Source organism: Loxodonta africana, chromosome 5 (assembly GCF_030014295.1).
Source record: "Loxodonta africana isolate mLoxAfr1 chromosome 5, mLoxAfr1.hap2, whole genome shotgun sequence".
Classification (NCBI taxonomy): Eukaryota; Metazoa; Chordata; class Mammalia; order Proboscidea; family Elephantidae; genus Loxodonta; species Loxodonta africana.
Genome location: NC_087346.1, coordinates 115,900,490 through 116,388,076, shown reverse-complemented (window position 1 = coordinate 116,388,076; position 487,587 = coordinate 115,900,490). Strand labels below are relative to the sequence as shown.

Sequence of the window (487,587 nt, the reverse complement as noted above, 5' to 3'; positions counted from 1 at the left end):
TCGCTCAGCATAATGCCTTCCAGATTCCTCCATGTTATGAAATCCATTTCATTTTTGATAATTTCCAATTTCCCTAGATTCACATTTTGTACATTCCGGGTTCCAATTATTAATGGATGTTTTCAACTGTTTCTTCTCATTTTGAGTCATGCTTCATCGGCAAATGAAGGTCCCAAAAGGTTGACTCCATCCATATCATTAAGGTCAACTCTACTTGGATCCAGAGTCAACAACCATGGAAGCAACAACCATGGAATCAAAAGACACATTGCATTGGGAAAACCTACTGCAAAGGCCTCTTAAAGTGTTAAAAAGCAAAGATGTCACCTTGAAAACTAAGGTGTTCCTGACCCAAGTCATGGTGTTTTCAATCGCCTCATAGTTGGACGATGAATAAGGAAGACTGAAGAAGAATTGATGTCTTTGAACTGTGGTGTTGGCAAAGAATATTGAATATACCATGGACTGCCAAAAGAACAAACAAATCTGTCTTAGAAGAAGTACAGCCAGAATGTTCCTTAGAAGCAAGGTTAGCAAGACTTTGTCTCACACACTCTGGACATGTTATCAGGAGGGATCAATCCCTGGAGAAGGGCATCATGCTTGGTAAAGCAGAGGCCAGCAAAAAAGAGGAAGACCCTCAATGAGATGGATTGACACAGTGGCATAACAACAATTGTGAGGACGGCACAGAACAGGGCAGTGTTTCATTCTGTTGTACATAGCGTCGCTATTAGTCAGAACTGACTTGATGGCACCTAACAACAACAACTACTTTGAGGAGGCAGCTCTTCCCCAGTCATATTTTGAGTGCCTTCCAACCGGAGGGGCTCATCTTCCAGCACTATAGCAGACAATGTTCTGCTATTCATAAGGTTTTCACCGTCTAATTCTTTTCATATGTAGACCTCCAGGTCCTTCTTCGCAGTCTGTCTTATTATAATGACATGCGCAAAGACCTCGAGTTAGAAAACCAAAAGAGAAGAACATGCTCAGCATATCTTAAGCTGAAAGAACTGAAGAAAAAATTCAAGTCTCGAGTTGCAATACTGAAGGATTCTACGGGGAAAATATTAAATAAGACAGGAAGCAACAAAAACAGATGGAAGGAATATATAGAGTCACTGTATCAAAAAGAATTGGTTGACATTCAACCATTTCAGGAGGTAGCATACAATCAAGAACTGATGGTACTAAAGGAAGATGTCCAAGCTGCACTGAAGGCACTGGTTAAAAACAAGGCTCCAGGAATTGACGGAATACGAAATGTGATGTTTCAACAAATGGATGCAGCACTGTAAGTGCTCACTCATCTGTGCCAAGAAATTTGGAAGACAGCTACCTGACCAACCAACTGGAAGAGATCCATATTTATGCCCATTCCAAAGAAAGGTGATCCAAAAGAATGAGGAAATTATTGAACAATATCATTAATATCACATGCAAGTAAAATTTTGCTGAAGATCATTCAAAAGTGGTTGCAGCAGTACATCGACATTCACGCCAGATTCAGAAGAGGATGTGGAACCAGGGTTATCATTGCTGATGTCAGACAGATCTTGGCTGAAAGCAGAGAATACCAGAAAGATATTTACCTTTATTTTATTGACTATGCAAAGGCACTTGACTGTGTGGATCATAACAAATTATGAATAACATTGCAAAGAATAGGAATTCCAGAACACTTAATTGTGCTCCTGAAGAACCTTTACATAGGTCAAGAGGCAGTTGTTCGGACAGAACAAGGGAATACTGATTGGTTTAAAGTCAAGAAAGGTGTGCATCAGGGTTGTATTGTTTCACCATACTTAATCTGTTTGCTGAGCAAATAATCTGAGAAGCTGGACTATAATATGAAGAAGAATGGGGCACCAGGATTGGAGGAAGACTAATTTACAACATGCATTATGCCAATGACACAACCTTGCTTGCTGTAAATTAAGAGGACTTGGGGCACTTACAGATGAAGATCAAAGACCAGAGCCTTCAGTATGGATTATACGTCAACATTAAGAAAATAAAAATTCTCACAACTGTACCAATAAGCAGCATCATGATAAACTGAGAAAAGATTGAGGTTGTCAAGAATTCCGTTTTAATTAGATCTACAATTAACGCCCATGGAAGAAGAAATCAAGAAGTCAAAAGACACGTTGCATTGGGCAAATCTGCAAAAGACGTCTCTAAAGTATTAAAAAGCAAAGATGTCACCTTGAAGACTAAGGTGCATCTGACCCAAGCCATGGTGTTTTTTTTTAAATTGTGCTTTAAGTGAAAGTTTACAAATCAAATCAGTCTCGTATACAAAAACTTATATACACCTTGCCATGTACTCCTAGCTGCTCTCTCCCTAATGAGATAGCACACTCCTCCTCTTTACCCTTTATTCCCCATGTCCATTCAGCCAGCTTCTGTACCCCTCTGCCTTCTCATCTCACCTCCAGACAGGAGCTGTCCATATAATCTCATGTGTCTACTTAAGCCAAGAAGCTCACTCCTCACCAGTATCATTGTCCTGTAGTTCTGTCCAAACCCTGTTTAAAGACTTGGCTTCGGGAATGGTTCCAGTCTTGGACTAACAGATGGTCCAGGGACCATGATCTCTGGGGTCCTTCTAGTCTCAGTCAGGCCATTAAGTTTGGCCTTTTTACGAGAACTTGAGGTTTACATCCCATTGTTCTCCTGTTCCCTCAGGGATTCTCTGTTGTGTTCCCTGTCAGGGCAGTCATCGGTTGTAGCCGGGCACCATCTAGTTCTTCTGGTCTCAGGCTGATGTAGTCTCTGGTTTATGTGGCCCTTTCTGTCTCTTGGGCTGATATTTACCTTGTGTCTTTGGTGTTCTTCATTCTCCTTTGCTCCAGCTGGGTTGAGACCTATTGATACATTTTAGATGGCTGCTTGCTAGTGTTTAAGACCCCAGACCCATAGTGGGATGCAGAACATTTTCTTAATACATCTTGTTAAGCCATTTGAGCTAGATGTACCCTGAAACCATGGTCTCCAGACCCCTACCCCTGCTATTCTGGCCTTCAAAGTGTTCAGTTGTATTCAGGAAACTTCTTTGCTTTTGGTTTAGTCCAGTTGTGCTGGCCTCTCCTGTATTGTGTGGTGTCCTTCCCTTCACCTAAAATAGTTTTAATCTACTATCTAATTAGTCTATCTCCCTTTTAAATGCTGTTAGAGTTTGTTTTATGTATCTTGAAGCCTTGTTGTTGGGTGTGTAAACATTTAATATGGTTATATCCTCCTGGTATATCGTCCCTTCAATCATTATAGAGTGTCCTTCGTTATCCTTTGTGGGGGGTTTAACTTTAACGTCTATTTTGTCAGAAATTAATGTTGCCACTCCTGCTCTTTTTTTTTTTGATTGTTATTTGCTTGCTATATTTTTTTGCATCCTTTGAGTTTTGGTTTGTTTGTGTCTTTAAGTCTAAGGTGTGTCTCTTGTAGGCAGCATATAGATGAATGGTGTTTGGTTATCCATTCTGCCACTCGTTGTCTCTTTATTGGTGCATTTGGTCCATTTACATTCAGTATAATTATGGATAGGTATGAATTTAGTATAGTCATTTTGATGTCTTTTTTGAGTGTTGTTGGCAGTTTCTTTTTTCCACTTAATTTTTTATGCTAAGTAGTTTTTCTTTATATATTGTCTTTTCCTCTTTTTCGTTGTTTGTTTTGTTTTTGCTGAGTCTTTATGTTTTTCTTGTATTTTATTTTGATGTGTAGGATTATTAGTCTCCTTTGTGGTTACCTTAATATTTACCCCTATCTTTCTAAGTTTAAACCAAACTTTTATTTCTTTATGTCTCCTTGACTTCCACTCCATATGAAAGATCTATGACTAAATTTTTTAGTCCCTCTTTATTGATTTAATGTTGTCATCTTTTACATAATGACATCGCTGTTTCCCTGTTTTGAGCATTTTTTTTACCTTGATTTCCCTATCTGGGTTTATATCTGGTTCCTCTGTCCTGTGTTCTAGTCTGGGGTTGATATCTGGTGTTATTGATTTTCTAACCAGACAACTCCATTTAGTATTTCTTGTAGTTTTGGTTTGGTTTTTGCAAATACCCTAAACTTCTGTTTATCCGGAAATGTCCTAGTTTCACCTTCATATTTGAAAGCCAGTTTTGCTGAATATATGATCCTTGGCTGGCAATTTTTCTCCTTGAATGCGCTATTTATGTCAGCCCATTGCCTTCTTTCCTGCACGGTTTCTGCTGAGTAGTCCAAGCTTATTCTTATTGACTCTCCTTTGTAGGTGACTTTTTGTTTATCCCTAGCTGCTCTTAAAATTCTCTCTTTACCTCTCTTTTTTTGGGAAATTTGATTATAAGATACCTTGGTGACTTTCTTTTGGGATCTCCCTTATGTGGGGTCTGATGAGCATCTTGGATAGATATATTCTTATCTTTTATGATATCAGGGAATTTTTCTGCCAGCGAATCTTCAACCATTCTCTCCGTATTTTCTGTTCTCCTTTCCTGTTCTGGTACTCCAATCGCTCATAGGTTATTTCTTTTGAAAGAGTCCCACATGATTAGGGTTTCTTTATTTTTAAAATTCTGTTATCTGAGTTTTCTTCAAATATATTGATGCCAAGCATTTTATCTTCCAACTCACTAATTCTGCCTTCCACTTCCTCAATTCTGCTCCTCTGACTTTCTATTGAGTTATCTAATTCTGAAATTTTATTGTTAATCTTCTGAATTTCTGATTGCTGTATCTGTACGGATTCTTGCAGCCTATTAAATTTTTCATTATGCTCTTGAATAACTTTCTTAATTTTCCCAACTGCTTTATCTGTGTTTTACTCAGCTTGTTCTGTGTTTTGTCTGATCTCATTCCTGATGGCGTTAAGAGTTCTTTTGTATTCTGCCTCTGGTAATTCCAGAAAGGCCTCTTCATCTGGAAGAATCCTTGATTCTTTGCTTTGGGAGCTTATTGAAGCAATCATGATCTGCTGCTTTATGTGATTTGATATTGACTATTGTCTCTGAGCCATCTATAAGTTATTGTATTAATTTATTTTATGTTTGCTTACTGCATCCTAGCTTTTTGCTTTGTTTTGTTTTGATATGCCCACATCGGCTGCTTGAGAGAGCTAGCTTGATCATTTTTACCTTTGGGGCTCTAACGTCCTGTTACCAGATGGCTAGAGCTGTTACCAGGTATATGACCCTAGGAGTCCATTCACTTTTCTTGTATGGATTCAGCTCAGGTGTCCAGGTAGTCAGTCCACAGGTGTGTGGTGGAGGCTCTGTCCTACGGTCTTAGAGGGGCAGGGGTGATTGGCATAGGCATAGGTGTTCGGTTACAGCAGAGGGTCACACTCTGAGCAAGGGAGGGGGCTAAGAACCGTCCACTGAGTGTCTGTGAGGAAAGCACATCCCTGTTCCCTAGATCACACGGGGGGTGAGTTCTGCAACCGGACTGTGGGTACCCAGTGCTTTTGGTTTTAAGGACTTGGAGATACCACTTATCCTTGGACCCCTGTTGCAGGTGGCTAGGTGGTGTGGGCAGAGCCATCAGTCCTCAGGCCCCCGGTGTGGATAGGTGAGGACTCTGTTTAATAGGCAGAGCGGTATCAAACACAAAAACCCTGCCTCTTCACCACACAACTGAAACAGTTGAAGTCAGATCTCAGGTACATACACCACTGTAGTCTGCCAACTGGGGCATAAGCTCCTGAAATGGGCCCACATAAGTCCATGTAGGGGTGAAAGACATTCAAAGTCCATGGACCATTTGTGCCTGGACAGGAGCTGCTTCTGTCCTGAGGTCCTAGCTTAGGGGAGATGGCAGATTATCTTTTCCCCCATTTGTTAATTTATTCCTTCTCTAAGTCTGGGAGAATGGCTCACAACATGCAGTAGAACCTATCTTAGGCCCAGGGAAATCAACAGCCACTGAAGCTGGCTTGGGCACTGGGGGCATGGTAAATTAGACACAAATACTTATCTTTTGCTGAGAATGCTGTTCTTCTCTGCTTCCAGAGGCATGAGTAGACTGTGTGGCTCGCTCTCCCTGAGGAACTTGCTTCCTGAATGCCACTTGCCGCATCGCAGTCATGCCAGGGGATCAGGTCTGAGGGGCTGTGGTTCCTACTGAGTCAGGTCTGGCAACTCTTCACCACTTCTGAACTGTCTCTCCCTCCCCCTGCTGCTCAGTCTGATTTCCTAACTTTGACTTAGATGTTCAGGGCTCCTAACTTATTATATATATAATCACTTCACTTGTTTTTAGGGGCTTTGTTGTAAGAGGGATCACCAGAAGTGTCTGACTACTCAGCCATTTTGGCCCACCCCGCCATGGTGTTTTCAATCTCTTCATATGAATGCAAAAGCTGGATAATGAATAAGGAAGACCGAAGAAGAATTGATGCCTTTGAATTACGGTGTTGGGGAAGAATGCTGAATGTACCATGGACTGCCAAAAGAATGAACAAATTTGTCTCGGAAGAACGACAGTGAGAATGTCCCTTAGAAGCAAGGATGTTGAGACTATGTCTCACATACTTTGAACATGTTATCAGGAGGGATCAGTCCCTGGAGAAGTATATTATGCTTGGTAAAGTAGAGGGTAAGTGAAAAAGAAGAAATCCCTCAATGAGATGGATTGATACAGTGGCTGCAACAATGGGCTGAAGGATAACAGCAATTGTGAGGATGGCACATGACTGGACAGTGTTTCGTTCTGTTGTACATAGGGTTGCTATGGGACAGAAACCACGTAACAGCACTTAACAACAACAGCCAACAATTCAACAACAAGAAGACAAAAAACCGAATTATAATATGGGCAAAGGTATGAAAAGAACCTTCACCGAAGAAGAAATCCAAGTGGCCAACAAACATAGAAACAGATACTTATGATCATTAGTCATTAAACCAAAAAAAAAAAAAAAAAAAAAAACACTCAAACCTGTTGCCATCGAGTGCCTGGTGGATCTGAACTGCCAGCCTTTTGGTTAGCAGCCAAACTCCTAACCACTATGCCACCAGGGTTTCGAAACTCGTTGCCATCAAGCAAATTCTGACTCACAGCGACCCTATAGGACACAGTAGAACAGCTCTGCAGGTTTTCCAAGGAGTGCCTGGTGAATTCGAATTGCTGGCCTTTTGGTTAGCAGCTGTAGCTCTTAACCACTATGCCACCAGGGTTTTCCGTTAGTCGTTAAAGAGATGCAAATCAAAACTACAATGAGATACCAACTCACTTTTATTAAAATGGCACTGATTAAAAGACAGAAAACAACAAATGTTGGCAAAGATGTGGGGAGACTGGAAACCTTATTCATTGCAGTGTTTTGTTCTGCTGTACATGGGGTTGCTATGAGTTGGAACTGACTGCAAGGCACATTAACAACTATAACAACAAATTCATTGTTGGTGGCACCATAAAATCGTACAATCACTACGGGAAACGGCTTGGTGCTTCCTCGAAAAACTAGAAATAGAGGTACCTTGTTGTTGTTAGGTGCCATCAAGTGGGTCCTGACTCATAATGACTCCATGTACAAGAGAAGGAAAATTGCCTGGTCCTGTACTGTCATCATGATTGTGGCTGCATTTGAAGCATAGGAAAACAGAAAAAAATATTAAAGGGCTGTTTTTTTTTGGTTTAGGTCCATCCATGTTATGATATATTTCATGGGTTTGTCATTGTTCTTTACGGTTGGATAGTATTCCAATGTATGTATGTACCACGATTTGCTTATTCACTCATCTGTTGATGGGCACTTTGGTTGTTTTGCTATTGTGAATAATGCTGCAGTGAACATAGGAGTGCATGTGTCTGGTTGTGTCAGTAGTTTTAGATTTCTAGTGTATATTCCTAGGAGTGGGATTGCCAGATCATAAGGTTGCTTTTCCTGCGTTGTTCAATATTTTGCCCACAGAATCCTTCAATATTGCAACTCGAGGCTTGAAGTTTTTCTTCAGCTCTTTCAGCCTGGGAAATGCTGAGCTTGCTCTTCCCTTTTCAATTTTCTAATTCTAGATCTTTGCATATTTCATTATAATATTTTACTTTGTCTTCTCGAGCTGCCTTTTAAATCAAATCTGAAAGAAGTGAAGAAAGCATTCAAACCTCGAGTTGCAATAAGGAAAGATTCTACGGGCAAAGTATTGAGTGACGCAGGAAGCATCAAAAGAAGGTGGAAGGAATATACAGAGTCACTGTACCAAAATGAACTGGTCAACGTTCAACCATTTCAGGATGTAGCATATGATCAAGAAATGACGGTACTAACAGAAGAAGTCCAAGCTACTCTGAAGGCAATGGCAAAAAACAGGACTCCAGGAATGAACAAAATACCAATTGAGATGTTTCAACAAACAGATGAAATGCTGGAAGCACTCATTCATCTATACAAGAAATTTAGAAAACAGCTATCTGGCCAACCAACTGGAAGAGATCCATATTTTTGCCCATTTCAAAGAAAGGTGATCCAACAGAATGCAGAAATTATTGAACAATATCATTAATATGACAAGCAAGCAATATTTTGTTGAAGATAATTCAGAAAGGGTTTCAGCTGTTCATCGACAGGAAACTGCCAGAAATTCAAGCCAGAGTCAGAAGACGACATGGAATGCAGGATATCATCCCTGATGTAAGATGGATCTTGGCTGAAAGCAGAGAATACCAGAGAGATGTTTACCATTGTTTTATTGACTACGCAAAGCAAAGGCATTTGACAATGTGGATCATAGTAAATTAGCGATAATATTGCGAAGAATGGGAATTCCAGAGCACTTAACTGTGCTCATGAGAAACCTGTACACAGACCAAAAAGCAGTCATTCAAACAGAACAAGGGGATACTGTGTGGTTTAAATTCAGGAAAGGTGTGCCTCTGGGTTGTATCATTTCACCATACTTATTCAATCTGTATGTTGAGCAAATAACCTGAGAAGCTAGATTATATGAAGAAGGATGGGGCATCAGGATTGGAGGAAGACTCATTAACAACCTGCGTTATGCAGCTGACATAACCTTGCTTGCTGAAAGTGAAGAGGACTTAAAGCACTTACTGATGAAGATCAAAGACCACAGCCTTCAGTACGGATGATCCCTCAATATAAAGAAAACGAAAATTCCCACAACTGGACCAATAAGCAACATTACAATGAACAGAGAGAATAATGAAGTTGTCAAGGATTTCATTTCACTTGGATCCACAATGAATACCCATGGAGGCAGCAGTCAAGAAATTAAAGGACATCTTGCATTTGGCAAATCTGCTGCAAAAGATCTTCCAAGTGTTGAAAAGTGAAGATGTCAGCCATGGTATTTTTAATCACCTCCATAGGCATGTGAAAGCTGGATAATGAATAAAGAAGACCAAAGAAGTGATGCCTTTGAATTATGGAGTTGGTGAAGAATATTGAATATACCATGGACTGCCAGAAGAACGAACAAATCTGTCTTGGAAGGAGTACAATGCTCCTTTAAACGGTAGGATGGGGAGACTTCACCTTAAGTATTTTGGACATAAAAAAAAAATTTATTTTTATTATTATTTTTTTTATCAGGAAGGTCCAGTCCCTGGAGATGGACATCATGCTTGGTAAAGTAGAAGGTGAGCAAAAAAGAAGACCCTCAACGAGATAGATCGACACAGTGGTTCCAACAATGGGCTCAGACCTAGCCATTTTGAGGATGGCACAGGACCCGGCAGTGTTTCGTTTTGTTGTATGTAGGGGCGGTTCGTAGGGACCCATAAGTCGGAACAGACTCGGTGGCACCTAACAAGTCTGTCAGGCCCCCACTCCCTTTAGAATGTGAATATCTGGAGGATAAGGGCCTTGAGTTTTTTTTTTTTTTCTTTTCTCATCTATAGGTCAGGAGTGCCTAGCTCAGTGACTGGCGCATAGTAGCAGCACAATAAAAATTGGTTGCATGAACCAACAGATAGCTTGCCCGGAGGAGAAAAGAAAACGTTTTTCTTTTCTTTTTTTCGTTACAAAAAGATCAGATGGCTTCCTGGCGCCAGGTAAGGGCTGTTCCTTTCCCCTACCCCTTTTTTAGACCGGGAGGAACAGCAGGTGCGGCTCTGCGGTTGCCCGCCGGACCTCCGCTGGCGGCCATAGCGCAGGGCCCCCGGTGCGTGTGCTCCGTTATGGGCGCGCGCTTCCCTAGTGCGGCCAGACCCACTGGTCCTTTTGTAGTTGGCCCCGCGCGGGTACGTGCGGGGCTGCAGGCCGTGTCCCTGTCCTGGGCCGGGTGTGGACAGGGAGGGAGACACCCACCGCTCACTCCTGGTTATTTTTAGCCGGTAGCTGAGCTCCCCACCTCGGAGGCGGAGCGGCCAGAGAAGGTGGGGAGGAGAGGGAGCTCCCGGAGCCTCCACGCTCGCTCCCGCGGGGGACTCACCGCGCGGCCGAGCCCTGGCTGCGCTGGGAACAGCTGCTGCTGCGCCCTCCAGCAGTGCGCGCGGCTCTCCTCCCGGACCTGCGCCGGGCGGGGGAGGGGCGGCCAGGGGAGGGGAAAGCGGGCGGGCGGGAAGGGGCGGGGAGCGCGCTCCTGCGGCGGCAGCGGCGGCGGCCGTTCTCATCCCGGTGGCCCAGCGCTCAAGCGGACGCGGGGCTTCGCAAATGGCTTGTCCCGCCCTCGGTCTGGAAGCTCTTCAGCCTTTGCTGCCCGAGCCGCCCCCTGACCCTGCTTTCTCCGAGGCACAGAAGTGGATAGAGGTAGGTGACTGCGGCTGGCGGGCGGCCTTCCAGGGTCTCCTCGACCCAGAGACCCGCGCACGTTCGGACTGCAGGTCCAGCCGCGCCTTCCCCCAGTTTCTTTTGCCAGCTGCTCCGGGTCATCCGCCAGGGCCTCGGGCGACCTGCAATCCCCTGACGGTTTGGCATTGGAGTCCCTGGCGTGGGTGGGCGCGAATGGGGGGGTATTGCAGTCTAGCTGTGCGCGTGAGGACAGGAAGCGGTCCTCTGCACCTCCATCTCCCTTACCCGCCCGCCTTGCAAATCTCAGCTCCGGTGGCTTCCAGGCGCTGCCAGAGGACGCGCAGTGTGAGCAGAAGCGCTGCAAAGGCTCTGGAAGCGCGAATCCCCAAGACCTTTACAGCGCCGCATTTTGGGGCGTCCTCCGGGTCCCACATTCCGCGTCTTGGCCCCCCTCCCCACTCATCTGTAGCAGAGCTGGCAGTGTCTCCACGGAAGCGCATACCCACCGGAGCCTCCTGCTGTATTCCTGGCACCAAGTCAGGTGTGTGGCTGGCACAGCACAAGGCCGGGGGAGCTTGCGAGACCCACCTGCAAGCGCGCCATCCACATAGACTCTGCTCAGCCATTGATAGTCCTTCCTCCATCTCAGAGGCGGCAGGGTGGGCTCTGTGGTACCCGGCCCCTCTGGCATATTTCACTTCTTATATGACTCGGTGGCAGGCCGGGGAAATCACTGGAGCTCTCGGCTCAGTCCAGGAAGCTCTGGCTGGGTAATCCTGATTCACGATGCCTATCTTCGATTCTGCTTACTGGCCTTGCGCTCCCGAAATGACGTGTCTGCGGGAGTCAGGACGCTTGGAGGGCGTGAGGGCGAAAGGTGACCCTCTATTACCGTGCATGGAACCTCTGCTTCGCTGGGGGGCCTTTCTTGAGTTTTAGCGGAAGGTGAATTTGAACCCTTCTCCCAGCGACAGGCAGCCCTCCTTGTCTATGAGTTCAAAGGAGGAAATATATGGCTAAGTCATGACAAAGTATTGAGGAAGGTTCTTAGGACCCCCTCCACAGATCTCCAGATGCTACTGGGCTAATGGAGCAAGGACGCTACAGATTTAAACCTGCTCAGCAGCCTGCGGAAATCACCCTCAGTGCTATGGCCAGAGCCCTGCACCCTACAGGGTTAACCTGCTTCGTGGGAGCAAAGGTGTTACTCAGAGTTTAGAAACATCTATTTAAAAATAGGGCTAAAGAAACAAGCATTAACTCGAGGCTTTATTGCTAAAAGCCCCAAGCCTGTGTCTCATAATTTGATAGCTCATGGCCAGATGAAAAAGACCTTACTCTTTATTTTTGATATGTGGCTGGCAGCGTTTGGGGTGTGACAGGTGCACTCTCTCTGTTGCATACTTGGCCTCACAGGGTACACACAAGACATTTGTGGTCACTGGTTTAGTGAAGAGTAGGATAACTGTATATTTCAGATTTGGGAACTTTAAAATTCTCAGGGGAGATTTTGGAGGTTGGTGGGGGGGAGGAGGTTGCGGGGGTGGGAAGATATACCAGCAGAGCAGTCTTAATATTTTTGATAGCAAGTGATTTATTCCCAGTGTCCTTAATTGTGAGTAAAATTGGCACACCTTGCTTGAAAAAAATGTATTCAGATGTGTTACATACCAGAAAGTGCACAAACCTTAAGCATACACCTCCATAAATTTTGACACATGTACAGCCCCCAGCCAGATCAAGATATAAAACATTCCCTTCAGCCCAGAAGATCGTAGTCTGCTTTTAAGTGGTGGTATATTTCAGGCACCTAACAACAACAATATTTCAGGTTAAATATTAGGCAGTACAAATAGCAGCTTTTGTCCTGCTTCCACAGGGTTAAAAAAAAAAAAAAAAGGAAGAAGAGATTCCTTAAGAAAGTAGCCCACCACTTAGGCTCTATAGTCAGTTATTATTCTTGATACTTTACTATTTCCACCAATTAAAAAATGTGAAAATCGTAGTGGGGCGAGCATGGCTTTAGGAATAGGCAGCCGGGGCTCACGGCAAGTGCATTATTAAAGCGGCCTATCCCCTTTCAATTGCGGAGTTTGGTTTCTCGGAAAGGAGAGCTTCCCCTCCAGGCTATATAAAAAGATACTTGCTCCAGGGAAAAATAAAGACTGCCCCCCTCCCCTTCCCGGAGGTTCTTCTTGAAATGTAAATGCCCTGTCTGCAAACCAGGGGAACCCAGGAGCTGTAACAGATGGTTTTGCTCGCAGTTGCCCTTTGAACAAAGATTCCTAGGGTAATATAGCAATAAGGTAGTATTTAGTGCACACTAAATTCCCGCGGGGATTGTTATCTTGAGACAATTGCATCTCCTTTTGGGGCCTCATTGTCTTTGAGCAACATCCTCAGTGGTAAGGCTTTGTTTCCCACTTTTGTTCAGTTAGTGATTAAATTTCCCAAAGGCTTTTTTTTTTTCCTTCTTTTTGAGTAGTCAGGAATTTCATCCTTTCAGAAAAATGTTCGCTTGGGTGCAGCAGGTTAATAAACAAACTTGGCTGTTAGTCTGTCCTCCTCAGTCCTAGGCTTCCTGGAGTTGTGGGATAGTGAGAAAACGTTCATTTTTAATAAGGGCTCAAAGAACAAGCTTCGGGAGATAACTTGTTAGTGAGGAATTTCTCGGCCTGCAGCCTTGGCTATTTGAGGACTGTGTTACCGGGCAGGAAATGTGGCCTGGGAACGAAGCTCCTACCCTACCCCCTAACTTCTGCCATAGCTGGCAAAAGTGAAAGCCCCAATGGAGTTAGACTTGCTATGGTCACTGACAAGTGGGAACAGATCGTGTTGCTTGATAACACTTGGTGACTTTTTATAGCTGTAGGAGCAGGCTGCATGTCTTCATGTGGGTTTGGGAAGACTCCTAAAGTAAACCAACAGAAAACTCCAAGAATTAACTGACTACTAGCAGGTGTGGGAGTGATTAACTTCCTTCTATATTCATTTTCTAGAAGACCTTCCTAAGCAAGGGGTGTAAATATAAACCAAAAAAAAAAAAACAAAGCAAAAAAAACCCCAAAAAACCAAACTCGTTGCTGTAGAGTCAGTGGTTAAGAGCTCAGGCTGCCAACCAAAAGGTTGGCATTTTGAATCTATCAGCTGCTCTTTGAAAACCCTGTAGGGCATTTCTACTCCGTCCGGTAAGGTTGCTATGAGTCAGAATCTACCAGATGGCAATATTTATTTATTTATTAACTATGTTGTTGTTGTTAGGCACCATTGAAGTTGGTTTCAACTCATAGTGACCCTATTACAACAGAACGAAACACCACCCAGTCCTGCGCCATCCTCACAATCTTCGTTATGGCTGAGCCCATTGTTGCAGCCACTCTGTTAGTCCACCTTGTTGAGGGTCTTCCTCTTGTTCGCTGACCCTCTACTTTACCAAGTGTGATGTCCTTCTCCAGGGACTGACCCCTCCTGATAACATGTCCAAAATATGTGAGACGGAGTCTCGCCATCCTTGTGTCTAAGGAGCATTCTGGCTGTACTGCTTCCGAGACAGATCTGTTCATTTTGGCATTCCATGGCATATTTAATATTCTTCGCCAACACATAAATCAAAGACATCAATTCTTCTTCAGCCTTCCTTATTCATTGTCCAGCTTTCACCTGCACATGAGGCAACTGAAAACACCGTGGCTTGGGTCAGGGGCACCTTAGTCCTTAAGGTGACATCTTGACTTTTTAACACTTTAAAGAGGTCCTTTGTAGCACGTTTGCTGAATGCAGGGCTTTGTTTGATTTCTTGATGGCTGCTTCCGTGGGTGTTGATTGTGGATCCAAGTAAAATGAGATCCATGACAACTTCAGTCTTTTCTCTGTTTACCACAATGTTGCTTATTGGTCCAGTTGTGAGGATTTTTTGTTTTCTTTGTGTTGAGGGGTAATCCATACTGAAGGCTGTGGTCTTTGATTTTCATCAGTAAGTGCTTCAAGTCTCTTCACTTTTAATAAGCAGGGTTGTCTTATTTGCATATTGCAGGTTGTTATTGAGTTTTCCTTCAATCGTGATGCCCCTGTTCTTCATATAGTCCAGCTTCTCAGATTATTTGCTCAGCAGACAGATTGAATAAGTATGGTGAAAGGATACAACCCTGATGCACACCTTTCCTCACTTTAAACAGTGAAGTATCTCCTTGTTCTGTTTCAGTGACTGTCTCTTGATCTGTGTACAGGTTCCTCATAAGCACCATAAAGTGTTCTGGAATTCCCATTCTTGTCAATGATGGTGGTTAAGAGGTCAGACTTTGGAGCTGGGTTTCCTGGGTTTGAATGCTGGGTCTGTTGCTATCTAGCTGTGTGACCTTGGGCAGGCTGCTTTTCCTGTCCTTGTCTCCTTATGGCTCCAAATATTTTTCTTTCAAAGAAGCTTTAGTTGTTATTAACAGCAACAAAAATAACAAGAGATATTGTTGAAAATATCTGTAAAACAAAGGTATGAATAATAGCTCATATACCTTATGAGAATGCTATGAGGATTCAAGAAGTTAATATATTTAAAATGCTTAGAATAGTGCCTAATACTCAGCAAGTGCTGCGTAAGCGATGGTTCGTAATTATTATTAGTATTAATATTCCCACTGCTACTACTTTTACTACCATGACTACTGCTATTACCGCCACCACCACCACCATCTTTATTAATACTACCGTTTTTGCTGTTGTTGTTAGTAACAACTAGGGCTGATTTTGAAAGAAAATCTTCAGAATCCTAAATTTCTAGTGTGAAAGTATAATTCACTTCCTCATAGATCTCATCCTCTTATCTCACCTTATTAACTTAGGATACCTGGACTAGAGAATAAGTAGATGCTATTTTTATTGTATTACTATAAGGAGACCTGGTGGCACAATGGTTAAACCCTTGCAAGTCAGCGGTTTGAATCCACCAGCCCCTCTGCAGGAGAAAAGACCTGGTGATCTGCTCTCTTAAAGATTACAGCCTAGGAAACCCTATGGGACAGTTCTACTCTGTCCTGTAGGGTTGCTAGGGTCAGAATCAACTCGGCATACAACAACAACATGTATTACTATAACTTGCATTAAAAGTGATTTTAAGATCAGAGGAACACCTGTGATACCTGCTCATAAAATGATCTTAGAAAATTATTCCTCAATTTTCCATTGAATATTCTAATGTATACTCTTGTTACTAAACTCCAAGCGGCATGCTCAATGCCTCTCCTCTTGCAGACAATCCAATATTAAATCATTATACAAATAGTGACTGAGTATTCATGTCATATGTAGCAGTGTTTTGTTCACTAAAGTTATATCACCTCCTGCTAGGAAAAAGAATAATTCCCCGTTTATTTTCCTCCCTTCCTTCTTCTCTCCCTCCATCCTTCCCTTTTTTCCCTCCTTCCTTCCTTTCTTTTTTCTTCTGATGGTATTTATTGAGCTACAAGTGTTCGTTAGCAGATAGGTGAGTTCAAATTTTCCTGGTTTCCCTCCACTCCCCTTGCTTCTCCACCCATGCCAATATTTATCTGTTCTAATCTGGCGTTCTTCTCTTCAATGCCAGACAATTTCTGTAGAAACAGATGTCCCTTCGACTTGGTTTCAGTTGTTTTTTGGAACAGGTTGTTAGGCCTTTAGGGAAGGGTTAAAAATTTCAACCCAGCTCAGCCTTACTTCTCAACTTGAGAAGTTGCTGGATTCCTTCCTTAACTTTAATCATCATGCTTGTAGGACTTGGTTATGCATATAATCTTATATGTGACCTAATCCATATTTCACATGAGTGGAAACTAGTGCTGGAAGGGATCAGTTTGTCATTTTGGGTCATTTCCCCCTGCCCGCATGGAATTGCTTTCTTATTCAACTGGGATCTGATTTTGAAGATTAAAGGCATGGAGGGTATCTTAGCACTCCAAGACTGAAAGATGTTGTATTGTTTGGCAGGAGGGAAAATTTATGAGTAGCGTTTGGGATAATCTAGCATTTAGTGGCCAGCAATGTATGACATTTGTGATGTCATGATGAGCATGAACATATGCCATAAGTTAGTCATTCTATTTCCCCACATCTGTAGGGACTTAACGACTCCTACATTGTTTTATTACAGCAAAGACTCAGCCTTCCAAATGGTCCTCCAGCTCTGCATAAAGAGCTGAGGAAGAAGAAGAAAAAGAAAAACCTTGCTGGCTAGATCAAGAAAGGATTCGTGGTCTGAATAAATATGTGAATTAGAGCAGGCAGCATCTTTCTCACAAGGGCATTTAAATAGTTTGGCTTGTTTGTATACAAGGGCTGCAGTGACACAATGCTGTCACGTGGTAGGAGAACAGTGAGGTCCCACAGATTTGGGGAAAGGGGAAGTGGTATGGGAGGTGGAGCTGGCACTTCTTGCCCCAGCATCTCCCTGGAAACCGAGTTAGCATCAAGTGAGCTCGAAGTGGGCAGACTGAGCACTGGCCACCAAGAAGGGGTAGGGTGGGGCATGTATTCCCAGCAACTGGCTTTCTTGCCCCCTGCTCTGGGCTGATGGATGACAGTGGAGCCACGATGCAGACATCTGGCCATGATGCTGTGGGTGGCAGTCAGTGCCAGGTGGGACTAGGCAGCTCTAGGAGTTCTGCAAATTGGCTTGGCAGCTTCCCTTCTTGCTTTGAACCTTTCTGAAGTTTAAAGTGACATAGTTAAATGGTAACATGATGATGATGATGATAAAAGTTAGTATTTATTGAGTGCTTACTGTGTGCCAGGCACTGGGCTAAAATCTTTGTATGCAGTAAACTAAAAAAAAAAACCCTAGTGCCGTCGATATAAAGCTAGCTACTGTCAAGTCAAGGAGTGCTGGCGGTGCACTGGTTTAAGCACCCAGCGCTAACTGAAAGGTCGTCAGTTCAAACCCACCAGCTACTCTGCAGGAGAGAAATGTGGCAGTCTGCTTGTACAGCTTTGGAAGCCTTGGGGAGCCGTTCTGCTCTGTCCTATAGGATGGCCATGAGTCAGAATCAACTCCACAGCAGTGGGTTTGGATGTTTTTGGTTTACCATTGAGTTGATTCCAATTCTTGGCAGCTCCACGTGTGTCAGAATAGAACTATGCTCCTTAGGGTTTCCCATGGCTAATTTTTTGGAAGTAGATCACCAGGCTTTTCTGCTGAGATGCTTCTGGCTGGACTCGAACCTCCAACAGCCAAGCTCGCTAACCATTTGCACCACCCAGGGGCTCCAGTCCCTTATAAGTAAGAACTCTTATTAGCCCCATTTACAGATGAAGAAAATGAGGCTCTGAGAGATTAAATATCTTGCCCAAGGTTACATGCTAGTAAGTGGCACAGCTAGGAATTCAAAGCATCCTTTCTTAACTTCTATGAATAAATATATACATGTATCTCCAAAATTTAGGGTTGAGGAAATTGGGTCTTAGAGGAGTTAGGAAACTTGTCCAGGGTCAATAAGTAAATGTTAGAGCCAGGACTGAAGCCCAGTCTAACTTCATAGCTGTCATTATGTGGGCCATTTTACCGTATAAAAATTCCTGTGAAGACTCAGCTTTCTGTTCTTGTGACTGTGCAGAGGTTGCCCCCTCCGCCCTATGTGTGGACCAGCATACCGATTTCCGAAGCTGTGGCGCCCTCTGTTGTTATTGTTACTTGCCATCGAGCTGGCCCTGACTGCTGGAGACCTTCTGTATAATAGGACAAAATGTTGCCTGGTCCTTCAGCGTCTTCATGATCATTGGTATGCTAGAGCCCATTGTTGTGGTTCCCCACACCCGTCCGTTCCCCATTTGGTCTCTTCCAGCAGCAGGACTGAGGGGTCTCTTCACTTGGATAGACTACTTCAGTGTTAACCTTGGTGAGGGAGGGGGCAAGCAGGCAACACTACTGAGGCCCTCAGGTGAGACGGATTGGGCACCTCAGCATTGCCTGCTGTATGCCTTCAGACCTGAAGTTTCTAAGGTGGAACTGGGCAGTGGCTCAGTGTTGCTAGATCTGGTTTCTGTCTCCTGTTGTTACTACTGCAGTCCCCAATCACTCCACTGAAGTTTTATTAGGGCAGATGGCGGGTGGGTAAATAGTTTTTTTTTTTTTTCTTTTCCCTTAGATTTTTGCATTTTTTATTGTGGTAAAATATACCCAATGTAACATGTGCCATTTTAACCATTTTCCAGTGTACAGTCTGGTGGCATTAATCAACCCTCACAATGTTGTACAGCCATTGCTACTGTTTATTTGCAGAACTTTCTCATCACCCCAAACAGAAATTCTGTCCCCATTAGGCAATAATTCCCCATTCTCCACACCTCCCCCAGTTCATGGTAACTAGTAATTTCCTTTTGTCTTTTTGCATTCATCTATTCTAGATGTTTTATAAAAGTGGGATCATGCAATATTTGTCCTTTTGTGTTTGGCTTATTTCACTTGCCATAATGTTTTCAACGTTCATCCATGTCAGAGCATAGATCAGTACTTCATATCTCTTTAGGGCTGAATGATATACCATTGTGTGTATATAACACATGTTGTTTATCTATTAATCTGTTGATGGGCACCTGAGCTGTTTCCACCTTTTGGCTATCGTGAATAATGCTGCAGTGAACATTGGAGTAATTAGGATTTTTTTGTTCATTTGTGTTTTTAAGCTTGCTGATTCATTATCTTCTAATTTCCTTAAGAGGACAGATATTCTAGAGTATTTGATGTTTATTATATTAGGGACCATAGCTCTCTTGTCATGGCTTTGTCTTCGGTGACTGGTCCGTAGTAGATGTGAATGAATGAGTAGCCCCTGTGTGGTTTTTTAACATTTGCTAATGGAGAAGGTACATTATTCCATGCCTTAACATTCCCCAGAGAGTTTGGGTAAAGACCTGATACCTCTGGGATCTGTGTGGGGTTGTTCTTTAAATATGGCTGCCAAAGAACGTCTCTTCCCAGGGCTGATGTGTTTAAGTGCTGTCAGCACGCCTGTCTGGGGCCTTTACCGCAGCTCCTTCACCTTCCTGAGAGTTCTCCCATCTGGACAGGATTTCACCTGGGAACAGTTTTGTTGTTGAGTTCAGCCAAGAGGCTGGTTCTTCCAAGAGAGGAGGTTGGCAGCCTCTCCTGCAGGTATCCAGGTCCTATCCTGCAGAGCTAATGGGTCTGAACCAAGCAGCTCTGTGACTTCTGGGAAGCGTGGCTTGTAGTTGGCATCCCTGTCACCTACATGCAGTCTAACCCTGGCCTTTATTTTTACAGTTGAGGGCTGAATCAGTTAATACTGGTTGATTTCTGACTAAAATGTCCTCACGAGAACTAAATTTTCTTTTTAAGCCCAGTTCACTGTTCTGTGATTTAAAACAACTGTTCTACACAACGGAAACCCTAGTGGCATAGTGCTTAAGTGCTACGGCTGCTAACCAAAGGGTCAGCAGTTCAAATCCGCCAGGCACTTCTTGGAAGCTCTATGGGGCAGTTCTACTCTGGCCTATAGGGTCGCTATGAGTCGGAATCGACTCGATGGCCCTCGGTTCAGTACTATACAATTTATAATCTTTTGCCTCATTTGTTCCTAAGGATATATGTGTGTATTTAAATTTCAAGCAAAAGTAAGGTATCAGATATGCATTTTTGGGGCATGAGGGGAGGGAAGAGACAGGATGACTTCAATGCAATTAAATGGGGAAAAGATAATAGAACTTTGTTTTTAAGTGATTGAGAAATATAAAAATAACCCAAACTAGAGGGTTCATAGATGATACAGAAAAAAAAAAAAAAGTCTTTAAACAAACAAAAAAATCCACAAAGGAATGACAGACTGTTGGAAAGACTTTTGCCTGGACATGGGGAGATGTTGTATCTGTCTGCAAGGAAGAATGATATCATGGAATTCAGTTCTGCTGTGGTAAAATTCCATGTTTGTAATGTTGAAAACAACTCCCAAAGAGATGTCCTCATGCAACTAACCTTGATGGAATGGTCATTCTATCCAGGGAATTATTTTTGGCATGTTGTTGTTGTTGTTAGGTGCCATCCAGTCGGTTCTGACACATAGCGACCCTGTGTACAACAAAATGGAATGCTGCCTGGTCCTGCGTCATCCTCACAGTCGTTGCTATGTTTGAGCCCGTTGTCGCAGCCACTGTGTCAATCCATCAGCTGTTTCTTCTCATTTTCAGTCTTGCCACATCAGCAAATGAAGGTCCCAAAGCTTTACTCCAGCCTCACCATTAAGGCCAACTCTACTTTGAGGAGGCAGCTCTTCACTAGTCCTATTTTGAGTGCCTTCCCAACCTGAGGGGCTCATCTTCTGGCACTCTATCAGACAGTGTTCTGCTGCTATCCATAAGGTTTTCAGTGGCCAGTTTTTTTGGAAGTAGATTGTCAGGTCCTTCTTCCTAGTCTGTCTTAGTCTGGAAGTGCTGCTGAAACCTGTCCACTATGGGTCATGCTACTGGTATTTGAAATACTGGTGGCCTAGCTTCCAGCATCACAGCAACATGCACGCCACTGCAGTACGGCAAACTGACAGATAAGTTAGGTGATGTGGTGGTATAATGTGGACTTTTTTCCCCATTAAACTTGTACTGTCAGCAAAACCGTGTCTTTACTGGGACCTTAAGGACAAAATATTGGTTAGGCTGGGAAAACTCCATGTTTCCACGGTCTGCCTTTGATAGTTACTCTGGTAATTATTGTAGGATGCAGTTTGTCCTCCTGGCCAATCTTATAAGTTAGAAGCATACCCCACCCATCTATCCCTAAATAGCCCATTAAGAGGCCATGTAAGAATAGACCTGCACTTGCTTTTTTAATAAAGGTCAAGGGCAGAAGGGTTTTGTGGCTTTTTTATTTCCATGATCCAACGCTGTTATAAAAAGGCTGCAGCCTTATTTTTCACCAAGTGAGTCTGCATCTAGTAAGGAATGGAAGTTATATTTATTGTAACAGCTACCCTTTCCTCCCTGAAAAAAAAAAGAAAGAAAAAGCCAAACCTACTGCCATTGAGTTGATTCTGACTCATGGCAACCCCATGTGTTACAAAGTAGAACTGTTCTGTAGGGTTTTCTTGGCTGTAACCTTTATGGGAGCAGATGGCCAGGCCTTTCTTCTGCAGTGCTGCAGGGTGGTTTCAAACCACCAACCTTTAGGTTAGTAGCCAACCTCAAACCACTCGCACCACCCAGGGACCTTTTTCCTCCCTAGGAAATATTTTTTTCTTTTTAAAAATACTCCAAATAATTTTTTTATTCTAATGGGAAGTTGAATGAAGGCTAGGATAGGCTCAAATGGTTTTAAAAATAAGAATTATTTGGAACATTGGGCAGTCACTGACTTGTAAGTTCATTTCAGGTGTGAACTGTGACAAAATTAAGTATTAAGATGTGAAAGTGTGCTTTTAAAATTCTTTTCCTGATAAGTATTTTCTGAGCTCCAACAATGTGCTAGGAACCAGGTTGGGTGGTGAACAAAATAATCATAGTTCCTGCCCTCAGCGGGAGACAGAGATATTAAACATGGAATAGAGAGTTCTAAGATGAAGACAGAACAGGGGCATTCAGGAGACAAGTACTCCTGACAGACAAGGATTCTTGGTGAAAGTAATATTTAAGCTGAGTCCTAAGCAGAGAAATTAGGTCCATGCTTACTTGAGCTTGGTTATACTTGAAAAGGAACCCTAGTGGTACAATGGCTACGCACTCGGCTGCTAACCGAAAGGTTAGTGGTTCAAACCCACCAGCAGCTCCATGGGAGAAAAGACCTGGCGCTCTGCTCCGGTGATGATTAAAATAAAACAAAACAAAATCTGTTTCTGTCAAATTAATTCCAACACATAGCAACCTTGTAGGACAGAGTAGAACTGCCCCATAGGGTGTCCAAGGCTGTAAATCTTTAAGGAAGCATACCGTCACATCTTTCTTTGGGTGGAACGACTGATGAGTTCAAATCGATGACCTTTTGGTTAGCAGCAGAGTGCTTGACCATTGTGCCACTAGGGCTCACAAAGATTATAGCCTAAGACACTCTCTGGGGAATTTCTACTCTGTCCTATAGGGTCGCTATGAGTCAGGATCCAACCCAAACCAAACCAACAACCCAAACCAAAAACCTGTTGCCATTGAGTTGATTTCAACTCATAGCAACCCTATGTAGTACCACCCCATATGGTTTCCAAGGACTGGCTGGTGAATTTGAATTGCTGACCTTTTGGTTAGCAGCTGTAGCTCTTAACCACTGTGCCACCAGGGCTCCATACAGTACTTTGAAAAAGGAGCCCTAGTGGCTCAGCGGTTAAGTGCTTGGTTGCTAAATGAAAGGTCAGTGGTTTGAACCCACCAGATGCTCTGTGGGGAAAAGACTTGGCCATCTGCTCCTGTAAAGATATATCAGACTAGGAAACCTTATGAGGCGCTTCCACTGTGTCCTATAGGATCATTGTAGCATCGCTGTGTGTCAGAATTGACTCCATTCAACAGGTAGGGTTGAAAATCTTTAAAGTCCAGCAGGTCTGTTGAAGGTCTGTGTTGGGGAGAGGGAGGGAGGCATGGAGCCCAGTCAGAGGTTCTGGAACAGTTTGCATGATGACCTCTTAGGTCCAGGGCACAGAAACATAAGAACCCTTCTTCTAGGAGAAAAGGCAGAGGGGACGTTGGGATTTATGTTTGAACCAGGACTCTGATTAAGATTCTTGGACAAGATGGGGGCCTGAGGTAATAGGGAGGTTGTGAGAAACTTGCCTGTTTTTCTCTGGGTGAGCAGAGCAATTTCGTGTGAGACTTTAGATGGTGATCTACAGATGTCCACTGATAGGAAAAAAAACCCCAAAAGAATTGCCATCTAGTTGATTCCAGCTCACGGCAACCCCACGTGTGTCAGAGTAGAACTGTGCTCCATAGAGTTTTCAATGGCTGATTTTTCAGAAGCAGATCACCAGGCCTTTCTTCCAAGGTACCTTTGGGTGGACTCAAACATCCAGTTTTTGGATTAGCAGCCGAGTGGGTTAATAGTTTGTACCACCAAGGGAGTCCCTGATTTAGGAACTTACCCCAAATGCCTCTAAAAGAGGGAGCTTTATAAATCAATAGGGTCAGGTGTCTTTTGGGACCACATAAATTGTAAACACTGGAGGGGAGAGAAGACTTACCTTGGAAGGGTCTGTGATAAGGGCCACAACCTCAAGGTGGGCAGAGTGCTGCTGTGGCAGCAATGGAGAAAGAACCTGCAGCTGGTTGTCGAGACTGCTTGTTGGTAGGCTGAGAAGCAGCAGAATTTTAATCTGGAGAAAATTCATCACCTTCTGTGGATGTGGCTATGAATGTGGGTGGAGTGAGAAGGAATTTTGGAACCCCAGGGACTATACCAGCAGTCCTGGTGGTGCAGTGGTTAAGAGCTATGGCTGCTAATCAAAAGGTCGGCAGTTCGAACCTACCAACCACTCCTTGGAAACCTTATGGGGGCAGTTCTACTTTGTCCTATAGGGTAGCTATGAGTCGGAATTAACTTGATGGCACTGGGTTTGGCTTTTTGGTAGGGACTATACCAGTTGGGGAGCCCTGGTGGTGCAGTGGTTAAGAGCTACGAATGCTAACCAAGAGGTCAGTAGTTCGAATCCACCAGCTGCTCCTTGGAAACCCTATGGGGCAGTTCTACTCTGTCCTATAGGATCTCTGTGAGTTCGAATTGACTCGATGGCAATGGGATTTTTGGTTTTATACAAGTTGGGGCTCTCCAACAGTGCTTGTCCAATAGAAATAAAATGCAAGCTATGTATGTTGTTGTTAGGTGCCGTCGAGTAGATTCTGACTTACAGTGACCCTACGTGGAATAGAATGAAACACTGCTCAGTCCTGCGCCATCCTCATGATCATTGTTATGCTTGGGCCTGTTGTTGCAGCCACTGTGTCAGTTCATCTCGTTGATGGTCTTTTTCACTGACCCTCTACTTTACCAAGCATGATATTCTTCTCCAGGGACTGATCCTCCCTGACAGCATGTCCAAAGTATGTGAGAGGAAGTCTTGCCATGCTTGGCTTCTAATGAGCATTCCAGTTGTACTTCTTCCAAGACAGATCTGTTTGTTCTTCTGGCAGTCCGTGGTATATTCAGTATTCTTTGTCAACACCATAATTCAGAGGAATCAATTCTTCTTTGATCTTCATTATTCATTGTCCATCTTCCACATGCGTATAAGGTGACTGAAAATACCATGGCTTAGGTCAGGTGCGCTTTAGTCCTTAAAGTGATATCTTCGCTTTTTAACACCTGAAAGAGATGTTTTATAGCAGATTTGCCCAATGCAATGCTACATATGTAACTTAAAGGTTTCTGGTAGCTTCATTAAGTATGTCCAAAAATATCATTTCAACATGTAGTCAATATAAAAAATATTAAATGTTTTGCATTCTTCTTTTTTATACTGAGTCTTTGAAATCTGTTGTGTATTTTACATTTACACCGCATCTCGATTCGGATGCTAAATTTTCAATAGAAATACTTGATTTCATAAATTTCATAAAACTTACAGTTGAAAAAGTAGATTCACTTACCCAAGTTGTTCCAAGCATACTTAAGACTTTTGTAATAACTGGATCAAATATCCCAAAATTATTTCCCTTTAATATTTGCATCCATATTGATAAAACCCTTTCCATTTTAAAATATAAATTGATTAAAATGAAATAAAATTTTAAAATTCAATTTTTCTGTTGGACTAGCCACATTTTGAGAGCTCAGTGGCCACATGAAGCTTGCACATCATATGATCTAGCAGTTCTAGGTCAAAGATCATTGAAATTGCTGCTTGGAGGCTTTGGAATCCTGCCTACTTCTTCCAGCTAGCGAGGGGTATATTTTGATCTTCTCTGCTCCTCTCTTTTTCTCTACTATACTGTTTATATCACCTGGGAAAATAAGGGTCATATTTTTACTCCCCCTGAGATAATGAGATAAGCCTTGATTGTTCCTTGTTTCTTCCCCCATCAAGACTGGCATAGCCTGGAAAATAAGAGTTATCATTTACTAACTAAAATCTGGGCCTAGTATCTTAGAATATGCCCAGTGACAGAGTTGTTGTTTTTGTTGGTTGCTGTCAGGTTGATTCTGACTCATGGCAACCTGTGTGTGCAGAGTAAAACCACTCCATAAGGTTTTCAAGGCCAGGCCTTTTTTCTGAGTTACCTCTGGGTGAGTTTGAACTGCAAGCCTTTCAGCTAGTATCAATCTCTTAACCATTTGTGACACCCAGGGACTCCTTAATGAAAGAGCTGATTACCCTATTGTTTTTTGTTTTTTTTTTTTAAGTAATATCGTTATTATTTTTAAACAATGCATTCCTTTCTTAGAGAATGCTGTGTTGCAAGATGAATATTTGTTTTGTAATCTGTAATCCCCTAAGTAGCTAAACTACACGTTCCACCTGTTAGAATGGGTTGATAGTCCTCTCTGACTTTGGTTCTTTGACTTTGCTTTAAGGCAACTTAATTTGTGGTTCTTTTGAATGCTGCTCTGTTTTAGCAGCTGGCATTTATTGAGCACCTGTTATAGACCCAGCACTATATTAGGCACCGAGAGAGATTAAGAAGAAACAAGCAAATAACAGAAGCTTAAATAAGATAGAAGCTTAATGCTCTCTCTTTTTAGAAAGCCTAGAGGTAGTTGATCCAGGCTGGTATGAGTGCTCAGTGGTCTGTGACTGAGGTTCCTTCAAGCACTGGAACCTACCATCCCTATACCCCCTTCCTCATGGTCCAACATGGCTGCTAGAGACTCACCATCACATTGCCTTTCCAGGAGGCAAGACGGAGAAATGGAAATTGAAGGCTGCATCCTCCCCTTGTAGGATGCCTTCTGGGAAATTCTTCGTGACACTTTTGTTTCTGTTTTATTGACCAGAACTCTGGTTGCAGGGGAGGATGAGGAAGATGGTTTATTCTAGGCAGCAGTGTGCCCAGCTAATAGTCTGGGTTCTATTCCTCAGGAGAAAGGGAAGAATGGCTGTTGAGGTAGGGACATCCTGAAGTGCCCCTTTTCCACTTCTCCAGGGACAAATGTTTTTAAGACAGAGCTTAAATATGACCATCTTGGTAGCTTACTCCCTGATTCCCCTAAGCCCATTAATCTTTCCCTTCTCCCCGCCACTTGATCCTTAGTATTCACCTCTGTTGGAAAACTTGTCATATTTCACTGCAATGAGTGTTTTGTTGCGTGGGCTCTGCCTGCTTTAATAAATCCCAGAGCTCTTACGGGCAAAGGCTAGATCATAGTCACCATTCTGCTCCATCCTTGTTTTACTAAGTCTGTTCCCTGATAGGCCCCGTGGCTGCATTCCCCACCACCTGAGGGATTTCTGAGTGGAATTGGTGCCAGCTACAAGCGCCTGATTGGCACTTGGACTGCTTGTGGAAGAGAAAATAGACTCTGTTGCCACCCTGACAGGAAGCGAAGTTTTTATTTTTTTTAGAGGAGTGATTAAAAAAAGCTGTTTACCCAACACTTGCCTAGTGACAGTGATTGGGCACTTGGAATGCCGTTCTACGGTTGGCCTGGAAGTAGGTGACATCAGTTGGAGGAATTATTTAGGGAGCCAGCCTTCCCCTCAGGTTGGACTGTGCAGGACTCACTGCACTTGGAGTTCTTGTCTGCAGGGGTGGAGTGCAAACACCTCTTTTTTTTAAATAAACATGCCTGACATTCTGCCCTGGGACTCTTTCTCTTTCTCTCCTTGCCTTAAAGCGATTAATTAGCTCCCCCCCTCACCTTTTGGAGAAGTCCAGCTACTTCTCACTTCCTAGTATGAGAGAAAGATGACAGTACTTCCAATTACAGGATATCTAAAAAGAAAAAGCACTGAAGAATTTTTACTCTAGTGGTCACATTTATGAGGTCTTATTAGACAGGTAGTTTTGAAAGAAACAAACATAATAACTAATGACTGGTGTTACTAAATGACCATGGCTGTGACCACTAATTGTCATGTCCTAATTTTCTTTTTTTAATGGAAACACTGACAAATAGCATCCTCTCCCCTTTCCTATGGGAAATAAAAAACAACAAAAAAAGGAGCTTGTGGAGCTGAATGTTGTCATCAGCCAACAGATGTGGTTGCCGCCTGTTTCCGCAAGGACCTTGCAAGATGTCATAAATAGAAGGGGTGGGTGGCAAGTGAAAGCTTGATTCAACATGTTGCAAGAGTTGAAAGAATGCGATAATGTAAAGTGATAAAGTGGCTAGTTCAATGCCAAATAATGATAATATCTAACACACTTCCAGAGCATTTACCATGTGCCAGTGCTGGTCTAGGTCCTTGTTTGAGTTAATGAGATGATATATAGAACACCTAGCGCAGTACCTGGCATGTAAGGTGCTTCTGTGGTAAGTACCATTTTATGCCCATTTTATGGATGGGAAGACTGGAGCACGGAAATGTTAACTGATTTGCTGGAAGTCACATAGCTAATAAGTGACAGAGCTGAGATTTGAAACCGGGCAGTCTGGTTCTAGTGCTTGGACTGTTGACTCCTATGCTCTGCTGCCTATCCTTGATAGGTGCTCAGTATGTGTGTGTGTGTGTGTGTGTGTGTGTATTATATACTCATTGGAGATGATAACTTGCAAGAGTTAGTTTTTAGAATCCTTTAGAAATAAAACCACAAATTCTGGAAAATCACGATCCCAACTAACTATCTAGCCGTGCAGCTGGCCTGCCTCTTCCTTTCTCCCTGCTGCTTTCCTTTAACTGCTATTAATTGAGCAGCTTCTATGTGTTTGGTACTGTTGGGTACTAGGAAACAATTCTACCTCTATAGCTCTTGGACACATTCTCTGAAATGAGAGCCCTTTCAATGTTTTAAAAAAGTAAATGCTGGCAGGAGAGTAGTTAACAGGAACAGAATGAACTGTCACCAAGGGGTGATACTTTTTTTTTTTTTTAATCATTTTATTTTTGTTGTTGAGAATATACACAGCAAAAACATAACACCAATTCAATTTTCTACATGTACAATTAAGTGACATCGATTACATTCTTGGAGTTGTGCAAACCATTCTCTCCTTTTTCCGAGTTGTTCTGCCCTCGTTAATGTAAACTCACTGCCCCGTAAGGTTCCTATCTAAACTTTTTTTTTCTGATTTTCTTAAATATGTCAAATAGTTTTTTTTTTAATTTTTGATTTTTATTGAGCTTTAAGTGAAAGTTTACAAATCAAGTCAGTCTCATACAAAAATTTATATACACCTTGCTATGTACTCCTAGTTGCTCTCCCCCTAATGAGATAGCACACTCCTTCTCTCCATCCTTATATTCCCAGTGTCCATTCAGCCAACTTCTGTCCCCCTCTGCCTTCTCATCTCCCCTCCAGACAGGCACTGCCCAGAGTCTCATGTGTCTACTTGAGCCAAGAAGCTCATTCCTCACCAGTATCATTTTCTATCTTATTGTCCAGTCCAATCCCTGTCTGAAGAGTTGGCTTGGGAATGGTTCCAGTCTTGGGCTAACAGAAGGTCTGGGGACCATGACCACTGGGGTCCTTCTAGTCTCAGTCAGATCATTAAGCCTGGTCTTTTTTACAAGAATTTGAGGTCTCCATGCCACTGCTCTCCTGCTCCATCAGGGATTCTCTGTTGTGTTCCCTATCAGGTCAGTCATTGGTTGTAGCCGGGCACCATCTAGTTCTTCTGGTCTCAGGCTGATGTAGTCTCTGATTTATGTGGCCCTTTCTGTCTCTTGGGCCCATCTAAACTTTTGAGTTACTATTGTCAATTTGATTCCATACAGATAGATCTTAAAAGAGCATAATGCTCAAGGCAGATATTCTTTACTAGTTAAGCTAAATTATTCTTTGGTTTTAAGGTGACTTCAGGGAATATTTTTGGTTTAAAGTTTAAAGATGATTTCAGTGCACTAGCTTTGGGGGCTTATCCAGCCTCCATGGCTCCAGAAAATCTGAATTTCATGAGAATTTGAAATTCTATTCTACATTTCCGTTTTTACCTCCTTTGTCTTTATATTCCCTCCCCAGTTTTTTTCCTCTTGATTGGGACCTGACTACCCCTCTGTATTTCTGAATACTGAGATCTAGAACTGAAATTGTTAACCAGGGGAAATAAAACGTGTGTTTTTAGTGTTTCTGTGCTAGGTACTATGTTAGGTGTTATACCTGTATCATTCTGTTTAGGCCTTGTGTAACACAGGTATCTGCTGCCCACTGTCCTGGTTTAAGGTTCTCTACTGTGTCTGTTTCAGTAAGTTTCACTCATGTTGAGACTGGCAGGCAAGCTGGTCAGGTTTCTGATCTGACATGACTTGCCTGCCATGGCTCCTGAGCTTTCCAGCAGTGCCTCTCACAGTGGTTCTTCTCTTGCCTGGCTCATCTGGTACCTCCCGGCTGCAGCACCACTCTCAGACCACTCACCTGGCTTGGACCGCAGGTATTCTGAGCAAATACAGCTGGTTCTACTATAAGTTTAAAGAGCTCTGGTGGTGCAATGGTTAAGCACTTGGCTGCTAACCAAAAGTTTGGTGATTTGAACTCATCAGTTGCTCTGTGGGAGAAGAGACCTGGTGATCTTCTCCTGTAAAGATTACAGCCTAGAAAATCCTATGGGGCAGTTCTACTGTGTCATATGACGCCTGTACAAGTCAAAATTGACTCGATGGCACCCAACAATGATGTGAATCATTGCGTATAGAATTGCAAAATAGGGGAAGATATTTTATCCTGTACAAGTTGCAATTGCTCATGTGAGATTTTTTTTCTAGCACTTTAGTGTTTGGCATCACCAAATAGTAGTAGTTCCAAGCAAAGTCAGCTAAGAGAGCTGAATGCAGCAAGCCAGGGGAGAACACCCTTTGTTCTTGCTCTGGGCTCCATTTGGCTTTGTGCTTATTAAGAGGTTTGATTTTCCCAGATCTCTCTGCCTTTTCACCTTACCTCCATAACGTAGCAGCCTCTGCCTTCCCTTGCAACCTTTCCACTATGCAACTTTTGCTGCCGCCCCCCTTTTTTGTAAAGTCCCCCATTTATTCTGTAATAGGAGACTAGACATGTCTTTTTATCTGTGCTAGTAATTTTAGGTGTTGTTACTGTTTTTGTTAGTGCTGTGATGACAGAGTTGAATGGGGTTTGACCTTTCTGCCCCAACTCTGTATTTTCCGTGAGCCTTGTTGTTTTTAGTGCATGATTTTGCAGAATACAAGATTTTTGACTGTTTGTCTAACTTTGGGACATTTTTCATTCATTTTCAGGAATGTGCATGTTATTTTGTAGGAGAAATACTTGGACGTTGTTTTTGTGTAGGCTTAACGCACACTCAGACAATAAGAACTTTCTGGAACCTTCACATATTCTATCTGCTATTGGAAGACCGTGGACAGCATTCCCGGGAGAAACTCCTGCCTCCTTTGGAGAAAGTGGTAGAATATTGTGGTTCTTTTTTTCCTCCGAGGCAGTTTTTTTTGAGATTTTTGTGACTTGATAGTACTTAAAGCAGCCTTTTTCTCCCCAGGGAACCTTGACGAGTTGCCTAATGTGGGTGAGAAGCTCTTGGAAGGTGACTGGAAGTGTGGAAACTGAGATTTGAGGGTCAAGTGGTTTGTCTGGGGGTTGTTGGCTTCCAGGCTGCTGTTATTCCTGTTACAGCGTGTGGGCATTTCTGCACGAGTCTGTACTGATTGGCAGTTTGTCTCACTTCGGGGTGTTATTTATGCATTTATCATCTGTTTATTGAGCCCTTCCTAGGGCTTCAGTAGTATGTGAGACAAATGTGGTCTTCGCCCTTATGGAGTTTACGTTTCACCAGGAAGGACAGATCCTGAGCTCAGAATTCTGTGAATGACACGTGTTCAGAAAGGGAAGAACAGGATGCATGGCACAAGAGAAGGGCAGGACCTACTTTGGTCTGAGGAGCCTCAGGGCAAGCCTTTCTGAGGAAATGACATTTAAACTGAGACCCAAAGGATGAGCAGGCAAAAAGCAGCGGGAAATTGTGGTCTAGGTGGAGGCTTCAGGGTGTGTGAAGACTCCAGAGGAAGAGGTGGGTACATCTCAGGAGACCAGAAAGGCTGGAGTGCAGGGTGAGGAGGGTGCCGGGTGAAGCTGTGTGGTCAGCAGGAAGGCTGCTCCCACAGCCCTGATGCCAAAAGTGGGGACCTGGGAATCTACAGTACTTCTGGTCCTAGCATGGGCCTTGCTGGGCCTTTTCCAAGGACAGGGATTAGGTTTTCTCCAAACTCCCTCAATTACTATAGTTTATAACAAAAGTGCTATACTTGACAAAAGTAATTTAAACATAGCTAACATTTATGAGTGGGCATTGGTAATTCAGTAATAGAATTCTTGGCTTCCATGAGGGAGACCTGGGTTCGATTCCTGGCCAGTGCAACTCCTGTGCAACCACCACCTGTCTGTCAGTGGAGACCTGAGAGTCGCTATGATGCTGAACAGGTGCCAGTAGAGCTTCCAGACTAAGATGGACTAGGAGGAAAGGCCTGGTGTTCTAATTTGGAAAATCAGCCAGTGAAAACCCTACATCACAACAGTCCCATCCCATTGTGCATGCGGTCTCCATGTGTTAGGGCCTGATGCAACGGCCACTAACAACAACATTGTCTTGCACACGCTTTTTGTGAGCTACCTCTTCTTCACCATTGTATGAGCTAAGTATAAAATTTTATTAATCCTATTTTACAGAGTAATTAAGTAAATGGCCAGTGGTCACACAATCATAAAATGGTGTAGCCGAACTTGAAATCCATGCAGCCTGGCTGGTGAACCTGTGTCCACATAACCACTATTCTGTGGGATGTGATGTAGACTGTTCACCAAGGATACTTTTGAGGGGTATTATTGATGACGGGGAACTCTAATGAAGAGATGGAGAGGGAGGGGAGTGGAAGATGCCTAAGGATGCTGGAGGCCAGCGTTGGCCTTAGAAACATTTTCGGTATTTTTGAAGAACCCCCAGCAACAAGTCCCCTCACCCAATGCACTCTGTAGTTTCTACTGCATCCTGGGAAGGAGAGAGCTTTTATGCAAAGGATGCTGCCGGCATCTCCCTAAACCCACATTTTAACACATCTGGGGATGGGCCCTGGTGCTGCTCTGACATGATACCACTGACTTTTAGCTTCATCCAGAGCTGTGAGTTGTACCATGTATTTTTAAAAATTAATTTTATACTAGTATGTGTGTGTCCTTTAGTAATTTTTTTCATTAAAGTTTATGTGTTATATCAGTTTGCGTGCTTTCGAGTAATAGCAATCCAACCCAAACTGGTTAAAAAAAAAAAAAGATAAATTTATTGGCTCATTGACAATCTAAAGGGAGATCCCTACTTTAGACAAGGCTGACTCAGCAGCTCAGTGATATCAGTAAGGACCTGGATTCTCTCAGCCTTTCAACTGTGCAGTGCCTTGTGTAGCTTGGTGCCCTGGGTTCACCCAGTGCCTCCAACCTGCCCTACCGCGCCCCAGAAGGTCCGGGCTTTTCTTCTTGAGGGCTGGACAGGAGCCTTTCTAGTCCTCACATTCTTTTATAGCCTCTGGGTAGAAAAAGAGGACACCACCTGACTCCCTCAGGTTAGCCAGGGGAGTAGATGAGTTAATTAGCATAAGCCGACAAAGGTCCACTCTGGCCTATCCCTATCAAACATCCTGGCTGCTACCTGACAGAGAAACAGTGAATTCCCTACAGAATAACCTGGATGCTTTTGGTAGAAGAAAAGGGGGAGGGAATGCTGAGGAGGTCATCATCAAATGTTACTAGCATTTCACTAAAAGGTGATAATATTTAGGGATGCACATGAGTGGTAAAACTATAGAGAAAAGCAAACATAATAATTAAAATAACTCAGAGCAGTGGCTACTTCTTGGAAGTAAGTATAGGGTTATAATTTGGAGTGTTAAAAAAAAAGGCATTAATAGTTTTATTCTATAAAACTATCATTTTTATAGGTATCATTGAGTGTCAGATGCTTAACCTAGCACCCAGTTGGTTCAACTAGGTATAAAAATGCTATCGAGTGAATCATATGGATTTTTAAGTATTGATTAAAAATAAGTAAATAAAAAGATCCATCTGGGTATTTCAATTCTCTTTTCTTCCCAATATATATGGAAGTTTGTACTGAACTAGAAGGAGCCCTGGTAGCAGAGTGGTTAAGTGCCCAGCTCCTAACCAAGGGGTCACTGATTTGAACCCATCAGCCTCCTTTGCTGGAGGAAGATGTGGCAGTCTGCTTCCATAAAGATGATAACCTTGGCTTCCTATACGCCTCCAAACACCCTGAGGGACCAAGTTGTTGGGGTTGAGGCCGGGGGACCATAGTCTCAGGGGCATCTAGGTCAACTGGCATAACATAGGTCGTAAAATGTTCTATGTCTTACTTTGGTGAGTAGTGACTGGGGTCCTAAAAGCTTGCCAGTGGCCACCTAAGATACATTTATTGGTCCCCTCCCATCAGGAGCAAAGCGGAATGAAGAAAACCAAGGACATAAGGAAAATATTAGCCCAAAGGATTAAAGGACTGTATGAACCAAAGATTCCACCAGTCTGAGCCCAGAAGAACTGGATGGTGCCTGGCTACCACCACCGACCACTCTGACAGGGTCCACGATAGAAAGTCCCAGACAGAGTGGGAGGAAAATGTAGAAAATTCAAATTCACACACAAAAAGACCAGACTTACTGGTCTGACAGAGACTGGAAGAACTCCCGAGACTGTGGCCCCTGGACATCCTGCTAACCTAGAACTGAAGCCACTCCTGAACCCCACTTTTCAGACAAAGGTTAGGCCTATAAAACAAACAATAACACATGTGAGGAACATGCTTCTTAGTTCAGTCAAATATGCAGGACCAAATGGGCAACACCTGCCCAAAAGCAAGACAAGAAGGCAGGAAGGAACAGGAAAACTGGATGAATGGACACAGGGAACCCAGGGTGGAAAGGGGGAGGGTGCTGTCACATTGCAGATATTGCAACCAATGTCACAAAACAATATGTGTATAAATTTTTGAGAAACTTGTGCAGTAAACTTTTACCTAAAGCACAGTAAAATTGTTAAAAAACAAAAACAAAAAAAGGATTACAAGCTTGGAAACCCTGTGAGGCAGCTCTGCTCTGTCCTGTAGGGTCCGTATGAGTTGGAATTGACTCAATGGCACACAGCGCGCGTGCGTGTGCACATGTGCGCGCACACACACACTCCCTGCACTGGAGTCCCTGGATGGTGCAAATGGTTAACTCAGTTCACTGGGTTAACATGCTTGACTGCTAATTGAAAGGTTGGAGGTTTGACTCCATCCAGAGGCACCTCAGAAAAAAGACCTGGCGATCTACTTCTGAAAAATCAGCCTTTGAAAACCCTATGGAGCACAGTTCTACTCTGACACAGGGGTCACCATGAGTCAAAATCGACTCCACGGTAACTGGTGGGATGGTGGTACTGAACTATAAAATAGCAGCTTTTTAAAAATATTGGGAATGAAAATATCCAATTTTGGTATCTGACTCGTTTTCCCCATTCAAGTTCATATTCTCAGGTGAGGAAGTATTTTTCAGAGCCTGAAGCCTAGAAATAGCAAAACGAGGCAGTTGCTGTTCACTGGACACTCCGAGGCCCGAGAATGCGCAGCTCTGTGCCCTAGCATTCCCCGGGCACATGGGACCTTCTAAAAGTGGATATGGCGGCTGTTGCCCACTGATCCTCTGTGTTGAGTGACCCAGATTGGCACAGCACAGCTGGGTCCTGTGCAGACCCAGTACGGGAAAGACAAGGGTAAAAATAAAAACTGGTTGGACAGCTTAGCAGGAGTCAGGCTACTTGAAAACTCCCTGGTTACTTTCCTAGTTGGGTTTCTTAGTCCCCTGATCAGATTCGTACTTTTTTTTTTTTTTAAGAGAGGGTAGGGGTGGTTGGAATTACAATATTGTATGTGTTTTAGATTTGGTGAAATAGTTTCATATAGCACAGCAAAATGGAGTCAGGAGTGCTTTTTAAAAAAAATATGTGCAAAATGCTGTCTTAGAGATTAGAACATTTTGTCCTTGACATGAGTTTCTTATTTATCCTATTATTCAATATTCGGGTTTTGAATAAACATTTTCTAAAGGCATCTCTTTCATGGAATTACTCTTGGAAATAAGGCATCTCTTTCTATTTTAATAAAATGAAATGGAACTTGTCATTATGTTTTTTTTTTTTAAGTTTTCTTTGTTGTCCAAAGAAAATGAATAACAGTGTTTAAGTATGGTATCAAATTATCCAAAACAAGTAGTTTTTCAATCCTGGCCATTCTTCAGGATTTTGACATTTTGTAGTTTTAAAGTGTGAATTTGCTAATTTCTGAAGCTCTGGTCCTTTTTATTAGAGCTTTTGAGATTTTATCTCTGGCATATGACCAAGAGTTTTTTAAGTGCAAAAGCAGAGTCCATGTCACATTTTCCTCCATGACTGATAGCTTTGAACCGTATGAGATTTTTTTTCTTCCTGAATGCCTTGTGGCTTTTAACGTAAGTGTTTCTCTGTGATCTGCAGGTTGAAAATTAAATCCCCAAATTGCCTTTGCCTTGCAATAGCAATTAAAAAGAATATTAAATATTTATATTTAGAATATATGGGAAATGTGGGTACAGCTTATTTTTAAAATAAAATGACCTTAAAATACCCTAATGGAGATGCACTTCTGCAAAAAAAAAAAAAAATTTCCAGAATGTTTCTGTCATCGCACCAGTTTGGAATAAGAGCTCTTCTCAGAATTTTCTCACATTTTTGTCTTGAAGTTATTTATTTACAAAAGCCTATCAGGAGACTGCCAATGGGTATAGGGCTTCTTTACGGGGGCGTCGCAAACATTCTGGAAGTAGATAGTAGTGATAGTTTCCCAGCTTAGTGAAAATACTAAAAAAATTCCAAATGATACACTTTTTAAAGGATGAATTCTAATGGTATGTAAATTATATCTCAATAAAGAAAAATCTGTAAAGGACTATTAATATTCTAAGCACTGTTCTCAGCCCTTGAGACATGTAAGAAAACATGGTTTACATTAGTCAGCTATTGATACAATAACACAGAGTAAGAAACCATCCCAAGACTCAGTGGTAGGTAGGAAAAAGCATTTTCCCACTCTTGTTCATGTGTCCAAGGACCAGCTGGGGCTATTATGCTTCAAGCTCTGGGTTGGCTGCACCTGCTCAAGGCTGTGGGTTGGGTTCAGGTCTGCTTCATGCATCTCTTTGTTCTCCTTGGACAGGGACAACGTGGGGGCCTGTTTTCTTCATGGAAAATGATTGGCAGGTGCACCCTATTCAAGCCAAATCAGGCAATGGCATTTAAAGTCTCTGCTTGCATAACTACTACTCACATTCCACTGACAAAGCAAGTGGTGTGGTCAAGTCCAAAGTCAGCTAGTGGGCTGGTGTAATACCTTCTGCTCATAATGGAAGGAAAGGGAGTGAATACTTTCTGGGCAATACTCTGGTCTGTCATAAAGTGCTAGGAAACAAATCCATGCTGGTCTCCTTGGAACCACAGAGCAAGGAGTGAACATTTCTCCCTGGATAGGGATTGACATCATTGAGAAGATGGGCATTGGGTTGAGTCCTGAAAAATGAGCAAGTCTTTTTCATTGGAAAGGAGCCCTGGTGGCTCAATGGTTAAGCGCTTGGTCGCTAACCAAAAGGTTGGCCATTTGAACCGAGCCAGTGGCTCTGCAGGAGAAAGACCTACCAATCTGCTTCTGGAAAGATTACAGCCAAGAAAACCCTCTGGGGCAGTTCTCCTGTGCCATATGGGGTCACTATGAGTTGTGGTTGACTCCATGGCACCCAGTAACAACTTTGTTGGTTGAATGGGGAAGGAAAGGATGAGGGAAGGGGAGAGCAGGGGCTGGAGGAGGGCCTTCTAGACTGAGAGGGTAGCTTGAGCAGAGGCACAGGGTTTTGTGGGAGAATAGGGCATTTGGGAAGGAATAGAACTGGAGTATAGCATTTGGAGAGGGCTGCTGGGAGAAAGGAGTTCCTGGATGGTGCAAATGGTTAACATGCTCATCTGCTCATCTCCTAACTAAAAGTTGGAGTTTTGAGTCCATCCAGAGGCATGCTGGAAGACAGTCCTGGTGATCTACTGAAAAATCAGTCATTGAAAACCCTGTGGAGCACAGTTCTACTGTGATATACATGGAGTCGCCCTGAATTGGAATCGACTTGATGGCAACTGGTGTTTGGGAGAGAAGATGCTGGGTCCTATCAGTGAGGGCCTGTGTGCCAGCCCTCAGAGATTGGTGCTGAGACTAAAAGGGCCGGGCTCTGGAGTCATACAGCCCGAGTTCAAAACCTGGTTGTGTCATGTACTAACTCTGTGACTGTTGGAAAGTTACCCACCCTCTCTGTGTCTTAATGTCATCATCTGTAAAATGGTGAAGGTATTTTCAATACTTGCTACGTGGGTTGTGGTGAGGATTAAATAAGTTAATACATTTAAGTACCTTGTAAAAGTGAGTCAAATGCTTAATAGATGTTAACTGCTATTAGTATTTTTTAATGGAATTACCTGTAAGCAATGGAGAATAATTGAAAAGTTGGGAAGGAACATGATTATATTATATTTTGGTGACCTTGGTGGCAGCGTAGGGGATGATTATGGTTGCCAAGACTGAAGCAAGAAGGCCATAGGGTTGTTGCAATAATACAGATAAGAGGTGATGATGGTAACAGCAGTGAGAGTGAATGTGAGAGATGCAAAGGATGTAAAATTGATGAGACTTAGTGCTGAATAGATGTGGGAAGTGGGAGAAATGGAGGAGTGGAGAGTAGCTCCCAAATTCCTGGCTTCGTTGACAGGGTGGAATGATTTCCTCAGATAGGGAACATAGGGAAGAGGAACAATGTTAAGAAAAAGATGAGTTCACAATTGGATGTGTTACCCGCGGAGCCTCTGAGATATTCAAGGAGGATTCAAGAAGCATCACGTTTTGGCTGTAACAGTTAGGAGGACAGTGTGAACTGCTTGAGTTATTCCAGCGATGGCAGTGGTGTCAGGCTGGGTGGGAGGTACAGGAGCTGACAGAGGGAGTGCATATTATTTCATGAGGCTTGATAATGAAAAAGGTAAGACAGCAGAAAATAACTGAGAGGTAGGACCATAAAGTTGTAGTAAGATTTGTTTTATCTTGAAAGCTGGCAGAGACTTGGACACTTTGAGAAAGGAGTAGAGAGGAAGACATTGATTATAATGCCATGAGAGGGATAATTGATAAAACAAGGTTCCTGAGACACAGAAGGAAGGAATTGAAAGTAGATGTAAATAGAGAAGGAATACTTCTGGAAACTTGTCAAGATAACTATTAAAAGTTTTGTGGTGGTATATTAGTTATCTATTGCTGTGTAACAAATTACGCTAAAACATAGCAGCTTAAAACAGCATTTATTATTTCACAGTTTCTGTACGTCAGAAATTTGGAAAGCATTAGCTGATGGTTCTGGTGCAGCTTTTTTGAGGTTACAAACAAAGATGTGGGCTGGGATTGCAGTCATCTGAAGGCTTTACTGGGGCTGGAGGATCTGCTTCTAAATGGATTACTCGTGCGGCTCTAGGCAGGAGGCCTCGGTTCTTTGTTGGCTGTTGGCAGGTCTCAGTTCTAGGCCTCTCCATAGAGCTGCTTGTGTGTCTTTATAACATGACATCTGGCTTTCTCTAGAGTGAGTGATACAAGAGAAAGCAAGAAGAAAGCCACGGTGTCTATTATGACCTAGTCTTGGGCTTCAAATGCCTCCGTATCTGCCATATTCTATTCCTAAGAGGTTAGTGGCTAAGGACAGTCCACATTCAAGAGGAGTGGAATTAGGGTCCACTTTTTGAAGGGAGAAGTATCAATGAATTTGTGGGCTATTTTAAAACCATCATTAAGTGGCTACAGAATTTATAAATACTTTTAATTAACTGCTAACATATTATGTTTCATATATAAGAGATTCAAGAATAGATATCCTGATGCATAATCATTTGTCCAAATCCAGTTTATTTGAGTAAATGGTGAGATTAATATGTTCTCTTTAGGTATATTTTCCAAAATGTATCTAGTCTTTTAAATTATAAAATTAGAAACAACAATAAGAAATAACTGATTAAATTATCAATAAAATATAAAAGATCCTCCATCCCTGGAATCCTACCTGATACAGGTAATCACTGGTAATATGCATTGTTTTTACCTAATTCATGTTGCTTACAATTTTGCTTGGTTCTGGAACCTTTTGTTTAAATAAAATCTTACAGAGACTTGAGATTTTCTCCAATAGCATTTTATTTTTTCAATAAGCATTCAGCAAATGCTACTGCTCCCTACTAGTGGAGAGCTTAGCTCAGCAGTCCTCCACCACGGCTGCACATTAGAGTCACTTGGGAGCGTGTGATTTAAAATGATCTGGATCAGGGCCTGGGCATTGTTATTTCATTAACACTCCCCACAAGTGATGTCAGCATGCAGCTAGGGTGGAGAACCTGGCAGAGTAAGTAAGTTGCACATGGCGGTATCAGGGGATGTAAGATTCAAAATTTATTTTAAGCATTTTTTTTTTTTTTTGGTGGACTTGTGTGAGGGACATATATCTAAGGAATATAGTTATATTTTCTGCAAGGAGCCCTGCTGGTGCAACAATTAACTGTGTGGCTACTAATCAAAAGGTTGGCGGTTTGAACTCACCTAGCGGCTACGTGGGAGAAAGACCTGGTGATCGGCTTTCATAAAGATTGCAGCCAAGAAAGCCCCATGGGACTGTTCTTCTCTGTCACATGGAGTCTCTATGAATTGGAATTGACTTGACAGCATCCAACAACATCAACAATATCACTGCTAGTTGATATGGTGGAATAAAATATCAGTATTTCATGATGGGCCAGAAAGAAAACAAAAAACCAAACCCATTGTTGTCGGGTCAATTCTGACTCATACTAACCCTATAGGACAGAGTAGAACTGCCCCATAGGATTTCCAAGGAGCTCCTGGTGGATTCGAACTGTCAACCTTTTGGTTAGCAGCTGTAGCTCTTAACCACTATGCCACCAGGGTTTCCAGAAAAGAATAGTTTGAAATTCTGGATACACTGGTACATGAGCAAATTTGACATTTTCCTTGTAAGGATCTTTCTATTCTCTGCATCTAATCACAGGCATTCTAGGGTATAAACTAACGTATTTGCTATTCTTTGCACAAATGCATTTATTTATTTATTAAATAAACAGTTCTTGAACACCCATGTTGTACCCGGTACTGTGCCAAGCATTGAATATCCAAAGAAGAAGACATAGATTCTAGCTTCAGCTGAGTCACCCTCTATCCCAGTTGGGAACTCAAGCAGGCACACAAATAGGTGGGGGCAAAGGTAAGGAAATTTTAATGACTGTACAGCACAGGCACCCTAGAATAGACCTAGTCACAATAGTGCCAGCCACAGTCTGTGAGCTTAGTGCGTATCAGGGCGTTGAACCAGTTCATTCCACCCCAGATGTACTGAATCAGAATCTATATTTTAACATGATCCCTAGGTGATTCTTATGTATAATAAATTTCGAGATCCACTGTTCTACTAGTGGCTCTCAGAACTGGTCCCTAACCAACAGCATTAGCATCGCCTGGGGACTTGTTAGAAATGCAAATTCTCAGCAGGGGTTTGAACCAGAACAAACCAGTTTGAAGCCCTGGTGTTTACTAGCTGTCTGTCAGTCCTCAGTGTAGGTAATGGAAAGTGTACTATTTTCAAATATCAAAAGAGAAATGTAAAGAAGAGGGAGCAGAGAGAAGGGGACCTTTTCATAATTCCACATTCATCTGGAGGGAAGGATTTTCCCTTGCAGAGGGAATGGGATTAGTCTGGTTGATTGCATCTGTTCTTCTTCCTGTGCCACTTCACACTCTTTACCAAGTAACGGCAGTTCTTCTCTCTAAAGAGGTGGAGTCTGTTTCCCTACCTCTTGGATCTGGGCTGGCCTTGCAACTTGCTTTGGCCAATAGAATGTGGCAGAAGTAGTGATGTACCGAGTCCAAGCATAGACTGTAAAATGCTTTGCGTAATTCTGTTTGTTCATGTTCCTCTGCAGTCACTATGACAAGATGCCCACGGGAGCCTGCTGGAGGGGGAGTGACCATGGACAGAGCCAAATTCCCTTCTTCCCTCATTGTCCCAGCCAAGGCATCCTAGATCAATAGTCAATTCTTAGAGCAGTTGCTGTTTTGTTCAGTGTAGGATGTTTACCAGTATCCCTGGCCTCTGCTTATTAGATGCCAGTAGCACCTCCCCGCAAGTTGTGACAACAAAAAATGTCTTCAGGTACCACCAATGTCTTCAGATAGCATGTTCCCTCTGCCAAATGTCCCCTGGGTGGCAAAATTACCTGTTTGAGAACCACTGCCCTAGAAATATGAGCATGTCCATCTAGATCAGCAAAGCTTCTTAGCTGCTAACCCTAGATGTGTGAGCAATAAATGCTTATTGTTGTTTGTCATTAGCTAATACTCATAATAATGAGTAAAACATGGAAGCATGAAAATGGAAGGTGGAACCTGACAATAGTGAGTAGTCCAGTGTGTTGGAAGCATGAAGAGTGGTTTGTGGGCATAGAATGGGGGTTAGGGTGTGGTACAGACAAGGCTGAAAACCTCAGTTGGGGGCTGAATCCATGGAGACATTAGGTGCCTTGGTATGAATTGTGGACGTGGTTATTCGTGGGAGAGGAGAGTCATCAGAGGTTTGATTTATGTGTTTATTATTGATTTATAGCAGAAGGAATGGGGTGAACACTTGGTACTTTAGGTAGCATGGGGAGGGGAAATTGGAGGCAGGAGGGGGGGTTTTGAAAAAATTCAGTTGATTGGTGGAGAAGACCTGAATTAAGGGAAATGACCGTCAGTTTGAAAAGAAGGACATGGCTGTCAGAGACATTTGGGTGTAAAATTGGAGAAGTATCTAGCCTGGAGATAGAGAATGGTAGATCAGACAGTGAATGCAATTGACCAGGAGTTTGTGAAAAAGTAAAAAGAGAACTTGGAAGAACTGCAACATTTATGGGATGAGTGAAAGGGGAATCTACAGAGGAACTGAGGTCAGGAATGTAGGTGGACAACTAAGAGGGTGGAGTTTTGGAAGCTAAGGGGAGAGAAGTTTTCAAGAAGAAAGGGATGAACACAATTGTCAAATGCTGTCCAGAAGGCAAACAACAAATGGAACAGTCACCACTGGATTTGGCTACAGAAAGTTGTTAGAGATCTTGGCTGGAGCCATTTTGGTGAGTGGTGAGGCAGAGGCCAGACTCCCGGGAAGTGGGCAATGAGTGGAGGTGAGAATGTGTGAGCAGCGAGGGGTTCTTCACATTTGGTTCTGCTTTCTTGGTCATTGAAGTCCCTGGGTGGTACAAATGGTTAACATTCTCAGCTGCTAACTGAAAAGTTGGAGGTTCAAGTCCACCCAGAGGCAGCCCAGAAGAAAGGTCTGTTGATCTGCTTCTGAAAAATCAGCCATTGAAAATCCTGCAGAGCACAGTTCTACTCCGACACACATAGGGCCCCTACGAGTTGGAGACAACTGGTTTACCGGTCATCATGGAATGCTCAGCGTGCAATAAATTTGGAAAAAGTGATAGTGGGGGGTAATGGTAAAGGGAGGAGTTAAAATGATGCAGAATTTCTGCTAAGGCTGATTATCAGGGAAAAGTGGTAATGGCATTTGCTGAGATTATACCACAAAACAGGAAGAGCAGGCCGAGTTTGGTTTTGTGTTTAAGATGTGCAAGGAAGAAGATGCTGAGTGTGTTGAGTTTGATGCTCTTTTTCTGATTATCCTTAAAGTACAGCTTTGTTCTGTATCTCAAAACCTCTTCCAACTTGATGATTTTCCCTGAATACAATCAGGGATTACCTGAGGCTGATCAAAACTAGGGTTTCCCCTTAACTTTATAAGTTTGGCAATGTGACAGGATTTTAGGAAAAAAGAGTCAGAAATTTACGAATTCAAGAAAAAGAAATGAAGAAAAAAATCATTTGTGGGTATAACTGAACTAGAACTGATGAAACAGAACACAACCTCTTTGGATGAGTAAGTTGTGCAATGCAAGTAGTGCCTCTGTTATGGTATTTTCAAATTGTATATTTGATTTTTGTCCTTGTGAAATTGGAAAAATTCAGTTGTACTCTGAACCAGTGGATAATTGTGACCTGGATGTCTTCGTGGGCAAGCTTTTGTTTCCTTAATGAATGTGCTTCCTTCATCCGTTAGTGATAAACAGCCAAGAATTCTTATCTGCATATGTGGACGGAACATCTGTTTCTATTCCACTGTTTCAGTTAGATTTCTTTCCTAAGAAATTAATGTGAATAAGTAAGTCCAGTCTTATGTAAAGCCATGTTGGATTGAGAATATTTGTTATCTGAGGACATTCTATAGATTAAATTGATAATTTCAAAAATATTTTTGATATTTTGAATGATACAGAAATGGTTGTCCTCCTGATGGAGCAGGAGAGAAGTGGGATGCAGGTCTCAAATTCTCGTAAAAAGACAAGACTTAATGGTCTGACTGAGACTAGAAGGACCCCAGTGGTCATGGTCCCCAGACCTTCTGTTAGCCCAATACTGGAACCATTCCCAAAGCCAACTCTTCAGACAGGAATTGGACTGGACGATAAGATAGAAAATGATACTGGTGAGGAATGAGTTTCGTGGCTAAGGTAGGCACATGAGACTTTGTGGGCAGCTCCTGTCTGGAGGGGAGATGAGAAGGCTGAGGGGGACAGAAGCTGGCTGACTGGACACAGGGAATACAGGGTGGAGAGAAAGAGTGTGCTGTCTCATTAGGGGGAGAGCAACTAGGAGTACATAGCAAGGTGTATATAAATTTTTTTGAGAGACTGACTTGATTTGTAAGCTTTCACCTAAAACACATTTGGAAAAAAAAAAAAAGGAAATGGTTGTCCTGGGTTTCCCTGAATGTCTATTACAATGAATAATTAAAAAAAATGTAACTTTGTGGGTGATGACTACTGGAGGGCTACCAGGTTTGTTCTATGGGGGTTTAGATTTGTCAGAGAGCTATAACACATTTTATTCCAGCGTATAAAAAAATGCTCTAGAAGGCGAAGCAGAAAGTCACCATGGAAACTCAGTAGGATGCCCTTATTTTGTTTTTCTCCAAAGAAAATTGCAAAACTGGGTAATGACGTAGAAAAGAGCAATGTCGTTGTTGCCGTTAGGTGCTGACAAGTTGGTTCCAACTCATAGCGACCCTGTGTACACCAGAATGAAACACTGCCCCATCCTGTGCCATCCTCACAATCATTGTTTATGCTTGCGTCCATTGTTGCAGCCACTGTCGATGCATCTTGTTGAGGGTCTTCCTCTTTGTTACTGACCCTCTACTTTACCAAGCATGGTGTCCGTCTCCAGGTTCTGACCCTTCCTGATAACATGTCCAAAGTATGTGAGACATTGTCTAGCCATCTTTGCTTCTAAGGAACATTCTGGTTGTAGTTCTTCCAAGACAGATTTGTTTGTTCTTTTGGCAGTCCATGGTATATTCAATAATCTTTGCCAGCACAACAATTAAAAGGTGTCAATTCTTCTTCAGTCTTCCTTATTCAGTGTCCAGCTTTCATATGCATATTAGGTGACTGAAAACACTATGGCGCACCATAGTCTTCAAGGTAACATCTTTGCTTTTCAACACTTTAAAGAGGTCTTTTGCAGCTGATTTGCCCAATGCAATGAGCCTTTTGATTTCTTGACTGCTGCTTGCAAGAAAAGAGCAATATAGACTGTATAGCTGGCTTCCAAAAGTGAGCTCAAACAAAGAATGAATTTGGTGCCCTGTGTGGACCAGTGTTATTTAGGATCTCATTTCCCTTTTCTCGTAGGGAAGAACTATAAAAAGGTGGCTGATATATTGGCACTTCCAAAAGAGCTCCACCAAACAGTCTGATGAATCTTTCTTTGTAAGGCATCCTTTTTGGAGCCACCTGCAAGTATCAGGGCTAAGGATGAATGGAGAGCTGCAGATGATGGGGTTGCCAAAGGAAGGTCCTTAAGATACCAATACCCAGTGTTTGGCATGTTAAACAGTGAAATAGTGCTACCAGGGTGAGTTTGACTAGAATGATTTTGAGAGAGGGGAGATAAATAGCAGAAAAGAAATAATACCTAGTTAATGAATGATGCCTTAATCAACAAGAACTAAAGCGTGGAATCAAGCTCAGCATTGTTTTTGTGGAGAGACTGATAGATTGACTGTCATTATGGCATCCAGTTGTAGCAACAATGATCCCCTAGAATTCAATGCGTGACCTTCTAAGAGACTGCTGTGCCTGGACTTTCCATGGCCCCCTTGGAGAAGCACCACCAGACCTGCAGGGGAATCAGTACATGTATTCAATAGATGTACATTCATTATAAAGTAAATATGTTTATAACATAATGTGAAATAGAAATCATATGGGCATATGCATAGAGGAGGGATGACATGCAAAGGCATAGAGCCCAATTGGCCAGGTTGGGGTGCCGCTGCGTCGTTAGTAGCTGGGAGAACTTGGGAAAACTACTTAACCTCTCCATACTTCAGTTTCCTTGTCTACGAAATGGTTATGATAATAATGTAGTATTTCATAGGTGCTTTTTGAAGAATACATGAGCTAATATATAAAGCATTAAAAAAATTGAAAAATATAGTCAGCACCACTCTTATTATTCAGGAATCTATAAGCAATGCTTTTTTGGCTATGGCTTTTTCTGAATTGGATGTTGTTGTTGTTGTCGTTAAATGCCATTGAGTCAGTTCTGACTCATAGCCACCCTGTGTACAACAGAATGAAACACTGCCCAGTCCTGGGCCATCTTCACAATCATTGCTATGCTTGAGCCCATCGTTGCAGCCACTGTGTCAGTCTGTCTCGTTGAGGGTTTTCCTCTCTTTCACTGACCATTTACTTTACCAAGCATAATGTCCTTCTTCAGGGCTTGGTCCCTTCTGATAACATGTCCAAAGTACATGAGACAAAGTCTTGTCATCCTTGCTTCCAAGGAGCATTCTGGCTGTATTTCTTCCAAGATGGACTTGTTCGTTCTTCTGGCAGTCCATGGTATATTCAGTATTCTTCGCCAACACCATGATTCAAACACATCAATTTTTCTTTTGTCTTCCTTATTCAGTGTCCAGCTTTGTCATGCATATGAGGTGATTGAAAATATCAAGGCTTGGATCAGGTGCACCTTAGTCCTCAAACTGGCATCTTTGCTTTTTAACACTTTAAAGAGGTCTTTTGCAGCAGATGTGTCCAGTGCAATACATCCTTTGATTTCCTGGTTGCAGCTTCCATGAGTGTTGGTTGTGGATCCAAGTAAAATGAAATCCTTGACAACTTCAGTCTTTTCTCTGTTTACTATGATGTTGCTTATTGTCCCAGTTGTGAGGATTTTTGTTTTCTTTATGTTGAGGTGTAACCCATACGTCATCAGTAAGCGCTTCAAGTCCTCAAGGTTGTGTCATCTGCATATTGCAGGTTGTTAATGAGTCCTCCGCCAATCCTGATGCCACATTCCTCTTCCTATAGTCCAGGTTTTCAGATTATTTGCTCAGCATACAGATAGAATAAGTGTGGTGAAAGGATGCAGCCCTGACACACACCTTTCTTGATTTTTAAACCATGCAGTATCCCCTTGCTGTGTTTAAATGACTGCCTATTGCTCTATGTACAGGTTCTGCATGAGCATAATTAAGTGTTCTGGAATTCCCATTCTTTACAATATTATCCATAATTTGTTATGATCCACACAAATGCCTTTGCATTGTCAATAAAACATGGGTAAACATCTTTCTGGCATTCTCCGCTTTCAGCCAAGATCCGTCTTACATCAGCAATGATATCCCTCATTCCATGTCCTCTTCTGAATCCAGCTTGAATTTCTGGCAGTTCCCTGTTGATGTACTGCTACAACCACTTTTGAATGATCTTCGGGAAAATTTTACTTGCATGTGATATTAATGATATTGTTTGATAATTTCTGCATACTGTGGAGTCCCGTTTCTTCAAAATGGGCAAAAATGTGGATCTCTTCTGGTCAGTTGGCCAGGTAGCTGTCTTCCAAATTACTCGGCATAGACGAGTGAGTACCTCCAGTGCGGCACCCATTTGTTGAAATATCTCAATTGGTATTCCACCAATTCCTGGAGCTGTGTTTTTACTAATGCCTTCAGTGTAGATTGGACTGTTTCCTTCAACACCATCAGTTTTTGATCATATGCTACCTCCTGAAATGGTTGAATGCTGACCAGCTTTTTTTGGTACAGTGGTTCTGTGTATTCCTTCCATCTGCTTTTGATGCTTTGTGCTTCATTCAATATTTTGCCATAGAATCCTTCAAAATTGCAGCTTGAGGCTTGAATTTTTTCTTCAGTTCTTTCAGCTTGAGAAATGCTAAGCATGTTCTTCCCTTTTTGTTTTCTAACTCCAGGTCTTTGCACATTTCAGTATAATATTTTGCTTTGTCTTCTTGACCTGCTCTTTGAAATTTTCTGTTGAGCTCTTTTACTCATCATTTCTTTCATTCGCTTTAGCTACTCTACATTCAAGATTAACTTTCAGAGTCTATTCTGACATCCATTTTTGTCTTTTCTTTCTTTCCTGTCTTTTTAACGACCTTTTGCTTTCTTCATATATGATGTCCTTGATGTCTTCTTACAACTCTCCTGGTCTATGGTCACTAGCGCTCAATGCATCAAATCTATTCTTGAAGTGGTCTCCAAATTCAGGTAGGATATACTCAAGCTCATACTTTGGCTCTTGTAGACTTGTTTTAATTTTCTTCAGCTTCAACTTGCATATAAGCAATTAATGATCTGTTCCACAGTTGGGCCCTAGCCTTGCTCTGACTGATGATATTCAACTTCTCTGGTATCCCTTTCCACAGATGTAGCCGATTTGATTCCTGTGTTTTCCATCTGATGAGGTCCACATGTATAGTTGCCATTTATGTTGTTTAAAAAAGGTATTTGCAATGAATAAGTTGTTGATCTTGCAAAATTCTGTCATGCTGTCTCCAGAATCATTTCTGTCACAAAGTCATATTTTTGCAACTACCAGTCCATCTTCTTTGTTTCCAACTTTCACATTCTTATCATCAGTAATTATCAATGCATCTTGACCGCATGTTTGATCAATTTCAAACTGCAGAAATTGGTAAAAATATTCAGTATCCTCATCTTTGGCATTAGTGGTTTGATGCCACGTGTCTGTCAGTTTGTCACGTGGTGGCTTGCGTGTTGCTGTGATACTGGAAGCTTTGCCACCAGTATTTCAAATACCAGCAGGGTCACCCTTGGTGGACAGGTTTCAGCAGAACATTCAGACTAAGATAGACTAGGAAGAAGGACCTGGCAGTCTACTTCTAAAAAAAATTGGCTAGTGAAAACCTTATGAAAAACAGCTGAACATTGTCTGAAATAGTGCCCTAAGATGAACACCTCAGGTTGGAAAAAAAAAAAAAATTTTTTTTTTTTTTTTTTGTTTGGAAGGCACTCAGATATGCCTGGGAAAGAGTTGCCTCCTTGAAGTAGAGGCGATCTTAATGATGTTGATGGAGTCAAGCTTCTGAGACCTTCACTGGCTGATGTGTTACTTCTGAAAATGAGAAGTAACAACTGCAAATATCCATCAATAGTAGGAACCTGCACTATACGAAGCATCACTTTAGAAAAATTGGATGAGTCCTTTGGACCCAGGGTCCCTGCACTGAGAAACTCCTACACCAGGGGATGATTGATGACAAGGACCTTCCCTCAGAGCCGACAGAGAAAGAAAGCCTTCCCCTGGAGTTGGCACCCTGAATTCGCACTTCTAGCCTTCTAGACTTTGAGAGAATAAACTTCTCTTTGTTAAATCCATCCACTTGTGATATTTCTGTTATTGCAGTACTAGATAACTAATATAATATCTATTATTCAAATTTGTGAACCAGCTGAATTGGATATGTTTACAAAATGGCCACTCAAAGCAATTACTCTTCGTTGTTGTTCTTTAACAATTACATTAAAAAAAAATTTTTATTGTGATGAAATACTATGTAATAAAAAGTTTGCCATTGTAGCCATTTTTAAGTGTACAATTCAGTGACACTAATCGTATTCACCATGTTGTGCTACATCACCTCTATCCATTTCCAAAAGTTTTACATCGCCTCAAACAGAAACTCAAGAACCTTTTTAGCTGTAACTCCCGTTCCCTCTTTCCCCCAGCTCCTGGTAACTACTAATAAAGTTTGTCTCTCTGCATTTGTCTATTCTAGATATGTCATATAAGTGGGGTCATGCAGTAATTGTCCTTTTGTGTCTGACTTATTTCTCTCAGCATAATATTAGCAATTACATATACATATATATCTTAGTTTTTTCTCCCTGATTTTTTTTTTTAGTTTTTCCATTTTATTTTCATTTATCTTTAGTAATTACTTTTTGATGAGTTATAATGGGATAAATATAAATAGGTGGTAAGAAGCGATATGTTGAAAAACCCAGTTTTCAATTGTGGAATACTGGGAGATAATTGGCACATAGATTCTGGCCTTTAACATTTAGGAAAAGTGTGTCTGTTTAGCAAAGGTGTACAGAAGGAACAGCCTGGATAACTGTCGGTTCAAGATGGGGTTTCTGATGTGCACCAAATTCAAGGATGCGTTTTCTAGGTGCAACTGTAAGAAAAGGAATCATATTCTTTTTTTTTTTTTTTAGCTAAAGCAACCATTAGAGCTGTATGCTGTGGTGAGACATTGTAGCTTTTGATCCGAAGGAGTCTTTTGGATTATCTGGACTATCTTTTTCCTAAAAATCTAGAGGACGATAGAGTTCGCTATCACGTTGTTTGGGAGGCAGTGCGTTTCTGTTTATGGTGATGGAAAATTTAGCATCAAGTAAGGGTAATCGCACAACATGATTGATGTAATTGACATCGCTAGGCTGTACACCTGAAAAGTGTTGAATTGGCCAATGTCGTATTATATATTTTTACAAAAAATGAAACAAAACAAACAAAAAACAAAACGCTGCTAGTGCTGCTTATGTACAATCAAAACACTTCATGGGATTTGTTTTCTTGGTTCAGAGGTTTAGGATTATAGTTTCATGGGGCATTCCAGTCAGTTGGCCTAATACTGTTTTCAGAGTTTCTATTCAACCTCCTCTTCTGAGAAAGGGGAGCGTAGTGCTTGGGGCTACTAGAGAGGGGAGTTCTCTGTGTAGTGCCTGGGGTCTTAAAAGCTTGTCAGCGGCCATCCAGGGTACAACAATCAGTCTCTTTTTGCCTGTAGGAAAGTCATTTACTGGAATGCATGTCTAACTCCCTCCATGAACAGCTGCCTCCTTTGCCCTGAGACCAGAACTGAATGGTGCCTGGCTACCATGACCGAATATTTTGATCAAAGATTCTATAGAAGAATCCTGGTTAAAAGGGGGAAAATATGGAACAGATCCTCAAATTATCATGGAATCTAGACTTTCTGGAGCCATTCAGGTTGGATGACCCCCCCCCCAGATTATTTTAAACTAAGATTTTCCCTAAAATAATCTTTAAACCTTAAACAAAAATGATCTCCTGAAGTCATTTTTAAACTAAACAACAGTTTAGCTTAAGTAATAGAGTGTCTCCTGTGAATACTGTGCCTTTTTTTAAAGAATTATCAATATGTGATCAAATTGACAGTGATTTGAAAGGTTAGATGAGAAGGTTAAAGGACAGTGAGTGTATGTTAATGGCGGTGGAATAATTTCGAAAAGGATAGTGAGAATGATTGCCCAGCTTGAAGGATATAATCAATGTCGCTGAATTGTACATGTAGAAATTACCGTGTTGGTGTATGTTTCACTGTGTATATTTTCACACACATGCAAAAGAGCTGGTTATCAGAAAGTACGAAAAGAACGAAGCAGTTTTTTGCTTCTGAGGCATAAATTAGTCATCCGCGATTACAATGAAATGCTCCTGCTTGCTGTATTCCTTTTAAAAAGTTAAACACAGTTTATTTGTCTTTTTACAAATAGATGGAAAAAATCAGAAAGTACAGGTAAGTACAAAGAAGAAAAACTGTTAATACTTTCACATGGAAAATCACTCACCCAAACATTTTCTACATACATATACATGTCTTTATACAAAGGAGCTCATGTGATTTCTATTTTACATTACATTATAAATGTATTTCCTTTACATTGAATATGCATCTTTAATATCATTAAAGATATCTGATGAAAAATTCATAAAAAACTAAGAGATAGACAAACAAGTATATAATCATTTTTCTATTGTTATTAATATTTAGATTATTCCCAATTTTTACATACATGTTGTTAAATAACTTGGACTGGCTACTTGCAGGCCGCATATAACAACAAAGTTCCTTCAATATAAAGCTTATTTTAACGGAGCAAGAGAAGCAACTGCCCTTCCCGTACGTGCCTTAGGACTGTTTCTTGGTGAAGGCAGGTTTTACACAGTATTTGGTGAAAAATTCTCCTCAGCTTTGTGAAGGAAATATACTGGTGTTCAGTGAGGGCCTACGTGACAAACAAAGGAAGAGCAGATAATTACCTTGGAAGTCTACACTTGTCAACTAATCATTTTACAACTTTTATCAATTAAAACTTGATGTTCAGTTTTTTAAGAAGTTAACTTGCCATAAATAACCAAACTAAAACCCATTGCCATCAAGTCGATTCTGACTCAGGGTGACCCTATAAAAATGACCCTATAGGACAGAGTAAAACTGCCGTTTAGGGTTTCCAAGGCTATAAACCTTTGCGGAAGCAGAATGCCATATCTTTCTCCTGTGGAGTGGCTGGTAGGTTCAAACCACTGACCTTTTGGTTAGCAGCCAAGTGCCCTAGCCACTGCACCATCAGGGATTCTAACTTACCATAGACCTAGCAATTTTAGTTCTAGATACTACCCAAGAGAAGTGAAGATGTGTGTGCACACAAAAACTTGGACATGAGTGTTCATAGCAGCATTATTCACAATAGTCAAAAAGTGGAAATAACCTGTATTAGACTCCTAGGCTGCTGTAACAAATTACCACAAACTTGGTGGCTTAAAACAACAGAAATTTATTTTCTCAAAGTTCTAGAGATCAGAAGTCTGAAATCAAGGTGTTGGCAGGGCCATATTCCTTCTAAAGGGAGTATACCACCATGAAAGAAGAGCCAGGAGTGGAGCTTGTCCTTTGGATGAGGGGTCCCTAGGCTGACAGCCTTCCTAGACCCAAGGGAAGCTTGGTGCCAAGACACATGGAAATTTCCAAGGAAAGCCGGGCCCACAGATGTTGAAAGGAAACAAGGACCTTCCCCCAGAGCTGACACAGAGAGAAGGCCTTCCCCTGTAGTTAAAAAACCAAAACTAAACCCGTTGCCGCTGAGTCGATTCTGACTCGTAGCGACACTATAGGGCAGAGTGGAACTGCCCCATAGAGTTTCCAAGGAGTGCCTGGTGGATTCCAGCTGCTGCCCTTTTAGTTAGCAATCGTAGCTCTTAACCACTACGCCACCAGGGTTTCCTCTCCTGTAACTAGCACACTGAATTTGGACTTGTAGCCTCCTGAACTGTGAGAGAATACATTTCTGTTTGTTAAAATCACCCACTTTTGGTATTTCTGTTATAGCAGCAGAAGTTCTTGCCATTGCTGCTGGGGGACTGGCACCTCTGGTACAAAGAGCACCTAGGCTTTGGAGTCTGACTAGGGTGGCCAGATTTAGCAAATGCAAATACAAGGTGCCCGGTTGGATTTGAATTTTCTGGTAAGTCACATTTTTTTTTTTAGCATAAGTATGTTCCTTTACCAGAAATTCAAATTTAGCTGGAGTCCTATATTTTATCGGCTAACCCTAAAATTTCCATCAGTCCTGGCTTCACTCTTGGCTTCTCCCATTTAAGTGGTTAAGAATTCAGCAAGTTACTTGACCTCTCTCTGAACCTTGGCTTCCTTATTTGAAAATTAGGGTAAATGTTACCTATAAAGGTGGCTCCCCTCGTTAATGGACCCACAGCTCAGTGATTAGCTTTATATGGTGAGTGTAGAACTTCTGCTTACATTTTGTTGCCTGGAACTTAATCCAGTGGCCACACCTAGCTCCAAGTGTGGCTTGGACTTGGCCTTTATCCTGGGTGGCCACATGCCTAACTACAAATTGGGGACTCTGTTATTTGGGAAGAACTCGGGGAGCAATTAACAGTCTTGGCCACGCATTTTGTTTTCTGTCTGCAATACAGTTATGTAAATGCTATTGATTAAATACAATTAATAGAACAGTTGCAACAGTCAAGTAATTGTTTGGATCATTGCCAAGGGTACAGAATGGAAGATTATTCTTGGATTCAACTAGCTCGCTGATTTGTCCTGTCTTATTGGGAAACTATTTTAATCCCTAAGTACTCTATTTTGTTTATATGTGTGCTCATAGTCCTCCCCCCACCCCCAACAAGTCTGTTGACAGGGGCCATAGAAAAAATTCTGTTACATGGCTGATTATTGTTCGCATATTTGACAGTTTCAAAACATGTCACTTATATTTTATATTCCTCATCTTCTCTTGTAACTGAATAAAAGTGAAGGTATATATATATATATATATTTTTTTTTTTGCAAGAATTAGGTTCTAATGTTAGCACATAAAGCAAACATCATGTGTAGTTAAAAGTACTTCCAAGTGTGGGTTGACATAGTGACTCACTTCTAACAAGTAGAGTATGGAAAGAAAAGATCCAGTAACTTCACAGTAGAGAAATGTGGCAGATATTAACTTTATCAACTGTTGAAGGTTAGTCTCACCAATAATAAGTCATGTGACATCGTACACCTCCTATACGATTCGATGACAAGGATGTTTCACCTCTGTGCTATTCTTTTCTAAAATCCGTAACTCCAGTGTAGTCATGAGAAAACACTAAACGAACCCAAACTGAGAGACATTCTATGGTTTAGTGGTGGAATTCTCGCCTTCCATGCAGGAGACCCAGGTTTGATTCCTGGCCAGCACATCTAACGCGCAGCCACTGCTCGTCTGTCAGTGGAGGGTTGCGTGTTGCTGTGACGCTGAACAGGTTTCAGTGGAGCTTCCGGACTAAGATGGACTAGGAAAAAAGGCCTGGCAGTCTACTTCTGAAAATCAGCCAGTGAAAACATGGATCACATTGGTTCAATCTTCAGCAGGTCCAGGCGGTATTTCATTTCGTTTCGTTGTGCATGGTGTCCCCGTAAGTTGGGGTCCAACTCGACAGCAGCTAACAACAACAACATTCACCATGATCTTGTGTCAAGATCATGAAAAATAAGGAAGGACCGAGAAACTGTCACAGATTAGAGGAATCCAAGGGGTCTCGATGGCTAAATTCAGTGTAGATATTCTTAAAAAAAAAATTTCTTGGAAGCATGGGTGAAATCTGAATAAACTCTGTAGTTTAGTTAATAGTGTTGTACTAATGTTAATTTCTTAGTTTTCATAAATGCACCATGGTTATATAAGATGTTGGTTTTAGGGGAAGCCAGGTCAAGGGCATATGAGAATTCTCTTTGTAACCCTACTGAAATATGAAATTATTTCAAAATAAAAAATTTTTTAAAAAAGTTCTACTGAAATTCTTTTGAGAGGGTCTCCCATTGTGAATAAGAATCATGTGCCATCTTTAAAGAAGATTAAAATGTCAGTTTTTCTTCCAGCATTAGAGCAGATTGCTGCCTTGTCAATAGAGAGCATGGGTTTTCTGGTACTGAGGATATAGCAGTGAACAAAACAGTCAAGAATCTCTGCCCTCCTAGAGCTTACATTCCAGTATGGGGAGACTGGAAATAAAAAAGCAGTAAGTAAAATGTATAGTATGTTAAAAGGAACCCTGGTGGTTCAGTGGTTAAGGGCTTGGCTGGTAAAAGGTCAGTGGTTCGAACTCACCAGCTGCTTCACGGGAAGATGTGGCAGTCTGCTTCTGTAAAGATTACAGCCTTGGAAACCCTATGGGGAAGGTCGGCTCTGTCCTATAGGGTCACTATGAGTCAGAATCGACTCCATGGCAATGGGTTTGGTTTTTTTTGTTATAGTGTGTTAAATAGAATTTAATGCTATGGGAAAAATAAAACACAGGAGGAAGAAATAAAGTGTTGGAGAGTTGATGAGAGCTTAGATGGGGGCTCAAAGATATCTTCCCTAAGAAGGTAACTTTATATAAAGACATGAAGAAAGGGAGGAAATGATCCATGTAGATATTTTAAGGAAAAGTGTTCCAAACAGAGAAAATAGCAAGTGCAAAGGCCCTGAGGCAGCATATGCTTAATATGTTTGAAGAATAAATAATAAAGGACGTTATTTGCTTGTTTGAACCTCAGATTGAATAGCTAGTTTTCATTAGAGACCACGCTGCATGAAAAAATACGTATCTTTAACTTCTGAACTTGCAGTTGGCTTGGTGAGATACTCGTACTGTGAGAGGCAGGTGGCAACTGAGCCTGATGGCAGAGGTAGATCCCAGCCATATGTTCATCCAGGGAAATGGAGAGCTAACCTGTCTGCACTGTTCAACATGTTACTTTTCTCTCTTTTATTTTTTGGTTAAGTGCATATGCTTTATATTGAATTTGATAAAGACAAGTAGACTACATGGTATGTTCATAATCAGGATATTGAGTGTGGCCAGAAAAGGATGGCTAGCTCTTTGATGACTACCGGCCTTCTCTGGCTTTCCTTAATTTAGTGGCCACTCTGCTATCTGCTTGTGAGAGAAGTAGACGGGAGAAGTGTGCTCTGTCTTTATTCCCTTTGGTAGAGGGTAAGATTGTGGCTACTGCCGGTGTCAGTAAACTCGGATGCTTCTGCTCTGCCCCTCCGTGAATGTCACTCTCGCTGGCAGTAGTGTGTGAATTAGTGGAGTCTGCAGAATTGTTACTCCTGATGTTGGCATGTTCCCTTCTCAACTGAGAAAGGATTCCTTTATTACAGGGCTGTCAGAGGAGGCCAGTGAGCCCTGGTGCCACAGTGTTTAAGAGCTCGGCTGCTAACCAAAAGGCAGTTGGAATCTACCAGCTGCTCCTTGGAAATCCTATGGGGCAGTTCTACCTTGCCCTATAGGTCACTGTGAGTTGGAATTGACTGGACGGCAATGGGTAAGAGGAGGCCGGAGTCCCTGGGTGGTGCAAATGGTTAATGTGCTCAGCTGCTCAGAAGAAAGGCCTGATGATCTATTTCCGAAAAATCAGCCACTGAAAACTGTACAGAGCACAGTTCTACTCTGACACACATCTGGTCACCATAGGTCGAAATTGACTAGAGGGCAACTGGTTTGGTTTTTGGTTTAAGAGGAGGCGTTTTTAAACATACCCAGAGAAGACTGGGCCCACTAGATGTGTTCCAGTTACTCATGTGTAGCTAGTTAGTCCCATTGCTGAATGCTCTGCTGGAAATATAACAAAATAAGAGTTTTTCCCATAGAATAGAGAACTATAGTTTCCTCTAGGGCTTTAGTATCTTATACCAAATACCATGCTTTATAACCATATAACAAAAGGAAAAACACTTTCATCTTGACCTCTTAAACCTGTAAAAATGGATCCCTTTCTTAATCATCTGAAATTTCATATATGAATGTAAACCGTAAAATTGGAAAGATGTGAAGATGCTTGCACAAAAAGAAATAAACTTTTCCTTCCCCCCCCCCCCAAATGTATTTTTATCATCTGGCTCAGTCTTTTTCTTTTTTAGGAGACATGTAAAATGGAACCCTTTCAATTAAATAATCTCAGGAACCATTTTTACTGTGTCATTAGGAAAAACAACAATGGTTTTGGAATAACACAAACTGTTCTTGAATCTGAAATATAAGGGTTTGAGTAGAAACTTTATATCTGAGGGCAGCTTTTTATGCTTGCTTTTGGAGTTGAATTCTTTGTCTATGTAAACTTAGTTCATGTAGTTTTAAAGTAACTACATAAGGAATTTTCTCTCCATTTCTATAGGGTACTATGCCAAAATTGGTTCTGTTTTATGTATTATTGACAGTTTACGATGGAGCCCTGTCACCACTGCCAGGAGCAGATTGTTGAGTCGGTTGCTGTGGTACTTAAAGGAATGAACACTTTAAATAGGATCCTGCTTGTGGCATACTGATAGAATCAGAAGTTAGATTCTTAGGTTACGTTTAAACCCTCCCAATGAAAAGGACTTGTTATTATACTACGAAATGAGAGTGAAATATTCATTTGCTTGAAACCTGTTAAATTCTTAAATTTCATATAGGAGTTACAGAATAAAGACCTGTTGTTTACTAAACCTAATCTGAAAATCTCTGTCATACTTCTCCACGGGCTGTCAGGGCTCTGCAGCTGTACTATTGGTCTTGGTATTTCAAACCTTTGGATTTCCTGAGATTGGTAGTGGAAGGGAGAATAGAAGTGAAATGCCAAGGAAATTACTGCTATTCTGGATCGGGGGTGGTAGGTGCTTCTGTGACCTTTGATTCAAGGTTCTTTCATTATGAGTCACCTTCATGTTGCCCTAGCAATCACATGTGTTGGGAAGCACCCAAATAGCTTTCTCTTGGTTCTGTAATTGGAAGGCATTTAGGGCAGGGCGGATGATTCATAGAGCATCATTTGTGGCTAGGGGAATCTGAGTGCTTGTAGACCTTAGAGTGGATAGTGGCATTCACACGTGGTGCTCAGAGCAAGGGGAATACCTGGGTCTGTATTAGAAAAAAAACTTAAGGGATGAGTTCTCCTTAAAACCTGTATCTACTGCCTCATGAAACCTAAGTTAAAAATCTTGGGTTCCTTCTCTGGACAAAAGAACAAGATATACTGCTTGATGTCTGAGAAACTGAATTGTAAATGCATTAGAAGATTTTGTTAGGATGCAGTCAGTATCAGTCAAGGAGTGTGCCCTTTGCCATTTTAAACCAGTTTGTCTTTAAAAAGAAGGAGCTAAGGGAGAGAAAAAGTTTGTCTATGTTGTATGATTGTTGGGTATGACATGTTAATTTTAGCAAAATAATTTAATTGGCTCCTTGCAGCTTACCTTTGAGAAGAATAACTTGCTATACTATTCTATGCTTTTAAAATGGGTTTTCTTTATCAGCCGGATTAGTAGAAGTCACACTCAGTGTTGGTATAATTGTCTTTACTTTTGACTTCAGTACAGAAATGAAAATGCTTTACTCTATTAAAATGCTTCTTGGTGGCTAGATCTCAATTTCTCTGTCCCTAGCTTCTAGACCTGAGGAGTCTTGCTTTTCATATGAGAGACCTGGGTTCAATTCCCAGCCAATGAACCTAATTAATGCACAGCCACCCCCCTGTCAGTGGAGACTTGCATGTGCTATGATGCTGAGCAAGTTTCAGTGGCACTTCTAGTCTAAGATGGACTAGGAGGAAAAGCCTGGTGATCTATTTCTGAAAATCAGCCAGTGAAAACCTTGTGGATCCCAATGATCTGATACGCAACGAATATCATGGGTATGGTACAGAACCAGGCCGTGTTTCATTCCAGCGAACATGGAGTCACCATGAGCTGGGAGCTGACTCTATGGCAGTTAAAACAACAATGGACTTGAGTATGCATGTAAAAGTTTTGAGTGTATTTTTTCCTATTATGGTTTCATTTCATCCTCACCTATCCATTCAGCAACAATTTACTGAGCATCTATTATGTGTTGGAGCTCTGGTGGCAGTGGATAAGAGCACGGGTGCTAACCAAAAGATCAGTGGTTCAAATCCACCAGCCACTCCTTGGAAACCCTGTGGGGTGGTTCTACTCTCTCCTATATAAGGTTGCTATGAGTTAGAAACGACTCGACGGCAGTGGGTTTTGGGTGGGTTATTATGTGTCAGGCACTTTTCTAGCTCCTGGGGGTAGGGGAACTTATGTTCTAATGGGTAAAGACAAAAAGAAGTAAATATGTATGTCAGATGTTGATAAGTTCTATAGAGAAAAATAAAACAGAGTAGTGGAGATAGGGGCTGTTGAGAAGGGAATATGCTATATATTTAAGGTGGTCAGAGAAGGTCTCACTGAGAAGGTCACCTGAGCGGAGACCTGAACACAGAGGCCAGTGTGGTGGAGTGGAGTGGGAGGAGGGGCAGTAGCAGGAGATGAGGTCAGAGAGGTCATGGAGCCTGCTCTATAGGACCTCATGGGCCAAGGGGAGGATTCTGGTTTTTTCCTGGGATAGTTTACTATTCAGACTTGTTCAGGTTTTTTTTTTTTTTTTTTTTTTAAAGCAAATAATTGAGATCTAAGTGTGTATTTCTATTAAAACACTTTTGCTGGGGAAAGCAACATTTGATACTGACCTGTGTAAATTTATGGAGCTCAGTTCCCTTTCCAGTCCAACAAAATGTGCTTATCCCTCTACCTGGATAGAAGGTTGATGTATTGTTTGCTTCATGATTCTATTGTGTCGTTATCTTAGGCTGCATTCTCTAGAGAAGCAAAACCAGTGGAATGTATATATATATGCACATAAAACAACAAAAAAATATATATATATGTATATATAGACAGAGACAGAGAGAGATGGAGATTTATCCCAAGGAAATGGCTCACGCTGTCGTGGATGCTGTCAAGTCCCAAGTCCGTGGGTCAGGCAAGGCTGGAGGCTTCTCCTGACTCATGTACCTGCAGGGGCTGATGAATCCAACATCAGTAGGTCAGACAGCAGTCCACTAGCTCATGGGCTGCAAAGGCTGATGAATCCAAGATTGGCAGGTAAGGCAGCAGGCTGCTGGGTCATAGGCTGTAGAAGCTGACGAATCCCAAGATGGGCAGGCAATATGGCGGGTCACTTGCTCAAGTTCCAAGAACTGGAGGTCAGATGATGACGAGCTGGATGCAGAATCTGGCAGGCTTTGCCAGAACATTCATATATATATATATGAACATTCATCCTATATATATGTATATATATAGGATGCCACAGCCCCAGGGAAACTCTCCTTACAACTGATTGGCTGATCACATCAGATCACATCATAGAGGATGACTACATCATTACTGAACTACCAAATTACATCATTATGTAACTGTCAAACCACTGAGAATCATGACCCAACCAAGTTGACATACAACCTTAACTATCATGGTTGCTTTTTGGTTGTATGTTTGACTTTGATGTTTACCTGCATTTGGGCATTTTTAGAAAGAAAGCCCTGGGAAGACAGGTAGGTTTTTGGCATAATGGTTAGTGTGGTTGATTCCTTGACTTGTAGTCTACCCCAGCATGGTCATCATGGTTGACTTTTTTGTGCCTAGTTGGTCTTAGTAAACCAAATCATAGTGCTTCTGGGCTCCATGCAGTGATTGGTTAAGGAATGGGCCAGTGACTCAGTCATAGCCAATGTTGGGAGGTTTCTATGAAACATTTCCTTGCTTCTAAGAAGGACACTAAGAGAAGGTTGCTTTCCTTCCCCTGGACACTTCTGTGTCTGTATGTGTTGGATGGAACTGCTGCAGTCATCTTGGAACCAGCCTGAGAATGAAGTCAGTACTCTCTGCACTAAGCAGTCTTCCAACTCTGGAGCTCACCACTTTGGTTGTTTTATGGTGTGAGATAATACCTTTTTTATTGTTTGAGTCAGGTTTTCTATTTTTTTTTTAATTAAAAACAATTATTTTGTCGTTTACAGCTAAAAGGACCTTAACTCATAGAAGTTTGTTAATTTCCTTCCAGCAGCCCTTCTCGGAATATATTACATGGATTTATACTTAGTGCTTTTCAGTGATATTTAGCCCTGTAAACTCTCAAGTTTAATAATTTGAGATAATTATTTATAAGTATTTAGATAATTGTAAGTACTGAAATAATTTAGATGAAGATTATTTAGATAATTATAAATAATTTAAAAGATGAAAACAAATATTATGTAACATTTGCATAATATCTGGAATTTTGTATACATGAAGGGATTATTACAATTTTGTGTATATAAAGAGCTAAAACATTCTTTCCAAAAAACAAACCCACTGCTGTTGAGTCAGCTCTGACTCAGAGCAATCCTATTGGACAGAGTAGAACTGCCCCGTAGGGTTTCCAAGGAGCATCTGGGGGATTCAAACAGCTGACCTTTTGGTTAGCAATGGAGCTCTTAACCACTGCGCCACCAGAGCTCCAAAATACTCTTTAAAAAATCTTTAGACAATATTAATTTATTCTAGTGATCACATCCTCATCTATAAGTTAATATCTGAATTGGCAATAGTAGAAAAGAAAAGGCAAATTTTAGAAAACAAATCCGTGGTCACATACTAGATTCATTGAGGCGATTCTTGCATGAACCCAGATACTTTAAGAAGTCAAATTTTTGTACTTTTTCATCATCCAGCTGAGTTTAGTAGGTTAAGAACACTACCACTTAATTTATTTTAAAACAATATTTTTGGTGCTTTGTCCTAACTCGCATATCTCTTCTAGTTCTTGTAAAGGCTTTGGAGTGGAACATTGCTTTTCAAATGGGGAATGAGCAGGTAAAATGAAAAGTTTGGCTGAGACCCTGGGAAAATGCTAACAGTGAGTGTCTTTTCTGCATCTGAACTGAAATCTGAGCGGCTCAGAGGTTCTGTGCGAGGTAGCTTGGTGCATATTTTTCTGATTGTTAAGCTTGAAGTGAGCTGCCTGACGGGACTCTGATAATCGATTCCAAAGGACACACTGTTCTCTTTCAAAATCTGGAAGGGAAAGTTGGACAAGAAGTGTGAAGTAAGTATTCTTTTCCCAAGTTTCCTCATCCCCAAGCATTGCGTTGCATTGTGTAACATAATACTGACAAAGATTTAAAAATGCCCATCTCGTCTGCCTTCCTCATCCCTAAACGGCAAACAACTCAAAATAACTAGGATCTAGTGTTTTTTTTTTTTCAGGAACTCCTGTGTTGTGTATCCAGAAACATAAAAGCAGAATTCTATGAAAAGATTTCAGCTAGTTAACATTTAGAGGGTGCCCATTGCTATGCCATCGTGTGATGTGTTATTTAAGCTTTGCAGAGATACGTTGAAATTTGCCTTTTGTCCCCTTGCCTGATTAAAGGGTAAAGCAGAAACATGAGGTGTTATTATAAAGAAAGGAGGCTGATTTTCATGGGAAGCTTAGTGAAAGTCACTCTCATTACTTTGTCTCATTGTTTATTCTGAAAAACATGCTGTTTTACACACTGCAGACTATTTTATTTGCTTGTTTCTTATTTAAGATTGCTCTGTGGGACAAATAAGAAGGGGGAAAAAACCCACTAAAGAATGGAGAAAATGAAGGCAAGTAGTTAGAAACTGAAACTAAAACCTATTGCCCTTGAGGCAATTCCAACTCATAGCAACCCTATAGGACAGAGTAGAGCTGCCCCATAGGGCTTCCATAACCTTTACTGAAGCAGACTGCCACATCTTTCTCCCTTGGAGCAGCTGATGGGTTAAAACTCTCAACCTTTCTGTTAGCACCTGAGGGCTTAATCACAGTGCCACCAGGGATCCTTAAGTAGTTAAAAAAAGAAAAAAAAAAAAATCATGCATTGCCTGAAGTGAGGTGATGGAAAAAGTTGAGTGATCTCTTCAGTTAAAATAAATGACAGCAGTTGTTGGTTGGGAGAAGACTGCTTGATTACAATATCTTGCATGTAGCTGGTCAAATATGGTAGATTTTAGACATATATTTCAAGAGAAGAGGTAATTATAATAAGAATATTGGCTAACAGTTAATGAATGCTTACCAAGTATGTGTCAAAACTGGTGGGAAGCAAGACTTTATGTTCTACAGCTAACTTTACACTTAAGGATTCTATAAGGTGGGCAGTATTTTCATTTCCATTTTTTGAGGAGGGAACTGAGGCTTAAAGAAATTAACTTTCCGAAAGTCACTCAGCTGGTAAGTAATAAACCAAGATTCAGACCAAGGCTGTGTTCTTAACGGCTACCCTATACTTATACTGCATTTGAATACTTGAGGAAATAAAGAGGAACATTTGACTGAAATCACTCGTTTGTCTGTGTGTGTGTGTGTGTGTTAATAGTAGCAGTAGAAACATACACTTTTACAGTTCAAAAGTTCTGAGATGAGAAAGCTTAAGTCCAAGGATAGTGTCTTAAGGTTCTTAGATTCTGAATGGTTACACCGGGTCATGTGGCACCTTGGAAAAGTTTCTACCCTTGTATTTCGACTTTCCCAGAAAGGATAAAATCACATTTTACCCTGTCAATTGTTGTAATGACTGTGTCAAGCCATTTCCTGAGGGTCTTTCTCCTTTTCACTGACCCTCTAATTTATCAAGCATTATGTCCTTCTCCAGGGACTTGTCCCTCTTGATAACATGTCCAAAGTACATGAGACAAAGTCTCACCATCCTCCCTTCTAGGGAGCATTCTGGCTGTACTTCTTCCAAGACAGACTTGTTCTTCTGGCAGTCTGTGGTATATTCAATATTCCTCACCAACACTATAATTCAAAGGCATCAGTTCTTCATTCTTGTTCATTGTCCAGCTCTCACATGCATATGAGGCAATTGAAAACACCATGGCTTGGGTCAGGTGCAGTTAGTCCTCCAGGTGATATCTTTGCTTTTTAACACTATTAAGAGGTCTTTTGCAGCTAATTTGTCCAGTGCAATATGTCATTTGATTTCTTGACTGCTGCCTCCATGGGCGTTGATTGTGGATCCAAGTAAAATGAAATCTTTTCTCCGTTTATCATGATGTTGTTTATTGGTCCATATGTGAGAACTTTTGTTTTCTTTATGTTGAGGTATACTCCAAGGCTGTAGTCTCTCATCTTCATTAAAGCACTTACTAGCACTTCAAGTTCTCTTCGCTTTCAACAAGCAAGGTTGTGTCATCTGCATAATACAGGTTGTTAATGAGTCTTCCTCCAGTCCTGATGCCAAGTTCTTCTTCGTATAACCCAGCTTCTCAGATTATTTGCTCATTTTACAGATTGAATAAGTGTGGTGAAAGGAGTAATACTTGACAATTAGTACTGAACATAAAGCTAGAGTCTAGGAAATTTTTCTGTCTTATATGATATCTCTCATTAGAGGTAGGGTGAGAAGACCCTGTATGCATTGAATTGTGTCTCCCAAAATATGTTTTGTAAATCCTAACCTTTGTGCCTGTGCTTATAATCCCAATTGGGAATGGATTGTCTTTGTTATGTTTATGAAGCAATGTAGGGTATGTCTTGAGTCAGTTTCTTTTTCGATATAAAGGGGATTTAACAAGCAAGCGACAGGACAGATGGGGTAAGATAGGTGCCAAGACACATGGAGATATCCAGGGAACCAGGAAGCAGAAGCTGAAGAGACAAGGACCTTCCTCCAAAGCCAACAGAGAGAGAAGACCTTCCCCTAGAGCCAGCACTCTGAATTCAGACTTCTAGCTTCCCAAGTTGTGAGAAAATAAATTTCTGTTAAAGCCATCTACTTGCTGTATTTCTATTATAGAAGCATCAGATAACTAAGACAGAATCCTAATGTTCTAATGTAATTTCTTAGGAAGTGTAGTATACCAATGGTAATTAAAAGGATTATTGCTCTGTAAGGCTAAGCAGAACCCATTGCCATTTTGTTGATTCTGACTCATGGTGACCCCATGTGTTTCAGAGTAGAACTTAGCTCCACAGGATTTTCAGTGGCTGTAATCTTTTTTTTTTTTCTTTTAATTATTTTTATTGTGCTTTAAGTGAAAGTTTACAAATCAAGTCAGTCTCTCACGCAAAAACCCATATACACCTTGCTACACACTCCCAATTACTCTCCCCCTAATGAGACAGCCTGCTCTCTCCCTCCACTCTCTCTTTTTGTGTCCATTTCGCCAGCTTTTAACCCCTTCCGCCCTCTCATCTCCCCTCCAGCAGGAGATGCCAACATAGTCTCAAGTGTCCACCTGATCCAAGAAGCTCACTCTTCACCAGCATCCCTCTCCAACCCATTGTCCAGTCCAATCCATGTCTGAAGAGTTGGCTTTGGGAATGGTTCCTGTCCTGGGGCAACAGAAGGTCTGGGGGCCATGACCGCTGGGGTCCTTCTAGTCTCAGTCAGACCATTAAGTCTGGTCTTATGAGAATTTGGGGTCTGCATCCCACTGCTCTCCTGCTCCCTCAGTAGTTCTCTATTGTGTTCCCTGTCAGGGTAGTCATCGGTTGTAGCCGGGCACCATCTAGTTCTTCTGGTCTCAGGATGATGTAGTCTCTGGTTCATGTGGCCCTTTCTGTCTCTTGGGCTTGTAATTGCCTTGTGTCCTTGGTGTTCTTCATTCTACTTTGATCCAGGTGGGTTGAGGCTAATTGATGCATCTTAGATGGCTGCTTGCTAGCATTTAAGACCCCAGACGTCAGTGGCTGTAATCTTATGGAAGTAGATCGGCAGGTCTTTTTTCCATGGTGCCGCTAGATTTGAACCACCAACCTTTCAGTTTGTAGTTGAGTGTAAACTGTGCCACCCAGTGACCTCTAATGCTAAAGGCTCTAGAATATAGTGTAGACGTTGCTTGGTGTTTTCTAGATAGATCTTAAAATAGGTATCAGTACAAAACAAAGTGGGAGGTACAAAAAATTCATTCTAGAATGTCAATTCTAGGACTTATTTTGGTGAGAATATGAGAAAGTAGCCAAAAATTGTACCTTGAAATTTGCCACAGAAATTTCAAAGCTAAATATTTGTGTTTTTCAACTCTACTTTCTGTTTTATTTTGAAAAGACCTATCCAAATGCTGAAAATGAAATGAGTTGGAATTATATAACATATTTCATGTTGAGGATTTTATATTGTTATCATGACCTAAATGTTTTTCTTGGTCCAAAAAATAAAAAAATAAAAAATAAAAAAAGTGAATCAAATCTAGGAAAACAGACAATGTGGTAAACATGTATCAACTGTCTGTTAGGTATTTTATTACTAAATTTTGTCCTGGCTTGGGGGTGGGAGATGGAATTTCCTGATTGATTTATAACTAAATTTTTTTGTTTGGCTCTTCTTTAGTAGCAACTCTGTAATTCCCGTCTAGCTTCTGCATTGATCCTGTGTATTTTTAAACAAATACATTTCAGTTGATCTACTTGTGCACTGAATTCCCAGAGTGAGACTCATTAATGTCATGCCCTTGTCTGCTACTGAGAAGCAAAGTTTGGAACTAAGGTGGAACCTGTATGATATCACCCCTCCTCTCCCTCCCCACACCTTGTCTCCCTCTGCTCCTCTCTCCTCCCTTCTTTTCCTCCTCTTTCTTTCATGCCCAGATGCTCTGCTTTAAAGGAGTATTGTAAAAAACAAATTGATTTCGGATATTTGAAGGTCAGCATATTTGAGATTTAATGTGTTAAGCAACTGAGGAGTGTTTGGTATGGGGCACAGGTGTACAGGGAATATGGAAACTATTTTTATATGCTTATTAGTGTGTGCCCGGGCCAGGATAGGTGAGATTACACTTTAGTAACAAACAACCCAAAAATCTCAATGGTTTGTTAAACGGAAGTTTTTTCTCACTCATCCTGTATAAGCAAAGAGTGTCTTCTTTAAAAAAGAATCTATTAAAAGAATTTAATACATACATAGGCAATTGATGAATAAGTCATCTTAGGACGTGTTTGTTTATTCATTCTTTTCTTCATCCCTTTGTTTCTTTATCCCTTCAATAAATATTTATTGAACTATCATATATCAAGTACCTAATATAAACATCGATTTATTTTCTTGACTTTGATTTTGCTTGTGTAATCCTTGGTGTTTTTTTAACACATTTTTACTGCCTTGTCAGCCTCTTGTATGTGTGTATTTTTGAATCTGTTTTTTTTATTTTCCCATTTTTATTGTGGTGAAAATATACACACAAAACGTTTGCCAGCTCAACCATTTCTACATGTGTATTTCAGGGACACTGATTACATTCTTCATGTTGCGTAACCAGTATTGCTGTCCTTTGAATCTGTTGTTTTCTTTTTTAACTTCTTTTGGGGATGGATCTGATTTGTTTCTTTACCATACTATCTAGATGTGTTCTCACTAAATATTTGATATCCATGGAGTAAGTATAGTATACTGATTATGTTTTCTTCCTCAATGTTTTTATCAAGTAGTTTCAGCACAACTCTCCTAGTTTGTGAATATTTTAACTAACATCTTTCAATTTTATCCATAATACATAGGGGTAATTTCTTGCTTGTTTTACTTGTAAAATCAGTGGGCTCTAATCCATGTCATACAGGTGGCTCAAAAAGTCCTCTGGATAATGAGTAAAATTATTCTAGGAAGGGATCTCATTTAGACAATGAAACGTGGCATGGTCCTTGAGTGCAACTAAAAGTTTTCAGCAATCCCTGTCCCCTTGGTTCATCTTTGCTTTGTCTGCTATACTTTCGCTGCTCCGCCTGACTCTGTAATTTTGTCTTCCTCAGAACTGGGTGAGCACAGACAATATCTAATTTATAGCCTACTGCCCCTCCCTTTACCCTGCAGGGTAGCTGTACAATAAAAGCTTGTTAAGTGGACTTGATTTTCATTGACTATACTGGATGAACTCTTGAGAAGATGCAATGCTAAGAATAAAAAAAAATTTAATATACAAAGCAGTAGAGGAAATAAGTCTGAGCAGAGAGAGGACAAGAGTGACTGTCTTGAAGATTCCCTGTATGAAGTGTTCTAGCCTGTTTAGATTGTCTTGACTTGTTTTAAGGGAGTTATTTGTTTTAATTTACCTGTATAAAATTAATGTTCCTGAGATTTTTCTTTTTAAGAGCTTTCAGATGTAATGAAACATCCATCAATCACTTTTACTTTCTTTTTAATAACTTTAGTATCTTCCTTTCAGAAGGGCAATTGAAGTGAATTCTTCTGCGACCAAATCCAGTGTTTCTACTTGAAGAAACATAATTAACTGACATTTTTAAAGCTAGTTTATAGGCCAGTTCTGACTCTAGACAAAGAACAATACTTGATTTACAGTTTATGAAATGTCTGCTTTCGGAATTTGGGTGTGCTTTATGGTAGCTCTTTCAGTTGATTACTTTTATTTTTGTTCAGTAAATTATCTAGAACAGCTCTAGTGATGTCATCAGCAGCTTGAATTTTACCTCAGTGTGCTTGGAAGGCTGACTGAGGCACAGAAAAATATTTCTATGTAAATGTGAGGGTTAGCTTGTGTGCGTAAGGGGAAGTTAACTGCTTGGTTAGCAGCTGCCCTCCCCTCTTCCCTCTCCAAGGTGGCAATGATGGCATTATTAATTGATTTCCCCCTTACTCTGGAAACCAAGGAAACCCTGGTGGCATAGTGGTTAAGAGCTTTGGCCGCTAACTAAAAGGTCAGCAGTTCAAATCCACCAGGCGCTCCTTGGAAACCCTGTGGGGCATTTCAACTCTGTCCTATCAGGTCGCTGTGAATTGGAATCGACTTGACAGCCATGGGTTGTGGAAGCCAAAGGGATCCCTGATGGCGCAGTGGTTAAGTGCTCAGCTGCTAACCGAAAGGTCGGTGGTTCAAACCCATCAGCTGCTCTTCAGGAGAAAGTTGTGGCAGCCTGCTTTTATAAAGATTACAGCCTTGGAAACCATACGGGGCAGTTCTACTCTATCGTGTAGGCACTATGAGTTGAAATTTACTTGACAGCAGTGGGTTTGGATTTTTTTTTTTTTGAATAGAAGCCAAGTGTTTTGATATCAACGGGAAAAAAATTAATTATTAAAATGTCAAAAATTTAGTTCCATGGTTTGTATTCTCTGAAGCCTTTTCCTAAAAGAGTCCAACAGTGGAAAAAACACATACACAAGAGATTGACAAGACAGTGATCTCTTTCTAAAGACACTGACAAGATTTTTATTACTAAAGAAAATGTGTATATATATATATATATACACACACATACATTTATATATAGTAGGAAAATGTCCATATAATCACACCTCTCTTCGATGTGTGCAGTAATAATTCTTATTCAAGTGAACGGAGGCAGGATATATAGCCATTATAAAAGAGTCCAACAAGGATGTGATTTTAAGTTTTAATAGTAAGATTCTTCCAGGGTTACCATGCTTCAGGAAGAAAGATTAAGAGTTGCTGACATTTGTTTACAAGCCGTGGGTATTCTTTTGAATTTGAGAGCCTGGGCATGTGAGATCTCTGTGTTTCCACACGTATATGACCATCATTGCTGGGTGTTCTAAGGTGCTTACACATCAGTTCAGGCTGATGTGCCTAGTGGCTTTAAGCTCATCAAGTAGAGTCTAACCCCACTTTCATGATAATGTCTTCCCCTCAGCTTCCTAATAAAGAGGCTTTACCTTGGTCCTCCATCTTTAGGTTTTGGGATGTAAGTAAAAGAAAGAAAATCCTTTGTGAGTCCAGATTCCTGACTGTGTGCTTCCGCATTGCCATAGTCATCTAGCACTGCTGTAATAGAAATACCACAAGTGGGTGACGTTAAAGAACAGACATTTATTTTCTCACTGTTTTGGAGGCTGGAGGTTCAAATTGAGGTCTCTGCTGTGTTGATTTCTTCTGTGAGTCTCTGTCCTAGATTCTAGTGTCTGTGGGCAACCCTTGCTGTTCCTTTGCTTGTGGAAGTGTCCTCACATGGCATCTGTCTTCCACCTGGGTGTGTCTCTGTGTAAAGTCTGCTCTTTTAATAAGATATCTCTCAGAAGTCATTAGGTTTAGGACCCACCCTACCTGGTATGACCTTATTAGCATAGCAAAAGAAAAACCCTATTTCCAAAAAAAAAAAAAAAAAAAAATTTCCAAACAGGGTCATATTTACAGGTAGGGGTTCAGACTTCAACACATATTTTTGAGGGCACAGTTCAAGCCAGAATACCCATCATTTTATCATCCATATGAGGGGTCCTGAAAGGAGGGATCAATGCCTGTGGGTAAGCAGAGTCAGCGTTGCCATTTGGCCTCTTTGTGCAGTCTGGGGAAGGTTCCAGTTAACAAAAACAACAATAAGTACAGCAAAATAAAACAAAACCAAACGACAACAAACAGCACCCATTCTCACAACCACTGCCTGCCCCCTCCTGCCTCATTTTCACCTTGGTATCCCTTGCTGAGTCATGGCAGGTTGAGCCTCAGGTTTAAATTTGAATATTTGAGTATTTGAAACCACTAACCAGTAGGTTCTTATGATTCAAACTTGTGACTACTGGTACTCTGGATATTTACAATTAGCCACTTGATGGATCTACTAAGTGCACATTGCTGGGCTTAGTTTCTAAGTATCAATAAAAAAAGAGTTCCTGGAAACAATACAGACAGGAAGTATTTAAAAAGTCATAGAACTTTTTCCAGTGAAGTTCCATATAGAATTTTAAACTGGTCTAATCTCATACCTCGCCTTGTTCAGTGCCTCACTCATAGTTGGTGCTCAGAATATCAGATTGAATGAATGAGTACCAGGCAGATTATTACTGGAAGGCAGTGAAGTGAAGAAGGGTCAAATGGGGGCTCTTAGGGAGACTAACCTGGGAGTGGTTTAAATAGTCAAGGAAAGTAAAAGGCTCTTTGGTCTATCAGCAGCCCTGGTGGTGTAGTGGTTAAGAGCTACGGTTGCTAACCAAAAAGGTCAGCAGTTTCAATCTACCAGTTGCTCCTTGGAAACCCTATTGGGCAATTCTCCTCTGTCCTATAGGGTTGCTACAGTCGGAATTGACCTGAAGGTAATAGGTTTGGTTTTTCGTTTTTGTCTATTAAAGTCGGAGAAACAAGAGATGGATGGTTTGGGGTGGGACTCCACCTAAGATGCGTTTTTGTTTTGTTTTGTTCTAGTGTACACCATGGTTATAGCTCAGAAAGATTATCTGATTTTCTTCAAGCTATCAGTCTGAAATGTTCCTCGGAGCATAGAAATACTTGTGTAAACAGAATAGGATTTTGCAATTAGGTTGAATTGGGCTCTTCTCCAGGCTCTGTCATATATTGGCTGTGGCCTTGAGCTGGTCACGTAGTGTCTTTGGGGCTTTGGTTCAAGTTTAATAATTGGGATAACAGTGTACATTTCTCAGTATTATCCCGAGAATAATGTGCATGAAAGTGGCGAACAACAATGTGTGCTCGTGCATGGATATGCATATGTGTGTATATGCATGTGTATGTGTGAATAAAATCTCATTTTATGAATTTTTGAGTACTACTCTGTTCCAGAAAGTGTTCTAAGTACTTTTCAAGTATTAACTCATTTTATCCTCACAATCTATTAGGCTGGTGTTATTATTTCCCTTCTTTTTTAGATGAGGAAGCTTAGGCATTGACTAGTAGCATGACTTGCTCATGGTTATCCAGCTTGTGAGGGGTAGAGCTGGACTATGAACCCTGGTGATCTAACATGAGCCAGTCTCTAGGTGCTTAGAGCTACTACAATATCTGATTTGAATTCCTACCATGGATATCAGTACTGGCTAGTTTCTTGGTGTTCTTGGGGCTGCTGTAACAAAATACCACGAAGTGGGTGGCTTTAAAGAACAGAATTTATTGTCTCACAGTTCTAGAGACTAGAAGTCTGAATCTGGTATCGGCCATGTTAATTCCTTCTGAGGGCTCCGAGAGAGCAGCTGTTCCAGGACTCACTCCTAGCTTCTGGAAGCTCCAGGTGTTCCTTGGCTTGCAGCTGCAGCATCACATGGCACCCATCCTCTGTCTCTGTTTCCTCTTTTGTGTGACACCACTCAGATAGGGTTAGTTCCTACGCTGCTTCAATATGACCTCATGTTAACTAATAACATCTTCAGAGGTCCTATTTCCAAACAAAGGAGCTCTGGTGGTGCAGTGGTTAAGTGCTTGGCTGCTAACTGAAAAGTTGGTGGTTCAAACCCACCAGTTGCTCTGTGGGAGAAAAATGTGGCAGTCTGCTTCTGTGAAGATTATAGCCTTGGAAATCCTATGCGGGAGTTCTGCCATGTCCTATAGGGTCACTATGAGTCATAATCAACTCCATGGCACACAACAGTGATTTCCAAGCAAGTCATGTTCACAGGTACTAGAGATTAAAACAAATCAAACTCATTGCTGTTGAGTCAATTCCAACTCAATAACCCAGTGCCGTCGAGTCAATTCCAACTCATAGCGACCCTATAGGACAGAGTACAACTGCCCCATAGAGTTTCCAAGGAGTGCCTGGCAGATTCGAACTGCTGACCCTTTGGTTAGCAGCCATAGCACTTAACCACTACGTCCAACTCAATAGCAACCCCATAAGACACAGTAAAACTGCCCCATAGCGTTTCCAAGGAAGTAATCCTTACGGAAGCAGATTGTCACATCTTTCTCCCTTGGAGTGGCTAGTGGGTTTGAAACACCAACCTTTCAGCTAGCAGCCAAGCGCTTAACTACTGTGACACCAGGGCTCCTTGCTACTAGAGATTAGGACTCCAGTATACCTTTTTATGGGACACGGTTCAATCCATAACAGTGAAAATATCATAGTCATCGAGTTGTATTTTATTTTCAAAGTTGCCATTTACTCTCCCCACCCTTTTAAAAATATTTAGGGAAATTTTGGGGGTTAATTTTTAGTATTTACTGGTTATGTTTCTATACTAGTCATTTGGCCCTTTAGCCTCAATTTCTTCAGTGGTAAGATGGAAGCATTATGTGTCTCAGCAAATTGCCAGGGCAGTTAAATAGAGAAAGTATATGGAAACAGTAAACTCTAACATATCATGAAGATGAAGGACATTATCGTAATACTTAATGTGCTGGCCTTAATCAAAGGCACCCTTATTCTCCTAGTGACTACATAAAAAGAATATTTATATTGGCTGTTTGTTAAGCATTTATAATGTGCAACTCTGATATTTTAGATTTAGTTTGGAGTCCTAACTTTCATAAGGTTTAAGTTTTCAGTTTAAAGTTAGTATAAACCAATAAAAACCAGTTGATATCAAGTCGCAAGTCGACTCCAACTCATGGTGACCTTATGTGTGTCAGAGTAGAGCTGCGTTCCATGGGGTTTTCAATAGCTGATTTTTCAGAAGCAGATCACCAGGCCTTTCTTCCATAATGCCTCTGGGTGGACTTGAACGTCCAACCTTTCTGAGTGGGTCAAATTGTTGGCACTACCCAAGGACTTCCCAAACCAAAAACCCATTGCCACCGAGTCGATTCCGACTCATAGCAACCCAATAAGACAGAGTATAACTGCCCCATAGGGGTTCCAAGGAATACCTGGTGGATTTGAACTGCCGACATTTTGGTTAGCAGCCATAGCTCTTAATCACTACTAAGGTTTCCCAAGGACTCCTATACAAGGTAAATGCATATAGTAAAAAATATCTGTAAAATACCTTAATGCCCACCATTTACCAGGTGAACGTTTGACTGTTAAATTTAGGGACTTGGTTTCTTTTGTTCACTGCTTCACCCCAAAACTTGGAATAGTGGTATAAACAGTGTATATTTGTTGAATGAATTGACAGCTGACTTGCACTGAGGAGCCAATTGCATGAAATGTGACACTTTTTAACGCTAGCATTCCATTCAGTGTAGTAAAAAGCTCCTCCTAAGATATGCTTGTGGGAACTGCCTTTGTGGAGTGTTTATGGTTGGATTTTTCTGGCTTTCTGCAAATATGGTGTGACTCTACTGTGTATGTTTTTGTGCCCTATTACAACAAGCTACACAGCACCGATTACTACCCATCACAGGGACAAGGAATCTGAAACCATGGAGGGTCAAGCAATTTGTCCCAAGTCTCACAGCCAGAGCCTCTCTGCTGACCCTCACAATATGCCCATACCCTTGTTATAAATGTAAGAGTTTCCAGTCCCCTTTTGCAGCCAACTGTACAGTGTCGATTTTCTCTAGACAAATATAGGGAGAGGGCAAGAAATAAGAGCTAATTGTGCAAGGTTGTTTCTATTGTGATTTCTATGGAGTCAAAAAGTAGTTGAATCGACAAGTATTGCTTCAGCCTGAAGTAACATTTTCATTTTGTTTAGCCCTTTTTTAAACAACTGAGACACACTGGACTTTTGGGAGTTCACTTGGATCTTATTGAGGGTAGGCCTCCAAGATGGGATAACTGTTGGCTTTAACACCACTGCCATAGAGTCTTCTCACATCTAAACTGATGCTAGGTCCTGATGAATCTGATAAATTCCAGGGATTATCAGCAGTTTGGTCTTGGAAGTAAGGCTATTACTTCAGATGCAGGAATCAATGACCTAGAGTAATTTGTCTACATCTGTCTCCTGATTAAAAGTATTTTATAGTATTTGCGAACACAGACTTGGGTCAGTGCACTGGTTGTGTGTAGGTCAGTGTGGGAGAATGATGGCTCAATGCTTGCTTCATTTCAAGGACTTTTATTAAATAAATTTAGGAACTTCACTTAAAATTCTATGACTATAACTTTTTACTCCTAAAGCGATGCCCCACCAAGACTTGTTTTATTTTTCATGCCAAATTAAAAAAAAAAACTATATAAGTATATATTATTTTTGAGCAATTATGTTCGATCACATACAAATTGTTTGACTCATTATTACTTCTGAGTAGCTGAAATCAGTGGCTTGGATTTTGATTCAGTTCTTTAGGAAATATTCAGCAAAAAAAAAAAAAAAAGGGAAAAAAATTCCATGGGGCTCCTCTAGGTCCAGAGTATCAAGGGAATTAATTCAGTCAGTGCTGGAGATGACTGTTTCCATTACGATATTTCAAATTTGAGTGATACACCATTTAGGTGAGTCAAAACGTATCCTGTACCTTGATATTGGGTATATATTGACTGATTTGATTAATCTTTTAAAAATTTGAACATCCTTACTATGATTAGAAAGCTGTCATTTTTACCTAAATGCAAGCTACCGTTTATATTGGTGGGGGGTAGGGGATTTAATATCTGTAATTCAGAATGGTGGTGAAATTAACTTATGGGTGGTTCCTATAAATGATGTCATGATACAGTAACACTCTATTAATCTTTTAGAAGTTCATTTCTTGGCTCTTTTACTCAGGTAATGTTGCCAGACTTTACAGCTGCAGTGTAATTTGAAACAATGTGAAAATTGCACTGTTTACTCTTTCCAAGGGAAAGGACTAATGCTAAATTAGTTTTCATGTCACAAGTTGATTGAGTTCTGGCCCTTTTTGTTAAAGCCTTTCCCCCTAATGCAATCATTTTGATTTAAATTCTTTAAAAACAAAAGAGAAAAGAAAATCCCAAAAGTTATTCCTTTATCTGCCTCTGAACACCTAAAAAAGGTTATTGTGTTAGAAATTTCTAAAAATGGGGACATAGAGGGGTTTATATATAATACTACTAAAATCCTTTTATGTAAACCTGAAAAACACCATCAGATTTTGGATGACAGCACTAGGCTGAGTTTAGCTGAGCGCTCCCAGAGGATGAATGTGTTTTCATTGTATCGGCCTTCCACCAACAAAGGAGGTGGGGATTCAAGGCCCAGTTGATACCTGTATAGTTTTCCAGGAGGCTGTGTTTATGATTCTTTGGGCCTATAGATTGCATATTACACAATGTTTGATTCTGTTCACTTGTCTTTGTTAATTCAGTCTTCCAACTCTTTAGCTTCTTTGGGTTCAATTAAGATCTGCACGCACTTCATCTCAACTTACTTCCTCTCCTCTATTAGGGCCTCTGTTATGGAAGCTGTAGCAGAGAATGATTTCTTCCTGTTTCCGTTATTGTTTTTTTTTTTTTTAATCAATGGTCATTCTTTGCCCTCCCCTGAAGAATTTGCCCTCAAACCACTTTACATTTCGACCTGGATGTGGTATCTCTGCTTGGATGCACTTAAATAATAATGTGGTGAAAAATAGAGCTTCTTGTGTTTCCTGCAAAACAGCACCCCTCCCATCTGCCATGCGTGGGATTTAGGGACAATTATTTGGGCCCAGACCTCTTGGGGTTAAGTTATATACTTCTGTTACTGCTGTATAACTGGTTAATTAACCTGCATTATGTTTTCAGTTAACTCGTCCCTGGATTCATGAAACAGGGTGTCTGATTTTTCTCCATACTTTTTACAAAACTCAGTTGAATTACAATTAAGTTTTTGTTGGATCACAGGCTTTTTTTTTTTTTTAAGTCCATCATTGATTTCTCTGTGCTCTTTGGAAACCTTCCTATAGCCAGGAGCTCTTAACCTTTTTTATACCGTGGACTAGTTAAGTTGTCTGGTGAAGTCAATGGACGCTCTCTCAGAATGTTTTGAATGTATAAAATATATATACACATACACATGCACATATATAGTGCTACAAAGGAAACCACTTATATTGCAATATGTTATGAGAATATTAAAACCATAAATTTATAATATAGTCATATATTTGCTTTAAAAAAACTAATTAAATGACAAGTTTCAGTGTTAGGTCTAAGAACTACCATTTTTTTTTTTTTTAGAACTTCTGTAATTTTTAAGTATTGATGACAGCAAATGATGTTTTGAGAAATCTGCAACAACTGTTAGGTAATAAAAAAGATCTGTGATCTGTGATTATTTTGGCAAAAAAGTGACAGATTCAACTAATCCTATGGTGGGTTATTAATTGAAAAAAGTGTTAAATTTCAGTTAGATTTCGTGAAATAAAGATGTAATTCTCCCACTTTCACGTTCACGGACACCCTGAATGAGATTCACAGACTCCTACCTGCCTATGTATGATGCCCACTTGAACTTTGGGCTTCAAATGGCTTCCCTGTGCCATAGACTACCTGTTTGGGCCAATGATACCCACATGGTCTTTCCATCTTGCTCTTCTGGTCCTTGCTCCTTGCTGTCCTGACCTTGCCCTAATCTGTGCTCCGGATTCATACCTTCTTTCTAGTCTTTTCTGAGAAACTAACTCCATTCCTTGCCTATCCTGTTTGTTGACGCAACCTTGCCTATCCTGTTTGTTGGTGTTTATACAGCTCAAGAAATTCTTTACCACTGTCCAGTTATTTATTTTCCCTTCTGATAGACTTTATTTAAGACTCTCAGTCTTCTCAAACTCAACCCTTTAGTAATAGCCTACATCTGTAAAGCATTTTTATAGTGTGTATCTTCACCTAGAATGTCTCATCTGTACAAAAGTACCTGCCATTTGCTCTACATGAAACATTCTCCCCATTTCATCGGATCTCCCCTATCCCCTTTTTTAGTACATCATAAAGATCTTAGCTTAAATCTCTCAGTCTCTGGTCTTCGATGACTAGGTTTTTCTGCAGTTTAGTCACATAGCATTTCTCCACTGTGTCCCAAGTGTGTTGATCTGAGCCTGGTACCTGACTGGCTCTCAATAAATATTGGATGAAAGAATGGACGGATGAATGGGTGGGATAGTGTCTACTTTTCTTCCCTCTTGAGATCAATAAAGTAGGAAACTGTTCCTTAAATTGCAGTGACTTGTAAAGGCCACACAACCAGGAACCTGGGAATCCTTGTCTTTTCACTCTGTGGCATCCAGGGTTAGAAATAACATTTAATCTGTAATGTTTTGCTTCTAATGACTATTTCAATTCATAGCTACTTACTGAGTTAGCCAAGCAGTTAGCTGTATTTGTTTCTTATCTTCACCTTTAAAATTGGATATTCATGGAAGAAACTTTTATTTATTTATTTTTTTAACTCTGGTGCAAGTTGTAATTCTGTGAATTTGATTGCTATATAATTTAACATTACATAATTATGTTTATAATGATGATACTAAAATCACAGTCAACATTTATGGAGTGTTTCTTTGTGACCAGGCACTCTCCTATATTCTTTATATATATATTCATTTGTTTAATCCTTGGAACATCCCCCTGAGATAGATAATATTACTGAAGTACACAGAGGTTTAGTGGCCTATTACAAACCTATGTAGAACATAGTCAAGCTGGGATTCGAACCCAGGCAGTCCTGCTCCAGAGCCTGTATTCTTAATTACTAAGTTTTATACTTGGGATCAGGAGCTCTCATGGTGAAGTGGTTAAACGCTTGGCAGCTAACAGAAAGGTCAGTGGTTAGAACCTACTCAGCCGTCCTGAGGGAGAAAAGACCTGGCGACCTGCTCTCATTAAGATTATAGCCTAGGGAACCCTTTGGGGGCAGTTCTGCTGTGTCGTATAAATTGCTATGAGTTGGAATGACTCAGTGGCACACAATAACGCTAACATACTTGGGATAAAAAATAAAAACAAAAAACAAACCTGTTGCCATCAATTTGATTCCAACTCATGGTGACCCCTTGTGTTAGAGTAGAACTGCTCTATAGTATTTTCTTGGCTGTAGTCTTTATGGAAACAGATCACTAGCCTTGTTTATATGGCACTGCTGGGTGAGTTCTAACCACCAACTTTTAGGTTAGTAGCCAGTCGCAAACCACTTGTGCCACCCAGGGACTGCTTAAGATAATAGAGTGATAAGAACTTGCACAAAGTCCTTTATATGATCTCTTGCTTTGTTTACATGACATTCTAAGGATCCACTATCTCATTAATCAAAAATTACTATTTTGCTTTTTTTTTTTTTTGGTGTTTTATCAGCTAGTTCACGTGAAGGCTTAAAAGGCTTTCCAATAAACAAACAAACAAATCAGTTGGCATTAACTTAATTCTTACTCATGACCGACTCCATTTGTGTCAGAGTAGAACTGTGCTGCACAGGATTTTCAATGGCTGATTTTTTTGGAAGTAGATCATCAGGCCTTTTTTCCAAGGCACCTCTGGGTAGATTCAAACTTCCAACTTTTTGGTTATACCAGCTGAGTGCGTTAATTGTTTGCACCACCCAGGGTGTCTAAGAGACCTTCAGACCTCCCTTTTCCCTCTCTTTGCCTGGTTGAGTGGGATTCATTACCTGATTGACAGCTCCACCTCCCACTCCTATGCTACACCACCTGCCAGTGAGCTCCACTCCTGGAGAAAGAAGGGCTAACCTTTACCTAGGTTGAGAACCTCTGTTTAAAACAGACTGCTGAGCGGGTTTTTAAAAAAACTAACTCCATTAGCAAAGGTTACTAGCTGTATCCAATTTAAATTGTTTTTAAAAATGTCTTCTTCCCATTTGAGGCTGTGACCCACAGCTTTCATCCCCAGAGTTATGCACTGAAGTTGACGCAGTTGAACAGCGATTTATTAGGTATAAATTGAAGATTTCATATGGACCCTGGTTTTCCTCATGTCTCATGTGGCCAAATATTTTTAATTGTGTTTAAGAAAGAGTCCAGTTGAAAATTAGAAGATATTAACAAATGACATATAATTATCTACTGAAGATAACCAACAGCTGTTGTCCTAGGTGCTGAACTATATGTCTCAACCCGTATTTTCCCTCCACTTTTAAGGTTAAAGACTTTTAGATAATCTTAGTATCTATAGAGGTACTAGTCATGGAGCGGGGAATAGAGGTAAAATGGGAAGCTCTAAGATTAATATTTACGGAAGTATTTAAAGGAAGAGTATGGTAATTGGATTGGTTTACATATACTACATGCATTGAAAAAGGAAAAACAGTGCAAAACATCACTGTTGTATATTAGAATAGTGCTTTGTAAGTGGGAATATGCACCCTGAGAAATTAAATGAGTAGACCAAGAGACTGTGGGGGACTGAGGACAGAGCCAGGATGGAAACACATTCTTCTGGCTTCAGGTACACTCGATCTTTGCCTTCTGGTCAAAAGAATGGCAAGAAGGATCCACTATATCAAAGGAAGGTGTTCGTCTTGGGGGCCAATGTGATATTGTTGATTCTGAACTCAAAAAGTTTGGTTCAGCACAAGTCTGGGTTCACTACCTGTGTAACCTGGGTAAGTTACCTTACCTGGGGTTTCTCAAGTTTGGAGATCCTCATACTTAACCTGAAAGTTTTTGAGGATAAGCTTACCTACCACCCCTGAGGATTAAGTTAGACCAGGTATCTGAAAGTATCTGGTGCTCAAGAAATGTTAAATTCCTTTCTCTTTATATATAGACCTATTAGTTGTTAAATTTTTTTCTGATGATACTGTTTATTTTCTATTGAGTCCTCTTTCTCTTCTAAAATCCTAGAGAGAACCAGTTTATTGTATGCAGCATGTAGACTTAAGTAGAAAATAGCTGAGTTTTGCCATATTGTAAGGTACTTCCAAGAGATTATCATTTGACCAAATAAATGGTTTTAAGTCTTATGGAGCCAGGAAGATGTCCTCTACAATTTGTTGTTGTTGTTGTTGTTATATGCTGTTGAGTCAGCTCTGACTCATAGCAACTTTACGTATAACAGAACGAAACATTGCCTGGCCCTGCACCATCCTCACAATTATTGCTATGTTTGAGCTCATTGTTGCAGCCACTGTTTCAGTCCATCTCATTGAGTGTCTTCCTTTTTTTTGATGACCCTCTACCTTATCAAGCATGATGTCCTTCTCCAGGGATTGGCACCTCCTGATGACATGTCCGTAGTAAGCAAGATGAAGTCTCACCATCCTTGCTTCTAAGGAGCATTCTGGCTGTACTTCCTCCAAGACAGATTTGTTTGTTCTTCTGGCAATCCATGGTATTCAGTGTTCTTTGCCAGCAAAGATGTACTGTAAAGAACCAGAAAAATGATGAGATTAGTCTCTTAGACTATATGTTGTGGCTGTGAACTTTTACTGAGCATGGTTACAGTTTTTGTTGTGGAGTGGGAAATGTCCAGATTAGTTTCATATAATGAAAAACTAACCCCAAGTAGGAGGAGGTTCAATAGGTTTAAAAAAAAAAAGCCTTAGCAGAGGTTTCTAAAAAGGAAATTGTCGAGGAGGGAGGAGATGGATGACTGAGGATTAATAGATCATGGATAGCTGGTGTAGGGTTTGATGGAGATCCTGATAGTAAGGGGTGGTGGACCATGCCCCCTTCCTTCCTGGTGGAGTGGGAAATATCATTAGAGGGTAATATACTTAGTCTAAATCCCAGTTCCTTATGTTTATACAAGAAGGTATTAGATTACAGATTTATTATAACTCATTCTCCAAAATATCTGGGAGTGAATAAAGAACAGAATAATCCTCTATTATTCATGTTAACAGGATGGGGTGAGAAGAGGGTGTGTGTGAATGATACAAAACAATGAATGATATAAAAATCCCTGATCACGGATATACTCCCACAGAATCTTCTCTGTCTTCTGCCTGACCTTCTTGGCTTGACAACATGGATACAGCTGAACCCTCAGCATGGGTGGAGGGGAAGGGGAGGGAGAGAAAACTAACGTATTACTGAAAGTTGATTATGTATATACAAAAAAAAAAAAAAAATTGTTTCTTCAACCTCTCCCCTTGAAAAGTATTTTCCTCTCAACTTCCCACACTCAGTGAAATATACTTAGAAGCCTCTAACGCCCGGCTTGGTCCTCACTGTAATGATTAGAGTCAGATGTTTAGATACACTGGACTAATGTGCTTTGACTTGGCCACAGCCAAGACCATAAATCCATATGACAGATATTGGGTGGTTGCCATTTTTTGTTATGAACATAAACTATGTCAGACCTGGAGCCTGATGTAAAATTACGCCTTACGTTGCTGTGGTAACTAATCATCATGGAAGCCTTTGTTTGACGTTAGTCCTGATTGTCTAATTTCAGGAGCGTGAAATGCAGTAAAGGGCGCCAGTTTCAAATTCACATGTCAGCCATGATGATAAAACATTATAGATCTATGCTTTAAGGCAACTTAAATCTTACAAATCGTTCTCAATGTACAAAGGATTAAATTGTTCAATGCTTTTAAAGAGTGTTTTGCACGTATTGCCCTTAAAATATTCTAAAAAGAAAATTTTATTGATAAGATGGAAAGGAGCATAATAGAATGGTTAGGAACATGGGCTTTAGAGCCAGACCTCAGGTTGAGTCTTGACCCTGCCACTTACTAGTTGTTTAATGTCTTTCAACCTCATTTCCCCATATATGCAATTGGGAGAGCGTAATATAATACCCGTTTCATAGAGGTGTGGTAATGATTAATTCAAATGATTCATGTCAAGAATGTAGCCTGGCGTATTGTAGGTGCTCAATAAATGGGAGCTTCTATTATTAATAATAATAGTGTTTTGGATTGAATTGTATCCCCCCAAAAATGTGTGTATCAATTTGGCTGGGCATGATTCCCAGTATTGTGTGATTTTCCTAAATGTTGTCAATCCTGCCTCTATGATGTTATGAGGGAGGGTGGGCAGCAGTTGTGTTAGTGAGGCAGGACTCAATCTATAAGATTGGATTGTGTCTTGAGGCCATCTCTTGAAATATAAAAGAAGGAAGCTAGCAGAGAGATAGGGGGACTTCATACCACCAAGAAAGCACTGCCGGGAGCAGAGTGCGTCCTTTGGACCCGGGGTGCCTGCGCAGAGAAGCTCCTAGTCTAGGGGAAGTAAGATTGATGAGAAGGCCAACAGAGAGAGAAAGCCTTCCCCTAGAGCTGACAGCCTGAATTTGGACTTTTAGCCTACTTTATCGTGAGAAAATAAACTTCTCTTTGTTAAAGCCATCCACTTGTGGTATTTCAGTTACAGCAGCCCTAGATAACTAAGACAAATAAAAATAAATACTTAAGTTACCACCCTTAGTCTCTTCAATTTTTAGTGCCTTCCTGAAAATGCTGAGGGATTAATGTCAGTGTTGTTGTTGATGTTATAGAACAAATTTATTTTTTGCCTTCTTGCACTTTAAAGCAATGTAGAGAATGCCAGTAGTGTATCCTAAAGCATATTGTTGGGAGGTTAGGACCTTCCCCTAATGCCCATTTATAATGAAATGCTCTATAAATGTCCCATCTTCTCTCTTGCTTCTTCTACCTGAAAAGGAATTTGGTGGCATTGATGTGTATTTGATTTCCTTGCTGGTATAAATTGTCTAAATCTATTGGGTTTATAGAAAAACATGCTGCAGGAGAAAAAGAGCGGAACTAGAAGTCAGAAGCCTGAAACTCACCCTTACCCATCCATTTGTCCTCAGCTCTGGAGGACAGATTTTGGACATATTGCCAGCTCTCTGGTACCTCTGTGACTCCAGGCAGACATTGCTTCCTCTGACTACATGGTTGTTATTGCCATTTGTGTACATGTCCACTTGGAACACTAGCATGGCATTAAAAAATGTATTAGTTGCTTAGCTGCTAGGCTGTGAGTTCTTTGAGGGTGTTTTCTGTATCTTTGTATCCTTAGCACCCAGCATAAAGCTGGGTGCTGAGTACTGGCTTAGTAAAGGTTTGTGGCATGATTACATGGCCAGAGTCGAGGCATGACTTTAGACTTAACTTGCTGGGGTGGTCTTGGGCAATTTATTCAATCCTTGAGACCCACAATTTTTCTTGTCTCTAAAATGAGTGTAACATCTGATTTATCTCCCACAAATAATTGATGTGTGCTCAACTGAACAAATGTGAATATGTTCCGTAAACTTCAAAATGCCAGGCAACAGAAGGCAATTATAAAATCAGGCATAATGATATCAATAGTATTACAACCCATGCTATAATATTTATTGTGTTATGGTTTAAAATTATAAAATTGTAAAGCAACTGAAATTTCTATCACTGGAGTATTTATTAAATAACTGATGTTATAGGGATACTTTATAGTACTGGGCGGCCGATGATAATATTTATTGAACTTTTTATTTTGTGCCAGGCCCTATCTAAGCATTTTACAGATATCTTGTTTAATCCTTACAAAATCCCTATGAAATCTAGATACCATTATCTTCATTTTATAGATGCTGTAGAGCTCTGACTGGCATGGAGGGAGGTATGTGACATTTTGGACATTGATATAAAGCAAGTTGAACAGAGAACCCCTGAGGGAGCAGGAGAGCAGTGGGATGCAGACCCCAAATTCTCCTAAAAAGACCAGGCTTAATGGTCTGACTGAGACTAGAAGGACCCCAGAGGTCATGGTCCCCAGACCTTCTGTTGGCCCGAGACAAGAACCATTCCCAAAGCCAACTCTTCAGACAGGGATTCGACTGGACTGTGGGATAGAAAATGATACTGGTGAAGAGTGAGCTTCTTCGCTCAGGTAGACACATGAGACTATGTGGGCAGCTGCTGTCTGGATGGGAGATGAGAAGGCAGAGGGGGTCAGAAGCTGGCCGAATGGACACGAAAAGAGAGAGTGAGGGAAGGAGCGTGCTGTCTGATGAGAGGGAGAGGAACTAGGAGTATATACCCAGTGCTGTCAAGTTGATAGGAGTATATAGCAAGGTATATATAAATTTTTCTATGAGAGACTGACTTGATTTGTAAACTTTCACTTAAAGCACAATAAAAATAAAAAAAAGCAAGTTGAAAAGCAACATATGTAAAGCGCATTGTACATTTATTATGCATAGAAAAAGCAACACTGGTAGATTATCTGTCAAAGAGTTAACAGTAGCTCTCTCTGGGGACTGGATTTATGGGGGAGCTTTTGTTCTCTACAGGGTACTTTTCTATTTGGTTTGAATGTTTTGTTTTATTTATTTATTTTTACAATGAGCATGTATTTTATAATTAATAAAACAATGCAGTAAATTATAGCTTCTTTTTGGGAAAAAGTTTGTAAAGAAGTAGCTGGAGAAGCTAAATGATAATGCAACTGAAACGTTAAGTTAATTCTTTGTCTTTCCGGCCGTGAAACTTGTCTGATTCCTGAGTTGAAAATTAGCACACTCAGAATAAATGATACCCAATATTTCTTTTTCTTCCCATTCATTGCCCATCATTTTCCATATACTTCCTGGATCTTAGCAGTTCACTTGACCTTCACTTGCCTTCTTTATGAAAGTGAATGAAGTTTTAGCCAAGTAATAGGGATTGAATTGTCCCCCCGCCCCCCCCCCGCAAAAAAATATATATATGTGTTGGAATCCTAACCCTTGTACCTGTGGATGTAATCCTATTTGGTAATAAGGTGTTCTTTGTTATATTAATGAGGCCATAACAGTGTAGCTTCAGTCCTAAACCTATCCACTTCTGAGTTATAATGGGCAGCATAAACACAGAGACAAGGAAACACAGTGGGGGCAGACAGATGCCCTGTGAGGATTGCCAGGGAACCGAGGAACACTGGGACTACAGAAGCTGGAAGAAACAAGGATCTTCTTCCAGAGCCAAAAGAGAGGCTCTGCTAGAGCTGGTGCCTCAATCTGGATTTTTAGCCTCCTGAGCTGTGAGAAAATACATTTCTTTTTTTTTTTAAAGCCACCTACTTGTGGTATTTGTGTTACAACAACACTAGGAAACTAAGACTGGCAGCAAATGATGTAGTATCAGTTCTCGGTGACTGAGGCTGGTGGATTCGAACTGCTGACCTTTTGGTTAGCAGCCGAGCTCTTAACCACTGCACCACCAGGGCTCCATTAAAAGACTACAGCTAGCAAATTCTTTTTCCATGAAGGAACAAACCCTCAGATTTTCAAAAATTTAATATACCAAATGACTCTTATCCTAGAGGACATAGAAGTTGTAAAACTTAATTAAATCTGCCGTCTGCTGCTTTCACCTGGTATGCGAAGGTCTTCAACCTGGGTGAGCAGCTATTTAAGTAGCTGGCATAGGAATCTTCTGGTCAACCTGTGCAAAACTAAAAAAGTTCAAGCTCGCTGTAGGAGTCCATCACAGGAGTCCATCAGGAAATGTTCGTGTGCCAGTGAAGTCATCAGGCTTTCCACACACACAGCAAAGAGCCATTCTGAGGAAGTGAGGCTGTAGTTGCTTCAATCTGGTTGGCCCTCCTAGGTATGGCACCTGAACCTTGTTGCCTGAGGGATCCCAACTCTCCTTGTTGCCTCAGAAACTTTTGTTATCACAGAACTTTCTCACACTCGCTGGTCCAGAATGTTTACTGAATACCAGGACTAGTGTGTGTGCTCAGCCAGCCAAATTCCAATTTTAGAATGCTGCTTGTGACCGTGAAACCGTTCAGTCAGGCTTTGAAAGGGCTGAGTGGTAAGTGTGTGTGTGTGTGTGTGTGTGTGTGTGTGTGTGTATGTGTTGGGGAGGGGAAAGTAATGAAGATCAACCCGCAAATGATTTCCAACCTGAGAACAAACATGTATTTTGATTTCCAGAGCTTTTGAATGCTGGTAGTGATAAAACAAATGTGTCTGAAGGTGGAATGGCGCTGGAATTTTAACTCAGTCATGTTTCGCTAAAGATTGTGCTGCAATTCTTTCAGAAAAATATAATACTTGCTTTACCTCTTAATTTCTAGTTATTTCATAATCTTCAACAGTGTGTTTCAGAGTCTGTCAACATTTCTAAGCTAAAATTTTTTTCTAATTCCTAAAATAAGCCTCTCTCCTTCTAATGCATATGGGGAAGTCTGAATCTCCTCCCTCCCTCCTTCCCTTCCATCCTTTCCTTTCCTTCCTTCCTTCCTTCCTTCCTTCCTTCCTTCCTTCCTTCCTTCCTTCCTTCCTTCCTTCCTTCCTTCCTTCCTTCCTTCCTTCCTTCCTTCCTTCCTTCCTTCCTTCCTTCCTTCCTTCCTTCCTTCCTTCCTTCCTTCCTTCCTTCCTTCCTCCTCCCCCCCCTCCCTCCCTCCCTCCCTCCCTTCCTTCCTTCATATAATATATACTTAAGTGCCTATTTTTTGACAGGCATTGTTCGTGGCATTGAGGATACAACTTTGAACCAGACTGACAAGTTTCTTTGCCCTCAAGAAACTCATTCTAGTGGGGACAGACAGATAGTAAATTATTTTAAAAATTAAACAAAAATTTCAGATAACAGTAAGCAATGTGAATAAAACAAAACAATATGATGGGGGAGGGGCTGGGAAGTGGGGTTTTCTGTTTTTAATTGAGTAGTCTGGGAAAGCTTTCTTCTCTGTGGAGCTCATGTGTCACCTGAGACCTGAATGAGGAAAAGTTATGGAAGAGATTGTCAGCCAGACCTCGGGACTTCAGTTTTCCCATGTGTAATGGTGGCTAGGTGGATAGGTTGGTTGGGTTTAACTGAGGTAGCATGTAACAATGCTCAGAATAGTGCTTTGGCATAGAAGAACATTGTTGTTCTTGTTATTAGTTGCTGTCAAGTTGGCTCTAATTCGTGGCAACCCTACACATAACAGAATGAAATGTTGCCCAGTCCTGTACCATCTTCACAATTGTTGGTATGCTCAAGCCCATTGTTGCCTCTGCTGTGTATTTTGAGTGCTTCCCAACCTAGGGCACTCATCTTCCAGCACTGTATTGGACAGTATTCTGTTACGATCCATAGGGTTTTTATTGGCTGATTTTCAGGAGTAGATGACAAGACCTTTCTTTCTACCCTGTCTGGAACCTCCGCTGAAACCTGCCCGCTATGGGTAACCCTGCTGGCCTTTGAAATGGTGGTGGCATAGCTTCCAGCATCACAGCAACATGCAAGCGACCACAGTGCAGCAAACTGGCAGTTGGGTGGTGAATGATAACTTTAAATTGTAATAATAGTAGGCTTTAAAAAATATTCCTTCTTTCCACTTTTGCCTGTCTGTTAGTTGAAGTAGAAGACAATTGGTCATCATATCATCTTTATAAAAATCTGTTGGCTGTACAGGCCAGAATAAAAGATCTACTAGAGCCATGCTTTGGATTTAGGGTGTGGGACCAAACAAGATGATGCAGGAATCTCACTTTGCCTCTTGAGATTATCAAACGGGTTAATTATGTTCCATTATTTGCCAACTTTACTTAAGGAGTTGGCTGGAATTTAGTTATTTGATGGATGAGTTGGACATAGGACTTCTCAGTATGAACCACGCCTTAGGTTTACTTAGCCCGGTTCCTCCTCCCCAAGGAGGTGTGTTGCAGGAAGCCCTGAAGGCAGGGCCAACTTTAGCCTTGGGAGGGTCTTGAGATATGCTCAATGTTTGGCAGGTCCTCCATTGAAATCTCTGAGGTCTGCACTGCAGAACATAGAAAAGATGGCTTTGGCCTGGGAAGATTTGACGGCAGGTGTTGCCCAGTGGCTGCCAAGTGCTAGATGACAGAGATTCCTCTTTGAAAGAATGCTGGAGAAAGCACATTTTACTGCATATGGGCCAGTTTGAATTTATTCTTACTAGTTTGTAATTGTTGTAGTCTTTATTTCAAAAGCTGCACTCAAGGTTTACTGAACAGTTATAATTAATGCTCATATTTTTATAGCATTTATACTTTGTCCTGGATCTTTGGAGCTTACAATAACCCTGGAGGTCATTGGGCCTAGTCCAGGAACGGTATCTCCAACTAGTGTGGCGTAGTGATTAAAGACTATTGATACTCTGGTACCTGATGCCCGGGGTTGAATCTTGGCTCCACCAATAGCTATGAGACTCTAGTTAACTTATTTAACTACTCTGTGGCTTGGTTCTTTGTTGTAAAGTGGTGCTTGTAGTACCTACCTCTTAGGAGTACTGTGAGGATTAAATAAGTTAATATATATAAACTGCTTATAGTAGTGCGTGGATGTGAGCTGAGACTTTATGTAGGGGAAAGCTAAGACTCAAGAAGTCCCATTGTTGGCTTAAGTGAGCAGATTTGCAGAGCGGGGACCAAAACCTTGGTCTCTTGATTCTAAGTCTAGTAATATTTTCTACTTTTTCTTGGGTTGACCAATTATTGGTTATGATTTAAAATATAAACCCAGAAAATGCTATATTAATTTGCAAGATTATAGTAGTAATATGTTGTTAGTTGCTGCCGAGTTGGCTCTATTTTAGGAATTAGAGTTCATGGCTTTGACTGCAGCCATCAACAAATGGAAAGAATTGAATTTCATGAAGTCTGGGAAAGTCTTCATGCGTTGGCACTGTAATGGGTTGTTTGGGGTAGGACACTCACCAGTGTGATGAAGAAAATGGATTTGAACATGATGAAATGAATTTTGAAAAGGAACATACAACAATTTGCACTAAGTGCAAATATGTCATCTTAGATAAGGAATGAAGCCTGCAGACCTCTGAGAAGAACACTAGCGTATTCATTTGGGAGTGGAGGCAAGGTGAGAAGATATGGTGGTGGTTGGTTAGGAGAGGGAGAGGAATGGATAAGCTGTGGTCTTCCAGAGACTTTCCTGAAGGCAGGAGGAAGGAGAGTCAGTCAAGGAGTTGTACCTAAGACAAACTTGAAGCAATTACCTAATCAGCCTCAAGCATGCCATGGATACACATGAAGACAGGAGCGTCTTCTTGGCATTCTAGTTTGGGCATATTAAGGTCATGTACTTTCTTGCGTCTATAAAAGTTATACAAAGCCACAGATTTTCATCAGTCATTCACAGCTGAAAGCTTTTACCTAGTTCCCATGAGGCAGCACACTCTCTGTGGATGGACCAAATGTCTTGGAATGTGACTCTAGTATTTTATCTTAAAATTTTATATCAGACATATGAAAGTCAGCCATGTCTTTAACAGCTGATTTAATTTGGGATTTCAGATTGTAGCTGTGACACTGGTTGCTCATTTTCACAACAACTTATTTCTCTTATATTTTAAATTGAGTCTAAGGTAGTGTCTTTGCAGAACATCAAGTATGTGAATGCCTGATCACGTTCAGGAAATTTAAGCATCAGGAGATGATTTTAACTTGGTTTGAGATGAGAATTAGCTGCTGTTTAAAGACTGACATCATTGTGAAGAATACAAGCCAGGAAAATGTTACACAAACAACTGTAGATTGAAAATACCCTTCCAAATACCTGTTCTACTAGGGGAATAGAATTCTCACATCCAGGAAAAGAAACATCAGCATCGCTCTTTCTCTTTTAGACCATTACTTAGTTGGGAAAGGAAAAGGAAAAAGAACTGCTCTATGACCTTGAACAGGTTTTCAATCTCTCTAAGCCCCAGTTTCCTCATATCTAAAATAAGAAGAATAATAGTGGCTACGTTATTGGGTTTTTGTGGGGATTAAATGAAACACGCACAGCACCTGGCATTTATGTCCAGTAAATGTTAGGGGGGAAAAGAATGTTGACTTTGTGCCTGATACTATATTAAATGCTGTTCTCATTGCCATTTGAGGTGGGTGATAGTCACCGTCTTTTACTCTGGGGAGGTGAAGAATCATAGAGTCAAAGTCATGTCCTTATGGCTACATATATATGTAATCCTGGGGCTAGAATTCAAACGAGGAGTCCTGGTGACGTAATGGTTAAGTGCTTGGCTGCTGACTGAAAGGTTGGAGGTTTGATGCACTTAGCTGATACACAGGAGAAAAACCTGGTGACCTGCTCCAATAAGGATTGTTGTTGTTGTTGTTAGGTGTCTTCTAGTTGGTTCCAACTCATAGCAACCCCACATACAATAGAACGAAACACTGCATGGTCCTTCACCATCCTCACAATCTTTGCTATGATTGAGACCATTGTTGTAGCCACTGTGTCAGACCATCTTATTGAGGGTCTTTCTCTTTTTCAGTAACCCTCTACTTTACCATGCTTGTGTCCTTCTCCAGGGACTAGTTCCTCCTGATAACATGCTCAAAGTATGTGAGATGAAGTCTCCTCATCCTCACTTCTAAGAAGCATTCTGGCTGTACTTCTACGCAGACAAATTTGCTCATTCTTCTGGCAGTCCAAGGTATATTTAATATGCTTCACCGACACCATAATTAAAAGTCATCAATTCTTCTTTGGTCTTCCTTATTCATTGTCCAGCTTTCCCATGTATATGAGGTGATGAAAATACTATGGCTTGGGTCAGGCGCACATTAGTCCTCAAAGTGACGTCTTTGCTTTATAACACTTTAAAGAGATCTTTTGCAGCAAATTTACCCAATGCAATACACCATTTGATTTCTTGAATGCTGGATGTTGATCGTGGACCCAAATAAAATGAAATCCTTGACGACTTCAATCTTTTCTCTGTTTATCATGATGTTGCTTATTGATCCAGTTGTGAGGTGTAATCCATACTGAAGGCCATAGTCTTTGATCTTTATCAGTAAGTGCTTTAAGTCCTCTTCTCTTTCAGCAAGCAAAGTTGTATCATATACATTTTGCAGGTTATTAATGAGTCTTCCTCCAGTCCTGATACCCTGTTCTCCACATAGTCAGTCTTCTTGGATTATTTGCTCAGCATACAGATTAAATAAATATGGTGAAAGAATACAACCTTGACACATACCTTTTCTGATTTTAAACCACGCAGTATCCGCTTGTTCTGTTTGAATGACTGCCTCTTAGTCTATATAAAGTTCTGCATGAGCTCAGTTAAGTGTTCTGGAATTGGCATTCTTGACAATGTTGTCCATAATTTGTTATGATCCCCACAGTCAAATGCCTTTGCAGTTGCATAGTCAATAAAACCCAGGTAAACATCTTTCTGGTATTCTCTGCTCTCAGCCAGGACCCATCTGACGTCAGCAGTGATATCCCTTGTTCCATGTCCTCTTGTGAATCCAGATTGAATTTCTGGCAGTTCCCTGTTGATGTGCAGCTGCAACCATTTTTGAATTATCTTTAGCGTAATTTTACTTGCTTGTGATACTAATGATATTATTTGATAATTCCCACGTTTGGTTGGATCATCTTTCTTTGGAATGGGCACAAATGTAGATCTCTTCTAGTAGGTTGGCCAGGTAGCTGTCTTCCAAATTTCCTGGCATAGATAAGTGAGTGCTTCCAGTGTTGCATCATTTTGTTGAAACATCTCAGTTGGTATTCTGTCAATTTCTGCAGCCTTGTTTTTCATCAGTACCTTTAGTGCAGCTTGAACTTCCTCCTTCAATACAGTCAGTTCTTGATCACATGCTACCTCCTGAAATGGTTGAATGTTGACTGATTCTTTTTATTACAATGACTCTGTGTATTCCTTCCATCTTCTTTTGATGCTTCCTGTGTTGTTCAATATTTTGTCCGTACAATCCTGCAATATTGCAACTCGAGGCTTGAATTTTTTCCCCAGTTCTTTCAGCTTGAGAAATGCTGAGTGTGTTCTTCACTTTTGGTTTTCTAACTCCAGGTCTTTTCACATTTCATTATAATACTTTGTCTTCTTGAGCCGCCATTTGAAGTCTTCTGCTCAGCTCCTTTATGTGATCATTTCTTCGGTTTGCTTTAGCTACTTTACATTCAAGAGCCAGTTTCAGAGTCTCTTCTGACATTTATTTTAGCCTTTTCTTTTTTTCCTGCTTCGTGTATGATGTCCTTGATGTCACGCCACAACTCATCTGGTCTTTGGTCAGTGTTCAGTGCATCAAATCTGTTCTTGAGATGATCTCTAAATTCAGGTGAGATATACTCAAGGTCATACTTTGGCTCTCACGGACTTGTTTTAATTTTCTTCAACTTCAGTTTGAACTTGCATATGAGCAATTGATGGCTTGTTCTGCAGTCAGCCCTGGCTTTGTTCTGACTGATGATGTTGAGCTTCCCCATCATCTCTTTCCACGGATGTAGTTGATTTGATTCCTGTGTATTCCATCCAGTGAGGTCCAAGTGTATAGTCACCATTTATGTTGCTGAAAAAAGGTATTTGCAATGACAAAGTTGTTGATTCTATCGTGCAATGTCTGGCGTAGTTTCTATCACCAAAGCCATATTTTCTAACTACTAATTCTCCTTGTTCCCAACTTTGGTTTTTCACTCACTAGTAATTATAAATGCGTGTTGATTGCATGTTTGATCTATTTCAGACTGTAGCATTTGGTAAAAATCTTCAGTTTCTTTATCTTTTGCATTAGTCGTTGGTGTATAAATTTGAATAATAGTTGTATTAAGTGGCCTTTCTTGTAGGCATATGGATATTATCCTGTCACTGGCAGCATTGTACTTCAGCATAGATCTTGAAATGAGTGCAATGCCATTCCTCTTCAATTTGTCATTCCCAGGATAGTAGATCATATGATTGTTTGATTCAGAATGGCCAGTGCCAATCCATTTCAGCTCACTAATGTGTAGGATATCGATGTTTGTGTGTTCCATTTCACTTTTGATCATTTCCAGTTTTCCTAGATTCGTAGTTTGTACTTTCCATGTTCTGATTATTAATGGTTATTTGAAGCTGTTTCTTCTCATTTTGAGTCACGCCACATCAGCAAATGAAGGTCCCAAAAGCTTGATTCCATCCATATCATTAAGATCTACTCTACTTTGAGGAGGCAACTCTTCCCCAGTTGTATTTTGCAGGTCTCATTTTCCAGCACTATATCATAAGGCGTTTCACTGCTCTTATAAGGTTTTCAATTGCCATTTTTTTTAAGATTGCCAGGTCCTTATTTGTCTTAGTCTGGAAGCTCCATTGAAACCTGTCCACCATGGGTGACCCTGCTGGTATTTCAAATACCGGTGGCATAGCTTCCAACATCACAGCAATGCGCAAGCCACCGTAGTACAACAAACTGACACAAGTGGTGGTCCCGTGAAGACTACAACCTAGACAACCATACTGGCCATTTCTACACTGTTACACAGCATTGCTATGAGTCAAAATTGACTTGATAACACCTACAACCACAACAGAATTAACACCCAATTCCTTGTGTCTGAAGCAGTTCATATTCTTTCCACTGGATTTGTTTTTTCTGAGTATTAACCTGTGCTTAACTGAGTGAATATTAATTTATTCACTGATTTCACTAGTTTTATTTAGTATCATTCTCTGTCTCTGCTCTGTCCTAGCTGAGTAAGCTTAAGAAATGTATTTCACTTTCTTTTACTTAGTTTTGTCATCTGTAATATCGAGTAAGACTGGTATCTATATGTGGGCTTGTGTGAGGCTTCCTGCACTCCATTTGATTTCTGCTTTGGTGGAGATATTGAGTCTAGCCCTATACCTCCAGGCACTACCATTTTTCTTCCACAAGACAGCAGAATTGCAAAGTGAGTGTTTGAAAAGAATAGGCAGTGGAGATTCACTTATATAACATAGGGCATATACATTGTACTTACTTTTTAAAATCTGGAAAATTCTTAAATATTAAAATGTATCTTGCCCCAAGAGTTCAGATAAAAGTATGTTGATTTGTACATGATAAAATTACTTTAAGGATCCAGTAAGAATCTTTGAATCAGGATTTTTTGTTTGCTTCTTTGGCTTTGGTGTTACTTTTACACAATTGTTAAATATGAAGTAAGAATGACATTGGATTGAGCAATGATAAGCAAATTGACTGAGATGCCATATCTTACTTATGGTCTTTAAGTCACTCAGCCACCATTTTTTTTTTTAAATACTTTTTATTGTGCTTTAAGTGAAAGTTTACAAATCAGTCTGTCACATATAAGCTTATATACATCTTACTACATACTCCCATTTACTCTCCCCCTAATGAGTCAGCCTGCTCTCTCCTTCCAGTCTCTCCTTTCGTGACCGTTTTGCCAGTTTTTAACCCTCTCTACCCTCCCGTCTCCCCTCCAGACAGGAGATGCCAACACAGTCTCAAGTGTCCACCTGATACAAGTAGCTCACTCTTCATCAGCATCTCTCTCCAACCCATTGTCCAGTCCCTTCCATGTCTGATGAGTTGTCTTCGGGAATGGTTCCTGTCCTGGGCCAACAGAAGGTATGGGGACCATGACCACTGGGATTCTTCTAGTCTCAGTCAGACCATTAAGTCTGGTCTTTTTATGAGAATTTGGGGTCTGCATTCCCATTGTTCTCCTGCTCCCTCAGGGGTTCTCTGTTGTGCTCCCTGTCAGGGCAGTCATCGATTGTGGCCAGCACCATCTAGTTCTTCTGGTCTCAGGATGACGTAAGTCTCTAGTTCATGTGGCCCTTTCCGTCTTTTGGTCAGCCACCATTTTTAAAGGCTTCAGTATGTGCTAGACAGTGTGCTGGGCAGACAGGTCCAAAGTTGAATCAGATATAATTTCTACTTTAAAAGCTTATAGCCTGGGAGGTGAAAGTCCTATAAACAGATGTATTTCAATATATCCTGATGGTTGCTATGAGAAGTCTTGTGTGAGGGCTGAAAGTGGAGAAATTAAGTTTTTAGGCTGAAATAAGAGCTGTAAAGGCATCAAGTGTGAGGTGAAAGGTGGGCTCCTAATATGGGGAAGCAGGGTGAGATGTGTTGGAGAAAAATGGCAGTAGGATGGGGAAAAACTGTGAAGTAGTATGTTGTTGTTAAGTGCTGTTGAGTCAGTTTGACTCACAGCAACCCCATGGGATAGAGTAGAACTGCCCCATAGGATTTTCTAGCATCTGAGTGGGTTTGAACTACCAGCCTTTTGGTTACAGCTGAGCACGTAACCATTGTGCTGCCCGGGCTCCTTTTGAAGTAGCATAGGGCATCTCAATAGTGTTCCAGGTTTGCTGGATCTGTCAGTGGGTCACTCTGTCCCCATGAGGGATGTTCCGAGCCTCAGAATGATTAGGGTACAAATTCCTTCAATAGTGTGTTCCCCTTTCTCTTCTTCCTGTGTTCATTTATCCTTTCTTTTCTTTTTTCTCCTTTCTCTTTCTTTCCCCGTGGCCATGAACTCTGTTAATAATTTAAGCAGCACTTATAATTCTTCTTTCTGATCTTGTTTTATATATAAGGCAAAAACCAAATTGAGACCTTTTGGAAATAAATAACACCAATACCCCATTGCCTTTGAGTTGATTCTGAGTCATAGCAACCCTATAGATCAGAACAGAACTGCCCCACAGAGTTTGTGAGGCTGTCTTTGTGTGTGTGTGTGTATGCTTTTTGGAAATCCTGGTGGCGTAGTGGTTAAGTGCTACGGCTGCTAACCAAGAGGTCAGCAGTTCGAATCTGCCAGGTGCTCCTTGGAAACTCTATGGGGCAGTTCTACCCTGTTCTGTAGGGTCCCTATGAGTCAGAATTGACTTGGCGGCAGTGGGTTTGGTTTTTGGTTTTTTGGTGTGTGCTTTAGATGAAGGTTTACAGAGCAAATTATTTTCTCATTAAACAATTAATACACATATTGTTTTGTGACATTGGTTGCCAACTGTGCGATGTGTTCATACTCTCCCCTTCTCAACCTTGGGCTCCCCATTTCCATTTGTCCAGCTTTCTTGTCCCCTCCTGCCTTCTTGTCTTTGCCCCTAGGCTGCAGTACCCATTTAGTCTTGTATACATGATTGAGCTATGTGTATTATGGTTTGTTTTATGGGCCTGTCTAATCTTTGGCTGAAAGGTGAACCTCAAGAATGACTTCAGTACGGAGTTAAAAGTGTGTCCGGGGGCCATACTGTCAGAGTTTCTCCAGTCTCTGTCAATCTAGTAAGTCTGGTCTTTTTTTGTGAGTTAGAATTTTGTTCTATATTTTTCTCCAGCTCTGTCTGGGACCCTCTATTGTGATCCCTGTCAGAGCAGTCAGTGGTGGTAGCTAGGCACCATCTACTTGTGCTAGACTCAGTCTGGTGGAGGCTGTGGTAGTTGTGGTTCATTAGTCCTTTGGACTAATCTTTCCTTTGAGTCTTTGGTTTTCTTCATTCTCCCTTGCTCCAGTTGGATAGAACCAGTGAAGTATCACAAGCTTTTAAAACCCCAGACGCTACTCACCAGAGCAGGAGTTAGAACATTTTCTTTATAAACTATGTTTTGCCAGTTAAGCTAGATGTCCCTGGTGACCATGGTCTCCAGCCCTTAGCCCAGTAATTCAGTCCCTCAGGGAGGGAGTCTGGATGTGTCTATGAAGCTTCTATGACTTTGCCCAAGGCTGTCAATCTTTACAGAGGCAGACTGCCACACCTTTCTCCTGTGGAGTGGCTGGTGGGTTTGAACTGCTGACTTTTGGGTTAGCAGCCAAGTGCTTACCTACTGTACCACCAGGGCTCCAGTACACCAATACCTAGTCCAATACCAGGCATATAGTGAGAGCTTTAAAAATGTTGGCCGAATGAAAGAACCTAGGCAAAAGTTACCAACTGTTTCATAGATTCTTATTGGCTGCCTAAAGTTTTTTTTAGTAATCTCAACATATAGATCCATAGACCCTTATCGAAACCCTTGGGGCCAGATATGTTGCATATGAAGCATTGTCCAGATTTTAAAAAGTTAATGTAGCGAGGGTATCATATATCATATAATATCTCCAGTAGCAGTACCCCATATTCAAACACATTAATATTCTTTACATCAAAATCTATGAATATTCACATTAGATAAATAAAGACTCTTCATAGCTTCAAGTCTGTTCAGGCCGGGTTTTGTCACTAATTGAGTTTTCACCAAATTTACATATTTTTGGGTTTCAGAGCTTTTTGGATTTTAGAATCATTGACGAGGGATTGTAGACCATAGTTGTTCTTTGCAGCTGCTTTCTTGCTTATGGTGTTGCTAGCTATTGCGCAGTTGCCTTTAAAAAAAATTGGCTTCCTCTCTGTAAGACAGAGTGACTGTCAGTATCATTTGTCTTCTGCTTCCTGCAGGAAATCTGTACTTCTTTTAACCTCCACAGTCAGAAAGTCAGAAGAAAATTTGTCTTCATTCTTCCCTCTGTATATCTGTGTTAGATCCTGATTAGCTTTGTCTCTCAATTATAAAAATACTCTTCTTGGCCACCAGGTTTCTCATTCACTCCTCTGGTCCCTCTCCTGTCTGTGCTGGAAGAATATGACATTGTTCATTGCTTTTAGCAGCTTGGGTTTGACCTGGTACAAATGGATTCTTAGATTGAGAAAGGCATATCTGTTTTTCTTCTAAACATTTAAAAAAGAGTTTGAACATAAAGCAGATTTTTAAGAGTAATTTACTTATTTTAAGACAGAGAGATAATGACTGCTAATGGCGTCATGTCTATTGAAGAACTGTGCAAGAGGAAGTAGGAAGAAAGTCCTGTTGATCTGCTTCTGAAAATAATAAAAACACTATGAATCACAACAGCCTGATCTGCAGTCAATCATGGGAATGGCACAAGAGTGGGCAGCATTTTTTTCCATTGTGTGTGGTGTCTCCATGAGCCAGTGGCCAACTTGATGGCAGCTAACAACAAATTTTTGACCAATCATTTCCACTTTTTTGTCATCTTTTCCTTCTTTTATGTGTTCCCTTTAGATGCTCCATGCCTTTTAGATTGGGTGTCTGTGGACGTTGGCTAGGAGTATCTGTGCTAACCTCTGAAAACAGTTGCCTAGTCTTAGGACCATAGTCTTGTTGGACAACTTGCTCAATTGACATAATATAGCTTATAAAGATAATATTCTACATTCTAGTTTGGTGAGCAGCATCTGGGGTCTTAAAACCTTGCAGATGGCCATCTAAGATACATATATATGTCTCTACTTGCCTAGAGCGATAGAGAATGAAGGAAACCAAAGACTCAAAGAAGAAACTAGTCCACAGGACTAATAGCCCACAGGAACCATGACTTCTCCTAGTGGGAGACCAGAAGAAGTGGGTGGTGCCCAGCTACCACTATCAACTACAATAGAAGGTCCCAGGTAGAATGGGAGAAAAATGCAGAACAAAATTCAAATTTCTGAAAAAGGCCAGACTTACTGGACTGATAGAGACTAGAGGAACCCCAAAATTACTGCCATAAGATAGATACCTTTTGAACTTGGCACTGAAGTCACTCCTGCAGGTCACCTTTGAGCCAAATAATAGATTGGCTTATAAAATAAACAATATCACCCATGAGTAATATGCGCCCTTCAACAATCAACTGTACGAGACCAAACGGTCAACATTTACTCAAAAGCAAAGATGAGAAAGCAAGGAGGGGAAGGGAAGCTAGATCAATGGAAACAGAACAGAAACAGATTGGAAATAACGAGACTGCTGACACATTGTGAAAATTGTAACCAATGTCATGGAACAACTTGTACAAAAGTTGTTAAATGGAACTGAATTAGCTGTGTAAACTTTCACCTAAAATACAATAAAATATTAAGCAAGCAAACAAACAAACAAACAAAAAACAGTTGTCTAACAAGCACATTGCCTCTTCCTCACTCTTCATGTCGAAGGCTTTCCCATTTGGGATTCTGCTCACATACGCAGACACTTAAACTTCTAGTTTTATGCCTGTTTTCAGTTTCTGAGCAGCTGAGAGCTGGATGCCTGAGGGGCTGCTGTTTTTATGAGTGTTTATATTTGGAAACCCTCGTGGCGTAGTGATTAAGAGCTACGGCTGCTGATCAAAAGATTGGCAGTTGGAATCCACCAGGTGCTCCTTGGAAACCCTATGGGGCAGTTCTATACTGTCCTATAGGGTTGCTATGAGCTGGAATCAACGGCATTGGATTTATATACCTGTGAACAGTTTTGGTCTGCAACTAAGGTTGCTGTGAACTCTGAGAGACTGAAAAGATTCCTGTAAGATTCCAGATGATTCTTAGTTCTTTTCATGGTGTGTATATAAGCGTTCTTCTACAGTCTCCTTTATAATAGTGACAGATTTATTCTGTATAGATGTTTCATAGGAGGCTTTAGTTAAATTTATGAATCATAACTGTATCCTGGCAATTTTACTTTAAGAAATATTATATGCTTGGAATAATTCAGATAACTCAGGCTTCTGAAGGCTCTCTATTACAGCATTTTGTGTTTGAGGTTAGATTTGGAAAAGATTGTTCTCTGGCTGTAGTTTAAGAGTCCAGTATATACTACTGTTGCTTCTACACAGTGTTATTTCCTACCAGGGACTCTCCCCTTTAGACTTAGGGCTGGCACAGAAACATTACTGCTAACAGGAGCCACCCCATTCCTGAGTGTAGCTTGACAGGTCTTTGTAAACAAACTTCTTCAGCTTTGCTAACAGTGGAGAAATCTAGGCCCTCACATTTATAGTTTACAGTTATTGAGCAATCGATGTCGGCTTCCCTTTCATCTAAAATAACCGTTACAGGTAAGATATAGATCAGAAATACTTTTTCATGTATACACTTTTAAAAAACCATATTTGTATTTTTATTTTTGTTCTTTTTTATAGTTATATATACATCATATATGTAACATGTATATGATGTATATATGTGTGTGTGTATATATATAAACATAAATTTTTCCATTTTAACCATTAAATTTTTTTATTGTGGCGAAATATTTGTAACAAAGCATTTTAACATTTAACCATTTTTAAGTGTACAACTAAGCGGTATTAATTCACAATGTTGTGCAACTTATCACTGTTATTTACTTCTAAAATGTTTTAGCCATGCCAAACGGAAACTCTGTACTCATTGAGAAATAGCTCCCCATTTCCTCCTCCCCCAGCCCCTGGTAACTACTAGCTTACTTTCTGCCTCTATGCATTTGCCTTCTCTAAATATTTCATTTAAGGGAGTTCATATGAAATTTGTCCTTTTCTGCCTTGACTTATTTCACTTAACATAATGTTTTCAAAGTTCATCCATGTTGTAGCATGTATCAGGACTTCATGTCTCTTTATGGCTGAGTAATCTTTCATTGTATGTGTAGACGACATTTTGTTTATCCATTCATCTGTTGATGGATACTTGGGTTGCTTCCACCTTTAGGCTATTGCGAATCATTTATATACCTTTGTCTGGTACATCAATAGCATACCTGCTTGATGTTTTCAGTGAAATCCCAGTTAATTTATCAGTTTCTGAGGCCATGGATGGAGCTGTGGCTTATTAGTCTCTACCCCCAGTGCCTTGCGTACTTCCTGGGCTCAGAAAGAGCCACACAATCATATTGGGTGAATCAGTGAACGAATGATCATTGACATCTCCTGATCCCATCTGATGGTCAGAGAAAATGGCTAGACCTATGTTTTTTATATCTTAGTATTTCTTGGGATATTTGGATTTTTTGAGAATTCCATTGCTTTTCCTGCCCCTCTCTTCTTTCTGCCATGAACTGTCTAGGGTCTACCTGTACAAGCTGTTTCTCCCCACTCAAAGGGAGGCCCTATCGTGTGTGTTTTAAATCCCACATAAAGATTTTCCTTAAAGTAAAATTCCTTTGCCAGCCTCACAAATGATAGACTTCCCCCCCCACCTTCCTGAGGGTCAAGAGAGTGGGCAGTATGTATTTTTCAGTCTGTGGGACCATTTCCTCTCTCCTACCCTACTGTCCTCCCCCTGTCTTTTGCAAGAACTCTATTGGGCCAGTACAGTGACCTCCACTAGGTCAGACACAGCTCTGGAAGCCTTTGTGTGCTCATTTCCTTAAAGAAGTGGAAGGTAAAATGTTTGAAACCAGGGCAGCTGTGGGCTGTTCCAAAACATCAATGCCGATTGTTTGTTTTTCTGGATTTTAACAAAGGAGCTCTTGCCAGAAGACCTTTGCACTCCTGTTCATGCAAATCCCAAATTACAAAAATAAAACAGAAACCAGACTGAAGGTTATCTTACCAAAACAGGACTCCTTCCTTCTGTAGACTGTCCAAACAAATGAGTTCCCAGTTAAGTTTCAATCAATCATTCCCCACGATTTTAGTACAAGTTTTGCTTTATCTTTTACCTCATACCTTATTGTCTAGTCCTTGGGGCTTAGATCTGTTTCCTCGCCTTGTTTACCCACCAAATGGTAAGTAATTTTGGAAAAAAGAATAATTTACTAGTTTCTTTTCCTCTCCATGTATTCAGCAGTTAAAACACAACAGCAAAAAACCACCAAAATCTCCAAAATGTGTGCTGAGGAATAATAAGCAGTTTCATAACAGCTCAAAGGCTAGGTTGCGCTCGAATTGAGATCTTCAAACGTCACCTCTTGAAGGGGTGAACTCTTGACTTTTTCATCTTCGGGAGAGAAGAGGATGCAGCAGTGGAGAGAGGTAGCATGGGGTAGTGGTAAAGAACAGGAACTCTGAGGCCAGTCTGCTTGGTTTTGAATCCTGGCTCTGCCTCTTACTAGCTGTGAACCTTGGGTAAGTCACTTAACTTTGCTGTGCCTCATCTGTATAATGGGATAATAATGGTACTTACCCTGTGTTATGTGATTAGATGAACTGCTATTTCCAAAGTGCTTGGAATAGTGCCTGGCACATAGTAAAACCAAACCAAACCTATTGCTGTCAAGTCGATTCCGACTCATAGCGACCCTGTGTGCAACAGAATGAAACACTGCCTGGTCGGTCCTGCACCATCCTTATAATCATTGTTATACATGAGCCCATTGTTGCGGCCATTGTGTCAATCCATCTTGTTGAGGGTCTCCCTCTTTTTTAGTGACCTTCTACTTTACCAAGCATGATGTCCTTCTCCAGGGACTGTTCCCTCCTGATAACATGTCCAAGGTATGTGAGACAAAGTCTCACCATCCTTGTTTTTAAGGAGCATTCTGGCTGTGCTTCTTCCAAAACAGATTTGTCTGTTCTTTTGGCAGTCTGTGGTATTCTTCATCAACACCGTAATTCAAGGCATCAATTCTTCTTCCATCTTTCTTATTCATTGCCCAGCTGTTGCATGCATACGAGGCGATTGCATATAGTTTAAGTGCTATAAAAACAAAGAACCAAGCCAGTTGCCATCAGGTTGATTCTGACTCTTGGAAACCCTATGTATGTCAGACTGTTCTCCATAGGGTTTTCAGTGGCTGATTTTTTAGAAGTAGATTACCAGGTCTTCCTTCTGAAGTGCCTCTGGGTAGACTTGAACCGTCAACCTTTCAGTTAGCAGCTGAGTGCTTAACCATTTGCGCCATTCAGGGCCTCCTAAATGAGATATAAGTATTTGCCAAAAATCCAAACCAACTTCAGTCGATTCCAACTCATAGTGGCCCTATAGGACAGAGTAGAATTGCCCCATAGGGTTTCCAAGGAAGGAGACTGCCACATCTTTCTGCCGCATGGTGGCTGATGGGTTCAAACCACCAACCTTTCAGTTAGCAGCTGAGTGCTTAACCACTGTGCCACCAGGGATCCTCTTCCTAAATAAATTAAAAAGAAATGGAAGTGGGGAAGTGTCAGGAGAGATTAGTGTTAGAAACCCCAAGGGAGGAAATCAATTTCAAGTGAGAGGAGAAAATTTATGATGATAAAAATGGCAGAGAAAACAAGCTGATTGAGGATCAAAAAGCAGATAACAAATTTGGCCATTTAGAGGTCTTAAGTGGCTTCTAACTTTTCAGACCTTAAACCAGTCCTTTAGCCTTCCCATCTGTAGTAGTTGTTGTTGTTGAGTGTGATTTAGTGGATTTCGACTCATATCATCCCATGTGACAGGGTAGAACTGCCCCAAAGGTTTTTTCTTTTTGGCCGTAATCTTTATGGAAGCAGATTGCCAGGTCTTACTCCCTCAGAGCTGCTGGGTGGGTTCAAACCACCAACCCTTTCATATAGCAGCTGAGCATTTAACTGTTGTGCCACTGGGGCTCCTTTCCCTGTCTATAAAAGGTGACGATTGGTTGACTGGATATTCTTTTAGGTGCATTCCTATCCCAGAAATTTATATTTCTGGCTTACGTTTTTAGTAGAATGCTGGAAGCAGAAGCAAGACTGTGGTTTCTGGTAGGGTTGAGGGAAGATGACAGAGTTCACACCTGGTGCTAACCTGAGAGTGAGTGGAAAAGAGGGTATCATGAAGGGCAAGGCTGAGGCTTGGAGGTGTAGAGTTGAGTTGCTTCATGAAGAGATTTACTCACTGCCACCTTAAGACTTCAATTTTTTAAGAATCTTTCATGTGTTCTTCCTTTCTCCCCTCAAGTATTTGGTTCCATTTCCTAAGTTTTTTTTTTCCTGACCTTTTCTCTTTCTAAGTTGTACGCCGAAAGGGCCTCATTATTTGAAATCTCTACTAGGGAAGGAAGAAAGTTGGTGTAAACACCAACATAAATAGCAGGTGCAAATACTTCAGATAAGTTCCAGTGGAGGGAGAGTGTTTAAGTAGCTGAGCTGAATTCTTCCTGCCTAACTGGAGAGCATGTTTCTGATAGTACAGTCCATTTGCATACCATTTTCTTATGTGTATGTTTTTGTCTTTTGCTTTGTTTTATTCTTTCCATTTTCCCTTTGGGCTCATTATATTCCTGCTCTACAAAGCAGCATTTGTTTTTTTGCTTCTTGCACTCTGACCCACGGGTTACTTGAATATAAATTTACTTGTGTTTAGCCAGTGAGTGTAGAATACTCAGTTTTTTAGGAACAATCTTATTATTCTGGGGTAAGCTATGCGAACACACTGTTCTCTATAGACTTTAGTAAGTTTGAGAGGTGATGTTGACAATGGTGGCATTTGGCAGCATGACGGTCTATTCAAACAAATATTCAGCTTGGTTATATTAATGTTCCTATCAGGCTGTGGCAGGAAAAGTGTTCTTGGATTTGGGCCTACAAAGAATTATGAAAAACCACCATGAGTTCAATTGAAATGGTCATTCCACCTGCATTCTTTGAGTTTTCTTTCCTTGATCGTCAATAAAGTTTCATTCAGAATTTTTATCAGTTAGGATGTGCTAAGTTACGCTGCAGTAACAAACAATACTCAAATCTCAGTTGCTTTAATGCAACAAAGTTTTTATATATATATTTAATTTTTTTATTGCTTATGCTGCATATCCATCAAGGGTTGGCTTGACAACTTTTTTTCGTGTAGTTCTCACTCATGAATGCAGATCGATGAAGTCTTTCCCATCTGGAATGTTGTCAGTCGCCGTGGTGAAAGGAAGTATGGTGAATCACGCACTACATCTTGTGGACTTTGGCCTGGACGTATTATTACTTCCACTCACATTTTGTTGCCCAAGGCAAGTCAAATAGCCAACCTAACTTCAGATGGGCAGTAAAACATAATTGTTTTCACTTTTCTATCATGCTTTTGAAAGGAGGAAAATCGGAACTATTTGGTGAACAGCGCTAAATGCCTACCACAGACTTTACATAGCAAGATACTGTAATGGATGCTAGGAAAACAAAGATGAACAAAGCGTGTCCTGGTCATTGAGAAATTAAATTTGGTGAAAGTAGCTTTATATAGAAGTTTCAAAAGTTTAATGCTGAAGCTAAGCAGATTTTAAAACTGTTTTTCTTTTAAAAGGAAATGTCTCCTTTATCATTCTGTTTCTCCAGATTTTATGATAATTCTCCAAAAGTTACAAATAGCTGCTAAATAATCTTCAGATCTTAAATCTGGTTAAGAAAAATTGGCTTTACTTAATTTTCCATAATCTTTACAGGTCCTCTTTGAATCTATATACATATGGATGGTACGGTTTTTTTTTTTTTTTTCCTTTGGCCATGCTTTAGCAGCCTAAAAATTGAATGCGCCTGAAGAGAATAACGTCTTTATTACATGCTGGCTTAAAACTCAGACAAAATTCCATTGAAAGCCAATTGGTTTTCTTTCTTTTTTTTTTCTATGTGTCTTTCAGTGCTGAAATTAGAAATAAACCAGCACTGTGGCTTCATAACTGAAAGTATAGCAATTCTGCACAATATACAAGCAAGTTTGCCATTTAAAATATCAGACATTTGTCTGCAGTTGGTGCTGACCTGCTAAACTGCAGCTGAATATTCAGATGGCTATTTCACCATCGTGCCCAGATCCATTTTAGTGCTGGCTTCACAGCCCTGTGCTTTTTGTCTGCATCCTAGTGGGTTATGGGTTGTTTCCTAGAGCCTAGACATAAATGAAAAATGATCGCGTAATGCATTTCCTGTTCTCTGCAAAATTCAGAGGAAGGTCTACCATGCTTTGAAACATACCATCTCCCTCTACTTGGTAGAAAGAACAGAGGCTCATAGATATGGCATGGAACCTTAGGCCTTTTACTACCATAGAACCTTGGGGGAGTTGCTTAATGTCTTTTAGTCTCAGTTTCCTTCTCAGTAGAGTAGGGAACATAGCAACTCTTTCAAGGGCTTTTTGTGAGAGTTAAGTATATCGTTTATATAAAATGCCAACAATGTCTGACGTGTAATAAGCACCTAATAAATATTTCCTATTGGCACGGTACTTCCCGGCTTTCAAAGGACTTGATTGCATTGTAGCTCATGGGAATAAATCAAGGAGGCGAAAGGCATGTATAGCTGAATTGGTTTTCCATTAACTTGCCCCCTCCCGCCCCTAAAAAAATTCTCTTGGAGTTACAGTCACAGTTGACTTAGCAAAGATTTTATTTAATCATGATGTGTGTCTGTTGGAAACCCTAGTGGTGTGGTGGTTAAGTGCTATGGCTGCTAACCAAAAGGTCAGTGGTTCAAATCCACCAGGCGCTCCTTGGAAACTCTATGAGGTAGTTCTAACCTGTCCTCTAGGCTCACTACGAGTCAGAATTGACTTGACTGCAATGGGTTTGGTGTGTCTGTTTTCTTTTCTATTCACGTTACTCCTTCCTCATCATCTTGTTAGATTTTGTAGAGCCTGAGTCCTCTAACAGCTTTTCTTAACTTACAAATCTTTTCTCATGCTCTTATGAGTTTTGGGTGATTACTTTTCATAAGCAGTGATAAAGGACTGAAGGGAATGGTGTCAATACAAAGAAAACAAAATCTTTTAATAATTTTAATAATAATGTTGTTAGTTGCATTCGAGTGCAAAAGAACAAAACATAGCCAGGTACTGCCCTATCTTCATGATGGTTGGTATGCTCAAGTCCATCATTGCAGCCACTGTGTGTTTTGAATGCTTTCCAACCTAGGGGGCTCATCTTCTAGCACTGTACTGGAGAATCTTCTGTCGTGATCCGTAGAGTTTTCATTGGCTAATTTTCGGAAGTAGATCTCTAACCCTTTCTTCCTAGTTTGTTTTAGTCTGGAAGCTCTGCTGAAACCTGTCCACCATGGGCAAGGCTGCTGGTATTTGAAATACTGGTAGTATAGCTTCCAGAATCATAACTACATGTAAGCCAGCACAGTGTGACAAACTGACAGACAGGTTAAAAAAAAAAAAAGAACTAACCCTTTGCAGTTGAGTCAATTCTGACTCATAGAGGTCCTGTGGGACAGGGTAGAACTGCTCCATGGGGTTTCCAAGGAGTGCTTGGTGGATTAGAACTGTCGACCTTTTGGTTAGCAGCCAAACTTTTAACCACTATACCACTAGGGTTTCCTGACAGTCAGGTGATGACAGGTAATGCTTAATAATAATAATCTTTGCCAGACTCTTAATTGGATCTTTCTTTTTTATGAAATCATAGTTAATCTTCCCTTAACCCTGTAAAGTAGCTGTGATTATTATCTGCATGTCACAGATAAGGAAATTCAGGCTAAGAAGTTAAATAGTTTACCCCTACTTAGTAAGTGATAGAACTAGAATTTGAATTGAGGACCACTTGATTTCAAAATAGCTTGCTTTTTTCCCCACTGTGCTATATTGCAAAGTCAGGGTTTGAATTAAAAATGTATCCCGTTGCCATTGAGTCAGCTCCGATTCGTGGTGACCCCATATGTGTCAGAGTACAACTGTGCTCCATAGGGTTTTCAATGACTGATTTATCTGAAGCAGATCACCAGGTCTTTCTTTCAAGGTACCACTGGGTGGACTTGATCCTCCAGCCTTTCTATTAGCAACCAAGTGAGTTAAGTGTTTGCACTACCAGGAGCTCCAGAATTCAAAATAATGAATTCAAAATAGGGAGATTATATTCCCGGCTAATGAATGCGATGTGAATACTGAGCCTGTAGGGATTAATTGTGGCAGCTAAAAATAACAGGGTGTATTGTTGGCTTTTTGTACAGTCTAAACGTGCTTGTCTGGGTGACTTTAAAATATAACTGTGTTGTTGCTCTTGATTCCTGACAGGGATTTTTAGAGACTTGGGAGCCTGTCCTTTGTGTAACTTTCCATGTGTAACTTCAGATCTTATGTACATGTGGCTCCATGGTAGGGGGGCTAGCGGTGGGAAGAAGCAAGAGTAAAGATGGAAGCTAGAAAAACAAGTAAGCTGCACCTTCCTGTCTAAATTACCATCTCATGTTTCTCTTTCCGGACAACATTCTAAACAAATTCACCTAGTAAGTAAATCCAGGAGTCCTCGATCCTTTTTTTGGAAAAGCATCACTGGGGCATGGTTTTGTCATCTTAATTTTCCATTTAAAAACATTTCCTAAGGTAAATGTTAAGGCCTGGGTGACTGCTATAGGTCGGACTTTTTACTTTGAGTTATGAGGTTTATTTGCCTGTACGTTCTTCGTAAATGTAGGTGCTCTTTCGTGTCTTAAAGCTCACTTGCTAAAGCACAAGACATTTGGGAGATCTTAAAAGGATCAAGTTCCTAGTATAGTTTTTTTTTAAAGTAGACAGTGAAATCTGGTGTCTAACGTTCCAATCTAGTTTCATGGTCCTTTTGATCAACCAAAAATAAAACTGAAGGCGACAGCATCTCAAAGAGTTAATACCCTGGAATTTCACACTTAACAATTGGCATTATGTCCTTTGCATTCTTGAGGAATTTTCTCACTGATGTCAAAAGACTTTGGTTTGTTATGCAAGACAGTGGTCCAGTGACTTTGCATATCACATTCTCTTAATCATGTGGGAAATCCCTGAATGCTAATTGGGGAGGGGAAAAAAAAACAGGTTAGTATAAGTGGTTCTTTGGCCACAGATAAATTAAAGAGTGAGTGCATTTATTTAAAAAACAAAGCACAGCAGAACCCTTGCAAATACGGGGACATTCTGTTGAAATAGCTGCTTAATATTACATTTTTTCGCTATTTTATATATGCCTGACTACTATGTTACTGAGATCACATTTTTTGGAAAACACTTTTGTATATTTATTTTGTTTGTTTTGCATTTTTCTGACTGCTTTAGTTACCTGTTGCTTGGTTGGTCTGTGGTCCCCCAGGCCGTATTGGCTGTGGGTGTCAGCAGGAATACCCAGGATCGGAGATCTGGCTTCATGGTCACGAGGCCATGTAGGAGCCCAGAGTAGCCACTTCGCAGCAGAGGGCAGCCAGGATCCAGAGGACACCACTTGATTTCTGTTCTGTAAATGTCACTGTGATAATATAGGCATGCTTTCCTCCGCCCATTCACCTAGTTTCTCTCTTGGTGACAAGCAGAAGGAAGGTAAGAAATCTGAGACAATGAGCATGATGTTTAAAAAGGTTAAACCTAAAGGAACCATTTAATTTCTTGCATTGGACTCGATATTTGCCAGATTGGTCTAAAATTAAGTCTCTCCCCTCCCACCTCCAGCCAAAGTCAGTTAGAGAGAAACGTTAAAGCTATAATTTCTTTGTTCATCTGTGTACAGAATTAAGCTATAATCAGCTTTATTCTTTTTCCTCACTCATTCTCCTAGTAATAAATTATTTCTGTCTAGTTGATAATATCCGACAATAGGGTCACAATAGCATTGAGGGGCAGTGAGTGAAGTTCAGTTACTTGGCCCACGTTGAGTGGTTACTGATGGAGCCAGGATTAGAACTCACATCTTCCAGAGCCACAGAACCCTCTAGGAATACCATACAACAGTGTGGTCTGCCAGTGACCAAAGAAATGTATCAATTAGAAATCTATACAGAATAAGCTTTCAGGATCTCAAAAGTCCTATCTTAAAATTCCTGTATTGTAGCAGCTTCGTGACCTGACGCTTCATAGAAATAATATGAAGACAATTGCCACTAACTGACTTAAGTTATCCACTCTTGAGCACACTAATTTGCTCCTTAGGAAGTAACCAGTATACAGCATTTTGTTCTCTTTTAATGGCAGAGACAGTCTTCAATTCATTCACAACTTTTTATGAAGTTCAGTTCTAATTTCCCCTGGTGGGAAAAGTTCATAGAGCCATAAAAAAATCTCTGTAAATTCTGTTTTTCTAGGAAAAAAACCCTTCTGGGTTCTGAATTTGGATGCCAAGAATCCTTCTTCTACCTTTGGAGGTGACATGGTTGCTGGTGGTGTGAGCCTCTTGCCTCCTCACTTAGAACTAGATACCTGGACACCAGGATTGTTGACTCTTTGCATGTCTCCATCTGTGTAGAGATAGCATCTCAGAACATCTGCCTAAAAGTGGGCATACATCCAGTTCCCTCCTCCTCAAGCTTTTCTGACTTAGGAAAGGTGGACAGTTGCCCCCACGGTAATGCTAGGGTTGCAGCCTTTACCAGGTCCTCTTCACGAATCTGTTGCTGTTAGCTGTCGTGGAGTTGGCCCTGACGCGTGAGGACCCCATGCTCGAGAGGATGGAGTGCTACCCAGTCCTGCTCCATCCCCATGAAGGATTGTGGATTGGTCCATTATGATCCATAGGGTTTTCATTGACTGATTTTTGAAACTAGATCACCAGGCCTTTCTTCCTACTTCATCTTAGTCTAGAAGCTCTGCTAAAACCTGTTCAGCATCATACCAACACACAAGCCTCCAATTGTGGTGCATTAGCTGGAATTGAACCAAGGCATCCACTTGGAAGGTGAGATTTCTACCATCAAACTACCACTGCTTCCTTTCCTGGATCTGGGTCATTCAGAAATAATGTCCATATGCTGGTGACAGCTTGTGTTATGAATAATCTTAGTGAGCCAGTTAAGAGTGAGAGATTTTTCCCCTCATGTTGTCATTGTGCTCTTTGAAGCGCAAGTTCCAAGAAAACATCTTTTCCATTTTATCGTCGGTATTGTAGAGGCAGTATGTGAAGTAATTAAATAACACTATCGGGGCAATCTGTGTGAGAGATGCCTGCAGACCTGGAAAAGGAATTCAGACATTTCTGAGTCTTCCTGTGCTTCAGTTATACCCAAGGAACTCTAACATGTGTTTCAGCATTTTGATTGTAGAGGGTGGGAAACTAGGAATTGGCCAGTGTCCAGCTATAGATTGAAAGTGTGGAGCTGGTAGAAAGAAGTCCATTAAGGAGCTATACAAGAAAGTGGAAAATTGGGGTAAAAATGTGTGGTTTTTGGCTGTTCTTCTGCACTTCCTTATCTGAAAGGTGAACACTATCTTGAGAGTCTCCTAGAGAATGTATCAAGTACCATCATGGAGCCCACATCCCTTTAGTTATGCTCTTTGTTATTTCTGAAAGTGAGCTTGACCCCAAAATCCTCTGTTCAGGAGGAGTTCCAGAAGGGCTACTGTAGCTGTGTGCATGCTTTTAAAAAAAGTAAATCCCTTTGTCACTTAAAGAAAAAGAGCCCCCAAAAACCTAGTTTGTATCCATTAAAAGAAAAAAAAATCTTTGCATGTCTAGACAGTAGTGGTGATCAGTTGCCTTGCGTAGGAAGGAATACAGAAAAACTATTATTCTCCACATAAACCTCATGAGGTCCTGTGTGACCCAAGTGACCTCTCACTCGACTGGTGTAACATGAACCAGGAGTGTGTGAGGAACCTGACCTTGGCGACTGATGTTATAAATCAGTCCTGGTGTGGAGCTTTCCTGTTTTTACCCAGCAGCCCCTTGAAGATTGTTGCTGGTTGTCCTACAGACTGAGGGGTAAAAAATCAGAATTGGCGTGAATATTACCAGGGGTGGGAGGGAAGGGGAAAGGGGCAGTTTTGCTTAGGGGGCATTGAGCTTATGTTAATGGTGGTAGAGTAATTTGGAGAGGGATAGAGATAATGGTTTCTATAACATGAATAATGTAATCAGAATCACTGAAACATTCATGTAGAAATTGTTGAATTGGTGTCTGTTGTGTGTATTTTCACACAGAACAAAAAAGAAAAAGGATTGCAGAGCAGAAAGGCAGAAGGAGCCTGAATCTATGATCATGTTGCATGGTGTCATAACAGTCCTAGGTTAAAAAATGAATTTGTGTGAATAGTATCATTGACATATATCAGTAGGTTTCCACCCAGATGGCATTTGTAACAAGTTGATGGGAATTTCTGTGATGTAATTAATATAAATAAAGAGGGAAGAATAAAAGCACCAGTTTACAGGTAAAAATGGCATTGTTGTACTGTCAAGTCGGTTCCGACTCATAGCGACCCTGTGCACAATAGAATGAAACACTGCCCGGTCCTGATGTTTGCAGCTGTTTCTTCTCATTTTGAGTTGTGCCACATCAGCAAATGAAGGTCCCAAAAGCTTTATTCCATCCACGTCATTGAGGTCGACTCTACTTTGAGAAGGCAGCTCTTTCCCAGTCATCTTTTGAGCACCTTCCAACCTGGGGGGCTCATCTTCCAGCACTATATCAGACAGTGTTCCACTGCTATTCATAAGGTTTTCACTGGCTAATTCTTTTCAGAAGTAGACTGCCAGGTTCTTCTTCCTAGTCTGTCTTAGTCTGGAAGCTCAGCTGAAACCCGTTCTCCATGGGTGGCCCTGCTGGTATCTGAATACCGGTGGCATAGCCTCCAGCATCACAGCAACATGTAAGCCCCCACAGTATGACAAACTGACAGACACGTGGGGGAAAAATGGCATAGGAAAGATCAAAAGGAAACTTTTATATACTGTTTTTGCCAAATACTATGCTCAGGATACCATAGGTGGGCTTCATAATAATAAGACAAAAAAAAAAAAATTTTTTTTTTTCCATTTATAGAGTGGCCAGAATGGCCCCATACATGCTACTTAGAAGTTATCTGTGTATTTCCAGTTTTCACACAAATTTAAGAAAACATTCTCTTGTTCTCCTGGATGTCTTCTTCCATGTCTATGAGTGTAAGTCATTAAAGCAGTCCTGGAAAGCTGTTTTTAGGTCTTCAGCTGTTATTGGAGGCAGTTGAGAAAGTTTTGCCTTCACAGTGCACCAAAGCAAATTGTCACATGTGGCTAAGTCTGGACCAAGCAGTGACCACAGGATTATCATATCCACAACCAGTCTATTGTGTGCTGAATTTGTAGCCAAGATGTGAGAAGTGTTGGACACTCACTGTTTTATTGCAGGGATAGCTGTTATCAAAGACAACTACCAGTTTATTCACACAGCTGTAGAACAAACCGCATCTGAAGTATTTTCAAGTTGTGTGATTGACCTTTGTATTGAAAAAATAGGGCCCTGTCAAGTGATCTTTTGAAATTCTTGCCAATTTCAGAACATGGCGAGGAAGCTGCTCATTTAACTGAGTCATAGCTTTCTTCATCCAGATCTCCTCAGGTAAGAGGGTGCAGGTTCAGAGGCTAAGCAACTTGCTCAGGCCCCATAACCTGAATAGCAGAGCCAAAGTCTTCTGTGATGGACTCATTTTTTTCTATATGTATTTCTTAAAATTTTCAATCTATTGTAATACTGGTCCTACTGCACATGATATGTATGCAGCTCACAACACACGCAAATCACCCAGGCAAGATGGCTAACACCTATATCCAGTTATCCAATTGGCATAGAGTTGATTTTGACTCATGGAGATCTCATGTGTGTCAGAGTAGAACTGTGTTCCGTAGGGTTTTCAATGTCTGGCTTTTTTTAGTCAGAGATTTATATTCTGCTCAACAAGATGAGTCTGCTGATCAAATGCTTGAATATGGCTGCAATGTCAAATTGTGGTAAAAGTTTCTAAACATTTATTTTCAACTCCTACAGCTTATATAGGGCCCTGGTGGTACAGTAGTTAAGAGCTTGGCTGCTAACCAAAAGGTTGGCAGTTCGAATCCACCAGCTGCTCCCTGAAACCCTATGGGGAATTCTACTCTGTCCTATCTGGTTGCTGTAAGTCGGAATTAACTCAACAGCAACAGGTCTGGTTTGGTTTTTATAGCTTATATTGTTATGGAAAGGCAATGAACAGTTCACAGATCGTACTTCGAGTAGCACTGCTTCAGTGTGAGGGTGAGGTAAACATAAAAATACTAAACCAACCCTTTGCCCTTGAGTTGATTCCTACTCTTAGCAACTCTAAAGAACAGAGTAGAACTGCCCCATGGAGTTTCTAAGGCTGTAATCTTTTTGGAAACAGGCTGTCACGTACTTCTTCCGTGAAGTGGCTTGTGGGTTTGAACCTTTAGGTTAGCAGCCGAGTGCTTAACCACTGTACCACCAGGGCTCCTTGCGGGGAGCATATACCAGGGGAAAGCCAGACTCCTGTTGACTTAAGAGAAACATGGGAAGTGAAGCCAAGAGGTTAGGAATTGAATATACCAACTGACATGGTATGGCTTCCTTCCTTATTCTTTCTAGTACAAAACTGAATTCTAGCTGGTCATGCTCTCATCCAATGCATCCAGGTTGTTATTGTTCTTAGATCAGGTAGGAATGAATGGGCTGCAACCTCAAATGCTGGAGAAACACCAAGTGATTTTTAATACCTACAGCAAAGTTTACATGGGGAGGGCAAAAAGGGGAGGGCAACGAAACACTCATTCTTACACCCGTTTCCCTGAAATTACTGCTTAATTCATTTGTTGACTTGTTCAACACATGTATTGAGCAGTTCTTGTATTATAAGCCCCTTGCTGGATGCTTCATGGTTAAGATAGTGTCCCTATACTTAACTGCTGCTGGAGGAAGGGAAGAACACTTAAAAAGAAAAAATCATTATATAAACTTTTAAGTTAATTTTGTTACTAGTTTGTCCTCTAAAAAGAATTTAACAATTTTAAGAATATGTTGTTTAGTGCTTAGCTATATGCTTTATAGGTGATTAAATATGGAATTTGTAGTAATTTTATTTTTAAGGCCATTAATTGGGAAACTAGCATCTAATTAGAACAGTGTTTCTATGGGAAAATTACATTCTGCTGAAATATTTTTGACTTCCATGCTTTCCTCAAGAATAAAATCTGTCAGACAAAAGTGTGAAAACTGCCTGTACTTTAGCAGAACAGTTTCTCATGCAAGCCAGTATTGGTTAAGTGGTACAGTACAGCACCATTTGAGTTTTTCTGGCTCAAGACCTCATAAACCATCTTCTGGAACTTTAGTTCTACAGAATAAAGTACCATGTCTATTTTATAGAAGCTTAAGTTCTCCAAGGAGCCCTAGTGGCACAGTGGATAAGCTCTTGGCTGCTAACTGAAAGATTGGCAGTTTGAACCCAGCAGCCACTCCATAGGGGGAAGATGTGACAGCCTGCTTCTGTAAAGATTACAGCTTTGGAAACCTTATGGGGCAGTTCTGCTCTGTCTTAAGGGGTTGCTGTGAGTCGACAGCAAGGGTTTGGTTAATAAAGTTCTATACAATCTTTGTTAGAATGGGTACACTTAATTCTATGGTGACTGTAAAAGAAATTAATGAAGTTCTGAAAAGACTTTCTGATGATGCTGAAATATGAAGTAATAGAATGATAATTTTGGTCTTAAGTCTTTGACTCTCTCATTGTCTACAGATTCTTTTCCTTCATATTAGATTTTGTTTCTGTCTCATGGTTGGGAGGCCTGTTTAACTCCTTGCTGCACGTATTGGTGTGAATGACTTTGATCCCTCTTCTTCCACCTCTTTGCCTTGGAAAGTCAAGAATGAAGTGCATTGCTAGCGATTCTTGATTTGCTGATCTCTTGAATAGAAGTTAATCCACCAGGAAAAGATGTGAAAATACATCTCTAAATTATGCAAATCAGTGAAAATGACATTTGCTTCTACTTGTAAAGTGAACAGCTTCTTCATTAAAAAAAAACATTAGTAATCTCAAAGTAAAGATCTCATTAATGCATTTTTGAAAATATTGGTAGCTTGGGTCAATTCAGTCTCTTTCTTTCTGCGCTGAGTTTCTATAAAGACTTAAAAAACACAGGGTTTCTGTCTCTCTCTTATTTCAAAAATCTGTTGTTATTACTATTATTTTCACTTTGGAAAAGCCATCATCATGCCTTGGTTTTAACATGAGGGCAAATGAGGGCGGGGGTGGAATTTGTATTAAATATTTGGAATTTTTCTTCCTTCCCACCCCCAATATTTAAAATATGCATGGGATTTGGAAAACAAATTAGAAACAGGACCTTTCTTAGATCCTGTTTAAAAATGCCTTTATAACTGGTCAGGAGCTCTGATTTCTGAATAGGGCTATTTCATTTAGGAGATTAGGTTGCAAAGTTGTGTGTAATAATCTTTCTTCTTTTCCTTGGGCTTCATTTTGATGTCCTAAAGAATGAAAGACCTTTTCTTTTTTAAAAAAGAAATTAGAGAAATCCATGTTAAATGTTTACATTTCTAATATAAACTAGCTTGCTAGTATAAACTAATAGTAATATAAGCTAATATATTAATTTTCCGGATGTGTTTTGTGTATGTGTATGTGTATGTATGGGGAAACCCTGGTGGTGTAGTGGTTAAGTGCTACGTCTGCTAACCAAAGGGTCGGCAGTTCGAATATGCCAGGCGCTCCTTGGAAACTCTATGGGGTAGTTCTACTCCATCCTATAGGGTCGCTATGAGTTGGAATCGACTTGAGGGCACTGGATTGTTGGGTTATATATGGGGATATCTTCTTAGGAAATGGAGAGTAATTAGAATCAGAAGTGGTTTTGTTCTGTTGTCTCTGTCCCTAGAGTTTTATTGGAGACAGATACATTTATTACAAAACAAGAGATGTGATTCTTCTCTGAGACATTAACTTTAAATTGAAAGAAGACAAATGGGCCAGAACAAACTACCAAAAAAGCATTTTACAAATGACATGCGTTTGGCCATTTAGGATCAGCATCTATTTTTCCTGACCATTATGTATACATGCTTAGCTTATTTCCTGGCACATACATGACCCCAAATATATATTTGTGGAATGAGTAAGTGAAGGAAGAAATTGGGTATGCGACTGACTGATTTCAGTGACAGTTGAGAACTTCATTAGTGTGGGCCAACATTGTGCATTGAAATCACCTGTATTTTCCTAGCAAATTTTCTCCTATTCATTTTGATTGACTGTGTTGAAGAGGAAAGCAACTTTGTAACACCCAGTAATGTGAATATAGCTTCTAAAACAAGCACACATTCTATGGTAGTGCAGTATCGAAATACTAACAGATCAAACTTTAATCATTTAAGCTGCACGCACCCCTTTCCCCTCTCGCTCCTCTTTGTTACCTGTAATTGCATTGTCAGACATGAGTAGTTTAACCTGAATCTTACAATAATGGCTGGTAAACTAAGAATTTTAATTTGAAGAAAAGAATTGCTAAATACTTGGAAAGGGAAAAAAAACAAATGTGTTTGATGATTCTGCTTTTGTAACTGTTTGTTTAGCAATTCAAGAAGCGATTTAAACTGTGCCTGCCAATGTTTGATGCTAGATTTTTATCAAAGGAAGGCCATATCGTTTTTCATGTGTATTTAGTTATTTGTTTAAATGGAAACATAAGCTAGCAAGCGGCAGTCTCACTTTTGGGGAACGAGTTCCCTCATCAAAGTTTTGTGCCTCATGCTCCAATGTAAAAAGGGGGAAAAAAATCATATTGGATGTCTTTTTCTTTCTGCTCCGGAGGGTCCATCTGACGTGACCAGCAAGGGGGTTTCAGACCACCTGTGAGACTCCAAATTGCTTTTCCTGACTCTCTGTTGAGTTAAATGACAGCATTTGATTATAGTCTTTAAAGCAAATCAAGGAATAGTCAGATTAATCAGTGGGTAAACAGATTTAATGGTAGTATGGACCTTGCTCTTATTGCAAATGGATTATTATCCAAATGAAACCATTCTTCTTTCATGTTCTAAAGCTTTCCAGATTTCAGGAAGACAGGACAGCTGTATTTTTTTTAATCTTCACATGTGATCCAAAAGCACAATTTCCAAAAGCAGGAGAAATGAAGATCTGTTAATGTACACTATTTGTTAGCAATGGCTAAACCCTTTTCTGAAAACATCAGACATACACCTGCTGAAGGAAGCTCTCTGCCAGATAAAATGGAATATTCTCAATTAACCAAGGGAGCAGCTTGGTCGAGAGAGCTCATGAAGCAGGTGCTGCTGAGCCTCTGATGCCAACAAGTGAAGGAAGGATGTGAGGGAATTTGCTGGCTTCAAGGGTAGAGAACTATTAACATAAGCAACTAAGCAAATTTCCCTCTATGTTGCTTGTTTTGTTTTGAAGGTTGTGCCCACATAAAACTCAGACTGAAAGAAGCGCCAGTTGACTAGACTTAACTAAACCTGTGATTGATTGAAAAGGCTGCATCTGCCAGAGAAAACTCTGTAATCATAGACAATGCAAATATTTCTATTTGGAGAGCTATTGTCAGTGAGACTGAAGGGAGTTGACATGTGTGCAGGAGATGGATCAGGGACCGAAGAATTCTTCAAGTTTGTGTGAGTCTGAATAATTCTGAAACCTTGGACGCTCATTTGGTTTGAGTTTAAGCTCTGGCAGATTTTCGTTGTTCAACATTCTAATTTTGATACTCCTATTTTTTTAAGCAGCCATTTGGTGACTTCTCAGAGCCATATGTATGAGCCATGTCTATTTTGTTTCTATTGTGCAGTGCATAGCACTAATTTTTTATTGTAATTTAATTGAGAAGTAGTGAGCATGACATACAATTGTAGTCTTTTGGGGAAAACCAGTATTAATGCATAAACTTGACCTTAAGAGTGCGTCACTAGACCTGGAACCATTTGGGAACATCAGGCTCCTTCATAGCTTGTGCTTGTGACTCTTACTGCCCAACACAATAGTGTCTTTGCCTACCTTTCATAAGGGCAGTCAGCATATCACAGCAGCCTTTCCCTCCCCAAATAACCCTGGGAACAAAGGAGCTAACACAATCACAATCCTTTGCCAAGTACAATAACTGAGGTTCCATTAGCCCTAAGGAGAGGCATCTGCAGAAACCTCAGTACCCCCTGAGTCAACCATCATAGCAATGTGATGCAATGTCTTGCTCAACATTGGGGATTTGAGTATCTCTTGAAATAATCATTCCTTCCCTAGTGGTTGGGGATATAGCCCCCATAAAAGAAATCTTCTTGTAGCCTATATTTTGCCTAAATCTGGTAATCCACAGTCGCCAATGTGATGACCAGACCACCAGACTGAGGTTAAGAAGCTGGGTTTTTATCAGTGATGCTGCCAGTTTCTTTTGGCACAGTGCATTGCTCAGCAAGCACGTATGTGTTCTTGTGGGGTCCTTGAGTGGTACAAATGGTTAATGCCCTTGGCTGCTGACCTGAAGGTTGGAGGTTCAAGTCCACTCAGAGACACCTTGGCAGAAGGGCCTGGTGATGCACTTCTGAAAAATCAACTATTGAAAACCCTATGGCTCACAGTCCTACTCTGACACACGTGGGATCCCCATGATGAGTCAGAGTAGACAGCAAAGTGGTGGTGGTGCTCTTGCAGGTATAATTAAGAGAATCTTCAGCATATTTCTGTTCTTATATTAACTTACAGGAGGCCTATTTGGATCACAACCCTCTGAGGATCAATCAATCGATTGCCTGTGAAAGAGGGACTCATACCTTTCTGTATTTCCAGACACTAGTTAGCTAGAAAGTGATGGCAGGCTTCTGAAATGAAGTCCCCTGTAAGGTAACCATAAAGCAGGGAGGGGTGGTGGCACCTGTGGAATTTTGTTCTCAAATTTTTGGCAAAAAAAAAATTGCAACTGAAGCACTCTTAGCGTTTTCAAGAAAAACAGTAAAAGTGGATTGTTACAATTAGTTCCTCCAATGAAGTATTAAAGTAGAGCATAAAAGTATGTGAAGGTCTCCTTATCTGTTGGTTCACTGACTGGTATCTTTCCACGATACTTTCAAATGGAATTTATTTAGCCTCAAAATGGAAACTAATTTTGCCCCGATGGCCTGAGATTAGTGATTCTGTGCATTCTGGAGGTGGGGTAGCTGCTGACCTTTGTATCTTGCTTCATTATCTGTTGGTCTTGGCAGTACCTTTCTCTCCTAGATGCGTTCCCAGAATGGTTCGGTGAGATAAATGGGCCCTTTGGAGGACTTTGACTCTCTGTGGCTGAGATAAATATATGTCAACTTAGAGTGGGTTTCATTTCCCTCTATGAATGAATTCTGAGAGAATTGCAATTGTGGAGAGAATTAAAAATTCAAATATAACAGAAAGAAGTTTCCTTAAAGGATTATGGTCTGAAGCCTTAGGACATTGAGTAATTATTTTAAAATAGGTTTTTCTTGTCAAAAGATATTTGAGGGTTGCTTCTAGCCTGTTTTTAAAACTGAGGATGAGGAGGATAATTTTAAACTGCAGATTCTATTACAACATTAAAAAACACAAAAAACGGTTGCTGTGGAGTTGACCCTGACTCATGGCACCCCGTGTGTGTTAGAGTAGAGCTGTGCTCCATGGGGTTTTCAATGCCTGATTTTGCAGAAGTAGAGAGCCAAGGCTTTCTTCCAAGGCACCCCTGGGTGGACTTGAACCTCCAACCTTTTGGTTAGCAGTGGAGCACATTAACCATTTGTACCCCAAGAAACTCCCTATTAGAACACAGTGAGGGAGAAAATCTCCATCCTGTTGGTCATTACTTGTTTGAAGCACAGATGTGAACTCTGAGATTTGGGTGGCATCACGAGGGGAGGGCGGCAGAGGACAGAAGATTTAGACTTGCGTTCCTATTCCTATTGCTCTTTTTGGAAACCTCTGTGTGTATGAATGCTCCATACAAGTCTGTGTTAAAATAGATGAAAGACTAGATCCTTAACATATGGGAAGATCATCCTAAAAGATTCACAAATATGGATAATTAATGGAAGCATAACTTTCAGAAGTTGGTATTCAGAGAAAAGCATGGGAATACCTGGAATGAAGTGAGAATTTTTTAACACGGATTGCTTTACTTTCATACTAGCTAATGAGTGAATGTGCCATACACCCTCCAACCTTTCTGGAGTGGTGACAAGTGCAGAGATGTGCTGAGAAAGGATTGGGAGACACCAATATGAGCCATTAGGCAATTAGCAGGAGTTTAAAGGAATAAGCCATGTGTTTACGATTAAATTAGAAGAAGTCTATATATAACTCTAATCAGTAACACTCTATGTAAAGAGGAATGATAAAATCCCCAATTTTTTTCTTGATCTTTTAAAGTTTCTCTAAAAATGGAAAGTGAATTAGGGTTAGAGGAAAAGGAAGATTGGCTTTAGGGTGTATGTGTCCGTAATTCTGAGCTAAAGATTCTGACCTGGATCAGTGTAATGGAAACATCAGAGACATTAATTCATTGACTTTCTAGAGGAGCAAGAGTTGTGAGAGAAGGCCTCAGGGACTTTGGGTAAGTTGGGCTGAATACAGATTTCTGCTCCTTTAACAGACTCACCATTGTTGTCTATATCTGGAAGTAAGTAAGACGATTCTTGGGCAGCAAATACTGTTTTTATTATTGCTGCAGTGATGTAAATCCAAACTAGATGACTATGATTCATGGAATCTTCAAGGAAAACCAAATATTCCTTTTTAATAAAGTAATGGGGTAGGGAATTGCACATCTGCTCTTAAAAATCTGTTATTCATAATCTGGACCACATGTTAATCACTGTGTCTTTTATTAAACCGAGGGAAAATTCTTGTCCAGTGGATTAATTCTAGACCCTGGAAATGTAGACTATTCAGGCAAACGTTCATTTGTCTCGCCTTCTCATCCATAGTTCGAAAAATGTCACCCCTTTCAAATTGCTGGTTGTGACCCTTACCAAGGTAATGACATCAAGTTAGTAGGTTGTGACTTGCACCAAAAAAAAAAAAAAAAGGAATAGAAAATATTGACTATAGTAAAATTTAAGTACTGTCTTGTGAAGTTTTTGTTTCAGTGTTCTGTGTCTGTGTGTGTGTGCGTACATGTGTACTTGGTCACAACTTAAAATGTAACATTTTCCCCTATTTCTTCTAGACTCTCAGCTTTTAGAGGCTGCTTAGGCCTTGGCTAGAAGAGTAAATCCCACCCCTGATTGGAAAGGTCAGGCTGACTGGTCCAGGCCAGGATGATGTCTGATTTATAGGGCTTGGGAGTTGGTGGCTTGAAGACTGAACCACAGCTTTTGAGTCTTTTATCCCGAGGTTACTTTATACCAAGTTCAACTGCCTGTGTTTGTCCCTCTCTCCAAGATAAAGATAAAGGTAAGATAAAGATAAAAAGATAAAGATAAAGGTAAAGAAATTCTTCCCTTTATCATGGTGCTTCTAGCTGCTCTCACCTCTGTCCTTTGGCCTGCACTAACCCAGGGGACTAGAAGCAATACTTGAAATGCATAAGGAAGCACAATTCATTAATTCTTTTAAGTTTTTTTTTTTTTTTTGGTAACAGCTTTATTGACATATAGTCACATACCATAAAATTTACCCACTTAAAGTATATGATTTTACACTTTAGTATATTTTAGTATTTTCAGAGTATATATTCAGATTTTTATGTATTATAAAATATAAAAAAATTTATTTAGGCATATTAAGGTTTTAGTATATTCAGAATGTAATCACTACCATCTATTTTAGAGTATTTTTGTCACCGCCAAAAGAACCTTCATACCTATTAACTGTTACTTCCCATTTCCCTCAACTCCCCACCCACAGCCCTGGGCAACCACTAGTCTACTTTCTGTCTCTGTAGATTTACCTGTTCTGGACATTTCATATAAATGGAATCATATAATATGTGGTCTTTTTTGACTGGCTTCTTTCACTTTGCAAGTTTTCAGGGCTCATCCATGTTGTAGCATGTATCAGTACTTCATTTCTTTTTGTTGCTGAATAATATTCCATTTTATGGATATACCACATTTTGTTTATCCATTTAAAAGTTGATGAACATTTGGGTTATTTTGATTATAGCTTTTGGCTATTATGAATAAAGCTGCTATGAACATTTATGTACAAGTTTTTGTGTGGACTTGCACATTTATTTCTTTTGGTTATATACCTAGGAGTAGAATTGCTAGGTCAAATGGTAACCCTAGGTTTAAATTTTGGAAACTGTGAAACTGTTTTCCAAAGTGGCTGCACCATTTTATATCCCACCAACAGTGTTTCAGGGTTCCAATTTCTCAGTATCCTCTCCAACGCTTGTTGTGCTGTGACTTTTTGGTTATAGCCATCCTATTGTTATTGTTGTTAGCTGCCATCAAGTTAGCATCCAGCTCATTGAGACCCATGGACAGTGGAACAAAACACATAGGGTCCTGCGATTGGCCAACCTCTAACCTTTTGTTTAGCAGCTGGGCGTGTTAACCATATGCACCACCCAGGGATTCCTCAGGATATTTAGGAGCCCAGATCCAGTGCTGTCGAGTCGATTCTGACTTATAGCGACCCTATAGGACAGAGTAGAACTGCCCCACAGATATTTAGGAAAACGCTATGAGTCGGAATAGACTTGACGGCACTGGGTTATTTTTAGTTTATCCCGTGGAAGTGTGTGGGGTAACTTCTCTGGAGTTAACGGGGCTGCCTCAGCAGAAAATTAATTTCCACACGTATAGGCTGGTGTAGTAGTCTCCAAATGCTTTTTGTTTTCCTACCTCTTTAGTCAGAAAGGTTTTGAGCAAGTACTACCAGTTTACGTATATATATATATATATAAATAAATTTATAAATTATAGGAACGACTGTACTCATTACATTATTAAATGTATACTAATGCATTAAGTATCAAGTAAAAAGGCTAGTATTTTCTCCCCACACCCCTGTGGATCATCTGGTGTGCCCCACTCCATCTTGGAGACCTCTGGTTTAGCATGTACAGCCCAGCTCAGTCAGGGATCATCTGACCTTTTAGCTTCTTTTCCTGTCCTCTACCACTTCTTCCTCCAACCCACTTCCCATACTCTTGCCTGGTAGAACTCCAGGCAACCTTCATATATATAAGGTCTTCTTATACAATGTCAGCATTGTATCTTGGCTGTTCCCTGTGCCTGCAGTGCTCTCCCTCCCTTTGTACTTCTGGAAAACTGTGTCTAACTCATAAAGAATATGCCCAGGTTTATCTCCCCTCCCTAGCCTTTCCTAATCCCCCTAAGCACTGTTAGGTGTTCCTTCCTCTACCTTCCTTTACAGCCCTACTTGCATATTATAACACTTAGTAAATTTATTTGGCTGTATCATTTTTTTTTTGTATCCCATGCTAGACTGCAAGACCATGCTTGTAGATCACTTTTTTTTTTTTATTATAAATAGCGCTGTGAAGAACATTTTCCTTAATACGTAAATCTGCACTTTTCCACTTGTTTTCTTAGGATAAATTTCTATAATGTTGAGGCCAATTTTATCATAATTTAAAAAGCCCAGAAAAATAGATTGGGATCAGATTGTGGAGTGACTTGAATCTCAGTTTGGTGCAATTCCAAGCATTAAATCTTGTTTACATACGACTGAATTTATATTTCACTTAGAGAATTTCATGTATTTATGATGTTGAATCTTCCTAACTAGGAGGAAGCTCCATTTCTCTTTTTTGAAGACCTAACTATTTTAAGTAATGCTGGTGGTGCAACGGTTAAGTGCTCAGCTGCTAACCAAAAGGTCGGCAGTTTGAACCTACCAGCCACTTTGCGGGAGAAAAGACCTGGCATTCTGCTCCTGTAAAGATTTAAGCCTAGGAAACCCTATGGGGCAGTAGTACTCAGTCATATAGGGTAGCTATGAGTCGAAACCGACTCGACGGCATGCACTAACAACAGCAACGTGCCTGTTTTATCAATCGAATATTATAGATTTATTGGAATTGGGGGACTTAGAGAATTACAGTGTTTGAAAAATTTCAGAATAGGAATTTAGAGTAAGCTGTGTTAAGGAAGTTAGAGAGGTAAGAGAATGCAGTGGGGAGCTTGCATAGAGTTGGTACTCCACAAATATCTGTGGAGCCAGTTTTCCGAATGATTGTTGCTGTTGTTGTCGCTAGTTGCCATTGAGTCAATTCCAACACATGGAGACCCCATCTGTGCAGAATGGAGCTTCTCCACAGGGTTTTAGAGGCTATGACCTTTTAGAAGCACATTACCAGGCTTGTCTTCTGAGGTGCCTCTGGGTGGATTCCAACCGCCAGCTATTGTTTAGTAGTCAAGTGCTTAACCATTTGCACCAGCCAGGGACTCCTGAATAAATCAAGAGAGTGAGGTAGAAAATTCAGCTTTGCCATGTAAAAGTTGTAGGGGATGTTGCAGTATAATTTGGAATACTTACATATTTGAATTAGTCTAACATTGTCCTTTATCAGGATAGGCTGAGTTTTAAAATTGATAGTTCACTTTGTGTACAGAGCTTATATAGATGAAGCATAGGAGCTGAAATACTATTATGAGAAAAGAGTTTGCATGAAATAAACTCATTACTACTTAGGTCCCTTTGTCTTATCTTCCTCTCCATGTGGAAGATCTATGACTACATTTCTTAGTCCCTCTTTATTGTTTTAATGTTGTCTTCTTTTACATAATAACATCGCTGTTAACCCTGTTTTAAGCGTTTTTTTTTGGTTTGTTTTCTATCTTGCTTTGTTTTTTTTGTTTCCCTGTCTAGGTGACTTCTAATTGCCCTGCCTTGTGTTCTAGTCTTGGGTTGATACCTGATATTATTGATTTTCTAACCAAAGAACTCCCTTTAGTATTTCTTGTAGTTTTGGTTTTGTTTTTACGAATTCCTGGAACTTCTGTTTATCTGGAAATGTCCTAATTTCATCTTCATATTTGAGAGACAGTTTTGCTGGATATATGATTCTTGGCAGGCAAGCTTTTTTCTTCGATTTTTTATATAAGTCATCCCATTGCCTGCATGGTTTCTGCTGAGTAGTCCAAGTTTATTCATATTGACTCTCCTTTGTAGGTGACTTTTTGCTTATTCCTAGCTGCTCTTAAAATTCTCCCTTTATCTTTGGTTTTGGCAAGTTTGATTATAATATGTCTTTGTGACTTTCTTTTAACATCTACCTTATGTGGAGTTCTGCGAGCATTTTGGATAGATACCTTCTCATCTTTGACAACATCAGGCATGTTTTCTGCCAACAAATCAACAATTCTGTCTGTATTTTCTGTTATCCTTCCCTGTTCTGGTACCTAATAACTCATAGGTTATTTCTCTTGTTAGAGTCCCACAGGATTCTTAAGATTTCTTAATTTTTTTTTAATTCTTTTATCTAATTTTCCTTCAAATATATTAGTGCCAAGTGCTTTATCTTCAAGTTCACCAGTTCTGCCTTCCACTTGCTCAATTCTGCTCCTCTGACTTTGTATTGAGTTGTCTGCTTCTGTAATTTTATTGTTAATCTTCTGAATTTCTGATTGCTGTCTGTCTATGGATTTTTCCAGCTTATTAAATTTTTCATTATGTTCCTGAATAATCTTTCTAATTTCTTCAGTTGCTTTATCTGTGTGTTCTTTGGCTTGTTCTGAGTATTGCCTCATTTCCTTCCTGATATCTTGAAGGTTCTGTATATTAATCTTGTATTCTGCCTCTGGTAATTCCAGGAATGCACTTTCATCTAGAAGATCCCTTGATTCTTTGTTTTTAGAGCTTGCTGAGGCGATCATGGTCTGTTTCTTTATGTGACTTGATATTGACTGTTGTCTCTGATCCATCCATAAGTTATTGTATTAGTTTACGTTTGCTTACTGTGTCATAGCTTCTTGCTTTGTTTTGTTTTGATACGCCCAAATGGGTTGTTTGAGTGAGCTAGCTTGATTATTTTCACCTTTGGAGCTCTGACATCTTGCCCCCAGATGGCTAGAGCTGTTTTCAGGTATATCAGTCTAGGAGTCCATTCACTTTTCTTGTATGAATTCAACGTCCGGGTAGCTGATCATCAAGTGTGTGGTCCAGGCTCTGTCCTACAGTCTTAGAGGGGCAGGGGTGATTGGTATAGGTACCGGTATCTGGTTGCAGCAGGGGGTCACACTCTGAACAAGGCAGGGGGCTGAGAATCATCCCCCATGTGTCTCTGAGGAAAGCATGTCCCTGTTCCCTAGAGCATACAGGTGGGTGGGTTCTGCAGATAGACCATGGGCACCCAATGTTTTTGGTTGTAAGGACTGGAATGTACCAGTTATCCTTGGACCCCTGTTGTGGGTGGCTGGGTGACCTGAGTGGAGCTACCAGTCCTTTGGCCCCTGATGTAGGTAGGTGAGGACCCTGTTTAATAGGCAAAGCAATGTCAAACATCAAACACCCACCTCTCCACTGCACAGCTGAAATGGTTGGAGCGTGCCAACAAGGGCCTGTTTTCCTGAAATAGGCCCACACAGGTCCATGCAGAGGGAAAAGGTACTCAAAGTCCATGGACCTTTTATGCCTGGACGGAAGCCGCTTCTGTCCTGAGCTCCCCTGTTAGCGGAGCTGGCAAATTATCTTTTCTCCCAATTGCAAATTTATTTCTTCTCCAAAGCTAGGAGGATGGCTGTAGGTGGTCAACAGTGCCTATCTCAGGCCCAGGGAAGTCAGCTGCTGAAGCCAACTTGGGAGCGGGGGTGGCGGGGGGATGGTAAAATATATGCAAGTACTTAGCTTTTGCCGAGAGTGCCATTCTTCTCTGGTTCTGGATGTGTGCGTAGGCTGTGTGGCTGGCTGCTTCTCTCTGAGGAAACTGCGGCTGAACACTAGTACCAGCCTGCCACTGCAGCTCCTGGGAATGGTGCCTGAGGGCTCCTGGTGATTCAGGTCCGGTAACTTCTCTCTGCTTCTGAACCGTCTCTTCCTCCTCCTGCCCCTCAGTTCGTTTTCTAAGCTTGCCTTTGATGTTCAGGGCTCCTAGCTTGTCATAAGTATACTCGTTTCACTTGTTTTTTTGGGTCTTTGTTGTAAAGAGGGCTCACCGGAAGCGTCTGTCTATTCCACCATCTTGGCTCTGCGCCCCTCTTTTTCTTTATGTTACTTTTCTGAAATAGAGATAATTGAAAATTGCTTATATGACCTGGAAAAAATAAGAAACACTCTAAAAAAGATAAGAAATTTAAACATTTATTTTTATGGTCTAATGAAAACTCAGAGGAGCCCTAGTGGCACAATGGGTAAGCTTGGTTGCTAACTGAAAGGTTGGTAATTTGAACCTACCCAGTGGCTCCATGGGAGAAAGACTGGGCAGTCTGCTCCCATGAAGACTACAGCCTAGAAAACCCTATGCGGGAACTCTGCTCTGCACGTGGGGTCACTATGAGTCGAAATCAACTGGATGGCACTTAAAACAATGAAAACTCATAGATTCCACTTCCTGCTACTCTCCATTGCATCCCTAACGAGTTTTTCCCCTCTTCCTGGGTCCCCCAGGTGCCCTCTCTCCACCCCAGACCTCACCCCATAGATTGAAGGCTGGTTCAGGAGTATTTGAGGACTGGCCTATAATGCCAGATCTCAGCATTTCCTATTGAATCTCACAGATGAAAGCAGAAATAGTCTAAGATCTGGAAGCATAGAAAACCTTTGCAATTCAGAGAATTGTAGTTCCTGGTTTCCAACATTTGCCTTGATGTTTGCTACTTTGTTACAGTACTCAGTTAAGACTTTTGCCCTTAGGCTACAGCTGGGCCTTGCATTATTGCATTCTTTTTCTTTCTTCTTCCTCTTGTATTTTTCAAGAAAATTCATCTTTTTAGCTAAGCAACCACCTGCCACATCCTCTTGTCTTTTTCTGACTTCTTAGTGCTGGGAAGCCTTTGCCAGTTTTGCCTGTTTCTCAAGGGAAGCTTCACTAGCCACTTTGCCTCCTAATAAGCCCTATTGCAAGATTTCTGAACAAACTCTTTCTTCCTTTCTTCTCGGGATCAAACAGTCCAGCCTCTCCTTGGCTCTTCCTCTAGGCTCAAGTTGTATTCTATCAGTCTTCAATTTAGAAAGAACGGAAAAAAGGCAAAGGCATGCTTTTGCTACTATGGCAACCACTGCAGGGCACTTCTTAGCAATCTTTTGAAGTTACTTCCTAGTTGTGAAGGTTGATTTGCTTGAAGTTATCGAATAACTGGACTCAGAGCTTTTAACTGCTTCCAACCCTCATTTAAAGGCTTTTCCATATTTCCTTTCATAAGCCTTTATTAGAACTGTCCGGTGTGTGGATTTCTCCACTGCAGATACTTAGACTATCCCCCCTGCCAGTGGCCACTAGAGCATTTCATTGTCGCTAGACCCACAAGTTCTTCTGGGTGGGGTAACGCATCATCTTGTTATGCACTCCTAGTTTGAGAATATCTTCTGGCAGATTTGTGGATGATGAATTGGCTGTAAATCTAAAATAGGGTGGTATCATCAGATTTGCAGACTTCACAACATGTGACAACTCACTTTGGGATGTTGTGAAAGTGCAAATTCTCTACAGTGGTTGCCCTACAAGCAGCTCTCAGGGATTACTTTCATTCTTTCCATTGGTATGGATGAAGATGCCCAGAAGATTATGGGAAAACACAGAACTGTGTGCAGGGAATGGAGGGGAGCACACAGATGCTCGATGACATAGTTAGGGAATTTGTGGCAAAAGAAAAGAGCTTCTCAGTGCAGGAACCCCGGATCCAAAAGATGCAGTCTGCTCTGGTGCTGCTTGCTTGGTAGTATGAGGTCCCCTGTCTCTCTGCTTGCTCCTTTCTTTTATATCTCAAAAGAGATTGACTTAAAACATAATCTAATCTTGTAGATTAAGTTTACGAAACTGCCAGTAATCTCATCTCATCAACATCCTACAGACAGGGTTTACAACACGTAGGGAAATCACATCAAATGACAAAATGCAGGATAATCGTACAATACTGAGAATCATGACCTAGCCAAGTTGACAGGTATTTTTTGGGAACGCAGTTCAATTCATGACAGTCACTATGAGTTGGAATTGACTTGATGGCAACGGGTTTATTCTGTCTTTGGCCTTCTCCTAGTTACACAGCTCTTCCTTTCTGAGCCTGTCTTTCTAAGCACTGTCATCGTGTTAGCTTCTTTCTGGGTTTTCCAACCATTTAAATTTCCTGGGCAGCACGCAAACATTTACATTTGCTATTGTGCAGCTAGAAGACATACGGGAGAGGAATGATGTGCCCAAACAAAGCCATGGTCGCAGGCATCAAAGTCATGCTCAGATGGAATGTTGATTTTTTGATAACTTTTCTAGAAGCATGTGAAGAGCTTCACAGCAGTGACAGGACTGACTGGGGGGCTCTGCCTCATAGAGCCTGGTCTTATGGAAAAGACTGGGAAGAAAACCAAGACTTTGTGCTGTATGGGATGGACACAGAGTTGGATGCTTGAGATTCAGAGATAAGAGGTGTTGTCCTGGCTTCAATGAGCCCAGGTGGCACAATGGTTAAGAGCTCTGCTGCTAACCGAAAGGTTGGTGGTTTGAACCCATCAGCTACTCCGCGGGACAAAGATGTGGCAGTCCACTTCTGTAAAGATTATAGCCTTGGAAACCCTATGAGGCAGTTCTGCCCTTTCCTATGGGGTTGCTATGAGTCAGGATCGACTCCACGGCAACTGGCTTGGATTTTTTCAGCCCTGGCTTCAAGAGCTTCCAGCCTATCCAGGGAAGATTGATGACTGAAGCAGCAAGTATGTCATTGCCATATTTGCTTCAGATATATATATTTAAATGTAAGACATTTGAAGTTCACTCTATACCCATTCCCAATTCCACCCTCATTCCAGTTTTAGAAGCAACTTCTAGTCTGGATTTTGTGTTTATCATTCCTGTTATAAAATGATATTTTTACTGTTGTTGCTAATGGCCACTGAGTCATCTTCAACTCATGGCAACCTTATATGTAACAAAACGAAATGTTGTTCTGCCCCATTTTCACGATCATTGATATGTTTGAGTTCGTTGTTGCAGTTATAGTGTCAACCATCTCATTCAGGGCTTCCCTCATTTTCATTGGCCTCTATCAAACATGATGTCCCTTTCTAGTGATTGATCATTCCTTATGATGTGTCCAAAGTTAATAAGTCAAAGTCTCACCATCTATGCTTCTAAGGAGCATTATGGTTATATTTCTTGTAAGACTGATCTGTTTTTTCTTCTGACAGTCCATGTTGCCAACACCACAGTTCGAATGCATCGATTCTTCTTCTGTCTTCCTATATTTTTACTATACATCTGTATCCACAAACTGCGTATAGTATTATTTTACATGTTTTAATACTTTTAGAAATACTAACACACTGAACATAGCATTCTGCAACTTGTTTCCTTTGCTTTTGAGATTTATCCAGGTAGTTCTAGTTCATAATTTTTGCTACTAAATTTTATTGTGTGAAATACCGTTATGTACTCATGTTATACATTTAGAGTGTTTTAATTTTTCACTCTTACAAACAACTTCTGGACTGAACAACTTGGCCCATCTCCTTGTGCCAAAGTTCCTCTAGGTGTATTTGTGTAATTGCTGAGTCCTATGATCTGTGTTATCATTAGCTTTTCCAGATGTTGATCAGTTACTTCTGAAAGTACTCTCCCACCAGCACTGTGTGTGAGTTTTCATTCCCTACATCCTCACTAACACTAGGTTTGTCATTTTTCTTAACACTTGCCTTTATGATATTCTTACAGCTCCATGAACTATTGTCTTCTCATCACATGTGTTTAATGTCCTTGCCAGACTCTACATTGAAAGGGACAGGGCAGTACCTGCTTATTTACCATTTTATTCTCAGGAACTGCCTAAGTTCAGTCCCTTCATCATTCTCCTGTACTGTAAGGCCAATTTCAGATGCCCACGCTTCCACAAAACCTTCCTGGACCTCCCAAAACCAGATGGCTCTTCCTTCTTCAAAGACCTCTCCTGCTGCACTACTTTGTTTCTCGTTCATACTTGCTACCACAGTCTGCCATGTCTTGTGTTTGTGCTTTTCTTGTTGCTCCCAGTAGGTTATCTAGTTCTTGAGAATAGTAAAGTTCTTCCTCATCTTTGTAGCACCTACAGTACTTGTGCCTTGCATGTTTTAGGTGCCTGATAAATATTTGTGGAAATACTTCAGAGCCTGATGTGTTCTGGGAAATTGTTCACATCCTTCTTGTTGATGATATTCTTTGGGGTTGCCAACACAAAGAATATACACTTATCAGAGCTTGCCAATGTGTGGCTAGATGGTGCTCTAGAAGGACTGCAGGGAACATGAGTGCTCTTCACCCTATACCTGCCCCAGTGCTGGGTTATTACTTCTTTCCATCTTTGTCAGTAGGATAGGGAGAAAATGGTACCTCTCTGCTTTAATTTACTTTGACTATTGATGGAGTTGGATATCTTATGAATGTTAGCCAATTTCTCTCTCTCTCTCTCTCTATATGTATATAAAGTGGCAGCTGCATATAGGAGTGGTTTAGAGCTTGTCAGCTTAACCAGAAGGTCAGCAGTTCGAATCCAACAGCCACTCCTTGGAATCCCTATGGGGCAGTTCTATTCTGCCATATAGGATTGCTGTGAGTCAGAATTGACTTGATGGCAACAGGTTTGGTTTTGTGTTTGGGATTCAGAGATAAGAGGTGTTGTCCTGGCTTCAGTGGGCCCTGGCAGCACAATGGTTAAGAGCTCAGCTTGCTAACCAAAAGGTTGGTGGTTTGACCCACCAGCTGCTCACAGAAGAAAGATGTGGCAGTCTGCTTCTGTAAAGATTGCAGCCTTGAAAACCCTATGGGGTAGTTCTGACCTGTCCTGTAGGGTTGCTATGAGTCAGAATCGACTCCATGGCAATGGGTTTGGTTTTTTGGCCCTGGCTTCAAGAGCTCCCAGCCTATCCAGGGAAGATTAATCACCAAAGTGGCAATTATAATACACCATTTCCACGTATATATATATTTCCTTTTGTGAGACTTCTGTTCATGTGTGTCGTGGGTTGAATTGTGTCCCCCCAAAATATTTGTCAGCGTGGCTAGGTCATGATTCATTCCCATCATTATATGATTCTCTACCATTTTGTCATCTGATGTGATTTCACTGTGTGTTGTAAATTCTATCACTATGATATAACGAGATGGATTAGTGGCAGTTATATTGATGAGATCTATAAGATTAGATAGTGTCTTAAGCCAATCACTTTTGATATATAAAAGAGAGAAGCAAGCAGAGCGACATGGGGACCTCATACCACCAAGAAAGCAGTGCCTGTAGTAGAGTGCATCCTTTGGACCTGAGGTTCCTGCACAGAGAAGCTCCTAGACCAGGGGAAAATTGATGACACGGACCTTCCTCCAAAACCCACAGAGAAAGCCTTCCCCTGGAGGCGACACCCTGGATTTGGACTTGTACCCTACTTGACTGAGAGAATAAATTTCTCTTTGTTAAAGCCATTCACTTGTGGTATTTCTGTTATCGCAGCAGTAGTTGACCAAGACAGTGCTTTGTTCTCTTCTGTTTTGGGTTGTTTGTCTTATTTATTTGTATAACCTCTTTCTTCATCAAGGATATTAATTCTCTTTTGGGTTGCAAATTTGTTATATACAGCTTGGCTCTTAGAATGAATTTCCTGCCTGAGGGCCTCCACTCAAACTGTTCCTCTTCCCCTTTCTACCCTTCTCTTCTCCTTCCAAGGAGCCCTGGTGGCACAACAGTTAAGCACTCAGCTGTTGACTGAAAGGCTGGTGGTTTCAACCCACCCAGCGGCTCCTTGGGAGAAAGACCTGGGGTGATCTGCTCCCATAAAGATTACAGCCTAGAAAACTCTATGGGGCAGTTCTACTCTGTCACACGGGGTCACTATGAATCGAAATTGACTCAGCGGCACCTAACAACAACTTTTCCTTCCATCCCTCCACTCTGCCTTCTACCCTCCCTTCCTTGTCTTACCTCTTCCAGCGCCCTTAACCTGCCCAACTCCTACTCATCCATCATACTGAAGTGTAAATATACCACATTGGACAGTCCTGTCCAATCCTCGCCTCATGTAAGTCAAACACTACCCCACCTCCCACCATTACTGTCATGCGTAACTACTTTCATGTTCTCTTCATGGCCTTCACCACCATTTGCAATTACGCACGTGTTTAATGTTTTCATCCATCATTACGCTGTCAGACCCTCAAGGACGGGGATAAAGTCTATGTGGTAAATAAGGGTGTGAGTTAATTATGAATTAGTTGTAAGTTATAAATTAAACAGTTAAGTGATGCTCTTTGATCACTATTTTATTAAACTAAAATTCAATTTTTATTTCATCGGCTGAAATAAAAACGTTATGTGTTTGCTAAATGCGAATTTTGAGAGTGGAGTTTTTTCAACTGGGTAGATGATCAAGAGAGAGAAGATGTGCATCTGGAAGCCAAACAGCTGCATGTTTGGGAGTAGATGCGTCCAGCTGTTTATTCCGTGCAGGAGGCTGCTGCACCCCTTCTGGCTTGTGTCCTCACGTAGGCTCCGGGAGAAATCTGGAGCATTCAGACAGCCCTGTGTGTATGCATCATGAGATAGTGTATCGAGTGGCAGTGGACATTTGTATGTTATTTCTAAAAGATAAAGCAGAGACACGAGCTATGCAGGGCACATCAGCATTCCCAGCAGGCTCTTTTCTAGAAAGCACTTTTGAATCTAATCTGATTATTGGGCTGTTTTCAACACATGACAGGTATGTTTTAAGGGCAATCCTGTGCTCAGTGTGAGAAGATGGGAGATGAAAATTCTGACCTTCTCTGATTCTGTGTCAGATGCTTTCACAGCATTAAAAATACATACCTGAAGGTTTACAGCTGTGTGTGTTGTGGGGCGGGGGGGGGGGGCAAATTTACATGAAAACGTGCTTCTTTGGTCATTTGGGGTTATTGACATGAATGCTATAGATACAGCCCTAAAAATGTACTGTATTTCTCTGTGGTTTTGATTGCTGTAAATATGTGTAGCTAATTATTTAGAATATGATTTTCCCAGATCAGGAGGAAAACAATACCTCACTATCCTGAAAAATGAAGAAAGGGAAGCTGCTATCAATTATAGTGTTTCAAAAGATGGCTTTAGATAAAACGATGATGATTTGTTATTTAATGTATCAAATAATATTGTGAGCAAATTCTAGTTGACCACATCTGGGTGTGTTCTCCTTGACCCTAAAATGAGAGGGGTGAGCCAGAAGTGATAAGATTGGAACCAGTTCACCAGACAGAGAGGCTGGGACTGGATTCATATGGACTGGAGCCACTGCTTGGATTGGTCCTTAAAACTGAGAATGGGTATCTGGGGACGACTGCTTTAGTTCCGCTGTGTACAAGATCAGCTGCACTTGATCTCAAATTGTTTCTCAAATCAGCTTCTAAGAATGTGGCTTAAATTCTCAACTGTTTTGAGGTGGTTGCCTTCATCTGTTTAGTCATCTTCTAGACTTATTTTATACACTGCTCCAAATGATCAAAAAACAGCCATGGTACAAACATGGTAATGAGGCCTCTGCATTTTGTTGCCTTGACTCAACACACCAATTAATGTTCTAAGTTTGGTGAATTATTCAAGTCTTAAATTCTTATTGCTGTGGTTAGCCCATAATGTTAGGAGTTCTGTTAATCCTGTTGGTAGCAATAACATTTTGCTAAGCAGGAACTCTTTGGCTTCAGACAAGATGTCCAATGATACCAATAACCAGTTGCCATTGAGCTGACTCCTACTCATGATGACCCCATGTGTGTCAGAGTAGAACTGTGCTCCATAGGGTCTTCAGTGCCTGGTTTTTTGGAAGTAGATTGCCAGGACTTTCTTCCAAGGAGCCTCTGGGTGGACTAGAACCTTCAACCTTTTGGTTAGCAGCCGAGCGCATTAATCATTTGCACCAACCAGGGACTCTTGTAGTAAATACCTTTTGACTTGATACTAACACATACGAAATACCTTGTTCTTTAGAAGAGCAACTAGTATAAGTATTTATGCAGTTAGTGAATTTCTGTTTTAATATTCCTTTATTTCTAATTTTATTTAGCTCCTGGATCTGAGACACACACACTCAACTATATATATATATTTTGCCTGCATGTGTTCTTATAGTATCAGTGTAACATCTAGATCAATATCTTTTATTATAATAGTGATTTTGTCAATGAGACTGTTTGGTCCATCAGACTCAATAGCAGAACAACCTTTGACAGCCTTTTTTTTTTTTTTTTTTTTTTTGAAACATGGCTATGTCTGTATTTTCTATACATGTATTAACTTTTTTTTTTTAGTGATCATACTGTATAGTTTTATTAACAAAGAAAATGAATAATCCAATTGAATTCTCCTTTGTTGTAGTTTTTAGAAGTCTGTACTACTTCTTGATGCCAACTTTCTCTTTTCTTTTATCATGTTTATTTGATATTTTTGGTGATGCTTTCTTGCCAAAGAGCAACCACAAATTCCCTGGCTGTATGTAATATGCCTTGTCTTAAGCAACTAATTAGACAATATTGTTTTACTATCATGTCGATCTAGATTTAAAACAGTACCTATGCCCTTGCCCATGTTCTTTGCCCAGTGATGCAGTTTTGAGAGGGACATGCTAACGCAGAAGCAAGAAAAAGATACTGTCTTTATCAACTGGCTATTGCTGCATAACAAACCATCTGCTCTCGTTACTATGGCTACTTAACAAATTGCCCCAAAACTTAGTGACAGAAAACATGCTAGAATTTATTTTGCTCACAAGTCCACAATGTGGGCAGAGCTTTGTGTGGATAGCTTGTCTCTGCAGCACTTAGTACCAGCTGGGTTGACTCAAAGGTTGGAGGCTGGAATCATCTGGAGGCTCACTCGCTTACATATCTGATGGTTGATCCTTATGTTAGCTGGGACCTCAGATAGGACTGTCAACCACTGCATCCACACATCCACACATCCACACGTGGCCTCTTCATGTGGCCTGGGCTTCCTCACAACATGGGAGCTGGGCTTCAGGGCAAACATAGACACACACACACACATACACACACACAGGGTAAGGATGAGTACTAGTCACACAGAAAGCTGATTGCCTTTTATGACTTAGCCTTGGAAGTCGCCCAAGTGTCACTTTGCTGCACTCTATTCATTGAAGCAGTCACAAAGACCCCAAGTTTGAGGGGAGGGAAAATAGACTCCACCTCTAGATGGGAAGTGGCCAGGTGCCAAAAATCCTGCTTTGACCATTTTTGGAACATGCAGCTAGCCCCAGTCCACCAGGCAGCTTCAAAACTCAGTGGTATAAAACAATTATTTACTAATATAGCTTAGGGTTTGGCAGACTTTTTCTTAAATGGCCATATAGTAAGTATTTTAGGCTTGTGGACCATATGGTCTCTGTCCATCTACACCACTCTGCCCTGTAGTGTGAAAGCAGTCCTAGGCAATATGTAAATAAATGGGCAGGAGTATGTTCCAATAAAACTTTATTTCAAAAACAAAAGACTGACCCATGGGCTGTAGTTTGCCTATTCCTTTTATAGCTCACTAGTCAGGAGGCTTGGAGTTGATTTCAGGCTGGAAGTTGGCTGATTTTAGCTAGGCTCACCCATGGTCAACAGGTCAGGCAAGAGCTCTGTGCTAGGCTAGCTTGGTTGGGGTAGCTTAGCTAGGGTCGTTCTGCAACTTGTATCTTTCATCTTCTTCAGAGGATCCTTCTCTTCTCACTCTCCTTCTGTGCATGAGACAAGTCCAATGACATACTTTTTCAAGCCTCTACTGGTGTGTCACTGACCAACATGGCTAAGGTCAGAATCGAGGTGTGAGGAAAGATAATCTAACTCTTGACTAAAGAAACTGGAAAGTCAGATGGTAAGGGATATAGATACAAGGAAGTGTGAAGGATTAAAACCCACTGCTGTCAAGTCGATCCTGATTCATAGTGACCCTACAGGACAGAGTAGAACTGCCCCATAGAGTTCCCAAGGAGCAGCTGGTGGATTCAAACTGCCAACCTTTTGATTAGCAGCCAAACTCTTAACCACTGCACCCCTAAGGCTCCTTAAATATATGTTTACATATGAATATTTATCTGTCTATAAAAATTAGGGCTCAGATTCAGAAATTAAAATCAAATCTAGTCAGTGAGCACAGAAGTAGTAATATAGTCTTTGTTTAGATATCAATTTGGCTATGTAAAGAGAGGCCTAAAATAATAGTGGCTTAATCAAGATAGAAGTTTGAACTTCGTAATTAAAGGTGGGAAGTCCATGGTTGGTCTGGTGGCTCTACCATCATCAGGGATCCAGACTCCGTCTATCTTGTGCTCTATTAGCCTTAATAGCAGCTTCCTTATTGTGGTCCAGGATGGGTGCTTGAGAACCTGCCATCGTATCTGCATCCCAGCTAGTAGGAGGGGGAAAGAGAAAGAGAGAACACATTTCTTTCCATTCAGGACACAACCTAGAAGTTTTTTTCCCCTGCCAAATAATTTATTTTGTTGTTGTTGAAAACATACATGGCACAGCCTAGAAGTTTTATGTACCATATCAATTCATATCTCATTGAATAGAACTTTGTTATGTGTGGCCATATTTAAGTGCAAGGGAGTCTGGGAAATGTAACCTTTATCTGGATGACCATGTGACCACATTAAGTTCTGTTCCTTTGTAAGAAGAGGAGAGAGGATGTTGGGAGGCAACTGGCAGTCTCTACCATTGAAGCCAAGACCATTAAGGCCAGAGGGCACAAAGGAAAGGTACCGCTTGAAAACTGGGCATATCAAATCTAAAAATTCACGCATTGCTTAGATACAGGGAAAACACATTTGTGTGATCTTCTCTACAATAGGCATGATGTCACAAATCTCTTGAGTTGTTGGACATATAGCTCTCAATTTAGACATGTTTTCTGAAATATTTTAATTTCTCAATTGTCGATTAATTTTATCTTGCTCTCACAATCTTCCTGACATTATTCTGCTCATAATAGATTTGATTATTCTGGGAATAGATTTGATCATCTTGTTTTGTAGGTATAGACTGTTTTTTGGAGGCTAGAAAGAGACAAAGGGAGGATTATAGACCTGACATTTTTACCTCCACGGCCTAGTGAAATTACGTGACTTTTCAGCAGGTCCATTATACCACTGGTTTGAGAAGTGATATCATATTAACGACAGTTGATATTTTATTGAACACTTAGTATGTAACAGGCACTGTTTTAAGCATTTTACATAAATACTAATTTAATCCACGGTAGCACTATAAGACAGGTGATTTATTATTGTGATTTTACAGATGAAGAAACTGTAGACCAGGAGACTAAGTAATTTACCAGCTACTAAGTGCTGGAGCTGAGTTCAAACCTAGGCAGTTTAGTTTTAGAATCCACAGCCCTAACCTTGGTGAAGAGTCCCTGGTTAGTACAGATGATTAACATGCTCAATTGCTAGCAGAAAGGCCGAGGTTCAAGTCCACCTAGAAAGGCTCGGTGACCCACTTCTGAAAAATCAGCCATGGAAAACCCTATGGAGCACAGTCCTGCTCTGACACACGTGGGCTGGCCCACGAGTCAGAATCAACTCGATGGCAACTGTTGTTTTATTTTTAAACCATGGTGAAGGTAAAGAGAGTCCCCGGGTGCCGCAAATGGTTAAGCACTCGACTACTAGCTGAAAGGTTAGCAGTTGGAACCCACCCAGAGGTGTCCAGGAAGACAGGCCTGGCGATCTGCTTCCAAAAGGTCACAGCCTTGAAAATCCTATGGAGCAGCTCTATTCTGCACACATGAGGTCACCATGAGTCAGAATCAACTCAATGGCAATTAACAACAATGACGCTAGAGAACTGAGACAAAGCCTAAGCCTTTTGATCTCCATTTATTCCAAGAAACCACATGATACTGGCGTCAGTAAAGAGTCATGTAAGTAAATAAATCCAGCAGATATTTGCAAATCGTCTAAGAGTGATTTGTGAAAATCACTCTTAAGCGGTGATGGGAGATTTCAAAAAATCTTTAAGATGCTATCTTTGCCATCAAGGACCTTACAGTTTCGTGAAATTATTAAAATAAGAAAATAATTTGAATATAAGGCAAACAATGGATAAATGAATGAGAAATTATGAAATGGGGAGCTTAAGAGGAAGGTGAGAGGATTGTGCTTTGGAAACAGTAGGAAATTAATAAATATTTATTTTATTGAAGATAAATTGAATTTTGAACATTCTAGAGAGGCAGTTGAGTGATAGAATTAAAAAAAAACAAAAAACAAAAGCAAAAAAACACAGTTGCTGTCGACTCCGACTCATGGCGACCACATATGTGTCAGAGAAGAACCGGGCTCCATAGGGTTTTCAGTGGCTAATATTTTGGAAGTGGATCACCAGACCTTTCTTCTGAGGCACCTCTGGGTAAACTCAAACTTCCAACCTTCCATGTAGCAGCCAAACACGTTAACCATTTCTACCACCAAAGGACTAGACGAAAAAATAATTTGATATCAGCATTCGGTAAGGAAAACAAAATCCATTTTAGGCATTTCAGTGGAGGGAATTTAATAGAGGAAATTTGTTACATTCCCTTTAAGGGCCAAGAAGCCAAATAGGGATCAATGAGGCAAGCCATAGGTTAGCAATAGCAGGAGGCCACCACTACTCTGAGAGCTGGCGGGATACGGGGAGAAGGTAGTTCTACCTGATCCAGAGACTGAGGCTGTACAGTGGAAGCTAGAACCATGGTGAAGGCTGCCATGAGAGCTGGAAATGTGTAGGAAAGAACTGACTAGTAAGAGCTGGAGCTGTGAAGAACAGGCAGCCACTACTCGTGATGCCACCTGAGGCAAAGCTAGGGTGTAAGAAGTTCCTTGGCTTTTCCACTTCTACTGCCCTAGCCTTCACCAAAGCTTCTGACTTACTGAACTTACCTGGAAGCCAATTGTCAAAAAAGTCTGGGAATGTAAGCTCCTAGTGATATAAAGGAGAGTGGGTGGGGGGCAGCGGGGAGTAGGGAATGATCTGAGAGTAAACAAATGATTGGCACAGATAGAATTGTAATGCTCTATTCTGTACTGCCCAATATGGTGCCACTAGCCACATATCGGATATCCTGGTGGCATAGTGGTTAAGAGCTACAGCTGCTAACCGAAAGGTCGGCAATTTGAACCCGCCAGGCATTCCTTGGAAACCCTATGGGGCAGTTCTACTCTGTCCTATGGGGTTGCTATGAGTCAGAATTGACTTGAAGGTAACGGGTTTTGATTTTAGCCACATATGGCTATTTAAACTTACATTAAATAAAATTGAAGTCTGTTTCTCAGTTGCACTAGCTACATTTCAAGTGCTCAGTAGTCACATGTGGCTAGTGGCTACCATATTGGACAGTGCAGATGTAGAATGTTTCCACCATTGCCGAAGAAAACTTTACATAGAAGGTTCTGTTGGCCAGTGCTGGTCTATAAGGATGGACTAAGGTGGTGCAAATTGAAAGGTAGATTCAGATTTGAGAGACAATGTAGTGATATAATGAATAGGCCTTGTGAAAGTATGGAATGATGGGAAAAATAAAGAGAATACAGGTACTAAAGTTGGACTCGGTGGCAAATGTGCTGATAGTGCTTTTGGAAGCAACAGGGAAACCAGAAGAAGAGTCTGTTTTGGAAGGAGAGTAGCTAAGTTTGTTTTGGGCCATGGTGGGTGTGAGGATCCAGCATGTTATGTATGTTAAGATACCTAGGCAGTTGCATATTTGGATCAGATTAGAGATTGAGCTAGAAATATAAATCTGAAAGTTGCCCCCATAGAACTTTTGGGAAGAGAGCCACTAAGGCTATGTGGCTTTATTTAAGGGCATAGGTGCAGACAGGGTAGACCATGTGGTCTAGGCCATGGCAAGTCAGGAGGTGGTGACTCCATCTGAAATTGTCAGTCTTGTGGCCCATGTTTATATAAAGGTCATCGAAGCTAAAACAGAAGCTATCGGTTAGGAGAATAGAGTGATTGGAGGTTCCAGTGGGAGGGAAAAGCAGATCCAGTAGTTGTAAGGTAGTGTCAGGAATAAAAGGATGACGGGAAAGTGGGATGCTGCCATTAGGAAACCTGAGTTCAAGATACTTGAAGAGATGCTATACTCTGCGGAGTGCAGATGAGGTTTGAAGTGAGGTAGAAATGGAATGGAGGAGTCAGTTGTAAAAGAGAGATTCAAAGAAGTTGAAGTACCTGTGTACTTTTCCATTAAATAAATAGTTTTTGAGTATTTACTGTGCGTCCAGCACTGTGATAACCACTCGCGGAGCTGGTGGGTGGGTTCGAACCACCAACCTTTCGGTTATCAGTCAAGTACTCACTCAACCATTGTACCACCAGGGTTCTCTGGTGCTGTGATACCAAAACCAACCAAACCCACTGGCATAGAGTTGATTCCCACTCATAGCAACCCTATAGGACAGAGTAGAACTGCCCCATAGAGTTTCCAAGGAGCACCTGGAGGATTTAAACTGCTAACCTTTTGATTAGCAGCCACGTCTCTTAACCACTACCCCACCAGAATTTCTGGCACTGTGATAGGCACTGGGAATATCACATGAAAGACACAGCCCTGCCCTTTTAAGGAATGCATAGTCTAAACTTGACTAAGAATCTTTGGTGGGGGCTTGTTAAAATTGTGGTTTGCTGGCTTCACCCCTAAAGAGTCTGAATGGTTTTGTCCTTGGAGGATGTAGGAAATGGGGGGTGGACTGAGATAGTAGAACTAAGAGAGCAGAGATCATTCTGGTCCATTCTGGTCATGAGGGGAGAATTGTCACAGACCTGTGCCTAGGCCATAAGGACGTTCAAGAAGGAGATAGGAGAGAGACAGGGAGGTAGATTTCAGACCCATGTTAAGGCAGGAAGAATGCCAAAGAGACAGGTTTTTGTTTCTGGAGGATTTCACAGAACTAGTCAGCCTTAAAATCATGTGAATAATATTTCTACCCATACCTTTGAGCTAATATTTAATGAAGTCAAATATTTCAATCGACAGGGTAGGCTTAAGGTGACTTTGATCATGACATTCAAAAGATGAGATAGTTATCACTTCAGATTTATAGTGAGGTTATAACTTACTAGACTGCAGCCACAGTCAGTTTTGGTGATCCTTGAGCACCAGCTTTGGCCAGAGTGTCCTCTGCCCTATATTACAGCTCAACCTCAGTCTTTGGCAAGAGTGACCTGCTTTGGTCTCAAGTTCCTCTACTATCAAGCAGCCCTACTCTTTTGTAAGCAGTTATGAGTGGCTGAGAGGATATATCCTTCTGGCTTTTCCTCTTGTAGATAAGCCTTTTTATTTATGTGGGTATGTGTAGTTGACTGATGTTCAGAGCATAGTGGCAAGAAAACGCCTGCTAAGATGACTTAGTTTCCCTAGGACCTGTGCGTGGCTGGCACCGCACGCTGGCCGTTTGGAATTTGCTGCCTCCCCGCCCCGCCCCCCCCCGCCTTTTTTGAAGCAAATTGTTACTCACTTGCTCCTAATTTCCCCCCATTTGTTTAATGATCAACATGCAGTAATCTGGTTCGTTTATGGTTTTGTGGAAATTGTAATAGTGAACATTTACATAGTGGTTGCCATATGCCAGACCCACTTCTAACAACCAGCACTTTCTAAGGGCCTGTTAATTCATTTGATCTTCACAAAAATGTTGTGAGGTAGGCACTGTGGTTATCTTTAATTTACAAATGAGGAAACTGAGGCAAAGAGAGTGTATGTATAACTTGCCCACAATAGGAAGTGGTGGACAGGGTTTCAAACCCTGGCAGTCTGGCTCCACAGTACAGGCTCTTGGCCATTTTTCTCTCACTCAAGGTCTAACAATGCTGGCTGCCTTTTGTTTGAACTTATTTCTTTGATTGCTTGAAACAACCAAAGAGATTTTACCTCACTTGTTGTATAGTTGTGATTTTTTTTTTATGTCTTTTACTTCAAAAGATAAAAAGCATAAAAGAAATTTAAAGATGGATTTTGAGAAGCTGAGGGTTTATGGGTCCCAGTTGGAAATCACAAGAGCAAGACAATACACTCTTTGTTGTTGTTGTTAGCTGTCGTCAAGTCAGCTCTGACTCATAGTGACCTTGCGTATAACAGAATAAAACGTTGCGCAGTCCTGTACCATCTTCATGATCATTGATATCCTTGAGTCCATTGCTGTGGCTATTGTGTCAATCCATCTCATGGAGAATTTCCCTTATTTTCACTGACCCTCTACTTTAGAAGCCATAATGTCCTTTTTTTAGTGATTGGTCTTTCCTGATGACTTGTCCAAAGTAGGCGAGTTAAAGTCTTGCTATCTCTGCTTCTAAGGAGTATCCTGGTTGTATTTCTTCGAAGACTGACTTGTTCGTTGCTTATTGATACTCCCTTAGAGGAGTTCTTGGTTGGTGCAAATCAATGGTTAATGCATTCAGCTGCTAACTGAAAGGTTGTAGGTTCGAGTCCACCCAGAGGTGCCTTAGACGGAAGTTCTGGTGATCTATTTCCAAAAAATCAGCTATCGAAAACTCTGTGGAGCTCAGTTCTGTTCTAACACACATGGGTCATCTTGAGTTGGAATCAACTCCATGGTAACTGATTATTCCTTAGAATGTCTACGACAGATTTACCACAAAAATAACAGAAAGGAGAGGCAGAGCTTCCTGTGGTTGTGTTTAGGGTTGGCACCTGATTTCTGTTAGGTTCTGGAAGCTTGGCAATTTCTTAAGGACTGAGAGGCCCTCAATGGAATCTGGATTTTTTTTGAGGGCTTAGAATTGTGAAAACCATCAGCAAAACATTAGCCACGTGGCATTTCCCCCTCACATGTTGTCTCTTTGCTTTGCATGGAAATGATTACCTTAGTTTAAAAACATAAAGGAGAAAACTTTTCAGACCTAAGTAAGAGCCTAATGAAATGAACATGTGCAGACCAGAGCCCTTCATCGGGGCCTAGACCATGATTGATTGTTCTGCAGGACTGTCTAAATCAGTAGCATGTTTTTGGACAGCTTGCCGAAGACCAACCTATTTAGCATTTTGGCCGGCGTTGCCAAGGAGGCTGCTGCTTCAGGTCTGCGGAGTTCTGTTTGTATGATAAATAATTATAAAGGGAACTGTCGACTTAAGCATGTGGCTGATGGAAAGTATGACTTGCAAGCCTGCTGAACTTTGAGTGTGTGCGGCCCCAACATCTGGAATGGGGACTTGATGGAATTAGAGAGGGCGGGGGGCAGGATGTCTGGCATCTATATGTTAGGTCCTAGAAAGTTCTTTTCAAGTTGTATGTGCCAGGGCTTCGAACCTGTTCGCTCTGGTTTGAACCCCTGCAGAGAATTTGCATTTCAAATAAGTTCCCAGGTGATGCTAATGCTGCTGGTTAGGGACCAATTCTAACAACCACTAGTACAGCAGTGGCTCTCAAAATTTATTATACATAAGAATCACCTGGGAGATCTTATTAAAATGTAGAATCTGATTCAGTGTATCTGGGGTGGTACTGTAAATCTTCAGCAAGGGTTAGAACCAGGAACGAACTGCTTGAAAGCCCTGGTTTGTGCTGGTCCCAGTTGACTTGTATCCTTTAGGAAATAAAAACGGCAACTGCAAAAAAGATTAATTAGATTCTGTCGCTCTGGAAACAAAAATCTTTATTGGTAACTTCCAGCTTGAGATGAGAGTTTCCGTTGATGATGTAACTTCTCATAGGTTTGACTGCTTCCTTGAGTGAATTATACTTCAGGAAATGGCTGAAAAAAAAAATGCACAAAGTTCTAACATCATGAAGGTCAAAAGGGAGACGAAGTAGGGAGAAAAAGAATCTCACAGGAATCGGGAGAGCATTTGGCATAGAAAAGGAGAAGTAACTCAAAATGCTTTGAATCACATAGAAAAGCATGCGTAAGTCATCAGTTGGTGCTGGATGCATCTTGAAATTTTGAACTTTTGTACATAACATAAGCTAAAAAGACCACAAGTTTTACACCAATGACTCAAAACCACAGAGTAATTTACTTTTATTAACATTGGAGTAAATACCAGTGTTGGCTGGCTTGTGGCTTGGATATGAAACATATCAGAGGAAAAGTCTGTTTGGCTCCTCCCCATTCCAAAAAAAAAAAAATAAATAAAAAACAAAAAAGTAATACAGCTGGCAAAAGGCAGCATTTTGCCTCATTTATAATTGCCCGGAAATTTAAAATAGACCTTACACTGTTTCAGAGTTTATATTGAAATTCCATCTTTATATGAAGTGAGTGAACATAGGTTTAATTGCACACATTGGTCTCTCAATGCGCAGTTTATGTTTCGTGAAAGGCCAGTGCAATTTTGAGCTTTAACGTGGAGTTGTCATAAGTTGGGATCGACTCAGCAGCAACTAACAACAGTAACAACTCTTTAATTATCTTGAGATGAGGCTACTTGGGTAGGATCCAGGATCATGAACCACCTGAATTTGGAACCTGTTGTCTTCTGTATTTCTGTACCCATTAACCCCCTGAAAGGTCCTGAAAGGGGTTACATACACAGAGAACAGCTTGAGAAAAATCCATTTTTTTTTTTTTTTTTTGTTGTTGTTGTGAAGTTCTTTTCATAAACCCCAAAGTTATGCTGAGGAGCTTGGGAAGGGTCACCCAGGTGTCAGCTGTTTAAGATCTAAATCCAATAGGCTTCCTAGCAGTCACTCTTTATTCTTTCTCTGGTAAACCAGCATTTATGTTATCAGCCAGAGTGCATAGCCATTAAATTGGTAGAAATGTACCATTATTGGTTAACTGTAGCCTTGTTTCCAGTTAGTGGTCTACCATGACAGTATCCAAGTGGTTCACCAGCATCCACTCTCCCTCCACGTCCCCTAATCTTTTTTTCCAAAGTGAGATCTTGAAACACACATCTGATTCCTTCACCTACCTCCATAACTCTGCTTCAGTCTTTTCCTTGGATTTCTTGCTGTATTCATTTCCTAGGACTGCTGTAACAAAGTACCACAAACTGAGTGACTTAAAAAATCACAAATTTATTGTCTCACAGTTCTGGAGGCCAGAAGTCTGAGTTCAGGGTGTTGGCAGGGCTATATTCTTGCCCAAGGCTCTAGGAGAAGGTGCCTTATCTGTCTTTCCCAGCTTTTGTTAGCCCCAGGCATTCCTTGGTTTGCAGCTCTAGCGTAACTCCATCTGTGCATTTGTCTTCACATGGCCATTTTCCCTGGGTGTCTCTTCTGTTCAATAAGGGCATCACTCAATATTGGATTAGGATCCACCCTGTTCTAGTATGACCTCAAATTAACTGGTAATATCTTCAAAGACGTTATTTCTGAACAAGGTCACATTCACAGGAACTGGGAGTTAGGACTTGAGCATATCTTTTTTGGGGAACACAATTCAATCCTAACGCTTGAGTTCTGTTGGCATTTTTCAAGTTCCTTGCAAGGCTTTGTGTTAGGCCTTGTCTCACCTGCATCTCTAGCCATAGGTTGATCTTTGTTCACCCTTGAATTCTGAGCACCTTTTACGGTATCCTTCTTCCCACCCCTGTAGTTGCCATGTACCTTCCCTCCACTGAGCTTTGCACAAGCTGTTTCCTCTTCCTAGAAGGCTCTTCCCTCTCTCTTTACTTCCTTCATTCCTACTAATGCTCCAGATCTCAGCTCAGGAGTCACTTTCCTGAGTAGATTAACCTCCTCATTCTAACCTCTTCTACCACCTATGGTTTTACTTTCTGGCATTCATCACGGTTGAAAGTTTACATTGTGTGTGATTATTGATTGTCCTCTCCACTCTATATACCTCACCATCTTATTTCTTTTATCCAGAGCAATGTCTTTCTCATAATAGGTGCACACAAACATTTGTTGTATCAGTGAATATCCTGGAGGGAAAAATCTACCTCCTGGCTCACGGTGGAGGGCCAGATGCGTAACTATCTACTTGCAGAATTTAGATATTTGCAATGGTGGTGCCTGTGGTCTCTTGGGCTTTCCTGAGATCCCTGCCTGCCTTTTGATGCACATTCTGCATATTCAAAATCTCAAACTTTTCTTTTGGATTACTACATTCTTGGCAGTCCAGAAGTAAATTGAGCAAGCGGCTCCAAACGTAGAGGAGGGAGTTCTTCAAGTTGCATTTCCCGCAGTCTATCTCCTGCTCATCTCTATTTTTTCATGCTGTCATTTGTTGTCTCCTCTGTGAGCCTCTGAAGTCTGTGAGCCAGTCTCCTGGGGGTGGTTCCTACCCGTACCCACATTTGCTCCTATCTGAGAAATCTGCTTCATGTGTTTCTGAACTGGTCTTACCGTTGGCAATGATTCCTAGGCCTCTGCTGCTAGCATCTCAGTGAGAACCCAGATGTCCTTGGCCAAATGTTCCTCCTCAAAGGCTTGCCTTCCCTCGCCTTTGGATTCCCAGCTCTTCAGTTTGAATCACTTCGCCAATGACAGCAAAGCATGCCTTTCTATTCCCTCTGTTCCTGCAACCTGGATTATAATTCCAGCTCTTCAGGTGTTCCACGTCTGTTTGCCTCCATTGAATCCCTCTCCCTCTTACAGAAATTCATGTTGTTAGGTGCCATAGTGTCAGCTCTGACTCATAGCAGCCCTGTATATAACAGAATGAAGTGTTGTTTGGTCCTGTGCCATTCTCACAATAGTAAGCATGTTTGAGCCCATTGTTGTAGCCACTGAGTCAGTCCATCTCATTGAGGGTCTTCGTCTTTTTCTCTGACCCTCCACTTTACCAAGCATGATGTCCTTCTCAAGCAATTGATCCCTCCTGACAATGTGTCCCAAGTAAACAAGACGAAGTCTCACCGCCCTCACTTCTAAGGAGCATTCTGGCTGTATTTCCTACGAGACAGATTTGTTTATACTTCTGGGAGTCCATAGTGTATTCAGTATTCTTTGCCAACACTATAATTCCAATGCCTCAATTCTTCTTTGGTTTTCCTTTTTCATTGTTCAGCTTTCACATACATATGAGGCAATTGAAAATACCATGCTTGGTATTCATATGGGACATAAAATCACAGCCCACTTTTTTTTTTTTATTGTACTTTAAGTGAAAGTTTACAAATCAAGTGAGTCTCTCATATAAAAATTGATATATACCTTGCTATGTACTCCTAGCTGTACTCCCCCTAATGAGATGGCACAGTCCCCCTCTCTACCGTGTGTTCCCTGTGTCCATTCAGCCAGCTCCTGTCCCCCTCTGCCTCCTCATCTCCCCTCAAGACAGGAGCTGCCCACATAATTTCGTGTGTCTACTTGAGCCAAGAAGCTTACTCCTCACCAGTATCATTTTATATCTTATAGTCCAGTCCAATCCCTGTCTGAAGAGTTGGCTTTGGGAATGGAACCAGTCTTGGGCTAACAGGTCTGGGGACTGTGACTTCTGGGGTCCTTCCAGTCTTGGTCAGACCATTAAGTGTGGTCTTTTTTACAAGAATTTGAGGTCTGCGTCCCACTGCTCTCCTGTTCCATCAGGGATTCTCTGTTGTGTTCCCTGTCAGAGGAGTCATTGGTTGTAGCCAGGCACCATCTAGTTCTTCTGGTCTCAGGCTGATGTAGTCTCTGTTCTATGTGGCCCTTTCTGTCTCTTGTACTCATAATTACCTTATGTCTTTGGTATTCTTCATTCTCCTTTGCTTCAGGTGGGTTGAGACCAATTGATGTATCTTAGATGGCCACTTGCCAGGTTTTAAGACCCCAGATGCCACTCACGAAAGTGGGATGCAGAATGTTTTCTTAATACATTTTATATGCCAGTTGACCTAGATGTCCCCTTAAACCATGGTCTCCAGACTCCCACCCCTGCTACTCTGGCCTTCGAAGCATTTGGTTTATTCAGGAAACTGCTTTTGGTTTAGTCCAGTTGTGCTGACCTCTCCTGTATTGTGTGTTGTCTTTCCCTTCGCCTAAAATAGTTGTTGCCTAGTATCTAATTAGTGAAAACCCCTTTCCCTTCCTCCCTGACCACCCTCATAACCATCAAAGAATATTTTCTTCTGTTTTTAAACTATTTCATGAACAACCTGCTCCTTAAATTGCTCCGTTTCCATCTGTCACATGTAGAACTAGATCAACATGTTTTCCTTCCTTTTTGTTTTCTTCTCTGCAGTTTTCGTTTTTAACTCCATGATCCAAACTAGTGTTTTATATGGATCCTATTCCTCTCTTGAGTTTGAGAGGCTGCTTCCAATGCCCAAGTAAATAGTTTTATCCATTTAGAAAATTCGAAGCCTTCTCTCCCTACAGAACAGTGATTAGCAAACTATGGCCCTCAGGTCAGCATGATCCACTGCCTGTTTTTTAAATAAAGTTTTATTGGAACACAGCCGCATGATGGCTGCTTTCACACTCAACAGCAGAGATAAGTAGTTGTCACGGAGACAGTATGGCTTAATAACACCTAAATATTTACTGTCTGGCCCTCTACAGAAAAAGCTTGCTAATGTCTGCTCTAGAGCATTGATTCTCTACCCTGGCTGCATATTAGAATTACCTGGGGGAACTTCTGAAAAATATCAATGCCCAGACCCCACCCCAGAACAATTAAATCAGAATCTCTGGATGGGGGCCGTATTTCCAGTTGATTGTAATGTGCAGTCAGGTTTGAGAAGCACTGCTGATTGGTTTCTGTTTCTTCTTCAATGAGTACCTAATGAACCCTGCTCATGGGCCTCCCAAATTCACAGTTATTATCAAGACGTAGAGATAGTTCAGTGCTTCGGCTAAGAGATAGAAGGAAGAGGGTAAACTCCATGCTTCCCTCAAAAGCCACCAACCTGCACACTGAAGCTCAGCACTGCTTAGTCTTCTTTTGCTTTTTCCTTTTAGCTTTCTGACTCATCAGTACACTCTTATCCTTATAACTTTGGATTCTTTTGGCTGTTTCTAATAGAGTTCCTGTGTCATCTTTCACAGTTTTTCAGTATATATTTTCAGGGTATGTTTTCTTTTACTCTTCATTTCTTGTTTAAATGATATCTCTAATTGTGTCTAAGGAGAATTCAGACGTGGGATATGGTCTTTTTTACTCTTACACAAGAGATGATGCTCTTGGAAGGTCAGTGGTCACTAAGCATCGCACATCTTACAGTTCTACCAGAAAACAGAAAATTCAGTATCTTGCTTGTAGGAACCCGTCTTAGTTTCCTAGGGCTGCTGTAACAGAAATACCACAAGTGAGCTCTGGTGGAGCAGTGGTTAAAGTGATTCACTGCTAACTGAAAGGTTGGCGGTTCAAAACCACCAGCCACTCCATGGGAGAAAGATGTGGCAGTATGCTTCTGTAGAGATTTACGGCCTTGGAAACCCTAGGGGGTCACTATGAGTTGGAATAGACTCAACGGCAGTGAGTTTGGTTTTAGTTTGATTGGCTTTAAAGTACATAAATGTATTTTCTTACTGTTCTGGAGACTGTCAAAATGAGGGTGTCACCTATATTGAATCCTTTAGGTGGGACCAGGTATTCCTTGGTTCCTTGGTTTGTAGTTCTAGATTTGGTAGTCTGTCTTAGTCTAGAAGTTCCACTGAAACCTGTCCACCAAGAGTGACCCTCATATGGTGTCTATCTTTCCCTGTGTGTGTTTGTGTCTATGCTGCTCTTTATGTAACTCAGAAGTGATTAGGTTTAGAATCCACCCTAAAGTGTTTTGACCTCAACTGATCAATTGATCACATTACATTAGATTGCATTATCAAAAGTGATTACATTACATAACATCCACAGGTCTAGGATTTAGGATTCTGACACATATGTGGGAGGACACAATTCAATCCATAATAGTACCACTGAACTTAGAGGTCAAATAATACTCACCAGTCTTCATCACAGTATGATCAGAAGCATTGACACATGCTGGACACCATTCATACAGTGTCACAAATTGTACTCCAAAAGATGGTGTTTGGCTAATGCTTGTCAAAATTTCGATAACCTTCATTTTTTCCATTTTTTAAAAATTGTGGTTATATATGTAAAAAATAGCATTTGCCATTTCACCATTCTTCATGTGTACATTTCAGTGACATTATTTATGTTTATCATGTTGTTCAACCATTAACATTATTGTGTTTGTTTTTCCCATGGTAAAAGTGATAGCACTTCGGGAGCCTGATGGTCCGATGTAGCAAACATATGAGGAAGTTTGCATGTTTGCTTTTATTTTACAGGTCCGTAATCCTTTGGACACAATTACAAAATCCAAAAAATTTTGAAAATTAGAAAGTGTTATTACAGCCGTCTGTAATTCATTTAGTAACAAAGCCTTGGCTCGATCTGAAATGACTTCAAGCTGTTTATTGTCTTTATCTATCCCATTTAGTGTGACCATTCTCATATTTTAATACAAAAATATTGTGTTTGATGACAGTGTACTTCCTCAGACCACTTGGAAGTGTTAATATAGTAGATAGTACATACATGATATTACCATTCTAAAATCCAGGAAGTTATAAATTAGCTCCAAGAGTTTTGGTTAAGGGTTGCAGCCCTGCATCTTGGTGATCACACCCTGGCTACCTTTTGGGATCCTGTTTACTGTTATACACTCCTGTTGTTGTCATTGTAGTTAGTTGCCATCAAATCAGCTCCTACTCATGGTGACCCCGTGCACAACAGAACAAAATGTTTCCTGGTCCTGTACCACTTTACTATCATTAGAATGCTTATGAGTGCCTTCCAACCTAGGGAACTCATCTTTCAGCATTGTAACGGACAATATTCTGTGGTAACCCATAGGATTTTCACTGGCTGATTTTTGGAAGTAGATTGCCAGTCCTTTCTTCTTAGTCTGTCTTAGTTTGGAAGCTCCACTGAAACCTGTCCACCATGGGTGACCCTACTGGTATTTGAAACACTGGTGGCATAGCTTCCAGCATCATAGCAACACAGAAGCCACTATAGTACTACAAACTGACAGGCAGATATACACTCCTGGTATCAGTTATTTGGCCAGTGTAGCTTGTGGACAGCAGTGTTGAACAGATTTCTAATTCTGTTTTTTGTCTGTTGGGAAGGTATGTGAAGCTCACTTGTGGAGATACTCGTAATTTTAAGAAGCTGAAAAGTTGTCACCTTACCCTAGGAGACCCAAGCAAGCTGTTTATCATATGAATTTCAAAACCTTATTTCCAAAGATCCACAGAGAATTTGCCATCATGGCTCCACTTAAAAATAGTCAAATGGGCAGTTTTGACCGTATTTGTAAGGCCGATTGAGGGTCATCTTGTGTATGCACTGGGACTGAAGGGCATATTACCTTTGAAGAGGTGGAAAGTTGGTAAGCTGGAATTGATATTGTTTAACCATCATCCCCACACCAACTGAAGTAAAGTCAGGCACATTTGGGTGATAGGCACTCCTCTACCTCTATTGGTCATACCCCTTCTTCAGGAGAAATAGGATACTTTACATTACTCCAGAAGGAGCCCTGGAGGTGCAATGGTTAAGTGCTCAGTTGCTAACTGAAATGTTGATGGATTGAACCCACTTAGCAATGGTACAGGAGAAAGACCTGGCAATCTGCTCTCATAAAAATTACAGCTTAGGAGACTCTATGGGACAGTTCTCTGAGTTGAAAATTGACTTGACAGCACCTAACAACAATAACATATTACTCTAGAATATGGAAGTATGGTCACAACGCAGAAATCCTACCATGCTGGTCTAATTTTTGCTTCCCTCTTTAAGTCAGTAACAGATTTCTAAAGTCTTTGACATATTGTTTCTCTGGAATGTTCCACTCATCAATGACTCCTATGTACTTGTCAAAGTAAGAGATGAAGATGACTCTGCTATGCTTGCAGCCATCAGAATTTTTCAAAGCATGCAAGGCATGGCCAGTGACACGTATTCCAGAAAAGCATTTGTTTTAGCTTTAATATCCTTTTTGGGATATCATTGCTGGTTTTGCAGAACTTTCAGAAAAAATCTGCTGACCGTCAGGTTTTGAGTTTCTCAAATAATCAGGCTCATCTTTAAACCCAAGTCCCAGGATTTTTGTTGATCCAACAACTACAAAGCTGTTAAGATTCTTGAAGGAGAAATGAAGGGGGAAAAGGAGGAGGAACACCAAGTGGGCCACCCACAATTTTCCATTACCCATATGTCAGTTCACTACCCTCACTCTTCCCATTTTTCTTTGACTTCTGAGACCATTCTTTTTTTCTCACTCTCAACTGATGACTTCTAATTTTATTGGGAAGGAATCTGTTCATCTTTCCACTATTAGACTTATCAACCCTGCATCTGTATCCATTTATTCTGTCTTCCTTCCTTTAAATGAGTGATTTCTCCTTGCTCTTGTCTAAGGCTTGACCTTGCACTTGTGACCTACCTCCTTTTACCTATTTGAAGGTTTTCTCTTTGCTCCTGCAATTGTCATCCCTCTTTCCTACATCATCAGCTTCTCTTTCTTTACTGGGTCATTCTTCAGCATGCGCCCTTTCTAAAGTACACATCCATATCCCACTTCTTCTTCATATCTACTCAAAGAGTTGACTCTACTTTCCCTCCTTCATCACTCTAGTGTGCTCTCATCCCCACCATCCTATAGAAAATGCTTGTGTCTACATTATCTGTTTCTTCATTGCCCAAATCCAACAGATAATTCCTGGTTCTCATCTTACACAGCCTCAGCATCATTGGACCATTAACCACCCCTTCCCGCTTCAAACATTTTTTCTCACTTGACACCAGGACATCACTACCTCATAGATGGCCTCTTAGCTCACTGGCCTTTATGATCTCTTTTGTTGGACCCTTCTCTTTTTCCTTTTTTTAAAATATGGAACACTTCATGAATTTGCATGTCATTCTTGTACAGGGACCATGCTAGTCTTCTCTATATGTTTCTGATTTTAGTGCTGCTGAAATGAGCACTTTCCTGACTTTTAATTGTTGGTCAGACCCATGGTTCAGTCATTGGACCTCTTTTCTGTACCTGCCATGGGTTATTCCAACAAGTGGTCTCTGAGCGCGCCCAGGTATACATCCCTAGCTCTAACCTTTACTTTGAGCTCCCATATATCTAACTGCCTCCTTACTGTCTCCAGTTGGATATTATGTGGGTATCTCAACCTTAGTAGGAACAAAATACAGCTCTCAATTTTCTTTCCAAACCTGTGTCTCTCCCAGTCTTCCTTATCTTAATTGATTGCACCACCATCCACTCATTTGCTCAGGGCCAAAACTTAGAGACATCTTTGCCTCATCTTCAATTCTAAATCTCATAAGCAAGTCCTTTAGTCTTTACCTTCAAAACAAACTTGGGATCTAACCACTCCTCATGATCTCCTCAGATACCACTCTAGTCCAAGTTACCACCTTTCTCACCTAACCTACTTAGTTGCATCCTCAGTGATCTTCCTATCTGCACTCTTGTCCGCCTTTTCCCCACATGTCAGTTCTTCATACAGTGGCCGGCATAATTTTTCCAGGTGCTAACTAAAGTGCAACATTCCTCCGCTCAAAATTTTCTCTTACGTTTTGAACAGCGCTAAGCTGTGAGTTGGAATTGACTCGACAGCAATGGGTTTGGTTTCATTTTAAGAATAAGTTCTTATTGTGGCCTACAAAGCCGTAGCCTCTCTGCCCTTGTTTTGTAGTCCTGCTACCCTCATTGGCTCCATTCCAGCCACACTGGCCATTTTCTTAACTAGGCAAGACATGCTCACACCACCTATGGGCCTTGTACTTCCCTCTGCCTGCAATGTTCTGCCCACAGATGAGTATGGCTCTTTTCATCCTTCATTCAGGTCTCTGATCCCATGCTACTTCTTCAGAGAAGCCTTTTCAATCTAAAATATCTTAAAGAGCAATCCATTCTCTGACACAGTATCCTCTTATCTATCCTACTCTATTTTTCTTCATAGGTCTTATCATTACTTGACATTATATTGTTTATTATCTGCCTCGCCTGCTAGAAAGTATGTGCCATAAGTTCAGAGACCACATCTACAGCGCCTAGAACAATGTCAGGCACAAAATAGGTACTCAGTAAATAACTGTTGAATGAATGATTCTACTCAGGGACACAAGGACAAAACAGACAAATATTAATGACAATTTCAAATAAATTTTTGTTTGATCTCTTCCAGCTTTCAATGTGCTCTCACATACACATCCATAATATCATTTAATCCTTACCCATAAGATCAATGCTCTTGTTTTACAGGCAGTGAAAGAATTGCAGAGCAGATACATCTGCCCCAAATCACATAGCTAGTTAGTGGTGGAAGTAGGATTTTTCTTTTTTTGGTGAAAATATACATAGCAAATCATATACACATTCAACAAGTTCTACATGTAACAGTTCAATGACATTGGTTACGTTCTTCACCTTGTATCACTATTTTGGCTATTTCTGCCCATTTTTCACCACCACTGACTTAGACTGCAAACCAAAACCAAACCCAGTGCCGTCAAGTCGATTCCGACTCATAGCAACCCTAGAGGACAGGGTAGAACTGCCCCATAGAGTTTCCAAGGAGCGCCTGGTGGATTCGAACTGCTGACCCTTTGATTAGCAGCCGTAGCTCTTAACCACTACGCCACCAGGGTTTCCGACTTGACTCACTGCCCCATAAGTTACTTATCTACATTTTATTAGAATTACTGTTGTCAATTTGATCTCATAGAGATGATTCTTTAAAAGACCACAATGATCAAGACAAACATTCTTTACTAATTTAGCTAAACTGTTTTTCAGTTTGAAGATGAAAGGACAGTTTCAGTTCAAGGTTCAAAAATTTTTTCAGGGCAGTAAATTTGAGGTGTCTTCCAGCCTCAGTGGGTCCAGTAAATCTGGGTTCTGTCAGAAATTTTAAATTCTGTTCCACATTTTATCTACTTTTGATCAGGATTCATCTGTTGGGTCCTTGATCAAAACATTCAGTTATGGTAGCTGGGCACCATCCAGCTCTTCTGATCTCATGCCAAATGATGCGGTAGGTCATAGAGGGAACTAGACTTGCAGTCCATTTCCTTCTCTGACTCCTGGATCTCCCTCTTCCCCTGCTGCATGGAGGTAGGACTTAAGCCCAGATCTCCTGATTATAAAATCTGTCTTATTTCAAATACAAAGAACAACAAATGTTTTGGGAATCAAGAAGAAATTTGGTTTAGGAGTATAGGGGTTAGTGGGAGCTTTAGGGAAACTTTGTTGAAGCATTTGCAACTTGAGATTTGAACACGGGGTTGGACATAAATAGAAAAGAGCAAAGGCATTCCAGACATGATAAATGTCATAAGCAAATACAGAGGGGCCTGGATATGTATGGTGAATTCACCCAAGGAGTAGACTCATGTAGCAGTTTCCTTGATCTGCAGTCTAAGAAGTTAGGACTTGAACTCTAGGTGGTAGAAAATATTTAAAAATATTGGAATCCGAACTGCCATAGGCAAAGAAGTATTCATGAAGATCCTCATCTTAGTTTCCTAGTGCTGCCATAACAAAAATACAAGTGGGGGTTTTAATGAACAGAAATTAATTTTCTCAAAGTTTCGAGTGCTAGAAGTCTGAATTCAGGGTGTCAGCAGGGCTAGGCTCCCTTCTTGTTGGTTCTAGAGAAAACGTCAGTCAGCTTCTGTAGCCCCAGACTTTTTTGGTGTTTCTTGGCTTGTAGATGATCCTCACATGGTGTCTTCCCCTCTGTGTGTGTCTGTGTCTATTCTGCTCTTTTTATAAGACATCACTCAGAAGGGATTAGATTTAGGACCTGCCCAACTCCTCATTAACATAAATGACAAACCTTGTTTCCAAATAGGGTCACATTGACAGGTACGAAGGCTAAGGCTTCAGTGTATCTCTGTGGGGGACACAATTCAATCCATAACAATCCTAGAGTTTGGTTAGCAGTGTAAATAAGAGAGAGAGAGATCAGGGTGAGAGACCCATTAAAAAACCCATTGCCATCAAGCTGATTCTGATTCATAGTGATCCTATAGAACAGAGTAGAACTGCCACATAGGGTTTCCAAGGAGCACCTGGTAAATTTAAACTACCCACCTTTTGGTTAGCAGCCATAGCTCTTAACCACTATGCCACCAGGGTTTAGAGTGAAAGAGCAGCAGGAATAAAGACCTGGGTTAGAGGGACTTGCTTGAAAAGAAAGAGGGACAGTTCTTCCTTAGAGGCAGAAAGGGAGGTGATATGGTTAGGGAAGATGCTGGTAGCTCCCAGGATTTTGCAGAGTGGTCTTGTTTGTGTCTGGGAATGCCAATCTTTCAAAAACAAGGCATTCTTCTGAAAATCTAGTAAAGCAAGCCTGGGGGTTGGGGTTTTGAGTCCTTAGTAGAAGCCTTGAAATAGTTATTATGTGAAAGTAATAGAAATCAAAGTGATTTAAAAAAAAAAATTCCTGAATAGCAGCAATTAGATCTTAACTCAGATGACCCAACACATTTTTGAGCTTCTGTCTAGCTCTAACTTCTTGTTTAGAATGTATTTTTGTATCCTTTTTTTTTTTTAGATTATGCTAATCTCATTGTGGTGAAGTTAAACTAAGATTATGACCTCTAGCAAGGTGAAGCTTTGTTTTAGAAACTGACTCACTTTGCACTGGTGTTTAGTAAATGTACCAGGATGGTGGAAAGATCTGGGTGGAACAATGCTTAATATTTCAAAGTGAGCATTTGAAAATCTGCTTCTGCTTCTTACTTAGTAATAGGCTCTCCAAGTTTCCAGAATTATTTTCAAACCGGTTCACTGACTTCTTGGAGTCTCTGCTACCCCAGGTCTATGGAACTGGCAAGGATTTTTGCTGTGATCGCTTTTGCAGCTGGCGTTTGATGGAAGTTGCTTTGGGAATTACTTAGTCATATATCTAAGAAATATCTAGTGTTTATTCTCCCAGAGACTGGGTTTAGTGGCCAAATGGCGTGATTTGACCCGATCCATGTCTCAGACCTACTTATTTGTTAAAATTCCTGACTGCTGTGTTCCTCAATTAAAATTTCAAATTAAAAAGTCAAGCATGTGTGTCTTGATTCTATATCTGGAAGCAGCCTGTGATCTATTTTTATGACTTATTGATTCCAGCCATGTGCTTTTGTTCTCGGATCTTCCTCTAGCTTTGCACACATTCTTCCTTTATCCCTGCCAATCTGAGCCCAACACCACTTTTCCAAAGACTCCCTCTTTAATACCCTACTCTCGCTCTCCTTGTTTCATTTCTCTGAATGTCCATACTGCAATGTGCACTTGAAATTTCTCTTTCCATAACTTGATTGTCAGCTGATGCCCTATATGATTTATTTTTTGATGGTCTAAAATATTCTGCATAAAGTAAGTCTGTAGGCACAGTGTTGCCCATTGGTTCACCTTTTTGTCAGTAAAAAAAAAAAAAAAAAAAAAACACAACCAAACCCGTTGCTGTCGAGTCGATTTCGACTCATAGCGACCCTATAGGACAGAGTAGAACTGCCCTATAGAGTTTCCAAGGAGCGCCTGGTGGATTTGAACTGTTGACCGTTTGGTTAGCAGCCATAGCTCTTAACCACTATGCCATCAGGGTTTCCTAACTTAAAAAACAACAGCAAAGTCTTTAAATTTAATTTTTTAAAATTTTATTTATAAATTTTATTTTTTGCATCTATTTTTGTCAATAGAAGCAATAAATAAATAAAATTTATGAATAAATAAAATTTAAAAACTTTGCTGTTGTTTTTTAAAGGCCGGTGTTCAAGATTTTTTAAATTTTGACAACTGATTAAAATTTCCTATAGCACCATGTGAGCCAATACAGTAAAGGCCAAGCAACATGTATGTGGGCCTACTTAGCCCCAGACCGTGGGTTAGTTACCCAGCACTGTGGAAAGCCAGCATCTCCTAATGCAAGTTATACAGAACACTGGTCTTACCCACCCGGCATGTTTCTGTTTAAGCAGATTGAGAAGCACTGTATTTGATCCCCAACTGGAGGATCTCAGAAGAGGAGCCCTGGAGGCACAGTGGTTAAAGTGCTCAGCTGCTAATCAAAAGATTGGCAGTTTAAACCCACCAGCTGCTTCATGGGAGGAAGATGCAGCAATCTGCTTCTGTAAAGATTACATACAGCGTTGGAAGCCCTATGGGGCAGTTCTGCTCTGTCCTGTGGGGTTGCTTTGAGTCGGAATTGACTTGATGGCAATGGGTTTGAGAGGATCTCAGTTCACATTACCATCTTATTAGCTCTAAGAAGATCAAGGTTAAAAAAAAAAAAAAAAACTTTTTTTTTTAGTATAGCTTTCCCCAAACTTACTTGACCATGGAGTCTTCTTTCTGCATCACATCTCTAGCATCCTGTGGAAGGAGGACTCTGTGGAGCATACTGTGGAAATGCTGCTGTAAGCATTTCCTCTCTTGGGTAGACTGGAGAGTAAATGTGAAGGCCAATCTCCATGGGATGGTGATTTAATCCCCTCGGGTCGCTATGAGTTGGAATTGACTTTACGGCAGCGGGTTTGATTTTTTGGTTTAAAGACATGATGTGCAGAACAAATATTTTCTTTGCATTTTAATTCCTCTCAGTGCTATAAAATGACAGCTTAATTTTGGCGTGAGCATGTATCTTTTGGAGTCTCTGGGCAGTGCAAATGGTTAACATGCTCAATGCTAACCAAAAGGTTGGTGGTTTGAGTCTGTTGAGAGGCACCTTGGAGGAAAGGCCTGGCCATCTATTTCTGAAAAATCATCCACTGAAAACCCTGTGGAGCACAGTTATACTCTGATGCACATAGGGTCACACGAGTCAGAATCAACTCCATGGCAGCTGGTTTGGTTTTAATGTATCTTTTTTTTTTTTAATTGTACTTTAGATGAAGGTGTACAGAATGAACTAGTTTCTCGTTAAACAGTTAGTACACATAATGTTTAATGAGATTGGTTAACAACCCCATGACATGTCAACACAGTCTCCCTTCTTGACTTTGCGTTCCCTATTACCAGCTTTCCTATCCCCTCCTGCCTTCTAGTCCTTGTCCCTGGGCTGGTGTGCCCCTTTATCCTCGTTTTGTTTTACGGGCCTGTATAATCTTCGGTTGAAGGGTGAACCTCGGGTTATTTCATTACTGAGCTAAAGGAGTATCTGGGGGCCATACTCTCGGGGTTTCTTCTGTCTCTGTGAGTTAGAATTTTGTTTTACATTTTTCTCCAGCACTGTCTGGGACCCTCTATTGTGATCCCTCTCAGAGCAGTCAGTGGTGGTAGCCAGGCACCATCTACCTGTGCTGGACTCAGTCTGGTGGAGGCTGTGGTAGATGTGGTCCATTAGTCCTTTGGACTAATCTTTCCCTTGTATCTTTACTTTTCTTCATTCTCCTTTGCTCCTGAAGGGGCGAGACCAGTGGAGTATCTTAGATGGCTGCTCACAGGCTTTTAAGACCCCAGATACTGCTCACCAAAGTAGAATACAGAATATTTTCTTTATAAACTGTTATGTCAGTTGAGCTAGATGTTCCCCGAGACCGTGGTCCCCACAGCTCTCAGCCCAGCAATTCAGTCCCTCAGGAACTTTGGATGTGTCTATGGAGCTTCCAGGACCTTGCCTTGTACAAGTTGTGCTGGCTTCCCCAGTATTGTGTACTATCTTACCTTTCACCGAAGTGACCACTTATCTATTGTCTATATAGTGTTTTTAATGTATCTTTTAAGGACCTGCCACTACCCAGAGTGGGAAGAGGAAAAGTGTGTGCTATTTGCTGCATGTTCTTTGAGATGTTGGGGCTGTATCTTTGTCTTCCCTCACGTTTGCCATTGTGTTCAATAGCATATCCCAGTCCCATCGCCGCCAACATGTTGCATAATGGATGAGACTGAAGAGACTGAGGCAGCAGGTGTTCCCAGCAATTAACACAAAATAGAGAACAGAGCTGTTGATTGTTTCAAACAGCATTAGTCCTCCTTCTCTTCCTTTCACAAACAACAGCTTCCTGTGTCAATCAATGGTAAAATAGCAACTGGTTTGCTTTGCTAGTTCTACTTATGACCTGCCTAGCAGTGTAGTGAGGAGTCTCGTTTGGATGGTATGTATCATTAGGTTGGAAGTGGAATATGTTTTCCCCTTTGCCCTCTAAAAGTTTATTTGCAGTCTGGTTAGCTGTTTATGAATTTATTTAGTTAAAAATCACATCATTGTGTCCCAGAATGGATTGTGTATAATTATTAGCTTTGTTATAATTCTGGGCTCTCCTGGAAGGGGAGGAGGAAGAAATACCTCAGGACTGGAGAAAGTATAATGTTCTGAGAATCAGAGCCTACTCCATGGGTAGGACACAGGTACTTTAGAAGGACAAAGGAAATTGTTTTTATTCTGGGTTTTAAATGCTTGGAAAAGGCTTATTTTTTGGATTATTGTTACTGCGTCAGTTTTTGGAAATTTAGTGTAGACCTTTTATGTTTGCTTTTCATATCCTACTTGTAGCCAGGAAATTGGAAACAGTTATCTTAAAAGATGATAGGTTTATATCATCAAAGTTGTGCCTTTTTTATAAGATTTTGACTGTTTATGAATAAGGATATATGCAAGTTCAGAAACATTTAAATGTTTATCTAGAATATACTTTGTTTCCAACCATTATTTGTCAAAATTTACTAATGTCATGGATATATAGAAATTATATATATATATATATATGTTAACCCCATAATATTTATACGTAATGTAGATTGAAGTGCACAGTGATGTCTGGAGCTGGTTCTACAGTTTGGGAGAGAAAATTGTGAGCATCTCTTCTCCCTCTGCATTCAGTGCTATCAGGTTGATAGGCTGAAACTGGTCATGGTAGGAGTATTTACACCATGGAGATTGGCAAATGCTATATATCAGCACTTCCCCCAGCCCTCCAATAAGAACCAGTTGTTAAGCGTTCACCAGAACACCATTGGTTCTAGACTCTTGCTCAGAATTACATGGTTATTAGGAATGTCTAAAATACAAAGACCTCTTGGAACACAGCCCAGACTCAAAACCAAACCCACTGCTGTCCAGCCGATTCTGACTCATAGCAACCCTGTAGGACAGAGTAGAACTGCCCCCATAGGGTTTCCAGGGCTGTAAATCTTTATGGAAGCAAACTGCCACATCTTTCTCCTGCAGAGCGGCGGGTGGGTTTGAACTGCCGACTTTTGGGTTAGCAGCCGAGCACTTAACCACTGTGCCACCAGAGTGCCTTTGGAACATAAACCAAAAACCAAACCAAACCAAACCCGCTGCCATCGACTCGATTCTGACTCAGCGACCCTGTAGGACAGAGTAGAACTGCCCCATAGGTTTTCCAAGGAGCACCTGGTGGATTTGAACTGCCGATCTTTTGGTTAGAAGCTGTAGCTCTTAACCACTATGCCACCAGGTTTTGGAACATAGCAAGTGATATAATAATGACAGTTACCTTTTAAATCTTTTTTCCTTTATTCCTTTCCACAGTTTTTTTGCTTAATGACATTAAGATGATATGTGGGCAGAAGGCCCCATTTGTTATTTAAAAAAAGAAATTACTTTTGCTCAAACATGGCTCTTACCTGTTATGCTTATGATGTTTTTTCTTTGATTTCACTGGGATCATCCAGTTATTACACTATGTTCTTATATATTTTTTATAATACCCTGGAGACAGGCCTTCTTCCTTGTAGATGTGGACATTTTTGTGAAGGCAGAGGTACCAAAACCTAAAAACCAAACCGATTGCTGTCGAGTCGATTCTGACTCATAGTGACCCTATAGGACCGAGTAGAACTCCCCATAGGGTTTCCAAGGAGCAACTGGTGGATTTGAACTGCCAACCTTTTGGTTAGCAGCCATAGCTCTTAAACACTGTGGAGGCAGAGTTAAGGAGAGCTAAATACAGAGTCTGAAAAGTGTCCACTGTAGTCCATACCAAGATGGCTGCTGCTGTATCAGTCGGGGCAGCTACCACACTGCTGTGTTAATGAGGCCCAGTGATAAATGGCATCTCAGTGGGCTGGGATTACCACCTGCTGTCTTTATCACAAACCAGCCAGAAGAACAGATTTCCTGTCATAATACATTATTTGTAAGTTTAAAGAGCCAGAGGAAGATAAAACTAGGGAAATATTTTGTCATAGAAATATTTAATAGTCTTAAATGAGGCATCTTGTCTTCCTTCCTTCCATTCTTCTTCCTCCGCCTGCCCTATTAATGGGTATTTATTTTTCATCCCATAGGGGATCGAGTTATACATGATGATTTTTTAAAGACAGTGATACAAATCCTGTGACAACACCAAGATTGTTATTATTTCACTCCCATGGTGGTGAGTGAATTGATGATAAATCTACAGGCATTTTGACATTTTTCAGGATTTCGAGATTTGTTTTCTCATTCCACGTTTGGAAAAAAAATCATATCAAAGAGAGAGGCAGATGTCATAGGCAGTGGGAAGTCAGGCCTTTACTTACAACCCAACTGATAATAAGGAAATATCACTAAGGACACAAACATGTAAAGATACTGGTTAGTAGCATGGGTCAGCAGCCAGACTGCCCAGCCTAGGACCCTGGCTCGGCTATCTGAAAGCTATGTGAACTTAGGCAAATTACTCAGTAGCCTATACCTGAGTGTTACAGCATGTCCCCCAAAAATGTGTAGGCCATGATTCCCAGTATTATGTGTTTATCCTCCATTTTGTGATCTAATTATCCTAAAAATCCTATGTGTGGTAAATCCTAACCTCTATGATGTTGATGAGGCAGGACTAGGACAGTTATGTTAATAAGGCAGGACACAATCTATAGGATTAGATTGTATCTTGAGTCAGTCTCTTTTGAGATATAAAGAAAGAAGAGCCAGGAGTGGAGTGCGTCCTTTGGACCTGGGGTCCCTGCCCTGAAACTCCTAGACCTAGGGGAAATTGATGAAAAGGGCCTTCCCCAAGAGCTGACAGAGAGAGAAAGCCTTCCCCTGGAGCTGGCGCCCTGAATTTGGACTTCTAGCCTCCTAGACTGTGAGAGAATAAATTTCTGTTTGTTAAAGCCATTCACTTGTGTTATTTCTGTTATAGCAGCACTAGGAAACTAAGACACTCGTTTCCTCATTTGGAAAACAGCAATAACCATTGCACTTTCATTAGTGCACCCTGTGAGCCCATACGGCATCACTGGGTAAATTTGAGAAAGGCTTCCTCTCAGTGTGGACTCTATGGGCTTAGGTGCAGACAGTGGCTTTATGTAAATTGGAAAAATGAAACCTTCAGGTCAACAACCCACTTCCAGGTGCATGATTTGGGAGCTCAGGCTTGGTTTCTGCCCCAACTTGTCTCCTCAGCCAGGCATCCCAGTCCAGGGCACAACCTGGATAACCAAATATGGTGGTTCTGACTACCTCATGGGGAGTAACTAGGCCTATTATTATCATAATTTCAAGATGAGAGGCTAGAGGGACAAGAGTTCAAAAGAGCATTTAGATTTGTGCAGTGATTTTAGACTTAAAAGAGAGAAGTGAAGCGATTTGTTAGAATCCCTTGGCTGTTAGCAGAAGGTGGTAGAATCCAGTTATCTTGACTTTTGGCCTCCAACCAACCCTGGCTAGGTGTCATTAGACAACCGTGAGATTCACACAAAGGGACCATTGATAGAAGGTGGGGGTGGGGACACCATAGTCATTCTCTGTCCCAACTGCCCACCTAGAGTCATCCAAATGACAAACTATCAGAAGACCATGTTTTTTTTTTTTCCAAAGCCAAACAGTTTTGTTTTGAGCAATAGTCAAGTGTTTTAAAATATACTATGCAGTAGGAATGCACTATATTGATTATAGCCACCATTTTAATAGTGGACTTGAAGAATATTATAGATAGACATGTATTTTGGTTATAATCAAACTAAAAAAAAAAAAAAAAATGAAGAGTGGTGTATTCTAACTACAAGGTCTTTTTCTGAATACTACCAAAATGGAACATTTCTTTACTGATGAGGGAGAGAGGAAAAAAAAAAGATGGAGCCAGTATGAAGGTTAGTCTATATATCCCCAGCTCCCCTTTTAAAACCTTTTAATTGTGAAGTATAACACAGTTACAGAAAACCAACATAAAACAAATACATACTTTGTTGTTGTTAGTTGCTGTTGAGTCGATTTCGGATCATGGAGGCCCTATGTGTGCAGAGTAGAACTGCTTCATAATGTTTTCAGAACCAAATCTCCAGGCCTGTCTTTGAAACACGTCTGGATGGGTTTGAACTACCAACCTTTCAACTAGTAGTCGAGCACTTAACCTTTTGAACCACTCAGGGAATCCTGAATACATACGTGGTGAATTATTTAACACAAACAGCCTTGTAATCACTACCCAAGTCAAGAAATAGAATTTTACCACCCTGGAATCCCTTCCTGTGCTCTCTTCCAATTATAACGCCTTCCCTTCTTCCTAAAAGTCACTCCTCGTTTTTACGTTAATCGCTTCTTTGCTTTTCTTTATAGTTGTGTCACCCAAATCAGACCTCCTTTTTAAAGGATAAAACCAAACCAAACCCATTGCTGTCGGGTTGGTTTTGACTCATAGTGACCCTGAAGGGCAGAGTAGAATTGCCAGATAGGGTTTCCACGGCTGTACATCTTTATGGATGTCTACCGCCACATCTTTCTTCCACACAGTGGCCGTTGGGTGGGTTCGAACTGCCAAGCTTGCAGTTAGCAGCCAAGCATTTAACCACTGCGCCACCAGGGCTCCTCTTCTAAAGGATAAGCCGTTTAAAAAATGATCATCCTATCTTTATAAATGAGCATTTCACCATGTTTTATTTTTCTTGGTAATCTAATATCTTGTTTGGGTAAATTCTAGTAGTTTCCTTACTTGAGGTTGATGCCGTTTTAAAAGTTGAGTTCTAAAATACTGGCAAGGTACAATAGTTTTGTGGTTACTTTGGATTCTTAGCTAAAAATTATTTAGTTATCAGAATATCAAATAGTGAAATCGATCATGCTTTCAGACAGATCTACAACTGTTGCAGAACTCTGTGTACCTGGCAGAGCCTCTAGTTCCAGCTCTTTGCCTGAAACCAGGAAGCCAAGGGCCATGACCCTTGCTTCCTGCCCGCTCTCAGTGCTATATCACTTTGATCTGATGGCTGGCAAGTGTCTTTTATATGGAGTCAGCAGGTGAGAGAGTGAATTGAATATAAATGAAGTGACCAATTTTAAGCTAGTAAACGACTGTCATCAGTGAAGACAAATATGAAAAAATGCTCCTGGAAATAAATGAGGAAACAATGGACAGGTTGTTGGCCTGAGCACTTTCCCTGGGCTGCTGAACTATGTTCAGCCATAGTCCCCAAAAAAGATCTTAAACCCACTGCCGTCGAGTCGATTCCGACTCATAGGCTGCTAACCAAGAGGTTGGCAGTTCAAATCCGCCAGGCGCTCCTTGGAACAAGATCTTATTACGAATATTTGAAACGGTCAAAAATAAATAAATAAATAGAAAAGGAAAGAAAAAGAAAGATTGGTTCAAAGCAACCCAGACGCCTACACCTAGTTTCAGTGATTGTTAACATTTTCTGTATTTGCTTAATACACTTACACTCACACACATACATAGTATTTCCTCAGACCCCTTTCCCTCTAAATACTTTAGCATATGTCTCCAAAAACTAAGAACATACTCCTACATAATCACTATGCCATTAAAAAACCAAACCACGTGCCGTCAAATTGATTCTGACTCACGGTATCACCATGTGTGTCTGAGTAGCACTGTGACCCCACAGAGTTTTCAATGGCTGTTTTGGAAATACATCACCACGCCTTTTTTCTAAGGTGCCCCTGGGTGGACTCCAACAGCCAACCTTTTGGTTACTAGCCGAGATCATCAACCATTGCACCACCCAGAGGCTTTGCCATACGATTATCACTCTTAAAAATATTGTCAAATAACCAGGATATATTCAGATCCCCCAGTGGCTCAGCAGGAGCAAAGACCTGGTGATCTATTCCCATAAACATTGCAGCCCTGGAAACCCTGTGGGGCAGTTTTTCTCTGTCCTGTAGGGTAGCTATGAGTCAGAATTGACTCGACAGCATACAACAACAGCATTCCCTCCAATCTCCCCAACATGTCATCTACAATGGATTTAATTCTTTTAAGCTAGGATCTAATTAAGGAATGGGCATTGCAGTTGATGTCTCCTAAGTCTCTTATGTTAGGATAACAACTCTTCCCCCTTTTTTTCATCATATTGACTTTTAAAGGCCAGTTTTCTTCTAGACTGTGTCACAGTCTGAATTTACACAATTGTTTCCTCATGGTCTTAATTAACCCAAACAGCGTGTATAGGTGGTTATCACAGGGGCTTCCCTGTGTGATTTTGTGTCCAAACCAAACCAGACGTACTGCTGTTGAGTTGATTCTGACTCATAGAGACCTACCTTATAAGACAGAGTAGAACTGCCCCGCATAGGCTTGCCAAGGCTGTAAATCTTTTACAAAAGTGGACTGCCACATCTTTCTCCCGCGGAGTGGCTGGTGGGTTTGAACGGCCCACCTTTCGGTTAGAAGCTGAGCGCTTTAACCACAGCACCACCAGGGCTTGGCTCCTTATTTCGTGTCCAGCACTCCTAAACAAAGATCAATGTGAAGTAGCAGATTTGCCTCAACTATACTCTCTTTGTCCTGAACAGCATTTTTGCACAAAAACTGCAGCCATCTATGTAGATACTCCTATTGTGGATTTTTTTTCTTCAAGATCCATTTCTTAGATGTTCAGCTTGGGAAAAAAAAAAAAAAGTAATAGAACTGCCATTTTCGTACACTAAGAAATCCCACTAGATGGTTTCCACCCATGATTCCTAACCTTTTAACAACCTTGTAAATGGTTCCTTCAATCATCTTTTAAAGATGAGGAAGCAGGCTCAAAGAAGTGAAGCCATTTGTCCAGTGTCACACAGCTACTGTGTTCCAGACCTGGAATTTGAACCCGGATCTGCCTAATTCTAAGGTTTTATATTTCACTCTGCTGAGGACTAAATGACAGTTACATAGTCTGATTTGCCAAAAGTGTTCCAGAACTAAAGTATTTATTCAAGGAGCAACTTGATACCCAGGTAAAAATAGTACTGTGGCTGAGGTGTGTCTTTGCTCATTGAAATGGAGACACCACTCTTAGTCCAGAAGCACTCCACTATCCCATTTTCTTTCTGGACTCTTCTTTCTCTTTACTCTCAAATGAGTTGCTAAAGCTTTATGTTGTGTGAAAGCTCACACTGAGTGTCTTTGCAGCTTCTGTTCTGCCTGTAAGGCAAGGACAGCTTGCAGTTGTGAAAACACAGTTACTGCTAAACCTACTCCCATGTCCCAGAACTGACCCATTTTCTGCATCTAGATCATACAATGGCTAGATCAGAGGATTTAATACTCCCAGGGTGCTTTTGAGCATTGACTGTATTCTTAATTAGGTTTTTTTTTTTGGTAGTATCTGTCAATCTTTGGCTGTAAACAGTGCCTTCTGGTTTTCTGATGACATGATGAAAATATAAATGGATTCTGCAGATTGTATTTTATTATCCTCACTACTGAGCACTCAGAGCTAGTGCTGGAGAGGATCGTGGTCTGATAATGTTGATTAAATAACCTCAGGCCTGGACTCCTGTGCTGTTTCTTTGCCAACCCAAACTGAATAGATATAGTAAACTATTGTTATTAAACAAAGGGCAGCAATGTAAGGTCACAAGAAGAGGAGTCGGGTTTGAGAAGCCCTGGGAGAAAGAAGACCTGATTCTTTTCTTATCCCAGGTGCTGACTGGCTATATGACCTTGGGTAAATCACCTAAATTACAGGACATTGTGTTTTAAAATTTTTTTATTGTACATGAGGTAAAAGCTTACCTAGCAAATTAGTTTCCCGTTTGGTAGTTTGTACACAAAGTGTTCCATGACATTGGTTCTGTTCCCCACAATGTGCCTGCTCCCCCCGCCCCACCATTTCCTTCCTAGGTTCCCTGTTTCCTTTTGTCTTGAATTGCTACCCCTTCCTGCCTTCTCTTCATTGTTTTGGGGCAAATATTGCCCTTTTGATCTCGTATAATAGATTGTTCTAAGGAACACATTCCTCTTGGGTAGTGGTGTTTATTTTATGGGCCTGTCTGTGGTTTAGCTGATGAGTGGTCTCTGGAATGGCTTCAGTTCCAGTTCAGAAAGATGTGTTAGGGCCATAGCCACGGGGGTTCCATCAGTCCCAGTCAGACCAGTATGTCTGGTCTTTTTTGTGAATTTGGCTTTTTGTTCTGCAGGTTTTCTCCCACTTTGTCTGGGACCCTCTATTGTGATCCTAGTCATAGTGGTCATTAGCGGTAGCTGGGCACCATCTAGTTCTTCTAGTTATCGAGGTTGTGTAGGCTGTGGTTCATGTGGTCCACTAGTCCTTTGGGTTAATTGCTTCTTGGGGTCTTTGGTTTTCTTAATTCTTTTTTGCTCCAGATGGTAAGAGACCGATAGTTGTAATCTTAGATGGCCACTTGCAAACTTTTAAGACCCCAGATGCTGGTCACCAAAGTAGGAGGCAGAACTTTGTCTGTATGAACTATGTTGTGCCAATTGACAAAGATGTCCCCTGAATCTCTGGTCCTTTACCTTTGAGGCTAGGAACTTCATCCTGCGAGGCATTTGGTTATGTCTAAGAAGGTGCCCCAACTGTGGTCCTTGTGTGCTCTATTGCCTATATGGATACATAAGCATCATCCACAGTTATGTGTGTAGAAATATCCACCACCGGACCTATATCTGAAAATGGATGTGTTCCCTTATACCCTCCGTTCACCTCCTGTCATATCTGTGTAGCTATGTATCCATTCATAAATTAGTTTTTGTTAATACTGATGTTGCAGGATTGTCTATAGTAATTGCCATTGTTGCTCTTTGTTCTTTTGTTCCTGACAGTGTTCTCCCATGCCTTGGTCATGTTTTGCTGACTTCTCCCATATTGTGTGTTGCCTTTCCTTTCACCAAAGTTAACACATATCTTCTGTCTATTTGATAATTTTCCCTCCCTCTCCACTCCCTATACCTGGCAACCATCAAAGAAAGTTTTTTTTTTTTTTCCCCGCATGTATAAGCCTTTTCTCATTTCTTTATAATAATGATCTCATACAATACTTGTCCTTTTGCGATTGACTTATTTCACTCAGCATAATGTCCTCCAAATTCATCCCTGTGGTGAGATGTTTTGTGGATTTGTCATTATTTTTTATCATTGTGTAATGTCAGGATGAGATATTATCTCATTACAGTTTCGATTTGCATAATTTTTTTTTTTTTTTAATGGCTAATGATCACGAGCATTTCTTCTTCTTGTGTTTGTTAGCCAACTGGATGTCTTCTTTGGTGAAGTGTCTGTTCATATCCTTTGCCCATTTTTTAATTGGGTTGTTTGTCTTTTTGCTGCTGAAGTATTGAAGTTTCCTGTAGATTTTAGAGATTAGACTTTTGTTGGATATATCGAAGCCAATTCTTTTCCCCAGTCTGTAGGTTTTCTTATTACTCTTCTGGAGAAGTATTTTAATGAGCATAAGTGTTTAATTTTATCTAGTTCATCTTCTGCTGTTTGTGCACTTTTAGTTGTTTGATATTCTACTTATACCATTAGTGTTGTCCCTATTTTTTCTTCCATGATCTTTATAGTTTTAGGTTTTATATATAGGTCTTTGGTCCATTTTGAGTTAGTTTTTGTGTATGATGTCAGGTATGGGCCTGGTTTCATTTTTTTTTTTTTTTTTTACAGATGGACATCCAGTTTTGCCAGCATTATTTGTTAAAAAGACTGTCTTTTCCCTATTTAATGGACTTAGGCCCTTTGTCAAAGATCAGCTTGCCATAGGTCAATGGATTTACATCCAGGTTTTCAATTCTGTTCCATTGGTCTATGTGTCAGTCACTGTACTAGTACCAGCCTATTGAGACTATCGTTGCTGTATGGTAGGTTCAGGATCTGGTAGTGTGAGGCCTCCTGCTTTGTTCTCCTTCCATAGTCCTTACTTAACCAGGCCCTCTTTTCTTTCCATATAAAGCTGGTGATTAATTTTTCCATTTTGATAAAGAATGCTGTTAGAATTTAGATAGGACATTTTTTCTTATGTAGAAAATGAAAGAGTTGTATATATAACCTAGACTTTATTCTGGTATAGTGGGAATGGGGAGGTATGGATTTTAAGAAAGATCCATGGATGCTACATAGGAAATGACTGGTGGAGGAGCAAGAGTGGAAGTAGAGAGACCAAGTAGGTGGCTTCTGCAGTTGTCTTGGTGAGAGATGATGGGGGCTTGGACTAGAGCGGTGCTGTAGACACAGAGTGAAGAGGACAGTGTATTTTAGAGGGAGGAGCATCAGTCAGTCTCCTTCACTGTTTGAATGTGCCTCTGTGTTGTTGTGGGAGTAATAATGGTAGTACCATTCTTTGATATGGAGAAGACCAGTTACAGAACAGGTTGGATCAGAGGACAGACATTAAGACTTTCTTTTTAATTTTAAGTGTGAAATATGTATTAGATACCCAAGGAAGGATGTTGACTAAGAAATTGAGTATTTGATTCTGGACTTCAGAAGAAAAGGATCAGTGCCACATATAAAAATGTGTGTTATCATCATATGGGAGATATTTAAAGCCACAGGATTGAATGGGACAACCCAAGGAAGGTGAGGTATGGGGGCCTTGTAGGCAAAGAAGAAGGGAGAATTGAAGAGGGGAGGGATATGCCCACATTTTATAATTAAGAAGTCAAACTCTTAACTCTTTAAGGTTTTTCAGTGAATTAATTGAGGGCAGCTTGCAGACGGTTGAGCTATGATGCTAGGGTAATGGATACTCATATAGGGAGTTTGGGTTATGAAAGGAAGGAGAAAAACAGATGGTGGTAAAGAGGTTAGATTGAATTAGGGTTTTTAGGAGAAGCGAGAACTCATTCACCAGCAGGGAGGGTGAGATGGAGGATGCTGTGGACAGAGGGGTAAGGTTGAGATAAAAGGTAATATCTGGGGGTAGGAAGGAATATAGTTCATAGCCTTGATAAAGGAAGCCAGTTTAGGAGAGGGGAAGTCTATTTCTTCCTTTTGGGCTGGCAGGAAAAGATAAAAAGATAGGTGTAGATAGGGTGTGCTGAGGGATGTGTGTGGGAGTGAGGGTGGTTTTCCTAAAGGAAAGTTTGGCCAGATGGTCTAGATCTCACTGTGATACCAACAGTAAGGTCATTGGCTATAAATAGGGAGAGTCCACAAGGAAGTAATTGGGAGTGACAAGCTAAATGTCATTCTGGAGCGATCTCTTTAAAAAAAAAAAAAAAAATTTTTTTTTTTTTTTTAAGGAGAGGGAAATTCATGGGAAATGGGGAGAAGGATTGCCAACGATCTCCCTCCCTGTACTCCCATCTACTGAGGTGTCCCTTTTGTTCCAGGAGCAAGTGCACCCCATAGACCTGGCATACAAGGCACTTCACCATCTGGGCCCTGCTACTCTGGCTCCTCATCTCCTGCTACCCTCCCTGTCCCCATCTGCCCAGGCCCTCCGTACTCCAGCCCTCAGAACTTTTCATCTTTGCTCAAAGAAACCCTCGTACAGGTCTTGCTGTCTGCTTGGCATGCCCTACTTCATTTTCTTCCTTTAGAGAATCCTTTCTCATCTCTCAGGCCCAACTCAAATGTCAGCCTCTCAGAGGAACCTTCCCTGAGTCCTTTAGGCAGAGATAGTTCACTTTTCCATCCTCTCATAGCATTTTGTTCAGATTCCACACAGCAGTGTGCCAAAGAGCATGGATTCTGAGTCACATTGTTGTTGGTTTCCATTGAGCTGGCTCTGACTCATGGGAGCCTTATGTATAGCAGAATGGAATGTTGTCAGGTCCTGCACCATCTTCATGATCAATGGTATGTTCGAGTCCATTGTGGGTATTTTGTCAATCCATTTCATTGAGGGTTTCTTTTGTTTTCGTAGACTGTCTACCTTCCCAACCATGATGTCTTTTTTTAGTGATTGGTGATTGGTCTTTCCTGAGGACGGGTTTAACATAAACAGTTTTTCATACTCTGATGGCTTGTGAGTTGCTATGATGCTGGAAGCTATGCTACTGGTATGTCAAATACCAGCAGGGTCAACTGTGGGGGATGGATTTCAGCAGAGCTTCCAGACTAAGACAGACTAGCAAGAAAGGACTGGTGATCTACTTCTGAAAATTAGCCAATGAAAACTCTGTGGCAGTCATACTGCCTGGGGTTAATTCCAGAATCTGCTGTTTACTAACTTTGTACCCTTAGACAAGTCGCTTAACCTCTCTGTGCCTAGGTTTCCTCTTTTTTAAAATGGAAATAATAATCAGACTCATGGGGTTGTTATAAGGATTAAATAAATTAATATGTTTTAGCAAGCCCTTAGAACAGAGCAGGCACATGATAGATGCTATTCGAACCCGAGCTATTATTATCATTCAAGTATTCCTTAAGTCGTGTGGTTTGTATTAATTGCTTCTTCCTTCCTCTGGTAGCTCTCTGTCCATATTTCTCTTCCAACCCTCACTGTATTGTAATGTTTCATCTTTCCCCTTGGATTGTGGATTCTTACTGTACAGGGTTCAGATGTTATTCTGTTATCACTTGTACCTATTACCCTGCCTGGCATGAAACAGTTATTCCATAAACGATTGATTGGTTGGTTAGTATTCTGGCTTAGATGAGTACGATATATATTTTTTTACAAGGAGTTTCCGTGGAATTCTGATTTGATTTTTCTAGCAACCCCATGGGGGACACAGAAATAGCAGCAGATTTATTTCTTAGAAAATGTGAAAAATAAGAGCAATTCTGTTCTGCTTGATTTTACAGCTTAGGTGTAAAATATGCAGAAATGTTCTTGTTAAATAAATCAAGTGTGATCAGAAGAGAAGTGAGTGTACTGAGCTGCAAATAATCTTCAGTGAACTAAAGAGGTGTTCTGTTCATTTACAGTTTCCAGGAGGAAATCACACTCTTCTAAAAAGCATACCTGTTTTTACACAACAATTTAGAGATAATATCCCTGTCTTTCAAAATTGAAGACAAAATCTATTCATTTCTTTTTTAATTGGTTGAGTCTAAAAACAAAAAAAACTATTTATTTTGTCAGCCAAAAGAATCTCCTAAGATCTTTATAATAGGGTTTACCAACACTTATTTATAATCTTTTCAGACTTTCAATTTTCTAAACAATAACAAACCCATTGCTGTTGAGTCAGTTCCAATTCACGGCAACCCCATGTGTTGCAGAGTAGAACTGCTCCATAGGGTTTTCTTGGCTGTAATCTTTACAGAAGCAGATTGCCAGGCCTTTCTCGTGTGGCATCACTAAGTGGGTTCAAAACACCAACCTTGAGGTTAGTAGCCAAGCAAAAACTGTTTGCGCATTTGCTGGTATACTGTAATTTGTCTATCATGTTGTTTTCAAAAAACAACTAAAGATTAAGAAAATATTTCTGACATTCACTTTGTATAAATGCTGATATTCAGGCTGGGAGAAGGATTCTTGGCAGCTTTTTTTTTTTAATAATTTTTATTGTGCTTTAAGTGGAAGTCTTGGCAGCTTTTTAAATGTTTGTGCTAATTACCAACAATGATGGTAACAAAGTAATTAGTAGTGTGTGGTGTTGTGATATACAATGTGTTACATTATAAACACATCGATAAAATGTTGCCGTAAAGTTGTGTGGTTTTGTTTAGTAGGCTGATTTTTTTTTTTTTAAGATCTCCATATCCAGTTATTTGAATGGTTTACAGTGGTGCCATTGACATAGACAAACTCAGAAAAATAATTACCTTTTAGTTCTGTGGGAAGGAAATGGGATACAGATGAGCTTCCTCAATAATTACTTGCGTAAGAGAGTGTGATGACACACTGTGATGTCCTCTTCTGCTTTTGGTTTAATCGCTACGGCAGTTGAAAGCTTTTCTTTGCCTTTAAAATCATCAAAGTTGTGGTGCATTATCTTCATTGAGCATTTTAATCTGACACAACACATCCCTCCAACCTGTTCCTCCAACAAATATTTTTCATGTTGTTGTTGTTAGTTGTCATCTAGTTGATTGGATTCATGGTGATCCCATGTAAGTCATTAAGTAGGAAAATTTTGATATTAGTTTTTTTCTGCAATGCATGCTGGGCATACGTAGTGACATAATCACCACTATTTGTACCACCTGTCAGTTTATCCTGTTGTGTTGGCTTGTGTGTTGCTGTGATGCTAGGAGCTATACCACCAGTATTTCAAATACCACTAGGTTCGCTCATGGTGGACAGGTTTCAGCAGAGCTTCCAGCCTAAGACAGACCCTAGAAAGGCCTGGTGGTCTAATTCCAAAAAATCAGTCAGTGAAAACCCTATGAATCACCACAGAGTATTGCCTGATACAGTACCGGAACTTGAACCCCTCAGGTTGGAAGGTACTCAGAATACATAGTGGCTGCAACAATGGACACACATACCAGTGATCATGAAAATGAAGCAGGACTGGGCAACATTTCGTTCTATTGTACATGGGATCATTATGAGTGGAAGCTGACCTGATGACAACCAACAACAGCCTTAGTAGCTCTGAGGAGCCCTCTGAATGGGGAGAGAGAGTGGTGTCCAATAGTTTTTGATTATGCATTCCTATACATCTGTTGTTGTTGTTAGCACTTTGAGAGAGCTCTCAAAGCTACGGTTTTTACTATGAGTGAGATGGGGAGCTATTAGGGTGTTCTGAGCAGAGCAGTGGCATGATCAGGAGTCCCTAGATGGTGAAAACGGTTAATGCGCTCATTGCTAACCAAAAGATTAGAGGTTTGAATCTACCCAGAGGTACCTCAGAAGAAAAGCCTGGTGATCTACTTCCAAAAAACCAGCCATTGAAACCTCCGCAGAGCACAGTTCTACTCTGACACATATGGGGTCACCAAGAGTTAGAATCGACTCCATGGCAACTGGTTTTTATTGGTAGTGGCATGATCCAACTTTACAGGATTACTTCGGTTGCTGTGTGGGAATGGAGGCAAGGGTGGAAGCAGGGAGGCCAGTCAGGAAACTATGGAAATATTTAGGTGAGAGATGACAGTGGTTTGAACTAAGGTAATAGAGTGGAGGCATCGAGAAGCGGATTCTGGCTAAATTTTGAAGGTAGAAGCAATAGGATTTATTGATGGCTCAGATGGGGTATGAGAAAAAGAGATCAAGCATAACTCTAAGAATTTTGGGTTGAACAGTGGCAAGGATGAATTTGATCAGATGGGGACTATTGTAATGGGGTGAAGGTAGCAGAGCGTTCAAGGAGGAAAAACAGTTTTTTACATTTTGTGCTCTGGTTACTGAATGTTTCTGAACCTGGGCTCTCTCTTCACCCACCCCTTGGCTATTTAATAACTCTACTAAGCTTCCCATCCTTCCCTCATGTCCTTGGAGAATGGTTCTGAGCTGATGGGTTGGCAGCACCTTGCTGAGAAGTTGCTGAGAGTCCACAGTCAGTTGAAATCCAGTTGGGAAGGTGCTGTAGATTGAAATGTGTCCCCCCAAAATGTTTGTCAACTTGACTAGGCTATGATTCCCAGTATTGTATGGTTGTTTACCATTTTGTGATCTGATGTGACTATCCTAAGTGTCACAAATTCTAACCTCTGTGATGTTAATGAGGCAGGATTAGAGGTAGTAACGTTAATAAGGCAGGACTCAATGTACAGGATTAGGTTGTATTTTGAGTCAATCTCTTTTGAGATATAAAAGAGAGAATCAAGCAGAGAGGAGAGGGACCTCATACCACCAAGAAAGAAGGGCCAGGAGCAGAGCATGTCCTTTGGACCCGGGGTCCCTGCTATGAGAAGCTCCTAGACCAGGGGAAGATTGATGACAAGGACCTTGCCACAGAGCTGACGGAGAGAGAAAGCCTTCCCCTGGAGCTGGTGCCCTAAATTTGGACTTCTAGTCTCCTAGACTGTGAGAGAATAAATTTCTGTTTGTTAAAACCATCCACTTGTGGAATTTGTGTTATAGCAGCAGTAGATGACTAAGACAGAAGATTAGGGAAGTGTTTGGGTAGTCAATTTTCACTTCCTCTGCAAACGGACCATTGGTAATGGCAGTTGATTCTTGGCAGCTATCTTGTTGTTTATAGCAATGACTTATGCTATAGTGAAGGTAACAGTAATTAGCAACCTTTACTCGATGGCTTGGGTTTTTGGGTACAGTTAGAATATACAATGTGTGACTTTGTAAACACATCATAAAAGTGTTGCTGAGACGGGTTGTTGAGATGGGTCATCCAAAATCCTGATTCTAATGGAAGGTCCTCCCCTTATGACTCTGAATTTTGTTTAGTGTCTTAGGTCAGGGATTTGTAAAATTTACTGTGCATATGGATCACATAGGGATCATTAAAAAATTCTGGTTCTGATTTTATAGGTCTTGGGGCTGGAAAGAAATGTGTCTGTATTCTTAACATTAATTCCAGGTGAAGATGCTATTGCTTTTGGTCCAAAGACCAAACTTTTGAATGGCAAGGTCCCTGGTGAATTTCTGGAGCCTGTTCAGTTGGTCATCCTCCTAACAAAGATTCAAGTACTTCTAAATAATGTGACCTTTGAAGAATGGATGGCATTTGAGTCAGTGGAGAGTACTGAGAAGGCCATGTTGAGACCTACTGGGCACAGGAGAAGGGAGAAGGTGGGCAGAGGGAGGAGGAGGAACAGAGGTAAAAATCAGCCCCTTCCTCCAAATACATGTTGCCTATTCCCATCTCTGGGGCATTAGTGGTTCAGTGGTAGAATTCCCACCTTCCACGCACAGCCACCACCCATCTGTCAGCGAAGGCTTGTATACTGTTATGATGCTGATGCTGAATGGGTCTCAGTGGAGTTTCCAGACTACAGTGGGCTAGGAAGAAAGGCCTGGTGATCTTCTTCTGAAAATCAGCCAGTAAAAACCCTGTGGATCACAATAGTCTGATCTCTAACCAATCATGGGGGTGGTTCACTGATAGCTTTTTAAAAAGTGTAAATGGGTTGGATCCTCTGTGTTCCAGATGAATGAGGCTGTGACAGCAACTTAACACAACTAACCCAAAAGGTAATAAATCCTTACCAGGAAGAACAGATGTTTTTAATGGTAGTCGGTGGGAAAAAGGTTTCAGAAGAATTGTCTAAGTTTAGCTGGTCTAGGCAAAGCTACATCTTGGAAAGGAAACTCAGACCTAGAAGAGTTTCTCCATTCTTGAAATGCCACCAGTCATTTCAAGGTTCTTGGATGTTAAAAAAAAAAAAAAATCATTGAACTTACTGATTAAAGAGAAATGTTTATACTTTCCTTTTTCTTTTCCAGCAAGTAACTGGCAGAAGTTTTGGTGATAAGGATTTTCGGACAGGGTTAGAAAATGGGATCCTCCTCTGCGAGTAAGTACAGCCTACATTCGGTTGTTTTTGTTAAATACACACACACACATGCACACATTAATGCCATTCAGTTTGTCTGTAAAAATTCCAGTATTCTTTTTTGGATCCACAATTTGAATTTTAAATGGAAAAAAAAAATCACAGGCAGAGGGAAACACAAGTAGTAGAGGAACTCTTGGCATGACAGTAGGGAGCGGTGGAGACTGTGGCAGGTTCAGAATAAAGAAGGAACCTCTGATAGCTGCTACTCAGCTCCAGGCAACTTTTGCTAGGTAGGCATTTGGGCCCAGGTAATTGTAAAGATGTGGACTGAATTGTGGCAAAAGTAGCTTTTCTCCTCCCCCCGCCTTTTTATCCCAAACAAAAGCAGCCTGTGCCAAGTAAAAACAGTGCTTGTATTTACTTAAAAAAAAAAAAAAAAACAAAAGAACTGGTTGCTATTGAGTCTATTCCAACATCTTAAAAGTGTGCAAGGTAATGTTTCTCACTGGCTGACTTCACAGAGATATTTTGAATATGTTTGGTTTGTGCTGTTCACAAAATTCAAGTTTGAACAATAACTACAGTGTTTACATTTTTGTTTTGAAGCTCAGTTCTGTCACAGAATTCTGCTGTGACAGTGGGTTCGAGAGCTTTTGGTGAGGTGGCTCTAACCACAAAATAAGTTACAGCTTTAATGCTTGTAAGATGGATGGACATAGTCTTCAAATCGAGATTTCAGATTTTGGATTTATTTAATAGATTCTGCAGTTTGGGTGCTGATTTTTGTTTTATCAAGGTGAAATATACATACAATGAATTGCACAGTTTCTACATGTACAATCTAATGGATTTCATCCACTCGTGTAACATATATCCCAATCAAGACACAGTATTGAAAGTTCTCTCATACTCCTTTCCAGTCATTTCCATCCCCTATAGACAATCACTGTTCTGATTTCTGTCACTTTTTCTTTTTTTATTGTTCTTGAACCTTATATAAATGGAATCACATAGAATGGGCTCTTGTATTTGGCATCTTTTTCTTGTTTCTGACCCACTGGATGGAGTTCAAAGAGCATGCATTTTGGAGCCTGAGTACTAAGGATCCAAGTCCTGGTTTCAGCGTTACTACTGCTCTGCCGTTAATTAAATCATTTGACCTCCTTGAGTCTTTTTTTTTTTTTTCCTCTCTTTCTCTTTAAAATGAAAGTAAAAACTTACAACTCTGCCTATTTCATAGGCTTTCTATGAATTTCCACTGGATAAAGTGGATAAGGTGCTTTAAAAAAAATTATACAGAAACCCTGGTGGCGTAGTGGTTAAGTGCTACAGCTGCTAACCAAAGGGTTGGCAGTTTGAATCCGCCAGGTGCTCCTTGGAAACTCTATGGGGTAGTTCTACTCTGTCCTATAGGGTTGCTATGAGTCGGAATCGACTCGACGGCACTGGGTTTGGTTTTTGGTTTTTGTATAAATGATGGTTATTATGCAGCACCTTCCAACAGAGTCATGTCAGCATCCTTTTCTGCTTCCCCACTTCTCTTCTTTCTTCAAAGAAAAATTCACATGATCAGAGTGCTATTTCCATATTCTCTTTCCTATTGGGTCTCTCCCCTCTTATCATTTGTTTCTTTCCTCATCATCTCGTCTCCCTTTATTCAACCTAAATCAGAGCTCATTTTCTTAGATGAACCGCAATTGGTTTAGCATCTCGCTGGAGACAAGCTCAGATAGGCTCCAAATGCTTCCCTTCTGTTCCAGCCAGTAACCGGTTGCCGTCAGGTAGATTCCAACTCATGGTGACCCCATATGCGTCAGAGTAGAAACCATGAGGTTTTCGATGGCTGATTTTTCAGCAGTAGATTGCCAGACCTTTCTTCTAAGGTGCCTCTGGGTGGACTTGAATCTCCAACCTTTCACTTAGTAGCCAAGAGCATTAACTGTTTGTACCATCCAGGGCTCCTTCCCTTCTGTTCTAATACTTGCTTTTCCAGTGACTCTGTGCTTAACCCTCTCCTGATACTAACAGACTAGGCAGAATCTTATCTAGTTTATTTGAGTCTTTCATATTAAATTTTTCTTTACCTGACGTTTGCTCCAAAGTTTCTCGTAGGCATTTACCTCTCCATTATATGTCTGTGAATAAATCTGTCAGGGGGTAATAATGCCTACATGAATTTAATTCACAGTAGGCTCATCTGAAGGCAAGATTCTGAATCTGGAGGCAATCACACATGCATAATTTTTCATGAAGATTTTGAGTCGAGGTCTCCCTGTGTGTGCAGGGGAGCCAAACAATAGTCCTTTACAGCCACGTTAATGAAGGTTATGGTTGTCCAGGGGTGGAGAGGTGGAATTGAGGTCCAATCCCAGAAATGGCATGGTGAAAACAAGATGGAGGCACAGGTCATAGCTAGCGGCAGCTTCATATGAATACATCGCTTGGGCTGCTGACAGCCACGGGGTGAAACTCAGGAACTGGCCAACACAGGGGCCATGGACAAATATTGCTGTTTGGGTAGATAGTATAAAATGCAAGACAAGCAAGTTGTCTTATCCTGTGTCCATGGCGAACCAGACCCACTGGTGTAGTTGAAAGAACATGAGTTTTGGAGTCTGAAGACTTTTTGGTTAGCAGCTATAGCTCTTAACCACTACGCCACCAGAGTTTCCCCGACTTTACCTAGGCCTGTCATAAGAAATACCAAAAGTGGGTGGTTTTAAAGAACAGAAATTAATTTTCTCACAGTTCAGGAGGCTAGAAGTTAGAATTCAGGGCATGGCTCTGGGGGAGGTACTTCTTCATCTATTTCAGCTTCTAGTAAAAAAAAAAAAAACTGCCAGTAATCCTTGGCATCCCTGGATGTTTGCATGTCTCTGCTGTGTCTGTTTTTATATGGCATCTTCCTTCTATATGTCTCTGTGTCTACTCTGGTCTTTTTATAACTCAAAAGTGGTTAGCTTTGGGATCCACTCTACACTGGAATGATTTGATTAACATAAGAAAAGAAAAACCCTATTTCCAAAGAGGATGACATCTATAGGTAAAAGGGCCAGGAATTCAACACCTATTTTTTAATATTTTATTGTGTTTTCAGCAAAAGTTTAAACAGCAAATTAGGTTCTTATTTAACAATTCCTAACACATACTGTTCCGTGACATTTTTTGCAATGTATCAGCTTTCTCATTATTTCCATTCTGGTTTTTTTGTTTCCCTTAATCCAGCTTCTCTGCCCTTCTTACCTCCTCATTTTTGTTTTAGGGAAAGTATATACTGTTTGATGATTTTAGATGATTATTTAGAGAAGCACAGTAGACATGGGTGATATTTATTTTATAAGCCAATTTGTCATTTGGCTGAAAGGTGACCTCTGGGAGTGGTTTGAGTTCTAAGTCTAAAGAGTATTCCAGGGTGATTATCTCAGGGGTTCATCTAGTCTCTACTGGTCTAGTAAGTCTGTCCTTCTTTTTAGGAATTTGAGCTTTGCTCTACATTTTTCTCTCATTGAGTCCCTGGTTGAAACAGTTGATAGTAGTAGCTGGACACCATCTGGTTCTTCTGATCTCAAGGTAGGTGAGGCCATTGTTTGTGTAGACCATCAGTTTTGTAGATTAGTTTCTTCTTTGTATCTGTGGTTTCCTTCTTTCTCTTGTGCTCCGAATGAAGTAGAGACCAATAGTTGTATCTTAGCTGGCTCCTCACAAGCTTTTAAGACCCCAGACGCTACTCACCAAACTAGACTGTAGAACATTGTCTTTATGGACTTTATTATGCTAATCGACTGAGTTGCCCCATGAGACTATGGTCCTAAGCCCTCAAACCCAGTAAACCAATCCCATGAGGTGATTGGTTATGTCTAGTAAGAATCCATAACTATGCCCTCTATGTGCTTTATTTTGTATTTGAAAATATATGCAGCACACATAAACATGTATTATATATGCCTGCAGTTACACCTATATGTGCACATCCCTATATTCATCTATGCCTTCCTGTACATATATATGCATACATATCTATCTATGTGACCATGTGCATAGCTTTTAGTCGTTATTACCATTGTTGCAAAATTGTTTATCCCCCAGTGAGTTTTTTGATATTTTCCACACAAATTATTCATTGACATTATTTACATTTATCACGGTTGGTCATCATTCTTTTTGTTTCTGTACCCTTCTATTTGTGCTCAAACACTCATCTTTACTATGATTGTGCTGTGCTCCCTCCTTCCACGCTCGATGTCACTTGTCCCATCACCAAAAGTAACAAGTCTCTATGTTCTAAAGCGTCACCCCCCTTTTCCTTGGTAACCACCAATGGACATTTTAATATTAAAATGTTTCTCTGTATTAATCTGTTTTTGTCTTCTTATAAAAGAAGGATCATACAATATTTGTCCTTATATGGTTAACTTATTTCATGTAGCATTATGCCGTCCAGGTCCATCCACGTTATAATATGTTTTGTGGACTCATCATTGTTCTTTATGGTTGCGTAATATTCCCTTGTATCAACACCTATTTTGGGAGGACACAATTCAGTCTATAAGATACATTGTTCCAGATGTGGGGTGATGGCAGGGTCCATAAGGCAGGACGCTCAGCTTAGAGAGTCTCAGGTCTTGGTCAAGGAAAGTGACCTTTCCCAAACATTGGACCTATACAGGCTTTAAATACCTGCCTGTGAAGAATAATGACAATGCCTAAGGCTGTGCCACTTTCTAGAACCACAGAAGGTTTTGTGGATGCTGACGATTGAGGAGTTTTAACTCATAACCACCAGCCATGTAACATTTACAAATATAAGAACTCTATATTTTCAAAATTTGAAAACTAGCCATTGATCTATGTTTAGTATATAGCATATAGCCCTCTTTTTAAAAATTATTTGGAATTTTCCAACCTTGTGGTATTTAAAATAGAAGCCTAGATGTTGTAACAGTGTTATGACCCTAGTTGACAAATATGTAAACAGTGTTGATGAGTTTGTTCTTTTGTTCAATGCTTTCACTTTTTTTTTTTCTGAGTCAGATTACCTTTAAATGCTAGTTACAGCTGTGGAGAGACACCATGCTTTTTGTTCACTAAAAGTTTCCCGGGTTCTTTATATGATTCTGAAAATAAGCCGTTTTCATTAAACAGAAGGGTACTTTCTGGGCATGGGGTATGGCTTTCTTCTTAGCATCCTGATTTCAAACTTTCCTGTGTCTATAAAGTACTATTATTATTCCCATTTTACAGAGGAAGAAACTGAGGTACAGAGGGTTAATAACTTGGCTAGGACCACCAGCCAAGAATTAAATCTAGGCAGCCGGATTCCTTAGCTTTTGTTCTTAACCACTGAACTGTGTTCGGAACTGGGATTTTAATGGCGGTCACAGATGCCTGAAGATCTGGGATTTGAGGAGAAAGACGATGCAAAGGATGAACCACGGGGTCTCAGTGGGGCAGAGGATGAAGAGGAGACTGTGTGGGACTGGTGGTCTTGAGAAAATGTGAGCATTGAGAGACCTGTGGCCCCTCTGAAGTCAAAGTATGAGTGAAGGTATGGGAGAGCTGAAAGCATAGGTGGCTGGGGTCAGTGAGGGGGACACAGGGGTCTAGATTTTTCAGGTGGAGCCATTCAAACCAGATGGGAACAAATGAGAGTGGTGGACCTACACTAAAGGCTACCAGAGAAATGTGGTACCTTAAATCCCCATAGAGAGAAAAATGTGGTACGTTAAATCTCCATATGAGACAGAAATTGAGTAGCATCACAATCACCCTGGGAGATCTCTTTCTTCACCTGTGAAATACAGTGTACTTGGCTTTGTGTGTGCAACTGTGCAGTTATGCATAAATATATAATTTACAGTAATAGCTATTGTTGGGTGCTGTTAAGTCAATTTTTGACTCAGCAACCCCATGTGACAGAATAAAACGGCCCTGTATGGTTTTCTAGGTTGTAATCTTTATCAAGTCTTTCTCCTGTGGAGCTGCTAGATGGGTTCAAATTGCCAACCTTTTGGTTAGCAGCCGAGTGCTTAACTGCTGTGCCACCAGGGCTCCTTAATAGCAAGTATAACATAGAGTGTGCTTGCCAAATAGAATGATAGTATGTCTGCTTTTGCTGTAGTCATCTCTCTCCCTCTGTTGCTTTGGCCAAGTGTATGTAGTTGAAGTTTTGGAGGTTAAATGCTCAAATGATGTGGCCTTCTGCTGAGTAGAAAAACAAAGAACAAAACAAAAAACCAGGCCCCTTGACCTGGCCCACAAGTGAAGAATGGTTTTACATTTTTTAAAGGCTTGTAAACACACACATACACACAAATACATGAATATACAACAGAGCAAGGGTCCCTATGTGACCTATAAAGCTTAAAATATTTCCTATTTGATCCTTTACAGAAAAAGTTTGCCAATGCCTCGTCTATATCCTAGGAACTATGGAATTGATTTGAGATGTAAATTATTTACCTGTGTAAAATTAAGTGATTGAGCTTGGTCCATGCAAAATGCTGCTTGGATAAATGAAATAACTTTTTACAAAAGGTTTTTTTGGAACGTTTCCTTCCAAGTTTTTTTCTACCAACTTTCAAGTTTAAAAAAAAAAATTTTCAAAATTTCAGAAAAGTTGTCAGAATAATATAATGAATACCCAAATACCCTGCACCCAAATGCACTAATTACTATCACTTTGCCATATTTGCTTTATCTCTATATGACTCTTTTTCTCCTGAATCAGTTGAAAGTAAGACACAGACAGCATGATACTCAAGTCCTAAATGCTTCAGCATGTCTTTTAAGAACAAGGATCTTGTCCTACATAAACTTCAAGACATTTAAAATTACTGTACCATCCATGTTTCAGTTTTCCCAGTATTCCTAGTAATGTCCTTTATACCTGATTTTTTAGAATCTAAAATCCAATCAAAGATCATTCATTGTATTTGGTGATCATGTGATCATGTCTCTTTAGTCTTCTTAAATCTAGAACCTTTAATCCAGCCTGCTGTGTCTTTCATGACAGTGACATTTTTTGAAAAGTCCAAGACAGTTATTTTGTAAGATATTCCACAATTGGATTTCTCTAATTGTTTCCTTATGATTAGACTCAGGTTAGACAGTTTTGGCAAGCCGATTATACAGTTGATAGTGTGGTTTTCTTGGTGTGCAATGTAATGTTTGTCCCATTATTGGCAATATGATTTCTTATCACTTGGTGAAGGTGGTGTCTGTAAGATTTAGGCATTGTTAATGTACCTTTGCCCCTTTGTAATCTGTGGGAGACACTCTGAGACTGTGGGAATCACTTAATACTCGGAAAAGATTTCACTCAGTGGGTTTAGTATTCATACTTTTCTGAATCAGTCATTACATTGGTGGTTGCAACATGGTGATTTTCTAATTCTACTCTTCTTTCTACTTCTATTTTCTTATTCGCTGGCATTCTTGTGTCTTTTTTATAGAAGAGATTTCCCTCCTCCCCTTTTCTCCTTTCTTCCCTTTCTCCTTTTTTTACCTCCTCCTTCCTTTTTTTTTTTTTAAATCATGGTGCAGTTGTGGAATCCTTTGTATCCAATGTGTAATAACCCATTAGCCAACCAGTAACCCATTGCCATGGACTCAGTTCGGACTCATGGCAACCTCACATGTATCAGAGTAGGACTGCATTCCATAGGATTTTCAATGGTTGTGCTGTTTCTGAAGTAGATCGCTAGGCCTCAAAAGAGGCACCTCTGGGTGGATTTGAACTGCCAGCATTTTGGTTAGTAGCCAAGCACTTAGCTGTTTGCACCACCCAGGGACTCCAGTAATCCATTAACATCCTTAATTTTCATGGACTCCTTAGTTATTTTAAAATTCTCTATACCAAGCAAATGAGGTAAGTGATAATAACAGAAATAAAATAATACAATCAGAATATAGAATTTCTAACGTTTCAACGAGGAGCTCTGATGGTACAGTGGTTATGTGCTCGGCTGCTAACTGAAAGGTCGGCAGTTTGACCCCACCAGCCACTCCTCTGGAGAAAGATGTGGCAGTCTGCTTCCCTAAACATTTACAGCCTTGGCTGAAGACCATGGTCTCAAGGGACATCTAGCTCAATTGGCATAACATACTTTATAAGGAAAATATTCTACATCCTACTTTGGTGAGTAGTGTCTGGGGTCTTAAAAGCTTGTGATTGGCCATCTAATATACATCTACTGGTCCCAGCCTGTCTGGAGCAAGGGAGAATGAAGAAAAATGAAGACACAAGGGAAAGATTACACCAAAGGACTAACGGAACACAGCTACCACAGCCTCAACTGGACTGAGTCTGGCACAACTAGATTGTGCCTGGCTATTACCACTGACTGGTCTAACAGTGATTATAATAGAGGGTCCTGGACAGAGTTGGGAACAAAATGAAGAACAAAACTCAAACTCACAAAAAAAGACCAGACTTAGTGGTCTGACAGAGACTAGAGAACCCCAAGAGTATGGCCCGCAGATACCCTTTTAACTCCTGAGGTTCATCCTTCAGCCAAAGATTAGACAGGCCTATAAAACAAACAGGAAAGACATGGAGAAGAGGATACTTACAGAGAACGGAGGCTTCTGGGTGATGTCACGAGGGAGCTGACGTAGGAGCTCTACACAGAGAAAGCCATTAGCTGACCTCTGCAATTTTCCTACATCCTCGAGAAAAACATAGAGCACTCATGAGTTAGCTCTACCCTGACTCTTCAAGATATTTAAATTAGTTGTTTTAAAGGTCTTTTCCCTTTGAAAAAGTAGAGATATGTGAATGAGAAAGAGCATGCTCATGGCTCCTTTTTTTTTTTTTTTTTACCTAAAACATTAACTGTAAGAACATCATGAAAATAAACTCAAGTATTTCAGTCTCATATCAGTTTTTTATATAGAACTGTATAAAAGTTATATTTCTACTCATGAATTTAACATGGTATTATTGGCATAATAGGCTGAAAATATTTCCTCACTTTTAGGTGTTTCTCGAAGTGTAAAACCAAGAGCCGACAAGCTTTACATGGATATTTCATGTCTCACCACATGCCCTGTAAGGAGGGGGAGTTACTCCTGTTTTTCTTTTTCTTTCTTCTCTCCTCCTGCTGCCTGCTGGGGGGCAGTTGTCTGAAATATTACTGAATTTTTGGTGGAGTCATTCTAGAGAAGGGAAGGGGCTTCCTTATATTTTTGTTTCTAAGGTACAAATGAAAATAATTGGAAAAAATCCACTTTCCCTGCAAGTAGGGCTCAATTGCTAAATTATAGAAAACAAATTAGTCCTTCTGTCCACTGGGTGGACTCTCTGGTGAAAATCTTATTTTAGAGTCAAGGACAGTGAATTTGAAATCCATTACACTTTCATTTCCCCCATCCAATATATAGTTCCCTTTTCACTTTCCTCCTTTCTCTAATTGTAGAGACAAGGGAAAGTGATGTTAGGCCTTCTACCTTGAAAGACAGCTTTTTTTTTCCTTTTGCGGGTGGGAATTTACCAGTGAAAACTGTTGTAGCTGCCAGTGATATAAATGCAAATGCAGTTTGAGTAAAAATGGGAACTGCTTGGCTCATATCAACAAGAAGCACAGAGGTAAATCATATATGCCCATACCAGCTGTAGATACAACTGTATCCCCATGCTTGAACTATGTCATCTATCTCTGCCTGTCTGTCTATCTCTCTCTCTTAAGGAGCCCTGGTGGTGCAATGGTTAAGTGCTCAGCTGCTAATAAATAAGTTGGCAATTTGAACCTACCAGCAGCTCTCCAGGAGAAGGACCTGGTGATCTGCTTTCATAAAGATTACCAAAACCAAACTCATTGCCACTGAGCCAATTCTGACTGAGAAAGATTAGAGCCTAGAAAACCCTATGGGGCAGTTCTACTCTGTCATTTAGGGTCACTATGAGTTGAAAATTAACTCAATGGCACCTAACAACAGCATCTATCTCTTGGCTCTTTTTCTGTGTTGACTTTGTCCTAGGGTAAATTCTTCCCGAGTGGCCGTCATTAGCATCCAGATTACATTATGCCAGTTTTGCAATCCCAGTGGGAAAAGAGATATTCTTTCAGTAACTCCAGCCAAAGTCCTTATATGTACTCCTCATTGACCCAGATTGGGTCTTGTGCACATCTTGGAACTGATTTGAATGGCCAGGTCTAGGTTTGCCCTTGCTTGGAGCCAGGAAATAGGGTCAGCACTCTCTACACTCTACCCAATCCACACAATTGTCTTATATGCCTGGAGGATAGGGGAGGGAAAAGTTCCTCAAATAAAAATTGAGAGGAAGGAAGAATGGCTTCAGGGCCAACAAAACCAACAGATGGCTCACTGAGGGACTCTTGTACCCTGTCAGAACATCTGATCTTTAGAACATCTAATAAAGAAAAAATGAGCTTAAGAGAGTGGACTGCATGGTTTATTAGGTCTCTCTGGGGTAAAAAATTTTATGTAAAAAACCAAACCAAACCCGTTGCTGTCAAGTGGATTCTGACCCATAGCCACCCTGTAGGACAGAGTAGAACTGCTCCCTAGGGTTCCCAAGGAGCAGCTGGTGGATTTCAACTGCCAGCCTTTTGGCCAGCAGCCATAGCTCTTAACCACTGTGCCACCAGGGCTCCAGGCTTCCATACGGTGCATTCAAAGGAGGATGTCATGGAGGGAATTGTGCTTCCAGTGTTCTGTCAGGAGTTCATTCCTTTAGCACTCCCCTCTTTAAACCACTGAGTGACTTACTCTAGTTATGTGGGATAGGGTAAAACAGAGATGACTGAAACCCACAGATCACCCCTTCCTTGAGGTGTTGCCGGAGCAAAACCTCTCTCCTAAGGAACAGGCTTTGTCCTTTGTAGGCCTGTTCCCTCAGCCCTTAGGTGATAACGATACTGCCCTTTGCTCTGAGCTCCCTCCCAGGCGTTTCATCTCCCTGTACCAGGGATCTGGGCTGATGCTCCAGGAGATACATGTTTCTCCTGATCATCTGCTGTTGTTACTTCTCTAACCCTTCTTTCTTGGGACACTTGAAGTTGGGGAAGAGACTTCTTTCTTAATCACAGCTCTTTCACTGAGCCTTGGGTGGGCAGTCCTCTGAGCATTCTGCACTCTTCTCTTGTTTTACAGTCCTCCCTATTGAATGGCTTGGCACATGGTTCCCTGGCAGTGGGCTGGAGGACTTGGGGTTGATCCCACTGGCTTTCTCCAAGTGACCATCTGCCACTACCCAGACTGTGCCTTTCCAGTTCTGTCCTGTCGCAGGCTGTCTCTGCAAACCTGAGACCTTTTCCTTCAGGGGGTTGGGGCCAATATTTGTTTTTTTGGCACTAATCCCAACATCTCTTTGTCCTCAGTTTCCTAATATTTCTTCCAGGAGGTCTAGTGGATCCCCAGCTAATAAGATCCTCGGTATACTGCTCCCACATCCTGGAGTCCCTCAGACAGGTTTTGAATTTGAGGAGCTCATGTGTCTCCTCAGGGATGCTACTGGCATCGTAGGAACAGTTCCTTGTTGCTTCTGAGCATTCCTGCCCACTGTAGGATGTTAGCATCCTTGGCCCCTGCTTACTACAAGCCAGTGGTGCCTCCTAGTCATGGGAACAACCCCAAACCTACCTTCATATTTCCAAATGCTTCCAAGCAAAGATGGTATACAGATAACCTCCACGGTATTTTCTATCATCCTAGGACCCAAAAACTGTGTAAAGCCAAATATCAGTGTATGATTGCATTTATTATCTTATCCCTTTTTTTTTTTTTTTTTGATATTTTCTTGTGTTTTTGGTGGAAGTTTACACAGGAAATTAGATTTTCATTTAACAATTTATATATATATATATATAGTTCAGTGACATTGGTTACAATCTTCACAATATATCACCATTCTTGTTATTTCCATCTTGATTGTTCTGTTTCCATTAACCTAGTTTCCCTGTCCCCCTCTAGCCTTCTCATCTTTGGTCTAAGGTAAATGTTAACCATTTGGTTTCATCTAGATGATTATTTTGAGGTGCACAGTACTCACAGGTGATATTATTTATTTTATGGGCCAATCTGTCAATTGGCTGAAAGGCGACCTCTGGGAGTGGTTTGAGTTCCAAGTTTAAAGCGTATCTCTCAGGGCGATAGTCTCAGAGGTCCATCTAGTCTCTACCAGTTCAGTCTGGCCTTCTGTTAGAAATCTGAATTTTGTTCTACATTTTTCTCCCATTCTATCCAGAAACACCTATTTAGTCCCTGGTTGGAATGGTCAGTAGTAGTAGCTGGGCACCACCTATTTCTTTTGGTTTCAAGGTAGATGATGTCATTGTTCATGTAGACTGCTGGTGCTGTAGACTAATTTCTTCTTGGAATCCTTGGCTTCCTTCTTTCTGTTTAGCTCCAGACAAATAGAGATCAATAATTGAGTCTTAGGTGGCTACTTCTAAATTTTTAAGACCCCAGATGCTACTCAACAAACTAGAATTTTATCCTAGTTCTTGCAGATATGCTCTTCTTTGTTCTGTGTGGTTTGATTTCTCATCTTCACCCTAACTTTTTTTTTTTTTTTTTACTATCCAGAAATGTATATTTAATAAAAGCTAGTTCAGATCCTTTTATAAGAGAATAGAGTGGAAAGTGAATAGACTTTGTAACTCTTAAGTTGAATCCTATGAAATTGCCACGTTAGTAGACCAAAAACTGTCAAATAATGTGATCTCATAGGGTACAAATTGGGAGATAGACTAGATCTTCAATTTGCATCCTTTTTTTTTTTATGTCCTTAGGAAAGTTACCTAACCTCTCTGTGTTCCAGATTTCTCATCTATAAAAACAGGTTATAATTGTACCTAAATTCACAGGTTGTTCTGAAGATAAAATGAATTAATAATACGTATAAAATTCTTTGTTCGGTGTTTAGAACACAGCAGGCACTGAAATGTTAACTTTTTTCCCCTCATCTGTGCGATGGGGAAACCTCATATGGGGGCAGTGGTGGTGCAGTGGTAGAATTCTCACCTTTCATGCAGGAGACGCTGGTTTGATTCCCAACCATTGAGCTTCACGTGCAGTCACCACTTGTCTGTCAGTGGAGGACTTGCATGTTGCTATGATGCTGAACAGGTTTCAGTGGAGCTTCCAGACTAAGACAGACTCGGAAGAAAGGCCTGGCGATCTACTTCCAAAAATCAGCCAGTGAAAACCCTACGGATCACAAAGATCTGATCAGCCACGAACCATGTGGATGGTGCAGGACCAGGCTGCATTTCGTTGTGTTGTGTGTAGCATTGCCATGTGTTGGTGCCAATTCAATGGCAGCTAATGACAACTACCTCATGAGGTCCTTGGTAAAGCATCCAACTCAGTGTCTGGCTCTTGCCTGGCACTCTGTACCACTAGCTGTTCTCATTATTATTGTTGGAAATAGACCAAAAGTCAATTATGACTATGACATAGTCAATGTCATTGTGTCACTGTGTGCCTATCAGTTGTCTCCCTAGGGCTGCCAACAAACCACAGGGTGAACGAATTTGGATTTTCCTAGCTTTTCCTGTCTAGCCTGTGATCAAAAACTGGGCAAGAAAGTTTGGGTCCTTCACAAACTTGATCATCTGTGAATAATGAACTTTGGCTGGCAGTGCTTGAGGCTGAGAGTGATGGTTTTGAAAACAGCAACTTTGATCTCTTGGTGATGTCATTTTCTCCCGCTACCTCATGATCCACATCCAGCCTGCTGCGATTTTTTCCTCTGGGAAGCTGTTCAGGGTCTTCCAGGCAGAGTTAGCAGGTTCTTTCTTCTCCTTGCTTCTCAGTTCCGGTACTCACCTCTGCTCCAGCACTTCCCACTACACTCTAACTGTGCCCCATATTTGCTTCCTGTACAAGATCAAAAGCTTCTTGAAAATCCCCTTTATTTAACTTTCTACTGTCTGCACTGAACCCTGGTCTGGCACATAATGCCAAACACTGAGCCCATTGCTGTCAGGTTGATTCCAACTCATGGCGACCCAACATGTTACAGAGTAGAACTGCTCCATAGGGTTATCTTGGGCATAGTCAGTACAAAAGCAGATTGCCAGACCTTTCTTCTGTGGTACTGCTGGGTAGGTTCAGACTGCCAACCTTTAGGTTAGTAATTGAGCACAAACCATTTGTGAAACCCAGGGACTTTGGCACATAATAAGCAGGCATCTATTGTGCTTTAAGTGAAAGTTTACAAATCAAGTCAGTCTCTCACATAAAAACTTATATACACCTTACTACATACTCCCAATTACTCTCCCCCCAATGAGACAGCCCTCTCCCTCCTTCCAGTCTCTCTTTTCGTGACCATTTTGCCAGCTTCTAACCCCCTTTACCCTCTCATCATCTCTCCAGACAGGAGATGCCAACATAGTCTCAAGTGTCTACCTGATGCAAGTAGCTCATTCCTCATCAGCATCTCTCTCCAACCCATTGTCCAGTCCAATCTATGTCTGAAGAGTTGGCTTTGGGAATGGTTCCTGTCCTGGGCCAACAGAAGGTTTGGGGACCATGACCATCGGAGTCCTTCTAGTCTCAGTCAGACCATTAAGTCTGGTCTTTTTTTTTTGAGAATTTGGGGTCTGCATCTCACTGCTCTCCTGCTCCCTCAGGGATTCTCTGTTGTGTTTCCTGTCAGGGCAGTCATCGGTTGTGGTTGGACAGCATCTAGTTCTTCTGGTCTCAGGATGATGTAGTCTCTGGTTCATATAGCCCTTTCTATCTCTTGGGCTCATAATTACCTAGTGTCCTTGGTGTTCTTCATTCTCCTTTGGTCCACATGGGTTGAGACTCATTGATGCATCTTAGATGGCTGCTTGCTAGTGTTTAGGACCCCAGACGCCACTCTTCAAAGTGGGATGCAGTGTGTTTTCTTAATAGATTTTATTTTGCCAATTGACTTAGATGTCCCCTGAAACCATGGTCCCGAAACCCCTGCCCCTGCTTCGCTGACCTTTGAAGCATTCAGTTTATTCAGGAAACTTCTTTGCTTTTGGTTTAGTCCAATTGTGCTGACCTCCCCTGTATTGAGTGTTGTCCTTCCCTTCACCTAAAGTAGTTCTTATCTACTATCTAATTAGTAAATACCGTTCTCCTACCCTCCCTCCCTCCCCCCTTTCGTAACCACAAAAGAATGTGTTCTTCTCAGTTTAAACTATTTCTCGAGATCTTATAATAGTGGTTTTATATAATATTTGTCCTTTTGCAACTGACTAATTTTACTCAGCATAATGTAAACAGGCATTTTTAATAGACCTATTATGTTCCAGGAAACCCTGACGGTGGATTGCCGACCTTTTGGTTAGCAGCTGAACTCTTAACCACTATGCCACCAGGATTTCCTGGCACGTACTAGGTCTGTTATAAATGCTTGTTGAATAAATTGAGACCCAGTAGTAAGATTTCTACCTAGGTTACCTGGTCATAAGTGACTACTTTTAACTTTCTCCCCAATCTTAGCTGTTATATTCAGTATTATCCTCTCTCTCTCCACACACACACACACACACACACAATTTTTTTTTTTATAAAGAACAGATTCATCCTTGAAGATAGGGAGACCAAAGGGTAATGGTATTTGGTTTTTTTAGTGTAAGATTCTCCATTACAGTTTCTATATTCCTGGGTGTCATGGTGTTATATGTATGGGTTTTGTTTTGTTGACACCTTTTCATGAAGTACAAAATCTGAGCTTATAAGTCTGCAAATAAGTGACCAACAAAGAATGTCCTAGTGGATTTTTGTCTCAGTTCTTATGTTGCTGAAATAATTTTCTGAAGATAAGAAATCTCTTGGCGAACACTTGTTTATATCATTGCTGATGAATGAGCTGCTTATTCTAAGAAGGAGGGCTTGTCATGGATTCTTGTCATGATTGTAGCATGAGATGTGGTATGCCACAGATATGTATTAATCTTATAGGACAGGTTGGGAATTGATGGTGTAGCTTTGTGTGGAGACATTTGGTCACACGGAGGACTTGTTGAATACTGACCATGTATTGCGCAGCACCAAATCTGGCACTAAGGGACACAGAGAGGAAATATAAGACACGATCCCAGGTCTTAAAAGTTTTATAATGTGAATGGGGTTGAATGCACACACAAAGCAGGTTAGTTACAGTGTAAAACAGTGTGTGAGTAAATATGTAAGTGACTAAGATTTAATCCCAGGAGAGATTAAGCCAGGGGAGATTATTGTGGATTGGGAGACAGTTATTGGGGAGATGTCACATCAAGTGGATTTTACTAAAGAGGAGAATAGGCTGAGGGAAAGAGAAGGGCATCTTACGCAGGACTAGCAGCAGGGGGAAATGTTTGGAGTCAGAAACGAGTATACTGTGGTTGGCATATATAGAGAAGATACACTTGACAGTGGTGAGGGCTTCTTTTTATTCAACTAATCTTCTTAAGAACCCACTTATAATTGTGATAATTTACTGTAAAGACTAGTACACAGTGCAATAAAATAATTAACAGGGGGACCCTGGTCAGATCTGAAATGTAAATACTGACTCTACATAGGGTATAAACCCCAGGTTTCCTTGAGGAAATGACATTTAGATGGAGACCTTAACGATGAGTAGAAGTTAGCCAGGAAGAAGGGAAAGGAGATAGAAATTGGAAGGAAACATGTTCTAGGCTGAAAGAATAACATGTTTGAAATCCCTCAGACAAGAAGGAACTCTATATATTAGAGGAATTAGAAGATGACTTATATGGTCAAAATGTAGAAAACAAGGGAGGGAGGTGTATCTGAGATGAGAGTGGATAGAGAAGAGAAGTAGACAGGGGCTAGATCATACAGGGTCTTATAAGCCATATAAGGATATTTGGGTCTGATCCCAAGAGCAATGGAAATGAGAAGAATTTTAAAGAAATCAACAGGATTTGTCAGGGTATAGTGATGAAAGAAAGACAAGAAACAACTGCAAGATTGTAATCGTAAATAACAAGAAGAATGGTGGAACCATTGATGCAAGCTGGAAAAGGTACTCGGTTAATTTGAGAGGTTGTGATTTCAGTTTGGGGAGGTTGAGCTTAGGATATAGATGGCTTACCCATGGGGAGAGTTCTGTAGAATGTTGGAGATGAGGGGCCTGGAGCTTAAGGGTGAGATGATGAATTTAGCTTAATTGGATTTGAGAGCTGTTGCTGGAGGTCAGAGTTTAAGCTTGAGACATAACAATGTCTCAGAGGAAAGGGCACGTCACAAAAGAGCGGCAGAACAAGGTCTCAGCTTGAGGAAGTCTCCACCCTGGGTCGGGGTGCGAGAAAGAAAAGCTTACAAAATAGCCATCTGAGAGATGGGAGGAAACCCAGGAATGTGTGATGTGATGTGCAAACCAAGGGAGCTCAGAAGGCTTTTAAGAAGATGCATGGCCTGGACATGACCCTAGGGAAAGACCTACCTTGCTTGTAGAGGGAGGTACCTTTGTCAATTCATAGCCATCCCTGGGAGATGCCAGTCAACTGATCATAATTCCACGTGGTTCTGGGTCTGGCTCATGGTTCTAGGTTTGGTTCTAGGTCAGACTATTGCTAGAGACCTTATCTAAAATAGGCTACGTATATAGGATCTTCCTGAACTATTGAAAAGGAAATGAGATTAGTCTGACCCAGTGATTTATTAGTAGAGTGAAAATGTAGTTTATCATTCAAACTGGGTTACTTTGAGAGTGAAAGGTTGTGTTAAATAAATGAGACGTTGGAATAACAGGTGAAATCTGGGAAATGTATAGTCACCCCAGTTGCTGACTCCAGGCTAGTATCTCCTGACTGCCATTGCTTTTCTCAGTACAGTCATCCTTCAGGATCGGTTCGATGATGCTCAAGTCCCTTATATAAAATGGTGTAGTATTTGCATATAACCTATGCACATCCTCCCATATACTTTAAATCATCTCTAGATTACTTATAATACCTAATGCAGTGTAATGCTGTGTAAATAGTTCCTATACTGTATTGTTTAGGGAATAATGAATGGCAAGGAAAAAAAGTCTGGAAAACAAAAAAGAAAAAGTCTGTTCCTCCTCCACTCCCCCTGCCCCCCCGCCCCAAATATTTTCAATCCGTCGTGGGCTGAATCCAAGGATGTGGAACCTGGGGAAACGGAACCCTTGGATACAGAGGGTGGACTTTATGCACAAATTCATCCGTATTTAATCCTCACAGTAAATCCAGCAGGAGAACAACCTAGATCTTCCAGTCCCCTTTTTGCAGATGATTAGCTCAAGCTGGTAGAACATACTATGTCTTTAGCACTCCAAATGCTTATCTTGAGCCCTTTCTCTAACTCAGTTGCTCACTCAAATCTTGGCAAATCTTGGTCCTTTCACTGTTGCTCATTTTGTCCTTAATAGGGTGGTAAGAATTTGATAGGCCTTCTATTTAGGGTTCTCCCTTGTCTTTATGCCAAATCACAGTTGGCCTCACTGATTGGCCTGTCTCCAGCTTTTTGGCATCAAGACTCATTAAGCCTTTAAGTTCAAGTGAGGACATTTCAATCCACTCTTTATTTTTTTTTAAAGATCTCCTGTGAAAAGCTGCTTTTTCTTTGAGAATTGGCCTGGCTTAGGCGGGGACTTAGGCAAAGACTGAGTATCCCCAACAGCCTTGTGTTAGGAAAGATGAAAACAGATGGAGAATATCGAAGGCGAGTTTTTTTTTTTTTGGAATCGCCCTTAAATAAACAGCTCTTAGTTCTTACTCTAAAGAGGGACCCTTAACACAGTGGGGGACACTGTTCCCATTCACACTGTACTTTAAGCTAAATTATAAAAGTCTGTTGGGGAGGTGGTAGCTCTTGGGTGTACTTGTTAATGAGCGTGAAAAATTGTCAAATGCATCCATCTTTGTAAATATTTTATCCATTTAAAATTATGTAATCCATTTCATGATTCTTCTTTTACTGCACAGTTCTACATGACCTAGTAAAGCATTTATAGAGTTTATTTTGGTGTTTGGAAAAAAAAAAAATCGTGAAAATTGTTTTAGCATAATTATCATTCAGGAACCACTTCCCTCAAAATAAGGTAATTTCCTTCACATTATCAATCCGTACCTTAATAAATATTAAACACTTGCTCACTTAAATCACAGGTTTTTCCTCTTTCCTCTTGAACATACTTATGACATTTATAAATGGAACATTAAAATGATCGATTGACTTAAAAAAAAAAAAACTATAGAACATCACATTTAAACATGGGCTGCTTGTGTGGTAGAGGAGAAACTGGCCAATCTCATTTCCTGCCTGTGGGGTTACATGCTGGATTAGGCTTTGCATGGATTTGTGAGGATTTAGTAGCTCCCTAATTGTTACTAGTCCATTTTTTGATTGTCTCTAATGGCCTGCCAGGCTGGGTGGGCTGGCTTCCCACAATGCAGAGCACAAAATTCCTGCCTCAAGCTTACTGTTCTCAATGTTTCCTTTGGTTATTCACAGGGGAGACCGTTTTTTAAATAGCCCACCGAGAGTCCAGTTTATAAATGATTTCTTCTAAATTTTATGTAGAAATTGACTTCCCTCTATATTAAGGGGCAGAAGAGTGAAATGAAAAGAAAAATAGAAAAGTTAAGACTTTATGGCTGAGTGATGATCTCTAGAGTTTGCGTTTCCTTAAGCCACCGTAGACTCTGCTACAAGGTTAACATTCCCCAAACATCTCTTCATCATGTCTGGTGCTGCTTTTTTACAAGATGAGACATGATTCAAGTTCCTTTCCCTGGAATGTGGTATCCCTCGTGTCTGAGTGCAGTGTTTGTTTGGCTTGCATGTACCATCCCTTTGCACTGGCCATGTAAGATGATCTACTGTTCCTAGGATGCCCTTTGTGCTTGGCCACCTCTTTCTTCACGGCATTTGAATTCACTGCATTTCATTCCATGGAAGCAGCAGTCAAGAAATCAAACTAGGTATTACATTGGGCAAATTTGCTGCAAAAGACCTCTTTAAAATGCTGAAAAGCAAAGATGCCAGTTTGAATACTAAGGTGCGCCTGACCCAAGCTATAGTATTTTCAGTTGCCTCATATGCATGGATTTTGGAAACCCTGGTGGTGTAGCGGTTAAGTGCAATGGCTGCTAACCAAGAGGTTGGTAGTTCGGATCCGCCAGGCGCTTCTTGGAAACTCTATGGTGCAGTTCTACTCTGTTCTGTAGGGTCGCTATGAGTCAGAATTGACTTGACGGCAATGGGTTTGGTTTTGTTTTTTCATATGCATGGGAAAGCTGGACAACGAAAAAGGAAAACTGAAGAAAAATTGATGCATTTGAATTATGGTGTTGGTGAAGCATATTGAATATACTACAAACTGTCAGAAAAACAAACAAATCTGTCTCAGAAGAAGTACGGGCAGAATGCTCCTTAGAAGCAAGATGGCGAGACTTTGTCTCGTGTACTTTGGACATGTTATCAGGAGGGACCAGTACCTGGAGAAGGACATGATGCTTGGTAAAGCAAAAAGGTCAATGAAAGAGAAGAAGACCCTCAATGAGTTGGACTGACACAGGAGCTACAACAATGGCCTCAAGCATAACGATTGTGAGGATGGTACAGGACCAGGCATTGTTTCATTCTGTTGCATAAAGGGCCGCTATGAGTCAGAACTGACTCAATGTCACCTAACAACAACAACAAGGATGCCCTTTGTGCTTGGCCACCTCCGTGTCTTCACTGCATTTTATTCTAGCTACCTGGGTACTCACTTCCCTGCCCATTTCCATCTCTCTCTAAATCCTAAACCCACACATTGAGCACCTTTTCCTCCATGAAGGTGTGTTTATTGCTAAAGCCTGAAATTAGTGTTCCATTTGTCCTCTGAGCTCCGTGGCTGTGACAACCATACATCCTGGGATAGAGATGATAACTCTGACTTCAAGTGCTGTGTCTCTCTTGTTTCTGGTTTGAAAAATATTTTCACTGTGCCTAGAGCAATAATTTGTCCCACATATGACACTATTCATAAAATATGTTTAAACTTTCTATTAGATTATAGTTTCTTGGAAGTAGGACAGTGACTCACCCATCTTTGTACACCTAATGATGCCTGCACATGACAGGCATGTGGTAAGTTTTTGGAGGGTGAATGGGAAGAAAAAAATTATTCCAAAATGAACATTTTTGAAATTATTAAAATGTTTGTAACTGACTGATAAATTTTTGTTAAAACTACACTATGGTAACTCAGAATCCCTGAGTGGTGCAAACAGTAAGCACTGGGCTACTAACTGAAAGGTTGACAGTCACAATTGACCCAGAGGCATCTCGGAAGAAAGGCATGATATCTATTTCTGAGAAATCAGAACCTTTGAAAACCCTAAGGAACACGGCTCTACTCTGAAACACAGGGGGTCTCCATGAGTTGGAATCAGCTTGTTTGTTTTTATGATAACTCAAATTGAATCACAGACCTAAATGTAGGAGCTAAAATGTTAAAGCTTTTAGAATAAAATGTAGGAGCATATCTTTGTTACCCTGGATTAGGAAATGGTTTTTTAAGTATGGCTCTAAAGGCACAAGTGACAAAAGAAAAAATAGAGAAATTGGACTACGTCAAAATTTAAATCTTTTGCTTTACAAACGGTACCATCAAGAAGGTGAAAACACAACCCACAGAATGAGGGAAAATATTTGCAAATCATATATTTGATAAGGGACTTGTATCCAGGATATATAAAGAACGCTTGCAACTCAGCAACAAAAAGACAACGAAATTAAGGTATGGGCAAAAGATTTGCATAGACATTTTTGCAAAGAAGATGTACACATGGCCCATAAGCACATAAAAAAATGCTCAACATCATTAGCCTTTAGAGAAATATAAATCGAAATCACAATGGGATAACACTTCACACACACTAGGGTGGCTATAGTAAAGACGGCAGATAATGACGAGTGTTGGTTTGGATGTGGAGAAATCAGAACAATATAGTGATCCTATAGGACAGTGTAGAACTGCCCCATAGATTTTCCAAGGAGCGCCTGGTGGATTCAAACTGTTCATCTTTTGGTTAGCAGCGTAGCTCTTAACCATTATGCCGCCAGGGTTTTCAAGGCTATGTAATAAAGAAGACAGATAATAATAGGTGTTGGTTTGGATGTGGAGGAATTGGAATAATCATTCATTGCTGGTGGAGTTGTAAAATGGTGCAGTCACTTTGTAAAACAGTTTAGAACTTCCTCAAAGGCTAAACAGAGTTACTGTGTCACCCAGCAATTCCACTCTTGGGTATATACCCAAGAGAAATGAAAACATATGTCCACACAAAAAGTTGTACACTAATGCTCAGAGCAGCATTATTCATTATAGCCAAAAAGTGGAAACAACCCAAATGTCCATCAACTGATGAATAAAAAAATAAAATGTAATATACCCAAACTTTTTTTTTTTTTTTTATGGAACATTATTCGGCAATAAAAATAAATAAATGAAATACTGATACATGCTACAACATGAATGACCTTGAAAACATTATGCTAATAAAAGAAGCCAGTCACAAAGGACCACATATGGTATTATTCCATTTATATGTAATGTCCAGAATAGACAAATCTATAGAGACAGCAGGTTAGTGGTTATATAGGAATAGGGGTGGGGTGAGGCACAGTGGGTAAGAGATGGGGCTGCTAACTAAAATGTCAGCAGTTCGAATCCACCAGCTGCTCCTTGGAAACCCTATGGGGATGAGGCAGTTCTACTCTGTCCTATAGGGTCTCTATGAGTCGGAATCAACTCGATGGCAACAGGTTTGTTTGTCCGTTTTGGGGCGGTGGGAAATGGGGAGTGGCAGCTAATGGGTTTGGAATTTCTTTTAGAGAGAATGAAATGTTCTAAAATTGGAGATTGCAGTGATGGTTGCGTAATCATGTGAATATTCTAGAGCACATTGAATTCTACACTTTAAGTGGGTGAATTGTATGTGTGATAACAGTAAAGCTGGTAAAAAAAAAAAATGCTCTGGACTTGAAAATTTTTGCCTCAAGATGTTTCAAATACCATCCAAGGCTCATTCCAAATGGGATTTAGTGCATTTTTAGATGTACAAGTATCCTATTACAATATACTGCTCATAATTTATAACTTCATTGAAGAAAAGATGCTGTGTTTTTGTTGTTAGCTGCTGTCGAGTGGACCCTAACTCATGGTGACCCCAGGAACAATGGAATGAAATAGTGCCTGGTCCTGGGCCATCCCCAGGATCAGTGGCAGATCAGACTTTGTGAACTGTAGAGTTTTCATTGGTTGATTTTTGCAAGTAGATCACCAGGCCTTTCTTTCTACTTCATCTTGGTCTGGAAGCTCTGCTGAAACCTGTTCAGCATCATAGCAACACACGAATCTCCACTGACAAACAGGTGGTGGCCATGCATGAGATGCGTTGGCCAGGAATCAAACCTGGGTCTCTCGCATGGAAGGCAAGAATTACCACTGAGCCACCACTTTAGATTGGTTGTATTTATGTCACATCTACTTCAAAAAAGATATTTAAAAAAAAAAAGACATTTATTAAGATCAGAAATAATAACATAAAAACTTACAGAATGGGGGAAAGAGGAGACTTTATTGCTTAAATCCTTCATGGCTTTTTCATCACTTGAAACGCCCTTTCTACCACAAATGAAAAGCTTTGCTGGTAGTTTGATTCCTTCTCGGCCAGAACTTCTGGTCTCCTGAAAACATTCTCTGTGACGCAGTATAAAACTGCATTTTGTCTTTCTGCTGCATGCTCAGTAGAATAATGTGTGCTGCCCTAGGAGAAGTGTCCATGGCATTTCCGCCCCACACCATCCCATTTGTATGTACAGTGGTACATCACAAAGGAGGACTCAGAAACTTCACTGTCTCCTTTCAGGCCGAGCAGCTCTCAACTCTCTTTTAGAGAGAAACAGAGTGACTCCAATAAGCCCCCTCACCTTCCAGCTTTATTATGCTCTGTGGCCACAAAAAAAAAAAAAAAAAAACAAGAACTTAATGAAATGACAATGACTGTGGAAATGAACTAGCAACCTGTCAGATGTCCTTGTATGGTGTGGTTGCTTAAACCCAACGTAGTCTTTGTGCTGAGAAAATGGTTCATATGTGAGTTGCAACAACAACAATGGAAGTTACAAAATGGTTAAAACCAAAACCAAACCTGTTTTTGTTGAGTCAATTCTGACTCATAGCGACACCATGGACCTAAAATCCAGTGCAGTTTCAAAACTGATATTTTGGGCTTTCCCAATACTTTGTCATTATTGCCTTATTTCATTATCAAATCACTCAGCAACAAAAATTGAGGCCCTACTAAGGGTTCATACTTATACTAGGGTTGAAATTACAGAGAGCACTAACCCCTTGCCAAATGGGGGAAGTTAGACAGTTTCTATGATGAGTGATGGTAAATGAAAAAGCCAAAGAGTGTTGGGACCCAGATTTGGAAGCTTTCATCTCTACCTGGGAAATGAATCAGAGAGGAGATGATATTTAAGGGCACTGAAGGATGAGTAAGAGTTTGCTAGGCCAGAACAGAGTAGGGGGAGGCCTGTGGAAAGGGCAGACGAGAAAGGTGGAGGAGCAAGCATATGAAAATGTGATATAAAGGTACTTGGTTTTCTCTAGAAAGGAAATATGGCCAGAGTCAAGGATGCGGGTGAGGTGGGGCCAACTTGAGATGAGACACAGGTATCAGGTCAGTTTGCCAAAGACCTTAAATAGATCAGTAGCATCCAGCAAGGAACAGTCAGCATGGTCTCTATACAAAAGGGTAATGGAATTAGATTTGCCGTTTAGGAAATGTACCCACTGGTGGCACTGGGGACTTCTGATTACTTTCTGCTGTGCACCAAACGCAAATATTTGTATAAAATGCTATGCCTCCTGCCTTAGAGTTCTCTAGAGAAACAGAACCAGTGATAACCCTCTGTCTTCATATATATATATATATGGAGAGTGAGAGAGGTTGACTCATTTCAAGGGACTGACTCATGCACCTTGTGGGACCTGGAAAGTCCAAAATCCATAGGTCAGGTGACAGGCTGGAGAATTTAGTTGGCTTGCATCCCAAGATCCATAGGTCAGGTGATGGGAAGAGTACAAAGTCAAGACAGAGAGAGAGAGAAAGGAAAGGTATTCTACCAAATATTTATAGTCTGAAGGCAGACTACACCCTAAGGAAACACCCCTTTCAACTGATTGATCAATCACCTTCAATTACATTATAGAAGATTGCATTACATTATAGAATAGCAGCGAGTCTAGTGTTTGGCAAAACCACTGGGAACCATAGCCTAGCCAAGTTGACACATAAAATTAACCATCACACCTTGTAAGGAGAAGCAGAAGCACTTACTATACCTATTTTGCTATGTCTACCCTCAGTTTACAAAGGCTGTGTTTCCAGAGTTCTTTTCCAAGTCACTCATTTAGAACTTGGAAGGTATTTCCTCTTGGAACAGCTGTTCTTCACAAAGTCTTATGTAAGCCATACTACATCCAAGAGAGTGTTGGTCCCACTGTCAAACTCAGTCCCCTGAGGATGTCCAGGCTTAGCCTGACACCTGGTTTGGGATAAATGTTGGATAATGATATGTGAAATAAATGGAAAATAAATTCCAAATTCTAACTGACCACATTAGGAGCAGGCCTCTCCCTTTCTGGGACAGCAAAGGGCCTCCGCAGCTCTTGGCTTTCCTTGTTACCTTTGGGGAAGGGAGAAGGGAGGGGAGACAGGAACCATGGCCAGAGTTAAAGGACAGCTAGACTTTGGAGGAAAGCAGAGTCAGAGCCAGCTGTGGGCACAGCTACAGTGCAGTAGTGTTTGTCCTTGGAGCGTTTCACTGCCTTTCCTTTGCCTACATCCTCCCTTCCTTCCTCCCTATTTGTGCTTTTCTGGTGTCTTCCGGCTACCCAGAGACTACGCCCATGTAGGCCTGCCCTCCAAAAGGACTAATATTTCATTCCTTCCCTTCTGTTCTTTCTTCTCTCCCAACTTCCAACCCAGCTGTAACCCCAGGCACAGTGCTTGGGGGAAGTGAGCCAATGGATGACACCTCAGACTTCCTCCTATAGGCAGGGGTGGGGCTGAAGTCTGCTTTGGACAGGAAAGGATGATAATAATGACTGCCATTTAATAAGTGCATGTTATGCACTGGGCCCCATGCCAGGTGCATTACAGGCATTATTTTATTTACTCCACACTCTCATGCTATGACAAGTTCCAGTTACTGTTGAATTGTTTCCGACTCATGGTGACCCCATGTGTGTCAGAGTAGAATTGTGTTCCATAGGGTTTTTAATGGCTCACTTTTTGGAAGTAGATCACCAGACATTTCTTCTAAGCCACCTCTGCATGGACTTGACCCACCAACCTTTTAGTTAGCAGCCAAACTTGTTAACTGTTTGCACCACCCAGGGACCCCCGTCCTGTGATTAGTAGATATTATTTTTCTCATTGTACAGAGGAGGAAATTGAGGCTCACAGATATAGAGTATTTAAATAACTTGCACTAGCCACAGCTCTAAATTCTGAATTTAGAGACTATCTCAAGAATAGATTTGATGCATTGAGCACTAATGACCGAAGATCAGACAATTTGTGGATAACATCAAGGACATCATACATGAAGAAAGCAAAAGGTCATTAAAAAGATAGGAAAAAAAGAAAAGATCAAATGGATGTCAGAAGACACTCTGAAACTTGCTCTTGAATGTAGAGCAGCTAAAGCTAAAGAAGGAAATGATGAAGTAAGAGAGCTGAAAAGATTTCAAAGGGTGGCTAAAGAAACAAAGTAAAGTATTATAATGAAATGGGCAAAGACCTGGAGTTAGAAAACCAAAAGAGAAGAACGTGTTTGGCATTTCTCAGGCTGAAAGAGCTGAAGAAGATAATTCCAGCCTTATTGCAATATTAAACGATTCTATGGGAAAAAAATCGAATAATGCAGGAAGCATTGAAAGAAGATGGGAAGGAATACACAAAGTCGCTGTACCAAAAAGAACTGGTTAACATTCAACCATGTGAGGAGGTAGCATATGATCAAGAACCAATAGTCCTGAAGGAAGAAGTCCAGGCTGCACTGAAGGCATTGGCGGAAAACAAGGCTCCAGGAATTGAAGGAATATCAATTGAGATGTTTCAACAAACGGATGCAACATTGGAAGTGCTCACTTGCCTGTGCCAAGAAGTTTGGAAGACAGCTACCTGGCCAACCAACTGGGAGAGATCCACATACATACCTATTCCAAAGAAAGGTGATCCAACAGAATGAGGAAATTATTGAACAGTCTCATTAATATCACATGCAAGTAAAACTATGCTGAAGATAATTCAAAATGGTTGCAGCAGTACATTGACTGGGAGCTGCCAGACATTCGAGCTATATTCAGAAGAGGACATGGAATGAGGGATATCATTACTGATGTCAGAGGATCTTGGCTGAAAACAGAGGATACCAGAAAGATGTTTACCTGTGTTTCATTGACTGTGCAAAGGCATTCAAATGTGTGGAGCATAACAAATTATGGATAACATTTGCAAAGAATGAGAATTCTAGAACTCTTAATTGTGCTCATGCTGAACCTGTACAGAGACTAAGAGGCAGTTGAACAGAACAAGGGGGTAAAAAAATTTAACAGAACAAGAGGGTACTGCATATAAAATCAGGAAAGGTGTGCGTCAGGGTTGTATCCTTTCACCATACTTATTCAGTCTGTATGCTAAGCAAATAATCTGAGAAGCTGGACTGTATGGAGAAGAACATGGCATCAGGATTGGAGGAAGACTAAGAACCTTTGCATATACAGGTGACACAACTTTGCTTGCTGAAAGCCAAGAGGTCTTGAAGCACTTACTGATGAAGATGAAAGAGTGTAGCCTTCCATATGGATTACACCTCAGCATAAAGGAAACAAAAATTCTCACAACTGGACCAGTAAGCAACATCATGATAAAAGGAGGAAATATTGAAGTTGTCAAGGGTTTCATTTTACTTCGATCCACAATCAGTGCCCATTGAAGCAGCAGTCAAGAAATCAAACGATATATTGCATTGGGAAAATTTGCTGCAAAAGACCTCTTTAAAATGTTAAAAAGCAAAGATGTCACTTGAGGACTAAGGTGCGCCTGACCCAAGCCATGGTGTTTTCAGTCACCTCATATGCATGTGAAAGCTGGCCAGTGGATAAGGAAGACTGAAGAAGAATTGATGCATTTGAATTATGGTTTTGGTGAAGAATACACCATGAACTGCCATAAGAATGAACAAATCTGTCTTGGAAGAAGTGCAGTGAGAATGCTCCTTAGAAGTAAGGTTGGCAAGACCTTGTCTCACGTACTTTGGACATGTTATCTGGAGGGACGAGTCCCTGGAGAAGGACATCATGCTTGGTAAAGTACAGGGTCAGTGAAAAAGAGAAAGACCCTCAACAAGATGGACCGACACAGTGGCTGCAACAATGGGCTTAAACATAGTAAAGATTGTGAGGATGGTACAGGACTGAGCAATGTTTCGTTCTGCTGTAGATAGGATCGCAATGAGTTGGAGCCAACTCAGTGGCACCTAACAACAGCAACAACAGCTATAGCTAGTGAGTTGCAGAGTTGGGATTTTTTTCTGCCTCTGGAGGTGCCTACTACTGGTGGAACTTTACGGATCCCAATCCTGGACATATTGGTTCTAAGCACTTCTTGCTAAAGAAGTATTGAAGGTGAGGAGCTGGCTCCTGATCTTACCCAAGTCTGGATACAGAAGCCCTCAGAGCTGCATCACAGAAATTTCACTCTCCAATTTCTTTCTCTCCACCCCCCTGTCAGCAAACTCAGCAACACCAGGTTTTAACTGCATAAAAGAAATAATAATTACAATCATTTATACATAATTACTACATAGCACCATGATGATTACATGTATCATTGCCTGTGTCAGAGTAACTCTAGTCTCCATTTTATTTGGCTATACTAAATGCTATTCATGTGTTGCCAGCTTTCACATTTCATTGATCACAAGCGTCATCTCAAACTTGTATAAAAACAAGGAGCACCTTGAGTGGCAGGCTTGGTGGAAAGAAGTTGAGGCTGAAGAGGCTTGATTATCAGGCATTTGGAGGGCATCCTGTGGGCGCTCAGGGGTTTGGAAGCTGTTGGAGGAGGGAAGCTGAATAAGCAAAAGCCAGATATGAGAAGGGTTTGGTTGGGTCCAGTGAGCAGATTAATTCAAGATATCAGAGACTGTTGGCTGTAGGTTATTTATCGAAAATCAAAAAAATGAAGCATTATAAAAAAGGACTTTACTCAGATTTAGAAACCCCAGTTTTCATCCCAACTCTACTGCTTAGGAGGTCTGACCTTGAGCATGTCCCTTTCCTCCCTAGGTGACAGGGTTCCTTATCTAAGTTATTTTATTTGGTTTCTACACTTGGCTGCTAACCAAAAAGGTCAGTGGTTTGAATCCACCAGCTGCACTGTAGGAAAAAAGACCTGGCAATCTGCTCCCATAAAGATTACAACCTGAGAAACCCTATGGGGCAGGAAACCTTATGGGGCAGCCTAGGAAACTTGGTCATGTATGAGTCATAACTGACACAACAGCACACAACAACAATAGCAATTGTCCTCCTTTAGGCTCCAAATTCTATCAGTTTCCAGACAGCAGGAATGGTTGACCATGAGAGAGACTAAAAGGGAATCCAGAAGTCTCTAATGTATTCAGATAATTGCTGTAGGTTCCCTCCCATTCTCATAAATTATTGCATTAGCATTATTTTTTTAGTATTAAGAATAGAAATGACACAGTAGAAGTTTTTTTTTTTTTTTAAATATACAAAGAATTTGGTTTCTTAAAATTTGGCATCTTGACATATTGTTGTGCCACTGTTGTATTGTGGCATGCTTCCTTTCCTTGAAATGATGATTTGACTAGTAGATTCAACTAAGAGCATGATGCATCCAAACCCAGTGCCGCTGAGTCCATTCCAACTCACAGCAACCCTCTAGCATTGTAGGTGTCAATGAACGTTTGTTGTTAATGTTGACTTTGGTAATAAAGATAATAATAGCTTACATTATTGAGTACTTATATTGTACCAGACTTATTTTACGAAGTACGTTAAGTCAATTCCACGAGGTAGATGCTGTTATTATTCATTTTACAGATGATGAAACTAACTTGTCTAAGGACACAGACCTAGTAAAGGACAAAGCTGAGATTCAAATCCAGGCTGTTCAGAACCCTGTCACTTAACTGCTATTGTATTGCCTCGAAGATGGTGACACTTGCATTCATTTATTGGGTGACACATTCATCATTCATTCATCCGTCTGGCAATTATATATTGAGTGGCTGCTATGTACCACACAATTGTGCCAGGCATTGTAGATACAAAGAGCGATAAGACTAGAACACTGACCTTAAGGTGGAACCTAGTAGTTTTTCTCCTTTGAAAGATTTTCCTCAGGATGAACACCTAATTTACGATTCTTCTGAGGCTGTCCTGTTTTTCTTTTTTTCAGAGGTCTTAGCCCCATTCTGTGCTTGGGGATATTTTATTATTGCTTTTTAATTGTGTTTTAGATGAAGGTTCACAGAAGAGATTAGTTTCTCATTAAACAAGTAATACACATTGTTTTGTGACATTGGTTGCCACCCCCGTGACATGTCAACACTCTTCCCTATTTGACCTTGGGCTCCCTATTACCAGCTTTCCTGTCCCCTTCTGCCTTCTTGTCCTTGCCCCTGAGCTGGTGTGTCCATTTAGCCTCATTTTGTTTTATGGGTCTGTCTAATCTTTGGCTGACCGGTAAAGCTCAGGAGTGAATTCATTATGGAGTTAAAACGATGTCCAGGGGCCGTACTCTCGGTTTTCTCCAGTCTCTTTCAGAGCAGTAAGTTTCGTCTTTTCTTGTGAGTTAGAATTTTGTTCTACATTTTTCTCAAGCTCTGTCTTGGACTGTCTATTGTGATCCCCATCAGAACAGATGCTGGTGGTAGCTGGGCACCATCTAGTTGTGCTAGACTCAGTCTGGTGTAGAGGTTGTGGTAGTTGTGGTCCATTAGTCCTTTGGACTAATCTTTTCCTTGTGTCTTTGGTTTTCTTCATTCTCCCTTGCTCCAGACAGAGTGGGACCAGTGGAGTATCCTAGATGGCCACTCACAAGATTTTAAGACCCTAGACACTACTTACCAAAATAGGATGTAGAACATTTTCTTTATAAGCTGTGTTATACTAATTAAGTTAGATGTCCCCCAACACCATGGTCCCCACAGCCCTCAACCCAGTAATTTGGTCCCTCTAGAAGAGTTTTTCCTCTAACAAATGTAGGAAAATAAAAATGAGTCTATTTGTTTATGATGTCAGTGAGGCTCTACTTCCAAATTTTAGCTCTGCTCCTTCCTGCTATCTTCCTAGCGAGGTCCGGGGGAAAGAGGACATGCCTAGGTGGTTAATTTTGCATTTTAAGACAAGACTTTCTTGGGTATGGTTTGGCAAGGTTGATGTTAATTGCCACTGAGTGAGCTCCGACTCATAGTGACCTTATGTATAACAGTATGAAATGTTGCCCAGTCCTGCACCATCTTCATGATCACAGGCATATTTGAGTCCATTGTTGTGGTTATTGTATCGCTCCATCTCACTGAGGGTTTCCCTCATTTTTGCTGACCCTCTACTTTTTTTTTTCTACGTTACCAAACATGGTGTTCTTTTCCAGAGATTGATCTTTCCTAGATGACATGTCCAAGGTAAGGCCACTTTATTGGAAAAAGGCCTCCTGGAGTCCTGGTGACACAGAATTTAAGAGCTTGGCTGCTAACCAAAAGGTCAGCAGTTTGAATCCACCAGCCACTCCTTGGAAACCCTATTGGGCAGTTCTACTCTGTTCAGTAGGGTATCTATGAGTCGAATCAACTCGATGGTGATGAGTTTGGTTTGACTTGTTTTTTTTTTTTTTTGGAAAGCTGTAATGGTTAAGATAATGCTGGGTGCTGTAACTAACAAATCTCTAATCCTCAGTGGTTCGATACAATGGAAATGTATTTCTCACTTGTAAAGCCCAATTTTGACGGCAGGTAGTGTTGGGTACAGCTAATGGGGACTACATCCTCAACACGTGGCTTCCAAGGTCATCCTAGGTGTCTCGAGGGAGAAGAAATGAAGTGAAGAATTGCTTGGGAGGGCTGTTAGGGGCAGGCCTGAATGCGATGTGTATTACTTCTGCTCACGCTCCTTGGCCAGAGTCTACAGTACACCAAATTGCAAAGGAGACTGAGAAATATAGCCTAGCTCTGTGCGCAGGAGGGAAGGGAGAGGAGTTTGGTGTGCAGCCTCTGTCACAGGATTTGTATTAGAATAACAACCACACTGCTGAGCCTTAAAATTTACAGGGTCAGGCTCAGCTTCTTGGAATCCTAGGTTTCAAAGACCTTCTAAAGCTCCTATGGTTTCTCCTTTAGGCATGTTCACGGCAAGTGGCTTATGTAAGACATATTCTGGACAATGTGCAGCACTCTACAAACATATGGTAGATATTAATGATGGCAATTTGCATTCTATCACTATTTAGTTCCTATGAAACTCTTCTTTGGTTCAAGTTTCACTTTTTCCTATATTTTGGTCAATTTTTCTTGGCCTCTGAGGGTTTGTTAATTTTCCTGGTTTTGCCAAAGCAACTCTCAGAAAAAAACCTTTAAAAATGACATCTGTAACAGGTTGATGATCAAGGTCAAATTGATCTCATGCTTAGGTTCAAAAACTGTTGCCATGTTGGATTATACAAAAGTGCATACACCTTCATCCAGGGTACACAGTCAAACCCAGAAAGTGATCAAGGAAACCACATAGAAAAACACTATTGAGCCAAATTGAAAGGGACACAAAGTGGGTAATTTTGTGACCATAGTGCCCATTGCAGCTGTGCAAACCAAGCTAGTGATGGTGATGTGATCCCTCGTTGCAAAGAATAGAGTGATTTCCCACAAGATTAATCATGAACTTCTCAACCTTGTGTTCAAGGTCTAGATAGCTTCTCTGATCTCTCTCAAACTCTAGGATAAATACTGGAATTGAATTTCTGAACTGAACGACTTGTAGAGTAAGATAAATTTTGCGATCTTTAAAAATTAAAAATAGTGTTCATATTATACACCAATAACAAATATACCATCCATTGGAATAATTCCTAATGTTTGGATGGTCTGGTAATGTATCCTTTATAGCAGTATTCTTGGTGCTGTGCCTCTTGAAGAGGTATTATATTGGCTGATGGAAGAATTGGTATGAAGCAGAACCCCTCTGTCCCCGACCAGGGATTTCAGATGTTTTTTAAAAAATGCAAATAGAAAAAATTTTTTTCTTTATATTTTATAACTATTGAACAATGATTGAGAAGCTATGGTTGTTATTGTTATCTGTCTTCAAGTTGGCCCCTAACTCGTGGCGACCTAATGCACAATGGGAGGAAACACTGCCCAGACATGGGCCATCCCTGTGATCACTTGCAGATCAGGCCATTGTGATCCATACAGAGGTATAACTAAGGTATGGCCCCTGGGTGTCCTTTGAGGAGGGGTGCTAACGAGCCATTTTTATTGGCCATCTCAGTTTCCCTCGCTGGCTGTGAGAGATCATTCAGCAATTTAAAATCAATTGCCATAGGTGTTATTTTCTATAGATAGGGTTTTCATTGGCTGATTTTTGGAAGTAGATCCCCAGGCCTTTCTTCCTAGCCTATCTTAGTCTGGAAGCTGTACTGAAACCTGCTCAGCAGCATAGCAAAACGCAAACGGCCACTGACAGATGGTGGTGGCTGTGCGTCGCCAGGGAATTGGGCCAAGCCTTCCACATAGAAGGCAAGAATTCTACCACCAAACCACCAATGCGCCATGATATGAAGGATATGAGGATTCTGTGGTTGAATCATAACATCAGAGTTATCCCTGATCACCTTACCAATTATGCCTTTAAGGAATCTAATCTTTTAAGAATTGTTTTCCTTAGAGTATGTACAGAATGTGTCATTAATTCACCCTTGCAAAAACTCAAGATGGCCATGCATTTGGTGGTATGACAACAAGCCACATATGTGCCAAGTTCTCCTGGTCTTCCTGTGGGTTTTGAATTTACTAGTGTTACATACTAAAAAGGAGCTCTGGTGGTGTAGTGGTCAAGAGCTCTGTTGCTAACCAAAAGGTTGGCAGTTCGAATCCACCAGCTGCTCCTTGGAAACCCTATGGGGAAGTTCTACTCTGTCCTGTAGGGTCGCTATGAGTCGAAATTGACTCGATGGCAATGGGTTTTTTTTGTTGTTGTTGTTTATTTTGTTTTGTTTTTATATCCTAAAGGTCTATAAATTGTGAGCATGCCCCATGTGGGAGAGACCTGGGGTCTCTCTCTTGTCTTTCTTTGTATCCCTAGCACCCAACTTTGGGCCAGAATATTGTACATGTGCAATAAATATTTGAGTACGTGAAGGAACATACGGTTGCTTGAATAGGTCACAGTGTATTTTAGGTTTAGAATTTAAGAGATTAGTAGACATTGTTTAAATTGTATCATATAAAAAACATGTATATTTGCTTACCTTTAATGTCATTAACTGTTTCCGTAATTAAAGATTAGCCAGGATTGTAGCTTTTCTTCCTGTTTCTAGTTGTTTCTCATCAGACATTAATTAGGCAAGCTATACACACTTGTTGGCTTGATTCATTTATGTGAAATTTTTATCCAAAAGTGGCCAGAAAATAATGAGTAAAACTTACTTTGGTCTTTGGCAGCTGGCTAATGGAAAAGTTGAAACTAAAATACTTGCATTACGAAGCCAAAAGGGACTCTCACATGCTCAGTGTACTAAAATGAGTGTGAATCTGCAAGTTTCCATTTACAGAATGCTGGCGACACAGGTTGCCCCACTGAATCCTCCCTGCAATCTTGGATGGACAGTGGGCTTTTTAAAATCCCCATTTTATTGAAGAAAAAGCTGAAACCCTGATCAAGTGACTTCCTGGTAGTTCATAGCAAGTGCCAATTAGATTTCACTATTAAAACCTATTTTCCTGACCCCAGGTTCACGGCTCCTTTCACTTCATATGGAGTCCCTGTATGGAACAAATGGTTAAGCACTTGACTACTAACCTGAAGTTCGGCGGTTCAAATCCATTCAGAGGCTTCTTGGAAGAAGTGCCTGGCAATCTACTTCTGAAAGGTCATGGCCAGTGAAACCCTATGGAGTGCAGTTCTACTTTGAAACACATGGGGTCGCCATGAATCGGGATCAACTTTTTTTTCGGGGGGGTCCACTTCATCATGCTGTGTTATAAGTTATTTGTAATGTTTTTAATCTATTTGTGCTTTCTGATTCTCATCATTTTGTATAAGAAAAATTTTCTATATGCATATGGGTGTACTTTTATTTCTACACCTATTTACATATGTTGCTTTTTGTGTGTGTGTATGTGTGTGTGCGTGTGCTTTAGGTGAAAGTTTACAGAGCAAATTAGTTTTTAATTCAAAAATGTATACACAAATTGTTTTGTGACATTGGTTGTAATCCCCCCAGTGTGTCAGCACTCTCCCCATTTCCATCCTGGGTTCCCCATTTCTATTCATCCAGTTTTTCTGTCCCTTCCTGCCTTTTCATCTTTGCTTTTGGGCAGGCGTTGCCCATTTCATCTCATATACTTGACTGATCTAAGAAGCATGTTCCTCATGTGTGTTACTGTTTGTTTTATGGGCCTGTCTAATCTTTGACTGAAATATGAGTGGCTTTAGTTCTGAGTTAGAAGGGTGTCCAGAGACCATAGTCTTGGGGCTTCCTGCAGCCTCTGTCAGACCAATAAATTTTGTCTTTTTCTGTGAATTTGAATTTTGTCCTACGTTTTTCTCCTGCTCTGTTCGGTAACCTCTACTGTGATCCCTGTCAGAGTAGTTGGTGGTGGTAGCTGGGCACCATCTAGTTCTTCTGGGCTCAGGCTGGTGTAGGCTGTGGTTCATGTGGTCCATTAGTCCTTTGGATTAATATTTTCCTTGTGTGTTCTGACACCTTACCTGGGCCTGATTTTTACTTACCGCTTGATCTCAAGTCATATACCTCTTCCTTCCATTTACTCTGCTGGGCTATATTGGCCTTTTGTTGTCCCTGGAAGATGTCAAGGCCACTGTTGCCTGAAGGCCTTTACGCTAACTGTTCTGTTGGCCTGGAACTCTTGTCCTCAAATCTCTTCTTTGTTAATACCTTTGTATCATTATGTCCCTAGAGCAGCCTTCTGACCTCCCAATTAAAGTATCGCCCACCTGTCCTGGTTCTATACTGGTCTTCCCTTCGGTTATGCTATCTGAATTTTTCTTCTCATGTATTTACTTATTTTCTGTAACCCCACCACTGTCCCACCCAATCACCTTTTCCAAGATTATAATCTCCAAGACAACAGGAACTTTGTCTTTTTTACTGCTGCCTTTTCTATGCCTGGACCGACACACAGTAGGCACTTAATAAACAATTGTTGGATATATAAGTATTTGTACATAGATCATTCTAATTAGCTTTTACATCTTTGGTATTTTTTATTACCTTTGTTTTTGTTTGTAGTTGTGATGAATTTAACACAGAAGATATGGAATGGTACAAATGCCCAATTTGTTTGTTGCCGTCGTGTAGAATTATGCCAGTCTCTCAGGAATACCTTTAGATGAGTACAAACATGATCTGCTGCCAGACAGAGAGGATAAACTACCTGTCAAGGCCTTTTGGCTATAGATTTTGGGGAGCACTGACTACAAGTGGGAAATTGAGGTAGTAGAGTTCTGCTGAGTGGGGAGTTGCCAGCAAATGAATGACTATCTACTTCCTTCTGGAATTCCTGATGATGATGCTGTGTACCATCCAGAGATAAAACTCTGAACTGTTGTGCCTTATAATTAACTGTTCCCTAACAGACACTCTCTTCCATTTTTCCTTTACTCCCACCTGGTGTTGATATTTTCACGTTACATTTAGATAGTGTTTGTTTGGGCTTTTGCTTTTTACTTGTTTTCCTTGTGTTTTGGGGGTTGTGCTTTGTTGACACGTACTGAAGCTCTACTTTCTAGAGTACCAAGTTGTAGAATAAATAAATAAATAAATTGGCTGGCCTAAGTTACAGAATACCATCCCAGCCCTACCACAAACTAACTGTGTTTTGTCTTTGGGAAGTCTTTCCACCTATGTGGGGATCAGGTCTTTCTCCGGCAAAACTGATGGAACAACTTCAGGACAGGAATTTTAGGGAATAATCCATTTCAAAAGGTACATAAATATATCACCACCATCACTGCAAAGCATGCCATCAATACATATTTATTGAAAACATTTGTATTTCAATTCCCAAAGGTGGACAGTTGTTGTAAGGTGCCGTCGAGTTGGTCTCAACTCAGAGCGACCCTATGTACTACAGAGTGAAACACTGCCCAGTCCTGTGCCATACTCACAATCATTGTTATGCTTGAGCCAATTGTTGTATCCACTGTGTCAGTCCATCTTGTTGAGGGTCTTCCTCTTCTTCTCTGACCCTGTACTATTCCAAGTACGATGTTCTTCTCCAGGGACTGATCCCTCCTGATAACATGCCCAAAGTATGTAAGACGTGGTCTCACCATCCTTGCTTCTGAGGAACGTTCTGGTTGTACTTCCTCCAAAACAGATTTGTCTGTTCTTTTGGCAGTCCATGGTATATTCAGTATTCTCGACAACACCACAGTTCAAAGGCATCAATTCTTCTTCGGTTTTCCTTATTCATTTTCCAGCTTTTGCATCCATATGATGCAATTAAAAATACCATGGCTTGGGCCAGGCTCACCTTAGTCTTCAAGGTGACATCTTTGCTTTTCAACATTTTAAAGAGGCCTTTTGCAGCAGATTTGCCCAACGCAATGTGTCTTTTGATTTCTTGACTGCGGTTTCCGTGGGTGTTGCTTGTGGATCCAAATAAAATGAAATCCTTGACAACTTCAATCTTTTCCCCATTTATCATGATGTTGCTTATTGGTCCAGTTGTGAGGACTTTTGTTTTCTTTATGTTGAGATATAATCCATACTGAAGGCTGTGGTCTTTGGTCTTATTAGTAAGTGCTTCAAGTCCTTTTCACTTTCAGCAAGCAAGGTTGTGTCATCTGCATAACGCAGGTTTTAATGAGTCTTCCTCCAATCCTGATTCTCTGTTCTTCTTCATACAGTCCAGCTTCTCAGATTATTTGCTCAGCATACAGATCGAATAGGTATGGTGAAAGGATATAACCCTGACGCACACCTTTCCTGACTTTAGACCACTCAGTAGATTCTTGTTCTGTCCAAACAACTGCCTGTTGATCCATGTACAGATTCCTAATGAGCACAATTAAACATTCTGGAATTCCCATTCTTCAAAATGTTACCCATAATTCATTGTGATCCACACAGTCGAATGCCTTTTCATAGTCAATACAACACAGGTAAAACATCTTGCTGGTATTCTGTGCTTTCAGCCAGGATCCATCTAACGTCAGCAATGGTATCCCTGGTTCCGTGTCGTCTTCTGAATCCTGCCTGAATTACTGGCAATGCCCTGTTGTTAAACTGCTGCAGCTGCTTTTGAATGATCTTCAGCAAAATTTTACTTGCAAGGCAATAGTAGTTTTAAATAAAATTGAACATCTTTGACCCTTCTTCATACTTGTGTTGTTTATCTTCTCCTCTGATTCCTAACACTTATAAAAAATGTTCTCAGTTTAATGCAAAATACAAGATAAGCAGGTGTTGGGCCCTTCTACAATGTGAATTCAATGTTATCTGCTATCATTGTGTACTGTAAACTGTGTATAGAATTAGGGCAGTGTTTACAGGAACAAAAATACAGTGCATTGATCTTGAAAATATTCCAAATGTTTTAGAGCAGTTTTTAAAATTTATGATAAAACAACTTGAGAGAAATCATTTGTTGCTCATTAAGGTCTAGTATTAAGTCTAGTATTATAGCTTTTTTTTTTTTTTTAACTTCATTTTTTTTTTTTTTTTTTGCCAGGGAAGATTTCTGCTGTGTAAACTATAATTCTACAAAGAAAAAAATACAATGAAGTATTTAAGACTGCTTAAAAAAATCTAAATGTGTATAAAAATAGGAGCTCCTGGTGCCATAATTACTAAGGATATTAGTGGAACTCTTAAATGATGAATTTTTGTTATTTTTTCTAATCCTAGAATACATTAAGGTTGACTTTGGCAAATTAGCAACAATGTTGGAATCAGGTAGCAGTTTTATTTAATTAGAAAAATCTAAGATTTTTAGGAAAGTGGTTGATCTAATACACTATGAATTGAATAATTTATACACAAATATAGGGAAATATTTATAGAAAACTTACTATGTGCCAGGCTCTGTTCTAGCTTCTTACACATTTTTTCATTCTTAAGTCTCATTGACACCTATGCAGTTGATACCATTGTGTTTCTATTTGACAGTAGAGGAAACTGAGGTTAATGGACTTGCCCAAGATTACACCCCTAGTAAATGGCAGAGCCAGGCTTTATTCAGTCAGCTGGATTTCAGAGTCAGATTCTTATCCTTCTGCCAGCTCCATATCAGTCTATAGCAGTCCACAGCTATTAAAAAGGACATGTTATTAGGTGCCACCGAGTGAATTTTTGACTCATAGCAACCCTAGATGATAGAGTGGAACTGCCCCCATAGGGTTTTCTAGGCTGTAATCTTTATGGGAGCAGATTGCCACGTCTTTTCTGCCATGGAGTGGCTGGTAGGTTTGAACTGCCGATCTTCCTGTTAACAGCTGAGTGCTTAACCATTGTGCCACCAGGGATCCTTTAAAAGGACAAAGCTCCATGTACTGATAAGGCATCAGTCTTTGAGGTAAATCATTCCATATCCAGGATACATTGTTATGAGAAAAACAAGATGTAAGATAGACAATGTGTATAATATGCATGTCTGTCTTTTTAAAGATAATTATATGTATATTAAGAATCCCTGGTAGCATGGTGGTTAAGCAAGTCACTGCTAACTGAGAGGTCAGTGGTTCAAATCCACCAGCTGTTCTGCTGGAGAAAAGACTTGGCAATCTGCTCCCATAACGATTGCAACATAGGAGGCCCTATGGGGAAGTTCTGCTCTATCCTACAGGGTCACTATGAATAGGAATCGACTAGATGACACATAACAATAACATATATATTAATAAATTATCCTTCAAAATTCTTAAAGGTTGCCTTCAGGAAGCAGGCTTAGTTAGGACTTGTCTTAGTTCCCCTAGTGCTGCTGTAACAAAATATACCTTAAGTGAGTAATTTTAAAGAAAAGAGTTTATTTTCTCACAGTTCACAAGTCTAGAAGTGAGAATTCATGATGTGGCTCTAGGGGGAGGTCCTTCCTTGTCTGTCTCAGCTTCTAGTATTACTTGGTGCTCCTGTCTCTGTCTCTGTCTTTCTCTTCCTCCTGTGTGTGTCTCTGTGTCTGTTCTGGTCTTTTTATAACTCAGAAGTGATTAGGTTTAGGATCCTCCCTACTAAGGCATGACTTCATTAACATAACTAAAGGAACTCCCTATTTCCAAACACGGTCATATGTATAGGTACCACCAAAAACCAGGGATGTGGCCTGGTAAGGGCGTTACAATCCCTGATCAAATTATAATCACAAAATGGAGGACAACCACAGAATACTGGGAATCATGGCCTAACCAAGTTAATACACACCTTTTGGGGGGGATATAATTCAATCCATGACAAGAAGCACTTTAAAAAATATTAAATTCATAGTTAAAGCTAAATATGGCCGTGAAAAGAGCAGCCGTCTTGAATTTTAGTGGGCAAAAAGGCACATGTCCATTATGAATATTACCAGTTGGTGGCAGCATGTTGAAATTGCCTTGAAAGTTACTAAGAACAGCAATTACACCTTGGTGCAAAAACAAAATAACCTTGCAAGTACAGTTATAACCACTGTAGAGGTATTTCCCAATGTATTAATGTTGTTGTTAGGTGCTATTGAGTTGACCCTGTGTACAACAAAACAAAATACTGGCCAGTCCTGCACCATCTTGCACCATCCTTACAATCATTGCCATGCTTGAGTCCATCGTTGCAGCTACTGTGTCAGTTGATGTTGTTGAGGGTATTCCTCTCTTTTGCTTACCCTCTACTTTACTAAGCATCGTGTCCTCCTCCAGGGACTGGCCCCTCCTGATAACATATCCACAAAGTAAGTGAGATGAAGTCTTGCCATCCTCACTTCTAAGGAGCATTCTGGCTTTACTTCTTCCAAAACAGATTAATGTATTAACAGAGGTGTCAAAGTTAAATACAGGATAAATTCAGGACTATTCATTAAGCTATTTCAGAGTCTTATGTTACAGACCTATAGAAATCTATCAAGCATCAGTTCTTCAGAATTTATTAGATTCTTGGATTGGATGAATTATGATAGAGGTTGGCAAACTTTTTCTGATAATAAAAATTTTATGCATTGTGGGCCATAAAGGTCCTTGAGTGGCACAAACAGTCTGCACTGGGCTACTAACCTAAAGATTGATGGTTCAAACCCACCCAGTTACCACAAGAAACGCCTAGTCATCTGCTTCCGTAAAGATCACAGCCAAGAAAACCCTATAGGGCAGTTCTACCCTGTAACATACAGGGTTGCCACGAGTCAGAATTGACTCAACAGCAGCGGTTTTTTTGGTGTGCTGTAATGTCTGTTGCGACTACTCATATTTGCTATTGTAGCTCAAAAGCAGCTGTAGGCAATATGTAAATGAATGGGCACGGCTGTGTCCTGGTAAAATATTTTTACGAAACAGGCATTGGGTCAGATTTGGCCTATGGGTCATAGCGTACTGACCTCTGAATTATAATAAAGTCCTGCCCCAAGTTTCTCCTTGCATTTTACCCTTAAATAACTTACCTGATTTGCTTCTTAAATTCCTAAATGTGGGAATAAATGCTTCCACTGACTCTGCAACTCTTTACTTTGAATCATTCCTTTATGAATAATCTATTTTGCAGATACTACATTCCACTGCACTAGCCGGATGCTAACCATATTTTAGTTTTCTAAGTTGTATTTTTATTCCTCTTCACCCTCAATTGCTGTTTCCTGAAGACAAGCACTTATAGTTTTCTCCTGCGTTCCCTTGCTTATATTACCATTTGCACATGAGTTCAACCTTTCACCTGGAAAATCTTTTGCTCAAATATCTTTTGTACCTTGGGAATTGTGATCTACCTTCTTTAAAATCTTTAGGACATGATTGGTTAACCTCTTACTAAACGTATTCTCCCCCTTCTTAAGTGAAGTTCAGCCACACTGAACAAGCCACTCTCCTCAGTGAGCAGTCCAGGCTCTGGAGGTAGAATTAGTCTTGGCAAATTACTTGCAAAGATAGATGTTGGTCTCTGGACTTAGTGAATCCCTGGAGAGACCCTTGCCTTAGACCAAAGAATTGAAAACAGGCTTTACCTGCATAGTAATATCTGGCTCCAATCCTGGACAATTCTCTACCAGCCACAATCTAACTCACAACCTTGTCCTTTCTCTTGAGGTACCTTCCAGTGTCCATTCTTTCTTCCAAGTTCTAAAACTTCACCTGTCTTGGGTAAACTTGATGTTGGCAAGGCTCTTGACTTGTATGCATGAAGGCTAATAGATTATTGAGATTTACTAGATGCTTTAAATTCACTGCTTTTCCTATTCAGCAATTTAGCTGTAGCCCTGGATAAAGGTGATTTGTGTGATCCATCTTGCTTTATGTCTCACTTGACATTCTGCCTTTTTTATGACAGGTTGCTGAATGCTATAAAGCCAGGACTTGTTAAAAAGATCAATAGATTGCCTACCCCCATTGCAGGATTGGTGAGTATCCAAAATTAAGATTTATTTTCCAATATTCCTTTGCTCTAACCTAAGGGTCATGATGCTTCCATTTATTACAGTTTACTCCTGCAATACATATTTCACTTGAATGAGAGCCCATTGAATCCATTAAACCGAGAGATCACTTAAAAATGAAAGATTGCAGTGATGCCTAAATGGCAGCTTAATCTTTGTTTGCATTTTTTCCCATGAGTGATAAGAACCTTCATTCTAAAGAGGTAAATTTGTTTAGGGTGAGAGGCTGATAATTAGGTTGTCCCTGGGGAGGAATGTGATTGTACTTATGGTCTTCTTCTTTCAGTTGTTCACTGCATCCCCCTAGACTAGGAGGGGAAGAGAGGTAGGAGAAAGATTTCATGATTAACAAGCAGCACTTTCATATAAATTGCTGTTTTCAATCTTAAAAACCTACTTTGTATTTAATTACCACATTTATAGACCAACTACTGTGTTTGAAAGACAAGGAGTACTAAGGAAATCTTTATTTTTCTGAAAGTATACACAACGAAACATAAATGCATTCAACAGTTTTTACGTGTGCATGTCAATGACAGGTACTAAGGTGATCTTAACGTTGCCTGGAGAACTGCTTGAGGAAAGCCGTTACCCTCTGAACCAGATAAAACTCATGTGGTCAGAGGAGGATTTTTTCCCACCATGCATTAATATATTTCATAATTATTGGCAACTTATTTTAATTGCTTGAATTGGTACTGCCTTTTTTTGTGTAAAGAAAGGAAAAAGGTTGTCAGAAAGATAGCCACACACACACACACAGACACCCACACACCCACACCCACACCCACACCCACACCCACACACACACACACCTGAGGATGTTGGCCTGGTCATGACTGACTGTTTCCATTGTAACTGCCTTTTGTGCATGTGGTTTTACGGAAGACAATTAGAAAAATGTCAAGAATTTAGGCAGGATCCTACATAGACCTTACTGATTGTTGTTGAACAGCTCCTTAGCCACATCATGATGACTAATTAAAATTAGATGTGACAAAATTTCTGTTGTGTTTGAGAACTGTGGGGGTCAGGGTGATACGGTATATGGCTTCAGCAAGTTGAAATGAAATGGATGTTTTCTTTATTTTAAAAAATTGCTGTTCCTGTGGATGCATTTTATTTCTCAATCTGGTCAGTAGTGAGCTGGTGATTCGTTGTTAAAAACCCTTCCAATTTTATTTGTCAGGGTCCTGTAGCCAGGTAAGCTAAGTAAATAAAATAAATAAATTTGGAAGGAATGGATTTGAGTAATTAAAAACTAAATAATATATGTACATTATATCATATATATTGAAATATATATGAATTGGTTATTTGTTTTTAAATTTTATTAAATCAATTTCTTCCCAATGTTAAAGCCATGGTCTTAACGCCTCTGACAAATATTTCTTTGGCCCTCAAGCCTGTGATATCACCTGACCTTGGAGCTCTGGGATTTGATGTTATAGGAGCAACTCAAACCAAAAACCAAACCTGTGGCCATCCCATTGATTCTGACTCATAGAGACCCTATAGGACAGAGTAGAACTGCCCCACAGGGTTTCCAGCGAGCTGCTGGTAGATTCGAACTGCCGACCTTTCTGTTTTAGCAGCTGAACTCTTAACCACTGAACCACCAGGCTCCATAGTAGTGACCCTTGTAGCATGAAGCGAAGGAAGGCCTCAGCGAAATCCACGTGAACAGAAGAGAGCAACTCCAAATCCAGCAGCTGAGGAGAAAAGCATTTTGAAACCTCAATTTAAAATGTGAATCATAAATAATTTTAGCAAAATGAGAATTTCGGACACTTGCGTTTATTTTTATACGATTTCTTATCGTAGGTCAAATGTTGTTCTTTATAACTTTAGGAGCAAGCAATTTGGTGCAAGAAAGCAACAGGGCCTCCATTGCTTTCCTTCCATCTATGTACTTGACTTCCTCCTTTTTCTTTTTTTGACTTGAATTTCTTTTCCACTTTTTTCTTTTCATCCTTTTTTCCTTTGGTCTCGTCCCTTTGCAACTAACATGAACCCACTTACTTCATTCTCTATCACATATCTTCTTTACCAATTTATTATCTTTACTCCAAAAAAATACTTTCCTGTGTAGGGTTAATTAGCACCCATTCACTAATGATTTCCAAATTTGCAAACCTGCTCAAGCCCTTTTACTGTTCCCCAGTTACCTCCAAATCAACATTTCCCCAAACCAGTGCACTATTTTGGCCCCCCACAGGAAGCAGAACCCTTCCGCTGTTATGTTAATGTTCTGCCAGGGTTCTCTTGTCAACCCTTCTACACCTGTGTTCTTTTCTGTCTTCATGACTTCAAGTCTTCTTCACACTGACTCTAAATCGTCGCTTCTAGCCAAGTTCTCTCTCCTGACCTCCAGACCTGTTGTCCTGCCTATTGCACTTCTCCATCAGCCTACCAGCACCTCAGACTCAGAATATTCAAATAAGACTTAAATGACCACACCCTTCCACCTATTTCCCAGTGTCAGTAAAAGGCATCATTCATGTGCAGTTGCCCTAATTTAGACAACTGAGAATCTGGCAACTTTCTCCAGTCTGTCTGCTTGTCTGCATTTCCTCAGCCGCTGCCCTAGAGGAGGCCATTCTCATTTCTTGCCTGGGCTATTACAGTTGACTCACAGTTTGCCAAACACTATTCACTCCCATCTGTGATGCCTTTTCTCATGATACTTCTTGTGCATGCAATACCCTTCTCCTACTTTTTGTGACAAATCATACTTTTATCGAGATCCAACACAAAACCGACCTTCTTTGTTTATAGTCTGTTAGGATCTCTTATTGGAGTGCGTGGGTGGCGCAAGTGGTTTATATTATTTCTTAGAGCAGATCAAATGTTGTTCTTTATGCATTGCTTGACTACTAACCAAAAGGTTGGTGGTTCAAACCCACCCAGTGGTGCCTCAGATGAAAGGCCTGGTAGTATGCTTCTGAAAGGTCACAGCCGTGAAAACCCCATGGAACACAGTTCTACTCTGAAACACATGGGGTCTCTATGAGTCTGAATCAACTGTACGGCAACTGGAGGAAAAAAAAAAAAGCTTATTACAGACTACAGGTAGCGTTTCCAGGCATAGGAGAAAATGAGTTACTATATTAGCAAGAGAAGAGTCAGCTGTGTTGAAATAGGCTTTGGGGAGTAAGATTTTGAACAACTGTTGAAATTAAAGGTAAGTAAATGGTTTAGTACTCATGTTAAGACACTGTGGCTTTACACAGTTAATTGTCTATGATCAAGCTCACCAATATCTATAATGCATCCGCATGTCACCAGGTTCCTTGTGATGCACTGAGAAATTAATCATCTTGATAGATTGCCTGCCAAAATATTTAACCTAAATCCAACCCTGAGGAAACAACCAGACAAGTTCAAATTGAGGGCCATGCTGCAAAACAACTGGTCTTCACTGTTTAACACGGTCAATGTCATTAAAGACCCCCACATTCCCACAAGGCTGGAAAACTGTTCTAGATTAAAGGTGCTGAAGAAGATATGACAGTGAAATGCAATATATGATCCTTGATTGAGAAAAAACAACTATAATAGACATTATGGAAATAATTGGGGAAATTTGAAATGGAATATTAGGTAATGGTATTCTCTCAGTGTTGAATTTCCTGAGTGTGATAACTGTCCTGTGTATGTTGGAAAATACCCTCGTTCTTCAGAGACACATGCTAGAGTGTTTAGAGGTGTCACAATGTGTGCAACTAATTCTCAAACTGTTCAGTAAAAAGTCTTTTTGTCATAGGCTGTGCATATAATGTATAATTATATATACACATACACAAAGATTGAGAGAGAGAGAGAAAGGAAATGTGGCAAAATGTTAGACGTAGTTGAAGAGTAAGAGCCCTGGTGGCACAACAGTTAAGCACTCGGCCGTTAACCGAAAGATTTACAATTCCAACCTACACAACAGCTCCAGGAAAGAAAGACCTGGCAGTCTGCTCCCATAAAGATTACAGCCTAGAAAACCCTATGGAGGCAGTTCTGCTCTATCACGTGGGATGACGATGAGTTGAAATTGACTCAATGGCACTTAACAACAAGAACAACAACAGACGACAAGTACACAGGTGTCATTGTATTATTCTTGCAGCTTTTTGGTAGTTTGACATCAAATAAATACTAGATTTGAAGATGGCAGAGGTATGGGTCAGTGCGTTTTTCATATGACACCTTCTTCCTCCTAATGCTGCTGACGCTCAGGAAAGGACAGAGAATCCTTCAAGTGATCAACAGAATTCTAGGTGGGTTTGGACTTTTTCACGGGGTTGACAGGCCACTGACCATCTATTGATCAAGAAGTCAGCAGTAGCAGGGACCCTGGAAATCTGGGAGGCATGGCCAGAGGGGTTTCCATGCCTGTATGTCTTACTGGCCTGGTGTTGAGAAGCCAATCCATTAAGATGGCCCAGTTGCTTGACTTGAAGATAAATAGAAAAGTGTGTTTTCACATAGCAATCCCAAATTATAAACACATGGAGATTTACTAAAGAATGAATAGGTGTATTTTAGCCCCTGAGCTGAGCTGTGGTTACAAGGAATTCAGGGGTGAAGGTGTTAAAACAAAGTAGTTGAAAATCATTTCCTGGCAAGAAGACGAAGACTCTGGATCAGGTCTGTGTTTCTTCTGTAACAATTGCTGACATACGAAGCAGCGTGGTGACTGCCTGCAGATGCTTGCATTCTTCTTTAGGTGTTAGTGATACTGTTAGCTGTTTGCCAGAGAGAAAGATCTCAAATTTAGGTCTCGACATACCAAAGTTTTAAAAACACAGTCCTTTAGTCTGCTGGTTTGTCAGTATTGCACAATCAAGCCACATTGTGAAAACTCAATTTAATGGTAGTTAGAGATCAGGCTAGATTTTGTTTCATTACACGAATGTTAGACTTTGTTGCAAAAGACATGAGTATATGAGATCCTAGCTTGCAGTTGGAGTTTGGGGATTAAAGCTTTTTCTTGCCCAGATTTGGGTTGGGTAGCTATTGTGTATATGCATGTGAAGTATAATTTGACATAGACCATATTTGTAGATCCTGTATGCAGTGGATTGAATTGTGTCCCCCCAAAAGTATGTATTGAAGTCCTGGCCCCTGTACCTGTGGATGTAGTCTTGTTTGGAAATAGAGGCTTTCTTCTGTTGTGTTATTGAGGCCATACCAGAGTAGCGTGGGTCCTAAACCTAATCACTTCTGGGTTATAAATAGAGCAGAATAGACACAGAGACACACACACAGAGAAGACAGACACCAAGGAATGTCAAGGAACACTATGAATTGCTGATAGCCACCAGAAACTAGGAGAGGCTCATAGAAGGAATTGACACACCCAAGACCCTGATTTGGATTTGTAGCCTCCAGAACTGTGAGAAAATAAATTTCTGTTCTTTAAAGTCACCCACTTGTGGTATTTCTGTTATGGCAGCACTGGGTGACTGAGACACTGCCTTTGAGTGTTGGACCCTCCAGAGCTATCACGAAACATTTGTCTGATCTTATGTCTGAATCCACGAGAGTGAAAGTGGTATGAAGAGAAGAGAATTTTATAGATGGAAAAGTATCTTAGATTTACAGTGTTTGTTTTACATGTGAGGACCTGTGGGTCCATAAAGGGGATGACACAAATAGTAAAACCTGAGATGAACCCCAAGTCTAGGCCACCCTTCTCCTTGGTACTAGTATCTATCACAAGTGTTCCCAGTTGAGGATGGAACACGTACACGTGAATGACAGAATATTTTACCTCTTGGGAAAAAGGGGGAGGCAAAGACTCACTTTTTAAGTTCCTCTCTCTTTTCTTCCTTTTGGTCAATGTCTTCATAGTATCTTTCGGAACTTTGTGAAAGGCCTCACTTCACAGAACTTCACTTGGCTCGAAGAATGGTGGAAATTTGACTCTACCTGAAGTTCAATAGGATACAGCAGGAGTGTAACTGGTAGAATTATTCTATCATTTAGTAAACCCTAACCCATTCAAAAACGTATTCTTTGGAAAAGGGATGCATTTTCCTTTAATCAAAAGATAAGATTTCAAATATGCTTAGAGCTAAGCTTCCTGAAATGGATAAAGATGTAAGTTTCCATAAACTCTGTGGATTTTAGGAAGCTTTCAGAAGGAATCTGCTTTGTTTTCTGAAACCGACACCAGAACAGTTGACATTTCATTGTTTGAGGGAGGTCAGAGTAGCGGAAATGATGAAAAGGCTGTGGAGATTTCCACATTATGAGAAGATTAAGAATATTAATGTTTTATACAAAAGGATAGGCATAGGAAGCTGTTGAAACTGAGTAGCAGGAGTGAAAAGCCTGTATGCAAACTTCTTATTTCTAGGAAGATGACAACACAATAAATTTGGGTCCCAGGTGTTTTGAATATCTGCCTGCCAGGAAGAGGTTTTCTGCAAATTCTCACTAGCGATTAGCTGATGTGTACCTCAGCTCATCCTTATCAATGGCTTACATTTTGGGTTTATATTCTACAACTTTCTTGAGAGTGTCTAGAGCATTTGCCTTCCTTTCAACAGTTTATCTTATAGGTTACCTCAAAAAAAAAAAAAAAAGCCCATCAAGGGTCTGTTCTGTGCCTCTGTCTCTGTTTAAATTACGGTTGTTATTTTAGGCCAGGAGGGAGGCAAAGCAGACAGAAGAAGGGCAAAGGCGTAAGCTACCATAAAGATCAAAAAGCAGACAAATAAACCAAAAAACCCAACCCGTTGTCATTGAGTCAGTTCCAACTCACAGTGACCCTATTTGTTACAGAGTAGAACTGCTTCGTAGGGTTTTCTTGGCTGTAATCTTTACGGAAGAACTACGGCCAGAATGCTCCTTAGAAGTGGGAATGGCAGAGGCTTTGTCTAGCTTACTTTGGATGTGTTATCAGGAAGGACCAATCCCTGGAGAAGGAGACCATACTTTGTAAAGTAGAGGGCCAGCCAAAAAGAGGAAGACCCTCAACGAGATTTGTTGACACAGTGGCTACAACAATGGGCTAAAACGTAGCAATGATTGTGAGGATGATGCAGGCCAGGGCAGTGTTTTGTTCTGTTGTACATAAAGGCAGTATGAGTGGGAACTGATTCCATGGCAATCTTTATAGAAGCAAATTGCCAGGCCTTTCTTTTGAGGCATGGTTGGGGGTGGGGTTGAACCACCAGCCTTTAGGTTAGTAGTCGAGAACAGACTGTGCCACCCAGGGACCTAGACCATAGTGACAACAACCACGTATTAATTGCCTACCATGTATGTGGCACATGCTAGATTATCCTTACTCTTGCTGTATCCTTACTGCTATACATTTTAGGAATCTAAGGCACAGAGAAGTAAGTTGTCAGCTTTGCGATTAATAAGAGGGAGAATTGGAGTTTAAACACGGGTTTGCCCACCTCCAGAGCCTGTGCCTTTTCTACTGTGTTACCCTATCTCCACTATGCCTTATAATGTAACAGTTGAACATTAACACTTTCGATCATCTGTTTGGAGGCATCAACCTCTAAGGATAGATTGTATGTTTTTAGAAAGTCATTTTTCACCCCTCTCATTTTAAGATGTATTAATTTAAGCAAATTGAGGGAGTGACCTATTTAAAAAAAAAAAAGGACCGCTAAATGTAACATTTCTACTGTGTTGTCGGTAGTTGCCATCAAGTCTGTTTTGACTCATGTCAACCTTACGTATAATGGAAAGAAATGTTGCTGATCCTGCATCACCTTCAGGATCGTTGGTATGCTTGTCCATTGGATGTTTGCTGCTGTTACTTCTCATTTGTTACTTCTTATTTTGAGTTGTGCCACATTAGCAAATGAAGTTCCAGAAAGCTTTACTCCATCAGGGTCATTACAATTGGCTCTACTTAGAGGAAGCAACTCTCTTCCGCAGTCATACTTTGAGTGTCTTCCAACCTGGAAGGCCTGTCTTCCAACATGCTGTCAGACAATGCTCTGTTGTGATCCATAACATTTGCACTGGCTAATTTTCAGAAGTAGATTGCCAGGACTTTCTTCCTAGTCTGTCTTAGTCTGGAAGCTCCATTGAAACCTGTACACTATGTATGACCATGGTGGTATTTGAAACACTATATATGACCCTGGTGGCATAGCTTCCAGCATTATAGCAACATGCAAGCCATCACAATAGGACAAACTGATAAACAGGTGGTGGATTTCTACTATAACCTCTATAAAATCAAGCTGCCATGTGGCCACACCTCAAGTGTCACAGTCAGTGCAACACCAGCCCAACAACCAATAATAATAGAAAAGCATTAGAAATCTTTACTGAAGTCTTTCAAAAACTGTCAGAGATTTCATTCATAACACTCAGCAAAAATTTCCTAAAACTCACTCTATTCTCTGTCTCTCTCTGTACACACACACACACACTCTCTCTTTCTCTCTGCCACTCCGTCTCATGAACACATACATATATCTGACTCTTGCCAGTTTCCCCCTGCCCCGCAATTCCACACACCCCAACTACCTAAAATCTTCCAGACTCAGACTATCCCAGATCTTGTCTTTCTTGCCTCTTACTCCTTCTGTTGTACAGAGGGTCACTATGAGTTGGAACTGATTCCACAGCAATCTTTATGGAAGCTATTCCTAACCCTCAGCCTTTTCTAGTGCAGATCAATCCAGCTAAACTCAGCTCCTTTCAGTTCCGCCTTCACCCCTGGATTCTGATTCTGGACAACAAAGACAGGAGCCGGCAGACATGGAATTCTCCTTCATGGGCAGGGGACGAGGGGGGACTTTGAATGCTCCCACCCTAGTGTATTTTTCCTGCCACACTGTGTTCTTTGTGGTAGTTGCATGGTACAATCAGGGCTCTCTGGAGGCGGCCCCGCTCTTCTTTGAGGGACGAGTAAAAACTGGTAGCTGAGTGATGTTTTATGTGCAGGAGGCACGTTTCACTGGGGGAAGTGAATAGAGCTTGCAAAGTACAGCAGCCAAATTGAATTTAGTGACAATTTTCCTTTATCTCCATCTCTGGCACAGAAAGAGAATCCTCAGTTGTGTTCCCACACTGCACACAGAAGGAATGCTCAGTTTGAGGCTATTGGATTTGGAGCCAAAGCCAAGCCAAAATAGGAATGGTGGTTAGCATTTTAGTAGATTTAGACATAAAAGAGCACAGACTGTAGGGAAAACCAAACGAAAACAAAACAAAATACAGGGGTCTTTGGTACACTCAACCCTACGTTTAGTTGAATGGTGGAATATGAGCCTAGAGGGCTCTCAGTTTATTTAATGGCTCCCAAGTCAATATGATCTCTGCGCTGCCATTTTAACAGCCTCCGCAGTTAGCTTCTGCAAGTACGGATCATCTCATGTCCCTCACCTTCTCAGATAACTTTATATGACTCCCCATTGCATGTGGGATAAAATCCAAATACTTCCAAAAGACATTTAAAGTCCTTCCTTAGCTAAGTTAACGTTCTAGGTTTATCTCTCACTACATGTATCATTCTTGGGAATCAAGACTAGACCTAATTTATGACCTAAACCAAAAGATTTGGCCACATAGTGAATACAAAAATATAAGTTTGTCAGTTGGAGAGAGTCATTCTCCACAGTGAGTTGGACAGAGTAAAGGGGATTTCTAATGCCCACTGGCTTTTGGTTGTTCATAACCAGGGTGACTGGATTAGCCCGATAAGTTAGTTCCCTTGTACATCTTTTCTGAGTACTTGAGGAGACTCAGTAAGAGCTATTTGTCCCTCTCACCCACTCTGTGATTATTATCTCTCCTCTGATTTTCTTATTTGGTGAGTTTATTTGTTATCTATTGCTGCATAACAAATTACCCCAAAATTTAGGGGCTTAAAAAAATAATATTTATTATCTGGTAGAGTAGTTTTTTTTTTTTTTTGTGAGTTAGGAATCTGGCCCTGCTTAGCTGTGTCCTCTGGCTCAGGGTCTCACATAAGGCTGCAATCAAGGTATCGGCTGATGTCATTTCAAGACATGGCTGGGGAAGCATCATCTTTTAAGCTCGCTCATGTGGATATTGGCAGGATTCCGTTTCTCTCAGGCTGTTGGCCAGAACCACCTAGTTCCTTGCATTAGGGCCTTTCTATAGAGCAACTTGCTTCATTAGAGCAGGGAAGCAAGAAGAACCCGAGAGAGAGAGTACAAACAAGATGGAAGTCACAGTCCTTTATAACCTTATTCAGAAGTGACATTTCATCACTTCTGTCATATTCTGTTCATTAAAAGCAAGTTACTAGGTTTAGCCCACATTCAAGGGAAGAGGATTACACAAGGGCCTGAATACCAGAAGGCAGGGATCACTGGGAGCTATTCAGAAGTTGCCTACCACAGTGAGTGAAATGGCTGTATTACTCTATTGAGAAATCAGGGCATAGATTCTACATTCTCCAGTAAATGTGTCCATTTTGGTTATAGGACTTTAAAAATAACATAATTTTCTTTGGACTGCCTCTGGCATGACATCCAAGGTCTGTTTCCCAGTCTTTTTTTGTACATGTATACCAAAAAGAAATGGCATGTTCTCTCTTGCCTTGCAAGTGAAAATCCACCCGTGATTCAAGACATGATTCCTTGCTTGCAGGGACTTACCTTGTAGGAAGACATATATACAAGTAAGAAAACAACAACCACTGTTGTTGAGTCAATTCTGACTCATAGCAACCATATAGGACAGAGTAGAACTGCCCGATAGGGTTTCCAAGGAGTGGCTGGTGAATTTGAACTGCTGACATTTTTGGTTAGCAGTCGAACTCTTAACCACTGTGCTACCAGGGCTCCCATATACAAAAGAAAAACAGAAACAGAAAACCAAACCCATTACTGTCGAGTCAATTCTGACTCATAGCGACCCTATAGGACAGAGTAGAACTGCCCCATACAGTTTCCAAGGAGCACCTGGTAGATTCAAACTGCCGACCTTTTGGTTAGCAGCTGTAGCTCTTAACCACTATACCACCAGGGTTCCCACCCGTATACAAGTAAAGTCTGTCATGGATTGAATTGTGTCCCCCCAAAATATCTGTCAACTTGGCTAGGTAATGACTCCCAGTATTGTATGATTGTCTACCATTTTGTCATCTGATGTTATTTCCCTACGGGTTGTAAATCCTATCACCATGATGTAATGAGATGGATTAATGACAGTTATATTGATGAGATCTTCAAGATTAGATAGTGTCTGTCGTGGGTTGAATTATGTCCCCCTAAAAATGTGTCTATCAATTTGGCTGGGCCATGACTTCCAGCATTGTATGGCTGTCCTCCATTTTGTGATTGTGATTTTATGTTAAAGAGGATTAGGGTGGGATTGTAACATCCTTACTAATGTCACATCCCCGATGCACCTCTTATCTTAAAAGAGATAAAAGGAAAGGGAAGTAAGCAGAGAGTTGGGGACCTCATACCACCAAGAAAGCAGTGCCAGGAGCAGAGTACGTTCTTTGGACCCTGCGTTCCTGTGCAGAGAAGCTCCTAGTCCAAGGGAAGATTGATGACAAGGACCTTGGTCCAGGGCCAACAGAGAAAGACATCCCCAGAGCTAATGCCCTGAACTTGGACTTCTAGCCTAGTAGACTGTGAGAGAATAAATTTCTCTTTGTTAGAGCTATCCACTTGTGGTATTTCTGGTATAGCAGTATTAGACGACTAAGAAATATGAGATTCCTAGGGCTATCATAACAAATTACCACAAACTGGGTGGCTTAAACAACAGAAATTTGTTTTCTCACAGTTCTGGAGTTCAGAAGTCTGAAATTAAGGTGTCGGCAGAGCCATCTCCCTCTGAAGGAGCTAGGGGAGAATCCTGCCTTGCCTCTTCTAGTGGCTGGTTGCTCCCAGTTACCTTTGGCATTTCTTGGCTTGTAGATCACTCCAGTCTCTATCCTCATCTTCGCATCACCTTCTCATCTTTTGTCTCTCTTTCTCTGTACTCTCATCTTTTTGTAAGAACACCATCATAGGACTTAGGGCCTACCTTTATCCAGTATGATCTCATTTTGATCCTTAACTAGTTAATTACACCTGCAAAGACCCTATTTCCAAATAATGTCACAATCTGATGTTTTGGGTGGACATGAACTTTTGGAGGACACTGTCCAGCCAACTAGAGTCTAATAGAAGGCAAATCGTGAAATGTTATTAATGTATAATACACAATGAAGAATAAGGAAGAAATTTGCATTTGAGATTAAGGACTTTGGAAGAGATAGGATTTGAACAGGGCATCAACAAATAGTGAAGACCATCAGTGCTGGGGGAGGACATTCTAGCCTCAAGGAATGGAATGAAAAAGACTCTAGCCAGAAGAATATGGTTCTAGTCTAGAAATGGCTATTATTTGCATATGGCTTCGGTTGGAGCCCAGGGTCCCTGAGAGAAATCAGTGCTATGGAAATGGACTAGGGATAGCAAGTTAGAACCAGAAATGTTTGGACTCATTTTATGTGCAATAAGATCCACTTAAAGCAAGGGGCACTTGTGTTCCAGATAACTCTGGTGGCCATGTAGAAAGATTATGGGAAAAGACCAGCAACAGAAGTCAGTTAGGAGGGATGGAGTTCAAGTGAGAGATGATGAGCACGTTAACCTTGGTAGAAGCAGCGGGAGTGGAGATGAGGAGAAAGGATTTGTTTTTCACTGAACGCAATATACCATCAATAATAAGATGTACTACTTATTTTTAAGTAACGAAAAAAAGTTGCCAATTAAGTTTTTCACATGCTAAGATACCAGCAATGGAAAGGTGTAACTTCTTCTCAGAGGTGGAGAAAAAATGTGCCTCTTAGAATCAACGAAATATGATAAATGATCTTTGAAAGATGACATCTACATTTTGGACTTGAGCAACTAGGAGGCTAATGATGTCATTAATAGGAATCATGGGAGCAGGGGAATGAGAAATGGAATCCAAAAGAAGAGGTGAATTCTCTTTTGGACGTATTGAGTTGGCTATCTCTAAGAAATATTATATTCATGTGCAGATGTCTGGCAGGCAATTAATAATGTTGGTTTGGAACTCAGGAAAAAAGTTACAAAAAATTGGACTAGGTTAAAAAAAATTTTTTTTTTTTTTAGTGAATGGATTATTTTGAAGTTAAATCCTTATGGTTAAGTATATATGAAGACAAACTATTTCTTTTCTGTAATCACAAGCTTTGAAGCTCCCTTGTCCCCTATTCTAATCTTATCTTTGGAGTATTTGGTCTACGGTTTGGGGACTTGGGGGAGAAGAGAGGGATAATAAAAGGAGTTTGAGACCACAGGAGAAGTCATTAGCAATTACACTTAGATATGAAAATCATGACAGATAATGATTTTAAAAAATCTCATATAATTGACAATTCATTGAGATTTAATATCCAACCAATCTCGTACCCTCTATTGTCTCTTTTACCTTTTGATACTTCACTCTGAGCGCTAGGTAAGTAAACCAGCCAAGCACTTAAATTCCTATTCACATGTGTTAGAAATACCTAGACTTGTTAGCTGAAGTTTAGTATCCTCTTCATGCACCATAAATTATTTTCCTAAGCTTGTTTCCGTAATTATTTTGTGTCTGTACAGAGGTAGAAGGTTATATATAGCAGTGCATAAAACATTTTTTTTCTAGATTTTTTTTCCTTTCTGTCCCTGGTGGGGCGGCAGGGGGAAAGCCATTCTTTGAAGAAAGAAACCACTTGTTCTCTCTTATCTTTTTTGAATAGCATTTAGCAAGAGTTTGTGGTATTACATCAGTGCCTCACTTTTTTCCCTTAGGAACAGACCTTCAATTAGGAACTGTGAGGAAAAAAATATATAATAGCAGGATATACATATTTCGGCCTACGTCTTACTTCATTTTTTCATGGTCATAGCTTACCCGAAGAAGTTTCTTTGGAACGGATTTTTAGCATGTACTCCAAATCCAGGTTTGTAGAGATTCTTTTATTTGACAGCAGGAAAACATTTCACCAGATATTATCTGAAAGTGTCACATGAAAGAGTGAGACCATGCTAAATTGGAACAGTAGTTTTCTTAAAAAGTGCCTTCATGTGAAATTGTTTTTGTAGGAAGTTTGTCTTGGCAAATATTTCCAAAGACTTGCTAGAAATCTCTCTTGTAATTAGTTGGCTTCCTGCTAGAATCTTAGGTCCACCCTTATCTCAAAATGGCTGCAAAAATTAGTTTCCCTCCTTGTCATTCTCTCCACAGTATAAAATGCTATATTCCTGAGTAAGTAGTTTGATATTTAATGTATCTAAAATTTAAAATCATTCAGTCTGAAGTATCATTTTAAGACAAACGTTTTTTTCTATAATTAAAAAAAAAAAATTGATGTGATGAGAATGATACTTTACCTTTATGGTCTTCCTCCCCAAAAACCATATCTAACCGTGAGAAAAACATCAGATAAACCCAAATTGAAGGACATTCTACAAAATACCTGACCAGTACTCCTCAAAACTGGCAAAGTCATCAAAAACAAGGAAATTCCAAGATACAGTTAAGTCCTGAGGAAGCTGAGGAACCCTGATGACAAAATGTAACATACCTGGATGGATCTTGGAACCGAAAAGTACATTAGGGAAAAATTAATGAAATATGAATAAAGCATGGAGTTTAGTTAATAGTAGTGTACCAATGTTTGGGAGGCCCTGGGTAGTACAAATGGTAAATGTGCTCTGCTGCTAACTGAAAGGTTGGTAGTTTGAGTCCACTCGGAGCCCCTTGGAAGAAAGGCCTGGTGATCTACCTCCAAAAAATCAGTCCTTGAAAACCCTATGGTAACACACAGGTCACCAACTGGTACCATTGTTTGTTCATTTGTTGTGATAAATATACCATGGTAATGTAAAATGTGAATTTGAGTTACATGTGAGCTTTCTATATATTATAATTTTCAGTAAATCTGAAACTATTCTAAAATAAAGTTTGTTTAGAAAATGGGATGATTGAAGATAAAGAAAAAAATATACCATAATGCAAGGAAACTATAAAATATGCAAGAAAATACAGAAGTTATTATTAATTATTGAATGTCAACCTACCATTTTGATGTATTGGTATCAATAAATGGCAGGATACCAGTGAGTCAGTTGGCATATTAATCTAATAAACTTTTGTAAATGATGAATTGGCTGTAAACACTGTGCTTTATAGCATTTAAAAATTCCAAATGGTATATCCACACACGATGTTTCTGCTAATATATTTCACATTCCCATTTTTAGAATCTGCACAAAGAAATATTTCATGTCCTTTAGGGAGGTTTAATAAAAAACAACAGGTGGGAAATGGATTTTGCAGTAGCACGAACAGCCATAACCATAAATACTGGTATCTCGGAATTATACCAGCAGAGGACTGTAAACACATCAGTCACCCACTACTGCAAAATTCCATTCTCAAATGTCATCTCAATTCAGACACAAAGATTAAATGCCTCCATTTAAATTCAAAGCACTGAACGGATATGATGGTCCTTTATTTTCATGGTGATTCATGTAGTGAGTTCACCAGCTTCCTAATTTATAAAATGGAGTTGAAAGATCTTATCTCAGTATTGTGGGATTGATAGAATTAAACGATGAATATAAAATGCCCAACCACCAGTTTCTGTGGAATTGACTCCCACTCATGGTGGTTCCATGTGTGTCAGAGTGCTCCATAGGGTTTTCAATGCGTGATTTTTCAAAGTAGATCCCCTGATGTACCTCTGCGTGGACTCAACCCTCCAGCCTTTTGGCTAGCACCTGGGTACATTAACCATTTAAACCACCCAGGGATTCTTGTAAAATGCCCAGTATGGTTCATATGGTATGGTATGGTACATAATATGTGTTCAATAAATTGTAGCTGTGCTTAGTATTTACTAGGCTCACAGTTATTATGATGACCTTAGAATTTTAGACCTAGCAGCTATTGAAAGATGTACTTTTTAAACACCATTATTTTACAAATGAGAAAGCTGAGACTCAGAAGGTTGTGACTTACCTGGGGTTGTGCAGCTACTTTGTTCCAGAGTTGGATCGAAACCTGTGTCCCACAGGCCCCACTTGGGTACCTATCCCAGACCCAGCTTTACTGACAGTAGTGAAAGCCTACTGATGATGGTCCCTGGGTAGTGCAAATTGTTAAACACTCAACTACTATAACTGAAAGATTGGTAGTTCGAACCCACCCAGAGGTGCCTGGGAAGAAAGCCCTGGCAATCTACTTCCAAAAGGTCACAGCTGTGAAAACCCTGTGGACTGCAGTTCTAGTCTGCATACGTTGGGTCACCATGAGTCGGAATCGACTCAAGGGCCACCGGTTTTGGTTTACTGAGAGCCTACTACATGTGAGGAGCTGTAGTGGAATCACATTCAGCCATTTCTGCCTCTTGGGATTTGATTCCCCTTCCTCAAAGGGAGCAGAATTCTCCGCCTCCCTCCCCAATAGGTGTGGCAACCAAGCTCTTCTCTACTTAGTTCCCTTTCACTGCATCAGCAAAGTCAGGCTGCTGCAGCCTGCCCGTGGCCAGAGCAGGGTGTTTGCTGTGAGGAGGACAGTTTGGGGAGAGGAAATGTAAGGGTGTTTCAGCTGCTGCTTTTGGGGCTCGCTATTGGAGCCCACAGGGAAAAATGCCCCACCCGTCTCCAGTGTGGATATGTTGGAGTTTAACGTGGAATATGAGGACACGTGGGGGTAAGTCCACTCCATTATGAAAAAATAGATGCTTACGGGTGTCCATGAGGGAAGGAAGGAAGCTATGTAGATTTGAACACTAGGTAAGAAAAAACTGTTACTTTTTTTATTATTATTTTTATTGTGCTTTAAGTGAATGTTTACAAATAAAAAAATATGGAATGCTTCATGAATTTGCATGTCATCCTTGGACAGGGGCCATGCTAATCTTCTCTGTATCGTTCCAACGTTAGTATACGTGCTGCCGAAGCAAACACACAGAAAATGTTACTTTATGCACTTACGGTATGGCTAAAATCATATCTAAGTTACTTTCCTGTGAAGTTGATCTACCTTGCCTCCTGGTATCTTTACCACCTGTTGCTTTTAATGAAGCCTTTTTTATTTTTTCCTCTCTCTCTCTGAGGAAAGAATTTTCTTTTCCTTTGGGGTATGTGATGGAGGACACATAGATCTATTAGTTCAGTTAAAATAAAGAGGATTTTCATGAATTTTGTGAAGTGGAAGCAACTCTGCTGTATTTTAAAGATTTATTCTGACAGCTCACTGCTACTCAACGGCACATGGCGTGAAGGGGAAAATGTGACTGCATATGTATGAGGTGCTATGTCACTTGAGTCCCTTCTCGCATTCTGTCCTTGTCTCCACAGTCTCCTTCGCTTGCTAAAAATATCCATTTCTCAAAATGAGGAGGGAAGAAGTGAGGAGAAAATTGGAGAGAGGAGACAGAGAACCTGGACTCTGGAGCTGAATATCCCAGCCTAGTCAACTTAGCTCTTGTCCTTCAATGTTGGTATTTACTGCAGGCTAGGGATGGAAGGGATAGAAGGGAGGCTATTTCTGGGCAATTCACTAATGAAATCCTGTCAGACCTGTCTGAACACTGAACGCTTCATGGCACTGGTTATCTGGGAGAAAGAAATTTTCTTTAGTTGAATTTGTGAAGCTGGGTTGAAAACTAAGCTGAAACCAAGCCTAGTGAATCCCCATGGCAAAATGATTCATCTTCCTAGAGTCGGAAAATCTATTTTTATCACCTTAATTCACCCAACTCCTCGTTTTTGTTCCCTCGCTGATCGACTGCTATTTCCTCCATGGTGCTGAATACACCAAATGTCTAGGATGTCTAAAACTCCCCTTCAAGTTGTTCCCAGTGTGGCTGATTCAACAGCCCTGGGGAGAAGGGGATTGTTCCACACTGCATGGGTGGGTACTGTGCAGTGTGAAGGTCAAATAAAACACACGGGCTGTCCGTGAGGGAAGCCTGCCTTGTCCTCAGGGATTTTTCCTGGGGTTACATGCCAGTCTGCTCTTGTGCTCTATACACAAAGGTGTGTGGAGGGCAACTGGGTGACCATTACTTCCACCTCTGAAGACCTTCCTAATGTTGGGACGAAGGGACAAGAATGTACCACTCTCTTTGTGGTTTGCCTCTCACTGTTGAGCAGGGCCTGGAAAAACTTGTCAATACATCTCCTAACTCAAATAGAGCAGAAGGGGATTTCCAGACACCGTTTTGTTCATTTTCCTGTTTCCATTCAGTTCTATATCTATGCTATTCCAGGCACCTGCATATTCCCTACTGGCTCTTGGTAGAGTCCCAGATAATGTTGAGAGGAGCGGTGATTATCTTCTGTAAAAAAGCTTGAAAGATAAAGATAGGAGAAAAGAACCTACTCTTACTCAATTTCCTTATCTAACAGTTCAGCATGCATACTGTTTAGGAGAATATGATAGATGACAACCAGGAAAGCAGAAAGAGGAATGTCGACTGTATAGGAACAGCATTCATGGCTCTTGGGGGAATTTTCTGGCACCTGGTATGTAGTAAACCAAACCAAACTCGTTGCCATCGAGTCAATTCTGACTCATAGTGACCCTATAGGACAGAGTAAAACTTCCCCATATGGTTTCCAAGGAGCGACTAGTAGATTACAACTGCTGACCTTTTGGTTAGCAGCCAAGCTCTAAACCACTGCGCCACCAGCTGGGCTTTAGTAAATAGTAGGCACCAGTAGATATTTATGTAATGAATGCCCAGAATACAATTCATCGTAGCCCTCAGTTAGTCGTCTTAGCAGCTGTTCTTACAGGGGGCAGTGTAATGTGGTGGTTAGGAGCTGATGTTCTAGACTCAGATGGCCTAGGTTCAAATCCTGGATTTGCATCTTCTTAGCTGTGTGCTTTTTGACAGGTTACTCAAATCATTTGAGGCCTCTGTTTCTTCATTTGTAAAATGGGAATGATATAGTAACTACCTTACATGGTTTTCATGAAGATTAAATTAGTTAATATAGTAAAGACCCTAAAATTTTTCCTGTCATATAGCTTAAGATATGAAGCAGCAAGAGAAGAAGGAGGAGGAAGAGGAAGAAGATGCGTTATTGGAATGAATTTGGGACCTTTTGAGAATTGGTCTCCATCTTTTGTGTTCAATAATTCCCTTAAGTCAGGATTTCAATGATTTATAAAGCTTACTTTGTCCAGTAGAGAGAATAATTTGAGAATAAAATGAAATTCAGAAAAAAATAATTACTTTCAATCTCTAAACAAACATTTGTTGAGCTCCTACTCCGTGGATGTTGCATTGACACAAAGCAGTCCCAGCCCTTGTCTTTATGGATGCAGTGATCTAGACTCTAGATGGCTGTCAGTCACAATAAATTCATTGACCCCTTGAACTGAGCTGCTATTTCTCTTTCTCTACCTTTAAAAAGCAATGTAGATTAGACCTAGAAGGATGATGCTTATAAACTTAGTTCCCAGGACAGGGTGAGGGGTAAGGGACTGGGGAGAGAGTATGCGTGTATGGGGTGGCATACAAAACCTAACTACGGCAACATAAATGCAGTGGGATATGTAAGCATGGGAATTGAATCAAACCATGAAATCGGAGGGCAATCCAAACTAGTGATGTGTGTAATCAACCTCTGAAATGTAAGGAAAGTGCAGGACAGTAGTAAAAGGATGAGAGAACCAAAGCAGTTGCTGTAATGATAAGAAGAAAGAGACATAGCTTACCAGACCCTTAACTAGTTGTTGTTGAGTCAGTTCCAACTCATGCCAACCCCAAGGGTGTGGAGCAGAACTGCCCCTATAAGGTTTTCAAGGCTCTGTGCATAAAGGTGTATGGAGGGCAACTGGGTGACCAAAACTTTCATACTTGAAGAACTTCCCAAAGTTGGGAAGAAGGGGCAAGAATATACCACTTTTCGAAGGGAGAATGAAGAAAACTAAAGACACAAGTGCATGATTAGTTTAAAGGACTAATGGACCACAACCACCATGGCCTCCACTGGACTGAGTCCAGTACAACTGGATGGTGCCTAGCTACTACCACTGACTGCTCAGGGATCACAATGGACGGTCCCAGACAGAACTGGAAAAAAAACGTAGAAGAAAATTCTCTCTCACAAAAAAAGACCAGACTTACTGGCCTGGTACAGACTGAAGAAACCCCAAGAGTATGACCCCTGGACACCCTTTTAGCTGAGTAAAAAAGTCACTCCTGAGGTTCACCCTTCAGCCGAAGATTAGACAGGCCCATAAAACAAAACGAGGCTAAAGGGGCACACCAGCCCAGGGGCAAGGGCTAGAAGGCAGGAGGGGACAGGAAAGCTGGTAATAGGGAACCCAAGGTCAGGAAGGGATAGTGTTGACATGTCTTGGGGTTGGTAACGAGTGTCACAGAACAATATGTGTACTAACTTTAATGAGAAACTAGTTTGTTCTGTAAACCTTCATCTACAGTATAATAATAAAAAATAAATAAAAACTCTACCACTGGAGGAAAAAAAAAAGAAAAAGAATATACTACTTTTTGGAAGCAGATCACCAACCAGGCTTTTCTTTCGAGGCACCTTTAGGTGGATTTGAGTTGCTGACCTTTCAGTTATTGGTCAAGCTCTTAACCAGTTGTGCCATCCAGGGACTCCTCATCAGAGCCTAAGAATCTCAGAGTCCAACTTTGAGAGTGTGGATTAAGGAAGGCTCCGGTCCTTAGTGGCCCTCTATTTTCAGCTCCTGGTACTTCCAGGGCAGATAGGCTTCTTTGTGGTCCCTTCCAGAGCTTCGGGCCTCAGATCTCTTGCAAATGCAAAGATGTGTGAGCCATTGGTCTCTGTCTGATTTTGCTGGTCTGTGGAACATTCTGATATTTTTATTTGGTAAATCTTTTTTGACTTTGGAAGTCTTCAACAGTGATCTGTACCTGCTGTTCACACCATACCTCACCTTTTGCCAGATATGTTTTTGAGTGGCGATTTTAACCTTGATACCTTATAGCCCAGACCTGGTAAATCACAGTTCTGATTATGAAATAAGATAACTAATAAATATTCATTCTGCTTTCATCCTGGTGCCTGGATTAATTCCGGGGGCCTCTGTTTTCTATAAGCAGTCATTTCTTCCATAACAGCCATCTGTGAAGAAATGGAGTTTACGAAATGACTGGGGCATGTTTTTCATGGCTGTATTCAGTTCCTTCTATTTGATTCCCTTGTAAGCTTTGGCAGTGCTTTCCACAAGTGTTTCTGTGGGTGGTGCTGGAGAATGACTCTGGTAAACAGCCTCCTGGCTGTTGTTGGCCATGTCCCTGCAAATACCATAAAGGATACAACTTGAAAAGTCACTGCAGTTTCCCTGTCCCTCCTAGGGCTGACTCCAGTACTGACATATGAAAACCTGACCTCAGCCATACTTGTGGTATGAGCTGTGGTCTGAAATTGATCTGTGTTCACTGGCTTCTTCTTGGCTACTATGTGCTAGAGTGGAGTTCAGGCTGCATCAAATTTATTCTCCTTCGTGTATTACACATCCTAGGGTCTTCAGCCTATCCTTGCAGCTGCTGGAGTCTTTTTTGATAGACTCTCATTTTTATCTTCCTCATTTCTGTTTCAATTTTTCACTCTCAGAATAACTAACCAGCCTTAGCAGGAAGTTCCCAATTATTGATTTTATCTAGGCTACTTGCTGCAGCTGCTACATTTTGCTTTTAAGAATATGACAACACTTAGGAAATTCATGAGAATACACACATAGATAGGTAGGTAGGTAGATGATAGATAGATACCCAAGATAGATAGGTAGGTAGGCAGGTAGATGATAGGTAGATGATAGGTAGGTAGATGGTAGGTAGATAGGTGACGTGGTAGCGCAATGGCTAAATGTTTGGCTGCTAACTGAAAGGTTGGCAGTTCGAACCCACCCAATGACTCTGCAGAGAAAAGACCAGATGATCTGCTCTCATAAAGAATACAGCCAAGAAAACCCTATGAGAAAGTTCTGCTCTGTTACATGGGGTCGCTATGAGTTGAAATCGACTTGATAGCACCCAACAACAACAATATACATGTTCAATACATATTAATATATTATATATATTTAAAAGTATATGTTGTTATTGTTTGTTGCTGTTGAGTCAGTTCCAACTCATAGCGACCCTGTGTACGACAGAATGAAACATTGCCTAGTCCTGCACCATCCTCACAATTGTTGCTATGCTTGAGCCCATTGTTGCAGCCATTGTGTCAATACATTTCACTGAGGATCTTCCTCTTTTTTGCTCACCCTCTACCAAGCATAATACCTTCTCCAGGGACTAGTCCCTCCTGATAACATGTCCAAAGTATGTGAGACGAAGTCTTGCCATTCTCATTTCTAAGGAGCATCCTGGCTGTACTTCTTCCAAGACAAATTTGTTTGTTCTTCTGGCAGTCCATACTATATTCGATATTCTTCGCCAACACCATAATTCAAAGGCTTGCTTATTCATTGTCCAACTTTTATTTGCATATGAAGTGTTTGAAAATATCATGGCTTGGGTCAGGCATACCTTAGTCCTCAGAGTGACATCTTTGCTTTTTAATACCTTAAAGATGTCTTTTACGGCAGATTTGCTCAATGCAATACATTGTTTGGTTTCTTGACTGCTGCTTCCATGAGCATGGATTGTGAGTCCAAGCAAAATGAAATCCTTGATCACTTCAATATTGTCTCCATTTATTATGATGTTGCTTATTGCCCAGTTGTATTTCTGTGTGTGTATATCTACTTTTTTTTTCTGAGCAGGAAGTTTTTGCTCTCAGATTATTCAACCAAGGTAATTGTGGACTAAAATTTAAATATAGGAATTCAGCAGGAAAAACTTACAGAAAGAAAAAAAAATACCTCAGAGAAAATTTAAGTACACTTGTATAAAAATGAAAGGGAAATCTAACTGACTAGCAACAGAGCATCCGTTTGTTTCCTAACTTCTATTACTTTTGTCCTTAAAAAGTTCATATTGCTTATTCCTTACAGTTTACTTATTTTTCCTATTTCTCTCTCCCTCCATTCCCAAAAAACAAACATTTGGAAAGTTTATCGCCACACTGGTATTTCAGTTGTATCCAGAAATACATGACTTCACAAGAGTTTACAGTCTATTATGCTGTCAGTGAACCCAAACTAGGGATTTTCTTAAGTAAAAAAAAAAAAAAGTCAGAGGACAGCGTTGTATCAGTGGAGGTATTAGCACTAAGAGAGAAAAGACTTACTATGTAGTGTTTACATGAAGTAACTCCAATACATTAAAAATAAGGACTAAACAAGTTACAGAATATTCCTCACCTTATTTTTTTTATTGCTAAAGAATTGTATGTTTTGATGCTGCCAAAACTTATTGCCAAATATAATAGTCAAGAGATCAGTTGGCTTTCAAGAAATAATTAACTGGCCTGTCTTTGTTACCATCTGCCGTGTTTTTTGGTGAAGAATGTGTTGATTCAAAGAAAGCTAATTGTATAACATTTGTGATTTATGGGAGAGGAACTATGTCTAAAGAATGCCAGTGTTAATTCTATTGGTAGATCCAGCATTTCCTTCCCCAGTGGATATTTTTCTCTAAGACAACTGGTTTCCTTCAAGATAAAGAATGTTTAACTCAGTAGTTAGTTTTCACTATAAACTACACATGTATCTTTTATATATTTATAATAGAAATGTATTAACCTATGTTTATAGATTTAAATATAAGGTCATAAAATATATTAAATATATTTTACTGTGGTGTTAGGAACATTTTTAGCTACTATATTAACAGTGCTTTGTCTCTAATAGACTCTGTATTTAAGAAAGTTGCATTTTTCATGAAATTTACTCAGGCAAGACTACCGAGCAGGTTCTATATATGTGATAGCTAAACCTTAGGTAAGGAGCCCTGGTTGTGCAGTGGTTAAGTGTTCTGCTGGTAACCCAAAGGTCAGTGGTTCAGACCCACCCAGCGGCTCTGTGGGAGAAAAGACCTGCGATGTGTTCCCATAAAGATTACAGCCTGGGAAACCCAATGGGGCAATTCTACCATGTCCTACAGGATTGTAATGTGTAGAGTCAACAGCATATAAAAACAACACAGATTTTAGGTACATTTTGCCCCAAACTGAAGCTTTCATTTTTCCTTTGAGCAGAGGGATCAAAGACTGTAACTCTTCATTAGTCTAAAATGTACCCCCATGGTCACTCTGCCTGTGTTATGAACATGATTAACTGAACGACGTGAAGCGTTGTTTTCACCACCGTAACTCCTCCATCCAGGAGCTATGTCAGCTCCTGTCAGGCCTCTGAGCTCCAGAGCAGTGCTACACTCTGGAGTCCTGGCGTTCTGGCTGGGTTTCTGATTAGAAACAAAGGCGTCTCTGTTTTCTGCTTTTATAAAGGCAATATGGTATGTATTTATTCTGTGATAGGTTTTTATCACTTGATAGAAAGATGCTACTGTATTTTAAGTGTATTATCAGTCACCCCATTGTTTCACAGATGCTAGTTGCTTTTTAGCATGAGTGAGGGATTTGGAGAGCATGTTAACAGGACTGCCATGGAAGTATCCCTTTTCTAGATGTTTACTCCATGATTTTCATCTGAAATTTAACCTTTTCATCTATGGGCACACTTTTCTACAGCAAATAACATGGTGAACTCTTGGTCTCCTGGTCTCCTCAGCCTCAAACCTATGATTACGCTGGATGCTTTATGTGTTATGCTTTGGCTTGTAATGGGCCAACTGAAAGATAAACTGCTATTAAATAAATCTATGACCCTTTTGAGAACAAATAGAGCTGTTGAAAGGGTTTAATAACATAGTAACTCTTTGAAAGACTGTCAACATTCTTGAACTCTTTGACTAAAAGTGAATTTTCCTCTATGTGGGCGTGTGTATATACATACTGAAACTTATAAAAGAGAATCTCAGTAGCAAGATATTTGAAGACTTTTTATGTTCTTAACCCTGTGGTATTTTTCTTGGCGGGACTTGAAGAAAACTTAGCTGTCATCTGTTTTGTACCCTTGGTAAAGGGAGCAGTTGACATTTGGGAGGTTCTGGTTGTGAAAGGGAATGGTCTGCAGAGGAGAGAAGAGCCTAGGAGTCTCTGGGTGCCCAGTGCTCACCTAGTGGCTCCGTTGAATTCACTCCACTCTTCAAGGCCAAGTGTTTCTTTTATCTTTCTTCATGTGTCTCCAATGCTCTGGGGCTGGACCACTGGAACCTATCCTGGAAAACACACATCTGTTGCCACCTGGTTCATCTCTACGTACTCTTATCAGCCCCACTGCTATTAAGATGGTTAGGATTTCTAGGGAGCCTCATTTAGCTGGGCTAGAGGCAGCTGATGAGGGCTTTGCAAGCTTTTATGTCATGGGTTTAGTCTTGTGGGACTCCCTAGATTGCCTGAGTTACCTCTTGGGTCCTTGAGCTAAACTCTGGTTACCAGGTAATGAAGATGCTGTCGTTTGAATTGGTCTCTTTCCTGTCTTCTGTCTTTCTTGTTTCCATCCTGAAAATAACTGCTCTGAACTGGCAAATGCCTACAGGGACTTCAGTGTCATAGGGCAGGCTATTTTAATTCCTTTATATAACTTCAGAGTTACTGCAGATACAGGGGTAAAACAGATTTTGTTTATTATGCTGAATTTTAGTGGGGTAGGAATTGGAATGCTAAGAACAACTCAGAGATATTTTTAGCAAAATTAAATATTTTGATGCATATCTCACACCTGAAATTTTTTCCTAGATTTGCTATTTCTAGCTTCTTAGCAGCTTCACAAAGGGGTATTGTGTTTGAGTCGGAAGAGAAAAATATTTTTATTTCCTGCCCTTGGCGTTTAGTGGAATTGATAAAGAGCATCAAGGCTGTTTGAGTGCTGGATCACTCACAAAAAAACAGTATGTAAAAAGGACTGAAGTGGTTTTTTCCTGTTTGTCAGTATGAGGGGAGAGTTACTGTGGAAAGTGAAGGGCAGTCATCAGCAGGATTGGAAAACAAAATGCTTTGCTAGAAAATCACAGCAAGAGTGATTGGGCAACTGCCGTGTCATTTGACTCTAAACTTAACACTGACCTTGATCTTGGGACTTTGGATGGCTTTGGCTTTCTCTCCCAAGGTACTTAAAAGGCTCCTTTACCGCATGTGTATTCCTGAAAAGAAACAGTGACAACTTGAGTTGTAGCTACACCATTTATTAAATTGTAATTTAGTCAGTAATTGAATGGGTGATGGTCTCTTATGATTGATCAGAAAATATTTTATTTAAAAAAGTCATGAAAAAAAAAAAGAGTCCTGGGTAGGACTTTTCAAAAAGTCAGATAAACACAGAGCTAATGTACTTAAGTAGCTGGAAGAGAAAATAATGCATTTCAGTCGAGAATATCCATTTCATTTCATACTTATTTGGCTTTTTTATTTTTTTGGCCATAGTTTAGATGGCCGAACTGTTAATTAAAATTGCCCACATGAAGTATTAACAATAAACTGAATGTTTTATAAAAATAAATGAACAAGATTTCCTAGACTCCATTAACAAATTTCTAAGCAGACATTGTAATAGATTTGTTATCAATATATATATAAATGCCTTCTATATAGAGGAGAGAGGTTCCTGGGTGGTGGACACAGTTTGCCCTAGACTGCTAAGCTAAAAGTTGGTAGTTCAAACATACCCAGTGGCACTATGAAAGAAAGGCCTGGCATTCAGCTTCAATAAAGATTACAGGCGGAAAAAAAGAAACGAATTCAATTCTACTTTGTTACACATGGGGTCACCATGAGTTGTAATCGACTTAGTTTTTTTTTTTTAGATAGAGAGTAGAAAGAAGCCCTCACCCATCTCTCTATCGTTTTAAAATTAAAATAATCCCTGGAAAACACTGTTTGTGTTGTTCTCTTACATTTGTTTGTCCACGGAATGAAATCAATGTATTATTGTGTTTTTGTTTTTTTTATCTTTTTTGCTCCTTTTTACCGTTCCTCATTCAGTGTATTTGCTCCTGGGTCTTTCAGGCACTTTAACCACGCTCTTTTCTTGCCTGATTTACTGTTTCATTTACCATGGCATTCCAGGCAACAAACATATTGCTTCTCTTGTGGTAGATTATGGAACTAAAATTGTAGTGAGCTCTGGTACAACTGGAGCAAAAATTACTCTCCTGGTCAGCCCACATTTTTCCTCTCACTCACTCTAGCCCATTCTGTTAGCAGCAGAAATGCCCAGAGCTCCTTCTTCCCCTATCTGTATGAATTCCTTAAGGTCTTCACACTATGTATCCCTGTCAACTTGAGTCTTTAGTACTGGAAGAGTCAAAGATTGGCAAATGGAGATTTTTCTTTGCACCAATGTATTCCTAACGTTTTTAAAAGATGTTAACTACAGAGGCCTGGGTTCATCTCCTGGCTCAGCCACTTCCCAGCTTGGTGACCTTGGGCCAGCTATTTTACTTTAGTCTAAGTTGTATCCTTCTGATCTATAAAATAGTGCCAACCTCATTAGATTGTGGTAAGAGTTAAATGAGCTAATATATGTAAAACAGCTAGTACATTTACCCAGTGCATGCTCAGTGCTCAGGAAAATTTGGCAAGAGTAATGATGCAAGTGGTAATGCCACTCACATCCTCTAAGCCTTTATATCTTCATCTGTAAAATGGCATAATAATAGTACCTAACTCATTGGTTTATGAGAAATAAATGTATATCCAGCAAGTTAGTGTGTTGTCTGACAAACAGAAAGCACTCAGTGACTGATGGAGATTTCTGCAATGGCGTGGATTCATCATGCTTCTCCTGTTTATTGCTACTCTTTGTTTAAGGCGTGAACTTTAAGCCATAAACCTATCCAGGAGGCCCAGAATCTAAACTAGCCAAGTCATTTTGGGCAAGCCACTTGCTCTCTCTGTTTCTGTCCCTCATTTGTAAAATGAGAGTGCTAGACTCTGAATGGTCTCTTTCTCTAAAGGATTTTGGCAACAATCACTGTATCACTCAACTCCTTTTTTGAAAATAGCTGTTAATGAGAAACTCATCTAAGGGAACTTCTTTGCCACTCCCCCCAATAAAATCCTTAGTAAATTAATCCATTCAGTCTCTTAGTAAATTTTCTCTTATTTTTTTTTAAAAAAGCCATTTTTGTTTATATGATTAATGATTTCATCAACTAGCCCTATCCAAAAGAATAACTGATCAGTCTGTAATTCTCCCAAATAATTTGTATTTTCCATAGTTACTTTTATAATCTGTAAATCTTTGGCCAGTTTCACCAAAAATTAAATCTCAATGGCCTCCAGATATACCCCATATTGAAGAACAGTCCTTGATTTTGTACCTTGGGCAGTGGTGGCCCACCTACTTCTACTTTACCCCATGTGCCAAATCCCATTCAGTTTTTCCTTTTTGAAGAATAGTCATGAAAATCTGGTTTCTATTACAATCTCATCACCACTAGAGGCAGGAAGATCAAGTATGCAGTGTGGTTTCACTTTGAGAATGTTGAACTGGATGCCCAAAGAACTGGGTTGCAGTCCATCGTCTTCCATCACAGCCAAGAGGCTTTGGGGGGACACTTCCTGATGCTGAACTCCTCAGTTTTCCCGTGTGTCAAATGATAGAGAAGACGGAATGATTCCTCAGAGTGTTCTACCTCTAAAAATTTAGGTGACTGCCCATTTCCATTTTGTCCCACACAGAATCAACTCGACAGCAATGGGTATTAATATTGTTGATGCAGTTGTTAGGGGCCTTTGAGTCAATTCCAACTCATAGCAACCCTGTATACAACAGGATGAAATATTGCCCAGTCCTGCACCATCTTCACAGTCATTGCTATGCTTGAGCCCATTGTTGCAGCCACTGTGTCAACCCATCTTAAAAAGTCTTTTGCAAGCGATCTGCCAAATGCAGTATGTCATTTGCTTTCTTGACTGCTGCTTCCATGGGCATTGGTCATTGATCCAAGTAAAATGAAATCCTTGACAATTGCAAACTTTTCTCCATTTATCATTATGTTACTTATTGGTCCAGTTGTAAGGATTTTTGTTTTCTTGGTTTTGAGGTATAATCCATACTGAAGACTGTAGTCTTTGATCTTCATCAGTAAGTGCTTCAAGTCCTCTTCACTTTCAGCATGCGAAGTTGTGTCCTCTGCATATCGCAGGTTGTTAATGAGTCTTACTGCAGTCTTGCTGCTGAGTTCTTCTTCATATAGTCCAGCTTCTCATTATTTCCTCAGCATACACATTGAATAAGTATGGTAGAAGGATACAAGCCTGACACACACCTCTCCTGACTTTAAACCATGCAGTATCTCCTCGTTCTATTCAAACGACTGCCTCTTGGTCTAAGTACAGGTTCCTCATGAGCACAGTTAAGTGTTCTGGAATTCCCATTCTTCAAAATGTTATCCATAATTTGTTATGATCCACACAGTCAAATCCTTTCCATAGTCAATAAAACACAGTTAAATATCTTTCTGGTATTTTCTGCTGTCAGCCAGGATCCATCTGACATCAACAGTGATATCCCTTGTTCCATGTCCTTTTCTGAATCCTGCTTGAATTTCTGGCAGTTCCCTGTAGACGTACTGCTGCAGCCATTTTTAATTACCTTCAGCAAAATCTTGTGTGTGATATTAATGATATTGTTCAATAATTTCCACACTCTGTTAGATAACCTTTCTTTGGAATAGGCACAACTATGGATCCTCTCCAGTAGGTTGGCAAAGTAACTGTCTTCCAAATTTCTTGGCATAGACAAGTGAGGGCTTCCAGCCTTGCATCTGTTTCTTGAAATATCTTAATTGGTATTCCATCAATTCCTGGAGCCTTGTTTTTCACCAGTGCCTTCAGTGTAGCTTGGACTTCTTCCTTGATGATATGCTACCTCCTGAAATGGTTGAATGTTGACCAATTCTTTTTGGTACAGTGATTCTGTATATTTCTTTGATCTTCTTTTGATGCCTCTTGTGTCATCAGTGTTTTGTCCATTAAACTCTTCAAAATTGGAAGTTGAGGCTTGATTTTTTTCTTGAGTTCTTCCAGCTTGGGAAATTCTGAGCATGTTCTTCCCTTTTGGTTTTCTGACTCCAGGTCTTTGCGTATTTCATTGTAATGCTTTACTTTGTCTTCTTGAACCACCCTTTGAAATCTATTTAGCTCTTTTACTTCATCATTTCTTCCTTTCACTTTACCTGCTGTACATTCAAGAGCTAGTTTCAGAGTTTTTTTTTTTTTTTTGCCATCCATTTTGGTCTTTTCTTTCTTTCCTGTCTTTTTAATGATCTCTTGCTTTCTTCCTGTTTGATGTCCTTGATGTCATCCCACAACCTGTCTGGTCTTCCGTCATTAGTATTCAGTGTGTCAAATCTATTCTTGAGATGGTCTCTAGGCAGAATCAACTCGACGATTTGGTTTTGGTTTTGGTTTTTTTTATATTCAAGATCATACTTTGTCTCTTGTGGAGTTGTTTTAATTTTCTTCGGCTTCAGCCTAAACTCGTATGTGAGCAATTGATGGTCTGTTCCACAGTTGGCCCCTGGTCTTGTTCTGACTGATGATGTTGAGCTTTTCCATCATTTCTTTCCACAGATGTAGTATTAAAAAGCAAAGATATCACTTTAAAGACTAAGGTGTGCATGACCTAAGCCATGGTGTTTTCATTCTCCTCCTATGCATGTAAAAGCTAGACAATGAATAAAGAAGACCAAAGAAGAATTGATGGCTTTGAATATGGTGTTGGCAAAGAATATTGAACATACCGTGGACTGCTAGAAGAATGAACAAATATGTTTTGGAAGAAATATAGCCAGAATGCTCCTTAGGAACAAGGATGGCAAGACTTTGTCTTATTTACTTTGGACATGTTATCAGGAGGGACCAGTCCCTGGAAAAAAGCATCATGCTTGTTAAGGTAGAAGGTCAGCAAAAAAGAGGAAGACCCTCAATGAGATAGTGATACAATGGCTGCAACAATGGACTCAAGCATAACAACAGTTACGAGGATGGTGCAGAACCAGGCAATGTTTTGTTTTGTTGCACATGGGGTCGCTATGAGTCGAAACTGACTTGATGACACCTAACAACTATAACAACAGTTGATTTGATTCCTGTGTATCCCATCCAGTAGGATCCACATGTATAGTTGCCATTTATGTTGTTGAAAAAAGGTATTTCCAACGAATAGGTTGTTGGTCTTCCAAAATTCTATCATGCGCTCTTCAGTATCGTTTCTAGCATATTTTCCAACTACTGATCCTTCTTTGTTTCCAACTTTTGCTTTCCAATCACCACTGATTATCAATGCATCTTCATTGCATGTTTTATCAATTTTAGTAAAAATCTTCAATTTCTTCATCTTTGGCATTAGTGTTCGGTACATAAATTTGAATAATAGCTGTATTACCTGGTCTTCCTTGTAAACATATGAATATTATCCTATCACTGACTGCGTTGTACCTTAGGATAAATCTTGAAACTCCCTTTTTGGCAATGAATGTGACGCCATTCCTCTTCAATTTGTCATTACTGGTGTAGTATACCATATGATTGTCTAATTCAAAATAGCCAATACCATTCCATTTCAGCTAAATAATACCTAGGATATCAATATTCAAGCATTCCATTTCATTTTTGAAAACTTCTAATTTTCCTAGGTTCATATTTCATAATTCCATGTTCAGATTATTGATGGATGTTTACAGCTGTTTCTTCTCATCTTGAGTCATGCCACATCAGCAAATGAAGGTTCTCAAAGTTTTACTCTATCCACATCATTAAAGTTGACCCTACTTGGAGGAGACAGCTCTTCCCCAGTCGTATTTTGAGTGACTCCCAACCTGGGGGGCTAATCTTCCAGTGCTATATCAGAAAATATTCCACTGCTATCCATTTCAGTGGCCAGTTTTTTTGGAAGTAGATTACCAGGTCCGTCTTCCTAGTCTGTCTTAGTCTGGAAGCACTGCTGAAACCTGTGTACTGTGGGTGACCCTGCTGGTATTTAAAATACCAGTGGCAAAGCTTCCAGCAACATGTAAGCCACCACGATATAACAAACTGACAAACAAGTGGTGGACTGTTAATATTAACTACCATTTATTGAGCACCTACAATATGCCAGACATTATTCTAATAATAAAATAATAATAATAATAGTGAACATTTATTGAGTGCTTTTTGTATGCTAAACTGTTTTAAGTACTTTATATCTACTATTTAATCTTCGTAATAACCCTAGTCAGATGCAATTATCATCCTCTTTTATAGATGAGGAAACTGAGCCAGAGGGATGGTAGATGTATGCCCAAGGTTATGCAGTGAATGAGACCTGGAGTCTAATGCCATACCTCTACCCTTAGTTTTTTATCATATAACGTTACTAAGCACATTTTATTTATTTATTTTTTCCTTTTTCCTCCCCACAACAATGCTGCGAAGGTTATAACATTACCCTTATTTTATAAATGAAGAAATAAGGAGCAGAGAGGTTAAACCATTTGGCCAAAGTTACCAAGCTGATGTGTAACGGAGCAGGGGCTAAAACCCAAGCCTGGGTCTTAACCGCCATGTCTTGTGGCCTGAGTGGATCTGTCACTACTCGCACGCATACCTTTGTGAGTTAATGAAAAGCTAAGCTCTAGTACATTTTACAAAGAAGACAGTGTTTTTAATTTTTTTAAGCATGTAAGTTATTGCTAAATAGAGGCTTTGACAAGTTTACTTACTCAGGTACAAATCATTTTGTAATCAACCCATTATTTATATGTAAGCAGATTGTTTTGCAATCATTTGCTAGTCCCTTTTTATTTAGTAAACTATTTTACTGTTTCACCTGCTTCTTGCCTGAGTTGTCATAGCTTCCAAAGAATGATGCCTGAATTAATAAAACTTCAGCATGTACCCAGATACCAAGAGATTGCAGGCTTCATGCCAACATCCTCCATTTGGCTTTCTTCACTTACATCCTCTATCCTTCACTTTGCTATTTAAAAATCTATGTCCTCATTATAGGATGGTGAGACCCAAAATTTGATATAGAATCTAATTGATTAATTTTGTACTGTATGCCTGACCCATAGTAAGTGCTCAGAAATAGTTGTTGACTGAGTCAATGAGGGAAAATAATCTGGTATACTTAGCTTGTTTTACTCTCCTAGGCATTAAAAAAAAAAAAAAAAAGAATCTTCTACTTTCTAAATTGTCTGCAGTAAAGGGTTCAAGACCATCCCATCTCACTATCTCTGGTTGCACTGAGTTGGAATCAATCACACCGCACTTGGCCTGAAATTTTAAGTAATAGTTGACAGGAAGCGGGCAGGAATTGTTTCTTCACTTTTTATTGTTTGTATAACTAATAAGTGCTATGGCAACAAAAAAACTAACAGCCAGTTGAAGAACAAAAACATATGGAGAAGTGTAAGGCAACCTTGAAAAAGAGGATTTTTGAAAGAAATGCTTGCATTTGGATTGTCTGGGTAAGAGTATATTCCTAACAAGGTTGATTCTGTTCCTGAGTGAAAATGCAAGCTTACTAAGATTAGAGAATTAATTAATTAGTTGGTACCCCTTTTTTATTTTCCAAAAGACTTAAGATACCTTATAAAAATATAAAGACATAATTGGAGGGAAAAAAAAAGTTTGACCAGGGAAAATATCAATAGAGCCAAAGAATAAATGTCATATATGATTTCTATAATGAGGGCGCAAACTTGATTCTGAGTTTCCTGGCAGCCAGAGCAGAAAGGAAAATGTGATTAATTATAAAGTACTAGGAAGCTGATGCCATTCAAGATGAGAAATAAATTTTTAAAGTCATCATCAGGTCAGTAATATAGTTAGATAAGAATACAGATGCTGTGTAGGGGGAAATATGTGTTTCTTCCCTTCACCACTGTCTACAGAGTGCATGGGTTTAGTTGACCTTTCATAATCATGGATATTTATAATAGCTGTGCCTTATATCGCTAAGCTCATAGGAGACCATTCAAAAGTGACCCTTGAAATTTCACAAAAGAGTTTTTGAGGAAAAGTAACCCAAATGAAGTCTACTTTTCTATATGTAGCCAAATAATGAAATTAAAAGTTGCTCTTAGCAAATCAAAATGATCCATACTAAGAATCTTCCAGGGGTAGGTTATTTTGCTAGCTCTGGGCAGTTCCAATCCTATTTGCTATTGAGCCTATTCCGACTTATCATGATCTATGTGTGTCAGAGTAGAACTATGCTTCATAGAGTTTCAGTGACAGATTTTTAGGAAGTAGACTGCCAGGCCTGTCTTTTGAGGCAACTGGGTGGACTTGAGCATCCAACCTTTCAACTGCCAGGTGCGTTAACCGTTTGCAGCACCTAGGAACTCCCGGCCAGTAGAAGGATACAAATATGAGGTGAAATTAGAATGTTCATAGAGAGTAGGGGCTGGCAAGCTATGGCCGTGGTCATATCCAGCCCACTGCATTTTTTTATGGCCTGCAGATTAAGAATAGTTTTTACGTCTTTAAATGGTTGGCAAAATTTTTGAAAGAATAACATTTTGTAACTTATGAAAATTAAATTCTAATTTCAGTGTCTGTAAATAAATTTCATTGGAATACAGCCATGCACATTCATTTACATAATATCTATTGCTGCTTTCATACTACAGTGGCACGGTTGAGTAGTTATGACTGAAAACACGTGGCCCACAAAGCCTAAGATATGTACTATTTGGTCTTTTAAGAAAAAGTTTGCCAACCCTGGTTATAGAGGAGCCAGTGCTTTCTATGTCCTTAGGAGCTATATGAAGAGTCCATAAAGAGAAGAGCAGTCCTCTCTAGGGGGAGGGGACTCAGTCCCTGTGGATCATGCCTTATATCCTCATGTACTAATCTTGAAAACATGGCATCTGCTGAACCTGGGTCAGGATCCGTCTGAGAAAAACAATGCTCCAACGTACAGGACTAGAGTCCAAGGTCTGATGTATTTACAAATGCTGTCACTTTGTTCTTGAAGCCTTCCATTACCAGTCCTCATTCCCTTGAAATCAGCGCCTTTTCTTGGCCTCTTTCTTCTTGTTCTCTTCACACTGTGTCTCACTAATCCTTAAAAATGGTAAACATGAATATTTTAAAGTTTTGTGCCACAAACTATTCAAATTACCCTACTTCTACCCATTTTGTTCTTTAGTTATTGCCTTCCTTTCCTCAGGAGCTTGGATAAAATATTTGGTTAGATCTTTTGGATTTCTGCTATGCTCTGCATTTGGTGTACTCATTATTTAATTATGATCATTTAAAAGCTGTATGTAATCAGAGACAAGGCAAACTTTTTAAGAATTGTGAGCTGAAAATTCAGATCCAGGACTATGAGAACAATATATAAAGTTACTTTGGAATTTTGGTTAATTCTTTGAGATGAGTTTTTTTTTAACAAATAAAACTACAAAAATGTTTACATGTTAATTCCATAATACATTAATTATGACTTAAAATCAGAGCTGAAGTTACAACTGTTGGTCTCTACTCATCCAGAGCAAAAAAGAAAGAAGGAAACCAAAGACTCAAAGAAGAAACTAGTCTGCAGGACAAATAGTGAAGCATGGCTTCATTTACCCTGAGACTGGAAGAACTAGATGGTGCCCAGCTGCCACTACTGATCATTCTAATCAGGGCCACTATAGATGGACCCTGATAGAATGGGGAAAAAATGTGGAATACAGCATCAAATTCCTTTAAAAAAAAAAAAACCCTAAGCAAACAAAATTAAGAAAATCCAAACATACTGGAATGGTTGATACTAGAGGACTTGCTGAGACTTATTGCCCTGAGATACTCTTCAAACCTTGAACCAAAACTAACCCCTGAGGTCACCTTGTAGCTACATAACAGGTTGGCTCACAAAATAAGAATATCACCCATGAATACTGCACTCCTTTAAAAAATCATCTATACAAGACCAAATGATCAACAAGTACCTTAAAACAATGATGAGAATGTAAGGGCATCAGGGAAACTAGGTTAATGAAAACAAAACAGCCAGAATGGAAATAATGTGAATGTTCATGCATTGTGAAGACTGTAACCAATGTTACTAAACAATTTGTATAGAAATTGTTGAATGGAGCCTAAACTACTGTGTAAACCTTCACCAAAAACACAATAAAATAGAATTAAAAAAAAAAAACCAGGATTGAAATCTACTTAAAAAATCAGAAAATTATGGGATTAAAGTGGCCATAGTGTCAACTTGGTTTAATCAGTTTTCCAGGCATTATAAGAATCCTTTCTCACCCTTCTGGATTCTCAGTCCCTGCTAGATCCATTCCTGTGATGGCAAGCTGTCTGATTCCCAGCTTGGTTCAAGTGCCATTTGACCGTCTATTTCATCAACCACTATGTATTCAGAGTTACAACGATGGATGATATGGTCTCTGCCTTTGAAGAACTCTGACCATCTAGTGGGGAAGAAAGACAATTTATTTAGTATGGTAGCTGTTAGGATTCACAATGTACTATGGAAAAATAGGGGGGGAAAAAAAAACAACCAGTTGCTGTTGACTTGATTCTGACTCATGGGCAACCCTGTGTGTGTAAGAATAGATCGGTGCTCCATATGGTATTTAGTGGCTGTGACCTTTCAGAAGTAGATCACCAGGGCTTAATTCCAAGGCACTTCTGGGTAGATTTGAACTGCCAACCAAGGACTTTTATGGGAACACAGAGGAAGGCCTTAATTGAGCCCATTTGGGAATTTGGGGAAAAATTTCTCATCAGTGTATGAACTTGAAATATAACTGAGTTCACCAGCCAGAAAGCAAAAGTTTGTATATGTGTTTCAGGCAAATAAAACAGCATGAGCACGGAGGCATGAAGCAAAATGTGTGCAAGAGACTGCTAGACCACAAGGATGAGGTAGGATGTGGCAGAAGATGATGTAGGTAGATATATATGGACTGAGTCTTGAAGGACCCTGTGTACCCAGTTAAAGAGCTTGGGATTCGTTCTGATAGTAATTAAAGGAAGTCCTAACTATGGATGAATGTGATAGGGGAAATGGAAGAATGGGCTGACCTCAAGGTTCCAAAAGGGATGCTGCTATCAGTGGACCAGACCCCACGGTGACCTCTCGTTGAAGATTCTAAACCCACTTTCAGCAACTTTTCCTCTTAGGTTCCAGGGCTGGAGTCAGCTTTGGCATTCCCCATTCCTTTTTGATTTAACAAATATTTATTGAATAACTGTTCTGTGCTAAATCCTATGCGATTACCTGAAATGAAAAGACAAAACAGATAAGGTCCCTGACCTACGTGGGTTTACAAGCTCAGTAATATTAGGCCAGAGTAGGTCAGATCCAGCAGGTGGTCATCTTTGCTGGTTTCAAAGCTTTAATTCAGTCAAGCCCACTCATGTAATAGATGGCTCCAATCCTTACAAAGCTCCAAGTTTCCTAAAAGTCAAAATTTTCATCTTGAAGGTCATTAAAGATTTGAATCAACTCTTTCAATCCCACCTTCTAAGGAAATAGAGCTGTTTTGTTCCCTTATAGATGTTAGGCTTTCCACTAGTTATCTTTGTATCAGCTATTTAGTACTGCAACTAAATTATGTAATAAACAAGAGTTCATTTGGGATGGTCACCTTAGTGGCACTCCTGAGCTTGGCGGGGCTGTGTCCCATGTCTTGGGTGGGAAGTTAGCTGGCTGTCAACCAAGGTGATGGAGCTGATCCAGTGCTCTCCATGTGTCTGTTCATCTTAAATACCCCGTGCTGCTGTAACAGAAATACCACAATGGTTGACTTTAAAGAACAGAAATTTATTTTCTCATCTTTCTGGAGTTAAAAGTCCAAATCAGAATCTTAACTGTGTTGATTCCTTCCTTGTCAGTAGCCCTGGGCATTCCTTGGCTCCTTGGTTTGTAGGAGATGCTCATATGGTGTCTGTCTTCCTCTGTGTGTGCATGCGTCTGTTTTTAATTTACTCTTTTTAAAACTCAGAAATGAGAACCCTTCCTACTCGGATATGAACTAATTAACATAACAAAGAGACACCATTTCCAAACACAATTACATCTACAGGTATCGGGGTTACAATTTTAACAGATATTTTGGGGTGGGGGGCACACAATTTAATTCATAACACTATCTTTCTCTGGTTGGTTATTTCAGGCATGTTCTCATGCTATGTTTTGCTGTCTTACAGATGGTCACACCAAATTCCTTCCACTATTACATATGAGACTTAGTGTCTGGATTACTCACCATTATATCAAGATTTTTCTTAAAAATGTGCACCCAGACCTGGAAAGGTCTTCCAGGTGTGGTCTGACCATTGAAAAATGCAGGAGAACCCTTTCTTATCTTCCGGATGCATTGCTTTTGTTAATTGTTAATTCAGGCTAAGATGGCATTAGCTTAGTTAGCAGATGATCCTCATCTCATATGAAGCTTGAGAAAAACAAAACCTCTCAGATCTTTTTCCATATGGACTGCAGCCAAGTGTCATCCACCCTATTGAACAAAACCTTTGTCTTTAATCTCTAGTCTTTGAACTGTATCAATTGAGTTTTGCAAAGAGGCTTTGAAATATGCATTAAACATTCGATAAATTTTGTGTGTGTGTGTGCCTATTTTAGGTGTCAGTCACTCTGCAGGGGATAAGACATAGACATAGTCCTTGTCCTTATAGAATTTATGCTTTGATTGCAGAAGGGTAGGGTACAAGCTAAAGATTCAGCAGTAAGGATTAAAAGGCATCGTCAACTTCGTAGCATCTTTTTTCTTCCGTTTTTGCTGCAGAGGTCTATTTCTCCCTTCTATTTGAGAACTTCTGTGTTTGATTAAAATTCCAGTCACTGCCATTTGATTGATATTTGGGAGTTTGATTGTGAATCCAAGTAAAATGAAGTCCTTGACAACTTCAGTCTTTTCTCCATTTATTATAATGGTGCTTATTGTTCCAGTTATAAGGATTTTTTTATTCTTTATGTTGAGATGTAATCCATACTGAAGGCTGTAGTCTTTGATCTTCATCAGTAAGTGCTTCGAGCCTTCTTCACTTTCAGCAAACAAGGTTGTGTCATCTGCATATCACAGGTTGTTAGTGAGTCTTCCTCTGATCCTGATGCCCCATTGTTCTTCATATAGCACAACGTCTTGGATTATTTGCCCAACATACAGATTAAATATGTTTGGTGAAAGGATACAACTGTGATGCACATCTTTCCTGACTTTAAACCATGCAGTATCCCGTTACTCTGTTAAGTACAGGTTCCTCATGAACACAATTAAGTGTTCTGGAATTCCCATTCTTTGCAATGTTATCCATAATTTGTTAAGATCCACACAATCGAATGCCTTTGCATAGCCAATAAAACACAGGAAAACATCTTTCTGGTATTCTCTGCTTTCAGCCAAGATTCATCCGTTATCAGCAATGATATCCCTTGTTCCACATCCTCTTCTCAATCTGGCTTGAATTTCTGACAGTTCCTTGTTGAACTGCTGTAACTGCTTTTAAACAATATTCACCACAATTTTACTTGTGTGTGATGTTAATGATATTGTTTAATAATTTCCTCCTTCTGTTGGATCGCCTTTCTTTGAAATGGGTACAAATATGAATCTCTTCCAGTCAGTTGGCCAGGTAGTCTTCCAAATTTCTTAGCATAGATGAGCAAGCACTTCCAGTACTGCATCCATTTGTTAAAACATCTCAATTGGTATTTCCTCAATTCCTGGAGCCTTGTTTTTCACCAGGGATTCAGTACAGCTTGGACCTTCAGTACCATCAGTTCTTGATCATATGCTACCTCCTGAAATGGTGGAATGTCCACCAGTTCTTTTTGGTACAGTGACTCTGTATATTCCTTCCATCTTCTTTTGATGCTTCCTGCATTGTTGAATATTTTCCCCACAGAGTTACTATTGCAACTCAAGGCTTGAATTTTTTCTTCAGTTCTTCCAGCTTGAGGAATGCCAAGTGTGTTATTCCTTTTTGGTTTTATAACTCCAGCTGTTTGCACATTTCATTATAATACTTTATCTTCTCAAGCTGCACTTTGAAATCTTCTGTTCAGCTCTTTTACTTCATCATCTCTTCCTTTCGCTTTAGCTACTCTACGTTTAAGAGCAACTTTCAGAGTCTCTTCTGACATCCGTTTTGGTCTTTTCTGCTATCAGCTAGCCAATAGTATTATTAACCACCATTTAAAAAAAAATTTATTGTGTTAAAAATATATATATATAACAAAACATGTATAACAATTCAACATTTTTTAAATGAACAGTTCAGTGACATTAGTTACACTTATCATGTTGTGCAACCATCACCACTATCCATTTCCAAATTGTCCACGACCGTTAAAAATAGCCACCATTTTTTGAGCATCTGTGATATGCCAACAAGGCCAGCGGTTCAAACCCCACCGCCAGTTCCACAGGGGAAAAGACCTGGCGATCTGCTCTCTAAAGATTATAGCCTGGGAGACCCTATGGGCCAGTTCTACTCTGTCATACAGAATCACTGTGAGTCGAAACTGACTGGATGGCACACAACAACAACAACGTGATATACCCAGGCACTGGACACTATACATGCATTTTCATGTTTCTACCTAGGAAGTGGGTTGTATTATATATCCACATTTGTGGGTAGGGTAACTGATGTTTACAAATTAAAGTCCCTGTCCTTAAGTGAAGTCCTATATCTTAAGGAGCAGCTGAGATGAGATCTGAACTGTTCTAACTTTGAAATCTCTAACTCCCAAAGCCAGAGCATTTTCACCTTTGCGGCACAGCTTCTTTTGTAAATATGACCTTGGTGAGAACTGACTGGGGAATAACTCTTTGGATGGAGCAATTTGAGGAGTGTCCTTGTAACTAGGAGATCAGGTTTCTAAGAGATAATATTACATCAGTCACTTTTTTCAAAATCTCCCTCAGGATCCACTTTTCCCAGAAAATCTGCCCTGAATAAGGCAGAGTGTTTGGAGGTAAGCTTCCAGCTTTGTTAATCTAGTTTTTTGTATAGCATGTCTACTATAAAAGCAGCTATGTTGCATGTAATTTTGTTTAACTATAATTAATGACTATTTTTGGAGTGTATCTTTAATTTCTCAGGATACAGAATCAGTTCTTGGTTCTGAATCTCACTGCTTAGTGATTGCTTGACAGTCTTGATACATAAGAAACTCAGACTTCTTGTGCCCTCATGTTGAAAACTGTCCATCATGTTCATTGCTATAAAGTGGTTCTCATTTTTCCACAGCAACAATATGACTATGGAGGCATTGACTACCTTTATATGGACTAGGCATACCCTGGAGCCCTGGTGGCTGGGTGGTTGAGAGCTGGACTGCTAATCAAAGGTTGGCAGTTCAAATCCACCAGTCATTCCTTGGAAATCCTATGGGGCAGTTCTACTCTGTCCTGTAGGGTCACTATGAGTCAGAATTGACTCGACAGCAATGGGTTTTGTTTTGTTTTGGTACAGTGGTTAAGTGCTCAGCTGCTAACTGGAAGGGTTGGCAGTTTGAGCCCACCAGCTGCTCCATAGGAGAAAGATGCAGCAGTCTACCTCTGTAAAAACCCCATGGGGCAGTTCTACTCTGTACTATAGGGTTGCTATGAGTCAGAATCTACTTTAGGGCAATGGGTTTGGTTTAAGCATTAAGTAAATCATTATGACCAACAATGTCATAAAAGCAAGGACAAATGCAAAATTATGTTCCAACCCCTATAAAATAGGCATAAAAAGGTTAAACAAGGGAGCCCAATGTACTACTCAGTGTACTTATAGCACATTAAAAAAATACAGCTCCACTCTGTCATACATTTAGAGTTTACAAGAGCTTGGGAGAAGTGATTTGGAAAACCCAATTCTCTTTTAAAGAAGGTATCCAAGGAAGGTTAAGCTGATACCTTTTATTTCAATAAATAGCCCTAAATCAAACAAAAGCATTAATTTTTTTTTTTTTTTTTACTTAGAGCTGCTGTGTATGTGTGTTTGTGTATAAATAAAATGGTGGTGAGAATCCCTAATAAAGTGTGGCCTGCTGGGCAGAAGCAGTAAAATTTTAATTACCGAGGTACTAAAACAGCACAAGGAATTTAAGGTGATGAGGAAAATTTGATTTACTGAAATTCTCTCCTGGCTCTGCATGGTTGGCAGGGATCCTTAGACAAGTCCCACTGGGTGAGGGTGGAGTGGCAAGGTGAGTCCCCAGGGGAGAGTCTAAACTACATTCTAGTAAAGGGGGGGTCCAGTCAGCATGGGGCTTTTGTGGGGACTTCATTTGTGAGGTTAAGAAAGAGCTGAACAGGAATACTTGAGAGCCGAGCACTTTTTCTAACTTTCTCCCCTGTGAATTTAGCCTCCCTGAAAATCAGTGTGCAACAGCTAGGTTTTAAGAGTTGCAGATTCTTAGCCTAATCATAGTGCCCACGTGTGCTAGCCTGGTAGTGATGGAATGTTCTGGGTTCTTCAAGGACTCCTCACCGTGCCTGGCTCATTTAAAGCTTTAAGTATAGCTGCTACATACACATCAGACCAAATTTAAAAAAACCCAAAAAAACCAAACCCCATTGTTGTAGAACTGATTCCAACCCATGGCAACCCCATGTGTTACAAAGTAGAGCTGCTCCATAGGGCTTTCTTGGCAGTAATCTTTACGGAAGCAGATTGCCAGGTCTGTTTTCTATGGTGCTGCTGGGTGAATTTGAACCACCAACCTTTAGGTTAGTAGTCAAGTGCAAACCATTTGTGCCACCCAGGGTCCTTGACCAAATGAAAGCCACCCATAAACAGTATGTGCTTTTAAGTCACTCTAACACTTTGATGACAACTTACAGACCATTTCACTCTTCTCTAAAGAGTCGTAAAACTTAATATCAGCATTTTTTAAAAAGAACTTCAAAGCTTGTCTCTCAGAGTTGTGGATGCAGAAAATGAGACACCGTAGTCCTGCATCAGATCTTGTGGGAATTTCTTGGGTGGGCGGGGACGGAGAGGCACGAGAGGATATCGCTTGAGCAACTGGCTGAGTAAAGGGCTTGAAATGAATTAAGCAGTGATACTGGTGGGTTGGGTATCTGATTATGCTCCTTTGCAGGTCAAATTCTTTCATTGGTTTCACTCCCAGCAGAATATAATCTGCATGCATTGTTTTCCATAGTCTGTCCGTTCTCATTTCCTGCCCTTCATTCCCGCTTCCGCACCCTGCAGTGTAGTTACCCATCATGTTCCTTCCTTCTCCAGAGAAGGGGCAAACCACAAGTCATCCTTGGAGACCCAGCTTGCATCAACTCTTTGTAAAGCACTCTGTTAGGCACTTCTGAGTGAGTTCCCATACCTCTTGTAAAGCTCTCTATGATAGCCTTGAACATACTATATTTATGAAAGTTGTGTTTGTGTGTCTCCTCCTTGAGACAATGAATTCTATGGAATTTTAGGGGCCATCTTCTCATTAGTCTGTTCAGTGTGTGACATAGTATCTAGCTCATGAATGATTGAATTAATGGCATAAAATGGAGACTTCCTGTATATAATTTCAATGCAAGCAGCACTTTTCTTTGATAAAATTATTGGATTCTGAATTTTAACACACATTTCAACAAAGATATCTTCACTATCTAAAATTATGGCAAGTATTTGACGTACTAAGGAAGAAATTTAGCTTTGCCAAACACGTAAGTTTTTTGTTTATTTATATTACTCAAAAGAGCATTATCTTTGCAGCTGAAGAAAAGTATATATTTTGTCTAGTTTGTTAGTTCAGTTTTGCAGGGTGGGAGGAAGAGTTATGACAGTATGTTATTTATTTTTTAAATACAGTTCTCTAAGAATAGTAGATTCTTAAATAGAGTATCTTTGCTTTGTTGCCATTGGAAGATAATAAAAATAAATTGAAAGTCCAGCTGCAAGTCGTCCTACAGGAGCATCTTTAATTTCCTTCCTTTTTGTTTCAGACGTTCCTTGGAGCCTGTGTTCTGTCTTCCTTTCCCCCAATCCTAGAGGAAGAAGGACCTCTCTTCTCTGTCCTACTCTTTTCCATAATCCCCTGAACCAGGCCTGACTATTGTAGCCTATCGCTCTTATATTTTCCATCCGCCCCTGTAGCCTACAAACCTGATCAGCCCCATCTAACTCTTAACTCCCAGTTTCCTGAACCTAGATGCCTCCTCCAGCTCCCATCCTCTCTATCCTTTCCGTCGGGGCAAACTTGTTGCAAAGTATTACCCATTTACATCATCCATTTCCTCGACATCTCCTCATGTCTTGACCCTTTACTAGTCTGACTTCTATCTCGGCCACTGGATTAAACCTACTGTCTGAGTCACTAGAGGTCATCAGGTACCTTCCACACTGTTGATACTATTGATCAATCTCCACTTTAATTATTCTCTTAGCTAGCGCAACTCCACAGCCTTTAATTTTCCTTTATTTCCTGTGTTCCCCTCCTTCTCTCAACACAGGTATTTCTCAAGTTCTGTCCTTGATCCTTTCTGTATCTCTTTCTACTGCCTCTCTCTTGACCTCTGCTATTCCCTTCATTCAACTACTGTCTACATAGTAAGGACTCCCAGGTCCGTATGCCAAGGAGTCCCAAGTCTATATTGCCCTTCCCAACCTCACTCTATACCTTTGGTCCAGTGCCAACTAGACTTCTTTTCCTGTGTTCCCACCACTTCCTCAATTTCATTCTGTCCAAAGCATAACTGATCTCACAATCCATTCCTCCACCAGCATGTGCTATTTCTTTTAATGACAACACCATTTTTCCAGCTATCATGTTTGAAACATGCTTGAGTCCTTTCCAACACTCACCTCCACATCCAGTTATTCCCTTTCTGCTCCTGCTGGCTGTGGCCAAACCTCCTACAGCACGGTGGTAATCATGTTACTTTCTTGCGCCTTCAGTACAACATTGAAAGACTTCAAATTCCTTTGCAAGACTTTCAAGGCCACAGGTTCTGACTATTCCTGTCCAGTCGAATCCAACTCATAGCAACCTTATAGGACAGAGTAGAACTGCCCCATGGGGTTTCTAAGGCTGTAATCTTTACAGAAGCCAGCTTTCACATCTTTCTTCCACAGAGTAACTGGTGGGTTTGAACCACCAACCTTATGGTTAGCAGCTGAGCACTTTAACCACTGTACCACCATGGGTCTTCGTTCTGTCTATAACCTACCTTGTCTAATACAAGGGAATGATGAAGGCAGTATCCTATTGATGGTAGAAGTTTAGGCTTCTGAGGCATTTAGATCTGAACTCGAACCTTGGTCCTTCCTTCCCTCAAATCCACTTGCTTCTCCCTTAGCTTCATCCTCTTACATTGCCCTCTCTGCTATCTTTCTTGGGTTTGGGCTCAAAACTATTGTCTTTTCCACACCAGCGTATTTCAGATCCAGTAGTAACTTGAATCTGTAGAACTTGCCAGGTTTTTCCTGACCCTGCATTACATAATCCAGCAAACCTGAATGTGAAAGGAAAAGAAGCAATACTATCCCAACACGTATTTAAATCACTTGTAAATTATTCTTCTTCCGCCCCCCACCCCCCACCCCCTTCCCCTGCCTCTGGTTTAGAAATGCTGTCCTTAAATTTAGTCTTGTTTCCTTGGCTGTATTTTTTTCAGAACTGCCTGGACTTTTCTGTAGGTATTAGAAAATCTAGATTCCAATTAACCTTGCCACTGATTGCTTTGTAAATCTCAGTGAGTCAGGGCTTGTTCATGAATGATAATGAAGATTTCAAAGCTCTTCCAGCATGGCAACGCGTGACCAGAATACAGATGAACTGCTTAGAATGGACTGTTGCTGCACTGGTATGTGTGGCTCTGAGGAGAAGGCTGTAAATAAAGATGGGATTTTCAACTCTTCTTTATGGCTTTGAAGGGGAAGTTTGTGTGTTTTATCTTGTATGACAAACTAGTTTATCAAATTCCTTTAAATCTGTCTTGATCTTAAGTTCATATTCTTGGGCATTAAAATATAGAGTAAGAATCATTAAAAGAAAGAAAGAAATGGATATTTTATAAAAATTCCACTGGCTTTGAATAACAAATCCTACCAGAAAATTGATGAACAAGAGACAAGGGGAATAGTAGGATGGGAAAAGTACCCAACAATTCTACTCTTTATGCCTCCTAATTATACAGTGAAGAAATAGAAGGATGTCACAAGAACATGCACTTCAACAAACATTCTCTTGAGATGGTATTTAAGAATCCTCAAATTTCCCCCAAAGACTTCTGAAAAACCTCTGTCTGGAAAGCAGTATGATTATTGAATATTCTCATCATGTCTCACTCCTTTTTATAGGCAGTATCATTATTGCATGCGGGTTTGGGGCTTTATTTCACGAAAATAAAACCGTTGTGCACCTCTGAGTTCAGATTAATTTGCAGCCTTCAGAAGTAGCCACAGTGGCCATTTCCTGGAGTTACTAGCACCAGGCCTGGGCATGGGATGCCCAAGAGTCAGGGGAACACCCTACTTCTTTTGAAAAAGGGGTCCTAAAACTTCCCCTACACTTTGCATGTTCTATAAACTATCTCACTTCCTCACTTTCCAGTCAGAACTTTCCACAAACTCTTTTGCTTCCCTTTAAATATTTCCTTATCTTACAACAGGTCGAGCGATTGGGGTGTGAAAGATTTCCCTTTTTTATCATTTTCAATGTGATGAGGGTGAGTCAGGGCTTCCTGAGCTGTGTTCTAACTCTCCCTTGTCTCCAATAACATTGAAAGAAACCTGAGAGAAAGTCAGCTGGTACAGTTTCTATTCAGAAGTGAAAGAAAAAGGGAAAATATCAATAAGTATGGTAGTGGATAAGAATTTTGGTAAAATGTTTAAATAGAAAGGAAGTATTTTGGGGCCTGTGATGAAAATTAGTGTGAGCCAGATCTGTTCCCAGTTCTGCCAGCAGAAAGTAATTGCCAGCCTTCAGTAAAGAGGACTCCTGGTTCCCACCTAAGCCTTATTGTTCAAGATCACCGTAATGAAAAATAAAAGCATGCTTTTCTGCAATTGGAGAACATTTATTCATAATATGGTTAAGAGCCTATGCTGGGCTTAGGGGGAATACAAAGAGAGATAGGATCCTTGCTTTATTCTTATAAGATTAATATATTCTATTTCTGTAAGTTCATACTGATTTCAGTGTTAGCTAGTTTCAGTAGAAGTCATTGAGTCTTTAGAAAACCTGAATTATTTGAAGGGTATAAATTCCCCCTATTAAAAGCAATAAATAAATAAAATTTGAATGAAGAATGTTCCCAAATTAGATCTTTCGTAAGTTATAAAAGTGAGTTGGCAATGCTGTGTAGCTATTGTCTACAAGCTTGTGCTATTTTGCAGTGATTTTGTTTTCTGGTTGTCACAATTCTGTTCTAAGCAAGCACCTGGCATCCGAGTCAAGATTTCCTTGAACTGTTTTATGGATAGTGGTTTAATTTGCTCTCCATCATGGGCTGACATCTTAGGAAAAAAGATCAGAAGTAATTTAATTTCCAGGAGTGATTTAGCTACTACTGCTGTTATTTTTTTTTTTCAAACTGGTGTTCGTCTGGTATCTGTTTTCATTGTTGCCAACAGAGACTATGGTTTTCAGAGTTTTCCTTGTCTCATAGTAAAAATATCACTTAGGTTTTGTATCTTTCACTAAGGATTCTAAGATGTTTCACAAGGTCTGTGTATCTGTCACCACTAGTTTGCTTGGAGTGGTAAAGGCTTAGATCTCTAAATCTCAGAGAAATGGAGAAGCTGGTGTTCTGGCTCTCAGTCTGGGACTGGAGTTTTGACGGGTGTGGTGGGAGTTAGAAAACCAAGTCTCTTTATAGCTCTCTACCTGTACTACCCTGATTCCGGTCTACTTTCCTCTGGTCAGAGTAGATTATCATATTCATTCGCCCTGCCCCCCATAGTCTGTCAATATCTAAGATGATGGTGATGATGAGCTACAAGCACCCAACCTTTGGGGAACCCCAAAACCAAACCCACTGCCATTGAGTCGATTCTGGCTCATGGCGTCCCTATAGGAAAGAGTAGAACTGCCCCATAAGGTTTCCAAAGCTATAGATCTTTGTGGAAGCAGACTGCCACATCTTTCTCCCATGGAGCAATGGGTGGGTTTGAACTACCAACCTTTCAGTGAGCAGCTGAGCGCTTTATTAAGCATGGTGCTAAATTCTTGGAAATTTCTCATTTAATCCTCATAGCTAGCCTATAATATGTTCTAGTAGTTAGTTGCTGTTGCACTGGCTCCAACTCATGGTGACCCCACATAAAACAGAACAAAATGTTGCCTGGTCCTGCGCCATCTTCATTATCATTGGTATGCTTGATTCCGTTGTTGTAGCCACTGTGTATTTTGAGTGACTTCCAACCTACGGGGCTTATCTTCCAGAAGTATATCAGACAATATTTTGTTGTGATCCATAGGGTTTTCATTAGGTACTTTTAGGAAGTAGATCACCAGGCCTTTTTTCCTAACCTGTCCTAGCCTTGATCTTAGCCTTCTTAGTCTGTCTTAGACCACTCATGTCTTTGCTTATTATACTGCTGTAGCTTGCATGTTGCTATGACACTGAGAGCTATGTCACTGGTATTTCAAATACCAGCAGGGTCACCCATGGGAGACAGTTATTAACAGAGCTTCCAGACTAAGATGGCTTATAATATTGATGTTCTTATTCCTGTTTCAAAGATGAGGAAAATTGTCCAAGTTTACAAAATTAATAAGACACAGCCAGAGTCCAAACCCATGTCTGTCCCACTCCGTCTGTGGACTTTTAACCACTAAAGAGGACAATAAAAATTGTAGTGAGGACAATAAGGGTCATGTCATACAGTTGCAAACTACTGTGAGGCTTTGAATGTGGGGAAGAGAAGACAAAGGGAGGTGTGATAGCTATATGAAAATATTGAAGGAAAATTGAGTGGAAGAGAACCAGAGCATGTTATAGGCAGTTACATGGAGGTAGAATTAGAACCAATGAGGAAAAATCATTGGGAAGTACCATGTTGGTACAATACAAGAAAGAGTTTTCTGCCACATTCAATGTTATACAGAGATGGCTGAAGTGCTGAAGTGCCTCAAATTAGGTCCCTTTCTCAGTACTGAAGCTTTCAAGCTTATGCTGGACAGCTCCCTGATGAGGGTTCAACCATTGCCAATCCTGCAATTCTTGGAATTCAACCAATAAGGCTCTTATAACCAGTTATCGTCAAGTCAGTTCCGAATCATGGTGACCTCATGTTTGGTTCCCAAAGTGGCCATCAGAAGAGTTGCAAATTTTCTACCTACTCATTCTCCTCTGTTCTTAAACCTTTTCTTCCCTTCACCAAGTTCAGGTAGTTACTGAGGACACTGCAAAGTGAACAGCCATGGTACAATGCAACCCTGATGGGTACACACAGAGAGGCAGGATAAAGAATGCCGAGGTGAAGGGTGGGGTCTGCCTGGGTTTGGACCCCGACTCAGCTAACCACTGTGCACATATGTTCAAATTACTTAACCTCTCTGTGGCTCAGTTTCCTCGCATATTATACTGTAATTGTGATAATATTAAATTGTAGGTTTTCAGGATTAATGAATTAATACATTTACAGCACTGAGAACAGTACCTGGCATGTTTCAGGTGCTCAGTAAGTGTTAATATTGGCTTTATACATAATGATGCTTTTGACTTGCTTGCAGCCAAGTAAGTGAAGCATTTAATCACTAATAATCATGACAAGGTCAATGATAGCAGCAACTGTAGTAATAAATGGCTGAGTCAGAATTAAATTCCGAAGCACGCACTCTTAACTGCCTACTCAGTGTTAGGAACTGGGTTAAGTGCCATACCTGCATATCTCATTTAACTAGAAACCAAAACTCATTGCTATCGAGTTGATCCCAACTCATAGCGACCCTGTAGGACAGAGTAGAACTGCCCCATAGGGTTTCTAAGGAGTGGCTGGTGTATTCAAACTGCTGACCTTTTGGTTAGCAGCCAAGTTCTTAACCACTATACCACCAGGGCTCCTTATCTCATTGAGTCCTCAACAAAACGTGGTAGGTAAGAATTATCACATTTTCCATGAGGTGTCTGGTGCTTAGAGAGGTTCTGTAGCTTGCTGGTGTCTCCAGTAAGTGGGAAAGGAATGATATGAGTGCAGGCCTTTCTATGTTTATGTTTAAACATTCTCTATACCTGGGAAGTAGTAACATGTAGTTCTTTTTAATAATGCTCTAATTAAGTGGCACCTGAAATGATTTCAAGTTTGCTGTCACTTTATAGGTAGTGCCCTTAAAATGTATAGATCTGACATTTACTTGACATAGGTGGTAAAATGGCATTTGGGAATACATGGTCAATAGGATCCAGTATTTACAACCAAAAGCAGTAGTGACATTTGAGAAAAAAAGGAAGCTTTCCTATCACTTTGCAATAAATTATGTCATCCAAAAATAATTTTAAAACAAAATGGTTATCAAGATCTAGCCTTGGACCTTTGGAATGAGGTGTCATGGTATTTGACCCATGCAAACCCTGAGTTTGTGTGTTCAAAACCATGGTGACATAGTGTTCTACTTATTTTTGGACAGAAATTTCTTGCAATGCCAATGCAAAAAGAATACTCTTAAATGTATTATTTCTTCTGACTTTCCTTCTGAAAGACTGAGTAGGAAAAATACGAGGCTGCAAAAATGGGCCAAAAAGTGGATGATGTATCTCTGGGTATTGTAGTATATAGTCAGATATAAATTGTCTTTTTTTGTCATAAAATGAAGTCTGGCTATCAGTCTGGTTGTTGGCATTTCCTGTGAACAGTAAGGAACTGTTGAAAGAGTTAGCCTGACTTTGAGAATGATTGCAAGGATAAACATTTAAAAGTATTCTCTCAAATTCTAGGTCTTTGAGACTTGTCACTTGCCGCCCTGTTCAGGTTACATTGCCTGTCTTTGCTCACTGGCAATCTCATTAAATTTTTCTTCTCTTTTTGTCTGTGTTTCCAGTTTTTTATCCCGTTGACCTATCAGATATGGGTGTAATGAAAATACACACTGAGTGAAATAGAGAAATGCTCTATATAATAAAAAAGTTTTTTTGTGCTTCTTAATATTGTACTAAAAAGAAATTACCAACCAAGGAAAGTTGAGAAAAATTGACTATATAGCTGTGTAAGCCCGAACCATCGTTGCTGCTGCTGTAGTTAACTGCTGTAGTGTCGGCTCCGACTCATGGCAACCTTACGTATAACAGAGGGAAACGTTGCCTGCTCCTGGGCCGCCTTCATGATCTTTGATATGTTTGAGTCCATTGTTGTGGCTATTGTGTCAATCCGTCTCACTGAGATTTTCCCTCGTTTTTTGCTGACCCTCCACCAAACATGATGTCCTTTTATAGTGATCGATCTTTCCTGATGATGTGTCCAAAGTAGCCAAGACAAAATCTCGCTATTCTCACTTCTAAGGAGCATGCTGGTTGTATTTCTTCTCAGATTGATTTATTCCCTCTCCTGGCAGTCCACAGTGTATTCAGTATTCTTTGCCAACACGACAGTATAAATGCTGTTTAATAATTGGTTTTGTTTCTCATGATTAACCATGCTGTATCACCCTTTGTTCCACTTGAGATGTGCAAGTTTAGACAGGTTGAAATACTTTCTTTCTGATAAAAGCTGGGTTGAAGACTTAAGTCTATGGCAAGTGTGCTTGATGCTATTTCAGCCCTGACTAAGCTAGACTTACCCACCTGTTCCCAGCAAAAGCTGACAATGCAGGCTCCCCCTATAAATGCCTATAATATAAAATTCAGGAATAGAAGAGAAAGCACACTTCTTGTTGGCAGCTGGAGAAAGGGGCATATGGCTTAGTGTGCGCAGTCCCTTCTCCTGTGCTCACTGCTCAGATAACTCATGAGTTAAGGTGGCAGAGGAAAAAAAAAAGAAGACAATTGTACAACTCTAATGGAGTTCTCTACCTGGGAACATGAAGCAAGGTAATAGGAGGGTCTGCCCCAACGATAAATTATAAACCAGTAGATGAGTAAGATTCAGCTATGATCTGGGGATTTTTTTTTTTTTTAACCCTGGCTGAACACATTAAATGAAAAAAAAAATTGTATTTACTCAGAACTATAATCAGTATATTATACATACCCAGATCACTAGAGAGGTCAAGTGTACTGAAGTTCAGGGCTATATACAAGCCTGGTGAGAGTTTCAGAGATACTGGCACATAAGAGAGACTCCAGAAATGCCACTTAAAGCAGATTCCCAAGTCTGGGTGTGCATCAAATTCACCACTGAAAAAAGAAACTACCCATTACAGCAGAGTCTTATTCCTCATCATTGTCAGGAAAAGATTTCTGCAGTAAAAGTCCCTACACTGTTTAATCTGTTTAGCATTTCTCTTGCCATTGTGACTGATCTTCTCTTCAAGGAGGAGAAGAGAAGTCAGATAGACAGCCATTATAGCATCGTTGCTGAGGATACAACCAGGGGCCTGTACAACATTATCCACTTGCAGAATGGTGGTGTGGCCTCAGGGCCCAATGTGGGGGATTAGGTGTGGGTTTGGCTGTGTATCTCAGTAACTTGAGCCAGTACCCTTGACAACATACTCTGTGACCTCCAGAAAGCGTTAGATATGCTCCACCAGCTTGAATGCTGGAAGCTGGTAAACCTGTCTGGCACTCATGTTACTGTAGCTCTTCTCTGCTTTACAGTGGGCCTAAAGCAGAGCTCCTACCTATAGCTCTCAAAGAGCTTTGTTTCCCAAAGACCTTGAATAAATGATCTTAAAATCTGTGACCTTGCTTCTGCTTAATGGTGGTAGAGACCCTCTGGTTTCAGCAGGAGCCCTTGAATCTGAAGTTTAATCTGTTTTTTGCTTCATTCAGCACTCTTTTTCTTAGGTGGTACTTTTTTGCATTTGTCTTGCAGTGGAGCAGATATGAAAAAAAAAAAAAGCCTATATTTATTCGGGTTGGCATGGTTACACCTAAGCAGATCATTAATTTTAGAGATAAAATAAACCACAGTGTGCGACCTAAACACCAAAAAAAGGATGGAGTTGTCATTCGGCAACATCTATAACAGTGGCCATTCTCTGGGCATCTTGTGGCACAAAGATGTCCTGTTGGTAGTTCTGGACAGGCAGTGAGGATTTGAGAATCATAAATGTTAGGCAGAGGTTAAAACCACAAGGATGAATGGCACTTCTCAAGAAGAGTAGACTGAAAAGAGTAATCAGACGTGGGATACGATTTGGGAAAATTATCATTTAAGGAATAGGGAGAGGAACTCAGGAAGAAGACTCAGGAAAGGGGGCAGAAAAATAGTAGAAGGAAAGTGTCTCAAGAAATAAAAGGTAATCAACTGTTTCAAATGCAGGTACAGAGTTAGCATATTGTAAGGACTGGAAGTTAACTGTTGGGTTGGCGATTAGGGGGTCATTGTTGACCTGAAGAGTATTTGTAGCCGATGGTGAAAGTGGGGAAACCCTGGTGGTGTAGTGGTTATAAGTGCTATCGCTGCTAACCAAAGGTTCGGCAGTTTGAATCCACCAGACCCACCTTGGAAACCCTATGGGGCAGCTCTACCCTGTTTTATAGGGTTGCTATGAGTCAGAATCGACTCAACAGCAGCTGGTTTGGTGGGTTGGTTGATGAAAATTGAAGTCAGATTGTGAGGAAGGTCAAACAGGAGGAGAGAAATAAGTATTGAGAAATATGTGGTTAGAATCAACTCTATGGGCATGGGAGATGAGAAGAAAGGGGAGAAAATGGGTGCCAATGTAAGGGAGCTACATGGTCCTGGGAGGACTTTTCTTTAGTGTGAGAAAGTGTTTATCTTATTTATAGGACAAGGAGAAAAGACAGGTAATAAAAAAAAGGTTGAAGGTAAAGGTTGTTGTTTTCATTAGGTGCCATTGAGCGGTTTTGACTCACAGCGACCCTGTGCACAACAGAAACACTGCCTAGCCGTGCGCCATCCTCACAATTGTTGCTATGCTTGAGCCCATTGTTGCAGCCACTGTGTCAGTCCATCTTGTTGAGGGTCTTCCTTTCTTTCGCTGATCTTCTGGGGAAGAAAGTAAAATAGGTAGAAGGAAGTCTTGGAAATTAGGAAGGAATGGCGGCTTTCACAAGGAAGGAGAAACTTCTTATACCCTGAGACCAGAGGAAAGGAGGTGAAGATGGGAAGGGAGTAGATGTAGACAAGTGTATAAATGAGGAGCAGAAAGTCGACAGCATCATTCCTGATGCCCTCAGCTTTCTCAGTGCAGCAGCAGGCAAGGGTATCTGCAGAGAAGAAGTGGGAGGAGTGTTGCACAGGAAGCATGAAGAGGGAAGTGGGGCGTTGGATTAATTGCTGAGGGGAATTGGAGAGGATGGTGATCTCAACCCAGCTGATGGTGGAGACCATGAATTTATAAAGGGGCCAACAAGTTCCATTGGATAATCAAGGCTTAGAAGTTTGTTATGGGTTCCAAGAATATTGCATGTGAGGATGAGAGAGAGCTGAGCAAATGAAGTGTTTAACACGGGAACATGGTGCTGGCATTTTCCAAGTTGTCACTACAGGTAATGACAATGTTCAGGTAGGTGGCCAAAGTGGAGCCTGGCCTTACAGAAAAGTGAAGTAGATGACTCCTGAGTGGTTTGATGTCAAGGATGATGAAAGGCATGTCACCCCTGTACCTATTATTGTTATTAGCTGTCATCAAGTTGACCCCGACTCATAAAAACCCTATGCACAATGGAACAAAATGCTGCCCAGTCTTGTGCTATCTCTGTGATCAGTTGTGGATCAGACCGTTGTGATCCATAGGGTTTTCTTGGGCTGATTTTCAGAAGTAGGTTTCCAGTCTTTTCTTCCTAGTCTGTCAGTGTGGAAGCTCCACTGAAACCTGTTCAGCATCGGAACAGTCCAGCCTCCTCTGACAGACAGGTGGTGGCTACGCATGAGGTGCATTGGCCAGGAATTGAACCCGTGTCTCCTACATGGAAAGTGAGAATTCTACCACTGAATCACCACTGCCCCAGATTCCTTCCCCTACTTATGGGAGCCTTTAGGAGTATTTTATACTTTCAGATTTTTTTGTTTTAATTTATAGGAAACAGAAAATAGAACTGAGGCTGGTAATATTTTAATCTCTAGTGATTTCTCCCTATGCATGAATGAAAAAGGAGAGGAAGAGTTCTCAGAAATATTTGTTGATTGTTTTGTCCATAGAGGTGAAAGCAAATGAAAAGGGTAAACATCACAGAAAGAGAATGTGTGGTGCAGAAGCATCTAAATGAACAGGCAAACCCGTGTAATGGTTAAATGCTGAATTGCATTTAACTTTGTCATTTTTCCCAAACACAGCTTCCTCTGGAAATGTAACACAAATAACACCATCTTCACAGATGGGAGATAATGATCTTGCAAGTGCCCTACTCGAACTACTATAAATTGTACAGCGATACACACTTTGGGGGGTTAAATCACAGAGAAACAAATATTTGAAGATTAGTAATATATTAGATTTAAGTAGGTTACCATTGCATTTGGTTTTATACTTTTAAACATCTCAGTGCTCAAGATTGTTTATTCCACAACTTTTTACAATTCTTTTACTTAAGGAAATAAAATGAGACATCTTAATTCCCAGAGGAAAATTGAGAGTAGAATTTGAATGATACGAAATTTGACAGAGGTAAATAAAAAAGGGCCTATGAGAGAAGACATTCTGACAGAGGAAAGCAAAGCTTTTAGTAGCAAAATTTAAATGGGGATAGTTAAGGAAAATAATGTGAAACAGATTGTTTCATAAATAAAAGAGAAATACTGTAAGGCCAGGATGAAACCAAATGAAATTAGAGTTTGTAAAAGTGTGTAACTAGAATATTGCCACGTGGATTTGTGTTTTGATTTCAGTATCTTGACAGTTAAATAGGACTTTGACTAAGAAGTGGGAAATGACCTAGTTTGCGAATCCTAGGTTGGCTAAGGAAATTCCAGACATAAGCCCTCTAGAGTGAGGAAACCAAAGGAAGAGACAAACAAGATTGTTCAGTAGTAGGAGGCAGGCTCCTCACAAGAGCCTTTGTCATTCCGTGACGTCATGGAAATTCTTAGCTTAGAGGTTCTTTTTCGCTCAGGCCAGGACATGGTTGTCTGCAGTAATCGATGGGTGTACACAGAGAGGCAGTCAGTCTTACCTACTAAAAAGATGGCATGAGGTGCAGAAAGCAATTTGGCCTTTCGTTCTGGGTTCCTGAGAGCTATAGCACCTAGGGGCTTGATACTGACTGAGCCTCACCAGGCATGGTGCAATTTATTATGGCCACGTACTCAGGCTGATAAGAGCCCTGAGGATAAGACACTCACTTGGGGTTTGATGCCAAGCCTCACAAGGTATGATGTCATCTATTATAGCCACATGGTAAGGCTGATAGAAGTTCTGAGTCATAGGCTCAAATGGAGCTTCCTGGATAGTGACCATGCACGGGACAGGGTAGCACCAAACTCTATGGGACATGAAAGCTTCCCACTGTGAACCCTCCCAGACCAGATCTTGTTCTATGGATCTCTTCATTTGCATCCTTTTTTGTCATATTAATGTTGTTATCACAGATATGGTGTTTTTCATGAGTTCTTTGAGTCATTCCATAAATTAATAGACCCAAAGGAGCAGGAGAGTCCACTGGTCTGAGGTGAAGGGAATTATGTGAACTCCCAAGCTTTTGTGGTACCTGCTGACCTTTTCCCAAGTGACTGGGTATGAGAGCAAGAAGGGCTGTGTGGGCAGCTGAGGTCTGAACCGAACAAGGAACAGAAGCTGAGATTTCCACAGGATGCAGGTGGAATATGGAATAAGATTTGTCATGTACCACACAATTTGACATCAAAAGTTCCTGGCCTTAGTCTCCCTGGGCTGGTTCACACAGATAGCTTTGAGCTTCACTATCACTTTCCCTCTTTCTATACCAGCGATGATACCAATAAGCACAGAAATGGTCAGATTGCAGAAGGCAAGAGAGAAATAGTCCATGTTTAATTGGCTTGGCTGTGACTGGGTAAGGTCTATGACTGAGAAATATATATATAATGTATATACATATTGGAAACCCTGGTGGCATAGTAGCTAAGAGCTACAGCTGCTAACTAAATGGTCGGCAGTTTGAATCTACTGAATGCTCCTTGGAAACCCTGTGGGGCAGTTCTACTCTGTCCTGTAGGGTCGCTATGAGTCAGAATTGATTCGACGGCGACAGGTTTGGTTTGTATATATTTATTGTTTGTCATCTTTTTCTAGATGTAATTGTAGTACATAATCACTGTATACAATTAAAAGAATATGAAGGGGGAAATAAAAATCACACATAACAGTCAATTCAGAGACCGTAAACATTCTGATTTACAGTCTTCTAGTTTTTTCTGTGTATGTGTTCAGCATGATGTGGTTGAGTTTACAGTGTACATCAATTTTCTATCCTTCCTTTTTCCTTGACCTTCTGTCATGAGGATTGCGTCATGTTAAGTATTCTTTGAAAACATAGTATTAATGTGGGTTCTGCATCCATGGATTCAACCAGCCGTAAATCAAAAATATTTGGGGGGGGAAAAAGCCTTTTTTTTTCCTTGTCATTATTTCCTAAACAATACGGTGTAATAACTATTTGCATAGCATTTACATTATACTGGGTATTATAAGTAATCTAGAGGTGATTTAAAGTATATGAGAGGATATGCAAATACAATGCCATTTTATATAAGGGACTTGAGTATCCTGGGATTCTGGTATCTGAGGCAGGTCCTGGAACCAATCCCCCATGGATACTGAGGAATGACTGTGGTTGTATAATCTTTTCTCATATGGACATACAGGAAATTATTTAACTGTACGCCTTTTGTTGGGCATTTTGGGTTGTTTCCTTTTTAAAGATATAATAAAAGAACTTGTGATGAATACTCATGTACATAAATCTTTTTTTCCCTGATATTTCTTAAGAATAAATTCCCAGTAGTAAAATTCCTAGATCAAAGAAAATCTACATTTTAAAATTTTTGAAACATGTTGTCAAATCCCCTCAAGAAAGTTGTAATACATCCTTAGCATGTGTACAGTCTTATGAGGGTCCAAGGAGGGATACTCAGTTATAAAGGCTAAAGATGATTAGGTCATTAGCTCTAAGAACTATTTTAGTGTTTTGAGACCTGAGCTTTTGTTATAAGCTCCTATGTAGAATATAATCAAGAGAAGTCTCTCATATGCCATCTGGGAGGGAGTTTGTGTCAAATTATCCAAACAGACCTCTTTATAAAGCTAACCATGGAGACAGACATGACCATGGGTTCCATTTAACCAACTTTATAGCAGGCAGATCTTAAGTACATAATCCGTGGGATCTGGCAGAGGTTGTTGAATAAAAATTCAAAAAGGCAAAATGTGTTTAGGGTCCTTCTTCAGACTGCAGAATCCAGACCCATCACTGGGAACTAGAAAAGCCACAAACCTATCTGCTTAACCATTACTCCTGTCATTGTTTTAATTTGTTGAATTTAGGCTATCAAGATTTCAAATGTTGCTTGAATAATCTACCATGCTATTTGTTTAGGGCTTTATAGGAAAACATATGGAAGAATGTGTAAGGTAGTGGAATAAACAAATTAAAAAAAAAAAAAAAAAAGGTTGCAGTCAAGTTGATTCCAACTCACAGTGACCCAATGTGTGTCAGAGTAGAAATGTGATCCATACGATTTTCAATGACTGATTTTTCAGATGTAGACCACCAGATCTATCTTCTGAGGTACCTCTGGGTACACTCGAACCTCCAACCTCTGGTTAGCAGCCAAGTGCGTTAAATTAACTGTTTGCATCACCCAGCCAGGGACTCCTATGGAACGGGCAAGGTATTTGGAATTAGGGTCAAACCTCGCTCTACCACTTGCTGGCTGTATGACCTTGGGGAAATAATTTCACAGCTCCTAGCCTTTTTTTTTTAGCCTTAGTTATAATTTCCTCTTTTGGAGCAACTGAGCCTACCACATAGGGCTGTTGTGAAAATGAGAAGAATAATGTCTGTGAATACTTAGCACAATTTCACTTCTAAGTATTTTTATCCTCCAGATGCACTCCTTCTTAGAAATCACACACACACACACACACACACAGTTCTTGCAGCATATTCTGAAGTAGCAAAAGATTGGAAATAGCCTAAATATCCACCAATAGAAAACTGGTATAACTGTTCCATGACTGGTTGCTTTTGTTACTGGTTCAAATGTGAAGACACTGACAAGGTTGTGTCTAATTTTTAAAGGCATTGCAACTGAGAAAGTGTGGTTTTACCTGCTAACTGTGTAGTTTGTTAATAGGTATGTTTTTAATAGATTAACGTCTGTCTGACTCCAAATTCAGTCGTCCAGGAAATATTCATAATGTTCTGGAGTTGTGCTGTGGTTTCATATATCCATTACAAGTTCAGAATTTAAAAAGTGTGTTCACTTATTTCAGCAGGTAATCTTTTGAAAATAATTTTCAAGTGTTCTTTCATAAAAAGGATATGAAATTCTTACAAAAGCTTTTGTAGAAATCCTCCCTTATACATTTGAGAACACTCTGTACTTGGTCTTATAACTTCTTGGCATTCGAATTTATAAGATGAATATAAAGTTTATATTGGGGATGTCTTGTGAGTAGTAGGAAGATGTTTAAGGTTAAAGCCTGAATATATGAGATTATTAAAACATATTTTGGCAAGTGTGGGTTTCATTTCCTAAGTGAAAGAATCTGTGACTTCTCTTCCAGAGCATATATACCCGAAGCAGGAATGAGCGTGTCTTGAGGTAGCAGATCTTCACTGTTTGCAGTGTTGAGGTGGCACGATTTTAACAGCTGCTCCCAGTCTGTTGGCCCTCACAGACTTTTTCTACCTCTTTTGGGCTTCAGGTCCAGCAGCTGTAACAGATACTGCTGATACCATGGTAGCTGCTCCGAAGTAGTGGAAACAACATTTTTGGAACCATTTCTCCTCTGAGAAGAAAAAAGACAGGCTTCCGTCAGCCATTTGTTGTTACCTACTGACTTCAAATGAAAACTGACTTGCCTAGTTGGACAAGAGAAGAATGAGTTTAATATCAAATAAAAGAGGTTGGGAGACACACAGTGACTTTAATAAGCTACACATAAACCAAGAGTTTGTTAGTTTACCCCTGACCGCATCATCTATTCATTTCTATACATTACTTGTGGGCTTTATGTTTGTTTTGAAATTTCTAAATACTCAACTTTATTTCTAGTCATATGTTTCTCTGTGTATCTGTGACTAAGAATTCTTTAAACTTGCTCAATCTACATTTTCAACTACTTTTAATTTCAAAAGTAACTTTGATTGCTTAGTCTCATTACAAAATCAAAACTGGCTTATTTTAGGAAAATGAAAATAATTACAAACTTTTTGGAGGACAATCTGGAAATAGCTATCAAAAATATTGCACATTTCCTCAGACTAAGCAATTTCACTTCTAAGTATTGTATCCTACAGATATACTATCATTTGTATGGAATTACACATATATAAAGCTTTTCATTGCAGTATTTTTTGCAGTAGCAAATTATTAGAAACAACCTAAGTATCCATCAATAGGAGATTGGTTAAAAAAGTTGTGATTAGTTATGGTTAGGATGGCCATATCCAGGTTTGTCTGGGATCCCTTCCTCCAAAAAAAAAAAACCAAAGCTACTGCTGTCGAGTTGATTCTGACTTACAGCAACCCTATAGGACAGAGTAGAACTGCCCCGTAGGGTTTCCAGTGCTGTAAATCTTTACAGAAGCAGACTGCCACATTTTTCCTCCTTGGAGTGACTGGTGGCTTCAAACCACCATTTAGCAGCTGAATGCTTAACCACTGCACTACCAGAGATCCTTTTTTCTTGTACAGTCTTTGTTTATACTTCTTGTTCCAGTATAAATAGTAATAGTATCCCCTTCCTTTTCAAAACTGCCTTGATTTGGACAGTACATTATATGGTTACTCTAGTTTTTGTCTCGTCGTACCTGGAATACCATGCAGTCACAAAAAAGGGAGTGATGACATTCTTTATCTGTTGAATAAAAAAAAAAGTGCCTACCATTTGTGTTAAAACAAAACACAACAAAACAAAAAAGCAGATGGAAGATATAGAATATATGTATGTAAATTTGTATAGACACAAAATAACTTTGGAAGACTATACCCAAAAAATGCAAATATTAATTGCCTTGGGGTGGGAATATAGGTGACAGGAGGACAGCAGTAGGAGGGAAACTGTAGCGTACCCCTTATGGATACCCTTTAGTGAATTTTCTTAAGCCCTGTATATAAACTACCTATTAAAAAAACTGCAAAGAATTTTAGAAAGGAAGGGAAAATGATTATCTATACATAGGAAAATAAGTCAAGATTCCAGCTCCTAACGCTAACAGTGCTTGTCCTGAGTAGTTCAACTGCAAGAAATTTTTGTAAGAGCAGTTGTAGTTTTACAGAGAGTAAAGTGCAGAAAGTACAGTGTTTCCATATGTTCCCTCTACACCCCCCCACACTCCTATTATTGTATTGCATTTATGTGCTACATTTATTACAATTGATGAACCAATATTAATACATTATTTTTAACTAAAGTTTACACTAGGGTACACTTTTTGTGTTGTACAGTCCTATGAATTTCAGGAAATGCATAATGTTATGTACCTGCCGTAACAGCATCATACAAAATCATTTCATTGCCTGGAGAATCCCCTGTGCTCCACCTATTCATCCCTTTTCCCTACCTCTGAACACCTAGTGCCAACAGACCATTTTACTACCTCTATAGTTTTGTCCTTTCCAGGATGTCACATACTTGAAATCATACAGCGTATGGCTTTTTCAAACTGGCTTCTTTCACCCAGCAATATGTGTTTAAGGTTCCTCCATGTCTTTTCATGGTTGGATACCTCATTTCTTTTTATCTCTGATTAACACTTCATTGCATAGATGTATTACAGTTTGTTTATTCGTTCACCTATTGAAGGACATCTTGGTTGCTTCCCATTTTCGGCAGTTATAAATAAAGCTGCTGTAAACATTCATGTGCAGGTTTTCATGTGGACATGTCTTCATCTTATTTTGGTAAATACCTGTAAGAACAATTATTGGGTTGTATGGTAAGCCTATGTTTATGTTTTTATGGTAAGCCTATGTTTAACTTTTAAGAAACTTCCAGACTGTCTTCCAAAGTGACTATACCATTATGCATCAGCAATGAATGAGAGTTCCTTTTGCTCTATGTTCTCTCCAGCATTTGATGATGTCAGTGTTTTTTGTATTTTTGTATGTTAGCTATTCTTATAGAGAGATAGTAGTGTCTCATTGTTGTTTTAATGTGAAATTCCCTAATGACATATGATGTTGAGCATCTTTTCATATGCTTATCTGTGTATCTTCTTTGGTGGTTGTCTGTTCAGATCTTTTACCTATTTTGTAAGTGGGTTGTTTGTTTCCTTATAGTTGAGTTTTAAGAGTTCCTTGTATATTTTGGAAACAAGTATTTTTTAGATATGTGTTTTGCGAATATTTTTCTCCCAGTCTTTGGCTTATCTTCTAATTCTTTTAACAGTACCTTTCACAGAGCAGAAGTTTTTAACTTTAAGGAATTCCAAATTTTTTTTTTTTTAATTATGCTTTCATTGTTGTATCTAAAAAGTCATCATGAAACCCAAGGTCACCTAGATTTTCTCCAATGTTGTTTTATAGTTTTGCATCTTACATTAGATCTATGATCCATTTTGAAGTTAATTTTTATGAAAAAATGTAAACTGTCTAGGTATTTTTTTGCATGTGAATGTCCAGTTGTTCTAGTACCATTTGTTAAAAAAACTATCCTTTCTTCATTGAATTACTTTTGTTCTTTTGTCAGAGATCGGTTGACTATATATGTACATAGAAAAATAACTTAAAAATTATTCATCCTAATACTTACAATCAGTCAGAGAAAGCCCAAAACAAGGGCCAAATGCAGAACAGACCATCAATTGCTCATATATAAGTTGAAGGTAAAGCTGAAGAAAATTATAACAAGTCCACCAGAGCCAAAGTGTGACCTTGAGTATATCCCACTTGAATTTAGAGACCATCTCAAGAATAGATCTGACACATTGCATACTAACGGCCAAAGACCAGATGAGTCGTGGGAGGAGATCATATATGAAAGATCATTAAAAAGACAGGAAACAAAGAAAAATACCAGAATGGATGTCAGAAGGATGCCTGGAACTTGCTCTTGAATGTAGAGTAGCTAAAGCAAATGGAAGAAATGTCGAAGTAAAAGAGATGAATGGAAGATTTCAAAGGGTGCCTTGAGAAGACAAAGTAAAGTATTATAATGAAATGTACAAAGACCCGGAGTTAGAAAACCAAAAGGGAAGACACGCTCAGCATTTCTCAAGCTGAAAGAACTGGGGAAAAAATTCAAGCCTCGAGTTGCAATATTGAAGGATTCTATGGGAAAAATATTGAGCAACACTAGAAGCATCAAAAGAAGATCAAAGAAATACACAGTCTCTGTACCAAAAAGAACTGATCGATATTCAACCATTTCAGGATGTAGCATATGATCAAGAGACGATGGTTTTGAAGAAAGAGGCCCAGCTGCACTGAAAGCATTGGAGAAAAACAAGCCTCCAAAAATTGACAGAATACCAATTGAGGTGTTTCAAGAAGCAGATGCAAGCCTGGAAGACAGCTACCTGGCCAACTGACTGGAAGATATCCATATTTGTGCCCAATCCAAAGAAAGGTGATCCAACAGGATGCAGAAATCATCAAACACTATCATTAACATCTCATGGAAGTAAAATTTTGCTGAAGATAATTCAAAAACAATTGCAGCAGTACTTTGACAGAGAACTGCCAGAAATTCAAGCCAGATTCAGAAGAAGACTTGGAACAAGGGATATCATTGCTGATGTCAGGTGGATCTTGCTGAAAACAGAGCATACCAGAAAGATGTTTACCTGTGTTTTGTTGACTATGCAAAGGCATTTGACTGTATGGATCACATAACAAATTATGGATACCATTGTGAAGAATGAGAATTCGAAAACACTTAATCGTACTCATGTGGAACCTGTACATAGATCCAGAGGCAGTCATTCTAACTGAACAAGGGGAGATACTGTGTGTTTTAAAGTCAAAAGATGGCGTGCGGGTTGTATCCTTTCACCATACTTATTCAGTCTGTATGCTGGGCAAATAATCTGAGAAGCTGGAATATGTGAGGAAGAATGTGGCATCAGGGTTGGAGAAAACTCATTAACAACCTGTGATATGCAGATACAACCTTACTTGCTGAAAGCAAAGAGGATTTGAAGCACTTACTAATAAAGATCAAAGACTACAGCCTTCAGTATGGATTACATTTCAACATAAAGAAAACAATAAATTCTCAAAACTGGACCAATAAGCAACATCATGAACAACAACAACAACAAAAAAGCAACATCATGATAAATGGAAAAAACATTGAAGTAACCAAAGATTTCATTTTACTTGGATTCACAATCAATGCCCATGGAAGAGGTAGTCAAGAAATTAAATGATGTATTGCATTGGGCACATCTGCTGCAAAAGATCTCTTTAAAGTGTTAAAAAGCAAAGATGTCACTTTGAGAACTAAGGTGTGCCTGACATAAGCCATGGTATTTTCAGTCACCTCAGATGCATGTGATAGCTGGACAATGAATGAAGAAGACTGAAGAAGAATTGACGCCTTTGAATTACGGTGTTGGTGAAGGATATTGAACGTATCATGGACTGCCAGAAGAATGAACAAGTCTGTGTTGGAAGAAGTAGAGCAAGAATGCTCCTTAGAAGCGAGGATAGTGAGACTTTGTCTCACTCACTTTGGACCCTCAGTGAGATGGATTGGCATAGTGGCTGCAATAGTGGGCTCAAACATAGCAATGGTTGTGAGGATGGTGCAGGACCAGGCAATGTTTTGCTCTGTTGTGCGTTGGGTCACTATGAGTCAGAACTAACTCAACAGCACCTAACAACAATAACAACATGTAGATTCTCTAAACCAGTTTAATGCCTACATAGTTTTCTAACATGACTAAAAAATATATATACCATAATTTTACTTTATCCAGCTCCCTGTTGTTGATTATTTATTTTTTATTTTTAGTGATGTTGTAATAGGCATTCCTGGACAAAGCCGTGAGTGATTCATGCTTATATTATAGAATAGATTCCTAAAAGGTGAATTGCAGAATCTAAGAAATGCAAAGACTTTTGACATTTATTTCCAAATTGTCCTCCTGAAAGATAATATAAAAGTGATTTACACTCTCACTAGCTAAATATGAGACTGTCAACTTCTTCATACCTTCCCCAACGCTGGTTCTGATCATTCTTACTCATTTTGGTCAATCTGATGGGTAAAGTTGTTTTTACACTGTTGTTTTAATGTGCAATGTGCGTTTTTTTTTTTTGAGCAGGTTATATCCTCCCCCCTCCCCAACACACAAACACTTATTTATTGGTAGTTTGTATTTCTTTTAAGTAAAAGTTAACAAAAGAAAAACTATTTTTTAGTGTACCAAATTGTGCTTATTTTTTTTCTTCTTTTTGCTTCTCAAACATACAAGAGCTGCTTTTAGACATATCAAATCTAAAATGATTATTCATCTTGTAATTAAAAAAAGAAGATTGAAAATGGAAAAATAAAATAGATGTGCTGGTTTAACAAGATATTTAAGTAACAACAGTGGCTGAACCTACAAGTCCACAGACCAGCTCCTGTTAGATCTGACTTTGTGTCTCTGAACATCAGGGCTTTTTACCATATCCTATTTCCTGTCCTGTAAAAGTCTAGCCCACTCACCAAAACTGACTGGGCATCATTATATTACCTCTGATTCTTACGTAATATTGACTCAGGCAGGAGAGGTTTTAAAAGTTGCCATTGCTGAATTATTTTAACTACCAATAGGGCATTGTACCCTTAAACATGGGGTGGGGGGATCATTATATTAGGGTGGTTTTGCCTTAAGCTGCTTTTCAGATGGCACTGAGTTTAGGTTTAAGTCTCTTGACATGGTTTGCACAGTCCATCTGGAGTACAGACGGTCATCGTTAATCCAACAGTGATCTGCTTCGTGTGTATATGTCCAAACATCAAACAAATCAAACTCTTTTGATGTCCCTCACAATGAGGCTTAAGTTTCAAAAATATTCTCTACAGTGCTGCATATACAACATAATTGCTTTAAAGCCTATCTTCCCTCCCCCATCTCTCTCTCTCTCTCTCTCACACACACACACACACACACACATGGTTTTAAGAGAATTAAAGACTTAACTACTTTGAAAGACATTTGTTCCAGGATGACTGTCTTCCCTAGGATCCTCTGGAGTAGGGGGAAGTGTAGCATACACACATGCAGTGGTGTGTCTGTTTCTCCATGCTGTGTGGTCCCAGGTGCCTGACAGGACACAGTCTCCATTTGCAGGCTTTTCTGTTGCCTATCGGGGCTGCAGAGAGGCTATTTCTTCTTCTTCTTCTTTTTTTTTTTTAAATAATACTTTATTGTGTTTAAGGTGAAAGTTTCACAGCAAATTAGGTTCCCATTTAACAATTTCTACACAAATTGCTCAGTGATGTTGGTTACATTTTTCACAATGGTGTCATCACTTTCATCCATTCCATTCTGGCTGTACCATTTCTAGCACTCTAGTTTCCCTTCTTCCTTACATTCTCATCTTTGCTTTAGAGTAATTTTTGGCCATTTGGTCTCCTATAGATGATTTTTTAAAGAAGCTCATTACTCATGGGTGATATTCTTTATTTTATGAACCAATCTGATATTTAGGTAAAAGGTGACCTCAAGGGATAATTTCCATTTAAGGTTTAAAGAGTGTTCCAGGACGATAGTCTCGCGGAGTCTTCTAGTGTCAACTGGTCTAGGAAGTCTGGACTTTTTAAGAGTTTGAGTCTGTTCCACATTTTTCTCCCATTCTATCAGGATCCATCTTTGTGGCCCTGATCAGAATGGTTAGTAGTTCTTCCAGTCTCATGCTAAATGAGGCTATAGTTCATGTGAGAGGTCACTTTTTGAGCACAGCATTTCAGTGGCTAATTGGTATTTCAGGAAGGTATTGGTTCAAAAGGAAAGCACATCCTAGGCTCATTTAATATTTTTGTTGATGTTGAAGTTTTTTGTTTTTTTTTTTTAAATAGGCTTCTCTTTAGAGCAGTTTTAGATTTACAGAGAAATTGTACAGAAAGTGGAGTTCCTATTTACCCTTTCACCCCTTGTGAACATGGTTTCTCCTATTATTAACATCTTCCATTTGTAGTCCCTGGGTGGTACAAACTGGTAATATTCTCACCTGTTAACCAAAAGTTTGGAGGTTTAAGTCCACCCAGAGACACCTCAGAAGAAAGGGCTGGTGATCTAACTCCCAGAAAATCAGCCATTGAGAATCCCTATCCGCACAGTTCTACTCTGACACACATGGAGCAGCCATGAGTTGGATTTGACTCCAGGACAACTGGTTGGTTTACATTCATTTGGACCATTTGTTACAACTGAGGAGGTAATACGGATGCATTATTATTAACTAAAGTCCACAGTTTCTGTTAGGGTTCACTTTTTGTGTTGTACAGTACTGTGAGTTTTGACAAATGGCATAGTGTCATGTGTCCTTCTTTACAATATATTGCCAAATAATTTTACTACCCTAAAAATACCTTCTGCTCCACCTATTCATCCCAACCCCTCCCCATGAACCCTGGGCAATCACTGATCTTTCTATTTACTCTGTAGTTGTGCCTTTTCTAGAATGTCATTTCATATACTTGGAGGCTCATTTCATTTTCACTGGTAACATTATTTGTATTTTATACAGAAGGAAACTAAGATCCAGGGCAAGTGGTAGCCCAAGGTCATGTGACCTATGAAGGATGGAGACAGGTTTTTTATTCTAAATCTCATGCCTTTTATCACAATATCATACTAGATGTCTAGTGGAACAGTTGTTAAGTAAGCAAATTTCATGTCAAGTTTCAAAAATCAGAATTAGTATATAAAAGCAGACAGGCAAATTACCACAGAACATTTACCACACTCTCCCCGCCCTAAATCATGTACTTGACCATAAAGAAATGCCATAAAATCCAAAATCAAAAGCAAAAAGGTTATTAAAAAAAAGAAAGAAAAACCTCCTTATACGCCTGCAGATTATGAACACGTTCGTTGATAACTGCTGGATCAGGTAGGAAACCAAGAAGGAAGTTGAAGACTATTCAGAAAAAAATGAAAAAGAGAATATTTCATTATCAAAACTTTTGATCAGAGTGAAAGCTGTATTCAGAGGAAAATTTTTATCTTTATTAAAGAATAAAGAAAAAATAAGGCAACTTAATTTTCAGTTTGGGAAATAAAAAACAGCAAAATAAATATAAAGGAACCAGGAAGTGGGAATTAATGAAGATAATATCTGAAATTAAAGGGATAGAAGAATGGATAAATAAATCCAAAAGCAGGTTCTTTGGAAAGACCAATAAAGTAAATAAACCTCTTGCAATCTATTTAGGAGAAAATGAGATAGCAAAAAAAATCTAAGACATGAAAATGGCAAACCGTCAGATACAATAGTAATTGAAATTAATTTTGAGACTTGTATAAATGAACCTATGACAAGAGATTTGAAACCAGAGGAAAAGGATGATTTCTTAGCAAAATATAAATTATTAAAATTAATCCCAGGTGAAGTGGAAACCCTGACTACCATATTTTTATGCAAATAACGCATGCCTTCTAAGTTTGTTTGCCAACTGCTCCCTCCCTATCCAAGGTATTTTTGTCTCCCCAAGGTATTTTCATAAGCACGCTATACCAATTTTTTTACAGCAACATATAAAAACAAGTTGGCATAGCAGTGTTTACAAAAATATCCTGCGGGGGCAGAGGCGGTTGGCAAACATAGAAGGCACAGCGTATTATTTGCGTAAAAATACAGTATATCATTTACAATAGAAGAGACTGAAAAGGTAATTAAAGAGTTACCAATGAAAAGAACTCCAGAAACAGATGGTTGCAGAGCTAACCTTTAAAGAACAGATGACAATATTATTTAAACTATTCCGAGTGAATTTAAAAAAATTTACTGAAAACATGTGGTGTAGTAACCATAGTGCTAGTGTTAAAATAGTAGGTACATATGTGAGTGTGAGCTCGTGTGTATCAGGGGAGTAAGTCATAGACTTTAACCATAATACAAAGCTGAGAGTACATGTTATTACCACCATGGTTTAGGTAGTACCAAAGCAGTGCAGCCCAGAGGCCTTTGGAAGACTTTATGGAAGATAGTATTCAAGCAGGTCTTTAGAATATCTTCCTCAGAGACTAGGCGTGGCTTACCGTATAGTAATCCATCTAAACATTATTTTTGGTCTATTGATATTTTTAAGGTGGTTAAGTGGAGCCCTGGTGGTGCAGTAGTTAAGAGCTGGGCTGCTAACCAAAAGGTCAGTGGTTCAAATCCACCAGCCACTCCTTGGAAACCTTATTGGGCAGTTCTACTCTGTCTTACAGGGTCACCATGAGTTGGAATTGACTCCAAGGCACCGGGTTTGGTTTGGTTTTTTTGGTGGTTAAGTGGTAGAATTCTCATCTTCATGTGGGAGACCAGGTTCGATTTCCGGCCAGTGCAACTCATGCACATGAGCCATCCGTCTGTCAGTGGAGGTTTGTGTGTTACTATGATGCTGAACAGGTTTCATCAGTGCTTCCAGGCTAAGACGGACTAGGAAGAAAGGCCTGTCAATCTGCTTCTGAAAATCAACCAATGAAAACCCTACCAATCACAAACGTTCACAGGAATGGTGCAGTGCCAGGCAGCATTTCATCCCATTGATTTTTGCTTTGTGCATCATCTTGAGGCCAGTGAGGTTCATGTGCATACAGTTATATATTGGGCGCAGTGCAGTAGAGTGGTAAGGAACAGGGGCTCTGGAATCAGACTGCCAGGATTTGATTTCTGTTTCTACCTTTGATTAGCTGTGTGCCCTTGAGCAAGTTACATTGCCTCTCTATGCTTACTTTCTCATCTGGAAAAATGGGATAGTATTTTTTTTTTTTTTTAATAGTACCTACCTCACAGGGTCGTTGTGAAGATTAAGTATGTAAATACACATAAATTTTTTAGAATAATGTCTGGCACATACCAAGCACTCCAGAAGTCTTGGTGATGATGGTGATGATGTCACCATCATCATTTTCATCATTGTTTTGGGATATGCCAAAGAAAGACTATGATCTTTGAGTCAGACTGGCATACCCCTTAGCTTTGCTGTAGACATGCTATGTGGCCTTGGAAGTTATTGAAAAAAAATTTTTTTTTAACTTTTTGAACTTATTTTAAACATTATCTTGCTCCACATCTGTAAGGTGGGCATACTTAGAGTCCTGTTTCTAGAATTAAGTGTGGCAACAATTACAAAGTGCCAGACGTCTTACAGGGCCTCAGTACTTTCTATACATAGATACCAGCTCCATGCAGCCTCCTTCAAAAAAAAACCTGAGTGCTCAGGAGAGTGTGCTTTGCAGCCACCTTGTTGGCCCTCCACATTCCTTTGTCCACCCTTCAACCCATCTCCCCTCCCATAGTGATTTTTTGCCCCAGATACCTTGTTTTGTGAACATGAACAGCATATGCAATGTGTTAACTCTTTTTAGATGCCAAGAATGTGCTAGATACTATTCGGAAGAGTGAACTTGCGCATTAGATTTATTGTGTAAATTAGGCCAAACGCTAACTTGAAAAGAGGAAGCCAGTATCCATAGAAAATTTATTATTTTGAATAAACCTTTTTTTATATTCCTTGAAGGTGAAATGTGGTTTCCACTTGAACATGATTACAAAGTTGAGCATCTAGGGTTATTTGAAGACGATCTATTTTCCACACCTTTTTTGAATTAGATAGAAAAAATTTGGGCTAGTAAACTGAGATTAAGAACCTGATACACTTGAAAGAATAAAAGAAGTGGCAGTGATGTTTTCTCCAGATTTCTCTATCTTGCTTCAGATTCCTACCCGGAATACCCCCCTTCCTTTAATTCATGCATAATTAATATACACTTTAATATCAGTAGAACACTTTAAATGAACTTCCCACCAGTCAAAAAATTTTGTTTTCTTTTTATTGGGCTTTAGGTGAAAGTTTACGGCTCAAGTTAATTTCTCATTCAAAAAATTTTTTGTGACATTGGTTGCGATAGCCAAAAATCTTAAGTATTAAATATTAAATTGACTTTAGGCTATGGTGCGAGTCAACGAGTACAAAGGTTGATTCTGGTTTTGTGAATTTGTGGTATTTCCTTTCTTGCTGGCTTTTTAGCCTCCTCAGTAGAGAGGTTGTGACCCCCAAATGGATCTATCAATACGGTTTCTACTTTGCACACTCATTTGGCCTCTAAAATCTGTTTCTTTTTCTAATGTCATCCACATGCCTGACCTAGACTATGAAGCATTTTGTTCCTGGGGTCACCTCCAACTAGTAAATTGTTGTCTTGACTTGCAGCCCTATAAAGACAAGCATGAAATGTATCTTTAGTGTGAAGCTTGAAGGTTGTAGAGATGGGCCAGCCCCTTGCTGTTTGACTCCTGCTAGCCTCGCACGTGTTTAGGGTTGGCGTTGCTAGTGTACGAACTGATTGGAAGCTCTAACCAAAGGTGGACAGCTTTAGGTTATGGGCCACAGCCAAGATGTGATAACTGTTTTACTCTTGTTTGTATATGATGTGAAAGTATAAACCATATTTCATTAGTTCATCTTACGCTGTGTTCCATGGGATATTTAAAGACATGTGGTAAAAATAAAAAGTGTTGTGAAGTCTAGAATGTTTCGGAAATGCTAAGTTAAAAGGGTTTCATAGTAAAGAATTTCTCAGAAGTCTTAGTTTAAGCATTATGAAATCCCAAGTGGGGAGTATTTTCTGCAACATTTTCCAAATTTTATTTAATCCAGAACACTTTAGGACATATAGTCTGGGATAGTGCTTCTCCAGCTATTGTAATGAATAACAAGCTTTGTTGCTGTTTGTATTTAATTTCCAATCTACCTTGGACCAATAAGTGATCCAACTGCCATTAACTACATAGTTTACACTGTGTGAATGACACAAATTGGGCAATATCCAACCTGGTATATGCCTTCTCAGTGAGATGAGTGAGTTCATTGGCTGCACACTTGGATGTGATTAGAATGCCAGATTATTACAAAAGTTGCTAAGTACTTGTTTCAATCCTGCATTTATCTCATCGTGGACCACAGTTTGAGTATCACCATTCTGGGAAATGTCGAAGTGACATTTTACACGTCAAATGCGTAGGCATTGTTTAATGGGCTGTGATAGACAGTTTAAGCAGCTTGATTATAACAATGTTTATGTTAAGTTTTAGGGTTGGTTTGAATAGTTTGGGTAATAGTTGGCAATTTTTTGAAAGGATAGAGGCCTTGGAATTTAGACAGTTGTTTCCCTATAGGATGGAATCCTAGTCCTCCTAATAGATCACTATAGCCTTTGAATGTCAAGTCCTGAGAGAAAAAACAGCAGCCACTACATGGCTGGCCATAGATCTGAAATCCAGAAGGAGATAAAATCGAGGAGCTGGAGCCAATGGAGTCTTTGGAGTTGGGCACTTGAGCTCCCAAAATGTCCTAAGAGAGAAGATGAGCTAGTCTCTGACTGCTATGTTGGCAAGGAATTATATCTGAAAAAGCTCTTCCAAACAGAATTAGTTAAATAATTTATGCTTATGTCATTGTGTGGCTTGTCCTCTTTGGCATCCAGGCTGCTAACTTTGGGAAACTGAGACAGGCTTACAGCTTAGTGGATAAAGAACTTTAAGAAAAAAATCTGATTCCTTTTTTTTTCTTAAACTTGGTAAACCTGTGTAGAACAAAATATTTGCCAATTCAACAATTTTTTCCTGTTGAATTCAGTGACATTGATTATGTTGTACAGCCTTCACCATTCTCCGATGCCTTTTACAAGTATAGCCAGCATTGATAGTTTTGTCAGCCTGGTGCCATCTTCCTAGGTGTATTAGTTTATTAGGGCTGCTGTAACAACGCACCGCAAACTGGGTAGATTAAAAAAACCAAATTATTCTCTCCCAGTTCTGGAGACTAGAACTCCCAAATAGCAGGCCATATTCCCTCTGAAATCTCTAGAAGAAGATCCTTCCTTTCCTCTTCCAGTTTCTGGTAGGCCCAGGTGTTGCTTGGTTTGTGGCAGCATAACTCCAGTCCCTGCCTCCATCTGCACATGGTTGTCTTCCTTCTGTGTTTGTCTCTGTCTCTTTTCTTTTTATAAAAATACCAGTTATACTGAAATAGGGCCCACCCTACTCAGTGTGACCTCATATTAACTAATTACATCTGCAAAGACGCTGTTGTTGGGTTGTTATTAGGTGCAGTCAAGTTGATTTCAGCTCATGGCAGCCCCATATGACAGCGTAGAGCTGTCCCATTAGCTTTTCCAGGCTGTAATATTTACGGGAGTAGATCACCAGGTCTTTCTCCTGTAGAGTCTCTGGTTAGGTTCAAACCACCAACTTTTCCATTAGTAGCCAAGAGCTTAACCATTGTACCACCAGGCCTCCAAAAGAAGAAGAATGCAGTTCTCTAGTATGATGGGTTGAATTTTGCCCCTCATATTGATATATTCAAGCCCTAACCTCCAGCAGAAGGTTATGTGTATATGAACTTATTTTCAAAAACTCTATTTCCACATAAATTCACATTCACGTAACCCCTTACAGGGGATAAGGGCTGGAATGTATCAATATGAAAGATACAATTCAACCCATCATACTAGGGAATTGCATTCTTCTTCTTTTGGAAACTGTTCTTCCCCCTACCCCATGCCCACCATTGATTCATAGGCTCAAACCAAAAATATCCCCTGAAGTCTTCTGAAAACCAAATAGTAGTTTAGCTTAACTAGTAAAAAAATGCCTGCCTTGAGCATTATGGTCTTTTAAGAACTGTCTATGTAATATCAAACTGACAACAGCAAAACAAAAGTTGAGATAGGAGCTTAGGGGGCAATGGTTTTTTGTTAATGGAGGAGGAACAACTCGGAAAAGAATGGTGAGAATGGTTGCACAACCCAAAGAATGTGATCATTGTCACAGAACTGTACATGTAGAAACTGTTGAATGGGTGTATGTTTTACTGTGTATATTCTCAGCAACAACAACAAAATAAATAAACTTTAAAAATTTTTAAAGAAAGAAATAAAAATTTTATATTAAATTTAAAAGAAAGAAAGAAATGATTCATGGCTTCTTTTACCTGTCCCATCAACTCCCATGGCAGGGACCCTAACAATAGGCAGGCCGATAAGTGTCTTTTCCTGGGATTTTTCACACTGCACGTGAGATAGCGAGTTATTTCTGCTAGGGCATAACGGCCTTTGAGTATAAACTTGGGAACGAGTGGATCCATATGGAAGAAGCCTGTGTGCAGTGAGAACAAATAAGCCAGCATGCAGAGAGGGCAGACAAGCGAAAACACAAGCCCAGGTTCCAAACATGTGAGGCCCTGGTTTCCAGTTGTTTCCAAGGTTCAGCTTCACCCCACCCTCCCTGTGGTAGGTTGTACTGGATTCTGTAATCCAATATATGCCTATTTCCAGCTGGGTTTCTTTCACTTGCAAGTAAGAGTCTCAACTATTACCATGACCCCTTCATGCCTAAAGCACTTAGCACATTGCTTTTCATGAAATAAGTTCACAATAAATAACTTTGAATAAATAAAAAATATTAAACAAAAGTTAATATCATGTACCATAGCATACTCACTGGCTTTTTGATCTACACTCTGACCCAGACACACATTTTGTTCCCCTTATTGAAAAAGCACTAACAGATTGTTTCAAACTGCGTTAAATTTTATATCCCCTTTGAAAAAAAATGATTTTTAGATACAGAACTTGGGAAGGGTAAAGTAAAGGGATTTAACTCTTAGAAGCTAATGGCATCTGTTGACATGAAGGCAGGGCAGAGAAAGTAGAGGAGGCTGTAAAACCGTTTGCAAGAACTGGGAAAAGGATCTGACCAAGGATGCCTAGAGGGATGACCAACTGACTTCAAAGGGCTCACTGAGGCAGGAGCTCATGAATTTGTAGCAGCTCCAGTTCAACAACAGCACAGTTATTTCCAGTAAGTAACACCAGAAACAGAGTATTGGGGATTTGTTGTTGTTGTTTACTACCATTGAGTTGGCTATAACTCATGGTGCTCTTATATATAACAGAACTGGATGTTGTCTGATACTGTGCCATCTTCATGATCATTGGTATGTTTGAATCCATTATTGTGGCTTTTGTATACTGCCTTTCAACCTAGGGGGCTCATCTTCCAGGACTATATTGGACAGTATTCTGTCGTGTTATATAGGGTTTTCATTGGCTAATTTTTAGAAGTAGATTGTCAGGCCCTTCTTCCTTGCCAGTCCTAGTCTGGAAGCTCTGCTGAAACTTGTCCACCATGGGTAACCCTGCTGACCTTTGAAATACTGGTGGCATAGCTTCCAGCATTGTAGCAACATGCAAGCCTCCTCATTATGACAAACTGACAGACAGGTAGTGGTTGGGGATTTAGGGTAGCCAATAAATAATACTGTTCTCTTCCCCTTCCAACTAAGATGTAAACATAGGAGTCAGACAGCTGGAGATCAAAATATCAGCTTTACTTCTCATGAAACAAATTATAGGACATGGGTTTAGAGCTGCAGCCAAGTGGTTTTGCTAATCCTCAGTCCTGAATTAAACAAATTTATCCATCCATTCCTGTCACAGCTGGACAACCACAGCCTCCCCACAGAGAAAGGTCCTTCACCATATGGCAGAGACAGGGACACATGTATCCTACAGCAAGGCTGTCGTCCATGGAGCAGAAATCCAGAACTGGCTGAGCTAAGCATGCCCAATTCCTTCTCCCAAACCAACCCAGGGAAGGAGGAGGGAGGAGAGGGCTAGGAGCGGTAGCCTAGCTGATGTCCCTCTAAATGTAGAAATACAAGAAGTGGGCGTAATTGTTTCCTCTAAAAGCACAGATGAGAGGCAGTTAGATTAAGCTTCCAAGACTTACTGTCCCTGGTCCTTGTTCTCTAATAGAAAAAGTGGTGGGAATGTTGGAGATGCCAGCAGTGGACTAGTTGTATAGTCATACTGGTCTGGACTGGATCATGAAGGAAATAAGGCAAGAAGGAAAATGGACTGTGAGAAAAGGGCCAAGTCTGAAGATGAAACAGCAAGTTGTGGAGAGAAGGAATGAGAGAGCTGGAAGGAAAGGAGGCCAGGGGCAGGTTGGTAGAGTTCAGAATTCCACACGGCAGGTAGCTCTGGGTGATGCCTGCGATCCTGAAATGGAGTGTCCAAGTAAAGCTTAGTAAACTCAAGGAAGTCAAAGAACTGTAAAGCCAGGTTGTGGAACAGGTCGTCCATGTAGAATTTGAGTATAATGTTGGCTGTATTAAGTGGTGAGCCTGGTACCAGAGTCTTCAATAAATGTAGCAGAAAGTGATTATGGTGAAGAGCTGATGACACAAACCAAAAAGGGCATGAGGATTGCTCATGAGGGAGATAGATAGCATCAGTAGTCTGGAAGGGGCAAGGGAGCTCTAGAAGAAGAAGGGCACCATATTTCTCCTTTTCTGCAGCTTCCGTAAAAACAACAACCAGCCAACCTTTGTTTAACCCACCATAATTTATCTCATATTCTCTTCTCTGCTAAACTACTAAAAATGTCTGTGTGTATATACTCTATTTTTTTATATTCTACACTGACTTCTTAACTTCTTGTAATCTGTTTTTTTCCTTTCATTCCACCGAAATTCTTCCAAAATTCAGTAATTTCTTTCTAATCAGAAAATTCATTCATTGATGGCATCACAGTTTTTATCCTAATAATAAAAATAAGTATAATCATGGAAAACATTTATTGAATGATTGCCATGTTTCAAATACTGTTCTATTCTAAGCTCTTTACCTATATTTTCTTATTCACCAGTAACGTCACACAACAGTCCTGTGATGTTATGTGTCCACATTGCCACACTCATCATTCACTCCACACATACTTATTGAGTTTTGACTTATTATATTCCAGATATTGTTTTAGTAATATCTGAGGTAGAGCAGTGCAAAGGCCCTGGTGGGGACCTGCCTGGAGTGTGTGAGGACCAGTGAGGAGCTGTACATGGCTGAAGTGGCATAAAAGAGAGGAGAACAGTGGAGACGTACTCAGAGAGGCAGTGAGTGGCACATCCAGTAGGGCTTGTAGGCCATTGTAAGGACTTTTAGAAGAGAAGACTGAGGCAGGGATGGGTTAAGCAACTTGCCCAACATTATTCAGCCAGTAAGTGGCAAAGCTGGGATTTTAGCTATGATGCTGCAACATTTGACCAAGAGCACATGGTACTCCTGGACCATGAGCATATGGTACTCCTGGACCGTGAGCACATGGTACTCCTGGACCGTGAGCACATGGTATTCCTGAAATAGTGCTGTCATTTGGCTTTCCCAGTACTGTCTTCCCCTGGTTCTGCACTTGCTCCCCTTTGCTTCTCCTCAGGCACAAGGCCCCCCTCCTCCTCTAGCCATCCTTTAAATGTCAGCATTCTGGGCAGCTCTGTTTTAGCCCCTCTTGTCCCCTGTCTGAACTCTCCTGGGCAGTATCATGCTCTCCCTCTGCTTCTGTTGTGCATGCTCGCTGGTGACTGGCAAACCTGCATATTCCTTGAGGCCTCACTTCTGACCTCTAGATCCAAATATAAGCTCCCAATGAGCTGTGGCTTTTTAAGAGTGTTTTAAACTGAATTTCTTTCCCTTTCTTATAAATCTGTCCTTCCTCCTTTTCCTTGAGATTGTCTCAATGGCCGAAAATCTCAGCATCACGCCCCGCTTCCCCTCGTCCTCCACTCCTACATCCACTTAGCTGCCAAGCCAAAGGAGAAATGCTCACATCCTCCCCCTTTTTTCAGCTCTTACTGCTGCTGGGTTAGTTCAGACTTTCCACATCTCTCCCTGAGCTCTTGTAATAACTTCTTACATAGATCCACTCCTCCGACCAGGGAATTTTTGCCACCCAACATATTCTCCTAAAATAAAAGTTGTTGTTGTTGTTAGCTGCTGTTGAGTTGGCCCAGACTCATGGTGATCTCATGCACAAAGGAACAAAATGCTGCCTGTTCCTGTACCACCCTCATGATTAGTTGCAGATAGAACCATTGTGATCACCAGGCCATTTTTCCTAGTCTATTTTAGTCTGGAAGCTCACTGAAACCCATTCAGCATCATCATAGCAACACTCAAGCGTCCATCAACAGATGGGTGGTGGCTGCACATAAGGTGCATTGGCCCAGAATCGAAACTGGGTGTCCTTTACAGAAGGCGAGAATTCCACCACCGAACCACCACTGCACTAGTATTGTTTCCATCTTCAAAAACTGGCCTTGATTTCCCACTGCCTAGACAGCAAAGTCCAGATCGTTAGCAGGGCACTTGCAACCTTCCTCAATTTTACCTCATTACTTTCTTCCCTCCCAACCTTCCATACCCCCACCCATTCCCTCTTATGTAGCTCACTGTGCTTCTGTTCACTTCCTGTCCATAAAATTCCTTCTTATCCCTCAAGCAGCCACTCAGCTGCACCTTCTGGTTAAACCTCCCCAGGACCCCCTTCCTTCCAGGCAGAATGAGTCCCTTTCCTCTCAGTGGAACGGCTGGTATCCTCATTAAGTGCCATTGGCAAATAAAAATGCATTCAAAGTCTGGAGAGTGCTGATTGTTGTTGGACTTTCGCCAGTTACCGGATTTGGCTGGATCACGTACAGGCTAGGGCAGCAACTGTGAACACACGGCAGGTACAGGAAATACCTAAATTCTATTAATTGTGGGTAAGTTCCTAGAGATATTTAGGTAATGTACTCCTTAAGTTCTGAATTTCATAATTGTGTTTCTGTTAAAGGAGATTTGTTTGCTTCAAAAGTAGAAGAGCTAACAAAAAAGCTTTCTAGGTAGAATAGGAAAGTAACATTAGTGTTAGTTATTGATTTGCCAAAAAAGAACTGGGTCCTTCCTTATATAGTTGAAAATCTTTTTGAGATATCCTAATCCTTAGTAAGATCTGAAAGCAAATATTTAGTATAGAAAATGTATTAAAATAATACAATCATAAAAGATAATTCCAGTTAACATTTTGATATATTTCCAAGTCTTTTCATATATATAGAGAGAGAGAGAGAGCACTTAACCAGGGTTTCCATATACGTATATGTATATATACATACATAAAACAGTTGTTGTCCAGTCAAGTCCTATTCATGGTCACCTTCTGTGTGTCAGAGTAGAACTGTGCTCCATAGGGTTTTTTTTTTTTTTTAATAATTTTTATTGTGCTTTAAATGAAAGTTTACAAATCAAGTCAGTCTCTCACACAAAAACCCATATACACCTTGCTACACACTCCCAATTACTCTCCCCCTAATGAGACAGCCTGCCCTCTCCCTCCACTCTCTCTTTTCGTGTCCATTTCGCCAGCTTCTAATCCCCTCCACCCTCTCATCTCCCTTCCAGGCAGGAGATGCCAACATAGTCTAAAGTGTCCACCTGATCCAAGAAGCTCACTCCTCACCAGCATCCCTCTCCAACCCATTGTCCAGCCCAATCGATGTCTGAAGAGTTGGCTTCGGGAATGGTTCCTGTCCTAGGCCAACAGAAGGTCTGGGGGCCATGACCACCAGGGTCCTTCCAGTCTCAGTCAGACCATTAAGTCTGGTCTTATGAGAATTTCAGGGCAGTCATTGGTTGTAGCCAGGCACCATCTAGTTCTTCTGGTCTCAGGATGATGTAGTTGCTGGTTCATGTGGCCCATTCTGTCTCTTGGGCTCATAATCGCCTTGTGTCCTTGGTGTTCTTCATTCTTCCTTGATCCAGGTGGGTTGAGACCAATTGATGCATCTTAGATGGCTGCTTGCTAGCGTTTTAAGACCCCAGATGCCACTCCTCAAAGTGGGATGCAGAATGTTTTGTTAATAGATTTTATTATGCCAGTTGACTTAGATGTCCCCTGAAACCATGGTCCCCAGACCCCTGCCCCTACTACGCTGGCCTTCGAAGCATTCAGTTTATTCAGGAAACTTCTTTGCTTTTGGTTTAGTCCAATTGTGCTGACCTCCCCTGTATTGTGTGTTGTCTTTCCCTTCACCTAAAGTAGTTCTTATCTACTATCTAATCAGTGAATGTCCCTCTCCCACCCTCCCCCCTCCCCCCCTCATAACCACAAAAGAATGTTTTCTTCTTAGTTTAAACTATTTCTCAAGTCCTTATAATAGTGGTCTTATACAATACTTGTTCTTTTGCAACTAATTTCACTCAGCATAATGCTTTCCAGGTTCCTCCATGTTATGAAATGTTTCACAGACTCCTCACTGTTCTTTATCGATGCATGGTATTCCATTGTGTGAATATACCATAATTTATTTATCCATTCATCTGTTCATGGGCACCTTGGTTGCTTCCATGTTTTTGCTGTGGTAAACAGTGCTGCAATAAACATGGGTATGCATATATCTGTTCGTGTAAAGGCTCTTATTTCTCTAGGATATATTCCAAGGAGTGGGATTGTTGGATCATATGGTAGTTCTATTTCTAGCTTTTTAAGGAAGCGCCAAATCAATTTCCAAAGTGGTTGTACCATTTGACATTCCCACCAGCAGTATACAAGTGTTCCAGTCTCTCCACAGACTCTCTAACATTGATTATTTTGTGTTTTTTGGATTAATGCCAGCCTTGTTGGAGTGAGATGAAATCTCATTGTAGTTTTGATCTGCATTTCTCTAATGGCTAATGATCGTGAACATTTCCTCATATATCTGTTTGCTACCTGAATGTCTTCTTTAGTGGAGTGTCTATTTGTATCTTTTGCCCATTTTTTAATTGGGTTATTTGTCTTCTTGCAGTTGAGTTTTTGCAGTATCATGTAGATTTTAGAGATCAGGCTCTCGTCAGAAATGTCACAGCTAAAAACTTTTTCCCAGTCTGTAGGTAGTCTTGTTACTCTTTTGGTGAAGTCTTTGGATGAGCATACTTGTTTGATTTTTAGGAGCTCCCAGTTATCTAGTTTTTCTTCTACGTTCTTTATAATGTTTTCTATACTGTTTATGCCATGTATTAGGGCTCCTAATGTTGTCCCTATTTTTTCTTCCATGATCTTTATCGTTTTAGATTTTATATTTAGGTCTTTGGTCCATTTTGAGTTAGTTTTTGTGCATGGAGTGAGATATGGGTCTTGTTTCATTTTTTTGCAGATGGATATCCAGTTATGCCAGCACCAATTGTTAAAAAACTGTCTTTTCCCCCATTTAACTGTTTTGGGGCCTTTGACAAATATCAACTGCTCATATGTGGGTGGATTTATGTCTAGATTCTCAATTCTGTTCCATTGGTCCATGTGTCTTGTTGTACCAGTACCAGGCTGTTCCGAATACTGTGGCAGTATAATAGGTTCTAAAATCAGGCAAAGTAAAGCTTCCCACTTTGTTCTTCTTTTTCAGTAATGCCTTATTCATCCGGGGCCTCTGTCCCTTCCATATGAAATTGGTGATTTGTTTCTCCATCTCATTAAAGAATGTCCTTGTGATTTGGATCAGAATTGCATTAAATGTATAGATCGCTTTTGGTAGAATAGACATTTTTATAATGTTAAGTCTTCCTATCCATGAGCGAGGTATGTTCTTCCACTTATGTAAGTCTCTTTTGGTTTCTTGCAGAAGTGTACTGTAGTTTTCTTTGTATAAGTCTTTTACATCTCTGTTAAGATTTATTCCGAAGTATTTTATCTTCTCGGGGGCTACTGTAAATGGCATTGATATGGTGATTTCCTCTTCGATGTTCTTTTTGTTGGTGTAGAGGAATCCAACTGATTTTTATGTGTTTATCTTGTATCCGAATACTCTGCTGAACTCTTTATTAGTTTCAGTAGTTTTCTGAAGGATTCCTTAGGGTTTTCTGTGTATAAGATCATGTCATCTGCAAATGGACATACTTTTACTTCTTCCTTGCCAGTCTGGATGCCCTTTATTTCTTTATCTAGCCTAATTGCTCTGGCTAGGACTTCCAGCACAATGTTGAATAAGAGTGGTGAGAAAGGGCATCCTTGTCTGGTACCCAATCTCAGTGGGAATGCTTTCAGGCTCTCTCGGTGATGTTGGCTGTTGGCTTTGTATAAATGCCCTTTATTATGTTGAGAAATTTTCCTTCTATTCCTATTTTGCTGAGAGTTTTTATCATGAATGAATGTTGAACTTTGTCAAATGCCTTTTCTGCATCAATTGATAAAATCACGTGATTCTTGTCTTTTGTTTTATTTATGTGGTGGATTACATTAATTGTTTGTCTAATGTTAAACGATCCCTGCATACCTGGTATGAATCCCACTTGAGCATGGTGCATTATTTTTTGATAGGTTGTTGAATTCTATTGCCTAGAATTTTGTTGAGGATTTGTGCATGCATCTACGTTCATAAGGGATATAGGTCTATAATTTTCTTTTCTTGTGGTGTCTTTACCTGGTTTTGGTATCAGGGATATGGTGGCTTCATAGAATGAGTTTGGTAGTATTCCATCCTTTTCTATGCTCTGAGATACCTTTAGTAGTAGTGGCGTTAACTGTTCTCTGAAAGTTTGGTAGAACTCTGCAGTGAAGCCGTCCGGACCAGGGCTTTTTTTTTGTTGGGAGTGTTTTGATTACCTTTTTAATCTCTTCTTTTGATATGGGTCTATTTAGTTGTTCTACCTCTGTTTGTGTTAGTTTAGGTAGGTAGAGTGTTTCTAGGAATTCATCCATTTCTTCTAGGTTTTCAAATTTGTTTGAGTATACTTTTTCATAGTAATCTGATGTGATTCTTTTAATTTCTGTTGGGTCTGTTGTAATATCGCCCATCTCATTTCTTATTCAGGTTATTTGCTTCCTCTCCTGTTTTTCTTTTGTCATTTTGGCCAATGGTTTATCATTTTTGTTGAGTTTTTCAAAAAACTAGGTTTGGTCTTGTTAATTCTTTCGATTGTTTTTCTGTTTTCTATTTCATTTAGTTCAGCTCTAATTTTTATTATTTGTTTTCTTCTGGTACCTGTGGGTTTCTTTTGTTGCTCTCTATTTGTTCAAGTTGTAGGGATAGTTCTTTGATTTTGGCCCTTTCTTCTTTTTGGATGTGTGCATTTATTGGCATAAATTGGCCTCTGAGCACCACTTTTGCTGTGTCCCAAAGGTTCTGATAGGAAGTGTTTTTGTTCTCATTGGATTCTATGAATTTCTTTATTCCATCCTTAATGTCTTCTATAATCCAGTCTTTTTTGAGCAGGGTATTGTTCAGTTTCCAAGTGCTTGATTTTTTTTCCCTGCTTTTCCTGTTATTGATGCTTTGCAATATTTCAATGTTTTGGATTCTGCTAAGGCTTGCTTTATGACCTAATATGTGGTCTATTCTAGAGAATGTTCCATGTGCACTAGAAAAGAAAGTCTGGTTGGTTGCTGTTGGGTAGAGTGTTCTGTATATGTCTACGAGATCAAGTTGGTTGATTGTGGCATTTAGATCTTCCGTGTCTTTATTGAGCTTCTTTCTGGATATCCTGTCCTTCACCGAAAGTGGTGTGTTGAAGTCTCCTACTATTATTGTGGAGCTGTCTATCTGACTTTTCAATGCTGATAGAGTTTGTTTTATGTATCTTGCAGCCCTGTCATTGGGTGCATAAATATTTAATATGGTTATATCTTCTTGGTGTATTGTCCCTTTAATCATTACATAGTGTTCTTCCTTATCCTTTCTGATGGATTTAACTTTCAAGTCTATTTTGTCAGAAATTAGTATTGCCACTCCCGCTGTTTTTTGATTGTTGTCTGCTTGATATATTTTTTTCCATCCTATGAGTTTTTGTTTGTTTGTGTCTCTAAGCCTAAGGTGTGTCTTTTGTAGGCAGCATATAGACGGATCTTGTTTTTTAATCCATTCTGCCACTCTCTGTCTCTTTATTGGTGCATTTAGTCCATTTACATTCAGGGTAAGTATGGATAGGTATGAATTTAGTGCCATCATTTTGATGTCTTTTTTTGTGTGTTGACAGCTTCTTTTTCCCACTTGATTTTATGTGCTGAGTAGATTTTCTTTATATATTGTCCTTTCCTCATATTTGTTATTGACTTTGTTTCTGCTGAGTCTGTATTTTTCCGTTGTATTTTATTTTGATGAGTAGGATAGTTTGTCTCCTTTGTGGTTACTTTATTATTTACCCCTGTTTTTCTAAATTCATAACTAACTTTTATTTCTTTGTATTGCCCTATCTTCCTCTCCATATGGAAGTTGTGTGATTACATTTCTTAGTCCCTTTTTGTTATTTTAGTGTCGTTTTCTTTTATATGATAACATCGCCGTTACCCTGTGTTGGGCTTTTTTTTTTTTTAATCTTGCTTTATTTTATTTTATTTTTTTGGGGGGATTTCCCTGTCTGGGTTGACTTCTGGTTGCTCTGCCCAGTGTTCTAGTCTTGGGTCGATAACTGATATTACTGATTTTCTAACCAAAGAACTCCCTTTAGTATTTCTTATAGTTTTGGTTTGCTTTTTACGAATTCCCTCAACTTGTGTTTATCTGGAAATGTCTTAATTTCACCTTCATATTTAAGAGACAGTTTTGCTGGATATATGATTCTTGGCAGGCAATTTTTTTCCTTCAGTTTTTTAAATATGTCATCCCATTGCCTTCTTCCCTGCATGGTTTCTGCCGAGTAGTCTGAGCTTATTCTTATTGGCTCTCCCTTGTAGGTGACCTTTCTTTTATCCCTCGCTGCTCTTATAATTGTCTCTTTATCTTTGGTTTTGGCAAGCTTGATTATAATATGTCTTGGTGACTTTCTTTTAAGATCTACCTTATGTGGAGTTCAATGAGCATCTTGGATAGGTATCTTCTCATCTTTCACAATATCAGGGAAGTTTTCTGCCAACAAATCCTCAACAATTTTCTCTGTATTTTCTGTTATCCCTCCCTGTTTTGGTACTCCAATCACTCATAGGTTATGTCTCTTGACAGAGTCCAACATGATTCTTAAGGTTTCTTCATTTTTTTTTTTAATTCTTTTACCTGATTTTTCTTCAAATATATTAGTGCCAAGTGATTTATCTTCGAGTTCAGAATTTCTAGCTTCTACTTGCTCAATTCTGCTCTTCTGACTTTCTATTGAGTTATCTAATTCTGTAATTTTATTGTTAATCTTCTGAATTTCTGATTGCTGTCTGTCTATGGATTTTTCCAGCTTATTAAACTTTTCATTATATTCCTGAATAATCTTTCTGATTTCTTCAGTTGCTTTATCTATGTGTTCCTCGGCTCGTTCTGAGTATTGCCTCATTTCCTTCCTGATGTCTTGAAGGGTTCTGTATATTAAACTTTTGTATTCTGTATCTGGTAATTCCAAGAATGCACTTTCATCTAAAAGATCCCTGGATTCTTTGTTTTGAGAACCTGTTGAGGTGATCATGGCCTGTTTCTTTATGTGACTTGATATTGACTGTTGGCTCCGAGCCATCTGTACGTTATTGTATTAGTTTATGCTTGCTTACTGTGTCATAGCTGCTTGCTTTGTTTTGCTTTGGTATACGCCTATGGGTTGCTTGAGTGAGCTAGCTTGATTATTTTCACCTTTGGAGCTCTGGTGTCCTGTCCCCAGCTGGCTAGAGCTGTTATCAGGTATATCAGTCTAGGAGTCCAGTTAGTTTTCTTGTATGAATTCAGCTCAGGTTTCCTGGTAGCTGATATCAAGTGTGTGGTACAGGCTCTGTCCTACAGTCTTAGAGGGGCAGGGGTGATTGGCGTATATACCCATATCTGATTGCAGCAGGGGGTCACACTCTGAACAAGGCAGGGGGCTGAGAACCGACCCTCAAGTGTCTCTGAGGAAAACGCATCTCTGTTCCCTAGAGCATGCTGGTGGGTGGGCTCTGCAGAGGGACCATGGGCACCCAAAGTTTTTGGTCATAAGTACTGTGAGGTACCAGTTATCCCTGGACCCCTGTCACAGGTGGCTGGGTGACCCAAGTGGAGCCACCAGTCCTTAGGTCCCCGTTGTGGGTAGGTGAGGACCTTTTTTAATAGCCAAAGCAATGTCAAACCTCAAACACCCACCTGTCCACCGCACAGCTGAAATGGTTGGAATTTGCCAACAAGGGCCTATTCTCCTGAAATAGGCCCACACAGGTCCATGCAGAAGGAAAAGGTGTTCAAGGTCCATAGATGGTTTATGCCTGAACAGGAGCCGCTTCTGCCCTGAGCTCCCCCAGTTAATGGAACTAGCAAATTATCTTTTCCCCCTAGTTGCAAATTTTTTCCTTCCCCAAGTCCGGGAGGACGGCTCCAGGTGCTCACAAGGGTCTGTCTCAGGCCTAGGGATTCAGCCTCTGAAGCTGGGTTGGGGGTGGGGGGGAGCGCGGTAAAATATACGCAAGTACTTAGCTTTTGCCGAGAGTGCCCTTCTCAGGTTCCGGAGGTGTGAGTGGGCTGTGTGGCTGGCTGCTTCTCCCTGAGGAAACTGTGGCCGAACGCTAGGACCAGCCTCCCGCTGCTGCTGCTGCCACAGCCGCTCCAGGAATGGTGCCTGAAGGCTCCCCGTGATTCAGGTCCGGTAACTCCTCTCTGCTTCTGAGCGGTCTCTTCCTTCCCCTGCCCCTCAGTTCGTTGTCTAAGATTGCCTTGGTGCTCAGGGCTCCCAGCTTGTCACAAATATACTCGTTTTACTTGTTTTTTCGGGTCTTTGTTGTAAAGAGGGCTTGACGGAAGCGTCTGTCTGTTCCTCCATCTTGGCTCTGCCTCACCTCCATAGGGTTTTCAATGACTGATGTTTCAAAAGTAGATCACCAGGCTTTTCTTCCAAGATGCCTCTAGGTTAGCAACCAAGCATGTTAACCATTGGCGCCACCCAGGGACTCCATTCGTTCATATACAGAAATTGTAAATGATATGAATGCTTCATAATAGTTTTATGAATTTAACAGTATAGGGATCTGGTTTCATTGGAAACCCAAATGAGCATTACCTTTACTTCCTGTGGGCTCCGAATCCAGCATCATGTTGATCTTTCCCTACTGGCTGTAAAGGAAATAAAGCCAAGGAGATTGGACACAGAAGGGAGATTCTTACTCCCTGTCTGGTTTCCATAGAGAACCACTACATGCTGGGTGCTTGCCTCAGAGGCAGAATGCTGCATGCTGCTCCACAGTGAATCAGGCAAAGGGAGATACTGCTTTCCAGTTAGATACGACACCTGAAGAAAGGAAAAGGTAACAAGAAGATCCTTGCTTGCCTGCTGAAGAAAAAAGGCAAAAAGATTAGAATGTGTCTTAGGGTGCTACTCTGGCATGAATTGCTGGTTCCGCCCTTCACTCCTTCACTCTTTTAGCATTGCCCTGGGCTCAGGAAGCCTTTCCTGTGGCTTGAAGGTGCTTGTGTCCTTGATCTGACTGTAGCCAAGACCAGGTGTGTGCCTGGCACTCCTGAAGACATTTTCACATTGAAATGTTGCCTGCTCAGCAGTTAGGTTCCATAATATAATCAGTTTTCCCTTTGAGGTACATTTTGGATTATGAAGGCCTTTCTGGCCTGAGCTGGGAACCACCATGGAACAATTCTTTCTGTGGAATACTTACAGATGATGACTTGCAAGCATCTAACTTACAAATGAACTTTTGGCTTAGGGCCTGCTCCTCAGTTTGAAGCTGTCTGTATATATAAGTGCCAAGTTGGTGGTTAATAACAACCACAATAATAATAGCAGCACCTACTTTTTTTTTTTTTTTACTATTTCTGTACATGGCTGGCAAGTGCTAGAAGTACACATTCTGTCTGTTTTTTATGTGTAAAGGTTCTTTATCTCACCTTTCCGTGGTCTTTTCTTGACTTGAGTTGACAGGGATATCATAAAAATAACTTTAATATAATGAGTGCCCAGAAGGTGCTAGACAGTGGGCTACGTTCTTAGTATATCTCTTCTCAAATCTTGACATCCCTGAAATGTTGATCGCGTTCCTCACCTTACAAGTTAGAAATTCGAGAATCAGAAAGGTTAGGAACTATGCCCAAGACCACACATCTAGTAAGTGAACAAAGGTAGGATTTTTACCAAAGTCTTTCTGAGTTGAAGCTGTTATGCTGTGTTACTTAACATGTTTGTTCTTTTTTTTTTTTTAATTTCCATTGTCTAATTTGAAGTCAGACCACTGTTTATATATATCTTGAACACCTGTAGCTATTTGATGAATCGTAGAGACTAACAATGATAATAAGATATTTTTAATAACACCACCACCAGTTGCCATTGAGTCAACAACTGACTCATGGCAACCTTGTGTGTGCCAGAGTAGAACTGTGCTCCATAGAGTTTTCAGTGATTGACTTTTCAGAAGTAGATTGCTAGGCCTTTTCTTCTGAGATGCCTCTGGGTAGACTTGAATCTCTAAACTTTAGGTTAGTAGCTGGGCATATGAACCATTTGCATCAGCCAGGGACTCCACTTTTGTGGTAAGTCTTTATTATTCCATCTACTAGAATGTCAGTGCCATGAAGGTAAGAAATGTTGTTTTATTCATTGTGTATACCTAGAACAGTACCTAGCAAGAAGTATGTAATGTAAATATTTAGTGAGCTACTTCTACGTGCCCTAGGCCATTCCAAAATTGAGAAGGGAAGGGAGGCAGTTACAAGGACTTCTTGAGTAAGAGGCCTCAGGGAGGGCTGCCAGCTCAGGCCTCAACCTGGGTCCCCGGGGAATGTTTTCATACACAGAACAGTCCCACAAATTAACAAAATGGGAAACCATCGGGCCGTGAACAAGGAGGATTTAAGGCATGGTAGTTATATAAACAGCTGTATAAATCCATATATTAATATTAGCCTAGCACAAAATAGACTCTTTGAGGAACTTTATGTTATGCTTCTGTGTTGAATTAAGACTCATATTACCGTACTTTCCAGTTAGCCAGAAATGGTAACTTTCCATCGATAGCTCTGGAGCATGTACCTTGATGACTTTGCGATGGTTGTCTCTGAGGTGACTGTTTTGTTTTGTTTTGTGTTTTTTTTTCTTTTCCCCACCTCTCCATAGTTCCAGGTACCTTTTTATTTTGTGAACTTAGTTTTGCCAGTGAATTCACAACCCTACGTAGTTGAAGACAGTCTTAAAAATTTAAAAACTTTTTCCCCCAGCTTTTTTGAGAAAATCTTCAAATATACAGAAACATTAAAAAAAAATGGTAGAGCAAATGCCTGAATACCTTCATCTGTAGCAATGGGCCAAACCCAGCCTGATGCATGCTTTTGTAAATAAAGCTTATTGGAATGCAGACACATCCATTTATTTACCTGGCTACAGAGGCAGAATGGAGTCTTTTCAACAGAAACCACTGTATGGCCCACAAAGCCTAAAATATTTACTGTCTGGCCCTTTGTAGGAAAACTTTGCCCACTCCTGATCTAGATTCACTAATTGTTTGCCATACTTGCTTTATTTCTCTCTCTCTTTCCAAAGACAGGTAGATAGACACACTCACAGACACACCCACGTACACACACTTTTTCTCCTAACCATTTGAAAGTAAGTTACAGACATTATGATAACTCATCCCTGAATAATTCATATGTACCTTTAAAAATAAAAGCATTCTCTTATATAACTTCAATATTGTCACCAGGCCTATGAAAATTAACTATTGGTCAACCAGTATATCCAATATACCAAACTAAAAACCAAACCCAGTGCTGTCGAGTCAGTTCTGACTCATAGCGACCCTATAGAACAGAGTAGAGCTGCCCCATAGAGTTTCCAAGGAGTGCCTGGTGGGTTCAAACTGCCGAACCTTTGGTTAGCAGCCGTAGCACTTAACCATTACACCACCAGGGTTTCCATCCAATATACAATAACATTTAAATTTGACTTTTATAGCTTTATTTTATTTTATTTTCCTTTTTCGAGACATAATACAATCAAAGTCCATACATTGCATTTGGTCATTATATCTCTTTTTGGAGAATCCTTTAAAAACTTTTTTTTTTTTTTAAAGCATTCCTAAGTCTTAATGGCTTTGTATTACCGCTAAGGGCTAACTACAATAGTGATTGTAGTAAACCGGCACCTTCTACTTCTTCCCCCTTGGGTTTGAGACACTGTTGTACTGCTTGGCTTCTGAAGTTAAAACACTAAGATGTGGGTTTTGCTTGGAATTATAAATGTGGAAAAACCTCAGAGTGAAGAGCGAGGCAGATGGGAATTTACAGGACGCAGTTTATGTAATTAAAGACACAGTCCTTCCCGCTTGCTCTGGTCGCTGCCCTCATTAGCTCTTGGCTGGGTGGCTCTTCCTTCTGGCTTTCCTCCTGGCCAGGGTCTGGCTCCCTTCCAGCATCATTAGGTTGCAGCAAGAAGCTGAAGGGAGACCTGCGGTCATTTCAATCTTCCAGCCCAAATTGTTCAGGCTGGCTGGCAGCACTGTGCTTTTGTGTTTGCAGTCCGTGTGCTGAATATAGTGTGGCAATCACAGATGTGTGTGCACATTGGGAATGCATATAGGAAGAGCACCTCCTTGCCTTCCTTGTGAAGCTGGGGCACCACAGTCACACACCCCTTATGGGACTACATGGTGTTCACAGGTCGGCTCCTTCACTGTGGTCCCGACTGATTCCTAGAGAGCACCAGGATCCATGCTTTTCTCTGGGCAAGAAGCCCTTGGAGCTTATAGGCCAGTCAGAAAGATGCATGTATGCCTAGAAAAGACACACCTGTACTAGTCACTGTCTTTGGTTTGAGTTTGCCTTTTTAAGCAGCGGAAGGTTTTATTTACTGTCCCCAAAGTGTGGAATTGTAATTGAGAGGTGCACTCTTTTTTGAAGATGGAACCTTCTGCACTATAGCCAGTGGTGCCTTTGAGAGTCTCAGAGCCCAGCAGCCAGAGAGGAGTGTGTATGTGTGATGGGAGGAGGTGGAAGGAAGGAAGGAGGATAAAATCATGGAGAAAAAGTTAAAAAAAAAATTAAAATTGACATTTCAGAAAGGCAGAATAAAAAGACACCTGGAACTGTGAAGAGATGGGGAAAAGAAATTGCTGCTTTTTAAGGCTTAGATTTTTTACCTCTGGAAATCCCTATTTCCCTCTCCTGTGTTGAGTTAATTGGGAGGCAGACTTAGTAGCTGTGTGACTGGGTATAGTGCATAGTCTCTGTGTGCCTCAACTGTGGCACGCAGTTATTGTATGACACATAACTGTGCCTGCTTCATATGGTTGCTTTCAGAATAAAAGAGATAGTTACGTACATGCTTAGAACAGACCGGCACATGGTAAATGCTCAATAGATGTTAGCTAAAAATATTCAGTTTATATTTTAGAACACCTCACATAATTTAGCAAAATTGCCTTCAAATATCGAAATCCTTCACTGATCTTTAAACTACTTTCTTAAGAATAGTAAAGTAAAAAGAAAAGCCTTTAAAAAAAAAAAAAAAAAAACTCTAGTACCGAGCTGTAGGTTAGTTCTTACATTGGCAAAGTATTTTCCCAGTTTCTATTAAAACTTCACTGTAAACCAAAAACCAAACCTGTTGCCATGGAGTCGACTCCAGCTCATAGCAACTCTTTACGATAGAGTAGAACTGCCTGATAGGGTTTCCGAGGAGGGGCTGGTAGATTTGAACTGCTGACCTCTTGGTTAGCAGCCAAGCTTTTAACCACTGCACCACCAGAGTTCCAAACCTTACTGTAGCGATTTTTCTATCAGTATATGCTCATTAATATGCTGATAGTAATAAATTGCTTTTGTTGTTAGTTGCCCTGAAGTTGGCTCCAACTCAGTGTGACCTTATTTATGACAGAATAAAATATTGCCCGGTCCCGCACAGGTTGCCCAGTCCTGGAATCCCAAAAGGATGACTCCACAATTTGCGATCCCTCCTAGAGGCATTTGTTCATTCTTAATAACTCTCAACAGATGAAGACCAGAACCTTCCTTAGCTGTCAGTTGTGCCTGCCAGTTCAAAGTAAATTTCTACCTGTTAGAGAAATTTTCATGTTGAGAAGGGTCTTATGCATTGTATTCCAAAATATCCCATGCCCCTCTTTTTCCACTCCCAATTAAGTCTAGATTTTTTTTTTACACTGAGTTCAATTTATAGTTCACAAAGAAGTATTATTAATCAAAACCAACTGATAAAGGATGTATTTTAGAAGGTCAGTTAAAGCGAAAAACTTGTCAAAGATGAGACTTGGGTAGCAAAACTTATTTTCTTTATATCAACACCAGTCAATAAGACGTGAACAAAGACCTTTGAAGCAATAGGGAATACCTGGGTTTTATTGGCTAAAATGAAGGATGCTAAGTTAGACTTTTCAGTGGCATTTGATTTGCAGTTTTGTACGTATGTGTCAAGATAATGGGAAAAAATGAATTTGGCATGGCTGTGGATTTAGAAGTGTTAAGTGTCTGCTTACTCTGGCAATTCTTACCAAAGTATAATTGATTATGCAACAAGCCATGATTTTTTTTTTTCTTTTTTAATAGCTGCCTTGGAAACCCTGGTGGCGTGGAGGTTAAGTGCTACGGCTGCTAACCAAAGGGGAGTCGGCAGTTCATATCCGCTAGGCGCTCCTTGGAAACCCTATGGGGCAGTTCTACTCTGTCCTATAGGGTCGCTATGAGTTGGAATCGACTCGACGGCACTGGGTTTTTTTTTTTTTTTTTTTTTTGGTTATAGCTGCCTTAATGACTGGCATCCCTCCAGCAATTTTGACTATGGGGGGGGGGAACCATTGTGGTCAAGTACATTCCAACTCACAGTGACCCTGTGTGTTACAGAGTAGTACTGTTCCATACGGTTTTCTTGGCTGCAGTCTTTATGGAAGCGTTATTAAAAGGGAAGGGCTGCTTTATAGAGATAATCCAAGATAACGTAGACTTTTTTTTTTATTCCTTCCAGGACAATATCATCTTATTCTTGAGAGGTTGTAAAGAGCTTGGCCTTAAAGAATCTCAACTTTTTGACCCAAGTGACCTCCAGGATACATCAAACAGAGTAGCAGTCAAGTAAGTAAAGCATGATTTACGTTTAAAGGAAACCCCTGTATGGTTTGATTTGCAGTTTGGTGATGATGATGTAAGGTCTAAGAGGTAGAGAATTGGACTTGCCTAGTAAAATAAAAATTGGAAAGTAAAAATCAAGCTTTCAAAACAAGAGACATCAGCCTTCCCTCCATGCAAAGCTTTTATTCTAGTCACACATAATTTTTGGAAGTGCAAAAACCATGTTCATAGAGTTAGGATTTTAAAGAGAAGGAGAAAATTGCTAAGTAAACTTAACAGAGAGACAAGAGAGAAATATGCACAGAATCTGTGTGTGGTAGACAAAAACCTTTTATTGGCTCCAGTTGGGCTTTTGAATAGGCTCTTGGAAGACTGCAAACTAGGTAAACAAATCTGAACTCTGTTTATTATGTAAGGAAGGCAATAGATTGTGGAGAGATCCCTTCTTCATTTACATTCGTAACTGTTTTCTCATATATGTCACTGATTAAGTTCTTTGAAGATGGATCATTGGCCATTTGGCTATTGTTGACTGTATCTACTCAGTGAGCCACATTTTCAGCCAAAGAATTCTTGGGGCAAAATGTCATAGTGAAAAAAAAAGGCAATGTACTTCCCTATAAAGAAATAGTTCATGACCAGAGTAAAGAGAATTAATGTCCTTATGAAATGGCAGAGATAACTTTGCTGGAGTTTAAAAGTTCTTTCCAAACCAAAAAAACCAAACCTGTTGCCATTGAGGCAATGTCCAACTCATAGTGACTGTAATAATTTCACGTAAAACATTTTCCACTTTAGTCGAATGATATTTGACATGAATATGCCTTAATAATAAGTTTAATTACATAGATATATCTTTGGATTGGCTGCTCTTTTCCTTTTGTTTACCTTTGGGGTTGTATCATGGAAATACAGAAAAGGGAGAGAAACCAAAATTCAGAGCTGTTTTATACTATTTGCCAATCCTGATTTAAAAAAAAAAAGGGGGGGGAGAAAAATTGAAACTGAATATAATAAGCTTTGGAGTTTATATTAGATTTTATGATTCATAACTGGGAATAAGTCAGAGTCAGCCACCACTGATTATCTAAAATCACTTTTCTGTTGTCAATATACCATTCTTTAATATTTATCATGGAAAAAAATTTAGGTCAGGATAAAAATGAGGATATTTGAATATGGAGACCACCATAAACGAGGTGGCTTCATCTTAGTTGTCTTATGTTCCACTTACTACTGTACCTGAATCCAGCCTCTATAAATCATTGTTCATTTTGGGAAATTGTTTTAGGTTCTGCTTCATCTCACTTTCATCACTTCACCTGGATGGCAAGTGACCAGAAACAGTAGTAACTTTGCAACATCATAGGTAATTGGTCACACACTCATGTTGCTTAGAGAGTGAGGGAAAGTTCACATTGACAAGCAGCTGTATTCATATTATTTTTAGGGCCATTTTAAATTGATATGTGACTAAACCAGTAGAATTCTGAAACAGATTGGTTTTAGAACTTCAGAAGCCAAGTCACTTCTAACACTTATCTACCACAAACTGGGCTTGCCTTTTTTTTTCCCTCTCTATAATCATGGCCAAGTTCCTTTGCCTCAGTAGACTTCTTCATCTGCAAAATGGAATTAGGCACTGTTCTCTCAGAAATGATGGTTGCTAAAGTTTGCTCGATGCAGATCTGGGAAGATGGGAAAACCAGTTTGTAAAGAAAAAGGCTGTTTATTATGCAAAGAAGGCCATAGAATACGGACAAATCTTTTCTTCATTTGCATTTGTAACTGTTTTCTCAGATAAGTCAGTGATCAGGTTCTCTGAATTGGATCATTGGCCATTTTGCTATTGCTGGCTGTATCTGCTCAATGAGCCACTTTTTTTTTTTTTTTTTTTTTTAATTTTTATCGTGCTTTAAGTGAAAGTTTACAAATCAGGTCAGTCTCTGATACAAAAACAAATATACAGCTTGCTATATACTTCTAGTTGCTCCACCCCCAATGAGACAGCACATTCCTTCTCTCCACTCTATTTTCATGTCCATTCAGCCAGCATCCGACCCCCTCTGCCCTCTCATCTCCCCTCCAGACAAGAGCTGCCCACATAGTCTCATGTGTCTAGTTGATCCAAGAAGCTCACTCTTCACCAGTATCATTTTCTATCCCATAGTTTTTTAGTCTAGTCCAATCCCTATCTGAAGAGTTGGCCTTGGGAATGGTTCCTGTCCTAGGCTAACAGAAGGTCTGGGGACCATGACCCCTGGGGCCTTTCTAGTCTCAGTCAGATCATTAAGTTTGGTCTTTTTATGAGAATTTGAGGTCTGTATCGCACTGCTCTCCTGCTCCTTCAGGGATTCTCTGTGCTGTTCCCTGTCAGGGCAGTCATTAGTTGTAGCCAGGCACCATCTAGTTTTTCTGGTCTCTCAAAGAGCCATTTTTGAGGCTAAAGGATTCTTGGGGCAGAATACAAAGGCGTGGAAAGCAATCTTGGAAAAAGGGGAAAAAGTCACTTAGGCTAATGACACATGGACATAGTCGCTTCTCAATTAGTGCACCATCTTCCTCTTTTCCTGCCCTTTCTCTTTACTTTTCTCTCTTCTTTTCTCTGTCTCCTTTTCTCCACTTCTCTCTTTATCCTGTTTTACCATCTATCTTCATTTTTGCTCTTCTTCTCCCCATTTTCTTTCCTTTTTTAATTTTCCTTCACTCCAGCATTATTATTTTCTTTAGGTAATACTTTTCTATCATCTTCCCCTGTGATCCTGATGTTTTTCATTCATTCATTCAGCATTCACTGAGCAGCTACTCTGCATCAGATTCTTTCCAGTCCCTAGATAAGCAGATGGAACAAAACAGCCAAGATCCCCTACTCAGATGGAATTCACATTCCAGTGTGAAGAAATGAGACGTAAATTAGTAAATAAAGAAGATAATTGTAGGGAGTAATAAGTGCTGAGAAGAAAATAGAATAGTATGAAAGAGAGTGGTCAGGCCAAGGGTGGTCAGGGGAGGCCTCCCTGAAGAGGTAGTCTTTGAGCTGAGGGCTAAGGCATGAGTGGGAAGCAGGAACTAGCCATGTGAAGATCTGTAGGGTGTTCAGAACAGAGGAAGAGCAGGTAGAAAGGCTGGGGAAGAGGAAGAAGCTTGATATTAAAAGGAAAAGGAAGCCAGTGTGGGTGAAGAGTAATGAGTAGGAAGAGTGTGGTGGGAAGGGCAGTCCACAAGCATTATAGGTTGTACTTTTATATTAAAACTATGCCTTTCATTTATTCACAGTATTTAGAAAGGTATTGTTTCTAGATTTAGTGAGTCAGTGGGTCATGAAATAAGTTATCTGCTTCACAACCTTTTCATAAGCGGTGCTGGGGACTGACTGTCCTGGGGACGTTTATGGCATGCGTAAATTTTATAGCAATGGTAGATTAAAGTACAACTGCTGTATTTCTCTGTGTCCCCGCTCTGAGAGGTGAGCAGAACCTCAACAGAGATGGAGAATACTCCATTGATGCCAAAGAATAGTGTAAGCAATAAAGTATAGGGGTAGATCCCACAGAGGAAATTTTGACACTTTTCTGAAATTGCCTTTTAAAAGTCATCTTCAGTTAAGCTTTTACTGTAGGTAATTTTTCTTACATTTTGTTTGAGAAGCAACCTGAGTATTCCTCCCGCTGCCCCCCCCCAAAAAAAAAGAATGAAAACCTGCAAATGATTACAGCATGTGTAATTTAGTGAGCTCTACCTGTAATGGATGCCAGACAGCCTTGATGGGAAATGGAAGGATAGTCCAGGAGGGCATACAGCAAGTATCATTCCAGGCAACCAAAACAATTGGATGAAAAAGTGGAAAGGCTCTGGGTTGCTCCTAAATATGTCTTTGTAAAAATTTGGAAGTATTTTCATATAATTGCTATGTGGAAATCATTCAACAAATATTTCGTGAGTTCCAACTACGTGCCAGGCATGATTTTTAGAAGTGGACCACGACTTTAGCCAAGGAAGTTTTGTCGTCAATACAGAAAAAGCTTTGTGTTCCCTCTTCTTTACTTGATTTTCATGAAAATTTTGGAATCTTTTTTAAGTTTTTGTTTCAATCTGTTTTTTTATTGTTAAATTAAAAAAAAATCATAGCAGATATCTAAGTAGATAATGAAACACCTTTTCTTCTACTAAAAAGGGGACACATCAAAGCATTCTCTTCATCACCTTCCATGGCAGAGACTCAGGTTCAATTCCTGGTCAAATGCACCTCGTGTACAGCCATAACCCATCTGTCAGTCATGGCTTGCATGTTGCTATAATGCTGAACAGATTTCAGCAGAGCTTTCAGACTAAGATGGACAAGGAAGAAAGGCCCGGTGGTCTATTTCTGAAAATCAGCCATGAAAGCCCTGTGGGTCACAACTGTTCAGTCCACAACCTATCATAGGGATGGCTCAGGGCTAGGCAGTATCTTCTTCCGTTGTACTTGAGGTTGTCATGAGTTAGGAACCTATTCAACGGCAGCTAACAACAGCAAAATACTTGAAGGAATTCTTGTCTAGTTTGTAGAATTACATGGTCCACTTCCTCGCGGAAGTTATTATGGAAAAATGTTTCTTTTTCTTAGTATTACTTGTGGACATGTTAAAGAAACTTTAGAATAATTTTGGAGAAATATGTTTCACTGGGTGAAAAATTTAGAAAGTACTACCAACTAGCTTTTTGGTGTATATATTTGAACATACGTACACGCATATTTGTCTCTTTATGGCTAATTCCTAACACAAATTTATGTCCATAGCAGAAAAGAATAAATTTTTGGAAAGTATTACTTCATGTACATTTATTTTCAGGTTCTATTTAATTAAGTAAGGTTTCAGACCTTGTTAGAAGGACTGGGGAAGATTTTGGGAATGCAGTCAGATTTCAGTTTGTCCATGGTCTATAATTAAGGCAGAGTCTTACTTCAACAGTTAAGCTTTAAGAATTCAAGTATAAACAGTCTCAATTTCAAGAAGAATTCTTCATTCCCTAAACTTTAGAAAGCATTCACCATTTCATGGAGCACTGTGGAAATTTAATCCCACATTGTCCTTCTATAATTTGTTTTCTAAATAATTTGGTAACCGAAATCACCAATCATAGACCAATAATCATAATAATATAGTCTCCTGATTTTGTTATATTTCTTAGCTTCAGGTACACCTTAGAAGTATTTAAGATATGATCATAGTGAGGAACCTGTGATTCTGATAATATTTTCTTTTCCTTTTCCCGTAACTAGGAGCCTTGATTATAGCAGAAAGCTCAGAAATGTAAGTATTGTAACTTCACTTTCCAATCTTTTACCCTCCTGACTTCGATGGTTTAAATTTAAAGCTTAGATCATAAATTCAGTACCTTGTGTGTTCTCGTATGCCTTGCTGGAGAAAGTCCTAGGAAAACAGATACATGTGTTCCTGATGGTGTATTAATGACCGTAATAGAAATAAAGGAAACCCTGGTGGCATAGTGGTTAAATGCTACGGCTGCTAACCCAGAGGTCAGCAGTTTGAATCCACCAGGCGCTCCTTGGAAACTCTAGGGGGCAGTTCTACTCTGTCCTATAGGGTCACTATGAGTCTTGACGGCAGCGGGTTTTAGCAGGTAATAGAAATAAAAATAGTAGATCTGGGGAATTTCTCTTTAATTAGTTAAGTGATCAGTTTAGAAATAAACAAATGAAAGCTTATGCTGTTTGTGATTTGATTCCTTAAACACAAAGTGATCTGCCTCAACATTAACGTTAGTCGTTTCCAGCTTAGACATAGATGGAATTATTAAATGAAGCAGTTGGACAAATGGTTTAGGAGAAAGATCAGCATCATATGGATAATGTTGACTATTGTGGACCTGTACTTTCTAAATTTTGTTTTCCTAATTAGTCTTCTGAGATTTTATTAGTACTTTCACCACTCAGTTTTTTGAAGTTAGATCTAACTTTCAAAAGGCAAGTATGTTACTGTTGTTTTATTTTAAATTTAAATCGAAGAATGTAAGAAATGGCCTTCGCATATAAAATAGAAAATTTGACTGTGACTTCTATTTTTTATTATTTTTAATTCCAGGGTGCTATTATATTTAATTGACATTCTCTTTCTTACCTTCCTTTTCTTCCCCTATAAAACTTTTTTCACCATAAACTTTTAAACAAATCAAAAAATACATAATCTAAAAAGCAACATAGTCCTATCTTCCATTCTTTCATCATACCTTTCAAGATAGCCTCATATTCTTAGTGTACATTAGTTGTTTTATGGTCCTCGTTAATGTCCTGGCATTTGGAATAGTCTATTCTCTGGAAATTTATTTGTAAGCAATCAGTTAAAAAGGCTTTCTGGAAGTTTTGAAGGATGCATGAAGTAAAAATTTCCTACAGAGCTAGAGAACCAAACCACGTCATAGCATTGATACACATAGCCATGTTTTGGGCCTATTGCCATCTGGAATCATATATACATATCATGTTGTCCAAAGCATTTGCTGGCTTAGCAAGTGGAGGGAGGTACAAGTACTTCCCAGTCTGGTTGAAGCAATAAAGCAGAATATGAAAATAAAATAATAACCTTAGCTTTTACATAGACTTCAGACTCCTATAATTCAGTTTTAAGGGGCTCATCTTTGGCTGACCCCTGCTGGGTTATATGGGAAGGTCAACGTAAAGAATATTTGCTTTTGTGGACCATTTCTTTGGAAAGACAGAACAAAATTAACTTAAGAATGTAGCTTCAAACCATTAAATATTTATTCTCAAACATCCAAGGTTGTTTAACTGGCAGCAATCTTGTCAAGGCTTCAGAATTTCCTGTCTCAAATTGATGGGAGTCTGTACCCCACCCAGGGATTTCCTAGGCAGTACAAACAGCATACTTGACTGTTAGCTGAAAGGTTGGAGGTTCAAGTCCACCCAGATGTGCCTCAGAAGAAAAGCCTGACAACCTACTTCTGAAAAATCAGCCATTAAAATTGCTATGGAGCACAGTTCCCTGGCACACATGGGATCACCATGAGTCAAATGGTTTAGAAGACAACTGGTTTTATTTCATTTATTTATTTATTTTCTTAACTATATCTCAGAGCTAGTATCTGCAGATAGTATATTTCATTACATTACTTCTTTCTGACTTTAATTCGGTATCACTCTGTCAATCCTGTGCTTAGAACCACTAATTAACGTTGATCACTCCTTTGGGATTTTTGTCATATATCTTAGCAGGACTCTCTGTGCCCACAAGTAAAAATTATAGACCTTCAATTACCTCTCTCAAAAGGAATTGACAGGAAGCGGGGCCAAGATGGTAGAGTAGTCAGATGCCTTCCTGTGGTCCCTCTTACAACAAAGACCTGAAAAAACAAGTAAATCAATTATTTATGAAAATCTAGGGGCCCTGAGCATCAAAGACAAAGTTGAGGAGTTAGACTGGGTGGCAGGGGGAGGGAGAGAGAGTTCAGAAGCAGCGAGGGTTTGCTAGACCCAAGCTGGCTGGCACCGTACAGGCTGGATCAGCCGGCATGCACAGGCTGAGGCAAGCAGTAGCAATCAGGATGTGTTTTCCACACTGGGAGAAACCAAGCGGCAGAGAGTCTGCTCAAGCCTCTGGAACCAAGGAGAAGCGGTGCTAAATCTGCAAAAGTTAACTGCAAGTGTCCAACTTACTGTACAGATTCAAAAAAAAACCCTTCCTCCTCTGAGAAATAACTCTCTCCCATTTACCCACCCACTCGCTGCTCTGCTCCAGTCCCAGTCTGGTCCAGCTTCAGTGATTGCTGTGCCCCCTGGACCAGAAGTGGGACCTATCACATGTCTCGAGCTATTCTCTCTGCTTTGGAGTGGAAACAAATTAACAAACAGGAGAAAATAATCTGCCAGTGCCCCAGGAACTGTGGGCAAGCACAGCCCCTTTGTCTAGGCACAGGCGTAAGGGCTCCACGGACTTTGAATGTCTTTCACCTCTGCATAGACCTTTCTGGGCCCATTTCAACAGCACAGCTCCTCATTAGCACAGTATAACAGGCTATATACCTGAAGCCTATTTTCAACTGCAGCAGCTAAGGGGGAGTGGCAGATTTGTGACATTTGACACCACCTTGCTCATTAAGCAGGGTCCTCACCTACCCACATCAGGGGCCTGAGGAATGCTGGCTCCACCCACTCCACCTACTTACCCACAACAGGGGTCTGAGAATAAGTGGTGCCTCCCAGTCCTTACAGCCAACAGCATGGTGCCCAAAGTCTGGCTGCAAAAACCCACCCACCTGTGAGTTCTAGGGAACAGGGACATACCTTCTACCCAGGCACTCAGAGGCAACTCTTAGCCCCCTACCTTGCTCAGCACATAACCCCCTACCGCAGACAGATATCTGTGCCTACTCCAGTCACCCCTAAAAACCCCTTCCTGTCTAAGGCTATAGGTGAGAGCCCACACCACACATTTAGTGACAGATGACCTGGGCACCCGAGCTGAATCCGCACAAGAAAAGTATATGGACTTCTGGGCTCACATACTTAGTAACAGCTGTAACCACTTGACGACAGGGTGTGAGAGCTTCAAAGATGCCAATAATCAAAGTAGGTCACATGACCAGCCTATTTGGGCATATCAAAACAAGAAGCTAGGATACAGTAAGAAAACATAAAAATAAATAAACATAATAACTTATCAATAGCTCAGAGACAGCAGTCAGTATCAAATCACATAAAGAGGAAGACCATGATGGCTTCAGCAAGCAACCAAAACAAAGAATCAAGAAAAGTCCCAGAGGAAGAAAAGGTCTTGGAGTTACCAGAGGTGGAGTTCAAAAGATTAACATACAGAGCTCTTCAAGAGATCAAGAAGGAGGTCAGTCAAAATGCAGACCAAGGAGGGGGGCCAAGATGGCGGACTAGGTGGACGCTCCCGCGGATCCCTCTTGCAACAAAGACTCGGAAAAACAAGGGAATCGATCACATACATAACAATCCACGAACTCTGAACAACAAGCACAGACTTAGAGACGGAGGACGAACAAATACGGGCAGACAGCGACTGTTTTCAGAACTAGGAGCCAGCGCACCAGGCAGGTGACCTTCGGAGCTCGATCTGGGGCAGAGCCCAGGGGGGCAGACAGCACAGAAAGGGGGCCCACCCCTTCCCCCCCGAACCCATCCCGGGAGGAAGCCTAGCAGGTTGGCGCGGGCGGCGTAGGGGCACAGCCGGAGGGAGAAGCACCCGGGAGGCAGTGACTGATCTGGGAGGGGAGAGAACAGCGTCCCAGCTGGGGTGCCGTCCTGCCGGGAGTTAGGCGAGAAGCCGACGGGGCGCGAGCGGGGGGGGGGTCAGCTGTGTTTCCCTGGAGTGACCCCAGGGCGGGGCCCACGCGTTCGTGCGGGAGGACGCGCACCCAGTCCGCGCGTGTGGCAGGGCACACCAGAGGGAGAAATCCCCGGAGGTGTCTGGTCTCAAAACAGGGAAAGCAGCATCCCAGACGGGGAGCCATTCCGCTGGGATCTGGGCACGCGCGCGTGCGCGCGTGGGCGGGGCATGAGCGCGGGGTCCATTTTTATTACCCTGAATTGAGCCAGGGGGCGAGACCACCTGGTCGTGCGAGTGACGCCCTCCCAGTTTGCGCGAGAGGTGTGGCACACCGGAAGGAGAAGTCCCCGGGAGGAACTGATTGGTCCCGAAGCGCAGAAAGTAGCGTCCCAGACAGGGTGCCGTCTTGCCGGGGCTTGGGCGCGCGCACGAGCAGGGCGTGAGCGCGGAGTCCATTTTTATTGCCCTGAATTGACCCAGGGGGCAGGCCCACCTGGCCGTGCGGAGGAACTGATTGGTCCCGAAGCGCAGAAAGTAGCGTCCCAGACGGGGTGCCGTCCTGCCGGGGCTTGGGCGCGCGCACGAGCGGGGCGTGAGCACGGAGTCCATTTTTATTGCCCTGAATTGACCCAGGGGGCGGGCCCACCTGGCCGTGCAGAGGAACTGATTGGTCCCGAAGCGCAGAAAGTAGCGTCCCAGACGGGGTGCCGTCCTGCCGGGGCTTGGGCGCGCGCACGAGCGGGGCGTGAGCACGGAGTCCATTTTTATTGCCCTGAATTGACCCAGGGGGCGGGCCCACCTGGCCGTGCAGGTGACGCCAAACCAGTTCGCGCGAGAGGTGTGGCGCTCCGGAAGGAGAAGTCCCGGGGAGGAAGTGACTGGTTCCCGAACAGGGAAAGCAGCGTCTCAACCTGGAAGTCATCCCGCTGGGATTTGGGCGCGCGCACAGGCGGGGCGTGACCGCGGGACCTAATTATAATCGCCTGAATAGACCCTGGGGGCGGGCCCACCCGTTCGTGCGGGAAACGCCCACCCAGTGCCCACGAGTGGTGCCGCACACCGGAGGAAGTCCCCAGGAGGAAGTGACTGGTTTCTGAGCAAGGAAAGCAGTGTCCTAGCCAGGGACCCGTCCAGCCCGGATTTTGGCAAACGGGGGAGGAGCGTGAACGTGGTGTTCAGCTCTATATTCTGTGGTGCTACACTCCTAGCTCTCAGATCCCTCCCCCACCCTCCCCAGGCGACCCCATTAACATCCGAATACCCGGAGCCAGAGAGAGAATTCAGATAGGGATCTGACTGCATTTTTTTTTAGCTGACTACTTGGAAAATCTAGTTTCCCAGTGATGGCTCGGAGACAGCAGTCCATATCAAACCACATAAAGAAACAGACCATGACAGCTTCTCCAGCCCCCCAAACAAAAGAATCAAAATCTTTCCCAAATGAAGATACAATCCTGGAATTATCAGATACAGAATATAAAAAACTAATTTACAGAATGCTTAAAGATATCACAAATGAAATTAGGATAAATGCAGAAAAAGCCAAGGAACACACTGATAAAACTGTTGAAGAACTCAAAAAGATTATTCCAGAACATAGTGGAAAAATTAACAAGTTGCAAGAATCCATAGAGAGACAGCATGTAGAAATCCAAAAGATTAACAATAAAATTACAGAATTTGACAACGCAATAGAAAGTCAGAGGAGCAGACTCGAGCAATTAGAATGTAGACTGGGACTTCTGGAGGACCAGGGAAACAACATCAACATAGCTGAAAAAAAATCAGATAAAAGAATTAAAAAAAATGAAGAAACCCTAAGAATCATGTGGGACTCTATCGAGAAGGATAACGTACGAGTAATTGAAGTCCCAGAACAGGGCGGGGGGACAGAAAACACAGAGAAAATAGTTGAAGAACTCCTGACACAAAACTTCCCTGACATCATGAAAGAAGAAAGGATATCTATCCAAGATGCTCATCGAACCCCATTTAAGATTGATCCAAAAAGAAAAACACCAAGACATATCATCATCAAACTTGCCAAAACCAAAGACAAACAGAAAATTTTAAAAGCAGCCAGGGAGAAAAGAAAGGTTTCCTTCAAGGGAGAATCAATAAGAATAAGTTCAGACTACTCAGCAGAAACCATGCAGGCAAGAAGGGAATGGGACGACATATACAGAGCACTAAACGAGAAAAACTGCCAACCAAGGATCATATATCCAGCAAAACTCTCTCTGAAATATGAAGGAGAAATTAAGATATTTACAGATAAACGCAAGTTTAGAGAATTTGCAAAAACTAAACCAAGACTGCAAGAAATGCTAAAGGAGATTGTTTGGCCGGATGACCAATAATATCAGGTACCAGCACAATACAAGGTCACAAAACAGAACGTCCTGATATCAACGCAACTCAAACAGGGAAATCACAAAAACAAACAAATTAAGACTAATTCTAAAAAATAAATAAATAAACAAAATAATACACACAACAGGAAATCATGGAAATCAATAGATAAACGATCAAAATAATCAAAAAGAGGGACTAAATATAGGAGGCATTGAACTGCCAGATGGAGAGTGATACAAGGCGAAATAGAAGGATACAAGATAGGTTTTTACTTAGAAAAATAGGGGTAAATAAAAAGGTAACCACAAAAAGGAATATCAATTCCATAACTCAAGAAAAAAGCCAAGAAAAACGTAACGACTCAATAAACACAAAGTTAAACGTTATGAAAATGAGGATCTCACAAGCTACTAAGAAAAACGTCTCAGCACAAAAAAGCATGTGGAAAAATGAAATGGCCAACAACACACATGAAAAGGCATCAAAATGACAGCACTAAAAACTTACTTATCTATAGTTACGCTGAATGTAAATGGACTAAATGCACCAATAAAGAGACAGAGAGTCACGGACTGGATAAAAAAACACGATCCATCTATATGCTGCCTACAAGAGACACACCTTAGACTTAGAGACACAAACAAACTAAAACTCAAAGGATGGAAAAAAATATATCAAGCAAACAATAAGCAAAAAAGAAGAGGAGTAGCAATATTAATTTCTGACAAAATAGACTTTAGACTTAAATCCGCCACAAAGGATAAAGAAGGACACTATATAATGATAAAAGGGACAATTGATCAGGAAGACATAACCATATTAAATATTTACGCACCTAATGACAGGGCTGCAAGATACATAAATCAAATTTTAACAGAATTGAAAAGTGAGATAGACACCTCCACATATATAGTAGGAGACTTCAACACACCACTTTCGGAGAAGGACAGGACATCCAGTAAGAAGCTCAACAGAGACACGGAAGACCTACTTACAACAATCAACCAACTTGACCTCATTGACTTATACAGAACTCTCCACCCAACTGCTGCAAAATATACTTTTTTTTCTAGCGCACATGGAACATTCTCTAGAATAGACCACATATTAGGGCATAAAACAAATCTTTGCAGAATCCAAAACATCGAAATATTACAAAGCATCTTCTCAGACCACAAGGCAATGAAGCTAGAAATCAATAACAGAAAAACTAGGGAAAAGAAATCAAATACTTGGAAAATGAACAATACCCTCCTGAAAAAAGACTGGGTTATAGAAGACATCAAGGAGGGAATAAGGAAATTCTTAGAAAGCAACGAGAATGAAAATACTTCCTATCAAAACCTCTGGGACACAGCAAAAGCAGTGCTCAGAGGCCAATTTATATCGATAAATGCACACATACAAAAAGAAGAAAGAGCCAAAATCAGAGAACTGTCCCGACAACTTGAGCAAATAGAAAGTGAGCAACAAAAGAATCCATCAGGCACCCGAAGAAAACAAATAATAAAAATTAGAGCTGAACTAAATGAATTAGAGAACAGAAAAACAATTGAAAGAATTAACAAAGCCAAAAGCTGGTACTTTGAAAAAATTAACAAAATTGATAAACCATTGGCTAGACTGACTAAAGAAATACAGGAAAGGAAACAAATAACCCGAATAAGAAACGAGAAGGACCACATCACAACAGAACCAAATGAAATCAAAAGAATCATATCAGATTACTACATAAAATTGTACTCTAACAAATTTGAAAACCTAGAAGAAATGGATAAATTCTTGGAACAATACTACTTACCTAAACTAACACATTCAGAAGTAGAACAACTAAATAGACCCATAACAAAAAAAGAGATTGAAACGGTAATCAAAAAACTCCCAACAAAAAAAAGTCCTGGCCCAGATGGCTTCACTGCAGAGTTCTACCAAACCTTCAGAGAAGACTTAACACCATTACTATTGAAGGTATTTCAAAGTATAGAAAAAGACGGAATACTACCCAACTCATTCTATGAAGCTACCATCTCCCTGATACCAAAACCAGGTAAAGACATTACAAAAAAAGAAAATTTTAGACCTATATCCCTCATGAAGATAGATGCAAAAATCCTTAATAAAATTCTAGCCAATAGAATCCAACAACACATCAAAAAAATAATTCACCCTGATCAAGTGGGATTTATACCAGGTATGCAAGGCTGGTTTAATATCAGAAAAACCATTAATGTAATCCATCACATAAATAAAACAAAAGACAAAAACCACATGATCTTATCAATTGATGCAGAAAAGGCATTTGACAAAGTCCAACACCCATTTATGATAAAAACTCTCACCAAAATAGGAATTGAAGGAAAATTCCTCAACATAATAAAGGGCATATATGCAAAGCCAACGGCCAATATCACTCTAAATGGAGAGAACCTGAAAGCATTTCCCTTGAGAACGGGAACCAGACAAGGATGCCCTTTTTCACCGCTCTTATTCAACATCGTACTTGAAGTCCTAGCCAGGGCAATTAGGCTAGACAAAGAAATAAAGGGTATCCAGATTGGTAAGGAGGAAGTAAAGCTATCACTATTTGCAGATGACATGATCGTATACATGGAAAACCCTAAGAAATCCTCCAGAAAACTACTGAAACTAATAGAAGAGTTTGGAAGAGTCTCAGGATATAAAATAAACATACAAAAATCACTTGGATTCCTCTACATCAACAAAAAGAACACCGAAGAGGAAATAACCAAATCAATACCATTCACAGTAGCCCCCAAGAAGATAAAATACTTAGGAATAAATCTTACCAAGGATGTAAAAGACCTATACAAAGAAAACTATAAAACTCTGCTACAAGAAATTCAAAAGGACACACTTAAATGGAAAAACATACCCTGCTCATGGATAGGAAGACTTAACGTAGTAAAAATGTCTATTCTACCAAAAGCCATTTATACATACAACGCACTTCCAATCCAAATACCAATGTCATACTTTAAGGGAATAGAGAAACAAATCACTAATTTCATATGGAAAGGAAAGAACCCCCGGATAAGCAAAACACTACTGAAAAAGAAGAAGAAAGTGGGAGGCCTCACCCTACCTGATTTCAGAACCTATTATATAGCTACAGTAGTCAAAACAGCCTGGTACTGGTACAACAACAGGCACATAGACCAATGGAACAGAATTGAGAATCCAGATATAAATCCATCCACGTATGAGCAGCTGATATTTGACAAAGGACCAGTGTCAGTCAATTGGGGAAATAATAGTCTTTTTAACAAATGGTGCTGGCATACCTGGATATCCATTTGCAAAAGAATGAAACAGGACCCATACCTCACACCATGCACAAAAACTAACTCCAAGTGGATCAAAGACCTAAACATAAAGACTAAAACGATAAAAATCATGGAAGAAAAAATAGGATCTACCCTAGGAGCCCTAATACAGGGCATAAACAGAATACAAAACATTACCAAAAATGATGAAGAGAAACCAGATAACTGGGAGCTCCTAAAAATCAAACACCTATGCTCATCTAAAGACTTCACCAAAAGAGTAAAAAGACCACCTACAGACTGGGAAAGAATATTCAGCTATGACATCTCCGACCAGCGCCTGATCTCTAAAATCTACATGATTCTGTCAAAACTCAACCACAAAAAGACAAACAACCCAATCAAGAAGTGGGCAAAGGATATGAACACACATTTCTCTAAGGAAGATATTCAGGCAGCCAACAGATACATGAGAAAATGCTCTCGATCATTAGTCATTAGAGAAATGCAAATTAAAACTACGATGAGATTCCATCTGACACCAACTAGACTGGCATTAATTCAAAAATCACAAAATAATAAATGTTGGAGAGGCTGCGGAGAGACTGGAACTCTCAAACACTGCTGGTGGGATTGTAAAATGGTACAACCACTTTGGAAATCCATCTGGCGTTATCTTAAACAGTTAGAAATAGAACTACCATACAACCCAGAAATCCCACTCCTCGGAATATACCCTAAAAATACAAGACCCTTCACACAAACAGATATATGCACACCCATGTTTATTGCAGCTCTGTTTACAATAGCAAAAAGCTGGAAGCAACCAAGATGTCCATCAACGGACGAATGGGTAAATAAATTGTGGTATATTCACGCAATGGAATACTACGCATTGATAAAGAACAGTGACGAATCTCTGAAACATTTCATAACATGGAGGAATCTGGAAGGCATTATGCTGAGCTAAATGAGTCAGTTGCAAAAGGACAAATATTGTATAAGACCACTATTATAAGATCTTGAGAAATAGAAAAAACGGAAAAGAACACATACTTTTGTGGTTACAAAGGGGGGAGGGAGGGAGGGAGGGAGGGAGGGAGGGAGAGGGCTTTTTATTGATCAATCTGTAGATAGGAACTGCTTTGGGTGAAGGGAAAGACAACACTCAAAACAAGGAAGGTGAGCCTAATTGGACAGGATTAAAAGTAAAGAGGTTTCCGAGATAAAATGAAAGCTTCAAAGGATAGCGAAGCAGGGGCTGGGGTCTGGGGAACTTGGTTTGAGAGGACTTCTAAATCAATGGGCAAAACAATTCTATTATGAAAACACTCTGCATCCCACTTTGAATTGTGGCACCTGGGGTCCTAAATGCCAACAAGCAGCCATCTAAAATACATTAATTGGTCTCAACCCACCTGGAGCAAAGGCAAAGGAAGAACACCAAGGTCACACGACAACTAAGAACCCAAGAGACAGAAAGGGCCGCTTGAACCAGAGACCTACAATATCCAGAGACCAGAAGAACTAGTTGGTGCCCGGCCACAATCGATGTCTGCCCTGTCAGGGAACACAACAGACAACTCCTGAGGGAGCGGGAGACCAATGGGATGCAGACCCCAAATTCTCATTAAAAGACCACACCTAATGGTATGATTGCGACTAGAGGAATCCCAGAGACAATGCTCCCCAGAACTTCTGATGGCACAGGACAGGAACCATCCCTGAAGACAAATCATCAGGCATGAAAAGGACTGGTCAGTGGGGGGAAGAGAGATACTGATGAAGAGTGAGCTAATTAAATCAGGTGGACACGGGAGAGTGTGTTGGCAACTCTTGACTGGAGGGGGGATGGGAAGATAGAGAGAGAGGGAAGAAGGTAAAATTGGCACGAAACGAGAGACTGTAAGGGCTGACTCAATAGGGAGAGAGCAAGTGGGAGAAGGGAGTAAGATGTATGTAAACCTACATGTGACAGACTGATTGGAATGGTAAATGTTCACTTGAAGCTTAATAAAAATTAAAAAAAATAAATAAATAAAATAAAATAAAATAAAAATGCAGACCAAGCCAAGGAACACACAGACAAACCAACAGAGGAACTCAAGAAGGTTATACAAGAGCATAATGACAAATTTAACAGGCTGCAAGAATCCACAGAGAGACAGCAAACAGAAATCCAAAAGATTAACAATAAAATTTCAAAATCAGACATTTCAATTGAAGGTCTTAGGAACAGAATTGAGGAAATGGAAGTCGGAATTAGTGAGATTGAAGATAAAGCAACTGACACCAATTTATTTGAGGAAAAATCAGATAAAATAATTTGAAAAAATGAAAACACCCTAAGAATTATGTGGGACTCTATCAAGAGGCATAACCTATGAATAACTGCAATACCAGAACAGGGGGCAATAGCAGAAAATACAGAGAAAATTGTTGAAGATTTTTTGGCAGAAAACTTCCCTGATACCGAGAAAGATGAGAAGATATCTATCCTAGAAGCTCACTGAACCCCAGACAAGGTAGATCCCAGAAGAAAGTCACCAAGACATATTATAATCAAACTTGCTAAAACCAAAGATAAAGAGAATTTTAAGAGCAGCTAGGGATAAACGAAAAGTCATCGACAAAGGAGAGTCAATAAGACTAAACTCTGGCTACTCAGCAAGAAACTATGTAGGCAAGAAGGCAATGGAATGACATATATAAAGCCCTGAAGGAAAAAAATTGCCAACCAAAAGTTATATAGCCAGCAAAACTGTCTCTCAAATATGATGCTGGAATTAGGGCATTTCCAGATAAACAGAAGTTAAGGGAACTTGTAAAAACCAAACCAAAATTACAAGAACTACTAAAGGGAGTCCTCTGGTTAGAAAATCAGTAACATCAGATAACAACTCAAGACTAGAAGACAGGACAGAACAACCAAATATCAACTCAGATAGGGAAGCTACAAAAATAAACCAAAGCAAAATACTCAAAATAGGAAAACAGAGACGTCAATATGTAAATGATGACAGCATTAAAACAAAAAAGAGAGATTAAATAATACAGATCCTTCATATGTCAAGGCAATATAAAGAAATAAAAGATTGGTTTAAACTTAGAAAAATAGAGGTAAATATAAAGGTAACCACAAAGGAAACTAACAATCCTACACATCAACATAAACAACAAGAAAAACATAAAGACTCAGCAAATACAAAATTAACAACAATGAAAAAGATGAAAAAAATACATAAAAACAACTCAGCACAGAAAATTAAGTGGAACAAAGGGACCGTCAGCAACACACACACACCCCACACAGAAAAAAAAGTATGTCAAAATGACAGCACTAAATTCATACCTACCAATAATTACACTGAATGTAAATGGGCAAAATGCACCAATAAAGAGAGAGTGACAGAGTGGATAAAAAAACACAATCTGCATATATCCCATCTACAAGAGACACACCTTAAACTCAAAAACCCAAACTAAAACTGAAAAAATAGAAAAAAAATATATCAAGCAAACAGTCAAAAAAGAACAGGAGTGGCAATATTATTGTCAGACAAAATAGACTTTAAAGCAAAATCCACCACAAAGGATAAGGAAGGACACTATGTAATGATTAAAGGGTCAATACACTAGGAGGACATAACCATAATAAATATCTAAGAATCCAGCGACAGGGCTCCAAAATACATAAAACAAACTCTAACAGCATTGAAAAGAGAAATACACAGCTCCACAATAATAGTAGGAGGCTTCAACACTCCACTTTTGGTGAAAGACAGAACATCCAGAAAGAAGCTCAATAAAGACACAGAAGATCTAAATGCCACAATCAGCCAACTTGGTCTCATACACATACAGAACACTCCACCCAGCAACAGCCAAGTATACTTTCTTTTTCAAAGCTCATGGAGTGTTCTCCAGAGTAGACCACATATGAGGCCACAAAATAAGCCTTAACAGAATCCAAAACATTGAAATTTTACAAAGCATCTTTTCTGACCATAAAGCCATAAAAGTAGAAATCAATAACAGAAAAAGCAAGGAAAAAAATCAAATACATGGAAACTGAACAACATGTTGCTCAAAAATTACTGGGTTATAGACGAAATCAAGAATGAAATAAACAAATTCACAGACTCAAATGAGAATGAAAACACATCCTACTAGAACCTTTGGGACACTGCACAAGCAGTGCTCGAGGTCAATTTATAGCAATAAATGCACACATCCAAAAAGATCAAAGGGCCAAAATCAAAACATTAACCCTACAACTTGAACAGATAGAAAGAGAGCAGCAAAAGAAGCCCATGGGCACCAGAAGAAAGGAAATAATAAAAATTAGAGCAGAAATAAATGAAAGAATAGAAAAGCAATCAAAAGAGCTAACAAGACCAAAAGTTGGTTCTTTGGAAAGGTCAACAAAATCGATAAACCATTGGCCAAATTGACAAAAGAAAAACAGGAGAGGAAGCAAATAACCTGAATAAGAAATGATATGGATGATATCACAACAGACCCAACTGAAATTAAAAGAATCATAACAGAAGGCTATGAAAAATTGTACTCTAACAAATTTGAAAACCTCGGGGAAATGGACAGGTTTCTGGAAACACACTACCTAAACTAACACAAACCGAGATCGAAAAACAAAATAAATCTATAACAAAAGAAGAGATTGAAGAGATAATTTAAAAACTCCCAACAACGACAACAAAAAAAGCCCTGGCCGAGACGGCTTCACTGGAGAATTCCACGAAACTTCCAGAGAAGAGTTAACACCACTACTACTAAAGGTATTTCAGAGTGCAGAAAAGGATGGAATACTCCCGAACTCATTCTATGAAGCCAGCATAACCCTGATACCAAAACCAGGTAAAGACACCACAAAAAAAGAAAATTACAGACCAATATCCTTCAAGAACTTAGATGCAAAAACTCTCAACAGAATTCTACCAGTAGAATTCAACAACATATCAAAAAAATAATTCACCGTGACCAAGTGGGATTCATACCTGGTACGCAGGAATGGTTCAATATTAGGAAAACAATCAATGTAGTCCATCACACAAATAAAACAAAAGACAAGAACCACACGATCTTATCAATTGATGTAGAAGAGGCATTTGACAAAGTCCAACAACCATTCATGATAAAAACTCTAAGCAAAATAGGAATAGAAGGCAAATTCCTCAACATAATAAGGGGCATTTATACAAAGCCAACAGCCAACATTGTCCTAAATGGAGAGAGTTGGAAAGCATTCCCCTTGAGAACAGCAGCCAGACAAGGATGCCCTTTATCACCACTTTTATTCACCATTGTGCTGGGAGTCCTCGAGAGCAATAAGGCAAGAAAAAGAAATAAAGGGCATCCAAATCAGTAAGAAAGAAGTAAAAGTATTCCTATTTGCAGATGATACGATCGTATACACAGAAAACCCCAAAGAATCCACAAGAAAACTACTAGAACTAATAGAATATTTCAGCAAAGTATCAAGATTTATCAGGATACAAGATAAACATACAAAATTAGTTGGATTCCTCTACACCAACAGAGCTTTGAAGAGGAAATCACCAAATCAATACCATTTACAATAGTCCCCAAGAAGATAAAACATTTAGGAATAAATCTAACCAGAGACATAAAAAACCTATACAAAGAAAACTACAAGACTACTGCAAGAAACCAAAAGAGACCTACATAAGTGGAAAAACATAACCTTGCTCACAGATTGGAAGACTCAGTATTGTGAAAATGTCAATACTACCTAAAGCAATCTACAGATGCAAGGCAGTTCTGATCCAAGTTCCGATGACATTTTTTAACGAGATGGAGAAAAAAATACCAACTTCGTATGGAAAGGGAATACGTAAAGCATTACTGAAGAAGAAGAACAAAGTGGGAGGCCTCAGACTACCTGATTTTAGAACCCATTATGCCACCACGGTAGTCAAAACAGCCTGGTACTGGTACGACAATAGATACATAGACCAATGGAACAGAATTGAGAATCCAGACGTGAATTCATCCGCCTGTGAGCAGCTGATATTTGACAAAGGCCTAAAGTCCACTAAATGGGGAAAAGACAGTCTCTTTAACAAATGTTGCTGGCATAACTGGATATCCATCTACAAAAAAAGAAACAAGACCCATACCACACATTTGTACAAAAATTAACTCAAAATGGATCAAAGACCTAAATATAAAATCTAAAACAATAAAGATCATGGAAGAAAAAATAGGGACAACACTAGGAGCCCTAATACATGGCATATATAGAATATAAAACATAACTAACTGTACAAACACCAGAAGAGAAACTAGATAACTAGGAGCTCCTAAAAATCAAAAACCTATGCTCATCAAAAGACTTCACCAAAAGAGTAAAAAGACAACCTACAGACTGGGAAAATATTTTTGGCTACGACATATCTGATCAGGGTCTAATATCTAAAATCTTCAAAATACTGTAAAACCTCAACAACAAAAAGACAAATAACCCAATTAAAAAATGGGCAAAGGATAGGAACAGGCACTTCACCAAAGAAGCAATTCAGGTGGCTACCAAATACGTGAGGAAATGCTCATGATCATGAGCCACTAGAGAAATGCAAATCAAAATTACAATGAGATACCATCTTACCCTAACAAGGCTAGCATTAATCCAAAAAACACAAAATAATAAATGTTGGAGAGGCTGTGGAGAGATTGGAACATTCATACATTGCTGGTGAGAATGAAAATGGTACAGTCACTTTGGAAATCTATTTGGTACTTCCTTAAAAAGCTAGAAATAGAACTACCATGCGATCCAGCAGCCCCACTCCTTGGAATATATTCTAAAGAAATAGGAACCGTCACATGAACAGTTACATGCACACCCATGTTCGTTGCAGCACTGTTCACGATAGCAAAAAGATGGAAACAACCTAGGTGTCCATCAACAGACGAATGTATAAAGAAATTATGGTATATTTACGCATTGGAATACTATGCAACGATGAAGTACAATGATGAATCCACGAAACATCTCACAACATGAATGAATCTGGAAGGCTTTGTGCAGAGTGAAATTAGTTGCAAAAGGACAAATATTGTATGAGACCACTATTGTAAGAACTCAAGAAAAAGTTTAAACACAGAAGAAAACATTCTTTGATGGTTATGAAGGTGGGGAGGGAGGGAAAGGGGAATTCACTAACTAGATGGTAAACAAGAGCTGTCTTAGGTGAAGGGGAGGACAAAACACAATACAAGGGAAGTCAGCACAACTGGACTAAACCAAAAGCTAAGAAGTTTCCTGAACACAACCAAACACTTATAGGCACAGAGTAGCAGGGGTGAGGACCTGGGGACCATGGTTTTAGGGGACATCTAGGTCAATTGGCATAACAAAGTTTATTAAGAAAATGTTCTGCATCCCATTTTGATGAGTGGCATCTGAGGTCTTAAAAGCTTGCAAACAGCCATCTGATATACATCAACTGGTCTCAACCCACCTGGAGCAAAGGAGAATGAGGAGCACCCAAGACACAGGGAAAATATTAGCCCAAGAGACAAAAGGGCCACATAAACCAGGGACTCCATCAGCCTGAGACCAGAAGAAGAACTAGATGGTACCCAGCTACCACCAGTGACCACCCTGACAGGGAACACAACAGACAGTCCCTGTTGGAGCAGGAGAAAAGTGTGGTGTAGAACACAAATTCACATTAAAAAAAAAAAAAACAGACTTAGTGGTCTGACTGAGACTAGAGGAACCCCAGAAGACATGGCCCCTAGACTCTCTGTTAACCCAGAACTAAAACCATTCCCAAAGCCAACTCTTCCGACAAAGATTAGACTGAAGTATAAAACATGAAATAATACTCTTGAAGAGTGTGCTGCTTAGTTCAAGTAGATAAAAAAAGAACGAGACTAAATGGGCAGCTCCTGTCTGGAGGCAGGTGAGGAGGCAGAAGGGGATAGGAACTGGTTGAATGGACACAAGAAACCCCAGGGTGGAAAGGGGTAGTGTGCTGTCACATCATAGGGATTGTAACTAGGGTCACATAACAATATGTGTATAAATTTTTGCTTGAGAAATTAACTTGAGCTGTAAACTTTCACTTAAGGCATCATTAAAAAAAAAAAAAAAAGGAATTGACATTCTGTTTTATTGCTCATCCTGGCAAAGACTCCAAAGAGTTTTTGAAGCATTTTGCTGCTAATTTTGAAACCTCATTACATGAATACAATTTTGGAGGATTTGATTTTCCCTCTCACCATCTTCAGATCACTTTTTCACAACCTAGTTTCTCCTAAAACTGGAGTCGTATTTTAACTACTAAATCATATTTGTGTCAACTGGTACAGTGTTAGGTTCTCACTAAAATGATTTTATATTTAATGAATACATCATGGGTGGTGATTTTTGTAAATCAGTCTTGGAATTCTCTGCTTTTTGCTTTCCTGTAGATGAAAGATTATTAGTTCCTTAGTTTAAAAGTAATGTTGAGATAAAATTCTTTTGCTCTTGTGCATGGTTTTGTTCCACAGGTATTAGTTACCATTTACTGGCTGGGAAAAGCAGCAAATAGCTGCGCATCCTATAGTGGAGCTACGCTGAACTTGAAGGAATTCGAAGGATTGTTGGCTCAGATGAGAAAGGTAACTTGGATTTTCTTCTGTATTCTGTAAGGTGTAGACAAAATGCGAAAGCAACACATTTGCTTGTTTTTAAGATCACTACGGTTCTGCTAGTGCAAATGGGTAAATGCTTGGCTACTCATTGACAGTTTGGCATTTCCAACCCACTCAGTGGCTGAGCAGGAGAATGACCTGGTGATCTGCTTTGTAAAGATTGTTGCTGCTGTTGTCAGGTGCCATTGAGTCAGTTCCGACTCACGGCCTGGTCCTGTACCATCCTCACAATCGTTATGCTTGAGCCCATTGTTGCAGCCACTGTCAATCCATCTTGCTGAGGGTCTTCCTTTCTTTTTAAAGACCCTCTTCTTTACCAAGCCGGATGGCCTTCTCCAAGGACTGGTCTCTCCTGATAACATGTCTAAAGTACATGGGATGAAGTCTTGCCATCTTTGCTTCTAAGGAGCATTTTGGCTGTACTTCTTCCAAGACATGGTTGTTCATTCTTTCGGCAGTCCATGGTATGTTGAATATTCTTCACCAACAGCATAATTCAAAGGCATTAATTCTTCTCAGGTCTGCCTTATTCATCGTCCAGCTTTCATGTGTGTATGAGGCAATTGAAATGCCATGGCTTAGGTCAGGCACACCTTAGTCATTAAAGTGACATCTTTGCTTTTTAAGGCCTTAAAGAGGTCTTTTGCAGCAGATTTGCCCAATGCCATGCATTGTTTTCTTGACTGCTGCTTCCATGGGTGTTGATTGTGCATTCAAGTAAAATGAAATTCTTGACTTCAGCCTTTTCTCCGTTTATCATGATGTTGCTTATTGTTCCAGTTGTGAAGATTTTTGTTTTCCCTATGTTGAGGTGCAATCCATACTGAAGGCTGTAGCCTTTGATCTTCATCAATAAAGATTATAGCCAAGAAAAGCCTGCAGGGCAGTTCTAACTCTGTTACATGGGGTCACTATGAATTGAAATTTGCTCAACGGCACCTAACAACAACAGTGCCACTTGGTGGAATTGCACAGACCAAAGATGTCATGCCCTCAAGGAAACTACGGCTTGTCTTACTTTGCCTCATGCATCTGACTCCTACCCAAACTTTTATGCCCTTCAAAGAATGGGAGTTCTGAGTTTGATCCAATTTTAATCCCCAAAGAGCTAATTCAATCTGTCAGTATATGGCTGTGTATATCAAAGAGCTCAGTGCTTGTTTTCTTGGGGGAATAATGCCCGAGGAAAACAATGCACTATTATCCAAAATGAAGACTTACTCTGCACTTTCATCCTAAAGGTCATTTTGCTCACCCGTCAGAGCCTTGGTGTGGGTGAGGTAACATCAGCCAAGTTCTTGCCTGAGCACCCACCCTGGACAAGTTTTGATAAATTAGCAATATTCTAAGATATGTTTTTTTAATAACCATTTTATTTGAATGACCTGGGAATTTGAAAGTATTTTTTTTTTTTTTTACAGTTTTAAAAACTTTATTTATATTGATTATGGGAAAGGTCAGAATTTGTAAAAAAAAAAAAAAAAAAGTGGAATATTTTGCATGTCCCTGGCTGTGTGTCCCTTTTAAAGGTATAACAATATACATTAACTCTTAAAAAGTACTACTGTGTTTGTTCTGTGCTCTTGAGTCAATTTTGACTCACAGTGACCGCATGTGACTGACCACATGTGACAGCCGGCGTGTGACAGCCGGCGTGTGACAGCCGGCGTGTGACAGCCAGCATGTGACAGAGTAGAGCAGCCCTATAGGGTTTTCTAGGCTGCAGTCTTTACAGGAACAGATTGACAGGTCTTTCTCCCACAAAGCCATCAGATGGGTTCAAACAACCGAACCTTTCAGTTAGCACCCAAGTGCTCAACCATTGCACCACCAGGGCTCCTATACAAAGAAATAGCATATAGTATATCCAGGAGAAGCCCCACCCAACCAGCTTTAATGAATAGGTAAGGCTCATTTGTAATCAGTAGCATCCATGTGTTTTGGATAAGGCCTATATTGTAGCACAAATATTTAATTAAGGTCTTACACTTTCTCATTTCTCTAACATGCAAAATGAGTGAACTAATGAGACCTCATTGAGAGGTGTTCAATGTTTTACAGTTTTTCTTTTAAGACTGAGAGCAAGAATTTGCTCCAACTTTCTAATAATTTATTCTTCGTTTTTTCCCCACAAATTAAAGCTAATAGTCCTTATAGTTCTTCACATTTGGCTTGAGCCATTCTGGCTCATATATTTATAAATGGACAAAGCTTTCATGTTGGTTGTAATGCATATAAACAAAGTCCTTTAAGCTGAATTCCTTACAAAATAGAACATACCCACACAATTAACCACAACACATGGTTTCTTAGTCTGAGCTCTTACTTGCCCTTTAATTTTCTCATGTAACTCTATTCTTAGAGAATGTACAAAGGTAATTTCCAGTCTGAATTTGTGAAGTTTTGTGATGTTTATTATATTAAGTTTGGACTTGAGTAATGACAGATGTTGTGGGTTGTCTTTTTGAGACTATGTAAATGCTCATCCTTGTAGTTACTCTGATAGATTTTGTTGGAATCTGATTTACTCTTATTATTGACATTTTTTACCACTTGTCTAGCTCTTGTATGATCTGAGTACATACTGGTTTTTTCAACTCTCCTAACTTAAGACAATTTGTTGCTTCAACTGCCTTTAAATAGCCTGTTGTTGTCAACAGCTACTACCTATTTTAATGAAGATGACATCATAGGCCATGATGGAATAATTAGTATCACTGGATCAAGCATGGCCCTTGACTAAAATGGCCAGAAATGGTATTCCCATATCTCTATATGAATTGAAGAGTAAATATCTTGAACTTCACTGGTCTATCCACACACCTGGAAATATTAGTTTTATTTATAATTTATCTCCTTTTATCAGTTAAGATTAAGTTCAACTGGAAGATATAGGCAACTCAGTAACAGTGGGTTAATAAGATAGAATTTCATTTCTCACTCACATAAATATGGTCTGGAGGTGAGTAGCCCAAGGCTGGTGTTGGGTTCCATGATCATCAAGGGCTCAGGCTCCTTCTGTCTTTTTTGCTCTATCATCCTCAACCCATGACTTCTCACCTTCTGGGCCAAGATGGCTACTCAAGCTTTAGCTGTCATGTTCACATTTGAGCCAGGAGAAAGAAAGGAATGTGGGTAAGAGGGGCCTATGTCTTGCTTTAAACACAATTCTACGAAGTCATACACCACACCTCCACATACATCCCATTCGGCTGAACTTGGTCACATATCCACATCTACCATCCGTCAAACGCAGGCTTGGCAAAAGTAGACTTTATTCCAGCTAAAAAATTGTGAGTAGTTTTACTAGAGAATAAGCGGGGAACAGATATTGAGGGACAACTTGAATCTCTTTTGCACATACCAAAAATAAAACTCTACTGCCATCATGTCAGTTCTGATTCATAGCGACCCCATAGGGTTTCCAAGGCTGTAAATCTCTACAGAAGCAGACTGACACATCCTTCTCCCAAGGAGCCGCTGGTGGTTCCAAACCGCTGATCTTTTGGTTAGCAATCAATCGCTTTAACCACTGTGCCACCAGAGCTCCTTTTACATATATAAAAGCTGAAATAAATTTGAAATTAAAACACTTTATTTAGCAAAGGAGGCTAAACAGAAATTTTTTATATTCACTTTTCTAGTGGGAGAAATGTGCATAAAATTATTTACCATGATGCAACTTATTAAGTGCTTTAATACAGGTAACATGTAGAGCCCTCACCATGGCGCCCAGCACATAGTAGGTATTTGTAGATCATTGCTGTTGCTAGATTTTTTTTTTTTAAGGGGTTCCTGAAAGCATAGTAGCAATGGCATTTCACTGGGCCAGGATGTATCAGGGAAGGCCTCCTGAAGGAGGGAACATGCAAGCTAGACAAGGGGAATATATTGAGACAATACCAAGATCAAGGGGAGAGCCATGGGGACTAGAGTGGCCCTTGGGACCTCAGGGACTGAAACTGGAAATTCAGCAGTTTACATATGTTCCTCTCTCTATCTTTTGCTTATCTTTTCTTATCTCCCTTTGGATTCATTTTCTCCTCTTATAGACACATTTCCTCACAGTCCAGAACATGGCCGACTGCACTCTCGGGTTTACGTGTGTCTAGCTGTATGCCCAGAAAGGCAAGGGAATTCTTCCCACTAGCCCCAGCTATAAGAAACCTTGCATATACTCCGGCCCAGTGGGGGGTCACACTCTTGTTCCTGAACTGATCACTCTGACCTAAGACAAAGGTACCATGATTGATCTAGCCTACAGCTGTTTTAGGAGATGAGAGGTGTTACCAGAAGAAGGGGATAATGAGGAGGAGTGTGATGGGCAAAAAAAGCAAGACCTAATAGCAACAGCCTCCATCAACTTCTGTTCCCTTAACCTGCATTACTTTTTTTCATCCATCTTTGTAATACATATATGTGTTTTTCTGTTTATGTTTTGTCTCCACTACTTGAACAAAAGGTCTGTGAGGACAGGTTTTTTGTCAATTTTGTATAATGTTGTAACCTCAGCACTAGAACAGTGCCTGGCGCTTAGAAGATGCTCAGTAAATATCTGTGCAGTAAATAGCTTCCACAATCAGAGTGTAGTGGGTGGAGAATGGGTGACTGGACTGGAAAAGTAGAACCCTAAAGCACTCTAGGGAGTCCCTGGGTGCTGCAAATGGCTAATGTGCCCAGATGCTAACCAAAAGTTGAAGGTTCGAGTCCATGTAAAGGTGGCTGTAAAGAAAGGCCTAGCAATCTAATTCCAAAAAAACTCAGCCATTGAAAACCCTATGGAGCATCATTCTACTTTAACACACATGGGGTCACCATGAGTTTGAATCAACTTGATACAAACTGGTTTGTTTTTTTTTTTAATTTGTTTGTGCTTTAAGTGAAAGTTTACACATCAAGTCAGTCTCTCATACAAAACCTTATATACACCTTGCTGTATACTCCTAGTTGCTCTCCCCCTAATGAGACAGCACATTCCTTCTCTCCACCCTGTGTTTCCCTGTCCATTCAGCCAGCTTCTGTCCCCCTTGGACTTCACATCTCCCCTCCAGGCAGGAGCTGCCCAGATTGTCTCATGTGTCTACTTGATCCAAGAAGCCCACTCCTCACCAGTATCATTTTCTATCTTGCAGTCCAGTCCAATCCTTGTCTGGAGACTTGGCTTCGAGAATGGTTCCTGTCTTGGGCTAACAGAAGGTCTGGGGACCATGACCTCTGGGATCCCTCTGGTCTCAGGCAGACCATAAAGTCTGGTCTTTTCACAAGAATTCGGGGTCTGTATCCCACTGCTCTCCTGCTCCCTCAGGATTTCTCTTTTGTACTCCCTGTCATGGCAGTCATCAGTTGTAGCTAGGCACCATCTAGTTCTTCTGGTCTCAGGCTGATGTAGTCTTTGATTTATGTGGCCCATTCTGACTCTTGGGCTCATACTTACCTTGTATCTTTGGTGTTCTTCATTCTTCTTTGCTCCAGGTGGGTTGAGACCAATTGAGCAACTGGTTTTTGAAAGCATTCTAGAATAGGATTGAGCTACGATGTGAATCACAAAAGAAGCAAAAACAAACAAACAAACAAACAAAACAGAAGTATCTGGAGTTTCCTAGATACTACATGTCCTCTGCCAGCCCTAGCTGGTTCTCATTATTTCTGATGAAGGAGGACAAGAAGAGGACTGATGAGTGAAATAATCCAAAATTTTCATGGAAGTTGGTAGTTCTCGCTGCCTTCATTATTGTGCTTTCACTAACAACCAGCACAACATACTAATTTGAGTCTTACTGCCTTTCCCTGGAGTGCTCTCTGTTGAAGGCAGAAAGCCACTGGGCCCCTAGAGGAAGAGAGCAGACAAGATCATTAGACCCCAGGAAAGGAGAATTTAGTCTGTACTGACCTTTGTGTTATGGAGTTCCAGGGTGGCCCAAATGGTTAAGTGCTTGGCTACTAACCAAAGGGTTGGTGGTTTGAACCCACCCAGAGCTGCCTCAGAAGAAAATCCTGGCAATCTACTTCCAAAAAATAACCCATTGAAAACCCTGTGGAACATAGTGCTACTCTGATGCTTCCGGGGTTTGCATGAGTCAGAACAGGCCCAATGACAACAGTTTTGTTTCGTAGGCCTTATGTTGGTTTATATCTTCTACCCTCCCACTTTAGCTTAAAAAAAAAAAAAACCAAACCTGTTGCCATCGAGTCGATTCTGATTCATAGCAACCCTGTAGGTCAGAGTAGAGCTGCCCCCAGAGGGCTTCCAAGGAGTGGCTGGCTGGTGGATTTGAACTGCCGACCTTCTGGTTAGCAGCCGTAGCTCTTAACCACTGTGCCACCAGAGCCCCCCTTTAGCTTTAGGTCACAAAAAAACAAAGTGTGGTAAGTTTATGGAAACCTGTAAATCACCTGTCCAACTGATGTCCGCACCTTTATTTGTGGCTGAAGAATCAGCCTCCCATTTCACCCCAAGATTCCTGGGGGATCAGCTTGGCCAAGGATGGCCACAGGTGGCCTGGTTTTCACTTTTCAAACTGGCCACACCAATCAGCTTCCAGCTCTTGTACTTGATCCAAGATTTTATTCTTGGCTTTCTATGCAGTCATGAACATAACGATCTTTCTGTTTTTCATTCCCATAACTAGCTGTGAGAAAGCAGCTGAGGCTCCAAGAAATGTGTAGACTTTCATTCTTTCTTTCCATTCTCCTGTTGTTTGTATCACCTATCATGCATCAGAAAGAGCCCTGGTGGCACAGGGGTTAAGGGCTTGACTACTAAAGGAAAGGTCAGCAGTTGGAACCCCAGCCAGTCCATGGGAGAAAGAAGTCTGCTTCCATAAAGTTTGCAGCCTTGGAAACCTTATGGAGCACTTCTGCTCTGTTTTATACAGTCGCTATGAGTTGGAATCTACTTAATGGCAATGGGTTTGGTTTTGGTTTATTGTGCCTTAGGCATTTTTCTGAATGCTTTTTATATATTAACACATTTAGCTCTCCCAGAAACCCCATGAGATAGGTACTATTATTGGCCCATTTTTCAGATGGGAAAACTGAGGTCTTGGGAGGTGAAATAGCTTGCCTAAAGTTACACAACTGGTAAGTGGTGGGACCAGGATTTCAACCCAGTCAGTCTGGCTTCAGAGACCATGTTCATAACCATTACCCTAAACTGCCTCTTGTGTAATATTTATAGCTTGGTGATCTATATATACACAGTTGGCATTTACCTGAGAGACATTAGCCAGGCTAGCACCATCCACAGAGTAAGAAGGCAGTAAGTATCCAGTCATAGAAGATGTGATGCTGATGGTGGCAGCTGTAATCGTACCAAAGATGATCAAACATTTTCAGGTTTTACTGTTTGAGATTTGGAGACAGAATCCTGTGTCGCAATCCCAGTTTTGCCACTGTGTGACCTCGGTCAAATTATTTAACCTCTCTGAGCCTCATTTTTCTCATCGGTAAAATGGGGATAATAATAACCACATCATTGGGTGGTTGTGAGGATGAAGTAATGTAACATACCAAAAAACATCTAGTACAGCCCCAGACGCATAAAAAAAAAAGTGTGTAATAAAAGTGATCTTCATATTTTAAAGCCGTTTGGCCAGTTCTCAATAGATAAATTACCCAAGATAATTACTTGCATTTCCAAAGAAACTAAGCAAGAAATCATGTCCAGTTTAGATCCATATTTTTCAGTGAGTCATGATTTCTTCCTTTTTAAGCGAGTCGGGCCTGGCTTTTGTTCAAGTCCTGGTTAACTTTTGACCTACAAGTAAACGACCTTAATTTCCATAACTGGAATGTCTGCCTGCCTCTTGGAGGTCGTGGCAGCGGTACTCACCCAGCCATTTGACACCCTATTCTTCGGGGGCACTAGTCATGTCCTCTGTGTGGAGGCTGCAGGGTGCTAGCTCACAACCTTGCCTGTTCCTCTCACCTACTCCTAATATGTACCCCTCCCTCCCCAGGGCCTCCTGTTGGGGACTGTCAGGGGATCAGGATATAATTGATAGCAGCAACTCACAAAGGCGCTTCTGGCAAAGATGTTGGCTCCAGTGGGCACACTAGACAGTTTAAACCAGTTTTCAAAAATTCTAACATGAAGAATATTTATTTTTCCTTTCTATTGGGAAGGCGACAGGGACAGTCCAGAGTATCCTGGGAAATTCAGTTTGACTGTCCAGTCTTTTCAGATGAGAACATACCCCTCTGCTAATGTCATCCCCAACCCTGATTTTAAGCGACAGTCTGGGGGAGATTAAATTGAGGTTTATCTTTGAGTGACCAGAGTTATTTTTGTTTTCCTCAGCCCGGACGAGTGTAATTAATGCTAAGACACTGGTGGGAACAAGGCTTTTATTATAATACGAGGGTGAGGATGACTTGGACTGACCTTTCTTCTGCTGGAGTTTCAGTGTTTTAGCATGTGCTGCTCGTGCTGGAAAGAATTTATAATCACAGGCTGTCAAAGACAGCCATTGTTCTCGCTGCTCTGACCATGTGGGTCAGCCACAAGTGCTTCCAGCTTCCCCAGCGCCAAGAGCTGGCTGAGAGCAGAGAGCATGCCTGGATTCTTCTGAGGCATCAGGAAAAGCATTTTGCATATTTTTTGTTGCTTTTTTTTTTTTTTTTAACTTTTTGCCTCAGAAAGACAGCTCCCTTTTCAGAGCAGGAATTTCCCTTCAAGGTAGAAGGAGATGGAAGCGTGCTGCTCCAGGATTTTACGGAACTGATTCTCCTGCAAAAACAAATGCTACGTGCATTTGCCAGATAGCACAGACAGGAGCAGTTGTACGGCTCAACCAGGGGCTCATTACCAGAACAGACATGCAGTTATGGACTCCGAAAGACAGGTCAAGGTTAAGGTTTTAGTTTTTCGTTTGTGCTTTCATCTGTCAGTATATTCTTAGGAATCTAAATTTTGTGATCCTTTATTGTTAATTCCTTTGCCTTTTTTTTTTTAACCATTGTGGGGTCTCAGTTACTTGGGCATTTTCCTTGGAAATGTTGTGTGTGATTTTCTGATTGAAAGGGATGACTTGTAGATGATTATCGATCCTCGAACTGGTTGCCATAACTTTTTCTTTCTCCTGCAGAGCGGCGGGTGGGTTCAAACTGCCGACCTTTCAGTTAGCAGCCGAGCACTTAACCACTCTGCCACCAGGGCTCCTTAACTGTTTCATAATGATGCAATATGCAGGATTTGGGGCAGACCACAGCCCTTGCTGATGTTGTAGGCTCTACTTCTATTGCCGTTATGTCTGTAATTCTTTCGTTTTATTTTTGGGCAGGAGACTGATGACATTGAGAGTCCTAAGCGTAGTATCCGAGACAGTGGCTACATTGACTGCTGGGACTCCGAGCGCAGTGACTCCCTGTCTCCTCCCCGGCACGGCAGAGATGATTCCTTCGACAGCCTGGATTCCTTTGGCTCCCGTTCCCATCAGACACCTTCCCCAGATGTAGTCCTCAGGGGAAGCAGCGATGGTAGGTCGGAGACTTAATAAACTCCACATAAGAATTATGCATTAACAAGGGCTGCATTGTCACTGGCTGAGGGATTGGCTCTGGTAAGCTGACTCCATGTCAACCTTACTGGAACCTGGTAACTCTATAAACTGGTCGAAGAAACAGTTTTGAACGTTGTTTTTCATGACCCTTAGAATTTTGATTGGCTTTGCCAGCAGTTTGTTTGAACATTGCCTCGGCAAACATATCTTCTGCTGGAAAAAGTGTTACCTCATTCCTCCCTTGGTCTCAGTGAATCAAGACCCAGTGCAGACTCTTAGCTCATAAACTGTGCCGAAGTTTATATACTCTGGGTATGAGGTGGGGGAATGCTTAAGTGAGTACCACACTGTATAAGTGAAAATGGATTGACTTCCAGCAAACTGGAAACACACTCCACATACCTGTCAATGTTCTGAAGCCTAGGATTATGAAACGTTAATCGGCAAGGTTCTTGGCAATCTCTGCAATCCTTATGATACCTGACAGGTTGACTAGAGTGGTGCAGGTGGCCATTATATGGTACACAGCCCAGACTGCCTGTGTTTGTTCTGGGGCAGAGTTTGATTTACATCCAGCTGATTTTATATCACGTGTAAGGAATGATCATTCATCTTTACAAAAATGTGTGGTCATGTAACCTGATATAAATTTAATGCATACTTTTCAGAAGCTGTTTACCTTACTTACCTTGAACGTTTGTACTTTTAAGAAGGGAAGAAGACTCTGCATGTATAAACTTGCAGTGAAATACTTATGTCGGTGAGGAATTTTTAGGTTTTTCTATATTTTCAGTTATCACTGTCGATGCTATTATTTCTAGAGACTGAAGCCTACTCTCTGAGGTCAAAGCTGTCTTTTCTAGCTAAAAGGTCCCCTTCAGCTATAAAATTCTGTTACAAGCTGCATCTGTGGGTCCAACTACTGAATACTTGAGCACACAGTATCTCATTTAGTCCTACCACAGAGCTATGAGATACTCCTTATTCTTATTTTCCAGATGAGCCTTAGAGAAGTTAAATAATCATCCCAACACTATTAAGTGTCAAAGACCACCACAAGTGAGTAGTATAACAGTGTTAGAATCAGGAAGTGTGAGTCCAGAACTTACGTTCTTAAACGTATTTTACTCACACTGCTTTCTCTTTGCTTGATAGATATTTTTTTGTTGTTCTTGTTCTAGAATGACTGAATTAATGCTTTTTTAAATTACTTAAACTTTCCAACAAATAGATTAGCCTCAGGGAACCACATAGTATGTGACTCCTAAAGAATTTCAGGGCCATCGTGAACCGCTTGAAAAACATTTCTAAAATTTCATATGACGTCTTGAATACCACCCACAGTATTAGAAGTCACAGTGCCATGTTCATGATCTGACTGAGCTTTAAAAGAACCAAAAAGTAGATTTACTTTTATGAAACATATCTTAGCTCCAGTGAAACCTGTGAGAGCCGAAACTCGATGGGCCTGCCTTGTTTTTACAGGTCTTGCAAGTTTTCTGCCTTTGACGGGGTGCGTGCAGCCTTACCACTTCTCTGTCTTCTCTATTAGTGGAAAGTATTTTTGTTTTCCTTCTCTGATAGGTTTCCACCTTATACGGGTTCCAGCTTTTGCAGGTTTTACTGTATTTAGCCCATAGTATTTTGATTGTTTAAAAATATGTTTCCTTCACCCTGTTTTTTTTTTTTTTTTTAGTGACTGGCAATGTGGATCCTTTGTTTATTCTGTCACCAGCTTTGGGGGATTCAGAGTTTATAATGAGCCACATCTTGAAGGGGTTTGGATGGCAGTTACCTACATTGTACTAATATATATAAAATGTATATATATATATATACACACACACAGAGGTGCAATTTTGTTTGCAGCAATTAAGACTGATAAGATAGAGTCTTTTTATAAATATTTTCTCCATCTAAAGCATAACATTAAATTAAATTCCACAAAACACTGTCTATGTAACGGCATCTTACACATCTCACCAATCAGCCTGATACCTAAGCCTCGTGTGCTTTTGTAAACTAATCCACACTTAATGAGGTTTTTAAAGAAAAAACACATTTTTATCTGCCTAAAAGAATGTGGTATAATTTTATCCAAATCAATGTTGGAATGCATAAGAGTATATGGTGTGTTTTTAGAAGTGATGCTAATCAAGAAGATTGCTAGCCCTAATAAACACTTCCATATTTGGAAGAACACTTTTTTATGTCCTGAAAATTGATTTCCTAGGACTCACAATGAATTCGGGAAAGTCTTACCATGAAATTTTCCAAACTCTTTATCAAGTCAATCGGGAGATCTTCTATTTTCATATTATTGAGGCCTGCTGACCCATCCAATAAAGAAAAATCAAGGGTCCCACACATAAGGAATGCCCTGATTCTGTGAGTTGGACACAAGTTACCCAGAAAGGGGATTTGTGATGCTGTGGCTCTCCTAGGTTGATTGAGCCAATCTGTCTTACTAGAAAGATGCCCAGTCCCTCGCTTACCTTCACAAGTGTCCCTTCAGAGCCACGTAAGGGTGACTAATGGGCGTCATTGAAGAAGAAATACAAAACCTTCTATTCAGGTGCTTTTAAAATTAAGAATATATTTTACAAATATGATGAACTGTGTTAGATGAATATTCTAATCTTTTGTATAGAATTAAGGGAGAGAAATAAGAAAAGAGGTAAATTCAAGTGCTAGAAGAGGATTAAAAAAGCAAAGGGCTGGGGTGAGTATGGCAAAGAAACCTTAGAAGAAAGAAAGACACCTGGTTGCTGGAAGAAGAAATGTAGCCCCATGAAAAGGAAGGTCAGACTTGGATAAAATAACATCACCATTATGTGCTATGTTGCATTATCCTAACTTTGGGCATAAATTGAGAAACAACCCTAGTATATTTCCACATTCACAGGATGAAGTGAAGTCAAAATTTTTTGAAGTTCTCAGCCTTAGATAAAAAGAGATCTAACATTTACCAAGGCTATGGGTGCCAACCACTTCCTAGGTGCTTTATGCCATCTCATTTAATCCTCACAACAACCTACGAAAGCAATACTGTCCTCTCCATTTTCCCATGACAACCCTGAGGTACAGAAGGTTTAGTTAAGTTTGCCAGGGTCACACAGCTACTAGATGGTGGAGCTGAAATTAGACCTTGGCCTATAAGACCATAAAGCTACAGTTCTTTCAAGTGAGTCACTTTACCTTGGGAATTTGGCAAATGAACATTTCTTGAAATGTCTAAGACATTCATCAAAGGGTAATATGAGGGTAGAAAGTGATCTGTTTTTCTGTCAAACAGGTATAATTTGAGACTTTCACTCAGTATGTTATAGATAATATATTTTAGATATTGTACAGAAATAATGTTCGTAGATTATAGGACTTTAGGATTCAGGGCTCTGAGACAACTCTAATCCGTCGCTTCGTTGTCGATTGAAGTTTTTTTTTTCAACAAAGGGGAGCATTTCCCTCAAGTCAGGACGATTTAAGCGTAGGAGATTTTTGTAAGAGAAGGATGTCAAGGAGAAAAGAGCTTTAGGCTGGGAGTCTGGAGAACAGAGTTGGAGTTGTAGAGCTGTTATTAATGAGCCATCGAGAAGGGGTACCTTCTGAGTCCCTCTTTCTGCCTTTATAAAGCAGGGGTAATGGAGAAACAGAGGCTAAGAGCTTTGTCAAAGTGGAAAAAAAAAAAAAAAACTCAACTGCTGTTGAGTCAATTCCTACTCATAGAGACCCCATAGGATTTCTAAGGGGTCTCTATGGAAGCAGACTGCCACATCTTTGTCCTGCGGAGCCACTGGTGGTTTCGAACCATTGACCTTTCAGTTAGCAGTCCATCGTTTTAACCACTGTGCCACCAAGGCTTCTTAGTCAAATGGAAAAGTAAAGTAGTATTAGTGTTTGTTTATCAAATGCAATTCATAGGAGTCTCTAAACATCGTATTATGACACAGAGGTAGATATACTTGTTAACTATATCTTGGGGGTAAGGGAGCTAAGTTATGAATCAGGTACTAACAAGTAATGAAATGGTCAAAATTTCAGGAGGAAGACTGCAAGCAAATGCTATGAATAATTCATAAGCTGAATATTTTATCTACAACAATGAACAGTTTGTTTACTGACAATGCTTTTAACTTTTACAGTCTTTCAACAGGCATGATATCATTTAATTTGTAGTTCTCCTTCAAAGCAGGGCAAATGATTTCCTTCCCATTTTACAGAAAAAGTCAGGTATGTTAGAGACAAGCCTAGGAGCCGCACCTCATTACTGGCAGCTCCAGAACTACTGTGACATGAAGAGTAGCTAGCATTCTGTGTGCCAAGTACTGTGCCAGCCTTCTCACCTGTATTATAATATTTGACCATCCCAACACCATTCTGAAATAGGTGGTATTATCTTCATTTTACAGATTGGGGAACTGAGGCTTAAAGTGGTGTAGTAACGTATGTAAAGTTACATTGCTAGTGAGTGTCAGAGTTCAAAGTGAAGCCTGTATGTCTTAACGTCCTATGCTCTCTCTACACACTCTGCAAGATGGCTTTGTCTCTTGACTTTTTGTTTAAGGTTCTTTTCACAAGTGTAAAGAAGTATATATTTATTTTCTAGCAACTGAGAGTTGAATAATCTTGTAATAACTGTAATTAAGCGTTTCAACCAGATTTGAAATGGCAGCTACCAGTAACTAGTTTGTTTTAGTGGTAGCTTGGTTCTTGTTATTGTTGTTGTCATTTAGCTGCTGTTGAGTCGATTCCAACTCATGGCGAACCCACATGTGCAGACTAGGACGGCTCCATAGGGTTTTCAAGGCTGTGATATCTTAAGCCTAGTGAGATAGAGACGCAGTAAACAAAGATACCATGTAATTATAGGTGCTGTTTCTTCCAGCAGGAGTCCCTGGGTAGTGCAAATAGTTAACTCGCTCTGCTGCTAACCAAAAGGTTGGAGGTTCAAGTCCACCCAGAGGCTCCTTGGAAGAAAAGCTTGTTGATTTGCTTCTGAAAAATCAGCCGTTGAAAACCCTGTGGAACACAGTTCTACCCTGACACACATGGGGCTGCCATGAGTTAGAGCTGACTCCATGGTAACTGGTATATTGCCCAACAGAAGGCTGATGTTGGTAACACTGAATTCCTTTGGGTTGTCTAAAACATTTTTAAATCCAGACTAATTCATTTATTCATCAGATAGCTTGAGAATGTCCACCATGTGCAAAGGTGCTGAGATAAGCACTATGAATAATATAAAGTTCTTGTTCTCAAAGTACAGACAGTAAGTATAGTGCACTAGAAGAAAAGAATAGGGGCATAGGTTATATATATATAACCAAATATATATATTTGGTGGTGGTGGTATTGTTAGGTGCCATCAAGTTGGTTCCGGCTCATAGCAATATATATACATGGCACCAATGTTTTTTTTTTTTTTTTGATATATATATGTGTGTATATGTATGTGTGTATATGTATGTATATGTATATATATATTTTGTTGTTACTGAGAATATATACAGCAGAATATACACCAATTCAACAATTTTTATATGTAAGGTTCAGTGACATTGATTTACATTCTTCAAGTTGTACACCCATTCTTACTCTCATTTTCCCAATTGTTAACATAAACTCATGACCCTGAGGTTTCTTGTCTAATCTTCCCAGTTGCTGTAGTCAATTTGATCCCATATAGATAGATTTTAAAAGAGCACAATGCTGAAGGCAAGCGTTCAGTAGTTAAGCTAAACTGTTGTTTGTATTTAAGAAATTCAGGGGATATATTTTGGCTTAAGATTTAAAGATTATCTCAGAGCAATGGTTTCAGGGGTTCGTTCAGCCTCCATTGCTCCAGAAAGTCTGGATTCCAGGGGCAGAGGTTTTTTTTTTTTCCACTGGAAAGAAAGATTGCTTCCAGTTATGGGAACCAGGAAGGGCCCCCAGGTAGAGGAGCTCTTATTTTAACTCAAACCACTTCCTAGAAGGCAAACCTTTATGTAACCCTGATGGGCCACTTTTCTGAACTCCTATTCTTATATTCTCTGTTCCTGGGTTGTAACTTAACTTTCTCTAGATGTTTCATGATTTCGTTAAAGATACCTATCTCAAAGACAAAATCCTTTATAAGTCTTAGATGTCAGAATATCTAGCACAGTGCAAGACGTGCAGCAGGTGTTCAGTAACAACTCCATCACTTAATTTAAGCTTTTTCTTCTGAGAGCTGCATGATCTCACATAGTTCCATTGTGAATGTGTTGCTAATTGTGATTCCCAGCTACAGGTTGGCTTACCTTTATTTCTCAAATTGTGCTTTTTTTTTTTTCTTGATTAGTGTTGAGTGATTTTCCCAGAGATTAATTTAGAAGGATATTTTAGATTTGTTTAAGTGAATAATTTAAGGAAGGAACCCCAGAAACCTGCAGATTTAACCACACCCCTATTACTGCACACTGGCCACTGGGAATTTTCTGATAACCCAACACACTTTTTCAGCACCCATCCTGTCTTCTTCAGGGAGAGGAAGTGACTCTGAATCTGACTTGCCTCATCGGAAGCTGCCAGATGTGAAGAAGGATGATATGTCCGCGCGGCGGACTTCCCATGGTGAGCTGAAATCAGCAGTGCCTTTTAACCAGTACCTCCCGAACAAAAGCAACCAGACAGCTTATGTCCCTGCTCCTCTGAGAAAGAAGAAAGCAGAGCGAGAGGAGTACAGAAAAAGCTGGAGTACTGCCACTTCCCCCCTGGGCGGGGACAGGCCCTTCAGGTAAGCCCTAAGCTTTGCTGCTTACTTCCTGGCCTGAGCACAAGTGATACTGGGAGTACAACTCCAGGACATGAGGTTAAGTAACCATTTAAAACTTTGATGTAAGATTATGAGTGGAGCTGAGCAGGACAGATCCTTAGAGATAGTTTGTCACGAATATAAGCTCAAAAGAGTACCTAGAACAGTGTCTAGCACACAGTAGCTATTCAACAAATACTTCTCTAATAAGCAGGTTATTTTTTATTGTGGTAAAATATATATATAAAACATAAAATATGTGATTTTAACTATTTTCAAGTGTACAGTTCAGTGAAATCACTTGTATTCACAATAGTGTGCAACCATCACCACTTCAATTTCCAAAACTTTTTCAACACCCCAAACAAACTCTGTACCCATTAAGCAATAACTCCCCATTCTTGCCTCCTTCCAGTCCCTGGTAACCGTTAATCTGCTTTGGCCTCTATGCATTTGCCTATTCTAGATATTTCTTATAAGTGAGAAAAAAAAAAAAAAAAAGTGAGAGCATACAATATTTGTCCTTTTGTGTCAGACTTATTTCATTAGCATAATGCTTTCAAGGTTTATCCATGTTGTAGTATGCATCACAATTCTCTAATGAGCAAGTTTTTGAAACCAGTGATATTGACAGGACATTGAGAACACAGCTGAAGTCTGTCACGCATGCGCTACCTGACTCCCATTCATGTTAAAGTCAGTGCAGAAAGACACTTTACCTTTAGGCAGAAAGACCCTTATCTCGATGCAAGCTCATGTACGAGGAATGCAAGAAACATGCTTCAAAATCACGTGTAGAAAAATAGTCAGAATAAGTGGAAGATACATTTGATTTCTTATCTCTTTAGAGAAACAAACAGTGTTTTCCTTAATCTCTGGTTATGTTTTTGTATTTATTTAGCCATTTATTTAATAAGGCCTCATTGTGCATCTACTGTGTGCTGGTGCTCCTTCCCAGTTATTGGGGACCTGATAGTGAATAAGACGGAGTCTCTGCCTTCGAGAAGCTTACGGTCCAATAAAATAAACTTACAGTTTGTTCTCATTCTTTCAGCAAAACTACCCTGATTGGTGCATGGTTATTTCTAATCATCCATCATTCCTATCTATGATTTTTCCATTTAATAAACATTGTATTGGAAGTTTTAAGTATTGAACAAAATTAATGAATTTTCCATTTCCGGCAGAAAAAGTTTTTGCCTTTCAATATCCAGTTTGGAATAGCTCTTAATCATCGTTGAAATTATGATGTATTAATTAACAAATGGCTACATTTAATGTTCTTTATCTTGCCAGGACCACATTGCATGCTATGAATTTCTTTTTTTAAGTGAAAAGTAATATCAGATTGGCCGGGAGATGAAATGTCGTCTGACCCCTAGTCCTGTCTGTTAGTTTGGTTTACCATATTGTCTAACTCACTAGCTATCCAGAAACAATAGAGGAAGAGGGAAGTGAAGTGGGGTCTCCTTGTGAAGAGGACCCAGTCAGCCACATGGACTTTGGTGGGAAGTCTTCTGATAGTGGGTTAGAATTACCTGGTGGCAGTGGTAAGGAACAGCCTTCTCCAGAGGGAGCCATGGTGGCACCAGCTCCCAAGTCTGAAGAAAAAGATGCAGCTGAAATTCAAAAGCGCAGAAAGCTAGAGCAAGTTGGAATCAAGGTCATGCCAGCAGCACAGCGCTTTGCCAGGTTAGCTCTGGGGACCCAGGACTGGCCTGGCTGGCTTTGTGCATGCCTGAGCATTTTGAATCTGCCTTTAGTGTTTTAGTGTGTTAGAGTTTCCGTTTTGTTTTCCCAATGCCTGCTTTTCCCATTGCATAATTATTCCTTACTCTGAGCAAATAGAAATAGTTACAGGCAGTCCCCAGATTACAAACGAGTTCCATTCCTAAGTCTGTCTTTAAATTGGATTTGTACATAAGTCAGAACAGCTAGGCATGGTTTGTATTTAACATCACTTAGTCAAATGTTTGTCTTAGTATATAGTATGTAGTGTACCTTTCTATGCATAAAAAAAATTAAACAAACACTTCCAGATACACTAAAGTGTCTTTAACATAATAATACAGCAATAATAGTTATAATGTTTTGTTGTATGTCACAAAGTAGTCCTCATTTGTTATTATGAACCCCAAATTTTTAACATAATAGGCTTTACCAGGCTTTGTTTGTAACTACGGGTTGTATATAAATCGTAAGTTGGACATTTGTAACTCGGGGACTGCCTATAATAGTTTTTGCCTTAGGGCATGTCCCTGCTACATGCCTGGTTATTGGTTATTTTAAATGAGGGTGAAGAGTGGGCTTCTTGCTGCCTTGATTAGACCAAGTCCTAGTTGCATATTTGTGGTCAGTCACTTGGTGGCTGGGGGATTTACCTAGCAATAACATTTTATTTTTCTGTTGTTTGTGGCTTGTTAATTTTCACATTACTCCTAAATGGCTCTTACCTTACTTTACACCTAACTAGAAAATAGTCCCCTTGGAATGGGGAAATTTTTCTCCCTAGAAAGAGGGAGTGGTTTACAAAAATCCACTTATGTTCTTTGCCCCAGGGGGAGTAGTAAGATTGAGTTTATTTGACTCATTTTCGAAAGCATGTTGATTTAAAAACACACAAAGAATGGAGTAGTTGATTCTCTTAATCGTAATAAAGGCAATAGTATACAGTCCTGATAGCTTCTCATTAGATGTAAGATGGAAACTTTCTGCAAAGAAAGTCACAGAAAGCCATGGTTCAACAGTTTCATGTAGTGTTTTGAGAAGCTGGTTAATTTTTCTTACGTAATAGCCACAAGATCCTAATGAAATTTGGACAAGCTGCAATTTATAAAACCCTGTGCCGTTTGCTATTCCATCTCATTCTAAGAAGTAAATGACATACCCATTTTCCAGATGAGGAAACTGGGGACCAGTAATAGTAAGTGACTGGCAGGTCTAGAGTTAGTTACTGACTGGCCTAGTGACCAGATTCAGATGTTCTGACCACGGCACACATCTACCTCCCCACACATTTAACAGAACGTTTTCCATTTCTCTCTATATTTTCCATATGTGGGTATTTCTGTGGTCTAGGTCTTAAGGGAAAGATTAAGACTTTTATGGATTTAATCGTAGGGTAGTTTTGTATTTGTAAAAAACCAAGGATATACTTCTTCCCTGTCTGTGGTATACCACAGGTAATCATGCCTTACCCTCAACATATATGTGCTTCTAGAAAACTCTAAAATAGATCCATACTCTCTGTGTTTCTGAAGTAACGAGAGTACAAAGACAGAACATAAACGAATCCAGATATTAATAAAATAATCGATTTAGAGACCTTGTAACACAGACACTTTTTCAATATCACTTGAGCATTGCTTGAACCAGAGACCAGGCTAGATGCTGAGAATATAAACATGAATAATATCCCCTCACCATATACCATTTTTCAGACTTCTGTTGCTATCTTCAACACCAGGGCACGGGGGAATGGGAATGGATGACACAGATAAAGTGCAAATTGCAAAAAATGTTTATCTTAATGTCCTTGACACAAATTACTTTGTTTTTTGGATCACATTTGTAAAGGGTTTAAGCTAAAATTTACCAAGGATGCCATCACCTTTAGAGTATCCAAAAGAGTTAAGCAAGGGAAGAGAAGTGGGAAGCTACATTAAGCTAACTCAGAGCATCCAGGAATAATAGTGATGTAGAGAAAAGAAATGTTGGGCAAAGCCTAGAAATTCCATGAATATACTATGCCTTTTCAGTAACTGAGAGGTCTGTTTTGTAATAAAACATTAAACTCTTTTGGTTACAACTCCCAATTCTATGTATATACATAGTATCGTGGTTAGTTTAAACATTTAATTCTGTTTAATAAATGTTATGCTCATGTGGCATTTTTTTCTCCCATCTGTAGTTCCTATTATCGGGCCTAATTTTTAGCTATTTAATCCATGTTAGCTCTTTTAAGCAGACATTTGCAGATCTGTTAATGTCATCACCTCAGATCTTCTGACTTGGCATTTGAAATCGGGTCCAGGGTAATGATGCATTCCCAGAGAATGTCCCCTGTAGCAACACAACACTGCTGCTCCAAACACCCAGAATTCATTTGTTAGACAGATATTCAGCTGCTAACTCTCTCATAAAGGTTTTACACATACCATGCCACCAGCCTGGCATGTCTGTGTCTCTGTCACTTGTACTTTTGCAGGCCATAGCAGAGTTGAGAGTCATTCTAGGTTTATCCACATTTGGGATCCTGCTTTTAATGTGGCAGAAAATAGCTTAACTGGAATGAAATGCATATCATGAAGAAGAAAAGGATTCTTGGTATCTGGAAAAAAAAGAATGTATTGAAATATGCTGATGTCTCTCAAAGCATTTTAGCCTCAATGTCCTGTCATTTGATGTCCAGATGAATTCTGGACACCACATCTTTGAACCCAACAAGAGACCCAAGATACTTCCCGTGTCCCATTTCTTAGCTGAAAAATCTGTGTTTGCAGAGTATAGAAGGAGTCCCTGGGTGGCACAAATGGCTAAGAGCTTGACTACTAACCAAAAACGGGGCAGTTGAAACACATCCAGAGGAACCACAGAAGACAGGCCTGGCGATCTGCTTCTGAAAGGTCACAGCCTTGAAAACCCTATGGAGCAGTTCTACTCTGCACACATGGGGTTGGCATGAGTCAGAATGGACTCACCTGGGAACTAACGACAACCACAAGAGCATAGAGGCATGTGGGAGAGAAGGAGGAGGATAGAACAAAAACAAAGCTTTACTTTATTGTTGTAATTAATTCTTCTTTGTAAAAATTTGTATTGTGGTGAAATATATATATAATATCTGCCATTGTAACCATATATAAATGTACTGTTCAGTGACCTCAGTTACATTCGCCATGTTGCGCGACATCACCACTATCATTTACAACTCTTTTCATTATACTTAACAGAAACTCAGTACTCCCTATAAAGCTTTACTTCTGTAGAGTGTTTTTGTTTGTTCGTTTCTTTCTTTCCCAAGCACACCTTTCCTGTTTTATTTTTAAGACAATATACAGAAAGAAGCAAAGGCATCTTTACTTCATTTTCACATGAGTTTAAAGGCTTGGAAGTCCCAAGTTTCCTGTCAGACAATATATTAGGGGATATCTTAGTATTAAAGGACAGAAAGTAGGACTTCTTAACACATGTGTGGAGTTTAACATTTATTAGAGTTTGCATTGAAGTAAAAAGTATACAAACTCCTTTTTTCTTCTCATATGATTGAGTTAGCTTAATTACTCCAAAATATAAGACCCTGCCAAAGAAGCCAAGGTTTCTGTTTTCAAGAGGATAAAATAAGAACCAAGATTCACTTCCCCTGAATTAAAATGCCATGGAGATTTCAGTTCTCCTACTTGGTGTTTCCCATTGGAGAAGTAAACTTTTTTTTTTTAACTGAATTATAGGTTTCACATGATTGTACTTCTTTTCTAATTGTTTTCATATGTTTCAGCACTCAGTCTTTTCTGCTAGTCTGTGAATCTTCTCAACCACATAGTAATTAATTACAGAGGGGAAAAAATTCTCCAAGGAACAATAGATATTTTAAAAATCTTTAGAGGAAGAGCAGATGCAACTAAGTGCCAGACACGTATTCCTAAGTCGCTCCTTGCCAGATGCCTGTCTCACTGATTGTAGCTGAACAGAGTCTCGGCTATCAGCGACCAGTCCGACGCATAATTCGCAGGAACCTTTGTGACTCTGGAGTCAGTTGCCCTGTTTGAAGACAAGTGAACAGGGAGGTTTCTGGTGTTGCCTGGGACATTCCCAGGGGCCTAGCAGGCTTTTCTGGAGAGCCCAGTTTCTTTCAATAGAACAAATTGACTGCCAATCTGAGCTGGTTGCTTCTGTGTTGCCAAGTAAAAGGGGGTGAAAGAAAATGCCAACTCTTCCTTCATTTAAATCGTTACCTCGTTCACTTTGAAACATATAAGCCTTAGAAACTTTGAGACAAGTGCTTCCCACCTTCTTCACCTGCTTCAGGCCTATAATCTCACCTACGGTGATGGCCTTACTTGCATTAGATGGGACTGGACAGAGTTGCCAGGTTGGAGGCAGGGCTGGGCACTTATTGTGTCACTTTGGACTGTACTTCTTCTAAGTGAAACAGCTACCTATGCCCACGGAGCAACGCCTTCTTCCCAGAGCAACTCACCTGAGAATGACTTGATATAATAAAATGCCAAACCTTTATGGATATGAAGCCAGGCAGTCTTGGGTCTGCCACTCACTTACGTTTACTTAAATTAATTTACCTAAGTCCAGATGATTTGAACTAGAAGCCTCAGTATTCTCCTCTGCAAAGTGTTGTTGTTATTGGGTGCCACTGAGTCAGTACTGACTCGTAGTGACCCTGTGTACAACAGAATGAAAAGCTGCCTGGTCCTGTGCCAGCCTCACAATTGTTGTTACACTTGAATCCATTGTTGCAGCCACTGTGTCAAGCCATCTTGTTGGGGGTCTTCTTATTTTTCACTGGCCCTCTGTTTTACCAAACATGATATCCTTCTCCAGGGACTGTTTCCTCCTGATAACATGTCCAAAGTATGTGAGACATAGTCTCACCACCCTTGCTTCTAAGGAGTATTCTTGTCATACCTCTTCCAAAACAGACTTGTGTGTTCTTTTGGCAGTCCACGGTATATCCAATACTCTTCGCCAACACCACAATTCAAAGGTGTCAGTTCTCCTTCGGTTTTCCTTTTTCGTCATCCAACTGTCACATGCACAGGAAGTGATTGCTTGGGTCAGGCGCACCTTAGTCTTCAAAGTGACATCTTTGCTTTTCAACACTTTGAAGAGGTTTTTTGTACCCAATTTGCCCAATGCAATGCATCTTTTGATTTCTTGACTGCTGCTTCCACGGGTGTTGATTGTGGATCCAAGTAAAATGAAATGCTTGACAACTTCAAACTTTTCTGCATTTATCATGATGTTGCTTATTGGTTCAGTTGTGAGGATTTTTGTTTTCTTTACGTTGAGGCGTAATCCATACTGAAGGCTGCAAAATGGGTATCATAATTTCTAGCTTGCAGAGTTATCATCTCAGCACATCTGAAATGTAGTAGCTGCTCAAAGAATCGTAGTTATTGAAAAATCAAGTAAAATATACCAGAACTTTCCATTAAGATCCTTCAAAGAAAAAAAAAAGCAGATTATAAGTCATTTAAATATTGTGGTAACTAGACACCTGTGAATACATTCCTGACATATCTGCCTTATTTAAAAAAAAAAAAAAGTTACCATCAAGTCCATTCCAACTCCTGACTACCCTTTGTGTGTCAGAGCAGAACTGTGCTCCATAGGGTTTCAATGGCTGATTTTTCAGAAGTAGATTTACAGGCTTTTATTCTGAGAACTTGAACCTCCAGCCTTTTGGTTAGCAATGGAGAGTATTAACCATTTCCACTACCCAGGGACTCCATCTGCCTTATACATACCATTTGTTACTCCATGGCCAACAGTCCCAGCCCAGAATTTGTGTCATTATTTTGTATCTCTGTGTGAGCTACCTTGGAGCTCTGAATTTACAGGATTCAAGCAATTAGCAGAAAATCAGTCATTGTGACAGTTTTTTAAGAGGCTAGGGGAATGTCTTAAGTGGCCAGTGCGGCAGAAAGCTTTCCTTACCTCCTTCTTTTTTAAGTCCACATATCTATGTTGAGATCACTTGAAGTGAGCCCTGCCACACTGGGCATGTAGCCTGAAAAGAAACACCCAGAGGAATTTGTAGCCTGGCTGGGTTGGCATGATACTTAAGGTACCAGCTTCTCCCTGCTCAAATTGGCATCACACGTTGCCATGGCTGTTTGCACACATGGGTATGTTTTGTTCCAGAGAATTCTGCCTGAGTTGGAGGAGGTTGAAGTTCAGGACCATCAGTCCAAAAGTGCAGAGTGCTGCTCTTGGATTTAAGAGGTTTGAGCTAGGATATGCTCCTCCACTGGGATTAGGATAGGATCGTCTTCTCTGAACTTCAGTTTCTTCATCTATCACCTGTACTGTACTGTTTCTCACAGAGTGGCTGTGAGTATCAAGTGAGATGAGACATGAATTTAAAAGAGACTTATAAACTGTAAAGCACTGTGGAAGTATTGTAAGGTATGAGTAGTTAGAATTCTGCTGTCATCAATCCTGGTTCAAGATTGCTGTCTATAACCAGGAGTGTGAACAATGGCTGCATTCTAAACACAACTCACAGGTTGCCTTTATTTAGTGACCAAAATATTTCTCTTTCTTCTACTTCCATAGTAATGGTTATGCATTATATTTTTAATGATGCTGTAATTTCAAAACTGGTCTGGTCCTTTATTTAATGAATATTGTTGTTAGTGCTGTCGAGTGGATTTTTGACTCCTAGCAACCCCATGTGATAGAGTAGAACCGTCTCATAGAGTTTCCTAAGGCTGTAATTTTTACGGAAGCAGATCATTAGATCTTTCTCCTACAGAGCCTTTCAGTTAGCAGGTGAGTACTTAACGGTTGATCCATCATTCTATTTAATGGATAGCGCAGTGGTTAGGAATAGGGTCTCTAGAGCCAGACTGCCTAGGTTTGAGTCTTGACTTGGGCACTAGCTGTCTGATCCCGGGCAAGTCTCTTAACCTAATCTTAGCTTACAGCCTACAAAATGGGGATGGCAATAACACTAACCTTAAAAAAAAAAAAAAAAAAAACCTTACAGGGTTATTATTAGAGATAAATGAGTTAACTCCTAGAAAGACTCTTAGCAAATAGTAAGTACTTGATAACCCTTAGCTGTATTCGTTGTCATCATCAATAAACTTTTTAAATGATGCCTTTATAGGCATTAAGTCAATGGCCTATTGTTCCCTCACTCGCCTTTCCTTATGTTCGCAGTCAACCAACGCCAGTTGCTCTTTGCTAGACCATTGGCTAAGGAGACAAGGGAGCAAGCATGGAGGAAAGCGAACAGGGTCCTGGGAGTGGCCACGCAGGAGACTGAGGGTCAGGTGTACAACTGAAACAGCAAGGTTTCCTATATTAAGAAATAAATTTATTTAAGGAGCAAAGCACAGCCCCCCCCCCCCAATTCCATGTTTTAAATTTTTATTGGGAACAATGGTCAGCAATGAGAAGGGGTTTTCTGGGCATGACTAATGAGGATTTGATTTTCCAAAAGTCAGATGGAGTGAGGGTCTGCTGCAACCCTCCTTTAAATATGGTCGCCTGCCTTCTCTGGAATACCACAGAGCAGATCTACAGACAGTTGGGCCACCTGGCTGACCATAGTACACGGAGTTTCATTGCGTATTTTAGTCTTAAACCAGACTAATTCCTCTTGTCTTTGTTTTTGGAATGAATTGCCCTTTGAGGATGTTGAATTTACTCATAATCCTCTCTCAGAAAGCAGATACAAAGTAGGTGAACTTTCTTTAGAAGTTAAGATATTTTATTTACTTATCATCCTTACTTTTATCATCCTTACGAGCTGAGAAGATAATAAATAATGAAAAAACTGGTTTTGACATTTTATTATTATTTAGAAGCAAGGCTGATTTTATGAGTAGGTAGGAGGATTTGTTCAAATGCCAAACCGCAAAACCAAACCCAGTGCTGTCAAGTCGATTATGACTCACAGTGAACCCACAAACTAAAAAAAAAACTAAACCCTTTGCCGTTGAGTCGATTCCTACTCATAGCAACCCTAAAGGACAGAGTAGAACTGCCCCATAGGGTTTCCAAGGGGCAGTTTGTGGATTCAAACTACGACCTTTTAGCTAGCAACCTGAGCTCTTAACCACTCACTGCACTGCCAGTGACTGTATAAAAAAAAAAAAAAAAATTTTTTTTTTTTTTTTTTATAGGACAGAGTAAAACTGCCCCATAGGGTTTTCAAGGCTGTCACTCTTTATGGAAGCAGGCTGCCACATCTTTCTCCTGTGGAGTGGCTGGTAGGTTCAAACTACTGACCTTCTGGTTAGCAGCCAAGTGCTTTAGCCACTGCACCATTGGGGCTCAAATGCCAGATAGACACAATTCACTGTATACTACCTCCCCAAAATAAAATCAAAAACAAAGAAGTCCCAGGGCTTAATACCTGATATTCTATCACTAAACTGCATTCCTCTAGAATTTAAAGTATGGGACCTTAAAGACCCCTTCGAAAGTAGAAAGAGCCCATAGTAATCATTTTTAAGCCCATTTTGGCAAAATATCTTAACACAGTTTACTTGAAACCTAGAATATCACAAAGAAGAGGAACTGGGAAGTGGAAAGCCGTGGGGATAAAGGAGGAAGGAAAGAAAGGGTTGCCGATGGGAGGGCGCAGGCAAGAAGATAAGCCTTTATGCCTTGGATTCGTCCAGTGAGTGGCCATGAGCTATGCCAGATGTTTCAGGTTAGCACAGTGTTGCAGAAAGGCATTCCTTACATTTGCAATCTGGTACCCATTCTAGGTGTGCTGCCACATAGCTGCATTCATTAGCAACTGCTTTCCCCTGGGTGGATTTTCTGAGTGCCCAACTTTCTGCCCTGTCAGTCAAAAACAAATTGAGTATCTACTGGTACATTACTAATGTGCTAAAAATAAAAACAACGGTAACAAAAAGCTCCCTAGTTTTCTCCAATTTCATGAAAAGAATTTGGATTATCACTTTCAGAGCCATTTAGGATCCTGTCTCTCCAATGCTGATGGGACCCTATAAAGGTGTTTTGAGTGTTGCTAGTACCCAGCTAGATTCAGTTTTAAAACCCACCCTAACCATGCTTCCATTTTGGATTGAAATAATAGATGTCACAACTAACGATACTGAGAAGATCTTTCACTAACAACCGAGTTGTCTGTCTGGAGATGGGAATTTTTTTTTTTTTATTGATCTGATCATATGTGGAGTTCCATTTAATTTTGCTCTATCAGTCGAAAACAATTAAGTAATGACAAAGAAGCTGTTCGTGATATTATCCTTCGCAAAGAAAATGCTTTCCTGGCCCACCAACAAGGCAAAGATTTGGAGTCTGAAGATGAAGTTACATGTCGACTGCCTGATCTTGAGAAAGACGACTTTGCTGCAAGGAGAGCAAGGATGAACCAGAACAAGCCAAAGGTGCCATTGAATCAGCTGCTGTATGGGCCTTATCGAAAAAAAGAACCAGAGAAATCAGATGGCAGCAAACAACTCTCAAAGGGAATCTCAGGAAGGAAAAATCTAGAATATACAAGGTGTGCCTCTTTGTGTGTGTGTGTACGTGTGTGTGAGAGAGAGAAAGCAAAAGAGAACGTAATTAAATGAGGGTGATTTGCATTATCACTCCCCTTTTCTCTCCTACACTAATTTCATACCATTTGGAATGGTAGTTTATTCTGAAGTGGAACTTCAGACATCCAATCCCTTAAAGGCAGATGGCAGATGTTAGAGTGGACATGTCCAAATTAAGGCTGAATTTGCCAAATAAACATTGAATTCCAGCGTGCAGATGTGCTGTATCGGGGCGCATTAGCACATATGGCTGCTAGTGTCATAGATTGGCATAAATAGCCTTGTGCCGTTGCCTGTCAGGGGACAGCTTCCTCTCAAGCCTGCCTCCAGCGCATTCATAGGAGACAGAAAACATTTCCTTTGCCATTAGGTCTTCTCTCATTAGCTCCTTTTAGATGTTAGAAAAAATATGAGACTTGGTCTTTCTTCCCCCATACCATCTAGATCATCTGGGCATTTGATGATGGATATTCCCCATCAAAAACACTTTACAAACATATAATATGATATAATACACATCTATTTGTTCTATCATGGAAACTTTTCAAGTGAGTTGCCTTCTCTCAGCCTTTCTCCCATCCTCCTAATGCATATCAGAGTGAATTTGGAAAAAGAAAATTGCAATGAGATGGGGTTTGATTAATGATTTTTATCCTAAGAGGGATATGATTTTATGTAGGGTGTGAGCTTGCTAAATTTCATCCTGCAGAGTTTATCATTCTTGCATTTTTCCATAAATCAAATTTGGTTTGAGTTTGCATCTTCATTATTTAATTGCCATCTTTTTTGCCCATTGCTTTAGAAGTCTTGTAAGACTGTTAAACTAAGAATATAAAATATGTCAGCTGTGTTTTACACAATTAAAAAGTCTTTTTTGTTTAGTTTTTGGACAAAGTCATTGAACTTGGAAAGGTATTAGTGTTATTTAAAGGAGTAGTAGATATAAAACACATGAAACATCCCCAGGTGTAGAAGAGGGATTAGAACACAGAAAACCTGGCATCATTTTCTCATAGATTACATTATAGCTTCAGCAGGCTCTTGGCCTTTGAGGTCCTCGTTGGAATGCCTTGTAACCAACCATTCTTGGAGGGCCTTGTGGGAGGGATCACTTGTTGCAGGAGAAACAAAGTGTTTTGGATAACCAACCACCATCAGGGCATATTGACGGGAATCAGCAAATTGAGGTAGGAAAAGGAGTAGCTTTTGTACCTCCTTTTTTTCCTTCCTCTCCTATGCAATTTTAATTTCTGACATTTCCAACTCCTTTTGTCTGCTGTCCACCTGTTCGGGGATACGAGTCTGGGGCAGCCCACGACTTCTCTAGAGAGCATCAAAGAACTGATTTAAAAAAAAAAAAAACAAAAACAGGAAGGGTCCCTGGTGATTCTTTGCTCTGCCCTTCATTGATCCCCTTCCCCAAAATGAAAGAAAATGGAAAGTTCTGTAGCCTTCCTGTTTGCATAAAAAAAAAAAAAACCTCAAATACACCAAGTCATCCAGGTAATGAAAGAATATAGCTTGGTTTCCTGGCTTGGATGATATTTTTTTTTTTTTAAATAAATAGACCTTATTTATGTATATTGTTGAGATTTTCTATCATAAGAAGCATATTTAGCTAGAAATTAAATTTTATGTGATAGAATATGTATACTTATAGATTCTACAGCTTTAATTTAAATTATAGCTTTGTTAGCATTAGCCAGCTAAAGTTCATTTCTTAGAACAATTAGAAATATCATTTTTAGCATCAGTGAAGGTGAACAGCTACTAATTAGCACAAGAAACAAATGGGCATTAACTGTAAATCCAGGTAAAGACATACCCTCGTTGTTCTTCAAGTTTACATTAGCCAAACATGACTAATGTTATCATCAACCAGAGACCAAATTTGAACATGGAAAATTTTTGTTAGGAATTGATTTAAATGTACTTTCTGGCAGCTGTGAGTTTATGGTTGAGATGTTTAATATCTGAACAACGTTCCAGTTATCTCTAAACTAGTCTGAGAATTTGGATCATGCAGAGCTCGTTACAAACATTTTACTGGTATAGTAAAAGACATTCCAGGAGGGCTAAAGGATTCAATCAGAAAACTTGAATTCATTACAGTAACTTGAATAGTGTGGGAAATGGGCATCACTACTGTCAACCAAAATCTCATTATCATTCTTAATAGTCTTTCAGCAAGCCCTGGCTTCTTTTCCTAAACTGAACTAGAGACAGTCATGTGGTGGAAAAACTCTGTCTCGTTACAGTGTTAAAAGGGTAGCAGAGATGAAAAGTAATCACAGCTCCAATTGATTCCATATTTTTGAGAAAGGAAAAGGTGCTCCCATCATTTCCTTCTGTCCTCAGCCTCTGAATTTCCGTGCTTGACATTCTGTTTGTCTGCTCCCCTTCCTTGAACCCGATTTTTCCAATGATGTGGGGGCTGGATCAAATGGACAGGAACCCGGGCCAAACACAAAAGGTGAAGGCGAAAGTGACCTGTATTACTCGAGCCCAGGAAAGTGAACCTATGGAGGAAGGACTCAGGAAGATGCCTGATCTTTACAAAGATGACCTGGCACAGCGGAGGATTCACGGCAGCCTCACTCCACACCGTGAGGCTCCGAGCTTTGTCACAGTCTCCAAGATAACAGAAGCTGACTTGGAGACGTGGGAGAGGCTGAAAGTGTCAGAGAAGACAAGGTGTGTCATGTTTGCCCGTAATCTTGTTTCCTGGCAGGGGATTTATTTAATTTTGAGAGAATGAAATGCTTATCTTTGTATCGTTTTTGTTTTGATGGCTTGAAAAAAATGCCTCTCAAAACACAGAGCTTCTAGAGAACACCATAGTCTACATGAGTTGAAGTTTATTAATATGAAAATTTATAAACCACATGGATGGAAAACATCCCTTTTAGCCCAACCAACTTATTGTGAATATTTATTTATTTTTACAGGCTTGTTTACGGCAAGGAATTAAAATTTTTTTTTAATTTTAATTATTTTGCCATATCTAAGACTTTTTTATGCCATCAATTATTATGCTAGAAGTAATGCTTTAATAACTGTTTACCTGAACACAGTTTACCTGAGCAACACAATGACCATTTATTCATTTGATTGATTAATCGAATAGCAATTCTGCTCTACTGTAGAAGTATTTTTTATGTGAGTGGCACAAATGATTAAGTGATCGACTACTAGCCAAAAGGTTGGCGGTTCAAACCTACCCAGAGACACCTCGAAAGAAAGGCCTGGCAATCTGCTTCTGAAAGGTCACAGCCTTGAAAACCCCGTGGAGCAGTTCTACTCCGCACACATGGAGCCGCTATGACTCAGAGTTGACTCTATGGCAACTAACCACAACAACGGTATTTAAAAAAAATAACAGTCTTATTAATTTGCACTTAACCTTAGAAACCTTTGGAACTTATTTCTGATTCTGACCAGGGATGGAGATGTTCAGCACATCTGCACCCCTGAGCCTTTACCAGAAATCAAAGCAGAAACAGCCATCCGAGATGACTTTGCCAGCCGCAAAGCAAGGGCCTATAAAAAATCCTCCAGCCCTCGGCAAAAGTTTGTGCACTTTGGACCGGTGACAGAGATAGATCAGCAGAAATGGAAGCGGCTCAGCATTGGCAAGGCCGGGCCTAGGGAGGATGCGGAAGAAGTCGTCAGTTACACCAGCAAGGTCCAAGCTTACTCTGTGTCCCCTGCCTCAGTGGCCGCTTCCAGCTTAGAAGAACACCACGTGCTTAACCCACAGAATGACTGCAGGTATTCTTCCCCAGACATATTCAAGCAGATCTGCATGGGAGCCACTGCTGCTTTTAAAGAGTTTGCTGGAGCATTTTAAACAAATCTCTAGAGATAACAACGTTTTAACAGGCTCTTTTGCTGAATAGCAGAGAAATCATGTTAGCAGGTCACTTTGTGTGTGAGTTTAAATTTAAAAATGATGCCTGCCATGTGAATTCACACACATGAGGGGAAGCATGGGTGTAAATTTAAATGGCAGGCATCCACTTGGATTCTGTTTTTACCAGAATCACTGCCTGGGAATGCCAATAATCTTGACAAATGACCTTTACCCCTTGGCTGCATTAAGCATTATGTTATTAGCTGAAAATAGGGAATATGGAATGTTGTAAAGATATCGCTAGTGTTTCTTCTAAAGATATAGTGATAAAAATTGGTTTTATCTATAACCTCCCTCTTTCCTGTCCCACGGAGGGAGGAACAAATAGTTATTAGTATCATAAGTTCAAAGTTTGAGCATCTAAGTAGACACGTAAAAAAATAAATAAAGAGCTCCTCCCTCCCCTACTTTTTTAAATTATACAATAAATCTTGACTAGAAAAAACGCCTCTTTTGTGGGGACTTCCTATAAGTCAGGGGTTTCTTTGGATGAAGGACAATCCAAATCTGTGAGGGAACGCCTGGATAAAGACCATGAAGGTGCATCACCAGTTCTCATCCTCACTGGAGGCCATCCAGCTTTCAGTTCCCCAGCCCTCTTTTGGGGATCTAGTTCTGTGGGCTAGTCATCTCTTACATTAAGCAGGTGTAGGACATTTCTAAGACTCTGGATTATCCTGGAAACCTCCATTCCACCTGCATGGTGGTAGCAAACAAGTCTCTCAATGGCTGGAGGGAATGCTTGAGATAGTCTCCTCCATGTTTTGTCCCTGAAATACAAGAGAAATGGTCAATGAGCCATGATGTGCACAAGAGTCTTTGTTTCTAGACTGTGGATAACACCATAGAGGTTAGCAGATTGTAGAGATATATAACCTAATACACCAGAAACACGTAGTTGGGATTTCAGTGGCTGATAGGGGCCTGGAGGGTTAGAGGTAAGAAGTTAATAAGAAATGTGTCCTCAAGTCTTTGAAACTGGAGAGGGCCATCACTCAGTCTTCTGATGACAGGGTCATGCAGGCTGGTTTGACTTTTCTCAGGCCTTTGCCAGAGTTCACATTCCATGATCTCAATCTGCTTATATCATCCTTTTGTTGTTGTCAGGTGCCGTCAAGCTGGTTCTGACTCATAGTGACCCTGTGTACAACAGAACGAAATGCTGCCCAGTCCTGTGCCATCCTCACAATTGTTGCTATGTTTGAGCCCATTGTTGCAGCCACTGTGTCAGTTCATCTTGTTGAGGGTCTTCCTCTCTTTCTCTGACCCTCTACTTTACTAAGCATGATGTCCCTCTCCAGGGACTGGTCCCTCCTGATAACATGTCCAAAGTACATGAGACAGAGTCTTGCTATCCTCCCTTCTAAGGAACATTCTGACCGTACTTCTTCCAAGACAGATTTGTTCATTCTTTTGGCAGTCCATGGTATATTCAATATTCTTCACCAGCACCATAATTCAAAGGCATCGATTCTCTGGTCTTCCTTATTTGTTGAATATGAGGCGATTGAAAATACCATGGCTTGGGTCAAGCACACCTTAGGCCTCAAAGTGACAACTTTGCTTTTTAACACTAAAAATCCTTTGTGTCATCCTTACTAACTGACTTTTGGAATGAGAGCAGCTACCTCTCTTAATCATCAGCTTCCTTCTGTCCCAACACCTTGATACTTGTTTCCTTTCCTGACTTTTTTCCTCTTCTCTCTTGCCGCAAATGCTACTTGATTATCAGCAGAATAGTGAATTCTGGTGTAAATGACTATGGCAAAAGGGTCTCAAGTCTGGCTCCTGTGTTGGAGACTCAGGAGGAGAATGTCTGCAGCTTGGGCGAGTGCCCAAGGAAGACTGAGAAAGGTGAGGAGCTCTCTGCCTCCCCAGGAGGTGGAGGATGACAGGTGGGGTCAGAGCCTCTTCTGTGAATTCTTGCCTTCTAGTAAAGCTGTCCTCTCTGGCTTTAGTTACATCCAAACAGCTGCCACAGGATGGAAAAGAAGAGAATGAAGGAGTTGCTCAGAGAGGTTCTGAGATACTGCCAGAGGCAGAAAAATCTGAGGAGAAGAACCAGCCACTGTGAGCATCTTGTCTGTATTCCTTGTTGTGCTGCCTCTGCTGTGTGTGGCTGTTGTCTTCCCCAAAAAACAGCTTAGAGACCCAGTATGCAATTGACGACTAGTGTGGAATGGAGTGAAGTCACTTAAAGGAAGGAATGTGCCCATCCAAAGATCACAGTTCCGCTTCCTGGGCCCCATTGGAGTAGGGATTGTAGCCTTTGCATGTAGTTGGTGCTGGCCATGTTTCATTCTTGAAAGGTTTTTCTCTCAGAAATCACGAAAATCATAGAGGGAAACCTATTCTCCTGTAAGTACTAGTTGCATGATGAAAGTTCATGGTATTAAAAAGAGGGGTCTCCTACTCAGCTGCTGTGTGTGCTGCTGCCTCCATGGATATTGGCTTCTTCTGTCTTGAGTTAATGCCAGTGAGTGATGCTACTGCAAATGTCCTTAGCAACACATGGCCCTTGACTGGCTGGACTGAATGTTGCCCTAGTTGGTGCCCTCTGGCCTCTGAGTGGGAGGCTTCAGGGACAGAAGAGAACTTGGAGAAGATGACAGCTCCTACCTGGAATGGCAGTGGAGTGAAAGACCAAGCAAAGCTGTCTGACTCACAAAAAGATGACATGGTGACCAGGAGAACTGGGGTGTCCCTTAGACACACTGGATTCAACCCAAACCAGTTCCTTCCGATTCCATTTGCAAAACAACAGGATGTGGAGGTATCAGCCAAGGGTTCACCAGTGCAAGATAAGAGGTCAGAGGTTGTTCTTTACCCTCGTGACTTTGTTTCTCCAGCCTGAGCTTTGATAGACTGAGCTTTGAATGTGCTGTTAATGCATCATCGTGCATCAGTGCCACTTACCTGCTGTTGCTAGTAGCTACGGAATGATTAAAATTGGCCAGGTCTGCCAAGAATTTTTTCTTTCTTGCATGTAAGCAGGTGTGGAAAGAATATTTCAGTGGTGAATTTATCTGTTAAAACATTCTCTCTGACTCTCATCTTGTGGACAGAATAAATAAGAAATTTTATTTCACCTAGCTCACTTAGGAGCTTTTGGGTAAAGGTGTTGAATTCTTTCTGACCTAATTGATTTTACTACTCTGATTTCAATAGGGTCTTCAGGTCCAAAGAAGGTATATACTACTTATAAAATTTTGTAAATTGATTTGCTTTAACTTCAGCATTAGCAAAAACGAGGTGCCTTCTAGAGGCAGTGTTTCTGTCCCAAGCTCTGGCTTGATTTAAGGTGAAGAATAGAGAAATAATACTCCTCTGGGGTTTGTGTTGTGGTTTAAGGCCCGATATGTTGAAGCCTCTGTTGCCAATTATTAAGAGTGTGGTCTGCTTGATCAAGGTACAGGGAAAGGAGTGAAGGGTGTTTCTGCTTAACTGTAAGTTCCACTATAAAACAGGAAGTAATGGAGTTCTAGTTCACAAAGGACCTTGATGGTAGTGGAGTGGAGGGTAGAGTAGGGATCAGGAATAGCCGCAAGTAATTCCAAAAATTTTAAATTATGATCATAGCCATTGTTATCCCTTAGATTTAATCTATGTTTTATATTTATTTTGGATAATAATATATTATTATTTTAACACTGGAGCCTTATTAACACCAGCTTCAGGGAGCAAAGTCCCTGGGTGGTGAAATGGTTAAGGTGCTCAGCTGCTAACCGAAAGATCGGAGGTTCTAGTCAACCTAGAGGAGCCTTGGGAGAAAGGCCTGGCCATCTCCTTCCAAAAAATCAGCCACTGAAAACCCTGTGGAGCATAGTTCTACTCTGACACACATGTTATCATCATGAGTCAGAATCAACTTGAAGGCAACTGGTTACTGGTTCAGGGGGCAAGATCGATTGTATCTGTGCTTTTCGTTATAGCCGTAGAGTGTTTTCTAGCCTTCTCAAAGTGCATCTGCTTCCTCTAACTCACTTTCTCCTTGGTATCCATAAGTGGGTTGAATCAATGGCAGCTCCATTTCACAAATGGGAAGGCTGATGTAGAGAGAAGTTAGGTGAATGGATCACCTGTGGATCGCAGGCTGGTTAGTGGCTGAGGGGCTGCTCAATCTACCACAGTCGCTCACTTTCCAGATGTCTCTGACGTGATGTTTGGGCCTAGATCCGGAGAATGAACCCAAGTTAGAGTGAAAGAAAAGAAGGAAGTAAGGCCTACAGGCTGCCTACTGGATACATTGTAGGGACTTTCCCATGTATTTACTGCTCACACAACCTTTTAGGCTATTTTCATCTGCATTTTGCAGTTAGGGAACGGAGGCCCATGTCTACATGGCTAGTAGTTACAGAATCAAGAATCAGACCCAGCTCTGAGTGAAAAGCCACTATTGAGACAGCACATTGCCAGCACAGGTTAGGAGAAGAGTCTGCAGAAGTCTGAGGAAATTGTCTGTCACTTGTATCTGTCCCTCCATTTGTGATTTAGAAAGAGTCCTGTTTATATTCTAATGGAGGTGAAGGGTTTGCTTGAGCATAAGGAGGTACCGTCATATTAATTATGTGGCATAATTGTGTGATTTAACACACATACATCTTGGGAACTCATTTTATTTGCCACAAACATTTATCAAGTAATTAATATATGTATGGGGCAGTGGTGGTTCAGTGGTAGAATTCTCACCTTCCATGCCAGAGACCCAGGTTCAAATCCCGGCCAACGCACCTTGTGCGCAGCCACCACGTGTCAGTCAGTGGGGGTTTGTGTGTTGCTATGATGCTGAACAGGTTTTCTTTTCAATTCTCAGAGCATCCGAATGACTTATTCTTTCAGTAAACACTTATTCAGGGCCTACACTGTTCACTATTCAGGGAATCCAGACAGAAAAATGCCTGCCCTCATGTAGCTTACATTTGAGTGTAAATCTGCACATTTTGATAGAGATGTCTGTAAAATGCTGTTAAGTATTTTGTGTAGAAACAAATCAAATTCAAATATATTCTACATGCAACAACATAGCAGAGCTTCACAAACAAAATATTGAGCAAAAAGAAGGCAGCCTAAAAAGAATGCTTCAGCATGAGTGTGTTTAAATAAAGCAGGAAACATGCAAAACTCATCTACGGGTGCATCCACTTTGTGAAATTCATCAAGGTGTATGTGCATGGTATATATGTTTGTTGAACATCATCAAAATGTTAACAAAATTATTGAAATGAAGATGCAGAAACACATAATGAATACTGATAGTTTATTGCCAGATTAACTATTAGGAATAACTTTTTTGCTGTCTTCCATAAATAATTTAGAAATCACTATGTTGTTGTTGTTGGGTGCCATCAAGTCATTTCTGACTCGTAGTGACCCCATGTGACAGAGTAGAACTGCCACATAGGGTTTTCTGGGCTGTAATCTTCACAGGAGCGGAGTGACAAGTCTCTCCCACGAAGCTACTGTGTGGGTTCAAACAATCAACCTTTTGGCTAGCACCTGAGTGCTTAACTGTTGTGCCACCAGGGCTCCTTAGAAATCACTATATGGTGGTGCAGTTTGTGCTTGACAACTAACCTAAAGGTTGGCAATTTGAGCCCACCCAGCAGTGCTGCAGAGGAAAGGCCTGGCAGTCTGCTTCCATTAAGATCACAGGCATTGAAAACCGTGCTCTGTAACACGTGGGGTGATCATGAGTGGGAATCAACTCAATGGCAATAAGTGTTTGTATTTGAGTAAGTCTGTTGTAATAGGCCTGTTTATTAACTGGAAAACATTTATCCAAATCCTGAGAATTAACACTGCTCACACACTCCATCTCGATGTGTAGAGATCCACTCACCAACCGTTTCAATGTGGTAGTGTTTTTGGAAAATTAAGTCTATTAGGTTAAACTTGGATCCCTGGTGGCGCAGTGCTTAAGAGCTTGGCTGCTAACCAAAAGGTCAGCAGTTTGAATCCACCACCCGCAATGAGTCAGAATCAACTTGACAACAGTGGGTAGGTTAAACTTAAGGAGCCCTGGTGGCGCAGTGGTCAGATTGCTCAGCGATTAACCAAAAGGTTAGCGATTCAAACCCACCAGCCACTCTGTGGGAGAAAGATGTGATAGTCTGCTTCCATGAAGATTTACAGCCTTGGAAACCCTATGGGGCAGTTCCACACTGTCCTGTAGGATTGTTGTGAGTCAGAATCAACTTGACGGCAGTGGGTTTGGTTTTTTGGTTTTAGGTTAAACTTTAGAACCTTCTGAAATTATCCCCCAGAGAAACAGAAAATGAGTCTTTCTGCCAGAAGATAAATACCCACAAGCCCTTCCCTTGTCTTGCTTTTAGCCATTTCAACAGAAATGTTGGGCTTTGCGCTGGTGTGGTTACCTTCAGTTTGAATGAAAATAATTATCAATGAATGCAGACTGGTCTAGAATGAGAAAAGTTCAAGAAAGAAGGATATATGTGTGTGTACACCCATGCGTTCCAGGGCCTTTTCTCTAAGATTGCAGGAAGCAATCCTTAGAAATTACTCTTTTCCCTATAAACTTTTATGAAACTGAACATGAGACCAAGTGATTTTTCCTGACCACCCCCAAATTTTATTTATTGGAAACTGAAAGCAACATATTCTTTCCTTGCTCAAATAATTCTTTGTCCACTGTCAAGAGTACGGAAATGAGCAGCCTTCTGGAATATAGGTAAGAACCTTCCCTTAAAATCGGCATTTGCTGAGAAGACGGTCATTTAAGGGAGCTGCTCTTTAAGAAGATGCTTGAAATATGCCCTTGTAATGTTCTTTTTTTTTTTTTTTTTTCCTAATATGATCTTTGTCTTTGCTTTATCAGACACACTTAAGCTTAAGGTGATTATATGGCAGAGGGTATGATTTTATAGATCTGTATAGTCAACAGAATATAAAAGATTGGAGGGAAAAAACTATGGTTTTTCAAGTTACGGAATATCATGCAAGTCTGGTTTTGATTAAGGCTGCCAGTTTTCTAGGAATTGTGGTTTTTGTCAAATGCACGCGGAAGGCACTGATTGGGGCTCTGGTCGGAGCTCTGGTTTGCTTTCAGAAAACTGTAGAAACACTCTTTGATGTCATTTGTGCCAATGCATTAACACATCAGGGAAAGGGTCAGTAAGCGTGTGCTTACATGTCAGGCATCCATTACAGCTGAAAATGAAGGCATGAAGAGTTTAACTGTTTGTGCATGAGCATAGCACTGGTTTTCTTTTCCTTTTTAAGCTGCCTGCTCTAAACGCTGTGGGTTGAACCTAAGCCTTATTGTGTTTATATTGAACAGATTCTTTCTTTGTGGGTAGTACGGGGATTATTTTCATTTCTCCTCTGGGTTTTAATACACATTTTGCATTCTTTAAAATGTCAAGATCTTTCCTTCATTTTAAGGAGCTAATGAATATTGCAAATTGTATAATGATACTTCTCTTCCAGTGTGATCAGCAAAGACGTTTGGCACACAAATTTCACCGCAAGTTTTTATTTTCCAGCTTGGTTACAGCGTTAACTTTATTTCTGTCTTGCCAGCCCTCTAATTTTGTATTTGGTCTTATAGATACGGTCCGAGAACTCCTGTGTCTGATGACGCAGAGTAAGTTGTCTTTTATTCATAGAATTACATTAATTACTAGCCAAAACTGCATGCTTCCAGTACTTACTACTAATTGAAATGCAATCAATGCAACAGTGAACTGAATAGCTAACTGACTCGTGCAACATCAGAAAAGCGCTTGAAGTTGGAATGCAGAACATATGTTCTATGCTGGAGAGATGAATGAAAAAGTAACTTAAGCATGATTCTAGTATGCAACTGCTGCTTAAAACGTAACATTTGCTTTTCATAGACTGGGCACGTGAAAGCTGTTCCTGTGACGGTTTGTACGTGGGTGCTCCTTCTGAACCAGGAAATTATTTTAAAAGGTTTTCTGAGTTTTGTCCTTCATTCTTGACAAGTTGGGGCTTAGCATTAACAATGAAGCCATCATTCCCATAGCCACATTTTTCTTTGAAACTAAGAAAATAAACCCTAAACCACTAATTATACATTCAGAAGCCCAAGTTCCTCCCAGGTTGGAGTAACATAAACTGTGGGATCCTTGAGACCAAAACGCTGGGGTTTTTGTTCAAGTCCCATGACATAGCAGGGGGTGAAGGATGTAAAACATGGCTTGGGCTTCCTCCCCCTGCTACTTGGTTTTCAGTGCTCTCGGTAATTCATTTCCCGTCTTTCCCTCACATCCAGATTTGAGAAGAATCTGCTCCTTCTTATTTGGGACCACATTAACTCTCTTTCAAAAAATGGATTTCCCATATGCCAGTCATCCTGAAACTGAAATGCAAGGCAAAAATTTTATTTGCAGAATATGAGTCTTCTCAGATTTGAGTACTTTGTGCTTTAAGAAACATGATTCATATCTAATTTCAACATCAGTAGTCTGCTGAGTGGCTGCTGAAGGCTCTTCTTTCTGTGCGAGGCATTTTGTGACTTCAAGGGAGTCTGGGCCACAACAGCACTCCAGTTTGTCTTCCTTGTCTGAACCATAGCTTTAAGTCGTAGAGTGTAGGGACATGGGGCGGGAGGGGAGAGGGGTTCCTAAATAAGGGTGTAGATCACACAAATACCATGGATGACAATGAGATTAGGCAAAATACTGTTTTCCAGTTATGCTTTTTCCATGTTTGGGTTCAAGATGTTAGCTTAGTTTGCACTCTTAGCCCTAAGCTGAGAGTCTGACTCCAGTGCCAAAATAATCCGCTTCTAGTGTGTGATCTATTGTTGTTTTGTAGCTATAAGTACAGAACATTCGTGTCTCAAAACCAAATTCATCCTGAGCTTGACTATTGCATGGAGTTAAGGACTCTGTAAAATTGAGCCCTGATTATTGCTTTTAAAATCTGCTGTGGCAATATTTAACATTCACTGAGAGGAGGATTATGTAAGATGGATAGACAAAATACTATTTTGATTTGTTAGCAAAAATATTTTGATAGAATGGATTTATTCTCCCTTAATGCAAAGCCTCTGTGCAATTTGCCTAAAATAGATCTCTTGAAAGCCCTAGAAGATGAAAGAAAGGATATTACATTAAAAAGCTTTAGAATTTTGCCTGTACCTGAATGTGAAACTCCACCCATAGGAAAAGTTAATGATTTTTTTTTAAAGGAATGGGGATGGGAACTTCTTTCTGTCCTTCTCTAAGTTTACAAAAGGCAGCCTCATAGACTGAGAAGAGTAAAAACAACTTTATTTCCAGAGGTCTTATCTAGGAATATCCAAAGTACTTGAAAAGTGCTTGAAGTAGACACAATTTAGAATCTAATCATGTGGGAAATAAAAATCAAAATTTATAAAAGGAGTTTATCTTTTAAATAGACATAATATTTTTAGATAATCTATTCCCCCTACTACCTTTCTTTTTCAGAATCTTTAAAGGCAATGCTTGGCACAGATTAAATTTATTACAAATTGACACATTCTTAAAGTACAGGCCAAACAAAAAAAGATGTGCCCTTTAGGGAAAATGCAGGTCAGAGGCAGACCTACCACACAGACAGAGAAATTTCCGCCTCCTGGCCAGCCAGGAATGTTTCCATAGATTTAGTTTCGCCTTCTTGCCCTTTTCCTCACATACACACTCCTTCTCTCACACTGCTTTCTCCACCAACTAAGCCTGTGCACTGTGAGAGGTGTAGATAGGTTTTTTTCTTAGTTCCTTTTCCTTAGACCTGGCTCAGAAACAATTTCCGTGCTTCCCTTGACAGTTATTTAATCCTGGCCCTCAAAAATGCCAACCCACCATCAAGAGAGAGTCTTGGGCTCTGCAGCAAGATGCCACTGTCCCAACAGCCCAAGGCCATGGGCTTAGTGCAAGTCACATTAATGTTCTGGTACCTGGGCTTCTCCAGAATCCTCCTCCACAACCCCAGACACACACTTCTTCAACTTGGAGGCCAAATTCGACCTCTCAAATACAGAATATTTTCTGCTTGGTGACTCAGCCCATTTTATGCCTAGTGTTATCAATTCTCAACTTTCTCAGTTCCTTTTTTTGAAATGGCATAAATATATTGCTCTCGGTTATTTCTTTTTTTTTTTGGTGGGGGAGGCCAGTTTCCTGGTATTTCTTTAAAAAAAAAATCTGGAAAATAATAGTACTTCCTGTGTATGAGAGGGCAAACAAGAGTTTCGTTTTTATTTGGCTAACCAACATTTTCGCTATGAGTCGGAATCGACTCGACGGCACCGGGTTAACCAACATTTGGCCACATTTGGACAGAGGTAGTTAGAGCTTCACAGTGAGAGGAGAGATGGGAAGCCAGGACAGAAGAATGGGATTCTGGAAGCCTAGCTCCTGTTCGCTCCGTGTCCATCAAGTGGGATAACCGAATCCCAAATCCTGGAAAAGGTTACCGTTTTCTTTCTTGGATCCCAGAAGAAGGCCTGACCATGGTCACCCATTTGGGTCTAATCCAAAATTCTGTGCTTTAAGAATTATAGATGGCAAAGTCAAGGAAAGGGGCCTTTGTGTCCCACAATCAGTCATCTATGTAAGTGGATTATAAGAGGGTCCCCGATCAGAGACTTTTATATCTTCTAAGAGCTTAGTGGAGATTGTAAATTGCTTTAAAAAAGGAACTCACTGGATTGGATATATTTGAAGGTAAGATTGTTTTGTTTTTAACTGTGAGAAGAGGAATGGGATGAATTTCAGCCTCTTTCTGAAAGGCATATTTAAGTGAGTTTTGAGCCACAAGGTTTAAAAAGCATGGATTAGATTTTTCTTCCTAACCCTGCAAACTCTTAATTCTTATATAACATTTATAAATAGTTTAGTAGTTTAGAATAGGTGAAAAATCACACACACACACACACACACACACACACACACACAAACACCCCTTGAGAAATACAATTTATTCTTCTGGAAGGCACGGCTGCTGAAATCACCACTATCCAATAAGTGTGTTGAGGCAGCTTCACACAGTGGTTTATCACATCTGTGTTAATAGAAACCTCAGAAGTCCTACACAGTCGTATTATTAGAATACTCTTGGCGAAGGCCAATTATAGCTATGGTCTTCAGTTTTAGTCTCTTCCGTCAGGCTTAAATTGCCCAACACCTGCCCAGAGGGTAAAATTACCTACACGGTTCATGCAGATTCAGTTTGAGTGGACTGATATGAAGACAGTGGGCTGCCATTGCTTTGGGGGGTTGTCTTCTCCTTCCAGAGCACTGCCTGCTAAGGAACCTCTTTGCATCCAATGATGCTGCCACAGCCCCCTGTCCAGCTATGGAGATAACTATTTTGGCCATCACTATGATGTCTAGAATTAATGGTGTCAACTGCATGGCTTTTCTTTTTCTTTGTGTTAAACTGGCTTCAAAAAACTATCACAGCTGCCTTCTGTTCCTACCAGTTAGCAGTAAAGTTTAAAGGACCCTCCAAGGTGTTGATTTTTGGACTACATAGTGGCGTAGTGGTGAAGTGCTACGGCTGCTAACCAAAGGGTCGGCAGTTTGAATCCGCCAGGCGCTCCTTGGAAACTCTATGGGGCAGTTCTACTCTGTCCTAAAGGGTCACTATGAGTCGGAATCGACTCAATGGCACTGGGTTTGGTTTTGGTTTTTTTTTTTTTTTTTTTAGCCCACTTAGCTGCAGAGAGAGTCATTTCTTTGAGGAAAAAATTGAGAATATTGCTTTAGCTTCTACTTTGGTTTTCATCTTGCCACTTCAGCTTCTGCTGTAACAAAGGTCTATGTAAAGATTACAGTAAAGACCCAGCAGTGTTGCCCAGCATTTAAAAAGCTACTATGGAGCAAATCAAGTGTATATACAGCCTAAGGGTTTTCTAAGATTAATTTTTTCTGTTTTTCAAAAAGAGTAAATTCAGAGGCATGCAGACAAAAATAAAGCAAAATGATTGTGCGAATATTAGAGTTCAAAGTATACATTAATTTAGATGTTTTATTCCTTACTCTTACTATAAAGTACTTATTTTCTTGATTCCAAGATACCATCAACTGCACTATCAAGTTAAGGACAATTTTACAGGAAATAAAAATAAGTAAGGACATCAAGCACATACATCATCAATTCATAGATGTTGGATGCAGCCAACATTCAGAAAATACAATGAGAAAAGGTAGATGTTTTCAACTTGAGGCCATATGATATCTTTTTTTTTTTTTTATAGAAATTGCCTCAGTTAATGTAGAAAGCATTTAATCCAGCTCTTTACACAAAGAAGCATTGACTGGAATAATGTATCCCTGCATGGAACGCTGTCCCTCCTCCCCATAAATTCTCCCCATGTTGTACCTTTTAATTCCCTTCATTTTGTTTTTTATTTTATCTCTAAATGAGAGGAGCCCAGGCCTTCAGATATGTTTTTCTAGTGTTTCTTTAAACATATGTTGGCACCTACATATAAAATTACTGAACTATATCACTGAAGACAAAGGTGATCACGTTTTGCTTTGGCATCAAAAGCAATGGAAGTGGGGGCGCTAGCATGCCCCCTGCCCGCTGAGGGATCCCAATAGGCTGCAAATCCTGCTTGCTGTTTTGTGCTGCTGAGGGAAAGGGCAGTTTTCCAAATACGGGAGTGCCCCCACGTGGCAGAATGCCCCAGAACGTGCAGAGAAATGACGGGTGCTGATCCCGGTCAATCTTTGTTTTTGCTCTCTCCTCACTCAGGAGCACGAGTATGTTTGATGTGCGCTGTGAGGAGGAGGCTGCGGTACAGCCGCACAGCAGGGCCCGTCAGGAGCAGCTGCAGCTGATAAATAACCAGCTGAGAGAAGAGGATGACAAATGGCAAGATGTGAGTACAGACCAAGGTCCCGGGCGATGGGAGGCTACTCAGCATGACGGGTAAGAGGCCCTTTAGAGCCGAAAATCAGGCTGGGTGGGTAGACTTGAACTTGAAAGCCATGCGGGAAAACTTAAATTGGGGATGGCCAGTCAGAGGGAGCCCCTAGAGGATTTTAAACAGTGGCACAGTAAATGTGGGAACTAAAAGAAGGTTGATAGCAACCTGAAGGGTGAGGAGTGAATAATACAGACATGCCATCAGTTCCTTTGCTAAAATGTAGGTCACAAAGGAGAGTGGAGGGAGAGGGAGGTGTCCGGAAAGAAATGTAGGATTGAGAAAGCTCTGTCTTTTGAGAGTCAATATTTGAAATATTGATGACAGTGGTAATTGTCAACATTGAAAGTGTACCAGTGCCAGGTACTATTCTAAGTGCTTTGCATGGATTAATTAATTTAATCCTCTTAGTAACCCAATGAACTAGGAACAATTATTGCCTCCAATTTTAGACCCATGACAGTTAATTAACTTGCCCCCAGTCACACAGCTAGTGAGTGGAGTAGCCAGGATTGAATCTCAAGAGCCTGATGAGGCTCTGGAGAATGTTTGTGATCAGAGAGTAAAGATTCAGGGCAGGTGATAGAGCTTGAAAATAGAGGCAAGAGGAAGGAGAGTTAATTATTTCATTTAATTCTAGGAGAGCATATTTAGGTATCTATTCCAAGCTTGACTTTATTGTTACATCAAAAAAGTTGTCCAAAGTCAGTAAAATGTAGTAATAATTATGTGTACAATATATCGGACACTTACTATCTGCCTGGCACCTTAGGTACCTCATTTAACCTTCACAAGAAGCCTCAGAGGGTAGGTGTTATTATCATCCGCATTTTAGAGATGAGGAAACTGAGGTGCAGAGAGGCTAAGAAACTTGCCTAAGATTCCAAAACATGGAGGACATAGAGTTGGGATTATTCCCCAGAGCTGCAAATCTCATCCATCTGACCCTAGAACCCTAATTCTTCATCATTATGGTGTAATTGCCTATAGGTTTTCTGGTGAAGTTGAAAGGATCAGCTGAATTAATACATGTAGAATCATCAGGTCTGTAAGACCCCAAAGCCAATTTTTCCCACCTTTTCTTCCTTCCTTGAGGAACCTCTTTAGGCCTGTGGTTAATCCTTACCATACTATTGTCAGCAAGATCAGAATAATCTCCATTCACAATGCAGAGGCCATAAATAGAAAGAAATGAAGTTTCTTATAATTACATCATGAGGCAGTTCTCTAAACTTTGGCCCCTGACGTGGAATATGATTGCATGTTTCACGCTGCTATGTTTAAATACATGTGCCTCCCCTGCTATAAAATATAGATCATCTATGAATGTTTCCTGCTTTTGAGGTGTTCCTATTCCAACCAAACACACATTGAATTGTGTGGGAAAGCCCAAGCTTGGCCCGTAGTCAGTGCTCACAAAACTCTGAAGAGCTGAAATTAAATTAAGTGCAACCCTGAAGAAGAATATTCTCTCTCCCTACAGGACCTGGCTCGATGGAAGAGCCGCAGAAGAAGTGTTTCTCAGGACTTAATCAGGAAAGAAGAAGAAAGGAAAAAAATGGAAAAGTTACTGGCTGGAGAAGATGGGACAAGTGAACGAAGGAAAAGCATCAAAACCTATAGAGAAATTGTTCAAGAAAAGTGGGTTCTTTCTGTTATTTATTTTTAAATGTATAATATTATCTAGATGTCTGTTACCTTTTTCTGAAAATTGTTGATTATCACAAAGGCTCTGAGGCCAATGTTTTAAACTTTTTGTACCATCCCTTCAGTTCTACCTTGGTTCCTACCAAGATCTTCTATGCAATTTTCATGACTGTTAACTCTATCATTGCTTCCCTTTCCCACACCCAATCCTTTAGAGAGCGGAGAGAGAGAGAATTGCATGAGGCGTATAAGAATGCTCGGTCCCAGGAGGAGGCAGAGGGGATTCTTCAGCAGTACATTGAGAGGTTCACCATCAGCGAGGCTGTTCTTGAACGCCTGGAGATGCCAAAAATCCTGGAAAGAAGCCATTCAGCAGAGCCAAACTTATGCCCCTTCCTGAGCGATCCCAACCCCATGAAATACCTGCGGCAACAGTCACTGCCTCCACCCAAATTCACTGCCATTGTTGAAACCACCATCGCTGGTACCAGTGTTCTGGATACCAGCATGTTAGCAGGCAGTGGGTCTCCAAGCAAAACTGTCACTCCCAAAGCAGTGCCTATGCTGACACCCAAGCCTTACTCCCAACCCAAAAACTCTCAAGAGGTTCTGAAGACCTTTAAGGTAGGACCAGTTCCTTAACAGTAGAACCAAAACTAAACTCTAGGTACTCAGTGGAAAGAAGCATCTTGATTCAAGAAAAGGCGATTATTTTTACCCAACAGAACCAAAACATGTTAACATTTACATCTGTGAAGTTTATGTCTCCTAGGAGATTTGGGTTTGCAAATACTTAAGGAACCCCAGTTACTGTGGTTGGTCCTGAAGGAATCCAGTGAGATTGATAGTTGTGTCATTCCCATGAGCAAGGCCTATTTTCTATTTGATACAACAGCATAGTATCTGTAGTGCTATTGGTGTTGTGTGCTGTCAAGTCAATTTTGATTTGTGGCAACCCTGTAGAACAGAGTGGAACTGCCCCGCAGGGTTTCCTAGGCTATAATCTTTACAGGAGCATATCCCCAGATCTTTTCTCCTGTGGAGCCGCTGTTGGGTTTGAACACCAGCCTTTTGGTTAGCTGTTGAGTGCTTAACAAATGCATCACCAGGGCTCCTTAGTGGTAACCAACAGTAATTTAGTGACATCTGTTCTTGAGTTGAAATTGACTCGACAGCAACGTTTTTGTGGTTTTTTGGTTTGTTGGTTGGTATCTCCAGCTGTTTACAGGTAATGCAAAGCCCTCAATATAACTTTTTAGTTGCCTTTGGTCCAAATGCTGGAAGCCCTGGTGGTGCAGTGGTTAAGAGCTTGCCTGCTAACCAAAAGTGGACAGTTCAAATCTACCAGCTGCTCCTTGGAAACCTTATGGGGCAGTTCTACTCTGTCCTATTGGGTATGAGTCTGAATTGACTTGACAGCACTGGGTTGTTTTTTGTTTATTTTTTATTTAAATGGTGGTATATACAGCTAGGTGGTCTCTCTTTTAAGAAGAAATTGACATCAGATCCAAAAAGATACTATGATTGCAAAAATAATTATGATGATCAAAGGAACACATGGGAACATGGGATATGCTTGGTCCTCAGATAAGACAAGTTTTATTTTTTAAGTGGAAGGAAAGATGGGAAACTAGGTTCTTTTTGCCAGTAAATATGTAAAATAATGTTCCAGAACTAAAGAACCTATGACAACCATATTTCCGTTCCCTCAAACTCCATATTTTCCCTCACAGTCAGAAACACTCTTCCTCTGTTGAAAGTTCTTTTGACTGTAAAGGAAAATAAGTTCTCATTGTCCCTGTACACCACATGCATTCGTAGTAGGAGACAACCCCACTGGTGTACAGGGACAATGAGAACTGTAATAGAAGCTCATAATAGAGGTGAAAGTCTTCTCTAGGAGACATGAACATTGTGATGTAAAAAGTTTGCTTAACAAAACTAATTGAGCAATGTGATGTCGTTTATCTTCCTTACTAAATTTCAGAGGGCCCCAAACCATACATTCTGACTTTTGCTTAAATAACTCTGAATGTATCTTGAAAATCTGTGCTTCAAGCTTTGACAAAATAAAAGAAAAATGCCCTGGCTCTCTCACCTGGATTGAGCTGGATGTTTGTCTCTTTAAGAACAGGCAAGACCTGTGCAGTTACAGCTTCATCCCCAATGCCTGGTGTAGGTGACTAGGACAGCACTCAGCAAGCGCGTATTGAATAAATAAATGGATCTTCCCTGAGAAGATGAGCTACTAAGCATGCAGACCCATGCACATACAAATATGCTCAAGCCCACACATGCTCAGTGGTCTGCTTCAGTAGCTGTCCTTCACCCAGGGTCTGCAGTGATGATCTGTCTGTGATACCTCGCGAAGGAAGGTCTTATGTTGGGCTGGCCCAGCAGATGAGTGGAGAATATGTTTGATTAACTTTGTACCCAAGGCCTATGATCAGATAATCGAGATGTCCACTTTTCTCTCCTTTATGTAAATAATGCATTTTGACAATTTACAGAAGAATAAGGGTAGATAATGAGACTTTGCTTTTATTATTTCCTGGAACTAAAGGTGAAGAAGCACTGGAGCGGTGCTTGTGGTGTGACTTTTCTTTAGGCTAACCTATTTCAAGGCAGCCGTAGATTTGCCTTGAGCCTCTGAGTAGCACCATTGAGTTGATTTTGACTCGTGGCAACCCAGTGTATGTCAGAGTACAGCTGTGCTGTATGGGGTTTTCAGTGACTGATTTTTTGGAAGTAGATCATCAGGCCTTTCTTCTAAGCAGCTGTAGGTGGACTCAAACCCCCCCCCAACCTTTTGGTTAGCAGTTAAGCACATTAACTGTTTGCACCACCCAGGGACTCCAGGAGTTGCTTTGCAGGATTCAATAAATGAGCTACAGCCCTTTCTCATACCTTCCATTTAATGCATTATCTTAACACAGAAACCAGGCATTTTGAAAGGCACAGAGGAAGCTGGTTGGCTTAATTTAGAATTTGAATGTGTATGTGAGTGGTCTGGGTCTCAGGCTTTACCTTCTCTGGCCATGAGTTCTTCCTTCTTCCTAAAGTGTTCCCACTATATGCTTCTAATATGTTCAGCTGTGTTACCTGCATGTTACGTCCAAGGCCAACCTCCTGTGATCCTCACTGTGTTATTTATTTTGTTACAGTCTTTGGTTGGGGAATAGCGTGTTTTTTGTTCATTGTGATTTTTATAGGTAGATGGGAAAGTCAGCATGAATGGAGAAATGATTCATGGAGATGAGGAAAAGGAAAGAGAGTGCCCCACAGTGGCACTTTCTCCCTCCTTAACCAAGTCCCAGATGTTTGAAGGTGTGGCCACAGTGCATGGGTCCCCGGTGGAATTGAAACAAGGCAACAATGGCATTGAGATCAACATAAAGAAACCAAATTCTGTTCCCCAAGAATTGACAGTAAGAAACAAACTTTTTTTTCTCTCTTTGGGATAATTCCATTGTGAAGTAATTTGTTTAAAAGAAAATAAGTAGGTCTTGGTAATGGTCATCTTGTTCTATGTAGGGTGTAATAAAACCAGTTGTTACTGAGTCAGTTCCAACTCATGGTGATCGCTTGTTTGTCAGAGTAGAACTGTGCTCCATTGGGTTTTCAATGGTTAATTTTTTGGAAGTAGATCACCAGCTCTTTCTTCTGCAGTACATCTGGGTGGACCTGAACCTCCAACCTTTCAGTTAATAGACAAGGGCCTTAATGTTTGCATCACTCAGTATAACAGAAGTGGGGTATAGTACAAGGAGTAATATAATTCATGGATGAGAAATGATTTTTTCTTATCTTTACCTTGTTGATGTCTAGTGTTTTAGAAAAATAAATGAGGATTTATTTATTTAATAGAATTTGAAAATAATCAGTGCTGTCAGAGCACCTGGCTTTCCATTCTTAAAACCAAAAAAAAACCTGTTACCATCAAATCAGTTCTGACTCATGACAACCCATTGTGTTGCAGAGTAGAACTGTGCTCCACGGAGTTTCCATTTCCATTCAGAAAGGAGCCTGGCTGCACAGTGGTTAAGCATTGAGCTGCTAACTGAAAGGTTGGCGGTTTGAACCCACCAGCTGCTCCATGGGAAAAAGGTGTGGCAGTCTGCTTCCATAAAGATGACAGACTTGGAAACCCTGTAGACAGAATCGACTCGAAGGCAACAGAATGGGACTGTTCAGAAGCAGATCGCCACGCCTTTTTTCTGAGGCACCTCTGGGTGGGTTCAAACTGCCAACCTTTTGATTCGTAGCCCAGTGCTGAACTGTCTGCTCCACCCAGGGACTCCATTCTTAAGAATGAGTATAAAAGGGTCGCTTTCTTTTTAAACAAACAACATTAAAAAAAAAAAAAAACTCAATAAAAGAAAACTAATTTTTGTTAGCTTGTCTCATTAAATTCAGAGTAATTAAAAGCACCATTAGATAGCCAACCTAAAAAATGTAGGGTAATTTAAGAACAGCAGAAAATAAATCTCAAACATCACCTTTGCCACTTTGGCGTATAAAAGTCATTTGTGAAGATTACAGTTTTCCTGGATCTCTCACCCAAAAAGCTTGGCTGGTTTTGCTGATCAAACCAAAACGGTTACTACCACAGATGCAGCTCAGATTTGGGGGCTTAAGCTGGACTCTGTCCAGCCTCATTTGTCCTCACCGATTTATAGTGTTTGGGTTGGAATTAGAGGTTGGGGAAAATTGGAAGATTTTTCCCCCAGCACCTAGAGAAGTTTGGATCAGAAGGAAACATGTGTTCCAGCCTCAGAGCTAAGAGTTAAATGATCCAGGTAACTAATCCGCATCCAGCAGACCGGGTATTATTTTTCTTATCTCTGCAGTTGTCTTTTGAAGAATAAAATTATGTTTTCTTGGAGGACTTGAGAGGGTGTGATTCTTTCCTGCAGTGCTCAAGGGAATCCAGAAAGAGATTTCAATTGGAATAGACCAAAATAATTTCCTCACCATGGCAACATGTTTCCTCGTCTCCAGGAGCAAAGCTTTGTGATGCAGGCAAATGCTGAGTCTCTCAACATGGAATTTAATTTCACTTTCCATGTGCACGTCACCACCTCTAAAGTGTTCTTACAAATAATCATGAGATGGGACGTTGGATTCTGTTAGCTCTGTGGGAACTTTACTAGTGAAATAAATATTAACTTTGCTCTTAAATTTAAGTTAGAACCCCCCCCCGCCGCCCCATAAATAAGACCTTTAGGGGCAGAATTGCTTTTCTGAGACACTTTAGGAATTCTGTTCTTATTTCTCTTTTGCCACACTTTGTGATAAGCGTTTTCTAAATTCCCTTCATAAACACCTTTCTATTGCTCAATTTGGTTATTTTGTCTATCAGGCCCGAGGCCCTTTGCACATACTACCAAGCACTGCTGTTTCTCAATATACTTTGGAAAAGCAACAGTGCAAGCTGTCATGCTTGCCCCGTGGCACCTGCCCCATAAAAGAGGTGGTCAGCATTTAGGTCAGGCCCAGCAGATTAATTATAGGAACAAATCCATCAGGCATGTGTCTACATCTCTCATCAGTTCTGCCCTCTGACCATTTTGTTGTTTGAATTTGAGGAAAACGCTGCCCTTGTCTAAATAGATTTTACTTCTGGCAGAAGTTAAAGGAACAAGTATGAGGTCTAAAATTCTCAACCAACTCTTTAATTTGTCTTGTTTAAGTTTTTATTCCTTTAGGGGAAAATATGTCACTCATCCTATATGAAGGTCTATGGCCTAAAGCCCAGGGCTCTTAGAAGAAAAGTAGTTTCGTTTGATTTTTTTTTTTTCTTTTTTTAGAAAAGTAAAACTTCCATTAAAAAATACATTTATTCTCAATAATCACTGATTATCTTATTTTTACAGTGAGCAAACTAAAACAAAGGGCCTATTCTCTCTTCGAGCCCTGGTGGCACAATGGGTAAGAGCTGCTAACCAAAGGTTGGTAGTTCAAATCCACCAGTTGCTCCTTAGAAACCCTATGGGGCAGTTCTACTCTGTCCTATAGGGTTGCTACGAATTGAAATTGACTCAATGGCAATGGATATTTTTGGTTATTCTCTCTTAATCCCAGCCATGTTCCCATTTAATTGTAGTTGTACTTTTAAATTCCTATAAAGTGCTGGGAAGATTGTGATTTCACCCCCTCCTCTTAAGTATCTTGTTTTGAGAGCAGAAAAATGAGATGATCTCAAAGAAATCATATTATTTGAGGAGTTTGTCCACAGTAATGAGAATTTCGAAGCAAAGCTGGCCTTATAGACTTTCTTCCCAAAAATCAGCTTCTTCGTGGGCAACCTGAGGTTGCAGATTCAAGCTGATGGAAAAGCCTAGGGAGTCTGTTCTTCTGTGTATCTCTTCCTTGCAGAAACTGCTTAGTTTGGAGAATTTCTGGCTCAGTAAACCCTAGTGATTCTGAATATGTCCCGTACCAGTTGCTGTCAAGTTTCTGACTCGTGATGACCCCACATGTGTCAGAGTAGAACTGTACGTCATAGAGTTTTCAATGGCTGATTTTTTGGAAGTAGATCACCAGGCCTTTCTTCTGAGGCATGTCCGGGTGGACTCGAACCTCTAACCTTTTGGTTAGCAGTCGAACACAACCGTTTACACCACCCAGGGACTCCATTCTGAATAGGTAATAGCATATATCTATGCTGTCTCTGATACTTTAGGCTCTTGAATTAACAGTGGCAGGGACTATTGCATTATTTTCTGGGTAGGTAAACCAAAAAAAAAAAAAAAACCTGTTGCCATTGAGTTGAGTCCAACTCATAGCATCTCTATAGGACAGAGTAGAACTGCCCTTAGAGTTTCCAAAGAGCGCCTGGTGGATTGGAACTATAGACCTTTTCGTTAGCAGCTGTAGCACTTAACCACTACACCACCAGGTTTTCTCTGGGTAGGTAGCTACCCATATATATTTATTAGACCATAAGCAACGTTGTTAGCTGCACTAGACAGAACTTTGGCTCATTGTAAAAACATTCTTCATACTCGCTTTCGACTTGTGACACCAAAAATTTCCTCTCAGAATGTGTTATTCCTAGAGTCATTTTAAAAGAATCCGTTCTCCATTAAACCTACACATCATTTTACTTCTCCATTAGTACAAGAAAACATTTATTTAGTATACTATAATCAATATATTGCTATTGAAAAAGCAGAGTTAATTGGTCATGGCAAAATATGGTGACAAGTTTAAAACAAGACACTGTACTTCAGAGCCTCCTCGGGATAGATAACGGACTTGATTTTCAGTGTCTAATTCCTTTGCCCAATTTTGTGGGGCTATCAAAGGAATAGTGTTCTTTTTAAATGGTGCCTTTCTTCCCAAAAGTGCATTTCCAACAGATACACACTCTACAGAGGAGTAGCCTCACCCACCACTAAAATGTCACAGGTCCTTTAGGGCGAGCTGGAACTGTTCGAAGGGCACAGCAGCAGCAGTAGGCAGCAGCATTCAGAATGTGAGGCAGAGCTGCCGGGAAGGGTGGCCGTCCAGCTGCTGTGGGGGAAGGGAATGAGGTCGGCGCATCAGCCTCTTGGGCTGGCACAAGTACTTCCGTATGGAATCATGTCATCTCCATGGTTTCCTTCTATCTCATCATTCTCATTTCTTAATTTTTTAATAATTTATTTTATTTTTGTTGTTGAAAATATACACAACAGAATGTTCACCAATTCAACCGTTTCTACATGTACAATTCAGTGATGTTGATTAAATTCTTCAAGTGGTCCAAGCATTCTCACCCTCCTTTTCTGAATTGTTCCTCCCCCAATAACATAAACGCACAGGCCCCTTAGCTTCCAATCTAACCTTTCAAGTTGCTGTTGTCAATTTGATTCTGTATAGATAGTTCTTTAAAAGAGCACAGTGCTCAAGGCAGACATTCTTTACTAATTAAGCAGCTCTCTTACTTTAGAAATAGATCCTAAATGAAGTTAGAGTTTTAATTTTTTAGTACTCTGGCTCTGTCTACTGGTGCTGGGAAACTCTAGATCATCCTTAGTTAAATCACCTCTGTGGTGATGAAATTGAGAACAACTTCCTTGCAAGTACTTGACTGTTAACTGATAAGCATGAATGAACGACTTACACTGTGCCCCGTTCATTGAAATAGAAGAAGAAACTTAGAAATGTACGGGGATAAACAAAGCAAGTTTTATTTAAAAAAAAAAAAAAAAAAACCCATTGCTGTCGAGTCAATTCCGACTTATAGCAACCCTATAGGACGGAATAGAACTGCCCCATAGAGTTTCCAGGGAGCACCTGGTGGATTCAAACTGCCAACCTTTTGGTTAGCAGCAGTAGCTCTTAACCACTATGGCACCAGGGTTTCCAATTTTTATGATGCAACTAGAACATTACATAAAGCACTATATTATTAAATATTAGATCGTGGGGTGAGAAGCCTAGTTAGGATATAAGATTGCCAAGAACAGGTCAGATCATTACAGGCAGGTGTTAGTCTGGGAAGTTTTGTGGGGAGATGTGGATTTTGAAATGACCTTAAGTGTGGGATGTGCGTTGAAATGGAGAAGAGAAGGGACTTTTGCGTAAGTTGGGAACAGCAAATGAAAAGGCATGGACAGTAGTGATGAGCCCACGAGAGGGCCCCAAGAGAGGATCCTGGGGGTACCTGGGATACCCTAAGCAGCAGGATCAGGGTCCCCCTGGCCCCTCCTTGCATCTTAGGGCTTTGCTGTTTCTGACCTTATTTGTTATCCCTGGCACATTTCAGGGCTTTTGCTATCAGTACAACCAGCATCTCTATAAAGGCACAAAGGAATCATAACCTTTTTCTTTGCATTTTAAAACATTAGTTTCTGTAAGAAAATTATATCACAATTCAAATGCCAACACCTAGAACCCAAGATTGGAAAACAATTTGAAAGGGTCGCTAACCTGAAGACTAATTTTTCCTGTGTTTAGGAACCCACAGAAAGGTTTTCTCTGTCCTCTCAAAATTATTCCAGTGTTATTTCCCCCTGCCCATCAGTTTTATTTGTATTTGTATCTTGTATTTCCTCAGTAATACCAGTAATGCTTCCATGCACTTGGTCAAAGATCAAACCCCACCTGGGCAAGTAAAACTGAGCATCGGTTTATATATAAAATAAATATAATAATGATAGTACACGCATCAGATGGCTGTTGTGAGAATTCATGTCTATAGAGCGGTCAGCATGAAGGCAACTCAATGGACCAGAGCTGCCCTTAAATTGTTTCTAATATTGTCGTATAGCAACTGGGAGAAAGAAATTTATAATAACATTTTTCAGAAACCCATAAAGGTGTTAGGTGTAAAGTTTTTCAAAGTAAGACCATAAAAATGACCATCTTGAACAGATGTGAATTCAATACAAATGAGATGAATTCCTTGTCATCTTCCAACTCAGCTTGTCAGTCGTTCCAGTCATAATTCTCTAAGACATCTGCAGATTTGAACGGCTTTTTCCAGCAGACAATCACTCTTCCAGATACTCACATGATTCCTCCTACAGCTCTTTCTGCTTCTTCTACTGCTTACTCTTTCCCTCTTCTGGCTTCATCATGCCACCTAGTCACACAAGACTCATTGTCCCCTTTATTACCCTGTCCCACGACTGTTGCCAGCTCATCCCAAATGACGTTGCCCACACCCTCCTTGCTGGCCAGCACCTTCCTACCAGGTTTGTGGCAGTTTTTATTGGATATCTAAGTTACTTCCTCTGCTTCCCTCAAACTAAGTAACAAGGTGGGTCGGTTTGTTTCCCCTTGATAAAACTATAAGCCTTCCTCTTGAAAACCCAGTACTTCACTAATGTTTTCCAATCCAGAGAAACAGACGATCTTTCTTGAAACAATTCATTTTGCAGTGCGGACAGGGCGAAGGCGTTTGAGTAGGTCCTGTTTTCTTTACAGCTGAGACCGACTGCAAATTCCTTTCAGATGTCAAATGTCGACAAACATTTCTTTAGAAACTGTTTTTCTCTATCTAGAAGTATTTATAAGTTGTTAGATGTAATGTTCTTAAACATTGTTAAAGGTATTTAGGTACTGAAGAGTTTACAGACTGCAAGAAACCACATTGTTGTTGTTGTTTGCTGTTGAGTTGATTCTAACTCATGGCAACCCCATGTGTTACAGAATAAAACTGCTCCATAGGGTTTTCTTGGCTATAATCTTAATGGAAATGAATCACCAGGGCTTTACTTCTGCAGCACCACTCAGTGGGCTCAAATTACCAACCTTTCAGCTAGCAGTCAAGCATAAAGTGCACTGTCTAGAGACCTTCAAGAAAAAACACAGGAGGGAAAATAAACACACCATACCTGGCCCATCTTACTGAGTCAGAGCCTCATGTCGTTGGTTTGAAAAGTTTAAGACTTGGAGAGCCTGACTGTGTATGCAGGTCTCTTCCTTCCAGGGACAAGGGGTGTTTGGAGGTATGAAAATGAAAGGAGCAACTCATGCTCTGTGGTCCCTGCGTCATGGTGTCAGGGAACAAAGAGAAGAGACTAGGTTTCCAGGCTTAATCAACCCTGGAGCCAGGAAATCACTGAGTCACAGAATAGGAGTTCAGGAAAGGGCCTTGGGCATCACTTCTTCCTGCCACGTAGAGGTTATATGATCCACCTAAGGCTCCCACATCTCCTCTGTGGTAGAAGTAGGCCCACCGCCAGGTCTCAGGATGGTGCTGCCCTCCTACCTTGTATTTCCAGTCCACCTTCCAATGTTGCTTTCTGGGCCAGTCCACCCACAAGATTCTAGTTAAAACAGGCAGCCAGATGGCAGGTAGGTTTTGTGGCTAGACTGTGTCCCACTCAAGCCAAGAAACTGCCACCTCCACCGCTGTCTGAAGGCTGAACCTGGCGCCCAGGCCAGTTGGATCTCATTCTGTCAAGGGATTGCCAGCGCCTGGCTTGGTCCCCCGTACCCTTTCTGTGCTTTCATTCATTCACATCCAGGGCTCTGTTTTTATTTACTTGTTTTCATTCTTGAGAAAGTGTTACAAGTTGGAGAAGGGAAGGCCTCATCTCTGTTTCCCTGTAACCAAAGGAAAGCACGAGTCGGAAAGCACATTTTCCAGTAAGGCAGGCTGGTTTGAGGCAAACCTCTGAGTCTGCAGGTTTTAAAATGGCCACCTTTTAACTCATTTCCTCTGAAGTAATGATGTGAGTACAAAAGTAACCAGCTTTCAGTATGGAGTATGCAAACATAAGTTAATTAAACTGGCTTTGACAATATAGCCTTTAAAATATATATTTACATTGCAGTATATGGAAAACTCTAGAGAAAACATAAACTGCCTATTACTCCAACCACTCAGATATTAATACTGTTAAGATATTTTTAAATATGTATCCTTCTCCTCTCAGTGCGCGTAAATCTTTTTTTTTTTTTAAATGGGCCCATGTTATTCACAATGTGTTGTAGCTTGCTTTTTCTTTTCATTTATCCTGAATATTTTGCCAGTAATAGCCTGATTTTGATGGAGTATTCATTTTAACGACGCTTAAGAGTATACATTCTATAAATAATGCCTATAACATTTGCTTACTTAATATGGATTACGTGTCGGCTCTATGCCAGAAGCTGTACTGGGGCCCCCGAGGCACGAGGTCTGTGCAGAACTGGGCTGAATCTAAAACCTTTAGCTGGATGAATGGCTGTGGGCAACCTGATTTTGAGCCACCCTGGGAAGTGGCGACTTAGCCTGGCCGCCTCCTGTGCTGAGAGATTCCAGGGAGTTCCCATCTTCTGCAGAATGAAAGGGGAAAGGTAGAGGAGGGGAAAGGGAATGATTCATATCAGCGTGCAAAACGTGGCAGCACAGCATCTTCCAACCTCTTTGTCTGCCTTCACCAGGGGAGTGAAGAGAATTACCATCAACGTCAGCCCAAGGCTGATTCCTATGAAGTGAAGGTCAAATATACCTCCATCCTCCAAACTTTTTGCCGATTCTGACACCTGTTGTCCCTCCCACAGCACTCTCTCCTGGGTTCAATAATTTGTTACAATGGCCACACACAACTCACAGACAATACTCACAATTATGGGGTTTATCAGGATAGTAATAGGTTACAATTCAGGATCAGGAATGACTCAGGATACAGTTCTTTGGTCAGGACAGCCCCTTCTCAGCCGTGCCACAGGCAGGCCTCTCCCTGGCTCTCAGCCTCTCACTCCTCAGGCCTCTTTGGCCAGCCTGGCCTCTGATCTGCTTGGGCAAGTGTTACAAAGTTCTTTAGCTCTGCCAATAAGTGCCCAGGGGTACCCCACTCTGCCAGTAAGCCTCGGCCTGAAGGCACTCAGCTGTCTTACTCCATGGGTTGGCAAGCCTAGCTCTGCCAAGTGCCCAGAGGCAACCCACTCTACCAGGAAGCCTACTGCCTGAAGGCAATCAGCCCTAGTGCTCCATGGGTTGGCACACCCCCTGTAGCCACCTTGCTTTATGGGCCAGGAAGCCCACTGCACTGTCTCACACTGGTCTCCTGGTTCTGCTGCTGCCGTTTTTCTGCCGCTGCTTCTCACCATTTCATGCTGTCCCCAGTGATACAGCTCTCCCTGTCTCCCGGGTCTAGGAGGGTCTCAGCATGGGGACCCGGAGTCCAAATGTTGCACTCCACTCCTGGTTCTTATTTCTTAGTGGTAGTGAGGTCCCCACTTTCCACCTCTGGGATGGCTTATTTTAAACCTAGCAGGATGGCAAAACTGATGAATCATTTGTTAGGGTTCCGTATACTTTATTTGCATGATCCCACCTCCAGAAGTGTGCCATGCACCTTATTTGCATTGTTAGCAAGCTGTCCAGTCCCCTTGGTGGGCCATAAGCACCTTATTTGCGTAGTCACGCCAAATCTCTGTGTGGTAGTTACAAGACCATGCATAGCTAAAAGGGCTGTGTTAAGTAATTCCCTGCACGGCACAGCAGTAAACTTGACACTTCCAGGTACTAGATTATTTCTTACCATAGAGACCTTAGATGCCTGAGGACAACTTGGAGGAGGTGGGTGTGACTGTGAGGCCAGATGATGAAACATTCAGACTACCAGCATGGGGCAGGGTTCACACCTCCCCCATCTGCTAGCAATATGGGCTTGGGCAAGTCACTGAACTTCCTAGGCTTCAGTTTCCTCACCTGTGTAAAACCAGGTTTTGACTCATGGTGAACCCATGTGTATCAGAGTAGAACTGTGCTCTACAGGGTTTTCAATGGCTGATTTTTTTGGAAGTAGATTACCAGGTCTTTCATCCAAGGCACTTCTGGGGAGACTCGGGCCTCTGACCTTCAGTTAGCAGGCAAGTGTGTTAACCATTTGCACCCCCCAGAGACCCAGCTCACTTGTATAAAGGAAATGATAACGGTACCCACCCTGTAAGCCAGCTCTCTGAATTAAGTGAAAATTTGTGTAATTTTGTAAATATTGGTGGTGGTGACTATTTAGTTGCTGTTGTTATTATCATTTTATCATATCAAATGGCAGCATGTCACCTCTAAAGCATCATTTTAAGGTAAGATAAATTGGCCATCCTGGTGCTCAGTATTTGAACCATACAGAAACATATTTAGAAGCGTGAGAATTCTTGAGACTGGAAGTTAGTTCTCCAATGGTCATGTGTAGGTAATATATTACTGCATGTGATGTGCTGGTGAAGTACTCCTTCATGAACTAGTGGGCTATAGGAATGCTTGAGGATCATGTCTCCTTTACATTATATATTATTTCTAAAGGTACTCATGAATTATTTCATTGATTTCTAATGACACATTTCTAACATTTTAGCATCTCTAAATCTGGATATGTCTTACAACCAATGGTGTGTCATATGCAATGGTGTCTTTTCTTTCTCATAGTACTTAAAATAATACATCGTAAATTGATGGCATCTCCGATTTAATAAAATATGTTCATTTCTTTTGTTCATTTTTGGACAAGAGGGGCTCTTTGGCCCTGTTTTTGTAGTTGTTTTAGTTCTAGTAATTAGAAACACAAGCGTTCTCAAGAGCATCATCATTCATCGATATTTAACTGCAAATTTGTTTTCTAACCTCAGATAGTTTCTATAATCAAGTCCATTGGGGGGGAAGCTAAAAATCAGCTTTTCTGTCAGTATTTTACATATTAAGATCATGAAATAAAAATACTATCGCGTATTAACATTTCTAGGTGGGGAGGGGGAAGCACTTTATTTTTTATTTTATTTATTTATTTTTTTATAATAACTTTTATTAAGCTTCAAGTGAACGTTTACAAATCCAATCAGTCTGTCACATATAAGTTTACATACATCTCACTCCCTACTCCCACTTGCTCTCCCCCTCTTGAGTCAGCCCTTTCAGTCTCTCCTTTCTTGACAATTTTGCCTGCTTCCCTCTCTCTCTATCCTCCCATCCCCCCTCCAGACAAGAGTTGCCAACACAATCTCAAGTGTCCACCTGATATAATTAGCTCACTCTTCATCAGCGTCTCTCTCCCACCCGCTGACCAGTCCCTTTCATGTCTGATGAGTTGTCTTCGGGGATGGTTCCTGTCCTGTGCCAACAGAAGATCTGGGGAGCATGGCCGCCGGGATTCCTCTGGTCTCAGTCAGACCATTAAGTTTGGTCTTTTTATGAGAATTTGGGGTCTGTATCCCACTGATCTCCTGCTCCCTCAGGGGTTCTCTACTGTGCTCCCTGTCAGGGCAGTCATCGATTGTGGCCAGACACCAACTAGTTCTTCTGGTCTCAGGATCATATAGGTCTCTGGTTCATGTGGCCCTTTCTGTCTCTTGGGCTCTTAGTTGTCGTGTGGCCTTGGTGTTCTTCTTTTCCTTTGCTCCAGGTGGGTTGAGACCAATTGATGCATCTTAGATGGCCGCTTGTTAGCATTTAAGACCCCAGACGCCACATTTCAAAGTGGGATGCAGAATGTTTTCGTAATAGAATTATTTTGCCAATTGACTTAGAAGTGGGGGAAGCACTTTAAATTATAAAGCCCAACTCAGTATTTCGTAATGCTAAACTGGTGGATCTTCAGATGCTTTTTACATGTCAGTGGTTCTTATAACAATGTCCAAAAAAAAAAAAATCTATATATATATGTATGTATGTACATATGAAACTATAATATAATAAAATAGACTTTGGTTTGTTTAACTATTGACTCTCATTAAGTCTCTTAATGGGATTCTGCCCAGGCTTATTGATACATTAAGAGCTTATAAAACCCATTAAACAATGTAAATGTTATGCTTGTTTTCTGCCCAAGATTTTTAAAGTGCATTTTAGTTTAATATTATGTTGTTCCAGAATTGATACACAATTATACATCATTAGAAAATGTGTACCCAGTTATGGGGATTTCAAAACTACCCCATCCTCCAAAAAAAAAGAAAAAGAAAAAATCACATTTTTGCCTCTGGATGCTATTGTGAAATCTTTCAGAAGCTTGAAAGATTTGTTGCTTAAAGTTTCTTTAAGAATTTAATGACCATTTCACCCAATGCATTAACTTTAAAATGTTTTCGTTTGGTTACTTAAGAGAAAAATTTTGTTTTATGAGGAAAAAATATATACTTAGGAGAACGAAACCCATAATTTTTAGAGGACCTATTTTTTTTTTTATGGGGATATTTTATAAAGTATTTAATAGTACCTTCACTCAGAAACCAATTTTAGCCTTTATTTTAAAATCTTTTAAAATTTATAAAATATTTTATATACATTAAAACAAAGATCAACTTTACCCCTTTCACAACAAGAAACTCTGCTAAAAAAAAAAAAAAACACGGTAATCATTAACACGTTCTCTTTCAACGTTTTATTCACTTTTATCAAACAACTACTGTAATATCAGTGGGAGAATTTCGGACTTCATTCTGGAGTCATTTAGCTCTCAATTAAAGACTGTAAAATTACGTTGATTTTGTTCTCAGATTACTGAAGCAATGCATAGTTGTTGTAGGACGTTTTGGAATACCAAATATATAAAATTGTCAAAGTTTTAAGAAGAATTTATATAGGGAATCTACTATGTAGGTCTGAAAAATTCTATCAAAGTAGAAAAACTTTGCCTTATTAAAACCTTTTTTTACAAGGGACAATTTATTCAAGGGAGAAAAATCTCTTTTTCAGGCAACCACTGAGGAAGCTGAACCGAACAGTCAGGAGGATGAGAATGATGGTGGAAAAGCAGAAAAGGGGAACACAGAATTTGCCTCATCAGGTTTGTTTCATGACAGACAAGTTTTAGGATAAATCATGGTAACTTTCAAGAAAAGTTTCTATTACTGAGCCCCAAAAAGTTAGTTTTTGTAACTGGTGTGGTTGTACTGCCACCTAGAGGCTTCCTGGTGAAATTCTGGCCATGTGGTTAATCTTGCTACAAAAATAGGAGCCCATGGTTTTTTGTTATTTTTAACTTACTGTGCTGAATATATATAACAAAAAGCTTGCCATTTTAACCATTTTAATTGTACAGTTCAGTAACATTTATGACATTTACCATGTTGTGCTATAACCACTATCCATTTCCAAAAGTTTTAAATTGTCTCAACCAGAAGCTCCGTATCTCTTCATCAACTCTTACTCCCTCAAACCCATGCTTTTTGGCTACTCTATTTTCTTTTGTTTTTTGAAAGCGTATCTTCATCATCATTAGTAAGATAGTATTTTCCCATACAAGTAATGTTGAAAATTGAGAGTCATATTCTAACCCATAGTAAGAGAAATAAGTTAAGACATAAATAAAAATAGATCATAAAAGTAGAGACTGCAGTGATAAAGCTCATGAATAGTTTCAAAGAGTAACGTGATACCACAAACCTGGCCAGCGAGCATGAAGGCACTGTATCCATTGCTTAGGTAAGGGGACCCTCGCTCCCTGTTGCCATAGAGTCGATTCTGGCTCATAGTGACCCTATCAGACAGAGTAGAACTGCCCTGTAGGGTTTGCAAGTCTGTAATCTTTGCAGAAGGAACTCTGGTGATGCAGTGGTTAAAACTAACCATAAACCACCCACAACCCACAAAGTACCTTTAATGAAAGCACTAAAACACAAACAGAAGGAGTCAGGCTGCCTCGGTCATTTGGGTAGACATTATTTGTAGATATTCTTTCCTCCACTGCTAGCGCTCATAGTCATTAGATATTTCCTGCCAGCATTTTCTGTTGTTTTTCAGATGTAAACTTTGACTCTTATTAGGAACTTCAGCTTTTGACATTGAAGTGTCATAGGAGGGTTATTTGAATTTTTTTTTTTTTTTGGTTGCTCATTATTTTATAATATCATGAAAGAACTTGGAGAATTTAGGCATTTAGGCTCTTTTACACTGATCATCACAATGTAATCCAACTTCTTTTTTTTTTCCTTCTAAATTTTATTTACTTTGTTGTTGAGAATATACACAGGAAAACATACACCAATTCAACAGTTTCTACATACACAGTTTGGTGACATTGATTACATTCTTCGAGTTGTACAATCATTCTCACCCTTCTTTTCTGAGCTGTTCCTCCCTCCTCATTAACATAAACTCACTGCCCCCTAAGGTTCCTATCTAAATTGTCAATTTGATCCCATATAGTTTTTAAAAGAGCATGATGTTCAAGGCAGACCTTTTTTACTAGTTAAGCTTAACTATTGCTTGGTTTTAAGATGATTTCAGGGGGACATTTTTTGTTTAAGGTTTAAAGATTATAAACCAGGGTAGTAGTTTCAGGGGTTCATCCACCCTTAACGGTTTCAGGAAGTCTGGAATCCATGAGAGTTTTAAATTCTGTTCTACATTTTCTCCCTTTTGATCAGGATTCTTCTGTGGAATCTTTGATCGAAATGTTCAGTAATGGTAGCTGGGCACCATTCATTTCTTCTGGTCTTGTGGGAAAGGAGGCAGTTGTCCATGGAGACATTTAGCCACACATTCCATATCCGCCACCTATTCATGACTTTCTTCTTCCCTTGTTGCTCCAGGTGAATAGATACCAATTGTCATCCTTAGCTTTTAAGACCCCAGGCACTATGCAACAAACTAGGAGGTAGAACAGAAACGCTAAACACGTTGTTAGGCCAATAAACTGGAATGCCCCATGAAATGATGACCCTGAACCTTTAAACCAAGGAACCAAGTTCCCTGAGGTGTTCCGTTGTAAATAAGCAGCCTCAGCAGCTACTCTTTTTGTTGTTGTTGTTGTAAATATATATATTACATAACTTTTTATAGGTGTACAACTCATTGACAGCAATTACAATAATCGGCTGTGCAACCCTACCCTAATCAATATGGTTTTTCCATCACCATTAACCCCCCTTTTCTACCTCCCTCCTGCTTCTGGCAACCACTAATAAACTTTGTTCTCTATACATCTGCATTTTCTTCTCTTTTTATATATGTGAGGACATACAATATTTGTCCTTTTGTAGTTGGCTTCTTCAAGCTCCATCCATACTATCAAGACTTCATTTCTCCTACTGGCTTAGTAGTGTTCCATTATATGTATGTACAACATTTTGTCTATCCATTTATCTGTTGATGGGCATTTTAGGTTGTTTCAACCTTTTGGCTATTGTGAATAGCACCGCAATGAACACTGGTACCCGTGTTGCTTTTTGAGTCTCTGCTTTCAAGTTTTTTGAGTGTATACCTAGGAGTGGAGTTGCCAGGTCATAGGGTAGTTCTATTTTTGGATTTTTGAGGAACCACCACACTGTTTTCCACAATGGCTGTACCATTTTGCATTCCTACCAGCAATGGATAAGGTTCCAGTTTCCCCATATCCTTGCCAACAATTGTTATTTTCTGGGTTTTTTTTTTTTTTTCTTTAGCCATCCTAGTGGGAGTAAAATAGTACCTCACTGTGGTTTTGATTTGATTGGCTAATGATGGTCAGCATCTTTTCAGTGTTTGATGGCCATTCAGATGTCCCTTTTGGTGAAATGTCTATTCAGGTCCTTTGCCCATTTTATGATTGGGTTATTTGTCTTTTTGTTGTTGAGTTGTCAAGGTTTTATAGGTATTTTGGTTATTAGATTCTTGTTATATACATGGTTTCCAAAGATGTTCTCCCAGCTGGTAGCTTGTCTTTTCACTTTTTTGGTAAAATCTTTGATGAACAAAAGCTTTTAATTTTTATGAGGTCCCATTTATTTATTTTGTCTGTTGCTGTTTGTACTTGTGTTATTATATTAGATAATCCATTGTTGAAAGCTAGCCTGACAGCCTTGCCCCTGCTTGTTTTTCTAAAAAATTTATGGTTTTAGTTTCCACATTAAGGTCTGTAATCCATTCTGAATTTGTTTTTGTGCATGATGTGAGACATGGATCCTGTTTCATTTTTCTGTATGTGGAAATCCAGCTTTCCCAGCACCATTCATTGAAGAGACTCTTTTTTCCCCTATCGAATGAACCTAGTCCCTTGTCAAAAATCAGTTGACCATAGATATGTGAGTTTATTTCTAGACTCTCAGTTCTGTTCCATTGGTCTATGTGTTCATTGTTATACCAGTACCAGGCTGTTTTGGTTACTGAAGCTGTCTAGTATGTTTTAAAATCAGAAAGTGTGAGTCCTCCTACTTTGTTCTTCTCTTTCAACATTGTTTTGGCTATTTGAGGCTTCTTGCTGTTCCATATGAAGTTGAAGATTAGTTTTTCTATTTCTGTAAAGAAGGATGTTGGAATTTAGATTGGGATTGCATTGAATCTATAGGTCGCTTTGGGAAATATTGATATCTTAACAATATTAAGTCTTCTGGAAGATGGAACATCTTTCCATTTATTTAAGTCTTACTTAATCTCAGCACTGTTTTGTGGTTTTCATTGTATAAGTCTTTCACATCCCTGGTTAGATTTATTCCTAGGTATTTTATTCTCTTAGATGTTTTTATGAATGGAATTCTTTTTCTAATTTCCGTTTTAGATTTCTCATTGCTGGTTTATTGAAACCCTACTAATTTTTGTTTGTCGACCTTGTACCCTGCAACTTTGCTACATTCCTTGATTAACTCTAGAATTTTTCTCGCGGATGCTGGAATTTTCTATGTATAGGATCATATCATCCATGAATAGAGATAATTTTACTTCTTCTTTTCCAATCTGAATACCTTTTCTTTTTCTTGTCTTATTGCTCTGGCTAGGACTTCTTATACAATATTGAATAGAAGCGGTGAGAGTAGACACCTTTGTCTTGTTCCCAATTTCAAGAAGAAAGCTGTCAGCCTTTCTGTATTAAGTATAATGTTGACCGTTGGCTTTTCATATATGCCTTGAATCATATTGAGGAATTTACCTTCTATTCCAATCTTCTTCAGAGTTTTCATCAAGAAAGAGTGTTGGGAACTAATGGACCACATTTACCGTGGTCTCCACCAGACTGAGCCCAGTAAAACTAGATGGTGCCCGGCTACCACCACTGATTGCTCTGACAGGGATCACAATAGAGGGTCCCAGACAGAGCTGGAGAAAAATGTAGAGCAAAATTCTAACTCAAAAGAAAGACCAGACTTGCTGGCCTGACATAGTCTGGAGGAACCCTGAGAGTATGGCCCCCGGAGACCCCTTCAGCTCAATAATGAAGTCACTCCTGAGGTTCACCCTTCAGCCAAAGAGTGGACAGGCCCATAAAACAAAATGAGACTAAAGGGGCACACCAGCTTTGAGGCAAGGACTAGAAGGCAGGAGGGGACAGGAAAGCTGGTAATAGGGAACCCAGGGTTGAGAAGGGAGAGTGTTGACATGTTGTGGGTTTGTTAATCAATGTCATAAAACAATATGTGTACTAAATGTTTAATGAGAAACTAGTTTGTTCTGTAAACCTTCATCTAAAGTACAATAAAAAAAAAGTGTTGGATTTTATCAAATGCTTTTTCTGCATCCATAGAGATGATCATGTGTTTATTTTCCTTTGATGCGGTGTATTATGATGATTGCTTTTCTAATGTTGAACCATCCCTGCACTCCTGGAATAAATCCCACTTGGTCATGGTATATGACTGTTGAATTCTGTCCACTAGTATTTTGTTGAAGATTTTTGCATCTATATTCATAAGAGAAATTTCTTTTCTTGTGATATCTTTTTCTGGTTTGGGTATCAGGATTATGTTTGCTTCATAAGATGAACTAACAAGTATTTCTTCCTTCTCTATCTTTTGGAAAAATTTAAACAGTATTGGTGTCAATTCTTCTCTAAATGTTTGGTAGAATTCCCCAGGGAAGTCATCTGGTCAAGGACTTTTGGGGGGGGGAGTTTTTTGATCCAGATTCAATCTCTTCACTTGTTATGGGACTATTGAGACTTTCTATTTCCTCTTAAGTCAGTTTGGGTAGGTTGTGTGCTTCTAAGAATTTGTCCACTTCATCTAGGTTTTCCACTTTGTTGCCATACAGTGGTTCATAATATTCTGTCATTATTCTCTTTATTTCTATCTGGTCAGTCATAACATCACCTCTTTTATTTTTTATTTTGGTTATTTGCATCCTTTCTCTTTTTTCAGTCTAGCTAAAAGTTTGTCAGTTTTATCAATCTTTTCAAAGAGTCAACTTCTGGTTTTATCGACTCTTTTGTTTTTCTGTTTTTGATTTTATTTCTAGTCTAATCTTTCTTATTTCCTTTCTTCTGGTAGGCTTAGGCTTAGTTTTCTCTTCTCTTTCTAGTTCCTGGAGTTGTCAAGTTGGGCTGTCAATTTGAGATATTTCTTCTTTTTTATGTAGGCATTTGTTGCTGTAAGTTTTCTTCTGAGTACTGCTTTTACCGTATCCCATAAGTTTTAGTATGTTGTGTTTTCATTTTCATTTGACTCTAAGAAATTTGTGATTTCTCTTTTGATTTCTTCCTTGACCCATTGGTAGTTTAATAGTGTGTTCTTTAATTTCCATATCTTTGTGTATTTTCCAGGATTTTTTTTCTGTTATTTCTAGCGTCACTCCATTGGGGTCAGAGAAAATACTTTGTATGATCCCAATCTTTTTAAATTTATCAAGACTTCTTTACCATCTAAAAGTGGTCTGTCCTGGAAAATGATCTATGTGCACTGGAGTAGAATGTATATTGTGCTGTTTTGGGGTGGGGTGTTCTATGTATGTCTGTTAAGTCTAGTTGGTTTATAGTGTCATTCAGGTCCTCTGTTTCCTTGTTGATCTTTCTAGATGTGCTGTCCGATAGTGAAAGTGGTGTATTGTAGTCTCCAACTATGATTGTAGTACTATCTATTTCTCCCTTCAATTCTACCAGTGTTTGCTTTATATATTTAGATGCTCTGATGCTGGATGCATATATATATATATACACATATATATATATGTATATATATATGTATATATATATAATCATTCTTGATTAATTGACTCTTATCACTATAGAATGTCCATCTTTATCTCTTCTGACAGATTTTGTCTTAAAGTCTACATTGTCTAATATTAAGATCGCCACCCCAGCTCTCTTTTGGTTATTATATGAATGAAATATTTTTTCCATCCTTTCACTTTCAACCTATTTGTGTACTTGGGTTTAAGGTGTGTCTCTTATAAACAGCATGTAGTTGGATCATGTTTTTTAATCCATTCTGCCACTCTCTTCCTTTTGTTTGGAGCATTTAGTCCATTTACATTCACTGTAATTACTGATAAGAAGTGACTTACTTCTGCCATTTTGTTATTTTGTGTGTCTGTGTGTGTGTGTTTTAAACCTTCTTTGTCTTTGTCTTTTACTACTGCTTGCTTTTGTTGGTTTATTGTAGTGAGCCTTTTTGGTTCCCTTCTCCTTTCCTTTTATGTATGTTTTTAATGTATTTTCTTAGTGGTTACCATGAATATTACATTTAACAGCTTGTATTTACTAGGGTAAGTTGGTACCAACTTAACTTCAGTAACATGCAGAAAATTCTACGTCCATACCACTCCTCTCCCCCCTTTTGTTGTTGTTATCACTAATTACATCTTTATATTTCATGTACCCTGTAACATAATTTTATCCTTGCCTGTAATTTTAACTATCTTATCCTCTAATTCACTGATTGTTTCTTCTGTGTCATTAAATCTGTTGGTAAGTCCTTCTATTGTGTTTCTCATTTCAGTTACTGTTCCTTTCTGTTGCAGTATCTTTTTTTAGATCCTCATTTTGTTCTTGCATTGTTTTCCTTATTTCTTTTAGCTCTTTGTCCATGTTTTCCCTTAGTTCCTTAATTATGTTTAATGTTGTATTATATTCTTTCTTTTTTTTCATTATTTGGTCATTCCTAGATGTACTTTCGCTCCCTTTATCATGTTCATTTGGATGGACCATTGTTTCTCTGTTCTTTATGTGTCTTGTGATTTTTTTGTTGGGGCATTAGAATTTTCGAGGGTATTAACTTTCTCAGTTTTCCCCAGTATTTGGTGTTTCTCCCCATACTACTTTCTGCAAGAAACTCTTCAGTGGGCAGAGGCTTTGGCCTTTGATTACCATTTTCTCCCCCTCTCTGTGAGAGCTCCTTCTCCCTCCCTGTTTTAATTAGGATTCAAAAGTTCCAGATCTTGTTTTTCAACTTTCAATCTTTTTTGAACACATCAGAGAACATGCTGTGGTCAGTCTGTCCACACAGGCACAGACACTTGTGTGTACTAATCAAACTCTCCACCAAGGGGTGCAGTCCCCTCTCTTTCTGGTTGTTACTCCTTTCCCTTCTGTGTTTCTGGAATCACATTTTTATTTGGAAAACCCACACCCAGTGAGCCCCTTGGGGCCTGTGTGTTGCCCTCCAGTTTTTCTCTAAATTTCCTTCCCCGCTCTCTGGGGACTGCTCTGTGGGAGCTGCTTATATCTGAGCTGGCATTCAGGGGAAGCACAGGCAAGCTTCCCTCCATTTCAGGAGGAGGAGGGGCTAGCACTCTATAGAAGGATCTCTGAGAGATCTGTCTTATTGGTTTCAAAGCCTCAGTGGCCTTGTGGTAGTTGAAGGAGCAGCTTCCACTTAGGTGACGCACCTCCTGGCTCCACTGTAGGGAACCTTCTATAGGAGCTCATATCTGTCCAGCAGCCGATGGTTACTAGTTGTGGGGAGTGGTAGTCACACTTCAAACGACCCCCAGGAAGCTCTGCCTTGTTGCTAGCAGAGCCTGTTCCATAGTATGTTGGCCACAGGTATAGCCTTCACTCAAGATGCCTGCTTCCTAGTGTACAGCAGCCTCATTCAGCAGTCCTTAGTGCTGACTGTAAGGGGGAGCAGACAGACCCAAATTGATCCCCAGGGAGTTCCATCAGTTGGTTTCAGAGGCCTGAGAACAGGGAAGGGAGGCAGATATAGTGCTGATTACAGGAGCAGACTCCACTGCAGGGACCTTCTGTAGGAGTTTGCAACAGCCTGGCAACCAGCAATTACCAGGTAGGGCATGAGGTGTTATGCTCTGATCAGATCCCCATAGAGGTCTGCATTGTTGCTACCAGAGCCCCCCTGGTAGATTGTTACCTTTAAGTGCAGCCTCCACTCAAGACTCCTGCTTCCTAACACACAGCAGCTACAGTCAGCAGTCCTCAGTGCCAGCTGGAATTGGGGGCACACTAACCCTAATTGACTCCCATGGAGGTTTGTCCTGTTGGTCTCAGAGGCCAGAGCTACAGGGTGTACAGTGATACAGGTAAAGTACTGACTATGGGAGCAGACCCCACTGTCAGGCTCTTCTATAGCAATTCACAGCAGGCTTGCAGGTGATAGTGTCTGGGTGGGGGAAGGGCTGTCATGCTTCAAATGTACCTTTAGGGAGGTTGGCCTGGTTGCTATCAGAGCCTTCCCTATAGTAGGTTGACTATGGGTGTAGGCCTCCACTAAAGATGCCTGCTTCTTACCACCCAACAGCCTCAGTCAGCAGTTCTAGCACTGACTAAAAGGGGAACAGACAGACCAGAACTAATTTCCTAGGCGGTCTGTCCTGTTGGTTTCAGAGGCCTGAGCTATGAGGTGAGCACGGAGGCAAGTAGAGTGTTGACTCTGAGGGCAAACTCCAGTGCACAGGCCTCCAGTGGCAATTCACAGTAGACTTGGAACTGACCGTGTCTGGTTGGGGGAGGTAGTGGCACACATGATTCTTGCTTATCTGCAGTTCTCTGCTGCTTTCTTTTCTCCCTGATTCAGAGTTCCTCAAAGCCAAGCACCATTTCCTAGTTGTATTGTGGGGAAGGGTCAGAACGATGGTTAGTTTATATCTTCATCTTCCCAGGATTCCCCTGTAATCCAACTTCTTATTGCCAGGGCAGGATATGGACTGAATGCACTTTGTGGTATTGCAGAATAAATGGGCCTTTATATGGTTTTCTTTTTCTTCTTTGTTTTTCTGGGTGTAACGTCATTTCAGAGCCACAGCATTTTACAACAACCGTAACTCGATCTAGCCCAACTGTGGCCTTTGCGGAGTTTTCCTCCAGCCCCCAGCTAAAAACCCACGTGCCAGAAGAAAAAGATCAGAAGAAACTCGAAAATGAAATGAGTGGAAAGGTGGAGTTGGTGCTGTCACAAAAGGTGATGTACATAGTGGACGAAAGTGGTAAAAATTAAAAAAAGTTAATACGATTTTACATTGGAATTGGCTGCTGCTGTGACAATGGTTAATAATTAAATTTTGTCTCCTAATTATTTTTTCTGTCTTCAATCTATATTTTTTCTAGAGATATATATACTACATGTTCATTGTAAGAAATTAAAAATACATATATAGAAAGATATGTACATGGAGAGTAAGTGATATATATATATAAATATGTAACAAAAAATATCAAGTAATATACTAAATATATATAAAATAATGGAAACCCCGGTGGCATAGTGGTTAAGTGCTATGGCTACTAACCAAAGGGTCGGCAGTTCGAATCTGCCAGGTGCTCCTTGAAAACTCTATGGGGCAGTTCTGCTCTGTCCTATAGGGTCGCTATGAGTCGGAATCGACTTGACGGCACTGGGTTTTTGGTTTTATATAAAATAATATATAAATAAACATATATATGAATATATATACATAGTGTCTGTGTGTAAAAGTCACTGAGCTCTACCTGTCTGTTATTAAGTTGTTATATATTCTTTTAAAAATTATTTTAGTTAATTAATTTTTTTAATTATGAAGAATTTGATATATATCAAAGAAAAAATGTAATATGAGCTATAAAGCTTTGCATTTAGGTTTTGGTTTGCTGTGTGTGAGCTTGCTTATTTGCTTTTTAACCTGTCAGCTTACTTAATATTCTCTTTCCAACATTTACCTTGTTTTTTAGCAATAGTACTTTTTTTTCTTTTTGCAATTTGTTCAAGAGATTTTATTTTGGTACAAGTATTAAACATAAAAAAATAAGTTTTATATAATTCTATGAGTTCATTAAACAATATTATGGGATTTTCATTATGTTCTTGGGAAGTTTTTTAAAGATATTTTTGCACTTCATGTATGAGGTCTCTTCCGTATTTTATTTCATATACTAGCATGTGACTGCCTGCCTTAGAACTACGTATAGGAGCGGAAATTGCTATTACCTTTTAAAAAACATTTGATTTTATATAATAAATTTTTTCATTAAGACTTTTTTAACATTTGAGAAGTAAAGGTGAAGGGGTGGCAAATTACATAGGTTTCAACATAGTGTAACATTCAGACAGTAGAGAATGAAGATCAAGTATCTATTGATAAGTCTGTCCTGTTTTAAAGTTTTGGAACCATGAAGAGTATAGAGCAGTGGTTCTCAAACTTAGCAAGCATCAGAATTCCCAGGAGGTTGTTAAAATACAGACTGCTGCACGCCGTCCCCAGAGTTTAACAGGGGTACTTCTGATGCCTCTCAATTTGAATAACAAGGAACCTAGAAAATTATTGTTCTGCTCTAATGAGTTTTAAAATCTCGTCTGTTCAGAGTCTTGTTCACATTAGTTTTTAGGTACAGGATCTAAAACTCTTTATCATTTACACCAGTTGTTCTCAACCTTGACTACTCTTTAGAATTTAAAAAATGCTAAGCTCACTCCAGAAACCCTGGTGGCATAGTGGTTGAGAGCTACGGCTGCTAGGCTGCTAACCAGGAAAGGCCGGCAGTTTGAATCCACCAGGTGCTCCTTGGAAACCCCATGGGGCAGTTCTGTTCTGTCCTGTAGGGCCACTATGAGTCAGAATCAACTCGATGGCAATGGGTTTTTCATTTGTTTAAGCTCGCTCCAGACCAAATAGATAAGAATCTCTGGGGCCAGCACCCAGGCATATGAATTTTTTAAAGTTCCCCAAGTGTTTCTAATAGGCTACCAAGGTGGAGAACCACCAACTTACACAACTGGCATATAGTATGTGGTGGTACTCTACCTTTAAAAACACTAAATAGGCAATAGATAAGTGATAACTTTGGTAAAGGGTAAGACAGTACGCAATACCAGGGAAGCCAGCACAACTTGTACAAGGCAAGGCCATGGAAGCTCCATAGACACATCCGAAGTCCCTGAGGGACCAAATTGCTGGGCTGAGGGCTGTGGGGACCATGGTCTTGGAACATCTAGCTCAATTGGCATAACATGGTTTGTAAAGAAAATGTTCTATATTCTGCTTTGGTGAGTAGCATCTGGGGTCTTAAAAGCTTGTGAGCGGCCATCTAACACTCCACTGGTCTGACCCCTTTGGGAGCAAGGAAAATGAATAAAACTAAAGATACAACGGAAAGATTAGTCCAAAGGACTAATGGACCACATCTACTATAGCCTCCACCTGACTGAGTCCAGTACAGCTAGATGGTGCCTGGCTACCACCATTGACTGCTTTGACAGGAATCACAATAGAGGGTCCCAGGCAGAGTTGGAGAAAAGTGTAGAACAAAATCCTAACTCACAAAGAAGACCAGACTTACTGGTCTGACAGAGATTGGAGAAACCCTGAGAGTATGGCCCTGGGACACCCTTTTAGCTCAGTAACGGAAGTCACTCCCAAGGTTCACCCTTTAGCCAAAGATTACACACGGCCGTAAAACAAAACTAAAGGGGCACACCAGCCCAGGGGCGAGGATGAGAAGGCAGGAGGGGACAGGAAAGCTGGTAATAGGGAACCCAAGGTAGAGAAGGGAGAGTGTTGACATGGTGTGGAGTTGTTAACCAATGTCTTAAAACAATATGTGTACTAAATGTTTAATGAGAAAATAGGTCTGTAAACCTTCATCTAAAGTAAAGTTAAAACTAACCCCAAATTGGGATGTGACTTTTAAGTTAAAATTTCACTACTTCTAGTTTCAATTCATTCATTCATTTACTCCACCAATATTCATTATGCACTTACTATGTGCCAGTTACTGTACTTACTAGGCATTGGCTAGCCAGCAGTGAACAAGACCCAGCCCCTGGCCTTGAGAAGCTGAGAGCACTGTGTGTCCTTAGTAGAGCCTCAAAAGTACCTATTGCCTTGATGCCTCTAGGGGTATTTTGAATCCAGACTATTCCTCATTTTTTTGCACAGAGAATTACAGAATAGTCTGAAAGTCCAAAAAGAGGAACTGAACTGTAGACCAATATATTAACATAGAAAAGTATGAAAGGGGGTTGGAAGGGGCAAAAAAATTCCATTTAAAAGTTAAATGGGCTATTGATTTCTGTAATAGTCATAGACTATTAAATTTTATTTTACCTGTGTATTTGTTAATGGAAAATCTTTCAATGTCGATGTCTGTTGCCCCACATTCCAGGTAATAAAGCCAAAATCTCCAGAACCAGAAGCAACCCTGACGTTTCCATTTCTGGACAAAATGCCTGAAACCAACCAACTGCATTTGCCAAATCTCAATTCTCAAGGTAAAGAGAAGGAAATATTTTATTTTAGTTCTACATGTTTTGTCTGGGCCCATCTGTAGTAAAATATTCTAGATTTTAAGAGATAATTAATTCCTTTATGTTGACCTTCCTTTAACCCTGGTGTTTGCCAGGATCCGTGCTGACTGAATCAGTAACTTCAGAACGGAAAGCTGGGCTATATTCTCTCTTTGGCCTAGCCAGGAAACCCCAGCTGCCAAGACCATTTTGTCAATCAGGCACAACACGGCACTGCACAGTGTATGAGACTAAAACATTTCTATTGGTCCCAAAATAGAAAAAGATAGTTATAAAATCAAAATTAATAACTTTAATAAGGAGTTTATAATCTTAAAATTATGTCAATAATTATTCATTTTAGTCTTCATGAAATTTCCATTTAATTAAAAAAATTTTTTTTGAAAAAAATAATCAAATGTTCTTAATTCCTGAGTGTACAGGATGATTAGCCATAGACTATCATAGACTAAACCTATCGCTCAGAGCCAAAAATTTTAATCTTTACAGAAAGGAAAAATATATGTGAGTGTGTGTGTGTGTGTGTGTGTGTGTGTGTGTGAGTGGTATGTGCTGAAGATGTATTTTAATATGTTTTGTATATTTTAATATGTTGATACATTTTAATATGTTTAATATAATGTGGGAAGGGTTGTAGGGCCTACCATAGTGTTTGATATGTGAGAGAATGGAAATTTAGGGTCCATGAAGGTTTTAAAATAGCATTGCTCTCCACAGTCTCCACAAGTATTTTTGGGCCATAGCTAGGTTGTGACTTCATCTTTTTACTCCTTAAGAGCCCAGCTGGGGAAACCCTAGTGGCATATTGGTTAAGTGCTACGGCTGCTAACCAAAGGGTCAGCAGTTCGAATCTGCCAGGCACTCCTTGGAAACTCTATGGGGCAGTTCTACTCTGTCCTATAGGGTTGCTATGAGTCAGAATCAACTCAACGGCACTGGGTTTCTGGGTAAGAGCCCAGCTTAAGTCCCTTTATCTTGGTTGGAAACCTAGGTGCCCACAATCACTACAAAAGATCCCTAGGGCTACAGACAGTGCGAATTCCATGGTCCAATGGAGGCTGTCTCTCAAAACAGATAGACCACTGGGTTTTACTGGTGCGAGTCTTTCTAGATGCAGAAACATCTATAGTTTGAGGCAAGAACGGTAAGGTGGTTTTGTTGTTGTTGTTTTAGGTCCTTTCCCCAGTACATTTTATAGATTTGATTTATCAGTTCAGGCAAAGAGAGGATGGTATAGATGCACTGTGGCCACACATTTATTTTTGTCTCTTTTCTTAGATAGGTACCTTTTTGGGACTACTATTGGCAGAATCTAATTTGTCTTCCATAACCAATGATTGAGAGATAAGCTGGGCTCTATCTATATAACAGGAAGATCTTGGGAGGGAATTAACTGGTATATGTACTGGTGGTCACTATTTTCTTAATATGGAATCATGTGTTTTCAATACATTTGTTTCAGATTGCTCAGTTCTAATGTCCTGAAGGGAATTGACAAAAAATAAAAAAAAAAAGTCTCACAACTAGGACAGCAATTGACCATTTTTAGACAGATTTTAATTCTGCCCTATTTCTAGCACTTTGTAATTATGTAGATAAGTAATATAGAGAAGGCATAGATCTTTTAGGAGTTCCTGGGTATTGCAAACAGCCCATGCTTTCAGCTAGTAACCAAAAGGTTAGAGGTTCAGGTCCAGCTTATGGAGCACAGTTCTACTCTGACATACTTGGGGTCGCCATGAGTCGGAGTCAGCTGGATGGCAATTGGCTATATAGATATTTTAAGCCATGTTGAATAGTTCTCTTGTCTTATATTCTTAAACAATGAGGCATTAGTGGTTCAGTGGTAGAATTCTTGCCTTCCGTGCAGGAGACCCAGGTTCCATTCCTGGCCAATGTGCCTCATGCGCAGCCACACTCTTCTGTCAGTGGAGGCTTGTGAGTTGCTATGATGCTGAATCGGTTTCAGCGGAGCTTCCAAATGAAGATGGACTACGAAGAAAAGCCTGGTGATCTTTTCCAAAAAATCAGCCCGTGAAAACCCTATGGATCATAATAGTCCGATCCTCGAACCCATCATGGGAATGGTGTAGAACCAGGCATCATTTCATCCCATTGTGCATGGGGTTGCCATGAGCTGAAGGCCAACTCAGCTACAGCTAACAACAGCAACAACAACGTGTAGTTATACATTGCATTACCTGTTGAAAGGCATTTTAAATTTTGATTTTTTCTTCAATATGTTACTGAACCTAAGGGACTTTATTTCATGCTTTATCCAAGTGAATGATGAAAAAAATCAAAGTTAGCAACATTAGAACATATCAGAAATTAGTCTCCATGATAGAAATTTATTTGGAATATATATGTTCTGTACTCCTCTTCTGTGGTTCCTGAAAGCTGTAATTACGGCTGCAGTCTCTGGGGACACAATACTTGCATTCAAATCCCTGCTCTTCTAGTTCTTACCTGTGTCATGTTAGCCACAAACTTTTCCCTAATCTATAACCCTCACCTGTAAAACAGAAGTAAATAATAATAACCTTATCAGAAGAATTAAATGAGATAAACCTGAAAATCTATCAAAAGTGTTTAGCTCAATCCCAGTCTCAGAATTGTTGTTATCGTTAGTAGGTGCTGTCGAGTCACCTCTGACCCTGTACATAACAGAATGAAACGTTACCTGTCCTGCACCATCCTCACAATCATTGCTACGTTGAGCCCATTGCTCCAGCCACTGTGTCAATCCACCTCACTGAGGGTCTTCTTCTTTTTTACTGACCCTCTGTATAACCAAGCATGATGTCCTTGTCCAGGGACTAATCCCTGCTGATAACCTGCCCAAAGTAGTGCAGAGTAACCTGCAGGGCTTGTTAAAACACACATCGCTGGGCTCCACCCCAGAGGGTCAGACTCATTCCCAGGTGATGCTGGTGCTGCAGATCAGAGACCGCCACTGACGTGAAGTGTTTATCTGAACCACATACCAAAGGCATCGCTGATAGATATGAAGATAACAGCAGTACTTGTTTGGCGTGTATAAGTTCCTATCTTTCAAGAAGTAAAAAGCCTCTAATAAATGAAACCTTAAAAGATATGATTTGTCTTTAATTGGGAAAAAAAAAAAAAAAAAGTAAAAGTATAGGGCTCTGCCCAAATGTAAAAAGTCAATGCACATTTAAGGGTTAAGATCAAGAATCCTGAAGCCACACCTAATACCCTCTCCTCCAGAAAGTGGTATCTCCCCCAACCCTATAAAGGCATGTGTTTATAGACTGACCAAACGGGCCATTGGTCTTCTGGTTAACCCTAACAATGTTTTACCAGTTTCCCTTAATCTCACACACACACACACAGAGACATGCATAAGTAAAATATTTAAATCCTCTGGAAATATTCATAAAATACATTTAAAGATGACAGATATCCTTTTCTCAACTGTCTTCCAACAGTAGAAAGGTATCTCAAATGGGTATTTCAGTAAAATCTGTGCATACTCTAAAAACTGATGTCTTTATTTGCATGGAGCATGGCAGAAGATCATAGCATATAGTTTAAGGGTGTAAATATTTGCCATGGGCTCCTATGACTTATGCCACCTCATTACAAATGGAAATACACTTTTTTTTTCTTCCTTTTTAAAATAACTTCTGCCACTGACTTCTTTCCTACACGGCCTTTATAAAGTGAAATGTATGTGAACTCATAATTGAGCCATCCATCTTCGCTGTCTTTTACATTTTTCTAGAGTTTTCCAAAAGCAATGTAAACTGTATATTTTGCTCTTGTATAGCTTATAATTCCATCATTTTGAGGTTTAACATTTTAACAATCACCATTGCGTGAGCCTATAAAATTTCGCTTAACACCAAGGAAGATACAGAATACCATACTGTGTGTTGTATTGTATTGATATTTGTGCATGTCTTCAGGTTTTTGTGGGCATTTTATTGGAACATTTGAACTTTACCTTCTCTCACTCTCAGTTCTTGTATGGATTGCCACAAAACCTGTAGTAGTTGAGAGAATAGTTCTATACCATCCTCACCCCTGTTTTCATGGTTTTCTGTTTGTTCAGTTCTACCATCTGATCTAGAGTCGCCTGGCACTGCCAGTGTACCGCTTAGAGTTCAGAACTCTTGGCGACGTTCCCAGTTTTTCTCCCAGTCAGGTAAACAGCATACTGGGTAGCTGTATTTCTTTTGTGCAAAAAAAAAAATCTATGTTGGGGGCAACCAATGATGTCTGGTATTTGTCTCCATTTCTGCTTTCAGAGAAAAATGCTTGTTTCTGACACACAGTTGGCAAAGAGCTAGTTCTTCACTATATCGGTACCAATTACACTAAAATTGGAAGTAGGAAAGAAATTCAGAGAATTTTATTTTTGAGATTCCAAAGAAACAGTATTATTCATCTCTTTCTTTGTGTCTTTTTTTTTTTTTTTAAACATAGATCAAAATCATTTACCAGGAGCTATAGGGTTGCTGTGAGTCAGAATCGACTCCATGGAACATGTTTGGTTTTTTATTTTGAGTAATGGTTCTCTTGTTAACTGTGTTACTTTCTGTATACTCTCTATGACATCTGGCCTTTCTCTGTAGGATACTTCTCCATGGCAAATAGTGAGGGAACTGGTAAACCAAGACACAATGCAAGGTGCATTAAAAACAGCACTTATAGGAATAGTTTTTGCTTCCTATAGTCTAGAGCCTGGTGCTAATTGACGTGATCAGTCCCATTACTTCAGCCACAGCTTCTTTTGGTGGTGGGTACAACTTGCTTCAGGGATCTGCTTTATCATGATTTCCTAACGCTCTTAGCTTTTGGGGAAAAAAATAATAATTGGTTTGAAACTGACATAGGAACTGCACTCTACTAAGAGAATCAAAAAGAAAGACAATTAGAAGCTACTCATGTTGTGATCCTTATTTTCTTTCTTTCCTTCTTCCTGTGCAGTGGATTCACCAAGCAGTGAAAAGTCACCTGTAACTACACCTGTAAGTAACTTTATGAAATAAGAGCATGAATTTAGCGTAATTCCAAAGCTGGCATCCATGGCATGAATCTCAAGAGTATAATATAACCCATTGATTTCCATTTTAAGTTGCATTTAGACAATAATGTCAAATTGTTCTTGTACCACTTGAGCGGGGTGGAGAGGAAGGGTGCTCCAGAGAGATTCAGCCTCATCTCTGAATGATAGAAAATAGAGCAAAAGAGACAAATTATTGACCTACATAAGTGAATTTTCTGAAAATACCCAGCCAAAATTGATGTCCTTTCTATGATAAATGGCTCTTCACAGAATAAAAAAGTAAAAGAAACTTGAAAATAAAAGAAGCTTTCAAGAGGATATAAGCAGTTGGTTATGCTGACCTAAATAGACTTGTACCATTTTCAGTCAGACTTGGACTGGCCCAAGGTTACGGGGACTAGTGAGGGGAAAGGAAGGAGAAGCATCACCCCTGCTTCAGATGATTCCGTTCATTTATTTAACAAACATTCATTGAGGGCCTAAACATACAAGGTGGCTGGGATATTTAGGGAGATAAGGGACCCCCACTGCCCTTAAGAAACCCTTAAGCCAGAGAAAGATACAGACCTGTAAACAGATAAATTGTAAAACAAAGTGGGCTCAGTGTTCTCCAGTCTGACTTTCTTTAGCTCCTTTTGTGTAAAATCTTTTTTTTTATAATTTATTTTATTGTTCTTGAGAATATACACAGCAGAACACACACCAATTCAACAATGTAGAACATGTAGAAATTGTTGAATTGGTGTAAAATCTCTTTCATAATAGTTATCACACTGATTTGTGCTGATAATTAATTTGTAGATACATCTTCCATCCCCAGCCCCACCCCTTCACTCAATTTTAAGCTCCACTAGGCTAAAACAGAACCCTGGGGGCATAGTGGTTAAGAGCTTGGCTGCTAATCAAAAGGTCGGCAGTTCGAATCCACCAGCCAATTTTTTTTTTTTTTTTTTTTTGGGTCACCATAAGTCAGAATCAATTTGACAGCAATGAGTTTGATGTTTTGGGTTAGGCTAGAAGTATCTCTTGGCCAGCTGGTATCCCCACCTGGCCCGGTAATAAGCGCTCGGCAAATATTCCCCAAGGGAAGAAGCAAGGTCACAGTTTGTTCCTTCTTTTTTATGACACTGGCATTTTTCTTCTTAAAATGCTTATTGTTTTTCTCTCTTACTTTGTAAACAAATATTCTACATTCTTTTCTGTGTTTCATCCCTTCACCCCACATTTCGTCTTCCTATCTGCCTTTATCTGCCTACTTCTGACATGACTTATTTTTAAGATTGTTATTGTTGTGTGCAGCCAAGTCAATTCCAACTCATAGCCATCCTATATGACAAAGTAGAACTGCCCCATAGGGTTTCCTAGGCTGAAATCTTTACGGAAGCAGATTGCCAAGTCTTTTCTCCCATGGAGCAGCTAGTGGATTTGGACCTCCAACCTTTCATTCAGCAGCTGAGTGCTTAACCATGGTGCCACCAGGGCTCCTTCTATTCTTAAGATTACTATCTGGTGAAATCTGAAAACTAAATAATTCCTAATTGTTTCTCTTGTTTCCCTACTATTGGATTTTTCCCACTTGTTTCCCTATCACTTTATTCACATATACCCTTTTCCCTGAGAGAGAAGTTCTGAATATTTAAACTGCTTCAGAGTCTTAGGAAACTTCCAACACCATTAAATGCCAATAGAATTTTCCATCTGGGCTCCATAGAACTAATTTCAAAGGTTGTCCAAAGAAATATGAAAAACTTTGGATTATGTGAAATTTAATAGGCCCTCCCTGCCCCCATGCAGAACTTGTCAAAGCCTTTAATATGCTATTGTGCAGTGTGATTCCTAAGAATGGCATATAGGAGGTGTATTTCCCTAACTTATTTGCCCACCTGTCTTGAGTGACTATTTTCAAGGCATTATGGCCATCCCAACCATTTGCAGCATCCACAAGAGTACAAATTAAGATCTATATTCCATGTTTATCAATATATTAGGTATAAATCAAGTGATGCCCGTGGCCTGGCCTGCATTCTCAACCAGGGATCCCATTCCACCTGAAGACCCTCCCCTGGGCTAGCCTAGGTAGGCTCCCCCATTCTACCTGAAGACCCTCCCCTGGGCTAGCCTAGGTAGGCTCCCCCATTCCACCTGAAGACCCTCCCCTGGGCTAGCTAGGTAGGCTCCCCCATTCCACCTGAAGACCCTCCCCTGGGCTAGCTAGGTAGGCTCCCCCATTCCACCTGAAGACCCTCCCCTGGGCGAGCCTAGGTAGGCTCCCCCATTCCACCTGAAGACCCTCCCCTGGGCGAGCCTATGTAGGCTCCGTGTGCCTGAGTGATCACATGGATCTGCTAGGGCAGGGCTGGGCAGAAGGTGGGCCTGGCTCATCCAAACTGAGACGCCAGCGAACCCTGTCCAGCTTCCCAAGCCGCCGGCATAGGTAGATTCTGCCTGCTCCCCTGACCCCCAACCTCCTCCATCCTCCAGCAGTGCCCTAACTCCACCTGGCTTTTCCAGCTCAGAATTCCCAGGCAGTTCTAAACCAAACCAAAACCAAACAAACAGCTCCTGAGTCAATTCTGACTCATGATGACCTTGTGTGCAGAGTAGACTACTCTGTAAGGGTTTCAAGGCTATGATCTTTTGGGAGCAGATCACCAAGCCTTTCTTCTGAGGCGCCTTTGGGTGGGTTTTAACTGCCAACTTTTGGGTTAGCATTTGAGTGCTTAACCATCTGCACTGTCCAGGGACTAGAAAGTTCTAAGTGCCTCCCAAAACTAGCCCATCAGAACAGAGGGAAGGTAGGGAGCTCAGTTTATTAGGGAGCATGGTCCACCTAGGCACCTACTCTGGGCGATTAGCGCTGCAGCCCTCATTTGCTGGTTTCCAGGGAGTGGCCATGATTTCTCCTCCTCCTGTACCCTCTCCGTCCTGTGTTCTGTGTCCTGGGCGCCTGCTTTTGCTCATGCATCCCTCCCCCGTTACCCACGTTCACTTGTTTAGTTACCAAATTCAAAAAAAACTTTACCAAAAAAAAAGGTCTTCAGGTTTGACTATGTGTGTTATGTGGGGCCTGTGGCAGGGGCCTGCTTGCCTGGCTGGGCCTTCTTAGGCAGTACTGGTGGGCCTGGGTGGGTTAAATAACCCACTTTAGGGAAAGCTGGCATAGGAAAAAACAAACCAACCCACTGCTGTCTCCCACTCACAGCAACCCTAGAGGGTTTCCAAGGCTATACATCTCTACAGAAGCAAAAAGGCCACATCTTTCTTCAGCGGAGCCACTGGTGGTTTCAGATTGCCAACCTTTCCATTAGCAGTCCATCGCTCTAACCACTGCGCCACCAGGGCTTTTATAGGAAAGCAAGATAAATATAAAACGTAACCTTTATAGTACTGAGGGAGCCCTGGTGGCACAGTGGTTAAGCACTTGGCTGCTATCCGAAAGGTTGGCAGTTCAAACTCACCAGCTGCTCCGTAGAAGTAAAGACGTGGCGGTTAGCTTCCATAAAGATTACAGCCTTGGAAACCCTGTGGAGCAGTTCTACTCGTTCAACAGGGACAGCAAAGGGTTATAGTACTGCAAACACTACTTCTTATAAAAAGCTGCATATCTGTACAGATCGGCTGAAATAATCAGTCCCATTTGCTCGGCATATGAGACCTAGGGTCAATACGCAGAATAAGCATCTTACACTCAGGAGCATTAATGCATTTAAGAAGTCACATCTAAGAGAAATGAAGCAAAAACTGTCTCAGGCCAGTGGCTAATTACTCCATGTTACCATTAGCTCCAAAACTGCAACTTAGAAGAAAACCAAGAGTGACTAAGATTTCAGAATGGCTTCAGCCAACTAAAGAGGGTCTTTGGATAAGTGAAAGCATTTCTATCTGGGAGCTAGGCTGGAGGCTGATGGTGTTCATGTGCCCTTGCCTGCCCTTGGCGTGCATGGCCCAACTCAGATCATGATTCTGTTTTTCTAAGCAGTTTAAATTCTGGGCATGGAACCCAGAAGAGGAACGCAGGCGACAGGAAAAATGGCAACAGGAGCAGGAACGTTTGCTCCAGGTAGGACTGAGTTGTTGCCCTTTTTTTTTTTTTTTTTAAGATGAAGTTCTTTTAATTTCTGTTACGTCATATAGATTTATAGCACAAGAGATGGATGGGATTGGATTCGTCTCAGAAGTGATGAGTTGGAGTCAATTTCATTGCATGTCCATGTAACAGATTGTCCTGGGTCTGATTCCTCTTGCCGGAGTTACACTGATGAGCAAGAGAGGAAATGTTCATATTAACCCATTCCTCACTCCTCAGTCTCCAATCAAATTCCAGCACAAGAGGCAGTGGGAATGAGTTATTAAAAGGCTATTTGATAGCACACATGTGAAATAAAGGTTGGCCTCAGTCTAATTCTTTGAATAGAAACGTCTTCTCCATCTTTGAGTAAAATCTGCTAATTTTCTGAGGAAATTCTAGAAAAATTCTGGGGGTAAATGTGTCATCTTCATACTGGTTCTATGCCAGTTTTGTAGATTAACAAGGCCTCTGAAAGTAACCCACTAACCTTAGAAAGTAGCCTATGCTGAATACTCAGGATGAGCCAGGCACTGTGGTTGGTGCTTGACTTGACATATTTTGTCTCATTTAATCCCCGTACAACCCTTCAAAGTAGATCTTATGAGCCCCAGTTTGTATTTGAAGAACTGAGGCTTACAGAAGTTAATTTCCAAGGCCAAGCGCATAACAAATATTGAACCCATATTCCAATCCCTGCCTGGATGATTATAAAACTCATGCTCTTTCCACTATACTCCCATTGATAATGATTTTACCGAAAAATGTGAAGAAAAAAATGCTAACCCTCATTGACTGTGATGCCCTTTTGTAGCTGCGTAGAAAGCAATGATTAATGCAAGTTTATTTTACCTTTTTTGTTGTTGTTCTCGTTCTAATCCTTTTGGCTTAATTTCTGGGGGACAGGGAGAGGGTGTTTAGCTAGTTAATCGATTATGATGGAGTGGCTTTAGCTCTGTAGGAGCCCTGGTGGTGCAGTGGTTAAGCGTTCAGCTGCTAACTGAAAGGTCAGTGGTTTGAACCCATCTAGCAGCTTCATGGGAGAAAGACCTGATAGTCCGTTCCCATAAAAAGGTTAGCCTAGGGAACTCTATGGGGCTGTTCTGCTCTGTTCTGTAGGGTCACTGTGGGTCAGAATCAACTCGATGGCACACAGCAATAGGCTTTTAATATCAAAATGTTAGTAAGATCCAGATTGAGCAAATTCCCAGAGCTGGTGGCACTTCTTGGCCCACGGGGAGACCTCAGAGCAGCCCTGGCCATCTGCTATTCTCCAGGATAACCCAGTGCCGTCGAGTCGATTCCGACTCATACCGACCCTATAGGCCAGAGTAGAACTGCCCCATAGAGTTTCCAAGGAGCGCCTGGCGGATTTGAACTGCCAACCCTTTGGTTAGCAGCTGTAGCACTTAACCATTATGCCACCAGGGTTTCCATATTCTCTTGGATATCAGGTGCCATTCCCCAGCTAAATGGTGAACAACCAAGAGTCAGAAGTTCCACAGAATACAGCAGACAGACGAGTGTGGTTCCCATTGTGGTGTGCTATTCCCCTGTGGAAGGTGACCGTGGTTACAGATGCTGGCGTCAGGCATATGTTATGCTCTTGCCCCACCGAATTGTTACTTGGTTTGGCTTCATGGGTAATGGGCTTTGGTACCAAGGTGTTCGTAGGGGAAGAATGTGTCACAGAGGTACTGTATCTTTCAGTCCCTGTATCATCAGTTGACACAAACAATTAAGTTCTCAGCTGCTAACCAAAAGGTTGGCAGTTCGAACCCACCCAGCAGCTCTGCAAGAGAAAAACCTGCTGATCTGCTTTCGTAAAGATTACTCCCAAGAAAACCCCATGGGACAGTTCCACTGTGTCACATGGAGTCACTATGAGTTGGAATCAACTCAATGGCACCCGACAACAACGGTTCATCTTCTTGGTGAGGGGGTACATGATGTGAACCCCTGGAACCAATAAGCCTAAAAAGCTTTGCTTGTTTTTCCAGGTCTTGTGTAGTTTCAGGATTTCTTTCCTCTATTCTGAAAAGCCCGTCAAGTCCTTCTCTGCAATATCTGGTGTCAATAACAAACTTTTACCTGAAGTTAAAGAGCCTGCTAGGGATTAGTAACCTACAGTAGTTTTCCCAGAGCGTTAATAGAAACACCAGGCCCCAGACAAATCCAGTGAAGTCCGTTAGTTCCTAAAATAATGCCATCACAGGTTATACCTGGAGGAAATCTCAGTGCCTTCCCAGCAGAGATAGAAGCACAGACTTTTCTAGCCTCAGGGAGAAGATTGACAATAATCAGCCTAAGATATTTGACTGCATGTGACACACATCAGTGATTCCTTTCTGTCTGTTGTGTTAGGAATGCCATTCTTAAGTCCTCCAGAGGTGTCAGTTCTCATTTTAAGTATTAATTTTAATCTCCACTGATCCATTTCTTTTAGGCAGCTGCCAGGAACTCCAGTCACAGTTTTAAAATCATCCTTGTTCAGAATATTTTTTATTTTTTTCCCCAGAAGTGGTGACTAGCATTTCCTTGTTTCTGTAAACAAGAATGGCAGCTCCAATATTGAAGCATTCTAATGGGCTCTTTAAGAGCTTCTCTTAATTCAGAAGTTACTTAAAGCTAGGAGGATTCCATTTTGGTAGAATGGCTACAAACGAAGAATAATTCAGCTACTCAGCTACTTGTCACCTTGTCCATTTTGGACCTTTCTGCATTGTTTATCTTATAAACCTATATGGTTTTTCATCTTTTATCAAACTCTCCTGGCAGCAATTTATTTCTATTAGCAGAATGCTACAACTCATCTCTGAAGAGCCCAGTGAAAGCAAATCATTGGGTGAGCTTACCTCCTTGGACAAAATCCAAGCAAGATTTTAGATTTTTCCATCTGTCCATCTTTCTCTTTCCGTGTAAGTTGTGATCCAAGCAAATTTCTGCTCACATATCTGAGGGACAATTCTACAAAACACTAACAGCGGAAAGTGCTGTTTCCCTTTGGATTTTTATGTTCCTGAAATGTTTGAATGTCACAACATAGTATCCCTTTTTTACTGTGTGTTTTTTATTTTCACAATATTGCAAAACCTTGTACGTGGTGGTTTGCTGTTGTTGTGTGCCGTCAAGTCAGTTCCGACTCATAGCAACCCTATAGGACAGAGTATAACTGCCTCATAGGATTTCCTAGGCCATAATCTTTACGGGATCAGATCGCCAGGTCTTCTCCCTTACAGAGGCACTGCTAGGTTTGAACGACCAACCTTTCAGTTAGCAGCCGAGCCCTTAACCATTGTCCTACCAGGGCTCCTCATTAGAGGGGGAAAAATTCCCAATGATGTATACAGTTGGCAGTTCAGAAAATTCTGTGGAAATTCCGTAACAGGAGAGATACCAGAAAGAACAGGACAAACTGAAAGAAGAATGGGAAAAGGCCCAAAAGGAGGTGGAAGAGGAAGAACGCAGATACTATGAGGAGGTAGGAGATTTCTGAGAAGAAATTTGACCTTGTAGTCCCAATTTGTCAAAGTCTATCAAACCTCTTTGTGTCTATGGCATGTATATGCATGTGGCTGTGTCTTATTCTCTTTACTCAGAGTGGATCCCCATCAGCCTCCTTAAAAGAGGCAGATCATATAGAATTGAAGGGACGACAAGTCCCCAAAATTTGGTTGGTGGTCAGGGTAGATTGAGCCATGGTCTGGATATATGACATAATTGTAGCTATTATTTAGTCAGATTTGGAGCCTTGATTTATCTTAGAGAGATGATGTGAAAGAATCAATATTTTTTGTTTGCTTGTGGTAAGCATGTTTGGTAGTAGTAAATTAATTTTATGAGGATAATTTTGGTAACGAGTCTAAATGAAGGTACCCTACCACTGCATTCCCAATACAGTACTAAAAAGATCTGGGAGGAAAAGAATTTTGTTTTGCTTTTTAGATAAACAAACCAGACCACACTGGAGAGTCTGAAAGGGGCTACACTTCGTGCATATTATCAAAAATTTGTTCATGATAGAAATTATGAATTTTATCTTCAGCAGTAATTTTTGTGCATGATCAGATCACCAGCAGCATTTCTAATTAGGCTTCTTAAATCACACTAACTAATCGATTCGCGAAGACTTTGTTTTCTAAATTAAATGCTGATTTCTAAATCATTGCCCATCTAGAATTTTATTAAGATTTGCGTGCTTTAGGAAAATGAAGTTGTTTTTTTTTTTTTTTTAACGCCCTGCTTGTTTGCACGTATGCTGAAATTTTTCTCAAAGTTCCCTAATAAAATTTTTCTCTTGGCAAATGTGATTTTTCCTGTTTTAGGAACGCAAGATAATTGAAGACACGGTGGTTCCATTTACTGTTTCTTCAAGTTCTGCAGACCAGCTGTCCACATCCTCCTCCATAACTGAAGGCAGTGGGACAGTGGTGAGACCGTAAAGACCTGTTTGTGAAATAAATAAACATAAGTAGAAGTACAGAACCACAGGCCACATTGTCCGACTAGACTCAATCATTAAATCCAGGACTGGCTAATGCCCTAGGATGATGCCAGCTACTCCAATCCACTTGTACCATCACTGCTCTGGCTGAACCCTAGGGTCATTTCCTGAGGAGTAATAAGTCTCTACACAGGCAGGATCTTCCCTGACAGGCTGACAACCAAAGTCTCTCTCCACACCCGTCTGGCAAGATCCTGGTTAACAAAACCGCATGCTAGAAATATCCTTCTCACCACCAGGTTTCCAGTTCATGCGTTCATGCAGCAGACATTAGTTCTTCTCTGCCATGCCTTCCTGTGCACTGGATGGTAGCAGCTGGCATGCCAGCAATATGCTCTCCACCAGCCTCCATGAAATTGCTTCTAGCCCTACTCCTAATATTACACAAGAACTTTAAGTATATCTTAATGAGCTGGAAAGAGCTAGAAAAGCTGGCCTCCCTCCACGTTATGCAAACAGGGTCATAGAGGTACTAGACAGACATCATACGAAGACCTGGATAAGCCATCAACCGACTGCTGTCGAGTCAGTTACAGCTCATGGCCACCCCATGTATTACACAGTAGAACTGCTCCATAGGGTTGTCTTGACTATAATCTTTATAGAAGCAGATCACCAGGCCTTTCTTCTGTGGCACTGCTGGGTGGGCTCGAACTCCCAACCTTTCAGTTAGTAACTGAGACTGAACTATTTGCACCACCCAGGGACCTTGGGTAAGCCAAAATCTGAATAAAATAACCTGTGGACCCTAGAAAGCCATTTTTCCTGAAATGAGCAATCCTGTAACTTACTTATATTTTTTGGAAAAGAGGCTGGCTAACCAATGCAGTTTTGTCATCATTTATGAGAGAGATACAGATGATGCATTGATTCCAAATAGCTGAATATCAGTTATTGATGACTTTACTGGGTTTTAAATTGTAGGCAACATGATTGAAAAATGCCTCAAGAATCTCATGGCCAGGGATGTGTTGTCAAATGTGTTTAGAAATTGCATTCAGGATTATCCTTGTTCTTCCCCTCAGAATAAGATGGACTTGGAAAGCTGTCAAGAGGAAGGACAAGAGAGAAGGCAGAAGAAACCATTGCAGGAGGGTGACAATGACTTATTGCTTAAGAATAGTGAAAGTGATCCACTGGAGGAAAAGAGGAGGTATGAACCCATACCAGGCTGTCCATCAAAACACATCTCTGCCTGATTACCCCCAGGAAGGGTACTCATGGCTAATGCAAATCATATTCAGCTTTGAAATCATCATTCCAGTAATACAGTGCATATTTCTTAGACACAGTCTAAGAGCTCTGAAGTAAGTGTCCTTCCAATAGTGAATATGAATAGGCTTAGTTTTAAATGGAAGAAACCTTTTTTCAATAAGGAGAGACGGGGTGGGGCGTTTGCTTTGGGAACACTGAGTTTATGTTAATGGTGATGGAATATTTTGGAAAACGATGGTAATAATAATAGCACAACCTGACACATGTGATTAATGTCATTGAATTTTAAATGTGGAAGTTGTGGTGGTGGTGAATTTTTGGCATGTATGTTTTCACCAAAGTTAAAAAAGAGAGAGAGAGACTGTATAGATTGTCAAAGGAGCATGTCGTCTGTTCAAAGCCTTAAACCTAGATATCATTCATCAGAAAGAGTGAATGTGTATGGAGAAAGAGGGATTGAAATGAGGCTCTGGAATCCCACCGTGGTTTTACTGTGGACCTGAACATTGCCAGTAGTATCACCTGAGCTATGAGAGGTCACATTTATTGTGAATGTTAATATAAAGGATACCATACAAACTATGGGTGATTGTGAGTAGTCACACGACCTATGGGTTCCAGTATGTGCCGTGGGAGATCAGAACAGGTTGCTCAGAAGCCCCTGGAGCATTCAGAGCTAGCTCAGACCAGAGGAGACTCTGGTCATAGCCATGGACTACAGTGGGTTTACTGATGCCACTCCAGGCCTAACCTAAAAGGGACCTGTGGAAAGCCCAGGAGGCAGAGTCCACCAGCATGTGTTTTATAAGGCAGGTGTTTGCTTCTGGAGCTTCCTTCAAACCTGTTGCTGAGATACCTAGGCATTGTCATTTTCTTGCACGTGTGTGCACGTACACACTCACACACACATACACACACACAGAGCACCTCTAGAGGAACCTGAAGATACAAGAGCCTACCTGAGTCTCACTTTCAAAGACTGACCAATTTGCAGGGTTGGCTGGGAGCTGAACTCTTCTGCTGGGGCTTTGCTCTGAGAAATCTCCTATGTGTATCAGCTGGAAGACTTGTAGGCTATAGGCCCATGTCCAGAGACTGCAGAAGGCTTTGGTTAGCACATCTGTTTCCAATTAACACTATTTAAAGGGACTTTCCAATTTTATCAAGTGAAAGCCACTAGTCAGGAAGATTTGAATGATGCTGATAAGCATTTTACATGAATTTTTGCTAGCTCTCCAGACGGTCCCTGTTGTCACCAACTTTTCTTTCATCCCTTCTTCCATCTCTCCTTTCTTTGTAGCCAGAATCCAATAAAAAGGCCGTTAACATGAATTAACATGGGCGTTAAAGGTCCTATGTGTCCCAAACGATTCCTTCAATAAGTCCTAATTCTCTTCCGAAAATCTGGGAGATTCCAGTTAGCTCTGATATCTCTTGAAATTATTAGAATGAAGAGCTCTGTGGACAGGGAGGTAGGAAGAACATCAGAAATGATGGTTTCTCAAGCTTATTAAATTGGTGGATGGTGAAAATATATACCATTTTACAGTGTTTTAAATCCATTTCAAATCTAGTTTAATATAAAAAGAATAAGTAAAATTTTTAGTCCCATTTCTTTTTAAAAGTTATTATTAGCACTTCTATGCCTTAAGTAGTAGAACCAACGAGTTCAGCTCTGTTGCTTTTACCTCTGTTCTGAAATAATATTCATTTTAACAGCCTAACTCAAGGGGCCCTGGCTCACTCTGAGAACCCTGTACCAAAAGGAATCCACCAGGACCAGCAACTGGAAGCAGAAGCTGGGGCTCCACACTGTGGGATGAGCCCACAGCTATCTCAGGGTAAGAATGGAGAAGACCAACCCCCGTGTTTAAATTAATGTAAGACTCCCACATCATCCAGGCAGATGTGACCTCTGCTGGCTGCAAGGTTCTCTCTACAGGCCCTGGACTTGGGGCTTATGCTAAACAGTACAGTGAATAAACTTGCACCTAAGTCTACATGAAATCTGTAGGGAGCCAAGGAGACCTCAGCAGCCATTAGCATTTGTCTTAGTTTCCTAGTGCTGCTGTAACAGAAATACCACAAGTGGTATTTAAAGAACAGAAATTAATTTTCTCACAGTTCTGGAGGCTAAAAGTCCAAATCAGGATCTCAGCAGTGTCAATTCCTTCCTTCAGAAGACCCCTGGCATTCCTTGGTTTTTGGCGATCCTCGCATGGCATCTGTCTTCCCCAGTATGTGCAAGCTTATCTCTAAATAGTTGCAACATCATTTTCAAGGGTTTCTAAAGCTGAATGAGGAATGACTTAGACAAACCCTACTGAGCAAATTAAAGTTGTACTCTAATTGACAATTAATATTTTATGTGCACATTTGTACATTTGCCTAACTACTTTCCTAGGAGTCTTTGATTTTGAATTTCATGTTTGTGTATTTGATTTTGCTGATTTGTTATTTTCCCACTAAGGAACCTTTGAGAATATTTGCTGCTGGCAGGTGAATTTGATGTAGCCTAAAAATAGAGGGATTATATAAAGAGGTGGTGTTGTTAGGTGCCATTGAGTCGATTCCGACTCATAGTGACCCTACGTACAACAGAACAAAACACTGTCTGGTCCTGCACTATCCACATAATCATTGATGTTTGCAGCTGTTTCTTCTCATTTTGAGTCATGCCACATCAGTGTCCTGAAAGCTTGACTCCATCCACATTGTTAAGGTCAACACTACTTTGAGGAGGCAGCTCTTTTCCAGTTGTATTTTGAGTGCCTCCCAACCTGAGGGGCTTATCTTCCAGCACTGTGTCAGACTGTGTTCCGCTGCTATTCATAAGGCTTTCTCTGGCTAATTCTTTTCAGAAGTAGACTGCCGGATTCTTCCTCCTAGTCTGTTTTAGTCTGGAAGCTCAGCTGAAACCTGTCCGCCATGGGTATTTGAATACCAGTGATATAGCTCCAGAAACCCTGGTGGCATAGTGGTTAAGTGCTACAGCTGCTAAGTAAGAGGTCAACAGTTCGAATCCACCAGGCACTCCTTGGAAACTCTATGGGGCAGTTCTACTCTGTCCTGTACGGTCGCCACGAGTCAGAATCGACTCAACAGCGGTGGCCCTTTGGGTTTTTTGTTGTTGTTGTTGTTGTTGCATAGCTCCCAGCATCACAGCAACATGCAAGCCCCCACAGTACAACAAACTGACAGACAGGTGGGGGATATAAAGAGAAGGATTGAGCTAAGAGGACCGAAGGAAGACAGTGATAAATGTGCTTATAGCCAAAACAAATTTGGCTGAGCAAAGAAAAAATTAGTAATGGTGGAATTAATGAGTTTGGCCATGTATGTCTTGGCATATTGCCTGTTCCTGTATTTACATGGGTTAATTGTAACATGTAAGCACAGATTTGCATGTGTTCACATATAGAGATATCCTATGGGTTGAATGCCATTCAGGTACCCAATAGATAGCCATTCAGGTAACCAATAGACTTAAACCACATCACAGCGGCATAAACCCGTAGGTCAGAGAAAGCAGTTGTTTTCCACTGTGTTTGAGGAATTGCATTTCAAGCTACAATTGATTGCATCCACTCAAATTTGCATTCTCTACTGAATAAAAAGTCAGTATTTTTAAGTGTTGTTATTATTATATGAGGAATCAGTGAGGTGAAAGGGTCTGGTTCCTTTGTTTCCAGGACTAATTCACAGCACAGTGAATAAACTGGGCATTCCTTCCACCATGTGCCCAGGGCTTACAGGAAGTCTTGTGAGACCTCAGCAGGCGTTAGCACTTTATAGAAAGGTGGCTTACTAAGCACTAAGGTGGTTCGACAACTAACAACAACAAAAAGATGACTAGCTGCTGGACACTAAGTTTATGCCCTTTGCTTGGCCACAGATCCATCCCGGAATCAGCAGGTATTAAACCCACCTACGCCCATTTCAGAAGATGTGAAGCCAAAAACTCTCCCACTGGATAAAAATATTAACCATCAGATTGAGTCTCCAAGTGAAAGGCGGAAGTAAGTAACCAAATAAGATGGAAATGGAGTTCCTTTATTAATTTATTGACTTAGGGGAAAAAATGAAAAAGTGAGATAGCAAGATGTCAGCAGCATCTTCGTGCCTTCTCTTCATTTAATGTCATTTACAAGGTAATACATATTTATAGAAGGCTGGGACAACATTCCTGGCAATTAAATATTCACCCTGAATTTCTTAACCCATAGGAAGAATCTGTAGGCCTGTTGTATTAGTAATTTATTTGAGTTAAATTGTCTCAGAGCCTACTGACAAAAGTTCTTTCAAGAAAAAAATGTCCTTCTGTCATTATCACGCTCTCTTATTAAAGTAGCTATACTAGGCTATCTTTTAATTTTGTAAGATTTGTGTTTTTACCATAATAATAGTTCTTATCATTTTTAAGCATTTCAATATAACAAACACTGTTTTGAAGGGTTTGCATATATTTCTCTCTTCTTTTCATATATTAACTCACTGAACTCTGCCAATAACTTTCTGAAGTCAATGTTCCCATTTTACAGATGAGGAGATAGAGGCTCAGGGAAGTTAAGTAACTTACCCCAAAGGACTTGGCTGGTTATACAGCAGAGGAAATAAAAATGAATCCATAGTTCCACAATAAGATCATATTTGAGCCAAAGGCTTCTTATAACTACAGTTTTAAAAATATCCCATTTGTTATAATTTAACAAATCATCAGGAGCCAGGTAGCCTGGATTCAAATTTTCCTCTGCCACCTGCCTGTATAATAACCTTGAGCGATTTATGCCTCTATTTCCTCATCTATAATATTTTTTTATATATATAATATGGGAATAATAATAGTATCTACCTCATAAGGCTTCATGCCTGGCCAAAAAAAAAAAAAAGTACTGTGTAATGGATGATGGTGATGACAATGGTGATAATGATAACCTATTTATAAGAAAAAAATATTCACTTTTTGCCTTATTTTCTCATTACATTTTGATTTTTCCTAATACAGTGCTTGAACTCCTTCCCCCTTATTTCTCATGTCCATCTTGTTTCATTTCTGTATGTCTGTACGACACTCGCCAGAATCACAGAAGTAGTCATCATTGTTATTGATTATCACGGTAGTATTCAGTCTTTCTTTAAAGCAATGGTCCCTATAGTGTATGTAGGGTCTTACATGAGAATGCAAAAGAAGGGAGTTTGGGTGGGTAAGGGGCTTGGGTGTTAATGGTGAAAACACAGTCAGAAGACAGACGTACTCATACTCTGTTCACATCTGCGTTGGTATTTCCTCATTTTCCTCGTTCTTTTCTGTGTTCCACCCCTTTCTTTGTAAATGAAATCAGTTTTTAAAAGCAAGAGCCCAGAACTGACAGCTTAATCACAGGCAGAGTTCATGGGCAACAAAGAGCACCTGGACAACCGTTCTAGGAGCACTCTACCATTAAGTCCATAATTTTTATATCTAACTGCATGCAGAAAGCAGGTTGCAACTCAAAGAAACATCTTAGCAATTTTAACTCAGCAAAAATCCTGGCAAAATAAAGATTCAAAAAACAGTCTGTCTTTCCTGTTCACCAGTGTCAGCCTGGTTTTGATCTTATGTAGCCAACACATATACAATCCTTGCTAGGTGATTACTATTTTTCTCCTTTTTAAAAAATTACCATTAGGACACTCTACAGTCTTCAGTTTGGTTGCCAAGGAAGGTCGATTTTTCTTACCTAAAATATTTTTTGTATGTGTGGATTGGGCTTCTCTTACCTTGTCATAATTTTTGACTCTTTTTCCACATTACAGGACAAGCCCTCAAGAGAACTTCCAGGCTGGGCATTTGTCCCCCTGCTCTCCCACCCCTCCTGGCCAGTCACCAAACAGGTAAAGAGGTCAGCGGGACTTCCTGAGGCTGCTAGGTTTTATTTGACTATAGCTGGTGAAGCATAATCACAACTGAATTAACCAAAACTAAAACCTGTTGCCGTCAAGTCGATTCCAACTGATAGTGACCCTATGGGACAGAGTAGAACTGCCCCTTAGGGTTTTCAAGGTGGATTCGAACGGCCAACCTTTTGGTTAGCAGCCGAGCTCTAAACCACTGCACCACTTGCCAAATGATTTGTCCATCCACATCTCTTCACACACACATGCACGCGCGCACGTGCGCACACACATACAGGAGGAAAGAAAACATTTCCCATCTGCCTGCCAATTTGCCAGCCCACAAAAGAAAAAGTGAAGTGTGTGAGCCACAGGGCTTTAATTACATTGTGTGGAACCTGCAATCTAATAGTAAAATCTCCCAGACAACTTCTGGGCTCCTCAATCGGCTCCTTTCCCTCCAAGACGGCTCAGTGCTCCTAGGCAGGACCTGCTGATGGCTCTTCCAGAGAGCCAGGCAGAGGCTAGAAAAAGAAACTTCATCTTCTCATTTAACCCACTCCAGCTCTCTACTGATTGCCTCTGGACCGTAATTGGGCCCCAAGATATTCTTAAAAGCTGCCTGAATTTCCATTCACTGGTGAAACAAATTACTGAGTACTCTGAGGTTCTCTTTGAATTTAGAAATTTCATTTAACTCCTGGATAAGAGGGAAATCCTAATAAATAGAGTTTGCTTGGGGCAATTCTTCCTTCCTCTTTTCTATTGTTTTCCTTTCTGTGCTGCCGTCCCTTTGTACCCCGTTGACTTTTAAATGATACTGCATATTTTTAAAGTTTTCTGTGTAATTCCAAGAGCTTCTCAGACAATAGGCAGTATTGCAATCTGATTTTTGCTCTGTGAAAGCTGCTTTAAGATAACCAAAAAAAAAACCCGAACTTGTTACCATTGAATCGATTCTGACGCGTGGCCACCCTATATGACACAGTAGAACTGCCCTGTAGGGTTTCCAAGGAGTGGCTGGTGGATTTGAACTGCTGACCTTTTGGTTACCAGCTGAGCTCTTAACCACTGCACTACCGGGGCTTCTATTTAAGAGAACAACCATCTAATATCAGATGGACTGTTGACCATGTCATCCCACCTGGTGTTGGACTGTTGAGTTTGGTTCTAGTCTACTGGTGGACTTTGTTGGAGGTGCTGTGGGAATATAGAGATGAGGTAGATACAGCCATACACCCGGGGGCTTACAACTTAAAATGTCAAGTGCCCAAATCATGAACTCGTAGCATGTTTGGACTAGAAGAGGCCATAGAGGTAATCCAGTCTAGTCCCCTCATTTCAAAGGCAATAGAGAAACGCAAAATGACTTCTTTATATCAGACCACAGAATTGATGACAGAGCGAGGATTTAATTCTGGGTCTTAGGGTTTGGATCACATACGTCTGGCCGGTACCTATTCTATGTATCACAATTCTCAATATGAAAACAATTTTTTTTTTTCTTAACAAGTAAAAAAGAAATGCCCTAGTGGACCAATGATCCAACTATGAAAAATTTTAAAGCTATGTTGAAACCTTAGTAAAGCTAAGCTTAAATATCTTTTAGGAGTTATGAGAATATATGATAAATATGCTGAATCATCTCAAGGCATTTGATCACTGTGGTTGAACAGACTACAACACAAATTTCTTGGAACAAATGAACACATACACACATACTTGCATACATACGCACACACACACACTCACCAGATTCATATCACAATAGTAAAAAAAAAAAATAGTACCCTATTGTATTTAGTCTAGCAGTTGTCTATAAGCTATACCTGATATTTAATTCCTGTTCATTATTGATTCAATAATTTTCATTTCATTTATGATAAAAATGTGACCTGTGGGAAGAAGAATATCTAGCAGAGAAGAGGAATATCTCTTTTGCAGGAGGTTACATATTTGTGTATTTGATCAGCTATTCTAAACTGAAAATTTAATTTTATATGTGTATATATATATGTATTTTTTTTTTAAATCTAGGTCTATAAGTGGGAAGAAGCTGTGCTCCTCCTGTGGCCTTCCTTTGGGTAAAGGAGCTGCTATGATCATCGAGACTCTTAATCTCTATTTTCACATCCAGTGCTTTAGGGTATGTACTCATCACTCATCTTATTAAGTGCAACATCCTGTTATCTTTTGGCATCCTCTGTACTAAGAAATATCTCCTGGAAGTCCTGAAGGCCTTTGCTTGTGAGGTTTCCCCCTCTAGGTTGTGTAGAAGCATGGGTGGAGTACAGCCTTTAGATAAAGCTCTCCTATCATGCACTGCCCTGGAAAGTTGGCTTAGAAGAGACTAAACAAATGTGTGCAGTTGATGTTGTCTTTACACAACAGCTTTTGTTGATAACGCCCATATTCTCTAGTAGGTAGCTGAGAATGTGACGCTGGGAACACACCAATGCTTCCGAGTCTTATAGGGCCATGTATATTTATTTGGAGTATAATATCTTTGCTGATTCTTGAACTCTTGTGACTTAATGTCAAGGTCATTAGTCTTTGACCTAATGCAAGATTTTCTGCCAGTTACATGAGTATAGCTAGCTGCAAAGTTTTAAATCTCGGATTGAATGTGTATAATTTCAGATTGAATATCATTCCCTGTAAGAACCTGCCCTGCTTACTCAGATTAAGTCAGTTGCCTTTGTTACATATTCTTATAGAACCTTTCCTGGCCCCTATTGCTCGTTACTAAATTCTTTAATTAAGACCTATCTCTTCAAATAGGCCATAAACTCCATAAAGACAGAATCCATGCCTGTCTTGCTCACCACTTTTGCCTCTGTACCTAACAGAGTGGGTGCCAATAAATATTTTTAGATGAATGAATTAATGAATAAACTGCAGATGAGGAAGCCTAGATTCTACTTAGTAGGTGAGCTAAACAGTGAGTTATACTTTATTATAAAATTCACAGGTTTGATCATATCAGCATTTCCTGTCTTTTCTTGACTCATGAATACATTTCAAATTAATATGTAATCACTGAATCCACACCTTGCAGCACTGAATAAGGGTCACCTCTTTCTTTGCATAACTCTGGCATGCTTCCTTTTTTCTTCTTGACTGTTTCCATATTTATTGTTTGTAGCTTCCTGGGCTATAAAGTAGATTTGTATAGGTTAAAAATGACTCTCACTTTGCCTATATGCTAAGTGAAAGTGAGTGAAATCATCCCCAAATTATTAATTTAATGTTGACAATCATTTGAAAGCAAGACATAACAACAACGTGAATACTTACTATAGATTCAATGTATCAGACATACTAGAATGAGAGCACAGTTTTCCATTTCCAAATTTTATTTTATTTTTATAGAGAATAATTTCACAAAAGGCAGCCAAATATATTCTCATTGTAAAATTAACCTGGATGATATATATCCTAAATTATCTAGAAGAGCTTTGAGGCTTCAGGAATATATACTTTTTTTAATTTCATGGTAATGCAAAGATGTGTTCCAGCACCACATTTTGTTCTCAGAAACTTTACCAAAGCTGGAAATAATGGAGGTGGCAGAGGGTTTTTGCAGATTCTCAAGGGATAGAATACTGGCATTCTTAGCTGTCAAGGCTTTTATTTTCTGTAATCATTCACTTCCTGGAGCTAGTTTGATGCTTTAAGGTACATTCTTAGATTTATTGCCCACCCTTGTGATGGAGCCCTGTTGACGCAGTGAATAAGAGTTTGGCTGCTAACCAAAATGTCAGCAGTTTGAATCCACCAGCCACTCCTATGGGGCAGTTCTACTCTGTCCTATAAGGTCTCTGTGAGTCAGAATCAACTTGACAGCAACAGATTTGGTTTTTTTATTTGTTTGGTTGGTTGGGTTTTTTTTGTTTTTTTCTGTTTTTAGATGTAGCTGAAGCTTATAACATAATTTGAATGAAGCCGCCCCCGTCCCATATGGATTCAGGACCCCTTCTCCTGAGTTGGGTCCTAATCCCCCAGCAAGAGCCTGGTGTCTTGAGCAACTCCCCCTGCCACCTTCTCTGGTACAACCAGATGGTATATCCTTCAATCTCCTTCTCTACACAGGTTGACTTGGCTAAAGGAAGTTCCTTTTCTAGGAGATTTGTTACTCTGGGCATCAGTGTCTTTAATGTGGAAATATAAAGTGGAATGACTATTACCTATAATTCTGACCTGGCAGAACTTACCAACAATACTGAAAACATCTAAAAGATTATTTGCAAAGAAGTCTCAATTGATAATTCATTGGCCGTGTGTTTATTGAAAACCACCATGTTTTAATGTGTTTAAAATGATTCTCCCATCTTGATGGAGAAACAGTGAAACAGTGTATTATAGAGGGTGAGAGCATAGGCTTTGGATTCAGTGCGACACACCACCACTTACGAGCATTACAACCTTGGACAAGTCAACTAACCTCTCTGAACTAATGTGCTCCTCTGTGAAATGAAAGGAGTTAGGGTAAAATCCTCAAAGTGTATTGTTGCTATGTAAACCAGCTCTTTGGTATAGCACCTAGCATGTAGGAGATGCTCAACAAATATGCAGACTGTAGAAGTGATTAGTGTTCTAGTCGTGTAAACAGTAACTAAGCGGTATAAAGAAACAATTTCTCCTTAACAGCACCACCAACAAAAATAAAATAAATTATAAAAGAAAGAAACAATTCCCCATGTATCTTATGGCTTCTGTTTTTCTTCCCCTCTAGTGTGGAATTTGTAAAGGACAGCTTGGAGATGCAGTGAGTGGGACAGATGTCAGGATTCGAAATGGTCTTCTAAACTGTAATGATTGCTACATGCGATCCAGAAGTAAGTACGGGGGAAGAGTCTTGAGATAAGTGATGCAGTCATATGCCCTTCCTAGAACCCAGTTTAGGAATTCAGCATTTCTCTCCACGGACAGTACTATCTTGAGGAAAACATTTATTCACATCTGTCGTTGTTGTTAGTTGCCATCTAGTCATCTCAGACTCATAGTGACCTCATATTTAACAGCAAAGCATTGCCTAGTCCTGTGCCATCTTCATGATCATTGCTGTTTGAGCCCCTTGTTTCGGCCACTGTGTCAGTCCGTCTCACTCAGAGCCTCCCTCACCTTTGCCATCCATCCTTTTACCAACCATGATGTCCTTCTCTAGCAATTGGTTTTTCCTGATGATGTGCCCAAAGTAAATGAGGTGAAGTCTTGCCATCCTTGCTTCTAAGGAGCATCCTGGTTGTATGTTTTCTAAGGTTGCTATCCATAATGCTTTCACTGGCTAATTTCCAAAAGTAGATTGTGCCAGACCTTTCTTCCTAGCCTGTCTTAATCTGGAAGCTCTGCTGAAACCTGTCCATCATGGGTGACCCTGCTGGTATTTGAAATACTGGTAGCATAACTTACAGCATCATAGCAACATGCAAGCCACCACAGCACAACAAACTGACAGATGGTAGTAGTATCTGGGTAAATCTAGGTAAAAGAAATTAGAAAAGGAAATAACCCCTATTTAGCACTCGTTTCTTACTAGAAGTGATTGCTACAGTATGCACATATTCTTTCCATCCAGAAGTACGTTAACACACCAGCAGGTAAAAACTGCAGGCCAACTTTTAGACACTGCCAGAGCTCACATGTTATCAGGAGGGACCAGTCCCTGGAGGACATCATGCTTGGTAAAGTAGAGGGTCAGCGAAAAAGGGGAAGACCCTCAACAAGATGGACTGACACAGTGGCTGCAACAGTGGGCTCAAGCATAACAACAATCATGAGAATGGTACAGGACTGGGTGGCGTTTTGTTCTGTTGTGTATAGAGTCGCGATGAGTTGGAACCAGCTCAATGGCACCTAACAACTACACAGCAGAGCTCACCGTAGACATTCTGGTGAGGCAGAAGGAAGATATCAGGTCTAGGAAGAATTATTCATTTGTTGAGGCATACCTTTAAAGACCAGCGCCATTTGGGAATGGTTTACCTGTGAAGAGTGGCTCTTGGCTGTTTATCAAATCAAGCACCATACTCCACATGCCCTACATTCAGGAGTTTGATTACATAATATGGTTTTGTTCCCAACTAAATTGAAAGCTCCTTAAGAGAGAAAATGGCTTCTGAGCCTCTGTAAACTGCCACTCCAATACCTTAGTACACAGTCACAGCTGCCTTGGAGCTTCCCTGAACAGTCGACCCTCCCATTTTATATCTGAGCCTCCTAATATAGAAAGTTCTTGTTGGCTTCAGGGACGCCAGAGGGTGCTGTTGCCCAGGTGCTGTTTAGAAAATCTGAATAGCCAGTGGCTTGCCTTGAAATCCTTCCTCAGTCTCCAACATTAAGTATAATCCTTATGGTGGATAACCTAGACAGCAGGAGATCTTTTAATGCAAATTCATCAGTCAAAAACCCTTTCTTTTAAGAAGAAAAATATTAAGTGAAGAGAAGGAGTTTGAAATTCAAGAATGTTTTATTATTTCTTAAAGTAAGTTAAGTCATGTTTTTACAGCCCTTATGCATTTTTTTTTTTTATGCATGGTCTCTAAATCTGCGAGGCAGAAGTCTTTAAGAGTAAAAATTGTTTTAGACCTATGGTTTTAGTAAATTCAGAGGAATATGCACCCACCGAATAAAATGATGGGTTTTAAAAATTAAATCAAACCCAAGTGGTTTCGATTTATGATGAACATTGGACTTGGGGTCAAATAGTTCCAACTTAGAGCTGCTGCCATCAACCTGGACTGTTTATACCACAATTCGAGTTTTGTTTGTTTGTGTTTGTTTTCATATACTAGACAAGAAAACTGAAAACCTTGTCTCCCAGGTTTCAAAATTATTTTTTTCCTATCATCTTCGGCAAGTTAAGCATTTTTTTCAGCCTTGGTGAACCAGCTGAATGTGAATCACAGAACCAGAAGAGGGCACTGTTAGGTTGCAGGACCGACCGTTGAGCCAGATGGAATTTCTTTCATAATTTAAAGTGTTGGAAGGATGCCAGCAGGGAATGAAACTGAATCTACCTCTAGGTGACAGTGACCTCTTTTGATCCAGATTTTTTTTTTTTTTACTTGAGAAGTTGGGTGATTCATAATGACTTCTTTTGGGAATGAGCTTTCCGGATCTAGGCCAGGAATTTTTCTCTTACATATACAAATATAAAGGCCATCTCTATTAACTGTTTTTAATGCCAGATCTAAAGACAAGAATCAATAAAAATAAATAAATAAAGACAAGAATCATACAGTTTCTGTAACATTCTCATAAGATGGAAAATAAGAAAATGATTTGAAGGCAGTCTACAGTTGTGTTTTTTAAGTTTTTAATGCACTACTTTACTAGAAATTATTAGAATACTGAGAAAGACAAGGAAGAAAGCAAAAAGGCCCAATATCTCTCTGATTAAATAACCTCTGTAGAAATTCAAAAGAATAAACAAATGAAAGTTACAAATGGTATCTCATCTGGTTGGCTGCTAACCAAAAGGTTGGTAGTGATTCAAGCCCACCCAGCAGCCTGGTAAACTGCTCCCGTAAAGATTACTGCCAAGAAAGCCCTATGGGGCTGTTCTACCCTGCAACGCACGGGGTTGCCATGATTTGGGGGCCAACATGACGGCAGCTAACGACAATAGCAACAACAATAAATGGTATAAGGTTAGAAAATTTTCAACAGTTCAGAAAGATACCAAATGAAAAGGGAAAATTCCCAATTAGACATCATAATCACTTTCTGATATCTTCATTGGACAGGGGCAGAATGTATGTTTGTGTATATGTACATGGACATGCACACACACACACACACACACACACAGGTACATAGGTGTGTGGTGCATCTGTGTGTGTGTTCTTTCACAAGCTGATCGTATATTCATGGTGTTCTGTACTTAGTTTTCGTCATTGTTTTTACCTCATGATATGATGTCTTGGGCAATTTTTATGTATTAGCACATTCTTTCTCAACATTCTTTTTAATGGCTGCATACAATCCCATTGTATAGATTTGGCATAATTTATTTAACTGATTTTTGGTGGATGCACACTTTGGTTGTTTCCTGTTTTTTTAATACTACAAAAATATGCTCCAATGAACGTTCTGCATGTATATTGATGAATATTTGAAGGCATCTCCATATGGTAGATTCTGACCAGTAAGAAAGCAGTTCAAACCCACCAGCCACCCCCTGAGAAAAAGAGGGGCAGTTCTACTCTGACCTATAGGGTCACTGTGAGCTGAAATCGACTCGACAGCACGCTGGTTTAAGCAGTAATAATACTTCTGAGTTACAGGGCATGTGCTTTTTAAATTTTCATATACCTTGTCTAATTATCCTCAAAAAAAGTTGCACCCTCCCCCCAAAGTATATAAGAAAGGCTCTTTTCCACATTTATGTCAGCTCTGAATATCAGCAAGGAACCCTGGTGGCACAGTGGTTAAGTGCTCAGCTCCTAATTGAAAGATCCGTGGTTTGAAACCACCAGCCACTCCATGGGACAAAGATGTGGCAATCTGCTTCCATAAAGATTGCAACCGTGGAAAACCTGTGGGGCAGTAATTTCCAATTCACTGGGTGGGAAAAAAAAAAAAAAGATTCATTGCTTTGATTTGTATTTCTTTAATTATAAATGAGTTTGAACATCTTTTTATATAGTTATTGGCTGTTTGTATTACTTTTCTATGAAGTGCTTCTCTACCTGAGGGAGACCTGGTGATCTGCTCCTGTAAAGATTAAAAATAAAAGATTTTTTATTTTATTATTATTATTACTTTTAAAGATTAGAGCCTAGAAAACCCTATGGGGCAGTTCTCCTCTGTCACAAGGGATCACCATGAGTTAAAAATCAACTCAGCGGCAACTAACAACAACAACATCCTGTACCCGTTTTTTCTGTTGGCAGCTGATTGGTATAAGTTCTTTTTAAATTAAAGATACTCCCTCATTGTTGTATTTGCTACATTTTGCAGTAACTGTTGGCCTTTCCGCTTCCCGATTTATCATGCAAAAGATTTTCATTTTAGGATGTAGATAATTAAATATATCTTTCTTTTTATATTTTGGATTTTGTATCTTAGAAAAACTCACCCTACTTTCACTATTCCAAGATTATAAATAACTTTAGCTGAGATTTCTCCTAGATATTTTTGTTTGTTTTTCACATGTAAATATGTGATCATCAGGAATGCATTTTGGGGTAAGATAGTCCAGCTTTATTTTTTCCCCCAATTAGCCAGTGGTGAGAATATCATTTAATGAATAATCCGTCTTTTTTTTCCCCCCGCTATGCCACCTTTATCATAAACTAAGCCCATACATACTTGCATCTATCTCTGAATGTTTTATTGGATTTCATTTACCTATTCTCCAGTGTCTGCCTTAGTTATTGTAGCTTTATAATATGTTTTAATATTGGGTAATAGTGGCCACCCTCTCTCTCATTATTTTTCCCAAAATTTTCCTAATTTGTCTCTCATGTTTATTTTTCCACATAAATGTTAGTACCATTTTAGGCCAAATTTTAATTAAGTCAACACGTGACAAGAAGAATGACCAGTATATCTGAGACTACTACTCATTTCTTTAGTGGTGTCATAGAAATAAATATCCTTTAGGGGTGAACGGGTGGAGGGGACGGGATTACAGTTGGCTAAAAAAAAAAAAAAAGTATAAATACATCTGAATTGGTTGAGTATACCATAGATGCAATAAAAGAATCAGAATTGGAAGAAATGGCTAAAAATCATTCTTTTTCTTTATTTTTATCTGAGTTGAGAAGATGGGAGATGGATGGATATGAGGGGTGGTTTACATCAGAGGCATTTGAAGTGAAACGAAATAATTTTATTTTGTAGAATAAAACCTGAATATATAATCCTATTTTCTCCAAGTAACTAGTCACATGTAAATGAAATTTTTCTCTTGGAGGGAAAAATAGCATAACAGCATATTAAAATGCAATTCCTAAAAGCAATGTAAACAGTTTTTAAGTTCATATGTAAATGGGAATGGAAGTGCAAAACAAATTACCTGTCACAAATCAGGCCTTCACATGTTTAACTTGTGCCATTTGTGCTTGAGTGTTGGATGACTGTGTCTTGGTACATGGTGTTCTGTGCCATCATTCACTCTTGTGAAATGCATTTAGCGCTAACTCCCCAGGGTCTTTTCCAGTGTTGCAGTAGCCTCATCACAACTGTAGGGCCTAAATGAAGGAAAAACCTTGCAAAGGCTTCAGCAAGAAATATGGAGCCCAGATCATCCTTTCTAGATAGTGTTGCCAGATAAAATACAAGATACCCAGTTAATGTTTTCCCAGTTAAGTTTGAATTTTAAATAAATGATGAATATTTTATTTAGTATGAATATGTCCCAATATTGCAAGCTCTTTCCTTAACGCAGTGGTTTTGGGTTTTCCTTAACGTAAGTATGTCCCAAACATTGCATGGTATATACTTACATTAAACAATTATTTGTCGTTTATTTGAAATTCAAATTCTACTGAGTGTCCTGTATTTTTATTTGCTAAATCTAACAATCCTATTTCTAGGTCATGTGTCAAATTCCTCAGTTATGATGTATTTATTCTTAGAGAACCAAAAACCTAAAGAAACTGAGGAAAAAGAGATTATTGTTTTGCTTATTTGCCTCAAAAGACAAAGTAAAAACTCAGTGAAAGTTCATTTGGTGTAGGGTGAAATCCACAGCATTTCTAATCCAGGGCTTCAAACTAGTTTGCACCCCTGCTGAGAATTTGCATTCCTAACAAGGTACCAGGCAATGCTAATACTGCTGGTTAGGGAGTAGGGAGCAATTCTGAGAGCCACTAAACCAAAAAACCAAACTCGTTGCCCTTGAGTCTACTCCAACTCATAGTGACCCTATAGGACAGAGTAGAACTGGCCTATAGGGTTTCCAAGGAGCTCCTGGTGGCTTCCAACTGCTGACCTTTTGGTTAGCAGCCGTAGCAAAAACCCACTGCTATCAGAGTCGATTCAGACTCATAGCGACCCCATAGGGTTTCCAAGGCTGTGAATCTTTATGGAAACACACAGCCACATCCTTCTTCCACAGAGCTGCAGGTGGTTTCAAACCACTAGCCGCTGGGGCTTCTTACGAGAATAGAGATTCTCAAATTTTATTATACATAACAATCACCTGTGGATTTGTTAACATGTAGATTCTGATTCAGTATATCTGGGGTAGAAATGTAAATTCGAACCAGGTGTTCAAACCAGACCAAATGTGTTACAAAGCCGTGATTTTCCCACCCTGGGGGGAAGAAAGTTTACCAGAGGCAACTGCTAATCTGGGAAGTTTTAAAACATTTAAAGCAAGAAGTGCTGACAGCTTTCACCAAATGTTGCTCTGCTTTCTTTATCACAGGTGCTGGCCAACCTACAACGTTGTGATGTGGTTCTCAAGCTTCCAGATCATTCACCATTTGTTTATTGAGGGTGTCCCTGGCAATCGCCTAACAAAATCCCAAATTCGGGGGCTTCCCAGCATTCATCTGATTTCAGAAAGGCTATTCTAAAAGATGGTATCTGTTCTTTTGTAGCACAGTGTTTGTGTTTTACCTTTTTTTTTTTTTTTGCCTTTGCACATATATAAAAGAGAATATTGATCCTGAATAGCTCAAAAAGGGTCTTAGCATGGTCAAGCAGGCTTATGGTTTAAAATGTGCTATTCTCTTCTTTGGGACTTAATAAGGTAAATGATGCAATGAACCTGTTTTGTGTTAGTATTTCTAGGAATTAAACATTTTACGTTTACAGAATTAAGCTGCAGAAAGTGCAAGACATGCCAATTTGAGACATGCAGTCTTCTAAGATAGGGTAAGATTAATGCATTTCAGAAACTAAACATCACAGCGAGCTGTCTGAGCTATAACTTGTTTTAAATGCAAAGACACTAGTCTGATAATATATACTGTAATCCTGAAAACCTTTGTGTTACTTAATTTTTGAGGGTAGAAGTTATACCAATAAATTATTGCACCGTTAGCATTAGATTTTGTGTTCCTTGGAAGTTATGTCATTAATATAGGCTGTTCCATCAAATAAAGAGAACCCTTGCAATATCTGCTAGACTTACACTCTGGGACATTGCCCAAGGGAGGAAAACGACAGCGGGAAATATTTCTGTCATCATTTCCAACGTTATTGCCAAAATCTGTGAAAAAGTTTAATCTTCAAAAGAGTGGTAGATCATAGCCATGAGATCTGTGTGGCTTGCTTCTCTTCAGGCACTAGATTAGGAGTCCTCAATAAGGGACTTTATATTAGGCAGTGGAAGATCTCATTGAGATAAGTCATCATTAGGAGTGGCCACGCCCCACCTTGCCTGCAAGTTCTCCTTGAGGGCCTGCAACTCAAGAATCTAAATAAAAGCATCAATTCCATCCTCATAGAATCCAAAATGACATAATGTTGTGAAAAGCCACTGGTGTGTGATCAGCAATAACCTACCGCTCAAATTGTGCCCTGCCCACTCTAATGGACACATGCTCTCCTTCATTCTCCTTCATCACCACCTCTCTTCACCATCAAGAATTCTGGACCCTGCGCATAGAGAAGTTTATAGAGAGGACCTCTTACCGGGAGCTTGTTTATTTTCTGCCTTGTGTGAGGAGTTTCAGCTGGCCAAGAAAAGAGTCAAGTTATTTAAAAAGTCACGTTTTAGATCTCAAGGCTGTTTTCTTTAAGACTGAGAAGGAAGAACTATTTATTCTGCCTTAAAACAATGGCAAATAAGTGAAGATTACATTACGTGAATGTAGACTATGGAGACACTCCTACCTAATAGGTTAATGTAGTCCTAAAAGGAGATCAAGTAGATGTTTTTCTGTTATGTAAGCAATAATTCTTTTTCTGTGTCTTACTGAGTATTTAAAAAAAAAAAAAAAAACCCATTGCCATGGAGTCGATTCTGACTCATAGTGACCCTGGTGGTGTACTAGTTAAGAGCTGCGGCTGTTAACCAAAAGGTCGGCAGTTTGAATCCACCAGGTGCTCCTTGGAAACCCTATGGGGCAGTTCTACTCTATTCTTTCGGGTTGCTGTGAGTTGCTGAGTATGGCTAGCAATTATTTATTTACATGCTAGATGGTTCTTTGCATCTGGGTTCCATATAAGTGCAGAAATTTCCTCAGCCACTGGAGGTATTTTGACCGTATTTTCATTTGGACAAGCTGTTGTTAGATTGAAATTTACACACCATTTCATTAAAAATTGTGCCTTAGAAAATGCAAAGCCGTTGCACATAGTCAGTGGTGAATCATGGGTGCAGTACATTGAAGGGAGATGAAGTCATTTCCAAGGTCCCAAGACTTCTCATGAAGGTATTTGCTGTTTTACAGGAAAAAAAATTTACAGAAAAAAAAGCAAAAGAAAAAAGTTTTGAAAATGTACAGATTAAGTCCAATATTTTGATTAACCACCTGCATGTTTATTAACTATTTTGATAATGTGGATGTTTACACTTTGCATGATCTTAGCAGAGTACCTTATCACAAGTGATGCACAAACATGTACAATATGATCATTCATAACCGGTTTTTATAGAATACTTTTTACATGTGAAACTCCATCCGTTATGTAAGGCATATATGAATATTGCACATTCTCTTCTGGTTTCACAAACCCATTTATACATATTTCTTAGTGAGACTCATTATACATGTATTGAAGCTAGAATCGAGTCAAGAAAAATAAAGCCCCATTCTCCAACTGCAGAACGTGCTTTTCCATAATGAACACTAGTCACCAGCACAGAATAATCTCCTACATTTTCTAAATTCTAATTGCCAACTGTTTCTATTTATATTTGATTTATATTTCATTTGGAGTCTGTTACATGGCAGCTTCAGCAGACTCGATCTTGTTTTTCCCAGTGCAGCATAATGAGTATGATCTATTTCTTTTTAAATAATCTTTGAGATCCCGGGGTGGGGGAGGGGGGAATGCTCTGCACTGTTGAGCTATAATATAAACGCGTTTGTTTAAAAAAAAAAAAAAAAGGGATGAGGCAAGTGAGTGATTTATCATTCCTAAGGAAGTATATAAGTATATCTGATTTTTTTCCTCATACTCCAAATACTAGTCCCATCTCTTTCTTAAGAAAACATGGGTAATGCTTTGTTTTTCACTAGCAAACTTTTATGACATTTCCTCATTCTTTCTATGTACTGTTATTAATGCAATACCTATTATAGTTATCCATACACAGTATAAGATTTAACGAACTACAGGATCCACCTCCTATGTGAGTCTGTCTAAAAGATATTACTGTTATGGGTGGGCCAATGTTCTATATCAATTACACTAACCTTCATTTACAATATTTATTCTAAAATGCCTCTGAGAAATAGTAAAAAAAATAAAAATAAAAAGTTGTCTAAAATGCAACAGCTTTTATAGTAAATGTACATTTATAAATAAAATACTCCAATCAATTTTGTATTCTATTGATTTGGTGGAGGTGGGGGGCAGGTGTTGGTTTTCTTACAGGGACAAGAGAGAATGGACTTCTCCCTTACAGCATTTGGTCCAGGGTTATATAGTCAGATGGTGTCAATGGATTGTTGTATATTTGAGGTCAACTCTTTAGGGAAAATCAAACTTCTCAGCTGGTTGTAGGGGTGACTGAGGAATTGTCTTCCACTGAAGGGTTCAAGGTGGCCCAGATGATTAAGCACTTGGCTAGTAACAAGTGTTGGTAGTTTGAATCCACCCACAAGTGCCTCAGAAGAAAGGCTTGGTGGTCTACTGCCAAAAGACCATAAAAAAAAATCCATCGAAAACCCTATGGAGTACATTTTTACTCTGAAACACATGGGGTCACCATGAATTGAAATCCACCCCACAGCAACCATCTGGTTTTGTTTTTGAAGCATTCAAGATTCCTTGAGCTGAGACCCACAGTAACCAGGGGGAACCGTGAAAATGTCAGTGGAAATTGTCTGAGACACCGAAATGATGGGCAACTTCCAGCACTTGCTACAGAAAAACAAGGCAATCCCCTTAAATCCCTATATCCTGCCTTTTTTTTTTTTTTTTTTTTTTTTTTTGCACCAATATCTCTCACTCACTGTGTACAGAGTCCGTTTCACTGAGGGCCATTTGCTTGGTTGTTGAACCAGGGAATATGCTGTGAGACAGCAGCATCATGCTAACTCTTTCTAAAATACATGTGTATTTTACTTTGCATTCTGTCTCGTATTTGTAAGTAGTGGTAATAGCAAGCAGATTCCTTAGAATTTTCAATTGCTTTAAGATGTAACATCCTAATTACTACTATGCTTTGTATTCTGCCTTTTTTTTCCAAAGTTTCATAGGCAGTCAGCAGTTGCTGCTGTTTCCATAGAGAAAAGAATTCTTTCATAAGAGAGTTTTAGTAGCTATCAGAGTAACTTAATACATCCATTGTTATTTAAATGAAAATTCATTCAACTAGAAAGCATTTGAAAACAAAAGACTTATTTTAGCATGAAGTCCATAAAGAATGTCTTTATTAAAAGAAAATGTCTTACCTCAGATATGTTGAATTAACTTTCTTTCCATTGACCTTCTTTAAGACCTAAGGACTTTTTTTAGGGTCCAAATCTAGACCACACAGAAAACCAATCCTTCCTCCACTATCTAAGTCAGGAGTTACAAATTCAAATGACTGGAGGGAACAGGCATTGTAAGTGAGAGAAGAGAATAGAGAATGGTGTGGGCTATGGCAAACGGATAAAAGAACAATTTCTTTCTAAAGAGGGAAGCAGCTACTTTGTTCCAGTCAATTGTTTTCATATGAGTCGGTAGAGAATGGTATTAGACTGTGGCAAACTGAAAAAGAACATTTCTGTTTAAATAGAAGGTAGTTACTTGGGTCCAGCCAATTGACAGTTGGAGCTATTTCCCAGTACAGTGTAGAACAAAATTATGGGGCTCAACAAAATACATCTCCAAGTCTAATTTTGTTCTCAAGCCACAAATTTGTAACATGTCGTTGTCTTCTCTTTGCTTTTCTATCAGCTTCTACTAACTTGCTCTGCTGTGAGTCATTCCATTTGACAAATATATCAAGAAACGGCCATGCAAAATATTTGCTTTCCGGAATACCCTGGGTTATTCAAAAAAAGAAACTAATAGAGTTATGAATCAACAGGTCATATTGCTACATTTTATAACACTTTGGTGTAGTACTATTTATGTGACATCATCAAAAACTGTTATTTTACAAACACCCATGTTCAGTTCTGTACCTAACCCTGCCAAACCATACCCTTAATAGTTTTGCTTTTGCCTCTCAGTGACTCAAAAGGACTTAGAAAAATGTACAAATATACAGAGTAGGATTTTTTGTAACTTAGCATTGTTTTATCAAATGCACTTAAGTTTTTTTGTTTATTTTTTTAATTTTGGTGAAAATATACACAGCCAAAGATATACCATTTCAACAATTTCTACATGTACAATTCAGTGACATTGGTTACATTCTTCAAGTTGTGCTACCATTCTTGCTATCCTTTTCCACATATTCCCCCACCATTATCTTAAACTCATTGCCCCCTAAGCTTCCCATCCAACCTTTCAAGTTTGCCATTATCAATTTGGTCTCACATAGATAATTCTTTAAAAGAGCACAATGCTCAAAGCAAATATACTAATTAAACTATTTTGGAGTTCAAACAAGACTTCAAGGAATTGTTTTGGTTTAAAGTTTAAAGATTATCTCAGGGCAATAGTTTTGGGGGCTTATCCGGCCTCAATGGCTCCAGAAAGTCTAGATTCCATTGGAAATTTGAAATTTTGTTCCACATATCAAATGCACTTTTGCAAGTATTCCTTTGTTTATCAAATCACATGGTGTATGAGAAGATAGATATATTTCTCCCCATTATATAGATGAGGTCTAGGGGAATAAGTGACTTGCTTTGCATGAGTATGTTGAAGACTTTACATAATAGTGTATTTCACCAACTGTCCCTGATCACCGGTGATCACACAAACTCCTACTTAAATATCCTTGGCTGTAGGATGAAAGGATCTCATGTAGAGCCAGCTGGGAAGACCCTTTGATATAGCTAGATTTTGACAGGATTTGACCTGCACACAAATGTAGACTAGAACACTCACGGTAAATTTACAATTATAAATAAAATACTTGAATGAACAAAGTTTTGTTTTGTTTTTCCATGTGGGGTTTGATTTTCTTACTCTGGGAAGAAAGCATAGAGCTCTCCTTTGTGGCATGGACTTGGACTGTTTGCTAGAAGGGAGGCTGGGGAGTCCTTCTATGCCAACCTCAGCCTTGTCCATTGAGTTATTCCGGGGCTGCACTGAACTCTCCCTCAACATACACCACCTCCGAAAGCCCCTACTGCCCTGAGATGATCTTTAAACTTTAAACCTGAACCAAACAATCCTCTAAAGTCGTCTTTGAGCCAAAAAATAACTTACTTTAATTAGTAAAGTATATATGCTTTGAGAATTGTGCTTTTTTAAAGAATTGTCTATTTCTGATCAATTGATACCACCTCTATGCCTACCCAAGACTAGTTTCTAGAGTTGGGAAAAATTAGTCCTACCTCATAGATAATAAGTTTGTTGTTATTAGGTGCTGTTGAGTCAATTTCGATTCATAGCAACCCCATGTGACAGTTGAACTGTCCACAGAGGGTTTTCTATCCTATAATCTTTATGGGAGCACATCGCCAGGTCTTTCTCCCATAGAGCCACTGGGAGGTTTGAACCACCAACCTTCCAATTAGCAGCTAAGTGCTTAGCCATTGCACTACGAAGGCTCCCTAATAACACACTTATCCAACCAAGATTTTGTTTCAAAGCTGGACCTCAGCTTTCTCAAACTCAAAAGCCAACCCTGAAAAAAGGAAGGTCCTCTTTCTAACCACTTTATTGAGGAGAGAAGATACCCCATCTCGGTTCATATATCACAAGATTATTTCACCACAGACAGATTTATTGATACAATAATCAAGGTGTTTAATTTTTTTCAGCAGGAATAATGACATCCATGAAATTCTATTTTCTTTTTTGTCCACCAGGGAGAATAAGAGAATTATTTCAGCAGGCCCTGTGGGTTTAGAAAACTTCTTGGCTGAAAATGACTGAGATCCCATTATAGGAAGCTCCTATCAAACATTGTATCAAGCACTACACTCTCACAGCTCTATGGTACAATATTAATTACCACCCCAAACTCTAATCCTGGAGCACTCTACAGGAATCCAGGAAACGTAGTGATGATAAGTGTATTTCATGTTTTCTTTTACTTTGAAAATTGAGAAGCTGTGTCTTGCCTATGTGATAACACACCAGGAAACAAGTGGAATATTTGGCTAGACAAGTGAAGAATGCTCATTCTGAGATTATCCAAGAAAGTCCAAAAAGAAGGAATAATCAAAGGAATTGGGATTTACAGCAACATTTACTGTAAAGATAACAAAGTACACATCTTGTGTAAGAGTGGTTAAACTAATTACAATTAACACAAGATATGGCCCAGAAACAGAACCAAATAAAAATAAAAATTTAGTATATGACAATGATGGTATCACTAATCAGTGGGTAAAGGAGGGACAGTTGGTTAAAGTCAGCCTTCACGATAAAATTAATTCCAGGTCGATTAAAGTGTTAAGTATAAGAAAAAAGAAAAACAAAAGAATTATAGGTTTAAATATGTTTAAATATATAGTCAATATAATTACAAGCAAACTTGAAAAACTGGGGAATATATTTCCAACAAATATGACTAAGATTTAGTATCAACACATTCACAAATCAGTAGAAAATGGGGAAAAGTTCACACAAGATGAAATATAAACATCTAATAAACATGGAAAAATGTTCAGCCTCACTAGTGAGGACAGAAATGTATATTAAGACAATAATAGTACCACAAGCCTCCGCCCCCACCAAAAAAGAGAAAACATAAAGTACTGATAAATTCAACTATTTTACAATTAAGAACTTATATATGGCAAAAAGACAAGCTACTGAGAAGAGATATTTGCCATAAAAAAAAAATACATATACATAATCAAAAGATTAGTATCTAGAATATATAAAGAATTCCAAAATATTAATAGGAAAAATACAAACAGCTAGATAGAAGAACAAGCAAAAGACCTGTATAGGCAATTTAGAGGAGAACATGAAGAGCTGAAAAACACATACAATTTCATTAGGAGGAAACGGAAAATTAAAACCATTTTAATGTTCCATTTTACACCCACCGGACTGGTAAACATTTAAAGCTCTGATGAGACCAAGTGTTAATAAGGATGTGGAGCAGTGGGAACTGAAACTCCAGAGAAGCTCAAGAAATCCTCCCACATGAGGTTTAGGAGACAGGCTCAAGAATGTCCCCCACAGTGGGATGCAGACATCAAATTATCGTAAAAACACCAGACTTAATGGTCTGACTGAGACTAGAGGGACCCTGGAGGTCATGGTCCCTGGACCCTCTCTTAGCCCAAGACTGGAACCACTCCCGAAGCCAACTCATCAGGCAGGGATTGTACTGGACTAGAAGACAGGAAATGGTACTGGTGAGGAGTGAGCTTCTTGGGTCAGGTAGACACATGAGACTATGTGGGCAGCTCCTGTCTGGAGAGGAGATGAGAAGGCAGAGGAGGACAGGAGCTGGTTGGATGGACGGGGGAATACAGGATGGAAAGGAGCATGCTGTCTTATTAGGGGGAGAGCAGCTAAGGGTACATAGCAAGGTATGTATAAGTTTTTGTATGAGAGACTAACTTGATTTTTAAACTTTCATTTAAAGCATAATGAATTAAAAAAAAAAATGTTCCCTACAAAGCACTGCTTGGATATACATTGTGGTCTATACCATTTTAGTAGGAAAAATGAGTGAACTGCAGTGTACATACATTTGGGTGAATCACAAAAAATAACATTAAAATAAAACAAGACACAGACGATTACATACAATATGATAGCATTTATATAAAGTTCAAAGACAATTGAAAACGAAACATTATACTCTTTGGGGATACATAATATACGGCAAAACAGTAAAGCAAAGCAAAGCAAAAGAATAATATGGACAAAATTGAGGGTAGTCATTGCATCTGGGCAGGAGGAGGGGGGCCCTATCAGGGTGAGCAAACAGAGAGTATCCACTTTATTGCTTTTTAATTTTTAACATTTATTCATAAATTCTGTTTTGTTATGAGTACAGTCAGCCTTACTAGATACTGGCAAACTGCTTTCTAAAGTGGTTATACCAAGTGCTCCAACAACAAGGCATGGAAGCTCCTATTTCTCCACATTGTATCTAAATCTGGTATGTTAGGGTTCTTCATTTTTGCTTCTCTGGAGGAAGTGAAATGGTATTTCCTTGTTTCCGTTTGCTTTCCCTTGACTATTGGCGAAGCTGAGCTGAGTGTATTTTCATATCTTTTTATACCATAGTCCAGTTTCCACTTCTGTGAATTGCCTGTTCATTTCCTTTGCCAGTTTTTCTATTGAAATGGTTTGTGGAGGTTTCATAAATATCCTAGATCCTAATCTTTTATCAACTACATGCATTGCAAATGTCTGTGACTTGTCTTTTAAGTTTTGTTTATCATGTTTTTCATCAATTTATAAAACTTAACATAATAAATGTATGAATATTTGTTTCTCATTTATTAAATTCTTCCTTACTCCAATGCCATAATGGTATTCTGCTATAAAAAAACAAAAAATGAAACACCCATTGCCTTCAAGTTGACTCTGACTCATAGTGACCCAATATGGCAGATTAGAACTGCTGTATACAGTTTCCAAGACTGTAATCTTTACAGAAGCTGACTTCCACATCTTTCTCCCTCAGAGTGTTTGGCAGGTTCAAACTGCCAACCTTTTGGTTAGCAGCCGAACACTTAACCACTGTGCTACCAGGACTCCTTATTCTGCTACATACTTTCCTAAAATTTTTAAAGTTCTGTATTTCACATTTGGATTTTATCAAGTGAAGTAGAAATCTAATTTTTTTTCCCCATTTGGATAGTCATTTTTCCTAGAACCACTTACTGAATAACTCATCCTTTCCCCCACTAGTTTGTAATGTAACTTCTGTGAAAGACCAATTTGCATACATATGAGAGTCTGTTTCTGAACATTTATTCCATTAGACTGCTCTATTTGTCTATCCCAGCCCCAATATCACATTGTTTTAATTACTATATATTTATACTAAGCCTTGCTATCTGGAAGGACAAATTTCCTTCGTTTTGTTTTGACTATCCTTCGCCCTTTACTCTTCCGTATGAATTTTAAGATGTTGTTGTTGTTAGCTGCCATCGAGTCAGTCCACACCTCATTGTGACAACTTGTGTTACAGAGTAGAACTGCTCTACAGGGTCTTCTTGGGGGTAATATTTATGAAAGCTGATTACCAGGCCTTTCTTCTGTGGTGCCAGCGGGTAGGTTCAAACCATCAACCTTTTGGCCAATAGACAAACGCAAACCATTTGCACCACTGATGGACCTATGAAGTTTCTCTAGAATGCCTCTTGGGATTTTGATCAAAATTGAATTTATCGACTATAATTTTCTAACTGGTTATTGCTAGTTTATAAGAATACCACTGTTTTTTTAATGTTACTCTTGGATCCAGCAACTTTGTTGGACTCTCTTTATTCAAATACATGGTTTATGCTTTCTCTTGAATTTTCTATGCAGCCAGTCATTATCTGAAAAAAAAAAAAGAAAAGCAAGAGGAAGAAAGGAGGAACCAGAAAAAGTTCTCTTTTTCTTTCAAATTAAGTTCTTATTTTTTTTCATGTTTTATTGTATTATTCAAGATATCCAGTAAATGGTGATAGTGGGCATCTCACATTGTTATTTATATGGGCAAAAAAGTGGAAAACAACCTAAATGTCCAATAATAGAGGAATTGTAAAAATACGGTGCATTCTTATAATGATGTAGCCATTTAAAAATTACATTAAAAAAAATTTTTAATTACTAAAATACTCTCAATATATGAAAGGTACAGACATTCCAAGTCACTGTGTAAGACTTTGGGGGATATTGTTTCCATGATCCCTTCCAGAGGAATGAGCAAACTTCAGACATCCAAATGTTTAGAAAGACATTGACAGATGGTAAGTATTAAAATTGCAGTTACTTCTACAACTACGACTAAGTAAAGGTTATATGAGAGAAAGAGTGACCTTGGTGGTGGTCACTAGGATGATTGCCTCATAATAATTCATTAAGTTCCATCTTCATTTTGGGTGCATTTCTATATATGTTTTTACTTTATATAAAAATGTTAATAAGAAAAAATACAATATAACATTGTAAGAAAAAAGTATCAAACAATATATACAATATGATCCAAGTTTTATAAATAAAACATTATTTTGTATATGAGTAAATTATATATCATATGTTTTGTATTATCTGTGTAACCTAAGCTGCACATTTTTCAAGACTTACAGAGTTGTGCTTCCCCATGATGCTATGTTAGTAGGTGCCGTCACGTTGGTTCCAACTTATGATGATCCTATGTACAACAGAAAGAAACACTGCCCGGTCCTGTGCCATCCTCACAATTGTTGTGCTAGAGCCCATTGTTGCAGCCACAGTGTCAATTCATCTCGTTGAGGGTCTTCCTCTTTTCTGCTGACCCTCTACTTTACAAGTCCAAAGCATAATATCCAAATATAAATCCATGCCTCTGTCTTACAGGACTATTGGAATCCCTGCCCTTTGCCCAATTATTTCTGATGATCTTCAGAATGTCCTGGTTTCTGAAAAATTGCACATTTTGTTCTTGACTGCTGTCCCAGGTTTCTTCTTCAGTCACCTATTTCAACCGAATTTTTTTTTAATTTTATTGTACTTTGGGTGAAAGCTTACAGTGCAAATTAGTTTTTCATTTAAAAATTTATGCACAAATTGTTTTGTGACATTGGTTGCAATCCCTGCAATGTATCAGCACTCCACCCCTTTTCGTTTACACCGCGGGTTCTCTGTGCCCATTCATCCAGTGTCCCTTCTTGCCTTCTCATCTTTGCTTTTGGACAGGTGTTGCCCATTTAGTCTCATATACTTGATTGATCTAAGAAGCACATTCCTCACATGCGTTATTGTTTGTTTTATAGGACTGTCTAATTTTTTTTTTTTTTTTTCTAATCTTTGGCTGAAAGAGGGACTTCGCGAGTGGCTTCAGTTCTGAGTTAGAAGGGTGTCTGAGGGCCCTAGACTACAAGGTTCTTGCAGTCTCTGTCAGACCAGTAAGTCTGGTCTTTTTTTGTGAATTTGAATTTTGTCCTACATTTTTGTCCTGCTCTGTCCCGGAACCTCTATTGTGATCCCTGTCAGAGCGGTCAGAGGTAGTAGCCAGGCACCATCTAGTTCTCCTGGGCTCAGGCTGGTGTAGGCTGTAGTTCATGTGGTTCATTAGTCCTTTGGGTTAATATTTTCCTTGTGTCTTTGGTTTCCTTGGAAACCCTGGTGGCGTAGTGGTTAAGTGCTACAGCTGCTAACCCGAAGGGTTGGCAGTTCAAATCCATCAGGCGCTCCTTGGAAACTCTAAGGGGCAGTTCTACTCTGTCCTACAGGGTCGCTATGAGTCGGAATCAAGTCGACGGCACTGGGCTTGGTTTGGTTTTGGTTTTGATTTTGGTTTTCTTCTTCATTCTCCTTTGCTCCAGATGGAACGGGACCAATAGACTTATCTTAAACGGCCACTCGCAAGCTTTTAAGACCTAGTTGTTACTCGCCAAAGTAGGATGTAGAACATTTTCTTTATGATCTATGTTATGCCAATTGACCTAGATGTCCCCCGAGAGCATGGTCCCCAGCCCCCAGCCCCAGTAACTTGGTCTCTCAAGTGTTTGAATATGTTTAGGAAGTTTCTATGACTTTGCCTTGGTCAAGTTGTGTTGTCTTTCCCTTCATCAAACTTAACCCCTGTCTACTATCTAGTTTGTGATTTCCCCTCCTCACCATTCCCCTCCCTCGTAACCATCAAAGATTTTTTTTTTTCTTCTGTGTATGAACTTTTTCTTTGGCTTTTATAAAAGTCAAATACCATCTCCTACAATGTTTGTCCTTTTGTGATTGACTTATTTCAATCAGACATAATGCCCTTCAGATTCATCCATGTCATGAGATGTTTCACAGATTAATCATTGTTCTTTATCGTTGTGTAGTATTCCACTGTGTGTATGTACCATCATTGGTTATCCATTTGTCTGTTGATGGGCACTTAGGTTGTTTCCATCTTTTCGCTATTGTGAATAATACTGCAGTGAACATGGGTGTGCATATGGCTATTCATGTGAAGGCTCATTTCTCTAGAAGTGGGATTACTGGAAAGTATGGTATTTCTATTTCTACCTTTTTAAGGAGGTGCCACATCATTTTCCATAGTGGTTGTACAACTTTACATTCCCACCAGCAGCACACTCTAACATTTGTTATTTTCTGATTTTTTTTTTTCCATTAGTGTCGGTAATGTCAGTGTGAGATTGTATCTGTTGTAATTTTAATTTGCATTTCTCTAATGGCTAATGATTCCGAGTATTTCCTCGTATGTCTGTCAGCTGCCTGAATGTCTTCTTTGGTGAAGTTTCTGTTCATATCTTTTGGTCATTTTGTAATTGAATTATATCTTTTTATTGTTGAGGTGTTGAAATTCTATAGATTTTAGAGATTAGACCTTTGTTGACTATGTCTAATCAAAATTTTTTTCCCAGTCTATAGGTTCTCATTTTACTCTTTTGGTTAAGTCTTTTGATAAGTGTTTAAGTATTTAATTTTCAAGAGCTAGCAGTTATCTAGTTTAACTTCTGGTGTTTGTGCACTGTTAGCTATGGTTTGTATTTTTATCCCATGTATTAGGGCCCCTACCGTTGTCCCTATTTTTTCTTCCAAAATCTTTATAGTTTTGTTGTTAGGTGTCATCGAGTCAATTCCGACTCACAGGGGCCCTATAGGACAGAGTAGAACTGCCCCATAGGGTTTCCAAGGAGTGGCTGGTGGATTTGAACTGCTGACCTTTTGGTTAGTGGCTGAGCTCTTAACCACTATGCCATCAGGGCTTCTTTACAGTTTTAGGTTTTATATTTATGTCTTTGATCGATTTTGAGTGGGTTTTTGTGTATGGTGTGAGGTATAGGTCGTTTCATTTCTTTTACAAATGGACATCCAGTTTTGCCAGCATCATTTGTTTGAAAGACTGTCTTTTCCCCATTTGGACTTTGGTCCTTTGTCATAGATCTGCTGACTATAGGTAGTTGGATTTACATCTGGATTCTCAATTCTGTTCCATTGTCTGTGTGTCTGTTGTTGTACAAGTACCAGGCTGTTTTGACTACTGTGGTTGTAGAGTAGGTTCTGAGATGAGGTAGTGTGAGACTTCCTGCTTTGTTCTTTTTCATCAATAATGTTTTACTGAACCAGGGCATCTTCCCTTTCCATATAAAGTTGGTAATTACTTTTTCCACCTTGTTAAAGAATGCTGTTGTTATCTGGATCCAGCTTGCATTATAACTGTAGATCGCTTTGGGTAGAATTGACATTTTCACAATGTTGGGTCTTCCTATCCATGAGTATAGTATGTTTTTCCATTTACATAGATCTCTTTTGGTTTCTTGTAGTAGTGTTTTTTTAGTTTTCTTTGTACGGATCTTTTATGTAACTGGTTCGATTTATTCCTAAGTATTTTATCTTTTGGGGGGCTTTTGTAAATGGTGTTGCCTTGGTGATTTCCTTTTCTAAGTTCTCTTTGTTGGTGTGTAGGAATCCAACTGATTTTTGTATGTGGATCTTGTATCCTGTTACTCTGCTGAGGCTTTTTATTAGTTCCAGTAGTTTTCTTGTGGGATCTTTGGCGTTTTTTATGTATAGGATCATATCATCTGCAAATAGCAATAGTTTTACTTCTTCCTTTCCAATTTGGATGCGCTTTCTTTTTCTTGCTTTATTTCTTTAGCTAGCACTTCCAGCACAATGTTAAATAGGAGTGGTAAAAAAAGAGCATCCCTGTCTTGTTCCTGTTCTCAGGGGGAATGCTTTTAGCCTTTCTCTTTTGAGAATGATGTTGGCTGTTGGTTTTGTATAGATACCCTTTATTATGTTGAGGAATTTTCCTTCTATTCCTATTTTATTGAGAGTTTTTTTTTTTTTAATCAGGAATGGATGTTAGACTTTATCAAATGCCTTTTCTGTGTCGACTGAGGTGATCATGTGATTCTTTTACTTCATTCTATTTATGTGGTGGATTATATTGATCGATTTTCTAATGTTGAACCATCCTTGCATACCTGGTATGAATCCCACTTGGTCATGGTGTATTTTTTTTTATATATATTTAATGCTGAATTCTACTGACTACAGTTTGTTGAGAATTTTTGCATCTAAGTTTATGAGAGATATTGATCTGTAATTTTCTTTTTTGTGGTGTCTTTGCCTGGCTTTGGTGTCAGGGTTATGCTGGCTTCATAGAATGAATTCAGGAGTATTCTTTCCTTTTCTATGCTCCGAAATATTTTTTCCATTCTTTGATTCTTAATATATTTATGTCTTTTTGTCTAAGGTGTGTCTCTTGCAGATAGCATATTGATGGGTCATTTTTTTTTATGCATTCTGTCACTCTGTCTCTTTACAGGTGCATTTAAGCCATTTACATTCAGTATGATTACTGATAGATATGAGTTTATTGCTGTCCTATTGTGCTTTCTTTGTGGGTGGTGCTGACATTTTGTGGTGTGAGCTCTTCTCTGAATGTTTGATAGAATTTTCCAGTGAAGCCATCAGGCCAGAGGGTTCTTTTTGTTGTTGTTGAGAGGGTTTTGTTTTGTTTTGTTTTTTACCACTTCAATCTCTTCTATTGTTATGGGCCTGTTCAGATTTTCTATCTCAGTTTGTGTTAGTTTAGATAAGGAAAGTGTTTTTCTAGAAATTTGTCAATTTCCTCTAAGTTCTCAAATTTGTTGGAATATAATTTTTCATAGTATTCTGTTTTGACCCTTTTTATTTCAGCTGAGTCTGTTGTAATGTCCCCTATCTCATTTTAAGTTGGGTTATTTGCTTCCTCTCTCTTTTTTTTTTGGTCAATTTGGCCAATAGTTTGTTGATTTTGTTGATCTCTTCAAAGAACCAACTTTTGGTCTTATTGATTCTTTCAAATATTTTTCTGTTCTCTATTTCATTTATTTCTGCTCTAATCTTCCCCCACGTGTCTGTCAGTTTGTCGTACTGTAGGGGCTTGTGTGTTGCTGTGATGCTGGAAGCCGTGCCACCGGTATTCAGATACCAGCAGGGTCACCCATGGCGGACAGGTTTCAGCTGAGCTTCCAGACTAAGACAGACTAGGAAGAAGGACCTGGCAGTCTACTTCTGAAAAGCATTAGCCAGTGAAAATCTTATGAATAGCAGCGGAACATTGTCTGATATAGTACTGGAAGATGAGCCCTCCAGGTTGGAAGGCACTCAAAAGATGACTGGGGAAGAGCTGCCTCCTCAAAGTAGAGTGGACCTTAATGATGTGAATGGAGTAAAGCTTTCGGGACCTTCATTTGCTGATGTGGCATGACTCTAAATGAGAAGAAACAGCTGCAAACATCCATTAATAATCAGAGCTTGGAATGTATGAAGTATGAATCTAGGAAAATTGGAAATCATCAAAAATGAATGAAATGGAACACATAAACATCGATATCCTAGGCATTAGTGAGCTGAAACGGACTGGTATTGGCCATTTTGAATCAGATAATCATATAGTCTACTATGCTGGAAATGACAACTTGAAGAGGAATGGTGTTGCATTCAGCTGTTAGGGTTTATTTTATGTATTTTGGAGCCCTGTCATTGGGTGTATAGATATTTATTAAGGTTATATCTTCTTGGTGGATTGAGCCATTAATCATTATATAATATCCTTCCTTGTCTTTTATGGTTGATTTTGTCTTAAAGTCTATTTTACCTGAGATTAGTATTGCCACTCCTGCTCTTTTTTGGTTACTGTTTCTTTGATATATTTTTTTCCATCCTTTGATTTTTAATATATTTATGTCTTTTGTCCAAGGTGTATCCCTAGTAGATAGCATATAGATGAGTCATGTTTTTTATGCATTCTGTCTCTCGCTGTCTCTTTACAGGTGCATTTAAGCCATTTATATACAGTGTGATTATCAATAGGTATGACTTATTGCTGTCATATTATTTTGCCTTTTTCTTTTCTTTTTTTTTTTTGGTGCAGACATTTTCTTTGTTCCTCTTTCTTGTGCTGAGTTTCTTTTGTTTGTGGATTTTCTTTTCTTTTATTATTATAGATTTCGTGTTTTCTTAGTCTTTATGTTTTTCTTCTTTTTTATTTTGATGAGTATGTTTGTTAACTCTCTTTGTGGTTACCTTGAAATTTACTCTAGGCTTCCTAACTTTGAACCAGTCTTTTATTACTTGATATCGCCTTGACTTCCTCTCCTTTTGAAAGTTCTACACCTACACTGTTTATTCTCCCTTTTATTGTTTTGATGTGGTCATCATTTACAGATTGACGTCTTTGTTTCCCTCTTTTAAATCTTTTAGCTTTGTTTTATTATTGAGAGTTCTTTACCTAGGTTGGCATCTGGCTGATGCTGCCTTGTGCCCTAGACTCCAGTTATTGTCTGATGTTGTTTGTTCTCTAACAGAAGGACTCCCTTCAATATTTCTTGTAAGTTTGGTTATGTTTTTACAGTTTCCCTTAATTTCTGTTTATCCAGAAATGTCCTAATTTCACCATCATATTTGAGGGAGAATATTGCAGGATATATTATTCTTGGTTGGCAGGTTTTGTTTTTCTTTTAAGGTTTCGTATAAGTCATCTCATTACCTTCTTGCCTTCATAGAGTCTATTGAGTAATCAGAGTTTAGTCTTGTTTTTTCCCCTTTTATGTGACTTCGTTTTTCTCAAGCTGCTCTCAGGATTCTTTCTTTGTCTTTGGTTTTGGCAAGTGTGATTATATGTCTTGGTGAGTTTTTTGTTTTTGTTTTTGATGGGGATCTATCCTATATGGGGTTTGTTGAGCTTCTTGGATGGTCAGCTTTTCATCTTTCATGATATTTCAGAAGTTTTTCGCCAGCAAATCTTCAGCAATCTTGTCTGCGTTTTCCATTTTCTCCCCAGTTCTGCAGAACTCTGATCACATGCAAATTTTTCCTTTTGATTGTGTCCCACATAATTCTTAGGTTTTCTTCATTTTTCTGCATTCTTTTCTCTGATTTTTCCTCAAACAAAGTTGTGTTCATGGATTTGTCTTCAATCTTGTTGATTCTGCCTTCCATTGTTTCAAATTTTCTCCTAAAACCTTCTATTGAGTTGACCAGTTAGGAAGTTTTGTTGTTTATCTTTTGAATTTCTAGTTGCTGTTTTGGGGTGATTTCTAATTGTTTATTTCTTTTGACACTTTTGTTCTTGTATTATTTTCCTGTATTTTTCTATTGCCTTACCTGTGTTTTCCTTGATTTAGGCTATGTTTTTGTTGGTTTTGTCTGTGTTTTCCATGATTTTGTCTATTTTTCCTTAGCTTTCGTATGTTTTCCTTGATTTCTTTCCTAATCTCTTGAAAAGTCCTAAATATTAAGTCTTTTGAATTTCATATCAGGTAGTTCCACTGCTTTTTTTTCTACTGGAAGGTTTCCTGATTCTTTATTTTGGTCACTTGCTGGAACCATCTTGTCCTGCTTTTTTATGTTTTGATGTTGTTGGCTGTCTGTACCACCAGGGCTCCTTTGAGACATTAAGGTATTATATTCTTTTTTATTGACTATAAATAAAGAATATAATATCTTATGTTTGTTTGTTTCATTCTACTTTTTTATTTTATTTTGATGTCAGGGCAGACAGGCTGGCCGTGCTTTGCTGCTTGCTTCTTGTGGGCACAATAGCCCTCACCACCTTGTCTGGGTGGGCAGTAAAGCAACAGGCAGGTTCAGACCATTTTGCTATACACTGGCTTGGCAAGGTGGCTGAGGGCAGACGGCAGGTGTTATCTTGCCTCCTGATGTTGGTCCAGTGGCATGGCAGCACTCATAGCCACTCAGCAGATGGGTGGAAGTGTCAGAGAGTGGTATGGGTTTGCTTCCCACTGTTCAGCAGCTGGCTGAATGGCAGAAGGGGAAGGGCAGTGTAGGCCTGGTGTGGCAACGGGCCTGAGTGCCAGGGATCCTCTAGCCACAGCAGCACAGCTGTGGCCAGTGGGAAGGGGGTGTGGTCGTGTACGGACTAGGAGAGAGGGAGAAAGAAAGAACAGTAGCTGCTGGGTAGGGGTGGGGTAAACCTGGGAGTCTGTGGAAAGGAGGTAGTTGGCATATGGGGCTAGGTCAGAGGTAGAAAGAAAAGAAAGAATGAAAAAGAAAAAAAAATAAATGGCGATGCAGTGGGTGCTGGCAAGTGGGAATGGGGCAAACTCAGGGTAACAGTGGGCCAGTGTGTTGGTGGTACTCTATCCATGGTGGCACTGTAGGTGTCTGCAGGAATGGGGTAGGTGGCATGTGGGGGTAAGTGAGAGGTAGAAAGAAGGGAAAAATGAGAAAGAGAAATAAGGGGCCAGTGAGCGGAGAGTGGGCCAGACCCGAGGGCTGGTGGGAAGGGATGGGGGGTACCTACTGGAATAGGTGGGAGGGAGAAAGAAAAATTAGGGAAAAAAAATGACAATGTGGCAGGGGTTGGCTTGTGGTGGCGGCCGGCTGGTGGGGATGGGGCACATCCAGGACAATGACGGGCCAGTGCACCAGTGGCTCTCTAGGTGCAGTGGCATGGATGGGGCCAGTGGGACGGGGAAGAAAGTGGCATACAGGGCCAGGTGTGGGGAGGGGAGAAAGAAAAGGAAAAAAGAAATAAAATAAAAAATGTAAAAACTGGCTGCACAATAGGGCTAGTGAGTGGGGACAGGGCAGACCCAAAGGCCAGTGAGAAGGTAGGGGAGGTGACATATGGCACTAGGTGGGAAGGAGAAATAAAAGGGAAAAAAATAGTTGTGCAGTGAGAGCCAGTGGGCGTGGGTGGGGTGGACCCAGGCAGCAGTTTTTGGTGGCTCTCCAGCCACAGTAGTGTAGCAGGGCCCAGTGGAAAGAGGGGAGGATGGAAAATGTGGCTAGGTGGGAGGAAGAAAAAAGTGGCAATGTGGTGGGGGCCAGCTAGTGGGTGTGGGGCAGACCTGGGGTCAGTGAGAAGGAAGGGGAGGTGATAGGTGGGAAGGAGAAAGACAAAAATGGCAGTGAGGTGGGCATCGGCAGATGGCGGTAGGTGGGCCAGGGGCAGTGGCGGGCCAGTGGCTCTCAAGCTCAGTGGTGTGGTGGGGGCCGGCAGGAAGGGGGGAGGTGGTGTACAGAGCTGGGGGGGCGGACAGGGAGGGGGCTCATATTGTGGACCCCAGTGGTGAGGACTGCCAGGATGGGGGGGTTCTTGCTTCTACTCACCAGAAGGGTGAGGAGTGGGAAAGCATGTTTCTCTGGTTACCGGGGTACTCTCTGTCTGAGGTCATTTCTGGCTGTGCTTCAAGATGGCAATGCTGTGCTGTGTTAGTTGGCAGAGATCTCCACTCCATATCTCTCCTCATTCTCTGTTTTCCTTCAGTTTCTTCTTCCATTCGGCATTTGATCTAGTTCTTTCTCTCTTCATCTAATGATTAGGATTCCAGGATTGATGTTTGTATCTGTTTAACTTAGTTTTTTGGGTCTTTGCTATAGAGAGATGGTATGGTGCTTTTTTTTTCCTTTCTTTTTTTTTTTTTTTAGGAAGAACGGGCTTTATTACTCCCATTTTACAAATGAGAAAACAATCTCAGAGAGGCCAAACTCACAGCTAGGAGGTGACAAAGCCTTTTCTCATAGGGCTAATTAGATTCCACATGCTTAAAAGTAGAACTTCAATCTCAGATTTCCTTCCCAAGAAAAAAATAATAAAATGAGAAGCATCACCTCCTGATATGGAAAAGGAGTCTGAAATCCTTTGGTCTCACCCCCTGCCATGTTGGCTCTGCCTCCTCATCATAACTTCATTATGCTACTCTATTTCTCTTCAGTCCACTTAACCCCTAAACGTGGAGACCACCCATGTGAGGATTCAGGTTGTGTGTCAGCTTGGCTGGGACATGATTCTCAGTAGTTTGGCAGTCATGTGATGATATGATCACTTTCATAATAAGATTTGATGTGGTGTGATCATCTCCATGATGGAATCTGCTGAGAGTAGCCAACTGGTTGAAAGGAAGTTTCCTTGGGACTGTGGCCCACATCAAATATAAGTGGACATTCTAGCAAGGCTCTCGGGCTTTTGCTTGCTCTGGATCTAGCAGCTGGCTCCTACACTTGAGCTTGGGACTTGAGCTAGCAGCTTACCTGCCATCTGTCCTGCCAATCTTAGGATTTGTTAGTTGTCACAGCCTGTGAGCAAGAGCCCTGCTCTCTGACCTGCAGATCTTGGGTTCACCAGCCCCTGCAGCTACGTGAATCAGGAGAGGCCTCTATGCTGACCCATGGACTTGGGATGTTCCAGCCTCTACAATCCCGTGAGCCATTTCCTTCATAGAAATCTATACTGATATATATTTATATGCTTTACTGGTTTTGCTTCTCTAGAGAGCCCAGCCTAAGAGAATCCACCACTACTTGATTCTTTATTGTTGTTAACTGCCACCAAGTCAGCCATTGTGATCCATAGCATTTTCATTGGCTGATTTTTTGGAGGTAGATCACTGGCCTTTCTTCCTAGTCCATCTTAGTCTGGAAGCCCCACTGAAACTTGTTCAGCATCATAGCAACACACACGCTTCCACCGATAGATGGACGGTGACTCTGCATGAGGTATATTGGTCAGGAATCAAACCTGAGTTTCCCACATGGAAGGCAGGAATTTTACCACTGAAATACCAATGCTTTATACTTTATTCATTAGAGACCAGCAAAAAGAGGCTCCTTGTGCTTTACGAAACTTATAGATTGAGGATTGCTGTTGTTTGTTAGGTGCCACCTAGTCAGTTTCAACTCATAGTGACCCTACATGTAACAGAACAAAATGTTGCCCCGTCCTGCACCATCCTCACAGTCATTGCCATGTTTGAACCCATTGTTGCAGCTACTGTGCCAATCCATCTCATTGAGGGTATTCCTCTTTTCCACTGACCCTCTGTTTTACCAAGCATGATGTCCTCCAGCGACTGGTCTCTCCTGATGATGTACCCAAAGAAACCAAAACAAAGTCTTGCCATCCTTGCTTCTAAGAAGAAGTCTAGCTGTACTTCCTCCAGGACAGACTTGTTTGTTCTTCTGGCAATCCTGGTATATTCAATATTCTTCACCAACTCTACAATTTGAATGCATCAATTCTTCTTCAGCTTTTTAAATTGTCTAGCTTTTGCATGCGTATGAAGTGATGGAAAAGACCATAGCTTGTGTAGACACACCTTAGTCATTCAAAGTGACATCTTTGCTTTTTAACACCTTAAAAAGGTCTTTTGCCACAGATTTGCCCAATGAAATACATCATTTGATTTCTTGACCCCTGCTTCCATGGGCATTGATTGCTGATCCAGGAAGCATGAAGTCCTTGAATTCAGCTTCTTCGCCGTTTACTATGATGTTGTTTATTGGTCCAGTTGTACGAATTTTCATTTTCTTTATGTTCAGGTGTAATCCACAAAAGGCAGAAAAAGAAAACATGAAATCGAAATTAAAGTATCATTGCTCTTAAAATTCATTGGCCATTCTTGTTCACAGGAAGCCATATCCTTTTTCAGCTCCTTGCCTCTGGCCTCCTTCCAACGGGAGTTTTTTCTGTCTTTCTCTCCCTTCTTCTTCCCCTTTTCCTTCTTCTCCTTTTCTCTCTCTCTTTCTTTCAAGCACCCTTGTATCTGAACATGCTAGAAGAACCGAAATCAAGGTAGCTAACATCACAATGATGTCTTAGGATTACACCCAGCCCACAACGAAGGCAGCCTTTACCTTACGGAACATCTCAGTTAGCATCTAGACTAAAGGAGCACAAGCTCTGGAGTTGGAATGCCCAAGTTCACATTCTGGCACGACCACTTACTAGCCATGACCTTGGGAAAGTTGTTAACCCTTGCTGTGTCTTGGTTTCCTCTCCTGCAAAGTGGGAATAATAATATACCACACATTTTTACAGTTATCACAGGGATTGAACAGGATAGTATCTTTAAAACAGGACATTTTCAGCATACAGAAAATGTTAGCTACTGTTATTAGGGTTATCATGTATTACAACTAGTAGTATTATAGTATAAATTACAGTAGTAGAATTATTTTACCAATATTCAGGGCTACGGTAAGGGGGAAAAAAAACCTCTCGCTTAACTTAACTGGACAGAATCACCAGAAAGGCTCTTCCGAGAACAGAGCATCTGCCCCAAAATAAATTCTAGCCTAGAGCATTAGAGCATTAATGCCACACGGGATCAAAAATATTCTCAGAAGACCTTGTAAAATAAGTATGTACCAACTCAAAAAGAAAGAAAATAATGACATAGATACACTCAAACATTGATAGCACTTGTATCTGATAAGTCAGATCATGGGTAATGTTTATTTCTATCTTCACATTTTTGTGTGTTTTGTAAATTATCCACACTGACCATCTATTGCTCTTATAATATGAAAAAAGAACGTTATAAAAAGAGAGTACAGAAGCACTCTTCTACATCCATACCAAGATGGTGTCTTAGTTTCCTAGTGTTGCTGTAATAGAAATACCACAAGCAGGTGGCTTTAAAGGACAGAAATCTATTTTCTTACAATCCTGGAGGCTAAAAGTCCAAATCAGGGTCTCAGCTATGTCAATTCCTTCCTGGCATTTCTTGGTACATTGGCAGTCCTCACATTGCATCTGTCTTCCCTAGTTCATGCTTGCTTATCTCTGTATCTAATCTGCTCTTTTTATAACTCAGTAGTGATTAGGTTTAGGACACACCCTACATTGGCATGGCCTCATTAACAAAATATTAGAGTGCATTATAGAAGAGGATTACATTACATCCACAGCTATAGGGGTTAGCATTCCAAAACATATTTTGAGGGAGACAATTCAATCCATAATACATGATTTACTAGAATTTGTTAAAAAAAAAATTTATGTAGACTAATATAGTCTAAAAAAATAATATAGTCTAGGCTTTAATAAAAAGGGCATTTATCTGAGTATTCAGCCGTAGCAGAGCCTTATCATCTGTAGCCATATTACTACTCTGGGAGTGGCCAGTGAACTTCTCGCTTGCTCCCTGGAACATATATAATTAGCATTCTGTTCCTGTGGGGCAGAGATGGATCTTAACATGATCTTGTAGCTGACGCTGGATCCTCATCTCCATTTGCAGTTTATGTGTACAGCACTTCTACCCGCGTTATGAGAAGATTTCAAAAAATGCTTCAGTAAAACCCTACATCAGTTGTCTAAAACCACAGTGTTACTATTTTCCATGTTTACTATGACCTTAGTGTATTTACGTAGCTGAATGTACTTTAAGACGGAAAAAAGAATGCAGTTAGAGGTTAATGGCAAATGTTCTTCTGCCCTTAGAAAGATGACAATTAAGATGAATCAGAGGCTCAGGTTTTGCATCAGGTCTGTTCTCCTTTAAAAGATAACTTTTGGGCTTTTTTCCATTCTACTACTTCTTGAAAAAAATGACAAAATTTTCCTTACTTGGTCTTTTCACAGACTAGAATCCCCAGATCATTTACTAACAAAGGCTGACAAAAGGCAAGCAAATGGTAGGCTCACTGAAAACGCAGTAACTGGACATGAACAAACATTTCCCAAAGTGTATTCCTCAGATGTGTTGTATGAAGTGCTCTGTGAGAATAAGATTCCATGGAAAACACTGCATATCCTTTTTCTTGAAGGTGTTGTTGTTGTTGTTAGGTGCCGTGGAGTCGGTTCCGACTCATAGTGACCCTATGCACAACAGAATGAAACACTGCCCAGTCTTGTGCCATCCTTACAATGGTTATTATGCTTGAGTTCATTGTTGCAGCCACTCTTGAAGTATAGATGCATATTCAAGACCTGAGTGATTCTGCAGTAGTCTGTTTAAATTTGTTAAACTCAGATTTTCTTAAATATATTTGATCAAGAAACTCTATTCCAGACTTTTCTAGACATCTTCCAGCACTTGCATTCCACAGAATAAACTTTGGGAAACATTTATTTGGGAAATCACATAATCCCTTTGATAACATGCAGACATAACTCTATGGCCATTTTTTATTCTTGATGTCTTGCCACAAGAATGGCAACAATAAACCCAGCTGGGATAACATCTGGAACCATGAAAGTAGGAAACAGGAGGCTCAAGTAAGGTAAGGACCAGGGTATCTAGGGCTGGGAGGGAACTTGGCTGGAATTCATTAGTCCTCTTTATTCAAAGCTTAATTTTCTTGAGAATTTTCCAGTGGAAAATAGTGCTTTCATTAGAAACCCTGTCAAGATTATGACTGAAGCACTTATTTCTTAGTTCAGGAATAATGCTGCTGTTGTTGTTGGTTAGTTGCTGTCCAGTTGGCTCAAACTCATAGTAACGGAATGAAATGTTGCCCAGCCCTGTGCCATCTTCATGATCATCAGCATGTCTGAGTCCATCGTTTTGGCTATTGTGTCAATTGATCTTGAGGGTTTTTCTTGTTTTCCCTGACCTTCTGCTTTACTAAACACGATGTCCTTTTCTTGCAATTAGTCTTTCCTGATGACATGTCCAAAGTAAGCAAACCAAAGTCTCATCATCCTCACTTCTAAAGAGCATTCTGGTTGTATTTCTCCTAAGACTGATTTGATTGTTCTTCTGTCATTCCATGATACAGGCAATACTCTTCGCCAACAAAGACACCACAGTTCAAATGCATCGGGAGTAATGTTATAGTCCCTCAGAAATAATAATGCCACAATGTAAGACTTTTGCAGTATGTCAAGAGACTGAATGTTGAAGAAGGGAGTAATTTCTAAATCCAATACATCTTTCTCTCTCCTACTTTTCACCAGCCCTCAGCATCCAAAAGCTTCAATACCAGCATCCAAAGATCTTAGGCATTGCACCATGTACAAACATTTCCATAGGGCTAGTGGGCCTCAGCCCATCTCATAAAACATATACTACCTATCTTGGTTATCTAGTGCTGCAGTAACAGAAATACCACAAGTGGACGGTTTTAACAGAGAGAAATTTATTCTCTCACAGTCTAGGAGGCTAGAAGTCCAAATTCATTGCACCAGCTCTAGGGAAAGGCTTTCTCTCTCTGTTGGTTCTGGAGGAAGGTCTTTGTCTTCAATCTTCCCTTGATCTAGGAGCTTCTCTGCACAGGAATCTTAGGTCCAAAGGATGCACTCTCCTCCCGGCACTGCTTTCTTAGTGGTGTGAGGTCCCCCTGTCTCTCTGCTAACCTATCTCTTTTATATTTCAAAAGAGATTGGCTCAAGACAGAATCCAGTCTTATAGACTGAGTCCTGCCTCATTAACATAACTGCCGATAATCCCACCTCATCAACAACATAAAGATAGGATTTACAATACATAAGAAAATCACATCAGATGACAAAATGGTGGACTATCGCACCATACTGGGAATCATGGCTTAGCCAAATTGATACACATTTTTTTGGGGGACACAATTGAATCCATGACACTGCCTTAAGCTGAATTTGAGAGAATAAGCAACTAACGTGGGTTAATATGAAAAAGTGTCAATCAGACAATCTCTATTCTGATAGACAAAGCAAAGAATGTACAGCCATCACTCGGTATCTGTGGTCGGATTGGTTCCAGGGACCTCTACAGACACCAAAATCCAGAGATGCTGCGGTTCCTTATATAAAGTGATGTAGTACTTGCACATCCTCCCATATACTTTAAATCATCTCTAGATTACTTATAATACCTAAAACCAAAAAATAAAAACCAAACCTGTTGCCATCAAGTCGATTCTGACTCATTAGCAACCCTATAGTACAGAACAGAACCGCCCCATAGAGTTTCCAAGAAGCACCTGGTGGATTCAAACTGCTGACCTTTTGGTTAGCAGCCTTAGCACTTAAACACTACACAGTGCAAATGCTATGTAAATAGTTGTTCTACAGTACTGTATTGTTTAGGGAATAATGACAAGACCCAAGGTGAACAATGCTCAAACAATGAGTACCGGAGAAAGACTTAGGATATGTGAAATGGTGGGAGGCCATGGCAGGATATGCCTATACATCACTTCATTCGCCTGGATTCAGCATAGGTTGTGCTTAAAGCACAGCAAATTCTAGTTTTGCTTTTTGGAATTTTCTTTTTTTTTTTTTTTTTTAGTGTTTTCAATCCAAGGTTGGTTGAATCTGAGGACGTGGAACCTGCAGATACGGAGGGCCAACTGTACTGCCTTTCAGGAAGGTGGTGAAATGAGTCTTGTAAATTCTGATCTCACTTATCCTCTATTTGACCAGTTAAAGGAGATTTCAGTCTGGATCCAATGACTATCTTTTTTGGGTGTTTCAAAAGAGTATCCATTATATATCACTGTTTCTTCTGTTTTAGAATCTTTTTTTTTTTTTTAATAATTTTTACTGAGCTTTAAGTGAACGTTTACAAATCAAGTCAGTCTGTCACATATAAGCTTATATACACCTTACTTCATACTCCCACTTACTCTCCCCCTAATGAGTCAGTCCTTCCAGTCTCTCCTTTCATGACAGTTTTGCCAGTTTCTAACCCTCTCTATCCTCCCATCCCCGCTCCAGACAGGAGATGCCAACACAGTCTCAAGTGTCCACCTGTTGACAAGTAGCTCATTCTTCATCAGCATCTCTCTCCAACCCATTGTCCAGTCCCTTCCATGTCTGATGAGTTGTCTTCGGGAATGGTTGCTGTCCTGGGCCAACAGAAGGTTTGGGGACCATGACCGCCAGGATTCCTCTAGTCTCAGTCAGACCATTAAGTCTGGTCTTTTTATGAGAACTTGGGGTCTGCATCCCACTGCTCTCCTGCTCCCTCAGGGGTTCTCTGTTGTGCTCCCTGTCAGGGCAGTCATCAGTTGAGGCTGGGCACCATCTAGTTCTTCTGGTCTCAGGATGATGTAAGTCTCTGGTTCCTGTGGCCCTTTCTGTCTCTTGGGCTCATAGTTATCCTGTGACCTTGGTGTTCTTCATTGTCCTTTGATCCAGGTGGGTTGAGACCAATTGATGAGTCTTAGATGGCCGCTTGTTAGCATTTAAGACCCCAGACGCCACATTTCAAAGTGGGATGCAGAATGTTCTCATAATAGAATTATTTTGCCAATTGACTTAGAAGTCCCCTCAAGCCATAGTCCCCAAACTCCTGCCCTTGCTCCGCTGACCTTTGAAGCATTCAGTTTATCCCAGAAATTTCTTTGCTTTTGGTCCAGTCCAGTTGAGCTGACCTTCTGTGTATTGAGTATTGTCCTTCCCTTCACCTAAAGTAGTTGTTATCTACTAACTATTCAATAAAAAACCCTCTCCCACCCTCCCTCCCTCCCTCCCCTCCTCGTAACCACAAAAGTATGTGTTCTTCTCAGTTTATACTATTTCTCAAGATCTTATAATAGTGGTCTTACACAATATTTGTCCTTTTGCCTCTGACTCATTTCGCTCAGCATAATGCCTTCCAGGTTCCTCCATGTTATGAAATGTTTCACAGATTCGTCACTGTTCTTTATCGATGCATAGTATTCCATTGTGTGAATATACCACAATTTATTTAACCATTCATCCATTGATGGACACCTTGGTTGCTTCCAGCTTTTTGCTATTGTAAACAGAGCTGCAATAAACATGGGTGTGCATGTATCTGTTCATGTGAAGGCTCTTATTTCTCTAGCGTATATTCCGAGGAGTGGGATTTCTGGGTTGTATGGTAATTCTATTTCTAACTGTTTAAGATAACGCCAGATAGATTTCCAAAGTGGTTGTACCATTTTACATTCCCACCAGCAGTGTATAAGAGTTCCAATCTCTCGGCAGCCTCTCCAACATTTATTATTTTGTGTTTTTTGGATTAATGCCAGCCTTGTTAGGGTGAGATGGAATCTCATCGTACTTTTAATTTGCATTTCTCTAATGGCTAATGATCGAGAGCATTTTCTCATGTACCTGTTAGCTGCCTGAATATCTTCTTTAGTGAAATGTGTGTTCATATCCTTTGCCCACTTCTTGATTGGGTTGTTTGTCTTTTTGTGGTTGAGTTTTAACAGAATCATAGAGATTTTAGAGATCAGGCGCTGGTCGGAGATGTCATAGCTGAAAATTCTTTCCCAGTCTGTAGGTGGTCTCTTTACTCTTTTGGTGGAGTCTTTAGATGAGCATAGGTGTTTGATTTTTAGGAGCTCCCAGTTATCTGGTTTCTCTTCGTCGTTTTGGTAATGTTTTGTATTCTGTTTATGCCTTGTATTAGGGCTCCTAAGGTTGTCCCTATTTTTTCTTCCATGATCTTTATCGTTTTAGTCTTTATGTTTAGGTCTTTGATCCACTTGGAGTTAGTTTTTGTGCATGGTGTGAGGTATGGGTCCTGTTTCATTTTTTTGCAAATGGATATCCAGTTATGCCAGCACCATTTGTTAAAAAGACTATCTTTTCCCCAATTAACTGACACTGGGCCTTTGTCAAATATCAGCTGCTCATATATGGATGAATTTATATCTAGGTTCTCAATTCTGTTGCATTGGTCTATGTGCCTGTTATTGTACCAGTACCAGGCTGTTTTGACTACTGTGGCTGTATAACGGGTTCTAAAATCAGGTAGAGTGAGGCCTCCCACTTTCTTCTTCTTTTTCAGTAATGTGTTGCTTATCCGAGGCTTCTTTCCCTTCCATATGAAGTTGGTTATTTGTTTCTCCATCACATTAAAAAATGTCATTGGAATTTGGATCTGAAGTGCATTGTATGTATAGATGGCTTTTGGTAGAATAGACATTTTTACTATGTTAAGTCTTCCTATCCATAAGCAAGGTATGTTTTTCCACTTAAGTAGGTCCTTTTTAGTTTCTTGCAGTAGTACTTTGTAGTTTTCTTTATATATGTCTTTTACATCTTTGCTAAGAATTATTCCTAAGTATTTTATCTTCTTGGTGGCTACTGTGAATGGTATTGATTTGGTTATTTCCTCTTCTATGTTCTTTTTGTTGATGTAGAGGAATCCAAGTGATTTTTGTATGTTTATTTTATAACCTGAGACTCTGCCAAACTCTTCTATTAGTTTCAGTAGTTTTCTGGAGGATTCCTTAGGGTTTTCTGTGTATAAGAGCATGTCATCTGCAAATAGAGATAATTTTACTACCTCCTTGCCAATCCAGATGCCGTTTATTTCTTTGTCTAGCCTAATTGCTCTGGCTAGGACCTCTAGCACAATGTTGAATAAGAGCGGTTGTAAAGGGCATCCTTGTCTGGTTCCCATTCTCAAGGGAAATGCTTATAGGTTCTCTCCATTTAGAGTGATGTTGGCTATTGGCTTTGTATAGATGCCCTTTATTATGTTGAGGAATTTTCCTTCAATTTCTATTTTGCTGAGAGTTTTTATCATAAACGGGTGTTGGACTTTGTCAAATGCCTTTTCTGCATCAATTGATAAGATCTCATGTGGGTTTTGTCTTTTGTTTTATTTATGGTGGATTACATTAATGGTTTTTCTAATATTAAACCAGCCTTGCATATCTGGTATAAATCCCACTTGGTCGTGGTGGATTATTTTTTTGATACGTTGTTGAATTCTATTGGCTAGAATTTTGTTGAGGATTTTTGCATCTATGTTCATGAGGGATATAGGTCTGTAATTATCTTTTTTTGTGATGTCTTTACCTGGTTTTGGTATCAGGGAGATGGTGGCTTCATAGAATGAGTTAGGCAGTATTCCATCATTTTCTATGCTTTGAAATACTTTTAGTAGTAGTGGTGTTAACTCTTCTCTGAAAGTTTGGTAGAACTCTGCAGTAAAGCCATCCGGGCCAGGGCTTTTTTTTGTTGGGAGTTTTTTGATTACCATTTCAATCTCTTTTTTTGTTATGGGTCTATTTAGTTGTTCTACTTCTGATTGTGTTAGTTTAGGTAGGTAGTGTTTTTCCAGGAATTCGTCCATTTCTTCTAGGTTTGCAAATTTGTTAGAGTACAATTTTTTGTTCTTTTAATTTCAGTTGGGTCTGTTGTGATGTGGCCCATCTCATTTCTTATTCGGGTTATTTGTTTCCTTTCCTGAATTTCTTTAGTCAGTCTGGCCAATGGTTTATCAATTTTGTTAATTTTTTCAGAGAACCAGCTTTTGGCTTTGTTAATTCTTTCAATTGTTTTTCTGTTCTCTAATTCATTTAGTTCAGCTCTAATTTTTATTATTTGTTTTCTTCTGGTGCCTGATGGATTCTTTTGTTGCTCACTTTCTGTTTGTTCAAGTTGTAGGGACAGTTCTCTGATTTGGGCTCTTTCTTCTTTTTGTATGTGTGCATTTATCGATATAAATTGGCCTCTGAGCACTGCTTTTGCTGTGTCCCAGAGGTTTTGATAGGAAGTATTTTCATTCTTGTTGTATTCTATGAATTTCTTTATTCCCTCCTTAATGTCTTATATAACCCAGTCTTTTTTCAGCAGAGTATTGTTCAGTTTCCAAGTGTTTGATTTCTTTTCCCTAATTTTTCTGTTATTGATTTCTAGTTTCATTGCCTTGTGGTCTGAGAAGATGCTTTGTAATATTTCGATGTTTTGGATTCTGCAAAGGTTTGTTTTATGACCTAATATGTGGTCTATTCTAGAGAATGTTCCATGTGCACTAGAAAAAAAAGTATACTTTGCAGCAGTTGGGTGGAGAGTTCTGTATAAGTCAATGAGGTCAAGTTGGTTGATTGTTGTAAGTAGGTCTCCCGTGTCTCTGTTGAGTTTCTTACTGGATGTCCTGTCCTTCTCCGAAAGTGGTGTGTTGAAGTCTCCTACTATAATTGTGGAGGTGTCTATCTCACTTTTCAGTTCTGTTAAAATTTGTTTTATGTATCTTGCAGCCCTGTCATTGGGTGCATAAATATTTAATATGGTTATATCTTCCTGGTCAATTGTCCCTTTTATCGTTATGTAGTGTCCTTCTTTATCCTTTGTGATGGATTTAACTTTAAAGTCTATTTTGTCAGAAATTAATATTGCTACTCCTCTTCTTTTTTGCTTATTGTTTGCTTGATATATTTGTTTCCATCCTTTGAGTTTTAGATGGTTTGTGTCTCTAAGTCTAAGGTGTGTCTCTTGTAGGCAGCATATAGACGGGTCGTGTTTCTTTATCCAGTCTGAGACTCTCTGTCTCTTTATTGGTGCGTTTAGTCCATTTACATTCAGCGTAAATAATTATAGATAAGTATGTGTTTAGTGCTGTCATTTTGATGCCTTTTTATGTGTGTTGTTGACAATTTCATTTTTCCACTTTTTTGTGCTGAGACATTTTTCTTTGTAACTTGTGTGTTCCTCATTTTCATAGTATTTGACTTTATGTTTGCTGAGTTGTTACGTTTTTCTTGGTTTTTATTTTGAGTTATGGAATTGTTATACCTCTTTGTGGTTACCTTAATATTTACCCCTATTTTTCTAAGTAAAAACCTAACTTGTATTGTCCTATATTGCCTTGTATCCCTCTCCATATGGCAGTTCTATGCCACCGGTATTTAGTCCATCTTTTTGATTATTGTGATCTTTTGCATATTGGCTTCAATGACTCCCTGTTTTGAGTTTTTTTTTTAATTTTTTTTAAAATTAATCTTATTTTGTTTTTGTGATTTCCCTATTTGAGTTGATATCAGGGTGCTCTGTTCTGTGAGCTTGTGTTGTGCTGGTACCTGATATTATTGGTTTTCTGACCAATTTCCTTTAGTATTTCTTGTAGCTTTGGTTTGGTTTTTGCAAATTCTCTAAGCTTGTGTTTATCTGTAAATGTCTTAATTTCACCTTCATATTTCAGAGAGAGTTTTGCTGGATATACGATCCTTGGCTGGCAGTTTTTCTCCTTCAGTGCTCTGTATATGTCATCCCATTGCCTTCTTGCCTGCATGGTTTCTGCTGAGTAGTCTGAACTTATTGATTCTTCATTGTAGGAGACCTTTTTTTTTAATCCCTGGCTGCTTTTAAAATTTTCTCTTTATCTTTGGTTTTGGCAAGTTTGATAATAATATGTCTTGGTGATTTTCTTTTTGGATCAATCTTAAATGGGGTTCGATGAGCATCTTGGATAGATATCCTTTCATCTTTCATGATGTCAGGGAAGTTTTCTGCCAACAGATCTTCAACTATTCTCTCTGTATTTTCCGTTGTCCCTCCCTGTTCTTGGACTCCAATCACATGCAAGTTATTCTTCTTGATAGAGTCCCACATGATTCCTAGGGTTTCTTCATTTTTTTTAATTCTTTTATCTGATTTTTTTCCAGCTATATTGGTGTTAATTCCCTGGTCCTCCAGATCTCCCAGTCTGCATTCTAATTGCTCGAGTCTGCTCCTCTGACTTCCTATTGCATTATCTAATTCTATAATTTTATTGTTAATCTTTTGGATTTCTGAATGCTGTCTCTCTATGGATTCTTGCAACTTATTAATTTTTCCACTATGTTCTTGAATAATCTTTTTGAGTTCTTCAACTGCTTTATCAGTGTGTTCCTTGGCTTTTTCTGTAGATTGCCTTATTTCATTTCTGAGGTTATCCCTGATGTCTTGAAGCATTCTGGAAATTAGTTTTTTATATTCTGTATCTGGCAATTCCAGGATTGTATCTTCATTTGGGAAAGATTTTGATTCTTTAGTTTGGGGAGTTGTAGAAGCAGTCATGGTCTGCTTCTTTATGTGGTTTGATATTGACTGCTGTCTTCTGAGCCATCACTAAGATATTGTAGTGATTTATTCTATATTTGCTCACTGAGTCTTATCTTGTTTTGTTTTCTTTCAATATACGTAGATGGGCTACTAGATTGCGCTGTCTTGATTATTGTAGCCCTTGACTCACTTATGTCCTATTACCAGCTGGTTTGGGCTGTTACCAGATATATAAGCCTGAGTCCATTCACTATTCTTGAGTAGAATCTGATTTTGGGTCATCGAGTGTGTGATGCAGACTGTCACCTATCCACCTCGAGAAGTAGTGGTGATAGTTGTGTGCACCAGATTCTAGTAGCAGCTGGGGTTCACACTCCGGGGGGGGGGCAGGATGCTGACAGGCTTCCCCCAAGTGTCAGTAAGGTAGGTGTGTCTCTATTCCTAAAGCACCTTGGTGGGTGGGCTCTGCAGCTGTACCTTAGGCCCCCAATGCAAGTACCTCTACAGATTGGTAGGTGTCACCCTCCTTAGACCCCTAAGGCAGGAGGCTAGGAGGTCTGGGGGGAGCTTCAGCCCTCAGTTCCCTGTTGTGGGTCAGTGAGGGCTCTGTTGAATACGCAGAGATATCAGACCTGGGAAACTTGTCTTTCCAGTAAATCCACTAAAACAATTGCGGTCAGATCCCTATCAGAAATGCCTTTGCATTATAACAGCCACCTTGTTCCCTATAGGGATGAAAGCCCGAGACTGTGGATCACATATGCTTGGCTGGAGCTGGTTCTGTGTTTTTAGTCCAATTAGGGAAGGATTTTTGGTCCCTGGGTTTTTTGTAGTTGCTTCTCTCAGGCCAGGAGAATGGGTTAGGAAAAGACAAAAACAAAACAAAAGAAAGAAAAACCGCAGAGCAGTTTACTTTCTGGCTCAGGAAATTCCAATGTTAATGAAGCCGCCTGGGAAGGGGAGGGGATGGTTCAGATAAATAGGAGAGAGTAGCACCCTGGAATATAGACAAAGTTACTTATCTTGGTTGGGATGACTGTTTTATCTGAGATTCCCAAGGGGCGTGTCGTCGACTGTGTGCACTGGCTGGGTGGAGATTGCCCCCGAGGGTCAGGCCCACCTCCTCTCCCGTGCTTGCGCTGTCTCAGAAGCCGCGGTTAATTCTTCTGCTCCCAGTCCAAAGCCCAGTGCCAAGGTTCGCCAGCAGGGATGCCGCACTCCCGGTTCCAAAACCAGTCGCTGCCTCCTGGTGACTTCTTCTCCTGTCAGCCACGTCACTGCACTGCCTGCGTGCACTGGCTGGGCTTCCCCTGAGGTCAGTTCAGGGAGTTAGGGCTGCGCCCCGTGATTGTGCCGTCTCAGGATGCCGTGCTCAGCTCCCCTGCCCCCAGTCCAAAGCCCGGTACCAGGGTTTCCTGACTGGGACGCTGGCTCCAGGCTCCGAAAACAGTTGCTGCTTCCCCGTGGTTGTTCGTTCTCAGTCTCTGTCACTCAGGTCAACTCTTTAAATCTGAGTTTGTTGGTCAGGATTTGTAGATTGTCATGTATGTGATCGATTCACTTGTTTTTCCGAGTCTTTGTTGCAAAAGGGATCCGAGGTAGCGTCTACCTAGTCAGCCATCTTGGCCTACCTGTTTTAGAATCTTTTGAATGGAATAAAATTACTGGCTTAGGTTGGGTTGTCTAGAGAAGCAAAACCAGTAAAGCCTATAAATATATACACAGGGAGAGAGATTTATATCAAGGAAACAGCTCACGTGGTTGTAGAGGCTGGAACGTCCCAAGTCTGTAGATCAGGATTGAGGCTTCCCCTGATTCACGTAGTGGCAGGAGCTGGTGAACCCAAGATCAGCAGGTCGGAGAGGAGGGCTCTTACAGGCTATGAAGATTGATGAGCTCCGAATTCAGCAGGTAAGCTGCTAGCTCAAGTCCCAAGAACTGCAGCTCAGACCAACAGGAGCCAGCTGCAGAACCCAGAGCGAGCAAAGGCCAGAACCTCTGCTTATATTCGGATGCAGGCCACACACCCAAGGAAACTCCCTGTCAACTGATTGTCTACTCACAGCAGATCCTATCATGGTAATGATCACATATAAACACTGAGAATCACGGCCCAGCCAAGTTAACACACAATCTTAACCATCACACTTCGCCTTGTCTAACTTCTTAGTCCATCTTTGCAAAAGAGAGAAAAAAAAAACGTAAGCTAAGGAAACATCTTTTGCTTTAATTAAACCATTTAATTAAATATTTTGATAGTTTCCAGCTTCTGTATCATTGATTCTCACCCCCCAGTGTAGAATTTAAGAAATTATTTTTTAACTCTTTGAAATGAACCAGTTTGTGAAGATAAGCCTGAGTTACATAAGTGAGGAAACTGTGGAACAACCTCACAACTTCATTTTCTCTAATATCTGTCAGAAAGAGGCCTAAATAAAAACACTGAGACTTCTAATAGCTTTAAAATTATTACTGTATCTTTCACTGCTGGTAGTAAAAGAAGACACAAGGCTGGAGAATATTGAATTCGCTGTCTCTCAGAGTATCTACACTGGATATTGTGTTGCCTTTCCAACATCCATTCTACAACAGTCATGTTGGTTAGGTGGGATTAACCCCTCCACTTGCAACGATGGGCTTAAACGTAGCAATGATTGTGAGGATGGTGCAGGACCAGGCCATGTTCTTTCATACATAAGATCCCTATGAGTCGAAACCAACTTGAGAGCACCTAACAATAACCCCTCCATCAGCTCCAAATCTGATCTCTAATTACTATAACCCATCAGGATAATTCTGCCTCCTTGTCATAGATATTAGTTCAAATAACCCTCGTCTAAACCAATCTTGACTAACACTCCTCTGGTCACAGGGATTGATTTCGGGGTGATCCAGTCATCAGGAACTCAAAACTTTTGTTAGATGGTTGAGGAAAGCACTCTATATTTCCCTGGATAAGAAAAAGGGGGCATGCGGACTTAATTGTACTAACAGATATCCTATAATGTCAAGGGACCCAGCCTTAGGGTAAAGCTCATATTGTAGATAGCAGAGTAAAAAGATGGGAGAAACTGAGTCCTCAGTGACATCACTGAGCTCCAGACAAACCAGTCCTGGAATTCACACCACTGCAGTTTCACGAAGCCTATATATTTCCTTATTGTTTAATACAGTGTGAGTTGGTTTTTCTGTGACTTGCAATGGAAAACACTGTGATTGAGGCAGAAACATTAGACTACGATACAGCCATAAAATAACAGTAAAATGAGCAACCAAAAAACCCCATTGCTGTCAAGACTATTTCAACTCATAGGGACCCTATAGGACAGAATAGAACTGCCCCATAGGATTTCCAAGGAGCAGTTAGTAGATTCAAACTGCCAACCTTTTGGTTGACTGCCAAGCTCTGAAACACTGCATCACCAGGGCTCCAAAATGAGCATTTAAAAAAAAAAAAAAAAAACCTAAGTATTGATAAGGATGGAATTGTAAAATGAGCAAAGGTGCTTACAATTCCATTCGTATGAATACCTAAGGTTTTTTTTTTTTTGTATAAATTATGTTTATTTTAAGGTCAAAATTGAATAGATTCTGCAGTTTTTTCCTTAGTAACGTCTTCCCCACATTTAAAACCACTGGTTTATCCTTTATTTCCCCTCAGCACCAACCTCTTTACTTTCACATCCAGGGGATATAAAAATTAGAGGAAGAAGTTTAATATCTCTCCTTAAGTCAACACAGTTACTTCTGCTCCATAAAAATTATAGATCTTGTCTTTATTCACAGGGTGAGCCAGCTCTCCTATCTACACATCCCCTACATAAACAACGGAATGCCTGGGTGATATACTCTCAGCTGCTAACAGAAAGATTGGAGGTTTGAGTTCACCCAGAGATACCTTGAAAGAAAGGCCTGGCAATCTACTTCTGAAAAATCAGCCATTAAAAACTCGATGGAGCACAGTTCTAGTCTGAAATACATGGGGTTGCCATGAATTGGAATCAACTCAATGCAACTGTTTTTTGCTTTGTTTTGTTTTACATAAACGATAAAGTCTAATCACTCCTTAGGACAATGGAGTAATGAGAAACGTACGTGACACAGAGTGATTTTGTTAGAAAAATAAATGAAACTAACAAAAAAATGGCCAGTTGTGGTCAAATCCAAATTCATGCCCTCTACAAACCTGGTATTGCATTTCTTTGATTTTCTAAAAACTATGTCACTTTCTTAGTTGAGCTTTGCTGGAAAGGGAGGCCCAAGCTCAACTGATATGGAAAAAGATAGCAATAATTAATGTTCATATATTAAAGTCTGGGGCGGAGGGGTCTCTATAAACAGGCTATTGGTGGGTCCTTTGAAAAACACCCGGCAGTTTTCCTTTTACAAGCCACAACACAAGCTTCCAATTGACAATATTTGGGCCAAAGCATCAGAAAAATGCACGGTTGTACATAAGAGGACTGTGCTCAGTTTGACTCAAAGGGATCTGTGGGTTCTGAGATGGTCTTTCAGTTGTGACATGAAGAAATGAGACTCATCCAGGAGGCCAGAAAACAAATAGAATTTATTACTTACAGGTCCAGAGACAGGGAGTCACAGCACACCTTGACGCAGGGCCAAACAGGTGGGTCGTACCCTGGGACAAGAAGGTTTATGTATGGCAAGCAGGGTGAGGTTGGCTAGATTTCACAGACTTCCTTGGAATTGAGCATTCTGAATAATTTTGAAGGCTCAGGGGCTGTTCCTAGTTGTTGGGTACCTGGCCCTGGGGCAATTAGGATGGGTGCATAGTGGCCCAGGAGTGTGAGAATCTAATAGGGAAATGGTTGTAGAGTGGACTTTATCAACTGCTCAAGAAGGGGAGCAGACTGGCCTCCAGCCAGGGCCTCAAAACTGGGTCAAGACAGCATTTAAAGGAAATGGTATTACAAGGACAATTAAGAAGTTAACCCAGAGCGATTCTTACTATTTATTTCAGAGCCAAGGTGATTTCCTTCAGCAACCTGTGCTGGAGTTGGTGGGCTAAAGGGCAGAGTTAGCAAGAGGTTAAGAGAGTTATTTCTACCTGGTGACTAGCCCTATTTGATTGTCTTAAGTGTATCTGGCTTCTAGAGTGTGCTTTTATTTCAGATGGTTATGAATGTTCCAAGCGACTCATTGCAGCCACCTAGCTTAAGGACTGTAAGGCACTTCGGAAATCAAATTTCAGGAGAGAAGATTGGTTTGAGAAACAAGGAACAAGGAGAAATCTTCTCTATGAGGAGCTGCTGTGTGTCAAAGTTTATCCTCATTATATTATGGTAGGAAGAAAAGAACATATTAAGACATTTAACTGCTAAAAATTTGAGATCCAATTGCATTTAACACTGCAAATCTTGTTACAGGAACCTGTAGGCTTACCTTTTTCCCTGCGTGAAGTCTGGTATGTGTTAGCAAATAACATTTTTTTTTTAAGTCATAGAATGGATTTGGACTAAGTGGATAATCGCTGCTACACATTCTCTGCCATATCAGAGAAGATTCAGTAGGACATAAAGAGTTTTCAAATTTGATCAAAAATCCTTATAAAGAAGAAGACCTTAAAATAACCTTCTTACCTGCCCAACATAGCCAGTGCCAGCACGCTTTAAATTAATAGCAACTTTATATGACAGCACAAGTTCTAACTTTTAATATAAGGGGTCATTCTAAAGCTCAAACTATCCTTTCAAATTGGCTCCCATAATGAAAGAACCATTAAGGACTTAGTGATGTTCCAAGAACTCTTCAAAAAAAAAAAAGGCGGGGGGGAGAAGAAAAAAATTGGCTCCTTTTCTTTGGCCAGTAACCCAAGTTTTAATCGAATTTTGATGAGACGATGGATGTTGTACTGTATTCCAAGTCTATATGCTAAATTAACAAGGCTGCCTGCTTAGTTTCCTCTTTTGAAGGCACACTGAAATGAGTTTCTGCTAATTCTCTTACATAAAGCATGATGTGGCTGTCTCAAATTCTTCTTGGGTACTTGGAATTGTCATTTTCTCCAAGCTAGCGCTGCCCTGGAGTACAAACCATCTGGTTTGAGCAAGAACTTCTAGCTGAATGATATTCAATCAGCCAGGAAGAATAAATCTCAATATGTCAAAGGCATCCACTAAAGCACTTAAAACTTTCTAACAATATTTTTAAAGACTTACTTGCACACCTCTTAAGAGCATGTCTCCAATGTTGAGTGCAGGTAGTTTATATTTGTCTTCAAAATAAGAGTGATGAATGGAGTGATCAAGAAAGATAGGTAATTTCAGCAAATTCTGGAACACAATTTCTCATTCACCCCCCAAGCTTTGGGCTTTGAAAACTTGGGGTTTAAACTCTGTAATTCAGCTTTTTTATTATTATTATTATTATTATTCTGAGTCATTTCAAAGCCATAGTCTTGAATGTTGACACATTCCCTAGAAATACGAGGGCTTATTTTACTTTTAAAATTTCTTGACACAATAGAACCAAAAAAAATACAAATCAAACCCACTGCTGTTGAATCAATTCCGACTCATGTTGACCCCATGTGTTACAGAATAGAACTGCACCATGGGGTTTTCCTGGCTGTAATCTTTATGGAAGGAGCTCTGGTAGTACAGTGGTTAAGTGCTGGGGTGTTAACTGAAAGGTTGGCAGTTTGACCCCACCCAGCCACTCTTCAGGAGAAAAGACCCGGTGATCTGTAAAGATTACAGCCTAGGAAACCCCGGAAGGCAGATCTACTCTGTCCTACAAGGTCACTATGAGTCAGAATCAACTTGATGGCACACAATAACAATAAAGATCTTCATGAAAGCAGATCTCCAGGACTTCCATGGTACTGCTGAGTGGGTTCGAACTACCAACCTTTAGGTTAGTAGTTGACAGCAAACTCTTTGCACCACCCAGGGACCAGGTGCCATAGTAAAATTAGCAAAAATAAAATATGAGCTGGTTCAGCATTTTGGAGCCAGAAAATAGCACACCAAATGACAACTATCTGTCTCCTGCAGGCTGGAAGAGTCAGATACATAGTTCTCTATTAGAAAAGCCCAATGTGGCATGGACTTGAGACATGCCAGCCATAAGATTCCCAGGTGGCCATGGCCAAAGATTGTATTTGCTCTGGGAAAAAGTGATCCTCAGGCATTCTAAGAACCAGGTCCAAACTTCAAGCAAACTCGTAGCTATCTTGATCCAGACCTCATCTCTCAAAAAAGGCTAGCTACCAAGATTTTTACAGTTCATTTTTCCCATGCTATCCCCTTTTCCTAAATGCTTCAATAGAATCATGAGTATTCCAAGTTCAACAACAGATGTCAGACATGTTTACCTTCAACGACTAGTCAATTTGTCATGCTTACGGTGGAGGGAAGGTATAAAACAGAATGCCCAGAAAGCCAAAGTTCTCCCCTTTCCTCAAGGGTAGGAGCTATCTTTGACGTTTAATTGAAAATAGTGGCCTCATTTGAAAACAGAAAACCTTACTTGTGGCTGATGTTAGTATATTCTATCAGGGACTAAGTAAATCACATCTCTTTCTTTCCTCAAGTGTATGATGACAAACTTAGACAAAGTAATTGTTGAGGTGTCTTCTACTTCTGTGTTCCATAAATTATTATATTGTTATTTCTTATTAAAATAATATCCTCATTGTAATTTTTTCCCTGAAACCACAAAGAAGGCAAAGAAATGAAGTTCACACATAATCCTAGCATGCAGAGGGAAAAAAAAAAAAGCTAAATGTTTTGGAATATAGTCTGCATCTTCATTTGAAAAATAGCCATTATATGAAATGTTTATTTGCATCTAACCTACTTCCAAAGAGGACTTGAGGTGGCTTCGCATAAATGCCTAATATTCACAGGGACTACTGAAATTAGGCTAAAGGTAGGAGGACCTTGTAACGAATACAGGGACCTCATTGACCAGAATGGTAATACTAACAAAAAAGGCTGCAGATGATTGCCAATAAGTGGTCCACGATGGCAGGGGTTTTACAGTTTGTTTGTTTGTGCCTATCTCATTTGGTAGCTACCCCAGGTTCTTGCAGAAATTTCCTTGAAATGGAGCCAAAGAACCAGACAGAGACAAGTCTCTGAAACCTCTTGAAAATGCTGAGCTATTTAAGGTAACTGGCCTACCTGGCACTTACCTTACAACTTAATGGTGATCATTACCGAAGGTGACCACTATTATCACATCAGGGCACACTGGAAACCACTCATCTTTGAGCTAGATTTGGTCTTCCAGAAAATATGAAGATAATTCCAGCACCAGGGTTCCCCGTAGGGAATCTGTTCAAGCTGTTTCATCAGAGTCCACAGATATAAACGGTATTCTCGGTGAAACAAATGATACAGTGAATCTTCTTTGGGATTAGCTTTTCTATGTGGCCTGATGTTTACAATGGCCCAGAATCAAAGATGTTAACTTAACACTGGCTGGTATCTATTACAGCCCTCCAATTTGTAGA

General features: G+C 40.2%; 1 protein-coding gene, 1 non-coding gene and 1 pseudogene across 6 annotated transcripts; 1 reads left to right on the top strand and 2 right to left on the bottom strand.

Annotated features, from left to right (window-relative positions):
• The first annotated feature begins 10,579 nt into the window (after positions 1–10,579).
• On the top strand, positions 10,580–448,805 carry LIMCH1 (LIM and calponin homology domains 1). 5 transcript variants are annotated; one of them, XM_010591430.3, is made up of 34 exons: positions 10,580–10,699; positions 179,173–179,243; positions 221,993–222,062; positions 315,130–315,236; positions 320,497–320,527; positions 338,728–338,838; positions 348,153–348,348; positions 354,876–355,128; positions 356,572–356,838; positions 366,071–366,373; positions 368,862–369,104; positions 369,852–370,181; positions 372,059–372,177; positions 372,282–372,393; positions 372,871–373,131; positions 377,891–377,926; positions 383,035–383,161; positions 384,690–384,847; positions 385,069–385,477; positions 388,066–388,281; positions 400,971–401,061; positions 410,157–410,320; positions 413,497–413,602; positions 418,595–418,635; positions 422,653–422,733; positions 426,128–426,220; positions 427,065–427,169; positions 428,269–428,396; positions 430,178–430,299; positions 432,354–432,477; positions 434,255–434,332; positions 436,370–436,478; positions 439,068–439,170; positions 445,713–448,805. In XM_010591430.3, exons 1-34 carry the CDS (start codon positions 10,604–10,606, stop codon positions 445,736–445,738), a joined length of 4,887 nt encoding a protein of 1,628 aa, XP_010589732.2. In that variant the 5' UTR covers positions 10,580–10,603; the 3' UTR covers positions 445,739–448,805. The 5 variants fall into 5 exon arrangements, with proteins under 5 accessions (XP_010589732.2, XP_023405608.1, XP_023405609.1 ...); XM_023549840.2 differs by lacking the exons at positions 356,572–356,838; positions 366,071–366,373; positions 368,862–369,104; ... (2 more) ...; positions 372,282–372,393; positions 372,871–373,131 and having other exon boundaries at positions 422,650–422,733; positions 445,713–448,804; XM_023549841.2 differs by lacking the exons at positions 356,572–356,838; positions 366,071–366,373; positions 368,862–369,104; ... (2 more) ...; positions 372,282–372,393; positions 372,871–373,131 and having other exon boundaries at positions 445,713–448,803.
• Positions 154,668–154,768, bottom strand: LOC111751063 (U6 spliceosomal RNA; annotated as a pseudogene).
• LOC111751069 (U6 spliceosomal RNA) lies at positions 238,923–239,029 on the bottom strand. The gene has a single exon (XR_002786140.1). It is a non-coding gene; the product is annotated as a U6 spliceosomal RNA (small nuclear RNA).
• Positions 448,806–487,587: the final 38,782 nt, after the last annotated feature.

Excerpts from the sequence above, each read along its gene's own strand:
- LIMCH1 (XM_010591430.3), top strand. The coding sequence starts at position 10,604 with ATGGCTTGTCCCGCCCTCGGTCTGGAAGCTCTTCAGCCTTTGCTGCCC. Across the intron at positions 388,282-400,970 it reads CTGTTCCCCAAGAATTGACA|GCAACCACTGAGGAAGCTGA; the intron begins GTAAGAAACAAA and ends TCTCTTTTTCAG. Across the intron at positions 439,171-445,712 it reads TTGCTACATGCGATCCAGAA|GTGCTGGCCAACCTACAACG; the intron begins GTAAGTACGGGG and ends TCTTTATCACAG.